This window comes from Hyla sarda, chromosome 1, assembly GCF_029499605.1.
Source record: "Hyla sarda isolate aHylSar1 chromosome 1, aHylSar1.hap1, whole genome shotgun sequence".
Classification (NCBI taxonomy): Eukaryota; Metazoa; Chordata; class Amphibia; order Anura; family Hylidae; genus Hyla; species Hyla sarda.
In genome coordinates, this window is record NC_079189.1 from 141,268,070 (window position 1) to 141,827,861 (window position 559,792).

The 559,792-nt window shown below is 43.3% G+C and overlaps 3 protein-coding genes and 1 long non-coding RNA gene across 10 annotated transcripts; 1 reads left to right on the forward strand and 3 right to left on the reverse strand.

Moving 5' to 3' along the window:
• Positions 1 to 4,352: 4,352 nt before the first annotated feature.
• TMEM131L (transmembrane 131 like) lies at positions 4,353 to 127,659 on the reverse strand. 2 transcript variants are annotated; one of them, XM_056562499.1, is made up of 35 exons: positions 127,403 to 127,659; positions 126,641 to 126,711; positions 102,224 to 102,267; positions 77,907 to 77,969; positions 63,846 to 63,969; positions 54,089 to 54,205; positions 52,843 to 52,953; positions 51,028 to 51,105; positions 50,787 to 50,937; positions 50,631 to 50,686; positions 44,692 to 44,797; positions 43,932 to 44,034; positions 43,249 to 43,402; positions 41,578 to 41,748; positions 40,378 to 40,444; positions 38,616 to 38,736; positions 38,224 to 38,359; positions 37,639 to 37,748; positions 37,458 to 37,530; positions 36,788 to 36,915; positions 36,408 to 36,550; positions 34,806 to 34,992; positions 34,092 to 34,277; positions 33,720 to 33,869; positions 31,651 to 32,273; positions 29,672 to 29,796; positions 26,075 to 26,202; positions 21,541 to 21,698; positions 19,401 to 19,583; positions 16,748 to 16,826; positions 14,055 to 14,137; positions 13,541 to 13,661; positions 13,340 to 13,428; positions 5,140 to 5,312; positions 4,353 to 4,781 (listed from the first exon to the last, which is right to left on the reverse strand). In XM_056562499.1, exons 1-35 carry the CDS (start codon positions 127,518 to 127,520, stop codon positions 4,506 to 4,508), a joined length of 4,806 nt encoding a protein of 1,601 aa, XP_056418474.1. In that variant the 5' UTR covers positions 127,521 to 127,659; the 3' UTR covers positions 4,353 to 4,505. The 2 variants fall into 2 exon arrangements, with proteins under 2 accessions (XP_056418474.1, XP_056418463.1); XM_056562488.1 differs by having other exon boundaries at positions 29,672 to 29,826.
• A 60,814-nt stretch (positions 127,660 to 188,473) lies between these two features.
• On the reverse strand, positions 188,474 to 299,138 carry MND1 (meiotic nuclear divisions 1). Of its 3 annotated transcripts, none has more exons than XM_056562557.1 (8): positions 299,016 to 299,138; positions 285,004 to 285,069; positions 278,830 to 278,887; positions 274,256 to 274,404; positions 217,952 to 218,026; positions 209,574 to 209,688; positions 196,728 to 196,772; positions 188,474 to 188,647 (listed from the first exon to the last, which is right to left on the reverse strand). In XM_056562557.1, exons 1-8 carry the CDS (start codon positions 299,016 to 299,018, stop codon positions 188,541 to 188,543), a joined length of 618 nt encoding a protein of 205 aa, XP_056418532.1. In that variant the 5' UTR covers positions 299,019 to 299,138; the 3' UTR covers positions 188,474 to 188,540. The 3 variants fall into 3 exon arrangements, with proteins under 3 accessions (XP_056418532.1, XP_056418542.1, XP_056418525.1); XM_056562567.1 differs by lacking the exon at positions 299,016 to 299,138 and adding an exon at positions 298,683 to 298,829; XM_056562550.1 differs by lacking the exon at positions 299,016 to 299,138 and adding an exon at positions 298,644 to 298,700.
• Positions 299,139 to 299,141: 3 nt separating this feature from the next.
• Positions 299,142 to 321,477, forward strand: LOC130358785 (uncharacterized). Its single transcript, XR_008889649.1, has 3 exons — positions 299,142 to 299,222; positions 314,482 to 314,566; positions 320,815 to 321,477. It is a non-coding gene; the product is annotated as an uncharacterized LOC130358785 (long non-coding RNA).
• Positions 321,478 to 323,173: 1,696 nt separating this feature from the next.
• On the reverse strand, positions 323,174 to 473,713 carry TRIM2 (tripartite motif containing 2). 4 transcript variants are annotated; one of them, XM_056562526.1, is made up of 13 exons: positions 473,625 to 473,713; positions 462,010 to 462,035; positions 362,213 to 362,391; positions 358,975 to 359,212; positions 356,131 to 356,282; positions 355,637 to 355,817; positions 354,671 to 355,394; positions 347,061 to 347,164; positions 342,829 to 342,996; positions 335,686 to 335,854; positions 333,677 to 333,747; positions 328,237 to 328,377; positions 323,174 to 325,708 (listed from the first exon to the last, which is right to left on the reverse strand). In XM_056562526.1, exons 3-13 carry the CDS (start codon positions 362,344 to 362,346, stop codon positions 325,556 to 325,558), a joined length of 2,235 nt encoding a protein of 744 aa, XP_056418501.1. In that variant the 5' UTR covers positions 362,347 to 362,391; positions 462,010 to 462,035; positions 473,625 to 473,713; the 3' UTR covers positions 323,174 to 325,555. The 4 variants fall into 4 exon arrangements, with proteins under 4 accessions (XP_056418501.1, XP_056418511.1, XP_056418494.1 ...); XM_056562536.1 differs by lacking the exons at positions 462,010 to 462,035; positions 473,625 to 473,713 and adding an exon at positions 428,946 to 429,028; XM_056562519.1 differs by lacking the exons at positions 462,010 to 462,035; positions 473,625 to 473,713 and adding an exon at positions 400,385 to 400,537.
• Positions 473,714 to 559,792: the final 86,079 nt, after the last annotated feature.

A 559,792-nucleotide genomic window follows, 5' to 3' on the forward strand; every position in this document is an offset into this window, starting at 1 on the left:
TTTGCAAAGGAAGAGGTTCTACGTTTGCTGTCTAAAGTGAAGACAAATAAGTCACAGGGGCCTGATGGGATACACCCAAAATTATTAAAAGAGCTTAGTGGGGAGCTAGCAAAACCGTTAACAGATTTATTTAACCAATCAATGGTAACAGCAGTCGTCCCGGAAGATTAGAAATTATCAAATGTCGTGCCCATTCACAAGAAAGGTAGTAGGGAGGAACCAAGCAACTATAGGCAGGTAACTGACATCAATAGTGAGGAAATTAATGGAAACCCTACTAAAGGATAGGATTGTGGAACATCTAAAATCCCATGGATTGTAAGATGAAAAACAACATGGGTTTACTTCAGGGAGATCAAGTCAAACAAATCGTATGTTTTTTTTTTTTTGACTGGGTGACTAAAATTATAGATGGCGGAGGGGCAGTAGACATCGCATATCTAGATTTTAGTAAGGCTTTGACACTGTCAAACATAGAAGACTTATCAATAAACTACAGTCATTGAGCTTGGACTCCCATATTGTTGAGGGGATTAGGCAGTGGCTGAGTGACAGACAACAGAGGGTTGTAGTTAGAGATGAGCGAACTTACAGTAAATTCGATTCGTCACGAACTTCTCGGCTCGGCAGTTGATGACTAATCCTGCATAAATTAGTTCAGCCTTCAGGTGCTCCGGTGGGCTGGAAAAGGTGGATACATTCCTAGGAAAGAGTCTCCTAGGAATGTATCCACCTTTTCCAGCCCATCGGAGCACCTGAAAGCTGAACTAATTTATGCAGGAAAAGTCATCAACTGCCGAGCCGAGAAGTTTGTGACGAATCAAATTTACTGTAAGTTCGCTCATCTCTAGTTGTAGTCAATGGAGTATATTCAGAGCAAGGTCTGTTACCAGTGGGGTACCTCAGGGATCTGTACTGGGACCAACTTTGCTTAATATCTTCCTTAATGATATTGCAAAAGGTCTTGATGGTAAGGTATGTCTTTTTGCTCATGACACAAAGATATGTAACAGGTTGATGTTCCTGGAGGGATATGCCAAATGGAAAAGGATTTAGGAAAACTAGAATGGTCAGAACTCTGGCAACTGAAATTTAATGTGGATAAGTGCAAGATAATGCACCTTGGGCATAACAACCCAAGGGAAGAATATAGAATATTTGACACAGTCCTGACCTCAGTATCTTAGGTAAAGGATTTAGGAGTAATTATTTCAGAAGACAAAGGTAGAAAGAAAATGTAAAAGAGCAGCAGGAAATGCTAGCAGAATGCTTGGATGTATAGGGAGAGGTTAAGCAGTAGAAAGAGAGAAGTGCTCATGCCGCTGTACAGAACACTGGTGAGGCTGTATCTCCAGAAGGATATAGATACATACATTGAGAGAGTTCAGAGAAGAGCTACTAAACTAGTACATGGATTGCAGGATAAAACTTACTAGGAAAGGTTAAAGGACCTTAACATGTCTAGCTTGGAAGAAAGAAGAGACAGAGGGGATATGATAGAGACTTTTAAATACATAAAGGGAATCAACATGGTAAAGGAGGAGAGCATATTTAAAAGAAAATCTACCACAAGAGGACATAGTTTTATATTAGAGGGGCAAAGGTTTAAAAGTAATATCAGAAAGTATTACTTTACTGAGAGAGCAGTGGATGCATGGAATAGCCTTCCTGCAGAAGTGGTCGCTGCAAATACAGTGAAGGAGTTTAAAACATGCATGGGATCAGCATAAGGCTATCCTCTATATACAATAGGGCCAGGGAATATTGATAGGATTCAGATTATTGGGAAGACTAGATGGGCCAAATGGTTCTTATCTGCCGACACATTCTATGTTTCTAATAACTAACTAGTTAATCCAGATGCCCAAATAAGGCCCACACGCTAAATTAATGCACACAGTTGGGCAATATGATATGTATAATCAGTTTTCTGTCTCTATTACAGCTAATTCAGAACAAGACTGTGCAAAGAGAAAGAACGACAGTAGAGATGTAGAATTATCATGTATATACAATAAGTAAAGAATACTACACCTAGTTCCCAAAGCAGCTAACCGCCTTTTACATAGAGTAGCCTGTGGCCTTTGTAAATTATTGACAATCCAGGAATATGTAGAGGCTTTCGTAGAGAGTTCTTACAGAGTTTGTTACAACACAAGGTTTTTTTTACGACTCTTAACTGATGGCTATTTGCATAGTTATAAAATCATGTTTTACTTATAAGCTCAAGAGTCAAAGAGGGAGTGTTAAGCTGCAGTATGCACGTCTCCTCCCTACCCTGCATGATGCATTGACAGATGTACATCAATCATACAGAGCAGAGAGGGGTGAAGGAGGGAGAAGACATGCATGCTGCAGCTTATCCCGGCCTCTATGATACTTAACAATAGAAGTATAGCATAACTTTATAATTATGCATACATCAGCTCAGAGACATGTATCATTTGTTTTATCTCCCTATCTGTTCTATGCTGTTCTGAGCATGATATAGAGCTGACAGATTCCCTTTAAGAGCAGAAGTCAGACAGTTTTTCATTTTGGGTGCTTATTTACAATTAACATTTTATTCCCGAGAAACAGTTAGAGAGTCTACACCATGGAAGACCAGTTGCATAATTTTGTAAGGTTTTCTAAGATTCATACTTGCACATTAGTTATATACATATATGGACCATTTTTCAAGCCTATAACATTGACAGGAAATATAAAGAGTCCCACATGAACAGAGGTGAACTTATGTAAACTATTGGTATGGTGGGTCAGGGAAACGTCTAGCTGCATTTCTATATTTTCTTATGTATGCAGGCAGCCAAGTATTATGATGGTTAAAAACATGATTAGATAGAACAATCCTCTATATAGTTGAAATTTAAACTAGGACAGGTATATAAAAACTTCTCATCATCATTGACATTTATGAGTTTATGTATTTCATGCAAGGTCAGGGCTCAGTTTTCAAAGCCTTTCACTTTACAGCACTCATTAGATTTGTGTAGTTTAGAACTGTCTGTGTCTACAGTGTCTGTACACTATGTAGTGACTGTATCTGTCCATAATATTAACTTACTGGCAAACCTGAGATTGCATTGCAGGGGTGCTTATTACTCACCCTAGACCACCAGCAGCAGTCATTTTGCCATTTAAATGCTGCAATCACAATTGACCCTGTGCACATTACGTAGATGTACATCATGTCTAGTGAAAGGGTTAAAAGGGGATATCTAGGATTTAAAACCAATGCGGCTTTCTTCCAAAAACAGTGCAACACTTGTCTTCAGGTTAGGTGTGGAATTACAACTCATCTACATTTACCTCAAAAGGAACTGAGCTGTAATAATCACTGAGCTGTAATACACAAACTATGAATAAGAGTGACCCTGTTTCTGGAAGAAGCATCTATGTTTTTTTCTAATTCTGGATAACCCTTAAAGGAGTACTGTAGCCATAGGCTCTGCACGGCTAATGCTAGTGTCGTTGACCTCACTAAGAGGTTGACAGACATGACCCCACCCTTCGGCTCTATGCGAGAGGCGGGGATGTGCACAAACACTGCCATAGAGATACATGAAGGGGGCGATGTCATGCTGTGGCCAACACACCTCCTGCACGAGGAGAGACGCGCCCCCATACAGGAGATCGCGTGGGGTTCCAGCGTTCAGACCCACCGCGATCAAACACTTAGGGGATCAGTTGTATTTGGCTGCAGTACTCCTTTAAGGTATCCTATCTCATTTCCTAGCTTGGTTTTATGCTGATAATATGAACTTATCTGTTTTAGTGACGTAACTACTTTTTTTATAACCCCTTTTAGACGTATCCAACATAGAGTGCCAAGAATTTTTTTTTATTGTGCTGTATACTTTTCTGTATCCTTACTTTATGTAGTAATGACGATTTCTTTGCATGCAGAAAATAAAACAGCAACCCAGAACTTAGGGGCAAAGAAATTGTCCTTCTTTGGGCAATGGGGATTCTATGGATACATATGCACTAGGAGAGTTTCTGACACAGACTGAAAACACACTGTACACCACATCCATGGTGTGAAAACAACCTTACCTAATAATCATGGCACAAATATTAGCTGTCATCTTGACCATCCAATTCATCATTTCTACCTAGACTACTGCCTAGATACGTTACCAACAAGTCTACTAGAAGTTGGGATATTGTAGACTGGTATGCCTAATAAAGGACCATGCAACAATGGCGGGGCGAATGTGAGGTTTAGGGGAGCAGGGAAAGACTAGCATGTGAATCAGAAAGACATACTTAAGGTGGATGCTGCTCATCCTTCCAAATATTTAGACGTTTAGAGTCATGTGTAAATAAATGAAAACACAAAGTTTAAAGTCAGTAAAAAAGAAAAAAAAGGATTTATTATCCATATAAAAAGTGCCAAAAGATTCACCAACATCATATTCTATTCCAACACCTTGCTCATTCTAGTGACCAAAAACAGCAAGTAACACTAATCACATTTTTTTTTTCCACTGGTATCCGGCTCACATGTTTCCACAATAACCAGAGTCTCTGGAGACTGGAAAACTTTGATTCCTGTTAGCAGTTGTCCAAATGTCCAGATTCATGTATGCATGAAAGGGGTTGAACCTTGAAGAGTATTCTTGCTTGCACATCATTGAGTGAGTACCAATGTGCTCAGAATGAGGAGGAGAGCTTCTCACAGGGCAGTACCCATCAAACACATCATTTTGGGGGGCCCAGATAGAGCCAAACAGTCCTGACATAGGAGATAAACTTCTGGTGCTGGAGAGGTAAGGCTGAAATATAGAGCATATAGTCAGGTACAGGTGGTATTGTTAAGTAGTACAGTCAGACACAGATGGTATTTTTACTGAACATGTGCAGCGCTGGCATTTTAAGTAGGTGTTTAGGCAACTACTTCTAAGAATAATATGGTTATATACCATAATATGATCTGTAAGATAAACACTACAGTTTTCAGCACTATTATAAGCTGGAACCCTGGGATCTTTGTTCCATATCCACAATTGTATGTTGTTTCAGTGCCTTCATGAGTTCTCTCACACAAACCAAAGCCTACATCCATTTTGTATTATAAATAAACTTCAGTGCCTATGGGATTATTCTCAATTCATCAAACATGTATTTACTTACAGAATTGCTGACGTAGCTTGTTGGTTCCCAGGAGTTTGGCACAGCAGGACCTGCTGGAGGTGGAGCTGGTGGAGGAGCTGGAGGGTTCAAGTTCCAAGTAGACTGACATTGGTCAATAAAAGCTGGATTTTGTACATCAGGACATGAAAAACTATTGTGAAAGTTCATGTTTTCTGCAGATTTAAAAAATAAAGGAAACCATATATCAGTGCTGCCTTAACAAAATCACTGAGGTAAATAGTAAATGTAGTTATGCACAAGCTGAAGGACTTCACCGATATGTAATGGCAGGTCATAGTAAAATATTACACATTGTTTAGATGACAATGCCCTTTCAAAGTGTACCTGTACATTTTAGGTTGCTTTTCCTAGTAAGCAGTGGTGTGTACACGAGGAGCAGCTCTTTTTCTAGGAGATATGGACTAGATGTATCAAAACCTGTGTAGAGGAAAAGTTGACCAGTTGCCCATAGAACCAAATCAGAGGACTATAATTTTTCAGAGGACTAAAAAAAAAAAACAAAAAAAACAACAAAAAAAAAAAACAACAATGTGCTTGGTTACTATGGGCTACTGGTCAACTTTTCCTGTGCACAGCTTTTGATAAATCTCCGCCCTCCCCCTATATGCTTTGTACCTGGCATATTTCACAGTTCTCTCCACTGCATACAATTGTCAGTTTTCCCAGGGTTCAGAATCCGAGTGGGTAGAGACTAGCTACTATGAGGTGTCCCATACAGAAAACATACAAAAGAGGTGATTCAATTCCCCTCTCTCTATAGCAAACCCTCGGGAGAAGGAGTTAGTAGCAATATAGAGTGCTGCGTTGAATTCAACACTCATGTGAACCATAACACTTACTAGCTGCAGAAATGTCTTTTTGTGTGTGTGTCTTTTTGCCTCTTTCCTCAGGAGCTCACCTCTCCTCCTCCCCATATGTGCAGCATAGTAACATAATCCCTCAGTGACTACCTGATAATTGATTTTGTTTCTTAAGATGGACTTCACAGTGAAATGAAAATGAACAGCCAGTGCAGGAGTCCAAGGTAGGAGGAGATGTGGCTCATAAGTGGAAAAGAAGCTAATCTCTAATAAGATTTATTAAAACATTTATATTATTTATTTGTACTACCGATGAAAGCAAAGTTGGCTCAAAGTGTACTGTTCACAAAACTATTCTATTTTTTTAAGATCATGTAAAAGAAAGAAACAACAAAAAATCCCATCTAGTACTTTGTTGCTCCTCCATGGGCTTTTCTACCAGCCTGATTTCTTTGAGGCATAGTGTTTACTAATGATTAACAATATTCTACATTAACCTGGTTCTAACTTCCTAGAAAAGCAGTGTCAGACCAGCATTGCCAGATGGAGGAGCTTTGTCATGGATCAAACTCTAATTGAGAACTATGCTAAAAATTCAAACCGATAGACACCTGGACTGCACATTGGCCACGTCATGGAGTTGATATGTCTAATCTGAAGAAAGTCTTTAAAGGGGTTATCCAGGGAAAAACTTTTTTATATATATATCAACTGGCTCCAGAAAGTTAAAAAGATTTGTAAATTACTTCTATTAAAAAATCTTAATCCTTTCAGTACGTATGAGCTTCTGAAGTTAAAGAGGTATTCCGCCCCTAGACATCTTATCCCCTATCCAAAGGATAGGGGATAAGATGTCAGATCGCCGCGGTCCCGCTGCTGGGGTCCCCCGGGATCCCCGCTGCGGCACCGCGTTATCATTACAGCACAGAGCGAGTTCGCTCTGTGCGTAATGACGGGGGATACGGGGGACGGAGCAGCGTGACGTCATGGCGCCGCCCCTCGTGACATCACGGCCCGTTCCCTTAATGCAAGTCTATGGGAGGGGACGTGACATCCCATAGACTTGTATTGAAAGGGGCGGGCCGTGACATCACGAGGGGCGGAGCCGTGACGTAACGATGCTCCGGCCCCTGTACCGCACGTCATTACGTGCAGAGCGAACTTGCTCTGTGCTGTAATGATAGCGCGTGCCGCAGCGGGGATCCCAGGGGTCCCCAGCAGCGGGACCGCGGCGATCTGACATCTTTTACCCTATCCTTTGGATAGGGGATAAGATGTCTAGGGGGCGGAATACCCCTTTAAGGTTGTTCTTTTCTGTCCAAGTGCTCTCTGATGACACGTGTCTCGGGAACCGCCCAGTTTAGAAGCAAATTACCATAGCAAACCTCTTCTAAACTGGGTGGTTCCTGAGACACGTGTCATCAGAGAGAACTTAGACAGAAAAGAACAACCTTAACTTCAGAAGCTCAAAGTACTGAAAGGAGTAAGATTTTTTAAGTAGAAGTAATTTATAAATCTGTTTAACCCCTTAAGGACCAGGCCATTTTACACCTTAGGACCAGAGCGTTTTTTGCACATCTGACCACTGTCACTTTAAACATTAATAACTCTGGAATGCTTTTAGTTATCATTCTGATTCCGAGATTGTTTTTTCGTGACATATTCTACTTTAACATAGTGGTAAAATTTTATGGTAACTTGCATCCTTTCATGGTGAAAAATCCCCAAATTTGATGAAAAAAATGAAAATTTTGCATTTTTCTAACTTTGAAGCTCTCTGCTTGTAAGGAAAATGGATATTCAAAATAATTTTTTTTTTGGATCAGGTATACAATATGTCTACTTTATGTTTGCATCATAAAGTTTTTACTTTTGGAAGACATCAGAGGGCTTCAAAGTTCAGCAGCAATTTTCAAATTTTTCACAAAATTTTCAAACTCACTATTTTTCAGTGACCAGTTCAGTTTTGAAGTGGATTTGAAGGGTCTTCATATTAGAAATACCCCAAAAATTATCCCATTATAAAAACTACACCCTCCAAAGTATTCAAAATGACATTCAGTAAGTGTTTTAACCCTTTAGGGGTTTCACAGAAATAGCAGCAAAGTGAAGGAGAAAATTCAAAATCTTCATTTTTTTTTACACTCGCATGTTCTTGTAGACCCAGTTTTTAAATTTTTGCAAGGGGTAAAAGGAGAAAATTTTTACTGGTATTTGTAGCCCAATTTCTCTCGAGTAAGCACATACCTCATATGTCTATGTAAAGTGTTCGGCGCGCGCAGTAAAGGGCTCAGAAGCGAAGGAGCGACAAGGGGATTTTGGAAAGAACATTTTTCTGAAATGGTTTTTGGGGGGCATGTCACCTTAAGGGAGCCCCTAGGGTGCAAAAAAAAAAAACCCACATGGCATACCATTTTGGAAACTAGACCCCTCGGGGAACGTAACAAGGAATTAATTGAGCCTTTATACCCCACAGGTGTTTCATGACATTTGTAAATGTAAAAAAAAAAATTTGTTACATAAAATGCTTGTTTTCCCAAAAATTTTACATTTTTACAAAGGGTTAAAGCAGAAAATACCCCCCAAAATTTGAAGCCCAATTTTTCCCAATTCAGAAGACACCACATATGGGGGTGAAAAGTGCTCTGCTGGCGCACTACAGGTCTCAGAAGAGGAGTAGTCCCATTTGGCTTTTTGGAAGCAAATTTTGCTCTGGGGGCATGCCGCATTTAGGAAGCCCCTATGGTGCCAGGACAGCAAAAAAAAAAAAAAAACACATGGCATTATATTTTGCAAACTAGACCCCTTGGGGAACATAACAAGGGGTAAAGTGAACCTTAATACCCCACAGGGGTTTCACGACTTTTGCATATGTAAAAAAATAAAATAAAATTACCGAAAATGCTTGGTTTCCCAAAAATGTTACATTTTTACAAAGGGTTAAAGCAGAAAATACTCCCCAAAATTTGAAGCCCAATTTCTCCCGATTCAGAAAACGCCCCCAGATGGGGGTGAAAAGTGCTCTGCTGGCGCACTACATGTCTCAGAAGAGGAGTAGTCACATTTCGCTTTTTGGAAGCAAATTTTGCTCTGGGGGCATGCCGCATTTAGGAAGCCCCTATGGTGCCAGGACAGAAAAAAACACCCACATGGCATCACATTTTGGAAACTAGACCCCTCGGGGAACGTAACAAGGGGTAAAGTGAACCTTAATACCCCACAGGAGTTTCACGACTTTTGCATATGTAAAAAAATTTTTTTACCTAAAATGCTTGTTTTCCCAAAAATTTTACATTTTTACAAAGGGTTAAAGCAGAAAATACCCCCCAAAATTTGAAGCCCAATTTCACATTTGGCTTTTTGGAAGCAAATTTTGCTCTGGGGGCATGCTGCATTTAGGAAGCCCCTATGGTGCCAGGACAGCAAAAAAAAAAACCACATGGCATTATATTTTGGAAACTAGACCCCTTGGGGAACGTAACAAGGGGTAAAGTGAACCTGAATACCCCACAGGGATTTCACGACTTTTGCATATGTAAAAAAAAATATTTTTTTCACAAAAATGTGGGTTTCTCCACAAATTTCACATTTTTGCAAGGGTTAATAGTAGAAGAGACCCCCGAAAATTTGTAACCCCATCTCTTCTGAGTATGAAGGTACCCATAAGTGGACGTCAAGTGCACTGCAGGAGCGCCACAATGCTCAGAAGAGAAGGAGTCACATTTGCAAACTTTGTTGAAATATGGGGGGGGGGGGGGGGTACAACATGTCGCATTTAGGAAGCCCCTATGGTGCCAGGACAGCAAAATACCCCCCACATGGCATACCATTTTGGAAACTAGACCCCGTGAGGAATGTAACAAGGGTTAAAGTAAGCCTTAATACCCCACAGGGGTTTCACCACTTTTGCATATGTAAAACCTGTACCAAGTAGACCGCAACTTTTTTGTACCATGCCCGTGTTTTCCGCATGGCGTTGTATGGCTTGAGGACTGTGTGTGCGGGGGGGGGGGGGGGCAGGGAAGTGTGTGTGTGGTGCTTGGTGTACTACTTTATAGAACGGTGTGTTATAATTGGGGGGGACGCTGCGGCCAAAATAAAGGGTGGCGCACGCAGCTCCCTGAACACCTAATAGGACCCGGGGTCAGGGATCAGACCCCAATAGAACCCTTGGGGACCTATTAGGGGTCGGGGGGGGTACTTTTTTTTTTTTCTTCTTTTTTTTCTTCTTTTTTTCACTTTTTTAACTTTATTACTCCTACCTGTCCCTATACACTGCTCTCCCTATTGTAACGGCTCCTGAGGGGGCTCCGGCTCCGAGGGGGGATCCACGGCTTCACCTCACTGCGGCACCCGCTGACTGAACGCAGAGAGCGGGTGCAGCAGCGGGAAGGAGCTGTTAACCCCTCCTCTGCCGCTCTGCTATTGGCTGGACAATCGCCGGCCAATAGCAGCGTTGCTGGGGCGGTGACAGTATTGTCACCGCTCCCCAGCAACGGTAGGTGATTGGCGGTGTATTGTACACCGCCGATCACCATTTATTTCCAGGTCATTGGGTCATCACTGACCCGAATGACCACAGATCGCCCGCAAAATGATCTGCGGTGAAATCCCCCGGGACCCCCCTCGGCGTTTGCCTGGGACGCCTGCTGAATTATTTCAGCAGGCGTCCGGTTTCACAACCCGCCCGGCAGGATGCGAAATTCGCTGGGACGTATGAGTATGTCCCTGGTCCTTAAGACCCAGGGACGTATGAGTATATCCGTGGTCCTTAAGGGGTTAACTTTCTGGAGCCAGTTGATATATAAAAAAAAGTTTTTTCCTGGATAACCCCTTTATTACTCTGTTTTCTTGGAAAAATAAAGTGTCATCCTGAACAAGAATTTCATCATCAAACCTATTTTTAGTCCTGTCCACTGACTGTTGAGGTGATGAAGGACATTTCCCTTTGTCATTTACCTTACATACATATCAAAAATGAGGGGAGAAATGTCATTGTTTCATCTTTGCGTTTCATTACAACAGCACCAGTCTAGGGTTCCAGCACATCTCCTCGGCCAATGCAGACTGGGAAATCATCATTAAGTATTATATTCTTCCCATCATCCACACTCCTTCCGAAAAGCGGATGGCTTCTCTGTAGCGCACAGTACTTTACTTCTGTTAAAGTATTAGTGCTGGTTTTGGTTTGCCTTTTCTATTGGTAAATCCTAATTCATTCAATTGATTTCTGCACAAATACTGATGAATAATTTCATTCATCTGTCACAAATACTGACATCTGTTTATGTCAATTGTTTTTAAATTGTTTTGTATATTTTATATTATCTAGTCATATTACTTTGAGGTTTTTTATCCTGCTACTCTAAAGTCTTCCTTGGTCTCTTATGTTTTCCCTCTATAACCTTCCCACCTTGCTTATAATTGCACCACATTTTACATACAGCCCACAGGGAACTACCAACATGTTTTGCTATATTCAGTCTTGGATTTTCATCTTGAAGCCAAAATGTTCAGCTGTTAAATATTGTTTTGTGTCATATCTGTGTATTTGCTAGGAAGTAAAAAAAAGTTCTCTCTTTTTTGATAATTCTGACCCCTGTACCTACCACTATGTTGAAGGACACAAGTCAGCCTGTTTATGCTGCCCTCTCTGCGTATCTTAAATCTTTTTGGGTGCATATATTCTTCCTGGTCATTTGAGAAGATGGTTTAACTCTGGGATGCATGTGCCTGTATGAGAAGAAGATTCTGCCACAGTATTTGCCACTGCTGGCACTTGAGCAGAAAAATTAAAGGGAACTTATCATCCCATTTTTGCTACCCTCTCTGGGTTCTGTAATTTAGACCTCCTCTTTTAATACATTGAGTATGTAAAGTAAAAGCAGCTCTTTTGCTGCCAGGCTAGAATGAAAACTTATCTTAATAAAATGCATGCTATTAAGAAAAAATAATTTAACCCCTTCCAGACCCATGACATACATGTACGTCATGGGTCGGATGGGCGGACATGACAGGGGCCCGCGGGTCGGGTCTGTGTCATGACCAGGAGATGTCCGCTGCTATCATCAGCTGACATCTCCCGGTAATGACCGACATTGGAGATCGCTCTGATGTCCGTCATTTAACTGTTTAAATACCGTGATCTATACAGATCACAGCATTCAAACTTTAAATGCTATTCTCTGGTGTCTAGGGGGGAAATGGATTGCTAGGGAAGCCTTACCTTGTCCTCAGTGTCTTTCCTGGCTCTGTGATTGCTTAAGGCTCCCTTTGGCAACCCTTAGCAATAGGGGCTTATCAAGTGTGTATAAAAAAAAATATAAAAAAGTGAAAAAAAATTCTTAAAATTAAAAAAAAATCCCTCCCCTAACAAAATTTCAAATCATCCCATTTTTTAAATAAAACACTGTAAAAACAAGAAACAATACACATATATGTGACAACGCCGCATGCATAATCACCCGAACTATTAAATTATTATGTTTCTGATCCTGCACGGTGAACGGCGTAAAAGCAAAAAAAATTCCAAACACCAAAATTGCTGAATTTTGGTTACATTATAAAAAAGATCAAAAAAGTCAGAACTAACACAAAAGTAGTACCATTGAAAACTACAGCTCATGGTGCAAAAAACAAACCCCTAAACAGCTCCATAGGTAGAAAAAAAAAAAAAAAGTTATAGGGATGAGAATATGGTAATGAACAAAGTTTTTTTTTTCTCCAAGGTTTAAATTTTTTTTTTTAACCATAAGACGAAACAAAAAGGATTCAAGTTTGGTATAATTGGAATAGTAATGACACATAAAATAAAAGTTGGCATGTCAGATTACTGTATTAAATTGTGCAATTCCATTTTTTATTTTATTTTGCCCTACATATAATTTTTTTCTGGCTTTGTAATACATTGTATAATAAAAAGGGGATTAGTGGAAAGTACAACTTGCCACGTAGAAAATAAGCCCTAATACAACTTTGTCAGTTGAAAAAAAGCCAGCACTTTATTTAGTTCCTAAATCAACAGCATCTGAAACCATGGTTGAGTTGGTAACAATTAGACATTTGATGCAAGCTTTTCTTCAGCTTCCTCAAAATAGAGGAAGATGAATTCAGTTTCATTTCTCTATTCTGGATGATATTTTGATGTCAAATGTTTATGAAACAGTCCTTTTTGGTTGTAGTATTAGTATCTGCATGCCACAAAGATGGATATAGTACTAGTTGTTTGAGATACATATACATACACATACATACACATACAAACACCTGTATAACCAAAACTCTAACTCTTAACACCAACTGCAGTGACGCAATCGTGTCTTTTAACAGATGTAAGATAAGATCATTATATTACTTATCCAGTATAAAGTAATCCTTACCTTCAGGGTACGAGTTAAAGTCACTTAACTCAAGTGAGTTATAAATACCAGGGAACTGTCCATCACATGTTGAATTCCAATTTATGTAGCTAGAATGCATAGAATGAAAACATTAATACAGATGGAAGTCCACCCAATGTGGCTGGCAACACAACAGTGTTCTACCCAGGCACAGCCTTTCATTAACATAAATGTACAGACCTATTGGGTACTGAAGGTGGATCCTGTGGTACACATGGCACTGGACTCTCAAGGTTGTAGTTGAGATCATTAGTTAGACACACAGGCTGTGCAGACCACACATCTTCTTGCGAGTAGAGACCTAAAGAAGTATAGCAGTATAAAAGTCAATGGCTCCCAAACATAACATTGAGAGAGTATTGACAGAATGCTTCACTTACTGAGGCAGATGTTTTACAATAACAAAGTAGTGTACTGTATATTTTACAATTAAAAATAAATTTTGGACGAAAAGCTGACTTATTAGTTATGTTTTGTGTTGCTGACATAACTGGTTTGGATCAGATCACTGCGACTTTTGTTAATCTCTACAACAAATTTTAAAAAAGTAGCACCACCAACTGGACAATGATAGAAAATCTTAGCAATAGGTCATCAATGTCTACAGTGAGAATGCCTTTACATTATATTCCACTTGATAACATGGTTTAATGAAATCTTCAGGTAAAAATACTGGTAAGAGCAACAGAATTACCTTTGTTCTTATCAGCCTCTGGCACTTCTTGGAAAGGTGATGATAAGATGTCAGGGTAGTGAGACAAGGAGTTTATATCGGGACTAAAAATGATAACATGAAGTGTTAAAGAACCCAGCATACATCTGTACACATTGAGCAGCTTAGTAAACAAATACAATGATCCCTTAACTTACAATGGCCTCAACATACAATAGTTTCATCATACAATGGTCATTTCTGGACCACTGTAACTTGAAACCAGATTTGACATACAATGCTACAGACAGTCCAGATCTGTGAAACGTGTCAATGGCTGTAAGAACTGACCAATTAGAATGGGCATTTTACTAGTAAAACACCAGTATTACTGAAGCGTATGCACTGAGTTTCTGTCTGGTAGCGCCCCCTACAGTACAGGGAGGTATTACATGTTTTATACTACTCTTAACCTATGTCAGGGTTCCCTGCTCCTTTGGACACCAGGTGAGGACGGCTCCCTTTTACTTTTTAGGACACGGTGTATACTGTACAGGACCCTGAAGAAGCTCCTGTCCTCTACATAGACAGTGATTTACAGCTCCCAGCAGCTCTCTTACTTTTATATGTAAGGATTTGCTTTATCTATATTAGTTATCTACTTATTTTTGTTTAATCCTAATTTTTTCCTATTTTTGGATGACATTTTGGTGGCTTATGAAACAATTAACAGGTTTTCATTGAGTTATGGTCTCAACATACAATGGTCATCCTAGAATCAATTATTATTGTAACTTGAGGGACAACTAAATATAATTGTAACCATTAAAGCATATTACAACTAGTGACTACCTCAGACTAATTTTTTTAAACTAATTTCAGGATTCATTTCAATTGTGATTTGAGAAATCCTCAGCAGAAACTTCAATTACTGAGAGGACTTAAAGGTAGCCAAACTGTATAATCCACTGTAAAGCCACCCTGAAAAGGTTACAGCCCTTGTTTTAGTTATGTAATACAATAAGGAAGTAGCCTTCTCTGCAATATCCATTTACAATAATGTGTTTACTTATGTCATATCTATGGTGAGCTAGATAAACACTAAGGTAGGTTAGGTTCCCACATTTATTGTACATTCACATGAAAAATCCCTAATACAAGACTATTAAATAACTGTAACATGATAGTGTGAAGCCTATCCAACACTTCCGTATCTTAACTTCTTATCAAATTCAACAGTAAAGCATCAAATACACTGCTCAAAAAAATAAAGGGAACACTTAAACAACACAATGTAACTCCAAGTCAATCACACTTCTGTGAAATCACATTGTCCACTCTGGAAGCAACACTGATTGACAATCCATTTCACATGCTGTTGTGCAAATGGAACAGGCGACAGGTGGAAATTATAGGCAATTGGCGAGACCCCCCCCCCCCCCCCAATAAAGGAGTGGTTCTGCAGGTGCTGACCACAGACCACTTCTCAGTTCCTTTGCTTCCTGGCTGAGTCTACAACCCACAAAAGTGGCTCAGGTAGTGCAGCTCATCCAGGATGGCACATCAATGCAAGCTGTGGCAAGAAGGTTTGCTGTGTCTGTCAACGTAGTGTCCAGAGCATGGAGGCGCTACCAGGAGACAGGCCAGTACATCAGGAGGCCGTAGAAGGGCAACAACCCAGCAGCAGGACCACTACATCTGCCTTTGTGCAAGGAGGAGCACTTCCAGAGCCCTGCAAAATGACCTCCAGCAGGCCACAAATGTGCACATGTCCACTCAAAACGCCTGTTCGCTCCCCAGACCTGAATCCGATTTAACACATCTGGGACATCATGTCTCGCTCCATCCACCAACGCCACATTGTACCACAGACTTTCCAGGAGTTGGCGGATGCTTTAGTCCAGGTCAGGAGACCATTCGCCACCTCATCAGGAGCATGCCCAGGCATTTTAGGGAGGTCATACGGGCACGTGGTGGCCACACACACTACTGAGCTTCATTTTGACTTGTTTTAAGGACATTACATTAAAGTTGGATCAGCCTGTAGTGTGGTTTTCCACTTTGATTTTGAGTGTGACTCCCTATACAGACCTGCATGGGTTGATAAATATGATTTCCATTGATATTTTTTGTGTGATTTTGTTGTCAGCACATTCAACTATGTAAACATTAAAGTATTTCATACAATTAGTTCATTCATTCAGATCTAGGATGTGTTATCTTAGTGTTCCCTTTATTTTTTTGAGCAGTGTATAAAACATGCACTTCTTATATTTGATTCGTTACATTACTATTTAAATTCACAAATGGACCCAGGCATTGATGGATTATCTCCAATAGTAATGTAAAACCTTCTCCTACCTAAAAGATAAATACATGATGGCCCTGCCTCACCTAAGAAAAGTTACCTAGGAGACCTGTACTCATTGGCATTCAGAAGTATGCAGGCAACATGCCAATACAAACATGTTCACCAGACTCATATTACCGGTCTGTATAAAGACGTTACTTAAAAGGACGGCTTTCAGAGGGGAAACCCATCCAGTTCTAATGTTTTTGTAGTGCACTTTATCACATACCAGGTTACAGCAATGAAACTGGCTGTGTTTGTAATTTGGGCTAATTTTAGCTGTAACACTTTTTCTCTGCCAGAAAGCAACATTAGATCTACAATTTTTTTTACTGCATATAAATATGTAATAAAGTAAAATAAAAGTGGCCTTTTAACGACTTACCTTGTATTACAAATACTATGTGACAGATTTAATGAAATTGGATTTTCTGAAGGGAAAGTAGTTTGTTTTGGGGCTTCTCCTATAGAGGAAAAACATATAACAATGAATAATCCTTAGACAGTATGAGTATTTACAGCTAGAATAAGCTGGCATAACATTACGTCAATTGCATTACATTATTTATTGAGTGTGCATTTCAAATATACTGTAATAAGTACACCTTGCTCAGTAAAGAGCCAGATGCAGATTAGCCCTGTTAAATGGGGATAATTACATCAACTATGTGAAAGAAATCTGTGATGGAAATCTGAGAATACACTTTGGGAAAAATACACAATTGGAACATAATCTCAAAATTAAAAGAACATTATTACTAGAGATGAGTGAACTTACAGTAAATTCGATTTGTCACGAACTTTTCGGCTCGGCAGTTGATGACTTTTTCTGCATAAATTAGTTCAGTTTTCTGGTGCCCCGGTGGGCTGGAAAAGGTGGATACAGTCCTAGGAGACTCTTTCCTAGGAATGTATCCACCTTTTCCAGCCCACCGGAGCACCTGAAAGCTGAACTAATTTATGCAGGAAAAGTCATCAACTGCCGAGCCGAGAAGTTCGGGATGAATCAAATTTACTGTAAGTTCGCTCATCTCTAATTATTACAATAACATAGCATGAGAATCAATAATTGAAATTAACATAAAGCAGTCACACCTATTTGAAAAAAAAAAAAAAACACTATGAAAAACAACCGAAAATATTAAAAATGAGAAATTACACTTAAGTTTAGACTATAAAGGTCATCAGCAATAGCTGTCGGTTGGGGTTGCATGTGTCCTCAGCAGGGAGAAGAGGATTAACTTGTCAGACACCTCTGGAGGTAGCTTATGACAAATCAAAACAAAGAATCAGGCATGCTGAAATCTAACATGCCTGATCTTTCCCCCCCGACAACTGCTATTGGAGGGGATGGGGAATTTGGGATACTACTCCAAATATTATTTGGGTAGCTGGTCCCATTGAAACTACATGTTCAGCTAACATTTATGTAATGTGTGTGGCCATTGTATAGGGATTTTCCTGGCAAAATGACTGAACTCCAGGATAGACCATCTATAGCTGATGATCGAGATGCTATGACCATAGAGTTGAGGATATCTTCCAGCAGTGTGCCAACATGCAGCCCCTCATTGATTGGCTGTTCTGCATGGCTGCTGCTTCTTGAACTACATTGTTAAAGCAGGAAACAGTGCACTCCATTTGCTGTGTAGTGTCCATTCCCAATTATTGCAGCTCAGCTGCGATTCACTACTTTGAGAGCTGAGCTGCAGTTATCAGGCATGGCCACTGATTCTTGCCCGAACACAACCTAAAACTGTCCGTAACAGCCTTGCAGAAATGCTAATGGTGTGAGCTACTGATGGCCTATCCTGGGGACAAGCATGTAATCACTTTTGCCCCTTCAAACCATTTTGGTTTCAAAAGGACAAAATAAATTTTGGTATGTCAGCTAAAAAATGCATTCATTTAAATGGTACCTGTCATTAGTAATAAAATAAATAATATGTTATAGATTAGCCTAATTACTTTTCTACTATTCTTAAAAACATTTTGTAATTTTATATGTTAAGTTAACCCCTAAGAGTAGGTCACACGTAACAGATCCGCATCTTATGTTACTAGAGCTGAATATTTTAGCTCCCTTTCCCTTTGAGCTGATCTACACTGTAGAGGCATGATGCCTTCAGTGCATAGTGCTGAATATTTCCGCTCCCCTTTACAGTGTGTCAGCTCTGCCCAGCGGCTGCAGAGTTCAGTGCAGAGAGCAGAGGGGGGGTGTGCTCTCAGTGAGGGAGGAAGTTCTCTCGAGCAGGGCTTCAGATGATATCACCTCTGCTGGGGAATGCCCCTTCCTAGTCTGTTGAGCTCACTGAGAATGAGCCGAAGATACAGAACAATATCAGCTAGAAAACTTAAAAATAAAGATAAAATAAAAATAAAGGCAGTGTGTGGTTTATCATGATGGGGGAGTGAACTGGGAGGAATTAAAAACATATCAAGATCATGACAGGTACTCTTTACTGATTGTAATTGAGACAGATGAAGACTCTGCCCAGGACCTCCATTTAGCTACACCTTGTATAATTACCATGTCCATGCTGGCCACCTAACTTTAATGGGTGCTATGTAAAGCCTCATTTCACTGCCTGTGTTGTCTAGCTAGTTCATTATTAGGGTGTATAACATACAACTGCCTCATCCAATGACCACAGATACTGCCCTACTAATGTGTACATACACCAAATCACCAATACAGGATATCATTAACAGCTGGGAAGAGGGGGCATCAGAACATGAAGAAGGGGGCATCTGAGGAAAAGCACAGCAGTGTGGGGCAATGTATTTGCACCCCCATCATTACTACTGTTTTACTGCTATTACTGTTTCACTAAACTAGGGTTTAATGTATTGAAAGTTTATGAGAAGCAGCAACTTGTAAGCAGGTTAATATATATCTACTTCCAACAAAAAAATCAGATATAGTCAGGTCATACGAGACAAGCCAACTTAACACACATGTATGATGAGACTTTCAGACCTAACTTCCAACATCACTAGTAATCTAACAATAGAAATCCTGGTCATCTATTACTTACTTGGAGGAAAATAAAGGCGATTAGGAAGGGTATTCTTCTTATCCCCATCAGAACTGCTGGTGCTGCTCCAGCTTCCCCAGCTACCTCGGCTGGCCCGGACACTACCACGAGAGCTCCCACATTCAGAGCTAGAATCTGAAGAAAACTTGTCTACAGATTTTTTTTTCAGAATCTGGTAGCATTCTAAAAAGAACAAAAAAGAAAAAGATTTAGATTTTCTGTAAGTGTTCGTGATGTACCACTTAAAAAGCAACTGTTATCTCATTACAAAGGTGCAGGTACCATCAGCAGGACAATTAGGAGATGTAAGAGAAGGTACTTTTACTTACTTTGCCTGCAGTTTTGTGAACTTCTATTCAGGCTGTCTGGTAATTCCAGCATACAGTCTGAGGGGCCGGTTGATTCTCGCAGTGGCACACCTCCTCCCGGCCCTGACCCGCTCCAAGCATTGAGTCCTCTATGTCAATCATGCAGTCCCCCTAATTGATGTACAGGGCACCATGCTGAGTGCTGTAAGGAGCCAGGGAGGTGGAATGCCACTTTTAAAGTCGTCCGGCCCTCTGACTGTTTGCCAGCATTACCAGACAGCTTGATTATAAGTTCACAAACCGGGAGCAGAGAGAGCAGAGCCATCATGCAGGCAGTGCCCGAGCTGTCAATCACGCCAAGGGGCCTGATTACTGCTAAGAAGACCGGGACTAGGTAAGTGTAGCTCCCCACCTAGGGGACTACTTAGGGCAGTGTTTTCCAACCAGGGTGCCTCCAGATGTTGCAAAACTACAACTCCCAGCATGCCTGGACAGCCTTTGGCTGCCCAGGCATGCTGGAAGTTGTAGTTTTGCAACACCTGGAGGCACCCTGGTTGGGAAACACTGACTTTGGGAGATGGCAGGGAGACTTTATAGTCTTATATACTCACCATCGCTGCAGGCAGAAATGTCCCTGGATATGGTGAGAATGAAGATTTTACTGTATATAAAGTAAAATCATGCAGACATGATGGCAGCCCCCATTATAAAGTACAAAGATAATATAAAAAAAAAATGTACAGGTAAAAAATAGATTTGAAAAAAAATAAAATAAAAAAAATAAAAAAAAACATGTTATAGTATCTGGACCTAATCTAGATCAGACAGAATCTATACTATACAGTACCTAAGGAAAAAGTCTGCCCTTCGGTTGCAACACAAGGAAACACAAAATGCAGCTTTTACATGATCATTCTCTTTATCGAAGGGATGTATTTTAAAAAACCTGTATCACTCAAGTAAAAAAGTAATTGCCCCCCTAATAACTGGTTATGCACACTTGGCAGTACCCTAACAGCTATCCAACAGTGTCCGCAGTTTTCAGCAAATAAAGCGGACACATTCCTTTCAGGAATTTCTGATAAAGTGTAGAATTCGCGCTTCCATCATTTAGGAGGAGTCAGAAGCTTACAGTACAGCGGCCGTTAAAAAATGAGGGGAGAATAGTGGGGGGGGAAATTAGTGCATGTGCATCTTTTTCTCCCGCTATAAACGTCTCCGTTTTTTCCATTTGCAGATTAAAGCTCTAAAATTGGTTTGCAGGAGTCCCAGACCCTCAGCAATAGCTTAGTAATCCTTCAATATATTCCAATAGGTTTGTTTGGCATCTGTATCTGACTCTAGTAGATGGCATTAAGTGCTGCTTTTTAAGACCTTCTAGCTACTTCACAGTGCCAGAAAGGTTCTATGTGAGTGATGATTAGATTTAACAGATCTGGTCAGAATCATGTCTGGTTGTAGCTCCTGAAAATGAACCCAATAGGTAGTCAAATAAATTCTGTGAACATAGATTGGGAACCATTACTTTTTCATACAGAGCAAGGTAGGTCTGCACAGCATGTTTTCTACAAAAAGAAATATATCATTTAAAAACAGCACTTTGTGTTTATTTGGGTTATCACTGTCTAATATTAGAAGTAGTTTGATTATATAAAACAAGGGTGAGAAATGTGTAAAAGCAGAGCAAAATTACAAGGCAAGTACTTCCTCCACCACCACAAATTCCCACTGTCATACGCCGTCAAGTATGTTCTTTAACCAGTTGCTTGCCATCTTGTGGCAGCTATAAAGACAAAAGCAGAAAAATGCCCAAGCATGAATATTAATGTTACCTGTATCACCACGTGGATGCATTCTACTAGATTTCTGCCCTCCTCTGCAAACCTCTCCATTTGTCAAGGAACTCCACATTTTCCCCCGGTTTGAAGTTCTTAATTCTGGTCTATCTGCCTCTTGATAACTGTGTTTCAAGGTATTCTGCTCTGTAACCCTGGATTAAAGTTAAGATAAAAATGAAACTTTCTGACAATATCCTCTTTCATATACATTGCATTCTAATGTATGGGAGATTTTCAGTACAGACTCAATAGAACTCAGTCTTCTAAAAGGAAAACACAGCAAAGTCTATAAAAATTAAGTTATGTACACATCACATTGGGGGGTTGGGTTTAGACTGACCAAACAATCACACCGTTCCCCCTCCAAGATGGCTCATTCAAATGTCTAGGGAAAACTGTGCCCGACTATAATCCATCCACAGATATGGCAGATGATATAGGGACACCTCCTTCCTCAGGCATAAAAGTTTCATAATAAAAGCACAGAGATGTCAGCAAAGAGCTCTGTGTTCCAAAAAGGAAAGAATTTCCTCTCTAGTATTCAGCAGCTAATAAGTACTGGAAGATTAAGATTTTTTAATAGAAGTAATTTACAAATCTGTTTAACTTCCTGGCACTAGTTGCTTTAAAAAAAAACATAAAAAATAAGTTTTCCACTGGAGCACCACTGCTGTGGAAACTTTTTTTTTTTTTTTTTTTTTTTTAAATCAACTGGTGCCAGAAAGTTAAACCGATTTGTAAATTACTTCTATTAAAAAAAACAATGTTTCCAGGACTTTTTAGGGTCTGTATACTACAGAGGAAATGTTTTTTTTTTTGGAACACTGAGCACTCTGCTGACATCTCTGTCCATTTTAGGAACTGTCTAGAGCAGCATTTGTTTGCTATGGGGATTTTCTCCTACTCTGGACAGTTCCTAAAATGGATAGAGATGTCAGCAGAGAGCACTGTGGTCATGTCAGCAGAGAGCTCTGTGTTCCAAAAAGAAAACAATTTCCGCTGTAGTATTCAGAAGCTAATAAGTACTGGAAGGATTAAGATTTTTTAATAGAAGTAATTTACAAATCTGTTTAACTTTCAAGCACCAGTTGATTTAAAAAAAAAAAAAAAAAAGTTTTCCACGGGAGTACCCCTTTAATGAAGAACACAGATCTCGTTATAAAACCAGCAGATAAGGGAGGGGGAGATAGTTTTGATGAACTACGAGGATTAACATGCAGAAGCCATCAGAATACTATCAGATGGAAAATACCAGGTCTGTGGAGTCTGACTAAATTTTGGGTACCTGGAGTTGGAGTCGGCAAACAATGCACCGACTCAAGACTCCTACTAAATTTAGATTGGAATAAAAAAAAAAAAAGCAAGTTTCAATGTCCCAATTCACAAAAAGTTATAATTAATGACTTCTCTACTTTAAGAATGAAGACCAATGCATGCAGTGCCTCACGTAACCGCAAAACGAACACGTTAAGTGACCGCGAAGAAGCATGCTTTTCATGTGCTTTACTATATGGCACGCATTGTACAATTAGGAGCTGCAATACTTATACTTTCCATAGTGTTGTGCTCTGCTGTTACAGGGAACCCATGGGTAACCTAGCCTCTCACTGTTAAGGGATTAAGTAAATAAGTTTTTTGCAGGACTAGAGACACTTGTATAAGTGAAGGGAAAGGAGGGTCAATAGTTGAAGACTGAAGCTGTAAACCATTGGAAAAACTGCTGCCATTCAGCTAAGGCTATAAAAACTTGTACACTCGATTGTAAGCTTAAAGGGGTACTCTGCCCCTAGACATCTTATCCCCTATCCAAAGGATAGGGGATAAGTTGTCAGATCGCCGGGGTTCCGCTGCTGGGGACCCCCCGGATTGCCGCTACGGCACCGCGCTATCATTACTGCACAGAGCGAGTTCGCTGTGTGTGTAATGACGGGCGTTACCGGGGCCAGAGCATCGTTACGTCACGGCTCCGCCCCTCGTTATGTAACAGCCATCCCCCTCAATACAAGTCTATGGGAGGGGGCGTGGCGGTCATCACGCCCCCTGCCATAGACTTGCATTAAGGGGGTGGGCCGTGATGTCACGAGGGACGGAGCCATGACATCACGCTGCTCCATCCCCTGTATCGCCCATCATTATGCACAGAGCGAACTCGCTCTGTGCAGTAATGAAAGCGCGGTGCCGCAGCGGCGATCCCGGGGGTCGCCAGCAGCGGGACCCCAGCGATCCTTTGGATAGGGGATAAGATGTCTAGGGGCGGAGTACCCCTTTAAACTTTAAACATGACTATGGGATTCTACAAGGGAAATCATGTTTTATAATAAATGCCCCTTCCTGGATCCTCCCACTGCCCTATCTTCAGCAGCAGATCAGCACACAAACTGTTCAATACAGTAGACTGTTGGCTTCCCAGCCAGTAGTCCTGTGGTAATGACAGGTATGTTGCCTTTTTTTCCTTCAAGGAATGTATAAAATACATTCGCATATTAATACAGAGGAGTTGGAGTCAGGGAGTCGGAGTCACAGAAAACTCCGGAGTCGAAACATTTATCTACCGACTCCACAGCCCTGGAAAATACTATAAGAGATTGAATTCCAATCCTACTGAGAGATTTAATAATGAACTTAAAACTCTTCTTCATAGAGCGTTAGATGACCACAGTTTATTTAAAAGCGAGAGAAACTATATTTATAACTCCAATCCCTGTGTACCTTGCTTTTATTTTTTGCCAAAGGTCAACAAAAGTTTGCAAAAATCACCAGGCTGCCCTATAGTGGCCAGCATTTATTCTGACACCAGCCGTCTTTCGGAGTATACAGACCATCAATTACAAAGATTTTTTACATCTATGCCGGCCTACTTAAGGTATACTGGCCATCTCTTATCCGTACTGAAAGATCTTAAATGGCAGAAGGGATATCTATGGGCCACACAAGATGTGGCTGCCCTTTATAGTAATATTTCTCACGCTAAAGGGATTGAGGCTAAACTTTCATTTCCATCCAATGACCCCCTAATGCCTGATAAACAACAAGAATTTATTTTACAATCGATACAGTTTACATTGGAACACAATTATTTAATCTATGACCACACCCACTACGTACAGGTTTGCGGTACAACCATGGGGACAAGTTTGCCCCATGCTACGCAAGGCTGTACGTAGGTGCATTGAGGCCTTAAAGTTCCATGACGACTGGGTGATTTTCTATAAACGGTTCATAGATTATATCATCCTAATCTGGGATGGTACCGAGGTACCTGAGACATTACAGTTTGTCACTGTTTATTTATTTTTATATTTGGTGTTTTCACACTTATATTTATGCATTACTTAATCAATGCGTGATTCTCTGCAATACCTGTTATGAAAGTGGTTTTTTTTTTTTATGTAAGGTTGTACTTCCGGTTTACAGTTTCTGCATCTTTGGCTCCGCCCACTTTAGGCATTTGGTGCCAATTTCTCTTTATTTAAACAGCATTTTACCTCTGCTGGATAGATCTGATGAAGAGGGTGTTTCCCTTGAAATGCGTAATCTGTACCCCGTATTTTATAATTTTTTCTAATAAAGTGGTCCCTGCTGAGGGATCTATGTTTGCATACTCCTGTCTCCATAGAATTCTTGGGACAAGCATCCGCAGCGCCAGGGCAATATGTCTTCTTCCTCCTGTTCTCCTTGAAACTTCTCCAGGATTGGATCTCTCCGGCTTCCTGTGAGCTCCAGGCTTCAGCAGCGGATCTCATCTTATGGTACCCTACATAATAGGGTGACAGGTGCATTTATTCAGCTTTTGAAGTGAGCGGCCATCTACTAGAGGTGTCGGCAGCCCCGACATCTAGTTTTTTTAATTCTCTTGCTGGGGTAATACACGAGGCGCCATCCGTGCGGTCTATGTTTTTTCTTCACTCCATTACAACATCAACGTGATAAGCATTGAACGCGCAGGTCAGGTGGATCAGTCACGTGATCGGCAAACAGCCGACATCCGGCTATGCCAGTACGTGGGCTGCGTGCCTTGGCTCAAACCAGAATTGAAGCCCATCATCACATGACCGTAGTAGAGGTCACCAGGTGGCACACAATGGAGGTGAAGACGTAGACTCCAAGAATGAGGTTTGTAAGTATATAAGAAGTGCTTTTATTATGAAACTTTTATGCCTGAGGAAGGAGGTGTTCCTATAGCCTCCAAAACGTGTAGCACTTAAAAAGCTTTTCTTATATCATCTGCCATGTCTGTGGATGGAGTATAGTCTGGCACAGTTTTCCCTAGACATTTGAATGAGCCATTTTGTAGGAGGAAACTGTGTGATTGTTTGGTCAGTCTATATCATATATATAATAATCTATATAATTGTTTTTATTGGATACTGCTATAGTCGGACTTTGGATTTGAGTGCCACCTACTTTTTTAATAATTTCCCTTTTTTTTTATTTTATAACCCTGAATGGAGGGCCCCGTAAACATAAAAAAATTTCAATACGCCCTTAAAAACAGGAAGTGAAAGTGGTTGTGACACATATCAGGCACCTTGCAGGGAAGACGCTGTTCTTCTTCTTATTTTTCCTGGCACAGTTTCTGTTCTTATGCCAATTTAAATTTGGGAAAATACCATCTCTTTTTTCCACTGGACTCTTTTTCAGAAATGGCTCGTCATACTATTGTGAAAAAAAAAAAAAGAATATATAAATGGGTATTGCTATCAAACTTATACCAAATCTGTTCCTTACACAGGGTTTGTAAAAAATAAACAGTCTACAGAATCCTGTTTTGTAAGTAGTCAGCAATATCACAGGCGGATGTATATATTATTAAGTAAAACAAACATTCTAAGGATTATAAGCACATATTAAACTGTGATACTTTAAGATGCTAGAAATACATTCTGTAAACCATCTTTATCCCTTATAATCAATGAGCATTCATATTTTTATAACAATTTTAAGGATTTTCAAGGAAGTAATATAGCAAGTTCTAAAACATCACATTTACAGATGATGACATTGTCTAAGCTGCCATCTGCAGGCCAAATGTGGTACTTCAGATCATGTTTGTAAACCCTGAGTTTTCTCCACCAGAGTAAATAAAGAAGATTGCTGAAAAGAATCAGTGAATTTAATATTAAAAGGAAAAAAAAAAAAATTTGCTTATTGACACAAACTTAACCTAACACCCACATTTATGACCCATTCTACAAACACACTTTTTATCCTCCAGCAGACTGACCCTACATCTCTAAACTCTTAAGTCATTAGCTCTATTGTCCTTCCATCTGTAAGGTTGTGTACACACTGTGTTTACCCAGTATGCCGTAGGTATATGTCAGCATTCTGTCAAATATATAGTGTACGACAGTATACATTTGTTTATTAGACCACACTTGAGTTCTGATGAACAAATGTTTATGTGCAGAAAATATCCTAAACATGCCCAAAGACAGTATGCCACAGTATACTTGGATACCTCTTTGACAAAAGGTTGATGTCCACTGATGACCGGGCCTAACAAAAAAACTCAGTTTTTTTTTTTAACCTGACGTATAAAGGTAGTTTCAAACACTAAAAAAACACCAATGCAGTCTGTCACACAGTTTTTGAGCCATGGCCAGAAATCAATTAAAGGGGTACTCCAGTGGAAAACCTTTTTTTTATTTTTATTTTTAAATCAACTGGTGGCAGAAAGTTAAACAGATTTGTAAATTACTTCTATTAAAACAATATTAATCCTTCCACTACTTATTAGCTGCTGAATACTACAGAGGAAATTCTTTTCTTTTTTGAACACCGTGCTCTCTGCTGACATCTCGGGCCATTTTAGGAACTGTCCAGAGCAGCATATGTTTTCTATGGAGATTTTCTCCTACTCTGGACAGTTCTTAAAATGGACAGTGGTGTCAGCAGAGAGCACTGTGGTCATGATGTCAGCAGAGAGCACTATGTTCCAAAAAGAAAATAATTTCCTCTGTAGTATTTATCAGCTAGTAAGTACTGGAAGGATTAAGATTTTTTAATAGAAGTAATTTACAAATCTAACAAGATAGGAACACTATCCGGCACTGCTGTATAGGGAGTGAACATAAGTCTGCACATAAAGTGCAAGTGTGGATACAGTCCTAAGGGTGGTGCTCAATCTTGCAGAAAGAAAGAATTCTTACAACATGGCAATGTAGAAGAAATGATGGCACTCACCCGAAAACGGACTTGCAAGGATGACTTTTATTTCTTTATTTATGTCAACCAAAGTGCATGTGCATGGCAGCGTACAGCATTCAGGCAGGTGGAGCGGGCAAGGACGCCAGGGGAACCAGCGTGCAGATGGTTACAGCTGTCTCGCACTTTCGTGCTTCGTGAGACCATATCCGCTCCCAGGCTGATCCCAGGTAAATACCTGTGGGACCTCCCCTAGGGGAGGAAACTTAGAACACCATGTGAGACAATCAAACGGTGAACCACAACTACAAGTGTGGTAATTGTAAATGGTGCCCTCAACTGTTATGCAGTAAAGTAATAACGATAGGAGGCATAGATATTCAGATGAAAGATTTTTGTTGCTGTAAAACCAACTATGTAGTATATGGACTCAAGTGCAATTGTGTGCGTTTCTATGTTGGGAGTACCACTCGCCAGTTACATATCAGGTTCCGTGAACATATTTATTCTCTGCTTAGCAGAAAAGGTTCACCGAGAATTATAGACCACGTCTGGGAAGCTCATAATGGAAACCCTGCATCACTCTTTTTTTTTGGAATTGAAAGGGTGCCAGTTAAAGACGGAACTGACAGGCACAAAGACTTGCTTCAGACCGAAGCTAGATGGATTATGTGCACAAGGTAGACTTGGTCTTAATGATAAATTGGACCTAGGCATCTTTATATAAATGCTATTTTCATTTAGTTACTATATTCCAGCATTGCTTTACAATTTTGTGTTTTTAAGTGTTTTTAACTTTTACACGATTCACCGTTTGTTTGATTGTCTCACATGGTGTTCTCAGTTTCCGCCCCTAGGGGAGGTCCCACAGGTATTTACCTGGGATCAGCCTGGGAGCGGATATGGTCTCATGAAGCACGGAAGTGCGAGACAGCTGTAACCATCTGCCCGCTGGTTCCCCCGGCGTCCTTGCCCGCTCCACCCGCCTGAATGCTGTACGCTGCCATGCACATGCACTTTGGTTGACAAGCACGAAATAAAAGTCATTCTTGCAAGTCCGTTTTCGGGTGAGTGCCATCATTTCTTCTACATTGTCATTTACAAATCTGTTAACTTTCTGGCACCAGTTTTCCACCAGAGTACCCCTTTAAAAAGCAACAAGAAGTATCAAGGAAGGACTTCTATATCTTCTTACAGCATCCATCCACAACTGGAATTGGCTCAGAAAACTACAATGACTTTTTTTTCTTACACTACATTTTTCTATTCTGACATGAGCATATTTAATGCTTTAGTGTCATTCATAGAAACTTTCCACATGTTATCTGGACATGCTGCAATTGTGAGCTTAGACAGACTGAAGCACAGCCAGAAGAGTGCTCCACAGCCTTTCTACCTCCAGCCAGCACATCTCCCAGCTTTTCTCCCTCCAGTCAACACAACTAGCAGCTTCCTGCCTACAACTCCCAGCATGCCCTTACAGTGAGGACACGATTTGGGTTGTAGTCTTGCAACAGCTAGCAGGCAGATGGTAGATGGCGGCCGGTAGAAAGGCTGTGGAGAGCTCTTCTGGCTGTGTTTTACAGTCTATCTAAGCAGTGGAGAGCTGTCCGAAGAAACTGTGTCCCCATCCCTTTGAAAGAAGGTAGCGGGGATGGAATAAAAGAGCAGGGATGGAGAAAGCTGTGTCACACTGTAAAGAAGAAAATGGTGTCCCCATAGCTGAGGATGTGCAGAAGGGGTGTGCGGCTCAGCCATTTACTGCACAAGTCACATTTAGCTACAGGGACAACATTTCTTTATTACACCATGTATGCACTCCAAACTCTATAAAGAATCGGATCAGGTAGACAGCCGTGGAGTAAGGCGTGCAGTAGTGTGCTTCACACGGTTATAACGTATCTGGATGACATATCAAAACTTCATATAAATGACAGTAACACTTTAGCATCATGCAAGTGTAATACATGTAAAGCACCTTTGCCAATGCCAGGTCCACTCTACCACAGGACTTTTCCTCTCTGGGGATGTACGGTTTACATTTCTCTGCTGAAACTTCTTTGTCCACTGTCTTTTTAGAGGTGTCAGTGTTACCCTTGAGAGCTGTTGGGGAAGAAGTCTGATGCTTATACCCTGGAAATATGTAAACCACATAAGCAGAGCAAAAAAAAAAAGAAAAAAAAATATACAGGTCATAAACATTATGCTCTTTGTACTAGACATGTAAAATGTCAATACACATTTCCAAAACTACTAAAATACTACAACAGTGTAGACCCTAACCATTTCAGGAGGACTCCAGTGAACCCTCAAATTCCTTGTCATTCTTATGGAAACCCAGAAAGATGAGCTTGATTTTCAAGTATCTAACAATACTAGGCTTTTACGGACCAAAACAGTAGCGTAGTATACTAGTCTACTACGTTATTCCATACTGGGAAAAAAGAATGTATACTGACTGTGCTCACATCATGGAGTCCAAAAGGACACTGGTCTAGATTTACTATTAGACAATGCAAACTGACCATAAAGTTAAAAGCGGTTACTGATAAATGCTACTGATAAATCTGGCACATCTTTAGACTGTCTAGTCTAAGTTTAGATCATTAGTTGGCTTAACTTATGCCAAAATATTACACGGCAATTGTTGACATATAAATTAGCACACAAGCCATGCCCTTTTTTCACCACAGCCAAATCCACTTTCTGTGTCCCTATCTGAGCAATTCAAATCAATTCCCTTCAGGGCACAAGGCCCCTCAGGGTTACTAGGCTTAACCCTTTAAAATATCACTTATTTATTCTCACTAAAATTAACCCCAATAATGTGCATAAATAATACAAAAACTGTGTATTTAAAGCACAACCAAGGTGATGGAATAATGTCCTGTTTGGACTAATATCAACTTAGGAGTGTTGTCAGAGGAACATAATCACATTTATTAGGTCTTTGTTTCCAGGGCAATATAACGTCCCCTATATCTGATCCTCTAATTCCTCCCCCTCTATCCAAAACCTTGGTTGCTAATTAAAATACAAAAACTCCCTAGCATCCCCCCCCCCAACGTTTCACCGATAACAAGCAGCTTTATCAAGGTACAGGATACTAATGTAGGATACTTGGTGAGCAAGACACAAAAGTGTCCAGAACCCATAATGAAGGTGGCGCACATAATTTACACTAGCCTATTTGTGCAGGTTGCCTGATAATTCTGGCAAATTTGTAAATCTGCCTCACTCTTTTGAGTACATGAAGCCTTTGGATACAATTAGCATAAACGCCGAGAACTTTTCCCAGCCTAATGTAGGCTATCAATAGTCTTAAAAAAGCTTGTGTAAATTCTTGTCCCTGAGATAATCATGGGACCACTAAATCGCTGGTGTAAAGACTCCACAGAAAATAACTCCATATACTAAACTTGTTTTATAGAGTTCTGTGACTGTGATAAAATGTTATAGAGATTATCCATACAGATTATCATAGAGAATATCTCATACAGTACAACAGTATTTTAAACCACAAAGCGTGTGGCACATTCAACAATAACAGGGTACAAAAGTGCATCTTTATCATTTTTTTTGTTTAGTTTTTTTTAAGACTCTGAAGCCCTTACCCAATGGCCTGAATGCCACAGTTTTCTATATATCTTTGTAAAAACAATGCATTTATAAATAATTTCAGTATTTTTCAGCAGTCTTCAGAGATCTGTTTTTCCCTTTACTACACATATACTGAGTGTGCAACAAACTCAAAAATAAACCTGTCTTCAGTAATGTCCTAAACTCTCTGCGAGTGCTGTAAAAGAAAAAACTGCTAGAGCTGTGTGCCATTACACTATCCTGGCTTTACACAATGCAGAATATTATATAATGACAGTCTGATTATAAAATACATTCTTGAACATGTGAACAGCATGAAATGTGTGTCCATATAAGCAAAGGAAAAATATTACTTACCCTCTGCCTTTCTGGAAACAGGTTGTGATACAGCCTGCTGCTGCAGCAGATTACTAGACATGGTATCTTCAAGTAATTTACTGGATGCAGATAAACCACAACAGTTCTGCTGCTTGGACTCAGACAACTTATCTGAGGAAGTTTTGAAGTCCGTTTCCATAGGAAACATACAAATTATCGGCTCCTCCAACGTGCTTTCGTTTATAGTCCTTTGTGAGAGAAGTGTGGTTTGAAGTGCAGATTCCTTAGCACCCAGATCATTATCTGGGTTGGTTAAGTGCTTTTGGATATCCGTAGCTATGTGGTCTACAGAACTAAAGTCTGTCCACCTTTCTGCTAGAGTCTCGCTACAAGTAGAGTCCTTTGGAGAGGGAGGCGGCATGTCAGCAACAAGCTGCTGGTTTGTGTCACAAGCTTGTACATTGCCGGACACATTGCTTGGCTTCTGCTTTATGCTGTAGTATACAGAACACTTGTGCTTCTTCTGAGAGTGACTATATGTGGCTGGTGCCCTCTTGGATGCATTCTGACTTCGGACTGGCGGAGCTGTAACAGCCAAGTAGCCCTTCCCTTTTCCCTTATCTGGTGGACTGGAAGAGTCTGTAAAACTTTTACAGCTGCCCCTACAAAAGGTGATGATTGAACACAAATGCATTAAGAGAGTGGCAGAGTTCATACTAAACAGATTCATAGAAAATTATTGAAACAAATACAGACTACGAAAAATGTATCAAATAACTTTGTTTAGTCAGAAAAATGGAAAAAGCCAACGTGGCCACCTTCTCTATTGAGGCCATTAGGCTCTACTAGCTAATTTTACTAGTTATAATTTCTTAAATTGGTCCTGCAATTGTGCCTTTCCTTTGACATGTTCCCTCAATTAGTATTGTGTTTGTTATATTGTGTTACAACTGACTTGAAGCCAAAAATACTTGTAAAACTACCTTGCAGAGGAGAAATCATACTAAAATCATAAAGTGTTTATTGTTTTTTGATTACATGCATCAAATTTATCAACCCCCAAGCGGTATTATCTAAAAAAAAATTTGCACATAAGCAAAACCAAAGCAACAAAAATGACTTCAAAACACACTTTCTAATTACAACAATCATAAGTGTCATATACTTATACTAAATTTTTACGATAATGAGTGCTTTAAAAATAAAAGGAAAGCATACTCACCTGCTTCGATCCCCCCAAAGCTACTGTTTAGACAGCACCAGGTCCTTGCTTTCTCATCTCAACCCTGCAGGAAATGTCCCCCAGAGTCTCTGGCTGACTAGGAAATTTCTGCAGGGTCAACATGTCAGAGAAAGTGGTGAGGGCACTGGCACAGTCAAAACAGACGCTAAAGGGGATCAAAGCAGGTGAGTATGTTTTTAGTTTTCCTTTTCAAAGAGTCATATATAAAAATACGATTATCATTGGGATACTCCTTGTTTAGCCAGGTCAAGCACTGCCATACCTCTTTAAGTTGTGTCCCTTTCACAATGTTATTAATCACTGCTTAAACATGTTGAGCTGGGGGATCTCAGGTAGAGGCAGTATAGCTGGTTCATGACTATGAGAAATATATTAAAGGGGTACTCCAGCACTGTATACACAGGATAGGGTTTACCAGTCTGATAATAGGGGTCCAGCCTTTGGGACCCCACAATCTCTACAACATGACACAATGCTTCTGTTCCCCCACAGACCCTAGCTAGAAAATAAAAAAGAAGACCAGGTCTGGAGAACTCTAGACCTGTGTCTGCCTCCTACTGACACTAAGCTAAAACTGATTAGCAGTAGGCAGGGTATATGCTGCCAGGAGGGGCAGACTTCTTTTTGTATGCCTAGTGTCAGCCTCCTAGTGGCAGCAAGATATACCCATAGTCTCTGTGTCCACCAATAGAGTCGACCGAGAAAACCCTTTAATAGGCCATATACAGGCATTACATTAACAGCAATATTTATTAGCGATCATAGAAAACATGCTTAATACATGTTCTTTTGTTATAGGAAGACTATAATGATCAAAAACAAGTGGTAAACTTGTACAGACAACAAAGGCTTGTCAGACGCATACCTGTAGGATTCAGAGGTGAGAGTATCTACGGGATTCGAAGTGTGCTGAGAGAAGGAGTTCGAGCAGTTTCTATGTCTTAACTTTAAAAAATCTGCAAGAATATACTGGGCTTGCTGGATGGCTATCAAAACTACACCAAAGAGTGAAAGACTGTAAAACAAAAGAAGATGACCAGTTACTTGGTATTCACAAAAGACCAAGGGCATTAAATAAAGCAATATCAGAGACAAATTAGGCATCACAGAAAACATTAGAACATTCATTTGAGAAGATAAGTTATAATGGAACATAGATGGGTGCATCCTGTACAGTCCAAGAGAAACACACATTCACATCTGACTGGAATTGAACAAAACAAGAAGCATCAGCTACCTGACAAAAAGCACAGTAAGTTTCCAAAAAGACTCTTCCCAGCTAGGTCCTGGAACTCCATCAGCACATAGAGGTAATAAGTGGTGAGGCAGAGTCACATTAAGTGTAAATCGAAACTCCAGCTTGGAAGCACTTATGAGTGTTAGCTCACGTATAACCCAGGAAGATGTGAAGTCTGGAATGAAGCTGTCCATTTATAAAAAATAAAAAAAAAAATTAAAAAAAAAGGTAAACAGACGTGTTAATACAGGCATCATGAGAAGAAAAGCATCTACTATGATAATAATCATTTTGTATAAACTGTTGAATAAGCGTCCTGCCCCATTTCAGTAGTGCAGATTTACAGACAGACTGCCCAAAGCCACAAATAATAGTATTCTGGATGGAATCACAAAGGGGTAGTCCGGCTAAACACTTCTCTTGAAAGTCCGGTTCTTACTCCTGCACAACTGCCGCTATCGTTGTCAGACACTTCCGGGTTCAGAGACTTGATGGCACATGCCCGCTTACCCAATTAGCGGCTGAGGTAGGACATTGCTGTGGATGCTGATTGAATAAGCAGGTGTGTGACATCATGTCACCAAACCTGGTGACAGTGCTGGATTTACCTTCTCCATGACCAGATTTTAATGAGAAGTTTTTCACTGGATAAACCCTTTAATACAGTAAGATAAAGTAATACAGTAAGATAAGTCATAAGTCATGAAAACTTACACAATACTGATTTCCTTTGAAGTGTTCTGATTCAGAGAAAAAGTGTAACAGTCTAGGACTTCAAATCCAAAACCTTGGCAGCTGTATCCATTTATTTTCATGGACACGATTGTTATAGGTAAAGAACCAATATTCTCAACCTTAAAGATTTTTGTGATGGACAGAACTTGTTTGCTTTCCTTTAGCTCTGTGAAGAAAACGAAAGGGGGTAAATTACAAACAATATTTGTCAACATGTAGCTTACCAGCACATAAAATACCAAAGTAAAATTATTTATACTTGAGAAGAATACTTTACTTTGACCCCAGTGTTATCATCAGATACTGGAGATTATGTAGTATAGTGATACAAACAACACACTGTCCAGATTTATCAAAACAAACTCTAAAATTGGGGCATTTGCCCATAGCAAAGTTACGAGTTCAGCATTTATTTTATCAGAACAATTTGAGAAATGAAATCTGAGCGGATATAGTTGCTATGGACAAAAACAGTCTTAGGCAATTTGGATAAATCTGGAATACATGTGCAGAAATGTCCTAAGAATCACGTTATCACATATCAAGTTATATGTGTAAAATTTACACAAAACCTAGTAAATACCACTCAAGAAAATAACGTGAAGCAGAAAGAACTGTGTTAAAATGGGTGCCACAGGTAGTCAGACCATTTTTATATTTTTCTTCCAATCTCAATAGTAATCTTCAGAAGGAGTTTACGCCTGGTCATGGCATACAAAAAAGGTCATTTGCACAAACATTGGTGACTTTTCGAAAGTTTTACACTGTCCTTTTCACTTTAAAAAATGAACAGGCTTATCTTAAAAGACGGTCATGCATAACAGGCTTGATCTATAGCAAAAAACTACGCTCAGAGCTTACATAGGTTTCCACGTCCAGTGCTCGGGCACTGTCAGATTCATTAAGATGAGTGTTCCTTTTAATAAACCTAAAGAATCCAACACCTGCAGGATTTTACTGAAGACCAGCGTGTGAAATGAAAGTCATAGTAAATACCCCTCTAAAATTCTACCTGAACCAAGTTATTATACATTGGCACAGTCTCAAGTATTTTGAGATGATTGTACCAGATAAAAGCGGCTCAGTGTTTGCATTCAGCATAACATAGGTGAATAGATAGAGACAAATGGACTTCAAAAAGGTACGGTGGGTCTTTTGCGGCGCTGACTCGGAACAGGCACATCAGGTGAGTATAAAAGGTTTATTAAAATGCAACGCGTTTCACCGCACATGCGCGGCTTCATCAGGCCTGATGAAGCCGCGCATGTGCGGTGAAAGGCGTTGCATTTTAATAAACCTTTTATACTCACCTGATGTGCCTGTTCTGAGTCAGCGCCGCAAAAGACCCACCGTACCTTTTGAAGTCCATTTGTCTCTATCTACTTGGTTGGTAGGCTGCAGACCGGGCTCTAACAATCCTTATACGCTGTTCATTGTTGTGTGCGAGTTCACACAACCACCTGGGGTAAGAAGCTTTAAAAAGAATCTTTCTACCAATATCTACCCAGTTGGTTTTACGCTATGGAGCACTCTCTTTTATATTTATAGGTAAATAGATGACATCTAGGTGGAGAAACTCACGTTGTCTGCAGTCCATCAGGGTTGACTCTGGCACTTTGAATCTGAGGGACCCTCCTATTCCTGGAAGTCTGCCTCCAACCCGCAGCATTTCCCTTGCTCCAACACCCTCTACAGTGACCATGTCCAGAACTGTCAGGTTATTTCTGAAAATAATGTAATGTTTATGAAAAACAATGGTATGCACTACACCAAAATTCATATAGCCATCTACTTTATTCAGTAGATCACAAGTGTAAGTAAATTTTTCACAATTCACAGACATTTATCACCAATTCACAGATATTACGTGGCTCTGCTTTATGCTTTAATTATACAGCTAGAAATTTACTATTTTAGCATACAGAGTTTAATCATTGCTATATGAAGTACCATACACCTACCTGATTACTATAAGAGAGATAACTTTTCTGTAGTCTACAGGTGTGAAAACTACACCAACATGTTGGCATTCCCATGGCTGTAACTGCAGCTCAACAACTTCATGGCTACAGTTATCCCCTTCCTCAAGCTAAAAGGTAAAGGCAACAAGTTATAAGTAATATTACAAGCAACTTTATAAAACAGTCTGCTCGCTTTCACAATCATTGGGGGGGGGGGGGAGGTAAAGAATTAAATAAAAAAGTATTTATTGGCACAGTACACACTGTTCACCTATAATTTTCTTGTAATGCAAGAAATTATGTTTTATGAGGCTTGCAAACATGACAAAAAAAGGTTTATATTGATGAGGTTGTCTCAATCTCTGCTGGACCCAACCTATCCATGTATAATGTGGTCATCCACTTAGCAGAATGTATAATCTGCATAAGGTTCCAGGCTTCAGAAGTTGGAACTGTAGTTATCAGCTGATCACTGAAGTTGCTGAACTTTATTAACAATTCCTTTGCTGAGAATTACTGTAAACATGACTGACACAACATTACTTTTCATCTAGTATACTGCTAAATTTAAGGGGTTTTGTAAAACATTTTGTGAAACAACCCTCTGAATTGCACACATTTAAACATTTTGTAAAAAAAAAAAAGAACACAAAGCAAACAGACAAATTACCTCATCGTCACATTTTTTTTGAAGTCTGAACTCATCAGTTGTAAAGTCAACTGTCTGCTCATTTACACCATACCTAGAGGAATGTATACAAAAAAATATATATCACTTTGCAATACAATGATGCTGAATCTCCTGGCAGTAGATGTATCATGACTTGACTATAAAGGAGATAGTTTCATACCATTTGCTCAGAAGGTTCAGAGCAGCTTGTGGATTAGGATGATGATAGAGAGGTAGAAGTTGCACCCAAACAGGAAAGGGGGAAGGATTCTTCAGTATTATATTTTTCACCTAAATATAGATATGAGTAAATAACTTGAACATTCATAAACCAATTCTCTTTTCTTATCCTTAAAGAGTTACTGTGGTTTGAAAAAAATGTTTGACATGTCACACAGATATGTCTACGCTTCTGCATGGGCATTTGTTTCATACATCAAGAAAATGTCTTAGCTGCAAACTTCTACGTGACCCCACAAGATCTCCAGAATTTGGTCCTGAGTCTCCCTGTGCATTAAGCAGTTTGGTCGGCAAGTGTTCCATGTCTATAGGAAAGCCGAAGACACAACTAGCCCATGAGAAGAAGTGAAAATACAACACAGTGGGGGATAGCAGCCACATTTGTAACGCTGATGCAGGTATCAAGTTGTACAATTGGCTGTACAGTGAGGAGAGGAGTATGTCACAAAACTATGCAAGCCTATAAAAAGGGTGTCGCCGACATGAAACATTTGGAAATGTCTGGTATAGTGTAATAAGCACTTACAGAGCTGTTACTTAGAGCTGTTGCAGTAAAGTTCACCACCAGAACAGGCTCTGCATTTAATCGTGGCAGGAAGACTAGAGGTCGCTCTACATCCTTCTTCTGTTGTGCAATGTTAGGATTCTCTGAACTTTTTCTCCTGCAGAAGACAGACAAGTTTATGACTATACATACACAGTAGCATTACAGTTCAAGAAGGTGAGTCAGCACTGAAGACTGTCTGTACCCTTATACATGTATTTAAACTAGAGTGCCAATCCACTCGCAAGCATAGTGGATAACTGAAAAGACTATGGCTATTTTACTCTTATCTGGACCTCTGATCATCTTCTTAGTAACTGATGTAAGATAGTGGCCTTAAGTATATACAATGTTCAGGAACCAACAACACATACCTGCAGGATTCTTTATCTTGCATCTTCTGGTACTTTTCATAAAGTTCAGTTCCTAACTCATAGTCTATCTTCCAGGTAGACATCCCTAAGGAGAGACTATGCTGCCAGCGCAAACTCTCCTCTGTGGAAATATTCATAACAAGGAATCTCAGTAAGGAACTAAAGCTTTATTGTAAAATTAATGAAAATTCACTAAAAACTTACTTTTACTTTATAAGGGTTACCACAATCTATTATAATATTTTTAATAAAAAAAATATATAACAATTGATTTCGTCTAATCAGTTTTCAGATTATGGTCCCATTAAGCTTCACGCTGCTGTTCTTTGTGGAAGACACACTGTAGTCAAGTTGTACTAGGGTCAAGTGTATAATGTATAAAGCCAGGTTCATAGTATAGAATTTCCAAGCATTATTCCGCTAAAAAGTTACAGTAGTTCAATCTGGTGTAGCAGAATCCCATTGGGATTCCACTGCATAGTGTAGACTACGGAATTTTATGAATGGACGTTCCACTGCTGAAATTCAGCCGCCAAAAGAATGATCCTTGGCGGAATCCAATCAAGATACATTGTTGTCTATGGGATGGCAATGTCCATGTGAGCCTAGCGTTGACTGATTTAGTGAGTAATGCTTTAAAGAAAAACGAGAAATCGCTTCATGGTGTAATATCACAAGCAAAGACAAATGCTTAGTATGAATGAGCACTTACCAAAAAAAGTATTGCTGACCATGCACAACACTGGGAAACGTATATCAAACAAATAAGCTGGTATACCTCTGCAGCCTTTCTGTCCTCCAATCAAGCAACGAAAGCAAAAAATAATACACAATACAACTGAATATCATTACCAATACCAGCATAATATTAGTTTATAAGTATTAGTTATGATATGCAATTTTATTGTTTTTTTTTTTTGTCTCTGTCATTTTAGGTCTACATTTGTTTATTAACTTTTTATTTTAGGAGATAATTCCTTACTTTATTAGGGGTGGATTCTATGATACCAGCATGACTGAGGAAGTGGCCCCAGACTGAGAAACGCTTTGCATTCTAGGTAATCAGCTAATTCCTGTTTCAATCTCTATGTGGAAGTTTGATCAGCCCCATTGGAAGAAAACCTGCTTTAGTTGCTCAGTGAGCGGAGGGCACACTCAATCTCTGGATGGAATTTTTCCAGCCAGAGATTCCTCAGTGTGAACCCCGCCTAAGTGTACCCCGCCTAACTGATCGCTATAACAAAAAGGTACAAACACCAGCCTTTAGTGACCGAGAAAAGACTGCACTCGGCTGAGCCCTTCTGTCACCTATTTCCCTATTTTAGTAATTGTGGGAGTCTCAGCAACCAGACTACAACAAACTATTGAAACTTCTGACATGTCTTTATGATATAATATGTCAAAGTTTTTCTGAAACTAAAGTTACACTTCAGATCAGACCAAGGACAACACATGCACGGAGTCTGAATGCTCTGCTTATAGTGAGTTTCCTCCAGAACCAGTGTTTCCCTCCCTTACTCCAAATACATAATGGTAGGTGCAATTGCTTTTAATCAAGATGGTCCGAGCATATTGTGCAGCAGATTAAGTTCAGACTATATATGATCAACTGAAAATAAAAATAAATAGAAATAAATAGAAATTCTCTCAACGTTTTGATCCAAATAGTTTGTCAATTTACATGTTGTTAACTATTCAAACTTATCACAAAAAAACTTTTGAAAATCTAAAAAAAGAGATGGTTAAAAGAGAAGGTTCTTACCAATGGTCAAGTGCCTGATAATGGGGTGAATACCACATTGCACATTACTCATCTGCTGGATTCCAGACTGAAAATATATGCAAGAGAAAAAAAATGGTAAGCACACATAGTATTTAAATGGAGTAGTGAGATGTAAAGGTCAGTAAAAGTTATGAATTGAGAACATGTAGCTTTACTCTCCCATTATCATGAATTGTGGACATGTAACCTCCTCTACCATGTGTTATGAATTGTAAACATGTCATCTACTCTACCCTTTGTTATCATGAATTAAGGACATGTAATCTACTCTACCCTGTTTTATCATGAATAGTAAACATGTAATCTACTCTACCCTTTGTTATCATGAATTGTGTACAAGTAATCTACTCTACCCTGTGTTATCACGAATTGTGTACAAGTAATCTACTCTACCCTGTGTTATCATGAATAGTAAACATGTAATCTACTCTAGCCTTTGTTATCATGAATTAAGGACTTGTAATCTACTCTACCCTGTTTTATGAATTGTGGACATGTAATCTACTCTACCCTTTGTTATCATGAATTGTGTACAAGTAATCTACTCTACCCTGTGTTATCACGAATTGTGTACAAGTAATCTACTCTACCCTGTGTTATCATGAATAGTAAACATGTAATCTACTTTAGCCTTTGTTATCATGAATTAAGGACTTGTAATCTACTCTACCCTGTTTTATGAATTGTGGACATGTAATCTACTCTACCCTGTGTTATCATGAATTGTGTACATGTAGTCTACTCTACCATTCTTTATGAATTGTGTACATGTGATCTACTCTACCCTGTTTTATGAATTGTGGACATGTAATCTACTCCCTGTGTTATCATGAGTTGTGGACATGTAATCTACTCTACCCTATTCACTTGAATGAGCCAACCTGAGTCAGTGAGTCCGGTAGGCTCATTTTGTCCCCGTATCCGGTTCTCTGAACAGACTGAAAACAGTCTTATGCTATGTTTTTCAGTTTGGTCAGAAAACCGTATACTGGGCAAAAATGAGCCAACCAGAGTCACTATCTGACCCCGGTCGGCTCATTCAAATGAATCAGATGCAGGTCGGGTCCAGCTGGGATAAGGGAGCCACCGGTTTTCACATCTCCCAGCCGGATTTGGTTACCATATTAAAGAATTGTTGTGTGAATGCACCATTACACGCAAATAAGGAGGGGGGCTCACCTTGGATTCAACCTTATACACAAGCATAGGAATCTCAAATGTAACACCTAAAGACGTGCTTATCATCAGGTTAGTCATAAAATTCAAGGGAGATTCTTTGGCATTTATTTTTAATGACAATATATCCCAGCAGCCTCGGGGAACTGGCAGCAAATAAGTGAAGTTAACTATCTGTAAAAAACAAAGAGAGAACAAAAAGGGAGTTCAGTGTTTACAATCTTCAGGATGATGTTAAATGGGAACTGTCAGATCCAAAAACTTTGAATATGTTGTTACTGATGAAAATTAAAGACCTTTTGTAATATGTTTTTTTTTTTTTTTTTTTTTAACGCCTCCTGGAAATCCCACCACTAGGGGTCCCCATGCCTACTGGGACACTAACCAGTCCTGCAGCAGCATCAGGCTTGTACATGAGTCATAGACATGAGATGAGTTATAGATAAGGCTGCATGAGCAGGTGCACCAATGACCTCCCACCACAAGAGAAAAACACCCATCCTACCCCTGAGAGGATTTCTAACACTGTGAGCTAATAGAAAGAGGGAATTTTAAAATAAATATAAGTGTTAGAGGCATACAAATTAGATGTACATGTGGATCTGACAGGTAAGCTTTGAGTCATTCTTACAATGAAATGTAGTGTCCAGCCTGTAACTTGCTGGCTCCACTGACATGCAGGAGTCATTTTCTACACACATACCTCTATAATCGCTGGTTGCCAAGCTATATTAGACATGTTTGACACTCATAGCCAGTGCAGCACTAGGTGTGTCCCTCTGCCCAGAGCCACCTCTTCCCCTAACATGTCTCACATTATCGTATATATGCAGCTGTCTCTTCAGGGCAGGTGCTACTTTCTTCAGGATGGTAATCACAGTAGAGGATGTAGAGTGCTATGCATTTTATATATTGGGATAATATAACATGGTATTGACTATAAAAATTATTTTGAAATCCAGGAGGCAGTCTACATAACATATATGCTCCCCTATTGCTAGGTAACAAGGCTGTGGTATCAGTAACATATTGGCCATATTGGTAACCAATATCTATATTGGTGAACACACTTCTTTCCAGGAAACATTGTATCTAAAACAACGAAAGTGAATAGCAATCTTTAAAAAGTGCAAATATGGGTATGTTCTCCAGAAGATGTTATAGTGATGTAGCTTAATTTTACCAGAAGAGGTCACTGCAGGAGTATTATTTTACTAAAACAACAAAAACAAGCTCTGTCCGTACTACCATCAAGCTTCCTGTTTTTTTTGTTTCGTCAAAAGAGCAAGGAAATAAAAGCAGAGTGCTGCATCTGTTGCAACCCCCTACAGACCCTCTTGATACATAATTGGGCCCGACAGGTTCCGCTGGGGTGTCCATTGTTTGACAAGAAAAGCAGAGCTTTGTACTATGCCATTATTTCTGTCAAATATGATGGAATAACCCATGAAGAAGCATCTAAAGGAAATAAAGTATGATAGGATGTGCATTGGATACTCAGCTGGATACATTCTTTCCCAAAAATATTTAAAAAAAAACACATGTATATTCTAAGGCTTTATAATATATAGTTTTGAACCCATAAGTAGGGTGCTATGTGGTCTACTCCTAGCAGATATGTATATGACTCCCCAGTCTTACAGCGCACATAAGCCAATACTATAACAACCATACCTTTAAAAGCCCCCTGACTTGTTCTGGCAAAAACACATCAGTGAGAGTTACAGGAAAGTTCAGGTTATTTTCCAGCCATAATGACCACAATCCAGAAGGATTCTGAAGTTGTTGAAGGTAAAATGAGATTTTTGAAGAGTCTAAATTTAAATACCTGAAAAAAAAGTAAACATTGAGAGTGTATCCGGATCTTCATAATATTGAGGAAACACAGAAGACAACTTAAGGCAGAAAAAGACCACACGATCCATCTAGTCTGCTATTCTGTTAAATAATAAAACATGGGATCTGGTTCGCCCACCAGTTTTCCACAATCTGTGGTTCTCCAGCGGTTTGCTGACCTTGCGGCATCAGGTTTTTCTTGGTACTGGGTTTAGAACCATATTACTGGCAAGTAACACCAGTTTAAAAGCCTTATTAATCAAGCATATATTTAATAAGATTCTAGCACTGCTCTACACAAGAAAAGTACAGTAAAAAAAACATTATTCTATAACACTGAAATTCATGTCAAGTCATATGAAACAATGTTTACAAGGTTTTTTCATGCACATCAATATTTAGCTTAATAACAGAAGTAATTAAAAATAATTACAAACATGTTTTATTATTATTATTTTCATAAATTGTTTCCATATTATATAGTTCTGAGCTACTGCGCAGTTCATGTGGCGTAAACATACCCCTCTGTTATGTTGTAGGAAGCACAAAGGGAAGCGGAAGGAGTAGCTTCTAAGACACGGAGTCGTTTTCCGTCAGAGGAGTCACACTCTGACTCTCGCGAGGCTGTGGTAACAAAGCATGCGATTATGAAGAGGGATTGTCCGGGCAAAGCCAAAATCTGCTCCAGGGCTGGGAGTGTCAAAATAATTATCATATTATACTCACCTCCTCTGGTCCCTGCAGCTGCAACACTGATGTTCTCATTCCCCTGCTGGTCTCTGCTTCTATCAGGTTATGTGCTGTTCTGTTCACACAGGACCTGCCTGCTCAGCAAATCAGTGATCACAGTGATCACAAATGATGCAAAAATGTATTGGCTTACATCCGGCTTTTTCAACCTCTATGTGCTAGGGACTTTTTCAACTACACACTATGTGCTAGGGACAATGCCATTGTAGACAACGAGGCTGGCCCTGACATCAGTTTTCTCCGTTGTTTTACTGCCCTGTCGGTGGCAAACTGAGCCGAACCACTGGACATAAAGAAACAAGCTTTTCTTGATATGGATGCACAAGTTCATCTGTTACAGACACACACTAGGGCTAACACATATAAACAGTGGAACAAAACTTTCATGAAGATGACTACCTTGGCTGAATCCTAACATAAGGACACCAGTGCTGCAAGGCAACAGTGAGCTGCCCCTACCTAAAGATCTAAAAGTGAAGCCCCCACAAGACAGTATACAGAAAGACAATATCTAAAATGTAGGTGGCTTACCTGAGCAAACAATGGTTGCCGTCTTTGTGAAATTGATGGAAGAGCTCAAGAGCATTACAGGATCAAAACGAACAAATAAATTGTCACCAAGAAAATGGTGAATATCCTTAAAAAAAAAAAAAAAAAAAAAGAAGTAATTTCTTTATATGTATACTATATGCTAGGTTAATTCTCACAGTAACTAAATAGCACATATATTGACCTAACACTGTGTTATTAGGATCAATAAAATCAGACAGAAACAACTTAAAACCATGAAAAAAGCTCAACGGCGGAGTAATAAAAATCTTATTACACATGTGAAGCAATTAGCAGTCGGCACTGCAAGTCTATACCTCTGTGTGGGAGTCTGGTCACCCTGCTAAATTACTATCCTCCGCTGTTCTGTGTGGTGCTCAGTACTTACAAAACATAGATAAATCCATAATAAGCAGGAAGACACTGATAGACGGCACTCACAGGTAAAAACTTGCGGTTCCTTTATTGGGACAAGCTGGATACAAAGCAACGTGTAGTCAAGCGGCCGGTTTCGCGCTGCACAGAGCGCTTAGACGTGACCTCTGACCTTAACAATACCCTCCTCCCTTAAATACAGACAACTTTAATGACATCATGTGGTATGTACTAAAATCAATGACTATGTTGATACATAAAGAAAAAGAAAGGGTTAAAAAACACAATTAGTTACCATATTATAGGAGATACTACAAGTATTTTATAGTTACAATATATTGCAAAACGGATACCTTTACTAACATCCAGTATGAGCCAGCGCAGGGCGTAAAGGTATCCGTTTTGCAATATATTGTAACTATAAAATACTTGTAGTATCTCCTATAATATGGTAACTAATTGTGTTTTTTAACCCTTTCTTTTTCTTTATGTATCAACATAGTCATTGATTTTAGTACATACCACATGATGTCATTAAAGTTGTCTGTATTTAAGGGAGGAGGGTATTGTTAAGGTCAGAGGTCACGTCTAAGCGCTCTGTGCAGCGCGAAACCGGCCGCTTGACTACACGTTGCTTTGTATCCAGCTTGTCCCAATAAAGGAACTGCAAGTTTTTACCTGTGAGTGCCGTCTATCAGTGTCTTCCTGCTTATTAATAAAAATCTTATTACTGCTACCACCAAGGTTTAATCTGTGCACAATGAATACGCATGACAATAAAAACCTATGAGAAAGCACACGATGCATTTACTTGCATAAACATAACATCTATGTAACAGAAAAGGAGATTTTTTATACTTGCTGTAAAATCTCTTTCTCGGACGATCCATTGGGGGACACAGGAACCGTGGGTATATCTTGCTGCCACTAGGAGGCTGACACTAGGCATTAATAATAAAGAAGCCGGACCCTCCTGGCAGGATATACACCACCCACTGACTCTGAGCTAATCAGTTTAGTCCCAAAGCAGTAGGAGGAACCAACAAATAACGACAGAGTGTCTGACAAAGGCCCAGACAAAATATCAACCGAACCAGCCCACTGACAGGAAATCGTCTCTCAGAGCAACAAACTAATAATCAACGGGTGGGTGCTGTGTCCCCCAATGGATCCTCTGAGAAAGAGATTTTACAGTAAGTATAAAAAAATCTCCATTTCTCTATCGGCTCCATTGGGGACACAGGAACCATGGGACATACCAAAGCAGTCCCCAAGGTGGGAAAAAACAGGACCCTACCAGAAAATCAGGCAGTTGGCAACCCCACCGCCGCCTGCAACACTTAATGCCCAAAATCGGCGTCAGCAGATGCATTAGTTTGCACCTGGTAGAACTTGGTGAACGTGTGTACCGGCGCCACTAGAATCTCTGAGACACCTTTAGCCTTGAGCTGTCTCAGCACCCTGGGCAGGAGGGGAAGTGGAGGGAAGAGGTAAGGAAGGGCGAACTGTGACCAGGGAACGACCAATGCGTCCACAGCCAGGGCCAGCGGATCACGGAACTTTGCCACGAAGGCGCGAACCTGCCGGTTTAGGTCCGCAAAAAGGTCCACCTATGTTTGTAAATTGTTGCGAACACTTCCGGGTGGAGAAACTACTCGCCAGGGTCGGGCGAGGAGTGACTGAGAAAGTCCGCCTCCCAATTGTCTACCCCCGGAATGTGGATCGCCGATATGGAGGGAACTGAGCGTTCCGGAGAGAGAAGAATCTTTGTCACCTCCGGCATGGCAGCGAGTGCCCCCCTGGCGAACCGGAGTAACAAATCCCAGTGAAGGAGACAAAGAAAAATGGCCCGAAGCTCCAGGACGTTGATGGGGAGACTAGCGGCCCTGAACCATCCGGTCCTGAAAAACAGCACCCCCCCCCCCCAGCTGAGGAGACTTGCATCGGTCGATAAGACCTGCCAGTGCAGAGGGAGAAAAAAAGTGTCCCTCCCGAAGGAAAGTGGAGCTACCAATGGAGTGACCGGTGAGCCGTGGGGGGGGGGGGGGGGGTGTTAGACGGATCCGGCGGCGGAGGGACTGATGAGACTTGTCCCACAGAGACAAGATGGCCCACTGAAAAGGGTAGCAACGGAACTGAGCAAAAGGAACGGCTTCCATGGCTGCCACCATCCTGCCCAACACTTCTATACATGAACGGATTAGCACCGGATCCGGGCGGTGCAATAGAAGAGCACTCTGCTTGTCCGGTGGAAGTAGAACTCGAGCCTTTTCGTTGTTGAATCTAAGCCCTAGGAAAACCAGAGACTGGGAGGGAGAAAAGTTGGATTTCTTCCGGTTGATCAACCACCCGAAACTGGTCAGGGTCTGAAAAGTGATATGGAGACTCTCCTGGTTTTGGTCCAAGGACTGAGCTTAGATCAACAGGTCGTCCAGATAAGGGAGCACAGACACCCCCAGAGATCGGAGGATGGCGATTACCGTTGCCAGAGCCACAACCTGAAAGTGACCTGCTGGAACGGCAAAGTGTTGGTGTGCCGGAAAAATAGGGATATGGAGGTATGCATCCCAGATGTCCACCAAAGACAGGAATTCGCCCTGGTCCAAGGATGCAACAACAGAACGGAGAGATTCCATTTGGAAGTGCCGCAGGTGCAAATGCCAATTGAGGAGCTTCAGATCGAGAATCGGATGAGGGTGTGGAGTGCAGACTGAAAAGCTGCAGCCAGGGCCGGAGAGCGGGGAGGCTGGGACCGGGGGAAAAATTCCCGGGGAAAAGAACCCAACTCGATTCGGTAGCCGTCTGAAACGACGTCCCGAACCCAGGAATCCTTGACCTGCGCTAACCAAACGTCCCAAAAAAAAGGACAGGTAACCGCCCACTCGAGGGGAAGGCTCGAGTGGGGGTGCCCCTTCAGGCGGAGTTAGGCATGCGAGTACGTGATTTGGCCGAGAAGTGACCAGAACGGCCGTCCTACTTCCAGAAGGGGCGCACTTTGAAGGTAGGAGCTTTCCGAGACTGCAAGGATGCAGGTTTGTCCTGGCGGCCTGAGCCAAAGCACCAAAAGGACAGAAATGAAGAGGGCTTGTGGCGAGAATTGGTGCAACGCACCTTATTCTGAGGGAGCAGAGAGCTCTTACCACCTGTAGCCTCGGAGAGGATTTCATCCAGGCGTTTGCCAAAAAGACAGCTGCCAGTAAAGGGCATCTCGGTGAGGGATTTCTTGGAGGCCACGTTGGCATTCCAGGCCTTCAACCACGTGGAGTGGCAGAAGCAAAGGCTGCACAGGATGCGGATTCCAAGGACACTGGGCATAGATAATCACCAACTTTGGAGATCTGGAGAGCTAAGTCAGACAGATCAGGAGGAAAACCGGATAAAACTCCTTGGCCAAAAGGGCTTCGGATACCCAGGTCGCTCAAAAGGTAAGGATGAGCCAGCCGCCTCAAAGGCGAACTTTGCCAAATACTCAATTCACTCAAGCGAGAGACTGGAGGGTCCACTGTAGGCAGGGCGGTCCATTTGGAGACCAGGTCTTCGGTAAATGGAAACCTAGCCTTCAGCCGTTTAGACCCTTGGAGCAGGCAGAACAGGTGAACTCAGCCAAACCACCTGGCATTTTAGTTTTACAGCCCGTGCAACGATAGTAAGTGACTGAGGTGGCGACTGCCCATTTGGGAGGGGGTTCGGAGCTGGGGTCGGACATGGAAGGAACAGAGAAGTCCGCCAACCCAGAAAAAAAAAAAGGAACAAGCTCACACAGGTTCCTGTGTCCTGTAGCAGCAGGGACAGCAGAGCAGGTGGGGGTCCCTTGCAGAGGAGAGGTCTCTCACAGAGGTGGAGGTTCCCGAAAAAAAGGAGAACCCTTGTCCAGAAGCTGCAGAGAAACAGCGTGCAGGAACAGCAGCAACGTCAGGAACAGCGGTAGTGAGAGGGAACAGCAGCAGCTGTCAGGGAGCAGTGTGAAGGAACGGCAGCTGGAATCCCTGTGGAGAGCAGCGGTCGGGACTGAGGAAAACACCTGACTGCGATTATCAGCCATCACCACCCCCCCACGCGCGCTCTATCGGGGGGTTGGATGAGTGAGCGCATAACGCACGAAAATAGTGGGCGGTACTACCCGCCGGGGAAGCAGGGCCGGAGCCGCGAACTAAATTTACAGACACCCGCCGGCTGCGGCCCCTGCTCCGCGACTAAGTAATAAAGAGGCCGGCTGCGGTCTCTGAAGTATGCACGGCGGCAGGGACCGGAGCAGGGCAGCGAGCGCATAGAACGCCACGGCTGAAGCAGAGAGCTGGCGTGTGTGCGACAGTCTGAAAGACTGTCGCACCAGAAGAGGGAGTGCCGCATGTCAGAACCAGGATGCTCCGACAACATCCTGCCGGCCATGCCTGTAAAATACAAGGAGGGAGACTGAGCTCCCAATCAGGCTCCCTCGGTCCAAAATAAAATGAAATACAGAATATTAAGGAAATTATAATAAATGAATCACCAGCAAAAAGGAGTCCCCAGCAGCCAAAGGGGGTGGGGGGGGGGGTTCGGAGAGTAGAAGGACAGGATACTTACCTAGGAAGATGTACCTATACTCACCTCTGAAGTCTTCAACCAGTCTGGTGCCACCTGCATCATACCAGGCTGAAAAAGCTGGGCATGCACAGTCAAGAGGGGACCCGGACCCAGGGTACATCCTTTAGCGCTGCTTGGTGGCGAGAAAGGGTTAACAGTGTATACCTTCATCAGGCAGGCAGCGCCATGCTCCTGTCTCCCCAGCCTAGATAAAATAACAAAAGAAAGAAAAAAAATATAACTAAGAAAAATATAAATTAATAAAAAGAAGACCAGAGCTGTGTCTGCCTCCTACTGACACTAAGCTAAAACAGCTCAGAGTCAATGGGCGGGGTATATCCTGCCAGGAGGGTCTGGCTTCTTTTTTGTTAATGCCTAGTGTAAGCCTCCTAGTGGAAGCAAGATATACCCATGGTTCCTGTGTCGCCCAATGGAGCCAATCGAGAAAAAGTAGAGGACATGTATTATACTCTACTTTTTTCTGTAACAAAGGTATTCTGCATAATTTATTTTTCATGGAACCAAAGAAGGAATATTTTAGACTGATATATAGATTAATATCTAGGAAATTAGGAAACTGGAAGAAAACTGTTAAAAATAAAGTCTTCCGTCTGGACAAATGCACTAAAACTGTCCACAAACATTGGTTTGTACAGTTCCTAATAGATGCAATGTTGTTCTAGACCCCAGGAAAGGCAGGGGGAGAGAAGCGGGCAGCGACGGCCTCTCTCCCCCTGCCTTTCCTGGGGGTGTATCGGCGTATAACACGCACACAGACTTTAGGCTAAAAATTTTAGCCTAAAAAGTGCGTGTTATACGCCGATGAATACGGTATACCAGACTACAAAACTTATACATTAAAAACGTAAACACAATCGCAGTGTGAACCCAGCTGGGATATGCCACTATCTTGTGGATAACAAATAAGGGTATGATCACTACGAGTCCTCTGTCATGAACTATGTGAGCAAGAAAATTACCTGCATATGGACCAGCCCATTGCCAGAATTCAATACGTACATAATCATTGAATTATCTGTGCAAAAAAAAAAATAGTAATAGTATATAACAATACAAATGAGCATATGTGAAAATACTACACACATTCATTATTATATGGATTCATGTTGCCTTACCAATGTCTTCAATTCGCTCAGTTGTTACAAAGATCATAAAAATATTCTCCAGTATGTATTTCCTGAGGGTCTCCAGGTCATGTTGGCTGCCATCCAGCCTGACAGCAAAGTAGACCTGCAGCAGCAGAGAGTGCCCGGACAGGAAGCAGCTCTGCAATTCATGGGTGAGAAGGCAATATGTTTAGAATACTAGTAATAGTCTGAATCGTCTACAGTCATCACTAAGGCAGGTGTCACCTACCCTGCACGGCTGTCGCTGTTTGAAAAGTATGCTGCACTTCAGACGAACCTGCCACACACTGGAATTTATAGCTTCTGCCTGCAGAACGAATGCACAACAGCATACTGAATAATTTACTGATATGGTAATAAAACAAAATGAACGCATATGCTGACTCAGCATGTATAATGATGCTACATAGCTGCATGAGAAGAGGAACACATTAACATCAGTACAATAAGGAATCACTCAGGAGACTTGTCCCACAAGTACTGTAAATTCTATAAATCTGCCTAGACAAATGTGAAACCCTTGCAGTATTTTGTAAAGATCTACTATTTCAATGGTTAAAAAAAAAGGCATAACCTAGAAGTCATGTCTTCTATATATCTACAGTATATGAGAAGCTCCTAGAGATACAAAGAAGACAGTGACTTCTGGTCCTACTAAAGTAGCTGGGCTACGGAGACTTTCAGCAGGACCAGGATCAGGATCAGCCTGGGTGAGTAACAATACATTCTTACTGCCGAGCGGGAATAAAAAAAAAAAAAAAAAAGCGGATTGCTTCTTTAATGCTTATTTTCCTCATCTGTTGATTAGAACTGTAGGTTATAGACTATGATGCTGCTAGGTGCATGGGCATTTTGGTCAGAAAATTGTGCTTATTCACTTTAAACATCTTTGGAACATTTACCTAAATCAAATAAGCAAAAGGGAGGTTGTTCACACAGCACTGATCCAGTAAAGGAAATCTGTCAGATCTATACAGGTACAGGGCTGTAGATGCTGGCAGGTAGGTGCTGGGGAGATAAAAATGAATCGCACCTTTAGTTTTGCAGATCGCTGTTTGTTTAGTTTTAAAAGTGTCTTTTTGTTAGCACTGGTGGTGCTGAGCTTCAGCAGATAAGTCTCCCCCAGCTTTGACTCACTGACACATAAGGCTGCACACCGAGCCCTGTACATCAGTATCCAGAGCAGGGTGTGGTGGGGTAGAGGAGGAATGCTTCTGCAGCTCAGAACCACCATTTTGAATCTTCATCTGCTGAAGCAAAATAAAAAAATAAAATAAAAAAGAAACTTTTATAATTTTACAAACAGCGATCTGCAAAACTAAAGGTGGTGTTCATTTTATCCCCTGGGACCTGACAGTGTGCCAGTTTCACACAAAAATTTTGACTTTTTTATTTCTGTGCCGAGTGTGTGGGGCTTAGCAGGCCCTCCAATGGACTGAACGATTAACTATAATTTATATATATAAAAAAAAAAAATTGTATCCAAAATCTACTCCAGCTCTCAGCTGGCATATATTTCACTTTGAGGTGTAGGGACATCCACAGACGCAACCAACTTTTACTAACTTATTCAAGCACCTGGTTTTTAGTAAACTTACCCCTAAATGTTCAGTAGTATTGCAGTTTTTTAACTTTGTTACAAAAGTTTTCATGTTTATTGCATTTACTTTATCAATTTACTAAAACAGAATAGAATTAAATGAGAATTTACTCAAAGAGGATGGAGAGTTTTTATCAAAACTTGAGCAGAGTTAACCAGGTGCCCATAGCAACCAATCAGATTGCCTCTTATTTTTCTAAAAGGCCTCTGTAAAGTAAATCAGATCACCACAAATCATCATTAAGTAAATCATAAATCTCCCCCAATATCTTTAAAGAAGATCTTTGTGTAGGCGGCAGGTCATCTATAAACAACCATGATACGAAATCTCACCAAAAAGCTATCAGTCGGTCAATACTGAAGTTCATTCAGCTTTGTTAGGGGAAGAGGGACATATAATTTAGCAAAACAAGATTCCCTCTTGAAATAGAAAACTTAACATACCTGTGCTTGTGAGAGGTGGATATTTTCAATCCGAGGAAACAAGACATCTGTTTTCTGAAAGGACTTCTTGGAATTCTTAGAAGCAGCTTGAAAAGTCCCCAGACCAAACACCTAAAACATATAATATATAATAATTACTGTACAGGTGTCCAACCTGTAAACTACGTATAATATGAAGTCTCTAATATAGTCCTTTACTATTGTGTTATTAAACTGTGTTATTACTGTACCACTTTATTATTATAAATGGCAAATATGTCAAAAGGTTACCATAGCCCCTACACAACTGTTTCATAAAAGATATTTAAAGGGACTATCTCCTTGTGAGTATAAATCTGCCCTTGTCACATGACGGACATATTACATTACAAGACACAGCTCTGATAACTATACTTGTAGTCAGTCCTGCACCTCTGTGTCCATCTCATGACCAGGACAGATTTTTATACTGTAATAATGTACATTGCGCATTAGTGAAATACAACATCACAAGGGAAACAACTTTAACTCCTTCCTGCAACACTAACTGTGGCTTAGACAAACTTTCCACATCATGGTGTACAGGATCTGTGCCATCAACAGCACAAGTTCACTGCAATAAAATTGACATCCAGCTGCAATGCCATAGGTTAGAGAGAACTTTGACACAGGCATTTAGCCCCTTAGATGCTCCAGTGAATAGCATCTAAGGAGTTTAAAAAGTGATCCCCAGGGGTGTGACCGCAGGAGCTCTCCCGCAGTCTCAAACAGTCTCCTATAATAATGGAGCTGAGGGTCGAGCATGGACACTGCTGCTCTATTCATTCGCTATGGAAGCTTCTGTACCCAAGTACAGCATTTGGCACAGCTCTTACAGAGAAGGAACGGAGTAGGAATGAAGTGGCCCATTACAAGATGGGAAACCCCTTTTTAACAGAGAGAGCTGGCTGACAAAATTGAGGGATGCCAGGGGATTATCACAGTAATAAATAAATGTAATAATAGTAATAATAATAATTACACATATAGGCCACAGAACAGCTTTTATGTTTTAAGAGCAAAATAAGAAATGAAAACTGCGCTTTGTTTGCCACTGGCAGTGTTAGCTCTTACAATGCGACCATGGAGAGAAAAAAAATTAACTGGTCCTTAAGGAAGAAAATACCAGCAGAAGAGCTTGTGCCCTCCAAATGGACTTTCATTTCAGAGCTAGTTTTTCCTTTTTCCCAAAGACTGTCTAGTCTGTGCCTTTATAAATGCTTCTTACCTGATAGGACATGACACCATGAGAAGAAGTGTTTATAAATAAAGAGCTCTCAAAGCTTCCTTCTTCATCTGGCAGGAAAACAACTGTAAATGAAGATTTTCCTCGAGCTGGAATAACCTGGAAGCATCAAAATAAATAGATAAGTAAATAAATAAATATAGTGAAGCCATTAATGATGAATGACCTAGGTATACAAGGAAGATTAAATCAAGCACACAACTGATTCTATGGATTACAAGACATTTCTACAAATTACAGAAACATACTTCTACACAACCCTGTGTGACTTTGACACTAGAGAGCAACACTGACAATCCACTCTCCATGCTCCATGCCCCCCCCCCCCAAAAAAAAATCAATGAGCACTAAAAATCCCATAATGAAAATGTGACAGAAGTTTAGAAAATGTTACTTATTTTTAACAAGTCTGATCAAACCAATATTGAACTTTTTGACTTCAATTCTAAGCAGCATGTCCGGAGGAAACCAACCACCATTTATCACCTCCCCAATCAACCCTACAGCGAAGAATGGTTGTTTTCCTGTGGCTGTGTTGGGGAAACTGGTTAGGGTTGAGGGAAAGCTTAAGGGAGCAAAGTACAGGCACATTGTTAATGAAAACCTGAATTGGAGTGCTCTTGACCTCAAAGCTGGGCCGAAGCTTCACCTTTCAACTAGCCAATGAACCTAAGCACACAGCCAAGACAACACAGGAGTGGCTTAGGGACATTTCAGTGAGTGGCCCAGCCAGAGCTCTGACTTGTACCCAACCGTACATCTCTGGACCTAAAATGTTTTTCACTATCCCTATGCCACATGACTGAGCTTTAGAGGATCTGCAGAGAAGAATTGCAGACAATCCCCAAATCCAGGAGAGTAAACCTGGTGGCATCATATCCAAGAAAACTGGAGGCTATATTTGCTGCCAAAGGTGCTTCAACTACGTACTAAGTAAAGGGTCTGGATACTTATGTCCATACAATATTTTAGTTTTCCTTTTCAATAAAAATATTTCTAACATTCTGTTTTTACTTTGTCATTATGGGGAATTGAGTGCAACATAAATAGAGGAAAAAGTAAAAAGGGTCTGAAGCCTTTCCAAAAGAACTGTAAATCTGCATTTCTTTCAAACTGGTTCTACCTCCTCCCTACCCATAACAAGTAAAAAGGCTTCTCTCATTTTAAAATACATTTTGCAGCCAGGGTAGTAATCTGTACAAGAAATTCGTTTCTGTAGACTTTCTATCTAATATGGAGGAAGGTCCAATTAATAAGCAACTTATTTTCCCCTTAATAAGGTATAAAAGTCCAGACTACTTACTAGACCAAGACTAGATATATATATATATATATATATATATATATATATATATATATATATATATATATATATATATACTTACTAGACCAAGACTAGAAATGGATTAAACACATTTTCCATTACAATATGTGGTGTAAAACAGTAAGCAAAAAAAAAAGGAGAAATGTTACCACTCTGGTTAATGTATACATTGTACAAGGAAATGTAAAATGTTTTAGTCTCCAGTTTACCCAAAACGAAGAGCTGATGCAGTGTAGCCGTTTGTAAAATGTCCCGCAAACAATTGGATAGAAATGTGAGCAGGGTGTGGCAATACTAATGTTGCATGTTTTTGACATGGGATTACAAGTAACGCTTTAGATTTGTCAAATTATGCGAGACAAAAACTGGTGAGATTTTTCCCAAACAACCAATCACACCAAAAGTCTCCCCCAAAAGGAGATTTATTTGTACTCACCATAAAATCTCTCTCATAGCCTTCATTGGGGAACACTGAGACCATGGGTATTATGCTTCTGTCTACTAGGAGGCTGCCACCAGGCAAAAAAAGAAGTTGACTCCTCCCAGCAGGATATACCCACCCACAGGCATGGAGCTAATTAGTAGTGTCACAAAGCAGTAGGAGAAGCCAAACAACAAAGGAGACATGTCCAAAGGACACCAGAAAGTAGCAACAACCGGTAACAGACAACCTGACCAGGAACCGTAAATGGGTGGGTGCTGTGTTCCCCAATGAGGGCTATTAGAAAGAGATTTTATGGCGAGTACAAAAAAAATCTTATCTCTGTCGCCACAAAGACCATGGGATGTCTCAAAGCAGTCCCTGAAGTGGGAAAAACATCCGTCAGAAAAAGGAAAGTTAGTACAAAGACTGATGAATATCCATGTACCCAGGATCATGGAGAGAGAGAGAATTCAGAGGTTGGAACCAAGACCAACGCACGACCCCTGGTTTACAAGACCAGTTCTGTAACCACTGAGCTATGTAGCCACTTAAAGGCTGCTGGAAAAGGATGAAGAGAGATACAAAACAAGACCCACGTAAGGGCAGACTGGCCAGAAAGAAGGTCAAGGCCTGGACCAGACTGCCACTCCGCGAGAACCAGGTGAAAGAGAAAACTCAAAGAGTATGCCAGAAGGCAGGGAAAAATGTATGACTGGCAGGACTATGCCTGGAAAGGAAACGCGTACTGGCCAAACGGAGGTAACCAGAATGACCGGAAGGCCCTCAGCCACAAGGTGAGAGCCGCACAGCCCCGGAGGGACCCAATCTGGCCGATGTGGAGGGCAGAGCTGTCCAGCAACACCAAGGACTGTCAGGACGACTCCTATGCAAGCACTACCCCCGAGAGATAACGCAACACGAGAGCTGGGGTGGCCAGACTAGGAACCGTGCAAGGATTTTCGGTACCGCACTCATAAAGGGGGGTGGGGGGAGCAAAGGGCAAGGCAGGAACTAATGAAATGGCTGTAGGTCAGTGCAGGTGCTCTGCAAACCTGCCCCCCCCCCCCCCCCCAAAAAAAATAGTGTGGGAGTGCGCTGGCTGTGAGGGCTACAGCAGACAACCTGCGAATGACTGCCCTTGGAAAGCCATAGATACTCCACATAGAGAGGGGGGGGGGGGAGTAGCCATCACTGACAAGTGTCCATTGCATACGCAGGGTCACTCCACTGGACCCCCCCCCCCCCCACTTAGCAAGGGGAAACCATAACCGCCACTGCGGAAGGGGCAAACATGGCATTGGATGCGAAGCAGAAATATAGCAGATACTACTGTAAACCAAGTTTATACCACCCACGAAAGTGGAAGTGTAGAAGGTACATTGCACCTGCTGGGACACAGTCAGTGGACAACTCCCACTGGTAGCTGGGGGACCGGAAACTCAGACAGTATACAGTGTGCTCCCCTGGACGGTGTAGAGATTCCGTTGAACATGCAGGGTCACCCCTTTGGCAAAATTCACTTGTGATGGAGTGCCCGAACTGCAGCTTCGGATGAAGGAGACATCATGCTCTCCATAGGCGCAGTAGAGGGTCCATGCTACATTGGTCTGCCCTCAAGTATAGTGGGGTACCGGAACTGCAGCCGTGGATGCGGCAGGCATCGCGCTCCCTCAAGGAGTTGTAGAGGGTCCATTGCACATCGGTCAACTTCCACTCGCAGTGGAGTACCGGAAATGCAGCTGTGGCCGATGCCACGCTCCCCATTGGTGTTACAGAGGGTCCATCTTAAGTTATCCCCATGGAAGCTGCCACAAATCCGTTGCACATGCCAGAGCACCCTTGGCAATCACCTCGCACAGGTAGTGCCGCAACGTGGCAAACTCTATATGGGTGACCAATGGAAAAGGAAACGGGCAGACTGCCGCCAGGTTACCGGGTGTTGCCCAAGGGACTGGAAGGGCAGTGTGGTGAGCCACGCTTGATGAGTACCCCTAAGTCTGTACGGTTTTAAAAACCCCATATCCCCGTGAAGTCGACCAACAAGTTGTTCGGAGAAATGGACCAAAGCCCAAGCAGGTGCTCAGGAACAGGGGCTAGAAGCACCTAGTGCAAACTCAAGGTCCGCGGTTATGAATGCAAATTGGTACAGTATGGAAGGGTATGTGTCACAAACACCCGGACTCAAGGCCAAACACTTCAAAAATGGCAAGGGAACAGACCGATACAACCCCCTACGGCAAGACACTCATTCTGAAGGCTGAGAGTCAAGACAAATAGGAGCACTGTACCAAAGATATTGCTAAATGGGGCAAAGCATAGGGTGGTGAAAGAAAGCTTCAAAATCGACCCCCGAACTCAAAAATCCATTTAATGTATGGTCAGAGAGGGGATATATTTATATGACATGCATCAAAAATTTTGCAAGTCATCCTCACTCAGACGCCATGCTAATATTCTCTGATTGCGCATGGGGGTGGACTGCAGTGCGGGGGCATAGAAAGCCAGAAATAAAAACATGACAGGACCTGGACGTATGTACCAAGCCCTCTTCCCCACCGTGAGCCGTCACACGGGAGAACAGAGCTAGAGAGGAGAATGTGACCCTGCAGCATGGCACCTCCGGAACATCCTACAGTAAAAGCCCGGAGGCCATGAGGTCCGGCCCTGCACAGCCACGTGTAATGGCAGCTGAGCCTAGAAAGGAAGGGGGACCCCAGAATAAGAATAAGCATAAGGGAGGAACTTTAGAAAAAAAAAAAGGGGGGGGGGGAGTAGGGGATGTAATTTATACTCACCCACTGGCTCCATTTTCTTATACTCACCCTGAAGTCTTTAGCCAGCATATTGGCACACTGCATCACGCCAAGCTGCCATAGCGAGGTGGCAGGGGCAAGTGGGGGACCTGGACCCAGGGTACTTCCGCCAGGCGCTTCCCGTTGGCGAGAAGGGGTTGGCGGCCCATACTCTTATGCACCATGCCGCTTAGTCGCATTTAGGGGCGATCAGCTAGCGCCATGCTCCTGTTGCCCTACCTAATAATAAGAAAAGAAAGGGAGGGAAAAAAAACTAAATACAGGGCCTTGCTAGAAAATAATTTAAAAAAGACCAGGTCTGGAGAACTCCAGAGCTGTGTCTGCCTCCTACTGACACCAAGCTAAAACTGATTAGCTCTGTGCCTGTGGGCGTGTATATCCTGCTGGGAGGAGCCAACTTTTTTAGCCTAGTGTCAGCCTCCTAGTGGACATCAGCATAATGGCCATGGTCTCTGTGTTCTCCAATGAGGCGACCGAGAAAATGCCTGTTTATGAACCAGACTTTGGCAAGGTACGGAAAGTACTACCATTAATTATTCAATTCATAAACTGATGTCGGTAAGGATGTGACCTAGATATGTACTTTTAATAAATTAAAGCTAGAGAACAAGCAAATGAGCAGGTGTAGACAACCTGCAGGTCCTAAACAAGTGACCCACAATGCCAGTCTGTGCAGCTCCCAACTTTCTGAACACAGGACAAGGGGTAGGCAGCTGCCTAGGGATCGAAGGGGGAGACTCAGAGACAGGTGAAACGTTCTAATCAGTCAGGCTCTTATTGCTGAGACCCCACTGATCACTAGAACAAGTGGGGAGAAGCTTGCAGTTATGTGCTTTACTGCCCAGCTTACACTGATTTCTGCCCAGCTTCACTAGTCTCCCCATTATACATATACACACACACACACACACACACAGATATGTGTGTTGCCTTTTTAACACCAATGTGCATAAGAGTCTGTAAAAATCAGTTCTAATTCAGTACATTCTATAACTCAGGTGAATGCTGTAAATAATACAATATACTGCCAAACCGAAGAAGCTTCATTCTTCCAAGTCAGAGGCTCTCTATTATGTAACTCAGCAATAGGTAATCGTTCCAAGATTTCTGAACTCAGCGTTCCATAACTTTATGAAATTACCATGTTAGAGTTCTATTCACCACAGAACATAAAAAAAGAAAGTGAGGTTGTCTTACAGAATACAGTTCAGACGATAAGAGGAAAACAAGTCTATTTTGTGTTATACATACAGTTTAACATATAAAAAACGTTACAGCACATGCGGAGAAAAACAAAGCAACCTCTAAGTACAGTTTACAAGATTCTTGAGCTGTTACAGTAATGGTGGGCTGGGACGCTCGCACACTACAGCCCCCTCCCAGCTATTCCAAACAGAGTCGGCTCAGTTCTGCTAGATGTTACATCTAAACCTAAAACGACACACATTTCTCTGCTTATTTTCCATGCTGGGGTCAGGCTCATACTAATCTATACATTCAGACAGCTATGCAATGACTTATTTTGGAAATATGCACAGATCTTGTGTTCAACCCCCTCAGTCATTCTATGCTTAAAACCACATCTGCAGTGCATTAGAGACTGAAAAACAAGGAAAGCAATGTCCGAACTCAAAGATTGTAGCCACATGGCATATATGTGATGAAATGTGACCTTACATGTTATGCTTGATTCTTAATACAAGGACTGCCTCTGATAAGAGCATTATTTACTCAACACTAATACATTTCTATGATGAAAGAAAACATTTCCGGAAATTCAGGACATTCACTGGAAGGACTTCAAAATAACCACATTTTTTATATTGCCCAACCCCCCCCCCTACTGGCATTATTAAATATCATTCCATCCTACATATTTCTAGGTTATCTATTAGACAAGTTTTTCTTACAGAGGCTAGGTCATGGGACAATAGGGTTGTGTCTCCTTAAGGAGACCACCAAACTGGTATATGGAGTTTTATAAGGCCCCCTTCAGATATAGCCAGCAGGTTTCCCTCTGGCACTGTACAAAAAGAATAGAACTGATCCTATTTATTTGAATGGAGCAGTTTAAGGCACATTCATCCGGCCTCTCAAGTTGGATGCCGGATCCTTGGACATACTGCTTGGGCAAGGGATGGAGGAACACATTTTGCGGTGTTCCCTCTGTCCAGTGAGTTTTAGGCTGGGTTTATGAGCCTGATGCTGGATATAAGTGAACCCAGTCATGCAATGATACAAAGTAACTCTCCTCCAGAAGGAGAGGAGAGAAGACAGAAGCTTTTTCCCCCTTTTTGGAGGAGAGTTACTTTGCATAAAATGACAAACTCCAAAATGCAATGCCTTACTTTTTTTGTCTATTATATTTAAGGCCAGGTTAAAAATCACACTTTAATTCTATGTTGAGCTTTTATGCCAGGAAAGCTATTGTATGGCATCCATTATACCCACTATTAAACATATGTGTTAGCATTTTTGCCCAGCAGATATGTTAAACATATGGAATTTGAATGAAGATTTCTACTTTTATATTCTGGCCTTAAAAAAGATGTGAAAATTATCTGGCATGCATGACAAATTTGATGTGACTGGACACCCATCAACTGGAGACCTTTTTAGCCTCTCACATAACAGTTTAAGGTCCTACTATTCTGTAAACCCACTTGAAAGCCAGCAGACAGGACAGGACTTTCCACAAGCTATATCTACTGAGCCAATATGTGTGACAAATAGAAGCAGAGCTTAGTACTTCACTAGATCAACCCTTTATCTTACATTTTTAACTGGGAAATAAAGTAATATAAAAATTATTGGTAAGTTGGCTTGACAGAGAAAAGCAGCCAGGTAGCACCAAAACACAGCAGAAACACTATGGGTACATTCACACTAAAGAATTGAGAAGGAATTATTTTGGTCAGGAAATTCAGCAAATCTGCCATCTGCTCAAAATTTGATGATGAATTTGGCAAGGAAATCTGGAGAAGGATCAGTACTACAACTGTCAAGAATGGCTCGAGGAGAAGCTCTCAAATTTGATTGACTGTGCAGTTTTTTTTACTGCTAAGTGTCGACACAAGAATTATACACCAAATAGGCCTGTTGGTATAAACTCTTTCTCAGCATACTCACAGCTGCCCCAAAGGAGTTCTGTTTAATCCAGGAAGTACATTTAGTTTTTACATTTGACAAAGAAAAAGGTTTAGTTATTATGTCAAAATCAGCATGTTACAGTTTGATTGGTTGTTTGATTATTAGCATATATAGTGTCCATTAATTTCTTGGCAGAAGTTCCTCTAAAGGGGAATTCCAGAGTTCTCTGTCCCTCAGATATTTTGTCTTTCACTTCTTATCTCGGCCGTGCCGGCGTCATGGCAAAGCCTCCATCATAGTCATGAGCAGATTGCAAGCTGGTTTATGGGTTAAGGGGTAGGTAATAGGGATCAACCGATATCGATTTTTTAGGGCCGATACCGATACTCTGTGGAGGTTAGGGTCGATAGCCGATAACTTATACCGATATTCCGGTATAAATTATCAGCTATTTATCTACTACCCGGAAGCTTTAAATCAATGAACTGCAGCAGCTTTTACAGTGCCAGAGACTGCTGCCGCTCGCTACTCTCCCCTGCCTGTCCTGGGGTCCTCCTGAGTCCCATCACCGCCACCGCATACCCACCACCACCACCGTGCCACGACCCACCAACATTATAATTACCTGTTCCCGAGGCCCGGGGTTCGCGCTACTTCTGGCTCCAGCTGCGTCCTCCTGAACTGTCACTGTGCGCACTGGCGCTGACGTCGCGTTGAGGACGTCACTCGTCATTGCGCAGCTTAACACAGGACGCCGCAGGAGCCAGAAGTAGTGCGGACCCCGGGAACAGGTAATTATAAAACCGGGTATGGGGGAGGCAATGAGGCAGCAGTGGTCTCTGGCCAGGGCGGTGCGGTGGGGGGTGCTGTGCGGGGCATTATCGGATTATCGGCAAGGTCATTGCTGACATTGATCACGTCCAAAATCGTGAATATCGGCCGATATGTCGATCCCTAGTAGGTAAATATATTTTTCCATCAGCAATGGCATATTAGTATTAATATATTGATCAGTCATCAGAAACATAAGGGTCATGCCTATCACAACCACCATTGAGCTGGCTCTCAATTCTTCTTTAGAAAATTCAGCCTGAAAATTCTGTGTCCGTTCTGCTCCCGATTCATTTTGTCAGGAAAAAAAATTAAAGTCCCAGATTCAGCCCTGCAGATTCAGTCAGAAAAATGAACATGTACAATCTACAAGTGAGCTGTGGTAATACCAATGGAAGGTTTCTTCAAGGCAGAATTGGAGCAGAATACTGGCACGGAATTATGCAAGTAAATTCCTTGTCAATTCCTCAGTGTGAACACACTCATATTCTGCTGAGTGCATCCAATGCTGCACCTCTCCTTCCTCATGATTCATATTATTGTTGTCTGCCATAATTCACACAGTGGAGCTGCAGCCTGGTCGCTGGTTCCTATCTCTGCAAAGCAGCCAGCATTAGCATTACATTTTTGCCACCACTCTATCTTCTTACACTGTACAGATTGTTTGCCAGAAATTAAAATGAATTGAATAGAATATGCTGTGTTTAAAAACTTGAAACTTATTAGGATATGCACCTTAATATACTAATTTAAGTATGGGAATTTGGATCTCACAAATAATCCCCAACCCTGTCTCTTGGATGCCATTCTATTAACTGGTGTGGGGAGATTCATAAATAAGAAGACTTTGTTGTTAATGCATCTATATGATGCTGTGCTTTCATTCACCAGTCAGGAGCTGCTTGATCTCCTGTGTTGGATATACATTTAACTGGCTTAGCTCAGACAATGAAGTGCAGTAGGAGAGCTCCCATTACAATAAATTCTGACTGCATAGAAGTGCTGACCTTTATCAAGGCCTATTAGGAAATGAAAGATTGATAATCCCAAGAAAATTATCAGTTATCCAAAATGTCATTAATCTACATGGATTGTACCTTTAAAAATATCAAGCCCTTCTCTAGCAGAGCAATGTGAAACTGTATGTTGGAAAAGGGGTTGTCCTAAGAGCTGCTACATAGAAAACACATGCCAAGAAAAGCTAAATGTTTTGGCTCTCGTCCAGTACATATTTTCCAAAAGAACATCAACACTCACCATGCTATGTACAGGAGACACATGGAAATGTCTACCACTTGTAAACACGGAGTTCACTTCAATATCTGTATCCCTACTAGGGTTGAAAGCACAGAATGACTGTACTTTGGGGAGACCCACTGATCTGCAAGAGAAGGTAGAGTTATTTTAGTTGCATTTTCATTTGAATGATTTTGGTTTGTTAACTGACATTTCTTGATATACACTGCACAAAATAATAAATATTAATATAAATAAATATTAATTCATAATAAAAGGAACTACACTTATAACACATCCTAGATCTGAATGAATGAACTAAGCATATGAAGTGAGTGGCCTCCACATGCCCATATAACCTCCCTACAATGCCTGGGCATGCTCCTGATGAGGTGGCGGATGATCTCCTGAGGATGTCCTCCCAGACCTGGACTAAAGTATCCACCAACTCCTGGACAGTCTGTGGTGCACTGTGGTGTTGGTGGATGGATGGAGTGAGATATGATGTCCCAGATGTGCTCAATCGGATTCAGGTCTGGTAAACGGGTGGGACAGTCAATGGCATCAATGCCTTCCTCTTGCAGGATCTGCTGACACACTCCAGCCACATAAGGTCTAGCATTGTCTTGCATTAGGAGGAACCCAGGGCCAACCGCACCTGCATTTGGTCTCACAAGAGGTCTGAGGATCTCATCTCGGTATCTAATGGCAGTCAGGCTACCTCTGGCAGGCACATGGAGGGCTGTGCGGCTCCCCAAAGACATGCCACCTTACACCATTACTGACCCACCGCCAAATTGGTCATGCTGGAGGATGTTGCAGGCAGCACAACGTTCTCCCCGGCATCTCCAGACTGTCACGTCTGTCACATGTGCTCAGTGTGAACCTGATTTCATCTGTGAGGAGCACAGGGCGCCAGTGGTGAATTTGCCAATCTTGGTTTTCTCTGGCAAATGCCAAACGTCCTGCACGGTGTTGGGCTGTAAGCACAACCCCCACCTGTGGATGGTGGGCCCTTATACCACACCACTCTTATACCACTCTCATGGAGTCGGAGTTCTGACCGTTTGAGTGGACACATGCACATTTGTGGGCTACTGGAGGTCATTTTGCAGGGCTCTGGCAGTGCTCCTCCTGTGCCTCTTGGCACAAAGGGGAAGGTAGCAGTCCTGATGCTGGGTTGTTGCCCTCCTATGGCCTCCTCCATGTCTCCTGATGTCCTGGCCTGTCTCCTGGTAGCGCCTCCATGATTTGTACACTACGCTGACAGACACAGCAAACCCTCTTTCTACAGCTCGCATTGATGTGCCATCCTGGATGAACTGCACTACCTGAGCCACTTGTGGGTTGTAGACTCCATCTCATGCTACCACTAAAGTGAAAACACCTCCAGGATTTAAGAGTGACTAAAACATCAGCCAGGAAGAATAGGAACTGAGAAGTGGTCTGTGGTCACCACCTGCAGAACCACTCCTTCATTGGGGGTGTCCTGCTAATTGCCTATAATTTCCACCTGTTGTCTGTTCCATTTGCACAACAGCATGTGAAATTGATTGTCAATCAGGGTTGCTTCCTGAGTGTGATTGACTTGGAGTTACATTGTGTTGTTTAAGTGTTCCCTTTATTTTTTTGAGCAGTGTATTAAAATACACTGTGTCAGACACTATCACCAAAGGGAATTGGCTCGCATTATACACATCTATTACTGGAGTGTCTTCCTCTATGAGCAAAAATATTCCAACAACACAGTGGTGCAGAAGAGGCGGAATCAAATCCGCTTTACGACAGCTCCACTCTGCTGTGCCAAAACCAAAATACAGATGGTTATAATTATAAGACTGGGTTTCCATGCAAGCAAGTCTGCTGAAAAGAGAGGACCTTTATGTGTTGTGTTCTGTGTCAACTTCAAGCTGAAGTGTAGGTTTACATTTAAAAGTGATTCTATACCTTAAATGGGCACTCTCATTAAAACTAATTTTTGCTATTGCACTCCTTATGGTAAATTAGGAAATGCTGCAGTGCAGCCTTATCCAATCATAGATCATCTCACACACTGAACTGCTCTGGGCTGTGTGTGGCAGAGTGAGGGAGGAAGTTCTCCCCTGTATGGCTTCAGATGATGTCACACCTGCTGGTGAATGCCTCTTCCCAGCCTTTGAATCTGACTGAGACTGAAGAAAATACAGAATAATATCAAGGTAGAAAACGAACAAATAATAAAAATAAAGGCAGGGGGTGGTTTATCATCATGGGGGCAGTGAACTGGGAGGATTAAAACATTTAACAAGATCAGATGAGGAACTCTTTAACGAGTACCTGTCATGATCTTGTTAAATTTTATATCTGTTAGTTTTCTACCTTGATCTTGCTCTGTATTTTCTGCTCAGTCTCCATCAGATTCACAGACTGGGAAGGGGTGTTCCCCAGCAGGCATGACATCATCTGAAGCCAAACAGGGGAGAAATTCCTCCCTCACTCTGCTACACACAGCAGAGCAGTTCAGTGTGAGATAAGCTTTAATTGGCTAAGGCTGCACCCCCCGATTTTGGATTTCTGCAAGGTCAGCAGGAGTCCAAAATCTGTGCAAGAGAAAGGGGGAAGTGTGCTCTGAACAAGTAGGGAGACACCTAGTGGCAGCTTTTTTAAGCATAAATAAAACATAGAAAACTTCATTTTTTTAAACAAAGTACATTAGAAAGATTTTTTATTTACCAGAAGGAGTGCAATAGCAAAAATTAGTTCTAAGGACAATAACCATTTAAAGAGGTTACTGGTTTAAAGCGTACCTGTCATAGTGCAAAAAAAAAAAAAGAAAAAAAGTGATATGTTACTCAGGACCCAATCCTGATCATGTGCATATAACTTTTATGTGTCTCGGACCTATATATCCAGAGATATAAGCATTTATCTGCTGGTGAGTTACTTTTTCATTGTGCAGGCTGGAGGGGGCGTGTCAGTCTGTCTCCCTCACAGGAGCAAGCCTGGGCAGTCAGCCAATCAGTACTCTCTACTCTGTAACCCTTTCCTCTCTGGTTTTATGCTGTGTCATGTGTCAGAGGAAGATACTTGGAGCTTGCCTGCAGTAATCAGAAGACATTATGGTGAATTCATAACAGGATAAAATGTATAAATATAAGAATAGATCTTTATAAAATTAGTGCAAGGATTTTTTAGATAGAAGTACAGCATTTTTATGAATACATGTTCTATCTGTTTCATCTTCTAGTATAGCTGTCACTATGTGTGTCATTCATCTTTCACAGACTCCTGAATGTTTGATCAACTTCTTTGTCATTCAGGAGTCCGAGAAAGCTTTGACTATTTCAGCATGCAGGGAGTTGTAGTTTAGTAACAACTGAAGCTGCAATGTTTGTAAATAACTGTTAGAGCAGTGTTGCCTCCAGCTGTTTTAAAACTACAGCTCCCAGCATGTCCACACATCCTTTATCTGTAGTTTTGCATACACAATAGAAATCTCCTATACTGGATACCGGTATGCCTTATGGCCAGTATCCAGTATGCTGTAAAATCTAGACTAGTCTGTCTAAAAGACAGGCGACCCCCTAGTGGTGGCTATTTTGAGCTTGAATTTCAGGCGAAAATTAAAAAAAAATGTTAACAGGTGTATATTGTGAAATGTCATATTATAATGAGTCCTGCAATATATGAAAAGTTTTTAACAATGACAGTGCCTCTTTAAGGTATGTTGTGTTTCCTTTTCTCAGCATTTTCAAGATATTTGCCTGCTGTCAGTCAATGAGAACACTTTTGTTTACTGTCACAAGCTACAAATTGTAAATACCCTGCTCTCAGTTGAGACATGGATAAAATTCCATCCAATCTAAGAAATGTTCTCTGAATCTGATACAATGTAGCAAATGACCAGGGAGATTTGTGCAGCAGCTGTAGGTGTACTTACAGACCATTGCCTAGACTTGACAATTGTATCTACTTCTCAGGTGAAAGCAGGACTAGGCATGCATAAGATTTTTTCTGCCTTTGCATGCAAACTTGAGTGCTCTCATCTACTGGCAAAAAATACAGCTATTAAGTACGTTTAAGAACTACAAGTACATACAGAGACAATAGGACACAATTTATCCAGTGGTAAAAATGGTAGCCCAATCAATACTAAATATATATATATATATATATATATATATATATATATATATATATATATATATATATATATATATATATATATATACACACACACACACACACACACACACACAGTATCTCACGTATATATCAATAATATTCTATAATATCTTTTCATTATGACAACACTGAAGAAATGAGACTGCTACAATGTAAAGTAGTGAGTGTACAGCCTGTATAACAGTGTTTAACCCCTTAACGACATTTTTTTTTAACGTTTTCGTTTTTTTCCTCCTTGCCTTCTAAAAATCATAACTCTTATATTTTCATCCACAGACTAGTATGAGGGCTTGTTTTTTGCGTGACCAGTTGTCCTTTGTAATGACCACTCATTTTACCATCAAATGTATGGCAGCCAAAAAAATTATTTGCGTGAGGAAATTGATAAGAAAACCGCAATTTTTGAAGGTTTCGTTTTCACACTGTACACTTTACGGTAAAAAAGACCTGTTTTATTTATTCTGTGGGTCAATACGATTAAAATGATACCCATCTTTACATACTTTTCTATTATTATACAGCTTTAAAAAAAAAAAAAAAAAACTATCTTTTTAACCAAATAAGTGCGTTTAACCCCTTGAGGACCAAGCCCATTTTCACCTTAAAGGGGTACTCCGCCCCTAGACTTCTTATCCCCTATACAAAGGATAGGGGATAAGATACCTGATACGGGGTCCCCCATAGACTTGCATTAAGGCGGCGGACCGTGACGGCACAAGGGGGCGGAGCCGTGACGGCACAATGCTCCGGCCCCTGTATTGCCCGTCATTACGCACGGACCAAGTTAGCTCTGTGCAGTAACGACAGAGGGATGCTTCAGCCGAGATCCCGGGGGTCCCCAGCAGCGAGACCCCCGCGATCAGACATCTTATCCCCTTATCCTTTTGATAGGGGAAAAGATGTCTAGGGGTGGAGTACCCCTTTAAGGACCAGAACGTTTTTTGCACCTCTGACCACTGTCACTTTAAGCATTAAAGGGGTACTCCCGTGGAAAACTTTTTTTGTTTTAAATCAACTGGTACCAGAAAGTTAAACAGATTTGTAAATTACTTCTATTTAAAAATCTTAATCCTTCCAGTACTTTTTAGGGGCTATATACTACAGAGGAAATGCTTATGTTTTTCGATTTCTCTGATTTCATGACCACAGTGCTCTCTGCTGTCTATTTTAGGTACTGTCAGGAGCAGCATATGTTTGCTATGAGGATTTTCTCCTGTTCTGGGCAGTTCTTAAAATGGACAGCAGAGGTCAGTGGAGAGCACTGTGGTCATGACATCAGAGAAATCTAAAAATATAAGCATTTCCGCTGTGTGTGTATATAGCCCCTAAAAAGTACTGGAAGGATTAAGATTTTTTAAATAGAAGTAATTTACAAATCTGTTTAACTTTCTGGCACCAGTTGAATAAAAAAAAAAGTTTTCCACGGTAGTACCCCTTTAATAACTCTGGGATGCTTTAACTTTTCAGTCTGATTCCGACTGTTTTTTCGGGACATATTGTACTTTATGTTAGTGGTAAAAATTTTTAAGTGGATTTGAAGGGCCTTCATTTTAGAAATATCTAAATGACCCCATTATAAAAACTGCACCCCTCAAATTATTCAAAATTACATTGAGAAAGTTTGTTCACCTTTTAGGTGTTTCACAGGAATAGCAGCAAAGTCAAGGAGAAAATTCTAAATTTTTATTTTTTACACTCGCATGTTCTTGTAGACCCAGTTTTTGAATTTTTACAAGGAGTAATAGGAGAAAAAGCCCCCCAAAATTTGTAACCCAATTTCTCTCGAGTAAGGAAATACCTCATGTGTATGTAAAGTGCTCTGTGGGTGCACTACAAGGCTCAGAAGGGAAGCAGAGACAATGGGATTTTGGAGAGTGAGTTTTTCTGAAATGGTTTTTGAGGGGCATGTTACACTTAGAAAGCCCCTTTGGTGCCATAGCAGCAAAAAAAAAAAAAAAAAAAAAAAAAAAACACATCGCACACTATTTTGGAAACTACACCCCTCAAGGAACGTAACAAGGGGTACAGTGTGCCTTAACACCCCACAGGTGTTTGACGACTTTTTGTTAAACTCCGATATGTAAATGAAAAAAAAAATTGTAACCCCATTTCTTCTGAGTATAGAAATACCCCAGAAGAGAAGGAGCGCCATTGAGCTTTTGTGGAGAGAATTTATTTGGAATGGAAGTCAGGGGCTATGTGAGTTTACAAAGCCCCCCGTGGTGCCAGGACAGTGGACAGCCCCACATGTGACCCCATTTTGGAAACTACACCCCACACAGAATTTAATAAGGGGTGCAGTGAGCATTTACACCCCACTGGCGTTTGACAGATCTTTGGAACAGTGGCCCGTGAAAATGAAAAATGCACGTGTGTTTACAAAGCCCCCATAGTACCAGAACAAAGGACCCCCTCCCCACTTGTGACCCCATTCCGTGAGGGGTGTAGTTTCGAAAATGGGGTCACAAGTGGGGGGATCCTTTGTTCTGGCACTATGGGGGCTTTGTAAACACACGTGGCCAAATTTTCTCTACAAAAGCCCAATGGCGCTCCTTCTCTTCTAAGCATTGTAGTTCGCCCGCAGAGCACTTTACATCCACATATGGAGTATGCTCTTACTCAGAGGAAATGGGGTTACAAATTTTGGGGGGCTTTTTTTTCCTATTTTCCCTTCTGAAAATGGAAACAATTTACAGTAACACCAGAATATTTTTTTCATTTTTCCATCCAACTTTAATGAAAATTATTTTAACACCTGTGGGGTGTTAAGGTTCTCTATACCCCTTGTTACATTCCATGAGGAGTATATAGTTTCCAAAATGGGGTCACATTTGGGTATTTATTTTTTTGCGTTTATGTCAGACCCGCTGTAAAATCAGCCACCCCTGTGCAAATCACCAATTTAGGCTTCAAATGTACTTAGTGCGCTCTCACTCCTGAGCCTTGTTGTGCGTCCGCAGAGGTTTTTACACCCACATCAGGGGTATTTCTTTACTCAGGAGAAATTGCGTTACAAATTTTGGGGGTCTTTTTTTCCTTTTACTTCTTGTGAAAATAAAAAGTATGGGGCAACACCAGCATGTTAGTGTAACATTTTTTTTTTTTTACACTAACAGGCTGGTGTAACACCAACTTTTCCTTTTCATAAGGGGTAAAAGGAGAGAGTGCCATGTGCATTTGATGACTAAATTAGGTATTGCATAGGGGTGGACATAGGGATATTCTACACCAGTGACTCCCAAATAGGGTGCCTCCAGCTGTTGCTAAACTCCCAGCATGCCTGGACAGTCGGTGGCTGTCCAGAAATGCTGGGAGTTGTTGTTTTTTAACAGCTGGTGGCTCTGTTTTGGAAACACTGCCGTACGCTACGTTTTTCATTTTAATTGGGGGGGGGGGGGGGCAGTTTAAGGGGGTGTATATGTAGGGTTTTACCCTTTATTTTGTGGCGTTAGTGTAGTTTTTTTAGGGTACATTTGCACTGGCGGGGTATACAGTGAGTTTCCAGCTAGGAGTTTGCGCTGCGGTGGAAAATTTGCTGCAGCTCAAACCTGAAACAGGAAACTCACTGTAAACCTGCAAACCTCCAGCTGTTGCAAAACTACAACCCCCAGCATGTACTGACAGACCGTGCATGCTGGGAGTTGTACTTTTGCAACAGCTGGAGGCACACTGGTTGGAAAACCTTCAGTTAGGTTCTGTTACCTAACTCAGTATTTTCCAACCAGTGTGCCTCCAGCTGTTGCAAAACTACAACTCTCAGCATGTACTGATCGCCGAAGAGCATGCTGGGAGATGTAGTTATGCAACAGCTGGAGGTACGCAACTACAACTCTCAGCATGCTGAGACAGCGGTTTTCTGTTTGGGCATGCTGGGATTTGCAGTTTTGCAACATCTGGAGGGCTACAGTTTAGAGACCAAACTGTGGTCCTCCAGATGTTGCAAAACTAAAAATCCCAGCATGCCAAGACAGCTATTTTCTGTCTGGGCATGCTGGGAGTTGTAGTTTTGCAAAAACTGGAGGGCTACTGTTTAGAGACCACTGTATAGTGATTTCCAAACTGTAGCCCTCCAGATGTTGCTAGGCAACTAACCGGCTTCTGTAGAATCCAGGAAGCCGCATCGCCATCCTCTACTGCCGACGATCGCCAGCCGCTGCCACCGCCGTTGGGTAAGTAGACCTTCGGTGCCGGTCCCCATCGGTTCCTCCGTTCTGCCCGGACTACAGTGGGTGGGCAGAGCGGGGGAACCGAACCTTCAGGAGGATCGTGGGTATCTTGGTCAACCCCAATCCCCCTTATTTTCCGGGTAACCGGAGACCCGGAATCGCCTCAATTCGCCGACATGGGGGCGGGGGGAATTTGCCCTGAGCATTTGCACAGGGTGTCTGCTGATAGATATCAGCAGTCATCCCGATCTGGTCCCCACCCGATGCGCGGCTGGGACCGAAATTCCCACGGGCATACAGGTACGCCCTTGGTCCTTAAGTTCCAGCGAGCAAGGGCGTACCCATACGCCCATGATTAAAATTCCTCTATTTTGCAGACCTATAACTTTCGTTTTTCCGTATAAGCGGCGGTATGAGGGGTCATTTTTTTGCGCCATGATCTGTCCTTTTTTTTATACCACATTTGCATATATAAACCTTTTAATATATTTTTTTATCAATTTTATTTTAAATAAAATGTTATTAAAAAAAAGCAGCAAATTTTTTTTTTATGTTCACACCGTTCACCGTACCACATAATTAACATTATATTTTAATAGTTCGGATATACCAAATATGTTTATTAAAAAAATATATATAATTTATTTTTTTTTTTTTTTTTTTTTACACTTTTTGGGGGTAAGGCTGCTTTCACACTATAAAAATTCATCCGTAATGAACGTCCGTCATAAAAATCTTGAAAATCGTCCGTTAAAGGTCCGTTAGAAAATCCCATTGTAGTCTATGGGATTTTCCTAATAGCCGTTTTAACCCGTTATCGCCCGTTAATAATAACGGACATTATTTTGGGACAGGCGATAGTAACGGGAGAAATAGTGCATGCACTATTTCTTCCGTTCATTCACCAGTCACAAAATAACGGCCGGTCTAAACCTTGGCAACAAAAATGTCCAAATTAGTCATTTTCCCATCCCGCTGTCATGTGACTTAATAGTATTACGAGTTCTCAGGTGTGAATGGGAAGCAGGTGTCTTATAATTGGAGTTATTTCTCTCACTCTCTAATGCTGGTCACTGGATGTTCAACATAGCACCTAATGGCAAAGAACTCTGGGAGGATATGAAAAAAAAAAATTTCTCTACATAAAGATGGTCTACATTATAAAAAGGTTTGGCAAGACCCTGAAACTAAGCTGCAGCATAGTGGGCAAGACCATAATGCAGTTTTACAGGACAGGTTCAACTCAAAACAGGTCTTGCCATGATTGCCAACCAAAGAAGTTGATTGTATGTACTCAGTATCATATCCAGAGATTGCTTTTTGGAAATAGAAGTATGGGTGCTGCCAGCATTGCTTCAGAGGCTGAAGAGGTGAGGATCAACCTGTCAGTGCTAGGACCATACGCTGTACACTGCATAGCAGTCATCCTAGAAGGAAGCCTGCAAATAGTTTGCTGAAGACAAACAGTTTAAGAACATGGATTACTGTAACCATGTCCCGAGGACTGAAGAGACCAAGACAAACTTAATTGGTTCTGATGGTATCAAGCGTGTGTTGGGGCAACCAGGTGAGGAGTACAAAGACAATTTGACTTTCCTATATTCAAGCATGGTGGTGGGAGTGTCATGGTCTGGGTCTAAATGAGAGCTGCTGGCACTGGGGAGTTACAGATCTCCTCCCCCCCCCCCCCCCCCCCCCTTTTTTTTGGAGACTGGCCTGGAGGACAGTATTTCAACATAATGACCCCAAACTCACCTCCAAGATGACCAATATCTTGCTAAAGAAGCTGAGGATAATGGCGATGGTTTGGCCAAGCATGTCTCCAGACCTTAACTCTATTGAGCATCTATGGGGCATCCTCAAACGGAAGGTTTCATTCTTTGAAGCATAATTTCTACAAGGTGCTAGAAACATTCACCATAGATTTTGGTCCATATGGACATCATGAGAGAGTTACATACTGTAGTTAGTATAGTTGAAAAAAAGACCATCAAGTTCAACCAAGGAGGGGATAGGAAGGGGTATAGGTTTTGCTCAGTTCCTATAGATTTGTCGGCTGCACATCCATGATGTAAATCTTCAGTTGCACCACATAGCAAAAGGTGTTCTTATTAGATTGAGATCTGGTGACTGTAGAGGCCATTGGAGTACAGTGAACTCATCGTCATGTTCAAGAAGCCAGTTTGAGATGATGTAAAAAAAAAAAAAAAAAAGCCCTCATATGTTTTTTTTTAGGTGCAAAATTGAAAGGGTTATAATTTTTAAAAGGTAAGGAGGAAAACATGAAAGTGTAAAAACAGAAGAACGCTTGGTCCTTAAGGGGTTAAACATTAATAAATCTGGGATGCTTTTACTTCTCATTCTGATTCAGAGACTGCTTTCTCGTGACATAGTCTACTTTATGTTAGTGGTAAACTTTTGACGATACTTCATTTCTTGGTGAAATATTCAAAAGTGTTATGAAAAATGGACATCACAAATAAATTATACATTGATTCACATAGGGCTGGGCGGTATATCGCAATACCGGTTTGGCCCCTCCCCCTCGGGAATAAATGAATTATCAGCCCGCTGCGCTGTCTCCACATCGGAACTAATCATATGTGACCCGCGAGCGCTGTTCTGCTTCTCCCCCCCCCCCCTCCCCCCACCCCAAAATTAATTGTCAACCCAGCGCTGTCCCCATCGGGGTAAATACTCACTTATCACCCACAAGCGCTGCCCTCCTCGTCATCCTGTTTGTTGCTGGCCGCCGGCGCTGACACTCTATACCAGTGGTCTTCAACCTGCGGGCCTCCTGATGTTGCAAACCTACAACTCCCAGCATGCCCGGACTGCCTTTGTAGTTCAGGCAACATCTGGAGGTCCGCAGGTTGAAGACCACTGCTCTATACTGTACGCTATGCCCGGGCTGCAAAAGGTAAACAAAATAAACTTAAACTCACCTTCCCCGTCGGTCCGGACCAGCTTCCAAGGGAACAGGAACGTCGGACAGCCGTCAGCCTATCACCAGCCGCAGCGATGTTCCGCCTCGACCGGTGATAGGTTGAGCCCACTGTCATGTAAGGAGCCGGCTTCTTACATGACAGTGGGCTCAACCTATCACCGGCCAAGGCGGAACATCACTGCGGCCTTGTGATAGGCTGACGGCTGTCCGACGTTCCCGTCCCCAGTGTAAAGCCGACGTCGGAACATGCGTTTAAGTTTTTATGTTTACATTTGGCAGCTCGGGCATAGCGTAAAGTGTCAGCGCCGGCGGCCGCAAAAGACAGGAGGACAAGGATGGCAGTGCTTGCGGGTGATATGTGAGTATTTACACCGATGGGGATAGCGTACGGTATAGAGCAGTGGTCTTCAACCTGCGGACCTCCAGATGTTGCCTGAACTACAACTGTTAGCATGCCCGGACAGCCAAAGGCATGCTGGGAGTTGTAGGTTTGCAACATCTGGAGCTCCGCAGGTTGAAGACCACTGGTATAGAGTGTCAGCGCCAGTGACCCGCAACAAACAGAATGACAAGGAGAGCAGCGCTTGCGGGTGATATGTAGTATTTTCCCCGATGGGGACAGCGCTGGGCTGATAATTTGGGGGGGTGAGGGAGGGAAATACCGGTATATACCGTGAAACTGCCATAAGTTACAAAAATATCATGGTACACATATTTGGTCATACCGCCCAGCCCTAGATTCACATATACAATATGTCTACCGTATGTTTTCATCATAAAGTTGACATGTGTTTACTTTTTGGAAGACATCAGAGGGCTTTAAAATTCAGCAGCATTTTTCCAATTTTTCACAAAATCTTCAAAATCGGAATTTTTCAGGGACCAGTTCAAATTTGATGTGGATTTGAAGGGCCTTCAAATTAGAAATACCCCATAAAAGACCCCATTATAAAAACTGCACCCCTCAAAGTATTGAAAATGACATTCAGAAAGTGTGTTAACCCTTTAGGTGATTCACAGGAATAGCAAAGGTACGTTTGGAGAAGAAGGTGAACAGAATTTAATGAAAAGAACCTCTGTCCAACTGTTAAGCATTGGGGGTGGATCAATGGATTCAATAAAATGGATGCTAACTTGATGCCATCTGTGAAAAAGCTGAAGTTAAAGAGAGGATGGCTTCTACAAATGGATAATGATCCTAAACACACCTCGAAATCCACAGGGGATTACGTCAAGAGGCATAAACTGAAGGTTTTGCCATGGCCTTCACAATCTCCTGACCTCAACATAATTGAAAATCTATGGATAGACCTTAAAAGAGCAGACAGCCCAGAAATATCTAAGAACTTGACGACTTTTATAAGGAAGAATGGGCAAAGATACCTCAAACAAACATTGAAAGACTCTTGGCTGGCTACACAAAGCGTTTACCAGCTGTGATACTTGTCAAAGGGGGCAGTGCAAGATATTAACTCTGCAGGGTGCCCAAATTTTTGCAGATGCCATTTTTTTTGTTTTCTGTTATTTTGAAAGTGTAAATGATGGAAATAAAATTTTACTTTTGTTAACATATTATAAGAATGTCTAATCTGTAATGTGATGCCTTTTGGAGATTTTTCCCACGTTCCTTGGCTTCTTTATGTACATGAATACAAATTTTTACTACAAACTTTTGATCCCCACTGTATATATATATAATTAAAAAAATAAGAAATAAAAAAAATGTAAAACTCCAAAGCCACCAAACTACCAGGATATGTTCCCTGTAAATGATCCTTCCCAATATGAATGGCTCCTGTGGTCTACTATGGCTGCTTGATAATCTTTGCCATCATGCAGCATGAATTCTACATTTCCCAGCAGCCATTGCAGCTCTCCTCTCGTCACTGTCCAAATACCTCTCTGAAAACAGACCCCACCCTCCAGTTCTGTCAGGAGAGAAATTCAGTGTCTGATTGGCTAAGGCTGCACAAACTTCCCAAGGAAGAATTACTCATTAGTGCAGGGCAGAAACCACATTGTCTGTGTCTCTCAGGAGGTTGGGGGCTGCTTTCAGAGAGGGATTTGGACAGAGACACAGTGGATGGCTGGATGAGGTCATTCCCTCACTGCCTTTATGTAAGTGACAACCAAAGACTGGAAACTGCTCTATATAGCTAATTAATGATTTTTAGACAATTAAATAGGTTGGCGAGAGTAAAATGATGGGCTATGGGTTTAGTTCACCGGAGTATCACTTTAAATGGGCACTGTCAATTATAAAAACCTTTTAAAATAATGCAGATAATAACATGATATGTATATTTGTACTATACATTGGTTAAAAAAATGTGTATATTTTTGTGTGAAATTTTCTGTGTTGTCACTGCAGCTATTGCCTGTGTGTCTCTGAGCAGAGACAAAATACAGAAAGTGTGGATTGACAAGCAGAGCTCTGTGCACTGAGGACAAGCAGGGCTCTGTCCACATTTGGCCAAAATTGGCATGGCCCTGAAGGGGTTAGTGTTATATCCTTAAAAGTAAATTAGAACAATCATTTGAACTTGAGTTGATGATAAAAATGGACCAGCTTTGTTTGGTCGAGACTGGCTGAGAAAAGTTAAGTTAAATTGGAACAGCCATTGCTTTTTTGGCAAAAATTTGTATTACACTGTAAGGGTTAACAAAAGGAGTCATGAATTTTAATATTAATTTGACAATTTCACAATTCTGACAATTTATGGATGAGTGATTTATCAATTATTTGGTACAAATTCAAAGCATATTTAGACCTTAAAAGAAATGGTACGTGAAATGCATACTCACTGGGCTCCAAAATCTAGAACAGATGGCTGGAGATGTAAGGCCCTCCCACTAGGCCTTCCAATACTGAAAGAAAAAAAATTAAGGTAGTTAAAACCAAAATGCAAGTTACATTTTCACTCCAAGGAATACTGACCAGATCTAAATTTGTCACCCATTAACCTTTAACCCCTTAAAGACCAGGCCCATTTTGGCCTTAAGGACCACGCAAATTTTATTTTTGCATTTTCGTTTTTTCCTCCTCGCCTTCTAAAAATCCTAACTCTTATATTTCCATGCACAGACCCATATGAGGGCTTGTTTTTTGCATCACCAATTTTACTTCGTAATGACATCACTTATTTTACCATAAAATGTACGGCGCAACCCAAAAATTATTATTTATGTGGGAGAATTGAAAAGAAAACCGCAAGTTAGCAAATTTTGGAAGGTTTTGTTTTCACACTGTACACTTTACAGTAAAAATGACATGTTTTCTTTATTCTTTGGGTTAATACGATTAAAATGATACCCATGTTATATGCTCTTCTATAATTGTACCGCTTAAAAAAAATCTCAAACTATTTTAACTAAATTAGTATGTTTTAAATTGCCCTATTTTGACCACTTATAACTTTCTAATTTTTCCTTATACAGGGCGGTATGAGGGCTAATTTTTTGCGCCGTGATCTGTAGTTTTTAGCGGTTCCACTTTTGCTTAGGTTTTATTTTTTATTATGATTTTTTTTTATAAAATGTGCAAAAAATTCAGCAATTTTGGACTTTTACATTTACGACGTTCACCGTACGGGATAATTAACAATGAGTTTTGATAGTTCAGACTTTTACACATGCGGCAATACCAAATTTGTTCATCAATAATTTTTTTTACGCTTTTTTGGGGGGTAAAATGTGAAAAACAAATGATTTACGTTTTATTGGGGGAGGGGATTTAACTTTTTTTAAATTTTTTTTTTTTACACCTTAATAGTTCCCATAGGGGACTATTTATAGCAATCATTTGATTGCTAATACTGTTCAGTGCTATGCATAGGGCATAGCACTAATCAGTGTTATCTGTGATCTTCTGCTCTGGTCTGCTCAATCTCAGACCAGAGCAGAAGACCCCTGGAGATGGATGGATCCCCAAGGCAGCACTGCAGGCAATCCGATCATCCATTTAAAGTACCGCACTGCCGCAGATGCCGTGAGCTGTATAGGGATTAATGGTGGACATCCGCGCGATTGCGGATATCCGCCATTACCGGCGGGTCCCTTGCTGCTGATGCTGCAGCCACGCATCTCGCGAACACCGGTCCAGTGCTCGCGGTCATAGCGGAGCGTAAATGTACGTCATGGCGCGTTAAGTTCAAACGGCACCATGACGTACATTTACGTCCATTGTCGCTAAGGGGTTTAGGATGCATGGCGTACCTGTACACCCTGGTCCCAATACCGATGTTTGAAGCACGCTCACAAGCTAAGCAAACTTCATACATGGTGGATCCTGACAGCAGCCAGGACCCAGGGCTAATGCCGGACATCGCTGATCGGGCCGATGCCTGGCATGAACCCTTTAGACGCCGCAATCAAAGTTGATTGCAGCGTCTGAAATGTAAAAAAATAAATAAATCCCAGCAGCTCAGTGGAGCTGATCTGGACTATCTCGGTGAAATCATGATGTCCCAATCAGCTGAGAGGATAGCGGGATGTTCCTTACCTGCCACCTCACCGTTAGATTGGTGCTTTGATGTCCCCAGCCAGGCTCTGCAGACTGGAGAAGCAGAGGACAGATAACACTGATCAATCTCATTCTATGGAACAACATTGATCAGTGAATGCAATCTAAAGATTGCATGGTATAGTCCCCTATGGGAACAAAAAAAAGAAAATTTAAAAAGTGTTTTAAAAAAAATGTTAAAAAAGTGGAGGGGCTTATTCATATTTATTAAGTAAAGTAATGTCATCAAAAATACCAATGTCCAAAATTGTGCATTTTGGGTCACTTCATATACTATAAAACAAATTAATAAAAAGCGATCAAAATGAGCCATCAAAACAAAATGGTGCCAATAAAAACTTCAGACCATGGCACAAAAAACTTAGCTCTCATATAGTTCCGTATGTTGAAAAATAAAAAAGTTATAGGGGTCAGAGGAAGACCATTTTAAACATACTAATTTTGGTGCATGTAGTTATAATTATTTTTTAAATAGTAAAATAAAACCTACATAAATTGGGTAGCTTTGTAATCGTATGGACCTACAGAATAAAGATAAGGTGTCACTTTTACCGAAAAGTGCACTGCATGAAAACAGAAGTCTTCAAAATTTACAAAAAATCGCGTTTGTTCGTTTTTTCATTCACCCCACAAATAAGTTTTTTTTTGTGATGTCATTACAAAGTACAATTGGTGATGCAAAAAACAAGCCCTTATATGTGGTGCAAAATTGAAACATTTGTGATTTTTAGAAAGGGGGGGGGGGGGGGGAAGGGAGAAATAAAACTAAAAAATACAAAAATGAAAATTGGCCAGCTCATAAAAGGGGTACTCCGGTGGGGACGCGCCAGAAAAATTAACAGATTTGTAAATGACTTCCATTAAAAAAATGTTATCCTTCCAGTACTTATAAGCTGATGTATGCTACAGAGGAGGTTGAGCTGTTCTTTACAGTCTGACCACAGGGCTCTCTTCTGACACCTCTGTCCATTTTAGGAACTGTCCAGAGTAGGAGCAAATCCCCATAGCAAACCTATCCTGCTCCGGACAGTTCCTAAAATGGACAGAGGTGTCAGCAGAGAGCACTGTGGTCAGACAGAAAGGAAATTCAAATAGAAAAGAACTTCCTGTGGAGTATACAACAACTGATAAGTACAGGAAGGATTAAGATTTTTTTAATAGGAGTAATTTACAAATCTGCAGAGCGCCACTACAGCTGATCGGTCCTCCGGGCCATCTTCTTCATACTTCCGTGTGTAACGAAGCGTTACATGGCGCTCATTATGGGCCGAGGCAGAACATCGCGGCGGCCGGCGATAGGCTGAGCGCCATGTGACGCTTCGTTACACACTGAAGTATCAAGAAGGTGGACCGGAGGACCGATCAGCTGTAGTGGCGCTCCGCAGGAACCCAGGAAGGTGAGAGATGGTTTATTTTCATTTTTTTGCCGCCCGGGCACGACTGAGCAGCAATACTCTGCATCAGAGTACTCCTTTAAGACAGGTGACTACACTGAGTTTCCTGGCAAACACAGTTGATAGGCGGTATATTTGACCTTGCCCTATCAACAGGCATTGTTCCATTTGTTCATAGCTTTTATGTCATACCACTAGCATTAATGATAAAAGTATAACATGCTGCTGCACCAGGCCACTTCTTCTAAAGTGCTGTGTCAGAAATAGAAGCTAAATCCCAATGAAGTGAAGAGCCAGTTCATGAAAACGTCAGGATTTATGAGGTCTTTTTACTTTTACCTGCCAATATTACGAAGGTGTGTCACAGACGATAGGTGTGTCAACAAGTGAAGACAACAGATACTGCTGCATATCCAAAGGCAAGCTTTAACACCCACTTTGTGAGGAGTCAACATAACAGCTCAACACAGAAGAAAAGATAAGACTACAAAAAACATTCGCTGCCAAGAAAAGTGCTGTTTCATTATGAGAGCCCCTGTCAATTATACTTAAATGGGCACTCAGATATAAAAACTTTTTATATGTTGTATATCTTGGCATAACAATAGCTTTTCTAATATACTTCTTTTAAAAAATGTCACATTTTATTAAAGAAAACTGCCTTTGAAAATTCCACCACTAGAGGTCCCCATACCTCCTGGGACATTGATGAGTCTGCTCGAAGGTCATGGACACAGATGGCTGATTAACAAGGCTACCGGAGGAACACAGCCTTCTGCAACACTGCTGTAACACAGAGTTTTACCAATCAAGTGCGTCCAGCTGTTGCAAAACTACAACTCCAAGCATGCCTGGCCAGTCAAAGTCTGGGCACACTGGGAGTTGTAGTTTTGTAAAAGGCACACAGCGGAAGTCAACACTGCTGCAAAAAAAATTAAAAAATAAAAAAAGTTATCCAAACACAGTACCTCCAGTCCCAGTATTACAGTCCCAGTATTACAGGACTGCCTAAAGATGACACACATGAATGACATAGGAAGATGTAAATTGTACACTGACCATATTGTCTTTGGTGGTAGAGTACAGGCAAATTCCAATAATCATTGTGTGTGTGGGTGTACAGCATCAATCCAGAGAGGAAGGGGTTATAGAGCAGGGCTGCCAGGCTCTCAAGAGCAGTGAGTAAGCACAGTGAGGGAGGAGGAGGAGTCATCACAGTGCAGGCAAGAGAAGGACCCTTCCCTTTGACAAGATGGAAATGACAGTGAGCAGTGTTAATATGCAATTTTTTTGTGAAATATGGGTGATCGATACATAAAAATTACATGTTTTGTTTTGATCATTTTTTTTTTGTGGGATCTGACAGGTACGCTTTAAACAATATAGGTCATATAAGGGAACAATGTATCATTGCATTTATAAAGTGAGTTTTAAAGTTGTTGTTTTTTGCTTTCGTTTTGCTTACGTGTGACATTTTTCATACTATAAAGTGGGTTGATAAATTTGGCACACACAAGCAAAAAACTATAAATCACTTCAGAACACCATATTGTATCATTCCTACTCTCCTCTGTAACTTTTATACCCAAAAAGTTGCAGTTGCGACTTTTTGTGAGACTTAAGAGTGCCATCCACAGGCATTTTTGTTAAGTCAGGATTGACATTTTGGAGGGGTTTGAGACTTTTTTTTATACCTACATGCGACTTTCCCACATCAGAAAGTTGCAACCACTGCAAAGTGAAAACTGAAAAGTTGAGTTGCTTAGGTAAGGCTGTTTGCTACTTTATGCGGTACCCACAAAAGTCACAAAAAGAGTGCTTAGGCGTGCCATTTTTTGCATGCCCAGAGTAAGCAAAAAAAAAAAAAAAAGAAGCTCTAAATACAATGATGAATATAGAGAAGGGCCATTGCAGTGGAATACTGGGGCTGTTTCGTTATAAAAGTTCCTGACTCACAGACCTCTCTCTAGGAGAGTGTTTTCACACAGTGGCCCTAATTTACTAAGAGTGGAGTGTAGGTTAGGGTTTTAATTCCCAATAATTTATTTTCCACGGTATTTACTAAGGTTTCCCTACATTTTCCTTTTTTTTTTTTTTACACTTGCTCTGATCTGTCTGGTTTTCCTCAGCTCAAATCCACCACATTTTCTGTGGAAACCTTAGTAAATATGTTGGGTTTTTGTGAAAGTGTCGGGAACACACACCTTTTCGGAGACCACGCCCCCTTTCCCGGCGGCCACACCCTTTTTTCGGGTTTTCTTAGCAAAATAGAGAGTTGGACAGGGTTTCTGTCAATTCTGGCGCAAAATCTGGCGCAGACAGAATTTCTGGCGCAATGCGACAGAATCTGGCGCACAACCCAACAAAACATGTCGGGTTTGCAATAGTAAATTAGGGCCAGTGTGTCTCCAGCTGTTGCAAAACTAAAACGCCCAACATGCCCGAACAGCCGAAGACCGAAGACTGTCCGTGCATGCTGGGAGTTGTAGTTTTGCAACAGCTGGAGGCACTCTGTTTGGAAAACACTGTCTTAGAGAGGTCTGTGAGTTAGTGCCAGTGGAATACATGGGTAGATATCAATTTGAAAAAAAAGTCAGCTGCAATGCTACATATTAGCGGCAATACGCTGTGTGATAGTTACGTGACCAAGACAGCTTATTCTTTGGAAGCAAAGATAAGGTTAAATGTACAAGTAAAACAGTTTGGGTTGCAAGCCCATATTTACAAGTGCCAATAATAATAAGACACAATTCCCTAGGCTACCTAAAAATAAACAGATCTATCCATGTTTGCAGGAATAGACCAAGAATCCCACAGGTCCCATGTTTTCTCCCTGAATAGTTTGGCATAAATAAAGACTAAAGAGCATATGCCACTAGGGCAAGAAAAAAAAAACGACAACTACTAAATGTAATACTTTTTCTTATATCAGCTTAAAATGTGCATACCGCCATTGCGTCTATCCCTGGTTTTCAGACGTGATAACAGGAAATGCTCTCTCAAGTGCATACCACAAAAATGATCTATCATGATAGGGCTATTTGGTAGCATGTTCTGACTTTTGTTATATAGACAAAAAACAAACAAAAAACAAACAAACAGCATATTATGCCTTTAAATGTTTTAAGAAAAATAAAATCCCTTGGGGGGGGGGGGGGTCAAATAATATTTCCTGGTTGGCAATATAAAAGTCAACATTGTTACATATAAAATAAAGAAAACAATTACACTAGGCTTTGGATTTAACCACCTCAGAATTTCTACTAGACTGATGGATTGATGTACTGACCAAAGCATTCACAGAAGTCAGTTCCCTACATACAGCACATAAACTGCAGGGCACTAGGATTTACTCTTGGTCGGGTAACTCAGAAATGCCACCTGGACTCGAGTAAGTAGCCCTTAGGGCAGGTGCCAGCAGCTGCTCCCACCTGGCCGGCTTTAGTGGCACATTACTTTGACTAAGAAGTATAAAAATTTATGAGCTGTATTGTATAATTTCATCACTGCATTGGGGACGATTTTAGTCACATCTTTAGTCATCTGAAGAGCTGCCTTATGGCTTCGAAATATGGCAGCAAAGAAGGGTACTTTAAAATTGTATGAAAATCCCAAATAAGTGAATATAGAAAATTAGAATTTTTTTTATTGTAGCATGAACGTTCAACAAGTTTATCTGAACCTGGGAGAAGCTGACTAGACAGAATACCAGACACTTTTCCATTGCCATCCCTTGGTGTTAGGCCGTCTTCACACACAGTTCTCCTGACCGTTTTCTGGCTGTTTTAATTAAAGGAGTACTCCGGTGAAAAAAAAGTAATTTTTTTAAAATCAACTGGTGCCAGAAAGTTAAACAGATTTGTAAATTACTTCTATTAAAAAATCTTAATCCTTCCTGTACTTATTAGCTGCTGAATACTACAGTGGAAATTCTTTTCCGTTTGAAACACAGAGCTGTCTGCTGACATCATGAGCACAGTGCTCTCTGCTGACATCTCTGTCCATTTTATGAACTGTCCAGGGTAAAAGGAAATCCCCATAGCAAACATATGCTGTTCTGGACAGTTCCTAAAATGGACAGAGATGTCAGCAGAGAGCACTGTGCTCATCATGTCAGCAGACAGCTCTGTGTTTCAAAAAGAAAAGAATTTCCGCTGTAGTATTCAGCAGCTAATAAGTACAGGAAGGATTAAGATTTTTTAATAGAAGTAATTTACAAATCTGTTTAACTTTATGGCACCAGTTGATATACAAAAAAAAAAAAATACGTTTTTCACCGGAGTACCCCTTTAAAGGGGTACTCCCCTGAAAATGTTCTTTTTTCTAAATCAACTGGTGCCAGAAAGTTAAACAGATTTGTAAATTACTTCTGATAAAAAAATCTTAATCCTTCCTGTACTTATCAGCTGTTCTATGCTCCAGAGGAAGTTCTTTTCTTTTTAAATTTCCTCTCTGCCTGACCACAGTGCTCTCTGCTGACACCTCTGTCCATTTTAGGAACTGTCCAGAGTAGGAGCAAATCGCCATAGCAAACGTATCCCGCTACGGACAGTTCCTAAAATGGACAGAGGTGTCAGCAGAGAGCACTGTGGTTAGACAGAAAGGAAATTCAAAAAGAAAAGAACTTCCTGTGGAGCATACAACAGCTGATAAGTACAGGAAGGATTAAGATTTTTTATTAGAAGTAATTTATAAATCTGTTTAACTTTCTGGCACCAGTTGATTTAGAAAAAAGAAAATTTTCAGGGGAGTACCCCTTTAATTCATGATTCTGCCTGTCCAATAGAATTTACAAATCTGTTCGGCTTTCTGGCACCAGTTGATTTAAAAAAATAAAATAAATAAAATAAAATAAAGTTTACCAGGGGATTTTCCCCATAAGACAGGTGACTACACTGAGATTCCCGGAAAATCCGCCGCAGACCCTGCTGACTTCAGAGGGGCTTGCGGCAGATTTTCTGCAGCGTAATTCCGCCACGGAAAATCTGCTGCGGACAGCCGAGAAGAGCCCTCCCCCCTTTCAAATACGCAGCGGGAAACACGCAAATATATCCGCCCGTGTGTACGTACCCTTATGGGGTATTAAGTGCAGATTGATGGAGGGGAAACATTTTTTATTTTAGCAAAAGGCCACAATTAGAGATGAGCGAACTTACAGTAAATTCGATTCGTCACGAACTTCTCGGCTCGGCAGTTGATGTCTTATCCTGCATAAATGAGTTCAGCTTTCAGGTGCTCCGGTGGGCTGGAAAAGGTGGATACAGTCCTAGGAAAGAGTCTCCTAGGACTGTATCCACCTTTTCCAGCCCACCGGAGCACCTGAAGGCTGAACTAATTTACGCAGGATAAGTAATCAACTGCCGAGCCGAGAAGTTCGTGACAAATCGAATTTACTGTAAGTTCGCTCATCTCTACTGATAAGCAAAACTTATATAAAGTTGCAAAAATTGAAATGAAGAAAATTTTAAGTTAATATTCAGATGAATATATGAATAGATAGGTTACCTCTAAGTAAAGGGGATGTCTAGTGTCCCACTATTATTACCTTCCCCCAAGGCTCCTGTCAAATGCTGTCTGTCACCAGGTTAATAAAAGCCTATTACTGTGCAATTAGCACCTTCCAGCTCTTTTCATTTTCTGAGATTGCAAACACCCACCTGCCCAACACTAGCAGCTACACAGAACAAATGCTAAAAAAGGAACATTCAGCAATTGTATGTAGAGCTATACAGACACAAACATCATGTCACCAGATCATGAACAGCTGTTCCCGGAGCCTTATATTAATTATTAAAGCCGCTCTAACTTGCTACAGTAAGAGCCTGCGGTTGCCACGTGCATCCCTGTATTGTACCTGGCACCTATAGTTGCCTCTTAAGCAGGCTTCAATTATTAGGAAATCGCGAGTGTCAGGCTATGTTCACACGGCAGAATTTCCATGCAGAATCTGGAGGATTCAGCTCGGAAATTCTGCTACATGGAGTTAACGTTGTGGCGAATGAACGTCCACTGTCCCATTCACATGGCAGATTTTTAGCTGCAGAAATTCTGCATTACGATTTCTGCAAAAACATTAACCCTGTCCACAGTTTTTCACAGTCCTGTCCACTGAATTTCTCAGCAGAGTCTATTGAAGTCAATGGGACTCTGACTCCCGTCCAGTATCTGTGTGTAAAGAACAAGAAACTTAACATAGATTTATCACAATTTTCACACACATTCCGCACAGTATCTGCAAAACTGCAAAAAATCTGCTGCCTGTGGCAGAAAGGATTCTGAGCGAAATCACAGAAATTCCACAGTGTTAACATAGCCTCAGTGGCTAAGGGCCCATGCACAATGAGGAATTTCTTGGTTACATTTCTAAAGAGGATTAACACAGCCTAGGGGGGACATGTATCATTATTTGTGTATGGTAGAAGCAATTTACCCCTTTTCCCGAAATCTAAATTATGTGCAGAAGCGCTAAATTTATCAATCAAGCGCAATGAGCTTCATAAATTGCGGATAAATATAGTAATCTCCTCAATCTACTCTTTGGAAAATAGAATCAATGATTTAGAGCATTTTGCGACGTTAAGTCCAAGATGGCTTATATTTGCGCCAAAAAAACAGCTCTTGCGGCAACATTTTTGGTGTAAAGGAAAAGTACGCAGTTAATAAATTCATGCGTACTATAGATGTCACTCCAAGGTACCCCGATTAGGCCACATCTGGAGGACATGCTCTACCAAAACGTGCACAAAAAAATTTGCACAAAAAAGGGCTTGCGCAAAATTTCGCGCAAAAAAATACACACAAAACAGGGGTAAAATCTTTGATACATGTCCCCCATTGAGTGGCTGCTGCAAGTGGATCCCCCTTGGGCCCTAAGGCCAGGTTCACACTATGGAATTTCCAAACTGAGTCCTGCAATTCCGGTGTTTTAATGCGAACATGCAGGTGAATGGGTTTTCAGTTAACCTATTCACATTGTAGAATTTTCTGGTCCGAATTTCTGACAGAAAATTTGGATTATATAATTCCGTCAGAACATTGAACCTGCTCAATATCCTAGCGTAATCCGCACCGCAGACGGTCACTCGGGGATGGCCGTACGTTGGATCTCTGGCCAGATTTTTTCCGGCTGGAAATTCTGAACTGTGAACCCGGCTTTACAGTAAGCCACCTGCGCTCTAGTTTCCCTGATAACCCCGGCCAGCACCTGGACTAGCCTCTGCATCAAGCAGTAACTCCAGGTGTCGCATGCAATGGTAACACACGCATGGCAGCCACAGGCTCTTATCACTATGAAGGAGATTTATCAAACTGTGTGAGAAAAAACTGAGATTTTCAACCAATCACAGCTCAGCTTTCACTTTACCAGAGCTCGTTAGCTGAGCTGTGATTGGTTGCTTTGGGAAAATTTCTCTATATCTACTCTCACACAGTTTGATAAACCTGGGCCCATGTGTAAAAGGGGGTACACGCAAGTGCAAGTGTCAAATTTGTCTACAAGGTTATGAAAGTTAACCAGCCAAATAAAGAACATAAATGCAGTATATACCGGCTTCTCTATGTAAGGACAGCATCCAGGAGGTCCACTCTCCTATGAGCCCAAACACCACCAAAAAAAAGTGTAATGTTTTAGTATGACATACGAGTCCTTCTTTGATACCTCCTTGAAATCAACTGGTAAAATCGGTGTCATGGTGCCATGGTGCCTGGCTATTAGAAGAGCAGCTCTTATGCTGGAATATACTGCCCTTATATAGAGCATCATATTTAGTTGCCAGATCTGATCTAAATAATTCTATACCCAAAATAAAACTCAAAATACAATCTACAAGGAGCATTTTAAACAAAAGGAGCTAAGCTCATACACGTTTGTAGGAAACAATTTGGTATATTTTCTATCTATTCCAGCTCCTTGTAGGCTTCTACTACCAGCAGGCTTTCCCACTTAGTGACTGACAGATATCTATCTATGCATGCTAATACAGAGAAGGCTGTCAATCATTCACCCATTTCTCTTATATGTCCAAAGAAGGAAGATAATTATATCAATATACTACATGTTAAGCATTCTCCTACTCCAGTGGTCTCCAACCTGCGGACCTCCAGATGTTGCAAAACTACAACTCCCAGCATGCCCGGACAGCCTTTGGCTGTCCGGGCATGCTGGGAGTTGTAGTTTTGCAACATCTGGAGGTCCGCAGGTTGGAGACCACTGTCCTACTCTATTACATGCTGTCAAAAAACTGGCTAGGTTTCTTTTAGGATACAGCCATGGTGATTTTACATTTTTCCCCACTTGCAGGGGTAAAATCTGCATTAGAGTATGTTCACATGTACAGGATCTGATGCATAGGTTTGCTGCAGATTTTGTGCAGCTGATTTTTCTACCTATTAACTTCAATGGATAGCAAAATCAGCTGCACAAAATATGCAGCAGATCCTGTACGTGTGAACATACCGTATATACTCGAGTATAAGCCGAGTTTTTCAGCACAATTTTTCGTGCTGAAAACGCCCCCCTCGGCTTATACTCGAGTGAACTCTCCGCCCTCAGTGGTCTTCAACCTGCGGACCTCCAGATGTTTCAAAACTACAACTCCCATCAAGCCCGGGCAGCCATCGGCTGTCCGGGCTTGCTGGGAGTTGTAGTTTTGAAACATCTGGAGGTCCGCAGGTTGAAGACCACTGCGGCCTTCGACATCATCCAGCCCCCCATCCCCCCTTTAGTTCTGTGCTCCCCTCCGCTCGGCGGGATGTTAGGGTGAGCTGGTCCGGGCCAACTGTGCTGCAGGACCATCCGGGCTTGCTGGGAGTTGTAGTTTTGAAACATCTGGAGGTCCGCAGGTTGAAGACCACTGTATCAGACATTGACAAGTGGTGATGGTGGGGGGGGGGGGCTGATGACATGTGGTGATGAAGGGGGGGTGTGATCATGACAAGGGGATGATGAAGGGGGAGTGTGGGATGATGACAAGGAGATGATGAAGGGGGGTGGGATAATGACAAAGGGGGGTATGGGATGATAAGGGGATGATGACAGGCTGTGATGATGAAGGGGGTGTGGGATGATAAGGGCATGATGACAGGCAGTGATGATGACAGGGTGATGATGATGAGGAGGTTGTTAATGACGGGGGACGTAGCCTTAAAATCCACAACAAAATGTATTAGACACATGCAGAATTTGATGCAGAGCTGCAATGGGAAAACTCTGCTGTGTGTGTGGACCTGTCGAAATAATCCAGCACCAGCAGAGGCTTCAACTCAAAAGTCCAAGTAAAACCAGGTGTCTGAGAGACAGGGAAAGTCAGACACTTCCCTAAACCCTTGACTTCAATAACGTTAAAAGTGATATATATCCAGCACAAAAAAGATGAAGTAAATATTTCACAAGGCAGCAGATGAAAATACTACAATAACAAAATAGTTTCCAAGCTTCTTCTGTGTTTATCCTTTGCTCGCAACCGAAAGACAACTCCTCTCTAGCAGCTCTGCAGTCCACGTAATCAGATAGGACATGACGAGTCAATTGTCACGAAACATAGTGGGCATTTAATGACCCACACTAAATTCTCTTCCAGTTACAAACTGATGTGTGTAAATTTAATAGTATGCCATAAATTGTTACACTGCCAAGATACAGAAGCAACTGCTAATCTTTATGGCCTGTCAAATGGATATTAGTCGTTTTACCCAAATAAAGTTCAGGTGATTCTGTTTGGATCCACAATCAAAATGGTAACCGGGGCCTCTCACAATACTAAACAAAATCCTACAAAAAAAAGGGATAGTAATACTGGACACTTGAGGTAGAAAGAAAATCTAATTCATTGGCTCACAAGCAAAAGTTCATAGATCTAAAGTGAAAAAATTTTTGCATGCAGACAAAAATGTGGCAGACAATCGGAGCATGAGTTTGCCCGCAGAACAGCATGCATGTTTTTCCCCTTAAAGGGTAGCTCCCACAATCATGTTTTTTTTTCTGTCCCTGCCTATTGCCCTTCTATCCCTAACACCCTCCCTGCCTTTATTTTTTTATTTTTATTTTTTTTTACTATTTTAAAAATGGCATTTAGTCTGCCTGGTAGTGTGCTCACTACCAGGCAGACTTCCCCAGCAGGCACCACGTCACTGATGCCTGCTGGGGGCCAACTTCCGCCCTTAGTTCTCCTAACAGGGTGCCTCCAGCTGTTTCACCACTACAACTCCCTGCATGCCCTGACATCTACTGGCTGTCAGGGCATGCTGGGAGTTGTTGTGGAGAAACAACTGGAGGCACACAGTGATGGCTGCACATCCCGCTCCCCACCGCGCAGTACAACTCCCAGCTTGCCCTGACATCTATTGGCTGTCAGGGCATGCTGGGAGTTTTAGTGGGGAAACAACAGGAGGCACACCGTGATGGCCCATCCCGCTCCCCCCGCGCAGCCCGCGGCCCCGCTGCGCCCCACAACCCACTACCCCCCCAAAAAAAACATTCAGTAACAGACACAACATAGATAATTTTACCTGTCGCCGGGGCCTGCGAGGGAGCCTGCGCGCATCCTCTTCATTCAAAGCGCTCGCTCCCGCCTGTCTGATTGACAGGCGGGAGCGAGCACCGCAGTGAATGAATTCCGACTAGTTGCCAGGCTTCAACGAGTCGAAATTCATTAGTGACGTCACTGCCCAATGCATTCGGCCACTAGGAGGGCAACCCCTAGTGGCCGAATTTAAAAGTGATTTTAAACTGTTTTAAAATCACTTTTTTTAATTAAAGTATTTTAGAGATATGCTGTAGTACTTAAGTACAACAACATATCAATTTTTTGATTTCATGACAGTGCCCATTTAAGGTACCTGTGTGAAGGGGCTTTTATCCCCTACCCTGCGCTATAATTAGAGAAACCATCTGACATACTCCCTTTAAAGGGGGTAAGTTCACACATACAGGATCTGCTGCATTTATTTGCTGCATACTTTTTGCAGCTGATTTTGCTACCCATTGAAGTTTATGGGCAGCAAAATCAGCTGCATAAAATATTCAGAAGATCCTGTACGTGTGAAAGTACCCAAAAAGGGAACCTGTCACCAGTTTTATGCTGCACAAACAGCAGGTAGCATAAAACAGGTGCAGGAATCGCCAGTCCAGGGCACTATGATTTACTCTTGGTCAGGTGTCTCAGAGTAATCATAGTCTAAAATGTCATCGAGACTCGTGTAAGTAAGTAGTCCTCACGGCAGGTCCCAGCAGCTGCTTCTGCCTGGCCGGCTTTAGTGACACATTTCTCCCTAGATACGATTCTGAGGGCCAGCGGGGTGGACAGCAGCCTTCATGAACCACCCCAATGACTACTTACCCGGGTCCCAGCGGCATTTGTAAACTATGAATACTTTGAGATGCCCGAGCCTATCAGAGTAAATCATAGTGTCCTGAACTGTCTATGCCTGCACCAGTGGTTCAGGTTCTATGTTAAGTGTACCTGTCAGATTTATTAACCTTTACGCCAGTGACCTAGCATAAATATGATTTCCTATGCAGCGTACAGAAATTTCTGCAACTAATCTCCACATGTAAATTCACCATTAGGCAACTGCAGTTTTTGAGGCAAAGTCAGTGGATTCGGTAGGAAGAAGTATAAGACCGTCATTTATATTCCCAATTCCCTTTGAATGCACTTCTTGCTTTGGCTAAAAAAAAAAATGTTTATGCTCGAAAAAAAAACTTATGTAGAAGCCTAGCCTTAGTATATGTTCACATGTACTGTATAAACTGTAGATTTTATACTGTGGCCTTTCGCTTTATTTATATTGACTTAAAAGCATAAAATGCACAGCACATAGTCTGCAGCATAAAATCTGCAGAGAGTACAGTGTGTGCAGTGCTTCTGAACCAAAACAAACCAATGTTTCTTCAATCAGTTGCAGTTCTGCGGAAGAAAATCTGCAGCAAATCCTCAGTGTGTGAACATAATTACACACCAACAAAGCAAACAGATTCTTAGGGAGACATTTAGCAATGTTGGTGTGAGGTAGTACAGATTTTACCCCATGTGTATTTTTTACACAGTTTCTCAAAAATTACCAAAATGGTGTACAGACTCAAATTCTGTACAATTATAGAAATCAGTGAACTGCAGAGGAAGGTTTAAATCTAAAGCCTAAATTCACTTATCCCCAATCCACAGGGGGGACCCCCCGCAATCTTCAGCATTGGGCCACGGCTCTGTGGCAGCCGACACGCCTCCTTCATGTAATTCAATGGGAGAGGCGGGGATGCAGCGTTTGTGCCTCCCTGCCTCTTCCATAGAGCTGTATGGGGAGGGGTTATGGAGGGGGCGTACTGGTATGCACAATAGTCGCAGCAATGCTAGGGCCCCGTTCGGGAGAACGCGGGGGGGTCCCAGCGGTCGGACCCCCCCCCCCCCCACCCCGCGATCAAACACTTATCCATTAACAGTAGACAACTTAGAAATATGTTGTACTAAAAAAAAAAAAAAAAAAAAAAAAAAAAATGCAATTGTGCAAAATTTGTAGGGACATTTAGAAAATCAAAGTGGTGTAAACCCAATGATAAATGTCCCCCTTTGTGCTTTCGGAACTGGGGTAGGCAGGTTAGCAATGCTTTATGCTTCTGCAGCATCTTTAATTGCTTGATGTCGGAGTATCCCTCTAATCTTTATTTACACAACTGAAGTACTGCTCTAAAACTAAACTAAGTCCTCATTCACATCTTAAAATGTGCCTATGCTGCAGGTTTTCATCTGAATACGTGCTAAATAGTCTATGCTCGGCTTTTTTAAAACCTATGGCTACACTGCCATAAGTTTTAAAAAAGCCGAACAGACTATTTGGGGGAGATTTATCAAAACTTGTGTAGAGGAAGAGTGGTGCAGTTGCCCATAGCTAGAAAATAAATCCTGGCACTCACTGTACCACATGCACCACTACGGGACATGAGTGCCGACCCTTCCTTTTGTTTTGCAGTTGCCCATAGCAACCAGATTGCTGATTTTATTTTTAAAAAGGCCTTTGAAAAAATGAGAGCAGCAATATGATTTGTTGCTATGGGCAACTGCACCACTTTTCCTCTACACTGGTTATGATCTATTTCCCCCAATTTGAGGCTATGTTTTAGGGATCGCCCGATATAGTTTTTTTTTTAGGGCCGATACCGATAATCTGTGGAGGTTAGGGCCGATAGCCGATAATTTATACCGATATTCCGGTATAAGTTATCGGCTATTTATCCCCCCGCGACACAGCTGCAGATCATTGATTTAAAGCGGGCGCTTTAAATCAATGATCTACAGCGGCTTTTGCGGTGCCATAGACCGCCGCCGCCACCCGCTTCTCTCCCCCTGCCTGTCCGGGGGTTCTCCCGAGTCCTGCACCGCGACCGCAAAACCCCCACACCCCCCCCCCCCCCCGCCGCCGCACCGCGTCGCACCCCCCGGCCCCATTGCCTCCCCCCCGTTACACTATGCGCATCACGTCACTCGTCATTGCACACAGTGTAACGCAGGACCCAGCAGGAGCCAGAAGTAGCGTGGACCAAGGGGCCCCAGGGACAGGTAATTATAAAACCGGGGATGGGGGAGGCAATGGGGCCAGGGCGGTGCGGTGGTGCGACTGTGCGGTCGCGGTGCATTATCGGATTATCGGCAATGGAAATTGCCGATACCGATAATGCGCAAAATCGTGATTATCGGCCGATAATATCGGCCAAACCGATAATCGGTCGATCCCTACTATGTTTAGTTAATATTTCACAGTAATATTTATTTGTGGGACTGAATAGTGAGGCAGACTATACTACTCTATCCTGCAAGTAAATCTTATACCACCATCAAGCAGACAAAACATCAAGCAGGCTCAAACAAACACTATTCAACCCTATAGCTCTGCAGTATATGCTTGAATACCTTTACGCCAATATTCAGATTATGCGGCTATAAGCATAATTTAAGTTGTGAACTAGGCCTAAACTGGACTTAAACCTGCAGATTTTGGCGGGACTAGCTGACTGCAGATTGGGGGGAGATAACTATAAATAAATATACAGCTCAAAAAATTAAAGGGAACACTAAGATTACACATCCTAGATCGGAATGAATTAAAGGAAAACTGTCAGATATTTTCTCCCGCACTATCCGCAGTACTGGTGGATAGTGCGGGAGACACTGATTAAAACGAGCCCTACCTTACCCGGAGCCGCCCGGCCGTTCGTCCGCAATTGTAGTTTTATTCTATGTGTATATCTTGCTGTAACTGGCATGGGCGGGGCTTCTGCAGGTTAACTGGCACTGACGTCAGCGCCGCTTATGAATATTCATCCTCCCTCCAGTTAGGAGCGGCGAAGAGAGGGAGAACTGGAGGGAGCGGGGGGGGGGGAATGAATATTCATAAGCGGCACTGACGTCAGTGCCAGTTAACCTGCAGAAGCCCTGCCTGTGCCAGTTACAGCAAGATTTACACATAGAATAAAACTACAATTGCGGCCGGGAGGATCTGGGTAAGGTAGGGCTCGTTTTAATCTGCGTCTCCCACACTATCCACCAGTACTGAGGATAGTGCGGGAGAAAATATCTGACAGTTTTCCTTTAACTAATCGTATGAAATACTTTTGTTTTTACATAGTTGAATGTGCTGACAACAAAATCACACAAAAATGATCAATGTAAATCAAATTTATCAACCCATGGAGGTCTGGATAGGGAGTCACACTCTTGGAATTGGTGGATGGAGCGAGACATGATGTCCCAGATGTGCTCAATCGGATTCAGGTCTGGGGAACGGGTAGGCCAGTCAATGGCATCAATGCCTTCCCTTTTGCAGGAACTGCTGACACACTCCATCCACATAAGGTCTAGCATTGTCTTGCATTAGGAGGAACCCAGGGCCAACTGCACCAGCATATGATCTCACAAGGGGTCTGAGGATCTCATCTCGGTACCTAATGGCAGTCAGGCTACCTCTGGCAGGCACATGGAGGGCTGTGTGGCCCCCCAAAGAAATGCCACCCCACACATTACCGACCCACCGCCAAACCGGTTATGCTGGAGGATGTTGCAGGCAGCAGAACGTTCTCCATGGCTTCTCCAGACTCTGTCACATGTACTCAGTGTGAACCTGCTTTCATCTGTGAAGAGCACAGGGCGCCAGTGGCGAATTTGCCAATCTTGGTGTTCTCTGGCAAATGTCAAACATCCTGCACGGTGCACAACCCCCACGTGTGGACCTCATGGAGTCTGTTTCTGACCGTTTGAGTGGACACATGCCCATTTGTGGCCTGCTGGAGGTCATTTTGCAGGGTTCTGGCAGTGCTCCTCCTGCTCCTCCTTGCACAAAGGTGGAGGTAGCGGTCCTGCTGCTGGGTTGTTGGCCTCCTCCATGTCTCCTGATATACTGACTTGTCTCCTGGTAGCGCCTCCATACTCTGGACACTACGCTGACAGACACAGCAAACCTGTCTGTGGTCACCACCTGCAGAACCACTCCTTTATTGGGGGTGTCTTGCTAATTGCCTATAACTTCTACCTGTTGTCTGTTCCATTTTCACAACAGCATGTTAAATTGATTGTCAATCAGTGTTGCTTCCTGAGTGGACAGTGTGATTTCACAGAAGTGTCATTGACTTGGAGTTACATTGTGTTGTTTAAGTGTTCCCTTTATTTTTTTGAGCAGTGTATATTGGATTGATCTGTGTGTCGGGAATGTATGTGTCTTGTTATTTGTAAGATGCTGATTTTAGATTTTTCTTACATTTCACGTTATAGAATCACAAGCACACGTCATACATATGTGGTGTCCCGGTACCGTATTGTATACGATACCTGTGTAAGAGGTCCCCATAGCCAGAGTCCCTAGGACGTTGGGGTCCCTCTTTTGTAGATCTCACTTAGTCAATAAGTGACTTGTCACCTCTCAGTCAATACGTATATAGCAGTTTTATTTAATATTTATATAATTATAAGTATACAAATGTATATATTTAGTTATCTACCTGTTCGGAGCATAGCAGGATCTGCGGGTCACATGATTAGGTAGAAACTCTATGGTTTTGCTACAGGACCTTTGGAGGTTCCCGTGACGTATGCACCCACAATGCACTGTAAAGGTGAGTGACAGTCGTTACGGACCAATCCAAAATGGCCGGCCCCTGCCCATATAAGGGACCCGCGCCATCTTGATCCCTATCTTGGGTTGCTGACTCTGGAAGAGGTAGGACCTCCGCAGCTTACAAGACTAATTACTAGACCAAAGCATTGCGACCTAGGCCTATAGCATAGCGGATAGACTAAGCAATTCCCCGCTACTTCTCGCAGGATCACTGGACTCAATATTCCGCTAAATCCAGCGGATCTCTGCTATACAATGCTCCACAAGCCAAATTGTGCTTATATGATCCCAACCGACTGTCAATCGCTGCTCAAGCCTGATGTAAAGAGACTCTTATCTGGACTGTTACTGTTACTTCATGCACAAACTCCTCGGTAAAAGTTCCTGCAAGTTTTCAGTTAACAGCGGTTGTGGACAATCCTTTATTTCTGCATCACCTATTACTTTTCGGAAGGGTGGCGATAGGCCTATCAAGAAAACACAGTATTTAACCCTCACCCTGGCATCACGAGTGACAAGGGTTAACAGCGCCCTTAATTACCCTGCACAACGACACCCTATACACCCTACACTCCCACTGGACAGTGTCCTCTGCTCCGCCACCACACATATACACATTAATATGATATTTTCTTTCATATACTTGCAATTGACATACTGTTACAGATAAGGTACATAAAGCGGCCTGAGGATAATGGCTACAACATGTGCTATAACAACAGTAGTGATGCGGAATTAATGCATCTATTCATCCATATTTGTTTGACAGCATAACTGGCAGGCAGCCTACTGGCAGCACACAGGCTAAGTGTTTCTCTTCACATCCCCACCCCAGCTTCTTTAAACAAATGCTACAGCTCTGAAAACAACTGTGACAGAGCAATATGTATTTATTGCTATATCAATGCTTCGTATCGAGGTTATTCTCTGTAGTCAAGACAAAAATAACTAACACTATACTGTCCGCACAGAACATATTTTGGCAAGGATTTAAAAGCGGGCTGCAATGGGTGCAACAGGCTTGCTCAGACATGTAGACACACTTCAGCGGTTTACAAGATCTTACAACCATCCTTATTGCTTACGTCTTCACGTGACAGAGCCAGGAATGAGACGCTTGCTCAAAACTTTTTCCCCCGTGGAAGTACTTCAACTACTCATTCAGTTTACAGCAGCTGTTGCAAAACTACAACTCCCAGCATGGCCCGACTAGCCTGACAGCATCATAGTGATATAGGAGACTGTCAGTTTAGGTTAGTGTTTACCGAACAGTGTGTCTCCAGCTGTTGCAAAACTACAACTCCGAGCAGGCACGGACAGCCAAAGTTTTGCTACGATGTCTGTGGTTTAGGTCATTAGACTTATGGAAATACAGAAAACTCAAAAACTATTGTGTGACATTCTTCAAAGCACATTCACCAATATACTGTGTGTACGTTCAGTTTGCTTGTCACCTAATCTAGTCACAGTTGTGCAGCATGCCCACTTGACTGCTTCAGAGAGATGTTATTCCTCAAAGCAACCAAACACAAAATTGTGCCCTTCGTAAAAAGGGAAATAATTGTTGAGGCCTGGACATGTGTGACGGATACCTAAGGATCCAAAAACAAGTATTTTTCTGTGCCGCTTATTGATAAGCATCCTTTTGTAGTCTAAATTCCTGTAAACAGATCACAAGGGTAGGGTCATATATAGCGCATCCGCAGCATATTTCACGCTGCGGATGCGCCGATGACTTCACTGCAGTGAGTTCCCTGCTGTGCCTGTGTGTCTGCTCGTAGCAGCGGATTGCGAGTATTATTGCGCAGTTTACTCTCCGGCCTAGCTCTGGGAGCAGGGGGAGCAACCACGATGTCCGTGGGATAAATTGCGCATGCACACAGAGTTTACTACAGACTCAAAGTTTACTGTGTGTAGAAGGGAGCTCACTCTAGTGACGGTCATCAGCATATCTGCGGCGTGAAATACGCTGTGGATGCACTGTGTGTGACCCTACACTTAGGGCAAGTACATAATTAGCAAGCAAAATTCCACAGGGGAAGATCCGCAAATGGATTATATTGCTACCTATTGATTTCATTAGGTTTGTAGCAAAACCACTTGCAAACTTTTAGCTGCAGAAATTCCTGTTGATTTGCCCCCAAAAACCTGTTCCTGAGGTAGTTCTCCCTTAGGTGGGCTGATCATCAACATCCCAGCAGCTAGGCAATTCCTATTATTCTTTTATGTGTACCTATATTGGGTCCTAATTTGACAGCAAAAATTTCCTATTTAAATGTTAGTTTTCTATTTTTTAGGTTGTTCAGTGACGTGACTAACATTGTGCTCTTATACTGACTATTGACATTACTTCTTTACCTGTATTGTTGAGAATATTTTGACTTACACTGTTCTTCTAAGCGCCGGGACCACTGTGTGATGGACACACAAGTCCTAAGGCTCTCCTGTTAGGGGTCCATAACTGTGACAAAGCCTGGGCCCACTGGAGGTTCCTCCGGTACGTGTGGGCCAGTCTGCCCATGTTACAACCACTGCTGAGCTCTCAATATTACAATTAGAAAAGAATAAGCCATATAAAGATCAGTTTACAACTGTATACACTGCTGTATAATAACTGTAAATGGCACAAACCAAATACTATTTCTATCTAGGACAAGCAGCTGCACCCAGCTCTGTTTAACAGTAATCACAATAAATCATATAAATAGCAAGCCTATTATGTAATCCACTGGGTGCCAGATTCATAGAGTGATTCAGTGCAAGACACAGACACCCAGAGGTGTTACCAGTCACTAGAAAATGAAGGCACATTGCCTTGTTTACTACTGTGAAGAAATATGGGCATATTTAGGAAAAGGTTTGTATAAAAAGGCTCTTTTTCTGGAAGGTGATGCCCATCCCCAGACAACAAAATATATATGCCAAGCTGATTTTTAAATTGCTCATCACCATTGGTTCCTATTACATGTTGACCCCACAGGAACCCCCGCTCAGCCAATCATAGACCAAGGTGGGATACCACTGTGATCATAGTAACAACTCTTAATTTTACCTTAAAATATACAGCAAAACTAAAAAAACTAAAAATTATATATATACATACACACATATACACAGTTTAGCAATTGTATTTTTTTTAAGCCATTTACTGTGCCGTCAAACTGACATGTTATATTGATTATCCAGGTCAGTACAATTACAATGATAGAATAGATATATAGATATAGATCACCGTTTAGGAAGGGTTTATTTTTTTTTTTAAAAAACATCCTATTAGTCTTTGATTTTACCTTTAAGTCCCTGAGGGACTTAAATGAGCAACCATTTGCACCACCAATGACAGGTAAAACAGTGGTTTAGATGCCCCTTTAGATCAGCTTTGACAGTGACATCTAATGGGTTAATACTAATAGCCATGGGCAGTGACTGCTGCATGAGGGCTATTATCTGCAGCCCCGGCTACTAAAAGCAGCTGGGGGTTGTCTGGTATGGAGTGGGATTGCATGGGGAGTCTGCTTTATACATCCTTAGATTTGATCAGATCTATCACGTGTTGTTAAGGAGTTGAAACAATGTAAGGGATGAAGCACTACAGCAGTGCTGCTTCCCCTTCTTTCTCAGGTGAAGCTCTTAGTCAAAACTCCAAAGCACAGGTGACAACAACTGTAATGTGGCCATACCTTTGACTGCACTTTTCTTCAATTGGTCTCCCCAAAAATACATTTATATTGGTGGTAAGCAACAGTCAGATAGGCATGGCTGGGGTACGCAAGCCCCACCAAAGCCACACCTATCCCATCTACTATAGTGCTGGGACCGCTGTGTGCCCATTCTCCTGTTCTTTGTTCTGTCAGAGACCAGCGCTATGCTCTTTTGCAAGCACTAGGGGCAGAGAACTTGAGTGCTCCCTGCCTCTAGCACTGCGCATGCGCACAGCTGTGGTTGACAGCAGAAGCAATTGCTCGCTCTGTGAATTCACGTCGCGTGCACGTCCCTAACAGCAGGGACACATGTGCAGAGGACCTGTGTGTATGACACAGCGGTCCCAACGCTATAGTAGATGGGATAGGCGTGGTGGGGCTTTACGGACCCTGGTCACGCCTATCTGACTGTTGCTGACCACAAATTTAAACTGATTTTCGGTGAGACAAATTGAAGAAAAGTGCAGCCAAAGGTATGGCTGTATCCATTTGTTGTGCTGTTATTGTAGTTGTCTGGGTTTCCAAGTTCGTGACAGTTGCACTTTAAACAGGAATTTTATTCTCACGTGAACAGACAATGCTTATTATAGGTTGTTTTTTTATATGAATGTGTCACATGCTCTTTTTGGTTTATCTTTTTCTACTTTCTGACAGTAATTTTTTAGCACATATGGAGGCAGCTATATTGCCTGAGCCGTTTTTACCAGCAAGCTACATGGCCATAGGCAACAGCAGCTGACTCTATTCACGTCTATGAAAAAGCTTTCTAGACATGCTCTGTAACCTGTGCAGAAGTCATTGTGCAGGGAGGAGGATAGAAAAAGCTATGGCCATCATCATAATTCTATCTTATCTATACACTGGTGTCACCTTATCCTGACTGTGATAAGGAGGAGACTGCTGAAAAGGTTACTCTAAAGAACAGGAAGTTTCAGGTCTAGTAGCCAGAATAAAAACTGAGAGATTTCAGGAATATTTTATAAAATAGATAGGAAAAAAAAAAAAACTGGATTTGGATTGTTTTAAACTAATAAAAATCGAGCTTGCAGTTATTGACAGCCAAGTCTCTTACCTGCACAATTGTAAGTGAAACGCTATCATTCAAGTGTTTATTACTTTACAATAAAAAAAATCTAGCAAAGAGGGTCAGAAATGGATATGCTTGTACATTTGCTATTGTTTACATTAGTATTGTGTAAATGGCAACTGGTCAGGAACATCCTATTCAGACAGTGTAACTGCCAGGATGACAACATTGTTTTCACATGAGACATGATCACAACAAGAATGCATTGTAACAGGAAACAAAGATCACCAGACTTCCATTCTTCCCTCCACGTATGGAGTAATACATACCTGCCACATAATTCTAACATAAAACACAGGGCACAAGACAAATTTACTTACTTCTGTTCTTGCATATGCTCCCCTGTATGCTGATCTGAATCAGTCTAATAGAAAAGACAAAACAATTGGTTAAGACACCAATTTGCAGGATCATATTCATTAAAATAAAAAAAACATTTTAGTGAGAAAATACCCTAAAGTTTTCATAAAATTTTATTTAGCAATTCACTGATAAATACAGAAAAAAAGAGATGAACTTTCAACCTACATAGCGGTTATAAACCACAGTATAAACGGCTACTCCACATCTTTTATGAACAAGGTTAAGAGAGTGATTTCTAAGGCTATGTTCACCTGTTGGAAATTCTGTTATTCCACTAATATTCAATTTCCCTTTTATGTGGATTACTGCTTGTTTTCCATTTCCTTTTTGCAGAATCTGCACAGAATATAAGCGGAATTTCTGTGCGCTCAACACACAGATTCTAGCTGGAATTCAGAGTTCCCATTGACTTCAATAGGTTTCCACCGCAATAGAATTCTGCAAAATTTTAAAGGGCAACTCCGCTATCCAGCATCCGGAACATTGAGTTCCAAATGCTGTGTGCGGGCTTCCGTGTTCACGCCCACCCCCTCATGATGTCACGCCCCATCATATGACATCAAATCCCTCAATGCAAGTCTATGGGAGGGGGGGTGACGGCCGTCGTACCCCCTTTCCCATAGACTTGCATTGAGAGGGCAAGCCGTGATGTCACGAGAGGGCAAGCCGTGATGTCACGAGGGGGCGGGCGTGAACACGGAAGCCCGCACACGGCGTTTGGAACTCAATGTTCTGGATGCTGGGGAACGGAGTAACCCTTTAAGACAGGTTCAGTGGTTTTGCAGAATGTGGAATGCCGAATTTGCACTGCAGACTTCCCACAGAAGAAATTCTGCCATGTGAGTAGGATACCAGCATAATGCCAATTCAACACAATGGCCCTGATTTACTAACAGTGGAGTGTAGATTTCATTGTGGGTTTTAATTCCCTACAATTTTCCCTCCATGGCATTTACTAAGGTTTCCCTACATTTTGCACTTGATACTACATTTTTTTTTCTTTTTAAAACACATGCTCTGATCTGTAGGGTTTTCCTTAGCTCAAATCCACCACATTTTCTGTGGAAACCTTGGTAAATAACTAAATATGTTGTGGAAATGTAGAGAAAAAAGAAGACCGCGAACGGCGCCTCGTGTATTACCCTTAGGATAGATATAAAATAGTGTAGCACCTTGGAGTGGAGGATAAATTGCATATCACCTCTGATAGAGGTATAAAGGTGGAGCATGCTGCTCAGCCGGAGGGTCCTCAGGAGTCAGGAGATCCTGTCCTGTAGTATGCGAATAAAATAGGAGAAAAGGGACCAACGGATTCCAGGCGCTGCTTGCTCAAACACCATAGGCAGAGGTTAATAGTAAAAGATCCTTGCAGGGATCATATTTATTATTAAAATAATAAAATTACAGATGACGTGTTTCGTGAGGATCCCTCCCTTCCTCAGATCAGCGTCTGAGGAAGGGAGGGATCTGATGTGAGGAAGGGAGGGATCCTCCCGAAACAAGTCATCTGTAATTTTATTATTTTAATAGTAAATATGATCCCTGCAAGGATCTTTTACTATTAACCTCTGCCTATGGTGTTTGAGCAAAATGCGCCTGGAATCCGTTGGTCCCTTTTCTCCTATTTTCTTCGCTTGGTAAATATGTTGGGTTTTTGTGAAAATGACGGGAACACAACCCTTTTCTGTGGCCACACCCACTTTTCCATATGACCAGGCCCCTTTTATTTTCTCTAAAATGGAGAGTTCGTTGGGTTTTTTCAATTCTGGCACACAACCCGACAAAACTTGTAAATGAGGGCCAATGTGGTGTCAATTTTGCGGAATTTCCTAGCTGAATTTTCCGACAGAATTCCGCTGCGTGAACGTAGCCTAAGTATTAAACACTTTCTATACCTTCTTCTGTCACAGAAGTCTCACTATTCCCTTAAATTTGTGGGGTTGCTCCAACGTGTTTTGGCTATAGTCTGTGGGTATACACTTGGATACCATAGGGGTTATAAAAAATAAATAAAAAACATTATGGGACAATTAGTCTGCATAATGCTGGTAAATGGTTTATTTTTAGGACAGAATAGTGTGGACTACCAAAGACTAAAGCAGACCGAATAGTTACTAACATAAGTTTGGTCTATTAGATCCTATGACTACACCGCAATATACATCAGAATATCTTTTTGTCAGTACTCTGACATATGCCTGTAGTGTAGTCACATTTTTAGATGTGATCAAGGTCTAACTTGTGATAGAAAGGATAATCAAGCTGCATGAGTCACAACACATACTGACCAGACTGACTAGCTAAAGTCTAAAAGCCCTGCCTCTTTCATTGTGCAGATCATATACACACAGAAAATACCACAGAATGGATGATTCCGAGCTTGATACCGCATTACATGTAGGGCTTTCCTGACTACTCACGACCTCAAAGAACATTTCTGAGTATCTATGGTAACTTTTTCTCCCATTAGAGGATAACTGGGGTAGTGCACAAGTGACCCACAATATTTAAACAGGAGAACTCAGGAGGCCAGTTCTCATGAATGGTGGGACACCCAGGATATCATAAGCATAGGTGATAAATTGTCATCTTGGGATAATCCCTAAAACATATCATCAAAGGTCAGATCGGTACTACTGCTAGAGATGAGCGAACTTACAGTAAATTCGATTCGTCACAAACTTCTCGGCTCGGCAGTTGATGACTTTTCCTGCATAAATTAGTTCAGCTTTCCGGTGCTCTGGTGGGCTGGAAAAGGTGGATACAGTCCTAGGAGACTCTTTCCTAGGACTGTATCCACCTTTTCCAGCCCACCAAAGCACCTGAAGGCTGAACTAATTTATGCAGGATAAGTCATCAACTGCCGAGCCGAGAAGTTCGTGACGAATCAAATTTACTGTAAGTTCGCTCATCTCTAACTACTGCAGCAAAAAGTTGCAGCAGATCCACAGAAGTTTTGCACAAGAATTAGAACCATTATCATTCAACGGGATAATATTTTGTTTCAGTCACAAATAAATGACATTCCACATGGATATTTGCCCTGGGGTTTAGAAAACAAACCTACTTGTTGAAAAACACATTGCCACTACAGTTTCAAGAAAGGATCTTTTATTTAGGAGTACACCAATTTTGTCAAGGAAGGAAATTCATCAATGTTTACTCTATGTCAGCTATTGGGATACAGATGCAGCTAAATAAGGGGTTAAGTCCCTGCAAACAGATCTGGGCAACTGTGAGCATTACATAGATGAGTACTTCTACTTTCATGTGTACAAGAAATTATTGTGTACCGTATATACTCGAGTATAAGCAGAGTTTTTCAGCACGATTTTTCGTGCTGAAAACACCCCCCTCGGCTTATACTCGAGTGAACTCTCCGCCTGTCAATCCCTTCTCAGTGGTCTTCAACCTGCGAACCTCCAGATGTTGCAAAACTACAACTCCCAGCATGCACGGACAGCCATCGGCTGTCCGGGCATGCTGGGAGTTGTAGTTTTGAAACATCTGGAGGTCCGCAGATTGAAGACCACTGCGGCCTTCGTCATCATCCAGACCCTCCCCCATTAGTTTTCTACTCACCTCCCCTCGGTGGGAAGGAAGTGGGAGCTGGTCCGGGCCACCTATGCTGCATCTACGACGCACAGGGACGTTCGTCCCTGCGCAATGAACGTCCCTGTGCGTCGTCATCAAGGAAACGTCAGTAGTCCGGGGCCGGGCCCGAAGCGGAGAAGAGGGCCCCCCGGTGAAGATGGACAGCCCGGAACGACTAACCCTCCCCACCGGACGGTCCCTGCAGCATAGATGGCCCGGACCAGCTCACCCTTCCTTCCCACCGAAGGGAGGAGAGTAGAAAACTAAAAGGGGGGGGGGGGGGGGGGGAGGGGGTCTGGATGATGACGAAGGCCGCAGTGGTCTTCAACCTGCGACCTCCAGATGTTTCAAAACTACAACCCCCAGCATGCTCGGACAGCCGATGGCTGTCCGGGCATGCTTGGAGTTGTAGTTTAGCAACATCTGTTGGTCTGCAGGTTAAAGACAACTGGATTGACAGGCGGGGATGATGAAGAGGGGGGGGGGATGATGACAGGCGGTGATGATGAAGGGGGGATGATGAAAGGGGGGGGATGATGACAGGCGGGGAAGATGAAGGGGGGGGGATGATAAAGGGGGGAATGATGACAGGGTGATGATGACGGGGGTGTTAATGACGGGGGTCTGAATGATGACATGGGGGGGAGGGGGGATGATGTATTTCCCACCCTAGGCTTATAGTCAATAACTTTTCCCCCCTGGGTTTTTGGGGTGAAATTAGGGGGGGCCTTGGCTTATACTCTAGTATATACGGTAAGTGTATTTTTGTGAAAAGTGTAGGTTTTCTACATAATAGAAGTTCTCTTTTTTTACATTTACCCAGCATTACCAACAGCACTTTCATTTCACGAGAAGAACTGTTCACAAGTACATCACATTCAGAGCTTCTACTGTATTAAACGCTGCTTATACGGCACATACAAATATCAGAGGTTTTGCTGCTAACCATGATAACCACCAGGTCAGTAAAGAAGGTTCTAAAATAATCACAGTCAATATCGCACAAACATTCAGATTGATCACATGGAAAAATAAAACATTTTTATGGAACTGGTTGTGTCCTGGAATTAACTAAACACTTGCCAGAGAAACTGAATTATTTGCAGAATCTATTCTACACATCTTCTGCAATCCATTTCAGTTGCGTAAAGATTTTAGTCTCCTAGCCAAGATACCTGTTTAGAGAAGTTCAGAATATGTGCTAGTAAGAACACATTCTATTTATTAATACCACACTCTGGAGAGGAACAACAAAAAGGGAAGTTGATTAACAACAGAATGTTAATAGGAAACTAAAAATATGTATACATTCTACACTCACAGGAAGTGGCTTCTCATTTTAAGAGAGTACTGAGATGAGACATACAAGTCTAGGGTTCGAGGATAAATGTAAAGGTTGACTTTGTTGTCTATTGTACAGAGCTTCCCACTGTACAAAATGTGGGAACTAACTTCAGAAGGGCAACCCACCAGCTAGAGTGTTATACATAGGATGTAAAACCAAGCTTTTTGGTGTGGAGGTCACAAGCTAGCTTCCTAAACACCTTTATATCTGTATATGGTTCTTAGTAAAACATTATGTTCTCTTAAAAGGGGCACTCCAGTAAAAAACTTTTTTTTTTTAATCAACTGGTGGCAGAAAGTTAAACAGATTTGTAAATTACTTCTATTAAAAAATCTTAATCCTTCCTGTACTTCTTAGCTGCTGAATACTACAGCGGAAATTCTTTTCTTTTTGAAACACAGAGCTGTCTGCTGACATCAAGAGCAGAGTGCTCTCTGCTGACATCTCTGTCTATTTTATGAACTGTCCAGAACAGCATATGTTTGTTTGCTATGGGGATTTCCTTTTACCCTGGACAGTTCCTAAAATGGACAGAGATGTCAGCAGAGAGCACTGTGCTCATGATGTCAGCAGACAGCTCTGTGTTTCAAACGGAAAATAATTTACACTGTAGTATTCAGCAGCTAATAAGTACAGGAAGGATTAAGATTTTTTAATAGAAGTAATGTACAAATCTGTTTAATTTTTTGCACCAGTTGATAAAAAAAAAAAAAAAAAGCTTTTCACCGGAGTACCCCTTTAAGGGGATTTCTTAATGGTGGGTTATGCCACTTGGTAGGACGATGCTGGTGGCAATTTTAAGCTATTGCCACCATAAGCAATTGGCAGCTATAAAAATGCTACCAATTAGAGATGAGTGAATTTTTCAAAAATTCGATTTGGCCGATTTGCCGAATTTTCTGAAAAAAATTGGTTCAGTCCGAATTTATTTGCGGCGAATCACTATTAAAAATGGCTATTTCTGGCCTACAGGGAGGCTTAATAGGGATGTAGAGCACTTTGCCTTGTCCTAACACGTATAGGGAGTGTACTGTTATTCAGTATGACATGCAGATTAAAGAATCACTGCCGTAGAGCGTCTGGATGTGGCAGATTTTTTATGTAATTTTTATTTAATTTAATTAGAATTTATTAAAAAAATTTCATTACGCATTCTGGTGAGCATCGAGCTGGTGGTCTGCCGGGAGGCGAGCTACCACCTGTTTCGGCCCCTGCCTCTCAACGCACCCCCATACTCTGAGTGTCCACTTTAAAAGGGAGGGACTGCAGTACCAGCAACTTGGACAGGAGCACATTAAGCTTCTGTGCCATTGGATAAGTGACTGCAGTGAAAAAGCTCGTACTTGGATCTTAAAATTGAGCTGGCGGTCCTCCGCCAGCGCCCCGACTGTGAAAGTGCGAATGTTTCATTTAATCAGTTATGGTTCATTGTTATCGCTCTATCTACAAGGCAGCACAATGACAGAGCCTAGGAGGTGGCAGCATAATCTGGCAGAATGACACAGCCTGGAATTTGCGACAGCAAAAAGACCATATAGTGGCTGAATGACAGCCAAGAATTGGCAGCAGCATGAGGAGACCATATAGTGGCTGAATGACACAGCGAGAAGGTGGCAGCAGCATGAGGAGAACATATAGTGGCTGAATGACACAGCCTGGAGTTGGCTGCAGTATGAGGAGAACATATGGTGGCAGAAGGAGACAGCCTGGAGGTGGCAGCAGCAGCATCAGGAGTCCTGAAAGTGACCCGGTGACAGAGTGGTGAGGTGAGTGGCAATACCAGTACCCGGTGACATGAAAAAAAAAAAGGTCTGCTACGGAAGAATGTTTGTAACTGGGGAGCAGCGCATTAAATCTGTTAAGCACTATCCATATTTGTGAAGTGTTGGTGTGGCACCATGGTCAATCTACTCTGATGCATCAAGCATTGGTGGGTGCAACTCCTGGCTGATCCATGCCAGCTGGTTCAGGTCCTGCTCCAGGTCTACCTGCTGCTGATTAGTTGCTTCACTATGCAGGTGAAGAAAGGTACTCCTCAGCGACTGTAGACTAATGCTGCTGCTGATGGAGCTGGTACTGCTCCTGCCACCCCTCCCCAGCAGCCATGGTAGTTGAAGGTGAGCGCAGTGGGACCCCAAAGTCAGAATTGCGAGTGGATGGACAATAGCGAAAATAGGCATCGGCCAACTGACTACGTAGGATGTCTCTGTAGTAGGTCAGTTTGTCCTTCCTCTCAGTGGGTGTAAAAAAGGCCCCCCATTTTGTGCCGGAAGCGAGGGCCAATAAGGTGGAGAACCAGAAGTCATCCCACTGCTGAATGGTGACAATTCGGCAATCACTACGCAAGCGAGCATGCATCGTGCCATTTGTGCAAGTGACTGAGGGACTCCCTGCCTCCATCTCCACTGCATACTGCCACAGTGTGTCTGGGTCCTCTGTCTCGCCTTCCTCATAACCCTCTAGCTCCTCTGGCTGCTCCTGCTCCTCCTCTCCTGTCAGATTACTAGAAAAACTGTCCATTTGGCAAAACCTAAACTGTGCTCTACTGTGCCCCTCCCCCTCCCCCAGTTCAGCCCCCACAGGGCTCATGTGGCCTTGAGATGTAGGCGCCACATCTCCAGTGCCCTGACCAGCCATCATTTCCAACAGGTGTTGTAGGAAATGAAGCAGTGGAATGACGTAATTCATCCCGTAATCCTGGCAATTTACTAATGTGGCTTCTTCAAAGGGCCTGAGCAAATGGATGGTGTCATGTATGAGCTGCCACTGATTGACATTGAATTTACACAGGGGAGTCCCCCTATCTGCTTGGATCATCAAGAAATCGGTGATGGCTTTTCTCTGTTCGTATAGTCGGTCCAACATATGGAGGGTGGAATTCAAACGTGTGGCAACGTCGCAAATCAGACTACGTTGGGGGATGCCGTTCTGACACTTAAGCTCAAGGAGGGTGTGCTTTGCGGTGTACGAGTGGCTGAAGTGCAAGCAGTGTTTCCTTCCCATTGTTAGGATGTCTTGTAAATGGGGGGTAACACTTCAGGAACCACTTGACAACCAGATTGAACACGTGTGCCATGCAGGGCGCATGGATCAGCCTTCCTTGTGGCAGCGCAGGCAAAATGATCTTCCCATTGTCAGTCACCATGTATACCATTTCCAGTTTACGTGGAGTAAGCCATGCTCCGATTTCTTTAAGAATGACTTTTAGCAGTTCCTACCCTGTGTGACTCAGTTGCCAAGGCAAACCATGTGAAGAACAGTTTGACACCGCCGTGCCCTGTACACATGGTATGCTGAAAGTGCACTGAGACTTGTCCGTGCAGTGGAGGCTGAGGACAGGGTGGAGAATGAGGAGGCGGAGTCACACATTGTCACAGGCCCAACAACCTGAGAGAGTGGAGGAGGAAAGGTTGTAACCTGTCCAAGTTGCTATTGCGGCTGTGCAGGAACCACATTCACCCAGTGGGCCGTAAAGGACATGTATAGTCTCTGAACTTAGTTACAGCTCCAGACGTCAGCGCTGCCGTGTACACAGACAGGCTTAACGATAGGCCCACCTTTTCTTCCACAAAATTGTGCAGCGTTGGTACTGCCTTCTTCGCAAAGAAATGACGGCATGGCACTCTCCACCTCGGCTCAGCACAAGCCCTCAGTTCCCTGAAAGGTGCAAAGTCCACCACTTGAAAAGGGAGGGACTGCAGCACGAGCAACTTGGACAGGAGAACATTCAGCTTCTGCACCGCTGGATGAGTGGGTGCATACTGTTGTCTCTTGGATATGGCTTCGCCGATGGATTGCTGGCGGAATGACTGAGGTAAGAGTAGCAGGAACATCTGGAGCGACAGAAGGAGGGCATGACACACAGCTCCCTTTGGCTAAGGAGGTGGAGGCTTGGCTGGCTTAAACACGGCACTGGGTGATGCAGCAGGCTGGACCAACACATAGGAGCCACGGTTCTTCCAGGCCGCTTTATGGTGGTGCAACATATGTTGACGCAGGGCCGTGGTGCCAACAGTGGGACCCTGGCAACGTATTACCTTTTGCCGGCACATCTTGCATGTGGCCATGTTAAGCTCCTCCGGATGCTTGATGAAAAACTGCCACACCGCCGAGCAGCTGATTTTCCCACCAACAGTCCGCACTAATTTACCACACTAATTGACTGCTACTGCCACCATCTCCAGGAACCCCTGTTCCACTACCTCCTGGTAGACTGCCGCGAAGCAGGTGGTCTCCCCCAGGGCACGTTTGGCGCCAGAATTTCCACTTCTGCCACCATGCTGACTGCCAACCATGCTACCACCTTGCTGGCTCAGCTGCTGCCTCAGCTGCTGCCTCATGGGCAACCTGCAACCCTCTTCTCCTGATGATGATGATGATGATGATGATGAAGCCCCTTCTGCACCCGGCTCCCAATTGCAATCGTCTTCATCATCAACAAGTGTCTGCACGTCACTGATGTCCTCCTCAGGTTCCTCAACAGTGTCTGCTTAAGGACCCTGAACCCTCTCCCACGTCACTCTCCTCATCACTACTTGCCCGCATAGTGGAGGAAGCGGCGGATGTCTCCGCCACTGCTTGGCTGGGCAGTAGCTGCTGACTGTCCTCTATTCGATCATCCTCACTGAATAGTGGAGCTGAATCCAAGGCATGAGATACTTCTGTAGGGGAGGGAACACCATAGGGCAGAGGCAATACGAGGACAGGGACTGCTCCCGGGCCAGGCCAATTGAGGGTTGTGTCTGAGGAACCCACCAACTGTTGACTGGGGGTATAAGGTGTCACTTGTGATGAAAAGGATGTCAGTGTTAACCAATCGATGATGGCAGATGGGTTGCTGGTCGAGACACGACCGCTAGCTGATACCTACCGGGAGATGAGGCCTCTCACTGCGACTCCTGCTGGCACTCGCCCCTAGTCTGCTGCGATCTCTGCCTGCGCCTGATGAATTTAGGCCTCTACCACTCCTTTGTGCACATCCTGGCACTTCTCTGCCTGACATACTTAGTGCATATATGAGGGCAGTAGAATGCGCTCCACTACGCTTAACAGTATTTGTCTAGAACAGCAGCAGGTGTTTCACAGTATCTAGGCCCTTGAGACTTTAACAGGAACAAAATAGTACTCCACTTAGATGTATGTATGTGGTATGCACTTATGAGGGGATAAAAATGTGCATAAGTACACTTAAAGTATTTGTGCACAACACCAGCAGTACACACCAGTGCTGCAGCACACAGTTGCTGTGTACTACACCCAAAATTGCACTCTCTCTCAATCTCACTCCCTTTCCTATCTGTGCTTCTAGACAGGATTTGTGCTTGAGCTGAATCGCTGCTATTCTTCAGTGCAACACACTGCTCTCTGTAATAGAACGCTGAACACAGTGACTAGGAGGTAAATCGCTGCAGTTTAAGAATGTTTTTCTGTGAAATACACACTTCTGTCCCTCTCTCTGTGCAACAGAACGCTGACTTGACTAGGAGGTGAATCGCTGCTGGAAAAAGCTTTTCTGTGCAACACACAGCGCTGTCTGTCCCTATATAGCTCTCTGCAGTGAAAGGCTGAAGTGACTGGCCGCAATAAGGCTGCCGATTATATAGAGCTGTGACCTCACAGGGGTGACTGGCTGATGATAAGCTGCATCTTGCATGTGATTCAGGGTAATCCTGCCTACCCTTGTTCCCGCCTTCCCAGGATTCCTTGCCCCATGTCCTCACATGTGGATCCGCCATTTCAGATGCCCTGGAGCATGGACCACACTAAATGGAGTTTAATGAAGCGATAGAATTGTGGCAATATTCACATTCGTTGCAAATCAAATATTTCCTGAAATTCATAACGAATTCGGATTCGTCAGATTCGATTAGCTCATCCCTACTAACAATGTCTGATGAAGCATGCTACATAGGTACCAAGTCAAGTAATGAATGCATTAACAGCTGGATGGTATTAGTCTAACATGGATGGATGGTATTAGTCTTAGCTGTAAAATCATGTCTGTTACCATACATCGTTAGTTTTACATGATGGGGTTTTCCCTATGTGTGGCCGACAAATCATGGAAACTGAGAGCCTTACAAAAAATCCAGCGATTGTTTGTGCAGCCACCTCCCCCCCATGATGGTCAAGTCTTTTAAAAAGGTGACCAGATAGGTGCTGTTTATGCCACACATCAGCCCCCATAATGGGACCTTAGTTAAAAAATTGTTCAAATTGTACCCACACCTAAATTCCCCACCTCTTTAGTTTTTCATGCTGTACATGCTGCTATGATGACATGTACACTGTGCCCAAGCCAATCAATAAGGGCTCTCTTTCTGCATTTACAATACAATGCATGGGACATCATAATAGCATTTCCGGTTGATGTGGTGGTAAGTTTAAGACTGTGTACAGCAGGGGGTCTCAAACTGGTGGCCCTCCAGATGTTGTAAAAGTTCAACTCCCAGCATGCATGGACATGCCAGGATAACCGTTGACTGTCTGAGCATGCTGGGAATTGAAGTTTTGCAACATCTGGAGGGCCACTAGTTTGAGACCCCTGGTACAGATTTATTACGTGTCCAAGCCTTTGTGTATTTTATTTTATTTTTTAACTAATGGAAAACTTCTTTAACCAAGATCTCCATATTTGGACCATCTAAACCCAGTTGAAGACAAATTTCTTAACAAAAGTATTGCTAAATAATAATAAAGGTGATGTAAACATTAAACCATCTATAGTCATGGCCGTAAATGTTGGCACCCCTGAAATTTTTCTAGAGAATGAAGTAATGTATTTCTCAGAGAAAACACGTTTTGTAACACGTTTTGCTATACACATGCTATACCCTTAAAGCGCAACTGTCATGAAATTTTTGTGTAATAACCTGCACACAGGCTTTGTACTGTGTGCAGGTGTTGTGTACAGCAATTATTTTACCTCATATTTGCAGGTTTTCGTGACGCTAGAAAAGTGCCTTTAATCAAAGCCACTGATGGTCGGATAGCCATGGTGTGAGGTAAACAATGCCCCGCCGCCGCCACGCCCACTTTGTATCTCAGTGCTGGGACCGCTGTGTGACGTGCGCGCTGCTGCGTGTCATCCAGCGAGCGCTCGCTCCCGCGCACTCTGCACCTAGCCCTGCGCAGGCGCACTGAGGAGGACGATGGTGGCAGGAGCGTGCGCTTTCTGGATAACACGCAGCGGCGCGCACGTTAAATTAGTTGAAGGGCGCATGCGCTGGGACCTGTGTGTCAATCAAACAGCGGTCCCAGCACTGAGATACAAAGTGGGCATGTGGGTGGGCGTGGCGGCGGCGGGGCATCGCGTACCTCGCACAACGCCTATCCGACCGTCAGTGGCTTTGATTAAAAGCACTTTTTAGCGTCACATGCAAATATGAGGTTAAATAGTTGCTGTATACAACACCTCCTTTGTACTGTGTGCAGGTTATTACACTAAAATTTCATGACAGTTGCGCTTTAACTTAATATTTGGTTGCACACCCTTTGGAAAAAAATACTGTAACTGAAATTAGTCACTTCCTATAACCATCAATAAGCTTCTTACACCTCTCAGCCGGAATGTTCGACTACTCTTCCTTTGGAAACTGCTCCTGGTCTCTCTTACTGGAAGGGCACCTTTTCCCAACAGCAATTTTAAGATCTCTCCACGGGAGTTCAATGGGATTTAGATCTGGACTCATTGGTGGGCACTTCAGAACTCTCCAGTGCTTTGTGGTCATCCACTTCTGGGTGCTTTTTGACATATGTTTGGGGTAATTGGGGGAGATTTATCAAGACCTGTGCAGAGGAAAAGTTGACTAGTTGCCCATAGCAACCAATCAGATCGCTTTCATTTTTAACAAGGCCTCTGAAAAATGAAATAGGTTGCTATGGGCAACTCAGCAACTTTTCCTCTGGACAGTTTTTGATAAATCTCGCTAGTTGTCCTGCAGAAAGACCTCAGACACAAACTCAGCTTTCTGACACTGGGGTGTACAGTGCGACCCAAAATCTCATGGTAATCCTCAAATTGCATGATGCCTTGCACACATTCAAGGCACCCAGTGCCAGAGGCAGCAAAGCAAACCCAAATCATAATTGAACCTCCACCATATTTCACTGTAGGTACTGTGTTCTTTTCTTTGTAGGCCTCATTCCATTTTCGGTAAACAGTATATGATGTGCTTTACCAAAAAGCTCTATCTTGGTCTCATCTGTCCACAAGACGTTTTCCTAGAAGGATTTTGGCTTACTCAAGTTCATTTTGGCAAAATGTAGTCTTGCTTTTATATGTCCCTGTGTCAGCAGTGGGGTCCTCCTGGGTCTCCTGCCATAGCGTTTCATTTCATTTAACCCCTTAAGGATGCAGGGTTTTTCCGTTTTTGCATTCACATTTTTTCCTCATCACCTTCTAAAAATCATAACGCTTTCAATTTTGCACATAAAATTCCATATGATGGTTTATTTTGCACCACCAATTCTAATATGCAGTAAAATTAGTCATTTTACTAAAAAGTCTACGGCGAAATGGAAAAAAAAAATTCATTGTGCGACAAAATTGAAGAAGAAATGCCATTTTGTAATTTTTTGGGCTTCAGTTACTACACAGTGCATTTTTTGGTAAAAATTACACCTTATCTTTATTCTGTAGGTACATAGGGTTAAAATGATACCCTACTTATTTAGGTTTTATTTTCTCATACTTCTGAAAAAAATCATAACTATATGCAGGAAAATTTATACGTTAAAAATGCTCATCTTCTGATCATTCTGATTCTCATCATCTCTATAACTTTTTATTTTTCCGTGTATGGGACGGTATGAGGGCTCATTTTTTGTGCCATGTTCTGAATTTTTTTCAGTTCCATTTAGGTATTGATTGGACTTTTTGATAGCTTTTTATTCATTTTTTCATTGTATAAAAAGTGACCAAAAATACGATATTTTGGACTTTGGAATTTTTTTGCGCGTACGCCATTGACCGTGCGGTTTAATTAACGATATATTTTTATAATTTGGACATTTCTGCACACGGCAATACCACGTTTGTTTTTATTTACACAGTTTTTTTTATGGGAAAAGGGGGGTGATTCAAACTTATTAGGGCAGGGGTTAAATGACCTTTATTAACTTTTTTTATTCACTTTTTTTTGCAGTGTTATAGCTCCCATAGGGGGCTATAACACTGCATACACTGATCTTTTACACTGATCCCTGCAAAGCCATAGCTTTGCATGGGTCAGTGTTATAGGCGGTCGATTGCTTAAGCCTGTATCTCAGGCTTGGAGCAATCAAACGCCGATCGGCCATGACGGAGCAAGGTAAGGGGACCTCCGGTAGCGTGCTAGCTGATCGGGATATCGCGATTTTATCGCTATAGTCCCTATCAGCCCGACTGAGCTGCCGGGAAGCTTTCACTTTCATTTTAGACGCGGCACTCAACTTTGATCGCCGGGTCTAAAGGGTTAATAGCGCGCGGCACAACGATCGGTGCCGCACGCTATTAGCCCAGGGTCCCGGCATGACCCCGTTTTAAATACCGGGACCGGGCGTAGGGCGTACAGGATAGTTCACTCCCTGAGCCTACAAGACAGCTTGAATATCTTTGGAAATTGTTTGGGGCTGCTTATCCACCATCTGGACTATCCTGCATTGACACCTTTCATAAATTTTTCTCTTCCATCCACGCCCAGGGAGATTAGCTACAGTGCCATGGGTTGCAAACTTCTTAATAATGTTGCGCATTGTGGACAAAGGCAAGTCTAGATCTCTGGAGATGGACTTGTAACCTTGAGATTGTTGATATTTTTTCCAATTTTGGTTCTCAAGTCCTCAGACAGTTCTCTTCTCCTCTTTCTGTTGTCCCTGCTTAGTGTGGCACACACATACACACCATGCAAAGACTAAGTGAACTCCTCTCCTTTTTATCTGCTTTCAGGTGTGATTTTTATATTGCCCACACCTGTTACTTGCCCCAGGTGAGTTTAAAGGAGCATCACACGCTTGAAATAATCTTATTTTTCCACAATTTTGAAAGGGTGCCAATAATGTTGTCCTTTTGTCCAGCCCAATTTCGAAGTTTGGTGTGACATTATGTCCAATTTGCTTTTTTCCTCCCTTTTTTGGTTTAGTTCCAATACATACAAAGGGAATAAACATGTGTATAGCAAAACATGTGTTACTACAAGAAGAAATACTTAATTTTCTAGAAAAATTTCAGGGGTACCAACATTTACGCCGATGACTGTATTCCTTGAGTATTTAGAGCTCCCCTAATAATAGGACTGGCTGGTAGGTTAATTGGCTCCTAACTAAATTTCCCCAGTGTCTGCAATAAGAATAAATATGGTACTGGAATGAAGTCATTAAATGAAATAATCACAGTGAACACGAGGCGTTCTAGAATTAATAATACACATAACACACTTAAAAAAAATCTGAGGTGCATCTGCATGCTGATCATCACAGACAGCGAGAGGTACCAACAATGGAGCATCATTCACCTCCAGACAAAGGAAACTTGTCACATCGCTCGTCATTCCTTAATTACAACATCGGCGGCAGAATTCACTTAATGCTATAAATATGACTATAGAGCTCCCGCTTGTTCTGCTGGAAAAATTTCACAAAGATTATTAAAAGCCATATCTAGTAGAGCTCCGAGCCTTTTGTTCACCCCCTCTCACAGCCACGCAGAATGACAATGAATGCAAGCTTAACTCCTTGTGCTGGTATTTAGGGAGTACATCAAGGACTTAGCATCTGCTCCTCCCTCTAATCGCAATGGGAAGGGAATACAGTAAGCGTGCTTCTTCCTTTGTGTGACAGCTCGTTCACAATTACATAGTCACACTGTTTGCGATGATGATGTTGTTAGCAGCCATCACAAACCATTGTCACTTGTGTAAACTGATTGTGCAAAAATGTTATCAATAATGAAAAGCCATGTTAGAAACCCGTACGGATGCATGAGGAGTTGCAAATAGGCAACATTATAGTGTGGTCAGTCACTTAGAAGAGAACAAAGGACCCACAACCAGAAAACTGTTTAGCAAGACTTATGGATCTATACCAGTGTGTCAAAACCAGTGTGCCACCAGCTGTTGCAAAACTACAACTTCCAGCATGCACACATTTATAGTTTTGCAACAGCTAGAGGCAACACTAGGTTGGGAAACACTGGTCTTAGCACTACTCTCTCCTTCTGTCCTGAGGGTCTATGCACTACTCTCTCCTCCTGTCTTGAGGGTGTATGCACTACTATCTCCTCCTGTCTTGAGGGTGTATGCACTGCTCTCTCCTCCTGTCTTGAGGGTGTATGCACTGCTCTCTCCTTCTGTCTTGAGGGTGTATGCACTGCTCTCTCCTCCTGTCTTGAGGTTCTACGCACTACTCTCTCCTCCTGTCTTGAGGTTCTACGCACTACTCTCTCCTCCTGTCTTGAGGTTCTACGCACTACTCTCTCCTCCTGTCTTGAGGGTGTACGCACTACTCTCCTCCTGTCTTGAGGGTGTACGCACTACTCTCTCCTCCTGTCTTGAGGGTCTATGCACTACTCTCTCCTGTCTTGAGGGTCTACGCACTGCTCTCTCCTCCTGTCTTTAGGGTCAATGAACTACTCTCTCATCCTATCTTGAGGGTAATGCACTACTCTCACCTCCTGTCTTGATGGTCAATGCACTACTCTCACCTCCTGTCTTTAGGGTCAATGAACTACTCTCTCATCCTATCTTGAGGGTAATGCACTACTCTCACCTGTCTTGAGGGTCAATGCACTACTCTCTCCTCCTGTCTTTAGGGTCAATGAACTACTCTCTCATCCTATCTTGAGAGTCAATGAACTACTCTCACCTCCTGTCTTGAGGGTCAATGCACTACTCTCTCCTCCTGTCTTGAGGGTTTATGCGCTGCATAAAATAGTTGTAAGAATTGGTATTATTTCAGCTTACGGCAATTTAAAGTGTATTAGCAATTAGCTAACGGGCCTGAAACATAAATCCAGGATTAGCAGCCATGAACCATATGAGCTTTCAAGACTAAGCTTCTGCTGCTCATGTATTTCTGGGGATCCAGCTCACATGAAGTTTATATGTTCTTGCATAGCAAGCTGGTGATATTACGACACCTTTGGCAAAGCACTGGCAAAACCCTCTAGCTTGCAAAGTGTCTATTAGGTTACACAGCTCAGTCTGTAGACAATTGTCACCAAGGCATAAAAAAAAAACGCAATGAAGAAACGGCCCCCTTTCAGTGCCACTAGAAGGAACCAAGTTCTTTTCTTCAACCACACACGTGCTGAATGCTGCTGCACACAATAAAAGTAATTGCACAAAAGGACATCTGCTCTCTGGTGAAAAGCTACAGTCCAGAATTCTGCTACCTGAAACAATGCTGGAGACTCACAGAAAGCACTACCTGGTACAAAGCCAATGGAAGCTTCATGCACATTACATAACTGAATGCTTCAAATGTGTGAACTTGGCAAACAGATAGCTAGTCACTTTAACAGGTCCCACTCCACCCTGCTGTAATCTCATCTGACACAGCATGGCCCCTGCAGACTGCCAGTCACAAGGTTCCACTCCCAGCCCAGGTAACAGATCAGGGACAACTTTCATTTTTCACAAGGTCTGATACATGCACATAAAGGCCGAATATATTATTTCAACCTTACGACTGCCAGACAGGGCATACATGTGTATAACTGGCTTTTAAACTAACCTGTTAAGCGAAAAATGAAATACAGTACTTGTAAGCAGTTCCAACCTTTTGGTCTGCATTTCCTGCCTACAGGGGCTTTAGTCTTACTAAAGACAATCCTATTATGAGTACATTGCAGTACATATGCCAAATATTGAATACTATATAATATATATAATATATTGGTTACTTAGGGATAGATAAAGAGATAATTGCTTCCAAATATAGCACCACCCCTGTCCTCAGGTTGGCTGCATTCACCTCAATGGAATTGAGCTGCAATACCACACATAAACTGAGGATAGGCATGGTGCTGTTTTTGGAAGCAATTAGCTCTGTGATTCTATCTCCCTAGATAACCCCTATATGTTGCACATGAACATCGGCCAAACCCACTTACTGAAAGGATGGCACATACCTGATGATACATGCCAGGGGAAAGAAGAATAAGTCATGTTGGATTATAAAAGGCCTGATCCTTTGTTCCTACAGGACATAAGCCATCCCCAGATCTGTTTGGAAGGAGCGTATTCTCTTTTCACCATTTGAGACACACGCCAAATAAGGGTATCCAAGGTTTATGACTACCTTTAGTCCTGAGATAAGATCCTCAAAAGGGTTACTTCTAAATAATAATTGCTTAGTCAGCAATTTCCTTACGCATATTACTAGAAAAGTAATACATAGGAATTTGACATGGTGGCCCACAGTAGAACACCATATGCGAATGAAGACAATAGTGATGCTGCGATGTATTCAAAATACAATAAATTACAATAAATTTCTGTAATCTGCTGTTGGCATGTGTGGGGAAGCTAAAGTCCCTTCAGCTGCCTTATTCTATTCACTGACTCTCAGAGGAGCAATTCTTGTATTGTGTGTGTAATAGGGAATTGCCAGTTATATCATCATACATCATTTAAAGTGGTGCCGATGTAAAAATAAGTGGATTACCATACTAACTGCTTAGAACTGTAACTGCTACCAACAAAAAAGTACTGAAAGTGTAAAGTATCAACAAAAGTCTAGTGAAAAGTATCTTCAGTCCGTTGTGCCCAGGCTGCAAAAAATTAAAAAAAAAAAACTTTAACTCACCTTCCTCCATTCCTCCGTAGTGCCGCTACAGCTGTTAGCTGTCCGGTCCTCTTGTTCGGTCTTCTGTGCACGGATCGTCACACTGCGATCAGCCAATCACTGGCCGGGACATAGTTGTGGCCGGCGATACGCTGACCGCAGTGTGATGATCCGTGCACATAAGGAGGAAGAAGACCGGACCAGAGGACCGAGCAGCTGTAGTGGCGCTTCGGGGGAACCAAGGAAGGTGAGTTAAAGTTTTTTTGTTTTTTTTTTGCAGACCGGGCACAAAAGACTGAAGATGCTTTTCCCTAGACTACTCCAACTTTAAATAGCTGATGGCAAGTGTATAGCCAAAGTATAGTATTACATTTGTTCACCACTGCACAAGTCAAGAGAGGCCGACTGCCAACAAGTCTGAAGACAAACAATTCTATTAACAATACACGGCTTGTTAAGGCTGGCTTTTGAGCTTACAAATTTTCTTTAAAACAATGTACAAATCAATGTTTAACTGTAAAAACAAATGCTGTAAAATACATACAATGTTCTCACTTTTATTAAACTACATTATTCTTTCACAGTTGTGATAGGAAGGCATATACAACAATTGATGGAGCAAATTCACTGCAACTGTAAAAGTAAGCAACACTACCTACCACGTGATAGATAAAAGACAAGCAACAAAACCAGGAACCCTCTTTACCCAGACTCTGGCCCTAGTAATTTCCATGGGCAGCCAAAACATTTCTTGGATAGTAATGGATCCTATAGGTTTGGAGCTAGAACTTGCACAAAGACCAAATTCGGTTGGGATTTGTATATGTATATTTTCCTCTAGGTAGTCTAGTTTCCTACCACGTTCGCAAAGCATACTAAAGCTAGTTTCTCAGGAGCGTAAAAAGGATCTGTAGTCAAGTATATACAGCTGGCTCAAATGCAGGTTTGATGACCAGAAGTGACAGACTAGTGCCCTCAATATGGATAAAAAATGCATTTATATAATGCTACGTTTAGCCCATGCTAAGGCCCAATCTAATGCACATTGTCTTATGTCTCCATACAAGCATTTCTCAAAAAGTAGCATTTTGATATAATAAACTACCCTATGAAGATGCACAATGGGCTCCATAGGAAGGTTCCACAGGGCTGTCAAACGAATGGGTTCCTCTAAAAATGCCCCTACAGCAGTGTCTCCCAACCAGTGTGTCTCCAGCTGTTGGTAAAAACTACCTCTCCCAGCATACACGTATAGTGAAAGACTACAGTGGGGACTAGGACATACAGTGTTATAGAATGTGTTGCAACAAAATGAATAAAAAGCACCAAACTCACAAGACTTAAAAGGGGATATCCACCATAAGGTGATTTTAGTATGTAACTGGCAGACAGTAATGGACATGCTTAGGAAGGATCTGCGCTTGTCTGGGGGCTAAATGGCTATGTTGTGAGATTACAATAACAGTGTGGCTAGCTTTTTGTGAACTGGTATTTCCTGTTTGACTTTTCTTTTTTTGACTACAAATCCCACAATTCCATGTTCCTCGCTCCCACACATCAGCCACCCCACCCATTTAAACATAAATGAGCTGCATCCATTCAAAAGACCTCTGGTTTTCAATCAGGGTGCCTACAACTGTTGCATTAGTTGATCTCTCTCCCACCAAGCGATCGCTCCACCCACTGAAGCAGACAGGCTCCCTGCCATCAGCTGACTAGTGAGTCAGGTCTCGGCCGCATTGCAACCTGGGAAAAATCTGAGACAACAGTCATTTTGTATGCTGATAAAAATAGTGGGGTGAAAATCACAGAAAAATTGTGAGGCAACCATCACACACAGGTACAGACACTATATTATGAACAACCCTTACTTTACAGCCCCTGTAGCATAGTCAAATAAAAAAAATCCTGGAATACCCCTTTGGAAAATACCTTTATTGTTTGCAATTTAAAATGACAACATTAAAAAAAAATCAGCAGCAGTCAGAAGAAAAAGAGACTCCAAACAGAGAGTTAAACATGTCTCAGTAGTACATGGGATAAAATTCAGAGTCTTAGGAGGGTGAATAGGAAGTTTATATATGGAATGTAGACCAATCAGAAAGAATAAAGCCACAACATTACCCAATATAGATGTACACACTGTACGCATGTAGACCGATTGTCAGCACCATCTTGGTTTGCACTGGGCATGCGAGTGCCACTGCGGCAACGCGTACGCATTGACGTCATCACAGCAGTAGCGGGCGCATGCGCAGACAAAACAGGAGGCAGATAGTAAACAACAAGATTTCTAGCGCACAAGCACATCATGTCTTCCTGTGTTTTACGGATGCATGAGTAATAAAGTTACGAGCGCATGTGAATTGAATAATTGTTTACTATCGGCCTCCTGTGTTGGCTGCACATGCGCCTGCGACTGCCGTGATGACGTCAATACGTTCGCGTTGCCACAGTGGCTCGCGCATGCCCAGTACAAACCAAGATGCCGCTGACGATCGGTCTACACGCGTACAGCGTGTACATCTATATTAGGTAATGCTGTGGTTTTATTCTTTGATTGGTCTACATTGCATATATAAACTTCCTATTCACCCTCCTAAGATACTCCCTGAGGAAGCGAGTGAACAAAACGGTGTAGGGGTGGGCTCCCAACACTATGCGAGTATGGCACTATGTCAGATGACTAGATGTATGGACAGTTTGTTATGTGAACTGTTTCTAACCGGGACAATTGATGTACCAACCATAATGGAGGTTGCTTAGCTCTCCAGTTTTGCATAAGCTTTCATCCATTGTCCCACATACTATTACATTACTGTTCTGGGCATCGGGCAATTGACATTTTAGAGCCATACTACTGCATATGTCTCTTTGATTACATAAGTGTACTGGGTTTACAGACGTTAGGGTAAGGTGCATATATTTATATGTTGTTTGGACCGATTTAGTTTACTATATATATATATATATATATATATATATATATAGTACCACATGTTGACCTACTTATATCACTATCTGAATTTTATCCCATGTACTACTGAGACATGTTCAACTCTCTGTTTGGAGTCTCTTTTTCTTCTGACTGCTGCTGATTTTTTTTTTTTATGTTGTCATCTTAAATTGTAAACAATAAAGGTATTTTTCATATTAAGTCTAGTGAGTTTGGTGCATTTCTAATTGGTATTACAGCACCAAGCTTTGGTATAGTGTATTTTGGTTTTGGCCTCTACTATTGGTTTATAACAATATGAATAAACCTGGTCACATGGGTCATCTTTAATGAATTCATCTGCACATTTTAAAAAGGTATATTACCACAAGAGATTTGTTGCAAAAAAAAGTGTGCTCCGTTGATCTGAACTGGCTTGTTTCTGCACAAGGTGTATAGATTTCTGCACACCCCATTCAGATGAATGGGAAAGTTCCAAAAATTTCTGAAGCAAATCTATATACCCTAAAGTACTTCTTCAATGACGTGAACTACTACTGAGCAGGAACAGTCTACAAAAGAGGAAGCTGAAAGTAAGTGGTTTCTTAATAAACGTATCAATCCGGTCATAAAAGTCTTAGCAGGTTACTATAAATAAGTAGTCATGAGGGACTACTGAGGAAAGGGTTACATTATACAACCCTGAAACGCGTCTAGTCGTTATCTACTGGCATAGTAGTACTTGAACTGTGCCCAAATTATGGCCAGTTACCCTTCATGAACTGTACCATCATTAGCGCTCTCACTCTGCTACCTACCCGGTTCAGCAGTTCAGATCCATCCCGGTGTAACTATCCTGGTGTAGCCATCCCGGCTCTGACGTCAGACGCCGGCACCACGAGGTGAACTTCCAGCCCTCCAGTACATGGTCCTGTCTACCAACTAACAAAGCGGTGAGGAATACCAACTCCAGCGCACGCCAGCGCCAGCAGTCCCCGGACACCACTACGATCTTCGGCGCCTGCCAGCGCCTTAGCCGACAGCGACTGCCACCACGCTCAGATCCTACTGGACCAGGCTCACAATTGGAAGCACTGCACAGTGAACTGTGCACACCACGGACACTCAGCCATTGCGGGAGCAATATCCATCGCCTAAGTTACAATTTACAGACCGGTAACAATTTCTAATAGTACAGACTGTTTGCTACTGTATCTAAAAGGGACATATCTACCCTAAATATCTAGAAGAGCAACTCTCTAATATATTTGCATGGTACAGATCTTACTCTGCTATTTCATTCTATTATTCTATGCCTAGTTTTAATACTATTGCCTAATACATTGTTAGGTTGCCTTTTACTATGTAGGTTGCCTTTTACTATGTATGTTCTTCTCACAAGGGCCCTGTGAGAAGTGTCGAAATCTTATCTATATTTTATAAATAAATAATTATTATTGAAGCACGATCCACGTATATCCATTTTATACTCACCTAGAAGGTCCGGGCTACATTGTATTTTTTGGTTCTCCTTTTCTAGCAATTAAGGTATGGTTGCTTGCTCAGTTTGACCTCGGTGCGTAATAGTTGTGAGCTGCACACACCTACATAGTTTTTTCATATTTGTAAATTACTTCTATTAAAAAATCTTAATCCTTCCTGTATTTATTAGCTGCTGCATACTACAGAGGAAATTCTTTTCTTTTTGGAATGCTCTCTGATGACATCACGAGCACAGTTCTCTCTGCTGACGTTATTATAATAATAATGCTTTATTTATTGTTGTCCTTAGTGGGATTTGAACCCAAGTCCCCAGCACTGCAAGGCAGCAGTGCTAACCACTGAGCCACCATGCTGCTGTTAGCATACATCTGCTATGCACGGTTGCTAAAATGGACAGAGATGTCAGCAGAGAGCACTGTGCTCGTGATGTCATCAGTGTTCCAAAAAAAAAGGGATTTCCTCTGTAGCATTAAGCAGCTAATAAGTACTGGAAGGATTAATATTTTTTAATAGAAGTCATTTACAAATATGTTTAACTTTCAGCCACCAGTTGATTTAAAAGAAAAAAGGTTTTCACCAGAGTACCCCTTTAATACCGTAGCTGTGCACTGCAAAATACATGGGCTATCCTAGTTCATCTGCATATGAGATGGCAGGAAAACCAGCTGAAACTCATTGTGTCAACTCAGCCCAGTCACTGTGATGAAAAGGCTGCCAACGCTAATGCATTATTGCCTATGTATACAACAGAGTTCACAAATGCCAATGTAACATGGCAACTCTATAAACACAAGACAATGTAACAACTAGCAGCCCTCCTGATGGTCCTAGGTGTCAGAGCGGGTCCCACACATTCCCTTACAACAGTGGTCTTCAACCTGCGGACCTCCAGATGATGCAAAACTACAACTCCCAGCATGCCCGGACAGCCGTTGGCTGTCCGGGCATGCTGGGAGTTGTAGTTTTGCAATATCTAAAGGTCCGCAGGTTGAAGACCACTGCCTTACAAGATGCTGCTGCACACGTAGACCTCATTGTTGTCCTCAGACCATACCTCATCTGTTTACAGCACAAGCATCCTGAATGATCACTATCACATCCAATGGACATACAGGAAACCCAACAATAGACATCAAAATGCAGCTGTCAGACACCTAATTAAGAAATGGGTATTTATTGATCAAAAAACTGAAGGCTAAGTTTGTGAAGTGCATAGTGAACCCTCCATCTCACCTGAGTGGGTAGCAGTAGCTCTGCATCTTCCGCTTGCCAAAGCTCCACCATGCTGGGGACAGGCTCGATCACTAGAGGTGGCAGAAAAGAAAACAAAAGAACCCATATTATTGGTGGCATCAGAGGAGTAATAGGAGGCCTGTTACCATGAGGACAATGACAGCAAGGACCAGAAGCCTTATGTGAGACACAGGCTAGACATACACAGTGACATGAAACTAAGGAGCCTGGAGACAAAGACTGTTCTCTAAGGAGACCCCAGACAGCCCAAACATCATGCAGACAAGGCAGGAGACCAGAGGCATGTGCTTGGGGGGGTTAGGGGCAGAATTTATGGCACTACTTGGGGTTTCCTCCAAACTGGACAGGTAACAATAAAGCACATTATTGTACAAGTAGCAGCATGGCTGGTCTCCAGCCTGTTTAGTGTATTGTGTATGGCCAGAACGAACATGTGCCAAGGGTACCAGTGAAGGGGTGGTGGAAACACATGGTTACCAGGAGCCACAACAATATTTACAAGTGTGGCCGCCAGGAGACCCGTGTGCACCCCCAGCCCTGGCACCATGCAGGCTGCCCATGAACAAAGCAGAAGTGGAGGGCTCCGAGAGTTGTGAGCAGCAGAGCTCAGGCTCCAGGTCTCTGCCCAGAACACATCCAGGGAGCTAGAGCCAGGCCCATTTCCTCCAGTGCACCGCGGGATCCTCCTCCTGCACCCCAGCTGCAGGGCCCCCACATTGCATCCCATTCCTTGCCCCTCACCTTGTCCCCCTCCTTGCCGAAAGCAGGGCAGCCAGACGTGGAGGAGCCCCAGCAGGACATTGACGGCTGTCGCGCTCCAGCAGCGGCTGCCCCGGTGAGGGAGAAGCAGCCCCGCCATGCTGCTGCTCTTGCTCGGGCTCTGTGCTCGCTCGGGTGTCAGCAGTAGCAGCAGCGGAGGAGCGGGCGGGCCCACCGTGCACACGTGGGGCGAGGTGTGTGAACGCGGCCCGGGGAGGGGAGAGCTCCGCCGCTGTCACTGCTTGCGTGCGGCTCTGGGCGGTGCTGGCCCTCCCAAACAAAGAGGCAGCGGTGCCAGCCCGAACAATGGGGACCTAGGGGGGGACACCAGAGCGCCCATACCGGGGATACCCACACAAAGGGCTGACAGGAGAGCGCGGTGCCCTGAAGTGGAGTCAGCTATGGGAAACGTTATATCTGCTCCATATACGGGATTATCCTACCGGGATGTAGTTATCAGTGCAAACCCTGCTTATAATTTCAGTATATGTAACACCTATAATGGCCGCCAGAGTACCCCAATACAATGCCAGGAGACTGCCCCTATATTCATACCAGGAGGTTACCCCAATACAATGCCAGGAGACTGCCCCTATATTCATACCAGGAGGTTACCCCAATACAATGCCAGGAGACTGCCCCTATAATCATACCAGGAGGTTACCCCAATACAGTGCCAGGAGACTGCCCCTATAATCATACCAGGAGGATACCCCAATACAGTGCCAGGAGGCTGCCCCCATAATCATACCAGGAGGATACCCCAATACAGTGCCAGGAGACTGCCCCCATAATCATACCAGGAGGATACCCCAATACAATGCCAGGAGACTGCCCCTATAATCATACCAGGAGGTTACCCCCAATACAGTGCCAGGAGACTGCCCCTATAATCATACCAGGAGGATACCCCAATACAGTGCCAGGAGGCTGCCCCCATAATCATACCAGGAGGATACCCCAATACAGTGCCAGGAGACTGCCCCCATAATCATACCAGGAGGATACCCCAATACAATGCCAGGAGACTGCCCCTATAATCATACCAGGAGGTTACCCCCAATACAGTGCCAGGAGACTGCCCCTATAATCATACCAGGAGGATACCCCAATACAGTGCCAGGAGACTGCCCCTATAATCATACCAGGAGGATACCCCAATACAGTGCCAGGAGGCTGCCCCTATAATCATACCAGGAGGATACCCCAATACAATGCCAGGAGACTGCCCCTATAATCATACCAGGAGGTTACCCCAATACAATGCCAGGAGACTGCCCCTATAATCATACCAGGAGGATACCCCAATACAATGCCAGGAGACTGCCCCTATAATCATACCAGGAGAATACCCCAATACAATGCCAGGAGACTGCCCCTATAATCATACCAGGAGGATACCCCAATACAATGCCAGGAGACTGCCCCTATAATCATACCAGGAGGTTACCCCAATACAGTGCCAGGAGACTGCCCCTATAATCATACCAGGAGGATACCCCAATACAGTGCCAGGAGGCTGCCCCCATAATCATACCAGGAGGATACCCCAATACAATGCCAGGAGACTGCCCCTATAATCATACCAGGAGGTTACCCCAATACAATGCCAGGAGACTGCCCCTATAATCATACCAGGAGGATACCCCAATACAATGCCAGGAGACTGCCCCTATAATCATACCAGGAGAATACCCCAATACAATGCCAAGAGACTGCCCCTATAATCATACCAGGAGGATACCCCAATACAATGCCAGGAGACTGCCCCTATAATCATACCAGGAGGTTACCCCCAATACAATGCCAGGAGACTGCCCCTATAATCACACCAGGAGGTTACCCCAATGCAATGCCAGGAGACTGAACCTATAATCATACCAGGAGGTTACCCCAATGCAATGCCAGGAGACTGCCCCTATAATCATACCAGGAGGGTACCCCAATACAATGCCAGGAGACTGCCCCTATAATCATACCAGGAGGATACCCCAATACAATGCCAGGAGACTGCCCCTATAATTATACCAGGAGGATACCCCAATACAGTGCCAGGAGACTGCCCCTATAATCATACCAGGAGGATACCCCAATACAATGCCAGGAGACTGCCCCTATAATCATACCAGGAGGTTACCCCCAATACAGTGCCAGGAGACTGCCCCTATAATCATACCAGGAGGTTACCCCAATACAATGCCAGGAGGCTGCCCCCATAATCATACCAGGACTCAGGATACCCCAATACAGTGCCATGAGACTGCCCCTATAATCATACCAGGAGGTTACCCCAATACAGTGCCAGGAGACTGCCCCTATAATCATACCAGGAGGTTACCCCAATACAGTGCCAGGAGGCTGCCCCCATAATCATACCAGGACTCAGGATACCCCAATACAATGCCAGGAGACTGCCCCTATAATCATACCAGGAGGTTACCCCAATACAGTGCCAGAAGACTGCCCCTATAATCATACCAGGAGGATACCCCAATACAGTGCCAGGAGACTGCCCCTATAATCATACCAGGAGGTTACCCCAATACAGTGCCAGGAGACTGCCCCTATAATCATACAAGGAGGATACCCCAATACAGTGCCAGGAGACTGCCCCTATAATCATACAAGGAGGTTACCCCAATACAGTGCCAGGAGACTGCCCCTATAATCATACCAGGAGGTTACCCCAATACAATGCCAGGAGACTGCCCCTATAATCATACCAGGAGGTTACCCCCAATACAATGCCAGGAGACTGCCCCTATAATTATACCAGGAGGATACCCCAATACAATGCCAGGAGACTGCCCCTATAATCATACCAGGAGGTTACCCCAATACAGTGCCAGGAGGCTGCCCCCATAATCATACCAGGACTCAGGATACCCCAATACAATGCCAGGAGACTGCCCCTATAATCATACCAGGAGGTTACCCCAATACAGTGCCAGAAGACTGCCCCTATAATCATACCAGGAGGATACCCCAATACAGTGCCAGGAGACTGCCCCTATAATCATACCAGGAGGTTACCCCAATACAGTGCCAGGAGACTGCCCCTATGATCATACAAGGAGGTTACCCCAATACAGTGCCAGGAGACTGCCCCTATAATCATACCAGGAGGTTACCCCAATACAATGCCAGGAGACTGCCCCTATAATTATACCAGGAGGATACCCCAATACAATGCCAGGAGACTGCCCCTTTAATCATACCAGGAGGTTACCCCAATACAGTGCCAGGAGGCTGCCCCCATAATCATACCAGGACTCAGGATACCCCAATACAATGCCAGGAGACTGCCCCTATAATCATACCAGGAGGATATCCCAATACAATGCCAGGAGGCTGCCCCCATAATCATACCAGGAGGATACTCCAATACAGTGCCCGGAGACTGCCCCCATAATTATACCACGACTCAGGAAACCCCAGTACAATGCCAGGAGACTGCCCCCATAATCATACCAGGACTCAGGATACCCCAATACAATGCCAGGAGACTGCCCCTATAATCATACCAGGAGGTTACCCCAATACAGTGCCAGAAGACTGCCCCTATAATCATACCAGGAGGATACCCCAATACAGTGCCAGGAGACTGTCCCTATAATCATACCAGGAGGTTACCCCAATACAGTGCCAGGAGACTGCCCCTATAATCATACAAGGAGGATACCCCAATACAGTGCCAGGAGACTGCCCCTATAATCATACAAGGAGGTTACCCCAATACAGTGCCAGGAGACTGCCCCTATAATCATACCAGGAGGTTACCCCAATACAATGCCAGGAGACTGCCCCTATAATCATACCAGGAGGTTACCCCCAATACAATGCCAGGAGACTGCCCCTATAATTATACCAGGAGGATACCCCAATACAATGCCAGGAGACTGCCCCTATAATCATACCAGGAGGTTACCCCAATACAGTGCCAGGAGGCTGCCCCCATAATCATACCAGGACTCAGGATACCCCAATACAATGCCAGGAGACTGCCCCTATAATCATACCAGGAGGTTACCCCAATACAGTGCCAGAAGACTGCCCCTATAATCATACCAGGAGGATACCCCAATACAGTGCCAGGAGACTGCCCCTATAATCATACCAGGAGGTTACCCCAATACAGTGCCAGGAGACTGCCCCTATGATCATACAAGGAGGTTACCCCAATACAGTGCCAGGAGACTGCCCCTATAATCATACCAGGAGGTTACCCCAATACAATGCCAGGAGACTGCCCCTATAATTATACCAGGAGGATACCCCAATACAATGCCAGGAGACTGCCCCTTTAATCATACCAGGAGGTTACCCCAATACAGTGCCAGGAGGCTGCCCCCATAATCATACCAGGACTCAGGATACCCCAATACAATGCCAGGAGACTGCCCCTATAATCATACCAGGAGGATATCCCAATACAATGCCAGGAGGCTGCCCCCATAATCATACCAGGAGGATACTCCAATACAGTGCCCGGAGACTGCCCCCATAATTGTACCACGACTCAGGAAACCCCAGTACAATGCCAGGAGACTGCCCCCATAATCATACCAGGACTCAGGATACCCCAATACAATGCCAGGAGACTGCCCCTATAATCATACCAGGAGGTTACCCCAATACAGTGCCAGAAGACTGCCCCTATAATCATACCAGGAGGATACCCCAATACAGTGCCAGGAGACTGCCCCTATAATCATACCAGGAGGTTACCCCAATACAGTGCCAGGAGACTGCCCCTATAATCATACAAGGAGGATACCCCAATACAGTGCCAGGAGACTGCCCCTATAATCATACAAGGAGGTTACCCCAATACAGTGCCAGGAGACTGCCCCTATAATCATACCAGGAGGTTACCCCAATACAATGCCAGGAGACTGCCCCTATAATCATACCAGGAGGTTACCCCCAATACAATGCCAGGAGACTGCCCCTATAATCATACCAGGAGGATATCCCAATACAATGCCAGGAGGCTGCCCCCATAATCATACCAGGAGGATACTCCAATACAGTGCCAGGAGACTGCCCCCATAATTATACCACGACTCAGGAAACCCCAGTACAATGCCAGGAGACTGCCCCCATTATTATACCAGGATTCAGGATACCCCAGTACAATGCCAGGAGAATGCCCCTATAATCATACAAGGAGGTTACCCCAATACAGTGTCAGGAGACTGCCCCCATAATCATACCAGGAGGATACCCCAATACAATGCCAGGAGCATGCCCCTATAATTATACCAGGAGGATACCCCAATACAGTGCCAGGAGGCTGCCCCCATAATCATACCAGGAGGATACCCCAATACAGTGCCATGAGACTGCCCCCATAATTATACCAGGACTCAGGATACCCCAGTACAATGCCAGGAGACTGCCCCTATAATCATACAAGGAGGTTACCCCAATACAGTGTCGGGAGACTGCCCCCATAATCATACCAGAAGGATACCCCAATACAGTGCCAGGAGATTGCCCCTATAATTATACCAGGAGGTTACCCCAATACAGTGCCAGGAGACTGCCCCTATAATCATACCAGGAGGTTACCCCCAATACAGTGTCAGGAGACTGCCCCTGTAATTATACCAGGAGGATACCCCAATACAGTGCCAGGAGACTGCCCCTATAATCATACCAGGAGGATACCCCAATACTATGGCAGGAGACTGCCCCTATAATCATACCAGGAGGATACCCCAATACAGTGCCAGGAGACTGCCCCTATAATCATATCAGGAGGATACCCCAATACAATGCCAGGAGACTGCCCCTATAATCATACCAGGAGGATACCCCCAATACAATGCCAGGAGACTGCCCCTATAATCATACCAGGAGGATACCCCAATACAATGCCAGGAGACTGCCCCTATAATCATACCAGGAGGGTACCCCAATACAGTGCCAGGAGACTGCCCCTATAATCATACCAGGAGGATACCCCCAATACAATGCCAGGAGGATACCCCAATACAATGCCAGGAGACTGCCCCTATAATCATACCAGAAGGATACCCCAATACAGTGCCAGGAGACTGCCCCTATACTCATACCAGGAGAGTACCCCAATACAGTGCCAGGAGACTGCCCCTATAATCATACCAGGAGAATACCCCAATACTATGCCAGGAGGATACACCAATACAATGCCAGGAGACTGCCCCTATAATCATACCAGGAGGATACCCCAATACTGTGCCAGGAGACTGCCCCTATAATCATACCAGGAGGATACCCCAATACAGTGCCAGGAGACTGCCCCTTAAATCATACCAGGAGGATACCCCAATACAGTGCCAGGAGACTGCCCCCATAATCATACCAGGAGGATACCCCAGTACAATGCCAGGAGACTGCCCCTATAATCATACCAGGAGGTTATCCCAATACAATGCCAGGAGACTGCCCCCATAATGATACCAGGAGGATACCCCAATACAGTGCCACGAGACTGTCCCCATAATCATACCAGAAGGATACCCCAATACAGTGCCAGGAGATTGCCCCTATAATCATACCAGGAGGATACCCCCAATACAATGCCAGAAGACTTCCCCTATAATCATACCAGGAGGACACCCAATACAGTGCCAGGAGACTGCCCCTATAATCATACCAGGAGACAGGATACCCCAATACAGTGCCAGAAGACTACCCCCATAATCATACCAGGAGGATACCCAAATACAGTACCAGGAGATTGCCCCTATAATCACACAAGGACTCAGGATACCCCAATACAATGCCAGGAGACTGCCCCTATAATCATACCAGGAGGATACCCCAATACAGTGCTAGGAGAATGCCCCCATAATCATACCAGGAGGATACTCCAATACAGTGCCAGGAGACTGCCCCCGTAATCATACCAGGAGGATACCCCAATACAATGCCAGGAGACTGTCCCCATAATCATACCAGGAGGATATCCCACTACAGTGCCAGGAGACTGCCCCCATAATCATACAAGGAGGATACCCCCAATACAGTGCCAGGAGACTGCCCCTATAATCATACAAGGAGGATACACCAAAACAGTGCCAGGAGACTGCCCCCATAATCATACCAGGAGGATACCCCAATACAATGCCAGGAGACTGTCCCTATAATCATACCAGGAGGATACCCCAATACAGTGCCAGGAGACTGCACCTATTATCATACCAGGACTCAGGATAACCCAATACAGTGCCAGGAGACTGCCCTTATAATCATACAAGGAGGATACCCCAATACAGTGCCAGAAGACTGCCCCCACAATCATACCAGGAGGATACCCCAATACAATGCCAGGAGACTGCCCCTATAATCATACCAGGAGGATACCCAATACAGTGCCAGGAGACTGCCGCTATAATCATACCAGGACTCAGGATACCCCAATACAATGCCAGGAGACTGCCCCTATAATCATACTAGGAGGATACCCCAATACAGTGCCAGGAGACTGCCCCCATAATCATACCAGGAGAATACCCCAATACGGTGCCAGGAGACTGCCCCCATAATCATACCAGGAGGATACCCCAATACAATGCCAGGAGACTGCCCCTATAATCATACCAGGAGGATACCCCAATACAATGCCAGGAGACTGCCCCTATAATCATACCAGGAGGATAGCCCCAATACAGTGCCAGGAGACTGCCCCTATAATCATACCAGGAGGATACCCCAATACAGTGCCAGGAGACTGCCCCTATAATCATACCAGGAGGATACCCCAATACAATACGAGGAGACTGCCCCCATAATCATAACAGGAGGATACCCCAATACAATGCCAGGAGACTGCCCCTATAATCATACCAGGAGGATACCCCAATACAGTGCCAGGAGACTGCCCCTATATTCATACCAGGAGGATACCCCAATACAGTGCCAGGAGACTGCCCCTATAATCATACGAGGATACTCCCCCCCCCCCCCCATAATTATACCAGGGATGCTCCCCAATACAATGCCAGGAGACTGCCCCCATAATCATACCAGGAGGGTACCCCAATACAATACCAGGACATTGTCCCCATAATTTTACCAGGAGGGTACCATAATACAGTGCCATTAGGCTGTCTTCATGGTAACATAGTGTGTAAGTCCATTGAGTTTAACCTAGAACCCTACTGTGTTGATTAAGAGGAAGGACCCTATGAAAACCCTAAGAGGCTGATGCCAATTGCCCCATGACAGAGGAAAAATTCCTTTCTGACTCCAATATGGCGATCAGAATAAATTCCTGGATAAATGTTCTATCCACATAAATCTAGTATCCACTGCTCTTACAGTAAAGAATCCCCATCAGGTGAAATCTTCTTTCCTCTAGATGTAGAGGATGCCCCCTTGTCATATTGGCCTAGGTATAAAAATATCACTAAAAAGATCTCTGTACTGTTCCTTCATATATTTTTACATTGTGATCAAATCGCCCCTAAGACGTCTTCTCTCTAAGCTCCAAGCTTAACCCCTAAAGGACCCAGGGCGTATGGATACGCCCTGGCTTCCTGGTAGTTAAGGACCCAGAGCGTACCTGAACGCCCGTGGGATTTTCAGTCCCCGCCGCACCCCGGGCGGGGACTGGGGTGACTGCTGATATCGATGAGCAGGCACCCCACGCAAATGCCCAGGGGGGTCATTAGACCCCCCCATGTCGGGGCATCGACGCAAATCGCAGGTGAATTCACACTTGCGATTTGCAGCAATTCCGGTGATGCGGTTCACGTGTGACCCGCTGACCCGGAGATACATGGTGATCGGGGGTGTAGGACACCCCCCCCCCAATCACCTTCTGTATTTATGGGGAGGTGGCGATTTCGTCACCCCCCCCCCCCCCCCCCCCCCAGGAGCGCTGCTATTGGCCGATCGTCCAGCCAATAGCAGCAGGCAGGGGAGGGGTTAATGTCTCCTTCTCGCAGCTCTGCCGGCTCACTGAGTTGAGCCAGCAGGCAGAGCTGTGAGAGAGAGCCAGGGACCACCCCCCACCCCCCTCTGCAGAGATCTTTGCCCCTAAGGGCGGAAGAAGTGACCATTTAGTCAGGGTGAGTTGTCAGTGAAGGGAAAGGTAAGGAGAGGTAAAAAAAAAAAAAAAGGAAAGGGAAAGGGAGAGGTAAAAAAAAAGGAAAAAAAAATTTCCTCATCGACCCCCTAATAGGTCCCCAAGGATCCGCCGCAGCTTTTTCAGCGTGACCCGGACCCTATTAGGGGTTAACGGCGCTGCGATTTGCCCCCCTTTTTTTGGGGGGCAGCAGCATTTCCCCCCCCCCCCATGTGATTTCTAATCACACACTGTTATATAATACAGTCACACCAAACACACACTACATACTCTCACACACACACACCCCTCCCCCCCCACTGTAGAAAAAAGGAGATGGCTCGCCAGGCATTTTCGGTAGCGGATTCATACGCTTTTCTTGCCTCCGACTCCGAAACTGTCAGTGAGGACGATGAAGATCCTACATTCCTGTGTTCTTCATCGTCCTCCTCATCATCTATTACTGATGATGAGCCCCCCAGAAGGCTGGCGGAGACGCCGCCAGGCAAGACCACGCACCCCCCATGATAGTGGCCCATTGGCCGGCACTAGTACGAGCGACAATGCCGCTCGTACTAGGAGTCTGACCCCCCAGACAAGTGTACCGGAGCCCCCTTCCGGTTAACCTGTCTGGAGACCCCCAGAGGCTTATCAGCCATGCATTCTGGAGTTTGTTGGCAACTCCGGAATCCAGATTGACACGGCTGGATTCATTGAAATTTCTGTTATTTTTTCAGTGACAGCTTTGTCAATCACATGGTGGAGCAGACGAATCTGTATGCCCAGCAGTTCATCGCCCGCCAACGTGATTCTTTTTTGGCCAGGTCCAATGAATGGTACCCCGTCAGTGCAGCAGAAATTAGGACATTTTGGGGCCTCTTGCTGCATATGGGCCTGGTCAAAAAGCCAAATGTCAGGCAGTACTGGAGCGGGGACGTCCTATACCAGACCCCGCTGTACAGTATAGTCATGACACGGAGGCGGTTCAAGGCCATTCGGAAAAGCCTTCAGTATGCAGATAATGAGGCATGTCCACCCCGAAGTGATCCCGCCTATGACCGGCTTTGCAAAGTGAGGCCGGTCATCGATCACTTTGGGGCCACATTTTTGGAGGCCTACGTACTGCTTAGGGAGCTCTCGGTATATGAGTCTCTTATTAGTTTTAAGGGGCGACTCATATTCCGCCTATATATTCCCTCGAAGCAGGCGCGGTATGGCGTGAAGCTCTACAAACTTTGTGAGAGTACCTCCGGGTACTCTTACAAGTTTAGAGTATATGAGGGACGAGATTCCCGTATTGAACCCCTAGATTGTTCCCCCACTCTGGGTGTTAGCGGGAAAATTGTTTGGGACCTTGTGCACCCATTGCTGGATAAGGGTTACCACGTGTATGTGGACAACTTTTATACCAGCATCCCTCTGTTCCCATCCCTTGCCGCCAGATCCACATCCGCTTGTGGGACCGTGCGGAAAAACCAGAGGCCTCCCTCTAAATTTTGTTCAGACACCTATGCCCAAGGGTGAGTCCCGTGCCCTTACCCATGAAAACCTGTTGCTGGTCAGGTATAAGGATAAGAGGGATGTCCTTATGCTGACCACAATGCATGGTAACGGCAGCTCACCCATCCCTGTGTGAGGTACCACAACAACGGTCCTCAAGCCCGATTGTATTCTGGACTGCAATCAGTATATGGGGGGAGTTGATCTTTCTGATCAAGTCTTCAAGCCATATAACGCCATGCGGAAAACAAAAGTTGCGGTCTACTTGGTACAGGTTGCCATGTACAACTCTTTTGTACTGTCCTAATACGCTGGCAACACAGGGACATTCCTCCAGTTCCTAAAGGTCCTGATCTTTGTTGACCGGGAAAGAGCAGGCCGGAGTTCCGGAGGAACTGAAGTTATAGTTGCCAGGATCGTCCCAGGCCAACACTTTCCAGGGGAAGTCCCCCACACTGGAAAAAAGGGACGATCCCAGAAAAAATGCAGAGTGTGTTACAGGAGGGGGATACAGAAGGATACCACCACTCATTGAGACACTTGCCCTGATCATCCAGGCCTCTGCATTAAAAACTGCTTCAGGGAGTATCACACTTCCATGTGGTACAAAATTTTCCCTCTTCATTTTAATTTTCCATAATTTCACCCCAATGTACCAAGTCCAGAGTACATTCCAAGTTTTAACCCCATAAACCACTAAATTGCCCAAAAAAAAGGTTTCATCAAAAAAAAAAAAAAGACCTCTGGGGGTATTTTTTTCCAAAAATGGGTCACTATCATTGGGGACTTTTATGTTGCCTCAAATGCGCAGCGCTCTCTCTCCACCTGAGCGGGGTGCGCATTTGAGGATACAGGTTAGGGACGGCCACACACATCACATTGCAGAATGATGATTCAGAGCATAGGGTTTGGGGTGGGCATATTTTTTAGTTTTGGCTATGCTCTGGGTCATCATTCTGGGAACATAACCTATTTTATTATTTTAGTTATTTTATAGTCATTTTAGTTATTTAGTGTACCCAATGTACTGCACCTGAGGGGGGCCCGTTGTTCTGGCTCCAAAGGCAGCTATGCAAAAGCTCAAGGCCCCTGAATGCGCTCCTGCTCCTGTGAGACCTGGTGTGCACCTTCAGAGCTGTTTACGTCCATATATGAGGTATGTCCTTACTCCAAAGAAATGTATCTACAAATTTACAGTGACATTTTCTCCTTTTACCTCTTGTGAAAATGAAAAATTTGGGGTAACCCCAGCATTTTAGTGTAAAAATTTTTTTTTTTCATTTTCATATCCCAATTTAATGAACATTTCTCAAACACCTGTGGGGTGTTATGGCTCACTGTACCCCTTGTTATGTGCCTTGAGGGGTGTAGTTTCCAAAATACTATGCCATGTGGGGGATTTTTTGCTGTTCTGGCACCATAGGGGCTTCCTAAATGCGACATGCCCCCCAAAAACCATTTCAGCTAAATTTGCTTTCCAAAAGCTAAATTGGACTCCTTCTCTGCTGAGCATTGTAGTGCGTCCGCAGTGCACTTGACACCCACACATGGGGTATTTCCATACCATAGATGGGGTTAGGGTTACAAATTTTGGGGGGCATTTTCACCTATTACCCCTTGTAAAAATGTAAAATTTGGGGGAAAACTAGCATTTTAGTGAAAAAAAATACACATGCATGTTTAACAAAAAGTCGTGCAACACCTGTGGGGTGCTAAGGCTCACTGGACCCCTTATTACGTTCCTTGAGGGGTGTAGTTTCCAAAATAGTAGGCCATGTGTTTTTTTTTTTGCTGTTCTGGCACCATAGGGACATGCCCCCATAAACCATTTCAGAAAAACTCACTCTCCAAAATCCCACTGTTGCTCCATCCCTTCTGAGCTTTGTAGTGCCCCCACAGAACACTTGACATACACATGAGGTATTACATTACTCGTGAGAAATTGGGTTACAAATTTTAGGAAGATTTCTCTCCTTTTACCCCTTGTAAAAATTCAAAAACTGGGTCTACAAGAACATGCGAGTGTAAAAAATGAAGATTTTGAATTTTCTCCTTCACTTTGCTGCTATTCCTGTGAAACACCTAAAGGGTTAAAGAGGTACTCTGGTGAAAACCTTTTTTCTTTTAAATCAACTGGTGGCAGAAAGTTAAACATATTTGTACATTACTTCTATTAAAAAATCTTAATCCTTCCTGTACTTATTAGCTGCTGAATACTACAGAGGAAATTCTTTTCTTTTTGGAATGCTCTCTGATGACATCACGAGCACAGTTCTCTCTGCTGACGTTATTATTATAATAATAACGCTTTATTTATTTATTATTTACATCTGCTATGCATGGTTGCTAAAATGGACAGAGATGTCAGCAGAGAGCACTGTGCTCGTGATGTCATCAGTGTTCCAAAAAGAAAGGAATTTCCTCTGTAGCATTCAGCAGCTAATAAGTACTGGAAGGATTAAGATTTTTTTAATAGAAGTAATTTACAAATATGTTTAACTTTCTGCCACCAGTTGATTTAAAAGAAAAAAGGTTTTCACCGGAGTACCCCTTTAACAAACTTTTTGAATGTCATTTTGAATACTTTGAGGGGTGCAGTTTTATTTCTAATACGAAGGCCCTTCAATTCAAATCCACTTCAAAACTGAACTGGTCTCTGAAAAATTTCGATTTAGAAAATTTTGTGAAAAATTGGAAAATTGCTGCTGAACTTTGAAGCCCTCTGATGTCTTCCAAAAGTAAAAACATGTCAACTTTATGATACAAATATAAAGTAGACATGTTGTATATGTAAATCAATATATAATTTATTTGGAATATCCATTTCCCTTATAAGCAGAGAGCTTCAAAGTAAAAAAAAAAAAAAGCTAAATTTTCAATTTTTTCATAAAATTTTGGAATTTTTCACCAAGAAATGATGCAAGTATCGACAAAATTTTACCACTAACATAAAGTAGCTAACATAAAATAGAAAACACAATCCCGGAATAAGAATGAAAAGTAAAAGCATCCCAGAGTTATTAAGTGAAAGTGGTCAGATGTGCAAAAAATGGCCGGGTCCTACACTGAAAATTGGCTGGGTCCTTAAAGGAGTAGTCCAGTGGTGATTCAGTGGTGAGCAACTTATCCCCTATCATAAGGATAGGGGATAAGTTGCAGATCGCGGGGGGTCCAACCGCTGGGGCCCCCTGCGATCTCCTGTACGGAGCCCCGACAGCCCGCTGGAAGGGGGCGTGTCGACCTCCGCACGAGGCGGCGGCCAACACGCCCCCTCAATACAATTCTATGGCAGAGCCGAAGCGCTGCCTTCGGCAATCTCCGGCTCTGCCATAGAGATGTATTGAGGGGGCGTGTCGGCCGCCGCCTCGTGCGGGGGTCGACACCCGCTATCTCGGCGGAGAGCCGGGGCCCCGTACAGAGAGATCGCAGGGGGCCCCAGCGGTCGGACCCCCCGCGATCTCAAACTTATCCCCTATCCTTAGGATAGGGGATAAGTTTTTCACCACTGGACTACCCCTTTAAGGGGTTAAAGGGGTACTCCGGTGGAAAACTTTATTTTAATTTTTTTAAATCAACTGGTGCCAGAAAGTTAAACTGATTTGTAAATTACTTCTATTAACCCCTTCACGATGAGCGACGTACATGTACGGCGCCGCGAAGTGTCACTTGGTGCGCGGCGGCGTACATGTACGTCGTGGGGTTCCGGGAGCGTCGCGCCACTGGTAGCGGTGATCGGACCGGGATGACTGCTGTTATCTAACAGCAGGCATCCCGGCACATCACCGAGGGGGGTACTGAGACCCCCCCATGACCGCGATGCGCTCAAATCGCAGGTCAATTCAGACCTGCGATCTGCGCGATTTCGAGTCATACGGGTCACTGGTGACCCGGTGACCCGGAAAATAAGAGGGATCAGGGGTGTCCGAGACACCCTCGATCCCCCTGAAGGGATAGGAGTTTGGTGGCAGGGGTGCCACCCCTCCTATCCCTGCTATTGGTCGGCCGAGCGACCGACCGATAGCAGACCGGGGGGTTAAAGTTCGGTTCCCCCGCTTTGCCCACCTATCGGTGTCCGGGCAAAACGGGGGAACTGTCCAGGGAAGGTCGGCGCCGAAGGTCCCTTACCTGGATCCTGGATCCCCGAGCGCGATCCTCCCCCACGTGCAGCGGCGGCGGCAGCAATACTTCCGGGTCCTGCTAGGTGAGTTGTTGCCTAGCAACATCCGGAGGGCCACAGTTTACAGTGGTCTCTAAACCGTGGCCCTCCAGATGTTGCAAAACTACAACTCCCAGCATGCCCAGACAGCTGTTTGCTGTGTGGGCATGCTGGGACTTGTAGTTTTGCAATATTTAGAGGGGTTCAGGTTGTAGATCACTAAGTGGTCTCAAACTGTAGCCCTCCAGATGTTGCAAAACTACAACTCTCAGCATGCCCAGACAGCAGTTTGCTGTCTGGGCATGCTGCGAGTTGTAGTTTTGCAACATCTGGAGGGCCACTGGACAGTGATTTACAACCTGAACCCCTCTAAATCTTGCAAAACTACAACTCCCAGCATTCAGGAACAGCATAAGGCTGTCTTGGCATGCTGGGAGTTGTACTTGCCTGCCTCCAGCCATTGCAAAACTACATCTCCCAGCATGCCCTTCCGCAATCAGTACATGCTGGGAGTTGTAGTTTTGCAACAGCTGGAGGCACACTGGTTGGAAAATACTGAGTTAGGTCAAGGAACCTAACTCAAGGTTTTCCAGCCAGTGTGCCTCCAGATGTTGCAAAACTACAACTCCCAGCATGCATGGTCTGTCAGTGCATGCTGGGAGTTGTAGTTTTGACCCCCCTCCCAAGTGAATGTACAGGCTACATTCACACTGGCGGCAGATTACAGTGAGTTCCCCGCTACAAATTTGAGCTGCGGCAAATTTTCCGCCGCAGCTCAAACTCCTAGCGGGAGACTCAGTGTAATCTGCCGCCAGTGTGAATGTAACCTAAAAACACTACACTACACTAACATAAAATAAAGAGTAAAACACTACATACATACACACGTACACTGCGCCCCCCCCCCCTCCCCAATAAAAATTAAAAACGTATTGTACGGCAGTGTCTCTAAGATGGAGCCTCCAGCTGTTGCAAAACAAAAACTTCCAGCATTTCTGGACATCAATTGACTGTCCAAGCATGCTGGGAGTTTTACAACAGCTGGAGGCACCCTGTTTGGGAATCACTGGCATAGAATACCCCTATGTCCACCCCTATGCAAGTCCCTAATTCAGGCCTCAAATGCGCATGGCGCTGTCACTTTGGAGCCCTGTCGTATTTCAAGGCAACAGAATAGGGTCACATATGGGGTATCGCCGTACTCGGGAGAAATTGCCTAGCAAATTTTGGGGGGCTTTTTCTCCCTTTTTCTCCTTTATATGCCCGCTACCTCTTGATAAAGCTGCAGAGGCAGCGAAACATGTCGAGGGGGGCAGAGTAGGGACACAATTTTAATACATAGCAAAGCAGCAGCTCAGAATTGCTCAGCCTGCACTGCAGGCACGCCGGGCATCTCCACCGTAGCAGAGCAAATCAGTTAAGGCCAGAGCACACTGGCCTCTATATACAGTAGCTAGATAATAGTCCAAATCACTGAGCTGCTGCTCTGCCATTTTTTAACCTATGTGAGTTTCATTATATGTTCATGCACAATTACTTTATGATTTATTAAAGCTTGTGGGTTCACCATAAAGAGAATATATATGGGAAATTAGGGAATTTTTGGATTCCTATTAATAGGGATCTATAGGTTGATTAATTAATTTAACCCTCCATATATTGGTCCGATTAGTGAAAACTTTTTCTCCTTTTACCCCTCATGAAAAGGAACAGTTGGGGTCTACACCAGCATGTTAGTGTAAAAAAAATAAAAATTTTTACACTAACATGCTGGTGTTGCCCTATACTTTTCATTTTCACAAGAGGTAAAAGGGAAAAACGCCCCCCCAAAATATGTAAAGCAATTTCTCCCGAGTACGGAGATACCCCATATGTGGGCGCAAAGTGCTCTGGGGGCGCACAACAAGGCCCAGAAGGGAGAGTGCGCCATGTACATTTGAGGTGATTTGCACAGGGGTGGCTGATTGTTACAGCGGTTCTAACAAACGCAAAAAAAAAAACACCCACATGTGACCCCATTTTGGAAACTACACCCCTCACGGAATGTAATAAGGGGTGCAGTGAGAATTTACACCCCACTGGCGTCTGACAGATCTTTGGAACAGTGGTCCGTGAAAATGAAAAATTTTGCACAGCCCACTGTTCCAAAGATCTGTCAGACACCAGTGGGGGGTAAATGCTCACTGTACCCCTCATTACATTCTGTGAGGGGTCTAGTTTCCAAAATGGTATGCCATGTGGGTTTTTTTTTTTGCTGTCCTGGCACCATAGGGGCTTCCTAAATGCGACATGCCCCCCAAGCAAAATTTGCTCTCAAAAAGCCAAATATGACGCCTTCTCTTCTGAGCATTGTAGTTCGCCCGCAGTGCACTTCAGGTCCACTTATGGGGTACCTCCATACTCAGAAGAGATGGGGTTACAAATTTTGGGGGTCTTTTCTGCTATTAACCCTTGCAAAAATTTGAAATTTGGGGGGAAACCCACATTTTAGTGAAAAAAAATATATATTTTTTTTTACATATGCAAAAGTCGTGAAACACCTGTGGGGTATTAAGGCTCACTTTATCCCTTGTTACGTTCCTCAAGGGGTATAGTTTCCAAAATGGTATGCCATGTGGTTTTTTTTTTTGCTGTCCTGGCACCATAGGGGCTTCCTAAATGCAACATGCCCCCCGAGCAAAATTTGCTCTCAAAAAGCCAAATATGACTCCTTCTCTCCTGAGCATTGTAGTTCGTCCGCAGTGCACTTCAGGTCCACTTATGGGGTACCTCCATACTCAGAAGAGATGGGGTTACAAATTTTGGGGGGTCTTTTCTGCTATTAACCCTTTAAAAAATGTGAAATTTGGGGGAAACCAACATTTTAGTGGGAAAAAAATTTTTTTTTTACATATGCAAAAGTCGTGAAACACCTGTGGGGTATTAAGGCTCACTTTATTCCTTGTTATGTTCCTCAAGGGGTCTAGTTTCCAAAATGGTATGCCATATGTTTTTCTTTGCTGTTCTGGCACCATAGAGGCCTCCTAAATGCGACATGCCCCCCAAAAACCATTTCAGAAAAACGTACTCTCTAAAATCCCCTTGTCGCTCCTTCCCTTCTGAGCACTCTACTGCACCCGCCGAACAATTTACATAGACATATGAGGTATGTGCTTACTCGAGAGAAACTGGGTTACACATACAAGTATACATTTTCTCCTTTTACCCCTTGTAAAAATTCAAAAATTGGGTCTACAGGAACATGCGAGTGTAAAAAATTAAGATTTTGAATTTTCTCCTTCACTTTGCTGCTTTTCCTGTGAAACACCTAAAGGGTTAAAACATTTACTGAATGTCGTTTTGAATACTTTGGGGGTGCAGTTTTTATAATGGGGTCATTTATGGGGTATTTCTAATATGAAGACCACCCTTCAAATCCACTTCAAACCTGAACTGGTCCCTGAAAAATTGTGAGTTTGAAAATTTTGTGAAAAATTGGAAAATTGCTGCTGAACTTTGAAGCCCTCTGGTGTCTTCCAAAAGTAAAAACTCGTCAATTTTATGATGCAATCATAAAGTAGACATATTGTATATGTGAATCCAAAAAAAATTATTTGGAATATCCATTTTCCTTACAAGCAGAGAGCTTCAAAGTTAGAAAAATGCAAAATGTTAAATTTTTTCATCAAATTTGGGGATTTTTCACCAAGAAAGGATGCAAGTTACCACAAAAATTTACCACTATTGTAAAGTAGAATATGTCACGAAAAAACAATCTGAGAATCAGAATGATGAGTAAAAGCATTCCAGAGTTATTAATGTTTAAAGTGACAGTGGTCAGATTTGCAAAAAAGGGCTTCGTCCTAGAGGTGAAAATGGTCTCCGTCCTTAAAGGGGTACTCAGGTGAAAACCTTTTTTCTTTTAAATCAACTGGTGGTAGAGAGTTAAACATATTTGTAAATTACTTCTATTAAAAAATCTTAATCCTTCCTGTACTTATTAGCTGCTGAATACTACAGAGGAAATTATTTTCTTTTTGGAATGCTGTCTCATGACATCACAAGCACAGTTCTCTCTGCTGACATTATTATAATAATAATAATAATAACTCTTTATTTATTGTTGTCCTTAGTGGGATTTGAACCCAGGTCCCCAGCACTGCAAGGCAGCAGTGCTAACCACTGAGCCACCATGCTGCCCTTAGCATACATCTGCTATGCACGGTTGCTAAAATGGACAGAGATGTCAGCAGAGAGCACTGTGCTCGTGATGTCATCAGTGTTCCAAAAAGAAAGCAATTTCCTCTGTAGCATTCAGCAGCTAATAAGTACTGGAAGGATTAAGATTTTTTAATAGAAGTAATTTACAAATATGTTTAACTTTCTGCCATCAGTTGATTTAAAAGAAAAATGGTTTTCACCGGAGTACCCCTTTAAGGGGTTAAGGTATAAAAATATCACTAGAAAGATATCTGTACTGTTCCTTCATATATTTGCACATTGTGATCAAATTGCCCCTAAGACATCTTCTCTCTAAGCTCCAAGCTTAAAGGGGTGCTCCGGTGGAAAACTTTTTTTTTTTTTTTTTTTTTTTTTTTAATCAACTGGTGCCAGAAGTAATTTACAAATCTGTTTAACTTTCTATTAAAAAAATCTTAATCTTTCCAGTACATATTAGCTGCTGAATACTACAGAGGAAATTCTTTTCTTTTTGGAACACAGAGCTCTCTGCTGAATCACGAGCATAGTGCTCTCTGCTGACATCTCTGTCCATTTTAGGAACTGTCCAGAGCAGCATATGTTTGCTATGGGGATTTTCTCCTACTCTGGACAGTTCTTAAAATGGACAGATATGTCAGCAGAGAGCACTGTGCTCGTGATTCAGCAGAGAGCTCTGAGTTTCAAAAAGAAAATAATTTCCTCTGTAGTATTCAGCAGCTAATAAGTACTGGAAGGATTAAGATTTTTTAATAGAAGTAATTTACAAATCTGCTTATCTTTCTGGCACCAGTTGATTTAAAACATAAAGAAAGTTTTCCATCGGAGTACCCCTTTAATAACTTGTCTCGGTCCTGTAATCCTCCCACACCATCAATTATCTTTGTTGCCTTCCTCTGCACCCTCTCCAGTTCAGTCATGTCCTTCTTATAAGCAGGTGCCCAAAATTGGATACAATACTCCATATGTGGTCTGACCAATGATTTATACAGAGGTAAAACATGTTCCTGTCCTGAGCCTTTATGCCTCTCTTGATACATCTATTTCATTAGCCTTTGCAGCCGCTGTCTGGCACTGTCCACTAAAACCCCTAAGTCCCTTTCAGTGGTAGTTTTACTTAACCCCTTAACGACGCAGGACATAAATGTATGTCCTGGTGCGGTGGTACTTAATGTAGATGATCGGATCGGATATTGTTATCCTCCTCTCTGGTGATCATATAGAAAAGAAGTGGACCCAGTACTGACCCCTTTGGTAGCCCGCTAGTAACTGTCACCAAACCAGAGAAAGTTCCATTGATGACCATACCAAAGCATTCATAAGATGACCCAATTGAAACGAAAATATAATTATGGATTATATAAAAGGTTATATGTGTTGTTTTGTTGCAAATGTTGTAGTATAGATCTTTAACCCCTTAAGGACATAGGGCGTATCCATACGCCCCCGTTTCCAAGTCCTTAAGGACCGAGGGCGTATGGATACGCCCTGAGCATTTCCGGCCCCCACCGCCAGCCGGAGGGGAGCCGGAGCCGGATGCCTGCTGAAATCGTTCAGCAGGCATCCCGGCATATCGCCCAGGGGGGTCATTATGTCCCCCCATGTCGGCGATTGCCGCAGATCGCTGGACAATTCAGTCCAGCGATCTGCGGCAGATTCCGGGTCAATCGGGTCTCCAGTGACCCGATGACCCGGAATTACTGGCTGATCGGGGCCGTCAGAGACGGCCCCGAACAGCCATTGCCAGCAGGGGTGAGGTGGCACTGGTGCCACCTCACGATCGCCCTGATTCGTCGGCCGGATTACCGGCCGACCAATCAGGGCGCCTGCTGCGGGTGTCACTCCCGCAACCCGCTCCGCCCCTCTTCCGGAGGACGTGAGCGGGTGCGGGAAGACGACCCCCGGTGCTGGGGACCCCGATCCCCGGCGTCCCTGGTGGGATCGGGGCCCCAGGAGCGACGCCCGCGGCGGAGACGACAAGGGACTGACCTGTGCTGCTGGATCGTTGGAGGTGAGTGACAGCCTCCTGCTGTTGCTTAGCAACAGCTCCCAGCATGCAACAAGGGCATGCTGGGAGCTGTAGTTAAGCAACAGCAGGAGGCAGACCACCACAACTCCCAGCATGCCCTTATGGGCATGCTGGGACTTGTAGTTTTGCAACAGCTGAAGGCACATTCTTTCTATGTAAAAGTGTACCTTCAGCTGTTGTGTAACTACAACTCCCAGCTTGCACAATCAGCTAAAGTGCATGCTGGGAGTTGTAGTGGTGCATCTGGTGGTTGCATAACTACAACTCCCAGCATGCCCGTTGGCTGTCGGTGACTGCTGAGAGTTGTAGTTTTGCAACAGCTGAAGGCACACTGAGTTAAGTAGTAAACCAGTGTGTCTCCAGCTGTTGCATAACTACAATCCCCAGCATCCCCAGCCAATGTAGTATGCCTCCGGCTGTTGCATAACTACAAGACCCAGCATGCCCTTCCGCTGTCCGTACATGCTGGGGGTTGTAGCTTTTGCAACAGCTGAAGGCACACTGGTTGCAAAACACTGAGTTTGTTACCAAACTCGGTGTTTCACAACCTGTGTGTCTCTAGCTGTTGCAAAACTACAACTCCCAGCATGCACTGATAGACCGTACATGCTGGGAGTTGTAGTTTTGCAACAGCTGGATGTTTCCCCCCCCAATGTGAATGTACAGGGTACACTCACATGGGCGGAGGATTACAGTAAGTATCCGGCTGCAAGTTTGAGCTGCGGCAAATTTTCTGTCGCAGCTCAAACTGCCAGCGAGAAACTACTGTGAACCCCCCGCCCATGCGACTGTACCCTAAAAACACTACACTACACTAACACAAAATAAAATAAAAAGTAAAAAACACTACATATACACATACCCCTACACAGCCCCCCTCCCCAATAAAAATGAAAAACGTCTGGTACGCCACTGTTTCCAGAACAGAGCCTCCAGCTGTTGCAAAACAACTACTCCCAGTATTGCCAGATAGCCACTGACTGTCCAGGCATGCTGGGAGTTTTACAACAGCTGGAGGCCCCCTGTTTGGGAATCACTGGCGTAGAATACCCCTATGTTCACCCCTATGCAATCCCTAATTTAGGCCTCAAATGCGCATGGCACTCTCACTTTGGAGCCCTGTCGTATTTCAAGGCAACAGTTTAGGGTCACATATGGGGTATCGCCGTACTCGGGAGAAATTGGGCTTCAAATTTTGTGGGGTATTTTTTGCTATTACCCTTTTTAAAAATGTAAAATTTTTGGGAAAACAAGCATTTTAGGTAAAATAAATAAATTTTTTTTTACATATACAAAAGTCATAAAACACCTGTGGGGTATAAAGGTTCACTTAACCCCTTGTTACGTTCCCCGAGGGGTCTAGTTTCCAAAATGGTATGCCATGTGTTTTTTTTTTGCTGTCCTGGCACCATAGGGGCTTCCTAAATGCGGCATGCCCCCAGAGCAAAATTTGCTTTCAAAAAGCCAAACGTGACTCCTTCTCTTCTGAGACCTGTAGTGCGCCAGCAGAGCACTTTTCACCCCCATATGGGGTGTTTTCTGAATCGGGAGAAATTGGGCTTCAAATTTTGGGGGGTGTTTTCTGCTATTACCCTTTTTAAAAATGTAAAAATTTTGGGAAACCAAGCATTTTAGGTAAAAAAAAATAAAACATTTTCACATATGCAAAAGTCGTGAAACACCTGTAGGGTATTAAGGTTCACATTACCCCTTGTTACGTTCCCCGAGGGGTCTAGTTTCCAAAATGGTATGCCATGTGTTTTTTTTTTGCTGTTCTGGCACCATAGGGGCTTCCTAAATGCGACATGCCCCCAGAGCAAAATTTGCTTTCAAAAAGCCAAATGTGACTCCTTTTCTTCTGAGACCTGTAGTGCGCCAGCAGAGCAATTTTCACCCCCATATGGGGTGTTTTCTGAATCGGGAGAAATTGGGTTTCAAATTTTGGGGGGTATTTTCTGCTATTACACTTTTTAAAAATGTAAAATTTTTGGGAAACCAAGCATTTTAGGTAAAAAAATATATATTTTTTTTACATATGCTAAAGTCGTGAAACACCTGTGGGGTATTAAGGTTCACTTTACCCCTTGTTACGTTCCCTGAGGAGTCTAGTTTCCAAAATGGTATGCCATGTGTGTTTTTTTGCTGTTCTGGCACCATAGGGGCTTCCTAAAGGTGACATGCCCCCCAAAAACCATTTGACGCTCCTTCCCTTCTGAGCCCTCTACTGCGCCCGCTGAACAATTAACATAGACATATGAGGTATGTGCTTACTCGAGAGAAATTGGGTTTCAAATACAAGTAAAAATTTTCTCCTTTTTACCCCTTTAAAAAATTCAAAAATTGGGTCTACAAGAAAATGCGAGTGTAAAAAATGAAGATTTTGAATTTTCTCCTTCACTTTGCTGCTATTCCTGTGAAACACCTAAAGGGTTAATACACTTACTGAATGTCATTTTGAATACTTTGGGGGGTGTAGTTTTTATAATGGGGTCTTTTATGGGGTATTTCTAATATGAAGACCCTTCAAATCCACTTCAAACGTGAACTGGTCCATGAAAAATAGCGAGTTTGAAAATTTTGTGAAAAATGTCAAAATTGCTGCTGAACTTTGAAGCCCTCTGGTGTCTTCCAAAAGTAAAAACTCATAAATTTTATGATGCAAACATAAAGTAGACATATTGTATATGTGAACCCAAAAAAAATATATTTTGAATATCTATTTTCCTTACAAGCAGAGAGCTTCAAAGTTAGAAAAATGCAAAATTTTCATTTTTTTCATCAAATTTGGTGATTTTTCACCAAGAAAGGATGCAAGTTACCATAAAATTTTACCACTAAGTTAAAGTAGAATATGTCACGAAAAAACAATCTTGGAATCAGAATGATAACTAAAAGCATTCCAGAGTTATTAATGTTTAAAGTGACAGTGGTCAGAATTGCAAAAAACGCTCCGGTCCTTAAGATGAAAAAGGGCTCGGTCCTTAAGGGGTTAATAGCAGACACCTCCAAGTGCCACTAAAAAAGAAGGCATTTTGGAGAATACCATGTCCTTTTATTATGAATATCAGTGGGCTTCATGCATAGAGACCACTGCTATTATTATTTTTTTCCAGCTCTTGACAGCCCTGAATTTGGAGTGTGTATTTTCAAATGAACCAGTTAAGTGAACAGAACTGATTTTTCATCTCAGAGTTTACGGAGGTGTTTGTAACGGTGCATTTTTGGAGTCCAAATCCTATAGAGATGATTTTTTAAAATCCTTTCCAGCCTGAAATCTCTTTATCTGAAATCTTCAGAAATCTCCTTGGTTCATTCCATGATAAACTTCCACAAACGTCAGACTTTGATAGATCCATGGGACCACATAGAAAATAAGGAGTCCTCTTTCACTCCTTAAAGCGTACCTGTCATAGTGCAAAAAAACAAAAAACGTGACATGTTACTCAGTACCTAATCCTGATCATGTACATATGATTTTTATGTGTATAGGACCTATATATCCCTAACAAATAGCATGTATATGTTGCTCACTTGCTTTGTGTTCTTGCCTTCTGGAGGGGGCGTGTCCATCTCTCTCCCTCACTGTGGATGACTTATCTGCTCTGAGCCTGGGAACGGCCTGGCAGTCTGCAAATCACTGCACAGTAGTTTTTATGCATACATTTTCTAGCTTTTCTAGCTGGATGCTAATAAATTCCAAATAAAAGCAGCACATCCAGAAAAAAAGGCAAAAGTGTAGGGGTGCCAGCATATCCGGAACCTCGGTCATCCTAACCACAATCCAAACAGAAAAAATAGATGCAGCACACCACGGAGTAGAATAAAGTAGTCGATTTATTCCAAAATATGCATTATGTTTCACCAGTCTCACTTGAGAAAGCCAGTGTGAGACTGGTGAAACGTAGTCTGCACATTTTGGAATAAATCCACTACTTTATTCTACTCCGTGGTGTGCTGCATCTATTTTTTCTATTTGGATGCTAATAAACATAGCTGTCACTATGTGTCTCATTCAGCTTTCACTGACTCCTGAATGTCTGATCAGCTTCTTTGTCATTCAGGAGTCAGAGAAAGCTTTGGCTGTTCAAGCATGCTGGGAGTTGTAGTTTTGCATTGCAACAGCTGGAGCTGCAGTGTTTATAAAGCACTGTGTTAGGGCAGTGTTGCCTTTAGCTGTTGCAAAACTAAAACTCCCAGCATGTCCACACATCCTTTGTCTTTAGTTTTGCAAATGCTGGAGGCACACAGCTGGAGAATACACAGCTCTAAAACAGAGTTTTACAAAGATTGTACCCCCAGCTGTTGCAAAACTACAACTCCCATCATGGGAGTTGTAGTTTAGGAACAGCTGAAGGCTGTAGTGGAGCACAGGTGATCTCCTATACTGGATACCAACACAATTTACGGCCAGTATCCAGTATGCTGCAAAATACAGAGTAGTCTGTCTGCATAAAGACTGATGACCCCTAGTGGCGGCTATTTTAATTTTAGATTTTTTAGTAAAACAAATTTTTTTTCAAATAAATGTATATTTAAAAAAAAGTCATCTTATCAGAAGGACTACAAGATATAAAAAGTTTTTCATAATGACAGTGCCTCTTTAATGAGTACCTATCACCAAATATAACTATTAATATAGTATTCCTTGTGTAGTAGACACTTTCCCATTCACTTGCTTTTAAAATTATCAACACAAATATGTTTAAAATGTAATATAAAAAACGGCCACTAGGTGGCTCTGTTCTGTTCCTTGCCACAATTAATACAGTGAGTTCAGTCTCCTCCCAGCCTGGCAGGAGTCCAAACTCAGGGAATGCTTCTCTGCATGGAGCTTGATTGTCAGCTGCGCAGAAAGTGAAAGCTCCACAGATTCTCAGAGAAAGCTGCACAGACTGAAACCTGCAGGAGAGCCTCACTGATAGCAACACAGACTGAAACATGCACAGAGCCTGAGGTCTTCTATTCATCACAGCACTGCAACCATGTGAGGGCGGAAGTGGTCCCACAGCAGGCTTCAGCGATGTCAAGCCTGCTGGGAAACGCTCACTTTCTCCTGCAGGGAAATGCAAGCAAAAAGAAAGGTTAACGACCAAGGACGTGTATACACGTGCTTGTGCCGCAAACAGGGTATGGCACCAGCTCCCAACTCGAGCCCGCGCCATACTGGCCAGCTATTAGCCCTTTAGATCGTCGCTGTCAAAGCTGACAGCAGCATCTAAAGAACCCTATAAACACTTCCTGGTGGTTCAGGGGGGCGATCCACTGTGGAGGTACCCGGAGGGCTTACCTCTGCTTCCTTGCTGGTCCTGGCTCTCGCATTGATATAGCCAGGCTTATATACCGATCACACAGATCAATGTGGTTCTATGGAACCTCATTGATCTGTATGAGGAATCTACTGATTCCTCCGAAAAGTCCACTAAAGGGACTAATAAAGTGTACCAAAAAAAACCAAAAAAAAAGTTAATAAAAGTAAAAAAAAACACACATTAATCCCTTCCTTATTAAAAGTTTAAAACACCCCCCTTTTCCCAAATTCAATATAAAAACATAATAAAAATAAACATGTGGTATCGCCGCATGCATAAATGTCTGAACTATAAAAATATAACGTATCAAAAAATCCCATAAAAACAGACCGATGAAAACTTCAGATCATGGCGAAAAAAATTATACCCTAATACCACCCTGTATACGGAAAACTTTTATCCTAATACCACCCTGTATACGGAATTTTTTTTAAAGTTATAGGGGTCAGAAGTGGACAATTTTAAGCATACTAATTTTGGTGCATGTAATTATAATTTTTAAGTAGTAAAATAAAAAATAATAAATTGGGTATCATTGTAACCGTATGGACCTACAGAATAAATATATGGTGTCATTTTTTACCCAAAAGTGCACTGCGTAGAATCGGACGCCCCAAAAGTTACAAAATGGTGTGTTTTTTTTTTATTTTGGCCCCCCCCCCAAAAAAAAAAATTCTCGGTTCGCCATGAGTTTTGTGGTCAAATGATTGATGTCATTACAAAGTACAATTGGTGGCACAAAAGATAAGCCCTCATATGAGTCAGTATGTGCAAAATTGAAAGCGTTATGATTTTTAGAAGGTGATGATGAAAAAACAAAAGTGCAAAAAATTGAAAAACCCGTGGTCCTTAAGGGGTTAAAGCTCTGAAATTGTGTTTAAAGGGGTTATCCAGGAAAAAACTTTTTTATATATATCAACTGGCTCCAGAAAGTTAAACAGATTTGTAAATTAAAACTTCCAAGGCGAAAAAGAAATTCACAGGGCACCCACCAATGCTGCAAATGTGTCCTTTATTTCACGAGTCCATACATCAGTGCGGAGACGCTCATACAGGTGTGTTTCTACAAGCTACGGTCCGTTTCTAGTGATACTTTGCTCTTCAACAGGCTAAGCAACAGGTGTAAGCCTGTTGAACCGCGAAGTATGGCGAGAAACGGACCGTAGCTTGTAGAAACACACCTGTATGAGCGTCTCCGCACTGATGTATGGCCTCGTGAAATAAAGGACACATTTGCAGCATTGGTGAGTGCCCTGTGAATTTCTTTCTCGCCTTGGAAGTTTTATTGGAATTAACTGTCTTTGTGATCTCAGTGAGCACCCCCTTGTATGCTGAATATTGATTGCAGGGCCTGAAGGAAGGTGTCAGCGTGCATTGTTATATTGCTTGAGCCGGGCAGTGCCGGGTGCCTCTCTTTTGGATTAAGATTTGTAAATTACTTCTATTAAAAAATCTTAATCCTTTCAGTACTTATGAGCTTCTGAAGTTGAGTTGTTCTTTTCTGTCTAAGTGCTCTCTGATGACACGTGTCTCGGGAACCGCCCAGTTTAGAAGCAAATCCCCATAGCAAACCCTTTCTACTCTGTGCAGTTCCCAAGACAAGCAGAGATGTCAGCAGAGAGCACTATTGCCAGACGGAAATCAACAACTCAACTTCAGCAGCTGATGATTATTGAAAGGATTAAGATTTTTTAATAGAAGTAATTTACAAATCTGTTTAACTTTCTGGACCCAGTTGAGATATATAAGTTTTTTCCTGGAATACCCCTTTAACCCCTTGGGGACGGAGCCCATTATGACCCTAAGGACGGGAGCATTTTTTTCAAATCTGACCACTGTCACTTTAAGCATTAATAACTCTGGGATGCTTTTACTTATAAATTTGATTCCGAGATTGTTTTTTTGTGACATATTCTACTTTATGTTAGTGGTAAATTTTTGTCGATACTTGCATCATTTCTTGGTGAAAAATTCAAAAATTTGATGAAAAATGTGAAAATTTAGCATTTTTCTAACTTTAAAGCTATCTGCTTGTAAGGAAAATAGACATTCCTAATAAATTATATATTGATTCACATATACAATATGTCTACTTTATGTTGGCATCATAAAGTTGACATGTTTTTACTTTTGGAAGACATCAGAGGGCTTCAAAGTTCAGCAGCAATCTTTTCAATTTTTCGCAAAATTTTAAAAATGTGAATTTTTCGGGGACCAGTTCAGTTTTGAAGTGGATTTGAAGGGCCTTCATATTAGAAATACCCCATAAATGACCCCATTATAAAAACTGCACCCCTCAAAGTATTCAAAATGACATTCAGTAAGTGTGTTAACCCTTTAGGTGTTTCAGAGGAATAGCAGCAAAGTGAAGGAGAAAATTCAAAATCTTCATTTTTTACACTGGCATGTTCTTGTTGACCCAGTTTTTGAATTTTTACAAGGGGTAAAAGGAGAAAAATCCTCTCAAAATGTGTAACCCAATTTATCTCGAGTAAGAAAATACCTCATATGTGTATGTCAAGTGTTCGGCGGGCGCAGTAGAGGGCTCAGAAGGGAAGGAGCGACAGTGGGATTTTGGAGAGTGAGTTTTTCTGAAATGGTTTTTGGGGGGCATGTCACATTTAGAAAGCCCCTATGGTGCCAGGACAGCAACCCCCCCTCCCCCCACATCGCACACTATTATGGAAACTACACCCCTCAAGGAATGTAACAAGGGGTACGGTGAGCCTTAACACCCCACAGGTGTTTGACAACTTTTTGTTAAAGTTGGATGTGTAAATGAAAATGCTGTTTTTTCCCCAAAATTTACTTTTTTTACAAGGGGTAATATGAGAAAATACCTCCCAAAATTTGTAACCCCATTTCTTCTGAGTATCGAAATACCCCATGTTTGGACGTCAAGTGCACTGTGGGCGTACTACAATGCTCAGAAGAGAAGGAGCGCCATTGAGCTTTTAGAGAGATATTTAGTTTGGAATGGAAGTCGGGGGCCATGTGCATTTACAAAGCCCCCCGTGGTGCCAGAACAGTGGACCCCCCCACATGTGACCCCATTTTGGAAATGACACACCTGACGGAATGTAATAAGGGGTACAGTGAGCATTTACACCCTACTGGCTTTTGACAGATCTTTGGAACAGTGGGCTGTGCAAACAAAAAAATTACATTTTTCATTTTCACTGACCACTGTTCCAAAAATCTGTCAGACACCTATGGGGTATTAACGCGCACTATACCCCTTGTTACATTCCGTGAGGGGTTTAGTTTCCAAAATGGGGTCACATGTGGGTATTTATTTTTTTGCCTTTATGCCAGAACAACTGTAAAACCAGCCACCCCTGTGCAAATCACCAATTTAGGCCTCAAATGTACATAGTGCACTCTCACTCCTGAGCCTTGTTGTGCGCCCCCCGAGCATTTTACGCCCACATATGGGGTATTTCCGTACTCAGGAGAACTTGCGTTGGGGGTCTTTTTTTTTCCTTTTAGCTCTTGTGAAAATAAAAAGTAAAGGGCAACACCAGCATATTAGTGTAAAAAAATTTGTCTTTTACACTATGTTTACACTAACAGGCTGGTGTAGACCCCATCTTTTCCTTTTCATAAGGGGTAAAAGGAGAAAAAGCCCCCCAAAATATGTAGTGCAATTTCTCCAGATTACAGAAATACCCCATATGTGGCCCTAAACTGTTTCCTTGAAATACGACAGGGCTCCGAAGTGAGAGAGCGCCATGCGCATTTGAGGACTAAATTAGGGATTGCATAGGGGTATTCTACGCCAGTGATTCCCAAACAGGGTGCCTCCAGCTGTTGCTAAACCCCCAGCATGCCTGGACAGTCACTGGCTGTCCAGAAATGCGTGGAGTTGTTGTTTTGCAACAGCTGGAGGCTCCGTTTTGGAAACACTGCCGTACAATATGTTTTTTATTGGGGGGGACAGTGTAAGGGGGTGTATATGTAGTGTTTTACTCTTTATTATGTGTTAGTGTAGTGTAGTGTTTTTAGGGTACATTCGCACTGGCGGAGGTTTACAGTGAGCTTACCGCTAGGAATTTGCGCTGCGGCGAAAAATTTGCCGCAGCTCATACTTGAAGCAGGAAACTTACTGTAAACCTGTCTGTGTGAATGTACCCTGTACATTCACATGGGGGGCAAACCTCCAGCTGTTTCAAAACTACAGCTCCCAGCATGTGCTGACAGACCGTGCATGCTGGGAATTGTAGTTTTGCAACAGCTGGAGGCACACTGGTTGGAAAACCTTCATTTAGGTTCTGTTACCTAACTCAGTATTTTCCAACCAGTGTGCCTCCAGCTGTTGCAAAACTACAACTCCCGGGATGCACAGCTGTCAGTACATGCTGGGAGTTGTAGTTTTGCAACAGCTGGAGGCACACTGGTTGGAAAACCTTCAGTTAGGTTCTGTTACCCAAGTATTTTCCAACCAGTGTGCCTCCAGCTGTTGAAAAACTACAACTCCCAGCATGTACTGACAGACCGTGCATGCTGGGAGTTGTAGTTTTGCAACAGCTGGAGGCACACTGGTTGGAAAACCTTCAGTTAGGTTCTGTTACCTAACTCAGTATTTTCCAACCAGTGTGCCTCCAGCTGTTGCAAAACTACAATTCCCAGCATGTACTGATCACAGAAGGGCATGCTGGGAGATGTAGTTATACAACAGCTGGAGGTACGCAAACAGCTGTGTAGGCATGCTAGGAGTTGTAGTTTTGCAAGATCTAGAGGGCAGTATAGAGATCTCTGTGCAGTGGTCTCTAAACTGTAGACCTCCAGCTGTTGCAAAACTACAAATCCCAGCATGCCTGGACAGCAAACAGCTGTCTGGGCATGCTGGAAGTTGTAGTTTTGCAACATCTGGAGGGCTACAGTCTAGAGACCACTATAGTGGTCTCAGACTGTAGCCCTCTAGATGTTTCTAGGCAACTTACCGGCTTCCGTCGCATCCAGGGAGCCGTCCTCTTCTGCCGCACGTCGCCCGCAGATCTCCGTTGCCGCCCGCCGATCACTGTCACTCCGCAGCCTCCGGACGGGTAAGTGGACGTCGGCGCCCGGTCCTCTTCGGTTTCCCCGTTCTGCCCCGCCTATTGTGGGTGGGCAGGACGGGGAAAACGAAAGTAAACCCCCCGCCCCCCCCCCCCCCCGCCCCCAATCTGCTATTGGTGGTCGCGTCTAGACCACCAATAGCAGGGATAGGAGGGGTGGCACCCATACCACCTCACTCCTATCGCTTCAGGGGGATCGTGGGTGTCTTCGACAACTGCGATTCCCCTTATATTCCGGGTCACCATAGACCCGTAATGACCCGGAATCGGCGCAAATCGCAAGTGTGAATTCACTTGCGATTTGCGCCGATCGCCGACATGGGGGGGTCTAATGACCCCCCTGGGCATTTGCATACGCCCTTCGTCCCCAACAGGTTAAGGGAAAAAGGGGTGTTAGGGTAGTTAGGGAACATAGCCTGAGGTAGTTGAGAACTGTTTTTTTTGGTGACAGGTACTTTTTAATGATGACATCACAAAGGATGTTAGAGACCTTGCACTCCCCCACCTTCTGTTTGATGATGCCCCAAAGATTTTTCATAGGGTTAAGATCTAGAGACATGCTTGGCAAGTCCATCGCATTTACCCTCTTTAGCAAAATAGTAGTAAATTTTGAGGTGTGTTTGGGGTCATTATCATGTTGGAATACTGCCCTGCAACCCATTCTCTGAAGGAAGGGGATCATGCTCTGCTTCAGTATGTCACAGTACATGTTGGCATTCATGGTTCCCTCAATAAACTGTAGCTCCCCAGTGTGAGCAGCACTGATGCAGGCCCATACATACCATGACACTCCCGCAACCATGCTTGACTGTAGGCACACAATACAAGTCTTTGTATTCCTCACCTGGTTGTTGCCGCATACGCTTGACACCTGAACCAAATAAGTTTATCTTGGTTTCACTGGACCACAGGACATGGTTCCAGCAATCCATGCCCTAAGTCTGCTTGTCTTCTGCAATCTGTCTGTGGGCTTTCTTGTGCATCATCTTTAGAAAAGGCTTCCTTTTCGGATGAGATCCATGCAGACCGACACACACACACACACACCTTCAACCTCTGCAGCAATGCTGGCAGCATTCATGTCTATTTCTCAAAGACAACCTCTGGATAGGACCCTGAGCATGTTCACTCAACTTCTTTTGCCAACCATGGTGAGGCCTGTTCTGAATAGAACCTGTACTATAAAAGCGCTGTATGGAATTGCCCACTGTGCTGCAGCTCAATTTAAGGGTCTTGCTAATCTTCTTACAACCTAGGTCATCTTTATGAAGAGCAACGATTCTGGGCCTGGCTGAATGCCGGAGTGAGCGGTCACATCCCGCAGGAGCTCCCGCTACCCCGGTGAAAAAAAAGTGAAAATAAAGTTAATAAAGGTCATTTAACCCCTTCCCTAATAAAAGTTTGAATCACCCCCCTTTTCCCGTAAAAAAAAACCTGTAAATAAAAATAAACATATGTGGAATCGCCGCATGTGTAAATGTCCGAACTATAAAAATATATCGTTAATTAAACCGCTCGGTCAATGGCGTACTTGCAAAAAAATTCCAAGGTCCAAAATAGCGTATTTTTGGTCACTTTTTATATCATGAAAAAATGAATAAAAAGCAATCAAAATGTCCGATCAATACAAAAATGGTACCGATAAAAACTTCAGAACACGGCGCAAAAAATTATCCCTCATAGGTTTTTTCCGTACACGGAAAAATAAAAAAGTTATAGGGGGTCAGAAGATGAGAATTTTTTACGTATAAATTTTCCTGCATGTAGTTATGATTTTTTTTCAGAAGTATGACAAAATCAAACCTATATAAGTAGGGTATCATTTTAAATGTATGGAGCTACAGAATAAAGATAAGGTGTAATTTTAACCGAAAAATGCTCTGTGTGGAAACAGAAGCCCCCAAAAGTTACAAAATGAAATTTTTTCTTCAATTTTGTTGCACAATGAATTTTTTTTCCGTTTCACAGGGGATTTTTTGGTAAAATGACTAAAGTCACTGCAAAGTAGAATTGGTGGCGCAAAAAATAAGCCATAATATGGATTTTAGGTGCAAAATTGAAAGCGTTATGATTTTTAGAAGGTGATGAGGAAAAAATGAAAATGCAAAAACGGAAAAACGCTGAGTCCTTAAGGGGTTAAAAAATCATAACTCTTTCAATTTTGCACCTAAAAATTCAAATGATGGCTTGTTTTTTGCGCCAACAATTCTACTTTGTAATGACATCAGTCATTTTACCCAAAAATCGACGATGAAATGGAAAAAAAATCATTGTGCGACAAAATTGAAGTAAAAACACCATTTTGTAACTTTTGGGGGCCTCCGTTTCTACGCAGTATATTTTTTGGTAAAAATTACACACTCTTTATTCTGTAGGTCCATATGATTAAAATGATACCCTACTTATATAGGAAGGCAAACAAGGTGAAAGCCAGCTCACCCCGCCCCAGACAGTAGAGCGCGGATCCAGGCGCTGGACGGCACCAGCCAATAGGAAAATGAAAGAGATCAGATCCAGCTCAATGCAGGTAAAATGAGGTTTAATCCATAGGACAAGGAAGGAACAAGTAACGCGTTTCAAGCGCTGTAAGCGCTCTTAGTCATGACTAAGAACGCTTACAGCGCTTGAAACGCGTTACTTGTTCCTTCCTTGTCCTATGGATTAAACCTGATTTTACCTGCATTGAGCTGGATCTGATCTCTTTCATTTTCCTACTTATATAGGTTTGATATTTTCGTACTTCTGTAAAAAATCATAACTACATGCAGGAAAATTTATATGTTTAAAATTGTCATCTTCTGACCCCCATAACTTTTTTATTTCTCCGCATATGGGGCGGTATGAGGGCTCATTTTTTGCACCGTGACCAGTTTTTAGCGGTACCATTTTTGTATTGATCAGACTTTTTGATCGCTTTTTATTAATTTTTTCATCATATAAAAAGTGACCAAAAATACACTATTTTGGACTTTGGATTTTTTTTTGCATGTACGCCATTGACCATGCAGTTTAATTAACAACATATCCGCACGCGGCGATACCACATGTTTTTTTTATTTACACTGGTTTTTTTTTAAATGGCAAAAGGGGGGTGATTCAAACTTTTATTAGGGAAGGGGTTAAATGATCTCTATTAACTTTTTTTCCCACTTTTTTTGCAATGTTATAGCTTCCATAGGGGACTATAACACTGCATACATAATCTTTTACATTGATCAATGGTTTCTCATAGGAAACCATTGATCAATGATTCTGCCGCTAGACTGCTCATGCCTGGATCTCAGGCACTGAGCAGTCATTTGGCAATCAGACACCAGGAGGCAAGGTAAGGGACCCTCCTGCTGTCTTACTGCTGTTCAGGATGCCGCAATTTCACCGCGGCCATCCTGAACAGCTCCCTGAGCTAACCGGCAACGTTTCACTTTCAACTTTGAAGGCCGCGTCTAAAGGGTTAATAGCGCACGGCATTGATCGCGGTGCCGCGCGCTATTAACCCTTTAGCCATGGGTACCGCTATGATGAGAGGCCACGCCGTGGCCCCGCGTTATAGAAAGGGAAAGGACTCAGGACGTACCGGTACGTCCTTGGTCCTTAACAGGTTAATTCCAAGTTCAAGAGGGCCTTATGTTTGAACTTTGTGAAACGACAGTCACCCCACATTATTTGCCTTCAGGAAAATCACATCACGGGCCAGAAGGTACTTGCCCTGAAGAGGGTTATCATGGGTTATCATGCTTCCTATTCTAATTATGCCAGGGGTGTCTCGGTCTTAGTTACTGGTGGTTTCTCAGGTAGCTTGTGATCACTTTGGGAGGTTTGTCCTTTTGCACTGTTCTGTGGGCTCTTTCTTGTTTGTTCTAGTCTGTTTATATACCTCCTCCATTTCAGGTCTCTGTGTTGGAGTCTACTAATAAACTCTTGTCTTTTTCGCCTGATCCTGTTTTGTTTGTAGGAGACTTCAATGTTGTTCCTGATCCTCAGCTCGATCACACCACTGCTGTTGACCCTGGCTCCTCTCATTTTAATACCTGGCGCAAGACGTTGGGCCTAACTGACCTCTGGAGGTGGAAATATCCTACGGCATCTGCTTTCTCCTTCTACTCTGCTGCCCACAGATCCTTCTGCCGCATAGACCTGCCTCTGGTGTTTGAGGATCATCTCCAGGTGGAAAGAGATGTTTCCTACACTTTTAGGGGGGATCTTAGACTACTCTGCTATATTGGTAGTTCTTAGTCTAGGTCCTAGTCCCCCTTCCTGTATTTGGCGCATGCACCCTGGTTGGCTGCAGGCGGAAGCGGTAGTGGAGGCCCTGGGGGCTGCTCATACTGAGTACTGATTCGTATCCTCATCCTGAGTATAATGATTCGTATCCTGATCCTCTAATTCAGTGGGATGCTTAAAAGCCTACGATTAGGGACGCTTTTATAGCGGGGTAGCAGGCCAGCGGAAGCTCAGGTCGGCCAGGGAGCATGAGTTGCTGCAAAAAGTTGGTGTTTTGGAGGCAGCTTATATTAGAGATGCCACTCCGGATGGTGAACGGGCGTGGGCTAAGGCGCAGATGGCTCTGCTGGTTGTCCAGAAGGATAGGGTTCAATTGAGGTTAGCAGATAGAGAAATGGCGATTTTTTCATTTGGTGATAAGAATGGGAAGCTTTTGGCGTATCTTGCAAAGGCTAGCTGCCCTGCCGCTTCTATTCCGTGTATTAAGGAGGGGGGGGGGGGATGGCTCCATATTGTCAGACCCTCAACTGATTAATTCTGTCTTTAGAGACTTCTATCCTTCCCTTTATTTGGCCCCTTCTAAACCCTGTCAGGGGGAAATTATATATTTTTTCTGTAGGACCTGTCCCTCCCACAGTTTAGCCGTGCTCAAGCAGAGGCGTTAGATACCGCTTTTACCCTGGATGAGTTGTTGAAGGCTATTAAGGATCTTCCCCATGGGAAGACCCCAGAGTTAACGGGTTAGTTTGAGATTGGTATGGGATGAATGAAGAGCGTTTGGCCCCTTTATTCCTTCAATTATTTCACTCGGTGGCTGAGGCTGACTCTCTTCAGGATTCTATGAGGGAAGCACAGACAGTGGTACTCCCTAAGCCTGGAAAGGATCTGTTGCTACCCGATTCTTTCAGGCCTATCTCTCTATTGAATGTTGATATTAAGATCTTTGCTAAAATACTAGCTATTTGCCTGTATGGGGTCATTGGCTCTATCATTCATCCTGACCAAACCAGGTTCATGCTGAGAAGGGCTACTGATGTTAACGTTAAGCGCCTACAGCTAACTATCGCGGCCCGGGGGGAAGGCTTTCCTTCAGGGGTGGTGGTTAGTCTTGACGTCTATAAAGCTATTGATTCGGTACTGTGGCCGTATCTCTCGGAGGTCTTGGGAGTGTTTCATTTGGTGCTAAGTTTTGTGCTTGGGTCCACTTGTTGTATGATTGCCTCAGGGCCCGTATTCGTACTAACTTGGATGTTTCTGCCCCCTTTTTCTTGGGACGGGGGACTAGACAAGGGTGCCCCCTATCCCCTTTCCGCGCTGGCGATTGAGCCCCTGGCAGAAACTATACGTAGAGGTCCCACTATCTGTGGCATCCCCAGGGGATCCACTGTGGAGGTTTCCCTCTATGCGGATGACACACAAGTATATTTGGATGCAGGGGGGTCACTAGTTTCTCTGATTGACCTGTTAGGTAGGTTTAGCTCTATTTCGGGTTTGCACATTAATTGGGGTAAATACTCTCTCATGGCCTTCTCACTTGACATTTCCCTTCCCTCTTTTCTCCCAGCAGGGGTGTAAGCGGTTTGCCGATTTAGGTATCTCGGAATAGAGGTTACGGCATCTTTGGCAGATTATATGTCCCTGAATTTAGACCCGCTTTTGTTTTCCATGGTAGATAGGTTGCATGCTTCGTCCTCCCTCCTTCTCTCCCTAGCTGGAAGGATTAATATTTTTAAAATGATTTATCTGCCTAAATTCCTATATCTCTTCCATCTGGCTCCTGTGGTCCCCCCTAGGAAATATTTTAATACATTGTGTGGTGCTCTGGGATCCTTCCATTGGCAGGGGAAGTCTCCCAGACTCGGTTGGGCTCTCCTTCAAGCTCCTAAAAGGCATGGTGGACTAGCTGCTCCCGATGTCTATAACTATTTTCTTGCCTCTCAGTTGGTCTATATAGTGTGGTGGATTGACCTGGATCTGTCGAACTCGGCGACTGCCTTGGCTGGAGCACTTATGGGTTTGTATGAGGCTCTCACTAACTCACTTTACAGGTATCATTCTCGCTCCTCTTCTCCCCTTCCTTTGTAAACTATAGCTAATGTGTGGTCCGTGGTGTCAAGCAGGTTTCAGCAACCGTTGGTGTCTCCTAGGGCACCCTTGTGGGGGAATGTAAATTTACCACACCTACACTACACCTGGGTTACAGGAGGCCGGCTTTTGGGGTTTGGAGTCAGATTTGTGCTTCACTTGTTCCGGGAGGATTAGGTTTTTCTCTCCTTTGCGGAAATGAAGGACAGATAAGATATCCCTGGCAGTGCCTTTTATAGGTATCTTCAGCTTCGGCATGCGGTCCAGGCGTAGTTTGGCTCCCTGATGTTTACCCCTGTTTTCTGATGTTGAGATTCTCCCGGGCACTGCAGATCTCACTAAACCTCTTACCCAGTCTTTTGCTCTTCTCCAGAGAATGGGGCCTAGCCCATTTTCGAATGCTTACCATAAATGGGTGGCTGATATCCCTGATCTGTCTGAGTGCCAGTGGAAGGAAGTTGAGGGCTCATATTACTCCACGGTGGTGAGTAGTAGGGACATGCTGATTCAATCACGGTATGGTTTGAGGTTATATTATGTGCCTGTTAAGCTGAAGCGTATAAGGGTGTCTTTGTCAGATCTATGTTTTCGTGTTCTGCGGAGGTAGGTACCTTCCTACATGCGGTTTGGGAGTGTCCTGTTATAGCCTTTTTTTTGAGGGAGGTGATGGGGTTTTTGGCAATCTAAATTTCCCTTCTCTGCTGACCCCGGTGGTATGCCTGTTGGGAGTCCTTAATGAAGTGGTATCTCGTGCGCATAGACGTCTACTGATCCGTCTCTTGTTATTTTGTCCCTGTAAGGTGGTTTTGATAATGTGGAAGGATGTGTCCCCTCCCCTTTTGTCTCGCTGGGTGAATATGGTAAATAAATATGTCCCTTTATACCAAGCTTTATATGAGTCGTAGGTGCCCGATGAAGTTTGATAAGGTGTGGACTCCTTGGGGGAGATTTATCAAAACCTGTGCAAAGGAAAAGTTGCCCAGTTGCCCATAGCAACCAATCAGATCGCTTCTTTCATTTTGCACAGGCCTTGTTAAAAATGAAAGAAGCAAGCTGATTAGTTGCTATGGGCAACTGGGCAACTTTTCCTCTGGACAGGTTTTGATAAATATCCCCCCTTGGCTTTTACTGGATGTGTTGGCTGACCTTCCATCCGGAGTGTCTCAGTAACTTTTCTCCGCTAAGAAATTGGTTTTGCAGGGGGGGGGGGGGGGGGTCAGTCATTGGGATGTGTGGTAGTGTGAGTGCATGCTTGTTTGTTGGTGTGGGGCCTCTCTGGACGGTGCTGGAGATGCTCCTTCCCTACGTGTTTGATTGCCACTCTTATCTTATCCATATCATTGTGATGGAGTTGTCTTCTGGGCCTCAAGAGGCACTGGTTGTATGTTGCACTTTATTGTGCTGTTTGTTTATTTAATACATTTTGCAGAAAAAAAATACTTAAAAAAAATAAATGAAGAGCAACAATTCTTTTTTGCATATCCTCATGTAGTTCTTTGCCATGAGGTGCTATGTTGAACTTTCAGTGACCAGTATTAGAGTGTGTGAGCGATAACACAGAACTAAAATACCTGCTCCCCATTTACACCTGAGACCTTGTAACACAAATTACATAAAATTGGAGAGGGAAAATGACTGATTGGGCCCAAATTAAACATTTCCACTTAGGAATGTACTCGCTTTTGTTGCCAAGGTTTGGACATTAATGGTTATGTGTTGGATTGTTTTGAGGGGACAGCAATATTAAACACTGTTATTCAGGCTGTACATTCACTACTTTACTACAGCAGTTTGTCATTTATTCACTGTTGTCAGCTGAAAATACATAATAAATATTTTACAAAACTGTGAAAGGTATACTCATGTGTGAGATACTGTATTTCCAGAAAACTTTAGGGATGTTTTAGAGGTGACAAATAATTTAACAGAAATATAGAAACTTTCAAGGGCCACTGAATATTTTCAAAACCACACAAGTTAAGCTCAATAAGGACAAACAAACATACAAGCATGGTCATGTAAAGCAGGGCTTTTTCTACTTGGGCCTCACCAGATAATCTATAGAGGCAATAGTGAACACACAACTTACCTCTTTGGAAGTCCAAACTTCCAACAGCCCTCCGTGTTCTCCAACACAGCAAAATCCCCCCCCCCCCCTATGTGCACCTACAAAATGATATGTTATATAACATGAGTGGTTCAGCACCACTGCTTTCAGTAGACACCCTGTAATGTATTGTTTCCTAATAGTGGTGCTGCAGGTAAATTGAACACTTGCTTGTGATCAGCACCTGCACTGGTAACCCTTCCAAAGCAAGCCATCAATTCCAGCCAAGCGTTCATGTTTATTGCGAACGGCAATAACACCTACACTTTAGGAGAACATGCCCAGTTTCTTGGTATATCCCAGTAGCTCCTTCCACGATTCCCTTGACAGTGACATAAATTAGATATCAGTGTGAAGAGATGTTTCTGTCTGATGCCTAAGGTCATTTTATGATAGATAAGTGAAAGAAATAGCAGGAAATCAACTATTTATACAACAGAGGGAGTAGAGGGTAGCAAATTTAATGGAAGAACCAAGAAAGATTAATTAAAATAGACACCTCTGCTTTTGGAGTTACCTCTGATGTATATAAAATTATGATAGTGCCTAAAACTATTTTACTGATTTTTTTTATCTAAACTTGAGGTGCCAACATGAGTTTCCGTGTCCTAATCTTGCAAAGGAGAACTTTTCATATACAGTATTTTCTGCTTCTGCTATTTTTTAACTTCATATATTGTTATATTTAGACAGGCATAAAGTGGTGCTCTAATACTGCAGAATAACTGACTTGTTTTGATACAAAGAATGTGTAAACTTCTTAATGCACTCTGTGTGTTTACTTGGTTTCCAGGATGGTACAATATGGAAGTGCTTGTTTTATAGCAAATCGATGCATAGTCCGTGTACATGTCATAAACCAGTTGTGTTTATGTTTTGTTGTTTTTTTTTTTAAATTAAAAATGGAATACTTTTAATGTTCGAATCAGCAATGAAAATGACCTAATCAGACTTGTCATGGAAATTATCTACAACAAGCCGCTAGTAAACCAACAATATACTTATTCCCTAGCATGCCAAAGCTGTAACTTGATATTGTTACTCATTAAACTAATTGTATTATGAACTTATTCCTACAGGAGCATCATGCAGATGTATTACACTCATACATTGCATTTGGAAAGTTTTCAGACCCTTTCACTTTTTTACATTTTGTTATGTTGTAGCCTTGTGCCAAAATTAAAAAAAAGTTCCCCGTCCTTCATTCTACACTTAATGTTCTATAATGAACAAAGTAAAAACAGAATGTTAGAAATCTTTGCTAATTTACTGAAAAGGAAAAATATGAATAGTGCCTATACATAAGTATTCAGGCCCTTTCCTCGGTACTTAGTTGAAACACCTTTGTTTAAAGCATCTAGCCTTCTCAGGTATGATGCCACAAGATTTGGATCTGGATTTGGGGGTTTCTATCATTCTCTGTACATCTGCCGTGTCAAGTTGATTGGGGACTGTTGGTTGACAGCAGTTTTCAGGTCTCTGTAGGTATACTCAATTGGGTTCAAGTCAGGCTCTGGCTGAGTTCCTCAAGGATATTCACAGAGTTGTCCCTAAGCCGCTGCTTTGTTGTCTTGGCTGAGTGCTTAGGGTCATGTTCATGTTGGAAGATGAACTGAGGTCCAGATCACTCTAGAACAGGGTGTAATTAACAATATTTCTGCATTTTTCTCAACTCTGACTAGTCTCCCTATCTCAGCAGCTGGAAAACACTCCCACAGCATGATGCTGCCACCACCATGCTTCACTGGGGGGGGGGGGGGGGTGGTGTGCTTAGGATGATAGGCAGTGTTGGGTTTTAGCCACACATTGCTTTTTGCACGAGAGTTGAGATAGTTAAATTTTGGTTTTATCTGACCAGGACACCTTCTACCACGTTTGCTGTGTTTTTCACATGACTTGTGGCAAACTTTTAAAACATTTTTTGTGGCTTACTTTTAACAACAGCTTTCTTACCACTCTTTCATAAAGGACAAATTTGTAGTTGTCCTACAAACATATTCTCCCTCTCAGCTGTTGTTATTCGACAAACTAGAATAACAGCAAGAAGTGCACAGAAGCGATTGTATGCAGGGATGCATTGTCAGATTAGAAGAATAGCGAATAGTGATCCATTGTGTAATGCAGATGAAATTGGATGTTACATACCAAGCCTAAGGTGTTGAACAGAGTCTACGCAAACCATCAGATGATGCTTGCACAACAATTTTCAAAGGCGGAGTTATCACCAGAGTGGGCAGAAGAAAGCATTTCTCATACAGCAGCCGCCTACCTCCAGTGCAGCTAAGCAAATACTGAACTAGCAACAAGATGAATATCTCCGGCTGCATACATTTTCACCCGTTAAGAAGCGTTAGAAACAGGGTCACTCACATTATCTACCTGTATATTCAGGTTAGTGCGGGTGACCCTGCTGTCAGTTTCCCTTTAATCCCTTCTCTTTGGCTTTATTCTATCCATAGGCATACATTTGACAGGTATATGCCTTGACTAGCCCATTATTATGCTTTCCTAATACAGAAAAAAAGCTAAAATGTTTAGGCAAGGTGCAAACACTTCCTTATAACAAATGCTGGACAATAGAAAGATATTGCATATGTACAATGTAGACAGCCACAAGTCAACAGAAAGTTCTGTAAAAGAGCATTAAAGCTTTGTTCACACTGCAGTCCTCAATGTACATTTTGTGCTGGTATGTCAGTATATCTTTGGTTAGAACAGGATAGAAAAGGTTAACCTGCTGTGCTTCCTCGAGATGGGCTTTGACCACCATAACATAGTTCTCTGCTCTAGCTCACATACAGGGGTCACTAACAGGACATGTAGAGTGGTTGTTATGAGACAACCCATTGCAGGGGAAACATTTTATTGTTTCTAACCTCCATAGTTTCAATTACTATACCGGCTTTTGAAAACTATACGAGTAAAATGATTATTATTTCTCATTTATATCTGGCTAAAATATCTAAAACTAAATTTCAGTTTGAAATTGTACTGAGTCAAATATTTATCTTTGCCCATGTATGCACTATTATTTACTTCCTTTTTATAGTCATGATGGTACACAAGCACTGTGCTACGATTACTTTGTCTTTTCATCCCCAGGAGTAAGCAGCAATTAACATCCCCTATCATTTTTCTGACAGGCAGAATACACAAGCATAGTTTTATAGCTGGAAGTAAACATTAAATTCCATTAGGAATTGCAGTACCTCTATACAGCAGCCTGTGCACAGCTCCCTTAATCCCATTCAGCTATACTCGCACTGCGACTATTACACAGATCAGAACACTTGGAGGTGTGTCTGAAGAACAAAGGCTCTTAACACTGACAATCTCAGTAATTATCTCTTCTCAATGGCTGTAAAGATAACAAACAGGATAGAATCTGTCACCTAGAACTGTTCAGTGTACTAAAGGGAAAACAAATGTAATCAAATAGTAAATCAAATAACTAAACTATACAACTGAAAGAGGATAAAACTATACCGATTATCTTTATAGGTCTGGTAATAAAATCAGCAGCTATGAAATACAGAGATTTGCTTGTAATCTACTGAAGACTGGTCTTTAATAGATCCAGCACTTAAAACAAACTTTGCATGAATCAGTAGCACATATAAAAATATTTATTTTATTAGAGGAAAATATTATTTTCCCAACTTATCAAACTCTTTTCCTCTTCTCCTAAGCACATTATTTTGCTGTGAAAAACTGCTCAAGTCCATCTTCAGAGACTCAGATCAGCTCACTAAGAAATAAGGTTATAATCTGCCCATAAAAGGGTTTTGCTGCAATGAAGACACAGCACCAATAAGTGTTATATCTCATCCTACATCTTACACTGCTTAGTACTGTTCTAAAATATCCTTCATGCTGCAGCTTCTGAATATGTGCTACAGTAATATAGGGGATCCATGCTTCTGTGTGTGCGTGAGATGTATAGGAGACATCACATCTGCTAGTCTCCATCCACAAGCCTGCAGAGAAAAAACACGGGAAAAAGTGCAAAACACAAGGTATATATCAAGCGCAAATTTTTGGAAAATGTCGCAAGCTTGTTGCACATGACCTCTTTTACACACTAAGGCTAAGTTTCCACTTTTTTTGTTGTTGTTGTTGCAAAAAAACGGCCCCAAAAAAACTACAATTCTGCCGCTCAGTGTTTTTTTCGTGAAAAACGCAGCGGCTAGATGTTAGCTGCAGGCTTATGGAGAATCGCAAAATGCTAAATCCTCTTGGGGTTTTTAATTTTGGGATTTTTTTTTTTTTTTATTCCTCTTGGCGTTTTTTTGTTTATTTATTTTATTTTTTTCCAATTTTGAGCTCCCTGGCAGTTTTTTAACCCCTTAAGGACTCCTCAGCCCATTTGGACCTTAAGAACTCAGACAATTTTATTTTTACGTTTTCGTTTTTTCCTCCTTGCCTTCTAAGAATCATAACTCTTATATTTTCATCCACAGACTAGTATGAGGGCTTGTTTTTTGCACGACCAGTTGTCTTTTGTAATGACATCACTCATTTTACCATAAAATGTATGGCACAACCAAACAAATATTATTTGTGTTGGGAAATTGATAAGAAAAGCGCAATTTTGCTAATTTTGGAAGGTTTCGTTTTCATGCTGTAAACTTTATGGTTAAATAGACCTGTTTTCTTTATTCTGTGAGTCAATACTAAAATGAGATACTATAAGATTAAAATGATACCCATGATTACATACTTTTCTATTATTGTACTGCTTATAAAAAAAAAATTGCGCATTTTTAACCAAATTAGTGCGTTTAAAATCCCTCTATTTTGCTGACCTATAACTTTTTAATTTTTCCGTATAAGCGGCGGTATGAGGGTTAATTTTTTGTGCTGAGATCTATAATTTTTTTTATACCACATTTGCATATATATATATATATATATATATATATATATATATATATAAAACTTTTAATACATTTTTTATCAATTTTTTGGGGAATAAAATGTTATTAAAAAAAAGCAGCAATTTTGGACTTTATTTTAATTTTTTATGTTCACGCCGTTCACCGTATGGGATAATTAACATTATATTTTATTAGTTCTGATATTTACACATGCGGCGATACCAAATATGTTTATTAAAACATTTTTATTTATTTATTTTTACACTTTTTGGGGGCCAAATGGGGAAAACGGACAATTTACATTTTTATTGGGGGAGGGGATTTTTCACTTTTTTTTACTTTTATTTTTTACTTTCATTTTTACACTTTAATAGTCCCCATAGGGGACTATTTATAGCAATCATTTGATTGCTAATACTGTTCAGTGCTATGCATAGGGTATAGTACTGATCAGTGTTATCTGTCATCTTCTGCTCTGGTCTGCTCGATCTCAGACCAGAGCAGAAGACGCTGGGATATGGACAGAGGCAGGTGAGGGGACCTCCGTCCGCCATTACAGAACAACCAATCGCGGCGGCAGCACTGCGGGCGATCCGATCGTCTACATTGAGTGCCAAACTTCTGCAGATGCCGTGATCTGTATCGATCGTGGCTTCTGAGGAGTTAATGGAGGACATCCGCACGATCGCAGATGTCGGCAATTACCGGCTGGTCCCTGGCTGCTATCAGCAGCCGGGACCTGCCGCGCATGACACGAGCATCACCCCGATGTTCGCAGTTATGTATAGGACGTAAATGTACGTCCTGGTGTGTTAAGTACCACCTCACCAGGACGTACATTTACATCCTGACATTGTTAAGGGGTTAAAAAAAATAAAAATTATGCAGTAGGGATAGAAGAATTTGTAGGGGATTTATATTTTTTAGAACAAAATTTTTATCAATTTTCAATCAGGGACCAATTTATGTGAGCGGGCATGGATATAAAAATGTAACCGCAATATGAAAAATGGATAAAAGGGCCATGTAATTGTAAAACTAATACATATTTTTTTTAATGAATTTGTAAAACATTTTTTTATAAATGTTTTTTTTTAACACCTTGCCGCAAAACGCTGTTTATAAACGGCGCTGTGGCACGGGAGGGTTATCATACCCACACGGTCCTGGCTTCTATCAGCAGCCAGAACCTGTGGCTAATGCCGGACATCGCCGTTCAGGCAGATGTCTGTCATTAACTCTTTAGACGTGGCGATCAAAGTTGATCACCGCGTCTAAAGTGAAAGCTTACCGGCAGCTCAGTAGGGCTGATCAGGACCACCTTGGTGAAATCGTGGTGTCCCGATCAGTTAGCATGTACGAGAAGGATCTCTTACCTGCCTCCTCTATGTCCAATTGCCAAATGACTGCTCTGTGCCTGAGATCCAGGCAGGAGCAGTCAAGCAGCGATAACACTGATCAATGCTATGCTATGGCATAACATTGATCAGTGTCTGCAATCTACATAATGCATGTTATAGCCCCCTATGGGGGCTATAACATTGCAAAAAAAAAAAAAAGTTAATAAAGATGATTTAACCCAATTCCGATAAAAGTTTGAATCACCCATATTTTCCCATTACAAAAAAAAATGGTGTAAATAAAAATTTACATATGTGGTATCGCCATGTGTGTAAATGTCCAAACTACAAAAATATATAATTAATTAAACCACACAGTCAATGGCGTACGCGCAAAGAAATTCTAAAGTCCAAAATTGCGTATTTTTGGTCACTTTTTAAACCATAAAAAAATGAATAAAAAGCAATCAAAACAAAAATGGTAGTACAAATAAGACCTGGACAGGTGTCCTGCACTCACCGCATAGGTACTGGTCACTTGGCTTCCATCTCGGGCTGCTCCTCCGGATCCGCTGACAAGGTAGCGTGGGGTGCTCAGAGGCGACTGCCGACGGTTTCATGCATAAAATTGCGCTTCATCCTGCCTCCTGTGGTGAGTGCAGGACGCCTCTCCAGTTCTTATTTGTACTAGTGTTGATATCTATTATTGTATTGTCCTAGCACCGCCACGGCTGGAGTTACCTGGTTACCTGTCGTGCCTTTCTGTTGTCCATCACTGGGAGCTGCCTGACTAAGGTATTGGTGTCACTTGCCTTTTTTCTATTAATAAAAATAAAATGGTACTAATAAAAACCAGATCAAAACTCAAAAGATTAGCCCTCCTACCGCCCCGTTCGCGGAAAAATAAAAAAGTTATAGGGGTCAGAAGATGACAATTTTAAATGTATGATTTTCTCCAGAAGTAAGACAAAATCAAACCTATACAAGTAGGGTATTATTGTAATCGTATGGACCTACAGAATAAAGATAAGGTGTCATTTGTACTGAAAAATGTACTGTGTAGAAACGGAAGCCCCAAAAGTAGCAACATGGCGTTTTTTCTTAAATTTTGTCGCACGATAATTTTTTTTTGTTTTGCCGTAGATTTTTGGGTAAAATGACTGATAGAAGAAGTAGAATTGGTGGCGCATATATCATCATATGGATTTTTAGGTGCAAAATTGAAAGGGTTAGGATTTCTAAAAGGTAAGGAGGAAAAAACTAAAGTGCAAGAAAGGAAAAACACTATGGGGGTTATTCATCATTGTGTTCTATTGCTTTTTTTGGTCTTTTTTTATTATTCTAAAATCTGTCATTTTGACCTTTTGGTGTTGCTAGACCATTTTTTTAAGTGATGGATGCAGTGGTATTAATTTGGCATTTTAGTTTAAATTTTTACTCCTTGGGACGAAGGGCGTATGCATACGCCCTCGCGTCCCGTCACTTAAGGACGGAGGGCGTATCCATCCGCCCTCCGTATTTCCGATCACTGCCGCTCGCCGGGCGGTAATCGGACCGGGATGCCTGCTGGCATCCCGTGGCAATGCTATCAGCAGGCATCCCGTGGCAATGCCTAGGGGGGTCCTGAGACCCCCCCCATATCGGCGTTTGCAGCAAATCGCAGGTCAATTCAGACCTGCGATTTGTCGCGATCCGGGCAAATCAGGTCACTGGTGACCCGATCTCCCGGAAAATAAGACTGATCGGAGCTGTCAGAGACAGCTCCGACCAGCCTAAAGCATAGGAGCGAGGTGGCAATCTTGCCATCCCCTCCAATCCCCTGCCATTGGTCGGTCAGGCTGACCACCAATGGCAGGAGGGGGGCGGGGGGTTACAGTTCATTTCCCCCCGCTCTGCGCACCGATCGAAGTCGGTACAGAGCGGGGGGAACACTGGTGGCGAGGGGGGGAACATGGCCCGGCTTACCCGGACCGGCATCGGCGGCGGAGGCGGCGTCATCCCGGAGCAGCGGCGGCAGGAACAAGCGGCGGCAGGAGGAAGAGCGGCGGCCGGAAAGTGCGGCTGAGAAGGCTGCAGTGAAGATCGCGATAAGTGCTGCAAAACTACAAAGCTGCAAAACTACAACTCCCAGCATGCCCAGACAGCCAAAGGCTGTCTGGGCATGCTGGGAGTTGTAGTTTTGCAACATCTGGAGGGTCACAGTTTGGAGACCACTGTGTAGTGGTCTCTAAACTATGGTCCTCCAGATGTTGCAAAACTACAACTCCCAGCATGCACTGACTGTCTGGGCATGCTGGGAGTTGTAGTTTTGCAACATCTGAAGTGGCACAGTTTGGAGACCACTATATGGTGGTCTCCAAACTGTAGCCCTCCAGATGTTGCAAAACTACAACTCCCAGCATGCCCAGACAGTCAGGGATGCTGGGCGTGTAGTTCTGCAATATCTGGCCCTTCAGATGTTGCAGAACTACAACTCCCAGCATGCCTGGACAGTCTGGGCATGCTTGGAGTTGTAGTTTTGCAACATCTGGAGGGCTACAGTTTGGAGGCCACTGTTCTTCCCCAGTTGTTGCATAACTACAACTCCTAGCATGCCCAGACTGTCCAGGCATGCTGGGAGTTGTAGTTCTGCAACATCTGAAGGGCCAGATATTGCAGAACTACACGCCCAGAATCCCTTATTGTCTGGCAATGCTGGGAATTGTAGTTTTGCAACAGCTGTAGGCACACTGGTTGGGAAACACTGAGCTAGAGTCTGTTTCCTAACTCAGTGATTCCAACCCGTGTGCCTCCAGCTGTTGCAAAACTACAACTCCCAGAGTGCACTGACAGACCGTACATGCTGGGAGTTGTAGTCTTGCAACAGCTGGAGGCACATGGGTTGGAATCACTGAGCTAGAGTCTGTTTTCTAACTCAGTGGTTCCCCACCAGTGTGCCTACAGCTGTTGTAAAACTACAACTCCCAGCATGTACGGTCTGTCAGTGCATTCTGGGAGTTGTCATTTTGCCACAGCTGAAGGTTTGGGGTGCCCCCCCCTTGGGGCGCCCCCCACCCCCCCATGTGAATGTACAGGGTACATTCACACGGGCGGGTTTACTGTGGGTTTCCTTCAAGGAAACTTACTGTGAACCCCTGCCTGTGTGAATGTACCCTAAAAACACTACACTACACTAACAAATAATAAAAAGTTAAACACTACACATACACCCCCTTACACGTCGCCCGCCCCCCCCCCCCCCCCCCCCAATAAAAATGAAAAACGTCTCATACGGCAGTGTTTCCTAAACGGCGCCTCCAGCTGTGGCAAAACCACAACTCCCAGTGTTGCTGGACAGCCATAGACTGTCCTGGCAGGCTGGGAGTCTTGCAACAGCTGGAGGCACCCTGTGGGAGACACTGCTGTAGGGTTTTGGTGGAGACAAGCCCCGTCCTTGTAACCAGGTCCACCCCTACTGCAAATTCCTTATTCAGGCCTCAAATGTGCATGGTGCTCTTTCACTTCAGAGCCCTGTCGTATTTGAAGGCAACAGTTTAGGGCCACATATGGGGTATCTCCATACTCGGGAGAAATTGCGTTACAAAGTTTGGGGGCATTTTTCTCCCATTACCCTTTGTAGAAATGGTAAATTTTGGGAAAAAACCTGCACTTTAGTGAAATTTTTTTTTTTCATTTACACATCCGAATATAACGAAAAGTCGTCTAACACCTGTGGGGTGTTAAGGCTCACCGGTCCACTTGTTACGTGCCTTGAGGGGTGTAGTTTCCAAAATAGTATACCATGTGTTTTTTTTTTTGCTGTTCTGGCACCATAGGGGCTTCCAAAATGCGACATGCCCCCAAAAACCATTTCAGCAAAACTCACTCTCCAAAATCCCATTGTCGCTCCTTCCCTTCTGAGCCCTCTACTGCGCCCGCCGAACACTTGACATACACATGAGGTATTTCCATACTCGAGAGAAATTGGGTTACAAATTTTGGGGGGCTATTTCTCCTTTTACCCCTTGTAAAATTTCAAAAACTGGGTCTACAAGAACATGCGAGTGTAAAAAATTAAGATTTAGAATTTTCTCCTTCACTTTGCTGCTATTCCTGTGAAACACCTAAAGGGTTAACAAACTTACTGAACGTCATTTTGAATACTTTGAGGGGTGCAGTTTTTATAATGGGGTAATTTATGGGGTATTTCTAATATGAAGGCCCTTCAAATCCACTTCAAAACTGAACTGGCCCCTAAAAAATTCCGATTTTGAAAATTTTGTGAAAAATTGGAAAATTGCTGCGGAACATTGAAGCCCTCTGATGTTTTCCAAAAGTAAAAACATGTCAACTTTATGATGCAAACATAAAGTAGTAAATGCCCCTCATAATGTCTAAGGGGTTTAGTCATTTTTTTATGACTATTTTTGGCGCAAAATTTTCGCAATTGCGCCTACCCTATAAATTGTGCGACTTTCCCTAGCAAGAACTAGAAAGTCAAAAAAAAATTTCCCGCTTAATTTACGCAAGTTTTCAGTTTTTACTTGCAGTGGTCAGGAATTTATTAACTGAGACAGTCGCAGTTGCGCAATAAACTGTCGCAACGGCCGTAAAAATTGACTAAATTTACTCCAGCTCCAACATGGAGCAGGAAAAGCTACTACCGCCCGGGCTCCGACATACTTTCTCCCCGCTACCCTCACTGCGCTACCGGGACACTACAGTGATTTACATCCCCCCCCTCTCACCTGCCAGCGCCACACAACTTCCATCTGTCTGCTGTTGCAAGACTACAAGTCCCAGCATGCCCTTACAGTGAGGACACGCTGGGAGTTGTAGTCTTGTAGCAGCGGGAGCGGCGCGGGCGGGAGACAAGGGGGGGTAGCGGGGAGGCCGTATGAGGAGCCCGGGCGAGAGACAAGGGGGGGGGGGGGTAGCGGGGAGGCCGTATGAGGAACCCGGGCGGGAGACAAGGGGGGGGGGGGGTAGCGGGGAGGCCGTATGAGGAGCCCGGGCGGCTGCACTGTAATGTCAGCCCGGGCTCCTGCCCTGAGAGCCATAGGCTTTGGCTGTCAGGGCATGCTGGGTGTTGTAGTTTTGCAACAGCTGGAGGGCCACAGTTTGTAGACCACTGGTGTGTGGTCTGTAAACTGTAGTCCTCCAGCTGTTGCAAAACTAAACAGCTGAAGGGGACCGGCGAAAACGTTCACTTACCCTTCCGAGGCTCCAGCGACAATCGCTGACGGAGATCGTCGCGCGGCAGTGTCGTGCAGCGCTGGATCCTACGGAAGCCAGTAAGTTGCCCAAGCTTCCCAACCAGGGTGCCTCCAAATGTTGCAAAACTACAACTCCCAGCATGCCTGGACACCCTTTGGCTGTCCAGGCATGCTGGGAGTTGTAGTTTTGCAACAGCTGGAGGCACCCTTGTTGGGAAACACTGGCCTAAAACAGTGTTTCCCAACCAGGGTGCCTCCAGATGTTACAAGACTACAACTCCCAGCATGCCTGGACAGCCATTGGCTGTCCAGGCATGCTGGGAGTTGTAGTTTTGCAACAGCTGGAGGGCCACAGTTTGCAGACCACTAGTTTGTGGTCTGTAAACTGTAGTCCTCCAGCTGTTGCAAAACTAAACAGCTGAAGGGGACCGGCGAAGACGTTCACTTACCCTTCCAAGGCTCCAGCGACGATCGCTGTCGGAGATCGTCGCGCGGCAGTGTCGTGCAGCGCTGGATCCTACGGAAGCCGGTAAGTTGCCCAAGCTTCCCAACCAGGGTGCCTCCAGATGTTGCAAGACTACAACTCCCAGCATGCCTGGACAGCCTTTGGCTGTCCAGGCATGCTGGGAGTTGTAGTTTTGCAATATCTGGAGGCACCCTGGTTGAGAAACACTGTTTTAGGCCAGTGTTTCCCAGCCAGGTTGCCTCCAGATGTTGCAAAACTACAAGTCCCAGTATGCCTGGACAGTCAAAGTCTGTCTAGGCATGCTGGGAGTTGTAGTCTTGCAACATCTGGAGGCACCCTGGTTGGGAAACACTGGCCTAAAACAGTGTTTCCCAACCAGGGTGCCTCCAGATGTTGCAAAACTACAAGTCCCAGGTTGGGAAACACTGTGCCCGGCCTCCGCCCCACCTTACTGTAAGGGCATGCTGGGAGTTGTAGTCCTGCAGCTGGGGGCAGGGGACAAGCTTGTCACTTGCCCACACATCTCCTGCACCACACAACTACAACTCCCAGCATGTCCTTACTGTAAGGGCATGCTGGCAGTTGTAGTCATGCGGGGCGGGAGATGTGTGAGCAGGTGATAATAAATGTACTAACCCATTTTTTTTGTTTTCTTCTCATTTCAGATCTGTGTATCCTGTGGACTCCTTCGGATTCAGTGGACTACTTCGATGACCAGCGTTTTTCTTTGTTTGATTTCAATAAAATGGTTAACGAGGGCTTGTGGGGGAGTGTTTTTTGTAATAAAAAATTTTTAAAACCTGTTGTGTTTTTTTCTTACTTTACTAGACAGGCTTAGTAGTGGAAGCTGTCTTATAGACAGAGTCCATTACTAACCTGGGCTTAGCGTTAGCCACAAAAACAGCTAGCGCTAACCCCCTATTATTACCCCGGTACCCAACGCCACAGGGGTGCCGGGAAGAGCCGGTACCAACAGGCCTGGAGCGTCAAAAATGGCGCTCCTGGGCCTAGGCGGTAACAGGCTGGCGTTATTTAGGCTGGGTAGGGCCAGTAACAATGGACCTCACCCACCCTTGGAACGTCAGGCTGTTACTGTTTGGTTGGTATTTGGCTGAGAATGAAAATAGGGGGGACCCTATGCGTTTTTTTTTTATAAATAATTAAATATATTTAAAAAACGCATAGGGTCCCCCTATTTTTATTCTCAGCCAAATACCAACCAAACAGTAACAGCCTGACGTTACCAGGGTGGGCGAGGACCAGTGTTACTGGCCCTCCCCAGCCTGTTACTGCCTAGGCCCAGGAGTGCCATTTTTGATGCTCCGGGCCTGTTGGTACCGGCTTTTCCCGGCACCCCTGTGGTGTTCGGTACCGGGGTAATAATTGGGGGTTAGCGCTAGCTGTTTTTGTGGACTCAGTCTATAAGACAGTTTCCACTACTAAGCCTGTCTAGTAAAGTAAAATTAAAAAAAACACAACAGATTTAAAAAAAAAATTATTACAAAAAAACACTCTCCCACAAGCCCTCGTTAACCATTTTATTAACATCAAGCAAAGAAAAACGCTAGTCGTCGAAGTAGTCCACCGAATCCGAAGGAGTCCACAGGATACACAGATCTGTAGAAGAAGTAACCAAAAAAAAAAAGTGTAAGTACATTTAGGGAGAAAAAAAACTGTGTTAAAAAATGTAATAAACACACACACACACACACACACACACACTAAACGCCGTTTACCACTTCTGAGCCATGACTACAATTTACAGTGATCCCTCAACTTACAATGGCCTCAACATACAATAGTTTCAACATACAATGGTCTTTTCTGGACATCGTAAGTTGAAACCAGACTCAACATACAATGCTACAGACAGTCCAGATCTGTGAAACGTGTCAATGGCTGGAAGAACCAACCAATCAAAATGGGCATTCACTGGTAAAACCCCTGTATTACTCTGAAGTGTATGCACTGACTGGTGTCTGGTATTACATGTTCTGTACACTTTACCTGTATCAGGGTTAGCTGCTCTTTTGGACACCAGGTGAGGGCGACTCCATTACTTGTTTCGGACATTGCCTGTACTGTACAGGACTCCTGAAGAAGCTCCTGTCCTCTACATAGACCAGTGTTTCCCAAGCAGGGTGGCCCCATCTTTTGCAAAACTACAATTCCCAGCATGCCCGGACAACCTTTGGCTGTCCAGGCATGCTGGGAGTTATAGTTTTGCAACAGCTGGAGGATCCCTGCTTGGGAAACACTGACATAGACAGTGATTTACAGCTCCCAGCAGATCTTTATTACTTTTATATGTAAGGATTTGCTTTATCTATATTAGTTATCTACTTATTTTTCTTTGTCACTTTTTCCTATTTTGGATGACATTTTGGTGCCTTTAGAACCAATTACCACGTTTCCATAGAGTTATGGTCTCAACATACAATGGTTTCAACTTACAATGGTTGTCCTGGAACCAATTAATATTGTAACTTGAGGGACCACTGTAGTTATTGAATTATTTAGATGTGGTGAAAAAGCTAAAAAAAGACTCAAAAACAAAAGATCCAGAAGGAAACCTAGAAGCCAAACCTATTCGGACAGCAGGAAAAAGGAACAGACTATTTTTTCTACTACATGAAGTAAATTTCCCACTTGTGCCTATGTGTGCCAAATTTATTAATGCCGTGCAACAATTTAGTAAATTTGTCGCACATAGTCAAAAATGAAGTAGAAAAAAACAGGGTAAAAACCAGACTACATAGTAAAAGATTAGTAAATGCCCCTCATTGTATATGTGAATCAAAATATTATTTATTTAGAATGTTTATTTTCCTTAAAAGCAGAGAGCTTCAAAGTTAGAAAAATGCTAAATTTTCAATTTTTTCATCAAATTTTGGAATTTTTCACCAAGAAACGATGCAAGTATCGACAAAAATTTACCACTAACATAAAGTAGAATATGTCACGGAAAAACAATCTCGGAATCAGAATGAAAAGTAAAAGCCTTCCAGAGTTATTAACCCCTTAAGGACCAAGGACGTACCGGTACGTCCTTGGTCCTGCTCTTCTGATATAACGCGGGGTTACACAGTAACCCCGCGTCATATCATGGCGGGCCCGGCGTCATAGTGAAGCCGGGACCCGCCTCTAATAGCGCGCAGCGCCGATCGCGGCGCCGCGCGCTATTAACCCTTTAGCCGCGTGCTCAGAGCTGAGCCGCGCGGCTAAAAGTGAAAGTTGCCGGCTAGCTCAGTCGGGCTGTTCGGGATAGCCGCGGCTAATCGCGGCATCCCGAACAGCTGACAGGACAGCGGGAGGGCCCCTTCCTGCCTCCTCGCTGTCCGATCGCCGAATGACTGCTCAGTGCCTGAGATCCAGGCATGAGCAGTCATGCGGCAGAATCGTTGATCACTGGTTTCTTATGAGAAACCAGTGATCAGCATAGAAGATCAGTGTGTGCAGTGTTATAGGTCCCTATGGGACCTATAACACTGCAAAAAAAAAGTGAAAAAAAAAGTGAATAAATATCATTTAACTCCTCCCCTATTAAAAGTTTGAATCACCCCCCTTTTCCAATAAAAAAAAAACACAGTGTAAATAAAAATAAACATATGTGGTATCACCGCGTGCGGAAATGTCCGAATTATAAAAATATATAATTAATGAAACCGCTCGGTCAATGGCGTGCGCGCAAAAAAATTCCAAAGTCCAAAATAGTGCATTTTTGGTCACTTTTTATATCATTTAAAAATGAATAAAAAGTGATCAATAAGTCCTATCAATGCAAAAATGGTACCGTTAAAAACTTCAGATCACGGCGCAAAAAAAGAGCCCTCATACCGCCCCATACACGGAAAAATAAAAAAGTTATAGGGGTCAGAAAATGACAATTTTAAACGTATTAATTTTCCTGCATGTAGTTATGATTTTTTCCAGAAGTCCGACAAAATCAAACCTATATAAGTAGGGTATCATTTTAATCGTATGGACCTACAGAATACATATCAGGTGTCATTTTTACCGAAAAATTTACTACGTAGAAACGGAAGCCCCCAAAAGTTACAAAACAGCGTTTTTTTTTCAATTTTGTCGCACAATGATTTTTTTTCCCGCTTCACCATAGATTTTTGGGCAAAATGACTGACGTCATTACAAAGTAGAATTGGTGGCGCAAAAAATAAGCCATCATATGGATTTTTAGGTGTAAATTTGAAAGAGTTATGATTTTTTAAAGGCAAGGAGCAAAAAACGAAAATGCAAAAACGGAAAAACCTCCGGTCCTTAAGGGGTTAATGCTTAAAGTGACAGTGGTCAGAATTGCAAAAAATGCTCCCGTCCTCAGGGTTATAATGGGCTCCGTCCCCAAGGAGTTAAGGCAAACACACAGACAACCAAGCTCCTCAGAAGCAGGGTAGACGTGATCAGAAAGCGGTGGTAGAAAATGATCTGGGTGCAGATCTGCGCGAAATTTATATAAAAAAATAAATAAAAATACATCTAGACAAACAACAAAAATTATCTAGCCAAGACCATTATTGACGAATAACCCCCTATGTCCATAAGGGGTTAATGATGTAATTTATGAACTGTGATTTATTTTAACTACTGTTAAATCTTATTAGCTAGATTTCTGTCATTATTAAAGGACAACTGTAGTGCAAGACTTTTATATATTGCTGTGCCCGGGCTGCAATAATAAAACAAAATAAACTTTAACATACCTTCCTACGTGCCCCCGTCGGTCCGGAACCGGCCTCAAAGTCCAGCGGAGCGAACATCATTCAACTTCCTGGGGACAGAGACGTCACAGAGCCTTCGGTGTATCACCGGCCGCAGCGATGTCCCGCCCCATCTGGTGATAGGCTGAGAGCACTGTCATGGAAGGCGCTCTGGCCGGCTTCTTACATGACCGTGCGCTCAGCCGATCACCGGCGGGACATCGCTGCGGTCGGTGATACGCCAATGGCTCTGTGACGTCTCCCTCCCCAGGAAGTTGAATGAGGTTCTCACTGCTGGACCGTGAGGCCGGTACCCTGACCGACGGGGGCACGTAGGAAGGTATGTTAAAGTTTATTTTGTTTATTTTTTCAGCCCGGGCACAGCAATATATAAAAGTCTTGCACTACAGCACTACAGTTGTCCTTTAAGGTACTACTACTCCCAGCATGGAACAGAGGCAACTGAATTAATTTATCAGTACGATAATATTAATCATTCACAGATCTTTTTAATTTAAATTTTTTAAGCAATCTCCAATTTATTAGAACATACTTTTTGTACATAAGTGTGTGTATATATATATATATACACACACACACACACACACACACACTATTTACCCCATTTATGTGTTTTATTAATAATAAATGATGTTGTCTTTTGACTTGTTTTGTCTTCTGTCTCCCATACCTTACCTGGACACACTGACACCTGTTGCAGCCCAGTTTGAACATAGAGGAATCTTTGTACAGGCCACGTTACTTAATCCTCTTTTTCCCTCCATGGACCCTGTGTAGAAATTTTGGTAGTTACACAATATAGCCCTGTCTTTTCTTCCTATCCATGTTTTCATTCTAACCCGTTTTTGGCATTTTTTCCCCCTGTATATAAGGTTGTTATGTAATGATGTCATACTATTGTACCTGATGAAGAGGGGGTCTAGCCCCTCGCAACGCGTAGTCCGTACACTTTTAATACAATAAAGCGAACTTTGTTTTATTTAATTACCTGTCCGCTTCGGTTATTTGCCGTGAAGACACATCTTCCTCCTGCATCCACTTCAAGAAGACTGCCGTGTGAGCGCCACAACGAGGAATCCTTCGCCTGCTCCTTCGGGACACCTCCAGCTTCATAATATCAGTACTGTTCTTTAGACCTTTAGAGTTTCTTTCTCAATTCACCACCACGTTGAGGGCGTGTCACTCTCTCAATGTGAACTATACGATCGGATTACCTGCGTGTGCATCCCTAAAGTGTCTGAACGCCGTCCAAGACCTGTGCGCCCGCCAGATGCTCAGAGATGCGAGATTTCAACCTGCGTGTAGTCGATCCAACATACTAGATTCTACACGTATCACAGTGTATGGTGTAGACCACATGATCCAATTCACAAGATAAGTAGAAATAGGAATTTTTTGTTGTTCATTAGAAAAGGATTCTACTTCATGTGTTTTGACCATATATTTGCTTTTACCGCATGGTGTACTACCTTTATAAGTCAACCAAGTCATCTTTTTAGAGACATTGCCACGGATGAACAAAACTGTGAGACACAGGATTACCAATTGTGGCATTTTGCATGCCACATATCTACAACCTACTGACAAAATGTAATTCTGCTGTAAAATTGGGAGATTCCTCCTAACAATATTTTTAATCAGATTGTACTGTTGGGAAAAAACTGTGGTAGACAACAGCAGATTTAGATATATTCTCCTGTTGTGAACACTTTCTTTTATCGCTGTAAAGAAAATCCCTCCTGCTTTTTTCTGCATGATTAATTAAACCTAGGGAGATGTGATCTAATTATTTTACATTCTTGATGATAAAGGAGATCTGTTGAACATGATCTTCTAGCCCTCACGTATTCTCCAACGAGTAAATTCTGTATGGTGTGTTTTTCATGACCATTGTTTGCATGTAGCAAAGAATTACCCGGACAGGGTTTACTGTATAATTTGGTGTAAACAGTGCCGGAGGATAAATCAGACAGAAAAACTACATCCAGGAACACCATTTCATTAGGATGAAAATTACAAGAAAAACTAAGATTATCTGGATTGGTGTTTAAATACTGAACAAAAGAGGAGATGGTGGTATGATCACATGGTCCCCGCCACACCGTGAGGACGTCATCAATATATCATCTGTAACACGCGATGTGGGAGAGAAAGGGATTTTCCAGAGTGTGGATGGATCTTTCCTCCCACCAGGCCATGTAGAGGTTGGCCAATGCAATGAGGGAGAGAATTTGACCCCCGTTGGATAACCCCTGACCTGAAGGAGGAAAGATCCATCAAAAGAAAGATAATTGTTGGTAAGTAAAAATGAATTGACATCCAAAATATATTTTTTTTTATATCTAAATCGTAATTACTGTATGTACTCAGGTGATATTCAAGTGCTATAAGAGCCCTGTCATGCGGTATAGTGCTATAGAGACGCGACGTCACATGTTATTTATCAGATCTGGGTCCCATTTAAAATGTTGGAAGGACACTAACAATTCCTTAGTGTCCTGTATGTAGCTGGGGACTCTGGTGACTAAAGGTTGCAAGAGGCTGTTTAACCACATTGAAAGCTTTTCATTCATCAAACATATTCCCGACACTGTTGGTCTGAGGTGAAGAGGAAAGACATTCTTATGTGTCTTTGGGAGACTATGAAAAATGGGACATATTGGTTCAGACACAAAAAGTGATTCCTCCATTTAAGATGAAAAAATACCTAACGCTGTACCTTCACTCAGGATACACTTAAGTTTAGCTTGTATATCAGTAGTAGGATTATTATTCATTTTACAATACGTTGTGTCATCATTGAGCACATCCCAGACATGTTTATGATCCATCACAACCACTGAGCCATCTCCTTTTTTGTTCAATATTTAAACATCAATCCAGATAATCTAATTTTTTCTTGTAATTTTAATCCTGGTGAAATGGTGTTCCTGGATGTAGTTTTTCTTTCTGATTTATCCTCTGGCACTGTTCACACCAAATTAAACAGTAAACCCTGTTTGGGTAATTCTTTGCTACATGCGAACAATGGTCATGAAAAACACACCATATGGAATTTACCCGTTGGAGAATACGTGAGGGCTAGGAGATCATGTTCAACAGATCTCCTTCATCATCAAGAATGTAAAATAATTAGAACACTTCTCCTAAACAGGGGGTATTGCCTAGGTTTAATAAATTGTGCAGAAAACATTGTAACTAAAAAAAAAAAAAAGCAGGAGGGAATTTCTTAACAGCGGTAAAAGAAAGTGTTCACAACAGGAGAATATATCTAAATCTCCTGTTGTCTTTTCCACTGTGTTTTTTCCCAACAGTACAATCAGATTAAAAATGTAGCTTTAGTCTCTGTGGGTTCAAGGCCCGAAATAAAGTTACTTAGCAAGATAAACCATTTTTTAGTATAAACACTGTGGCCCATGTCTATGAATCTGTCAGAGGAAAAAAACTGTCTGGCTTGCTCATAGGAACCAACCACAGCACAGCTTTCATTTCTCAAATTACTCTGGTAAAATAAAAGCTGAGATATGATTGGGCAAATCAGTTTCTGTTCTGAGATTGCGCAAATCCGTTTCTGTTTTAGACAAGTTCATAAATCTGGGCCACGTGCTTTTACTAGTAGTAAGTGGCAATTCTATGGACATGTATAGATTTTTGGATTTATCTTATTATGGTTATTACTCCATGGTACACTAAAATGTACTAAAATGTTTCCCTAGTAAGGAACAAAAAAAATGGTGCAAGGTACCCAGCAACACAAAACACACTGGGCCTCATTTACTAAGAGTTTCGGGTTTTTACTAGTGGGAAAAGTTGTTTCAGACATGCAGGATTCCTCTCTATTTACTATTGGGAAAAGTCGCGAACATTTTCTGACCAGCTTTTTCTAGGTCGATATTTCCAGCCATTTACCCACAGGATTTTCTGTGAATTCAATGGTAAATCGGTCAGGTTGTGAAACCACGCCCCTTTTGACCGACCACGTCCCCTTTTCGGGTTTGACAGATTTTTCAGGCGCACACTGGCGCAGACATGTCTCAGACAAAATAACCAGATGAAAACTGGTCGGTTTCAGCTTAGTAAATAAGGGCCACAATGTCCTTTTTGTATGTCACTTTACATACAAATACTGAGTTTACCTTTAAGTAGTGGTAATGCCACAATTTTATTGTGAACTGTAAGTGACTTAGTTTTGTATAATCACTACAAAAAACAATTACAAAAGGCAAATTAATGAATTATAAATATAATCCATTGGAAAACAACATGAATTATAAAAAAAAGTTAATAAAGTTATAGGATATGGGTAGGATATGCCATTACTTTCGGATCAGTGGGGGTTGAACTTCGAGGACCCACACCAAACCTAGGACAGAAGGAGCTGCACCTCATTCTGAGTTTTTTTTTTTCCTGCAAAGCAGATCTCCTCGGCCACAACAGTCTAATTTAAACAAATAAAGCTACGCTTTAGTTTTTCTGCATAACAGAGTGTTGCTGATCTGGGGGGAAAAACTGTGATGAATTGGTACAGCTATATATCATTCTCACAGTAGGTAGATGAGATCAGACCCCCCACTGATCAAAGTAATGGTATATGCTAGCAATAGGTCATTGCATTATGAGAAAGTAAAATTGTCATAACCTATATGTGGATTATTTACTTAATCGATACATAGATATAGAAATCCTGGATGCTATGAAATAAGAGACTGAAAAATTCTGGGGGAAAAAAACCTTCCCACCACAATATACATCAAGGTTTATAAATATACACAATTTATCAAAGTAATTCAATCTATATAATCAAAGTCTTCTGGTATTCCAAATGTCTTGTCAATCTTGCTTTCCTCAAATCCAAACTTCTTCTTGGCCCAAGACTTCACAGAAAATATGTTGTCTGCAAAGAAATGTCAAAAGTGATCATTTCAGATATCAGCTAAAATATATTAAAAAAAAATTAGAAGGGTTATTCCAGGGCTTTCTAGCCACAGGACAGGTGATAAATGTTTGAACGCATGGAATCTAACCTCTGGGATGCCCTGCAATCATCAACATAGGCCCCAGCTCTCCCTGCATAGAGCAGTGGGGTTGGCATGCACTCCATACATTGTCTATCGGAGTGCTGGAGATACCCAGGTAGGATAGGAAGTGCTGGAATACCCCTTAACAAAAGTAGAGACATGTTTTGAATGGTTGAGGTCAGAGTATTCAGCCCTAAACCAATCACTAAAACAATGTTTCTGCATTGCTTCTTATTATGCTTGTTCCAAAATGCTTGGCATCTACTATGTCCATGCTTATTTCTCCACTTTTTTATGTTAAATATTCTGTACTATTGTAGTACTGTACTATATGGTTTCTTATACTAATGAAGATTACACAAAAATTCAAAAACACAAACGGTGTGTTAACATTTTACTGTCTCTATGACGTCAATTTTTTTTTTAGTGACAGTGCCTTTTTAATAATAATAAAGGAGTTACACTTACCTGCTCTGATCCCAAGTTACTGCTGTTTGGATGATGCCTAGTCCAGTTTGAGCTGCGCTTCCTGTGCTTGCTTTGACGTGCAGGAAACACTTGCTCACCAAAGCATTGGGCATGTCCCAATGGCATGGGATCAGGCAGGAGAGTATAACTTTTTAAGCCCATAACTAAATATTTTGTGTGGCCACACATTATTTGTACCATGTGCGACAATGACAATTTTGTGGTCAAAAACACCAGAATAAACATAAAACACAAAAACAAAAAATGGTGACAAAATATGTGCATTGAGCTCTGCAGTAACACGTTTAGGTTAGGTTCATATGGCTGTTGTCCCCCGTCCTGCTATTTTCCTTTCAATGCTGCAGAAACGGACCATACTACTAACGTATGCAAACTGATGTAAAGCGCCATGGGGGCATATGATTATAAATGCACTGCCGGGGGGGGGGGGGACATATATAGTGCAGCAGGGGGAAAAGATATATAGAAGAGCTGCGGGGTGCTAGACATAATATAGCGCTATATGTCTGGCCCCCCACAGCGTTATATATCTTGCCCCCCACAGCGCTTTTATATACATATGTCCCCTGCTGTGCAACTCACAATCTTCACTTTTAAAAGCCCGCTGGGAGCCCTGAAGGCCATTTGACATCTTCTGAGCATGCTCAGAAGTAATAACGGTCCGAAAACGCATATTAAAAACCTTGTGCAAAAGGATGACATTAAAGCAGGGATGTGGAAATCCTATCGCTCAATGCCTGGGACACGAAGTTCCAAACGCCGGGCAGGTAAATTTTTCATGTGTTTAGCCCTGCATCAGACAAGCAGGGCTGGTGTGAGGTGCAGTTCGCACCTCACACTGGACCTCTAATTTTAAGATGCCGGTGCTCAGGGTGTATGGAGAGGGCTCCTGACTCGAGCCCGCTCCATACCCAGAGCCCCCAGCTGATTGCTGTAGCTGGGGGCTTCTGCCAATTGTCTGAATGCAGGTAGTGGGAGTTGATGAAAAAACAAGCCCCATATGGGTCTGTAGATGGAAAAATAAAACAGTTATGGTTATTATAGGGCAAAGAGGAAAAAACTAAAGTGCAATAATAAAGACCTTGGGGGAGATTTATCAAAACCTGTGCAGAGGAAAACTTGCCCAGTTGCCCATAGCAACCAATCAGCTTGCTTCTTTCATTTTTATGAAGGCCTGTGAAAAATGAAAGAAGCGATCTGATTGGTTGCTATGGGCAACTTTTCCTCTGCACAGGTTTTGATAAATCTCCTCCCTTATGTACATGCTATCTTGGTTAAAATTAATTTGTGTACCAGGACAAGTGGATCTTGTAGTTTTGCTAATGCTAGGGGAGATGTGAGCAGACAGCATACTGAGGGAGGGGGCGGAGACCTGCACAGTGAGGCCACGCCACCTCCATTTGAGCGGAATTCAGACTAGTGAGCTAAATTAAAAGTGTAATACAAAAATAAATAAAGGTGCTAGACACATAAAAATTAGATGTACATGATCAGGATTAGGTACTGAGTGATATATAAAAAATGTTTTTTTGTTGGACAGGTACGCTTTAAGGCTTTGCACAAATAGCTAATACAATAATGAAAACTAAACAACATATCAGAAGCACTCTAGAGTTTAATCTTAGATAGAGTTTAATCTTTGGTGTGTTTTATCACCCCTCCATCCCTTAACCCTTTTTAGACTGCCATTTGATTATTTCCATTTCCGTAGCCTGTACAGTATTCTATTCTGCTGTAATGTAAATATGTTTCATAGATTTATTAGCAGCTTGTGTTTTACTGTACAATGTCATTACAGACATCAAGCTGTCAATGTCATAGCTCTATCCTACTAAAATGGATCTGAAATGATGCCCCCTGACACAAGATGCTGAACACATTTCTTAAAGGCGTATTCCAGGAATTTTTTTTTATTTGACTATGCTACATGGGCTAGTTCATAATATAGAGGGGCATTTATGAAAGTTTGCTTAGGTATGCTATTTTCTAGTATGCTTTTTTCACTTCCATTCTGCTTACGTGCAACAAATTTACTATTTTGTTGCACGGCGTTAATACATTTTTCGCAGGTAACAAAAGCAGGAGTTTTTTCTCACCTGAGCGAAAACAATAGTCAGTTTCTGTTAGTTAAGCCAAGGTTCGGCTGGAATATATTTAGTAGGTTTTTAAAGCCTTAGCGACTTTTTTGCGAATGTCGCGGTTGTTGTAAAACCACTTATGTATGCCGATTTGAAAAAAACATGCTTTTCTTGCTCTCGTGGCAGATTGTCGCATGAAAAAAGACGGTGGCGCAATTGCAAATTTTTTGCAACAATTTTTTGCAACAATTTTTTGCAAAAAAACTTGGGTAAATTGGTTGATAAATGTCTGTCATAGTGTCTGTACCTGTGTGTGTGACAGTTTTTTCACAATTCTTATGTGATTTTTACCCCAATATTTATTTTTAACAGCAAACAAAATGACTGTTGTCTCAGATTTTTCCCAGGTTGCAATGCGGCCGAGTCCTGACCTCACTAGTCAGCTGATGACAAGGAGCCTGTCTGCTTCAATGGGTGGAGCGATCGCTTGGTGGGAGAGAGATCAATCTGAAACTATTGCAACAGCTGTAGGCACCCTGATTGAAAACCACAGGTCTTTTGAATGGATGCAGCTCATTTATGTTTCCATGGGTAGGGTGGCTGATGTGTGGGAGGGAGCAAAATTGAATTATGGTATTTGTAGGCAAAGGAAAATGCCAGTTCACAAAAAGCTAGCCACAGTATTATGGTAATCCCACAACATAGCCATTTATCCTCAAGACAAGCGCAGATCCTTCCTAAGCATGTCCATTACTGTCTGCCAGGTATGTACTAAAATCACCTTATGGTGGATAACCCCTTTAATGTCAGTACATTCAGGTTGTTTCTCTGGGAACATGTGTCATGTAACATTACAGGCTTCCTGTAATGGCTAGACAAGGGTAACACTAAGGGGACAGTCTGTGTTTTCTAAACATTTTTTAATATACAGATACTAGATTTATTGTGATTTGTCTGTAAACACAAATCATGGCTTTCTTGTTACCTAGAAAAATAAAATAATAATAAAATAATAACATAAACATACATTTATACCGCTGGTAGGGTGAACTTCTCACACAGCACTATAATATACAGTACAAGATGATGATTCAGTATTGGTTGTTACCTGTTCCTTGCAACAAGCAACTTGCTCGAACAGAACAGAAATGGTTTTAATCTCAGCCACTGAACATTTGGATCTCATGGTCACTAGAAGTCACCTGACAAGTGCCCTAGTTGTCAACAAGGTTGTGTACAAAGCCCTCTTTGTAATCTTAACAAGTGTATAAAAACTTACATCAGACTAGAAAGTTTGTGAGTGATATAATCAAGTTCATCATTGCCTGCTACATTTGGAATACACAAATATATTTGTTACTCCTTAAGGACGCAGCCATCTTTCATTTTTACGCTTGTTTTTTCCGTTCTGCCTTCCTATAGCCATAACATTTTAAAATGTACCCCTACAGATCCATATGAGGAAGTGTTTTTTTGTGCCACCAATTTTACTTTGCAATGACATCACTCATTTTGCAACAAAATCTGAGAAAAGATTATTAGTTATTATGCAGCTTTTGGGGGCTTCCAGTGAACTTTTCTGTAAAAATGAACAGTTATGTTTATTCTGTAGGTCCATATTATTTAAACTATACCCAGATAGATTTTATTTCACTACTTTTATAGAATTATACATTTTTGCACCACATATTAGTATGCTTAAAATTGTCCTATTCTGACCCATATAACTTTTCTATTTTTCCATATACAGGGATGTATGAGGGATAATTTTTTGTGCCATGATCAGTAGTTTTTATCTGTACTATTTTTGTTCGCATTTTATTAATTTATTTCTGGTATATGAAGTGACCAAATATCAGCATTTCTGTACTTCTTTTTTTGTTTATGCCATTGTCCATGTGGTTTACATAACATTATATTTTAATAGTTCAAACATTTCTGCACACTAGGATACTACATACGTTTATTTTTGTTTATACTATTCAGGGGGGTGAATAGTATAACGGGTTTAAACCGCTCTCACGAGCAGAGAACGGGCTAAACACCCTGGGTCCCGGTTGCTACGGGGAGCCAGGAACCACGGCTAATGCTGGGCACTGCCGATCGGGCCGTTGCCTGGAATTAACCCTTTAGACACCACGATCAAAGTTGATCACGGAGTCTAAAGTGAAAGTAAAATTATCCCGGCAGCTCAGCGGAGCTGATCGGGACTATCGCAACAGAATCGCTATGTCCCGATCAGCTTACTAGATGACAGGAGGGTCCTCACCTGCCTTCTGGTCATCCGATCGGCGATCTACTGCTTCATGCCTGCTCAGCAGGCTGAAGCAGCAGAGCGGCGATAACACTGATCAGTTCTATGCTATGGCATAGCAGTGATCAGTGTATGAAATCAGAAGATTGCATGGCATAGCCCCCTGTGGGGGCTAAAAAAGAAAAAAAAAGTACAAAGTGTTAAAAAAAAATAAATAAATAAATAAAAAAAGAATACATGTGAATATCAGATTAGCTAAACTGCACAGTTGATGGGGTACACTTAAAAAAATACCAAAGTCCAAAATTATGAATTTTTGGTCACTTCATATACCATAAAAATAATAAAAAGCGATCAAAAAGTCCCATCAAAAAATGGTACCGATAAAAACTACAGACCACGGCGCAAAAAATGAGCCCTCTTATGGTCACTTATGCGGAAAAATAAAAAAGTTATAGGGGTCAGAAGATGCCAATTTTAAACATACTAATTTTGGTGCATGTAGTTATAATAGAACCTACATAAATTGGGTATCCTTGTAACCATATGGACCTACAGAATAAAGATAAGGTGTCATTTTTACCGAAAAGTGCACTGCGTAGAAACGGAAGCCCTAAAATTTGCATAATGGCATTTTTTTTTTCATTTCACCCCACAAATATTTTTTTTGGTTTTGTCGCAATTTAGGTTATAAAATAAGTAGTGTCTTTACAAAGTACAATTGGTGATGCAAAAAACAAGCCCTTATATGGGTCTGTAGGTGCAAAATTTAACGAGTTATGATTTTTAGAAGGTGAGAAGGAAAAAAAATAAAGTGCAAAAACTAAGATTATTTTGAGGGGTTAAAGTGTACCTGCCGTCAACAAAAACTTTTTATATCATGTAGATAATAGCATTATATGTATTTTTGTAATATATATTGGTTAAAAAAAATATATATAGTGAGGACAAGCAGGGCTCTGTACACTGAGGATCTGTGATATGCCCCCGGCTCACACATGAGCATAATTCACAAGCCAGGAGCCTGCACAGAGCTCTGCTTATTCTGCCCTCACTTCCTGTATTTGCACTTCTCATAGAGACACACGCAATAGCTGCATTTTTTCACCCAAAAATATAAAACAAAATGAACCAATATATATTACAAATATACATATAAGGGTATTATCTACATTATATAAGAGTCTTTGTTGACGACCGGTACACTTTAAACTTTTATTATTGGCGGGACTAATTACCATTTTTTTTTTTTACATTTTACTCACTATTTTGTAGTCTCCATAGCTTTGTAGTCTCCATACCTTAAAGAGACCTTAAACTGATTGAGGGATCAGCCCATTTCGCTGGGGTGGTCATGATCAGCATCCCTGAACTACCATCAATGTAGTTTTGCAACTTTAGACGCTGCCATCAACTTTGATTGTAGCGTCTAAAGGATTAATGCTGGACATAACCATGATTGAAGGCTGCCAGGACCAACCGGCTATAAAGCACACTCAGTTACTGAGGGGTTAAAGAAGACCTGTGGTCACTCTCTGGGAAAAAAAATAAACCAAAAAAAAAAAAGTGGCAGTAACCTGTTTATAGCTATGAGGGGGATGATCATATATCTGTTTATTCCCCTATGACTCTGGCAATTTGTCAACGGTAGAGCCCACTGTCATGTAAGGAGATCTGGCCGGGGCGGGACATTGCTACGGCCGGTGATACGCCAACGGCTCTGCGGCGTCCCCGTCCCCAGGAAGTGGAATGAGGTCAGCACTGCCGGACCATGAGGCCTGTGCCGGACCAACGGGGGCTCGTAGTAAGGTATGTATGATTTTATTTTGTTTATTTTTGAGGCCCGGGCACGGGCATATAGAAAAATGTACCACTACAGTTGTCCTTTAATGTTGTCGACCAGAAGCAGGGGGGCGGGTCCCTTTCTTCTCCTCAGGTACTAACCACTCTCCCTCCCTCACTCTCCTCAGTCACTGGTCTCGGGAGTGAGCATCTGTAAACCACACACTGTGTGCTAACAGGTTTTGCAAAACTACAGCTCCCAGCATGCCCACACATCCTGCAACAGCTGGAGGCATATGATTGTAGCCCCCCTGTATTAGATATGCACACACACACACACACTGACTTCATTTATTCATACACAGGCACATTACCTAGACAACACAGATTTACACACATACATATATATCCAAACACACACATATTATATATATATATATATATATATATATATATATATATATATACACACACACACACACACACACACACACACACACACATGCAGGGACACACACTTTTTAAACAAAAAAAAATCCTCCATTCAGTCCCAATCTTCAGTCACCAGCTTCTTTCATCATCTGCTCACAGGCAGCAGTGTACTCCCACCCCTCCCCCCTTCTCCTCACACAGGAGACTGTGAGGTAAACACGGACAATGAGGGAGACGATCACAGCAGCTTTAGATCTGCAGACCTGTCAATCATGAAGTGGGTCCATGACGTAGGTGATGACGAGTGGACACAGCCAGGCTGGTATGTATCCCAGGAGGCAGCGAGGCAGTTTATTGGACTGGCTTTTTCAGTATGAAACACTGAAACATTTTTAATGAAAGCAATTGAAAGCATGCTTTACCACATATCAAAAGATTTTATATCTGACAGTGCCTATTTAAAAAAAAATAAAAAAAATACTTACCAAATAACCCTTTAATAGCTTTTGTATAACTCACAGCTATTTGGTCATTTATGATTCTATATTGCATAAATATCAGAACAATTCATGAGCTACAATGCTGCTTTCCTCTGCTTTCCTATTGATAGACTGGGTTGGACACCTCTTGCTTGTGCAGTAAAGTTTACATAATTATTAACATAGGACTATTATAGCAAAGGCTCACTTGCTGTATACAGAACACTAGAGCATTGCTTCATTGATGAAGTTCCTCCTATATGTTCAGCAAAGATACCAGAGAACTGGAGGTCCACAAGCACTACATAGATGAATAATACATTTTCTGCATAAGTCTAGGGCCTGTAATGGAAATACTTGTCTGTGTCCTGTATAAACTAATACAAAGACTTGTCCCTCTCCATACATGTTCTTTTCTCAAGAGTAACGGAAAAGAACTTACCAGTCCATCTGTTAACGGCTTCTTTAGCTACTATGTTTGTTTTACCTAAAAATGATTAAAAAAATATATATGTTTACATGGAGAACACTTTTGGCAAACTTTATGTGCATAAAGCAACTGAAGATCAATAGTGCAATGTGTGGATCTGCTTACAGCACAGCTGTACAAGAATACAGTACTGTAATGACACCAAAAGAGAAACGATGTATATATACAGAGGGACAAAAAAGTATTTAGTCAGCCACCAATTGTGCAAGTTCTCCCACTTAAAAAAGACATAATGAGAAAAAAAAATCCATAAAATCACATTGTCTGATTTTTTAAGAATTTATTTGCAAATTATGGTGGGAAATAAGTATTTATTACTTTTTATATACCTTTTGTTGGCAATGACAGAGGTCAAACCTTTTCTGTAAGTCTTCACAAGGTTTTCACACACCCCATTCCTCCATGCAGATCTCCTCTAGAGAAGTGATGTTTTGGGGCTGTCACTGGGCAACACGGACTTTCAACTCCCTCCAAAGGTTTTCTATGGGGTTGAGATCTGGAGACCGGCTAGGCCACTCCAGGACCTTGAAATGCTCCTTACCAAGCCACTCTTTTGATTGCCCGGGCGGTGTGTGTGGGATCATTGTCATGCTGAAAGACCCAGCCACCTTTCATCTTCAATGCCCTTGCTGATGGACTCACGATACATGGCCCCATTCATTCTTTCCTTTACACTGATCAGCTGTTCTGGTCCCTTAGCAGAAAAACAGCCCCAAAGTCAGATGTTTCCACCCCCATGCTTCACAGTAGGTATGGTGTTCTTTGGATGCAACTCAGCATTCTTTCTCCTCCAACTCAGCTTTCTTTCTCCTCCTTGTTTGTAGGTGACCAAATACTTATTTTCCACCATAATTTGCAAACAAATTCTTTAAAAAGCAGGCAATGGGATTTTATGGACTTTTTTTTTCTCATTATGTCTCGTGCACAATTGGTGGCTGACTAAATACTGTTTTGCCCCACTGTATATCCATTATGTGAACGATACTAAACTATACTAAAAAGGCATAGCACACTGCTTTGTGGGAAGCTTAGACTAGTCAGATGTTAGTCATGAACAGAATGGCACAGATTTATGTTCAGTTTCTCAAGGTGATCTCTCGAGGTTAATCTGCAGACTTATACTGTGTTTGTTTACACATCCATTTCCACAAAGCAGTCTCCATGGCAAAAGTCAATAAACCTCTGATTTCTTTCTCATGCACTAGATTTAGTTCAGACATGGTCTGGAGTCAAACTATTAATACTATGCCAAGTGCTAATCTAACAGCAGGCAAAATAGTTGTGTATATGCTCTACCTGCATGCCTACTGATACAGACTACATACCCAATGCAAGAGAAAAAAAAAAAAATATATATATATATATATATATATATATATATATATACACACACACACACATATATATATATATATATATACATCTCAAGACAGCAGTTGAAGTCTATCAGTAATTAAAATGTAATCCAGCCTCATGTCAGTGCAAAATAATATCAGCTGGTTCAGTCCCAACCGGTGGTCTACAAATAGGTCTCATTGCCAAGGTGTCACATAAGACACATCTCATGTGTCTTATGTCTCACATTCTGAGCATTAAAATGTTTCCGTGTGCGCTGTTGGGGCAAAAGAAAAATCTTAAAAATTGTCTAAGAGCGAAGGACACTTGTGGAGAGTAGAGATGAATGAACTTACAGTATATTCGATTCGTCACGAACTTCTCGGCTGGGCAGTTGATGACTTTTCCTGCATAAATTAGTTCAGCTTTCCGGTGGGCTGGAAAAGGTGGATACAGTCCTAGGAGACTCTTTCCTAGGAATGTATCCACCTTTTCCAGCCCACCGGAGCACCTGAAGGCTGAACTAATTTACGCAGGAAAAGTCATCAACTGCCGAGCCGAGAAGTTCGTGACGAATCGAATTTACTGTAAGTTCGCTCATCTCTAGTGGAGAGCTTTAAAAAAAAAAAAAAAAAAGACCTGGAACTAGCAGGTACTGTTGTGTGAAAGAAAACTAAGTAATGTCATGGCCTGTATGCCCGCTCACCACAGAAGACTCCATTGCTGAATAAAAAGCATGTTGAAGGTCGTCTAACCCCTTAAGGACAAGGCCCATTTTGGCCTTAAGGACCAGAGCGTTTTTTGCACCTCTGACCACTGTCTTTAAGCATTAATAACTCTGGGATGCTTTTACTTTTCATTCTGATTCTGAGATAGTTTTTTCGTGACATATTCTACTTTATGTTAGTGGTAAAATTTGATACTTGCATAATTTCTTGGTGAAAAATTCAGCATTTTTCTAACTTTGAAGCTCTCTGCTTGTAAGGAAAATAGACATTCCAAATAAATGATATATTGATTCACATATACAATATGTCTTCTTTATATTTTCATCATAAAGTTAACATGTTTTTACTTTTGGACGACATCAGAGGGCTTCAAAGTTCAGCAGCAATTTTCCCCCCGACAGCCCGCGGGAAGGGGGCGTGTCAACCTCCGCACAAGGCGGCGGCCGACACGCCCCCTCAATACAACTCTATGGCAGAGTCGAAGCGCTTCCTTCGGCAATCTCCGGCTCTGCCATTGAGATGTATTGAGGGGGCGTGTCGGCCGCCGCCTAGTGCGGGGGTCGACACCCGCTATCTCGGCGGAGAGCCTGGCCCCCGTACAGAGAGATCGCAGGGGGCCCCAGCGGTCGGACCCCCCGCGATCTCAAACTTATCCCCTATTTACACTCATTTTTTAGACCCAGTTTTTGAATTTTTACAAGGTGTAAAAGGAGAAAAATCATCTCAAAATTTGTAACCCAATTTCTCTCAATTAAGGAAATACCTCATATAAGTATGTCAAGTGTTCGGCGGGCGCAGTAGAGGGCTCAGAAGCTAAGGAGCCACAATGGGATTTAGGAGAGTGAGTTTTTCTGAAATGATTTTTGGGGTTGGGGGGTATGTCACATTTAAGAAGCCTCTATGGTGCCAGGACAGCAAAAAAACACCCCACATGGCCTACTATTTTGGAAACTACACCCCTCAAGGAACATAACAAGGGGTACAGTGAGCCTTAACACCCCACAGGTGTTTGACGACTTTTCGTTAAAGTTGGATGTGTAAATGAATTTTCTTTTTTTTCACAAAAATGCTGGTTTTCCCCCAAATTTTACTTTTTTACAAGGGGTAATAGGAGAAAATGCCCCTCCCCCCAAATTTATAACCCCCACCTCTTTTGAGTATGGAAATAACCCATGTGTGGATGTCAAGTGCACTGCGGGCGCACTACAGTTCTCAGAAGAGAACGAGTCAAATATTGCTTTTGGAAAGCAAATTTTGCTAAAATGGTTTTCGGGGGCCATGTCACATTTAGGAAGCCCCTATGGTGCCAGGACAGCAAAAAAAAAAAGAAAACCCACATGGCCTACTATTTTGGAAACCCCTCAAGGAACGTAACAAGGGGTACAGTGAGCCTTAACACCCCACAGGTGTTTAACAACTTTTCGTTAAAGTTGGATGTGTAAATGATTTTTTTTTTCACTAAAATGCTGGTTTTCCCCCAAATTTTACATTTTTACAAGAGGTAATAGGGCAAAATGCCCACTAAAATTTGTATGGAAATACCCCATGTCTGGATGCCAAGTTCTCTGCTGGTGCACTACAATGCTCAGAAAAGCAAATTTTGCTGAAATGTTTTTTTTGGGGGGTATGTCCCATTTAGGAAGCCCCTATGGTGCTAGGACAGCAAAAAAATATAAAAACACATGGCATAGTATTTTGGAAACTACACCCCTCAAGGAACGTAACAAGGGGTACAGTGAGCCTTAACACCCCAAAGGTGTTTGACGACTTTTCGTTAAAGTTGGATGTGTAAATTACGTTTTTTTCACAAAAATGCGGGTTTTCCGCAAAATTTTAATTTTTAACAAGGGGTAATAGGAGAAAATGCCCCCCCAAAATGTGTAACCCCATCTCTTCTGAGTATGGAAATACCCCATGTATGGACATCAAGTGCACTGTGGGCGCACTACAATGCTCAGAAGAGGAGTCACATTTGCAAATTTTGCTGAAACGGGGGGGGGGGGGCATGTCGCATTTAGGAAGCCCCTATGGTGCCAGTACAGCAAAGAAAAACCGACATGGCATACTATTTTGGAAACTAAACTCCTCAAGGAACGTAACAAGGGGTATAGCAAGTCTTAAAACACCACAGGTGTTTAACCCCTTAAGGACCAGGCCATTTTACACCTTAAGGACCAGAGCGTTTTTTGCAATTCTGACCACTGTCACTTTAAACATTAATAACTCTGGAATGCTTTTAGTTATCATTCTGATTCTGAGATAGTTTTTTCGTGACATATTCTACTTTAACTTTGTGGTAAAATTTTATGGTAACTTGCATCCTTTCTTGGTGAAAAATCCCAAAATTTTATGAAAAAAATGAAAAATTTGCATTTTTCTAACTTTGAAGCTCTCTGCTTGTAAGGAAAATGGATATTCAAAATAAAACATTTTTGGGTTCACATACACAATATGTCTACTTTATGTTTGCATCATAAAATTTATGAGTTTTTACTTTTGGAAGACACCAGAGGGCTTCAAAGTTCAGCAGCAATTTGGAAATTTTTCACAAAATTTTCAAACTCGCTATTTTTCATGGACCAGTTCAGTTTTGAAGTGGATTTGAAGGGTCTTCATATTAGAAATACCCCATAAATGACCCCATTATAAAAACTACACCCCCCAAAGTATTCAAAATGACATTCAGTAAGTGTATTAACTCTTTACGTGTTTCACAGGAATAGCAGAAAAGTGAAGGAGAAAATTCACAATCTTCATTTTTTACACTCGCATGTTCTTGTAGACCCAATTTTTGAATTTTTGCAATTGGTAGAAAGGAGAAAATTATTACTTGTATTTGAAACCCAATTTCTCTCGAGTAAGCACATACCTCATATGTCTATGTTAATTGTTCGGCGGGCGCAGTAGAGGGCTCAGAAGGGAAGGAGCGACAAATGGTTTTTGGGGGGCATGTCACCTTTAGGAAGCCCCTATGGTGCCAGGACAGCAAAAAAAAACCACATGGCATACCATTTTGGAAACTAGACCCCTCAGGGGACGTAACAAGGGGTAAAGTGAACCTTAATACCCCACAGGTGTTTCACGACTTTTGCATATGTAAAAAAAAATAATAATGTTTTACCTAAAATGCTTGGTTTCCCAAAAATTTTACATTTTTAAAAAGGATAATAGCAGAAAATACCCCCCAAAATTTGAAGCCCAATTTCTCCCGATTCAGAAAACACCCCATATGGGGGTGAAAAGTGCTCTGCTGGCGCACTACAGGTCTCAGAAGAGAAGGAGTCACATTTGGCTTTTTGAAAGCAAATTTTGCTCTGGGGGCATGCCGCATTTAGGAAGCCCCTATGGTGCCAGAACCGCAAAAAAAAAAAACACATGGCATACCATTTTGGAAACTAGACCCCTCGGGGAACGTAACAAGGGGTAATGTGAACCTTAATACCCCACAGGTGATTCACAACTTTTGCATATGTAAAAAAAAAAAATAATTTTTACCTAAAATGCTTGGTTTCCCAAAAATTTTACATTTTTAAAAAGGATAATAGCAGAAAATACCCCCCAAACTTTGTAACACAATTTCTCCCGAGTACGGCGATACCCCATATGTGGCCCTAAACTGTTGCCTTGAAATACGACAGGGCTCCAAAGTGAGAGCGCCATGCGCATTTGAGGCCTAAATTAGGGACTTGCATAGGGATGGACATAGGGGTATTCTACGCCAGTGATTCCCAAACAGGGTGCCTCCAGCTGTTGTAAAAGTCCCAGCATGCCTGGACAGTCAGTGGCTGTCTGGTAATACTGGGAGTAGTTGTTTTGCAACAGCTGGAGGCTCCGTTTTGGAAACAGTGGCGTACCAGACGTTTTTCATTTTTATTGGGGAGGGGGGCTGTGTAGGGGTATGTGTATATGTAGTGTTTTTTACTTTTTATTTTATTTTGTGGTGTGGTAGTGTAGTGTTTTTAGGGTACAGTCGCACGGGCGGGGGTTCACAGTAGTTTCTCGCTGGCAGTTTGAGCTGCGGGCGAAAATTTGCCGCAGCTCAAACTTGCAGCCGGATACTTACTGTAATCCTCCGCCCATGTGAGTGTACCCTGTACGTTCACATTGGGGGGGGGGGGGACATCCAGCTGTTGCAAAACTACAACTCCCAGCATGTAGGGTCTATAAGTGCATGCTGGGAGTTGTAGTTTTGCAACAGCTGGAGGCTCCGTTTTGGAAACAGTGGCGTACCAGACGTTTTTCATTTTTATTGGGGAGGGGGGCTGTGTAGGGGAATGTGTATATGTAGTGTTTTTTACTTTTTATTTTATTTTGTGTTAGTGTAGTGTAGTGTTTTTAGGGTACAGTCGCACGGGCGGGGGTTCACAGTAGTTTCTCGCTGGCAGTTTGAGCAGCAGCAGAAAATTTGCCGCAGCTCAAACTTGTAGCCGGATACTTACTGTAATCCTCCGCCCATGTGAATGTACCCTGTACGTTCACATGGGGGGGGGGGGGGGGGGGGGAACATCCAGCTGTTGCAAAACTACAACTCCCAGCATGTACGGTCTATCAGTGCATGCTGGGAGTTGTAGTTTTGCAACAGCTGGAGGCACACTGGTTGTGAAACACAGAGTTTGGCAACAAACTCAGTGTTTTGCAACCAGTGTGCCTTCAGCTGTTGCAAAAGCTACAACCCCCAGCATGTACGGACAGCGGAAGGGTATGCTGGGTGTTGTAGTTATGCAACAGCGGGAGGCATACTACTTTGGCTGGGGATGCTGGGGATTGTAGTTATGCAACAGCTGGAGACACACTGGTTTGCTACTTAACTCAGTGTGCCTTCAGCTGTTGCAAAACTACAACTCTCAGCAGTCACCGACAGCCAACGGGCATGCTGGGAGTTGTAGTTACGCAACCAGCAGATGCACCACTACAACTTTCTCACTGTGCACCACTACAACTCCCAGCATGCACTTTAGCTGTTTGTGCAAGCTGGGAGTTGTAGTTACACAACAGCTGAAGGTACACTTTTCCATAGAAAGAATGTGCCTCCAGCTGTTGCAAAACCATAAGTCCCAGCATGCCCATAAGGGAATGCTGGGAGTTGTGGTGGTCTGCCTCCTCCTGTTGCATAACTACAGCTCCCAGCATGCCCTTTTTGCATGCTGGAAGCTGTTGCTAAGCAACAGCAGGAGGCTGTCATTCACCTCCTGCTGCTGCTGATCGACGCTGCAGGTCAGTCCCGCCGCCGCCGCCGTCGTCGTTCCTGGGGCCCCGATCCCAACATTAACGCCGGGGATCGGGGTCCCCAGCACCCGGGGTGCACGTCCCGCACCCGCTCATGTCCTCCGGAAGAGGGGCGGAGCGGGTGCGGGAGTGACACCCGCAGCAGGCGCCCTGATTGGTCGGCCGGGAATCCGCCCGACGAATCAGGGCGATCGTGAGGTGGCACCAGTGCCACCTCACCCCTGCAGGCTCCAGCTGTTCGGGGCCGTCTCTGACGGCCCCGATCAGCCAGTAATTACGGGTCATCGGGTCACTGGAGACCCGATTGACCCGGAATCGCCGCAGATCGCTGGACTGAATTGTCCAGCGATCTGCGGCCATCGCCGACATGGGGGGGCATAATGACCCCCCTGGGCGATATGCCGCGATGCCTGCTGAACGATTTCAGCAGGCATCGGGCACCGGCTCCCCTCCGGCTAGCGGCGGGGGGCCGGGAATGGACAGGACGTACTCCTACGTCCTCGGTCCTTAAGGACTCGGAAACGGGGGCGTAGGAGTACGTCCATTGTCCTTAAGGGGTTAATAAATGTTCATTAAACTGGGATGTGAAAAGGAAAAATTTGATTTTGTACAGTAAAATGCTGGGGTTACCCCAAATTTTTCATTTTCACAAGTGGTATTAGGAGAAAATGTCACCGTAAATTTGTGTAATATATTTCTTTGGAGTAAGGACATACCTCATATCTTGGCGTAAACAACTCTGCGGGTGCACACCGGTCTCGGAAGAGCAGGAGCGCAGTCAGGGGCCTTGAGCTTCTACATAGCTGCCTATGGAGCCAGAACAGCGGGACCCCCCCTCAAGGAGCGTTACATGGGGTAAATTACTAACAAGGGGTACAGTGGGACATAATATTATAAAACAGGTTATGTTCCCAGAATGATGAGCCAGAGCATAGCCAAAACTAAAAAATATGCCCACCCCAAACCCTATGCTCTGAATCATCATTCTGGGAATGTGATGTGTGTGGCCGTCCCTAACCTGTTGCCTCAAATGCACACCCTGCTCAGGTGGAGAGAGAGAGTGCTGCGAATTTGAGGCAACATAAAAAGTCCCAGATGATAGTGACTCAGTGACCCATGACCCATTTTTGGAAAAAATACCCCCAGAGGTCTTATCAGGGTTTATTTTTTTAAATTTTTTATAAAAGAGTTTTTGGGGCAATTTAGTGGTTTATGGGGTTAAAACTTGGAATGTACTCGGTACATTGGGGTCAAATTATGGGAAATTAAAATGAATAGGGAAAATTTAGTACCACATGGAAGTCTGATACTCCCTGAAGCAGATTTAATGCAGAGGCCCGGATGATCGGGGCAAGTGTCACATTGAGTGGTGGTGTCCTTCCGAATCCCCCTCTTGTGACACACTCTGCATCTTTTCTGGGATCGTCCCTTCTTTCCAGTGTGGGGGACTTCACCTGGAAAGTGTTGGCCTGGGACGATCCTGGCACATATTACTTCAGTTCCTTGGGAAGTCCGGCCTGCTCTTTCCCGGTCACCGAAGATCAGGACGCGTACGCGTACGTCCTTGGTCCTTAAGTACCAGGGAGCTAGGACATACGCATACGTCCATGGTCCTTATGTGGTTAAAGTTTCCTGCACAACATTGGGAATGCCAGTGAAATACTGTGAGAACAGAGTCTATAGATTTATCAAAACCTGTGCAAAGAATAAATTGACCAGGTGCCCATAGCAGCCAATCAGATTGCTTCTTTCATTTTTAAGAGGCCTTTTAAAAATGAAAGAAGCGATCTGATTGGTTGCTATGGGCAACTGGTCAACTTTTCCTCTACACAGGTTTTGATAAATCTCCCTCATAGTGTGGCCAGATGAGAGCAAAATTGTCTGGATGCCATAATGCACACCATGTTTGAAGGAGAAAATTCACTGCACATCACCCTAACATACCATACCAACAGTGAAGTTTGGAGGTGAGAACATCATGGTGTGGAGCTGCTTTTTGGCAAATGGTCCTGGCAAACTTCACATAATTAAAGAAAGAATGAATGGGCAAATTTACTGAGACAAAAATCTTCTGCCAGGATGATGAAGATGAAATGAGGGCGGACAGTTCAGAAAGACAAAATTCTCAAACACACAGCCAAGGAAACTCTTAAATTGTTTCAAAGAAAAAAATAAAGCTGCTAGAATCGGCCAGCCAATCATTGAAGGTGTAATCCAGAGGAAAATGCTTTCAAATAAACAGGCAATAGAAAGTTATACAGGATTGTAAATTACTTCTATTTAAACATCTTAATCCTTCTAGTACTTATCAGCTGCTGTATGCACCACAGGAATTTCAGTACTTCATTCCAGTCTGACCACAGTGCTTTCTGCTTCCACCTCTGTCCGTGTCAGGAACTGTCTGGAGCAGGAGCAGGAACTGTTCAGAGTAGGAGAAAACCCCATAGCAACCCTCTCCTGCTCTGGATAGTTCCTGACACGGACAGAGGTGGCAAAAGAGAGCAGTGTGGTCAGACTTAAAAATTACACAACTTTGTCAGGACATACAGCAGCTTATAAGTACTGGAAGGATTAAGATTTTTTTATATACAAGTAATTTACAAATCTGTATAATTTGTCACCAGTTTGGGCCAAAATCACATCAGAACAATGCATACCACTAGTTTCTCCATACAGGAGGTGTATTGAAGTGATATACTTATCTATCTATCTATCACACGTCAGCACCAGGAAGAGGAATACACCTAAGGCCAGAGCAGCGATACCAGAGTTAAAAGTTGAAGTTAAACACTGGAGTACCGCTTTAAGCACTAATATTTAATAAAAGAGGGATAGCTGCAAAGTGGCTTGCTAAAGCTTTTATTAGATGAAAAACCTCCTGCCTGCACGTCAAACAAGAAGCTTCATCAGTAAAGCCAAGATGTCAAGCTAAAAGTCTTTGTCTCTGAGCCTTTATGTCTAAATTATTACATGTTTTATGCATGCAGCTCAAATGTGACCCCAAGACCTAAGATATTGGGTAGCAAGACTATGCCAAGTTAGTTATATTGTTTTATATATGCAAAAGTAGTATACAAACTTAGTAAATCAGAAGCAAGTTAAAATTTGGGCTGCGTGCATGAAACATGTAGATTAATTATTTTAGACATAAAGGCTCAGAGACAAAAATTGTCTGATTGGCATGTAGCAACCAATCAGAGCTAAGCTCTCACTTCTCAAACTTCCCAGGTAAAATGAAAGCTGTGATTGCTTGCCTTGGGCAAATCATACCGTTTCTTGTTTCAGAAAGAATGATAAACCTGAGCCAATAAGTTCATACAAACTATGGGGGGGAATTTGTAAAATAGCACTCCTGACTTTATGTGACCACAAATTGCACATTTTGCACTCGTTTGTTCAACAATTTGTGAATTTTTTCAACTTTACCATGCCTTTGCTATGTGGATGTGGTTTAGTGTAAATTGGACAAAAAGGGGTATGGCTTTTCACTCACTCCAGATTTACTACATAAATTGTAGCAGAAATCTACACTACCTTGGAGCTAGAGTAGATCCTAAAAGCGTGGTGAACGGGCAGCCCCTGCAGTACCTGAATTATTAGGAGCAGAGCGCCTCTTAATAAATCAAGCGAATCAGAAGCCAGATTATTTTACTTAAGACCAGTGTATGAAATGCTGGCCATAGTAAATTCTCACAATTGTGAGTTTTTTTAGAAGACATTTTATGAGGCAAAGTAATGGAAATCATATTGGTGTACAGCATACAATAATAATTATTAATATTTAAATAACCCCACAGCCTGCAAAATAGCAGGTACATGTACAGGTAAAACCATTAAAAGTAAAAAAAAAGAAAAAAAAAAAACTTATCCAAACAATAGTTGGGAAGGTCCTGCTCACAAGAGCTTGCAATCTGCAAAGCAATGGGTGTGAAAGAAAAGGTAAAAGTAGTTATTCTGTACAATGGTCCAGTCACCTATTTCTAAAGAAAATAAAAAAACAAGGTGGTAAACATAACGCTGCATGGACCCCAGCCTATGTATGCATCATTAAAGAAGTACATATGAGTGTATGGAGAATAGAGAGAACTATTAAAGGAAAGGATCCGGTTCTAAGAAAGCATGTAGAAGGGTAGAATGATAGAAGGGTAGAAAGAATAGTGTTTTTATGGCATACAATAGTAAATCTGTCAGCCCATCTGCACACTAAGAACTGCAGACATGGGCCGACAGGTGCAATAACGTAAATGTTTACTGTACTAAAGCTGAGGGCCTTTGCAGAAGTTATAAAAAAAAAAAGGTATTTTAGGGGCTGAAGTGAAGTAGCTTAGCCCTACCTCCTTGCACTTTAGCCCAGAATAAAAACCTTATTTTATGTTTTCGTCATAGGCCCTCAACTTTTTATTGCATAACTCAACCAATTGCAGCCCGGGCCTGCCATGTTACGCTGCAGCTCAGGAAGACAATCACATCCGTCACCGTAGGTACTGTGGAAGCGCTGGAGGGAAGTAAAGGTTTATTTTGTTATGTTAGGTACGTTAGGCAGCATTAGGAGGGTTTAGGTCTGTGGTGCAGACAACTGAAACTAAACAATTGTAAAATTGAGACAGGTTGCTTAAAAAATTAATAAAAAAAAAAAACATACTCATCCAGAGTAGGAGCAAATCCCTATAACAAACCTCTCCTGCTCTGGACAGTTCCTGAGACAGACAGAGGTGTCAGCAGAGAGCACGGTTGTCAGATAGAAAATAACAACTCAACTTCAGCAGTTGACAAGTACTGGAAGGATTAAGATTTTTTAATAGAAGTAATTTACAAATCTGTTTAACTTTCTGGAGCCAGTTGATATGAAAAAAATATGTTTTTTACTGGAATACCCCCTTTAAGTCCACATCGCTCCATTGGTTCTGTATGGGGCCGCTGAACATTGCCAAGAGCTAAACTAATACATTTTTGGTGGGCTGCTCACATGTGTTGTGTACCAATTATTTTGGGGACAATATCATGTGGATTGGGGATAACTTCAAGAGATATGTAAACCCCTTTAAGGTGCTAGTCTAAAGAGGTAAACCTCATTGAGCACAGATCATTAAAAAATTGGAAAAAAGGTATGACAGTTGGCCTTGCGCATAAGCTTAATATAGGACTCCTATTTAAAAAAAAATAACATTACTACCTTTACTGTACTTCTTACCACCCTTCAAAGTGCTATTATGTGGAAGTAGAAAGCTAACCACTATGGGGGAAAACTTAGCATTACACAGTCGTTTTCAAATAAATCATTATACAAATAATGGAGCAGCATATATATATATATTTTGTAGCAGCTCTACACTCTGGCTAAGAGGTAATGCATCTAAACAGAGGACTCCCCACCATTCACTCAGAATTCCTTAATAAACTATATGAAGTTAGGTTTTCTAAAATGGACCATCCCTTTAAATAAAAAAGATTAATTAGTATGAATTTTGTATATCTCAAATTGAATTTCTACTACTAGAATTGAACTTACGAATCTCATCAATAACATCTGGATCACATTCTTTGTACTTTTCCAGCTCTGTTGTTAGTTTCTCTCTTTGTTGCCTCATTGATGCAAGTTCCGCAGCCAGCTTTGTTCGCTCTTCCTGTAGGATATCAGAATTGCGTCAGTTACACAGGAATTAAACATAGAGTATATATTCACAGTTGAATGCCATACTGTATAAAGTTATAATACTGTATAAAGTTATAATAAGAACCTATACAGTGGTCCCTAAATTACAATGGCCTCAGGTTACAATATTTCCATCATACAGTGGACTTTTCTGGACCATTGTAACTTGAAATCAGTCTCAACATACATTGCTCCGTGCAATCAATATCTGCGAAACATGTCAATGGCTGGAAGAAATGACCAATCAGAATGGGACTTTCACCTGTATTACTCAAGTGCATTCACTGGCTTGTTGTATGGTAGCGCCTCCCTATAGTACAGGAAGATACTACATGTCATTATACTACCTACTACACTACCTACTCTACCTACCTGTGCCAGGGTTAACTGCTCCTTTGGACACCAGGTGGGGGTGAATCCATTTAACTTTTTTTATACTGTGTGTACTGTATAGGACCCTAAGGAAGAGTCTGTCTACATAGACAGTGATTTACAGCTTTCAGCAGCTATTTCTTACTTTTATATGTAAGGATTTGCTTTACCTGTATTAGTTAGTATTAGGAGAATTCTCACTTTCTCCTATTTATGGATGACATTTTGGGGCTTTAGAACCAATTACAGTGATCCCCCGACTTACAATGGCCCCAAAATACGATCATTTAAACATACGATGGCCTCTCAGAAGACATCGTATGTTGAAGGCAGCATCAACATATGATGCTTTTGTATGTCGGGGGCATCGCATAAACGGCTAACTGGCAGTGCAGACTGCTTCAGCTGCTGCCGGATAGCCGTTTAATGTGCCCCGTACGCATGCCCCTGTGAGTGTCAGTCATCTGTCCCCGACGTTCCGGACCGTCCTCTTCATGCTCCGCTACATAGCCGTTGCTCTCATTTGTCGTCATTACGTCGCCGCGCACTCCGTCCCATCATCCAATAGGAGAGGCGTGTGCAGCGACGTGATGACGGCGATGGAGAGAGACGATCCAGGGCAGCGGTGACGGTCCGGAGTGGTGGGGACACCCTGGGGACATGATGACGGCGATGGAGAGCGACGATCAAGGGCAGCGGTGACGGTCCGGAGTGGCGGGACACGTGAGTATAACATTCTTTATTATTATTGCACGGATCCCTCAACATGCGATGGATGCAAGTAACAATGGTTCATTTGGAACAAATTACCATCGTATGTTGAAGGATCATTGTACCAGTTATCTATAAAGTTATGGGGGGACATTTATCATTGTTTTTTTGGTAAGCGAATTCTGTAGGCATTTTTTTTTGCTTTGGTTTTGCTTGTGTGACATATTTATCATACACAGGGGGTTGATAAATTTGGCTCACATGAGCAAAAACCAATAAAATCACTTTGGAATACCATTTTCTTAGCACGCTTAAGCAAAAAAAAATGTGTGTATGTTTATTACATTTTTTTTTACCACTTTTTTCCCCCTAAATGTACTAACCCATTTTTTGTTTGTTTTGTTTTTTCTTTTCATTTCAGATACATCTATCCGGTGGGCTACTTCAGATTTGGTGGACTACGATGGCCAGTGTTTTTGTTTAATAATAACAACATTTTGTAACAAGGGCTTGTGGGGGAGTGTTTTTTGGAATAAAAGTTTTGTTAAATGTGTTTTATTTTATTTTTTATTTACTTTACACGCTTAGTAGTGGAAGCTGTTTTATAGACGAAGTCCATTACTAAGCCTGGGCTTGGCGTTAGCCCCAAAATCAGCTAGCGATAACCCCCCCAATTATTACCCCGGTACCCACCGCCGCAGGGGTGTCGGCAAGAGCCGGTACCAACAGGCCTCGAGCGTCAAAAATGGCGCTCCTGGGCCTAGGCGGTAACAAGCTGGCATTATTTAGGCTGGGGAGGGCCAGTAACAATGGTTCTTGCCCACCCTGGTAATGTCAGGCTGTTGCTGTTTGGTTTGTATCTGGCTGAGAATAAAAATACAGGGAACCCTATGTGTTTTTCTTTAATTATTTAATTATTTATGGGGAAAAAAACGTATAGAGTTCCCCACATTTTCATTCTCAGCCAAATACCAACTAAGCAGCAACAGCTTGATGTTACCAGGGTGGGGGAGGACCATTTTTACTGCCCTCCCCAGCCTAAATCCAGCCAGCCTGTTACCGCCTAGGCCCGGGAGCATATTTCAGCTCTGGGCCTGTTGTTACCTGCTCTTTCAGGCACCCCTGTGGTGGTGGGTATAGGGGTAATAACCGGGGGTTAGTGCTAGCTGTTTTTGGTGCTAATGCTAAACCCTGGCTTACTAATGAGTCTGTCTATAAGACAGCTTCTACTTCTAAGCCTGTAAAGTAAAAAAAAAAAAAAAGTTTAAAAAACTTTTATTCTAAAAAACACTCCCTCACAAGCCCTTGTTAACCATTTAAAAAAAATAAAATAAACACTGGTCATTGTCGTAGTCCACAGGATACATGGATCTGAAACAAGAAGGAAAAAAAAAAAGAAAACAAGGAAAACAGGTTAGTACATTTATTGTAACCAACCCACACATTTCCCACATGCAATGCACCACATGACTACAACTCCCAGCATGCCCTAACAGTATGGACATAATGGAAATTGTAGTCATGCAGCAGAGCTGGGGGGGAGATGTGCCCCCACTGCATGACTACAACTCCCAGCATGCCCTTACAGTAAGGACATGCTGGGAGTTATAGTCATGTGGCACAAGTGGGTGACAAGCTTGTCATCTACCCGCCCATCTAACACAAACCCCCCGTGCCGCACAACTACAATTTCCAGCATGTCCTTACAGTAAAGACATGCTGGGAGTTGTAGTAGTGTTGGGTGGGCAGAAGAGGTGCGGGCTGGTGACAATCTTGTCACCCTCCTGTACATCTCCTACCCACTCGTCCCACTGTGCCCGTGAAATGAAAGTAAAAAAAAGAGACTTTTTATGCGACTTTTTTTTTTGCACAGCTTCGCTCCCCAACCACTTGCCCACATCTACCACCCACCCGCTAGCTATTGCAGGACTACAACTCTCAGCATGCCCTTACAGTGAGGACATGCTGAGAGTTGTAGTCCTAACACCTTGCAGGCAGGTGGAGGATGTGAGTGGGTGCTGGGGAGCAGAGCTGTGCAAAAAGCTGCGCAAAAAGTCTCACGTGTGACTGTGCGACTTTTGTAAGCAAAAAAAAAAATAAGCTGCTTAAATCCCTTGATAAATCTCCCTCACGGTCTTAACATACAGTGGTTTTAACATACAATGGTCATCCTGGAACCAATAAATATTGTAACTTGAGGGACCACTGCACTCACCTGCCATGATACCCCACAGCTGCCACACAGACGATGCCGGGCACCAGTTCTCTTGGTTACATTCTGGTTGCAAATGATGTGCCATCCCTGCAGGAACTGTCCTGCTTGGTCAATCACTGGTCACAGTGGTGTCCTGCCTAGGCAGCTACATGAGATTGTTATTTACCCCATCCCCAGCCAAATATAATTTTTTTTTTTAAGCTGTTACAGATGTATCTGTTTATCTTGTCAACTGTCACTCAAACAGAATATTTTAAATGCAGCTCTGTCCAATAATGCAGACTGTAACTCTGGGTCTGATACTCAAATAAAGGAATTCTGATGATTTATAACCAGGAGCAGGATATCTTAGTTGCTGAATATATAAAAAAAAAACTGGGAGTCTGCTGAAAGTAACATTGTTTATATTAAATGGAAATGCGCAAAAACTAGAAAACTGCCTCAGCTGGATATACTGCAATGTATTTGTGGTTCAGTATATTTTACTTCATCCAGTTAAAGCATTATTGTCATAAAAAAAAAACTTGAAGTGTCAATCAGACATGTTAAAAGTTGTTGGTTGCACTGGGTCTCACTCCTAGCACCCACTGCGATCGTCATTAGCCAAAGAAGCAGGTTGTATTGTACTCCGCACCCCAGTCGGCTGGGTTATCCATCTAGATGTGCAGATCTCCTCTCAGTCCTCAGATGCATTTATTATAAGTTAACTAAAATGACAGTAACACATATTTGGTATCACCATGTATGTAATTGTTGGAACTAATAAAATATTATGTAATTGATTCCACAAGGCAATGGCATAAATGAATAAAAAATATCTAATGGCAAATTTGCTAATTTTTGGTCACAAAAAAAAAAATGGAATTAAAAGTGGGCAAGTAGAAACCAGGACGACTAGCGTAGGACTTGGAAAGTTAGTGTGGCAGCTGTGGAGGATCAGGAGGGGTGAGTTTAGCTTGTTTTTTAAACCTGGACCACCCCCAGCCATAGAGGAAATTTTTGTTTTCCCCAGTCAACCATTTAAATACAAACAATATAAATACTTGGGATGATAACTAAATGTTTATACAACTTGTATTGTGTGGGCAGGCATTGTCACTGAATGACCTTGCAGGCCACTTTCTGACATTTGTTTGTGATGTAGGGGTATTGCCACCGATATCCCTACCTTCAAGGTTAAAGCGTTACTGTCATTAGTAAGAAAAAAAAATGCTTAAATGAGTGTAATAATGTGCCATAAGACCTGTATGTAAAATACCTTTTGATCTAGCTATTCTATTGTGCTCAGTCTTTCTCAGTCTTCTGAATTCCATTCACAGGCTGGGGGTGTATCCCCTGGAGCTCATCTCCTCCCCCCTCCCCTGCCATGAGATCGGCACAAACATTTTTACATTTGCAAAGCTTTCAAATAAAATGCATGCTCTATATATCTCTAATGCAGCTATGCTTACTCTATATATCTAATGCAGCTATGCAGGCTCTATATGCAACTCTAATGCAGCCATGTAAAACTATATGGTGCAAGGACAGAAGAAAAACCTGCTTTTTTAAATTTCCACAGCTTTATAACCAAAGTGCATGCTTTTTATAACCCTAAAGCAGCCATGTGGAACCGATATGGTGCACATACACAAAAAATAAGTTTATAAAAAGACCAAAGAGAGACCATTTGGCATATATATAATAGTTTAGCACCTTGTATTGCTTGTAACTGTGCATGAGGATGCTTCTCAAAGACTGCAGCTGTCTGGATCAGCATAGAGATGACGACACCTCCATCCCCCCTCCCTTCACATATTTCGGTCCTTCTTTTTTTTTTTTTTTTTTTTTTTAAAAGGACCAAAAAAGGCAGACATTTCTGGGTTTGTTTGCAAAATGAAAAAGAAAGAGACCCCTAGTGGCCAAAATGTTTAAACCCTTTTTTCACTTTTTAGCAATCACATTTTTTTTATAAAGTATTTTAGGAAAACGCTTAGTTTTTAAGGAAGTATTAAATGGAAAAAAAAAGTTATTTCTAACGACAGTAACGCTTTAATAGCACCTTTTAGGTGGGTATCAACAAAAGTATTATAACAAGGCTTATTTTAGAGAGCAGTGCACACATTTACATCAGGCAGTATAGCTTATTGTCAGGCTGTTTCCCAGCAAAGCAGCACTTAAATTAGGGAAACAGAGGGAGATCACAGCTCATAAATTCTTACTAATGGATTTTCTGATACATACTAGAGTTAATGTCTCCTCTGTATTTATTAAAAGACATACACAGCTTGTTACAGAATGCAGAGCATGCAGGAGGTCATAACACACTGGCACTCTATGAGTAGGGGACCAAATTATGTTGTCCCAAGGGTCTATATACACTGCTCATGAGGAGTACCAATCAACAATATAGCAAGTTGATTAGCACTTGTTTACTTTAATTTTTACTTTTCAATGTGTGCAATTGGTCATATAGACCACTTTATATTATTGTCGGCAGCACATTCCAGTGATTGACAACAAATGAGTGTGCTATCTTTTAATCGTTGGGCATGTTCACACTGGACAATGATCGAGAGCAAATTTTCATATGAATGATTGTTTGGGTGACAATGACCCTGTACAAAAGGGCCTTAAAGGGAATATGCCACCAGTTTCAAGCGGTCTGGAAAAGGCAGAATAAAACACTGACAAACTTCCTTGGTACAGTGATATAAGATTCACTATTTGGGTTTAGGGAGAGCTCAATCAATCGGGGCTGGCAGAGCAGGGAAAAGCCACAAGAGGCTACCCCAGTGACTTGGTACCCCATTCCCCACTGGTGCTCTATATAGGATTAATCTGAAACACCAAAGTATTTTAAGGTGACTTATGAATCACTGCACAGAGAAAGCCTGTCCCCGTTTCATGCTACCTGTGGATATGGCATAAGTGTTTAAATGTTAGAGTACTCCTTTAATAAACATTTCCCCTTTTTCCATTTTTCATCTTATAGACAGGAGCACTTCCCAAACTGCATAGAGGGATAGGGTACAAAGGGGTGGGACATTACATGAATGAAGGATGGAGCACAGCAGGAATACAGTAACTGTAAGTAAGTAAAAAATGTTAAACATTAATTTTTTTTCATTAAGTAGAAAGTGACATTTAATTTTACTTCTTAATTGTATCCACATAGTATTTTTCTTGAAATTCTCCAAGAATAACTATCCTAATAAACCGGGACTAACAATGGATGTCTACAAATAACAGAAACAATAATATACTAGTACAAGTACTTATATACAATGCAAAAACAATCTTAGGATTAGTAGTCCTACTGTCAAAGCTTCCAAAAAAATTCTGCATTACTTGTGCAAACATGGGACAAATGGAGAAAGTGCAAACCTATCCACTGTTCAATGGGTTCATTAAAGATTAGGTATGGCAACTGAGATGAGTGATCACTATACCTAATCGTGCACAACTAACCTGTCTCTTACAATTCCTCTGTATGTGACATATTCATATGAAAATGGACCCTCTTTTATTAAGAAGTATCTTGCTGTGGAGTTCTATAAAACCTGGGGAGTGTGAAGAATTGCAAAGCACTGTATTGTGCTGTCCTTAAAAGCTGTTTATTTAATATGATAAGATTGCTGAAATGCATTGGCAAAATACAATATAGTTTAAAAATCGCTCTCAAAAGAATTTCCATAAATATTATACAAAGTCAGAGTACTCCATTTAGGCAGTATTCTTTTCAAACCTCTAATGTATTCTTCCCCTAGCTTAATAAAATCCTCCACACATATTTACATGAATTACCACATGAAAACACCATGTTTATGTATAAGGTGTAAAGGTGGCCGTGGTCTAGGTGAGTTAATGTGAATGGTTAATCCAACCTGAAGAACAATGCCTTACACCCTTTGAAGGATTCCGACCACTGCTGACCCTACAAAATGTACAACTCGGAACATTCTGTTTATTTCTTAGCAAAATTCTAATATATTTTTCATTTCTTTTGACATATTCTTTTACGTATAAATGAGTCATACTCGGAATCTGTGGAGGTCCCAGCTGAATCAGCTAATCCCCCATTTAGAAATAACCAACTATGACACTTCATGTTCACATATTAGGCTGGACCGTCTTTATATAGGATTTTTACCCTTATCAAGTACATTTTATACATGTTTCTTTAACTATGTGCGGCGTCTTTCACACGTAACATTTTGGTCAGTATTCATAGGCAAAAATAGAATTGGGGCTGACATGCAGAACGAGTATAATTAAAAGATTTGCACCTTTTCTGAGTTTGGACCCACTCTTGGTTTTGGCTTCAAATACTGTCCAAAATACTACACATGAAAGAGGCCCCGGAAGAAGCCTCATTGGTGAAACATTGGGTGAGGGTGGTCTGGTGCACGTGTGTCACTCTGTCTCTTGGTAACTATACCTGTATATTGTTTATTTGTGCTTAGTACTCTTTGCTGTGACTCTCTTACTCTGCTTTATTTATACCTACTCTACTGCTTAGTTGACCACTGTGTTTTTTGGGGGGGTCTCTATTGTTGTTTACCTCCCTACATTACAATTATTGCCATTTTCTTTCTGGGCATTTGTTTAGGTTTTCCCCTATATTATTTTTTTTAGTCAAGTTTATGGTAGCATTTGAGTCCCACCAGACCACCCTTCATTTTCTGTGCCTCTGTGGCTGCAGTTCCGCAGTTGTATCTGCACTTTATACATTTATATGTATTTTATTTGGTTTGAAATGTTTGTATTTGGATTTACATGTTAATAACATTTTGCAAATTTTTCATCATGGATCTGTATAAGCTCCTTTTGTCATGTATCTAAAATTAATAATAATGATCATGCACCTGTCTGGTTTAGTTAATGTTGGATTAAAGGAATGTTGATGGACAAGTTATTTGTAAACTAAATGCAAAATATTAAAAGAAACTCGTACCGTATCTTGACGCCCAACTTTAGCTTTTTGAACACTTTGCTCTAGCTGCTTTTTCTTTTGACTTGCTTCCGAGAGCTATAAAGAAGACACACACGGTAAGTTAAGATACATACAAAAATTACAGAATGTCTGACACTAGCTAAACGGAATGTATCACCTATTTTGTTTCACCTTTTTTTAGGCAAATCACAACCCATTTCTCTTGTCATTCTGTTTGCTCCGGTTAGCATCCACCACCCTTCCTTTTACTCCTCATTGTGTGATAAAATGTTTTATGACATGGAAAGGAAGTATGGGAGGACAGAGGGATAGACAAACAGCACATTCCAAATATACTCCAGTTCAGACCCCCCCCCCCCCATCTTACCTTTTCTCATTGTCAGAAGGAGGAGCCTAGGCTAATAATCAGCCAAACCATGCTGCAACTGCCAGGATCGGAACTAACCCTTTTGGTGCTTGTACTAAACCTTGCTTTATTACGCATGTGTACTGTCCTCAGCGTCATCAGCACAGTATTCAATTGTTGGGAGCCATCAGTAAAAAGTGAATTATTATAGAAAAGCAAAGCTAAAATGGCTTAATAGCAGCAGTTTTAGAACGCTATACCCAAGCTGTATACAGACTTGTGGTTTAGAATCTCTAAGTGAACATACAGGTATAGGTAGCTCTGTGTGTCTGCTTTAGCGGTGGATTTCCCACTGTGGCAGTTTTTCTGGTTTACTGTATGGTCTGTGGTGGACAGTAGATATACAATGTATAAATCATGCCCAGCCTGAGATGTACCCACGGCTATATAGGAGCAGGGACTCCCGTCAGTATAGTGATGGGAGTCTGGGCTCCTGTACAGTATACAATGGTGAGCTATGCACCGCTGTATGCCGTACAGCCGGCAGAGGTAAGGTTACCTCCTTACACTCTGTGGGCCAGGTGCCCTGCATCCCACCCACGGAGTGGTACCCTAAAAAGCAGTAAAAAACTGCTGCAGCGCTTCTGCAGTGCCTCTGGAATCCTGTTCCGTCCCTAATCCTTTACCTGCTTTCTGGGGCCTACATGTTCTGCTACAGCTTAGTGAATCGCTGGTCGCAGCGATGTCCCACCTCAGCCAGTGATTGGCTGAGCGCAAATGTGACATATTAGGTCTAGGCCCAGGTCTTCTTCCAAGATGTATTGGGTAGGGGAAGCAGAAAAAGTATTGCATAAGGGATCATAGTAAGACACTGAAGGCACCACGAGAGCACGGCAGGTGGGCAAGTTTATTTTTTTAATGTATATCAAAATGGGCATACTTCAAACTCTCCCCCCCCCTCCTTTCAAATCCCTTAATATTCCAAACCTGACAAAAAGCACAGATATATTAGACTATGTTAACAATAAATAAAAAAATATAACTGAAGTCCCGCTATTTCTATAGATTCTGTGAATGGAGATTCCAGAAGAGAGCTCAGACATAGATGTGAAACTAGCCTTATTAATAATTGTATTTCGGTGCATGTGGAAAAATTGGGGTAGACAAAAAACAGCAAGTATCCAATTATGCCGTTATTCTCTTTACTACACTAGTGGTAAAAAAGATAGATTACTTACCGGGCAATCTGTTTTTCATTAGCTCATGAGAGCACCCCAGGAGAGGACCTCCCACCGTAGGAAAGGAAAACTGGGAATATAAAAAGGGACCTCCACACCTCAGTTCAAAGTAAAGTACTCCAATGGAGCCAATAAACATAGAAAATTATTTTTTTATTAGGGCAGGATAAATGAGGGGTGCTGTCATAAGCTAATGAAAAACAGATTACCCGGTAAGTAATCTATTTTACCAAAGTGCTCATGACAGCACCCTTGGAGACTTAGAATAGTAACCAATCAGAGAGGGACTACCGCCTGAAGGACTTTACGTCCAAAAGAAAGATCAGAAACAGGATTTAGCTGCAACCTATAGTGTTTTAGAAAGGTATGTTTTGAGGACCATGTAGCTGCCCTACAGATTTGATCCAAAGAGGCTTCAGCCTCCTCGGCCCAAGAAGAAGTCACTGCTCTGGTAGAGTGAGCTGAAAAAATAGGAAGGTGGATCCTGATTCTTTGTAGTGTAGGATAATGTAATTGATGCCCTGATCCATCTGCTGATAGAAGGTTTAGAGGCAGTTTTGCCTTTGTTAGGGCCAGAGAACTGGACTAAAAGATTTTCTGTAGAACGAAAGTCCTTACAAGTAGTTCAGGAGGCATCTTCTGACATCAAGGTTATGGAACTTGACTTCACCTTCATGTCTCCTTTCATCACAGAAGGAGGGAAGGATAATCTGAGATTTATGAAACTCTGAAGCCACTTTTGGCAGGAAGGATGGTAAAGTTTTCATTACTACTCTGTCGTCTAAGATTTTGATATAAGGAGGAAATGCAAAGAGCGCTTGCAATCCTCCTATTCTCCTAGCCATGGTTATTGCCAGGAGGAAACACATCTTGAAGGTGAGCAACTTGATGGAGATAGAATCCAGAGGTTCAAATGGTGGTCCTGACAAGGCATCTAACAGCAGATTCAAATCCCAAGGGGGAACAGATGGTCTTGATAGAGGATTGCTTGTTGCTCCAGAAATAAGTGTTGAGATTTGTACTTTAAGGGTACTTAGCTTCTTATCCAGGCCTGGAGAAAATGAAGGATTTGAGGGACATTAGGATCTCCCAATGGATCGACTGCAGGTCCCACTGTTCTTAACCCCTTAAGGACCCAGCCCATTTATACCTTAAGGTCCCGGACATTTTTTGAACATCTGACCACTGTCACTTTAAGCATTAAAGGGGTATTCCAGGGAAAAACTTTTTTATATATATCAACTGGCTCCAGAAAGTTAAACAGATTTGTAAATTACTTCTATTAAAAAATCTTAATCCTTTCTGTACTTATGAGCTTCTGACGTTAAGGTACTTCTTTTCTGTCCTCTCTGAAGACACCTGTCTCGGGAAACGCCCAGTTTAGAAGCAAATCCCCATAGCAAACCTCTTCTAAACTAGGTGTTTCCCGAGACAGGTGTCATCAGAGAGCACTTAGACAGAAAAGAACAACCTTAACTTCAGAAGCTCATAAGTACTGAAAGGATTAAGATTTTTTAATAGAAGTCATTTACAAATCTGTTTAACTTTCTGGAGCCAGTTGATATATATAAAAAAAAGTTTTTTCCTGGAATACCCCTTTAATGCTTAACCCCTTAAGGACCAGGCCATTTTATACCTTAAGGACCGGAGCGTTTTTTGCAATTCTGACCACTGTCACTTTAAACATTAATAACTCTGGAATGCTTTTAGTTATCATTCTGATTCCGAGATTGTTTTTTCGTGACATATTCTACTTTAACTTAGTGGTAAAATTTTATGGTAACTTGCATCCTTTCTTGGTGAAAAATCCCAAAATTTGATGAAAAAAATGAAAATTTTGCATTTTTCTAACTTTGAAGCTCTCTGCTTGTAAGGAAAATGGATATTCAAAATATTTTTTTTTTGGGTTCACATATACAATATGTCTACTTTATGTTTGCATCATAAAATTTATGAGTTTTTACTTTTGGAAGACACCAGAGGGCTTCAAAGTTCAGTAGCAATTTTGAAATTTTTCACAAAATTTTCAAACTCACTATTTTTCAGGGACCAGTTCAGTTTTGAAGTGGATTTGAAGGGTCTTCATATTAGAAATACCCCATAAAAGACCCCATTATAAAAACTACACCCCCTAAAGTATTCAAAAAAACATTCAGTAAGTGTATTAACCCTTTAGGTGTTTCACAGGAATAGCAGCAAAGTGAAGGAGAAAATTCAAAATCTTCATTTTTTACACTCGCATGTTCTTGTAGACCCAATTTTTGAATTTTTGCAAGGGGTAAAAAGGAGAAAATTTTTAATTGTATTTGAAACCCAATTTCTCTCGAGTAAGCACATACCTCATATGTCTATGTTAATTGTTCGGCGGGCGCAGTAGAGGGCTCAGAAGGGAAGGAGCGACAAATGGTTTTTGGGGGGGAATGCCGCATTTAGGAAGCCCCTATGGTGCCAGGACAGCAAAAAAAAACACATGGCATACCATTTTGGAAACTAGACCCCTCGGGGAACGTAACAAGGGGTAATGTGAACCTTAATACCCTACAGGTGTTTCACGACTTTTGCATATGTAAAAAAAATATTTTTTTTTTACCTAAAATGCTTGGTTTCCCCAAATTTTTACAATTTTAAAAAGGGTAATAGCAGAAAATACCCCCCCAAAATTTGAAGCCCAATTTCTCCCGATTCAGAAAACACCCCATATGGGGGTGAAAAGTGCTCTGCTGGCGCACTACAGGTCTCAGAAGAGAAGGAGTCACATTTGGCTTTTTGAAAGCGAATTTTGCTCTGGGGGCATGCCGCATTTAGGAAGCCCCTATGGTGCCAGGACAGCAAAAAAAAAACACATGGCATACCATTTTGGAAACTAGACCCCTCGGGGAACGTAACAAGGGGTAATTTGAACCTTAATAGCCTACAGGTGTTTCACGACTTTTGCATATGTAAAAAAATATATATATTTTTTTACCTAAAATGCTTGTTTTCCCAAAAATTTTACATTTTTTAAAAGGGTAATAGCAGAAAATACCCCCCAAAATTTGAAGCCCAATTTCTCCCGAGTACGGCGATACCCCATATGTGGCCCTAAACTGTTGCCTTGAAATACGACAGGGCTCCAAAGTGAGAGCGCCATGCGCATTTGAGGCCTAAATTAGGGACTTGCATAGGGGTATTCTACGCCAGTGATTCCCAAACAGGGTGCCTCCAGCTGTTGTAAAACTCCCAGCATGCCTGGACAGTCAACGGCTATCTGGCAATACTGGGAGTAGTTGTTTTGCAACAGCTGGAGACTCCGTTTTGGAAACAGTGGCGTACCAGACGTTTTTCATTTTTATTGGGGAGGGGGGTTGTATAGGGGTATGTGTATATGTAGTGTTTTTTACTTTTTATTTTATTTTGTGTTAGTGTAGTGTAGTGTTTTTAGGGTACAGTCACACGGGCGGGGGTTCACAGTAGTTTCTCGCTGGCAGTTTGAGCTACGGCAGAAAATTTGACGCAGCTCAAACTTGCAGCCGGATACTTACTGTAATCCTCCGCCCATGTGAGTGTACCCTGTACGTTCACATTGGGGGGGGGGAACATCCAGCTGTTGCAAAACTACAACTCCCAGCATGTACGGTCTATCAGTGCATGCTGGGAGTTGTAGTTTTGCAACCGCTGGAGGCTCCGTTTTGGAAACAGTGGCGTACCAGACATTTTCATTTTTATTGGGGAGGGGGGCTGTGTAGGGGTATGTGTATATGTAGTGTTTTTTACTTTTTATTTTATTGTGTGTTAGTGTAGTGTAGTGTTTTTAGGGTACAGTCACACGGGCGGGGGGTTCACAGTAGTTTCTCGCTGGCAGTTTGAGCTGCGGCAGAAATTTTGCCGCACCTCAAACTTGCAGCCGGATACTAACTGTAATCCTCCGCCCATGTGACTGTACCCTGTACGTTCACATTGGGGGGGGAACATCCAGCTGTTGCAAAACTACAACTCCCAGCATGTACGGTCTATCAGTGCATGCTGGGAGTTGTAGTTTTGCAACAGCTGGAGGCACACTGGTTGTGAAACACCGAGTTTGGTAACAAACTCAGTGTTTTGCAACCAGTGTGCCTTCAGCTGTTGCAAAAGCTACAACCCCCAGCATGTACGGACAGCGGAAGGGCATGCTGGGTGTTGTAGTTATGCAACAGCTGGAGGCATACTACTTTGGCTGGGGATGCTGGGGATTGTAGTTATGCAACAGCTGGAGACACACTGGTTTACTACTTAACTCAGTGTGCCTTCAGCTGTTGCAAAACTACAACTCTCAGCAGTCACCGACAGCCAAGGGGCATGCTGGGAGTTGTAGTTATGCAACCACCAGATGCACCGCTACAACTCCCAGCATGCACTTTAGCTGATTGTGCAAGCTGGGAGTTGTAGTTACACAACAGCTGAAGGTACACTTTTCCATAGAAAGAATGTGCCTCCAGCTGTTGCAAAACTACAAGTCCCAGCATGCCCATAAGGGCATGCTGGGAGTTGTGGTGGTCTGCCTCCTGCTGTTGCATAACTACAGCTCCCAGCATGCCCTTTTTGCATGCTGGGAGCTGTTGCTAAGCAACAGCAGGAGGCTGTCACTCACCTCCAACGATCCTCGCCGCACAGGTCAGTCCCTCGTCGTCTCCGCCGCCGCCGCTGCTCCTGGGGCCCCGATCCCAACAGGGGCGCCGGGGATCGGGGTCCCCAGCACCCGGGGTGCACGTCCCGCACCCGCTCACGTCCTCCGGAAGAGGGGCGGAGCGGGTTGCGGGAGTGACACCCGCAGCAGGCGCCCTGATTGGTCGGCCGGTAATCCGGCCGACGAATCAGGGCGATCGTGAGGTGGCACCAGTGCCACCTCACCCCTGCTGGCTCTGGCTGTTCGGGGCCGTCTCTGACGGCCCCGATCAGCCAATAATTCCGGGTCACCGGGTCACTGGAGACCCGATTGACCCGGAATCCGCCGCAGATCGCTGGACTGAATTGTCCAGCGATCTGCGGCCATCGCCGACATGGGGGGTCATAATGACCCCCCTGGGCGATATGCCCCGATGCCTGCTGAACGATTTCAGCAGGCATCGGGGACCGGCTCCGCTCCAGATGGTTGCGGGGGGCCGGTAAAACACATGACGTTCTCATACGTCATGTGTCCTTAAGGACTCGGAAATGGAGACGTATGAGAACGTCATGTGTCCTTAAGGTTAAAGTGACAGTGGTCAGATGTTCAAAAAATGTCCGGGACCTTTAACCCCTTAACCCCTTAAGGACCAGGCAATTTTATACCTTAAGGACCGGAGCGTTTTTTGCAATTCTGACCACTGTCACTTTAAACATTAATAACTCTGGAATGCTTTTAGTTATCATTCTGATTCCGAGATTGTTTTTTTGTGACATATTCTACTTTAACTTAGTGGTAAAATTTTATGGTAACTTGCATCCTTTCTTGGTGAAAAATCCCAAAATTTTATGAAAAAAATGAAAATTTTGCATTTTTCTAACTTTGAAGCTCTCTGCTTGTAAGGAAAATGGATATTCAAAATATATTTTTTTGGGGTTCACATATACAATATGTCTACTTTTTCGAGTTTTTACTTTTGGAAGACACCAGAGGGCTTCAAAGTTCAGCAGCAATTTTGAAATTTTTCACAAAATTTTCAAACTCACTATTTTTCAGGGACCAGTTCAGTTTTGAAGTGGATTTGAAGGGTCTTCATATTAGAAATACCCCATAAAAGACCCCATTATAAAAACTACACCCCCTAAAGTATTCAAAAAAACATTCAGTAAGTGTATTAACCCTTTAGGTGTTTCACAGGAATAGCAGCAAAGTGAAGGAGAAAATTCAAAATCTTCATTTTTTACACTCGCATGTTCTTGTAGACCCAATTTTTGAATTTTTGCAAGGGGTAAAAAGGAGAAAATTTTTACTTGTATTTGAAACACAATTTCTCTCGAGTAAGCACATACCTCATATGTCTATGTTAATTGTTCAGCGGGCGCAGTAGAGGGCTCAGAAAGGAAGGAGCGACAAATGGTTTTTGGGGGGCACGCCGCATTTAGGAAGCCCCTATGGTGCCAGGACAGCAAAAAAAAACCACATGACATACCATTTTGGAAACTAGACCCCTCGGGGAACGTAACAAGGGGTAACGTGAACCTTAATGCCCTACAGGTGTTTCACGACTTTTGCATATGTAAAAAAAAAAAAAAAATTTTTTTACCTAAAATGCTTGGTTTCCCCAAATTTTTACAATTTTAAAAAGGGTAATAGCAGAAAATACCCCCCAAAATTTGAAGCCCAATATCTCCCGATTCAGAAAACACCCCATATGGGGGTAAAAAGTGCTCTGCTGGCGCACTACAGGTCTCAGAAGAGAAGGAGTCACATTTGGCTTTTTGAAAGCAAATTTTGCTCTGGGGGCATGCCGCATTTAGGAAGCCCCTATGGTGCCAGGACAGCAAAAAAAAAACACATGGCATACCATTTTGGAAACTGGACCCCTCGGGGAACGTAACAAGGGGTAATTTGAACCTTAATACCCTACAGGTGTTTCACGACTTTTGCATATGTAAAAAAATATATATATTTTTTTACCTAAAATGCTTGTTTTCACAAAAATTTTACATTTTTTAAAAGGATAATAGCAGAAAATACCCCCCAAAATTTGTTAGGCAATTTCTCCCGAGTACGGCGATACCCCATATGTGGCCCTAAACTGTTGCCTTGAAATACGACAGGGCTCCAAAGTGAGAGCGCCATGCGCATTTGAGGCCTAAATTAGGGACTTGCATAGGGGTGGACATAGGGGAATTCTACGCCAGTGATTCCCAAACAGGGGGCCTCCAGCTGTTGTAAAACTCCCAGCATGCCTGGACAGTCAACGGCTATCTGGCAATACTGGGAGTAGTTGTTTTGCAACAGCTGGAGGCTCCGTTTTGGAAACAGTGGCGTACCAGACGTTTTTCATTTTTATTGGGGAGGGGGGCTGTGTAGGGGTATGTGTATATGTAGTGTTTTTTACTTTTTATTTTATTGTGTGTTAGTGTAGTGTAGTGTTTTTAGGGTACAGTCGCACGGGCGGGGGTTCACAGTAGTTTCTCGCTGGCAGATTGAGCTGCGGCAGAAATTTTGCCGCACCTCAAACTTGCAGCCGGATACTTACTGTAATCCTCCGTCCATGTGAGTGTACCCTGTACATTCACATTGGGGGGGGGGGACATCCAGCTGTTGCAAAACTACAACTCCCAGCATGTACGGTCTATCAGTGCATGCTGGGAGTTGTAGTTTTGCAACAGCTGGAGGCACACTGGTTGTGAAACACAGAGTTTGGTAACAAACTCAGTGTTTTGCAACCAGTGTGCCTTCAGCTGTTGCAAAAGCTACAACCCCCAGCATGTACGGACAGTGGAAGGGCATGCTGGGTGTTGTAGTTATGCAACAGCTGGAGGCATACTACTTTGGCTGGGGATGCTGGGGATTGTAGTTATGCAACAGCTGGAGACACACTGGTTTGCTACTTAACTCAGTGTGCCTTCAGCTGTTGCAAAACTACAACTCTCAGCAGTCACCGACAGCCAAGGGGCATGCTGGGAGTTGTAGTTATGCAACCACCAGATGCACCGCTACAACTCCCAGCATGCACTTTAGCTGATTGTGCAAGCTGGGAGTTGTAGTTACACAACAGCTGAAGGTACACTTTTCCATAGAAAGAATGTGCCTCCAGCTGTTGCAAAACTACAAGTCCCTGCATGCCCATAAGGGAATGCTGGGAGTTGTGGTGGTCTGCCTCCTGCTGTTGCATAACTACAGCTCCCAGCATGCCCTTTTGGCATGCTGGGAGCTGTTGCTAAGCAACAGCAGGAGGCTGTCACTCACCTCCAACGATCCTCGCTGCACTAGGTCAGTCCCTCGTCGTCTCCGCCGCCGCCGCTGCTCCTGGGGCCCCGATCCCAACAGGGGCGCCGGGGATCGGGGTCCCCAGCACCCGGGGTGCACGTCCCGCACCCGCTCACGTCCTCCGGAAGAGGGGCGGAGCGGGTTGCGGGAGTGACACCCGCAGCAGGCGCCCTGATTGGTCGGCCGGTAATCCGGCCGACGAATCAGGGCGATCGTGAGGTGGCACCAGTGCCACCTCACCCCTGCTGGCTCTGGCTGTTCGGGGCCATCTCTGACGGCCCCGATCAGCCAATAATTCCGGGTCACCGGGTCACTGGAGACCCGATTGACCCGGAATCCGCCGCAGATCGCTGGACTGAATTGTCCAGCGATCTGCGGCCATCGCCGACATGGGGGGTCATAATGACCCCCCTGGGCGATATGCCCCGATGCCTGCTGAACGATTTCAGCAGGCATCGGGCACCGGCTCCGCTCCAGATGGTTGCGGGGGGCCGATAAAACACATGACGTTCTCATACGTCATGTGTCCTTAAGGACTCGGAAATGGAGACGTATGAGAATGTCATGTGTCCTTAAGGGGTTAAGGACCAGGCCATTTTACACAGAAATGGTTTTTGGGGGGCATGTTGCATTTAGGAAGCCCCTATGGTGCCAGAAGAGCAAAAATAACCCACATGGCATACCATTTTGGAAACTAGACCCCTTGCGGAACGTAACAAGGAATAAAGTGAGCCTTAATACCCCACATGTGTTTCACGACTTTTGCATATGTAAAAAAAATAAAAAGATTTTTCACTAAAATGTGTGTTTCCCCCCAAATTTCACATTTTTGCAAGGGTTATTAGCAGAAAATACCCCCCAAAATTTGTAACCCCATCTCTTCTGAGTATGGAGGCACCCCATAAGTTGGCATGAAGTGCATTACGGGCAAACTACAATGCTCCGAAGAGAAGGAGTGATATTTGACTTTTTGAGAGCAAATTTTGCTCGGGGGGCATGTCGCATTTAGGAAGCCCCTATGGTGCCAGAACAGCAAAAAAAAAAACATATGGCATACCATTTTGGAAACTAGACCCCTTGAGGAACGTAACAAGGAATAAAGTGAGCCTTAATACCCCACACGGGTTTCACGACTTTTGCATATGTAAAAAAAATATATATATTTTTTTCACTAAAATGTGTGTTTCCCCCCAAATTTCACATTTTTGCAAGGGTTAATAGCAGAAAATACCCCCCAAAATTTGTAACCCCATCTCTTCTGAGTATGGAGGTACCCCATAAGTGGACCTGAAGTGCACTACGGGCGAACTACAATGCTCAGAAGAGGAGGAGCACCATTGAGCTTTTGGAAAGAGAATTCGTTTGGAATGGTAGTCAGGGGCCATGTGCATTTACAAAGCCCCCCATGATGCCAGAACAGTGGACCCCCCCACATGTGACCTCATTTTGGAAACTACACCCCTCACAGAATTTAATAAGTGGTGCAGTGAGCATTTACACCCCACTGGTGTTTGACAGATCTTTGGAACAGTGGGCTGTGCAAATGGAAAATTAAATTTTGCATTTTCACGGATCACTGTTCCAAAAATCTGTCAGACACCTGTGGGGCATACATGCTCACTGCACCCCTTATTACATTACATGAGGGGTGTAGTTTCCAAAATGGGGTCACATATGGGGGGGTCCATTGTTCTGGTACCATGGGGGCTTTGTAAACACAAGTGGCCTTCAATTCCGGACAAATTTTCTCTTCAAAATCCCAATGGCGCTCCATCTCTTCTGAGCATTGTAGTGCACTCATAGAGCACTTTACATCCACATATGGGGTATGCTCTTACTCAGAAGAAATTGGGTTACAAATTTTGGGGGGCTTTTTTTTATTTTCCCTTGTGAAAATGAAAAATTTAGGGTGACACCAGCATTTTAGTGAAAAATGTACGTTCACATGGGGGGGGGGCATAACTCCAGCTGTTTCAAAACTACAACTCCCAGCATGTACTGACAGACCGTGCATGCTGGGAGTTGTACTTTTGCAACAGCTGGAGGCACACTGGTTGGAAAACCTTCAGTTAGGTTCTGTTACCTAACTCAGTATTTTCCAACCAGTGTGCCTCCAGCTGTTGCAAAACTTCAACTCCCAGCATGTACTGATCGCCGAAAGGCATGCTGGGAGATGTAGTTATGCAACAGCTGGAGGGATCACAACTACAACTCCCAGCATGCAGAGACAGCTGTTTGCTGTTTAGGCATGCCGGGAGTTGCAGTTTTGCAACATCTGGAGAGCTATAGTTTAGAGACCACTGCACAGTGGTCTCCAAACTGTGGACCTCTAGATGTTGCAAAACTACAACTCCCAGAATGCCCAGACAGTAAACTGCTGTCTGGGCATGCTGGGAGTTGTAGTTTTGCAAGATCTGGAGGTGCACAGTATAGAGATCACTTTGCAGTGGTCTCAAACTGTAGACCTCCAGCTGTTGCAAAACTGCAACTCCCAGCAAGCCTAAACAGCTCTCTGGGCATGCTGGGAGTTGTAGTTTTGCAACATCTGGAGGGTTACAGTTTAGAGACCACTATAGTGGTCTCAGACTGTAGCCCTCCAGATGTTGCTAAGTAACTCACCGGCTTCCGTTGGATCCAGGGAGCTGCGTCGCGGTCCTCTTCTTACGCCGATCGTCGCCCGCTGCCGTCGCCGATGGGTAAGTGGATCTTCGGCGCCGGTCCCTGTCGGTTTCCCCGTCCTGCCCCGCCTATTGTGGGTGGGCAGAACGGGGAAACCGAAAGTAAACCCCTCCGCCCCCGATCTGCTATTGGTGGTCGCGTCTAGACCACCAATAGCAGAGATAGGAGGGGTGGCAACCCTGCCACCTCACTCCTATCGCTACAGGGGGATCGTGGGTGTCTAGGACACCCGTGATCCCCCTTCTATTCCGGGTCACCATAGACCCGTATGACCCGGAATCGGCGCAAATCGCAAGTGTGAATTCACTTGCGATTTGCGCAGATCGCCGACATGGGGGGGGGTCTAATGACCCCCCTGGGCATTTGCGCGGAGTGCCTGCTGATAGATATCAGCAGTCACCCCGGCCCGATCCCCACCCGGCGCGCGGCGGGGACCGAAATTCCCACGGGCGTACAGGTACGCCCTTAGTCCTTAAGTTCCAGGGAGCAAAGGCGTACCTGTACGCCCTTGGTCCTTAAGGGGTTAATAACTCTGGGATGCTTTTACCTTTCATTCTGATTCCGAGAAAGTTTTTTCATGACATATTCTACTTTATGTTAGTGGTAAATTTTTGCTGATACTTGAATAATTTCTTGGTGAAAAATTCCAAAATTTGATGAAAACATTTAAAATTTAGCATTTTTCTAACTTTGAAGCTCTCTGCTTGTAAGGAAAACAGACATTCCAAATAAATTATATTTTGATTCACATATATAATATGTCTACTTTATATTATTTTCATCATAAAGTTGACATGTTTTTACTTTTGGAAGACATCAGAGGGCTTCAAAGTTCAGCAGCAATTTTCCAATTTTTCACAAAATTTTCAAAATCGGAATTTTTCAGGGACCAGTTCAGTTTTGAAGTGGATTTGAAGGGCTTTCTTATAAAAAAAAATACCCCATAATTGACCCCATTATAAAAACTGCACCCCTCAAAGTACTCAAAATGACATTCAGAAAGTTTGTTAACCCTTCACAGGTGTTTCACAGGAACAGCAGCAAAGTGAAGGAGAAAATTCTAAATCTTCATTTTTTACACTCGCATGTTCTTGTAGACCCAGTTTTTCAATTTTTACAAGGGATAATAGAAGAAAAAGCCCCCTAAAACTTGTAACCCAATTTCTCTCGAGTAAGGAAATACCTCATATGTGGATGTCAAGTGTTCGGCGGGTGCAGTAGAGGGCTCAGAAGGGAAGGATTAACAATGGGATTTTGGAGTGAATTTTGCTAATATGGTTTTTGGGGGGCATGTCACATTTAGGAAGCCTCTATGGTGCCAGAACAGCAAAAAAAAACCCACGTGGCATACCATTTTGGAAACTACACCCCTCAAGGCATGTAACAAGGGGTCCAGTGAGCCTTAACACCCCACAGGTGTTTGACGACTTTTCGTTAAAGTCGGATGTGTAAATGAAAAAAAAAAAAAATGTTCACTAAAGTGCAGTTTTTCCCCCAAATTTATCATTTTTACAAAGGGTAATGGGAGAAAATGCCTCCCCCCAAAAAAAATTTGTAACCCCATCTCTTCTGAGAATATAAATACCCCATGTTAGGACGTAAAATGCTCTGTGGGCGAACTACAATGCTCAGAAGAGAAGGAATCACATTTAGCTTTTGGAAAGCTAATTTTGCTTGTTTGGTGCCAGAACAAAAAAAGCAATACAAAAAACAAAAAGTTGGATGTGTAAATGAGAAAAAAAAAGTTTTCACTAAAATGCTGTTTTTTCCCAAAATTTTAAATTTTTACAAGGGGTAATAGGAGAAAATGACCCCCAAAATTTGTAACCCCATTTCTTCTGAGTATGGAAATACCCCATGTGTGGACGTCAAATGCTCTGCTGGCGCACTACAATGCACAGAAGAGGAGGAGTGCCATTGAGCATTTTAAAGAGAATTTGATTGGAATGGAAGTCAGGGGCCATGTTTATTTACAAAGCCCCCCGTGGTGCCAGAACAGTGGACCCCCCCCCACATGTGACCCCATTTTGGAAACTACACCCCTCACAGAATTTAATAAGGGGTGAAGTGAGTATTTACACCCCACTGGCGTTTGACAGATCTTTGGAACATTGGGCTGTGCAAATGAAAAATTACATTTTCAGACACCTGTGGGGCGTAAATGCTCCTTGTACCCCTTATTACATTCTGTGAGGGGTGTAGTTTCCAAAATGGGGTCACATGTGGGGGGGGGGGGGTCCATTGTTCTGGCCCTATGGGGGCTTTGTAAACACATGTGGCCTTCAATTCCGGACAAATTTTCTCTTCAAAATCCCAATGGCGCTCCTTCTCTTCTGAGCATGGTAGTTCGCCCGCAGAGCACTTTACATCCACATATGGGGTATTTTCTTACTCAGAAGAAATGGGGTTACAAATTTTGGGGGGCTTTTTTCCTATTTTCCCTTGTGAAAATGAAAAATTTAGGGTAACACCAGCATTTTAGTGAAAAAATTTTTTTTCTTCATTTTCCCATCCAACTTTAATGAAAATTTGTCAAACACCTGTGGGGTGATAAAGCTCAGTATACCCCTTGTTACGTTCCGTGAGGGGTGCAGTTTCCAAAAGGGGGTCACATGTGGGTATTTCTTTTTTTGCGTTTATGTCAGAACCGCTGTAAAATCAGCCACCCCTGGGCAAATCACCAAATTAGGCCTCAAATGTACATAGTGCGCTTTCACTCCTGAGCCTTGTTGTGCGTCCGCAGAGCATTTTACGCCCACATATAGGGTATTTCCGTACTCAGGAGAAATTGCGTTAGAAATTTTGGGGGTCTTTTTTTTCCTTTTAACGCTTGTGAAAATAAAAAGTATTGGGCAACACCAGCATGTTAGTGTAAACATTTTTATTTTCTTTACACTAACAGGCTGGTGTAGCCCCCAACTTTTCCTTTTCATAAGGGGTAAAAGGAAAAAAGCCCCCCAAAATTTGAAGTGCAATTTCTCCCAAGTACAAAAATACCCCATATGTGACCCTAAACTGTTTCCTTGAAATACGACAGGGCTCCGATATGAGAGAGCGCCATGTGCATTTGAGGACTACATAGGGGTGGACATAGGGGTATTCTATGCCAGTGATTCCCAAACAGGGTGCCTCCAGCTGTTGCTAAACTTCCAGCATGCCTGGACAGTCAGTGACTGTCCGGAAATGCTGGGAGTTCTTGTCTTGCAACAGCTGGAGGCTCTGTTTTGGAAACACTGCTGTACGGTAAGTTTTTCATTTTTATTGGGGGGGGGGGGGCAGTGTAAGGGGGTGTATATGTAGTGTTTTACCCTTTATTATGTGTTAGTGTAGTGTTTTTAGGGTACATTCACACTGGCGGGCGTTTACGGTGAGTTTCCCGCTAGGAGTTTATGCTGCGGCAAAAAATTTGCCACAGCCCAAACTTGAAGCAGAAAACTTACTGTAAACCCGCCAGTGTGAATGTACCCTGTACATTCACATGGGGGGGGGGCAAACCTCCAGCTGCTTCAAAACTACAACTCCCAGCATTACTTACAGACCGTGCATGCTGGGAGTTGTACTTTTGCAACAGCTGAAGGCACACTGGTTGGAAAACCTTCAGTCATTTAACTCAGTATTTTCCAACCAGTGTGCCTCCAGCTGTTGCAAAACTTCAACTCTCAGCATGTACTGATCGCCGAAGGGCATGCTGGGAGATGTAGTTATGCAACAGCTGGAGGTACTCAACTACAACTCCCAGCATGCCGAGACAGCTGTTTGCTGTTTGGGCATGCTGGGATTTGCAGTTTTGCAACATCTGGAGGGCTACAGTTAGAGACCACTGCACAGTGATCTCCAAACTGTGGCCCTCCAGATGTTGCAAAACTACAAATCCCAGCATGTCCAGACAGCAAACTGCTGTGTAGGCATGCTAGGAGTTGTAGTTTTGCAAGATCTAGAGGGCCACAGTTGGATCACTGCACAGTGATCTCCAAATTGTAGCCCTCCAGCTGTTGCAAAACTGCAAATCCCAGCATGCCCACACAGCAAATAGCTGTCTGGGCATGCTGGGAGTTGTAGTTTTGCCACATCTGGACGGCTACAGTATAGAGACCACTGTATAGTGGTCTCAGACTGTAGCCCTCCAGATGTTGCTAGGCAACTCACTAGCTTCCGTAGGATCCAGGGAGTCGCATCGCCGTCCTCTTCTTCCGCTGATCCCCGTCCCGATCGCAGCCTGCAGTCGTTGCCGATGGGTAAGTGGACTCCGGCGCCCGGTCCCTGTCGGTTTCCCCGTTCTGCCCACCCACAATAGACGGGGCAGGACGGGGAAACCGACAGGGACCGGGCGCCGGAGTCCACTTACCCATCGGCGACGACTGCGGGCTGCGATCGGGACGGGGATCGGCGGAAGAAGAGGAAGGCGATGCAACTCCCTGGATCCTACGGAAGCTGGTGAGTTGCCTAACAACATCTGGAGGGCTACAGTCTCTATACTGTAGCCCTCCAGATGTGGCAAAATTACAACTCCCAGCATGCCCAGAAAGCTATTTGCTGTGTGGGCATGCTGGTATTTGCAGTTGTGCAACAGCTGGAGGGCTACAATTTGGAGATCCCTGTGCAGTGATTCAACTGTGGCCCTCTAGATCTTGCGAAACAAAAACGAAAGTTAACCCCCCCCCCAGCCCCCGATCTGCTATTGGTCGTCGCGTGTTGACGACCAATAGGAGGTATAGGAGGGGTGGCACCACTGTCACCTCACTCCTATCCCTTCAGGGGTATCGTAGGTGTCATGGACAACCGCGATCCCCCTTATATTCCGGGTCACCATAGACCCGCATTACCCGGAATCGGCGCAAATTGCAGCTGAGAATTCAGTTGCGATTTGCACTGATCGCCGACATGGGGGGGTCTGGTGACCCCCCTGGGCATTTGCGCGGGGTGCCTGCTGATTGATATCAACAGTAACCCCAGTCCAGTCCCCGCCCGGTGCGTGGCGGGGACTGAAATTCCCATGGGCGTACAGATACGCCCTGGGTCCTTAAGTACCAGGGACCGAAGGCGTACCTGTACGCCCTGGGTCCCTATGTGGTTAAGAAGGCTCTCCATGTTCTTAGGTATATGGCGGATGTTACATCTTTTCTACTTGCAAGTAAGGTGTTTATTACTTAGTCAGATAGGCCTCTAGATTTCAGAATTAACCTCTCAGCATCCAGGCTGTTAGATGTAGGTGAGCCGACTGAGGATGATGAACTGGTCCCTGGTACAGTAGATCTTCCCTGTCCGGAAGAACCCAAGGCTGTGAGACTGACATTGTCCTTAGCAAGGTAAACCAGGGCCTAGTGGCCAGAAGGGCTCTATGAATAAGACTAAGGCTCTGTCCTGTCTTATCTTTTTCAAGACCCAATGAATAAGGCGAAGAGGTGGGAAAGCGTACGCTCTTTCTTTTCCCCAATCCTGAGAGAAGGTGTCCACTGCTGTTGGATAATCCAGTGGGTTGAGAGAGAAGAACCTGTGAATCTTCCTGTTTCTGGAAGCAAAGAGATCTACTGAGAATTCTCCAAACCTTCTCTCTATCATTGCAAATATCTCCTTGTTCAGACAACATTCGGACTGAAGATGATGAACTCTGCTTTGAAAATCTGCAACCTTGTTGTCTTCCCCTCTCAGGTGTACCGCAGAGAGAGATGCCAGCCTGGCTTCTGCTAGGGAAAATTTTTTACCGCAAATCTGATCTTGTCCCCCTGTTTGTTTAAATAAGCTACAGTGGTGGTGTTGTCTGAATAGAACAGAACGCCATTCCCTTGAATCTGAGGAATAAGCAGAGATATTGCTTGGAACACTGCATAGAGCTCTTTGTAATTTTATGTAGACTGATGCATCTGAGGAGACCATCTTACCTGAAGGAGATGCTGACCGCAGGAGGCACCCCAAACCCAAGGGCTGGCGTCTGTAATTATACTCACTACTGATGAGGGAGACCAAGGCACCCCTTGTGATAGGTTGTTAAGGTTCATCCAGCATGTCAGGGAGACCCTTGCTTTTGAAGAAAGGGAAGATTTTTGGTTTAGTGAAGAGGGATTGCCATTTCATTTTTGAAGGATATCTGTTTGCAACATCCTGGATCTGTACTGAGCCCATTTCACTGCTACAATACAAGAAGTCATCAGACCTAGTACTGACATCGCCTCTCTGAAGGTGATAAGTGAGACTGGAAAAGAACTTCTACTCTGCCTTTGATGAGGATCTGTTTGGCTAGAGGCAGGAGAGACAGCTGAGACTCTGAATCCAGAAGGATGCCCAAGAAAACGCACTGACTGGAAGGGGCCTGGAAGTTTGACTTTTATATATTCAGATTCCAACCTAGATCTTTTAATATGGAGCAACCTACATGAATATGCAATTGAAGGAATTCTGAGGAGTCTGATACAATTAGTAAATCGTCCAGATATGGGACCAACAGAATGTTTTGGGTCCTTATGAAAGCTGCCACCTCAGCCATCACTTTGGTAAATACCTTTTGGCATGAGAGACCCCAAAGGGAAGGGCCAGATACTGTAAATGGACCCAGGCTCCTTCCATAAACTCTTAGAAATTTTTGATGAGAGTTGTGGATGGGAATGTGGTAGTAGGTGTCTTCTAAATCTACAGAGGCCATCATGCAATTTGGAAATAGCAAAGGAATTGTGGATTTTAGGGGCTCCATCCTGAGACAGGAAATTGTTTAATTTCTTCAGATGTATTATTGCCCTGAAAGAACCGTTGTTTTTTTTTATTTTTTTTTTTAAACTAAGTAACATAGTTTATAAGGTCGAAAAAAGGCTAGAGTCCATCAAGTTCAACCTATAACCCTAATGAGTCCCTACTTAGTTGATCCAGAAAAAAAACTCATACTCAAGGTAAAAATTAATTCCCAACTCCAAATATGGCATCAGAATAGATCCCTAGATCAACCATCTGTCCCTATAGATCTAGAATGCATAACCTGTAATGTTATTATTCTCCAAAAATGCATCCAGACCCCTTTTAAATTCTTTTACAGAGTTAACTATGACCACCTCCTCTGGCAGAGAGTTCTGTAGTCTCACTGCTCTTACAGTAAAGACCCCCATTCTGTGCTGGTGTAGAAACCTGCTTTCCTCAAGATGTAGAGGATGCCCCCTTATTATACAGTCCTGGGTATTAATAGATCATGGGAGAGATCTCTATACTGTCCCCTGATATATTTATACATAGTTATAAGGTCACATTTATCAGTGTTGAACCTCATGTGCCACTTCCCAGCCCAAACCTCCAACCTATCCAGATCCATTTGTAACAGTGCACTGTCCTCTATAGTGTTTACCGCTTTAAAGAGTTTAGTATCATCTGCAAAGATTGCTACTTTACTTTTCAACCCCTCTACAAGGTCATTAATGAATATATTAAATAGGACAGGATCCAAGACTGACCCCTGTGGTACACCATTAGTAACAGTCACCCAATCAAAATAAGTACCATTAATAACGACCCTCTGGAGAATAGAATACCTTCCCTTCCTCCCCCTGAGGGACTGGAACCATGACTTTTTTGAACAAAAGAGTTTTTATTTCTGCTACCATGGCCTCTTGTTTCAGGGAATCTTTCACTATCCCAGTGGAGAAGAATCTGTCTGGAGGAAAAGACCGGAACTCCAGATGGAGACCCAATCTCAGAGTAGATAGAACCCAGGGGCTTGAAGAAATATTCTCCCAGGCCTCTCAGAAGCCTTCTCTAGTACTTCGTCTAAGACGGCACCAAAAAGGCGATCTCCAATGCAAGGGATGGAACATAGTTTGCCTTTTGAACCCACATCACCTTTCCACTGTCAAAGCCATGTGGCTCTCCTAGAAGAGTTGGATAAAGTGGCTGCTCTGGAACCCAATCTTACAGAATCTGAGGAGTCTGCCAAAAAAAACCTACTGCCTTGGAAATAATGGGTAAAGACTCCAAGATTTCTTCTCTAGGGGTCTGATTAACAAGATGGGTTTGTAATTGTGAAAGCCAGACTTTTAGGGAGCGAGCAACACATGTAGCAGCTACATTGGTTCTGATAGAAGCTGTGGCCACCTCCCAAGTCTTTTTATTAAAGAATTCGGCTTTTTTATCCATTGGATTAGATAGTGTTCCTAGATCCTCAAATGGTAAGGCAGATTTTTTAGTCATTTTAGCCACTGGGGCATCAATCAACGGGGCTCTATGCCATGATTAAGTAACTGACTCCTCAAAGGTGTACTTCCTCTTAAGGACTTTAGGGGGGAAAAATTCTCTGGATTTTCCCATTCTTTATCAATAATTTGCTTGATACTTTTATGCAAATTAAATTTACGGGATTTCTTAGGACCTAAGCCTTCATATAGCGCATCCTCAGCTGTGACGGTCTTTCTGCTTTCCTCAAGATTTGCCGTTAGGCAGATTGCTTTGAGGAGCTGGTCGGTATCATCTGGAGAAAAGAGCAATTTGGATTTAAATTCTTCTTGCTCTTCATCAGAGGAGGAACACAGAGTAAGATTCTCCTCTTGTACACTAGGGGGGTGACCACCTTCTAGCAGAAGTGACCACAGAAGAAGCTGAAGCACCCACATTTCCGATAACCCCCAGTCCTTTAAGAGACGAATCTCTCTCTTCCCGAATCATTACTCTTAAATTGTTAGCAATTGCAGAGGACTCCTGGGCCAAGATAATTTCAATACAATCTGCACAGATAGATTTTTTTTTTTTATAGGCAGGATCTAGCGGCTTCCTACATTCTGCACATTCTTTATTACAGGATTTAGAAGAAGACTTCTTGCTACCCTACAAGACAAAACAAAAGCCTAACTTAGCTAGCAGAATATAGAATGAAATTGAAATTATCTCACCCAGAAGTAGATCCCCACCTCCGTAGCCGGGCTAGAACTACTCTTCTTGGAGCATCCACCTCGATTTGCCAAATGTTCCGACATGCTGGAGGAAGCTTTCAGCAAAAAATACTGCAGGGCAACCGACCCCCCCACAGGACCCACAGGCAGGCTTGCGGTTGCTCCCCAGAGGAGACTTCTGCCGGACAGGGAGCCCCACTACCTGCAGCCCCTTGGAGAGGTATGTCATAGACAGCTCCCAGGTCTCCTACCGGAGGACAGGAAAACTGAACAGAGGCGTGGAGAGGAGTAGGGATCGACCGATTATCGGTTTGGACGATATTATCGGCTGATATTCACGATTTTGGACATTATCGGTATCTGCAATTACCTTGCCGATAGTGCCCCCCCGGCCAGAGACCGCCGCCGCCGCTGCCCCATTGCCTCCCCCATCCCCGGTTTTACAATCACCTGTTCCCGGGGTCCGCGCTACTTCTGGCTCCTGCGGCGTCTTGCGCTGTTGCTGTGTGCTGCGCAATGACGAGTGACGTCCTCAACGCAACGTCACCGTCAGTGCACACAGTGACAGCTCAGGATGCTGCCTGAGTCAGAAGTAGCGCGGACCCCGAGAACCGATAATTATAAAACCGGGGATGGGGGGAGGCAATGGGGCAGCGGCAGTGGTTGAACTCCGGACCGGCAGGGGGAGAGAAGCGGGTGGCGGCGGTCTCTGGCCCCGCAAAAGACGCCGCAGTTCATTGATTTAAAGCGCCCGCTTTGAATCATTGATCTGCAGTGGCTTCTGCTGGGGGGGGGGGGGGCAATTGGGGGAGAAATAGCCGTTAAGTTATCGGTATAAGTTATTGGTATAAGTTATCGGCTATCGGCCTGAAAGTTCGCAGATTATCGGTATCGGCCCTAAAAAATCTATATTGGTCGATCCTTAGAGAGGAGTGTCCCTTTTTATATTCCCAGGTTTCCTGTCCTGCGGTGGGAGGTCCTCTCCAGGGATGCTGTCATGAGTGCTTAGGTAAACACTTAATGATTTTGTAATACCTTGTGGCAATAGTAATTGCCTAAAGCCATGAGAGTAAGTTATTAGCTTCTTAATATATGATCAATCTCCAGTCGTTTCTACAGGAGGCTTGCCATAACTTGCTACATGCTATGATCACACGATACTCTTGTTCGAAACCAGCTGAGAAATATCTAACTTATGTGACTCTCTCTAGGTGTCTTCCTGTAGCTTACTATGGGAGAATGCAAGAAGTCATGGACATTAGTTTGGAACATCACTGTAAAACTTCTGTATTTACTCATCCATCTCCCTGTGGTAACATAAACAGCAGGGAATACAATAGCTTAACATGGGAAAAAAGCACAGCCAGAAAAAACTTGCCATCTGTAAAAATATTCCTCCTTGAACTGAGACATGGACAACCAAACAATAAAGAGATGACTGGAAGCTATAGATCTACTTAGTCATGTAGGAGTAACATGTTTGGAGAATCATTATGTTTGGCTCATATTTAAACAAGATCACAAAGGATTAGACATCATAACCACAGCTCTAGAGAAAAGAAAAAATATTATACATATACACAAATACATATGGTATATAATGTTTAAATCTGCATCATGTGCTACTTTAGTTGGGTGTCATGATTTTTTTAATCAGAATCATGTGCCATTTTAAATGGGCACTGTCAGATCAAAAAACTTTTTATATGTTGTTACTGATGAAAATGTAAGACCTTTTGTAATATGGTTGTATAAAAAAAATTCTGAATATTTAATAAAGAAAACATCCCCTGAAAATCCCACCACTAGGGGTCCACACACCGACTGGGACACTAACCAGTCCCACAGCAGCATGAGCTTGACTGATGACTCATGGATAAGGCTGCTTGAGCAGACACACCAATAACCTACCACCACCACAAATAAGTAACACACTCTTCCCCTGAGAGGATTTCTAACACTGTGAACTAATGAAAAGAGGTATTTTTTTAAATAATAAATATAAAGGCATAAATATTACATGTACATGGTCATTTTTTTTTGGGGGGGGGGCTCTGACACATTTTAGGGTTTGCAGCAGAAATATTGTACTGCATGTGAACACTGCTTTATGATGAACACTGCTTTATGCTGATATACGGCATATCTGCAGGACAAACCATTTACATACGTGTATTTATGTAAAAAAAAAAAAAACCTGGTGCCCGCAACTGCAATTGCCATAATCAGGGTTCAAGCCTCTTTTAACATTCTTGCTACCTGGTAGCATTGATACATTTATACTTTCTTCTTTGGTCTGTCTACTTGTCACACTATTCAGCTCTACTGCAAGTCTTGGGGGCAAGTACTGGAAGCCACAAGAAAGGCAACTGCAATAGGTAGAACATGGTTATGTGTCCAAAAATTGGACACATATAGCAAGCACTCCATTACTCTAAAGCTATACTTCGACTTTATCGATGCTTCTTCTGTTGTATGAACCTGAATGAATAGTACTGCACTTGATATGCAATTTAAAGGGGCATTCCGCCTCTGGACATCTTATCCTCTATCCAAAGGATAAAGGATAAGATGTCTGATTGCGGGAGTCCACCACAATCTCTCCTGCAGCACCCCTGTTTTTCAGCTGCACAGAGCGAGGATCGCTCTGTGGCTCATGACAGGCGATGCAGGGGACGGAGAGTGGTGATGTCACGGCTCCGCCCCTCGTGACATCACGCCCCCTCAATGCAAGTCTATAGACTTGCATTGAGGGGGCAGGGCGTGATTTAAAGAAGGGGCGGAGCCGTGAGGTCACTATCCTTTGTCCCCTGCATCGCCCGTCATCAGCCACAGAGGATCGCTCTGTGCAGATAAAAAAAAACGGGTGTTGCAGGAGATATCGTGGGGTTCCCTTTGGATAGAGGATAAGATGTCTAGGGGCAGAGTACACCTTTAAATTGCATGACTAAGGGGGCACGCCCCTGAAATGCCATCACGTCCAAGGTGTAGAGCAGGAGGAAGATCTCAGCTCAGATCCGTCTGTTGATATGTTAAGCTCCACTTTGTTTATAAGATCCATGATAACGTTTCGAAAATAAAAGCTACTGAATAACTTGAAATGAACATCGGAATCATGAATTACTACCCGGCTGGGTCTATATTAGATGGACAGGTCTTAAATTTCTCTATATCCCACAGTGTGATTATGGTGCACAATTTGTTTCTCATATGGCAGCACATAGATTGTGAAGGTGAAACTTTAAAAAAGGAGTGGATCCCAGCCCTCCAGACATCAGCTTCTTAATAAAATAATCCAGCTTTATTATTAAAATCCAGGAAGTGGAGTCACAGACAATGAATATGTAAATTGAGCCGGCAAAGGCCTTGCCCTCTGCGCGATTCAATGAATTTAGCAGAGGATCTTCTGGGGGACATATCTCAGGACCTACTGGACATATTTAAGTAAGTGACCTCTCCTTGGATTCCTGACAAGGCTGACAGTTTTCCTTTAAAGTCAGGTAACAACTGGTTCATTAAATAAAAAATAAAAAAATTCACTCCAGACCATCTCCGTTAAAAAGTGCAATGTCTTTTTTTCTGTCTGAAGGTATTACCACTTTGAACCACACTATTAGGCTGGATTCACACAGAGAATTTCTGCACTGAATTCTGCATGAAAATTCTGCATGAATTTATAGCCAATACACTTCAATGGGATTCCGCTGTCCCATTCACACAGCAGACTTTCTGCTGCAGGAATTCCATTGAAGTAAATGGGCAATTAAAGGGGTATTCCAGGATTTTTTTTTATTTGACTATGCTACAGGGGCTGTAAAGTTAGTGTAGTTCATAATATAGTATCTGTACAGTTTTCTCACAATTCTTCTGTGATTTTCACCCCACTATTCTTTTTAACAGCATACAAAATGACTGTTGTCTCAGATTTTTCCCAGCTTGCAATGCGGCCGAGACCTGACATCACTAGTCAGCTGATGACAGGGAGCCTGTCTGCTTCAATGGGTGGAGGGATCGCTTGGTGGGAGAGAGATCAATCTGCAACTAATGCAACAGCTGTAGGCACCCTGATTGAAAACCAAAGGTCTTTTGATGGATGTAGCTCATAAAGTTTCAATGGGTGGGGTGGCTAATGTGTGGCAGGGAGAAAAATGGAATTGTGGGATTTGTAGTCAAAAAAAGAAAAGTCAAACAGGAAATACCAGTTCACAAAAAGCAAGCCACAGTATTATGGTAATCTCAAGACACAGCCATTTAGCCCCAAGACAAGCGCAGATCCTTCCTAAGCATGTCCATTACTACCTGCCAGGTACATATTAAAATCACCTTAGGGTGGATAACCCCTTTAATTCTGCAAAATTTTCATGCAGTATTCAGTGCAGAAATTCTGCTGTGTGAACATAGCCTTACTGCTAACTCCTAACTAATAGTATACTAGAGCAATACACAGAATCCTGCACTCACGGCTAAGTAGGCGACTCGAGGCTCCTAAGTGGAGGGTTCCGGAGAATCAGGACTGCAGACTGTCGTGGGCGCTCAGAGGCGATTGCCTCCGATTGCCGACTTCTTCTTGGAGGACGGAAGAAGCGTATACCGCCGGCAGTCGCCTCTGAGTGCTCACGCCAGTCTGCAGTCCTGGTCCTCCGGAACCCTCCACTTAGGAGCCTCGAATCACCTACTTAGCGATGAGTGCAGGATACTGTGTATTGCTCTAATATACTACTAATATAAAATCTATCCTATGGTATTGTCCTAGCACTGCCGTGAGACTCATTTTGTAAGTTGAGCTGCTGTACGCCGCCTATCCAAACTCCTATTTGGTGCATATGTGAAACCTGGTGTTGCCGTCCCTGATTCTGTTTGGTAACTCTTAAAGGGGTACTCCGGTGGTCAACGTGTTTTTCTGTTTTTGACTTACCCTATTTGTTTTGTTTCATTTCTATTCTTGTTGTTTAGCCTACTCTATTTCCGTTCTTTGTTGTCTTTTTATCCCCCACTTGTTTTCCTATCTTTGCTTCTATTTCCTGTTTCTTGATGTGCTGAAAACTACAAATCCCAGCATGCCACATGCCTTGCTGGTTTGGGGCGGCTCCTTTTTTTTGTTTGTTTGTTCCGCCCTTTACCCACCCTACTATTTTCCCTTATACACAGCACACTAATATAATCAGCCTTGGTTGGGATACACTGTCATACACACACACAAAAGGGACTACAACTCCCAGCATGTGTCATTCAGGAGTCTTTAGTCTGTGGTATAACACCAGCATGTTGCCTCTGTAGTCTCCTGGGGGTTGTAGTTCACCACATCTCTTTAGGGCATACACCAGTGTTTCCCAACCAGGGTGCCTCCAGGTGTTGCAAAACTACAACTCCCAGCATGCCCTGACAGCCTTTGGGCATGCTAGAAGTTGTAGGTTTGCAACAGCTGGAGGCACACTGGTTGGGAAACACTGGTGTAACATGATGTGTATGCTGAATAGGCTAGAACAGTGTTTCCCAACCAGTGTACCTCCAGCTGTTGCAAATCTACAACTCCCAGAATGCCCAAAGGCTGTCAGGGCATGCTGGGAGTTGTAGTTTTGCAACAGCTGGAGACACACTGTTTTGTAAAAACTAACACACACACACAACAGGGACTATAACTCCCAGCATGTGTCATTCAGGAGTCCCCCCCCCCCTCCCCCTTCACATATAGGGGGAGATTTATCAAAACCTGTGCAGAGGAAAACTTGCCCAGTTGCCCATAGCAAAAAATCAGCTTGCTGCTTTCATTTTTATGAAGGCCTGTGAAAAATGAAAGAAGCAATCTGATTGGTTGCTATGGGCAACTGGGCAAGTTTTCCTCTGCACAGGTTTTGATAAATCTCCCCCATAGGGATCATTCCCAGTATGAGATTTATTCCCCTGCAGTCCATACATCCCCAGCCCGTGCACCTTCTCATCCTCCCCTTCAGATAAAGCTTATCTTCTCTGTGAGGTCCTTCTTCTGTGCAGACCTGCATCCTTAGAATACAGAGCAGGGGGGAGGGGAGCTGAGGAGCTGTGTACTCAGCTGGATGAGTTGAGGGGGCGTGGCTTATTGATCTCATGCAGACAGAGAAAAAAAAAAAAAGCTGTGACATCTTGTCCACAACAGACTCAGAACTGTGGACAACAGTAAAAGAAAACCCTCTGAACTACAGAACTTCCTGCCCAACAAACAGGTAAGAAAAAGACACACATGCTGCCAAAACATATAACACATGTATATTGCAAAAAAACAAAACTTAGAAAGCAGATGCCATATAGACAAAAAAAATTAACCACCGGAGTACCCCTTTAACTAAGCTTTCAGAAGCTGCACCTGCCTCCTCACCTTTTTCCAGATAAGCTTGCCCAGTGAAATCTCTTTGAGACAACCATCAAAATTGCAAAAAAAAAAGTCTTCTCAAAACATGCATAATCCATTAGGAAAATCTGGTCAGGGTAGCGTCGGGCCTTTTCTAAGGCTATGTTCATGTAGTGGACTCATATATACTAATATAAACTGTGATGGATTGATATGTACTACTAATATATATGTTTTTTTTTTTTTTTTTTTTTTTTACATATACTTATTAAAATGTCTATTTTCCTAAATTGCATTGTATATCCTTGCTGCGCTGAACTGCTCCCTCCTCCCCCACCTGTATGCTCCTTTTCCCTCCTCCCATCGAACAACAAAGATGGCGCCCCCGAGTTGGAATTCGTGAGAGATAAGGAACGCTTATCTGAAGAAGTACACAGAAGGAGTTTTAACCAATTAGCTGCTTTTCACACCCAATTCACCTCACTTCTTGCATTGTATAACCACATAAAAAAAAACTGTAGTCTCTTCCTGGTTTAATAAAGAAAGTATTATCTCAGCTAACAAGTGTCTGACTGGTCTTTCCTAGCGTGTGCACCACTTCAACTAATCAGGAAGGGGTCAGATCTTCACTGGGTACAACCAGGATCTATTTCAGGTGGCACCTCAGATAGGACTACCGGGTTGTGAGCAAAGGAACAGCTGCGAGAAAAAGTCACTGAGGTAGAATAACGGCAGACGCAGACAGAAGCCTGATCAACTCCAAGTACGGTAAGAAAATTCAGTTATCTTGCCTGTATATCTGCCTCCCCCCGTTGGTCTATTTCTTGGACTTAAGACGGCTGTTCTGCAGCCACCAAAAGACAGGTAATCTAGTCCTTGCCCTGAGTAAGTTAATCTCGAACCTGTCATAGTGATTTTCTGCTGCCCTGTTATGTGTATGTTGTTATATGTCAGTCTGGCCAGTGTCTTAGGGACTCTGGGGGATTGAGTGAACTGGGGGAACTCCCAAAATAACAAGACATCCCGTGATCCCTGGTGGGACTCTGGGGGAGTTGAGTGAACTGGGAGATTGGGCTCGGTCATTGCTCTGACGGCAGCACGGTGTGCTCAAGAAGAGCGCCGGTGCAGGAAATTGGCGTAGGATGCAGGGAAAAAATTGATGGCCACTCCAGTAAAGAAGGAGCATCAGGTTGCGTGTCACACTCTGTGATAATGTTGGACTCCCGTAGTAACAAGATAACCCCGTGACCCATGGTTATTGTTGTCTGTTATTGTTGTCCAGTGTCATGTCAAGTCATTTCCTCCGCACCTGCACTAGAAATACCAGACTATGACAAGAAGTTATTTGTGTCCAAAAGACAAGGCCATGCCACTGGACTCCTCACTCAATCTCGTGGCAACAAGCTCAGACCCATCGGATACATCTCTGCACATTTGGACACAGTTGCAAGAGGCGGCCCTTCCTGTCTGAGGGCTGTATTTTGCGGTCCAGGCCCTCTTGGACAAGACCTTGGACCTAGTACTCTGACATCATCTAGTCCTTTTGGCCCCCCATGACATTGCTGCTATCCTCAACCAGACCCAACCCAAGCATCTCTCCTCTGCCAGACATCTCCATCTCCAGTGTTCTCTACTCATTCCTGACAACGTTACGCTCCAGCGCTGCAAAATGCTCAACCCTTCCACCCTCCTCCCAACTCCCGAGGGGGGTGCTGACACAAATTATGAGGACACCTCACCTTATGAACACGACTGCTTTGAAGTAATGAAACAAGAAACATCACACCTCCGTACTGTGTCAGTTAAGCCACTGAAAAACCCGGACCTCACAATCTTTGTAGACAGCTCCAGATATGCTGACAGCCAAGGACGTTATCACACCAGATATGCAGTCACCATGGAAAACATGCCAAGGAGTTGCCACTGGCCAAGTCATCTCAAGAGGCCGAACCCCAATCCCTGACTTTAGCGTGTAAACTGGGCCAGGACAAGACAGCCATCATCTACACTGACTCCCGTTATGCCTTCGGAATAGCCCATGATTTTGGGGTCATCTGGAAGGCCTGCAGCTTCCTGACCGCTGCTGGGACACCAGTGAAACACCAAGAGGCCATCAGTGGATTAATGGATGCACACCTCTTGCTGTCCCAAGTGGCCGTAGTCAAGGTGAAGGCCCATGGAAAATTGAACTCCGCAGAAGCAAGGGGTAATCACCTGGCCATTCAGGCAGCCAAACAGGCAGCCTCAGGTACAGCGAGAGTTGAGAGTCGGGTGGAAGTCACACCAGTCATGGCGGTCCAGCCCCCAAACCACCCAGTGAATAAGAAATATCTACAGGAACTACAAGCAGGAGCCAGTGATGAGGAGATTAAACAGTGGGAGAAGAAAGGAGCAAAACCCAACAAGTATGGCCAATATGAAGTAGGCAGGAGACCTTGTCTACCAGGCTGCTTGTACCCAGCAGTAGTTTAGTGGGCACATGGCCCAGCTCACCTGTCAATAACATTGATGAATGCACTAATACAGAGGTGTTATGTGGCACCAAGCATTCTGACCAAGAAAGAGGCTGACACAGGCATGCACAGTCTGCTCCCGGGCGACTGGGTCCCAGTGAAGAAGTTTGTGAGAAAACACTCGGTTGAACCCAGATACAACGGCCCATACCAGGGCTTGATGACCACCGCTATGTCTGTCAAGAGCACTTCAAGCTAGACGGCAAGAGCACTTGGATCCCCATCTTCCCATTGTAAGAAGACAACAGCACCAGTTGAAGTGGAGCCACAGACTGTACCAGCCCAGTTATGAAGTTCCATATCCTTTTTGTAAACCTTGGGGTGTTGGGGATGGCTAACACCCAACAGGTGCATATTACCTCCCAGGTTGGCACGGATAGGTTGCTATAACTCAGGAGGGAGGACATCCTATAAAGGGAGACAAGATCACCTTTTGGTAAAACTCAGGTCAGGCTGATGCAGGATGGCAATGCCTTACCTACAGTGACAATCCCGAGTCAATATACATCTGTGTATACCCCTACTGGGGTAGCTCCTGTAATAGTTGGGGAGCAGTGGGGTGGAACACCGGAAAAAGATTGGGATATAGACCGGCTAGTGCTGAATATAGAAAGACAAAAAAAGGGAGATCCCTACTCACTAGAATGCATATATGGAAGACCGGTCACTGTAACCCTAAAACAAGACAAGGGAATAGGCTGACCCTTAGATTGACAATTGAGAACCCGGGGATGGGGGAACTTACATATTGGGAGAGTATGTGCGGGGATACCGGGGTGCACTACGGGGGAAATTCCACATGCACAATTCAAATGGTGGAAAAGATTAAACTCACAAAAGGCTACAGCCAAAGCCCCAAACCCATTAGCCCCCCATATCCAACCGTTTGAAAGTATGGTGGCCATAGCCAATCCCACCTTTGAGGACATAATGGCAATAGAGACTGGGTATTCTGACATGAATATGTGGGTAGAATGGATGAAATATACAGCAGATACACACAATCCCTTCAAACGCTATGTGTGTGCTGGAGCCAGACCCCATCTAGGTACAGTCCCCCTATTAATTCCGGAAGATAGCCAGGAATGCTTTATTAGCTTATTCATCAACACAACGACCAATCAGACCTCCTGCGAGAAATAGAAAAATTAGTACCCCATAACCGCAAAGACCCTCAACCCAAGGGAGGGTATCATAATTTATAAAGGGGATTACACTTGCTATCTGAGTAGGAACGGTAAAGGCAGATTCCAGGGCAACTTTACAAAAGGCTAATGTTCTAATTACAGTAAACTGACAGGCCCCCAGTTGCAAAATTAAGTACAGTCTTTAGGGGAAATCTATTGAATCTGTGTGGACCAGAAAATAAGAACTAGACTAGGAGGTGTCTGGGAAGGAGAGTGTGCCCTGGCCAAGGTGCCCATGCCCCTACATATTATCCCTGATGGAGAGGACCAAGAAAGACCAGAGAATCATTCAGCCAGAAAGAAGGTCTACCCCTGCAGGTAGTTTTGATTCCCATGTATACATAGATGCCATAGGAGTCTCGAGGGGGGTGCCCAATGAATTTAAAGCCTGGGACCAAGTAAAAGCAGGATTTGAATCATTCATAATGCCCCTGGTCACTATTAACAAAAATGTGGACTGGATCAATTACATCTATTACAACCAACAGAGATTTGTCAACCATACTAGGGATGCACTCCAAGGCCTAGCGGATCAATTAGGACCCACCTCTACCATGACCTTCCAAAATAGAATGGCCCTTGATATTGTCCTGGTAGAGAAGGGTGGAGTCTGTAAAATGATAGGGGAGACCTGCTGTACCTATATCCCTGATAATACTGGTCCAAATGGGAAAGTTACAAAGCCTATTAAGATATTGGAAGACTTATTGGTAGAAGTGAAAAAGAACTCTGGCATAAATGGGTTACTTTTGGTGGGTTAGCAGGTGGAAGAGCGTCCTAACCCAGATAGGGATCACTATATAGTAATTATCTTATCTGTTGTGTATTACCCTGCTTGAAGAAACTCTGTGAAAAGACAGTTGAGATCAGTTAACCTGCCTTACTCAATACAGATACTCCTGATGACTGATAAGTCCTAGTCTCCATTACAAAGTTTACCGGTCAACTATAAACTTATAGGCTCTTAGGGAAAGAATCTAACTTCTTCATGTGCAAAGACTGCAACAAGGGGGGCGATGGAATTGCCATGACTCCTCTAACGTGCAGCACAAAAGAGTTCCAGGGCACATAAGGACAGATGAGTTAGGCACATGTTAAGGGATAGGTAAAATAGTCGTTTTAAGGGGGGACTGTAGTGGACTCATACGTACTAATATAAACTGTAGTGGATTCACATGTACTACTAATATACATATATATATATATATATATATATATATATATATATATATATACACACACCGTATTTATCGGGGTATACCACGTACCAGCCTATAACACGCACCCTCATTTTACCAAGGATATTTGGGTAAAAAAGTTTTTTATCCAAATATCCTTGGTAAAATGAGGGTGCGTGTATGTGCATGCTTATACCCCGATACACTGTTTCTGACCCCGCAGAAGACCCCAGTAAAGGCAGGGGGAGAGAGGCCGTCACTGCCCGCTTCTCTCCCCCTGCCTCTCCTGGGGTCTAGAGCCCTGCTGCCGCTGCTTCTCTCCCGCTGGCTGTCTGCGCCGCTGCCCGTTCTCTCCCCCTGACTATCGGTGCCAGCGCCCCATTGCCGGCGCCGATAGCCAGGGGAGAGAAGCGGCGCCGGCAATGGGGCAGCGGCGCCAACAGACAGGGGGAGAGAAGGGGCAGCGCCACACATTGCCGGCGCCGCTGCCCCGTTGCCTCCCCCATCCCCGGTTGTATAATTACCTGTTGCCGGGGTCAGGTCCGCGCTGCTTCAGGCCTCCGGTGTGCGTCCCCTGCGTCGTTGCTATGCACTGCACGGCGCGGCGCAATGACGAGTGACGTCATTGCGTCTCCCAGCGCATAGCAACGACGCAGGGGACGCACACCGGAGGCCTGAAGCAGCGCGGACCCGAACCCGGCAACAGGTAATTATACAACCGGGGATGGGGGAGGCAACGGGGCAGCGGCGCCGGCAATGGGTGCCGCTGCCCCTTCTCTCCCCCTGTCTGTCGGCGCCGCTGCCCCATTGCCGGCGCCGCTTCTCTCCCCCTGGCTATCGGCGCCGGCAAAGGGGCAGCGGCACCGATTGCCAGGGGGAAGAGAACGGACAGCGGCACCGTTAGCCAGGGGGAGAGAAGGGCCGGCAGCAGGGCTCTAGACCCCAGGACAGGCAGGGGCAGAGAAGCCGGCAGCGACGGCAGGTCTCTGCACCTGCAAAGCCGCTGCAGTTCATTGATTTAAAGCACCCGCTTTAAATCATTGAACTGCAGCGGCTTATCGGCGTATAACACGCAGATAGACTTTAGGCTAAAAATTTTAGCCTAAAAAGTGCGTGTTATACGCCGATAAAAACGGTGTGTATATATATACACACACACACCTAAATTGCATTGTATATCCTTGCTGCGCTGAATTGCTCCCTCCTCCCCCACCTGTATGCTCCTTTTCCATCCTCCCATCGAACATCAAAGATGGTGCCCCCGAGTTGGAAATCGGGAGAGATAAGGAACACAGAAGGAGTTTTAACCAATTAGCTGCTTTTCACACCCAATTCACCTCACTTCCTGCACATGGCATTGTATAACCATATAAAAATGTCTGGGTGGTCTTTCCTAGCATGTGCACTGCTTCTGATCAGGAAGGGGGCAGATCTTCACTGGGTACTACCCGTATCTATTTCCTTCACACAGGGGAATGTCTGCACTAAAAATCTCTGTGCGGACATTTAACAGACAGCAGAGCCCCGGCAGAACATGCCGGTGTTAGAACCATTAGGAAATGTGCCATCTCATATATGGCAATGCATTTCCTTGCTGAATCCGCAAAAAGGATAGACTTACCTATTCTTTCTGCGGATGCCGGAAGCAGAATTTCTGTGGCAGAAACATCGGGCATAAAATTTTGTTGTGTGTACAGCGCACCAGAATCCCATTGAAATCATGGAAATTCTGTTGTGTGAACATGGCCTTAAAAGGTATTATTTTAGAGGGGTTTCACTGTATAAAACAATCCATCAACACTAGGTTACAGTGTATGTATACAAATGCTTAGTTTATTAATACACACTTCACTGGGGGAAATGGTTAAAAAGCAAAACAAAAGAGACATCAAGACGTTTCCTGTGCATAATACAAGTGCATAGGTGTAGATGCGTGGGGGCTCAGCACTTTCCACAGTATTGTTAGCTTCATAAAGCTTCACAGGAAGTGTTCATAGACCAGAGTACGTGTGATGAAGAGGTGCCACAGTTTAATACACAGATAATCACAAAGTCAAAGCAAAGGTTACGCATTCTCATCCTGGAAGAGCAGATATACTCAGGATGGATTTCTTTTTTTATTTTCACATTAAAACCCATGAATAAAAATAATATACCAGGGAGAGGGGCTTATCCTTTACAGATTATATGCCATTTACTGTTCATTATCTTGAAATAGAAATGGCAAAGTGTAAAAAGCATAAACATGCAAAGGTCTGTTCATGCTAGCATTTGAGTCCCATGTGTCAGCTTTCTCAACTGTCCAGCAAAAATTTTTGGCCAAAATTAGCAATTAAGCCCAGTGTCATAGAAACCTGATGGATTCTATTAAAAGTCCTACAGCAGAACAGATCTGTCATATATACAATGCAATCTACATTTGTACAACCATGTAGACAAGCAGCAGAAGAGCAGATAGGAATGTTAGGCCCCGTGCACACCACGAAGATTCTGCACAGAATTTTTACAAGAAAATTTTGTGTGGATCACAGTAGCCTTCTATTGATGTCAATGGGAACTACAGAACTTCCATTGAGTTTTTGGGTTCAGGTGGAAGACTGAACATGGCATTTTTATAATGGGACAGCAGACAGTGGAGTAGTGCCCATTGAGGCAGACCACACAACTGCTATGGGGCCTGTGGGACATAATACAAATTATGTTTTCTTTATTCTGTAGGTTACCACAATTACAACATTACCCAATTCATAGTGTTAATATTATTTTACTACTTTAAAAATAATTATAACTTTCTGGAATAAAATGAGGATGCTTAAAAACGGTCCTCTTCTGAACCGCATAACACTTTTCTAGGGACACTCCGGCCATCATATAACCTGATCGGGACCCTATGATTTCACCACAGAAGTCCCTATCAGCTTTCCTATAGGTCCAGCAACTGCATTTCTCGACTGCAATCAACTTTGATTGTGTCATCTAAAGGGTTAATGTCAGACATCAGCCTGATTGAAGACTGACATTAGCTGTGGGTCCCAGCTGCTGATAGAGCAGGAGCTTAGCACACTTTATACAGCAGGAGCTAGCAATTACTATATGGTATTTTCACACAGAGCCAAGATGCAAGGTTAGAATGTAAGAGTCCTTTACAAGAATAACAGGCATACGTTTAGATGAAAGTGGTGTTGCTGTATGTGCGTTCATTTGATGCTGCACATTTCTACATTCTTTTTCACTTTTATAAATACAATATAATCTCGTGTGTTCATGCAGTGAAATATGAATATACATAGTGATTAAAAATACATGATATAATGTCAATCTGTCAGCACTGCATGAGGGGCCAACTGTACATGAACAGCTGAAACAATAGAGCAGACATCACTGTGACCACTATCTTTGTTTAGAACAGACTAAGACTATTCTGTCTGATGCCAAGTTTGAGACCCTGGGCTTTTTTCTACTGAGTTCTAAATATCACATTGGCTCAAAAGTCAGAAATGAAGCTGATGTTTTTTTCTGTATCCTGGCATCTAACTTTTATACAGTCTGAATGGCAAATGGCAACACTTAAATGGGCACTGTCACCAAACTTTTTTTTTTTTATATGTTGTAGTACTTATGTACTACAACATCTCTCTAATATAAATCTATAATTTTTTTTTTCATTAAAATAGTTTATTTTAATGTTGAAAACCGGCCACTAGGGGTCTCCCTCTTAGTGGCTGGCTGCAGACTGGCGTGACGTCAGGCATGAATTCGGACCGATGCCGGGCGGGCATCGGTCCTAATTCATTTAGCCTGCGCTTGCTCCCTGCCTGTCAATTAGACAAGCGGGAGCGAGCGCTGAGAGCGCATTGGCTCCCTGGCTTCACACGCCGGCCCAGCCTCCCGGCATCTACACGCCACTGCTGCTCTGCACTCGGGTATGGCTGGGGCGGGGGGGGAGCGGGGTTCGGTGTAGCGCTGTGGCCCATACAAAACTATTGATTTCAACAGAGGGGGTGAGCGAGCGGGGTTCGGGGTAGCGCCGCTAACAAAGTTATGGTTTTCAACACAGGGTGCCTCCAGTTGTTTATTCACTACAACTCCCAGCATGCCCTGACAGCCAGTAGATGTCAGGGGAAGCTGGGAGTTGTAGTGGTGAAACAGCTGGAGGCACCCTGTATAGTGAACTAAGGGCGGACGTAACGTCACGCCTGCTGGGGAAGTCTGCCTAGTAGTGAGCACACTACCAGGCTGACAAAAGCCATTTTTAATATAGTAAAAAAAAAAAAATATGTAAAGGCAGGGAGGGGGTTAGGGATAGATGGGCAATAGGCAGGGACAGAAAAAAAAATGGATGGTGGGAGCTACCCTTTAATAATGCTTCTTTCTCTACTAGACTAGAATTATATTTTGTAGCTATTTATGTTATGAGGTTACTAATTTGTGCCTTTCTACACCAGGGCTTCTCAACCTTTTTCATACAACCTGTACTGTGAAATCTTTCTCCCCACTTGAGCCTGACCAACATCTGGGGGTAAGAACCAGCGATTTAGAATCTGTACTACCCTCATGAACAAAAAGTTATGGCTCAGCACTGCTATATGTAGGTCCCACTGACATAGTATTATGGAAGGACAGATTATACAAACAGAATGTAAACCGTAAGATAAATATATTTATTACAACTATATTTAATAACAAAACCAAATCTGAATCCTGCAGGGCTTGCTAGAACTTGAATTTTTACACCATTTCAGTATTACACCATAATATTTTTTGTTCATACCCTGGCCACCAATACAGTGACCCCCTGACTTATGATGGCCCCGGCATATGATCATTTCAACATACGATGGCCTCTCAGAGCCCATCGTATGTTGAAGGCAGCATCGACATATGATGCTGCTGTGTGTCGGGGCCATCGTACAAACAGCTATCTGACAGCGCTGACAACTTCAGCAACTGACAGATAGTTGTTTAATGTGCCCCGTGTGCCCCGTTCTGCCTCCTGTTACTCACATGCTGTCCTGCTAACTCATACAGGCTTCCACTGTGAGCTCCGTGTAAGCCCCCCCCCCCCCCCCCAGTGCAGCCATAGCCAATAGCCTGCAGCATCTTGCTGCAGGCATCCAATGAGCTGCTGGCTGCCCTCCCCTTCCTTTCCTATAGAGCTGTAGTCGGCAGGATTGTAATGGAGGACATTCTGTCCCCCCTGAAGGTATTTAAAGAGCTGTACAGTACTGTATGCGATGTCACACATCACATACAATACATATACACCCTATACACCCCATACATCAATGTTTCCCTATCAGTGTGCCTCCAGCTGTTGCAAAACTATAACTCCTAGCATGCCCAGACAGTCAATGGCTGTACATGCATGCTGGGAGTTGTAGTTGTGCAACAGCTGGAGGCACCCTGGTTTGTTAAACACTCCCCATACACTCCACATACAATGGTCATCCCAGAACCAATTAGCAGTTTCCCATAGAGATATGTATTCAACATACAATGGTTCCGAGGCCCCAGAACCAATTACCATTTTTATATAGACATATGTACTCGACATATGATGGTTTCAACATATGATGGTTCTCCTGGAACCAATTAATATCATATGTTGAGGGACCACTCAACCACACTGTATCATAAATTCTGTCAAAATATAGGACAAAATAAATGTAAAGTGCATTACTGTTTTGCCTTGTCAAACACTACACACCATAATGGAAACCTGATAGACCCTATTCATTTAATTGTATCCTATCAGGTGCTGTTGGTGTCCGGCATGTAATGCATCTTGTACCACTGTTATTTTAGTTTTATGGTCCTATAATGGAGCAGAACAATGGAGAAAACATATGTTAGCCCCTTACGCAAATAAAATAATAGCATGATTATACACTGTTCAAAAAAATAAAAGGGAACACTTAAATAACACAATGTAACTCCAAGTCAATGACACTTCTGTGAAATCACACTGTCCACTCAGGAAGCAACACTGATTGACAATCCATTTCACATGCTGTTGAGCAAATTTAACAGACAACAGGTGGAAATTATAGGCAATTAGCAAAACACCCCCAATAAAGGAGTGGTACTGCAGGTGGTGACCACAGACCACTTCTCAGTTCCTATGCTTCCTGGCTGATGTTTTGGTCACTTTTGAATGCTGGTGGTGCTTTCACTATAGTGGTAGCATGAGATGGAGTCTACAAGCCACACAAGAGGCTCAGGTAGTGCAGCTCATCCAGGATGGCACATCAATGCGAGCTGTGGCAAGAAGGTTTGCTGTGTCAGCTTAGTGCCCAGAGCATGGAGGTGCTACCAGGAGACAGGCCAGTACATCAGGAGATGTGGAGGAGGCTGTAGGACCGCTACCTCCACCTTTGTGCAAAGAGGAGAAGGAGGAACACTGCCAGAGCCCTGCAAAATTACCTCCAGCTAGAGTTGGGCGGTATGACCAAAAAAATGTGTATCACAGTATTTTTGTAACTTATGCCAGTTCCACGGTATTTAACGGTATTTCTCCCCCCCCCCCCATATCATGTGACCCGCGAGCGCTGTTTTGTTTCTGCCCCCCCTCCCCCCCCTACAAATTAATTATCGGGGAACTAATCACATGTCACCCGCAAGCGCTGCCTTCCTCGTCCTCCTGTTTGTTGCGGGCCGCTGGCACTGGAACTCTGTACTGTACGCTGTATCCCTATGCCCGGGCTGCAAAAGATAAACAAAATAAACTTTAACTTGGTCCGGTACGGCCTCACCTGCTTACTGGGGACGGGAACGTCGGAGAGCCTTCAGCCCATCAGCGGCTGCAGCGATGTTCCACCTCGGCCAGTGATAGGTTGAGCACACTGTCATGTAAGAAGCCGGCTTCTTACATGACAGTGCGCTCAACCTATCACCAGCCGAGGCGGAACATCGCTGCGGCCGGTGATAGGCTGACGGCTCTCCAATGGGGGAAGGTGAGTTAAAGTTTATTATGTTTATATATTTTGCAGCGTGCAGTACAGAGTTCCAGCGTCGGCAGCCCGCAACAAACAGGAGGACGAGAAAAGCAGCGCTTGCGGGTGACATGTGATTAGTTCCCACGATGGACAGCGCAGTGCTGGGCTGATAATTAATTGGGGGGGGGGGGGGAAGAAGCAGAACAGCGCCCGCGGGTCACATACGATTAGTTCCCCGATGTGGGGACAGCTCAGCGCTGGGTTGATAATTCATTTGAGGGGGAGGGGCCCAATCGGTATTGCGGTATGGGAAAAATTCATAATTGTGCAGGACAAAAATTTCGGTATTCGGTATGAACCGAATGGTATGAGGGCCCGACGGGGTTGTGCTTACAGCCAAAACACCATGCAGGACGTTTGGCATTTGCCAGAGAACACCAAGATTGGCAAATTCACCACTGGCACCCTGTGCTCTTCACAGATGAAAGCAGGTTCACACTGAGCACATGTAACAGACGTGAGAGAGTCTGGAGATGCCATGGAGAACGTTCTACTGCCTGCAACATCCTCCAGCATGACCAGTTTGGCAGTGGGTCAGTAATGGTGTGGGGTGGCATTTCTTTGGGCGGACACACAGCCCTCCATGTGCTTGCCAAAGGTAGCCTGACTGCCATTAGGTACAGAGATGAGATCCTCAGACCCCTTGTGAGACCATATGCTGGTGTGGTTGGCCCTGGGTTCCTCCTAACTCAAGACCATGCTAGACCTCATGTGGCTGGAGTGTGTCAGCAGTTCCTGCAAAAGGGAAGGCATTGGATGCTATGGACTGGCCCACCCATTCCCCAGACCTGAATCCAATTGAGCACATCTGGGACATCATGTCTCGCTCCAGCCAACAATGCCACGTTGCACCACAGGAGTTGGTGGATGCTTTAGTCCAGGTCTGGGAGGACAGGAGACCATCCGCCACCTCATCAGGAGCATGTCCAGGCATTGTAGGGAGGTCATACGGGCACGTAGGGGCCACACACACTACTGAGCCTCATTTTGTCTTGTTTTAAGGACATTACATGAAAGTTGGATCAGCCTGTAGTGTGGTTTTACACTTTGATTTTGCTAAATTTGATTTCCATTGATAATTTTTGTGTGATTTTGCTGTCAGCACATTCAACTATGTAAAGTATTTCATACGATTAGTTCATTCATTCAGATCTAGGATGTGTTATCTAAGGCTGCTTTCACACTATAAAAATACCTCTGTTATAAACGCCAGTTATAAAAACCCTGGAAATCGGCCGTTAAACAGCCGTTAGAAAATCCCATTAGAGTCTATGGGATTTTTCCAATAGCCATTTTAACCTGTTATCGCCCGTTATTAATAACGGCCGTTATTTTGTGATGGGCGATAGTAACGGGAGAAATAGTGCATGCACTATTTCTTCAGTTCATTCACCCGTCACAAAATAACGGCCGTTATTAATAACAGGCGATAACGGGTTAAAACGGCTATTGGAAAAATCCCATAGACTCTAATGGGATTTTCTAACGGCCGTTTAACGGCCGATTTCCAGGGTTTTTATATCGGGCTTTATAACGGAGGTATTTTTATAGTGTGAAAGCAGCCTTAGTGTTCCCTTTATTTTTTTGAGCAGTGTAGGTCAGTACTTTGCACATTTGCAAAAAGGTCAAAAAGCACAAATCCTATGTTTTTCTTGGAAAAAATAAAAAGACAACTGGGTGTTACTATTAAAATGTTAATCCCAGCTGTAGTACCTGCAGGGAAATATAGTAGTAACACTTGGCCCATTAGTCCTCACAAAATAATCCTGAGGGACTGTTAGGACTGAAGATTTAGCAGTTTACCCTACATGGATGTGACTGTGCTTATTTCTTCTACTCCAACCTCAGTCACTGCTAAAAGTCAATTTCTATATGTCATACCTTATTCTGGATGTGAAAGAAATAAACAGAACAGTCTGTGTAACCTCAAAATCAGCTCTCAAGATAATTTCAGTGAACTAACAGAGGGCTTATTTCTGATATCTACATATGACAGAAAAAAACATTGAAACTTTGCTAGCCAAAATCTAGCATGGAGGCAAAAAGAAGAGCAGTATAAAAGGACTCTCCTTTCCATGCATCCAGCCATTTCTCTATAACTCCACTCTTGCTTTATTTGTGACCTACTGAATGCTTTACTGAAATTTGCTCACATGCTTGTACCCTTATTGTTTGTTAGTTTATTTTGACTTATTATTGAAAAACTTGATAAAAATTTCATCTTAGGTTTATGTTCAAGATTATTATGGTGTTAGTGAATGGCCCAGTACTCTGCAGAGACAAAGTTTTGATCTATATTTTTATATTAGTAATAGTTGAATACCCGCCATTGCCCGGTCTTCCTACCTAAACCTTGTCCAGCTTTTTCAGTCTCCTGAATTCCCGCCAGTGATAGGCAGCTCACCCTCCCTGTACTCCTCTCTGAGACAGTACTGCCATGCCCTCTCTCTGCACCCACACTGTCTTCTCTCCCCCCTCACTCCTCTCTCAGCCCTTAAAGGTGTACTCTGCCCCAGACATCTTCTCCCCTATCCAAAGGCCAGGCATTTTGTACCGAACGCTGGCTGCAGGCGGCGGGGGTTGTGATGTCATGGCCCCTCCAATAGACTTGCATTGAGGGGGCGTAACGTGACTGCACGAGGGGCGTTGCCATGACATCACGACCCCTGTCAAAATGTTCCCAACGCTGGTGCAGCGGAGTACCCCTTTAATACATTTTCTCTTTTCCGTCCACCTTGTCCCCTCTCCCTGCCCCTGCACTAACTATTCTCTACATCTGCCTACCAGACAGTTAAATCATAGTTTTCCATAATGTAGGTATGGCTGCAGGATGTTTACAACTCCTGAGCAATCTCCACAGCGCAAGAGTAAGGAGATGTTCCGGAAGTCCCAAAGACTTGCATGAGACTTACAGTACATCTGATCGTGTTATTCTTGGGCTGCTAAGATTGGGAAAATATTAACATTTCTAATATACTTTATAAGATAATGTTCTTTCCTTTTTATAGAAATCATGGCTTTAAAAAAAAAAAAAAAAAAACACCACTAGGAGTCCCCATACCAATTCAGAATATAATCCTTACTGGCTGCAGCATCATCTTTGTCCAAGCTGAAGGCCACGCAGGGACAAAGTCCAGTATCAGACTGCAGCATGAAAACAGAGAGGAGGGGGTTACAGAGCAGCCTGCAGTGATTGGATGAAGAGACCCAGCACTCAGGGAGGAAGATTCATGCAGAGTGAGCACATGCCCCCTCCAATGTACATGTACCCTATGGGAGAAAATTCTAAATACAAACAAATACATAAACGAATATATAAAGTTTACATTTTGCATGGTCTCATACTGTGTTACATAAAAATGTTTCCAAACACAAAAAGTTTATATTTAGTGCTGACAACCAGTAGAATTTATTGTTCTTACTAAAGGCAAGAATGACAGCAATGTTTTTAAGCAGTTTAACGGTGGCTTCATAGGTCACAGCATTTAAATCATAGCAGGTCAACAAGCCGTGGATTAGTGTCAAGCAATAGCATATAGACTGAGCTAAGCGTTAATGCCAAAGGCATTGGTAGCTTTCAGCCTGCCATCCAAGAACATTTAAAACACTTTCACTGGAGAGCTAAAAATATATGAATAATTTTACATTGCAAAAAGAAATAATAATACCATTACCCTAGCACAAGCAGACTTTCAAAGTGGCCATAAATCAGTGGCTAACCAAACACAAGCCTTAGTTACAGACTATTATAATCATTTACATGTATATGCAGGGAATAAAGTAAAATTCAGAAGTCTGCTTTCCCAAAGTTCAGCAATGTGAATTGAAGAAAACCAAAGTGGTTGATGACAATTGTCAATGTAACCTTTATAAGAGCACACATATCTTTAGCTCAGTTTTCTAGCTGCATTATGTATATACAGTGGGGTGAAATGTATCTGCCCCTCACCCGATTTCTTTTACATATATAAGTGACCACATTAAATGTTTCAGATCACACCACTAACTTAAATATAAATTATAGACAATAGAGGAAACACAAAATGCACATTTTAAATGATCATTTAATGTAATGGAGGGATTTATTCAAACATGTATCACAGATGTTAAAAAAAAAAAAAAAAAAAAAAAAGGTAACTATGCCCTAAACCTTATACCTGGTTGTTTGACCCTTGGGAGTAACAACGGCAATGAAATGTAAATGATAACTTGGTATGAGTCTTTTATATCACTGTTTAGGAGTTTTGGCCTGACTTGTTGCATAGACTTTGATAAGTTAGGCCCATCCTAACAACTGAGCAAAAACAATGATTTCTGAAGCATGGCAGCAAACTTGCTATGTAAGTCTGCTCTGGATCAGAGTCTATTTCTGCAAAATGCTGTGCCTAAATCAAATTGGCCCCATGAAGTAGAAGGCGAGGGGGGGGGGGGGGGGGGGGGGGGAGGGGGAGGTTGGGGGACAAGGCTCCCAGTGGTCGCCCCCCCCAAAAAAAAAATCATCCCCTATCCTTGCTTTATCATAAAACCACTTTTTTACATATGATTATAATGAACTGTTACTAAGCCACCAGGCCGAGCATCCCTAAAACCAGCCAGGGACCAACTACAGTGGTCCCTGGCTGGCAATTGCTCTTATTGGTCTGTCAGTACACACAGACTGTGTTTCCTCCATTCTACTTCCACTGGTGCTTCAGTCAGTAAAGCAATCGGAGGAGAATAAGGCTGTGTCAGAGGAGCCCAGCCTAGCTGCATTCCGGTCCTGACAGTTAACCCTATAGATGTTGATGTCAGTGTGACAGTCCTGACAGTTAACCCTACAGATGTTGATGTCAGTGTGACTGCAGCTTCTACCAAAAAAAAAAAAAAAAAGCCCTGACGTCTGTTACGTCTTTCAGAATATGGCAATTTACTAAAAAAAAAAAAATTCTTAACAAAATTTTTTTTAGGATATAAATATACTAAATCATAAAAGTATCTCCCATAAGTGAGTCCACCCCTCACATTTTTGTAAAAAATATTTTCTTCTATCTTTTCATGTGACAATACTGAAAAAATGACACTCTGCAACAATGTAAACTAGTGAGTTCACAGCCTGTGTTACAATGTTTAAAGTTGTATCCCCCCAATAATGTCTAAACCTTGGCTAGAAAAGTGAGTGCACCCCTAAGTGAAAATGTCAATATTGTGTGTGGCCACAATTATTTTCCAGCACAGTCTTATGCCTCTTGGGCATGGAGTTCACCAGAGCTTCACAGGTTGCCATTGGAGTCCTCTTCCACTTCTCCATGATGAGCCGGTGGATGTTAGAGACTTCGTGCTCCCTTACTTTCCATCTGATGATGACATACAGATGCTTAATAGAGTTTAGGTCTGTAGACATGTTTGGCCCGTCCATCATATCTACCACCCTTCTTTAGTAACAGAGTGAAGGTTTATTCAGGGTCATTATGTTGGAATACTGTCCTGGAGCCAGTCCTTGAAGGGAGGGGGGATCATGTTCTGCTTCAGTATGTCACAATACATGGCATTCATGGTTCCCTCAAACTGTAGCTGCACAGTGCCAGAAGCATTCATGCAGGCCCAGACCATGACACTCCCACCGCCAGCCTTAATCATAGACAAGACACACTTGTCTTTGTACTCCTCACGTAGTGGCCACCACACAGTCTTGACACCATCTAAACCAATAAGTTATCTTCGTCTCATCAGACCAGAGGACATGATTCCAGTAACCCATGCCCCTTAGTCTTATTGCCTTCAGTCAAACTGTTTGTGGCTTTTTTTTTTTTGCTTCATCTTTAGAAGAATGCTTCCTTCTGGGCTGACAGCCATGCAGAACAATTTGATGCAGTGTGTGGCAAATGGTCTGAGCATTGACCCTCACCCCTTCAACCTCTGCAGCAATGCTGGCAGCACTCATATGTCTATTTCCCAAAAACAACCTATGATGCTGAGCACATGCACTTAACTTCTGTAATATCAGTCTTGGCCACCGTGCTGCAGGCCACCTTTAAGTAAAGCAACAATTCTTTTTTTCACATCCTCAGAGTTCTTTGCCATGAGGTGCCACGTTTAACTTCCAGAGAGCACTATTAAAGAATATGAGAGTGATAACACCAAATTAAAGACACCTGGTCCTCATTCACACCTGAGGCCTTGTAACACAGTAAAAGTCACATGATCCTGGAAGGAAAAATACCTAATTTGTCCCTATTTGGGCATTTCCACTTAGGGGTGTACTCACACAGACCCACAGAATAAACAACATAGGGGGAGATTTATCAAAACCAGTGCAGAGAAAAATCTGACCAGTTGCCCACAGCAACCAATCACATTTCTTCTTTCATTTTTGAAAAGGCCTCTGCAATATGAAAGAAGCAATCTGATTGGTTGCTATGGGCAACTCAGCAACTTTTCCTTTGCACAGGTTTTGATAAATCTCCCCCATAATGTTTACCGCACAGTAAACGCCATTAAAAATAATATTTATAAAAGCCAAACATTTTCCAGTTTTCCCCAAAAAACGCTGCATGTGTCAACAAACATTTACCATTAATTTTAAGTACAATATGTTACAATATGTTTTGCAACAGCTGGTGCACCCCCCCCCCCCCCCCCCTTGTGAATGTACAGGGTACATTCACATGGGCGAGGCTTTTACAGTGGGTTTCTCGCATCTTGAGATGCAGCAAATTTTGCGCTGGGAAACTCGCTGTAATCCCCTGCCCATGTGACTGTACCCTAAAAACACTACACTACACTAACACAAAATAAAATAAAAAGTTAAAAACACTACATATACACATACCCCTACACAGCCCCCCTCCCCCAATAAGAACGTCCGGTACACCACTGTTTCCAAAGCAGAGCCTCCAGCTGTTGAAAAACAACAACTCCCAGTATTGCCGGACAGCCGTTGACTGTCCACACATGCTGGGAGTTTTGCAACAGCTGGAGGCACCCTGTTTGGGAATCACTGGCGTAGAATACCCCTATGTCCACCTCTATGCAAATCCCTAATTTAGGCCTCAAATGCACATGGCGCTCTCATTTTGGAGCCCTGTCGTATTTCAGGGCAACAGTTTAGGGCCACATATGGGGTATCGCTGTACTCGGGAGAAATTGCGTTACAAGGTTTGGGGGGCTTTTTCTTCTTTAACCCTTCATGAAAAGGAAAAGTTGGGGTCTACACCAGAATGTTAGTGTAAAAAAATTAAATTTTTTACACTAACATGCTGATGTTGCCCTATACTTTACATTTTCACAAGAGGTAAAAGGGAAAAAAGCCCCCAAAATTTGTAACGCAATTTCTCCCGACTACAGAGATACCCCATATGTGAGCGCAAAGTGCTCTGGGGGCGCACAACAAGGCCCAGAAGGGAGAGCGCACCATGTACATTTGAGGTGATTTGCACAGTGGTGGCTGATTGTTACAGCGGTTTTGACAAACGCAAAAAAAACAAAACCCCACATGTGACCCCATTTTGGAAACGACACCCCTCACGGAATGTAATGAGGGGTGCAGTGAGAATTTACCCCCCACAGGTGTCTGACGGATCTTTGGAACAGTGGTCCGTGAAAATGAAAACTTGTACAGCCCACTGTTCCAAAGATCTGTCAGACATCAGTGGGGGGCAAATGCTCACTGTACCCCTTGTTACGCTCCTCAAGGGGTCTAGTTTCAAAAACGGTATGCCATGTGGTTCTTTTTTGCTGTTCTGGCACCATAGGGGCTTCCTAAATGCGACATGCCCCCCGAGCAAAATTTGCTCTCAAAAAGCCAAATATGACTCCTTCTCTTCTGAGCATTGTAGTTCGCCCATAGTGCACTTCAGGTCAACTTATGGGGTACCTCCATACTCAGAAGAGAAGGGGTTACAAATATTGGGGGGTATTTCCTGCTATTAACCCTTGGAAAAATGTGAAATTTTGGGGGAAACACACATTTTAGTGAAAAAAAATTTTTTTTTTTTACATATGCAAAAGTCGTGAAACACCTGTGGGGTATTAAGGCTCACTTTATTCCTTGTTATGTTCCTCAAGGGGTCTCGTTTCCAAAATGGATTGCCATGTGAGGGTTTTTTGCTGTTCTGGCACCATAGGGGCTTGCTAAATGGAACATGCCCCCCAAAAACCATTTCAGAAAAACGTACTCTCCAAAATCCCCTTATCGCTCTTTCCCTTCTGAGCCCTCTACTGCGCCCGCTGAACACTTTACATAGACATATGAGGTATGTGCTTACTCGAGAGAAATCGGGCTACAAATATAAGTATACATTTTCTCCTTTTACCCCTTGTAAAAATTCAAAAATTAGGTCTACAAGAACATGCGAGTGTAAAAAATGAAGATTGTGAATTTTCTCCTTCACTTTGCTTCTATTCCTGTGAAACACCTAAAGGGTTAAAATGCTGACTGAATGTCATTTTGAATACTTTGGGGGGTGCAGTTTTTATAATGGGGTCTTTTGTGGGGTATTTCTAATATGAAGACCCTTCAAATCCACTTCAAACCTGAACTGGTCCCTGAAAAATAGTGAGTTTGAAAATTTTGTGAAAAATTGGAAAATTGCTGCTGAACTTTGAAGCCCTCTGATGTCTTCCAAAAGTAAAAACTCGTCACTTTTATGATGCAAACATAAAGTAGACATATTGTATATGTGAATAAATTTTTTTTTTATTTGTAATATACATTTTCCTTACAAGCAGAGAGCTTCAAAGTTAGAAAAAGGCTAAATTTTCAAATTTTTCATCAAATTTTAGGATTTTTCACAAGGAAAGGATGCAAGTTACCACAAAAATTTACCACCATGTTAAAGTAGAATATGTCACGAAAAAACTATCTCGGAATCAGAATGATAACTAAAAGCATTCCAGAGTTATTAATGTTTAAAGTGACAGTGGTCAGATGTGCAAAAAACGCTCTGGTCCTTAAGGCCAAAATGGGCTTGGTCCTGAAGGGGTTAACTTTCTGGAGCCAGTTGATATATAAAAAAAAGATTTTTCCTGGAATACTCCTTTAAAACTTGCAATAAATACCGTATTTATCGGGGTATACCACACACCGGCCTATAACACGCACCCTCATTTTCCCAAGGATATTTGGGTAAAAAAAAAAAAGGGTGCGTGTGTGTGCAGGTGTAAACCCTGATAGACTGTTTCTGACCCCGCAGAAGCGCAGCCGTCGCTGCCCGCTTCTCTACCCCTGCCTTTCCTGGGGTCTAGAGTCCTGCTGCTGCCTCTTCTCTCCCCCTGGCTATCCAGAGACTGCCGCCGCTGCCCCATTACCTCCCCCATCACCGGTTTTATAATAACCTGTTCCCGGGGTCCACGCTGCTTCTGGCTCCAGAGGCGTCCTTAGCTGTCACTGTGACGTTGCATTGAAGACATCACTCGTCATTGCGCAGTGCATTGCAACAACGCAGGAGACCGCCGGAGCCAGTAGCAGCGCGGACCCCGGGAACAGGTCATTATAAAATCGGGAATGGGGGGGGCAATGGGGCAGTGGCAGCGCAGCGGTGGTCTCTGGACCCCAGGATAGGCAGGGGCAGAGAAGCGGGCAGAGAAGCGGGCAGCGACGGCAGGTCTCTGGACCTGCAAAAGCCGCTGCAGGTCATTGATTTAAAGCGCCCCCTTTAAATCATTGAACTGCAGCGGCTTATCGGCGTATAACACGCAGATAGACTTTAGGCAAAAAATTTTAGCCTAAAAAATGCATGTTATAATCCGATAAATACGGTAACTACAATGTGAACATTTTCAGTACATTTTTCTTTTTTACTGCAAAACGATAGTCTAATAGTTTCTTTTCTGCTAGGAGTCACAGTGTCTTATATTTACAAACATCCTTGTAAGAACACATAATGAATATTTTAAAGAGAGGTGAAAGAGAGCTTTAAATAATCTGCAAGAAAGATGCCATATAAGGTAAAGCTCTTGCCACTAACTCACTTAGTTTCCTCTTAAGATATTAGTGCTTAACGGACTGTAGCCAAGACAAAAAAATGTAATGGTATAGATTGCCCTCTACTGGTCAGAAAACTTGCATGCTGGTAGATACAAGCAGACATGTATAGGTAATGCCACAAACTATCATTGTATTGCCTGCAAGATTTTGTGTCATGTGTCACATCTCTACTAGTAAACATCTGTAACACTGTATGACCTTATAAAACACATGGAACATGTTGTATGCCTTCGATTTCTAGACAATTTCCACATGTTCTATTAGAAGTAAATAGCCCCATCACAAGACATTTTGAAATATGACAAGTGAAATAAAATTCCCAACTTTTTAAAAATGAGTTTCCACATTGTAATCATTCACTACATAGGTAGTTCCAGTCACCCATTACTACACAGGTTTACATGATATGATGTACAGTATAGGAGTTATATGGGAATCACAAACCTGTCATTCGGCCTCTGCACACCATTAATTACTTGAAATTATTAAAATAAAAATCACAATGTAAATAATTAATTAAAACAATTTAAAAGGGGGGCGTGGCCTGACCATGGCGCTGTGAGGACGTGCTGTCTGAGAGCTCCCGGCCAGCACTGTGATTATCCCTAGTTCTTTGGCACACATCTATGGGGAGGACGGCCAAAAAAGCTAAGAAGAAGGCCTCCTCAGGTCCCCCATCTCCCCAACGTGACCTGTCTACTTATTTTACACGCTCTCAGCCCGCCCGCAGCGGCTCCCTGCTGCGGACCCACATGGCGGCGGCCATGACAGCAGGACCCGCTCCGTCCCCTGCTGTGAGCTCCAGCCTACCGCCAGCTGCTCCAGCTCTATGGACCCCAACCCCCCAGACATCACCTGCAGCACCGGGCTCTCATGGCGGGTCTCTGGCGAGCTCCGGGACCCACGTACATGTGCCACCCTGTCCTCTCCCTACCTCACTCCACGGATGTCTTGCGGCCCTTCAGTGCCTCCCCTGCGGCCTCCTCCTCTCCTCGGCACCAGAGCTTCTGACTCACCTATGAGTCACCAGGTGAGCGAGATGCCACATCCTGCCCTCACATCTGAGGCTCCCTCTCCTGCCCTGGCTTCTGCTTGGCCACATCATGAGCCCCCCTGAGAAGGAGGACAATAACCAGAGCTCTGCTGCTCTTCTTCAGGGCCCCATGCTGGACCTTCTTCTGGAGGGGGGTCCAGCCCAGTACAGTGACCCCCCATTCTCTTCAATTGGACTGCCACCCCAATGTGAGGCAGTATGTGGGAGGTCCGGCCCCTCCGCATCGCCGGCATGGTATGGGACCCCACTGCATGCTGCCTCTGTGCCTGCCCAAGGATGCCTCCAGGGCCCACCACCTTCATCTCCCTCCTGGTCTACTGGGTCCTCCGGGGTGCACCCCTCCCCACCGATGCCAGCTCCACAGCCTCACCGGGGCCCTCCCCAACTGGCGTCAGCTCCGTTGCTCCCTCCCAAAGTGCATTCCTCACGTCCCTCTACTCCTGCAGGACCCCCCAGCCTGATGGGCACCCCGCCAGTGTTCCAACTCCACTCTCCTGCCCTGGGTCCCTCTGGCTCCACCAACTTGCCTTCAGTGTCGTTGACACCAGCGGCTCCTCTGCTGCCTCATGATGGCCGCCTGGTGACCCTTGCTGACCTGCGCTCCCTGGTTTTGTTCTTGCCCATCAAAGAGGACTTTTCTTCATTAGCTAAGCGATGGTTGCGGAGTGTAAGCAAGAATTTGCATCCCTACGCTCTGAATTCTCGGCATTATCCACTAGAGTGGGCACAGTGGCATCTGCACAAGACTCGACATCCGTTTGTCTTCAGGCTCTACAGAAAGTGGTTCAACAGCATTCTGATCAACGGTTCACTCTGCAGCAACACCTAGACGATGTGGAGAATCGCAACAGACTGAATACGCAGCCTCCCAGAGATGGTGGGCCCTGAGGAGTTTACGCCTGCCCTGCTATCTATCTTCAATGACCTCCTGGATCGTCCACCGGGCGCCAACATTGAACTGGATCGTGCCCACAGGCTCTCTGTCCTCCCTCCTCTGATGACCAGCGCCCCAGAGATGTCATTTGCAGAGTTGACTTTTATGCCATCAAGAAGGCTCTCGGCGCCAGATCCTATACAAAGATGTTCCGGTCCAATTGTTTCCCGACTTATCTCGGCATACACTTGCCCAGAGGGCTGCACTGAAACCAGTTCTTGAAATTCTCAGAGCTCGGGACATTCCCTACCGTTGGGGCTTCCCCTTTGCCCTTATTGTACGGAGGAACGGCCGCACAGTCACCCTCTGCTCACCTGATGATCTCCCTGGCTTCCTACCTGACCTGGACATGCCTTCTGTTACCCTTCCGAACTGGCCCTCTCTGTCCTTGGCAGCACCAAAACGGCCCTTGCAACACTCCTTTCCAGCCCTCTAAATCTGCCCGACAGGGTCTCCCTCTACGGAGTGCCCGCCGCCAACGACTGGTGTCACGCTGGGAATCCGTTCCCTCCTCCTCAGCGGGACCCTCTTCTGCTACCTGATTTGCTAATGCATCCTTCCCCAGTTGTTTTTGACTTGCTAGCACTAATAGTGGACTTGGTTTGGGGTGCTGGGGGTGTGAAGGGGGCGTGGGGCTTGCTGCCGGTTATTGATTTTGCATGACTTCACTGCATTATTTGTTTCTCTGTTGCTCCACAGGTATGCAGATCTCTCAGTTGTTGCTGTGTCCCCTTGCCTCCCTTCCCCTCCCCCCCCTCTTTTTCTGACCTGCCTCTCTTTACGGTTTCTCATACTCAAACCTGTTCCGTACTCCCTATGATGCCTAATATACACCTCTCCATCTTCTCTTTATCATGTTCCGGGAGCTCTCTTCCCAATTGCCTGTCTTCCACTCTCCCCAAGTAGTTTAGAGCATCCCCCAGGGTGTGCCCTGGTGTGCTCCCCCTTGTTGGACTCTTGTCCGCCTTAGTATCTGCTGCGGCAGTACAGCCTGCTTAGACTGTTTATTGTTATTTTTTTCTATCTCTTCCTGTCCCCATCTCCCCTAGCTTTCTTTGTTTGTTGTTTTAGTCTGTTTGGTTTTTCCCTCCCTCCTCTGCCCCTTCCCCCCCCCCCCCCCCTTCCTCTCTCTCCTAGCTTTTTCCCCCTCTTCAACTTTTCCCCCGCCCTATCTTTCTTTCTTCTCTGCTTCTCTTCCCTCGCTCTCTCCTTGGTGTTTCCCCTGGTCCTTGTACTAGAGCTCCTCTTACCCTCACCCTTTCATTGTGGACCTCAATGTCGCCTCCTTCAACGCCAAGGCCTGAATACCCCCTCCAAACGAGCCCAGATTCTTCATCCCTTCGACAGACTTAAGACACACATTCTTTGCTTTCAGGAGACGCATTTCAAGGTAGGACACACCCCTTCCCCACAGAATAAATTCTACCCCCTCTGGTTCCGTGCTGATAATCCTGATTCCCGCTCCAAGGGGGTGGCTATTGCCCTACACAAATCTCTAGCTCACCAGGTCCTCTCGGTAACGGCGGACCCAGCTGCTCGCTATCTCATTCTGACACTTACGCTAGGGGGTCGGGAATTTACCATCATTAATTCTTACGCCCCTAATCAAGGACAAGTCGATTTTATAGTTTCTGCATCCTTCTGACAGGGACTATAGTTTTTATTGCCCCCTCATGCCTCTTATAGCCGCATTGACCTGATCCTGGTTCAACATAGTTCCGTACCTTGGTTGTCCTCAGCCTCGGTTGGTCACATTCTGTGGTCTGATCACGCACCCGTGAATTTCTCTCTTCACGTTCCCACTTTGACCCGTTCTGCATGGTCTTGGAGGTTGAATGAATCCTTGCTCCTAGATACTGCGTGTGCCGCTGATTTCTCCCAGACTGTGGCCGACTTTGTTACTGACCATGTGACCGACCCCACTCCCTCCCCGGTTCATTGGGAAGCCCTCAAATGCGTCCTCAGGGGAGTGCTCATGCGACATGGCGCTCGCCTTAAACGCCAGAAGGCCCTTGACCTGCGCTCTGCTGTTTCCAAAGTTGCCTCCCTCGAACTGGCCCACAAGCGATCCCTCTCATCCCAAATCCTCCGGGACCTTGAACTTGCCAGATTGGAAGTGAGGAGTCTTCTTGAAGCCTCCTGGGGCCGCCTTCTGCAGGTTGGCAGTAGTAAATTCTACGAGTTTGGCAACAAGAGTGGTCGCATGTTCACACCACCCCTGATATTCTCTGAGTTTCACACTTTCTTCTCAGAACTCTACAATCTTCAGTCTACCCCTGCGTCCCACCCTTCCTCCCCTCCTCCCATCCCTCTCTTCAGATCAGATTGACCAACTGGAGGCCCCGTTCTCAGCTCAGGAATTGTCTCGGGTGATCAAGGACCTTCCGGGTGGCAAAAGTCCGGGCCCTGATCGCTATATGGCCCGGTTCTATAAAACCCTAGAACCTTCTCTTTCCCCTCTCATGCTCTCCGCTTTCAACACCATTTCCCACTCCTCCCCTTTGCCATCAGAATCCACCTTAGCACATATAGTTGTCATCCCCAAACCAGGTAAGGACCCACGTGTCTGCAGCAGCTACCGTCCCATATCCCTATTGAACGTGGATCTGAAAATATACTCCACACTTCTAGCTAATCGCCTCAACACTGTCCTTCCTTCCCTCATCCACTTGGATCAAGTAGGCTTTGTGCCGGGGAGGGAAGCCAGGTACAACACGCTCAGGACCTTAGATCTCATCCACCATGCCCGTTTACAACAGATCCCTCTCCTGGTCCTTTCTTTAGATGCTGAAAAGGCTTTCGACCGCGTGTCCTGGTCCTCCCTTGCACAAACCCTCCAACACATTGGCCTGGGTCCTTTCTTCACCACCAAAATCCTGGAGTTATACAATTCTCCATCCGCACGCCTGAAAATTAATGGCTCCCTGTCCTCCCCCTTTAGCATCCAAAATGGAACCAGGCAGGGCTGCCCCCTCTCTCCCTTACTGTACGTGCTGGTAATGGAACACCTCCTCCCCTCCATATGTGCTGACCCCAACATTCGTAGCCTCACGGTCGGTGACCATGAATATAAATATGTGGCCTTTGCAGATGACCACCTGGTTTATGTTACTAACCCAGTGATATCTCTCCCGACCTTAATGTCCAGACTCAATGAGTTTAGTCACTGGTCCCTGCTTCGTGTTGGAGGTGTGGTGCTGCCGAGGGCACGATGACCCTTATTTGGTGGAGCTACCCAACCCTATCGTCTTTTTGGAGCTCAGCCTTTTCCATTCTACAAAAAGTGACGGATATGAACATCCCTCGTGAACCGGGTGCTGTCCTGCTGTTTATGCTTCCCATGGCCGCCTCTAAATATAGACGTTCTCTTTTGCGCCACCTCTTACAAGCAGCTAAGATAGTCATTCCTCAACACTGGCGCTCCTCGGAGGCCCCCTCCATGGGGGAGTGGGTTGCGGAAGTAGCCTCAACCCAACGGATGGAGGAACTCCTGGCTGTTTCCCTCTCTGATCTGACACATTACACCTTTACCTGGCTGCCCTGGTCCAGCTTTTGCTCCTCGGATGCTTTCCACTCAGAATTTCCCACCCCTGGGGTGGTTAACACGTAGCTTTTCTTTTCTTCCTCCTTCTCTTCCTTGCCCTCCCCTCCCCCTCCCCTCTCTTCCACTCTAATCCCCTGTACTCTGTTTCTTCCCACCCCCCCCCCCCGCCCCCTCAGTCTTCTTACCCCTCTGCCCCGTCCTTTCTGTTTTCGCCTGCTGTTCTACTCTTCCTCTCATCCCTGCTCTCATGAGCTTCTTCTTTATTCTCCCTGCTGCTTCCCTCGTGTGCACCTTCTCCCTGACTTCTCCCTCACTTTACCTACGTACCCTTCCTTTGTCTCTCATTTACCCTTTTTCCTGGGTTTGTCTTTCATTTTAATTCAGGTTCTTATCGTTCTGAGCATTGTATTGATATATGGACCCACACGGTCACTTTGGCTATTTTATTGCCTTGCATTATGTGCTCTTTGTACCCTTTCTGTGTTATATACTTAATAAAAGGTTTTTTTGAATTCGAAAAAAAAATAAAAAATTTTAAGGGAAACTGACAGCAAGGTCACCTGCACAAACCTGAATATACAGATAGTGGCAGTAGACAGTAGTAGTGCCGGGGACCACATTGCTAATGCTTCTTTTTGGGTAAAAATCAGTGCAGCCATTTAGGAGATATTCATATTGTGGCTAGTATGGATATTTCTTCTTAACTGCACTGGAGGCGGCTGCTGCTGTATGTTTAAAGGGGTATTCCAGGCAAAACCTTTTTTTATATATATCAACTGGCTCCGGAAAGTTGAACAGATTTGTAAATGACTTCTATTAAAAAATCTTAATCCTTCCAATAGTTATTGGCTTCTGAAGTTTTCTGTCTAACTGCTCAATGATTATGTCACGTCCCGGGAGCTGTGCATGATGGGAGAATATCCCCATAGGAACTGCACAGCTCCCGGGACGTGAGTCATCAGAGAGCAGTTAGACAGAAAACAACAACTCAACTTCAGAAGCTAATAACTATTGGAAGGATTAAGATTTTTTAATAGAAGTAATTTACAAATCTGTTTTACTTTCTGGAGCCAGTTGATATATAAAAAAAAGTTTTGGCCTGGAATACCCCTTTAATGCTTTTCTCTGCCCACTCTGGCTGATAACAATGCCCCCTTCCTCCGATAATGCTGCGCCCACCATAAATATTCTTCCCTGTTCCTCAGCATGTACATGAAGATGGTGGAGTTAGCAGAAGTGGAGTTGTTATCAGCCAGAGTGGGCGGGAGAAGCATTGCACATACAGCAGCAGCCCACTTCCATTGCAGTTAAAAAGAAATTACCATATTAGCAACATGATGAATATCTCCGGAACGGCTGCACCAATTTTCACCTGGTAAAAAGCGTTAGAAATAGGGTCACCTGCAGTGTCTACCTCTATATTCAGATTAGTATGCTGTCAGTTTTCCTTTAATTTGGGAACATAACAATTATGTACCAGTGCTTGCAGTAAGAACTTGACTAAACAAACAATAACTTTTAAATATATAATAAATGTGGAACAACACAATACAACATACTGTACAGCAGATACCCTAACGTAGAATTACCTGGCTTTCTAATGTCTCCAGTTTTCGTTTTCGTGCATGGAGAGCCTTGCTGGGAAAGGCCCAAAAATAATTGGAAGTTCCGATGCGCTCTGAATCTACCATTCCATCATCCACCAGACTTTGCAGGACATCCTTCACCGACATGGAAGCTGTCACAAATTATTATTCTATTAGGCAACAGATGAACAGATATATAGTACATATATTATATCTATATTGTAATGTTTGGGCTGAAACAGTATAAAAAAAATAAATAAAAAAAAAGTCCTTATTCATAGTCATAAAACATGTTAAAGGAGAACTCCAGGACCTGAAAACTTATCCCCTATCCTAAGGATCTCCCGGCAGTCCGCACAAAGGGAGCATGTCAACCACCACACGAAGCGGCGGCTGACACATCCCCTCAATTCAACGCTACGGGAGAGCTGGAGCACTGCATTCTGCAATCTCTGGCTCTGCCATAGTGCTGCATTGAGGGGGCCTGTCAGCTGCCGCTTCATGCGGTGGTCGACACATCCCTTTCTGCAGACAGACAGAGCCCCGTAAGGGTGATTGCGGGGAGGGGGGGGGGTTTGCTTGGGGGTCCCAGCAGTTGAACCCCTCATGATCTGACACTTATCCCCTATTCTTAGGATAGGGGATAAGTTTTCAGATCCTGGAGTACTTCTTTAATCAAATGTAACACATATATATCCCACATCAATACAAAAACACACACAAACATGTGACACTAATTAAAACAAGGATGTGAATCCTTTTTTTAATTGGCATCACATGTTTCTGGGTGTGTATTAACGTATTAATGTGGGGTATATATGCATTTCATTTGCATTAACATGACGATGAATAAGGACTTCATGTCCGAAACGCGTCAGTTATGTTTTTAGGTCGTTCCCTTTTTTTTTTTAAGCTACTGTTATATGAAATAAAGCTATTTTGCACTACTCCTCGAGAGTCGGACCTTCTTTTGCAATAAAAAAAAAATTCTCATCCAGTTTTTGGTGCACCTCTGGGAAAACGTGAAATTACATTTCATTCTTCCAAAAACAGGCCAACACCTGACAAGTTGTGTGAGGTATTACTGATATTGCAGAAAACTATATGACCGCTAGAGTCCCCACTATCCCGAGAACAGGGACCAGAGTTTTCCACTAAAATGGAGCAGTGGATCACACATGTATGCCGTTCACTAGATTCTTTTTCTATGGTAGCTGCAGAGACAGCCAAATGCTGTACTTAGCTATCTTTGGCAGCTTACAGAGAGACTAAATTGAGTGGTGGCACGCATGCACGTTCGACTACTCTATTATAACAGTCATTCTCAAGATTGCATTGGCCCCAGTGGTCGGACCCCAAGCAATCAGATAATTATCCCCTTTCCTGTGATGATGATTTGCTATGATGGCAAAAGAGTGACATATTTGTATGCATATAGAAATTTGACAAAAAAATGGCTGGATACTATTCTTCAGATTCACTTTGTTTCAGCTTGTTTTAACTGTTAGCTCAGACTAGGTGTGTGAATTTGGGTGGTAGGTCAGGGGCTATTTTAGACAGCATTGAAAACTGGTTAGACAGGTCTATAATTGAAAGGTCACCTTTGAAAATGTGTTGCTGTGCAGATTTATGTATCTGAAAACTTTTAATAAAGGATAAATAAAGTGATTTAAAAAAAAAATAAACTATAAAGAAAGTATTCAGAATTGCCTGTGAAAAGGTAATAACTTTGCAAGTTAGGAAACTCCTTTAGGGTGCGTTTACAAGCACAGGATCCTGCGCAGGATTTGTAATTGCAGAAAAGAAGCTGTGCCCAGTCATTTAGTTTACATTGAAATCTGCAGCAGAAAATCCAGCGCATCAAATCCTGCGCATCAAATCTGCGTACGTGTGAACGTATCCTTAGAGTATATTCACACCTACCATGTTTGCTGCATATGTGAAATTGCGGCTTTAATGCTGCAGATTTGATGCTATCCCAGCAGCTAACACTTTTTTTTTTTGATTGTTAGATTCCCGCATGCAGGGGACGACTTCGGAATTCAACTGGCTACATCCATGACCATTGTTTTTTTGTTTTTGGGGCAACAAGGGGTGTGGGAGTGTTTTTATTTCAATAAAAAAAAATTAATTGGTGTGTTTTTTATTTATATCACTTTTTAGGCTAAGTAATGAAGCCGTTTGATAGACTAAATCCATTACTACGCCGAGGCTTAGCGCTAGCCCATTATTGCCTCAGTAGCCACATCGACAGATGTACTGGGAAGAGCCTGATACCAGAAAAAATAATAAATAATAAATTATGCTTTCCAACCAGTTAAAACCAGCCTGCTACAGTTTTTGTGTGTTTTTTTTTTTTTACCTGGCTGGTTATGGAATAGAAGGGGGAACCCCACACTATTTTTTTTTCTTAAAAAAAATAAAATAAAAAAAAAAGAGCAGTGTCCCCAATCGACTCCAAATCTAGTACCTATACAGCTATGCACTGCTGTTTACAGTACGGCCGACCGAGGCAAGCAGTAATGATATGTATCATACCTAACTCCTTACACTCCGTGGGCCAGGCACTCTGCACCCGGCCCATGCAATGTAGAACTCGCAGGTCTTCTGGGAATTAGCAGTGGATTTCAAACAGCTAAACCCACTGAGTGAAATCTGTTGCTAGCTCCTTACGTGTTAACATACCAATCTGGATCATTTAGTCTTGACTGCTTAGTTTAGGATTAGTTCTGGATAAGCAAGCCCCTCTTTGAATAGGTCTGGCTATTAAAAGTATGATGCCTTGTTCTAGTTTGTTCCTATTAAATCAGTCAATTTTGGTTCATCCTTTGCTTCCTTACGTGTGATTTTTTTTCAAGTTTGATTTGTTGCATTTCTCCTGATTAGGAATTCAGGTTCAAATCTAAGGAAAGATTTAGGGAAAGATAGTTTAAGAAATGTTTTTGCAGTTTGTTCCCGTTCTTTAGCAATCTGCTTCAATACTCTTCTTCCTTCATTTTAATTTCTTTGTACTATTATCTGCTCCATTGTCATTCCGTTTGAGTTTCTATTCTTGTTGTTCGTTACTTGCTTGTATTGATATGCTTTCATATATTTGTTCTTGTGAATGTATAATTGTTATACAATTTGCCCTTCCTGTGCTGCGGGGTATCTGACTACTTTAAGCCACTGTTAGGACCAGGGCAGGGATAAGTGAAGTCCAGTTCTGCTACCATGAGAATATCTGGGATAATTACATCCTTGATATCATCTTTAGAGACACAATCAACTTTCAACATGATAAGTTCTGACTCACTGAATGTCTGATATGGTAAATTACAGCAGAAATATAGCGGTATCAAAAATATCCTAGTTGACTTAGCAAAAAGAAATGTTTATTCTATGAAATGTAAAGATTTACTGTTACTTTAGAAAAAACTTTTGACATGTAACAGACATCAAATGTTTGGATTGGTCGGGTCTGGGTGTGAAGAATCCCACCAATTCCTAGATAGAGCTGGGAGAAAAACTTGGCTGCCCATTTTGTTGCATATGATGGGCTCCACAGACCTACAACAGATGCCATCTTGTGCAACAAGACAGTAGAGCAGCAAGCCTTGGAGTGAGGTGCTTAGTAGAGCACTTCTCCTGGTTCTTCTCTGGAAAATAGATGGAATCTAAACACCCAGACCTGACTGATCAAAACCTTTCATGTCTGTGTAATGTCATAAGTTTTTTTTGTTTTTTTTTTAACTTTACAGTAATGCTTTAAGTGTATGTAAAAGTGTGGCCTCTTCAGTAGCTAGGTCTCAGAATGTGCACTGTAAAACTAGGTTTAAGTTTTACAGTTCCTTCACAATGTTACCATGCTTCTGCTATATTATGTTCATGAATCATAATTTGCAAAAGTATCACAATCTTGTCATCAATATGGGTGGTTTCTATATAGTGTACAAACAGAGAGGATGAATAGATATTTGCATGACACAAATAAAAATGTGTTTTGTATGTTTTACTCTACTGCTACACCTTGTTTAGATCATAACATCTCCATATTCAGAGCATGCATCATCATGTCTGACATTTAAGGAGATCCTTCTTGTAAACATAAGAAATCATTATGCTCAGTCAGTCATGTTTGTTTTCATTGTGGGTGCTGGTGTGACTGCTAGGGAGTGGAGTGTGGTGCTGTCATAGTGGGGCAAGTGGTGTAGCACTGACTTCCAAAGTAATGGAAACAGCGCTGTAGTGACTTCTAAAAAAAGTAAGGTTGGCCTTAAATATTTAAACTTGTTATTAAACAGGTTTAAAACACCGTCCACGCAACATGAAAATAGACGCAGGGGAGTCCATCCTTGGTCTGTGGACCAAAACACATCAGGACTGCAGTGTCCATCTACATGTCGTGTGAACGATTTTTTTTTAAAACTGTTCAATAAAGAAGACAATTACCTGGATCCAGTTTGCTGAACCCTGTTTAGCTGTTATACTGATTTACTGGTTCCCTTTAAAATGATGGAACAGAAAAAAACAGAATATAGAAAACAATAAAATATTATTGCAAGTGATAAAAACAGACAGTTGGGACAGTAACTTACTTATTCCCTTCTGCTTTGGGGCAATTTTCTCCAGATCCTTTAGTTGGAATACATCTTTCTATTAGATAAGCAAAATGAGAAGATTTAGCGCCAAACAACACACTTTCTTAAAGTTTATCTTGGTTTATAAGCATTGTACACATGCTGGCTCACTAATGATTATGGGTATGGCCACACTTGAAAATGCTAAGAATTTTTTGTGAAACCCACAGAGGAAAATTTGCACCAAACTCTCCACATTGGGGGGAATTCATCAAACTGTTTACCCTGTTTTTTTAGTCAAAATTGTTCTCATAAATAGCCTTTGTGAGACTTTTCTGCATCTTTTAATGTAGAGCATTTCAGAATCATAACCACATTATGAACTGCTTTAGAACATTTTTTTTACAGTAGTTAGTGATTCATTAATTGCGATTTTATTTTTATTTTTTTAAAGTCGCTATATCGTTCCATATGGCCTTTTTTTTTTTTTTACACACAAACACAGACTAACTCCTATCAGCCCTACAAAAACATCTATACTGGCAGCATGATTTGGCCATTTTGCCAAGCCACAAATGTATCAAGTGCCATATGACATTTGATTAATTTGTCCCAAGCACATCAAAATCACTGCCACATTTGTGTTCCAAACCTGCACAGAGAGCAGATCTGGATCTGCAGCAAAATAGGAAACACTGACAATTTTCACTTCCATATTGAAGTCAATTTTGAAAATCTATAAGTCTGCAGTGTTTCTGCAACATGAATTGACATGCCGTGTACATGCTGTAAGTGCATGTAAATTTCTGTGCATAAATTGTGCATATATATTTTTTTCTGCAGCATATGGATGAGTGGTCTGTTATACAATGTTTTTTTTTTTTTTTTTTTGCATGTGTGGTGATACCCTGAAGGGGAGAATATTGAGGCAGATGATGTTACAAGGAGGCATATGGGGGAGATTTATCAAAACCTGCCCAGAGGAAAAGTTCCTGAGTTGCCCATAGCAACCAATCAGCTTGCTTCTTTGATTTTTCACAGATCTCTTTATAAATGAGAGAAGCAATCTGATTGGTCGCTATGGGCAACTCAGCAACTTTTACTATGGACAGGTTTTGATAAATCTCCCCCATGGAGTCTACTTAGGCTGGGTTCACATCACGATTTGAACCTCCCATGCACTGATATGATTTCAGCCGATTTGTGCATCCGAAATCGTATCTGCGCACAGACAGGTATGGACCCATTAAATTTTATGGGGCTGTGGACCCGATCATAGTCAGCTAGTGACTACGATCTGGTCATTTTCTCAGGGCATCCCAATTTTTGACACGGACTGAAATCGTGGCAGTCAATAGCTGACTACAATCGGGTCCGCAGCTCCATAGAAGTTAATGTCAGCCAATTTGAGCTTTCAAAATCACATCTGTGCATCGTGATGTGAACCAAGACTAAGACGCAGACTGCACCAAGGGTTCAGATGTTAAGGCCAAATTGCAGCCTCTCCATCTTCTAATCATCAGCACAAGGCTATATTCACTTTTTTTGCCAGCTCATCTTTCATTTCTCATATTGCTCTGGTAATATAAAAGCTGTGATAGATGTGATAGATTTATATGGGCAACAAAGTGAATCTTACTATAGGGCATCGCTCATATTGCTGAATCTCTACCCAGAGATATTATGAGCAGAGATTTTGTCTGGAGACGGCAATGCAGTCCGGAAGAATTCTGTCCAGAGAATTAACATGTTCATTGTTTGGGCGGATGCCTGTTTCCCTGGCAGAATTCTGCAGTCTGTACAGAGGAGCAGAATTATATTGATAACAATGTGACTCTGTTGCAAGGGAGATTCCAGCGGCTAAATTTCAGCAGTCTGGACAAAGCCTAAAGCAGCTTAACCACATAGGGACCCAGGGCGTACAGGTACGCCTTTGGTCCCTGGTACTTAAGGACCCAGGGCGTACCTGTACGCCCGTGGGAATTTCGGTCCCTGCCGCGCACCAGGCGGGGTACGGACCAGGGTGAATGCTGATATCGATCAGCAGGCATTCCGTGCAAATGCCCATGGGGGTCGTCAGACCCCCCCCCATGTCAGCGATCAGCGCAAATCGCAAGTGAATTCACACTTGCGATTTGCGCTGATTCCGGGTCATTACGAGTCTATGGTGACCCGGTGACCCAGGAATATAAGGGGGATTGTCCAAGACAACTACGATCCCCCTGAAGGGATAGGAGTGAGGTGGCAGGGATGCCACCCCTCCTATCCCTGCTATTGGTGGTCTAGACGTGACCACCAATAGCAGATCGGGGGGGTTAACTTTCGTTTTCCCCGATCTGCCCACCCACAATAGGCGGGGCAGGACGGGGAAACGACGGAGGACCGGGCGCCGAAGTCTGCTTACCCATCGGCGACGGCTGCGGCCTACGATCGGGACGGGGATTGGTGGAAGAAGAGGATGGCGATGCGACTCCCTGGATCCTACGGAGGCCGGTGAGTTGCCTAGCAACATCTGGAGGGCTACAGTCTGAGACCATATATATAGTGGTCTCTATACTGTTGCCCTCCAGATGTTGCAAAACTACAACTCCCAGCATGCCCAGACAGCTGTTTGGGCATGCTGGGAGTTGTAATTTTTCAACAGCTGGAGGGTCACAGTTTAGAGATCACTGTACAGTGATCCAACTGTGGCCCTCTAGATCTTGCAAAACTACAACTCCTAGCATGCCCACATAGCAGTTTGCTGTCTGGGCATGCTGGGATTTGTAGTTTTGCAACATCTGGAGCTCCACAGTTTAGAGATCACTGTTCAGTGGTCTCTAACTGTAGCTCTCCAGATGTTGCAAAACTACAACTCTCAGCATGCCCAAACAGCTGTCTCAGCATGCTGGGAGTTGTAGTTGAGTACCTCTAGCTGTTGCATAATTACATCTCCCAGCATGCCCTTCGGCGATCAGTACATGCTGAGGGTTGAAGTTTTGCAACAGCTGGAGGCACACTGGTTGGAAAATACTGAGTTAGATAACTGAAGGTTTTCCAACCAGTGTGCCTCCAGCTGTTGCAAAAGTACAACTCCCAGCATGCACGGTTACATTCAAAGGGTACATTCACACGGGCAGGTTTACAATAAGCTTTCTGCTTCAAGTTTGGGCTGCGGCAAATTTTTCACCGCAGCGCAAAACTCCTAGCGCGAAACTCACCGTAAATGCCCGCCAGTGTGAATGTACCCTAAAAACTCTACACTACACTACACTAACACATAATAAAGGGTAAAACACTACATATACACCCCCTTACACCGTCCTCCCCCCCCCCCCCCAATAAAAATGAAAAACGTATTGTACGGCAGTGTTTCCAAAACAGAGCCTCCAGCTGTTGCAAAACAACAACTCTCAGCATTTCCGGACAGCCACTGACTGTCCAGGAATGCTGGGAGTTTAGAAACAGCTGGAGGCACCCCGTTTGGGAATCACTGGCATAGAATACCCCTGTGTCCACCCCTATGCAATCCCTAATTTAGTCCTCAAATGCGCATGGCTCTCTCTCACTCCGGAGCCCTGTCGTATTTCAAGGAAACAGTTTAGGGCCACATATGGGGTGTTTCCGTACTCGGGAGAAATTGCACTACAAATTTTGGGGGGCTTTTTCTCCTTTAACCCCTTATGAAAAGGAAAAGTTGGGGGCTACACCAGCCTGTTAGGGTAAAAAAAATTACATTTTTTTTACACTAACATGCTGGTGTTGCCCCATACTTTTTATTTTCACAAGCGGTAAAAGCAAAAAAAAAATTACAAATTTGTAACGCAATTTCTCCTGAGTACGGAAATACCCCATATGTATGCGTAAAATGCTCTGCGGACACACAACAAGGCTCAGGAGTGAGAGCGCACCATGTACATTTGAGGCCTAAATTGGTGATTTGCACAGGGGTGGCTGATTTTACAGTAACAAGGGGTATAGTGAGCCTTAACACCCCACAGGTGTTTGACGAATTTTCATTAAAGTTGAACGTGAAAATGAAAAAAAATAAAAATTCACTAAAATGCTGGTGTTACCCTAAATTTTTCATTTTCACAAGGGAAAATAGGAAAATGTGTAACCCCATTTCTTCTGAGTAAGAAAATACCCCATATGTGGATGTAAAGTGCTCTGCGGGTGAACTACAATGCTCAGAAGAGAAGGAGCGCCATTGGGATTTTGAAGAGACAATTTGTCCGGAATTGAAGGCCCCATAGGGCCAGAACAATGGACCCCCCCCCCCCCCACATGTGACCCCATATTGGAAACGACACCCCTCACAGAATGTAATAAGGGGTACAATGAGCATTTAGGCCCCACAGGTGTCTGACAGATTTTTGGAAAAGTGATCCATGAAAATTTAAATTTTTCATTTGCAGAGCCCAATGTTCCAAAGATCTGTCAAACGCCAGTGGGGTGTAAATACTCACTGCACCCCTTATTAAATTCTGTGAGGGATGTAGTTTCCAAAATGGGGTCACATGTGGGGGGGGGGGGGTCCACTGTTCTGGCACCACGGGGGGCTTTGTAAACTAACATGGCCCCCGATTTCCATTCCATACAAATTCTCTTTCAAAAAGCTCAATGGCGCTCCTCCACTTCTGAGCATTGTAGTGCGCCAGCAGAGCACTTGACGTCCACACATGGGGTATTTCCATACTCAGAAGAAATGGGGTTACAAATTTTGGGGGTCATTTTCTTCCTATTACCCCTTGTAAAAATGTAAAATTTGGGGAAAAACTGCATTTTAATGGAAAAAATTTTTTTTTTCATTTACACATCAGACTTTCACAAAAAGTCATCAAACACCTGTGGGGTGTTAAGGCTCACTGGACCCCTTGTTACGTGCCTTGAGGGGTGTAGTTTCCAAAATGGTATGCCATGTGGGTGTTTTCTGCTGTTCTGGCACCATAGGGGGTTCCTAAATGTGACATGCCCCTTAAAAACCATTTCAGCAAAATTCACTCTCCAAAATCCCATTGTCGCTCCTTCCCTTCTGAGCCCTCTACTGCGCCCGCCGAACATTGACATACACATGAGGTATTTCCTTACTCGAGAGAAATTGGGTTACAAATTTTGAGGGGCTTTTTCTTCTATTACCCCTTGTAAAAATTCAAAAACTGGGTCTACAAGAACATGCGAGTGTAAAAATAAGATTTTAAATTTTCTCCTTCACTTTGCTGCTATTCCTGTGAAATACTTAAAGGGTTAACAAACTTTCTGAATGTCATTTTGAATACTTTGATGGTGCAGTTTTTATAATGGGGTCATTTATGGGGTATTTTTAATAAGAAAGCCCTTCAAATCCACTTCAAAACTGAACTGATCCCTGAAAAATTCCGATTTTGAAAATTTTGTGAAAAATTGGAAAATTGCTGCTGAACTTTGAAGCCCTCTGATTTCTTCCAAAAGTAAAAACATGTCAACTTTATGATGAAAATATAAAGTAGACATGTGAATCAAAATATTATTTATTTGGAATGTCTGTTTTCCTTACAAGCAGAGAGCTTCAAAGTTAGAAAAATGCTACATTTTAAATTTTTTCATCAAATTTTGGAATTTTTCACCAAGAAATGATTCAAGCATCGGCAAAAATTTACCACTAACGTAAAGTAGAATATATCACGGAAAAACTATCTCGGAATCAGATGGTCAGATGTGCAAAAAAATGGCCGGGTCCTTAAGGTATAAATGGGCTGGGTCCTTAAGGGGTTAAAGGGGTTCTCTGCTGTAAAAAAAATAAAAAAGTTAAACAGATTTGTAAATTACTTCTATTTAAAAATCTTAACCCTTCCAGTGCTTATCAGCTGCTGTATAATACAGAGAAAGTTCTTTCCTTTTTGAATTTTTTTTCTGTCTGTCCACGGTGCTCTCTGCTGACACCTCTGTTCATGTCAGGAACTGTCCAGAGCAGGAGAGGTTTGCTATGGGGAATTGTTTCTGCTCTGGACAGTTCCTGAAATGGACAGAGGTGTCAGCAGAGAGCACTGTGGACAGATAGAAAGGAAATTCAAAAAGAAATTAACTTCCTCTATATTATACAGCAGCTGATAAGTACTGGAAGGATTAAGATTTTTAAATAGAAGTAATTTACAAATCTTTCTGGCACCAGTGAACCCATTTAATAAATCTCTCTCCATGTGTAAACATGACCTGAATGCTATAAAAACTTACAGTTTCGAAAAATATTTCCATCATCTTTGTTCTTTTTTCATCGACACTCAGACCTCTTTTCTTAGACTAAAAGAAAAAAATACGGATTATTGGCTGATATGTCACAGATCTGATTTTTTGAAATTCCTCAGAACAATTCTCTGGTCGCTTAGTGCTGGCGGTACAGTACTGTTTTGCCAAGGTTACACATCTGCTGCTGTCACAAATCTCTTATGCCAGCTGATTTCTTCCTCCAAATCTTGTCTGGCACAGAAACAATTTGAAGTTCTGCACCAAAGATTTTACTGAGCAGTGGGCAGTTTGGGGGGGGGGGGGGGGGGGAGCCCTGAAGCTCAAACTAACTTTGAAAGGAGCTTAGAGTGTAAACCTCTGAGAAAGGAGTGACAAATCACACACTTTTTAACACAGTTTCCTGTGTTACACTTAAAGGAGTATTCAGGTGGAAAAAAACTTTTTTTTTTTTTTTTTTTTCAAATCAACTGGTGCCACAAAGTTAAACATATTTGTAAATTACTTCTATTTAAAGATCTTAATCCTTCCAGTACTTATCAGCTGCTGTATGCTCAAGAGGAAGTTCTTTTCTTTTTGGAGTTTTTTTTCTGTCTGACCACAGTGCTCGCTGCTGACACCTCTATCCGTATCAGGAATTGTCCAGAGCAGGAGAGGTTTGTTATGGGGATTTTTTTTTCTACTCTGGACAATTCCTGACATGGACAGAGAAGTCAGCAGAGGGCACTGTGGTCAGACTGAAAAGAATTCTGGAAAGAAATACAACTTCCTGTGGAGCATACAGCAGATGATAAGTACAGGAAGGATTAAGATTTTTAAATAGAAGTAATTTACAAATCTGTTTAACTTTCTGGCACCAGTTGATTTAAAAAAAAAAAATTCTACCGGAGTACCCCTTTAAGTCTAAAAGAACAGGTTTTAGACAGTGACACTATGTGGGATTTGGCGTGGAAGTTGTAACAGTTTCAAAACAGTGTAAAAAACCAAGCAGTTATATGCCACATGAACATACACTTACTAGGGATCGACCTATTATTGGATTGGCCAATATTATCGACAGATATTCACGATTTTGTTCGTTATCAGTATTGGCATCTAACCTTGCTGATAATGCCGATAATGCGTCTTGCCCGCGACACCCGGGCCTGGAGAACAGTGCTACTGGCTGATTTTTTGCATCTCCCACACAGCCACAGCAGCCCAGTAAGAGAACCGCAGTGGCTGCCTGGGAGATGCGCCTTGAACTCCAGCGTGGCGCTGCTGCGCTTAGACGTGAGGTCACGTCACCGTGGGGGTGACGTGGCCTCACGTCTAAGTGCAGCAGCACCACACCGGAGTTCACTGTGCCACCGATCAGTGCGCCCGCCACCCTGCTCTCTCTCTCGTATAGAGCCCTGCTTGTCATCAGTGTACAGAGCCTTGATTGTCCTCAGTGTACAGAGTCCTGCTTGTCCTCAGTGTACAGGGTCCTGCTTGTCTTCAGTGTACAGGGTCCAGCTTGTCTTCAGTGTACAGGGTCCAGCTTGTCCTCAGTGTACAGGGTCCAGCTTGTCCTCAGTGTACAGGGTCCAGCTTGTCCTCAGTGTACAGGGTCCTGCTTGTCCTCAGTGTACAGGGTCCTGCTTGTCCTCAGTGTACAGGGTCCTGCTTGTCCTCAGTGTACAGGGTCCTGCTTGTCCTCAGTGTACAGGGTCCTGCTTGTCCTCAGTGTACAGGGCCCTGCTTTAAAATGCCCCAAAATTAAAATGCACTGAATATCGGTTTAAGTTATCGGCTATCGGCCTAAAAGTTCACAGGTTATCGGTATCGGCTCTAAAAAAAATCAATAGCGGTCGATCCCTAACACTTAGGCTTCACACACATCTAAGGTAAACTCAGCTTGTGTTACAAGTCTGATAGCCAGATGAGTGATATGATGCAATCTGCAAGCTTATATTGATTATATTGAGTTTAATTGCAATACTTACTGTACTGTTTTTGGCTGTTTATCTGTGCAATCCCCAATACTAAGATGTCCTCATGTTTGAAAATGCTATCCAGTGTACATCTTGCTCAATGTATACACTCCATTGAACAGCAGTTTGAGGGTGCATATTGTTGTATGAGATGTGTTCCAGTTGTTCATTTGGAAGCCCTGATCCTGGATCTAGAGGAGCAACTGGCAACACTGAGATCCATTTACAACATAGAGAAGAGACTGCTGCTCACTGAGCAAGCACTCTCGGGGGGGTAGAGGTGGGCTAGGAGAGCGAAATGGAGGTGCAGGACAGTCAGGCAGCTAGCTGGGTTGCGGTTAGAAAACAGGGTAGGGAAAGTATCAGGGAGGATAGTCCTGAACTGCCCGGTTGGCAGATGAGGAGGATGTTAGTTCAGGGTTGGCGATGATGCCGCAAAACACTGCCTTTGACAGCCTATGTCTATGCCAGTTAGGAGGGAAGGAGAAGTGCAGGGCAGGCCAGACAGGTGCTGGTAGTGGGGGACTCCATTATTAGGGGGACAGACAGGGTGCTCTGTCACAAAGACCGGGATTGCTGGACAGTGTGTTGTCTGCCTGGCACGGATTGGGTGGACAGATTACTGGGTAGGGCTGAAGATGACCCAGCAATCATGGTACACATTGGAGCCAATGACAAAGTAAGAGGTAGGTGGAGTGTCCTTAACCCCTTAAGGACTCAGCCCATTTTGGCCTTAAGGACTCAGACAATTTAATTTTTACGTTTTCATTTTTTCCTCCTCGCCTTCTAAAAATCATAACTCTTTTATATTTTCATCCACAGACTAGTATGAGGGCTTGTTTTTTGCGCGACCAGTTGTCCTTTGTAATGACATAACTCATTATATCATAAAATGTATGGCACAACCAAAACACACAATTTTTGTGGGGAAATTAAAAAGAAAAACGCAATTTTGCTTTATTTTGATGACCTATAACTTTTTTATTTTTCCGTATAAGCGGCGGTATGAGGGCTCATTTTTTGCGCCATGATCTGTACTTTTTTTTGATACCACATTTGCAAATAGAAAACTTTTAATAAATTTTTTATAATTTTTTTTTTATATAAAATGTATTAAAAAAGTAGCAATTTTGGACTTTTTTTTTTTTTTTTTACGTTCACGCCGTTCACCATACGGGATCATTAACATTTTATTTTAATAGTTCAGACATTTACGCACGCGGCGATACCAAATATGTCTATAAAATTAATTTTTTACGTATTTTGGGGGTAAAATAGGAAAAAACGGACGTTTTACTTTTTTATTGGGGGAGGGGATTTTTCCCTTTTTTTTTTACTTTTACATATTTATTTTTTTTTTACACTTGAATAGTCCCCATAGGGGACTATTCATAGCAATACCATGATTGCTAATACTGATCTGTTCTATGTATAGGACATAGAACAGATCAGTGTTATCGGCTATCTTCTGTTCTGGTCTGCTCGATCACAGACCAGAGCAGAAGACGCCGGGAGACGGAAGGTGAGGGGACCTCCGTGCGGCGTTCTGAATGATCGGATCCCCGCAGCAGCGCTGCGGGCGCTCCGATCGTGCATTTAAATCGCGCACTGCCGCAGATGCCGGGATCTGTATTGATCCCGGCACCTGAGGGGTTAATGGCGGACGCCCGCGAGATCGTGGCCGTCGGCCATTGCCGGCGGGTCCCTGGCTGCGATCAGCAGCCGGGATCAGCCGCGCATGACACGGGCATCGCTCCGATGCCCGCGGTTATGCACAGGACGTAAATGTACGTCCTGGTGCGTTAAGTACCACCGCACCAGGACGTACATTTACGTCCTGCGTCCTTAAGGGGTTAAAAATGATTTCAGTGATTTAGGCAACAAGCTCAAGGAAAGACCTCCAAGGTAATATTTTTTGAAAAATTACATATACCACAGGCCACACCAGAGAGGCAGCAGGAGATTACGGAGATAAACAAGTGGCTCAGAAACTGGTGTAGGAAGGAGGGGTTTGGGTTCATGGAGAACTGGGCCGACTACAACATAGAGGGGGAAGAGAGTGTAGATAGTGATCTGGGGGTGGAGCAGAGGGAGGGTTTAGAACAGTCATAAGGGATAAGAGGAAAGTAAATAGGAAAGAAAACATTAAAGGGGTACTCCGCCCCTAGACATCTTATCCCCTATCCAAAGGATAGGGGAATAGATGTCAGATCGCCGCGGTGCCGCTGCTGGGGAGGCCCGGGATCCCCGCTGCGGCACTGAGCTATCATTACAGCACAGAGGGAGTTCGCTCTGTGCGTAATGACGGGCGATACAGGGGACGGAGCCGCGTGACGTCATGGCTCCGCCCCTCGTGACATCACGGCCCGGCCCCTTAATGCAAGTCTGTGGCAGGGGGCGTGACGACCGCCACGCCCCCTCCCATAGACTTGTATTGAAAGGGGCGGACAGTGACGTCACGAGGGGCGGAGCCGTGATGTAACGATGCTCCTGCCTCTGTATTGCGCGTCATTACGTGCAGAGCGAACTCGCTCTGTGCTGTAATGATAGTGCAGTGGCGCAGCGGGGATCCCGGGCCTCCCCAGCAGCGGCACCGCGGCGATCTGACATTTGGATAGGGGATAAGATGTCTAGGGGCGGAGTACCCCTTTAAGTGCATGTATACTAATGCCAGAAGCCTTAACAATGAGATGGAGGAACTGGAACTATTAATATTGAAGAAAGACTATGATGTAGTGGGGATAAGTGAGACATGGCTAGATGCGAGCTATGACTGGGCGGTTAATGTAAAGGGCTACATTTTGCTCAGGAATGACAGTACAAGTAAGAAAGGGGCAGGGGTTTGCATATACCTAAAATCCTGTCTTAGGCCAATTCTGCGCAAGGACATCGGTGAGGAAAATGATCATGTGGAGTCTTTGTGGATGGAACTAAGTGGAGGGGACAAGAAATTACTGATAGGGGTTTGTTATAAGTCGCCAAGTATCACAGAAGCAGCGGGAAACCTACTTATAGGACAAATTGATGGAGCAGCAAAGAAGGGGGAATTTAACTACCCTGACATAGACTGGGAAGCTGAAACCAGTAGCTCCAGCAAGGGAAACAGGTTTTTGGTAATAATAATCTCCCCTTTAAGGACTTCTGGGTTAGTACGGCTCCGGCTCCAACAGAGGAGACATCCACCTCTAAGAAGAAGGGCTTCGAGGAATCCGGTCTGGTGAGGACAGGTGCAGAAGCAAAGGCGGACTTCAGGGTGCGGAAAGCCTCTTCGGCCTGAGGAGTCCATGACTTAGGATTAGCCCCTTTCTTAGTCAGGGCCACGATTGGAGCCACCAGGGTGGAGTAATGTGGAATAAATTGCCAGTAATAATTGGCAAAACCCAGGAACCTCTGTATGGCCCGTAGACCTGTGGGACGAAGCCAATCCAGAACTGCTGAGAGTTTAGAAGGGTCCATCTGTAGGCCTTGTACGGAGATGATGTAACGAAGAAAAGGCAGGCTAGATCGTTCAAAGAGACATTTCTCAAACTTGGCATAAAGGGGATTTCTTCTCAGACGAGACAGAACCAGACGAACATGAGTACGGTGTTGCTCAAGGTTAGGAGAATAACATGAGGATATCGTCCAGATACACCACCACACAAGTGTAGAGAAGGTCTCTGAAAATGTAATTAACAAATTCTTGAAAGACGGCCGGGGCATTACACAGGCCAAAAGGCATGACTAAATACTCAAAGTGACCATCCCGTGTGAAAGGCAGTCTTCCACTTGTCTCCCTCTCGAATTCGGACCAAATTATAGGCACCTCTCATATCCAATTTGGTGAAGATCTTGGCACCTCAAAGTCGATCGAAGAGCTCTGAAATGAGTGGATGGGGATATTGGTTCTTAATGGTGATTTTGTTTCAATCACGATAGTCGATGCAGGGTCGCAGAGAGCCGTCTTTCTTAGAGACAAAGAAGAAACCTGCTCCAGCAGGTGAGGAAGACTTCCTGATGAACCCCCTCTGTAAGTTCTCCTGAATATACTCTGACATGGCTTGAGTCTCAGGTGGAGAGAGGGTAAATTCTTCCTTGAGGTGGAGTGGTGCCAGGCATGAGGTCTATAAGACAATCATAAAGCCTATGCGGGGGCAAAGTCTCTGCTTGCTTTTTACAGAAGACATCTGCAAAGTCCAAATATGATTCCGGAAGGCCTGGAGGAGGTGGAGTATAAGATGCACGTGTAGCAGAAACTGGCAAGAGACATTTGCCAAAACAAGATGACCCCCAACTTTGGACCTCCCCGGAGGACCAATCCAGGACAGGACCGTGACGCTGAAGCCAGGGCAGACCTAGCAGAATCTCCGAAGTACAATGAGGAAGAACAAGAAACTCCAATTTCTCAGAATGAAGTACTCCAACAGACATCTGGAGGGGTTCAGTACGGTAGAGAACGGTAGCATCCAGTCTCTCACCATTGACAGTGGTAATGTAGTATGACTTGACAAGACGGACCACTGGAATATTAAACTTGCTTATAAGTGAGGCGTCAATGAAGTTGCCAGCGGAGCCGGAATCCAGAAAGGCTATAGCAACAAAGGATGTCTTGGCTGGGACACAGATTTGCACAGACACTGTAAGGCGTGGGAAGGTAGCGTTCACAGCTAGCAACGCCTCTCCAACGTTAACTAGGTGCGCATTTCCCGGACGAGGCAGACGGAGAGGACAGTCTTTTAAGAAATGTTGTGTACTGGCACAGTACAGACACAGATTCTCGTCTCTGCGGTGGTTCCTTTCTTGAGGGGTCAGGCGTGATTGATCCACATGCATGGCTTCCTTGGCAGGAGGCCCAGTAGAGGGTTGCAGTGGACGCAGGAGGACAGGAGCCGAACGAGGATAGCATCTCATACAAACATTTCCTTTCTCCTGACGGAGTTCCTCTCGTCTCTCGGCGAAACGCTTATCAATCCTGGTTGCCAAGTGGATGAGGTCACTCAGGGTACAAGGCATTTCCCGTGCGGCAAGAACATCTTTTATGCCACTGGACAGACCTTTCTTGAACGTGGCACAGAGCGCTTCATTACTCCATGACAGTTCCGAGGCCAGAGTGCGAAAAAGGATGGCGTATTCGCCCACAGAAGAATTTCCCTGATTCAGGGTCAACAAGGCAGTCTCTGCTGAGGCAACCCGGGCTGGTTCCTCAAAAACACTCCGGAATTCTTGGCAGAAGGACTGGGCAGTAGCAGCGGCTGGATCATTGCGGTCCCAAAGCGGTGTGGCCCAAGCCAGAGCCTTCCCGCTAAGCAGACTGACTATAAAAGCCACCTTGGCATGTTCAGTAGGAAACTGGTCAGCCATCTTCTCCAAGTGAAGAGAACACTGTGAAAGGAACCTACGGCACTGCTTGGAGTCTCCATCAAATTTGTCCGGCATGGACAGGCGGTATCTGGAGCTGGAAACGGCAGCAGGCTGAGTGGGTGGCATAGGAGCAGGCGGTGGAGATGGTGGCTGCTGGGCTGTCAGAAGTTGCTGCGTCATGGTGGACAACTGGTTCAGCAGTTGACCTTGCTGAGCGATCTGCTGAGATTGCTGGGCCACAATGGTGGTAAGGTCAGCGACACTTGGCAAAGGCACCTCAGCGGGATCCATGGCCGGATCTTACTGTCCGGATCCGGGCTGGTAGCGGAGGCTGGTGGTGGATCTGCTGTGCCAGAGAGGTGATGACGTGGGCTGTACCAGGGGAACGGAGTCTAAGGAGCTACTGGTTTTCACCAGAGTCCGCCGCAAAGCAAGATGGACTTGCTGCGGCAAGTAACCCCCAGGTCTTTCCACCCAGTAGCGACTCAACCTCTCTGGCTGCTGAGATAAGGCAAGGTACAAGAGGATCAGGCAAAGGCGTAGTCAGACATAGCAAATGGTCAGGGCAGGCAGCAACGGTTCACAGGCGGTAGTCAGTAGCAACGGGTACGGCAACAGGCAGGGTAACACAGGAACAAGGAATGCTTTCTCTCAGGCACAAAGGCAACAAAGATCCGGCAGGAGGCTGTGGGAGGAGACGGTACTTATAGGCAGTGCACAGGTGAGGCCTAATTAAGTCAAAACAGCACTCCCTCTCACAAAGCTTAACCCTTAATGAACCACATTGGACCAGGGACCAATCACCTGTGCACTGGTCCTTTAGATCTAAGAGTCCCGATGCACGCGCACCCTAGAGAGCGGGGATGCACACGCTGTGACGCCGGAGCGCTGCCTGGGGACACACGCTGTGAGCGCTCCGAGGCCAGCAGGGGGCCCGGAGCGCTAAGCGTAACAGCTGGGTCGATCACCTTTCCAGACAATGAAAATATAATCAATGCAGTTTGAAAACAGATGGTGTGAGCACACATATTCCTTCTCAAATAACCCCACAACAAGGTTTGCAAAACTCTGGGCCACCTTGAACCCCATCGCGTGTGTTGCATGTACAGTTGACCAAGGAACTCAAAATAATTATGTGTAAGGATGAATCTGAGACCTTGTAATATAAAGTATACCTGGGCTGCGTGTATCCTAGGGTCTTTTTGAAGAAAATATGAAACATATGAAACATGTTCAATGACAGTATAAAGTAGGGATCGACCGATATTGTTTTTTTTATACGATACTCTGTGGAGGTTAGGGCCAATAGCCGATAACATACCGATATTCCGGTATAAGTTATCGGCTATTTATCCCCCAACCCCCCCCCCCCCTCCCTGGCGACACCGCTGCAGATCATTGATTTAAAGCGGGCGCTTTAAATCAATGAACTGCAGTGGCTTTTGCGGTGCCACAGACCGCCGCTGCCACCCGCTTCTCTCCCCCTGCCTGTCCTGGGGTCCTGAGTCCAATCACCGCCACCGCGCCCCCCCCCTCCCCCCCACCGCACCGATTGAACAAGAGTAGAGTACGTGTCAATGAAGCTACCCTTAGCATGAAGTGGATAGAAAGTAGATTTAGGACAGAAGCCTATATGAATGGGAGGAGGTGATAAAATGTTGGCTTCAGAGTCATTTGTTGCATTGGGAGGGAGCCCATTTATTATTATTATTTTTTTTTTTTGTAAAGGAGCTGCCCCTAGTGTCCTAAACCTGTTACTGCATGTTTTGTGCACCACACACACGTATAGGTGTGTATCAACCTACTCAATGAAAAAGACCTCATTGAGTAGGTTGAAACGTCGCCTCACATTTTGGGTGAATAAATACTTTTTATATTGGATCGCTGGAGTGCTGCCCTGTTATTTTTGGAACTACATTGCTTGGGAAGTGTTGGTCTGGTCTTACATAGGATTGAGCATCCGCCTGGATCCTGGAATCTGAATCCTGCACAGTGCCACTCTCACATTTCAACTACCGTATATACACACACACATATATATATATATATATATATATATATATATATATATATATATTCAAAATGTTATTGTTCCCCCCCAAAAAATTATGATTTTAAACTTTTGTAGAAAATTTGAAAAAATGCTCATACTAAAATAAGCCTTCTAATGTCGTAAAAAAGTAAAAGAATGTTTAACAAATACCGTATTTATCGGGGTATACCACGCACCGGCCTATAACACGCACCCTCATTTTACCAAGGATATTTGGGTAAAAAAAGTTTTTTACCAAAATATCCATGGTAAAATGAGGGTGCGTGTGTGCGCGTATATACCCCGATATACCCCCAGGAAAGGCAGGGGGAGAGAGGCCGTCGCTGCCCGCTTCTCTCCCCCTGCCTTTCCTGGGGTCTAGAGCGCTGCTGTCGGCCCTTCTCACCCCCTGGCTATCGGCGCCGCTGCCCGTTCTGTCCCCCTGACTATCGGTGCCGGCGCCGATAGCCAGGGGGAGAGAAGCGGCGCCGACAGCCAGGGGGAGAGAAGGGGCAGCGGCACCCATTGCCGGCGCCGCTGCCCCGTTGCCTCCCCCCATCCCCGGTGGCATAATTACCTGAGTCGGGTCCGCGCTGCTGCAGGCCTCTATGCTGCTGTTGCTATGCACGGCGCGGCGCACTGACGTCATGCGCCGCGCCGTTCAGCGCATAGCAACGACGCCGGGGACGCACGCCGGAGGCCTGCAGCAGCGCGGACCCGACTCAGGTAATTATGCCACCGGGGATGGGGGGAGGCAACGGGGCAGCGGCGCAAGCAATGGGTGCCGCTGCCCCTTCTCTCCCCCTGGCTGTCGGCGCCGCTTCTCTCCCCCTGGCTATCGGCGCCGGCACCGATAGTCAGGGGGACAGAACGGGCAGCGGCGCCGATAGCCAGGGGGAGAGAAGGGCCGGCAGCAGGGCTCTAGACCCCAAGAAAGGCAGGGGGAGAGAAGCGGGCAGCGACAGCCTCTCTCCCCCTGCCTTTCCTGGGGGTGTATCGGCGTATAACACGCACACAGACTTTAGGCTAAAAATTTTAGCCTAAAAAGTGCGTGTTATACGCCGATAAATACGGTAATGCCAGCATAAAGTAGACATGTTGTGGATGTGAATTAATAACTAAATTTATTTCTCTTAGAAGTAGAGAATTTCAAACATAGGGAAAATAATTTTTTTCCATTTTTCACAATATGTTAGAGTTTTTAACAAAAATCACTTCATGTATCAACAAAAAAAATTTACCGCTGATATAAAGTACAATGGGGGAGATTTATCAAGAAATGTCTATTTTAGATAAAATTTCCACCTTTTTGTCTATACTTTGACTAGCATGCGCCTTATTCATCAATAATGCGCAGCGTAATGATGAATAAGGCGCAGCTCTCCTTTAGCGTGAAAAGTTGTCTAACGTACACCTTTTCTAAGGGCATGCTGGGAGTTGTAGTTTTGCAACAACTGGAGGAGAACAGATTGGGGACCACTGTGTAGTTGTCTCCAAACTGTGGCCCTCCAGATGTTTCAAAACTTCAACTCCAAGCATGCCCAGACTGCCTAGGCATGCTGGGAGTTGTAGTTCGGCAACATTTGCAGTGCCAGATGTTACAGAACTACAACTCCCAGCATGCCTGGACTGTCTAGGAATGCTAAGAGTTCTAGTTTTGCAACATCTGGAGGAGCACAGATTGTAGACCACTGCACAGTGGTCTCCAAACTGTGGCCCTCCAAATGTTGCAAAACTACAACTCCAAGCATGTCCAGACAGCCAAAGGCTATCTGGGCATGCTGAGAGTTGTAGCTTTGAAACTCCTAGAAGCAGCAGTGAAAATTAGTGACGATCTTCACTGCTGCCTCTGATGCCGACACTGCCTCCTTCACTTGCCTGCCGCCTCCACGTGTGCCTGCCGCCGGTCCCCACTGCACGGTTCTCCGGGGGTCCTCTTCACCCGCTCTGCCCCACATCTAGGGGAGGGCAGAGCGGGGGATCTTAACTTTCACCCCGCGTCAGCTGAGACACTTTGATTGGTCCACAGGGACGAATCACAGTGATTGCTGATCAGGACCATCCGGCGCATCGCCGGGTTAACTGAATGCCGTCTATAGACGGTGGAATGCATGAAGGACCTGCGCAATTTGCCGTCTATAGAGGGGATTCTGCGGGAAGGGGTTAAAGGTTGAATTGTGGAAGGTAGAAATTATTCTCACGCCTACTGGTAGGTGGTGTAGCTTTGCGCCTAAAAATGTAACTTTGTGCACATAGGTCCTCATTTACTAAGAGTGTCGGGTTTATCTCTGAGTGCTTCTTGATTTACTCTGTGTATTTTTCTCCCTCATTTACTTATGTGTCGCACAGGAAAATTTTTGTGTCGCACGGGTTGGAAATTGTGTCGCACGGTAATTTGTATATATGCCCCCTGCACAGCGCAATCATATGCCCCCCGCACAGCGCTATCATATACACACCACAAGAGCTATCAATGACTAATAATGCTTCAGAGGCATATGTGTATAGAAGCGAAGTGGGGACCAGACATATAACGTTATCTGGTCCCCACTTCGCTTCTATACACAATCCTCCTTCGTACAAACACCACAGCTGCCCCATCGCCTCCCCCATCCCTGGTGTTATAATTACCTGTTCTCGGGGTCCGCGATCCTTCTGGCTCCGGCGCTGTTGCTGTCACCGTCAGTGCGCACAGTGGCAGCGCACAGCAACAGCGCCGGAGCCAGAAGGATCGCGGACCCCAGGAACAGGTAATTATAACACCGGGGATGGGGGAGGCGATGGGGCAGCTGTGGTGTTTGTACTCAGGAGGATTGTGTATAGAAGCGAAGTGGGGAACAGATAACGCTATATGTCTGGTCCCCACTTAGCGCTTCAGAGGCATATGGGTATAGAAGCGAAGTGGGGACCAGATAACGCTATATGTCTGGTCCCCACTTAGCGCTTCTATACACATATGCATTAGTCATTGATAGCGCTTTAGAGGCATATGTGTATAGATGCGCTGTGCGGGGGGGCATATATAATATATATCTACATGCGCTGCGGTGTGTATATGATAGCGATGTGCGGGGGATATATATACACACACATGCGCTGCAGGGGGCATATGACTGCGTAGCGGGGGACAAGACATACAGCGAAGCAGGGGGCAAGATATATAGAAGCTGTGGGGACATATACATTCCCCCCAGCGATTCTATATATCTTTCCCCACCGCAGCTCTTCTATTTGAGAACCCCGCCGGGATCCCTGAATGGCTCTTCAGTACCGGCCATTCAGGCATGCTGGCGGGGAATTTGGAAATGAAAGTAAAATACATCGTACATCGCTGGGGAGCGGAGCATGCCGCCCGCTCCCCTGCTTAATAACTTTTGATCGAATCGGGTCTCAGAAGTGAGACCCAATGCGATCAACCCCTTAGTCCCTGTACTACTACCCCCAACATGTAACAGACCCTGTTCCATGATGGGGGTAGAATTCACTCAGTTTCCAGTAATTTCTGTTCCATGATGGGGGTAGAATTCACTCAGTTTCCAGTAATTTCTGTTCCATGATGGGGGTAGAATTCACTCAGTTTCCAGTAATTTCTGTTCCATGATGGGGGTAGAATTCACTCAGTTTCCAGTAATTTCCAGCTCAGAGCTGTCGAGTTTTGGTGGAGAAAAATTTACAGGTTTTCCTGTGAGGTTTTTCATCATACTCTGAGTGTTTTTTCTTTTTTGCCAGGAACACGCCCCTTTTTGTGATAACCACGCCCATTTTGACGGGTTTAAAAAACACTCAGAGGGATAATATATTTTATCGGGTTGTGCGACCAAATTTGTGTCGCATGGGCTATGCAACACAAATTTGGTCGCACAACCCGACAAATAAAGTCGGGTTGACATTAGTAAATGAGGGCTATAATAGCGACTTTTAACAAAAGTCGCAAATAATAAATACGTGACCACTGCATGGTCAAAAAGAAAAAGTTCTACGGGTAGGCAAAAAGAGTAAAACAGTCTATATCAAAAGGTGCATAAGTCTCAAAATATGAATCACTTTGCCAGGTAAAAGCAGCTCAAAGTTATTACCACTTAAAGAGACACATGTCAGATTTGAAAAAACGGACTGGGTCATGAAGGACAAAACTAGCTGGGTCATGAAGGGGTTAATGCAATGCAGAAAGGAAGTGTTTTTTTTTGTGTGGGGGGGGGTACATATAAAAAGTTCAATAAACATCTGTTTTATATCTCAAAATGAGTCCCATATACAGTGTGAACATAATCTTAGGTGAGAGTGGTCACTGACAGGCTGCTTACACACAACTGTCTATTGGCAGAGTTAGTGGAGAGTGGTACCATGAAAGAGGTAAGTGTGTTTGGCGCTGGCCACGGAGCAGAAGGGCAGGTACTGTGTGAGATATGGGCACAGAGTCTGGCATTACTCCATGTGACTGGATTTCACTGATTGCTATGAAGAAGAACTACATTCATCTAGCCCATAGCCACCAGAGTTCGCGCGTTTCTCAAAAGCTAAACTCTAATTGGTTGCAGTGCTAACCACGCCCACTTTTTTCTCACGCAGCGCACAAGCTGTACGCAGGATAAGCGCGGGAAACTAATACTGTATAGAGAGTTTGCCCCCGCTCCCCCTGGTGGGGGAAGAGTTAACAGCCGCGAATATACACTCACCATTCTGCCGCTAGTCACGCGGGAATCCCGAGAACTGTAAAGATACTGAATAGTTCTCTTCCCGGAGCCGTCACTGACTGGGCGGACACCATCCGACGAGCAGCGCGCCGTTATACTACACACACCTACTGCTCAGTACACAGCGTGTGGAATCAAACTGGTGACGTCACATTTACATGACCTGTACCACGTGACTCCACCGGGCCGGTAGTTTATTACCCCTTATCGTATACCAGTACTACCCAACCAGTGTGCCTCCAGCTGTTGCAAAACTACAACTCCCAGCATGCCCGGACAGCAAATGGCTGTCCGGGCATGCTGCGAGTTGTAGTTTTGCAACAGCTGGAGGCACACTGGTTGGGAAACAGTGTCTTACATTGTAATTTACCAGCTCTTTTATTTACCACACGATCGTGTCTAGTTTAATGTAACTGGTGCAAAACTACAACTCCCAGCATATCCAGACAGTATGCACCCTCACTGTGTGAAGAGAATAGTGATTGGGGCTGAAGTGACCCTTTACTTATGTCATATCCTCTTCACCTCCCTGTTTTTGAGTATGGATGGTTCTTCACTTCATGACCTCCTAATGTCTTCTATACAAACTTTCCCATAACTGCGTCACAAATGCAAAAGATGCATAAATGCAATACACAATTGTAGACCCCAAATTTTCGTTGCTAGTTCCAGACTGACTGTGGGTATACCTGCAATGGAGTAAAAAAAAAAAATAAACCGGATGGCGCCTCGTGTATTACCCCCAGCAAGAGAGAAAACTAGATGTCGGGGTGGCAGACGCCTTAACCCCTTAAGGACTCAGCCCATTTTGGCCTTAAGGACTCAGACAATTTAATTTTTACGTTTTCATTTTTTCCTCCTCGCCTTCTAAAAATCATAACTCTTTTATATTTTCATCCACAGACTAGTATGAGGGCTTGTTTTTTGCGCGACCAGTTGTCCTTTGTAATGACATCACTCATTATATCATAAAATGTATGGCGCAACCAAAAAACACTATTTTTGTGGGGAAATTAAAACGAAAAACGCAATTTTGCTAATTTTGGAAGGTTTTGTTTTCACGCCGTACAATTTATGGTAAAAGTGACGTGTGTTCTTTATTCTGAGGGTCAATACGATTAAAATGATACCCATTATTATATACTTTTATATTATTGTTGCGCTTAAAAAAAATCACAAACTTTTTAACCAAATTAGTACGTTTATAATCCCTTTATTTTGATGACCTCTAACTTTTTTATTTTTCCGTATAAGTGGCGGTATGGGGGCTCATTTTTTGCGCCATGATCTGTACTTTTTTTTGATACCACATTTGCATATAAAAAACTTTTAATACATTTTTTATAATTTTTTTTAAATAAAATGTATTAAAAAAGTAGGAATTTTGGACCTTTTAAATTTTTTTTCGTTCACGCCGTTCACCGTACGGGATCATTAACATTTTATTTTAATAGTTCGGACATTTACGCACGCGGCGATACCAAATATGTCTATAAAAAATGTTTTTTACACTTTTTGGGGGTAAAATAGGAAAAAACGGACGTTTTACTTTTTATTGGGGGAGGGGATTTTCCACTTTTTTTTTACTTTTACATTTTTTTACATTTTTTTTTACACTTGAATAGTCCCCATAGGGGACTATTCATAGCAATACCATGATTGCTAATACTGATCTGTTCTATGTATAGGACATAGAACAGATCAGTGTTTTCGGTCATCTTCTGCTCTGGTCTGCTCGATCACAGACCAGAGCAGGAGACGCCGGGAGCCGCACGGAGGAAGGAGAGGGGACCTCCGTGCGGCGTTATGAATGATCGGATCCCCGCAGCAGCGCTGCGGGCGATCCGATCGTTCATTTAAATCGCGAACTGCCGCAGATGCCGGGATCTGTATTGATCCCGGCACCTGAGGGGTTAATGGCGGATGCCCGCGAGATCGCGGGCGTCGGCCATTGCCGGCGGGTCCCTGGCTGCGATCAGCAGCCGGGATCAGCCGCGCATGACACGGGCATCGCTCCGATGCCCGCGGTTATGCACAGGACGTAAATGTACGTCCTGGTGCGTTAAGTACCACCTCACCAGGACGTACATTTACGTCCTGCGTCCTTAAGGGGTTAAGTAGATGTCCGCTCACTAGAGATGAGCGAACTTACAGTAAATTCGATTTGTCACCAACTTCTCGGCTCGGCAGTTGATGACTTTTCCTGCATAAATTAGTTCAGCTTTCCGGTGCTCCGGTGGGCTGGAAAAGGTGGATACAGTCCTAGGAGACTCTTTCCTAGGACTGTATTTACCTTTTCCAGCCCACCGGAACACCTGAAGGCTGAACTCATTTACGCAGGAAAAGTCATCAACTGCCGAGCTGAGAAGTTCATGACGAATCGAATTTACTGTAAGTTCGCTCATCTCGACCGCTCACCTAAAGAGATGAAAAAATGCGCCTGCCCCCCTATTGTATAGGGCACCATAAGATGAGATCCACTGATGAAGCCTGGAGGTCACAGGAAGTCGGAATGTTCCAATCCTGGAAAGTTTCAGAGAGAACGGGAGGAAGAAGACATAGTGCCCTGGCGCTGCGGATGCTTGTCCCAAGAATTCAATGGAGACAGGACTATGCAAACATAGATCCCTCAGCAGGGACCACTTTATTATAAAAAATAAAATACGGGGTACAGATTATGTAAACGTAAACAAGAAGTACAGCAAGACAAAAGACTTTCATAACAAATATTGCATAAAATCATTACAATGTAACGCACATCCATTAAATAATATAAATAATACATATTCATGTATACATTATTTAATGGATGTGCGTTACATTGTAATGATTTTATGCAATATTTGTTATGAAAGTTTTTTGTCTTGCTGTACTTCCTGTTTACATTTTCTGCACCTTTGGCTCCGCCCACTTTAAGCATTTGGCGCCACTTTCTCATTATTTAAACTGCACTTAACCTTTGCAGTATAGATCTGATGAAGAGGGAGTTTCCCTCAAAACGCGTAATCTGTACCCCGTATTTTATTATTTTCTATGTTTGCATACTCCTGTCTCCATTGAAATCTTGGGACAAGCATCCGCAGAACCAGGGCGATAGGTCTTCTTCCTCCTGTTCTCTCTGAGACTGTGGGTATAGGGTAGGAAACTACTGCAACTGTCATTAAATCTGGGTGAAATAACACAGCGGTCCCAGCGCTGACATACAGGGGGTGGGCGTGGTGGCGGCGGGGCATCGTGTACCTCGCGCCACGCCTATCCGACCGTCAGTGGCTTTGATCAAAAGCATTTTTTGGGGTCATGAAAGCCTGCAAATATTAGGCAAAACATTGCTATACACACCACCTGCAGGTTATTGCACCCAGATTTCATGACAGTTGCGCTTTAAGGAAACAGCCTGTAAATCCACATTTGCAATCGCATGTACAAGTAAAACTTGAAAAATTTTAATATCCTGCAAAAGTCCATTTATTTCAGTAATGCAACTTGTCTGCGGAAGGAAGCATGAAGTGTTCCAAAATCTTCTGGTAGACGGATGCGTTGACCCTGGACTTAAAGGGGTACTCCGATGGGAAACTTTTTTTTTTTTTTTAATCAACTGGTGCCAGAAAATTACTTTTATTAAAAATCTTTATCCTTCCAGTACTTATTAGCTGCTATATACTACGGAGAAAGTTATTTTCTTTTTTTTTTCCTGTCAACGGTGCTCTCTGCTGACACCTTTCCAGAACAGGAGCAAATCCCCATAGCAAACCTATGCTGTTCTGGACAGTTCCTGATACAGAGGTGTCAGCAGAGAGCACTGTGGACAGAAAACAAAAGAACTTTCTCTGTAATATAGCTGCTAATAGGTACTGGAAGGATAATGATTTCGATTTTTTATTAGAAGTAATTTACAGATCTGTTTAACTTTCTGGAACCAGTTGATGGAAAAAAAAAACATGTTTTCCACCAGAGTACCCCTTTAACCCCTTAAGGACCACGGACGTACGCGTACATCCAAGCTCCCTGGTACTTAAGGACGTGTACGTCCGTGGGAATTTCGGTCCCCGCCGGGCAGGGACCAGACCGGGGGGACTGCTGATATCTATCAACAGGCACCCCGTGCAAATGCCCAGGGGGTCCTGAGACCCCCCATGTTGGCGATCGCCGCAAATCGCCAGTGAGTTCACACCGGCGATTTGCAGCAATTCTGGGTCTCCGGTGACCCCGAAAATAAGGGGGATCGGGGTTGTCCAAGACACCCACGATCCCCCTGAAGGGATAGGAGTGAGGTGGCAGGGGTGCCACCCCTCCTATCCCTGCTATTGGTAGTTCACAAGCGACGACCAATAGCAGATTGGGGGGGGGGGGTTAAAGTTCGGTTCCCCCGTTCTGCCCACCCGCAGTAGGCCGGGCAGAACAGGGAAACCGACAAAGACGGGCGCCGAAGTCCACTTACCCATCAGCGGCGGTGATCGGTGGCAGAAGAGGACGGCGATGCGGCTCCCTGGATCCTACGGAAGCCGGTGAGTTGCCTAGCAACTATACTGTGGTCTCTGAACTGTAGCCCTCCAGATGTTGCAAAATTACAACTCCCAGCATGCCCAGACAGCTGTTTGGGCATGCTGGGATTTGCAGTTTTGCAACAGCTGGAGGGTCACAGTTTGGAGATCACCGTGCAGTGGTCTCTAAACTGTAGCCCTCCAGATGTTGCAAAACTGCAAATCCCAGCATGCCCAAACAGCTGTCTCGGCATGCTGGGAGTTGTAGTTGCGTACCTCCAGCTGTTGCATAACTACATCTCCCAGCATGTCCTTCGGCGATCAGTACATGCTTACTTAGTTAAGTAACAGAACCTAACTGGAGGTTTTCCAACCAGTGTGCCTCCAGCTGTTGCAAAACTACAACTCCCAGCATGCGCGGTCTGTCAGTACATGAGTTGTAGTTTTGAAACAGCTGGAGGTTTGCCCCCCCCATATGTGAATGTACAGGGTACATTCACACGGGCAGGTTTACAGTGAGTTTTGTGCTTCAAGTTTGAGCTGTGGCAAATTTTTCGCCGCTGCTCAAACTCCTAGCGGGAAACTCACTGTAAACCTCCGCCTGTGTAATTGTACCCTAAAAACAATCCACTACACTACACCTACACAAAATAAAGGGTAACACACTACGTATACACCCCCTTACACTGTCCCCTCCAATAAAAATGAAAAACGTATTGTACGGCAGTGTTTCCAAAATGGAGCCTCCAGCTGTTGCAAAACAACAATCCCCAGCATTTCCGGACAGCCACTGACTGTTCAGGCATGCTGGGAGTTTAGCAACAGTTGGAGGCACCCTGTTTGGGAATCACTGGATATTTTTCATTTTCACAGACCACTGTTCCAAAAATCGGTCAGAAACCTGTGGGGTGTAAATGTTTACTGCACCCCTTATTACATTAAGTGAGGGGTGTAGTTTCCAAAATGGGGTCACATGTGGGGGGTCCATTGTTCTGGCACCATGGGGGCTTTGTAAACACACATGGCCTTCAATTCCGGACAGATTTTGCCTCCAAAGGCCCAATGTAGTGTGACCAAAGAGCACTTTACATCCACATATGCGGTATGTTCTTACTCAGGAAAAAAGCCTCCCAAAATTTGTAACCTCATTTCTTCTATTTTCCCTTGTGAAAATGAAAAATTTTGGGTTACACCAGCATATTTGTGAAAAAAAATAATTATTTTCATTTTCCCATCCAACGTTAATGCAAATTCGTCAAACACCTGTGGGGTGTTAAGGCTCACTATACCCCTTTTTACATTCCATGAGGGGTGTAGTTTCCAAAATAGGGTCACACGTGGGTATTTATTTTTTTGCGTTTCTCAGAACCACTGTGATGATCAGCCACCCCTGTGCAAATCACCAATTTAGGCTTCAAATATACATAGTGTGCTCTCACTCCTGAGCCATGTTGTGCACCCGCAGAGCATTTTACGCCCACATATGGGGTATTTCCGTGCTCAGAAGAAATTGCGTTACAAATTTTGGGGGTTATTTTTGCCTTTTACCTCTTGTGAAAATAAAAAGTAAAGGGCAACATCAGCATGTTAGTGTAACATTTTTTATTTTTTTACACTAACAGGCTGGTGTAGACCCCAACTTTTCCTTTTCATAAAGGGTAAAAATTTGTAACACAATTGCTCCCGAGTATGGAAATAGCCCATATGTGGCACTAAACTGTTGCCTTGAAATACATCAGGGCTCCGCCAAGCGCATTTGAGGCCTAAATTAGGGATTTGCATAGGGGTGGACTCAGATGCAAGCATTGCATTTGCCTCTGCTACCAAAAATATTCTACGCCAGTGATTCCCAAACAGGGTGCCACCAGCTGTTGCTAAACTCCCAGCATGATTGGACAGTCAATGGCTGTCCAGCAATGCTGGGAGTCATTGTTTTGCAACAGCTGGAGGCTCCGTTTTGAAAACACTGCTGTGCGAGACGTTTTTCATTTTTATTGGGGGGGGGGGGCAGCTCAAACTTGAAGCAGGAAACTCACTGTAAACCCCGCCCTTGTGAATGTACCCTGTACAGCTGTTGTAATTTTGCAACAGCTGGAGGCACACTGGATGGAAAACCTTGAGTTAGGTTCTGTTTACTAACTCAGTATTTTCCAACCAGTGTGCCTCCAGCTGTTGCAAAACTACCACTCCCAGCATGTACTGATCACCAAAGGGCATGCTGGGAGATGTAGTTATGCAACAGCTGGAGGCATGCAACTACAACTCCCAGCATGCCAAGACAGCCGTTTGCTGTTCGTGCATGCTGGGAGTTGTAGGCAAGATTTGGAGGGGTACAGTTTAGAGACCACCGCACAGTGGTCTCCAAACTGTGGCCCTCCAGATGTTGCAAAACTACAAATCCCAGCATGCCCAGACAGCAAACTGCTGTGTGGACATGCTGGGAGATGTAGTTTTGCAAGATCTAGAGGTCCACAGTTTAGAGACCACTGCACAGTGATCTCCAAACTGTACCCCTCTAAATCTTGCAAAACTACAAATCGCTGAGGGCATACAGGTATGCCCTTGGTCCTTAACCCCTTAAGGACTAAGCCCATTTCAGCCATATTTTCATCCACAGACTAGTATGAGTGCTTGTTTTTTGCGTGATCAGTTGTCCGTTGTAATGCCATCACTCACTTTACCATAAAATGTATGGCGCAACCAAAAAATGCTATTTGTGTGGGTAAATCAAAAAGAAAAACGCAATTTTGCAAATTTTGGAAGGTGTCGTTTTTACGCCGTACAATTTACGGTAAAAGTGACATGTGTTCTTTATTCTTTGGGTCAATACAATTAAAATGATACCCATGATAACATACTTTTCTATTACTGTTGCGCTTAAAAAAATCTCAAACTGTTTAACCAAATTAGTACATTTAAAATCCCCCTATTTTGAAGACTTATAACTTTTTCATTTTTCCGTATAAGCGGCGGTATGAAGGCTCATTTTTGGCGCCGTGATCTGTACTTTTTATTGATACCATATTTGCTTACATAAAACTTTTATTACTTTTTTAATAATTTTTTTGGAATAAAATGTTATTAAAAAGCAGCAATTTTGGACTTTAAAAATTTTTTTACGTTCACGCCGTTCACCGTACGGTATCACTAAAATTTTATTTTAATAGTTGGGATATTTACGCACGCGACGATTCTAAATATGTATATAAAATATTTTTTTTACACTTTTTGGGGGTGAAATAGGGAAAATTGGACAATTTATGTTTTTATTGGGGAGGTTTTTTTTCCCTTTCTTGTAAATTTCTTTTAACTTTTTTTTACTTTTATTTTTACACTTTAACCCCTTAAGGACTGCGCCCTTTTTCACCTTAAGGACGCAGCCTTTTTTTTTGCAATTCTGACCACTATCAATTTATGCATTTATAACTCTGGGATGCTTTTGCCGATTATTCTGATTCCAAGAATGTTTTTTCGTGGCATATTCTACTTTAACACAGTGGTAAATTTTCGTCATTACTTGCATCCTTTCTTGGGGAAAAATCCCCAAATTTCATGAAAACTTTGAAAATCTTGCATTTTTTACACTCGCATGTTTTTGTAGACCCAGTTTTTGAAATTTTACAAGGGGTAAAAGGAGAAAAAGCCCCCTGAAAATTTGTAACCCAATGGTTCTCTCGAGTAAGGAAATACCCCATATGTGGATGTCAAGTGTTCGGCGGGCACAGTAGAGGGCTCAGAAGGGAAGGAGCGACAATGGGATTTTGGAGAGTAAGATTTTCTGAAATGGTTTTTGGGGGGCATGTCACATTTAGGAAGCCCATATGGTGCCAGAACAGCAAAAAAAATCCAACATGGCATACTATTTTGGAAACTACACCCCTCAAGGAACGTAACAAGGGGTCCAGTGAGCCTTAACACCCCACAGGTGTTTGAAGACTTTTCGTTAAAGTCGGATGTGTAAATGAAATATTTTTTTTTTCACTAAAATGCTGGTTTTCCCCCAAATGTAAAAAATTTTTTCAAGGGGTTATAGGAGAAAATGCCACCCAAAATTTGTAACACCATCTCTTCTGAGTATGGAAATACCCCATGTGTGGCGTCAAGTGCTCTGCTGGCGCACTACAATGCTAAGAAAAGAAGAAGTCACATTTGGCTTTTGGAAAGCAAATTTTGCTGAAATGGTTTTTGGGGGGTATGTTGCGTTTAGGAAGCCCCTATGGTGCCAGAACAGCAACAAAAACCACATGGCATACTATTTTGGAAACTGCACCCCTCAAGGAACGTAACAAGGGGTACAATGAGCCTTAACACCCCACAGGTGTTTGACAAATTTCCGCTAAAGTTGGACAGGAAAATGAAAAATTTGATTTTTTTCACTAAAATGCTGATGTTACCCCAAATTTTTAATTTTCACAAGGGTTAATTGGAGAAAAAGCCTCCCAAAATATGTAACCCCATTTCTTCTGAGTATGGAAATACCCCATATGTGGATGTAAAGTGCTCTGCGGGCAAACTACAATGCTCAGAAGAGAAGGAGTGCCATTGAGCGTTTGGTGAGAGAATTTGGTTGGAATGGAAGTCGGGGGCCATGTGCGTTTACAAAGCCCCCCGTGGTGCCAGAACAGTGGACCCCCACCCCATTTTGGAAACTACACCCCTCACAGAATTTAATAATGGGTGCAGTGAACATTTACACCCCACTGGCGTTTGACAGATCTTTGGAACAGTATGCATTGCAAATTAAACATTAAATTTTTCATTTTCACGGACCACTGTTCCAAAAATCTGTCAGACACCTGTGGGGCATAAATGCTCACTGTACCCCTAATTACATTGTGTGAGGGGTGTAGTTTCCAAAATGGGATCACATGTGGGGGGTCCACTGTTCTGGCACTATGGGGGCTTTGTAAACACACATTGCCTTCAATTTCGTACACATTCTCTCTCCAAAATCCCAATGGCATTCCTTCTCTTCTGAGCATTGTAGTTCGCCCGCAGAGCACTTTACATCCACATATGGGGTATGCTCTTACTCAGAAGAAATGGGGCTACAAATTTTGGGGGGCTTTTCCCTTCTGAAAATGAAAAATGTAGGTTAACACCAGCATTTTAGTGAAAAAAATTTTTTTTTTTGATTTTCACACAACTTTAACAAAAATTTGTCAAACACCTGTGGGGTGTTAAGGCTCACTATACCCCTTGTTACATTCCGTGAGGTGTGTAGTTTCCAAAATGGGGTCACATCTGGGTATTTATTGTTTTGCATTTATGTCAGAACTGCTGTAAAATCAGCCACCCCTGTGCAAATCACCAACTTAGACCTCAAATGTACATAGTGCGCACTCACTCCTGAGCCTTGTTGTTCGTCCGCAGAACATTTTACGCCCACATATGGGGTATTTCTGTATTCAGGAGAAATTGCTTAACCAATTTTGGGGGTCTTTTTTTTCCTTTTACCGCTTGTGAAAATTAAAAGTATGGGGCAACACCAGCATGTTAGTGTAAACATTTTTTTTTTTACACTAACATGCTGGTGTAGACCCCAACTTTACCTTTTCATAAGGGGTAAAAGGAGAAAAAGACCCCCAAAATTTGTAACACAATTTCTCCCTAGTACGGAGATACCCCATATGTGACCCTAAACTGTTTCCTTGAAATACGATAGGGCTCCGAAGTGAGAGAGCGTCATGTGCATTTGAGGCCAAAATTGGGGATTTGAATCCGCCAAAAAAATACCCCATGGCAGTGTTTCCCAAACCGGGTGTCTCCAGCTGTTGCAAAACTCCCATATAATGGGAGTTGTTGTTTTTCAACAGCTGGAGGCTCTGTTTTGGAAACAGTGCCGTACAAGACTTTTTTTTTATTTTACTTGGGGGGGGGGGACTGTGTAAGGGGTATGTGTATATGTAGCGTTTTACTTTTTATTTTGGGTAGGTTTAGTGTAGTGTTTTTAGGGTACATTCACACGGTTGGGTTTACAGTGAGTTTGAGCTGGGAGTTTGAGCCGTGGCGGATAATTTGCCACATCCCAAACTTGCAGCAGAAAACTTGTTGTAAACTCACCCGTGTGAATGTACCCTGTACATTCACATGGGAGGGGGGGGGGGGGGCAAACCTCCAGCTGTTGCAAAACTACAACTCCCAGCATGCACTGACAGACCATACATGCTGGGAGTTGTAGTTATGCAACAGCTGGAAGCACATTGGTTGCGAAACACTGAGCGTTTGTTACTTAACTCAGTGTTTCGCAACCAGTGTGCCTCCAGCTGTTGCAAAACTACAACTCCCAGCATGTACAGTCTCTCAGCCCACTGGCTGTGAAACACTGAGTTAGGTAACAAAGTCGGTTCCACAACCAATATGTCTCCAGCTGTTGCAAAACTGCAACAATCAGCATCCATTGACAGTCTAAGGGCATGCTGAGAGTTGTAGTTTTGCAATAGCTGGAGGCACACTGCTAAAACTCCCAGCATGCCCTTTGGTAGTCTGTGCATGCTGGGAGTTGTAGTTATGCAACAGCTGAATGCATACTTTTTCATAGAAAAAATGTGCCTCCAGCTGTTGCAAAACTACAACCCCCAGCATGCACAGACTACCAAAGGGCATGCTGGGAGTTGTAGTTGGAACTCCAGCTGTTGCAAAACTACAACCCCCAGAATGCCCTTTGGCTGTGCATGCTGCGAGTTGTTGCTAAACAACAGCAGGAAGTGAACAGGACTCACCTCCTGTTGTATCCTGCCGCCCGGGACCGCCACGCTGTATCCTGCCGAGGGACCGATCCTGCTGCTCCTGTAGCTGCCTCCGATCCTGAGGGGACCCCCGCCGGACCAGGGCAAGGTAGGAGTCCCCCGCCAGTGCCGATCTCCGCTCCGATCGCTGTCCCGATCACCGCCCAGCAGGTCCGTGATTAATCGGTCGTTCTGACCGATCAATCACGTGATACTGAGGCGGCACCCGTGCCACCTCACTCCTGCTGGGTGTGGGTGAATGGGGCTGTCTCGGACAGCCCCATTCACCCTTTTTTTTTCGGGGTCACCAGAGACCCGATTTGGCCCGGAATAGCGCAAATCGCTGGTCTGAATTGACTGATGATTTGCCGCGATCACCGACATTGGAGGGTCCCGGGACCCCCCTGGGCGATATGCCAGGATGGCTGCTGATAGATATCAGCAGTCATCCAGTTCCGATCACTGTGTCTGGAGATGCGGTGATCCAGGAAAGCTGCGCCGTAAATGTACGGCGCTGTGCACTAAGAACTTCTTAGCAGCACCGTACATTTACGGCGCTTGTCCTTAAGGGGTTAATAGTCCCCATAGGGGACTATACATAGCAATCATTCGATTGCTAATACTGTTCAGTGCTATGCATAGGACATAGCACTGATCAGTATTATCGGTCATCTTCTTCTCTGGTCTGCTCGATCTCAGACCAGAGCAAAGGACCCATGGAAGGCAGCAGAGGCAGGTGAGGGGACCTCCGGCTGCCATGCTGGATGATTGGAGCGCCGCGGCAGCGCTGCGGCCGATCCGATCATCCATTCAAAGTACCGTGATGCTGCAGATGCCGTGATCTGTATTGATCACAGCATCTGAGGGGTTAATGGCGGACATCCGTGCGATTGCGGATGTCCGCCATTATGGGCGGGTCCCTGGCTGCTATCAGCAGCCGACCTGCCACGCATGACGCGAGCATCGCTCCGATGCTCGCGATTATGCATAGGACGTAAATGTACATCCTGGTGCGTTAAGTACCAGCTCACCAGGACGTACATTTATGTCCTGTGTCGTTAAGGGGTAAGGTCCCAGGATGTGAGGGTGTGCCTGTACGCCCCTTGGTCCTGGTGGGGTTAAAGCTCTGAAATTTTTTTTAAGGGTGGGAGAAGTAGTTAGGGAACATAGCCTGAGTTAGTTTAGAAAAGTTTATTTGGTGACAGGTGTTTTTTGAAAATTTTAGCAAATAAAAAGTAGTTAAAAAAAACTGATAAAATGAAGACCATATTTACATATTTTTCATTATCAATCCAAGATCTTGACATCAGCCATAAGGGATTATTTTAAGTCAATGGAAATCCCCACAATCACAAGAATAGAGGTCAAATATCCCCTGCTTGCACAGCTACTGTTCCTTCATTGTCTATTGAACTTTCGAACATAGCAGATATCAGTGCTTGGCAATTGCCCACAAGTCCCACAGAGCATAAACTGAGTGGGGGCTAAGCATGGACAAGGCTGCTGAAAAAAACACTCAGAGAGCATCCATCCTCCATTTTCTTGATTTGTGTGTGCGTTAGGGTGCATATGCAACTCTATATGGGTTAAGATAAAAACACTTGGGATCCCCATGCTAGTGATAGTTGGGGCCTGAGTAATATAACATTTCTCACTACAAGATAAATAATGTTTGTGGAAAAATCCTTTATGCCATGCACCAAGCAACCAGTAAAACTGCTAGATCAGCAAAGAGACAGCTATAAGCAAAAACTACTGTTTATATTGCCACTATCTATGTATATTTCCTGAGATTTAAGGTCTGTATAGAATTAGTAGCTTGCTAGTTTTTATTTGTAAAGCCATCTAATTTGACATTCTACATTAATTTGGTGACACACACAAATATGAATAAACCTATTGGGCCATGAACTTGCATTACATGCCTAGAGACATATGATCCTACCTGTGAATTGGCTGGGAGGAGTGTAAATGACCAGTCAGGATAATAAGGTTGTGTCCATCCATCTCAGTAAAAGTATGAAAGCCGTGGGCTGATCTGTCACAATAGTATACAAAACATTTATATGTCTTATTGTACATTAGAAAAACATTTCCTGCTGAAAGGGACACTTAGCAAGGGTTGGTGCTGGATACAAGGATTCTACACTGCTCAAAAAATAAAGGGAACACTTAAACAACACAATGTAACTCCAAGTCAATCACACTTCTGTGAAATCACACTGTCCACTCAGGAAGCAACACTGATTAACAATGAATTTCACATGCTGTTGTGCAAATGGAACAGACAACAGGTGGAAATTATAGGCAATTAGCAAGACACCCCCAATAAAGGACTTGCTCTGCATGTGGTGACCACAGACCACTTCTCACTTCCTATGCTTCCTGGCTGACATTTCGGTCACTTTTGAATGCTGGCGGTGCTTTTACTCTAGTGGTAGCATGAGACGGAGTCTACAACCCATACAAGTGGCTCAGGTAGTGCAGCTCATCCAGGAAGGCACATCAATGCGAGCTGTGGCAAGAAGGTTTGCTGTGTCTGTCAGCGTAGTGTCCAGAACATGGAGGCGCTACCAGGAGACAGGCCAGTACATCAGGAAATGTGAAGGAGGCCATAGGAGGGCAACAACCCAGCAGCAGAATGGTTACCTCCGCCTTTGTGCAAGGAGGAGCACTTCCAGAGCCCTGAAAATGACCTCCCGCAAGCCACAAATGTGCATGTGTCCACTCAAACAGTCAAAAACAGACTCTATGAGGGTGGTATGAGGGCCCGACGTCCACAGGTGGCAGTTCTGCTTACAGCCCAACAAAGTGCAGGACATTTGGCATTTGCCAGAGAACATCAAGATTTGCAAATTCGCCACTGGCGCCCTGTGCTCTTCACAGATGAAAGCAGGCTCACACTGAGCACATGTGACAGAGTCTGGAGACACCGTGGAGAACCTTCTGCTGCCTGCAACATCCTCCAGCATGACCGGTTTGGTGGTGGGTAAGTAATGGTGTGGGGTGGCATTTCTTTGTGGGGCCCTCCATGTGCTTGCCAGAAGTAGCCTTTTTGCTATTAGGTACCGGGATGAGATCCTTAGACCCCTTGTGAGACCATATGCTGGTGCGGTTGGCCCTGGGTTCCTCCTAATGCAAGACAATGCTAGACCTCATGTGGCTGGAGTGTGTCAGCAGTTCCTGCAAGAGGAAGGCATTGATGCTATGGACTGGCCCGTCCGTGCCCCAAACCTGAATCCGACTGAGTACATCTGGGACATCATGTCTCGTTCCATCCAGCAACGCCAGGTTGCACCACAGACTGTCCAGGAGTTGGTGGATGCTTTAGTCGAGGTCTAGGAGGACATCCCTCAGGAGACTATCCGCCACCTCATCAGAAGCATGCCCATGCATTGTAGTGAGGTCATACGGGCACGTGGAGGCCACACACACTACTGAGCCTCATTTTGACTTGTTTTAAGGACATTAAATCAAAGTTGGATCAGTCTGTAGTGTGGTTTTCCACTTTGATTTTGAGTGTGACTTCATATCCAGACCTCCATGGGTTTATAAATTTGATTTCCATTGATAATTTTTGTGTGATTTTGTTGTCAGCACATTCAACTATGTAAAGATGAAAGTATTTTAAGCAGTGTATTTTCAGCACCAGGTTATGCCCCACTTTCTCAGGTCCTGCACACATAACAATGTAAGTTTTGTATCCCTTTCAATCAAATTGTGGCCCAAAGTAAAGACAGTGTAGATTAACGAATGATCAAATGTTGCCCTATGGAGCCCATAACTCCCAAAATAAGTCCAAAATCATCTGTATTTTGCATAAGTGAAACATGGTCTAGAATTCAACATTACTTGGTAAAAAAAGGATATTAACCATTACAATGACCTGTTATTAATATGAAGTTTCTCTTACAAGGACATCACACACAGCTATTATGCCAAGCTTCTACTTCTTTATGCATTTTAAACATAGGAGATATTAAAGTGCATTTATAATATACCTGCAGAAGGATTATCAGGCACACATTTTGCATTGTACATAAATAATATATTCCAGAAAAGAAGTTTAAAAAGGGACCGGTGCTTCATGATATGATAAAATCCCAGTTATGTCTTTGGAATTATAATGCAGAAATCAGTTATACTGGAAATATCTTGTGCAGAGTATGATGCAATAAGTAAAAATGATGGTATTCTCTTGTTCTTTTTCATTAACTAGTCTTTTCTGTGTATTTGTAGATAATTTATCTGACAGTTGGATTGTTCCTCCGTTTATCTGTCCATTTTTCTGGATGCTGCAAATTTAGTTCAGTTTAGTATACAGGTACTTTTTATTTTTTTTATTGTATAACTGACAACATTTTTAATCCTCGAAAACCCTTTTCAGAAAACATGAAAAAAATGTTAAGCTATAATCAAAGAATAGAAATAACAATATTATGCCAAAAAAAAAGGTTTAAAGGAGTTGTCCAGGATTATGGAAACAAGATTTTATTTTCCTAAACTTGGGAACCCTGAAATCTTTTCTTTATTGGTCACAAATAGCTTTTTTTTCAATGAAGGTTGATTATTGGCAATGACAAAGGATATACATGCATTTAATACGCAGAATGTGTTGATCAATCAACCTGTTGAAGAGAGATCCCCTGACGTATGATGACCCCAACACATGATCAGTTCAACTTACGGTAGCCTCTTTGAGGCCATCAAAAGTTGAACGCAGCATCGGCTCCCAATGCCTGTCATGTCAGTGTGTCAGGCTTATCACTGTACTGTAGCAACTTGTCTATATAGCTTATCACTTTAGCTTCTGTCGGGCTGCTTGAGTGCCCCACTGTCTCCTACAACAGCATATAAATGTGTGGAAGGAACACAGGGTCTCAAACTGGTGGCCCTCCAGATGTTGCAAAACTTTAACTCCCAGCATGCCTAGACATGCCCGGACAGCCGTTGGCTGCAGTTAACGGCTGTCTGAGCATGCTGGGAGTTTAAGTTTTGCAACATCTGGAGGGCCACCAGTTTGAGACCCCGGCTGTAGATACTTCAGGCCTCTTGTCCACACAGATGCCCCCCCCCCTTCTCTCTCAGGGTGTGTTCACACTGTGGAATCTCCGCTCGTGGAACTCTGCAAGCGGCCGCCGCCAAAAATACTTCAGCGGTAGGACCGCAGGGCCACCATTGACGGCTATGCAGTACTCGCGGAATTCAGCGCCAAGAATGAACACTTTTTTTTTTGCACGGAACGATTTCAGCAGCGGAATTGTCCGTTGCTGAAATTCCTCAGTGGGAACAGGTCTTGCGGAAGACCCATTCACACTGATGGTACTGGTCACTGCGCGAAATTCTTCTTGCGGAATTCCATGGGAATTTCGCATTTCGCAGTGTGCACAGTGAAACACAGCAATGTCCAATTGGCCTGCAGCTTCTTGCTGCAGGTGTCCAATCACTGTGCATCCTGCTGAGCTGCCCGCCAAATCTTAGCTCTATAGCCTACTAGTGTTACAACAGTGCAGCACAGCACTTTATTTTTCTAGTGTCCCAGCATAGGTACTATACAGTATATAATCATGCATAAAAAAACAATCCACTCTTCCCCAGTTTTGGAGAACTACAAGTCCCACTGTGGCTTGACAGCTGCAAAACTTCTAGACCTGCAGGGGTTTATTTTCCTTCTTAGGCAATGTTCACACACTGGATTTTTGATAATGGGTGAAAATTGGCCACACGACAGCCTTCTTTGTGTTTTTTTTTTTTTTTTTACTAATTGAGTTCTTTCGATATCAATACCAAAATAGCTTGAGTCAAAATATATTTTTGTTCTTATCTTTCTTCATTCTTAATGTTTTGTTTTTTTTAACTTTGGGTTGACATTTTGGATCTTCAGAAACAATTACCAGTTTACCATAGAGTTATGGACTTTGATTTGGACAATCCCTACTTGCCAATAATCTTATCACCAAGTGTTCCCCTATTTGGGTCAGCTGTAATCTGAGGGATACCTGGTAGCAACTGTTCATTTTTCTTGCAGCTCCAAGGAAAATTAAGCATTACATAGTGCACATTCAAGTCATTAGTTTGTTAATGTTCAGGACAGGATATTTCCTGCAGATCAAAAGACTTTTGTTGGACCTTATTACTCTGCCAAGAGTTTAGTTTCCTGAACAGAAGAGTCCCTTCATTGATTTAGAAAGTTACTGTATATTAAAATAGGATCTGTATGCTGGACAACCCCTTTAAAAAGGAGACCTTTCATCACTTTTATGCTGCCTGAACCACAGGTCATCGTGGCAATACACGTGGCAGCTTCTCCCTTCCCCATCAGCCTTGATTAATAGATCTCTTCATCTCTGGGTGTAGGGAGAGATTTGTGAAGACCAGTGGAGCAGGGCTGCCGGAAACCACTCCAATGACTCGTGGTTTAGGCAGCATGAAAGGGATAACAGATTTTCTTTATTACTTATCTTAGTCATATATTTTGAGTACCACATAAATTGTCCTAGATTCATTTCTTTGAATGGTTTCTTTATCAATAAACAGTGTTAAAACAACAACGACAACAACAACAACGCAGTGTAAAACACAGCTTCAGGTATTTCTACCCTTTACAGAGAATATAAAACCTAAGGGAAAGAAGAAACATTAAGGCAAGATTTAAGATCTAGGATGCTGCGTTTGACTGGAAAGAATTACTTATTGATGTAATCCTGCATAAAACATCCATATAACCCTGATAATCTGCTTATCTGATACCATTTCATTCTAACAAATTTATAAAATTGCAAAGCTCCGGAAATTATATTTCCAGACAGTTCGTCTATTCATGTAACCTAGATTAATATAATGTGCATACGTATTTCACAGTAAAATCCGATCAGGCCTTGTATTTAGAAAATCTTTTAGAAAAATTTTTGAAAATCAAACATTAATACTAAAAAGGTTTAATTTACCAAGTGGTGGAAATCTATTTTTTTTTGTAATCAACTGGTGCCAGAAAGTTAAACAGATTTGTAAATTACTTCTATTTAAAAACCTTAATCCTTCCAGTACTTATCAGCTGCTGTATACTACAGAGGAAGTTGAGTATTTCTTTTCGGTCTGACTACAGTGCTCTCTGCTGACACCTCTGTCCATGTCAGGAACTGTCCAGAGCAGGAAAGGTTTGCTATGGGGATTTGTTCCTGCTCTGGACAGTTACTGACACAGACAGAGGTGGCAGCAGAGAGCGCTGTGGTCAGACAGAAAAGAACTATGCAACTTCCTCTAGAGTATATATAGCAGCTGATAAGTACAGTAAGGATTATGTTTTTAAACAGTAGTAGTTTACAAATCTGTAATTTTTTGGCACCAGTTGACAAAAAAAAAATAAAAAATTTCCACCGGAGTACCCCTTTAACGCTTTAGGCAGTATTGACTAGACATGAATGCAGTTAATATTTGTTTTGCTGCAATGCCTGGTTTTATTTCAAGTGCCTAAAGGTGAACTGCAGTCTAATATAACTGCGGATAGAGATAAGGATAAGGGTCTGATTATGGAGGTTCTGAACGCTGGGACCCACCGCGATCTCCTGTACAAGGCCGTGGCTCTCCCCATGCAAAAGATGTGTCGGCCACATCATGATGCAGTGACTGACATGCCCCCTCCATGTATCTCTATGGAAGAGGCAGAGATGCAGCATTCTTGCATCCCCACCTCTCCCATAGAGCTGAATGTAGGGGCCGTCTATCGACCTCTTAGTGAGGTCGACAACACGAGTATTAGCCGTGCAGAGCCGCGTCAGTGCTGGTCCCCGTATGGGAGATCCCAGCGGTCGGACCCCCTGCCTGAGATCAGACACTAATAAGTGTCTATAGCTGCAGTACTTCTTTAAAGGGGTACTCTGGTGGAAAACGTTTTTTTTTTCAATCAACTGGTGCCAGAAAGTTAAACAGATTTGTAAATTACTTACTTATATTAAAATTCTTAATCCTTCCAGTACTTAGCAGCTGTATACTACAGAGGAAATTCTTTTCTGTCACAACCAAAGTTCTCTCTGCTGACACCTCTGTCCATTTCAGGAACTGTCCAGAGCAGGAGAGGTTTGCTATGGGGATTTTCTCCTGCTCTGGACAGTTCCTAACATGGACAGAGGTGTCAGCAGAGAGCACTGTGCTTGTGACAGAAAAGAAATCCAAAAAGAAGAGAAATTCCTCTGTAGTATACAGCAGCTGACAAGTACTGGAAGGATTAAGATTTTTTTTAATAGAAGTAATTTACAAATCTGCTTAACTTTCTGGCATCAGTTGATTTTAAAAAAATTAATAAAAGTGTTCCACCAGAGTACCCTTTAAGTCCATCATGAAGGTGAATGGCCCTGACTTGTACCCTAGTATTTTACAGTAGTTCTGTATACTGTCCATAAAAAGTTTGGCTATGTTCACATGATTATTAATAACCCCTTAAGGACCAAGCCCATTTTCACCTTAAGGACCAAAGCGTTTTTTGCTCATCTGACCACTGTCACTTTAAGCATTAATAACTCTGGGATGCTTTACTTTACATTCTGAGATAGTTTTTTCATGACATATTCTACTTTATGTTAGTGGTAAATTTTCATCGATACTTGCATCATTTCTGGAAAAATTCCAAAATTTGATGAAAAAATTGAAAATTTAGCATTTTTCTAACTTTGAAGCTCTCTGCTTGTAAGGAAAATAGACATTCCAAATAAATTACATATTGATTCACATATACAATATGTCTACTTTATGTTTGCATCATAAAGTTGACATGTTCTTACTTTTGGAAGATATCAGAGGGCTTTAAAGTTCAGCAGCAATTTTCAAATTTTTCACGAAATCGCAATTTTTCAGGGACCAATTCAGTTTTGAAGAGGATTTGAAGGGCCTTCATATTATAAATACCCCCGAAATGGTCCGTTATAGAAACTGCACCCTTCAAAGTATTCAAAATGACATTCAGAAAGTTTGTTAACGCTTCAGGTTTCAAAATCATTCAAAATCTTCATTTTTTTTTACACTTGCATGCTCTTGTAGACCCAGTTTTTGAATTTTTACAAGGGGTAATTCAAAGAAGAAATGGGGTTACAAATTTTGGGGGTCTTTTTTCCTATTTTCCCTTGTGAAAATGAAAAATTTAGGGTAACACCAGCATTTTAGTGAAAAGTGAAATCCAACTTTAATGAAAATTCATCAAACACCTGTGGGGTGTTAAGGCTCATTGTACCCCCTTTTATGTTCCGTGAGGGGTGTAGTTTCCAAAATAGGGTCACACGTGAGTTTTTTTTTTGCATTTGTCAGAACCGCTGTAAAATCAGCCACCCCTGTGCAAATCACCAATTTAAGCCTCAAATGTACATAGTGCACTCTCACTCCTGAGCCTTGTTGTGGGTCCGCAGAGCATTTTACACCCACATATCGGGTATTTCCGTAATCAGGAGAAATTGCGTTACAAATTTTGGGGGTCTTTGTAAGTGTAAATTTTTTACACTAACAGGCTGGTGTAGACCCCAACTTTTCCTTTTCATAAAGGGTAAAAGGAGAAAAAGCCCCACAAACGTTGTAGTGCAATTGCTCCCGAGTACGGAAATACCCCATATGTGGCCCTAAACTGTTTCCTTGAAATACGACAGGGCTCCGAAGTGAGAGAGCGCCATGCGCACTTGAGGACTAAATTAGGGATTGCATAGGGGTGGACATTGGGAATCACTGGCGTAGAATACCCCTAACAGGGTGCCTCCAGCTGTTGCTAAACTCCCAGCATGCCTGGAAGTCAGCGGCTATCCGGATATGCTGGGAGTTGTTGTTTTGCAACAGCTGGAGGCTCAGTTTTGGAAACACTGACTTACAATACGTTTTCATTTTTATTGGGGGGGGGGGAGACAGTGTAAGGGGGTGTATATGTAGTGTTTTACCCATTATGTGTAGTGTAGTGTTTTTAGGGTACATTCACACTGGCGGGGGTTTACGGTGAGTTTCCTACTAGGAGTTTGCGCTGCAGCGGAAAATTTGCCGCAGCTCAAACTTGAAGAAGGAAACTCACTGTTAACCTGCCCTTGTGAATGTACCATGTACATATGGGGGGGGGGGGGGGGCAAACCTCCAGCTGTTGCAAAACTACAACTGCCAGCATGCACTGACAGACCGTGCATGCTGGGAGTTGTACTTTTGCAACAGCTGGAGGCACACTGGTTGGAAAACCTTCAGTTAGGTTCTGTTACCTAACTCAGTATTTTCTAACCAGTGTGCCTCCAACTGTAGCAAAACTACAACTCCCAGCATGTACTGATCACCGAAGGGCTTGCTGGGAGATGTAGTTATGCAACAGCTGGAGGTACGGAACTATAACTCCCAGCATGCCGAGACAGCTGTTTACTGTTTGGGCATGCTGGGAGTTGTACAGGGTGGGCCATTTATATGGATACACCTTAATAAAATGGGAATGGTTGGTGATATTAGCTTCCTGTTTGTGGCACATTAGTATATGTGAGGGGGAAAACTTTTCAAGATGGGTGGTGACCATGGCGGCCATTTTGAAGTCGGCCATTTTGAATCCAACTTTTGTTTTTTCAATAGGAACTGGCCCACGACGACCAATCCACTTTCCAGGAAACTCTTCACCTAGGAATGCTCGGACCTGACACCCATAATGTGGCGGTGCACCATCTTGCTGGAAAAACTCAGGGAACGTGCCAGCTTCAGTACATAAAGAGGGAAACACATCATCATGTAGCAGTTTTGCATATCCAGTGGCCTTGAGGTTTCCATTGATGAAGAATGGCCCCACTATCTTTGTACCGCATATACCACACAATACCATCAATTTTTGTGTTCCAACAGTCTTGGAGTGATCTATCCAATGGGGGTTAGTGTCAGACCAATAGAGGTGGTTTTGTTTGTTAACTTCACCATTCACATAAAAGTTTGCCTCATCACTGAACAAAATCTTCTGTGTAAACTGAGGGTCCTGTTCCAATTTTTGTTTTGCCCATTCTGCAGCACCTGAAACTACGGATACTGGAAGCTTGTGCTAGCTTTTCTCCTACGGTGTTGCTATCAGTGGGTGAAGAGTGGGAGAAGAGGGTTGCATTGACAATCCAACAGTCATGAAAGAATAAAGTTACGTTAAAACCAAGCACATTATTGTTTTTCTTGTGAAATTCCCAATAAATTTGATGTGTCGCATGACCCTCTTCCTATTGAAAAAACAAAAGTTGGATTCAAAATGGCCGACTTCAAAATGGCCACCATGGTCACCACCCATCTTGAAAAGTTTCCCCCCCTCACATATACTAATGTGCCACAAACAGGAAGTTAATATCACCAACCATTCCCATTTTATTAAGGTGTATCCATATAAATGGCCCACCCTGTAGTTTTGTAAGATCTGAAGGGCCACAGTTTAGAGACCACTGCACAATGATCTTCAAACTGTGGCCCTCCAGATGTTGCAAAACTACAAATCCCAGCATGCCCAGACAGCAAACTGCCTCTTATTTTCCGGGTCTGCGGAGACCGTATGACCCGGAATCGCTGCAAATCGCCCCTGGGCATTGGCACGGGATGCCTGCTGATAGATATCAGCAGTTATCCCGGTCCGGACCCTGCCCAGCGCGCAGTGGGGGACTGAAATTCCCACACAGGTACGCCCTTGGTCCTTAAGTATCAGTACGCCCGTGGTCCCTAAGTGGTTAATCTGCATTTTTGAGCAGAATACACTAGTATTCTGCATGGAAATACACCAGAAGTGATTTTAATGTTAAAACGCAACTGTCACCAAGAATATACTTGTGCATATTCTAGGCATACAGTAATAGGCTGTTTTATACTTACAAAATAATAGCTTGATAAACCCTCTGGGAGTCAGGCCAACAGTTAGAGATGCAGAGCCCAGGATCCGCTCTGCTCCAGCGCCACACTCTCTCTCTCTCTCTCTGTGCCTATGTTGTGCAGTTGATTGACAGCTGACACGTATGCAGCAAAGCTACACAGGCAGGCGAGCCCTGTGTGTCATTCAACTGCCTGACAGAGGAAGTGCGGACCCCTGCTCCACCTCTCCGACTGTTGGCCTGACTCCCAGAGGAATTATAAAGCTGTATTTTGTAAGTATAAAGCAGCCCTAAGTTATTTATATGCTTGTGAAGCCCTAGTGCATTGTGTGTGCTTCATTCTTTTTTCAGTTTGGCATTTTTTTTTTATCCTTTTTTGGCATTTTTCAGCTCCTTGGCAGTCTTGCAAAATCACAGCATTTTGAGCCCATGGCGTTTTTTTTATCCTTTTTTGGCATTTTTCAGCTCCTTGGCAGTCTTGCAAAATCACAGCATTTTGAGCCCATGGCGTTTTTTCTCTCCCATAGAAGTCTATGGGAGTTTAAAAAAAACGCCATTAAAGACGCCATGTAGGTTTTGTATTTGCCATTTTTTTCACCTGTGAAAAAAGGGGCTATTCCCAGGAAAGGCTGGAAAAACTGCCAAGGTGCCAAAAATTCCATTTCCACTCAAATGAAAAAAAAAAAAAAAAGACAAGTGGAAATTTAGCCTACGGGTCCTATTACACATGGCTCAACAGTGTTATACTAAGTGTGGCTGAGGGCTGATGGCAGCATCAGCCCATACAAACAATCCAGCGATCACTTGTGTGGACCTCCCTGCCCAACAAGATCGGCATTCCTTTTCAGCACAGGGTCAGGTTGTCTGATAAGGTGGCCCTAAGATACACCATGTGAACATACCCAGCACCACTGTTAGTCTTTGCAGCTAATTTTCTTTCTGTGTGCAGATCTGCTCTTACAGCAATTATAATATTCCATTAGCTGCTGTTTTATGTGGCATATTCCCTTTGTTTTGAGTGCTTCCAAAAGGAAATGCAGCATGCAACAATACGGTTGCATATTGTGAATGGTAATTCACCTCACATGTTAGTAATGAGGACTAAGTTTTCAAGGTTAACACATTTTAATTTTCAATTCAAATACAGCAGATATTCAACCTGACAGTGCCTCCAACTTTTTGATTTACGTTTTACCAACGTCCACTATTTCTGTGAAATAAGACCTTTAATAATCATTCTGCTGGCCATAAGGCTGGGTTCACATGCACATGTTTTACTCTGGATTGCCAAGGTTTTTGACAGCACAATTTTTTTTATTTTTTTTATGAGAAAACTGCTTAGCCAATAACCACATCACACAACAGCAGCAATTTGCAGATTTTGCCATACTGCACCCTATCCCTGCATTTGAACCCAGCCTTATTCACAGGGGGAAAAAAAGCTCACACCTGCACCGTGTGAACCCAGGCTAATAGCTTTTCTTGTTTCTAGCAAATTTTAACAAAAGCAATGAAATGTACAATTACAATAGCTCATTACCTTTTTTTTCCTTTTTTGTTAGGCTGTGTTCACATCACGATTACTCCATCCGACTTGAGTACACGATTTTATAACATATCATATGAAGTGTATATAAAGTCGGATCCATTAACCTACATAAAAAAATTCGGGTTTGACCACGATTTCAGACCCGAACAAAAATCATGTGAAATCGTATGCGGATCAAATCGGTTATGAATAATGGATCCGATTTTTTAATGGAGGTCATGGATCAGACTTTATATACGATTTCAGACTATTTTAAGTTATAAAATCGTGTACTCAAGTCGGATGGAGAAATCGTGATGTGAACACAGACTTAGTGCCATTTATTCCATAAGTACAAGTCTACACTCTTATGGCTATTAATCCCATACAAGGCTTCACTTAGCAATTTTAGTTTTCACTAACTGGTAAGTAAGGATGTTTTAGGTTGAAAAGAAAGCACATAAAGTGCGAAATTTACCAAAACCTGTGCAGAGGAAGAGTGGTGCAGCTGCCCATGACAACCAGATTTTTTACTTTCATTTTAAAGAGACCTGTGAAAAATTAAAGCAGCAATCTGGTTGCAATGGGCAATTGCACCACTGTTCGCTACACAGGTTTCAATTAATCTCCCCCAATGTTCCAAAGTGGATAATTTTGGTATCTCTGGGCATCTCAATAAGGCATAGCTCCATAGTCATCTGAATTTGACCCATCATGGGGTACTCAATCAACATTCATTTGAACTTGTTTTTCTATTTTGTATAAAAATGGAAAAGATGCATGAAATGAAACAGCATATACTTCATGATATTTTATCAATGTACCACAGGATAAATAGAAGTGCACATAAACTGTAAATGGCCGCGTAGAGAAGACTTAGGGTATTATTACAAATGTGACAACAGTTTGTAAAGGTTTTGAAAACACGTGTACATTTACTATGTTACATTAATGTTAATTAAGACCAAGTTTTTTTTCCTATGTTTAAATACAATACCTACCAGGATACACAGAGCTAGAAGACTTGTGGATTTCAGTGCTGGGCAAATGATGTTTGACAACAACTGATTATAGAATGTGGGAGCTCCATAGAGGAGCACCAGGTCCATGAGTTCTTCATCTAAGGCTGGGTTCACACCACATTTTTGCAATACAGTTGCCATATCAGATTTTTGATTTAAAAAAATGGATTCCTTAAAACCTGACTAAACTGTATCAAAACATGTGTACAAATTTTAATCCGTATATGGTTGAAAACCTTATAGGGTTTGAAAAATGATGTCCGGTTGCATACGTTTTTATCTTTTCATTCCATTATGAATAAAGTTTCACTTGTCTGATTGAAATTCCAAGAAAGAAACCTGTTCAAAGTCAAAAACCATATGGTGAAAACCGGATGGAACCATACGCACATACGGTTCTGTATGGTTCCCATTGACTCCCATTGAAAAATATTATATGTTTCAATATACGGTTTTTCACCCATACCAAAAAAACGTGGTAGGCTATGGTTTTGGGTACGGGAAAAAAACGGACAAAACCGTACAGAATGCAAAATGGACACAATCGGATGCCTCTTTTGGCGTACAGTTTTCAATGGAGAGTCAATGCATACAGTTTTCAATATGGTTCCTAAATTTAAAACTTATACGGGAACTGTATTGCAAAAACGTGGTGTGAACTTAGCCTAAGAGATCCAAGTCCTAAGTGCACAAGATGAGTGTTTTTAAAGTTTCCAGTAACACGTTAATGGCATCCTAGTTTACACTGGAAAGTTCACTTTTCAGTGTGTAGCGATGAAGCAATCTGACACAGACAAGAGCCATCGCCAAAACGTAAACATGATCACATGGAGATTAAATAAGAGAAAGTCATTTGGAGATCACTTCCATCCATCTTGCTAGAAGTTCCATTGGTTCATATTGAGTGCAGTAAATCCCACAAAACTGTGTCTGTCCATTTACTGTAAGTACCGGTAAACTTTAAAACAATGATTCCCAGAGTCTGCTACAACAACATGGCCGTCTGAAGTCAGAGCCAGTCCTTGTGGACCGTATAGTGGGTCAGCAGAAGTATTGATGTAAGACAAAAAAGATCCACTTCCATCAAAAACCTAAAATTACAAAAAAATAATATTTACTGGTGGTTAAAGAAACTATGATACCTATATGTATAAATTTATTGCATAGACATCCTTGGCAGCTAAATGATCATCATCTATGATGATATTTTAGATGGCCATGATTTTTATGCAAATTAAAGAATTCTAACAGCGCCTCTTTAGGTGATGCAGCTCAGTTATTGAAGTCAATAGAGCAAAGCTGTAATTCCACACACAATCTGAGGACACGTGCTGTTTTTGAAAGAAAGTTTTTCTAATCCGGAATAATCCCTTAATTTATTAAATTAAACTCCAAGCAAATTTCAGTATCTACTAGACTAATCATACCAGCTTTTTTTGTAATTCTTACACTCCGTTCTCAAGGTGCTCTATACATAATAGTCTGGAATAATAAAGGCATTTAGAAAACTGTTGCTTGTTACTGGGCTTTAAAAGGAGAAGTTGCTAAAATCATGCCCAAACATTACATACTGCACTATATCTATTGGCTGGGTCTGTTACCCCACACACATTTACACTGCGCTACTTACAATGCTTTAATGGTTTCAGTTATACACAAAACCAAGATGGCAGTACCAGAGTGATAAGCCCAATTTACCGTACTTATAATTGAGTTCATCAGGTTCCATTCATTTTCTCAATGTTTCACTGTACTGTATGTCTACTGCTAGCCTAGAGAGCAGTATTGGCCATTGCCTGAGAGTTTACTGTAAATGGTTTCCTGATTTCTATAAAATGCTAATCCTTCACCAACTGTTCTCGGCAGTTTCTCTATATCAACACATATTCAGTTTGTTTAAAAAAAAATGGAATGGGAAAATGCAAGTTCATTTTATTTGGTAAATTACAAGTAATTTAGCAACAATGGAGCAAACCACAAACTACCAATCAACCACCAGGTTTTATTGTACAAGAGTAAATTGTGAAATTAAAGTGGATCTGTGATTGGTTGCTATGAGCCAGACAGATTGATAAATCTACTCCTATATGTTGCTAGGAAAGATGAAAGCGTTACTGTCATTAGTAAGAACATAAAAAAATTGTCAAGTTAGTTTAGTAATGTGCCCTAAGACCTGTATGCATAATATGCATGTTTTTATATGTAAAATACCTTTTGATCTATGTCTTATGGTGTTCACTGTTTTGTCAGCTCTCCTGGGGGTGTTTATTTAGGAGTATGACAAACTTACAAATTTACTCTCTCTCCCCCCCCCCCCGTCTTGAGGCCTGCACAAACATTTTTACACTTGCAAAGCTTTGTGCCTAAAGTGCATCTTCATATAACTCTAATGCAGCCATGTGAACCTTTATGGTGCAAGTACACAAGAAAGTGTCTTGTGCCAAACATTTAAAATTTTTACAATTGCAAAGCTTTTTCCCCAAAGTGCATGCTTTATATAACCCTAAAGCAGAATCTATATATTGGAAGTACACAAGTATATATGAGTTTAAGTTTATAGAATGACCAAAGACAAATCATTTAGCTTATAAATAATTTAGCACCTTTTAATGGTTTGTCAGTGTGCATGGAAATGCTCCTCTTCTGAAAAGGCTGGAAGCTGTCTGGATCACACAGAGGCTCAGCTCACATTGGTAAAAGCTGCATTATACACTGAAGCACGGGAGGGAGCAGGGAGATGAACACGCCCCCTTTCAGCAAACAGGTCCCAGTTTAAAGGGGTACTCCGGTGAAAAACTTTTTTTTTTTTTTTTTTTTTTACTTTCTGGCACCAGTTGTTTAACAGGTTTGTAAATTACTTCTATTAAAAAATCTTAATCCTTCCTGTACTTATTAGCTGCTTATAAGATGCTGAAACTACAGCGGAAATTCTTTTCCGTTTGAAACACAGAGCTGTCTGCTGACATCATGAGCACAGTGCTCTCTGCTGACATCTCTGTCCATTTTAGGAACTGCCAGAGTAAAAGGAAATCCCCATAGCAAACATATGCTGTTCTGGACAGTTCCTAAAATGGACAGAGATGTCAGCAGAGAGCACTGTGCTCAGGATGTCAGCAGACAGTTCTGTGTTTCAAAAAGAAAAGAATTTCCGCTGTAGTATTCAGCAGCTAATAAGTACAGGAAGGATTAAGATTTTTTTAATAGAAGTAATTTACAAATCTGTTTAACTTTCTGGCACCAGTTGATTTAAAGAAAAAAAAAGTTTTCCACCGGAGTACCCCTTTAAGTTAATAGGACCAAACAAACTAGGATCCAAGGGTTCGTTTGCAAAATTAAAGAGAGACCTATAGTGGCCTTTTTAAAAAAAAAACAATTATTTCTTATCCTTAGCAATCAATTTTTTTTGTAGTATATTAGGAAAATGCTTAGTTTTTACTGAGGTATTGTTTCTAATGACAGTAACACTTTAAGGTCTCCAAACTGGAACAATTTTACCATCCATATGAATACAAACAAATAAAATAAATACCAATAACATTAAAGACTAATGCTGGGTCATTATTAACTTTGTAGTTAGGTGTATGTTTCTGAAACAATTAATAATAATATGAGCTCTTACTTGTATTCTGCTATTTCCCCAATCAGCTACTATTATATTTCCATTGGAATCCACAGCCACTCCAGTTGGTGCATTAAACTGGCCATTGCCTTCTCCATTTGATCCAAACTTCAAGATAAACTCACCATCCTGATTAAATACCTGGACAAGAATATAAAAAAGCATCCTTATGAAGCTATAGGCCCAAAAGATACATTGTATTTTCTCAACTTTTTAAGAATTAAAAAAATAAACGTGTGATAGTACAGCACATAAATGTCTGCATCTCGAGTAGCATTTTCACATAGAACACTTCATATGTTTTCTATGACAGCATGTAGTGATTTACTTTTACATAATTTTTAATAAAGTTCTATTTAAAAACTTAAGTACCAAGTGCGTACCTGTATGCACTTTTCCTTCTCCCAAACTATGAAGAGGTTCTGTTGTTCCCAACTGCTTTCAGCAGTCGAGACCTATGGCTAATGCCGGTAATAGCTGATCGGGCCGATGCACAACATTAAGCATTTAGACGCCGTAATCAAAGTTGATTGCAGCGTCTAAAGTAAAAAAAAAATTAATTACTCCCGGCTAGCTCAGCGAAGCTGAGAGGGAGGAGGGCCCTTTCCTGCCTCTTCGCAGTCCGATAGGTGCTCCTATGCTCCAGTCAGCCCTGGCAGGCTAAAGCCATGAAGCACCGATAAGTATGGAGCAGCATTGAACAGTATATGCAGTCAGAAGATTGCATGTAATAGTCCCCTATGGGGACTAAAAAAAGTTATTAAGAGTGAATGAATTCATTTTTTAAATAAAATAATGTAAACAAAAATAAAAAATAAACATGTGGTATCACCGCATGTGAAAATGTCCAAACTATTTTAAAATATAATGTTAAATTGCACAGTCAATAACGTACACGTAAAATACAAATGTCCAAAATTGTGCATTTTTGTCACTTCATATACTATAAAAAAAAATTATAAAAGGCGATCAAAAAAAGTCCCATCAAAACAAAAATGATACCAATAAAACTACAGATCACTGTGAAAAAAAATGAGCCCTCATACATCACCATACACGGAAAAATAAAAAGTTGTAGGGGGTCAGAATAGTACAATTTTAAGCATACAAAGTCATACATTTTTTTAAAGTCTTAAAATAAAACGATATGAATGTTGTATAGTTGTAATTGTATGGATCTACAGAATAAAGATAAAGGTGTAATTTTTACCGAAAAGTGCACTGCGTAGAAATGGAAGCCCCCAAAAATTGCTTTTTTTTTTTCAATTTTGCACCACAATTATTTTTATTTTTTTTGCCATAGATTTTGTTATGAAATGATTGATGTCATTGCAAAGTACAATTGGTGGAGCAAAAAAAAACAAGCCCTCATATGGGTCTGTAGGTAGAAAATGTAATGGGTCTGTAGGTAAAAAAGTGTTATGATTATTCGAAGCGGAGGAGGAAAAACCGAAAGTGTAAAAATGAAAATTGGCCTGGTACTTAAAGGAGTACTCTGGTGCAGAGCACTCCTGCTCCGTCCTGCCCGGGCTGCAAAAAAATGAAAATAAACCATCTCTCACCTTCCTGGGTTCCCGCGGAGCGCCACTACAGCTGATCGGTCCTCCGGTCCATCCTCTTCATACTTCCGTGTGAACGAAGCGTCACATGGCGCTCAGCCTATCGCCGGCCGCCGTGATGTTCTGCCTCGGCCCATAATAGGCTGAGCGCCATGTGACGCTTCGTTCACATGGAAGTATGAAGAAGATGGACCGGAGGACCGATCAGCTGTAGTGGTGCTCCGCGGGAACCCAGGAAGGTGAGAGATGGTTTATTTTCATTTTTTTGCAGCCCGGGCAGAACAGAGCAGGAGTACTCTGCACCAAAGTACTCCTTTAAAGGCAAACACCGGTGGAAAACTTTATATATTTTTTTTTAATCAACTGATGCCAGAAAGTTAAACAGATTTGTAAATGAAATAATGTATGGAGTGGCTCCTGTTATATCTACACCAAAATAGACCTGGGCAGCCCAATAATAACACCTACCCACGGTGTTCAAAGTTATATAAGAATAATACACAGGAATTGGGGCTCAGGTCAATGATAGTGGACACCAAATGTAAGTGAAAATAAGTATAATAATTTATTAATAATCGTCGATATTATAATACTATAAAATAATGGTATACAGTGGTAACCGTGACCCACAGGGCCCTTGTGGAATCATGGTATTCACTAAAATAATAGTATCAAGATAAAAATAGATATTCGCTCAAATATAAAATATGACCAACCTCATAAAATTACATGAAAGCAATAATAATTGTAAAATTGCCACCAAAGTATTGCAAATTATCCTATAATAGAATATTGTCCACACAGTTATTAGCAGCAAGTGGGAATCCTCATGCAAACACACTGCTTCAGCGAAATTTGGTTTGCAGCTGAGGTAACCAATAGCAACCGTATATATGTCCTTATTGGAATAATGGAACTTAGTGTCTGATAGTCTCCACTGAATAGATATAGCAATGGACTGCCGGCAAATGGCTAGTTCATAGGCATGTAAACTGTAGCAATGTAGAAAATGAGATAGCAGCGCTTAGTGTAGGAAGATGCTTTTAGATCTCACCGCTCCGGGGCTGCTGTGCTGGATGTCACAGAGAAGCCGCGATCTCTCCTTGATGTCAGCGATGGGACACGATCTCAAGCATGAGTGGGTCCTGCCGGAGACTCGGCCGTCTCCAATGGTGGCAGTGCCGGGTTGTGGTGTACTCTCGGCAGCGTTCTTTCAGCGTTGCGTTATGGTGGGCTGTCAGCCGTGGTCCTACAGCGCTTCTATCTCCTGGATGGATGGACAAGATAGCGGCATCCTCGTGGCAGCGAGGCGCGCATGTGGCAGACTAGGTGGCGAATAAAATGCCTCTCGTCTGGTCAGTATAGTGAGTGACCGACTGGGGCTAGATAGCTCTTAATAGAGGTGGTCGCAATGTTCATAAAACGGGATGCTGGACGCGTTTCAAAACTGTTTTTTCCTCAGCAGCAATCATAGATACTGACCAGACAAGAGGCATTTTATTCGCCACCTAGTCTGCCACATGCGCGCCTCGCTGCCACGAGGATGCCGCTATCTTGTCCAGCCATCCAGGAGATAGAAGCGCTATAGGACCACAGCTGACAGCCCACCATAACGCAACGCTGAAAGACCGCTGCTGAGAACACACCGCAACCCGGCACTGCCACCATTGGAGATGGCCGATTCTCCGGCAGGACCCACTCATGCTTGAGATCGTGTCACATCGCTGACATCAAGGAGAGATCGCGGCTTCCCTGTGACATCCAGCACAGCAGCCCCGGAGCGGTGAGATCTAAAAGCATCTTCTTACACTAAGCGCTGCTATCTCATTTTCTACATTGCTACAGTTTATATGCCTATGAACTAGCCATTTGCTGGCAGTCCATTGCTATATCTATTCAGTGGAGACTATCAGACACTAAGTTCCATTATTCCAATAAGGACATATATACGGTTGCTATTGGTTACCTCAGCTGCAAACCAAATTGCGCTGAAGCAGTGTGTTTGCATGAGGATTCCCACTTGCTGCTAATAACTGTGTGGACAATATTCTATTATAGGCTAATTTGCAATACTTTGGTGGCAATTTTACAATTATTATTGCTTTCATGTAATTTTATGAGGTTGGTCATATTTTATATTTGAGCAAATATCTATTTTTATTTTGATACTATTATTTTAGTGAATACCATGATTCCACAAGGGTGAGTCACGGTTACCACTGTATACCATTATTTTATAGTAGTATAATATCGCCGATTATTAATAAATTATTATACTTATTTTCACTTACATTTGGTGTCCACTATCATTGACCTGAGCCCCAATTCCTGTGTATTATTCTTAGATTTGTTAATGACTTCTATTAAAAAATCTTAATCCGACTATTACTTATTAGCAGCTGTATACTACTGATAAAAGTATTTTCTTTTTGGATTTCTTTTCTGTCACGACCACAGAGCTCTCTGCTGACACCTCTGTCCATGTCAGGAACTGTCCAGAGGAGGAGAAAATCCCCATAGCAAACATATGCTGCTTTGGACATTTCCTAAAAGGGACAGAGGTGTCAGCAGAGAGCACTTGTGGTCAGACAGAAAGGAAATCCAAAAAGAAAAGAATTTCCTCTGTAGTATACAGCCTCTAATAAGTACTAGAAGGATTAAGAATTTTTAATAGAAGTAATTTACAAATCTAACTTTCTGGCATCAGTTGATTTAAAAATAAAATATTCCACCAGAGTATCCCTTTAAGGGGTTAAAAGTGGACCTGACAGCAGCAAAACAAGGTCCTCTCCAAGAAGGTGATTGGCTTATTTTTAGCCTGATTAAGCTGCTGTCATGTCCACTTTGAAAAATGTTTTGTGTGGTTTATTTATTTATTTATATTTTTGCTTGTTTGTTTTTGTGTTTTTTTAAATCTATTTCCATAAATGAAGCATGAAGTGAATAAATAAAGCATGAAATGAAGATTTGTAAATCTTTGTGCAAAAAAATCTACTTTATTGTCAATCCATTTAAAAAAAATAAAAAAAATTTAATCAACTGTAGTATAGCAAGATATTTTCAAAATACAAAAAAATATGGGAGAAATGCACCCCACACTGACGCATTTCAGATCCAATTAATCTTTAACAAATAAGTGTTTTTGAGTGCTGTGAACAAAAATATGACTTGTTTATAGTTTGCTTAGGTCAGACAGATAAGTCCTCCATCTACTCTATAAGCACATATGGGGGAGATTTATCAAGATCTGTGCAAAGCAAAAGTTGCCCAGTTGCCCATAGCAACCAATCAGATTGCTTCTTTCATTTTGCAGAGGCCTTGTTAAAAATGAAAGAAGCGAGCTGATTGGTTGCTATGGGCAACTGGGACACTTTTCCTCTGGACAGGTTTTGATAAATCTCCCCCATAGCAAGATAAATCGTCCATAGGCTCCAATATATGAAACAATATATGGCACAGGATATGTGGAAACGGACACTCCTATACAGTATACACTAGGTTCATGGAGGTCTGTGGGCTCTTCAGAAGTTATATGTCAGGAAATACTACTGATTTATACCTCCAATATGTATAAAAACAAGATTTGAACGGAGACTTATCTGAATTTCAACCCATGTTCACAAGGCACAGATTTGTCATAGTCAATGGGTTTTTTAATCACCTGTGGCAGGAATCTACAGCTCATACTCCGTTTTCTGCAACGGACTGTATAAAATCCATAGTAATAAGGAACATGCTATATATTTTAAAATCCCTGTTTTCTTATGAATCATGCTAATATTTTCCAAGCATGTAAATAGGGTATAAAAAATCCTAACAGAATTATTAGCAACATAATTTAGTGTCACAGTATAGTAAAAGTAGTTGTTAAAATGCAGTACCTTAACTGAATGGTTATGGAAGTCAGTAACAATAATTTCATTATTGCTATTTACAGCAGCAAAGTGAGGTCCTAAAGAAATACAGAATTATACATACAGTTAACATTTTGCAAATATTGACAGAAATCTACAAGTGTTTTATGAAATAATCTATATAAATAAAACTTAATGTGTGTGTGTGTGTGTGTGTGTGTGTATGTTCCAGCATCACGTCCAAACGGCTAAAGATATTAACATGAAACTTGGCACACATGTTACTTATATGTCAACAACAAACATAGGATAGGTGATTTAACCCTTACTCACCCCCATTTGCCAGGGGCGGGGTTTATGTTTAAAGTCCCATACAAGTCAATGAGAAATATATGTTACCGCATAACTTCCAAACGGCTGGAGATATTTTGATAATACTTAGTCACATGTTACTTATATGTCCACTTAAAATATAGGATAGTTAATTTAACCCTTAACTTCCCCCATTTGTGAGGGTCTGGGTTTTTGTTTAAAGTCCCATGCAAATCAATGGGAAATGTATGTTCCCACAACTTCCGTACGGCTGGAGATATTTCAATACCTGGTACACATATTACGAGTCGGGATAGGAGGACGGGATAGGAGGTCGGGATAGGAGGTCGGGATAGGAGGATGGGATATGAGGACGGGATATGAGGTTGAGATATGATGACGGGATAGGAGATCGGGATGTGAAGACGGGGTATGGGGTTGGGATATGACAACAATATATGAGGACGGGACATGAAGTCAAAAGCTTCCTCCTTTGTTTATTTTCCTCCCGTACAAGGATTAGGAAGGAAAAACCGGGTCGGGATAGGAGGTCGTGATAGGAGGTCGAGATAGGAGGTCGAGATAGGACGACGGGATAGGACGACGGGATAGGACGACGGGATAGGACGACGGGATAGGACGACGGGATAGGACGACGGGATAGGACGACGGGATAGGACGACGGGATAGGACGACGGGATAGGACGACTGGATAGGACGACGGGATAGGAGGTCGGCATATAAGGACGGGATATGGGGTTGGGATATGGGGTTGGGATTTGACAACAATATATGAGGACGGGATATGAAGTCAAAAGCTTCCTCCTTTGTTTATTTTCCTCCGCAACAAGGATTAGGAAGGAAAAACCGGGCAACACCGGGTACTCAGCTAGTGTCTTAATATAATATGAGGGGGTTTACAAACATTACTCACAATGCCATTTCCAGTGTCTGCAGCATGTGCAGATCAGGAAGAGATCAAGCTTGCACCTTCAACAGGTGCCAGTGTATAGGAATACAGTGACATTTGTCTTGAGGGATTCCATTGTAAACAAAAATATACCACAGTATGCCTTGTTCTTTATTGGTGGCCTTGTATGGAATAGCACAGTATGCTGCACTATTTCATAAAGCAGATAAAATGTATACTAATCCATAATAGTATGCCAGGAGGCCAAAAAGAGACTTATTTGGCCTCTGTCTAATGAATGGGAGCATATAATTTATGCAGCTTTCCTGGCACATATAGCAAACATACACTGCAAATGCAGTGTGAAAGTAGCCTAAGGTTATATAATTTTGTCCTTAAATAGTAACTGACACCAAATAACACCAAATATATTTTTACATGGCATTTTAGAAAATTAAATTAAAGGATTTTTTTAACAAGTGAAATCGACAGGACTGTGTTCTGAATGTCAGGGCACTCATCAATCTTCAAATAAAGAGGTCCTACAGTGCTAGTTAAAAGCTGTGGCTTCTTCATATATTCTCTCTGTAAAGCAGTTAGCAGACAGATTGCCAAAGGGACCTCTGTCCCTATTTTTTGTGGATTGGCAGATCATATTGTCATGCTATATACTAGCAATACACCATCATTTAACATAAATATCTGTTTGATAATGAGACTGTAGAACATGGATATCTATCACAAGTGTATAGAATGTTGCATAAATGTATATACATTTTAAAAGATTATGATCTACATATTTCTTGAACTTTACCTGCAAACTGCTTGTCCCCATTTCCTCGACTTCCAAACCTCGTTACTATTTTACCGTTGGGCTGGAAGATGAACACACAACATGCCTTGTTGTCAACCACAATTATGTGCCCATTGCGGTCAACTGATACACCTTTGGGACCCATCAATTTTCCTGATCCAATTTTTGTCTGTTAAATAAAAACACAACCATTAATATAACGAAACAACAACTTAAGATTGATGTTGTTTGTATTGATTTCATATTTTGACAAAATAAATAAAAAAATTACAGTAAAAAAATAAAATAAAAAAAAGATTGATGTTGTTACAGTCTTAGCCACAAATCGGGTAAGAATCATATCCCTGCTAGCATACCTACATATTATCACTGGAGTCAACTTTCACTCCTCTATGACCACATCACAGAGCTGGTTAATGTTAGAGACGAATTTTTTGAAAAATCCGATTCTGTCGATTTGCCGAATTTTCTCCTAAAATTTTTTCAGTCAGAATTTGTTCGCGGTGAATTGCAATAAAAAATGGCTATTTCTGACCTACAGAGAGCCTCAATAGGGGTGTAGAACACTTTGCCTTGCTGTAACATGCATAGGATGTGTGCTGGGTTAGTGAAATAATACTGTTATTCAGTAGGACATGCAGATCAGAGGCGTCGCTATTAGAATTACTGTCGCAGAGAGGCACAATGACAGAGCCTGGAGGTGGGATCAGTATGAGGAGACCATATAGTGGCTAAATGACACAGCGTGCAGGTGGCAGCAGCATGAGGAGAACATATAGTGGCTGAATGACACAGCCTGGAGCTGGCATCAGCATGAGGAGAACATATGGTGGCAGAATGAGACAGCCTGAAGGTGGCAGCAGTAGCATTAGAAGTCCTGAAAGTGACCCGGGCACAGAGTGGTGTGGTGGGTGCAATACCAGTACCCAGTGACGAAGGTGGGTGAAAAAAGGAGAACTTGGCATCAGATATGTAGGCGGGTGGCAGTATCAGAATAGTAGCGGAGCAGAAGAAACACTAACACTTTTGTAAAAGTGTTAGTGTGCACAAGTATCTATTGATGATATGCATTACGCAAAACTAACTTAATAATATGCTTAGGATAAAATATATGACCCCAATTATTTTTTTTTAAATCAAACAAAAAGGAAAGGTGTGCAAAAAACACCATGTGCCACCTACACCACCAAGCATTGATGAGATGCAAAGACCTCTAAAAGGTGAAAGGGAACAACGTATGGTCCATTGTAACCGGTAGGGGGTAAAAACTTCCCCTGTAAGGCCCTACTCTCGCCCTATTAATTCCCTTCTTGGCAAGTGTTACTCACCCTAAAAATGGCAGCCCCACAAGGGAAACTCTCTCCATTTCCACCAAAAAACCCTGGGAATTGGCAGTGTTTGTAGGGGGAAATAGGGAGAGGTTCCTGTGTGGGGCCACCCTTTTTAGGGCGAGTAACACTTGCCAAAAAGGGAATTAATAATGCAAGAGTAGGGCCTTACAGGGGAAGTTTTTACCCCCACCGGTTATAATGGACCGTTGTTCCCTTCCACCTTTTAGAGGTCTTTTCATCACATCAATACTTGGTGGTGTAGGTGGCACATGGTGTTTTTTGCACACCTTTCCTTTTGTTCGATTTAAAAAATTTTTGGGATACATATATTTTGTCCTAAGAAAAGTTACGTTTTAGCCAATGCATATTCTCAATACTTACTTGTGGTCTGATGCAGAGGAATGTCTGAAACCGGGGAGCAGCACCTTAAATCTATTTTGCATTATCAATATTTGTCAAGTGTTGACGTGGCACCATGGTCAATCTACTCTGATGCATCAGGCATTGGTGGGTGGAAATCCTGGCTGATCCATGCCTGATTCATCTTCACAAAAGGTCAGTTTTGCCACATTTTTCGTGGACAGACAAGTTCTCCTTGGGGTTACTATGGCCCTTGCCGCACTAAACACCCGCTCTGATGGCACACTACTGGCTGGGCAGGACAGCTTTTTCAGAGCAAGAGCTGGCCACAAAGCTTGGCTGCCCAGAAGTCCAGCGGATCTTTAAGGTGTGTTGGCATGGTGATTTCAAGGTATGCCACCACCTGCTGGTTCAGATCCTGCTCCAGGTCTACCTGCTGCTGATGATCAGCTCATCAGCTACTGTAGACTCAGGCTGCTGCTGATGGAGCTGGTACTGCTCCTGCCACCCCACCCCTCCTCAGCAGCTATGACAGTGGAAGTTGAGCGCAGAGGGCCCCCCCGAGTCAGACCTGCGAAAGGATGGATGATGGCGCAGATAGACATCGGCCAACTGACTATGTAGGATGTCTTTGTAGTAGGTCAGTTTGTTCTACCTCTCAGTGGGTGTAAAAAAGGCCCTCATGTTGTGCCGGTAGCAAGGGTCCAATAAGGTGTAGAGCCAGAAGTCATTCAACTGCTGAATGGTGACAAGTCATTCAACTGCTGAATGGTGACAAGCATGCATCGTGCCATTAGTGCAGGTGACTCGGAGGGACCCCCTGCCTCCATCTCCACTGCATACTGCCACGGTGTGTCTGGGTCCTCTGTCTCGCCTTCCTCATAACCCTCTAGCTCCTCTGGCTCGCAAAACCTAAAACTGTGCTCCACTGTGCCCCTCCCCCTCCTCCTCCATTTCAGCCCCCCACAGGGCTCATGTGGCCACGAGATGTAGGTGACACGTCTCCAGTGCCCTGACCAGCCATCGTTTCCAACATGTGTTGTAGTAGATGAAGCAGTGGAATGATGTTGTTCATCCCGTAATTCTGGTGACCTCAAAGGGCCTGAGCAAACGGCAGGTGTCATGTATGAGCTGCCATGGTTGGCATTGAAGTTATACAGGGGTTTCCCCCTATCCGCTTGGATCATCGAGAAATCGGAGATGGCTTTTCTCTGTTTGTTTCTCTGTTCTGTTCGGTACAACATATGGAGGATGGAATTCCAACGTGTCTAAACGTTGCAAATCAGACTGTTGGGGGATGCCCTTCTGACGCTGCAGCTCAAGGAGGGTGTGCTTTGCGGTGTAAGAGTGGCTGAAGTGCATGCAAAGTTTCCTTCACATTGTTAGGATGTCTTGCAGATGTGGAAAACACTTCAGGAACCGCTTGACAACTAGATTGAACGTGTGCCATGCAGGGCGCATGTCTCAAGCTTCCTTGTCGCAGTGCAGACAAGATGTTCTTCCCATTGTCTGTCACCATGGTTCCCATTTCTAGTTATCGGGGAGTAAGCCATGATTCGATTTCTTGATGAATGACTTTTAGAAGTCCCTCCCCCTGTGTGACTGTTTGCCAAGGCAAACCATGTGAAGAACAGCGTGACACCGCCGTGCCTTGCACACATGGTATGCTGGAGGGGCACTGAGACTTGTCCGTTCAGTGTAGGCTGAGGACACGGTAGAGGATGAGGAGGCGGAGTCGCACATTGTCACATGACCAACGGCCTCAGAGCATGGAGGAGGAAGCGGCGTGACCTGTCCAAGTTGCTGTTGTGGCTGTGCAGGAACCATGTTTACCCAGTGAGCCATAAAGGACATGTATTGTCCCTGACCGTAGTTACTGCTCCACACATCGGCGCTGCTGTGCACTTTGATACAACAACAACAGGCTCAAGGAATGACCCACCTTCTGTTCCACAAAATTGTGCAGGGCTGGTACTGCCTTTTTTTGCACAGAAATGACAGACTGGGACTCTCCACCTCGGCTCGGCACAAGCCATCAATTCTCTGAAAGGTGCAGAGTCCACCACTTGAAAAGGGAGGGACTGCAACACCAGCAACTTGGACAGGAGCACATTCAGCTTCTGTGCCGTTGGGTTGTCTCTTGGACATGGCTTCGCTGATGGATTGCTGGCAGAGCGACTGGCTCGAAGTAGGAGGAGCAGGAGCATCTGGAGTGACAGATGATGGGTATGCCACTGCTTCCTTCGGCTGAGGTGGTGGATCTTTGGCTGAAGCAGGGAGTGGCGTGCCACTGGGTGATGCAGCAGGCTGGACCCCCACATCGGAGCCACGGTTCTCCCAGGCTAATTTAAGGTGACGCTGCATATGTTGACCCAGGGCCGTGGTGCCAAAATTGGGACCCTGGCCACGCTTCACCTTCTGCCGACATATCTTGCATGTGGCCAGGTTAACATCCTCCGGATGCTAGATAAATAACTACCACACCACCAAGTAGCTGATTTTCCCATCAATAGTCCGCACTGATTGACTGATACTGTGGCCGACTCCAGGAACCTCCTGGGAAGGTAGGCTGCCGCAAAGCAGATGGTCTACCCCCTGGCACATTTGGCTCCAGACTTTCCACTTCTGCCACCATGCTGACTGCCAACCATGCTACCCCCTTGCTGGCTCAGATGCTGCCTCACGGACAACCTGCAACCCTCTTCTCCTGATGATGAGGAAGCCCCTTCTGCACCCGGCTTCATCATCATAGAGTTGTGTCTGCATGTCACTGATGTCCTCCTCAGGTTCCTCAATAGTGTCTGCTTCTGGAGCCTGAACGCTTGCAACACCACCTCCCATCCACTCTCCTCATCAATACTTGCCCGCCTAGCGGAGGAAATGGCGGATGTCTCCTCCACTTCCTGGCTGGGCAGTAGCTGCTGAATGTCTTCTTGTAGATTGTCCTCACTAAATAGTGGAGCTGAACCCACAGCATAAGATTACTTCTGTGGGGAAGGGAACAGCATAGGACAGGGACTGCTCCCGGGCCATGCCAACTGAGGGTTGTGTCTGAGGAACCCACCGACTGTTGACTGGGGGTGTCAGATGTCACTTGTGATGAAGTGGATGACTGTGTTAACCAATCGATGACGGCAGATTGGTTTCTGTCGAGACACGACCACTAGCTGATACCGGGTGCTCAGGCCTCTCGCTGCGACTCCTGCTGCCACTCGCCCCTAGTCTGCTGTGACCTCTGCCTGATGAATTCAGGCCTCTGCCACTCTTCTGTGTACTTCCTGGCACTTCTCTGCCTGACATACTTAGTGCGTATATGAGGGGAGGACAATGCGTTAAACTAAAACAGCATTTGTAAAATACATAAAACAGTATTTGTCTACAACACCAGCAGGTGTGTACTTTTGGCTGGCCTTTCACAGTATCTAGGCCCTTAAGACTTTAACAGGAACAAAATAGTACATCACTTAGATGTACGTATGTGGTATGCACTTATGAGGGGAGGACAATGCACTGCAGTATGCTTAAAACAGTATTTGTGTACAACTCCAGCAGTACACACCAGTGCTGCAGCACACAGTCTATGTGTACTACACCCAAAATTGCTCTCTCTCTCTCTCTCTCTCTCTCTCTCTCTCGATCACACTCTCTTCCCTATCAGTGCTTCTAGGCTTGATTTGGGCTTGAGGTGAATCGCTGCTGTAAAAAAGCTTTTCTGTGCAACACACACCGCTGTCTGTCCCTCTCTCCCTCTGCAATAAAAGGCTGAACTGACTGGCCACAAGATGGTTGCCACATCACAGTCTGCATGTGAATCAGGGTAATCCCGCCTACCTTGTTCCTGCCTTCCCAGGATTCCTTACCCCATGTCCTCATATGTGAATTTGCCATTTTAGATGCCCTGGAGCCGCACTAAATAGAGTTTAATCGATCAAATTGCGTTGATATTCGCATTCGTTGCAAATCAGAATTTTTCCTGAAATTCATAACGAATTCGGATTCGCCAGATTCGATTCGGTCATCCCTATTAGAGACCATGCGCTTTCCTGCTTTCTGTTTGAACATGCCCCATAGATGCTGAATTGGGTATAGGTCTGTAAACACACTTGGCGGGTCCCATCACCTTTACCCCCACCACCATGCTTAACTGTAGGCACCATCTGAACCAAATAAGTGTATCTTGGTCTCATCTGACCACAAGACATGGTTCCAGTAATCCATGTCCTTAGTCTGCTTGTCTTCAGCAAACTGTGTGCATCTTCTTCAGAATAGCCTTCCTTCTGGGGTCGACAGCCATGCAAGACCAATTTGATGCAGTGTGCGGCGTATGCTCTGAGCACTGACAGCCTGCCTCCCCACCCTTTTAAAGGGATTATCCAGGAATAGATGAACAGGGCTAATTTCTTTCAAAATCCACTTCCCTTCTGTCTCCAGGTTGGGTGCGGTTCTGCAGCTTATTTCTATTTAGTTAATGTAGCTTAGTTGTAATACCACACCCAACTTGGAGACAGACAGGGAGCGGTTTTTGAAAGAAATTAGCTCTGTTTTTCTATTCCTGGATAACCCCTTTAACCTCTGCAGCAATTCTGGCAGCACTCCTACATGTATTTCCTAAAGACAACCTCTGGATATGACGCGGAGCATGTGCACTCAACTTCTTTGACCATGGCCAGGCCTGTTCTGAGTAAAACCACTGTGTAGTATTGCTACTGTGCTGCAGCTCAGTTTCAGGGTCTAAGCAAATCTTTTTAGAACTTATGCCATCTTTATGTAGAGTAACATATCTTTTTTTTCAGGATCCTCATCTTTGCTATGAGGTGCCATGTTGAACTTCCAGTAACCAGTAATGAAGAGTATGACAGTGATGACACCACTTTGAAACTCCAGCTACCCATTCACATCTCAGACCTTTTAACACTATATCGCATAATACTGGGGAGGGAAAATGGCTAATTGGGCCCAATTTGGAAATTTCCACTAAGGGGCGTACACTCTTTGTTGCCAAGGTTAAGACATTAATGGCTGTGTGTTGAGTTATTTTGAAGAAACACAACATTATGTGCTGTTATACAGACTGTGTACTCACTACTTTACTTGACTCCTGAAAACTAGTTTAAAAAAAATTGCATATTTTTGCACAATAACTGTATTTTTTTTTTTTTGGGTGTCAAGCTTTGATAAATTTCCCCCAAAAGGTATTAATAAACTTAATTATGGTAGCATTTTCTTAAGAACAACTGATTATGTTTACAGGTACTTAGTATGTTTCTTTATAATTGACTTTTTTGTGTAACCACAGATCATTAGAAAACCCAATGGAAAAACCAATGACACCAAATTTAATTCATGCAGTGGAATTTTTTTAGCAAAATTATGCTTGGTAATTCCATAGTATGATTGGGCCCTTAGGAGAAATAACCAATATTTTGAGTCTAATACTATAGAGACAGTTTACCTTGAACTTGCCATCATTGGAGAATATGCTGACCCACTTATTGTCGTAGTCTGCTATAATGATGTCACCACTTGGATGCACTGCAACCCCTGTTGGTCTCTGTAGTTGTCCTGGTGATCTCCCTCGAATACCAAAGCGGCTTTTGAATTGCCCATCATTTGAAAATATCTGAAATACAACATTATAATACATTTTGTCATTGCTTTTCTAACAATACACATCTACAGTGAAGTGCAGATTAACAGTTATTTGAGGTATAATGATTTATACTGAACACAACCTATTTAGTTGAATTGTGTTAGGGCTAGAACTATTATTTACAGTAGATTATTATTTGTGCCTTAACTTGATCCCCAGAAGCTCATGAAACACCTTAGGAGGACAGGATTTTTTTTTTACAATACATGTTTTCTCAATAACTTGAGCACTCATAGCAGCCTAAGTAACAGGTAAAACATCCCTTGTGATGTGTCAGTGGTCCTGGTGGACCCAAAGAGGTAATGGCACTGTTGCTGCCTGTAATGTGTAGATGGTTGCTCATTAGGGTTAATTAGAATGTTCCAGCCTTCCCTACGGGGTACCTGCAGGTCCATGTTTTTACAACACTGCAGATTGAAGTCCTTGAATTTATTTATTTTACGACTAAACACATTTATATAATAGTATATACCAGACACTCATTTAGCCTAATGCAGTTAGAAACACATGCAGAATTAAACTCAAGCCTGAAGCTACTATCCACAGGAAGTACTAAACTTAAATGATTTATGGCATTTATGGAAATCTCAAACCACTCCCCAGTGTCAGCAGGCAAATGAACACAGTGGAAATTTCCACTCAATGCTGAGATCAGAATGTGAAATGAGCCCATATCCTGTAGTAGAAAAGCAGAGATGCGAAAGGTTGTGCCGTGGTGGGCCTCAGGCGAGGGGCCTCCTCTCTGATATTTATTCCTAACTTCTCCAGCCCCCTGATGGCGATTTCTCTCTGTTTGGGAACCTTGGGACCGCTTTTCTGATCGACAACTACCTTGATTCTTCTACCTCTTCTTCTCTCCCTTTTTCTTCCTCCTCTTCTTTCCGCCCTCTCCTCCTCTCAGGTCTCGTGGTTCATTATGAGTTTGTCTTTGTGGTCCATTTCAGTTTCTTCCTCCCCGTGTATGTGGCCCTCTGGGCCTCACTGCCTATATTTGTTGGTGCGCAGACTTATACTTGTTCATGTATCTTTATGGTTAATGTTATGGTCTTTTATTCTATTAATACCCTGATATTGCAGGCCTTTACATAGATTTCTATGGTCTTTTTGGCCTATGGTGGTCCTCCCTATTGTTAATTTTCTTATTCATAACACTCTGCCTGTTAATGAGTCTCGACCCACTATAATGTTATTTGCATGTTCTTTTTCCTTTATTTGGATTTGTATCCAGGAAAAGTTCTTTAATAAAAATTAGAGTTGGAAAAAAAAAAAAAAAAAGAAAAGCAGAGATGCATCTATAGGGATGAGTAAACTAGATATATTTTGGAGCCCATTAAATAAGCAGCTGGATATGCTTTAGAAACAATGTAAAGACTAAAAAGCTGATAGTTTTTTATTTTTTTTATTTAAATTTATCAATTATCAGCTGTAGTCTTGAGATAAGGCAAACAGAATTTTGGAAATCCATCCAGAATTATGTGAAGATATATGATAGATATAAGTGAGGGGAGAAGTCTGGAGAAGAAGTCTGGGATAAAGCTCACTTAGTGATTAGCCACATTTTATTTAGTATTTCCTCTCTGCATCTCAGCAGACATAACTTTTAATTTATTTTTATTTTATTTCTTCACTGGCATGGTGTGTTCCACCAACTAAGGTGTATGGTGTCCTCCCGACTCTCCACAGATTGATGATATCAGTGGAGAGAAGGGTTTTACCCCACCCCATAGGAAAAGCAGGAACCTGCGGCAATGCTTAAAAGGGTACTCCGCTCCTAGACATCTTATCCCCTATCCAAAGGATAGGGGATAAGATGTCAGATCGCCGCGGTCCCGCTGCTGGGGATCCCCGGGATCCTCGGGATCCTCGCTGTGGCACCCCGCCATCATTACAGCACAGAGCGAGTTCGCTCTGTGCGTAATGACGGGCAATACAGGGGACGGAGCAGAGTGACATCATGGTTCCGCCCCTCATGACATCACGTCCCGTCCCCTTAATGCACGTCTATGGGAGGGGGCGTGATGACCGCCACGCCCCCTCCCATAGACTTGTATTGAAAGGGGCTTGCCGTGACATCACGAGGGGCGGAACCGTGACGTAACCATGCTCCCGCCCCTATATTGCCCGTCAATACGTGCAGAGCGAACTCGCTCTGTGCTGTAATGATAACGCAGTGCGGCAGCGGGGATCCCGGGGCTAACCAGCAGTGGGACCGCGGCGATCTGACATCTTATTCCCTATCCTTTGGGGGCGGAGTACCCCTTTAATGTTCATGTGTATGAGGAGGTAAGGGTAATGTTATTCATGTCAACTTTCAATTTTTTTTTTTTTTTTATGTTATAGCTCATCATTGTACATAAGCTGTACAAACTTGTCCTAAAAGTAAATACAATAAAAGCATAAATGCTTTTACAAAATGTATAATTTATATGAAATTTATAAACAGGAAGTACTGTCATTTTTTTTCTCCTGAGCATAAGGTACCGTATTTATCGGCGTATAACACGCACTTTTTAGGCTAAAATTTTTAGCCTAAAATCTGTGTGCGTGTTATACGCCGATACACCCCCCAGTAAAGGCAGGGGGAGAGAGGCAGTCGCTGCCCGCTTCTCTCCCCCTGCCTTTCCTGGGGTCTAGAGCGCTGCTGTCGGCCCTTCTCTCCCCCTGGCTATCGGCGCCGCTGCCCGTTCTGTCCCCCTGACTACCAGTGCCGGCAACGATAGCCAGGGGGAGAGAAGCGGCGCCGACAGCCAGGGGGAGAGAAGGGGCAGCGGCACCCATTGCCAGCGCCGCTGCCCCGTTGCCTCCCCCCATCCCGTGGCATAATTACCTGAGTCGGGTCCGCACTGCTGCAGGCCTCCGGCGTGCGTCCCCCGGCGTCGTTGCTATGCGCTGAACGGCGCGGCGCATGACGTCAGTGCCGTGCATAGCAACGACGCAGGGGACGCACGCCTCAAAAAACTTTTTTTACCCAAATATCCTTGGTAAAATGAGGGTGCGTGTTATAGGCCGGTGCGTGGTATACCCCGATAAATATGGTACTTCCTGACAGCAGTAGTAGCTGATATGGAGATAATATTTATTTTCCTGCTTAAAATGCCTGTCTATGCATAAGGCTTATTCTGTTGTGGTGTCCTGGTACAGGACCTTGCCCTGTCCCTGTCTTAAGTCCCCTCAGTTAGAGTCCCTCCATTCCACAGGGCTCTCCTGCAGGGCTTGCCCCTTGTTCACCTCGTATAAATGTGTTCCTGTATATTGTACAATATGTATATAGAGGTAATACAAATTTATAAGACCTTCCTAGGTCATGTGATGATGTCATGTGTTGTACCCAGAGTTCTCTGGGTTCAGGACCTACAGGCTTTGCAACCAATGGGATTAGTCCAGCCCCCCTAGAATATAAGGGGCTGCACTCACTAAATTCACTCTTTGTTCCTGCTCATCATCCTGTACACTTCAGCAATACCAATTCAAGCACAATTGCATCTAGGCCAAAGCCTAAAGATCCAGCAGCCACTAAAACCATGAGTTATAACGCTCTATCTACAAATTCTTTGTGACTACTATTCAACTCAAATCCTATAGTTAGTAGCACAGTGGCCTGCTTAAAGCTCAAGACTATTAGTCCCAGCAAAGCCTGTGAGGAACCTGCATCCCGGTTACCTCAAGAGAAACAGTTTAATTGTAAAGACTGTTGGCATAAGAAGTTCAGTAAAAGTTCCAGTTATCTCATAAAATCTGCTGTGGACATTCCGTTTATTATCCTGCCGTTTGTGGACCGGTTTTCGGCAGGGCCTTCTATACAAAACTACCGCACCCTGATGTCACGACAAACCAAGGGTTAATACCACTAGACCCTGTAGCATCATTGCAACACCCCTATATCACTACCCTCCTGGCTTACCAAACTGTCTTCTTCCACTCACTCTTCAGCTCATTCGCTGACAGTAACATAAGTTGATTTGAAGTTCCTGCTAATCTTTACAGAGATTTAAATGCAAGATACCACAAATAGGAATATTTATGATCGTTCATACCTGGACACATTGGTTGTTGCTATCTGCAATCAATATTTTTCCATTGGTGGATGCAGCTACTCCTTGAAGATTAGTAAATTCGCCCTTATTTCTTCCTTTTGTACCTAAAAATAACAAAGAAATCTAAATTTGCTGCAGCAGCTGTGAAACTTGAATCTCAATGAACCCTTTGTGTGCTCTATTCTCTTACAATAGAAAGGGGACAACCATCCTAATACAACACCAGGATATAAATAATTACATAGAAAAGGAAGAGCAGTTCAAGTTAATTTATCAGTAAATGACACAGGAGAAGAAAGTTCCTACAAAGCTATCTGTAACAAACCTACTCCAAGGTTGAGAAAGAAATACAGTACCTCAGGTATAAGTTGAGGACCAGGAAAATTACTAGAAAACTAAGATAGGCCCCCAACAGCAAACAGCAGCATAAGTGCTGTAACAAGAATTTAAAAAGGTATGAATAATAGGGCCATAAAGAACCCACATAATAGTGCTAGACAGCAGAAAGCCAACAAAAAGGTACAATGTTCTTGCAGAACCTGAACATCTGGGCCCCAATAGCAGCTGCTAATACAGTCATTCAAGACAATATCATGTAGTTATGCTATGTTCGAAACAACATTTAAATGGACAAACTCAGCGCTTTTCCAAATAGTGTGAACATAATGGAAACAAATTATGAAACAGTTTTTATTTCAAATAGATGCAATGCCAGTGAGCATTACTAGAACACACTGTGCTTTTTGTTAGACATAATACTTAAAAAAAAAAAGTACATATTATATATACATATATACACACACACACACTCGTGAAACCTATAGTTGCATATAAACCACTATACTATAATTAAAAGGCGCATTAACATGCTAATAAGCAGCAGGCACTGGCTACAATACACAGCTGATCACCCACTGCAACAGTTAATCCTGCATATGCAGGGGTTGGTGAGACTGCTGCATGTACAGTGCTGACAGGGGAAGGGGGGTTTACCCTGTCACCCATCGGATAACTCTGCAATTCCTTCTCAAGGTTTCGATGGTTGGCATAGCAGCCAAAGGCTAAATCATGGCCATCAAGGTTTCTAAATAATCAGTTTTTCCATGAGTAATCAATATATATATATATATATATATATATATATATATATATATATATATATAAAAATAAAATTAATTGCAAATTGAAATTCCCCAAAAAGCCCTATACTATAAAACTATGTTGTTATTTATCCTACAAGTTGAATGCCAAAGAAAAAAAAAAAAAAAAGAAAAAGAAAAAAGCCAGTTTTGGTAATTTTGCATATATTGTAAAAATGGTATCAGTAAGAAGTACTGCTTTTCCTGCAAAAAAAATAAGCCCTCACACAACTCTGTCGGCCAAAAAATAAAAATCTTATGTCTGTCAGAATATGGCAACACAAATAAGGGAATTAAATTGTTTTAAATTAAAAAGGAAGAAAAAAACATTAAACAGGTATATTAATTGGGTATTGCCATAATCATACTGACCAGTAGAATAAAGAAAGCATGTTATGTATACAGCACAGTAAGCACCTCTACAAAAAATAAATACAAATAAAATTTTTTTTATAAAAACTGATCAAAAGGTTTCACAAGATCTAACACAGCTGAATATGGTGCTTCATAAGCATTCTAATAAAATAGGTCACAAAATTTACATGGTGATCATTTATTTCTGAGGCCTTTGTGCAAGTCAGCTGTACTTGAGTATTATGCTAGGATGTGATGTATACGAATCTGTATAAGCCACGTGTCAACCAAAGAATAACCCGCTGGAGTTTGTCTGTGGCTCCTGATAGTGACGTCACTACACAGTGTTAGGAGATCCAAAATTCCTTCTAACACGTTTAGTTTTCAAAGCCGTTACACTTTTAGATTTTCAAGCACTCTGTAGTGATGTCACTATCAGGAGCCACAGACGGCACCGGTTGAGATGCCACCTGCCGGGGCAGTCTCCTGATACTTCCTATATACATACATTTTAAACCTTTTTGGACCACAAAGAACTAATAATCACTATGAGAATCATGGAAAATTTATGAAGCAAAGTGAATAGAGGCATCTTAATGCACTAAATACAGTCAGGTCCATAAATATTGGAACATCGACACAATTCTACAATGGATTTGAAATGAAACGAAGATGTGCTTTAACTGCAGATTGTCAGCTTTAATTTGAGGTTATTTACATCCAAATCAGGTGAACGGTGTAGGAATTACAACAGTTTTCATATGTGCCACTTGTTAAGGGACCAAAAGTAATGTGACAGAATAATAAATCATAAATCAAACTTTCACTTTTTAAAGGAAAACGGTCATATGTTTTGTCCCGCACTATCCACGTGTACCTGTGGATAGTGCGGGTGACACTGAACATTTTGAGTCCTACCTTGCCCGGATCTGCTGCGCCGTTCGTCCGTTATAGCTGGTTTTCGGTATATTAAAATTAGCTGCTAACTGGCACGGGCGGGGTTACTGCCTTCAACTGGCACTGTGACATAACCGCCGCCCGGCCCGCAGCACAGCTGGCTAATGAATATTCACACGTTGTCTTACACTCTCCGTCTCATCTCGGCCAAGTCCTGGACGATACTGCGCATGTACCCTTACTCCAGAGCTGCTCCTGACAAATAAAGCAATGCTGAAGACCGCTTCCGGGTATAGTAGGAAATCCCGGGCATGCACAATATCGTCTGGGACTAGGCCGAGATGAGACGGAGATAGTAAGGCAATATATGAATATTCATTAGCCGGGTGGTGCTGCGGAGGTTACGTCACAGTGCCAGTTGAAGGCAGTAACCCCGCCCGTGCATGTTAGCAGCTAATTTGAATACACCGAAAGAGAGCTATAACGGGCGAACGGCTCAGCGGATCTGGGCAAGGTAGGACTCAAAATGTTCAGCGTCTCCTGCGCTATCCACCGGTACCCGTGGATAGTGCGGGACAAAAAATATGTGACAGTTTTCCTTTAATACTTGGTTGCAAATCCTTTGCAGTCAATTACAGCCTGAAGTCTGGAACGCATAGACATCACCAGACATTGCTGGGTTTCATCCCTGGTGATGCTCTGCCAGACCTCTACTGCAACTGTCTTCAGTTCCTGCCTCTTCTTGGGGCATTTCCCTTCAGTTTTGTCTTCAGCAAGTGAATTGCATGCTCAATCGGATTCAGGTCAGGTGATTGACTTGGCCATTGCATAACATTCCACTTCTTTCCCTTAAAAAAACTCTTTGGTTGCTTTTGCAGTATGCTTTAGGTCATTGTCCATCTGCACTATGAAGCGCTGTCCAATGAGTTCTGAAGCATTTTGCTGAATATGAGCAGATAATATTGCCCCAAACACTTCAGAATTCATCCTGCTGCTTTTGTCAGCAGTCACATCATCTATATATACATATTATATATATACATATTATATATATATATATAACTCAACGTGTGTGTGTGTGTGTGTGTGTGTGTGTGTGTGTGTGTGTGTGTGTGTGTGTATGTATGTTCCACAAAAACTTCCAAACGACTAAAGATATTAAAATGAAACTTGGCACACGTTACTTATATGTCAACAACAAACATAGGATAGGTGATTTAACCCTTACTCACCCCCATTTGCAAGGGGCGGGGTTTATGTTTAAAGTCCCATACAAGTCAATGGGAAATATATGTTACTGCATAACTTCCAAACCGCTAGAGATATTTCAAAAATACTTGGTCACATGTTACTTATATGTCCACTTAAAATATAGGATAGTTGATTTAACCCTTAACTACCCCCATTTGTGAGTGTTGGGGTTTTTGATTAAAGTCCCATGCAAATCAATGGGAAATGTATGTTTCCACATAACTTCTGTACGGCTGGAGATATTTCAATACCTGGTACATATATAAGGTCGGGATAGGAGGACCGGGATAGGAGGTCGGGATATGAGGACGGGATATGGGGTTCAGATATGACAACAACTTATGAGGATGGGATATGAAGTCAAAAGCTTCCTCCTTTGTTTATTTTCCTCCCCAACAAAGATTAGGAAGGAACAACTGGGCAACGCCGGGTATTAAGCTAGTCAATAAATACAAGCGAACCAGTTCCATTGGCAGCCATACATGCCCACGCCATGACACTACCACCACCATGCTTCACTGATGAGGTGGTGTGCTTAGGATCATGAGCAGTTCCTTTCCTTCTCCATACTCTTCTCTTCCCATCACTCCGGTACAAATTGATCTTGGTCTGGATGTTGTTCTGGATGTTGTTCCAGAACTGTGAAGGCTTTTTTTAAATGTCGTTTGGAAAATCTAGCCTTCCTTTTTCAAGGCTCACCAACGGTTTACATCTTGTGGTGAACCCTCTGTATTCACTCGGGTGAAGTCTTCTCCTACCTCCTGGAGAGTGTTCTTGATCTGGCCAACTGTTGTGAAGGGGATTTTCTTCACCAGGGAAAGAATTCTTCAGTCATCCACCACAGTTGTTTTCCTTGGTCTTGCGGGTCTTTTGGTGTTGCTGAGCTCACCGGTGCATTCCTTCTTTTTAAGAATGTTCCAAACTGTTGTTTTGGTGACGCCTAATGTTTTGTCTCTCTCTCTCTCTCTCTCTGATGGGTTTTTTTTTTTTTGTTTTGTTTTTTTTCAGCCTAATGAGGGCTTGCTTCACTGATAGTGACAGCTCTTTGGATCTCATCTTGAGAGTTGACAGCAAAAGATTCCAAATGCAAATAGCACACTTGAAATGAACTCTGGACTTTTTATCTTCTCATTGTAATTGGGATAATGAGGGAATAACACACACCTGGCCATTGAACATATGCAAACTGTTGTAATTCCTACAGCGTTCACCTGATATGGGTGTAAATACCCTGATATGGATGTAAATATCAATGTCCCAATATTTATGGACCTGACTGTAGGTGTTTGCTGGCAATAGTGCTTTTAACACAGAAAATTACATTGTACATTAGTGGAGGGCTGCACTTGTATAACAGGGCTAATACAGATATGTATACATCACGTTCAAGCATAATACGGAAGTACAACCTGTGATTTACATATGTATTCATGATTATTTAGCCTTTATTAGTGTGAGATACAGGGATACTAGATGTTTAGCAGCAGTATGTGCAAATAATGAGACACAGAAGAGGGGGTTTCTAGCATCCAGGTCTTTTAAACCCACTTCAGAAATAAATTGGCCCCTTGAAAAATTGATTTTTTTACATTTTCATGAAAATGTCAAAATATACTGCAATGTTTCTTAGCCCTCTGACTTCCTTAAAAGTAGAAATACATTCACTAAATGATGCCAACCTAAAATAGACATATTGTAAATGTGAAATGACTGTTTCTCTAAAAGCAGAGAATGTCAAATTTCTGTAGTTTTTCACAAATTATAGCTGAAGGTATTGACCAAAGTTTACCACTAACAAAGTACAATGTGTCATGAAAAAACAAACCCTTTCAAAATCACTTAGATAAGTAAAAGCATCCCATAGTTAATAGCACATAAAATGAGACAAGTCATATTTTACAATAAGCCATGGTCCTTTAAGGGGTTATCCAAGTTTTACTAACTTTTCACTATCATGCCTGTGATGCCAAGTTATGCCTTAAGTGCTTTACTTTCCTTACATTTGTGGAGTGGATCGACTTCTTCTTTGTGATTTCATAGTCCCCCCAGGTTCAACATTCCTCTTGTGTATGGACAACAACTGATCACAGGGGGTTTGGCTTCTTCCAGTCTTCCCTGACAAACCAGCTCCCTAATGACGTGTGTGGTCCAGCTGTACGTGCAACAGCCCCTGTGATCATCTGTTGTCTCAAGCCAAACAGGATCCTGGGAAAGCTCAAGACAACAGTCATCCAGAGACCAGAGGAATGCTAAACCTAGAGGGGCCCATAAAATAACAAAAAAAGGGGTCGATACACCCCAAAGGCAAGTAAAGACCTAACTTGGCACCACAGACACGATAGTGAAAAGTTAAAGGGGTACTCCGGTGAAAACCTTTTTTCTTTTAAATCAACTGGTGCCAGAAAGTTAAACATATTTGTAAATTACTTCTATTAAAAAATCTTAATCCTTCCAGTACTTATTAGCTGCTGAATGCTACAGAGTAAATTCCTTTCTTTTTGGAACACTGATGACATCACGAGCACAGTGCTCTCTGCTGACATCTCTGTCCATTTTAGCAACCGTGCATAGCAGATGTATGCTAAGGGCAGCATAGTGGCTCAGTGGTTAGCACTACTGCCTTCCGGTGCTGGGGCCTTGGGTTCAAATCCCACTAAGGACAACAATAAATGAAGAGTTATTATTATTATTATTATTATTATAATGACGTCAGCAAAGAGCACTGTGCTCGTGATGTCATCAGAGAGAATTCCAAAAAGAAAAGAATTTCCTCTGTAGTATTCTGCAGCTAAGTAGTACAGGAAGGATTAAGATTTTTTAATAGAAGTAATTTACAAATCTGTTTAACTTTCTGGCACCAGTTGATTTAAAAGAAAAAAGGTTTTCACCGGAGTACCCCTTTAATAAAAACCTGGATAACCCCTTTATGGCCAAAATAGGCCATGTCAAGGGTTAACACATGTTGCTGTAATGAAGCACAATGCCTAGCTACCAAACTGATAGAAGAACAATAACCAGGGTGTTGATATAATAATGAATGAGCAAATATAAAAATAAAAGTTATCCATATAAGGTGACCTGGCAATATGTATCATGTTGTCATGACTACTGGAAAATGCTTAGAGGCTTTCATGAACAGAGAAAATGTCTTATTTCTTTTTTCTAAGTATCAAGTAGGAAATGTAGTAATAACCAGCTGCAGCCTCACTGCTGCTGTCAGCAGAGAAACACCTACGGCACTGTGTGTTGAGATCACTTCATTATTGTTATGAGGAAGACACTGGTTTGCTGCCAAAATACATATCACATTCATACAATGTTATTGGCGTTTATCAGTTGACAGCATTAGGATACCCCCTTTTTTCAATTTCCAATATGTATATTGTTTCTGCAAGAAGAGATGAACAGCATCTTGTGTAGTAGCATTTTTTGTATACATAATCATCAGGTTTTGTCATCCGAAAGTCATACATATCAGCAAGAGATACACAGAGGCAATCCTCTGCACAGTCAGATCATTGGATTAGAAGAATTGCGCATAGTGATCCATTCTATACTGCAAGTTAAACTAGACACCATGCAACAAGCCTAGGGCATCCAACAGTGTCTACATAATCCATTTTAGTCCTATTCACATGAATTGGAAACATAAATGGGCATTCTTTGCGGCCTTTTGAAAGTTCACTCTACAGGGGATGCTGAGCTTCAGCTACTATTAGTTGTGTCTTATCTATCCACTGGTGAGATTTCACTGTACTCATGTCTGTGCAGAGAAGAAAGGTATTACTGGGAAATCATCTCAGCTTAGTTTTACACCTAATGGCCACAATGGAAACTGCAAGATTTCAGGATTTAAAAATATAGATCCGAAAATTAGAATAAAAAAAAATTTAATTCATTTAAAAAAAAATCACCAGGCAGGGCTTTTACAATTTTACAAATACCAGATGCAACACAGATGTCACTTACCTACTCGAAATATCAAATCATCCTCTATTGGGTTTTCTTTCCTTTTGCCTGTACTGTACATACTTGCCGGCCTCTTTACTGCCTTCTGCTTGACGTGTCCACTGCCCGGAGACTTCACTCTCCTCTTGACCCCCTCTGTTGTGGGGGACACATCAGCAGACTTCACCACCTTCAGTTTAAATGGGCTTCCTTTTATATGCTGATCATACAGTCGCAGAGATAGAGTAAAGTCTCCTTCTTTTGGAATTGTATACAAATATTCATAGGTGCCATTTTTATTGTCAAGAATTTCTCCATCTGTGATGCTACCATCAGGTGTAAACAACTCAGCTGAAATATAGGCACTCCCAGTTTTGCACAGTTCACCGTCCTTGTCCTTTGTAGTAATTGTAACAGACATAGGCTGACCAACCACACTCTGTTTCAGCCCTTCACCAGTAGCCACGGTTTCAGACGCTACAGCATTTGTGGTCAGTATAGTTCCAAGATTGTGAATAGACTTTTTCAAGCCTTCAGTTTCCACTATGAAGTCCAGTTGGTCATTCTCGTGAGGATGTAATGGGAAATCCTGCTCTGCCAATTCGTTTAGCTTATCGCTCATCTGTTTCTTCACTAGTAATACCTCCGTCTCTGTCCCATGGTTAAGTGCTTGTGCTGTAAAAGTGCTACAACTCTTTATGTTATCCTGTCCTTCTACTAACGTATCTAGCTGGGTCTGGAGGACCTAAGACCAAAGTACAAAATGCAATAGTTAATTATTTAACCAGAGAGAAAAGCCCATCCCTGAACATACAACAACCTACAGGCTAAAGTGATTCACGATTGGCTGGTACTAGATAAGTCACTTTACATGCTTTCATTGTATATACAAAGCTTGATAACTTGTAATTAATTTGAAACCCCATCCTATCTATATGTACCTGCATATATGTTTGCAGCTTATATTCACTGAAATAGGTAACTTGCCTTATGTTTTAGCCCATAGTTCACTTCTAATTCCATCAGTAAAACACTCTTCCGAACATTTAATGTTTTTTGTAGGTCCTCAAAAGTTGAATGAATTTCATCAACAATGCTTGACTTCTGCGTTGCAAGCTGATTAATGATTTCAGATACAACCTGCAATGCCGTGTCTATTTCTGGTAATCTGAAATAAAAAAACACTTGTAATTCTAGCAATTAAAATACAGTAAACATACATAAAAGCTACAACGAAAAAAGAATTCCATACAATACACGTATATTTCTATCTATCTTACAGCCATGACCTAGCTTAAGCTGCTGGAGAAGGAGTTAAGTTGGGCATTAGATCCAGTTATTTACAATGTAATAATAGTAATTGTTTTTGGTAAGAAACCAATTTATTTGTGGCAAACAACCAAGACACAAAGTCCAATTATTCATGTCATGCTGCAGAGCACCACATCAAAAAGCTGGCCTGCTCCGAAAGAAACACATACCTCTTCTTGACGGCATCCAGCTGAGCCTGCAGTGCTGCCTTATGTTGCTCCACCACATCTTTGAGTGGCACAGTGGGGTGCTCAGCATGCTCCCCTCCAGTACAGTCTTGACACATAGCAGTCTCACATGACTGGCAGTAAAATTCCATCACCTGCAGCACACATAAACAAGTGTTACATCAAAGTTTACAACAATAGCAAATTATGGGCTACAACAATTATGTAAGTGATGAGGACAGTTTACAATAAACCATGTTTTATTGGTGCAATGATAATATAGACCAATTAACAGGTAAAGTAAATCTGTTAACTGCATTATTACGCCTTTATGTGGGGCAGCATATTCAACTAATGGTTTGTACTCCTAGTAGCCAAAACAGCACAAAAAAAAAAAAAAATTGTGAGGAGCACTCCTGCCTACCAGCAGGTCAGTGATAAACAGGGGTCTCCTAGGACTGTATCCACATTTTTCAGCCCACCGGACCACCTGAAACCTGAACTAATTTATTCAGGTTAAGTCAGCAAACGCCGAGCCGCGAGGTTCGTGACAAATCGGGTAACTAACTTCACTGATCTCTAATGAGAATGCTCCCTCATAAATGCAATAAGGATCCTATTAGATGGGCTAATGCCCACATTAAATTGGCATCATGCTTATAGTTTGTCACTTTTTTAGTGAGCCTATTACAAGGCTAGACTATTGTCCCTGGCGCTCCCTTTGCTGCCATCATTCTTCTGCCGCATGTCCCAATTGGAGATGTACAGCCAATTAGCGATAAAAGGTTAAAAATGAAAAGATTAACAAGTGTTTGCTCATTTGATGTCTGGACCTAAACGACTGCGGTACCACAACTAATTACCGCATGCGTTTTTGTCACGAATGTTTCACAGTGATTATGCTAATGCCGTACATCAGGCATCATAGATCTATTTTTACTGCAATTTCAGACATCCACGGTAAAAACGCATGCAGTAATTAGTTGTAGTACTGCAACAGGGGAACACAGTCTTACAAAGTCTAATTTGTGTTATAGAGCCCTAAGTCTGCTGTTTTGTTTTAGCGCTCTTATAACTTTAATATGCTTACACAGGAAAGCAGTAAAAGATGACAGATCCACTTGATAGACTATTTGCTATATAACCAAATATAATAGCTAATGTAGCTTACGTATGTCCAAATCTTTTAAGTTGTACAACAATATATGTACAGATTTGTGAATGAAATTAGGTTTAATGTATATTAATTTATTCTTAGAGCTTCCCTTAAAGGGGTACTCTGCTCCTAGACATCTTATCCCCTATTGCGGCGGAACCCCCGCGATCTTGGCTGCGGTACCCCAGACATACGGTGCATGGCGCGAACTTTGCTCCGTGCTGGATGACTGGCGATGCGGAGCGGAGGCTGGTGACGTCACGGCAATGCCCACTCAATGCAAGTCTATGGGAGGGCCTCTGGCACTGCACCCGGTGCCCTAAACGAACGCCGGGTGAAGCAGGGAGATCACAGGGGTCCAAAGCGGCGGGACCTCCTGTGATGAGACATCTTATCCCCTAGCCTTTGGATAGGGGATAATGGGTGGGATTTATCAAAGCTGTCTATTTCCCGCATCAATATAGACCAACCTACAGAGCGTAAGGCCGGTCTATTGTGCGCTTAATTTATCAAAAATAGTCGCACAACTTTTCTGTAAATTCTGTGCAAGGACTTCTGGATCTATGGTTTAGACTGTATTTAAACCTGCTCCAGCACGGTCTGACATTTCTGAGTACTTTCGGCCGATGCAAAAAACCAGTCTAAATCCTTTGATATATCTCCCCCAATATGTCTAGGGGCTGAGTACTCCTTTAAGGAGATCAGGAAAACATAAGTTTAGACAAGACTTTAATTTATATGCTTTTTGTGGCACATGCTTTTCCCAATTCTAGCAGATTTCTAGAGCTGCTGGGACCAGTCCAAGACTCCAGCTCTCTCATCAAGATATACTGAGGAATTAGCATTTTGTTTATAATTAAAGGTCAGAAGGATTAGGTGGGTTCAAGTAACAAGATTGTCCACATGACAAGCGGAATTACTTGTGATCCTATTTAGTCAGCTCCTTTCACTTCCTTCTGCTCATTGTCCATTCACCCAACACTACAGATAGTAATCCAGTCATATAGAACAAAAGCTACATTTCTAACAATCCATTGAAGTAGAAGAATAACAGCTACTGAGGAAATACTATTGGCATAGTTTCATCTTCAAAATTGCATGTAGCAACTAATAAGACCGCATTGTACATTATTTACCTAGTATCACTACACAATACAAACAAAATGTATAGGCCATTTTACAGGGGCTATTATCAGGAAAATGATCGTTCCTCACTCCTTCCCAATGAATAGATATTTTGTATGATCAATAAAATAATCTAAATTGTCTATAAATAGGTGATGTGCGGCCAATAATGAAAAACCTGAATTGGTGCATGAGTGACCCAGTGATCATTCATGTGGCCCAGTTGTATGGTCGATTGAGCCTTGTGAAAGTACAGTAAATAAGCGCCACTCTATGAGATCATCGCTCATTTCTTGACCCGTCAGCCAGCTTAGAAGGGCACTATATCTCTGGAGGTATGCTTTAACTATTTGTTTTTTTGGCTGCGCTGAAATTCCATAGTGTGCACTGTGCAGCAGAATCCCATTAACAGTAATAGGATTCTGCTGCACCAGAATTTCCAACTTAAATTCCTGAGCGGAATTATCATCATAGCATCATTTGTATAATACATATAATAACCAAAATATGTTAAAAAAAATAAATAAAAAAAAAGGAATCAATGCAACATTGCCCAAAATTCTTACATTTCCATCATGATTGGGACATGACAAAGGTTTTCCAGCAGCAACAGCATTCACTGTCTCCAGAATGGAGGACTCTTCTATACCATTATCTGGACTCCGCTGCAGCACGTCCATCAGGTTAGTAATGAAGAAGTTATTCTGTAGTGCAGACACACCCTTCTCGGGCAGAATTGAGGTCTGGCGGCAGACTGGGCAAGAGAGGGTCAAGCTGTGAGCTGGAATGTAATTCTGCAAACACCTATAATGTCACAGAAAAGATACCACAAGAGTTACACATTGTCCAAAATCAGGGCAAATACAGGCAGCCTCAACTTGTAACCACACTATCCTAGTTTCCTAGCAGAGTTCACTTTATTAACTTCAAGGGTTATAATAATAAACCAGCCATAACATTCAGGATAAACTTGCCAAGGAAAATAGCTTACAAAATCATAGATTAACAGCTTCACTGGTTAGGGATTACAAAAAGGTCAGCGTTTTATATTGACCTTGGTAAAACCAACAATCACCATTAGAGATGAGCGAACTTACAGTAAATTCGATTCGTCACAAACTTCTCGGCTCGGCAGTTGATGTCTTGTCCTGCGTAAATTAGTTCAGCCTTCAGGTGCTCCAGTGGGCTGGAAAAGGTGGAAACATTCCTAGGAAAGAGTCTCCTAGGACTGTATCCACCTTTTCCAGCCCACCGGAGCACCTGAAAGCTGAACTAATTTATGCAGGAAAAGTCATCAACTGCCGAGCCAAGAAGTTCGTGACGAATCGGATTTACTGTAAGTTCGCTCATCTCTAATCACCATCAAGATTTAAAGTAAATATGTCAGTAAATACATCCACAGTGTGGGCTGACAATGATATATTTACATATAGATTAAAAGAAATATGACAGGAACTGGCTTGAAAAGGGGAGAAGAGGGGGCAGTGGCAGGGATGATCCCAATGTGGGCTCCCACCTCCATTACGTGAAAGAGAACTTGCAAAGGGAGCTCTCTCTCACTAACCGGACCACCGATCGGGGTGAGTAAAAGATTTTATTCATGTCCCCCCCCCCCCACTACAACCCTGTGTATAAGGTTTAGTGTGGGTGAACTAGCTGTCAGATTCCCTTTAAGGCTTGATGTTACAATTTGTGTAATTAAAAAAAGACTGAATAATAAATAACAATATTTACACAGAAAACATGAAGGACAAACAAACTGTATCACAATTGACTGCTCCAAATTATACCCAATGTTCAATGGTAGAGCTGACATTTCAGACTGACTACTGGGATACATCAACTATCACTTATCAAGAAATCATACTATTGTATTATAAACTATTTAAAACTGTTTGAATCTCCTAATAACATTTTCATCTTAGATGAACTTGCTATGTAATCCTATGAGGGAAAGATGTGTTTTCTGTTATCTTAGTGGAAACAAGAAAATCCAACAGGAAAACCATTTCTTACAATCAACTTTTATTCCCCATCCAATAAATCGTAGATTGTAATTGTTGCAAATATTCAATATTCATCTTGAATCTAATTTAGATACACAGCTCCTTGAACCTTTATCATGTAAGGGTGCTTTCACACTATGAAGTTCACCCGTTAATTAAGGTACATTATTATGTATTGTTAACGGACGTTTAATAATGGGTGACTTAACGGATGCTAACGGCTGAATAATGTCTGTCCAAATAACGGGCATATTCATCCGTTAAGACCCGTTATAACATCAGCCATGTACAGACGTTTTAATACCTCTGCCTACAGACTCCCACAGCCAGGACTACTACTACTCCCATCATGGAACATACTTGTTTCCATGATGGGAGTAGTAATTCCCCGGCTGCGGGGTGAGGTTACATTAGTGTTTGTACTACTACCCCATCATGGAACAGAGTCTGTTCCATGATGGAGGTTGTAGTACAGGGGCTGAGGGATTGATCGCACCGGGTCTCACTTCTGACACCCGATCCGATCAGAAGTTATTAAGCAGGGGAGCGGGCAGCATGGCCTGCAACCCTGCGATGTACATGATGTATTTTTTACTTTCATTTTTAAATTCCCTGAATGGCCAGTACTGAGAAGCCAATCGGGGATCCCAGTGGGGTTTTTAAAATGGACAATGTGAGGGGACATATGTATATTAAAAGTGTTGTGGGGGGTAGGGGGGGCATAGAGCACTATATACCTAGTCCCCCAGCGCATTAATAAAAATATGACCCCCGCCAGCGCATTTATATGTATATATCTATACCCCCGCCAGCGCATAATGTGACCCCGCCGGCGCATTTGTCTTTCCATTGCAGCACTGTATGTGAATGGTATATCTATCAGAACGCATCCAGCAGCCGCCAGCCAGATGATGCTGATAGATCTACTATTCATTCATAGCGCCGGCGGCTGCATATGTATATAGATGTGCTGGGGGGGGGGCAGACATATAGCGTTATCTGCCCCCCACAGCGCTTGTATATACATATGCAGCCGCCGCTCTATGAATGAATAGTATATCTGTCAGCATCATCGGCCAGGCGGCTGCTGGATGCGCTGCTGACAGATATCACATATAGCGCTGCACAAATGCGCTATATGTGACAAATATATCTGTCAGCAGCGCATCCAGCAGCCGCCCGTCCGATGATGCTGATAGATATACTATTCATTCATAGCGCGGCGGCTGCATATGTATATACAAGCGCTGTGGGGGGCAGATAACGCTATATGTCTGCCCCCCCCAGCACATCTATATACATATGCAGCCGCCGGCACTATGAATGAATAGTATATCTATCAGGATCATCTGGCCGGCGGCTGCTGGATGCGTTCTGATAAATATACCATTCACATATAGCGCTGCAATGGAAAATTAAGACAAAAGCGCCGGCGGGGTCACATTACGCGCTGGCGGGAGGCATATTATAAATGGAGCAGGAGTCTGCTGATGTCACCTCTTCTGAGCATGCTCAGTAAAAATAACGTCAGTTGTAATAACGGGCATTAAAGGGTGTATTTATTAACGTCTGTTGGCCATAGACTTCAATGTTAAAAATAATGTCCGTTAATTTACCCGTTTTCTTGTGATGGGCGAAAAATGAGTGCATGTCACGTTATTTCTCCCATCACAACTAACGGCCGTTAGTCATGACTGGCTATAACAAGCACCCTAACATAACTCTTCTATATTAGTATGCAGATTAAACAGCATTGCACAAATGGTAAAGTTCAAGTAATAAACAGCAGGCAATTCACCTCTCACAAAACGTGTGAAGGCAAGGAAGTACTTTGGGATTTTTGTATCGGTCGAGGCATATACTGCAGATTAGAAACTGCTTGTCGATCTGGCGCACCACAGGGCTAGGGATATTGGAGCCTTCACTGGCCATCCTAGACCACTGACATGTGGGTTAAGTTCCCTTCCACCTTGCACACTAAGGAAGAAATAAAATGATGTTACAGAAAATCAATAAATGTTATTTGGACAACAATATGTCAATGTACATGTGGAAATGAAAATGGGCAATTTAAGAAAAAACATTTACAGCATAAAAGATTACACTATGTTGTCCAGTTATTAATAAAACCACTAAAATTACACTTTGCCTTCATTGCAAATAACAGCTTTCCTTTTCAGCATTCAACCCAGTGTCCCTAAACTCATTTAGCTGTTTATTGGGAATATAAAAGATATTATCCCTATGGCCAGAGGCAGATACCAAAGAATCCACATTAAGACTATAGGGGATATAATGTTGTAGAAATAAATCAGCTTCACATCACTTCCTACAGAGGTATTAACATTCCTGTATTTCCCATTATAGTATATGGTCTTAAAGGGGTTATAATGGATTAGAAAAATAATATTTTGTAAAAACAGCAACACACCTGTCTTCAGGTTGTATGTGGCATTACAGCTCAGTTCCATTGAAGTGAATAAAGCCAAGCTGTAATACCACACACATCCTGAGGACAGGTGTGGTGCTATTTTTGGAAGACATTAGCTTTTTTTTTTCTATTCCTGGATAACCCCTTTAATACTCATTTGTTTAATGTCTGAGCAGAATAATGGTGTAATTGACAGGTCTTTTTAATGTCTGTGAGCACCTAAAGTGTTAATACAAGGATACAGCAAACTGTGCTGTTTGTCTCTTGGGCTATAAACAGTATCATGACATATTCATAATGGAAATTGCCGCACATGCAAAATAAGCAAGTCTATGTGTTAGCAAATCACACCATGTTTATTTATGGCTGTACTGCTTATTGTATTGCATATTTGCATCAAACAGGGGCACATTATCACAGTACAGTCTATCTGACCCAAAAGATACTACACAGTAAGCGATCTCAGCATCAAGCGCACAACAAAAAACTGTCATAATGCAAAGTCTGTTAAAAGACATCTTTATACCATAGTTTTCTTTTTCATCACTGCCAGCTGCAAAAATCTGCAGAGTTCATATGATTCGTATCCACTTAGGCATTGTTCACATCTATTCAGAGCCTTGATACAAAGCAAAAGAAGTGATAGGAGCCGGCAGCTACGTCACTAGGATGGGTATACCGGTGGTCAAGTGGAAGTACGCTTGCAGGGTGTGATGGCTGGATTACGATGGTGCTCAGTCTGTATAAAACAGGATATGCAATATGCACATAAAGAAAGACAATAGACGGCACCCACCATCCAGGTATGAACTTTCTTTGTGCGTCTATTCAGAGCCTTATGTTAGAAGGATCCCCTGAGGTGTACCAAAGACGGAAGGCTACAACACATACTATATAGGCACACAGTGAGATATCTCACTAATAGGCTACAAATCTAAAAATGACATGCATGTATACTTTTTACTGTATACCTTTATATCTATGCTATATACACACACAATACAATAAAAATAAAAAATAAAAGTCAGCGGATACATACCAGGTCATTTTATGCAACAGAGACACTTTTGGCAGATGCATTTGGCCTAGGGTTTCATTCAGTTTATTCCACAATAATTTGATTTACAGATTTTAACTTAAGGAAAATAGAACAATCATCATCCCAAACATCTGAGTCTATCACACATGAAATGTGGTGCTTTGGAGGTGGTGAAAACTAAACTGAATTAGGTTGATGGGCACAAAGTGACCACTGCCTTCTTCTATTGTATCCAACAAAAAAATGTTGGATACAATAGAAGCAAACCTGTCAACATGCTTACACATACCAGCAAATTTCTTATTCAGTAAGGAATAGGTTGGAGACAACATTCACAAATTATAGAAAGGGCGTATGAGCCTATTTGAGATTCCAGAAACAAAATCTCAAAAAAACTTGGATACAGTAATATCCAGAGAACTGACCTTTGAAACAGTCAAAAATGACTTATTTAGTATATTGATATCAATCTCCAGCATTTTGTGGGCAGTCTGGAAAAATTCTGTAGGCTGAGTCCCTAGTCAATCCACCATCAGAAACCCTTTGATTGTAGGCCGCAGGCGTATATATGGTGAGATCAGATGGTATGTATTTTTCAGTTTGTCCCACAAACTCAAAGTAAGAAAAAACTAGAGGGCGCAATATTATAGGACTTTGCTAAAGATGAGCAAACTTTTGAAAAATTTGATTCGGCCGATTCGCCGAGTTTTCCCCCCAAAAATAGTTTTGGGTCGAATTTATTTGTGGCGAATCTATATTAAAAACGTCTATTTCTGGCCAACAAAGAGCCTCAATAGGGGTGTAGAACACTTTTCTTTGTTCTAACACGCATATGGAGTGTGCTGAGGTAGTGAAATAATACTGTTATTCAGTATGACATGCAGATTGCCGGCATCACTTTTAGAATCACTACCGCAGAGCGGCACAATGACAGAGCCTGGAGGTGGCATCAATATGAGGAGACCATATAGTGGTGAATGACACAGTGTGGAGATGTTGGCAGCATGAGGAGACCATATAGTGGCAGAATGACACAGACTGGAGCTGGCAGCAGCATGAGTAGACACCAGGGCTTCACAATCCCTAAGATTAAAAGCTGAATTTTGAAATTTAAATTGAAGATTTATGGTAGCTAGTGATATTTTAGGCCCAGGAGCATCAGTAAACCATATATTGGCTGAATGACACAGCTTGAAGGTGGCTGAAGCATGAGGAGACCATATAGTGGCTGAATGGCACAGCTTGAAGGTGGCTAAAGTGTGAGGAGACCATATAAAGGCTGAATGAAACAGCCTGGAGGTGGCAGCAGCATCAGGAGTCCTGAAAGTGACAGAGTGGTGTGGTGGGGGGGCAATACCAGTACCCGGTGACGAAGGTGGGTAAAAAAGGTCTGATGCGGAGGAATGTTTGTAATTGAAGAGCAGCGCCTTAAAGGGGTTATCCAGGAAAAAACTTTTTTATATATATCAACTGGCTCCAAAAGGTTAAACAGATTTGTAAATTACTTCTATTAAAAAATCTTAATCCTTTCAGTACTTATGATCTTCTGAAGTTAAGGTTGTTCTTTTCTGTTTAAGTCCTCTCTTATGACACCTGTCTCGGGAAACGCCCAGTTTAGAAGCAAATCCCCATAGCAAACCTCTTCTAAACTGGGTGTTTCCCGAGACAGGTGTCATCAGAGAGCACTTAGACAGAAAAGAACAACCTTAACTTCAGAAGCTCATAAGTACTGAAAGGATTAAGATTTTTTTATAGAAGTAATTTACAAATCTGTTTAACTTTCTGGAAGCCAGTTGATATATATATAAAAAGTTTTTGCCTGTAATACCCCTTTAAATCTGTTTGGCACATATTTGTGAAGTGTTGGTGTGGCACCATGGTCAATCTACTTTTCTGCATCAGGCATTGGTGGGTGGAAATCCTGGCTGATTCATCTTCACAAATGTCAGACTCTCCACATTTTTCGTGAACAGACGAGTTCTCCTTGGGGTTACTAAGGCTCACAACGCACTAAAAACCCGCTCTGATGGCACACTACTGGCCGGGCAGGACAGCTTTTCCAGGGCAAACTCTGCTAGTTGCGGCCACAAATCAAGTTTGGCTGCCCAGAAGTCCAGCGGATCTTCAAGGTGTGTTGGCATGGGCATGTCAAGGTATGCCACCACCTGCTGGTTCAGGTCCTGCTCCAGGTCTACCTGCTGCTGATGAGTTGCTACACTATGCAGTTGAAGAAAGCTACTCATCAGTGACTGTAGACTCAGGCTCCTGCTGATGGAGCTGGTACTGCTCCTGCCACCTAGTCCCTCCCCAGCAGCCATGGCAGTGGAAGGTGAGCGCAGGGGGCCCCTCGATTTAGACCTGCGAGAGGATGGACGATGGCGCCGATAGGCATCGGCCAACTGACTACATAGGATGTCTCTTTAGTAGGTCACTTTGACCTCCCTCTCAGTGGGTGTAAAAAAAGGCCCCTATTTTGTGGCGGTAGCAAGGGTCCAATAAGGTGGAGATCCAGAAGTCATCCTTCTGCCAAATGGTGACAATTAGGCTGTCACTACGCAAGTAACTGAGCATGCATCGTGCCATTTGTGCAAGTGACTCGGAGAGACTTCCTGCCTCCATCTCCACTGCATACTGCCACAGTGTGTCTGGGTCCTCTGTCTCGCCTTCCTCATAACCCTCTAGCTCCTCTGGCTGCTCCTGCTCCTCCTCTCCTGTCAGATGACTAGAAAAACTGCCCATTTGGCAAAACCTAAACTGTGCTCCACTGTGCCCCTCATCCAGTTCAGCCCCCACAGGACTCATGTGGCCATAAGATGTAGACACACGTCTCCAGTGCCCTGACCAGACATAGTTTTGTAAGAAATGAACTAGTGGAATGACGTTGTTCATCCCGTAATCCTGGCAACTTAATAATATAATATAGTAAACAGACAAAATAGCAACATACACAAAGTTCCAGCATCTATGAATCAAACAAGCCTTACCAGACATGTAACACAACACACGTTTCCCTACTATAGGCTTCCTCAGGGGTCGTGGAAGTAATATTAGTTTTACTAGCATAGAACATTTTGGGCCACCTGGCATCTTACCCACATAAATTGGGAGGTAAAAAAAATAAAAAATAAATGTCTAGCAGTAAATATGTGTTTGTTGCCCATAACAAACAATCAACAGCTCATTTTACTAGAGTGTGTCAAGATAAAAAAAAAAGAAAAAAAAAGAAAAAAAAAAGCTGAGCACTGATTGGTTGTTATGGGCAACAAACACAAATTTACTACTAGACAGTTTTTCATTATCTCCCCTTATCTTTTAACTGGTGTATATAACTAACACATTCATTTTAAATTCCTAATTCATGGAAACACAATAAAGAAAAAGTGGCCTGTGGAAACTGTATGTCATTTACTCTTGCTGCATCCCAAGGTAATAAAGCTAGCTATCCAAGCCGAGTGCTTCCTGGCCATACACCAACCAAAAAAACTTCAACAGAAATTACTGTGCAGCCAAACTGACTTGGAAAGATCAAAAGTTATTTCTATGGAAACGCCCTTCAGCAGCGATGTAAAAAGCATAAAACACAAGTGTACATTGTTGTCTAAATACCAATGTATTTCATAACTGGTAGTCATGTCAATGAAACCCACAAACTAAGCAAGTAAAGAAACAGTACTACTATGACACCAAGCTCTAAAGCTATTCTACATTTAATGTTGTGAAATCGTCACGATCACATCCCTATCATCATATTGGCTTCGACAGATCCAGTCACCAACCAATCCTTCAATGTCGATCCCTCATTTTGACGGCAATAACAACACTCCAAAGTAGAGCAAATGTCCAGCTCACCCTTTGTTGCCCAGAGCGTCTCGGACCGAAATAGGCCAATTTCATGCAATTGAAATTACAAACGGAATGGTCCAGCGCAGGTTCATTGAAATAGGGAGGATTTTATTAAACATAAACAGGTACAATCAGGCACAAAATAATAACACTGCATGCTGTTCTTTTGCTGCCAAAAGTAGAACTCCTGACAGGAGGTGATCACAGTCTCCGCTGTTTACAATAATGTTCCTCAATAGTAAAATCAAAACATAAGTTACCTTAAAATCCTTTAATGTAAACAGTGACATAAAAAGAAAGCCCAAAAAACAATGGCAGAATTGCAGTTGCTTTCCACAATCCCTAAAAAAAATTTTTTTTTTATACATTTATGTATTATACCCACCTAAACATTAAAAGGGGTACACCGCTGGAAATTTTTTTTTTAAATCAACTGGTGCTAGAAAGTTAAACAGATTTGTAAATTACTTAATATTAAAAAATCTTTATCCTTCCAGTACTTTTTAGCAGCTGTATGCTGCAGAGGAAATTCTATTATTTTCTGACCACAGTGCTCTCTACTGACACCTGTGTCCGTGTCAGGAACTGTCCAGAGTAGCATAGGTTTGCAATGGGGATTTTCTCCTGCTCTGGACAGTTCTTGATACGGGCATCAGGTGTCAGCAGAGAGCACTGTGGACAAGAAAAAAAAGTAATTAAAAAAGAAAAGTATTTCCTTTGTAGTATACAGCTGCGTAAAAGTACAGGAAGGGTAAAGATTTTTTAATCTTTTTAACTTTCTGGTACCAGTTGATTTAAAAAAATAAAAAAAATAAAAGGTTTCCACCAGAGTACCCCTTTAAGTATCTAGCTAGGCTGCATGCTTATATGACTATGCTAGTAAGGCACATCTCTATTCTAAAGTGTAGAATTTATGTGCACAAAGATATATAGTGCAGAATAATACCATGCAAACACCTCTGAGGTTGCCAATGTGGGAGTGGGATAATTTCTTTACTAGGAAAGTAATGGGAAACCCTAATCTTTTAACATTGGCAGACCAAATCCTTTAGCATTCTTTGTGTTATTGAAGGGGTTTATCAAGAAATAGAAAAACAGCACCACACCTGTCCTCAGGTTGTGTGTGGTATTAGAACTTCAATAGAACTGACTTCCACTGACTTCAATAGAACTGAGCTGCAGAACCACACCCAACCTGAGGACAGGTATGGTGGTGATTTTGGAAGAAATCAGCTCTGTTTTCCTAAATCTGAATAACCCCTTTATTTGCACTCATGCTAGGCCAAAGCTGAAACACTTTTACAATTTACCATGCATGTTTCATACATTAGTCCTTTTTTCATATAAAGAAACACTTAGGGGAGATCAAAATCTGTCTAGAGGAAAAGTGCTATGGGCAACTCAGCAACTTTTCCTCTAGACAGATTTTGATAAATCTCCCTCCCTGAATGTTCAGTGCTTTCTGTATTTATTACAATGTATAACATAAAACCATACAGCAGGTTAGAGAGGAGGTGGTTACAAGGTAACAGCTGTTTCACACTTCTTCAGATGTTTGATAACTTGTTTACTGTGTTGACATATAGCATTTACTAGTGGCTTCCTTGTATATATATATCTGCTGACATATAGAGAAAAGGCCCAACTATATTATTTTTAATGTAGCTATGCAAGTAGCTGTGGGTACAGTTTCTTCCAATTGGGGTACAGCTATTAGAACATTCATCCCACAGAACATTTCTAAAAGCCTCTCTACATTGCTCCTTGGTTCTTCCTAAAGACTGATTGTATTCCAATAAGGTTGCCTGTTCCTATGTAACACAGCTGTGTCACAAATACACAGCAAATTAGTGTGTATTTAGCTATGCCAAGAGATTTCAAAAAGAAGTAAAGAAAGATCGAAAATCTAAGAAACAGAACCAAGAATACAACACAAATGCCGAGTGCCCAGTGTCGTAATAGTGCATGCATTAAAGTCACAACAAGAAGTGGTATAGAAGTAGTTGGCTTTGATCTGTCACACTGCCATGACACTCTAATGCCAGAACATTTGTTCAGCAAAATCTCACGACCCACACATACCAGCCATGCAGTGAAATAGAAAAAGGAGATTGTGAGACCATTCTTCAGCGATTACCTACTTCTGTGACAACAGGGTGGACAGAACACTCTACTCCAAAAAATAAAAAATAAAAAAATAAAGCAAAGATCACATGGAACATGAGATGTCTGGACAGTGGACGAGGCTGCGCTGGAAATAAAGTTGAAGGTTGCTTATTTATTTATCAATATTTTAAAGCATGCAGATGTTTGTTCTGTCCTGCCAGGTCTCCTGTAAATGTGAACAGACTCCCTTCTGCTAAGATCAGATATCTGTGCGAGTTGTTTCTGCCTTCAGTCTTTGGGACAGGAATGAGTTATCAGACCCATGGTCTGGCATTGTGGTTGAAAACAAGCTACGAAAATTGTTGACTCTCTAAAAAGGCAAATCAGCCATTTGTTTCAAAAAGATTCTAACAACAAGGTCTAAGGGGTGAAGTTTTTCAACCCTCCCTATTTCAACTTTTTTTTTTTTGCAGTTAACCACAGTGAGAGAATCCCAGTTTCTTCAGACTAATGCACACTACTGAATTTCCATGTGCAGCAAGCATCAGCAGAATCTGTGCTAATTAGACACCGTCCCTATTGACGACAATGCATATCTGGGTAGAATTCCACAAAAACATTCTTTTGACGGAATCCAAATCCCACAATTTGAACAGAGCAACAGAATCCCATAAAAAAAAAAAAAAAAACAATGAAAGGCTTCTGCGAGCAGAATTTTGAGCAAAAATTCCTTAGTGTGCATGGCTCTGTAGGGTATGATCAGGCACATCGCAATACCATTTCAATAGGAATTTGCAATACAGTTAATATGGTTCTGAATTTTTCTGTCTTGAATTTAAAATCCGGGTTGCAGAGAACAAAAAAAATAAATAAAAAAAAAGTCGTTGCAACTTGACATAGAAATTGTGATGTGACCAACAGCCTCATCGAGTGTGTCAGAGCCAAGGCATATCAAAGTGCAAATCCAATGAAAAAACTCAGATTTCTGTGAAGATTATTTTCAAATAACTTTTAATGGGAAGATCCATTACATGAACATAGTCTAGTCATCTAGTACAGAAACATGCCTAATAAAATGTATATGTTTGTAGAGAGGGTGAAACATTGCCTAGTATCAATTCCAAAATGCTTAGTAGTGCATCTGAGATTTGATAGGCACACTAGAGCCTTCAAGGGGTAGCCACACATTATTTCTTTGGATGGGGGATGTGACTGATCGCAAGGGGTCTGGCCTCTGTGCCCCCTTCCCACCACCCTCTGCGCAATCTCCTGCACCTTGGAGAGCTGGAGTCGATACACCCCTTTCATACATCTCTGTATACAAGGATTTTTTTTTTTTTTTACTATAGAATGTTGTGTTGCACAGAACGGGCATCAGTGATTGAAGCAAGCTGCATCACCTCCTACTTCGGGTTTAAACTTTATCAATATGGCTTGTAGCCTGGGCATAACTGCATGAAAAGAATTTAAAATTTGTACCAGTTTTCATAAAAAGAAACCTCCAAAAATAGACTTTAAACTGTGCTCAGTCACCCAAAGTTCACTGCTTCCCCTGCTTTGAATATCTTCAGGGAAGAACACATAAAAAGTCCAAAAGTCCTAAAGAGGATGAAAGGAAAGCAGAAATTTGTATTCAGAAGAGTGTCCTTGTGCGCTCATTATTCAATGGAGAATAAAAAGGCAGTACAGAGGCTATTTAGTCACAGTAAAACTGGAATCAGCTGCTAAAAAATACTGCTCATGAACTCCCATTTATACCATAGAAGATTAATCAGTAAATGAAGAGTGAAAATCTTCTTACTTCAGCAAATGAAGGGGCATATTACTTATGTCAGAATATTGGGTCATTCTAACAAGATAATTCCATATAACATTTTAAAATCTCCTTATTAATTTGTTAATCCATCTTTAGGTCACGTGTGAAGCTGTTCAGGTTTATGTGCTAGCATGGCACAGATCATTAAAAATTAACAATATTTGCCATTTACCTGCTATTACACCTACATAGTATGAGGGAACCTTTTGTTAGAGTGTATAGCAATGTGTTCCTTAAGGGTAAGTTTCCCCTTTTTTTTTCCTGTGTTTTTTTTGTGTGTGGATGCAGTAGGGATAGGAAACATTTTTTATAAATCTTTATAATTATAATTAATTTTTTAATAAAGTGTGTGTTTCCCTTTTTTCCCCTTTTTTTATAGGTAGTACTACTCCCAACATGATGGGAGTAGTAGTACCTGTACTAATAGACATATCGCTCCGGGTGTAACTCCTGACACCCGATGCAATCATCCATAATATAGCAGAGATGTGGAGCGACTACCGACCAGTGATGAGAATAGAACGTCACTCATTAATATTTTCCGCTCAGAGTGGGGATTGGCCGGATGGTTGCAGCCAATCACAGCTCTCAGTGGAAAATATGAATGAGTGATGTTCTATTCGTATCACTGGCCGGCCGGAGTATAGTGCAGAGATGTAAGCGCTGTAGAGAGCCGCTCCGCATCTCTGCAATAGATAGGATGATCGCATCGGGTGTCAGGAGTGACATCCGCTGTGATCTGTCCTTAACTGCAGGTACTACTACTCCCAACATGGAGAACACACTGCTCCATGCTGGGAGCTGTAGTACCTGCATTAAAAGACAGATTGCAGCTAGTGTCACTTCTGACACCTGTTGCGATCTGTCTATTAATGCATGTACTACAGCTCCCAGCATTGAGCAGAGTGTGCTCCATTTTTGGGATCATCAGTACCTGCAGTTAAGAAAAGATCACAGCGGATGTAACTCCTGACACCCGCTGTGATCCTCCTGTATAATGTATAGATGCGGCCAACTGCTTTTCTATGGTCCCCTGCACTGACGTGTGTATGTATGTATATATTATATATATATATATATATATATATACCTATTCATATTTCCCATAGAGAGTTGTGATTGGCTGGAACCATCTGGCCAATCACAGCTCTCTGCGGGAAATATGAATAGGTGTATATATACGGCAGTGCAGGGGACCATAGAAGAGCGGCCGGCCGCATCTATACATTATACAGAGGGATCCCAACGGACCCAGGGCACTCTGTCAATTAGTACAGGTACTACTACTCCCATCATGGAACAGTGTGTTCCATCATGGGAGTAGTAGTATTACCTAAAAAATGTAAAAAATAAAGAAAAAAAGTGAAAGACACACACACACACACACACACACACACACACACACACACACTACATTTTTATTATTGTCGGCTACATTTTTAGTGCCCTGCCAGCCCACATAAATTGATCTCTGTTTAAAATTAATAAAAATGTTGTTCTAAAAAAAAAAAGATCAATTTCGTTAAATAAAATTTTTTCCATCACTACTGCATTTTTTGAAATTAATTATTATTATTATTATTTTTAAATGGTACCCTACGAAATATTATTATTAAAAAAAGGTATCTCCATCACTTTTTTGGAGTCCAAAAAAGAATAAAAACCGCATGCAAAAAAGCCAAAGTTAAAACCCACATGGCGTTTTTTTTTTGGTGTTTTTATAAATTTTTTTTTACTCCCATAGACTTCTATGGGAGAAAAACCCCACGATTTCAGAGAAAAAAAAAGCTATAGGCTTAACATGTAGTGTTGCTCGCGAATATTCGCAATTCGAATATTATTCGCGAATATCGCATATTCGCGAATTCGCGAATTTCGCGAATATAGCGCTATATATTCGTAATTACGAATATTAGTTTTTTTTTTTTTTTTTTTTTTTTTTTTTTTTTCTTCACAGTACACATCACAGTGATCATCCCTCTCTGCTTCCAGCTTGTGTGGTGTAAAGAAGGCTGTAATACTACTGTGTGAGACTGACGTGCGGAAATTCACATATGCGAAAATTAGCATATGCTGATTTTCGCATATGCGAATTTCTGCATGTGTTCATTTGTATATGTTAATTTTCGCATACGCGAATATTCGCATATGCGAAAATAAAACGAGGGTATAACGAATATGCGAATATTCGCGAATATATGACGGATATTCGTCCATATATTCGCGAATATTCGCGAATTCGAATATGGCCTATGCCGCTCAACACTATTAACATGCTGCGACTTTGCAAAACCGCCAAGGAGCTGAAAAAAGGCAGAAGGATTTTAACCTGTTAAGGACCACTCCCATTCTATAACGCTCCCATTCTATAATGCGGGGCCACGGCGGGTCGGGCCCGGCAGTCGGGGTCGGACCTGTGGCTAGCAGCGTGTGGCACTGATCACGGTGCCGCATGCTATTAACCCTTTAGATGCAACCATCCGGTCAATCCCCACTCTGGGGGGAAAATATGAATGTTCTATTCACATCACTGGCCGGCCCGGAATACAGAGCAGAAATGTGAGCGCTATATAGAGCAGCTCCTCATCTCTGCTATATTATGGATGCAGGATTGACACCCAGGGCGATATGTCTATTAATACAGGTACTACTACTCCCATCATGGAACAGTCTGTTCCATGCTGGGAGTAATAGTACTACCTAAAAAGTGTTTAAAAAAAAACAAAAAACGGTCAACTGTGTGATCATCCACGCTCAGTGTTCCAAAAGGTAGACAACTAAAATGAATGCCCCATTAAAGAATTAAGACCATTATCTAAGAACATAATTACAGTCTATAGATTGACTGTATATTCCCTAATAAGCATATTGGGTGCTGAAACAAAACTGATAATACAGATAGCTTGTGAATGAGGTTGTTAAAAAAGAAAAAAAAAAAAAAAAGAAATATATATATATATATATATATATATATATATATATATATATATATATATATATATATATATATATATATATATATATATATATATCACACTTTAGTAGCACCTCCACAGGGATCATAATGACTGGCGTTTGTTAAAGGGGTACTCCGCTGCCCTGCTTCCAGAGCTCCGCTCCCAAGCGTCCGGAAGTTTATCATTCCCAACGCTGTGTGCAGGCTTCCGTGTTCCCTTGTGATGTCACGCCTGCCCCCTCAACGAAAATATATGGGAAGGGGGCGCGACGGCCGTCATGCCCCCTTCCCATAGACTTTCGTTGACGGGGCGTGACATTACGAGGGGGCGGGCGTGACATCACGAGGGGCGGCCCTGAACATGGAAGCCCGCACACTGCGTTCGGAACAATAAACTTCCGGAAGCAGGGCAGCGGAGTAACCCTTTAAAGGGGCCACAGATCCTATTTAAGGAAATAAATGGTCAGTTGAATCCAAGTACCTAACCATTACTTTCACTGCTATCATACTATACATGGAGAGATGATCACTGAATTTTTGACAATGTGAAAGTAAATTGTACAGAAGTGATTCACCACCCAGCACTAAGTGATACACCATCACAGTATATGGAATTTTCCTGTGCATCCCTAACAGATTGCGCTGCAGAAGATAAATGCAAAGTATGCCCAAATTGCTTTTACTGGTGTCAACCTAAAGATTCACTGGATGAGGGATAAGATATCTATTTCACACCCATCTGTCAGACATGCTGGGGTTTAAAGGTGCATGTCCATCTGGCATCAAAAGCACATGACTCTGTTTGAAGCTCTTCTATTCATGACTTTCTATTGAATAACTTTGCTGCACTGTTGTGTACAGTCTATTACAGTTCTATGCACCTTACACTGCATCTGTGTTTATATGTTTTACACTTCAGGAGTGATTGGGATCATAAAGGAACATTATATTTTATTTTTACAACCAATGCAACCTAAATAGCCTTTATTGCATGCCAATGAGTTTAATAGTCAACAGTGTTCCAACACCCTTTATTCTCATATGTTGGTTACCATTCTAAAAACTTATGCAATTCTACTAGATTATTGAAAGAATTAAGAAATAAACACATTTAAAATAAACTAAATACTGGAATGAGACCCTCAAATAACAGTAATCAAACTGTTGCATTGTCCATAAAAGATAATGGGTCACAGTTACTTTCATATTTGCATTTCCTTTGCACCAAGCTGGGTCTAGTTATATTTGATTTAATGGGGTATTCCGGCCAAATAATGTATATGGGAGGGGGTGTAATGGCTGTCACGCCCCCTCCCATAGTCATGAATGGAGGGGGCGTGGCATCAAGTCATATCTCCAGTCCCGGAAACACAGAAGTTTCTGGAACTGGAGATATGACATGCCACGCCCCCTCCATGCATGTCTATGGGAGGGGGCGTGACAGGCATTACATCCCCCTCCCATAGACATGAATGGAGGGGGCGTGACGCCATGTCTCCAGTGCCAGAAACACAGAAGTCTCCGAGACTGGAGAAGCAGCCCTGCATAGAATGTGGGTGCTGCACGGAGATCGCGGGGGTTCCCTGCGATCAGACATCTAATCCCCTATCCTTTGGATAGGGGATAAGATGTTTTTGGACGGAATACCCTTTTAACTGACTGAACATCTGATTTTCCTTGCATGCACCTATTTGCGCCACTATGCATACAAAATAAAAGTTCATACCACCTATGAGCTGGTTTAGCTTTCAAAAGAAACGTGTGCCAGGAATTGTCCAAGAATACCAAATTGAGGCACACGTGGCCTAGACAAACATGCCCATTTTCAGAGAAAAACTAACATATATTCCTTCACTAGGACAGATGCCCTAATTCCTAGTATTTATCTACTTACAAACTTCCAGCGCTATATGTGACACCTACATAATGGAAAGCATTATACATAAATACAGATTTTGTAGAATATATCACCTCTTGTATTGCAATAAAAGGAATCTGTGGTAGAAATTGACATGCAGGGGAGTCCACAATCTGTTCTAATGTTACAGCTGCGTGTACCATGCCCACATGCAATGGCCAATAACTGTGCAATGTTGCCAATTACCGGCAATATCGCACGGTAATTGGTCACCACACGGGGGTCCAATATAAGAACATACCCTGCATAATTCACACGGAAAATTCAGTAACAAATGTTTACACATGGGCTTATACAGTATTTCATATTTGATGCACACATCCAACAATGCAACAAACTGTACTGTGAAAGGCCTACGGCATGGCCCACAGAGTGCTGCCTTTGTGCACTTTTTAAAAGGGGTTATTCAGGAATAAAAACCAGAGCTAAATTAAAAAAAAGAAAATGCACCACACCGGTCTGCAGGTTGTGTGTGGAATGGCAGCCCAGTTCCATTGTATTGAATGAAGCCAATTTGCAATACTGCACATAACATGAGAACAAGTGTGGTGCTGTTTTTTGGAAGAAAGTATCTCTGTTTTCATATTTCTGGATAACCCCTTTAAGGCATTCAATTCTCTCTAGGATCTAAATTTTGTCAAGAAAGAAAAAGGGGGAGAAAAGGGTATTTGGCTTTACTCCTGACCTGACAAACTATGTAGGGGTTTATTCAAACATCACTGTCATGTTGTGGCATTAGCCAATAAGTTTCTAAAACTTGGCAAAATGCCACAGTTTTTAAGCAATATTAGAAAAAATTGGGACTAAAACTGAAGGAATAATGACCCCCAAGGCTGACTTCATATAGGTGTAATATGTTACATTTTTGCCTCCGTATTATAGCTGCAAACTCTGGCTTCACCGTTGGTCAGCCTTTCAGTTAGGGTCAGCAGACTTGCTGTCAGACCAGGACTTTCATCTGTAATATACCGTATATACTTGAGTATAAGCCGAGTTTTTCAGCACAATTTTTCATGCTGAAAACGCCCCCCTCGGCTTATACTCAAGTGAACTCTCTGCCTGTCAATCCCTTTATCAGTGGTCTTCAACCTTCGGACCTCTAGAAGTTGCAAAACTACAACCCCCAGCATGCCTGGACAGCCATCGGTTGTCCGGGCATGCTGGGTGTTGTAGTTTTGAAACCTCTGGAGGTCCGCTCGTTGAAGACCACTGCGGTCTACATCATCATCCAGCCCCCCCCCCCCCCCCCTTTTGTTTTGTACTCATCTCCCCTCGGCGGGAAGTTAGGGTGAGCTGTTCCGGGCCATCTATGCTGCAGGGACCGTCCGATGGGGATGGTTAGTCGTTGCGGGCTGTCCATTTTCACTTGGGGGGGGCCTCTTCTCCGTGCCCGGCCCTGGACTAGTGACATTCATGCGCAACGTCCCTGTGCGTCGTCGTCAAGGCAACGTCACTAGTCCACGGCCGGGCCTGAAGAGGCCCCCCCACCCCGGTGAAAATGGACAGCCCGCAACGACTAACCATCCCCACCGGACGGTCCCTGCAGTATAGATGGCCCGGACCAGCTCACCCTAACTTCCCACTGAGGGGGGCGAGTACAAAACAAAAAAGGGGGGGGGGGGGGCTGGATGATGACGAAGGTCACAGTGGTCTTCAACCTACGGACCTCCAGAGGTTTCAAAGCTACAACACCCAGCATGCCTGGACAGCCGATGGCTGTCTGGGCATGCTGGGAGTTGTAGTTTTGCAACATCTGGAGGTCCGCAGGTTGAAGACCACTGATGAAGGGATTGACAGGCGGTGATGATGAAGGGGGGGGGGATGATAGTCAATAACTTTTCCTGGGGTAAAATTAGGGGGCCTCAGCTTATATTCAGGTCGGTAAATATGTATATATGGTAAATGCAAAAATGTTCCAATATGCCTCAGTGAGGGGCCCATTCTGAAAGCACCATAGATCCCTTTGAATCAGTCAGTCCAGGTCATTAAACCTGCAGTCAGGCTGGGATACTCGGCAATAATATGGTCTCAAAATTGTGGAAGTAAAACAAGCATGTAACACTGACCAAAGGCCTCGTGCACACAACGGAGCCATGACAGGAGTCTTTACGGCAGTGTAGGATCCCCTGCGATGTTGTACTAGGGAATTACAGTATTCTGCTATATAATGCTCCATTGGGCACAATATGCATAAAGCTGCAGTATAAGGTAGGGCATATGGCATTGGATGGAGCATACTACCACTGTCTGTATGGAAATACAGTGATACAGTACAGGCCCCAGGCATATGGCATTACTGTGGCCTAAACAGCAACGCAAGGCAGGGCTCACACCATCACCACACTTGTAAAAAATCAAATGACAAAATATTTAGATGGAAAGAAAAACAATCACATGCCACCAAACAGATTGACAAGATTAAAGGCCGCACATGTATAATGATACCTATACAACACTAGGATGTCAAATCACTGTTAATTATAAAAATCCCATTAAATATATGTTAATGTAACATCAATAAACATATTATGTAATACAAACATACTGTGTACCCAAAGAAATTCCACCGGCTTCCCAGGGAATGCAGGGTGAGCGGCCAAGAGCTTGTAATGTCATGCCAGCTGCCTCCCACCCAGGCACATCACTCAGCCAGGCTAGCAAGGTCAGGGGGTTGTTATCTCCATTCATTTGACAAGCCATTGTTAATAGGGAGGCTTCCAACAATCCCTGTGCAGTCACATTCAAGACAGGCAATTAAAAGAGGGAGGAGTGGCAGTCCCTGCCGGGGGAAAGCTGCTTTTTGTTTGCAATGCTTAATAAAATCCATCCTATGGAAACCGTATAACAGTATATTTCAGATATTCAATGTCCCCCACCCATTCCATAACACATTGCGCCCAAGGCCATTACATCCTCCCCACTTATCTACATGCAGCTGAATAAGACCAGAATGGCAGGTGCACCTACAAAATCCCCCATTATCTTGCAAAACTGCAACGTCACCCAAACAGCAGCAACCTACCCATCATCGTAGACAAATAAAGAGGAGTCAGCAACGAGCCAGTGCAGCAAAACTGTCGCAGATAGAAGGTAGGAAAAATCCCAGTGGAATCAGCATAACTATTGTCGCTACAAGAGATCCCCAGATGCCGAGATGGGAGAGGCAGGGAAAAGCGAATCACAGTATCCGAGCCATTTCCATAGAGGAGGCTGCATTAATGAGAGAGGCTGGAGTGACGTACAAGGAAAACGCAGCAGTGAGAAGATAGTAGATGTGTCGTCATCAGGTGAGGAGGGGGGGAAAAAATCAGTTCTGGGTCATCGATTACATTGGAGTCCCCGATCGGTCTCGATTCGGTTCATTTTTTACCTTCGGAAGCTGGTACTGAAAGACTGCAGCAGCCTATGCAAAGCATTGTGGGATAGGGATGCAGCAGCGAGCAGTAACGAGATTCGTTGTTGTTTCCCACCCTTCCAGCATCAATCAGCTGAGAGATGAGTGGGCTAGTGAGGGAGGGGCGGGGGCTATTACAGGATTACCAGAAGGAGCTGAGTCAAGGAACAATAAGCGCACAAGTTCACATCAACGGAGATGAAGAGATTTTTCTAACTAAAGACTAAAAGCAAACAGCAGCAGACGACACCCGAATGTAATTCTGTAAACCAGTGATTTCCAAATGTTGGAAAACTACAACTCCCAGCATGCCCGGACAGCCGCTGGCTGTCCGGGCATGCTGGGAGTTGTAGTTTTACAACATCTGGAGGGCCACAGTTTGGAGACTACTGCTGTTGATGTCGAAAGCAAACCAATACTGGATGAGCAACCTAAATACAACAATGCTAAAACGTTGTTGAAGTCAATGGGTGAAATCAGTAGTAAATCAGCAGCGAACCTGCAAACATAATTTCTTCCAAAAAACAGCACCACACCTGTCCTCAGGTTGTGTGTGGTATTACAACTTGGCTCTGTTCACTTCATTAGAACCGAGGTGCAATACCACGCACAACCTGAGGACAGGTGTGGTGCTGTTTTTTTATTTTATTTTATTTTTTAAAGAAGTCAGCTCTGTTTTTCCAATCCTGGACAACCCCTTTAAAAATCAGCACTGCAGGTCAATTTCATTGGGGATTAACCCCTCAAAGATACTATTCCCTTTTTGCGGTTTTATTTTTTTCTTCCTCATTTTCTAAGACCCATAATTCTTTCAATTTTCTATCTTCAGGGCCAATTGAGGGCTTGTTTTTTTGTACAACTAATTGTACTTTGGAATGGCATCTTACTTTTTTTAAATAAAATTTACAGTGAAACAGGAAAAATAAATTAGATTTTTTGTGGGATGTGATGTGACCAAAAAAAAAAAAAAAAAACACTATTTCAACATTTGGTATTTATGTATGTTTACATCATTCACGTTGCTGTTTCATTAACAAATTTTAATAGTTCAGACATTTCCACCCTCGGCAGTACCAAATTTGTTTATGTTTTTTCTTGTTTCCATTTATTATTTGAAAAAAGGGGGAGGACGTTTTTTTAATCTTTTATAAGCAATCTTTTGATTGCTTATTCAATGCATTTCTATTGTAATGCATTGAATTAATTTTAGTGTGATCTGCTAGTACAAGCTGCCATTAAAGAGGTTGTCTAGTGGGAAAAAATTCAGCTATGGGCAGAGGCTTGCTATCAAACTAAATAGAGCTTAGGCTGTCTGCAGACTGGTTCTTCATCCCATCGCTGTCGACGTGAAGTCACAGTGCCACCCTGACAATCACTGGGAGAAGAAGAGACACCAGCTGTGGACAGGCCACCCTCATGCCGGAGACCTGCAAGGAGCCAGGAAGGTATTTTTAAGCTGTTTTCAATTTTTATAGCCAGCCTCTGCTGATGGGTGAAAGTTTATTCACACTGGACAATCCCTTTTAGGCCATGTTCACACAACGGGATGTCTGCATGGAATTCTGCAGGAAAATTCCACACAGACATTTTGCTGCAGCAGAGTCTCATTGATTTCAATTGGATTATGCTGCACTGTGCACACGGTGGAATTTAAGCAACAGATGTTTCTGCCGTGGAAATTCCGATTATGGCATCCTCAGAAAGAATAGACTTGTCTATTTTTTTCTGCAGATTCCGCCTGGAAATGCACTGCCGTCTAAGAAACTGGGCACTAGGACCGCTCGGAAAGGTGCAAATTATTCAAATGTGCCAAATTTCCATCCCTGTTTTCTGGGTGGACATTCCACATGTTTTTTCGGCCGTGTGAACCTGGCCTTATGCAGATCTGTTACGGCAGGCCTTTAGGCCTTCAAGAATTCCTCAGGATGCCATGACAATGCATTGGCTGGAGTCGGTCAATCCCTCTGAACACCATTGATGCCACATATAATGGTAATGAGAGCTGCATTTAAACTGTTAAAATGGCCAGCATCTGAGATCACAACCTGCAAGCTATTAATAGTAGCCCCTGACTGAAGCCAGCTCCATATTCCGTTCATAAGCCACAGAATAAGTATACTGTATAAAAATACACAGGTTAGCTTGCACTGAATTCTACATGAAAATGTAGCCAATACACTGCAATGGGATTCCACTGTCCTATTCACACAGCAGAATTTCCGCTGCATGAATTTCATTGAAGTGAATTGGCTTACATTTATGCAGAATTCAGTGCAGAAATTCTGCCGTGTGAACCCGGCCTTAGGCTTTCTTCACACTTATTTTGAATCCCCCAAAAACACTTAAGCCACTAGTTTGTGGCGAAACATGTTGAGGCGGGCTGAGTGAAAAATACAGTGCCGAGTCCTCTGTCATGTAGCGTTTGTTCCTGCAGGCACACGCATCCAAGTGAGACACACTGATCTGGCGTCGATGGATGACCAGTGAGACAGTTGTTTATTGGGACTGGAGCACTCGATTTTAAAATGTGTGAATTTTCAATAAAGCTTATGGGTTTTTAGTATATGGGAAACCAAGGGTTCTTTTGGATCCCTCCTAGGAGTGATCTATAGGAGTTTACATATTAATTGATCCTCCATATACCACTCTGAATAACTGATTGCACCCCCAAAAAACTAAACTCTTTTTGGTCCTTCACAATGCAGTGTATGCTTTTTAGTATTTTTTACACCAACGTATTTCTCACGAGTTATGTGATACTTTGATCATGTGATTCAAAGATTTCTACTGAAGAACGTGGGGAAACAAATAAAAGTTAATAAACAAAATGTATAGACAAAATTATGCGCTGGTGTCCCCTGCTCAGCAGACCACCATTCACTGAGTAACTGCCACAGCATGAGGAAGCGGCCACAACGAGTGATCTGCATATCCCCGCTCTCGCGATCCCACATCCCCGCTGCCGACAACTCATCCAGGGCTGGACGCAGCACCGAGCCACCTGCCACCACAGACCTACGTGCCAGGATATCCACAACAAAGACGGAACAAACACCTAAGAAGACTGCAGGTATTTCTACCAGGCCGGGGGCGCTGTGAGCACCAGCACTCGTGCCAATCTGTGCAACACTATTTTTCACTATATTCATTCCTTATGCATTAGACTTCTACAATCCACAATTGTATTTACAGCGCTGCTACTATTTTTTACTCTATTTTTATTATACAGTACATCATTCTACAAGTGATTCTAACTTTCTCCTTGTCAAAGACTGGTACCATCATTTAAAAACCATTTTTTTTATGTTACAATATTCTATACTGCTTTTAACCTATATATATCATTATCTCTGTAGCAAAGGCCCTGCTCAGAGACTGGATTGTATTACAGACTATATTGGCAATATATTTTAATAAAGCACATTATATTTAGATACCAGCCATATCTCCCATCTCATTTTTTTCCCACACACACACTAGCACAAAATACTAACTGTGCCTAGAGGTCCGAATTTCTCAAAATTATAGACACACACACATTTACATGTGCATTTTTTCTATGCATATTTTTCAATCTATAGGTTGTCTATTAGGAGGAAAAACACCACAAACTGGGTATAAAAACAAACAAAACGAAACAAAAAACGTCATAACTAGAACCTGCTGCATTTTGGAATACTTGCCACTGAACCAAACAATTTCAAACAAAAAAATATTGTAGGGTTTTATATTTCCCTTTTCAGTAAGCAGATAATAATTTCAGTACAAACACTTATAATTGAAGGAAAACCTAAAGTGCAGTGTTGGTTTATGACTTTTTAATGAACTATCCATTTACTGTCCAGCCTTTTAATAAGTGCTGCTGTCATTTTACAAAGCAGAATTCATCCATCAAATAAAAATCGGCATGCACAATAACGTATGCCCGATGGCTAAAACAAGAATGAAGAGAAATTGGGATAATCTTTCAGTGAGGGTTTAACCACTTGGATCCCTACCAATACCATGACAAATCATGTAATCCATACATCATTCCATTCAGTGATTTTTTTTTTTTATTAATTAAAAATTTGCAATGTGAAAACATCCCACAAAAAAACATGCGTTTACATGGGCAGTTGTGTCATCAGAAAATTACCTATTGTCTAAAGTTTTTACGGTAAACATATAATAATTTTTTTTTTTCTAAAAGTAATGTTCTTCATATCATCATCATATACAAAATTACAGTAAAAGGTGACATTTGTACATAGATAATACACCATTCACAATAACTGATGCTTTGAGCTCAGCCTTCCCCTACCTGCAGAATGACCTCTGCAAAAGTCACATAAATGCCCAGAAAATGCTCCCATTGTAGTAAATGGGGTCTGCTCCAGCCTATTGGGTCTCTGCAAAGTGCACAAAGAATGCCTAGAAAACTCTCCCATTGAAGTTAATAGATACAATAGACTGAAGCTGACCATATGTCCATAGAGCTTGCTGTAAATCAGATCTCTAAATAGAAAAAAGACCATTTCAGTATCTGGCTTTAATCAGTTAAAAAATAAATCTAGGTGATACATTAATAGTACGTTCAGACGAGCGGATTTTCGCAGCGTATTTAGCTGCAGATCCACCGTTGAAGGACCTCCTAATTGCTGGCTTAACATGTGCCAGCTCGGAGCGGCAATAAGCCGCTACGAGCAGAGACACTGCGATGGGCGAGTCGCCTAACACATGCGTAGTATACTCACACATAGCTGCAGCTCATTGAGCAGGGGGAGCGGCGGCGATGTGTGTGAGTACACCACGCATGCGAGGCAACTCGCACATCGTTTCAGTGTGTCTGCACGTAGCGGCGTATTGCTACTCCAAGCTGGCACATGTAAAGCCAGCATATAGAGGTCCTTCAGCGGCGGATCTGCAGCGTAAAATACACTGCAAATACGCTCTTCTGAACGTACCCTTAAGCTAGGTTCACACTGAGGAATTTCTAGATGGAAAAATTCTGAATCAGTTGGCGCTAGGATCACAAGGACCCCCCACAGACGGCAATGTATTCCGTGCGGAATACAAGGGTACAATGTCAGTATTATAGAAGACGACATAAATCAGAAATTGCAGGCATGCAGCAAAACAGTAAGACACTATACACCTGTATCGGTTCATGATGCCTAATGACAAGCAACACATATACTGTATTTCTATAAGGCTATGTACACATGTGGCCATTGTGCTCTAACTCGTTCAGGGTCTGTCCGATACCACCGGTTCCCATTGACTTTAAATTGGGCCTGTCGGGTTTTTGTTTGGGGTTGGTTGTTTCACAAGAGTTGGTCGGAGAAAAAAATCAGGACATGCAAGATTTTTTTTTGTCCCCTCAACTCGACAGTAATTTTAACAGACTTTGCTAGCAAAGCGCCTCTTAATGGACCTTAACGCTAAGGATAGGTTCACATGTAGCATATATGCAGCGTATCTCACGCTGTGCAAAATCTGCTGTGTAGCAGGAATTACACTGCATATTCTAGGAGCAGACACATTGGGCTACCAGCGGCAGCCCTGTGTGTGCAGTGAGGTTTGGAGGCGGGCCCAGCTCGCCGATGTGACTATGACGCCCGGGCATACCTCCAAGCCTCACTGCACACACAGGGCTGCCGCTGGGTAGCCATGTGTGTCTGCTCATAGGGGGGAAATGTGTGTAATTCCCACTGTGCATTACATTTCACGCTGCGTATACACTATGTGTGACACTACCCTAATGTAAACTTGCCCTAATTCACAAACATTATACCCTTAATTGACTGGAAATACTATGTACAACACTGAGAAAATAGTAAAAAGTTCTGAAGTTAGCAGATTCTATCCCATTTTAATGGTAGGCATTAGCATTGTACACATCTAAGCTGGGCACCTGTTCAGATTCTCAAGCACCCTGAGAGTGCACAGGTGTACAGCTCTTGTTAGACAGTTACATAAAGATCTCAACAAAAGTGCTAAATTTATATTCACCTAGTGAGGCTGGCCAGGCCAACAGACAGGAATATTTTGATTGGGTCAATGCAAGTGGAAACCCAGCCAAACATGTATAAAGCCTCCCTCACACACATGTTTTGTGTGGCTTTTTTGTGCTTCAAAAGTATTATTTTATTTTTTTTATAAGTGGAAATTTTCCAAAATTATAGGGGAGATTCATCAAAACCTGGGCAGAGGAAAAAGTTAGATTGCTTCCTATATTTTTCAGAGGCCCTTTTAAAAGGTGATTCAAGGATTTGTTTTCATGAATGTAAAAATACACACATTTACACCCCTCCCCCTCCCCCCTTCCTTTTTTTGTTAACATTAAAAAAGGCCTTTTGGAGAAAAAAAATATATAACAAACTGCCTGAAAATGCATTCTGGGAGAATTCAGTGTAAATAGGTCACATCTACTTTTCATTGGCAGCAAACAAGAAAAAGAAATCCTCGCAAGATTCCAAGCCTTGCAGACATTATTGGGAAGTCACACAGTGAAATGCTTAATTATTTATTGTTCTTGCAAAATTTATTATATCAATTTACTTTGTAATCGGAAGATAAAAGTGCAAGATGGATGATCATCACATTACTTATATGCAGCTTAGAGGCATTACTACATACTGCTCTTTGTTAGAACGGATATTGAAAATGATGCCCTATGTACCTTCTCTTCACACAGCCAAGAGAGATGTGATGATTTATTTTTTCACTTGGTCAGAAGCAGCAATAGGATAATTCTTTGGGTCTGTTATCACCACACTTTACCCTGTTAGAATATGCACTTAATTCTTCTTATATGGATCTGTTAATGGATCCACTGGTCTTTCATGAGTCCCCCATCATGGTTAAAAATGTTGGTTTGACAAGTTTCCATCGCAATCCATTATTTTTTTTTATCCCCGAACAGAGATCCACAGCAAATGTGAACACACGAGAGAATGTCCGCACGGAAAATTTCACTAGCACTAGGACCACTCGGAAATGTGCCGTCTCATAGATGGCAGTGCATTTCCATGTGGACTCTGAAGAAAGAATACGGGATGATATGGCCCCGTACAGTCCTCCTGCCCTGTCAGGCAGAGTCCTTGCATGTCCCCAGGGCTCGCCTGCAGCATACCCCCATTATGTATATAGGTTTGCATCATTTAACCCTTTAAGGACGCAGCTCATTTTCACCTTAAGGATGGAGCCATTTTTTGCAATTCTGACCACTGTCACTTTAAGCATTAATAACTCTAAGATGCTTTTACCGATTATTCTGATTCTGAGATGGTTTTTTCATGACATTCTACTTTATGTTAGTGGTAAATTTTCGTTGTTACTTGCATCCTTTCTTGGTGAAAAATCCCCAAATTTCATGAAAATTTTGAAAATTTAGCATTTTTCTAACCTTGAAACTCTCTGCTTGTAAGGAAAATTGATATTCAAAATAAATGTTATATTGATTCACAAATACAATATGTCTACTTTATGTTGGCATCATAAAATGGACATATTTTTACTTTTTGAAAAAAATTAGAGGGCTTCAAAAGTATAGCAGCAATTTTCAAAATGTTCATGAAAATTGCAAAATCTGAAGGGACAGATGTTACAGAACTACAACTCCCAGCATGTCTGGGTAGTCTAGGCATGCTGAGAGTTGTAGTTTTGCAACATCTGGAGGGCTACCGTTTGGGCACTACTGTAATAGTGGTCTCCAAACTAGACCCTCCAGATGTTGAAAAACTACAACTCCCAGCATGCCCAGACAGCCAAAGGCTGTCTGGGCATGCCGGGAGTTGCAGTTTGGCTTCCACTAGGAAGGTAGCAGTAAAGATCGCTTTACTGCCACCACCCTTCATGCTCCATGCCGTCGCCTCCCTACCTGCGCCGCTGATCTTCGCTGATGTCACCGACAATCGGCGGTCCCCACGGCATCTTCTCCACAGGTACCGGCCGCCATATTCTCCCCCCATTCTGCCCGACATCCAGGGGTGGGCAGAGTGGGGGTTTCCATGGCAACCCCCCCGTTTTCAACTGCCATTGGTCAGTACTCAGTGCTGACTAATGGCAGGGGATAGGAGGAGGTTGCAGCACTGCAACCTCGCTCCCAACCCTCAGGATGATCAGGGGCTGTCACGGACAGCTCCGATCATCCCTATTTTCCGGGCGATCGGGTCACCAGAGACCCGATCAGCCCGGAATAGTAGAAAATTGCATGTCTGAATTGAAATGTGATTTTCTCCGATCGCCGACATGGGGGGGTCTCAGGACCCCACTCGGCGATGTGCCGGGATGCCTGCTGATTGATTTCAGCAGGCATCCCGGTCCGGTCCCCAACCGGCTAACGGCGGGGACCGGAATTCCCACGGGCATATCCATACGCCCTATGTCCTTAAGGACTCGGGATGCAGGGCGTATCCATACGCCCTGCATCCTGAACAGGTTAATGTACTGTTGCTTTAATGTTTGTACCACATGATTGTTACCCATAGGGCTCCAGTGACCAGGTGACCCCCCAAATGACCTATGGGCTCCTTGCACAGCCCCCTTATATAACAAGGGGAGGGGCTGCAATCTCTTTTAGCTCATTGCTACTTCTGCTGAGGTCAAGTCCAGTCAAGTTGGTCCAGTGTGTGTGTCCAAAGCATTGGAGGCCTCAAGCCTAAAGCCCTACAGCCACAAGTCGGTCATCAGTAAGTCAGTAACCATCTTTGTCAAGTCAAGTCCATCTGTTGTCACCATGGCCTGCACTAAAGTCAGTCTAACTACTGCAAGTCCCAGCAAGCCTCCGAGGTCCCCCTGTGTCAATGGTCACCTCCCTGGGATATTTGGCTGTATTGCAAAGACTATATCACCTGTCTTGCCTCAGTAAAGCTGCGGTTATCCTTAATCTGGCATTGGTGTCTTCATTGCCCCCTGCCTAACCCAGGATCACTGGTATTACCTTCGGGTGGTTAAGGCTAAACTACGCCCTGACATCACAACAAGAAGGGGTTAATACCATCTGCCCCTTGGGCCATAACATCTGCCCTGCATCTACCCTGCACCTCACACCCCGACACCACACATGTGGATTTCTGCAGCGGAAATTTTGCCATGTGCACATCGCAGCAGAATCCCATTGATATCATTGGGACTCTGATGCTGCGGAATCTCTGTGTGGAATTCCGCACAGAAATTCTATTGTGTTAACATACCCTTACACCTCAGGCTCTTTCCACACCCATGTTTTTGTCAATCCAGCAGAAAAGTATTTAAAAAAAAAATACTTGTAAAAAGGTAGACACTATTTCTAGACATATCCAGCAGAATCATGGGAAGCCAGGATAGGTCTAAAAATATTGGGCCGCTTCTGGTCCCGTCACTTGCTTGCAGACTATAGCGATCTGGAGATGGAGTTGCAGGAAGTTGCATAGATGGGATTTCTGGCAACTCTGTCTCCAGATTACAATAGTCTGCATGCAAATCACAGAATCAGAAGCGGCCCCAATATTTTTGGACATATTCTGCCAACTAGATATGGCTATGTTCACATGGCGGAATGTCCGCGCATAATTCCGCGTGAATTTTTACACAGACATTCAGCTGCAGCAAAGTCCCTAAAATTTCAATGGGATTCTGCTACACCGTGCACACGGCAGAATTTCCACTATATCTTTCTTGTACACTGGTGCCCAGTACTGTACACAATTATTTCCTTGTCATGGGCATCTATGCCCCTATTGATGCACCCCATGATTTTATTAGCCTTGGCAGCACCTGCCCGACACTGGTCACTACAGCTAAATTTACTGTTAACTAAGACTTGAAAGTCCTTTTCCACATCAGTCGTCCCAAGTGTGCTCCCATTTAATACATAATCCCAGCCCGGATTTTTCCTCCCCATGTGCATTACCTTACATTTATCAGTGTTGAACCTCATCTGCCACTTCCCAGCCCAAATCTCCAACCTATTTGATGCCATCAAGCACAATTCAATCTCCTATACTTAAAATAGATTTTGTTGCTGGATTCAGATGGAAAGCAGCATATACAGTTTTAGCTAGATAGAACAGTGCCGAGGTCTAAAGACTTTTTTTTTTTTAAAGATAGGGAATTTATGCCAGATGGGTATTCTCTCCTTCTGGCACAAAAGTATGGATTTTGAGTGAAACATTGATGCTAAGGAAAAGCTAACTGAAAAGGTGGTGTGACTGAGTAGCTATGCATATCCTTTCTTCCCAGAATTCTCAGTGGAGTGCTAATGGCCTATAAATCTCCACACACACTTATGGTGCTCTCCTCAAGGAGAAATCTTACCCCTTTGACCTACTGTATTAATGTGAAACTTCCTGTGCCATATAAGGGCCTGTTAACCTCATTTTGGCTATACACCTGTTGAAATGTTTTTGTTTTTTCTTTTTCCAAACAGATCCATTAAAGGATTTACAAGTTTTTATTGTGGCTTCTGTCATCTTTAAAAGTGTGTCTGTGTGACAAGTTTCCAGGACTATCTTAGTTTTGTGTCCTGTCATAGGCATCCTGTTTGACATGTTTTTTCTTAATAAAAAAAACCCTGCAACTGACAATTAAAATGAATAATTTTGAAAATACAAAAAAAGGGTTAAGTGGAATAATAAAACCAATATGCTGTAAAAGGCAATTACCCATAAAACTGACAGGCAAATAATGAATGAACCAGTCATTCATATGGTTAGGCCGGTTAGTGACACAGATGCGATCTGCAGGCCATGAATATCATTATGTCCATCACATGAATGAACAAGTGTTTAGTAATTTGCATGATACTATAAACATGTCTCATTTACCTTTATAATGAAACTTTACAAGGTTGGATGGATGGACAACATATGTATATTACATAGCCGGAGCTTCTACTTCCATGTAGATGGGTGTGCAATTTAAGAGCCAATGCACATAACACTGAAAGAGACCTACAATTGTGTTTTAAAGTGTGCATAATCAGACAGAATTTAATATAGAAAATATGACTGATCATGCAAAAACTGTATTTAACTGTACAGTATTCTGGTCTCCGAAAATTGTATTAGACTAAGATTATACACCCCCACCCTGCGCGTTTAGACACTTATCCCTATCGTGTGGATTAACGCTGAAGTACCCCATTAAAATCATCGAGCCAGTCTGTGGAGATCTCACACGTGTTTCCTGCAAGTCGACCACAGACTTTGCATGACCGGGAGGCATGTTTTCCAAGACGAAGGGGTAGCTACACCACCTGCAAGAATTAGGGGCCTTATAAACAACTATTACAAAAGACTGCACGCGGTCATTGAATTTAGGGTGTGTGGGGTGGTGTTTGAATAAGGTTGTTGTTGTTTTTTTTTGTTTATTTCTTGCCATGTTTTGTTGTATTATTGTACTATTCTATAACAGTTGAATAACAATTTTATAATAAATAAAAGAAATAGGGTTTTGCCTGCTCACTCATGTTGTTTTCTTTAAAAATAGTAAATATATTACCAATTCTCCAAGGTTATGCAAACTTTTGAGCATAACTTTATCCAGTGTGGATAGTCTCCACATTCAGATGCTAGTAAACTGTTCAATTTATCAGTTCCAGGTTAACCAACAACTTACATTTATTTACTATGAAATAAATAGGACCTTTATACCCATCTGGTTTATTCTACATTGTTAAACATACCCATGTTTTTTTTTTTTTTTTTTTTTTACTACAATATTCAATAAGCCTATATGCTTTGTACATAAAGCTGATCAGGATGCAGTATAACAACTGTTAGACCAGTTAGAAAGTTTTCCCATTCTAATGGTTCATTTGGCCTACATCTATTTCTCCCAATTCCTCTAAACACATAAATGCTCAGCTGAATATATGTTTTCCAGAGAAAGTTGCAGCCTGGTGGTGGCCTGCCACTAGGGAAACAAAGGGATCAATTGTTAACTCCTTCGCTCCCTGGGACATATGGGATGTCCCTGTAAAGGGTACTGTGATGTCCCGGTACAGGACATGCATCCCACAGTCCTATCAGCTTGAGTCCCTGCACATCCCCAGGGCTCACCTGCAGTGTACTCCCATAATGTAATTAGTTGTACATTGAATGTAAAGGGCCTTTGATATGGTCACATGGTTATTAGTCACATGATAATGGTTGTCACATGTTAAAGTCACATGTTTTGTTACCCAGAGAGCACCAGCTGACCAGATGAACCAAAGCTAGCCTATGGGCTCCTTGCACAGCCCCCCTTTATATGGAAGGGAGGAGCTGCAATCTTCCTCTTTGCTCTTCCACCACACTTTCTGCTGAGGTCAAGTCCAGTCCAGACGTCTCAGAGCCAGTGTTACAGCCACCAGTCAGTAAGTCAAGTCATCTATGTCTGCTGTCACTATCTTCAGTCAAATCAATTCTATTATACTCAGTGTGGCTTTCCTACGCAAAGTCACTTCAAGTCCCAGCAAGCTGTGAGGTCCCCTGTTTTACTTGTCATCTCTCTGGGATCCTGGCCTGTCCTAAACTAGGACTAGCGGTGCTACTGTTCGGGTGGTTCATGGTTAAAACCATGCCATGGCGTCACGAACATTTAAAGGTTAACACCATCTGCCCCTGGGCTACATCTGCCCCATCCACCTCACATCGCAACCCCGGGGTGCACCACAGTACACTCCAGCATCCGGACATACCCATCATTCTGCCTATTCAAGGCTTTGCGGGATGTGCTGCTGGAGATTGGAAGTGGGAGCCGACTGTCCATCACAGCCGGGATCCCGCCACGGCTGCCAAGACAGATATAAAATCAATCTCGGCAGTGTGAACCTCATACATGTCATGGTCAGTACTGACCAAGGCATTTATAGTATTGACAGGGGAGTGGGCGATCGCGAGGTCCTAATGGTTTCCATAGCAACAGGAGGCCAGATGATGGCCTCCTATCTGCCAAGTACAGGTCTCACAAGCCAACTGTCAGTATATACTGACAGTTATACTGTGCTGCAGTACAGATGTACTGCAGTATAAGTATAACAGGGAAAAAGTAAAAAAGTTTCAAAATTTAATGTTTTTCAATAAATAAGTGTAAAAAAAAAAAAAGAGTTCTCCTTTCCCAATAAAGCCCTATATTATCATAAAAAGCAAAACCTATACATAATAGGTGTTGCCATGTTCATAATGATTTGTACTGTAAAATGATAATGTGAATGTTGTACGGTGAAGGTCTTAAAAAAATAACAATAGCACAAAATGTTTTTAATTCTGTAAAGAAAAAGTAGAACAAAACTTATCAAAAGGTAGCATGTTTCGCTCAAATGGTACCTCGTCCCCCCAAAAAATAAGACCCACGCCAGGCGGTAGAACAAAAAATAAAAAAAAGTTATGGCTGTTAGAACATGGCAACACAAAATAGGGGAAAAAAGGATTGTGATTTGAAAAGGAAATAAAAAACATAAAAAGCTATATAATCATATCAACCCACAGAATAAAGATAACATCATTTTTACCACAAGGTGATTGCCATAAAATAAGCCAGATTTTTTCAAATTTTTCACAATATTTGAGTTTTTCACAAAAAACACTGCATGTATCAACAAAAATGATGCCCTAATATTATGCATTGCAGAGTTTTTACCATTTAAAGAGACACCTGCCAATTTGAAAAATTAAGGTACAAACAGACTGTATCATTAAAGGGTTAACATTTTACATGCACACACAGAAGGCCGGAAGAAGCGCAACCAGCATGAAACTTCGCTGGCAGTCGCCTCTGAGCTCTCTGCAACAAGCCACACACCAGATTGTCCGTTGAAGCCGTAGGAGCCGAGTCACAGCAGCCTTGCGGTGAGTGCGGGTACCCGTTTTCATCTGTGTGTACATTTTGAATTTGACTGTGGGCTTTCTGGTTCCCAGTACCCCCGGACTCGCAGGCACAAGGACTCTGGTCTCCCGCAGTGACAGACCACAGTGATCAGAGCCCCATAGGCGTTATCTATCATATTGTTCTAGGTCTTAGACCACAAAAGGGCCATCTTCAGCCTTGTTCAGTTGTAGTTAAAATTTAACATGCCTAATCCAATACGTATGCCCAATCTCATAGGTGGCCCCCACACTCACTGAATAGTCGGCTGGTCCCACCAAATTCAACAGGTTTGCCCAAATTTTCTCTTATGTGCATGGGGGTTTTTAGGCTGTATTCACACATACAGTATCCTGTGCAGATTTGATGTACAGGATTTGTAACTGCAGATTAGAAGTTGTGTTCAGCCATTTAGTTTACATTGAAATCTGCAGCAGAAAATCCTGTGAATCAAATCTGAACAGAATACTGTACGTGTGAGCGCACCCAATCATTAATTTTGCACACAAAAGAACAAATAACTAACTAGAGATTTGATTCCAAAATATTAAAATTTTTATTTATATACCGACAATAACATATATCAAATGAGATTAAAAAGGCAAAGGTACCCAATAGCGGTGGTAACTGGTGCAGAGATTATAATTAATTACATGACATGGCAAATATAAGGTGACCACAAACTAATGTTACAACTCCAAAAAAGTGCATGTGCTATATAGAAAAGTGCTATAATAAAGGGGGTTAACCAGGTATAATACCTAGCCAATATTGCACCTACTATAAAGTGCATGTGCCTCTGCCTAGATTACTATTCTATTCTCACCCTGTAACTTGGGAATTGCATACGGTATATAGCAGCATCTTATTGCCATAGTATGTCTAAAAAGTCCTTACCCATGTGGGACTGCACTCCTGTACCTCCGCAACCCCTACAGCTGTTTTGGCTCCTTCCTCTGGGGGCTCGCCAAAGGAGCCGAAATAGCTGTAGGGGTTGCGGAGATACAGGAGTGCAGTCCCACATGGGTAAGGACTTTTTAGACATACTATGGCAATTAGTTTATTGTATTATGACTGAAGTTATATATACCAGATGAGAATTAATGAAAAAAACAATGAAACAACTGATATGGAGATCATTCAGTATGCAGTAATGTCTTTTCATAAAGTTAAAGTGTGCGTACAGCCTAATGCTGAATTATCTTCTAATTGACAGAATATTTACTGTAAGCTAAGAGGTTAGATTGAGCACCTCATTCATAAGGATCTTTGCTTTGCACTTATCACTCCTGAAAGGAATTTGCTCCTGTGCCCTTGAGCAGTCTTAAAGGGGCACTCCGCTGGAAAACTTTTTTTTTTTTTTTTTTATATCAACTGGTGCCAGAAAGTTAAACAGATTTGTAAATTAGTATAAAAGGAGTTGGAGAGGCTCTTGTCTAACTACCCACCAAATAAACCCGGGCTACCTAATTAGACACCTATACCCAAGGTGTCATGAAGTAGTTTGTCTATTGGAATAAATATATTAGGGCTCAGGGTTTAGGACAAATGGACAGATAGTAAATTAAATTTATTTATTAATATATAGTATGATAATATAGAATAAAATATAATAAAATAGTGGCGTCTGCATCTCACAGGGCCCTTGTTGTTACGCTGAGCGCTCCGGGTCCCTGCTCCTCCCCGGAGCGCTCACAGCGTGCTCTTATTCGCAGCGCCCCGGTCAGACCTGCCGACCGGGTGCGCTGCGATAATACTCCCAGTCGGGATGCGATTCGCGATGCGGGACGCGCCCGCTCACGATGCGCATCCCGACTCGCTTACCAGACCAGTTCCCCGCCTGTGCTGACCCGGCGCGCGCGGCCCCGCTCCTTAGGGCGCGCGCGCGCCGGGTCCTTGCGATTTAAAGGGCTGGTGCGCCACTGATTGGCGCATGAGGTTTTAATCAGTACTTTCACCTGTGCACTTCCCTACTTATACCTCACTTCCCCTGCACTCCCTCGCCGGATCTTGTTGCCATTGTGCCAGTGAAAGCGTTTCCTTGTGTGTTCCTAGCCTGTGTTCCAGACCTCCTGCCGTTGCCCCTGACTACGATCCTTGCTGCCTGCCCTGACCTTCTGCTACGTCCGACCTTGCTCTTGTCTACTCCCTTGTACCGTGCTTATCTCAGCAGTCAGAGAGGTTGAGCCGTTGCCGGTGGATACGACCTGGTTGCTACCGCCGCTGCTAGACCATCCCGCTTTGCGGCGGGCTCTGGTGAATACCAGTAGCAACTTAGAACCGATCCACCGACACGGTCCACGCCAATCCCTCTCTGGCACAGAGGATCCACCTCCAGCCAGCCGAATCGTGACACTTGTGAAGGTGCAGCACCAACTAATATTACCTAAAGTATAAGTATTCCACAATATGAATAAATGTATTTAAAAAATATATTATTAAGACCACCATATATTTAAAAGTTCATATAAAACCTCTAATAGGAATACACTGTACAGGGATAGAAATCTGGGTTGGAGAGTCCTAGTTCATCCACAATAATCGATTCTCTCCTCTCTCCACAAGTTCTGCAAATTGTAACAGATTCCAGTAAATAGTTGTAACCAATAGCAACCATATAAGTTCTTGTTAGTAACCCATAGCAACCATTCATATGTGTCCGGCTGCAGCAGTAGATCGCAATTAAACACCTTTGCAAAAAATGTTCATACACTTGCTATTAGCAGATAATTATCAATATATACGCTTGTGTGCAGTAACTGTTAATATGCATTCATATCTTTAGACACTCTCACCACTCCCGGGATCTGATGCGCTGGACTCCACGGGGATGCTGCGATCTCCTCCAGTTGCGCTATGAAATCCTGCAGTGTGTTCTCACTGGGTGGCTCTCATGGCGTGAGACAGCATCACCGGAGACTCAGCCGTCTCCTATGGTGGTAATGCTGGATGACGGTGGGTTCCGGGTGGTGGTGCTGCAGCGGTGACGTCCTCGTGGCAATGAGGCGCGTATATCTCCTGTATCGGGTGCCGGGTGATTGACAGTTATGTTTCCCGGTGTCGGACTACTGGTTGCTCAGCTGGGCAGATTAACTGGTGGTCTCAATAGTTATTTAGGGGGACGCTGGACGCGTTTCAGGACTGTCTGAGTCCTTTCTTCAGCAGCTATGAATATGGGTGTTATAGGGGGTCACTGTATTGTTATTTATACATTTAACTCCTCCTCTGTCAATTAGTGACATCAGATCCAGGGTAAACAACTTAGTGGTAATAAATTTATGAATGGAAGTAGTAAAACACAGTTACAAACGTCTAATTTCTATGTGCTATTTGGGATAATAATGTCAATAAAATAAAAATAAAAATACATACATCTATCTCTTCCCATAAAATTATACCAATAAATATTCGGCTGTGACATACATTATAGATAACAGTCTTTCTTAAAATGAATGAATTAATATGTGGAGTCCATTTTTATGTAGATAAAATGGATATGGTATATGCTAAAATTTCTTGTCTTTGAAATGTAACTAATTAAATAAAAAAATAAAAAATAACTTGAAAATTATAACTAGAAAAATATAAAAATGTAAAATATATAATGGTTTGAACTTTGTAGTGTGTACTATGAATATATGGTGTTTGTGGTGGCGTGAATTTGTAAATTTGTAAATATATGTTGTTTATTTACTTTTCAACTCACTTTCCCTTACATAAAAAGTCTTATCCAAAACAAAAACAGCTAAAAACTAAGCTCGTCCATGCATTACTACTAGTAGCCAAGAGGTGTTTGCTTCGAAAATTGTTTCATTCTCTACCACCAGACTGAGCAGATGTTGTGGAGCAGATGCGCTATTTACTGAATATGGATAGCCTGAAAACATAGCTCACCAGGGGATGGCATGCGGTGCTGTATCTTTATTATCCATCATCTTCTTGATTAATGAATGATGATTCTTTTAGATCTTGGTACCTAGGTGCTAACGTGAAAGGAACACTGGGCCCTGTGTGATCTGCATTGACATTACATGCCTATTGGTTCTTGTAACATTTAGAAAAGAGTAGGAGAGTGATGTGGGGGAGGGGGTGGGGTTATATAGGTTTACCTGTATGTTGTAGTAGATTAATGTACTGCCCAAAGAACAATTATTCTGGAACATCTTTTGTTATAGCTAGGTGTTAATCCTTTCATCTATTATACATTTCTAGTAAGAACTAAATGGTCAACTGGGTGTTACCAGCTGTGGGCGTGTCCCTGCATTGTCTGGATCGGTTAGAGTTGATTGGATAGATTTAGGCAGTGTAGGGACCAGCTCCCAGATGGGAACACCCAGTTGGCTATGTAGGAATACATTTCTGGTGAAAACAGAGGAAAGGCACAACATATAGCTTTAGGGAAAATGTTTCAGAATTATTTCATGGTTAATAAAGTTATTTCCTGAAACAGACAAGTCTGGAGAGGCCACAGGTTCTCTTTTAGCATAAAAACTGGTTTAAATGGGTACTCCACCATTTTACATCTTATCCCCTTTGCACAGGATAGGAGATAAGTGTCTGATTGCGGTGAGTCTGACATCTGGGACCCCCTGCAATCTTCTGAACAGCAACCTGACTTTTCTCACGCCCGTGGGAACGACACACCCTCCATGCTTACATGAATTACAGCACTCATGTAGCTCCATCTCTCCCATAGAGATGCATGGAGGGGATGTTGACCCTCTTCGTGCATGAGGAGAGCCGCAGCACCTTTCACACGTTTGCAAAGGGTCCCAGTGGTCAGATATCCACAGAATAAGATGTAAAACACTGGGAATACACCTTTTAACCCTTTGGACTCATTCACACTATGGAATCTCCAATTAGGCAGAGATTTAGTGGGCAGCAGGTGCCGGAAAAAACTGCCAGCGATAGGACCGACAGGATATGCGCTGTACTAATTGATGGCAAAGCAGTCCGGAGGAATTCCACCAAAAGAATGAATGTGTTGATTGCAATTCTTGCTGCAGACACCACGCAGTGTGAACAGTGCAGCAGAAATCCACTTAAACAATCAGAGGCTGCTGAACCGGAATTTCTGAGCAGAATTCTGCTTAGAAAATACGTAGTGTGAATGGGCTCACGTGTAGTGATGAGTGGGGGGGCCATATTCTAATTTGCGATATTTCGCAAATATATGGACGAATATTCATCCTATGTTCGCGAAATTCGCATATTCGCTATGTTCGTTCACTTTTCTTTTCCATGCGAAAATCGTAATGAAATTCGTATAGTGCGCATGCACTATTATATCTTTCAATTAACTAACACTATACCCTACACTAGAACCTATCTGCTAAACTAACTTACCCTATCTAAAGCTAAAAGAAGGGAGGGATCAGTGTCCCCTGGAAGTGCTGATATTTGCGAATATTTGAATGTTCGCATATACGAAATATTTGCGCTCCACACCGACTCTACAAGCTGGAAGCAGGGAGGGATGATCCCCTTTTCATTTTACACAGTACACATCATTGTTGTGATGTGTACTCTGAAGAAAAAAAACGAATATTCGTCATTACGAATACATAGCGCTATATTCTAAATATTTGCGAAATCGTGAAGTGACGATATTCGCGGTAAAAATTAGCATTTTGAATATTCACACTCAACACTATTCACGTGTGGCAGATATGAAGCAGATATTACCAATAGACCTGTGTAGGTACAATCCAGAGGAGATCACAATTTTTCTGTGTGGAAATGAGCAATTCGATGTGTTGTTGATTTCACCACTTTCAGTGTAGCATGGGTGAAATGTGCAGAGAATCCCATGCAGATATGCAGTAAGATCTGCAACAGAAAATATTTACCACGTGTGGCCTTACCCTTGCAAAATGTATTACAAACTATGTGTCAAATTTCTAATAAAAAGACGTTCTCGCTTCTGCTTATGGTGTAAAATAATCCTTTCAAACTCCCCTCCACTCCAATGCAAATGGTTCCATACTCCCCGTTATTAGTTGTGACACCGATATAGTAGTAGTATGATACATGATCCCAACTGTTTAGCTACAGTGACCATGTGTCTGTACTACATTTAATCCCTGTAAAAGATGTAAACACAGTCCTGGATAAACTATAACTTTATATTATGTATTATATTATGAAAAAAGGGTCTGTTTTGTCAATTCCAAATATGTAACCCTAACAGAGAAGATAAATTGCTATGCACAATAACGGTAAAGGGGTCATAAACAAAGTGTTGACACTAGGGGGATACTAGTTCTGAGACTGATAACAAAGAGCTGTCATGTCCCTGTTCCTTTAACAGTCTGCCTCACTTCCTGATCCTTTTTCCAGCATCGCCTCCTGAAGTCTCACAGTATAGACTGCTTCCCTGTAACAGGAAACGTTACTTTGCTTTTATCTACGTCGCCTTATAGTAGTTTGATGGGAACTATATAAACAACCCCCTTAGTGCAGCACCACACCCTGTTGTGAACATTATAAGATGCTATAAGAAAATACAATGTGTGTTGAAGCCTGTCCAAACCTATAGTCAACCGAAAAAATGGGGCATTCCAAAGACATTCCATAGGTTACCCACAAAACAAGCCCTCGCAGGGTCATTAAGACAACAAATAATGAGCAGCGCTTGTTGGGTGAGACTTACCTGGGAGTACAGCACAGGGGTGCCAGCAGCTGTCCCCCGGCAGAGGGTCTTGTTTAGGCAGCACACACCATGACAAGGATAACAACAGTCCTGCCTCTGTTTATCCCAGTCTAGATTTGTCATCTGTGATGCAGCACATACTCCTTCCAGTGACATGGGAGGCTGAGCTAATATCAACCGCTTGCATATTAAAAATAGCTGACAGATTCCCTCCTACCTTGCCTTTCACGGTTAACATTTTCAGTGCCAGTTTCTCAAGGAAGAGCGAAAGGATTAACTACGTAGTTCTCTTTTGGCTCATTACAACTGCATTAAGTCATATGTTTTCCAGTAACAACGATCCAATCTGATTATTACTTCAGGCCCCGGTACAGGGAAGCAGATAAAGCAGAAACATGTGTACACTAGAGCTGGGAGAACAGGAAGGACATATCCCTCAGTGTAAAATGTCATTTTTCAACCATATCACCATCTGGTATTAAAGAGGTATTCCAGTATTTTTAACCCCTTAAGGACTCAGGGTTTTTCCGTTTTTGCACTTTCGTTTTTTCCTCCTTACCTTTCAATTTTCCACCTAAAAATCCATATGATGGCTTATTTTTTGCGTCACCAATTCTACTTTGCAGTGACATTAGTCATTTTACCCAAAAATGCACGGCGAAACGGAAAAAAAAATCATTGTGCGACAAAATCGAAAAAAAAACGCCATTTTGTAACTTTTGGGGGCTTCCGTTTCTACGAAGTGCATATTTCGGTAAAAATTACACCTTATCATTATTCTGTAGGTCCATACGGTTAAAATGATAAAATTTATAAGTTTAACCCCTTAAGGACTCAGCCCATTTTGGCCTTAAGGACTCAGACAATTAAATTTTTACGTTTTCATTTTTTCCTCCTCGCCTTCTAAAAATCATAACTCTTTTATATTTTCATCCACAGACTAGTATGAGGGCTTGTTTTTTGCGCGACCAGTTGTCCTTTGTAATGACATCACTCATTATATCATAAAATGTATGGCGCAACCAAAAAACACTATTTTTGTGGGGAAATTAAAACGAAAAACGCAATTTTGCTAATTTTGGAAGGTTTTGTTTTCACGCCGTACAATTTCTGGTAAAAATGACATGTGTTCTTTATTCTGAGGGTCAATACGATTAAAATGATACCCATTATTATATACTTTTATATTATTGTTGCGCTTAAAAAAAATCACAAACTTTTTAACCAAATTAGTACGTTTATAATCCCTTTATTTTGATGACCTATAACTTTTTTATTTTTCCGTATAAGCGGCGGTATGGGGGCTAATTTTTTGCGCCATGATCTGTACTTTTTTTTTACATTTGCATATAAAAAACTTTTAATACATTTTTTATAAATTTTTTTTTAATAAAATGTATTAAAAAAGTAGGAATTTTGGACTTTTTAAATTTTTTTTCGTTCACGCCGTTCACCGTACGGGATCATTAACATTTTATTTTAATAGTTTGGACATTTACGCACGCGGCGATGCCAAATATGTCTATGAAATTTTTTTTTTACGCTTTTTGGGGGTAAAATAGGAAAAAACGGACGTTTTACTTTTTTATTGGGGGAGGGGATTTTTCACTTTTTTTTTACTTTTACTTTTACATTTTTTTACATTTTTTTTTACACTTGAATAGTCCCCATAGGGGACTATTCATAGCAATACCATGATTGCTAATACTGATCTGTTCTATGTATAGGACATAGAACAGATCAGTATTATCGGTCATCTCCTGCTCTGGTCTGCTCGATCACAGACCAGAGCAGGAGACGCCGGGAGCCGCAAGGAGGAAGGAGAGGGGACCTCCGTGCGGCGTTATGAATGATCGGATCCCCGCAGCAGCGCTGCGGGCGATCCGATCGTTCATTTTAATCGCGAACTGCCGCAGATGTCGGGATCTGTATTGATCCCGGCACCTGAGGGGTTAATGGCGGACGCCCGCGAGATCGCGGGCGTCGGCCATTGCCGGCGGGTCCCTGGCTGCGATCAGCAGCCGGGATCAGCCGCGCATGACACGGGCATCGCTCCGATGCCCGCGGTTATGCTTAGGACGTAAATGTACGTCCTGGTGCGTTAAGTACCACCTCACCAGGACGTACATTTACGTCCTGCGTCCTTAAGGGGTTAAAAATGTCATCTTCTGACCCCTATAACTTTTTATTTTTCCACGTACAGGGCGGTATGACGACTCATTTTTTGCGCCGTGATCTGAAGTTTTTATCTGTATGATTTTTGTTTTGATCGGACTTTTTGATCACTTTTTATTCCTTTTTTAATGGTATAAAAAGTGACCAAAATACGCTTTTTTGGACTTTGGAATTGTTTTGCGCGTACGCCATTGACCATGCGGTTTAATTAATTATATATTTTTATAGTTCGGACATTTACGCACGCGGCGATACCACATATGTTTGTTTATTTATTTTTTTACACTGTTATTTTTTTGGGGGAAAAGGGGGGTGATTCAAACTTTTATTAGGGAAGGGGTTAAATGACCTTTATTAACACTTTTTTTTTTAAAATTTTTTGCAGTGTTATAGGTCCCATAGGGACCTATAACACTGCACACACTGATCTTTTACACAGATCACAGGCGTGTATTAACACGCCTGTGATCAGTGTTATCGGCGCTTGACTGCTCCTGCCTGGATCTCAGGCACGGAGCAGTCATTCGCCGATCAGACACCGAGGAGGCAGGTAAGGGCCCTCCCGGTGTCCGGTCAGCTGTTCGGGACGCCGCGATTTCACCGCGGCGGTCCCGAACAGCCCGACTGAGCAGCCGGGTCACTTTCACTTTCACTTTAGAAGCGGCGGTCAGCTTTGACCGCCGCTTCTAAAGGGTTAATACCGCACATCGGTGCGATCGGCGATGTGTGGTATTAGCCGCGGGTCCCGGCCGTTGATGAGCGCCGGGACCGACGCGATATGATGCGGGATCGCGGCGCGATCCCGCTTCATATCGCGGGAGTCGGCGCAGGACGTAAATATACGTCCTGCGTCGTTAAGGGGTTAAAGCTAAAAAATTATAGGTTCCTTTAGAAGAAGAATTCCCATCTTAGACATATGGATCCTAGAGGATCATGGGACCCCTATTAGGACCAAGGGACCGACATTCCCCAATTCAAGTTACTTAAAGTCTTCACAAAATTTAATGGAGAGCTGGTCCTCTCCATTAAAGTCTACAGGACTGGCACGTATTTTCCATAAAATGTATACTCTTTGACAAGAAAATCTTCATTTCTAATTTACTGTTCAACATGACTGGAATATGAATATTAAAGGAAAACTGTCAGCTTGCTCCCCCAGCACTAACCCCTCCCATAGACTTGCATAGCGGGGGCGGGGGTGATGTCACACGGGGGGGGGAGTCGTGATGTCACTATACTCCGGCCCCGTGGTCGCCACACGGCTGTTTATGAGCTGGCACCGTGGCGTGCAGCTGAAACAGGTGGGTGGCGAATACAAGATTGCGGGGGTCGCCAGCGGCGGGACCCCCCGCGGTTAGACATCTTATCCCCTATCCTTTGGATAGGGGATAAGATATCTCAGGACCGGAGTACCCCTTTAAGTTTGTAGACCAAGGATTCCCAGCTCCTGGCTCTCAGGATGTTCGGAAACTACAACTTGAAGCATGTTGGGATTTGTTAAAGGACAGGTGGAGGGACATATACTGGAGACCAAAGCTGTAGATATTTAACCCCATTTACTCAACACATAAAAATGCCCTAGTAAAAATAGGGGCATTTACTCACAAAAGATCAGAACTCCCACTATAAGCCAATGTAGAGGGACACTGCAAACAGTGACTGTGGAGAGTTTGCTAAGTGCAAGAGAAATTAATAATTCTCTCAGCTGGTCCACTATCAGCTTAACATCAGCTGGTCTCAACAAAAGGGGTTGTACTACATGGAGACCCTTTTACAGACGGTGAAAGATCCCCTTGAACCATTAACCCCTAAGGCTAAGTTTCCACTTGTTTTTTTTCTGGCAGTTTGTGACCCAAAGCCAGAAATGTTTTCAAAAGGAATAGGACATATAAAGGAAGGACTTACACTTCTCCTCCCTTATGGATCCACTTCTGACTTTGGCTCAAAAACTGCCAGAAAAAGAACTAATTGGAAACTTAGGGACACAACCAATTAAATTTTTGCATTTTTCGTTTTTTTTCTCCTTGCCTTCTAATAATCATAACTCTTATCTCTTTCCATCCACAGACCCATATGAGGGTTTGTTTTTTGCACAACCAATTGTCCTTTGTAATGATTGTGTGGGGAATTTGAATAGAGAAGCAACATTTTGAAAATTTTGGAGGGTTTTGTTTTCACGCTGTACTCTTTATGGTTAAAATGACATACTTTTCTATTATTATACTGCTGATTGTGATGTGGTAAAAAGCAGCAATTTTGGACTATTCCTACTCACTGTACAGGATCATTAACATTATATTTTGATAGTTCGGTCATTTACACACTTGGTGATACAAAATATGTTTTTTTTAATGCTTTTTACAATAAAATATGAAAAAGGGGTCAATTAAATATTATTAGGGGGAGGGACTTTTCATATGTTTTTAAAAACTTTTTTTACACACTTTTTATGTCCCCAATGGGGACTATACACAGCAATCTTTAAATTGCAGATACTGAACAGTGCAATGCATAGACATAGCAGTGATCAGTATTATCGACGATCTTCTTCTCTGGTCTGCTCGATCTCAGACCAGGCGATCCAATCATCCATTGAAATGCCCGCACTGCTGCAGATGCTGTGAGCTGTACTGATCGCGGCATCAGAGGGCTTAATGGCGGACATCAGCACGATTGCTTATGTCCACCATTACTGATGGGTCCCTGGCTGCTGATAGCAGCCAGGACCTGCCATGCATGATGTGATGTCCTGGTGCGTTGAGTACCAGGACACTAGGACGTACATTTATATTTTAGCCTTTAGGACATAGAAAAAAAAAATATGTCATCACCACATGCCATAGTCATTGTTTTGTTGGAAAATTATTTTTTTATTGTTACCATTTTGGGGTAACTATAACTAATCAATTAGCCTTTATTATTTTAAACAGAACATAACCTAGTTGTCAAAAACACATTGCAGATGTTTTTCTCACAGCTGCCTTGACAACCCAATGGTAACATAAAAATGTAGTATTGGGGGATCAGAGATATTTCCGATTACATCTATTACAGAGGGATGTCGACTGTTATTTACTGCTGTGCCTGCACCATCAACAAAACAGTATGGCAGTACACAGGAATGCCCGCCTACTGTAACAAACTAGTATGCCAATGGATGGAATGGGGTTAAATGTAAATTCTCACATGGGGAGATTTACTAAAGCTAGTGTAAAAGAAAAGTTATATATTTGCATATGGCAGTTCTATTATATTTCCACAAAGCCTCTGCAAAATTAAATAAATCTGATTGGTTTCTATTGTCAACTACAGCTTTATCCATACAAGCACCAACAGCGTCAAAAAGGCTCATGGAGTGCCCATGAATTTATGGACTGATATCATTGTCCTGCTGTGCTTTTCTTTAGCTTCCCAATGTTATATACATGTAAATGAAAACTGTAAATCTAATTCTGCACTTGAAAACGGCAAAATGTTTATATGTCTTGCACAACGGCAAAACTCACAACGGTACTGCAATGCAATTGCAACGTGCAAACACTGTCTCACTCTGAACCCTTAGGCTATGTCCACACAGAATCCGGAGTCTGTGCTAGGATGGCGCAGGAATGTGCAGTCTCATAGACGGCTATGTATTCCGTGCAACGTCTGCACACAGAATAAACACGGAATACAGAATTGCCAGGCTGGAAACATCTGGCAGGGAAATTCCGCTGTGTGCACAGCAGGTTCCTGTTGACTCTGTCCGTGTGGACATTCCAAGCGGAATTTCGCAAAGAAATTCCAATGTGTGAACATGGCCTTACATTACCCTTTTATACAAGCAATCTAGAGCTTAATCTACAACTACATGTTGTCATTCAACCAATGATAGATAGGAACCTTAAAAGGGATACTCCACTGGAAAACATTTTCTTTTAAATCAACTGGTGCTAGAAAGTTAAACAGATTTGCAAATCACTTCTATAAAAAAAATCCCAATCCTTCCTGTACTTCTTAGCTGCTGTATAATACACAGGAAGTTATTTTCTTTTTCAATTTCCTTTCTCATTGACCACAGTGCTCTCTGCTGACACCTCTGTCCACATCAGGAATTGTTCTGAGAAAAAGAGGTTTGCTATGGGGATTTGCTCCTGCTCTGGACAGTTCCTGACATGGACAGAGGTGTCAGCAGAGAGCACTGTGGTCAGACAGAAAGGAAATTAAAAAAGAAAATAGTTTCCTGTGTATTATACAGCAGCTGATAAGCACTGGAAGGATTGGGAAGTATTCTGTTTAACTTTCTAGCGCCATTTGTTTAAAAAGAAAACGTTTTCCAGTGTAGTACCCCTTTAATTTTAACAAATATAAAAGTAGATTTTCTGGGATGGAATTTTTTTAAAATGGTTTTTGGAATCTCTCAATAAGGGTGGGTTCACACTACGTTTTCTCCCATACGGGAGCGCATACGGCAGGGGGGAGCTAAAAGCTCGCGCTCCCGTATGTCACCGTATGCGCTCCCGTATGTCATTCATTTCAATGAGCCGACCGGAGTGAAACGTTCGGTCTGGTCGGCTCATTTTTGCGCTGTATGCGCTTTTACAACCGGACCTCAAACCGTGGTTGACCACAGTTTTAGGTCCGGTTGTAAAAGCGCATACGGCGCAAAAATGAGCCGACCGGACCGAACGTTTCACTTCGGCCGGCTCATTGAAATGAATGACATACGGGAGCGCAAGGTTTTAGCTCCCCCCTGCCGTATGCGCTCCCGTATGGGAGAAAACGTAGTGTGAACCCAGCCTAATTCTGCACTGAAGAAAAGGTGATACAATCTTATTTACAAATATCCATATCCTGTACCAGCTCTGAACAGTCTTCCTCTTTGTTAGGGCATGTTCACATCAATTCACATATCTAATACCTATTTTTGTGCTATACATCAGCAAACCAGAAGAAAAGGTATACCAATGTATACTGTAGTGCATGCGTGCCAGATTAATTGATCGAATAAATGAAGTCTTAGGGTCGGGTCAAACTTAGTACATCTGTAGCGGGTTTCTTGCAGCTGAAGTTCCACAAGCAGAAATTCTGCAACCGAAAATCTGCAAGTGAATTATGTTGCTACCGAATTTCCGCAGTGGAGAATCCACAAGTGGATTTTGAGCTGCAGTAAACCCACTGGAGATGTGCTACATGTGACCCTACCCTAAAAGGGAATAGATTTGGTCCATTTCTAAATGTATGTAGTTTTTGCTTGACTTGAAAGGTGCCACCGGTATTAGGTTTCAACAATTAGGGTTTGCCTCTCTTTTGGCTAAACGGCTATGTAACATAAGGCTTGACATATGCACTGCAATGCATACTGTTATGCTTTACTGAGATAGACAAGGTGTAAAAGTCCATCTCAGATAGGCACTAAGGAGATGCAGGGGGAACTTAGGGAAGCTTATCGGCTTACTGGGACTTGTAGTTGCAATTATATAGATTGATGCAGCCACGCTTGAATTTAGTATTTGACAAATTTGACTTGACTACTCAGACTGGACTGGACTTCAGAGGAATCCCCACTATGTTTAGATCCTACCGTTGACTTTGACTTTCATCCACGGTGTAGGGGATAACTTGAAGTAGAGGCATGGTGGCTGGACTAGGCATCAGGCCTCCTTCAGGAACACTCCACACATGGCTGTTTGAAGGAATTTGGGGGCCCCAAGCAAAATGGACATGGAGGGCCCCCCCTTGATGTTCACGCACGTCACGCTCTAGGGCCGGCATCAGGACGTAGTAACGCCAGCCCTTGAATTCTGGGAGGGTGACGTGAGCGAACGTCGATACGAGGTCCCCACATTAGGTGCAGCAGAGTTCCCCCACGTTAGGGGCGGCACAGTTCCCCCCACGTTAGGTGCGGCACAGTTCCCCCCACGTTAGGCGCGGCAGAGTTCCCCCCCACGTTAGGCGTGGCAGAGTTCCCCCCCACGTTAGGCGCGGCAGAGTTCCCCCCACGTTAGGCGCGGCAGAGTTCCCCTCCACGTTAGGTGCGGCAGAGTTCCCCCCCACGTTAGGCGCGGCAGAGTTCCCCCCCCCCACGTTAGGCGCGGCAGAGTTCCCCCCACATTAGGCGCGGCAGAGTTCCCCCCACGTTAGGCGCAGTACACTGTTCCCCCCACGTTAGGCGCAGTACACTGTTCCCCCCACGTTAGGCGCAGTACACTGTTCCCCCCACGTTAGGCGCAGTACACTGTTCCCCCCACGTTAGGCGCAGAACACTGTTCCCCCCACGTTAGGCGCAGTACACTGTTCCCCCCACATTAGGAGCAGTACACTGTTCCCCCCACGTTAGGCGCAGTACACTGTTCCCCCCCACGTTAGGCGCAGAACACTGTTCCCCCCCCACGTTAGGCGCAGTACACTGTTCCCCCCACGTTAGGTGCAGTACACTGTTCCCCCCACGTTAGGTGCAGTATGTTCCCCCCACAGACATACAGCCTTCAGCCATATACAGTGTATGGTTGGAGGCTGTATGCCTGTCTTACTGCCCCAATTCAGTGCTCCGACCACCGCTCCGGGGTCACGATCTACTGCTATGGCCCATAGCCTATGATCGTGACCCCGGAGCGGTGATCGGAATATTGAAGATGACTTGCTGTTGCCCGCTGGTCACTTACCTACCATGCGTGCGCGTCCTCCTCACCGCTCCGCTCTGTTGCCATGGGCGCATGCACAGGACGTCAGTGACGTCCCTGCGTGCGCTACTTCCCGTCGGCCCCTGCGTTTTTAAAGTTAACGCGGGGCCAGCGGCCGCACAGAGGTAACCAGGGCATCCTGTGTCCCGAAAAGATTTTTCGGGACACAGGGATGTCCTTAATAGTGATGGGGGGAATTGCCCCGTCTCTACAGGATGGGCAAGCATCAGCTCTGCTCGGGGCCCCAAGCAAATGCTTGGTTTGCCTGTCCTCTAGCGACGGGCCTGACTCCACAGACTCCTCAGACTTATCTTCACTGTACCTCAGCTACAAGAGAGTGAGCTGAACCCTGACTTCATTATAAGGGTATGTTCACACTGCGGAATCCCCGCGGAATTCCGCGAGTAAAGTTCCGCACAGTGAACGGTAGCATCTGTGTGAATGGGTCTTCCGCGAGACCCGTTCACACTGCGGAATTTCAGCGGCGGACAACTCCGCCGCTGAAATTGTTCTGCGCAAAGAAAGAACATGTTCATTCTTTGCGCAGTAGTCCGCGAGCTACTGTATAGCCATCAATGGTGACGGCGCAGTGCCGTGCGGTCCTACCGCCGCCTGCCAGACTAAATCTCCGCTCGCTGAATTCTGCCAGCAGAGATTCAGCTGCAATTCCACAGTGTGAACATACCCTAAAAGTGGGACAGTTTAGAGAGATCCCATTGGTCACTGACAAGCCACCTGTTCACCTTGCATACTCCCCTTGACAACAGGGTTTCTAAGAACATTATTTAAAATGACAAACAACAAAAACTTAACCAACATATGACCTGAGAGTTTATAGTTCTTAGGAGGGATATGGGCCCAGGGGGACACTGAAATAGAAGCCGCCACACAGGACGGGCAAGTGTACAGAATAACAAATTCTGTACTGGGCTACCACAAATATCTAGTCTGTACAAATTCTATGTAAAATTTTGAATAGCAATAAATCTTCTTGTTTGATGGAAGGTCAAAAACCTCAAACTGGTTCATGTAGCATTCTGGTGAGCACTGTAGGGTCACAACAAGTTGTACTACATATCTTACATTACTTAGTGCATACTAGAAATGAGTAAGACAAACATGCAGATTCATCATTCTTTGTTTCCTATTAGGACAGGTAAATTACTCGCTAAAGATTCTAAAAAGGCTTTACAAGGACCCTGTCAAGTTTAAAAGTGATCAATCTCCTATAGACATGTCCTGATCAAATGCAATGTCAATTGGAATCAGTACAACCCCATTTGCTTTGCCTAGTTGTGATGTAGCATAATCCACATTGGTGATCTTTGGTCATTCAACCCCTATAATGGTCACAATTTTTGGGTAGCTCAAGTCTAACTGTTAGACAAGTGATTATTGGCTTGTAGTTTACACCCTTGATGCCCTAATAAAATACACATGTACAGATACATTATCTTCTTAGAGGGGGAAAGGGCAGATAGAAGCCTATCAACTCCATAGACACTCAACTTTGATACAACAACGAAAAATAATCCAACATGGCAGACAATGCATTTTAGATAACATGAAATGTTAGAATCTGACAATTAAGTTGAAAAATCAACAACAAAGCTATTCAATTGTACAGAAGCTTGACAGCTAAGAGTACAAACTGGTACAGCTAAACACTGGCATCATTCACTTGTTCAGAGACTGTAACACAGAGAACAGCTTTTCTAGTGTATCCCTCAGATAAATCATGTTTCTTTTCAGAAATTCCCATGAGTTATGAGGAATTGTTTCCATGTGAACAATATGTACAAGATTAGTAACCTGGCCTTTTCAAAGAAGAGAAAAAAGCCCCCCCCCCCCCACCAAAAAAAAAGGCAGAACAACTAAGAAAAAATACTTTATTGCCTGCTGCAGTAATCTTCTACTCTGACTCTGAATGCAATGAATATTTATTATAATTTAAAAAAAATGTAAAAAAAAAGCCCTGAACAACACTACATACTGTGCATGAGTTTCCTGGATGCACATCATCCCAAGTTTCATAACTTTTATAATAATGTAATAAAAGAGGCTAAAAATACAAAAAATGAGAGGTGAAAAAAAAAAAAATTTCAGAATATAAAAGCAAAAAATCAAGGTCAGACTCTCTAGGGCAGAGCTTTTAAACTTTTTATGTTGGTGACACCCTATCTAGACATAATCTACCCCACAGATTCTGCCACTTCATTTCCATCCTTGATCCTCCCCTGTGCCACTTCATCCTCCCCTCCTGACCACTCCCAGTGCCACATTATTACCCCCCTTCTTTATTCCCCACTGTTCCAATGCAGTCTCACCTGGCCTGTGTCTCTGGTAGGCCTAGGTGGAGGCTCGGCGGGTCTGAGAGTGATGTCCTTCTGTGCTGCTTCTCATCAGGACATCACGGGTATCAGTTCCAGCAGCCACCGCAGCTTACTGATTTAAAGAGGCTGTGGCGCCAGCTACCTTTTCAAGAGAAGCAACATGGGAGGTTTCCACTTAATATCAGCGATCAGCTGCTGCCAGATAGGACCATTCTGCAACACACCTGGGGACTGCCGCCAACATGTGTTGCAGCACCCAGTTTGAAAAGCCCTGCTCTAGGGCCCCTAAATAATGGTAATGTAGAGTTGTCGACTAAAGATCTGGAGCTAATTAAAGGGTTACTCCGCCCCTAGACATCTTATTGTAATGTCCCAGTATGGGATATCATCCTACAGTCCTATCTACTTGAGTCCCTGTAGGTCCTCAGGGCTTACCTGCAGTGTTCCCCCATAAAGTGTATAGGTTGTACATAAAGTGTAAAGGACCTTTGATATGGTCACATGGTTATTAGTCACATGATAATGGTTGTCATATGTTAAAGTCACATGTTTTGTTACCCAGAGAGCACCAGGTGACCAGATGACCCGCAGCTAGCCTATGGGCTCCTTGCACAGCCCCCCTTTATAAGGAAGGGAGGAGCTGCAATATGCCTCTTTTGCTCTTACACCTCTCTTAGATCCTGAGGTCAAGTCCAGTCCAGACATCTCAGTGCCAGTGTCCAGCACATCTGGAGGCCTCAAGCCTAAATTGCAGCCACAAGTCAGTAAGTCAAGTCATCTATGTCTGCTATTCCTATCTTCAGTCAAGTCAAGTCAGTTATAGCCAGCGTGGCTGTGTTAAAGTCTGTCAAGTCACTGCAAGTCCCAGCAAGCTGCGAGGTCCCCTGTGTTACTTGTCACCTCTCTGGGATCCTGGCCTAGCTGTAAAGACTGTACCAACTGTCTACCTCAGTAAAAGCTACCGTTTACCTAACCTGGCCTTGGACTATTATTTACCTGAAAGGTCCAGTCCTCCCCGCACGCGCGAGTGTTCACAGCTCCACACAGTCAGTCCCCAGCAGTGACACCTCTTCAGGGCTGCGAGGAGGAACCAAAGAGTGCCCTGTGTTGCACAGGGGAAGATTTTGCCCACCGGACCAAAATCAGGAGTTCCCTGGGCGCAGCCATGATGGAGGCTCCGGCTGCTACGCTCGTCTCCGCTGTCATCTGTCAAGCACCCGCTGCAGCACAGACTCTGCAAACACCAACGATTGCCAGTATCCAGTCTCTGGTGCCAGTAGCTATCAGTATTAACCCGTTAGTGCCCGCAAGTTTAGTTGCAAGACGGATTACAACCGCGTGCCTGCAAAATAGAGGGGGAACATCCATTACAGTACCTCCATCAGTCAAGTCAAAGCCGCTGCTGCGCTACAGTAAGCATCTTAACAGGAGAACGCACCTTAGCGACAGCACACTCAAAATGAAACAGAATGTCAGAATCCAGATCAACCAGGTGACAGCAGCCCTTCATCTCCAGCAGCAAGGTCAACACCTGACCCAGCAGCCAGGATCTTGCCAGCCCTGCCTGCAGTCAGCATCAACAGTCCTGATGTTCCAGCGTCTGCACCGGTATTCATGGGGATCCCTGTCCTCCCTACCTACAATGGAGACCCCTTCACCTTGAGGGATTTCAAAGAGAGGATCCAGAGTTTGTTTGTCTTTTACTCTTTCCCTCCTAACCAACAGGTGTAACTGCTCACAGGACAACTCCAGGGACCAGCGTAAGAGGAAGTCCACACCTGGCCAGCCTCCGAGAAAGCGACTGTAGAGCAGATCTTTGAAGGACTGTAACAGGTATTTGAGTCACACTCTCCATCAGAGATAAGTTTCCGGCTGTCTGAAGGGCAACAAAAGCCAGGTGAGAACTTGAGAGCATATGCCATAGCCCTACAGAATGCCCTAGACACTGTCCAAAAAATAAACGGTATAACTCCCAAGCAGGGCTACAAGGTGTTAATGGACAGATTTATTGATGGGGCTCATAATAAGTAGGACAAAGCCCAGCTGAGAATGTTAGCGGTCCACAACCCCAACATGTAATTTGCCACTTACAAAAGACTGGCTATCCAAGTGATTGAGTCCGGGACTGAGTTAGAGGAAGTTTGTACACCCCTTACACCCGGTATAGCCAGACTTATACCACCCCCGTCACCAGCCCCTGCCCCAATATCATCTACTTTGCCAGCCACTGCAGACTCAGATTTACAGAGTGTTAGGCAGGACAATGAACAACTAAGGATGTGAAGGAGCTTGGCACCCCGGCCGCCCCACCTGACCATGAACCGCCTCTGCCTAGGATGCTTATCCATTGCCAAGGATCGAGGAGTCACTCATCACCCTCAGGTCGGCTGCTTACTTCTCCACCCTGGACTTAACCAGTGGATATTGGCAAGTGCCCATGGCCATAGAGGATCGAGAGAAGACAGTCTTTGTGACACCCATGGGACTGTTCGAGTTTTAAAGTATGCCGTTTGGGCTGTGCAGTGCCCCTGCTATGTTCCAGCATCTGATGGAAAGGTGCCTGGGCCATATGAATTTTCAAAGTGTCCTATTGTACCTGGATGATGTCATTGTGTATTCCAGGAACACCTCAACCACCTGTCGGACGTCCTTCAAGTCCTAAACAAGCATGGATTGAAGATAAAACTGTCAAAGTGTCATTTGCTCAAACCTCAAGTCCATTATTTGGGTCATGTTGACAGTGCAGAGGGAGTCCAGCCCAATCCTGAAAAGGTGGAAGTTGTCATGAACTGGCACACCCCGCGCACGGTGAAAGATGTCAGGAGCTTCCTGAGATTTGCCGGCTACTACCGCCGCTTCATTCCACACTTCGCCCAAATTGCAGAACCCTTCACAGCTCTCCTATGGGGTAGGAGAACTACAATGGAAGACTACCTATTCAATGGGCCGAAGAGCAAGAGACAGCGTTCCGAGCTCTTAATCGTCTGCTGACAGAACCACCCATCTTGGCGTTTCCACACTACAGTCAGCTGTTCCGGCTGTATACTGATGCAAGTTTTGAAGGTCTGGGAGCTGTCCTGTCCCAAGTCAAGGAAGGGCAAGAGCGAGTAATTGCCTATGCCAGTCGTAACCCGGGGGGGGGGGGGGGGGCAGAGAAGAACAAGGCAAATTACAGCTCATTCAAGTTGGAACTTCTAGCCCTTTTGTGGGCCGTGACCAAAAAGTCCAAAGACTATTTGGCTGCCACGCCAATGACTATCTACACGGATAATAACCCATTGGCCCACCTGAACACTGCCAAGTTGGGTGCCATCGAGCAGCGTTGGGCTTCAAGGTTAGCCAATTACATTTTCCCCATCAAGTACAGAAGCGGCAAGTCGAATGTCAATGCCGACGTACTGTCTAGGATGACCCCCGGCAGAGAACCACCTGTCGAAGACGTGTGGGAAGACGTGGAGATGCCCCCATTCTACCAACGGTTCGTGAACCAGAATGTTGTGACTGCCCTCATGGACGGTGAACCAAGGTCCAAAATGGTTAAAGAAGACCTATACACCTGGAAGACTCTTCAGGACAAAAGTCGAGTCATGGGGGATCTGTTGGACTACCTTCTGGCGAAAAAGGTACCAACCCGTCTACGCTGGTCCCAGTGTGACTACGAGCTGAAACGTCTGTACACAAACAGCTGCTTCCTCTGTCACCACAAAGAACTGTTGTACCGAAATTCTTTGGATCCGGTCTCTGGTGATCGACTTCATCAGATTCTGGTTCCCTGAAGAGATGCGGCGATAGTCCTCAACGCATACCACGATCAGTCGGGACACTTTGGAGTCCACAAGACCTAAGCTACTGTCAGGCGAAGATTCTATTGGTTCGGAATGTGGAGTGACATTGAGAAATGGTGCAATGAATGTGCTGTCTGTAACGTCACCAAGCACATGTGCAAGGATGCAAGAGCACCCCTCCATTTCTTGCAGGCATGGAATTGACACAGCTCTTGAAAAAGGTTGGGCCTCGAAGGCCGTTCCACAGTCCGTCAGGACAGACTCTGGGCACCCAAGGGTTTGCACCCAATTGGAGTAGAACATCTGGGCCACTGTCTTGGCTGTGAGGTCTTTAACAGATATGACAATCCATTTAGAATAGTGATCCACCATGGTGAGAGCATAAGTGTACCTGGACCGGGTAGGAGACAACTTGACATGGCCTAACCAGTTGGTCGCGCTAGACCATGTCAAGTTGTCTCCTACCCGGCCCAGGTACACTTATGCTCTCACCATGGTGGATCACTATTCTAAATGGATTGTCGTTGTATCTGTTAAAGACCTCACAGCTAAGACAGCGGCTCAGATGTTCTACTCCAATTGGATGCAAACCCTTGGGTGCCCAGAGTTTGTCCTGACGGACTGTGGAACGGCCTTCGAGGCCCAACTTTTTCAAGAGCTGTGTCAATTCCATGCCTGCAAGAAACTCCGGACTACTGCTTACCACCTCCAGGGGAATGGGCTCTGTGAGCGCATAAATCAGGTCATTATCCACATGTTGTGAGCAGCCTTTTTGTCAAGACAAGAAGAGTGGGCCCCAACTGCTGCCTGAACTATTAGAGACCTATAATAACACAGTCCACATTGTTCTACGGGGTACACCCCTTTCTACTTGATGATGGGGCGACATGGGCAGCTGCCTAAAGACCGAACATTTGGGCTTCAAGCCCCGTTCAACAACTCTCTGCAAGCCTCCCTGGAGTGGGTCTCTGACCATCAGAGAAGAATCCAAGAGGCCAAAGAAATTGTCAGCAAGAAGATGGGCGAAGCCCAGCAGAGACAACAGGAGGACTATGACCGTCATGCTTCTGCCAAACCACTTCAATTGGGTGTCTGGCTGCGGAAGTTTCCAAGGACCCACAAGTTAGACTCTATCTGGCAGACAGGTGACGGCCATACCCTATCCGAAATCTGATGTTTACAAAGTACAAAAGTTGTTCAACAAAACCGAATCAAGTTATGTCTGAAAGAAGATCTGCCAGTGCTCCCAGCATCACCTCCTCCAGCTGTCAGACCTGCGAGAGAGTAGATTTCCCCATGTTTTCTCAAACCCAGCCTGCAATCTTCTGTGTCTCACCAGCACCAGGGCTGGTTCAACCAACTCTAGTCTCTACACCACTACCAGTCTTGTCACCATTGGCTCCGGTCTATACACCAGTCTCTAGAGAACCAACTCTGTCTCCAGCCTCTCCAGTGCAGATGCCAGCGACTCTGGGCCCTACCAGTCCTGAACTAATACCAGCTCCTTAGTTCGCTGAGGACAAAGCAGCTGCGGCCTCGGAAGTTCCAAGAGGTCCAGAAGTTGCAAGAGTACTAGATTCCCCCGAGGTGGTGTTGTGTAAATCCCAAAGGTCTACTCAAGGACAGCTTCCCACTAGATATAGGAACTAAAAACAGTATCACACATAGTCCAACTAATTTAGTCAGTCTATATAATATATAATATATATATATATATATATAAGTTAGACAAAATGCTTAGTTAGGTCTGTATCCAACATGTACATTTTCAGCCCATATTGTCGAAATGTTTATATGTATCTAACATTTTTCCTGTCCCCGTGTACAGGGTGCTCTCCTGGCCAGAGGTTTCCCCTGCAACTTAAGTAGAGCACATAGAGTGACAGAAATGCTGTATATAGAGGTAACAAGAATATGTTGTATAAAACATGTATAGAGTTCTGGCGAGAAGTGTTTTAGTACCGAAGGGCCCCAGTAGCTAAGGCATTGGGTAAATAGCCTCCTGCAGCCCAATCTGCAATTTATGTGTTTCAGTGTCTAAGGTATGTTACCAATGCAGTTGCAAGTATAATAAATCACACATGTTTACCAATTTATTTCTCAAAAGAGCATGTATGGACATTTCTAAAGTGCTACATGGACTTATCCCCTGTTGTTATTAACTATTCAGACCTGTGAAGGACATTTTATAAAAATATGCCCCAGGATCTGTCACTAGGCCCCAGTGGCCACTTCTATTTGTCCGCCCTCCAAGACTGGGTGCCGTGGACGGCTGTATTCAAGAGGGGGAGTTTGTGGTGGCCCAGTACGGGAGGTGTTATCCCATACCCTTGCTGCTCTGTTAGGCAGCCTCCCTACAGTGTCCCATGAGCCCCCTTGCGTCTGTCCCCCCATGTAAATATGTTTCTAATGTTTGATACCGTGTAATGTGTTCAGAAAGCGTTGTCACTTTGTCTGTGTACCATGTGACTTGTCATGTAAATGTTACCCAGGAGGTACTAGTGACCAGGTGATCCCAGGGTGACCTATGGGCTCCATGCTAGTTTCCCCATATAAGCTCTGGGTGGAACTCTCTCTCTCTTTCCTTACAAGTCTTTGCTGAGGTCAAGTCGAGTCCCAGAGAGTATCCAGAGTCATAGGAGGCCTCAAGTCCAGTCTGCAGCCACATGAAGCTACAAGTAAGCCGCAGTCTCAGTATTGTCAGTCATCAGTGAAGTCAAGTCAGTCACAGTCACCATTTGCCAAGTCAACGTGGTCTGCATTTAATTGACCACATCTACTACAAATCCCAGCAAGCCCTTAAGGTCTCTGAGTCACTGGTCACCTCCGTGGGCCCTGGATGAACTGTATAGACTTTACCATCCGTCTACACTCAGTAAAGCTACCGTTATTTGTAACTTGGTGTCAGAGTCATTATTGCCCCCGTACCTAGCCCAAGATCTGGCAGTATACCTTCGGGTGAATTCAAGGATATACCAAGCCCTGGCGTCACGAATACAAGGGGTTATTGCCATCTGCCCCTAGGGTAATTCCATCTTCCCTCATCACACCCCGCTATCACACAGCACTATGGATGGGTTTTGCAGTTCATGCTGCTTAAAAGAAATCTGCAAAAAATCCACCCATGAAATAACCTGCAATATTGATTTTCAACACATAATGTGGATTTCCTGCGGTGTTGTGGACAGATAAGCTAATATCCTTAAAAGGGTATTCCAGGATTTTAAATTTTTTTTTAGCCCATGAAAACAAGCTGTAACCCAGTGTAATATGCTTCTATTACTACCATGCACCGCTTGGTACTTTATTCAAATTTCCCTCAACCCTAACCAGTCTCCCTGTCCCAGCCACTGAAAAGCACCCTACAGCAGGATGCTGCCACCACCATGCTGTACTGTAGTGCTGGTATTGGGCAGGTGATAAGCAGAGCCTAGTTTCCACAGTCTGGAAGGCCACAGCACATTGTGTACTGTGGTCTCTTCATTGTTTACCATGCAGAGCACCATACATTTCTTAGTGGCTGTATCGGGTATTGCAGGCTGTGCCGGGTACCTCAGCTCAATCTCTTCAAACTACAAGGCAAAGCCACTACAAAATGTATTAACAATGCCAGGTAATGTGGCTCCAGTGCTAGTCATAAATCTGATAATGATGACCTATAGTAGGCTGTCACAGAAAACACCTCTAAAAGGGATGAACAGAGACATTAGAAAGTATATACTGTTTATACTATAAGCACATACCCACCAAAATCCAAATACAGCACCATAAAATTATCTAAAAGAACCTCTATGGGATCATACCTCCATACCATGGCATATAATGGAAAATGCCAGAATTAATTTTCACTCACAGCTTAAGGCAGTATGGACCCAGGAGTAGCCTATAGTTTATATCTATAAAATGAGTGCAGAGAAGTAGTAACTTTATAGGGATCACAATAGGCCACAGGAAAAGGTGAAGGGAGCGCCCTCATCAAGAATACAGTGGATTCATAACTACCAGTCTGTTGCTTCTTAGTGATATTATTTGCTGCTTGGTATAACTGCCACATTGATCTGTCATCTGATTATCCTGCCCTATGTAAGGGCAGCATAGTGTGGGGGCAGGAATAAAGTGAACACATAGGCCCTTATTTACTAAGAGTGTTGTGTAGGTTTCTTTGTGGGTTTTAATTCCCTACAATTTATTTTCCACAGTATTTACTAAGGTTTCCCTACATTTTCCACTTTCCCTACTGTCACGATCACACCCTATCGGTCCAGCCAAGACATTGGAGAGAGTGTGATGGTGCAAGGGTTAAAGCCGCCAGACCTCTGGGTATCCACTACTAGTCCCAGCAAGTCACCAAATTAACCCTTAGATAAACGTGTTTTACCAGAGCCTCCTTCAGAAAGGTGAGCTCCTATATTTAGAGATCAAAGACCAGAGCTGATTAATTAAACATTTAATCTGATAAAAGGTATCACGGTGCTGACTATATAAAAATACAGAAACAAATTGTTACGCCGAGCGCTCTGGGTCCCTGCTCCTCCCCGAAGCGCTCGCGGCGTTTCTCTCCCTGCAGCGCCCCGGTCAGACCCGCTGACCGGGAGCGCTGCACTGACATTGCCGGCGGGGATGCGATTCGCATAGCTCGCGAATCGCATCCCAAGTCACTCACCTGTCCCGGTCCCCGGCTGTCATGCTCTGGCACACGCGCCAGCTCTCTGAGATTTAAAGGGCCAGTGCACCAATGATGGTGCCTGGCCCAATCACCCTAATTAGTTTCCACCTGCTCCCTGGCTATATGACCTCACTTCCCCTGCACTTCCTTGCCAGATCTTGTTGCCTTGTGCCTAGAGAAAGCTACTCTGTGTTTACCACTACTGTGTTCCTGACCTTCTGCTATCACCATTGACTACGAACCTTGCCGCCTGCCCCGACCTTCTGCTACGTCTGACTTTGCTCTTGTCTACTCCCTTGTACCGTGCTTATCTCAGCAGTCAGAGAGGTTGAGCCGTTGCCAGTGGATACGACCTGGTTGCTACCGCCGCTGCAAGACCATCCCGCTTTGCGGCGGGCTCTGGTGAATACCAGTAGCAACTTAGAACCGGTCCACCGACACGGTCCACGCCAATCCCTCTCTGGCACAGAGGATCCACCTCCAGCCTGCCGAATCGTGACACAAATGACATAAAGTTACAAAAATATATAAAAGAGTTTAGCAAGGCAAGTTCAGAAAACAAAAGATGAAGTTCTTACAGCATGATGATTTAGCAGTCCATGAGTGAGTGAGAGTGCTGTTCTTAGGATGGTCTTGTCAGCTTGTTGCACAGCATTGAACAACCAACTTTTAGTCTAGCATTGTTTAAATATCATATCTGCTCTCTTGTGAGGGAGACTCCATTCCCCCCTCCCCTCTGATCCCACCAGGGGGTCTTCTCTCTACCTGACCCCTTATCTCTTTGATTATATGATGAGACCAGAATGCATGACTTCAAAGGAGATACAAACAGCCAGACCCCCAATAAAATGCAATACACAAAACACAGTCTGAATGACCCCTCACCCATGTCTTAGTTTATACACAGATATAATTTATAATACACATATAGGATTTTAATAATCAGGCCTTGGGCCTGACACCTACATTTTTCTTTTTTTTTTTTCTTTTTTACACATGCTCTGATCTGTAGGGTTTTCCTCAGCTGAAATCCACCACATTTTATGTGGAAACCTTAGTAAATATGTTGGGATTTTGTGAAAATGTCGGAAAAACGCCCCTTTTTGGTGACCACGCCCCGTTTCCTGGTGGTCACGCCCCCTTTTCGGGTTTTCTAAGCAAAATGGAGAGTTAGTCGGGTTTTTTCATTTCTGGCGCAAAGTCTGGCACAGACAGAATCTGGTGCACAACCCGACAAAACATGTCAGGTGTTACGCCGAGCGCTCCGGGTCCCCGCTCCTCCCCGGAGCGCTCGCTTCACTCCCTCCGCTGCAGCGCTCCGGTCACGTCCTCTGACCCGGGGCGCTGCGATCCTGCTGCCAGCCGGGATGCGATTCGCGATGCGGGTAGCGCCCGCTCGCGATGCGCACCCCGGCTCCCCTACCTGACTCGCTCCCCGTCTGTTCTGTCCCGGCGCGCGCGGCCCCGCTCCCTAGGGCGCGCGCGCGCCGGGTCTCTGCGATTTAAAGGGCCACTGCGCCGCTGATTGGCGCAGTGGTTCCAATTAGGGTTTTCACCTGTGCACTTCCCTATATTACCTCACTTCCCTTGCACTCCCTTGCCGGATCTTGTTGCCTTAGTGCCAGTGAAAGCGTTCCTTGTGTGTTCCTTGCCTGTGTTTCCAGACCTTCTGCCGTTGCCCCTGACTACGATCCTTGCTGCCTGCCCCGACCTTCTGCTACGTCCGACCTTGCTTCTGCCTACTCCCTTGTACCGCGCCTATCTTCAGCAGCCAGAGAGGTGAGCCGTTGCTAGTGGATACGACCTGGTCACTACCGCCGCAGCAAGACCATCCCGCTTTGCGGCGGGCTCTGGTGAAAACCAGTAGTGGCTTAGAACCGGTCCACTAGCACGGTCCACGCCAATCCCTCTCTGGCACAGAGGGTCCACTACCTGCCAGCCGGCATCGTGACAGTAGATCCGGCCATGGATCCCGCTGAAGTTCCTCTGCCAGTTGTCGCTGACCTCACCACGGTGGTCGCCCAGCAGTCACAACAGATAGCGCAACAAGGCCAACAGCTGTCTCAACTGACCGTTATGCTACAACAGTTGCTACCACAGCTTCAGCAGTCATCTCCTCCGCCAGCTCCTGCACCTCCTCCGCAGCGAGTGGCCGCTCCTGGGATACGCTTATCCTTGCCGGATAAATTTGATGGGGACTCTAAGTTTTGCCGTGGCTTTCTTTCCCAATGTTCCCTGCATCTGGAGATGATGTCGGACCTGTTTCCCACTGAAAGGTCTAAGGTGGCTTTCGTAGTCAGTCTTCTGTCCGGAAAAGCCCTGTCATGGGCCACACCGCTCTGGGACCGCAATGACCCCGTCACTGCCTCTGTACACTCCTTCTTCTCGGAAATCCGAAGTGTCTTTGAGGAACCTGCCCGAGCCTCTTCTGCTGAGACTGCCCTGTTGAACCTGGTCCAGGGTAATTCTTCCGTTGGCGAGTATGCCGTACAATTCCGTACACTTGCTTCAGAATTGTCCTGGAATAATGAGGCCCTCTGCGCGACCTTCAAAAAAGGCCTATCCAGCAACATTAAAGATGTTCTGGCCGCACGAGAAATTCCTGCTAATCTACATGAACTTATTCACCTAGCCACTCGCATTGACATGCGTTTTTCTGAAAGGCGTCAGGAACTCCGCCAAGATATGGACTCTGTTCGCACGAGGCGTTTCGTCTCCTCGGCTCCTCTCTCCTCTGGTCCCCTGCAATCTGTTCCTGTGCCTCCCGCCGTGGAGGCTATGCAGGTCGACCGGTCTCGCCTGACACCTCAAGAGAGGACACGACGCCGTATGGAGAACCTCTGCCTGTACTGTGCTAGTACCGAACACTTCCTGAGGGATTGTCCTATCCGTCCTCCCCGCCTGGAAAGACGTACGCTGACTCCGCACAAAGGTGAGACAGTCCTTGATGTCTACTCTGCTTCTCCACGTCTTACTGTGCCTGTGCGGATGTCTGCCTCTGCCTTCTCCTTCTCTACAGTGGCCTTCTTGGACTCTGGATCTGCAGGAAATTTTATTTTGGCCTCTCTCGTCAACAGGTTCAACATCCCAGTGACCAGTCTCGCCAGACCCCTCTACATCAATTGTGTAAATAATGAAAGACTGGACTGTACCATACGTTTCCGCACGGAGCCCCTTCTTATGAGCATCGGATCTCATCATGAGAGGATTGAACTTTTGGTCCTCCCCAATTGCACCTCGGAGATTCTTCTTGGACTTCCCTGGCTTCAACTTCATTCCCCAACCCTGGATTGGTCCACTGGGGAGATCAAGAGTTGGGGGTCCTCTTGTTCCAAGAACTGTCTAAAACCGGTTCCCAGTAACCCTTGCCGTAACTCTGTGGTTCCTCCAGTAACCGGTCTCCCTAAGGCCTATATGGACTTCGCGGATGTTTTCTGCAAAAAACAAGCTGAGACTCTACCTCCTCACAGGCCTTATGATTGCCCTATCGACCTCCTCCCGGGTACTACTCCACCCCGGGGCAGAATTTATCCTCTCTCTGCCCCAGAGACTCTTGCCATGTCCGAATACGTCCAGGAGAATCTAAAAAAGGGCTTTATCCGTAAATCCTCCTCTCCTGCCGGAGCCGGATTTTTCTTTGTGTCCAAAAAAGATGGCTCCCTACGTCCTTGCATTGACTACCGCGGTCTTAATAAAATCACGGTTAAGAACCGCTACCCCTTACCCCTCATCTCTGAACTCTTTGATCGCCTCCAAGGTGCCCACATCTTCACTAAATTGGACTTAAGAGGCGCCTATAACCTCATCCGCATCAGAGAGGGGGACGAGTGGAAAACGGCATTTAACACCAGAGATGGACACTTTGAGTATCTGGTCATGCCCTTTGGACTGTGCAATGCCCCTGCCGTCTTCCAAGACTTTGTCAATGAAATTTTTCGTGATCTGTTATACTCCTGTGTTGTGGTATATCTGGACGATATCCTAATTTTTTCTGCCAATCTAGAAGAACACCGCCTGCATGTCCGTATGGTTCTTCAGAGACTTCGTGACAACCAACTCTATGCCAAAATTGAGAAATGTCTGTTTGAATGCCAATCTCTTCCTTTTCTAGGATATTTGGTCTCTGGCCAGGGACTACAGATGGATCCAGACAAACTCTCTGCCGTCTTAAATTGGCCACGCCCCTCCGGACTCCGTGCTATCCAACGCTTTTTGGGGTTCGCCAATTATTACAGGCAATTTATTCCACATTTTTCTACCATTGTGGCTCCTATCGTGGCTTTAACCAAGAAAAATGCTGATCCCAAGTCCTGGCCTCCTCAAGCAGAAGACTCCTTTAAACGACTCAAGTCTGCCTTTTTTTCGGCTCCCGTGCTCTCCAGACCTGACCCTTCCAAACCCTTCCTATTGGAGGTTGATGCCTCCTCAGTAGGAGCTGGAGCTGTTCTTCTACAAAAAAATCCTTCCGGGCATGCTGTCACTTGTGGTTTTTTCTCTAGGACCTTCTCTCCAGCGGAGAGGAACTACTCCATCGGGGATCGAGAGCTTCTAGCCATTAAATTAGCACTTGAGGAATGGAGGCATCTGCTGGAGGGATCAAGATTTCCTGTTATTATCTACACCGACCACAAGAACCTCTCCTACCTCCAGTCGGCCCAACGGCTGAATCCTCGCCAGGCCCGGTGGTCTCTGTTCTTTGCCCGATTTAATTTTGAGATTCACTTTCGTCCTGCCGATAAGAACATTAGGGCCGATGCTCTCTCTCGTTCCTCGGATGCCTCAGAAGTTGATCTCCCTCCGCAACACATCATTCCACCTGACTGCCTGATCTCCACTTCTCCTGCCTCCATCAGGCAGACTCCTCCAGGAAAGACCTTTGTTTCTCCACGCCAACGCCTCGGAATCCTCAAATGGGGTCACTCCTCCCATCTCGCAGGTCATGCGGGCATCAAGAAATCTGTGCAACTCATCTCCCGCTTCTATTGGTGGCCGGATCTACTGTCACGATGCCGGCTGGCAGGTAGTGGACCCTCTGTGCCAGAGAGGGATTGGCGTGGACCGTGCTAGTGGACCGGTTCTAAGCCACTACTGGTTTTCACCAGAGCCCGCCGCAAAGCGGGATGGTCTTGCTGCGGCGGTAGTGACCAGGTCGTATCCACTAGCAACGGCTCACCTCTCTGGCTGCTGAAGATAGGCGCGGTACAAGGGAGTAGGCAGAAGCAAGGTCGGACGTAGCAGAAGGTCGGGGCAGGCAGCAAGGATCGTAGTCAGGGGCAACGGCAGAAGGTCTGGAAACACAGGCAAGGAACACACAAGGAACGCTTTCACTGGCACTAAGGCAACAAGATCCGGCAAGGGAGTGCAAGGGAAGTGAGGTAATATAGGGAAGTGCACAGGTGAAAACCCTAATTGGAACCACTGCGCCAATCAGCGGCGCAGTGGCCCTTTAAATCGCAGAGACCCGGCGCGCGCGCGCCCTAGGGAGCGGGGCCGCGCGCGCCGGGACAGAACAGACGGGGAGCGAGTCAGGTAGGGGAGCCGGGGTGCGCATCGCGAGCGGGCGCTACCCGCATCGCGAATCGCATCCCGGCTGGCAGCAGGATCGCAGCGCCCCGGGTCAGAGGACGTGACCGGAGCGCTGCAGCGGAGGGAGTGAAGCGAGCGCTCCGGGGAGGAGCGGGGACCCGGAGCGCTCGGCGTAACATCAGGTTTGCAATAGTAAATGAAGGCCATAGTTTAAGGGTACGTTCACACGGCAGAATGTCAGTGCGGAATTCCACATAAATATTCCGCACAGACATTCCACAGCAGCATTTGATTTCAATGGGATTCTGCTGCTTTGTTCACACTGCAGAATTTCCGCGGCAACATCTGCCATGGAAATCCTGATTCTGATGTCCGCAAAAACATTGAACCTGTTCAGATTTTGGATTTCGCTCCATAATGCATTGCCATCTATGAGACTGCGCATTTCCGAACGTCCTGGCACTGGCATGTTTTGCCATATACTTCTGTCTGTGGAATGTCTGCATGGAAACTTTCTGTGCGGACATTCCACCACGTGAACATAGCCTTAGGGTCCAGTATATTTATGAGGAGAGCGCTTCCCATCTATCTCAGGGGATTGATGGCTGGCTGCTGTTTATCTGCATACAAATTATTTTATTCTTTTTAACTTTTTCCATGCATATAGATAGTAAAATAGCTAGGGCCTCCTGGTATAGAGTGAATTGGTTAATATGATATTAATTGCAATTGCCTGACTACCCCTGGAAACAGTAAGAAAGATTAAAACAGAGATTTGCTACACACAAAACATAAATGAAAAGAACTGGAAACAAACAGCAATCATTTTCCCACCCTTTCTAACCCACAATGAGTCTATTGTACCCATGGATCATAAATCTCTGTTGTATCATGCAAACCTTACATTCTGGGGTTAGACGGTCAATTTAGGGTCCACAGATTCATGGAGCAATACCAGCATCATTTATTTCTTCCAAAATGTTATTGCACAAGTGAATGAATATGCCATTGAAATGGGGATGAAAAACAGGTGACCTTTAAATTAAGATGATCCATTGAAAACTAGAAGCTGACATTTATGGGGTGAGCCAAGTGGACATTCTGTATGAGTTCAGCTATAGCTAATTCGATGTGCATGTCATTAGAAATGTTCCTTCAAAGGATATGGTTTATTAGTGGGAACTGTTATTTTCAGTAGAGATGAGCGAATTTACAGTAAATTTGATTCGTCACGAACTTCTCGGCTCGGCAGTTGATAACTTTTCCTGCATAAATTAGTTCAGCTTTCAGGAGCTCCGGTGGGCTTGAAAAGGTGGATACAGTCCTAGGAGACTGTTTCCTAGGACTGTATCCACCTTTTCCAGCCCACCGGAGCACCTGAAAGCTGAACTAATTTATGCAGGAAAAGTCATCAACTGCCGAGCTGAGAAGTTTGTGACGAATCGAATTTACTGTAAGTTCACTCATCTCTAATTTTCATCTTACGTACTGACATATTGCATTATTATTATTATGCTCAGCTTGCCATTAAAGGGGTACTCCCGTGGAAAACTTTTTTTTTTTTTTCATCAACTGGTGCCAGAAAGTTAAACAGATTTGTAAATTACTTCTATTAAAAAAATCTTAATCCTTCCAGTACTTTTTAGGGGCTATATACTACAGAGGAAATGCTTTACTTTTTAGAGTTCTCTGATGTCATGACCCCAGTGCTCTCTGCTGACCTCTGCTGTCCATTTTAGGAACTGTCCAGAGCACATATGTTGGCTATGGGGATTTTCTCCTGCTCTGGACAGTTCCTAAAATGGACAGCAGAGATCAGCAGAGAGCACTGTGGTCATGACATCAGAGAAATCTAAAAAGTAAAGCATTTCCTCTGTAGTATATAGCCCCTAAAAAGTACTGGAAGGATTAAGATTTTTTAATAGAAGTCATTTACAAATCTGTTTAACTTTCTGGCACCAGTTGATTTAAAAAAAAATTTAAGCGTAGGGTCACACTAGCGCGTGAGCAGCAGAAAGTCCATGAATTATGTTACTTGAACTCAATGGGGGAGATTTATCAAAACCTGTGTAGAGGAAGAGCGGTGCAGTTGCCCATAGCAACCAATCAGATTGCTTCTTTCATTTTTCACAGGTCTCTTTAAAAATGAAAGAAGCAATCTGATTGGTTGCCATGGGCAACTGCACCACTCTTCCTCTACACAGTTTTTGATAAATCTCCCCCATAATGGGTTGCAATGTAATTAGCTTGTTGAATTTCCATGGATGCCATAGGTGTGACCCTACAATTAAATGGCAAGCTTATCATAATAATAATAATAATAATAATAATAATTCCCTGTTGCATAAAATTGCAGTTTCAACATAACCCTATGGGGAATTGAATTGAATCCGGCTTGTAATATTCACAAACATTGCATTACAGAAATTGTGGTTGTCAGACATCACACATGCACAAGCAAAATCCTGCAACCTCTAAGACCTACATATAGATCAGTGGTCTTCAACCTGCGGACCTCCAGATGTTGCAAAACTACAACTCCCAGCATGCCCGGACAGCCTTCGGCTGTCCGGGCATGCTGGGAGTTGTAGTTTTGCAACATCTGGAGGTCCGCAGGTTGAAGACCACTGATAGAGACAATATCACACTGTACTCCAGGCTAAAGGTATGTTCACACAGCATAAAAACTGCTGGTAAAAATTATGATATGCGCACATTTCCAGCTCTAATCAGATTTTTTTGCGGTCAAATTTTTTGCCATTTATAAACGAAAATGCGCGAAAGATAAAATACCCCAGCAAATTCTTAGCCAGTGTGAACATACCGATAGAAAGTGAACCATTCTCTGCTCTTGTACTGCTACATAAGCATTATAGGAAAGCAGTGACCATGAATAGGGGGCCACATTGGTTGTCACCCAGCCTATGCAGAAAAAAAGAGGAGTCCAAGTAAGGACAGAGTAAAAGTTTTAATAGTCTGACAACGCAAGGACTACAATTTACATATTTGTATGTATTTGCTGGCAAATACTGCTTATGTCTATAACCACATTTATAATAGTTATTATTGACAGCCATAGACATTACTGCATGTGGTCCTAGTAATTCACGCACAGTACGCAGGAAATCCCCCACCCTGCCCCTTACATCAGCACTTACGGCATTGAGGAAAGGTGACAGAAAAAGTGTGATCAGTATAGTATCATTCAGAAGAGTATTCCAAAACAAAATCCTATACAGCATTGGAAATCTACCTACCTAATACATAGCGCGTGAGCGGAGGAAATTCTACATGGAAATGTAGCAATATAAATAGTGCCGTCCTGTAACAGCTGTTAGGGATATCTATGAATGGAAAGTCAGATCATTACATAACAATGCATTGTGTGCCAGTACAGCAGACAGAGTTACTCACTGGTACTCCATGGCTTCATCCAATCATGTGCATCTCAAATACCCAGTGATTTGAGTCCTGCAATAGATCAGCCCCAATGTCCTCATTCAGCTGCAGAGTGAAAGGCTCCTCTCAGCACAACCTCAAACAGCTTGTCAGCTCCAGCCAGGGAGGAGGGTGGTGCAGGGGATGAGGGGAACGTCAGCCAATGATCGGCTCCTTCTGCCTGCCTTGTGCCATGCCATTCCACTACTCATCTTTCTTAGAAAGTGCCTTTGGCGGAAGCAGTGCTAATGTTACAGCCTATCTGCAATAATCGCTGTGCATAGCTGATACAAACTTATTGATTCTATTGACACTTGTTATGATAATCATAAATAATAGGTAGAAATGTTCATCAATGTATCCACAAAACAGTTAAATGTGTAAAGAAGGTGAGAGCAATATGTGATGGGGGCATATATTGTGTGGTTTGTAGTAGTAAAAGATGAAAAGCGGCACTCACCAATAGCAGAAATATTCTTCTTTAATCTTCAATTATTGTGCTTAAAGGGTAGCTCCGCCCATCCTTTTTTTCCCCCTGCCTATTGCCCATCTCTCCCTAACCCCCTCCCTGCTTTAATTTTTTTTTTACTATATAAAAAGTGCCTTTTTGTCTGCCTGGTAGTGTGCTCACTGCCAGGCAGACTTCCCCAGCAGGCAGACGTCACTGATGCCTGCTGGGATGGGTCAACTTCTGCCCTTAGTTCATCTACACAGGGTGCCTCCAGCTGTTTCACCACTACAACTCACAGCTTGCCCTGACATCTATTGGCTGTCAGGGCATGCTGGTAGTTGTAGTGGTGAAACAGCTGGAGGCACCCTGTGCACCCGAAAACAATAAATTTTCTATGGCCGCGGCGCTAACTACCACCCCCCATCCCCCTCCCTGATCCCGACATACCCAAGTGCTGCATCCTGCAGCAGCGCCGCATATATGCCGGGAGGCGGGTGAGGCCAGAGAGCCAATTCGCTCTCAGCGCTCGCTTCCGCCTGTCTGATTGACAGGCAGGGAGCGAGCGCAGGCTGATTGAATAAGGACGGCATCGGTCCAAATTCATGCGTGACGTCACGCCAGCCTGCAGCCGGCCACTAGGAGGGAGACCCCTTGTGGCCGGTTTCCAAATGTAAAATAAACTAATTTTATGTGAAAAAAAATAGATCTATATTAGAGATATGTTGTAGTACATGAGTAATACAACATTTAAAAAAAATGATTGGTGACAGTGCCCATTTAAAACAAACAAAGCAGGGATTAACACAGATGGCAGGGGCGAATGCCCCTACCATCTGTTTTACTCCCTGCTTTGTTTTATGCACCATAATTGAAGATTAAAGATGAATATGTTTGCCATTGGTGAGTGCAGCTTGTCATCTTTTACTACTAGTTGCTATATTGCTACACAAAGCTGAGCACCATTGGCTTAGTGGGATACAGTTACTGATCTCGTGTTTGTTGACCATTTCACTAGGTGTGAACAGTGACTGACTATGCAGTGCCTAAATGTGATATTGTTTGGTTTGAATTGGCAAGATGAACTCAACTTTACTGAGAATTCCCACAATTTTGCATCTAGCACAGGTGAAGCATGTAAAATACAGAAATCCACAGCAATTTGCAGAAAACTTTGCATGGCTTTTGCAACGTGATTCTCCACTGCACTGCAACTAAAGTAATCCACCTAACAAGGTGTTCCTAAAGCACAATATGCCACTGTTTTTGGGGTAGGCCCTTTGATAAATATGCCCTATTGTAATTTATTAATTTGCATTATTAGGTGTTACGCATCTTATAATAGTGTTAGACTATCTAAGATGCCAGTGACAGCAGGAACTGACTGAAGCTTGTTCTCCGCCTCATTTGAATATATGCCCACGCAATACAATAAACTGAACATGTGCAATCTGCCAGTTTCTTTTCTAAGTAGCTGTGTTGTACTTATCAGCTCCGCGCATTCAGATCCCAAAGCTGTATCAGCAAAGAACACTGTGCTGGTGCCTATTGCGTAAACTAGCTGTATCATTCAGGAGCTAGATAGAGGTTTTATGTTACAACAATCAATGAATTTTGGAAAATCCTCAGATGATTTAGTCCTTTTTTACCAAAGTCAATGTTTGTGTTATACACTGACTTAGGGTATAATCAGATGTAACAGTGAAGATGCAGTAATAGTGCAAAATGCAGAAATTAGCAGTACAACCACATGCTTTTTGTGCAGCACAGTTCACCCTTTGGCTTTGTGCCCACACAGTGGGCTTCGTTTACTAAAAGTGTTGGGTTTTTACTAGTCGGAAAAGTTGTTTCAGACATGCAGGATCCCTCTCTATTTACTATTGGGAAAAGTCGGGAACATTTTCTGACCAGGTTTTTCTAGGTGGATATTTCCAGCCATTTACCCACAGGATTTTCTGTGAATTCAATAGTAAACCGGTCGGGTTGTGAAACCACTCCCCTTTTTCTGGCCGGCGATGCCCCGTTGCAGCAGACCACGCCCCCTTTGAGGCTTTTCACAGTGCAATGTCGGGTTTGGCAGATTTTCCAGGCGCACACTGTCGCACACTGGCGCAGACATGTCGCAGACACTCTGCGCCAAAATAACCAGACAAAAACTGGTCGATTTCAGCTTAGTAAATGAGGAATAAATGACCAGTATTTGCAGCCTCAAAATGGTGGAAATTTATCATAGCCAGTGTAGGTGCACAGATGTTATACAAAGGTTTTGATGGTGTAGTTGGAGAGAACATAAACCAAATTTAATAAATGGTGCAGGGCATGTGATAAATATGGTGCTAGTACACATTTTTGTGATATTTCACTTCAGAACACTTTGTATGATTCCTCAAAAAAAAATTTCCCACGCGTACAATTTTTTGAAACTGTCTACTGCAAGTATTGGAAGCCAGGTTTGGGCTTGTGTATGTTTGTACGACAAATCTGTGACTTTTTGAGAAAGGACGCATCCCATAAATCTCTTACCACTGCAAAGTAGACAAGCAAAAGTGTGTGCATTTAAGTCAAAATCACTTTAGCAAGAAGACGCACACTTTTTGCGTATATGCGACAAAATTGTAACACATTTACAACAAATAAGCAGTGCAAACAGCTTAATAAATGTCTACCACAGAATTAACAGCCTCAAAAAAACAATTTTACAGGCAAAATGAGTGTTATACTTTCAGACATTTTTTTTGCATTCTGGTCTTTTTTTTTTTAAATGTTACTCAGTACCTAATCCTGACCTTTTATCGCCTATATATATATATATATATATATATATATATATATATATTATTATTTTTTTAATTTTTTTTTTCATAAAGAAAAAATATCTCTCTTTTCGTCAGCTCAGTGTTAGAAATTTTCTCAGGGGAAGGGGGTGTGGGGTGTGTCCCTCCCTTGCTTCCTTGTCCATGACTCCTCTTTTGTCCATGACACTTGGACAAGCCTGATGCTGCTGCAGGACTAGTTAGTGCCTCAGTAGGTATGTGGATCCCTATAAGACTAAGTTTCCAGTTGTTTTTTTTTCTGGCAGTTTTTGCAGTTTTTGAGCCAAAATCAGAAGTGGATCCATTAGGGAGGAGAAGTATAACTCCTTCCTTTATATGTCCTATTACTTTTGAATACACTTCTGGCTTTGGCTCAAAAACTGCTGTGGCAATTTTCCAAAAACTGCCAGAAAAAAACTAAAACAAGTGGAAACTTAGCCTTAGTGGGATTTTCAGGAGCAGTTTTCTTTATTAAATAGGCACTGTCAGATATAAAAACTTACTAATATGTTGTACATCTTTGCAAAACAATAGTTTTTCTACTTCTTTAAAACATTATACTTTATACTTCTTTAAAACATTTTCACATTTTACTAAAGAAAACTGCCTTTGAAAATCCCACCACTAGGGGTCCCCATATCTCCTGGCACACAGATGAGTCTCACAGCAGCATGATCGTGTCCAAGGGTCATAGACACAAGATGGCTGATTGACAAGGCTGCAGGAGAAACACAGCCTGCAGCAACACTGCTGAAACACAGAGTTCTACCAAACATGTGCCTCCAGCTGTTGCAACACTACAACTCCAAGCATACCTGGGCATGCTGGGAGTTGTAAGTACACAGCTAAAGGCAACACTGCTGTAAAAAGAGTTATCCAAACACTGTTGCCCAACTATTCCAAAACTACAAGTCTCAGCATTACAGGACTGCCTAAGGATGACACATATGAATGACATAGGAAGAGCTAAGTTATAAACATACCATATTGTCTTTGGTCGTAGAGTGCAGGCAATCTCCAATAATCATTGAGTGTGTTTGTGTGTGTGTTTGTGTGCACAGCATAGATCCAGAGAGGAAAGGGTTACAGAGCAGGGCTGCCAGGCTCGCTCCCCAGACCAGTGAGTCAGCAGAGTGAGGGAGGAGGAGGAGTCATCACAGTGCAGGCAAGAGAAGGACCCTCCCTCTCCCTTTTCCTACAGAAAATGCTAATATTCAATTTGCAACACAGAAAGTTGTTTATTTTTTTACAATTTACATCTCAAAATGATTCTAAAAATAAGTGTGTGTGTGGGCCTAGCCTAAATACTGTGTATATATATATATATATATATATATATATATATATATATATAATGTGGTAAAGGCTGTTGTGATCTCCAACTACTCCCATTATTCTCTTAGTGGGCACTTCATGCAACCCTTTTCTTAAAGGGGTACTCCAGCACCAAGACATCTTATCCACTATCCATAGTCGTGACGTCATGATACTCCATCCCCGTGGTCGGGAGGCATAAGACTTGGAGCCTCCAGCGCTTCCTGCAGTGCTAACAGGTGGGTGCTGCATGCTAGATTGCAGGGGGTCCCCAGAGGCGGTCCTTTGGATAGGGGATAAGAATTCCTAGTGCCGGATTACCCCTTTAAAGGGCCTCCTACTTACCCTAAATGTTTAGAGGTCCCCTCAGTAGTTTAAATTTATTGAGGTGTCTGGTCCAGTGTCTGAATTTATTTGTGTTGCTATAGAGGCTGGGGATGTATGCAGAAGCTAGAGGCCAAAAATGCAGGGAACTCTGCAGGAGTCAAGAGATTTTGCCATTGTAGCCAAAAAGAGAACATCTCCAATCAAATAAGACAAAAAAAGACAAAAAACTAAACAAAAACCAATATTAGTTTCTGTATTGATTGGGTACATTTCAGCATCCATGCTGTGTAGTTGGCCACATGTTTTTGTGTAGCTTTTGATGAAGGTGTCATTTTTTCTGCTGACCTGTGTGCTGTTTAGGCACTTCATAAGAAGACACAGAAGCAACATATTAAACTAATGAGCAAGTTCCATATAAATGAATCTAAATGCCTGCATTGCAGCTAATGAAAGAGCATGTGGTTGCGTTGTGACCTGCAAGTTGTTGTAAGTGTGACTCCTACCTGGGTGTAGCAACATGTTGGTTATAATGCAACCACATTCTAATCCATTAGGTGGGATGCAGGCAGTGCAAACACAGCAATCTTTGGACTTAAAGGGGTACTCCGCCCCTAGACATCTAATCCCCTATCCAAAGCATAAGGGATAAGATGTCTGATCGCGAGGGTCCCGCCGCTGGGGACCCCCATGATCTCCCTACTGCACCAGGCGTTCGTTTAAAGCATCAGGTGCAGCGCCGGAGGCTCGTGACGTCACGGTCATGCCCCACTCTTGACGTCCTGGCCACGCCCCCTCAATGCAAGTCTATGGGAGGGGGCATGGCGGCCTTCACGCCTCCTCCCATAGACTTGCATTTAGGGGCCACGTGACATCGCGAGTAGGGCATGGCCGTGACCTCACAAGCCTCTGCCCCCATTGCCAGTCATCCGGCATGGAGCAAAGTTCGCTCTGTGCACCGGATGTCTGGGGTGCCGCAGCCGAGTTCGTGGGGGTCCCCAGTGGTAGGACCCCCACGTTCAGACATCTTATCCAGGTGGGATGCAAGCAGTGCAACACAGCAATCTTTGGACTTAATCTTTGGACTTAAACACAGCAATCTTTGGTACTCCACCCCCAGACATCTTATCCCCTATCCAAAGGATAGGGAATAAGATGTCTGATCGTGGGGGTCCTGCCGCTGGGGACCTCCATAATCTCCTTACTGCACCTGGTGTTAGTTTAGAGTGTCGGGTGAAGGTCCGGAGGCTCGTGATGGTCACGCCTTTTCCCATAGACTTGCATCGAGGGGGTGTGGCCTTGATGTCGCGAGCCTCGGCCCCGCATCGCCAGTCATCCGGCATGGAGCAAAATTCGCTCCATCCATCAGATGTTTGGAGTGCCGCAGCCGCCATTGCTGGGGTCCCCAGCGGTGGGACCCCCGTGTTCAGACATCTTATCCCCTAGCCTTTGGATATCATGTGGACTTCATGTGGCCTGGCCTGCATGGAGACTTTTAATGTGACACAGCTTACTGATTTTAACTATGGAGATAAAGCTACCCTACAAAGCCTGAGTGCATTCATGTGGAGCACAGCTGTCACTCGATCAAGTTAAAATCGATTGGCGGTAATTGGCCTGAATGACAAATGGATGTTACTATTCTCCTTGTCAATAGAAGGTATACTGTCAGCAATAAAGACAGCCCATTTACTAAGAGAATGGTTCCAGTTCTTCCTGTGACTGTGTATGATCAGTGCTGTAGACTCTTGTACAGGCTGCACCATGATAATACTTTGTAGCCATACTATCTGACTAGTATATGGTCTATGTATGTTGGTATGTTTTTCCTGCATCACTACAGTAATTTTTTTGCAGTATTATTGGAGAAAATGAATTGGGTATTTGACTTATAGGGCTGCTTTTCTTAGTCCTAGTCTGGCCCTGTGTCTAATAAATGTTGTCCTTAATTCTTTCATGCCAAGCGCACAATTTTTTATTTGTGCCCTGGAAACTACAAACTACTATTTTGATGTAGAAATGCCTATGCAGACATTCAGGAAACAGTCAGTGACATAAAAGAACTTAAAAGCATTGTTATAAAATAGTTAAATAAGCTTGTGGCCATTCAAAAGACAAAGCTGTCCTTCAAATGTTTATAAAATACTACACTCTGGGAAATGACAAGAAATACAGGCAAAATAAACAAAAACAGTTTAAAACATGGAATGTACTAAAACATGTACTGATGATGCATGTTGTGTATGGAGACGTATTTTAGGAAGTGCTCCTTTAGCACCTACTTATTTTGTTTTCCTGAATAAAGTTGGCATATAGTATACTGCGGTGGGCATGTTTCAGTATGGCACATCATTGCTGCGGAGACCAGCAGGGACCATGGGTTATTTGTTATTTTAGCACACTTGCAGACAACATTTTCTTTTTTTTTTTAAAGAGGTTTTCCCAGAATACATACAGGAATTTACGTGCACTACTGTAGTAGATGTAAACAATGACATTGGCTAACCCTCAAAACTGATGTTAAAATTGAGACATTAGCCAGTATATCCTTATATGAAGAACATACCTGAGCCTGCACACCAACGCCAAGGTTTCTCAAGTGGCATGGGACCTAACACTAAACCTACCTGTGCATGATAAGCAAAACCAGGGGCCAGTGGGCATTTACAGCAGCATTAGGTCCGACACAGCCTCCTCCCAGGTTGCCTCCAGAGTGGCTGGGCACACATACAATGGGAGGAGAGAGGCAGACTATAAGTCCCACCCAAGTTGGCTAATATAGTTGCCGGCCTCACATGTGAACCTTAATGCTGCCTCGAAAGTGTTCAAGGCGCATTACATATGGAGTTTACACACCTCCAAATATAAAATGTAAACAACAACAAAGACGTGGTCTCAAATGGCTGGAGGTGCTCAACCCTAAATGCAGTTGTGCATTTATGCTGGGGGAGCAGATCTTGCCCTTGTGGTCTGTTGCTAGGGGCGATCCCCAGCATAAAAATGCATACAATGGGGGATGTGTGCAGCAGATTACAAGTGCCACAATAGGCAGACTAGAAGTGCTACACCAGATATCAGCCAACTTGGGTGGGGCTTAGAGTCTTCCTCCCTCCTCCCCTTGTATGTGTGCCCAGCCACACTGGAGGCAACCTGGGAGGAGGCTGTGAGTCGGCCTAATGCTGCCGTAATTGCCCACTGGCCCCTGGTATTGCTTATCACGCACAGGTAGGTTAGTGTTAGGTCCCATGCCACTTGAGAAACCTAGGCGTTGGTGTGCAGGCTCAGGTATGTCCTTCATCTAAGGATATACTGGCGAATGTCTCAATTTGGACATCAGTGTTGAGGGTTAGCCAATGTCATTGTATACATCTACCACAGTAGTGCACCCATATTCCTGTATTATTCTAATTGTTACACATCCACACCGTCTACCTGGTGTAGGATCCTATTGTGGCACTTGTAGTCTGCTGCAGGCATTGTATGCATTTTTATGCTGGGGATTGCCCCTAGTAACAGACCACAAGGGCAGGATCTGCTCCCCCAGTATAAATGCACATTTGCATTTGGGGTTGAGTACCTCCTGCCATTTGAGACATCGCCTTTGTTGTTGTTTAAATTTCCTATAATACAGTAGACACTTATGACATGTGTGGACTGATAGGCGGGACCTCACACTATTCCAGATGCTCACCTCATTGACTCCTTGCCTTAAAATCCTTTATCAAAATGAGATTCCTAGAGCTTTCTGCCATGTTTTCCTTTGCTTTGTTCATTCACGTAATGTTTTCACAACCTCTCCTGTGGGACTCATTTAATTAAAAGGTATTAAATAACAATAAGGAATTGTTCAATTATATTTATCTTTGTCTTTTAGATACAATATGACTGCTGCTTTAGAACTTACACTATTCAAAAAAATAAAGGGAACACTTTGGCCCTCATTTACTAAGAGTGTTGTGTGGGTTTCTTTGTGGGTTTTAATTTCCTACAATTTATTTTCCATGGTATTTACTAAAGTTTCCCTATATTTTCCCCTTTCCCTACACTTTGCTTATTTTTTTTACACCTGCTCTGATCTGTCTGGTTTTCCTCAGCTCAAATCCTCAACATTTTATGTGGAAACCTTAGTAAATATGTTGGGTTTTTGTGAAAATGTCGGGAACACGCCCATGTTCAGAGACCACGCCCCTTTCCCCAGCCACCACGCCCCTTTTTTCGGGTTTTCATAGCAAAATGGAGAGTTAGTCGGGGTTTTTTCAATTCTGGCGCAAATTCTGACACAAGATCTGGTGCAGACAGAATTTCTGCTGCAAAGCGAAAGAATCTGGTGCACAACCCGACAAAACATGTCGGGTTTGCAATAGTAAATGAGGGCCAATGTAACTCCAAGTCAATCACACTTCTGTGAAATCACACTGTCCACTCAGGAAGCAACACTGCAGGTGGTGACCACAGACCACTTCTCAGTTCCTATGCTTCCTTGCTGATGTTTTGGTTACTTTTGAATGCTGGCGGTGCTTTCACTCTAGTGGTAGCATGACATGGAGTTTACAACCCACACAAGTGGCTCAGGTAGTGCAGCTCATCCAGGATGGCACATCAATGTGAGCTGTGGCAAGAAGGTTTGCTGTGTCTGTCAATGTAGTGTCCAGAGCATGGAGGCACTACCAGGAGACAGGCCAGTACATCAGGAGATGTGGAGGAAGCCGTAGGAGGGCAACAACCCAGCAGCAGGACCGCTGCCTTTACCTTTGTGCAAGAAGGAGCAGAGGAGCACTGCCAGAGGCCTGCAAAATGACCTCCAACAGGACACAAATGTGCATGTGTCCACTCACACAGTCGGAAACAGACTCCATGAGGGGGGTTTGAGGGCCCGACGTACACAGGTGGGGGTTGTGCACAACCCAACAAAGTGCAGGACGTTTGGCATTTGCCAGAGAACACCAAGATTGGCAAATTCACCACTGGCGCCCTGTGCTCTTCACAGATGAAAGCAGGTTCACACTGGGCACATGTGACAGATGTGACAGAGTCTGGAGACACCGTGGAGAACGTTCTGCTGCCTGCAACATCCTCCAGCATGACTGGTTTGGTGGTGGGTCAGTAATAGTGTGGGGTGGCATTTCTTTGGGAGGCCGCACAGCCCTCCATGTAATCTGACTGGCATTACGTACCGAAATGAGATCCTCAGACCCCTTGTGAGACCATATGCTGGTGCGGTTGGCTCTGGGTTCCTCCTAAAACAAGACAATGCTAGACCTCAAGTGACTGGAGTGTGTCAGCAGTTCCTGCAAGAGGAAGCCATTGATGCTATGGACTGGCTTGCCCCTTCCCAGACCTGAAACCAATTGAGCACATCTGCAAAATCATGTCTCACTCCATCCACCAATGCCACGTTGCACCACAGACTGTCCAGGAGTTGGTGGATGCTTTAGTCCAGGTCTGGGAGGACATCCCTCAGGAGACCATCCACCACCTCATCAGGAGCATGCCCAGGCATTGTAGGGAGGTCATACGGGCACATGGAGGCCACACACACTACTGAGCCTCATTTTGGCTTGTTTTAAGGGCATTACATCAAAGTTGGATCAGCCTGTAGTATGGTTTTCCACTTTGATTCTGAGTGTGACTCCATATCCAGACCTCCATGGGTTGATAAATTTGATTTCCATTGATAATTTTTGTGTGATTTTGTTGTCAGCACATTAAACTATATGAAGATGAAAGTATTTCATATGATTAGTTCATTCATTCAGATGTAGGATGTATTATTTTAGTGTTCCCTTTATTTTGAGCAGTGTAGTATCTGTCTTATCTGCTGTCATACTTGCTGATAGTAAAGTGCCAGAAAGCTGCACCACTACCGCACAGAAACTAAAAACTAAGGAAATTACAATAGAAGAGGGGGTGAGCATGCATTATATAAAATATACATAAATTTAAGCACATAACAGGAAATAGTTAGTCTCCCATGTTACAGATAAAGTGGAGCTGCAACCTTCTCACTGGCCACTATTTCTACAGACCTGCTTGCACAAATTATACTTGCTCCACCATCCCTCTCATTGGTTAGTATACTCCTACACACTGCTTGTATCAGCGCCAAGGCTGCTGTAGTCACATGACTCCCTAAACCAGCAAACTCTTTCTGAAGTCAAAATAAACTGCTCGTAATCCCATATTTAGGTGAAATATGCAAGTTATTTTGGCTATTCCTCTCTCTATCTGCTCTAGTAGGTGACATTAGTAGGGAAGACATATTGGCCTAATTCTAGTCTCTTGTGGGCCTGCTGAATGTCTCACCTATACCACTGAGTGAGTACTTCCTTGTCTCGAGCCGGAAGTTCTATGCAGCAGGACAAGGCTCTGTCAGCACAACAGCATTCTATTTTACCAAGACTAAGCCCATTTTTCCGTAAAATGTATTCCCCAGACAACCATTTTAATTCTGGATGTGAGATCTGTTTATCAATTGTGCAACACCTTGCTAGAAGCCACATTATCCTCTGAACCAAGTTGATCACCTTTTCTAATTTGAAAACATTCCTGGGAACTGAAGAACCTTGCTCTTTTAATATCTAATGCCAATGTGATTTCATTCTCCAAAAGTTCAGAATAAGAGGGGAGGGAGTACGAGTGGCTGCATATGTGAGATCCAGCCACTGGGGAGTAAAGGTTTTAGGTAGACATAAGAACATTTGCCCATCTCCTTCTTCAAGGCCCCTGCTTTTTCTTCCTGAGAACAAAATTTGCAATCTGCCCGAACTTTTAGAGCAATGCTAAACTCTAAATTACTTTTTATTTTGTAGGTCAAGTTCAGGGTGGCATTATTTTTCTTTTGCAAGAGAAGCCAATATCTATTCTTTTTGTAGACTAGTGTCCATGTATGTCCACAGTAAGCAAATAAATTATTAGTTTTTTTCATTTATTTTCCTTATGGTCAGTCAATATTTAAGGGAGATACGGAATAAGGTTTTATGTTTAAAGTAAGATTTTTCTGGTTTTTCTTCTTCTAAAAAGGCTGGATTAGCTAAAAAGGGATTTTTTCAAGAGGAGTATGTCGGTGAAGGCTCACCACAATCATATTATGCTCAGAATAAGAGTAAGGGCTTATTTTTAGCTGAGACTATATTTGGTAAACGAGACAAAAATATGGTCTATTCTAAAATATTTGACATGAGTAAAAAGAGTAAATTAGTTTTTTAGGACTATAACACCCCTGGGACCATGGTACAAAATTAAAAATACAACAGAATTAAAGACTGTATTGTGATCATCAGGGTCTTTCACCATGTTCTGATGAGAGAAAGAGACATGGGGTGTTGAATTTTTGCGATTTTTTACTAAATACGCCAGGCAAAATAATTATAAATTCCCCCTCCCTATAATGTGTTTCTTGGAATAAAAGGACCCCAGCCCCTAAAGACCTGCAGACTGTCTGGTGGTCTTCTTAGCCAGATCATTTGCCACTAAGAAGGGGCAGGAAGAAACATTTAGAAATTTAGCTTGTCCATCATGGAAGAAAATATGAACATCATTTGTGTCTTTATAGGTTGGAAAATGGATATACTGTAGACTTGAGGTGATATATTACACGGAGTATGCAGATTACACTAGCTGTTTCTAGCTGTTATTCTGCATTGCAGATCTTTGAGCACTGGAGGGGAACTCAGTTAGTAATTACTTTCCAGCAGATGAGATTCTGCAGCAAGGCTTTGTCTGGCATATACATATGTTAGTGTAAAATACCTCAACAATTTCTCCAGGGTAAGAACCTGAAGGGTTAACCTTTTCTGAGCTTTTGTTTGGCCTGGTTGCTTGGCTTGACTGTCCCTCACTTATTTTAGTCAGGGAGAGTCTTCTTGGTTGTGGACCTGTTATTTAGGATGGGTAGGCAAGTAGGCAGGGAGAGAGGGTGTGGGCAAGTTTAGGGCTGCACTCTATCCCTGCCTGACATGACATTTTCATTGGCCCAATTACCTGCATTTTCCTTGCTCCTGCAATATGGAATTATGTCTGCTCTGGTGGAGCAAATGCAGGGTCTCACTCATCTGGTCCAGGATTTAGCTGAGAGACTTCAGCAACATGAGGCTTCTCAACCCCAGTCTAACTTAATCCAGACTTTGACTCCGAACAGCTAATCCAGGGCTTGCTAACCAGAATCCAGGAGCTGGAGTATGCCCGTTCACTGATATCTCCTGTTCGCGCTTCAGCTCTCTTGGTACCAAAAGTTTGTCTCCCAGATCATTTTTCTGGTAAGACTCCTTTCACACTAGTGATTTCTCCGTTATTGAAGTTCCGTCGCATGTTCCGTCACGATTTTCGGCAAAAACCTGCCGTTACAAAACCCCTGATGGGCGAGACTAAATCGCATTGCAGCCTATGGGATTTTGTAACTGACGGTTTGCACCCGTATATGCCCGTAATTCATTACGGACGTGATACAGTGATGGGACATCGTGGCGGAAAAATTACTGCATGCAGATTTGTAAATGACTTCTATTTAAAAATGTCTTTTTGTCTTCTCCAGGAAGCTTGAGCAGCAGGACTGACAGACTTTGAACCACACTGACAAGGCATAGGCTGTGGGCGAGTACAGATTTTCTTATGTTATACTGCTATGTACAATTTTCTGTTCAGAATTTCACTTTAAGCAGAAACTTTTATATGAAAAAATGTAAAGCATTGCCAGGCAAAGCATTGCAAAATAGTTTATACAGTAACATTACACTTGTGTAATCTTGTAAGAGAATATATATATCCTGGAGCAAATAATTCAGGTGTCATAGTAATTGAACAGGCAAAGTAAGGAACTGAAGAAAGAAGAAATGATCACTGCTCGGAGTGGACATGTCTTTTCCTGCCTGTATAACTTCATCTTTCCCCTCAAAAGAGTTATGGCTTTTTTTTACATTTGAGCAATGGCTTTTGTTCATAACAGCTATCATGCTATTCCGCATATATGGTAATATGGATCCCAATAGAATGCCAAGGGCAAATGTTGCACATTTTTGCACAAATGAGGTTTACACAAAAATTAGAAAATTTGGTAGAGCAGAAAACTGACATACGCATCAATAATGACCTCCCAAAGTGTATCCTTACTGTTCAATAACACTTTAAGTTTACATGTTCTTAATGCCCAGTTTAATTTGAGCATAGTATAATAGTGGTTACTCTTATTCAGACACCTGTCCCGAATCTCCGAGCGACCGCAGCTTTTAACACTGAGTGTGCCTTTAAGACGCACCCAGCGTTGAGCGTGCGCTCGGCTGTGGCAACTGACGTAACAGGAAGGAGCCGGCGGCTCCATCCTGTCACTCCAGCCCGGGCTTCCTTTGCGGCAGCGGCTCTGCAGAGGCTGTTAGCACAGGAAGCAGAGAGAAGTGGAGAGAACAGGAGCGGAGGGGGAACGAGGCAGAGGGGAGTGTTTTTTTTTTGTTATAGGCATTACTATATATGGGGGCCATGTGAGGGGGCATTATTATGTGAGGGGACATTACTTATATGGGGCAAAGTGACAGGGGCATAACATATATGGGGGCAAAGTGACGGAGGCATTACCTATATGGGGAAAAGTGACGGGGGCATTACTTATATGGGGTAAAAGTGACGGGAGCATTACTTATATGGGAGCAAAGTGAGAGGGTGGCATTACTTATATGGGGGCAAAGTGTGGGGGACATTACTTATATGGGGGCAAAGTGATGGGGGCATTACTTATATGGGGGCAATGTGAGGGGGCATTACTTATATGGGGGCAATGTGAGGGGGCATTACTTATATGGGGGGTCATGTGAGGGGGCATTACTATATATGGGGACAATGTGAGGGGGCATTACTATATATGGGGGCAAAGTGAGGGGGGCATTACTTATACACTATTACATGATGTGTTTGTTACCCAGAGAGCACCAGCTAACCAGGTGACCTGCAGCTTGACCTATGGGCTTCTGTCTCAGCCCCTCCTTATAAGAGGGGCAGTCATTACAATCACTCTCTTATCACTCCTGCTGAGGAACAGTAAAGACCAGACATCTCAGAGCTAGTGTCCAGCATCAAGCCTACCTACAGCCACATTTCAGTAAGTCAAGTCTATTTCTGCTGTCACTACCTACAGTCCAGTCAAGTCCAAAGTCAAGTCTATTTTAGTCTGCGTGGCTGAACTAAAGTCTATCAAAGTCACTACAAGTCCCAGCAAGCTGCAAGGTCCTTCTGTGTTACTGGACACCTCTCCGGGATCCTGGCCTAGCTGTAAAGACTATTTCCATCTGTCTACCTCAGTAAAGCTACTGTTAACCCTTACCTGGTCTTGGACTATTATTGTCCTGCCTAACATTGGGATAGCGGTACTACCGTTCGGATGGTTACCGGGAAAACCAAGCCCTGGCGTCACGAAGATTTAGGGGTTGATCACACCTTGCCCCTGGGCTACAACATCTGCCCCATACAATTCACCTTCGCACCTCGAGACACCCCGTGGCTTTGCCACACAAGTCTATCTGACATAATCCATCCGCCTCTATTTAGACATGTCCGTGATTGATTACTTAACTCATACTACTCTAATACCTTTGTGGTGAACCACACTGATGGCGGGACAACGGGGTGTAGCAGTGTAGGTGGATGGGGCAAGATGGTTAACCCCAAGGGTAAGTTGCTACTAACCCCTAATGTTCATGACGCCAGAATGTTTTTTTTTTTTTTTTTTTTTTTTTTTTTTAACGGAGGCTTTACTGAGGTCATATAGGTGTTATTATCTTCACAGCTAGGCAAGAATTCCAGAGAGATGGCCAGGAACACAGAGGGACCTCGCAGCTAGCTGGGACCAATTATACTTGTAATAGACTTTAGATAATTGACTTGAGGCTTGACTAGACTGTAGATAGTGACAGCAGACATAGACTTGACTTATTGGAATTACTGTAGATTTGAGGCCTTCCAGGTACTGGACACTAGTACTGAGATCTCTCGTGTTGGCTTGTCTCAGTAAAGTGATGATGGTACAACAGAGAAAATTGTAATGGCCGCCCCTTATATAGAGGGGGGCTGAGCCAAAGCCCATTGGTCAAGCTGCGGGTCATGTGCTAAACTGGTGCCCTCTAGGTAACATGTGATAACATAAACAAAACATGTGACATTTCACAGGTCCTTTAGACACAGGTCCTTTAATGGAGTCCTTTAAAGGTCCTTTATACTGACTAAACATTGACTATACTGACTATAATCCTATTACATTAAATAACACTGTAATAACAGCAGGGGAGACACTGCAGGAGAGCCCCCAGGTCACTGAGGGACTCAACCTGACAGGGCCTAAGTGTAGTGCAGGACCATGTCCTGTACTGGGACATCACACCTTCCTGGAAACGCAATTGTTGCTGCAATGGCCTTTACCTCCATTGTTTAAAGGGGTATTCCAGGAAAAAAAAAATTTTTTTTATATCAACTGGCTCCAGAAAGTTAAACAGATTTGTAAATTATAAAGCAAAGAAGTGATATTCGGCACTGCTATTATAGGCTCTGGCGGGCAGTCGTGTATGACGCTTGTACGGAGAAGTATAGTTAGAGATGTGGTGGTGCTCTGATACTTGGCAAAAAGTTCATATCTTCAAAAGGCAATGAAGGAATAGAATGAATCGGCAACTCACCAGTCTTCTCTTCTGAAAAAGTTCCTTTATTCAAAACATACTCACAGCATGAAATGCAAATAGGGAGAGGGATCGGTGCAGGGGGGGTAAAATGTAGTAGGCGACAGATTCTGTTTCACTCGTTATACGAGCTTCATCCGGCCATGACTACCTGGAACTCTATGCTGCTTCTTATACAGGTGAGTGGCCAATCAGAAAAATCATTCTGGACCGCCCATCTGATCTGGCGTACCTGGTGATGCTACATAGGGCTTCGCCATTTGTTATAAGTCGCCATTTTAAAAGTGCGTCAGTAGAAGTTAGCAATAAATTACATACTTGTAAAAAAATGTGTGTATAATAGTACATTTAAAATCTGATCCCACGAAAAAAATCCTGTCCAAACTAACATCTTTCCTTCATACAGCAGTAGAAAAAGGCATCCTGTCCAAAAAGAATGCCGAACGTCTTATACCCGATACACCTAGACCAGCTACCTGGTACCACTTACCTAAAGTACATAAGGGACAGATCCCACCCCCGGGACGACCTATCGTGTCGGGAGTGGGATCTGTCACGGAACATCTATCTCATTATCTAGAATGGCTTCTAAATCCCATGCTCAGAGCAATACCAGCTTACATTAAAGATACACTACATTTATTACAGATGATGGAGGATTTAAACTGGGAAAAAGATTGGAAGTTGTGCTCAATTGATGTGGTAAGCCTGTACACCCGTATCCCGCATGATACGGGTGTACAGGCAGTCAAAGAGGGGTTAAAAAGGTCTAAAAAATCAGAAGAATTTATAGGATTTGTCACCGAAGCATTATTATTTATTCTAACGAACAGTACTTTCACATTCGGAGATCGTTGGTATAGGCAGGACACCGGGACCCCGATGGGTACCCCGGTGTCCTGTACATACGCCAATCTCTTTCTAGCAGAGTTTGAGAGGCAATATATATATTCGTCGACTAATCCTTTTATCGGGCATTTGAAATTTTATGCCCGTTATGTCGACGATATATTAATAGCCTGGGAAGGAACCGAAATATTATTCGAGAATTTTGTGAAATATTTAAATGATACTAATACTATGAATTTAGCTTTTACGTCCCATTACGGCAGTCTTAAAATAGAATTTCTTGACGTTGAATTAACTGTGAATCAAAATAAAATATCAAGTGCAGGTTATAGAAAAAAGATGGCGATGAATACCCTTCTCCACTATCAGAGTTCACATCCTGCAACAGTAAAAAAGGGAGTCCCTTATGGACAATTTATCCGCCTTAAAAGGAATAACGCATCAGAAAGTACATATAATGAACAAGCAGATGATCTACAACAACGATTAAGAGAAAGGCATTATCCACTTAAATTAATACAAGAAAGTAGAAAAAAAGCCACAAAAATAGAAAGAGTTAGCTTATTAAAAAATAAGAAAAACAAGGAATTCATTTCACCTGATCTAAAACGTTTCACATTCACGTTTCAGAACACTCCACTAAATAAAACCATCGAACAAGCTATTAGGCGAAATTGGTATATACTTGAAAGTGATGTTGAATTAAAAAATATAGCGTTAAAAAAAAACCTTATCTCGTACAGAAAAAATAAAACGATAGGAAATATCCTAAAGAAACAGGAGAAAACGAAAAATGCAGAAGGTACATGGCTTGAAAAATTTACTCCGAAAGGAAATTTCGCATGCAAGACATGTAGCTTCTGCAAATTCAATGCCGAATATAAAACTATGAGGATAGGAGCAATAACGCATACAGTATCAGAACTCATCACATGCAGAACAAAATATGTGGTCTACGTCATTTTTTGTCCCTGTGGGTTCTATTATATCGGAAAAACTATAAGACAATTATGCGCAAGAATTAGGGAACACCTGTATTCTTTCCGCACATTAAAAGGAGCACCCAGACTCGTTACCCATATGACAGAGACCCACAATGGAAAAACTGACAATTTAAAATTTGCCGGGATCGAAAGAGTTAAACCTAAACCTGGGATCAACATCGACCAGTATTTATTACAAAGAGAAACTTACTGGATTATACATACTGCGGCAGCAGGTCCACTTGGTCTTAACGAGAAAGTTGACTATGCACCTTGTTTTTAAATGTACTATTATACACACATTTTTTTACAAGTATGTAATTTATTGCTAACTTCTACTGACGCACTTTTAAAATGGCGACTTATAGCCAATGGCGAAGCCCTATGTAGCATCACCAGGTACGCCAGATCAGATGGGCGGTCCAGAATGATTTTTCTGATTGGCCACTCACCTGTATAAGAAGCAGCATAGAGTTCCAGGTAGTCATGGCCGGATGAAGCTCGTATAACGAGTGAAACAGAATCTGTCGCCTACTACATTTTACCCCCCCTGCACCGATCCCTCTCCCTATTTGCATTTCATGCTGTGAGTATGTTTTGAATAAAGGAACTTTTTCAGAAGAGAAGACTGGTGAGTTGCCGATTCATTCTATTCCTTCATTGCCTTTTGAAGATTTATAAATTACTTCTATTAAAAAATCTTCATCCTTTCAATAATTATCAGCTGCTGAAGTTGAGTTGTTGTTTTCTGTCTGGCAACAGGGCTCTCTGCTGACGTCTCTGCTTGTCTCGGGAACTGCACAGAGTAGAAGAGGTTTGCTATGGGAATTTGCTTCTAAACCGGGCGGTTCCCGAGACACGTGTCATCAGAGGGAACTTAGACAGAAAAGAACAACTCAACTTCAGCAGCTCATAAGTACTGAAAGGATTAAGATTTTTTAATAGAAGTAATTTACAAATCTGTTTAACTTTCTGGAGACAGTTGATATATAAAAAAAAGTAATTTTTCCTGGAATACCCCTTTAACCTGTGGTATAAAGACATAACTTCTCTTCACACTTACATTTTTTTCTGATATCATAGTTACATAGAAAGCTTTTCCACCTACCTTACAGTCTGTCTAAACATTTTCACTGTGGCATACCCGAGCCTTTCCACCAGTGTCATTCTTAATTGTTCCACTGGAACACACTTAAAGTGGGAAGAATTCTGTGTACAATAAAATTTGCCGCAATGACATCAATGGCTATATAATCAATTTGGTTTATTCTTCCATAGACTGGTGCATACTTATGCCACAGTGGAAAAACATTTTGCTTTTGATATGTTTATTGGCATATCCTGCACAAAGCGACATGTGTGTTAAATTTGCATGGAAGTACTCCTTCCTCCTCCACATTATGACCTACTTTGAGTGTCATTTATCCAAAGCAAGTTTCTGGCATTGAATGTACCAGTGTTCACCTGTTGCTCAATTGTGGTAGTAGATATACAGTTTTATACATGAGAAGCTGATTTAAAGTTATGTCCAAAAACTGACATCTTTCAATATACGCTCTTGATGATCTTAGATGCCCCTTCTGTCATCATAATCGTTTGAGTGAAACTTTCACACATGATTTATGGTTATTTATGGCATATTTATGCTTTTGTCCCCATGCATGAGGTACATAGGTTGTATTGTTCGTTAGCTTTAGAAAATGCTTTTGTTGCTCTAGCTTCTTCTCGAAACCTGGAGTTTCAAGAAGAAGTAAGGTGGTGGTCCCCGAAACGTCGCATTCGGACTGAAGTGGCCATGTTTGGAACACCTTCAGCTCAAGAAAATGTAGTACTATGTTATGGAAACGAATGAATAAAAAGAAAAAAAAATTCTATATGGACTACATTTGAACTAAGAGTTAATCTAACTTACTATAAGTATAAAGCCTGATGGGCTGTATTTGTGTGAGGGGCAGAAGTAATTATCGCTCCCTGCACTTCCAGGTGGGGCTTATTGGGCGGAGCACGTGATGTTTGTGGAACCCACCCAACCCTCCCTTATTCTATTCCTTTACTATAGTGCATGCCCTCTATAGGCGTGCCCTCATTACGCGGTTATGGCACAACTCAGACCGCTATGCTAGGGTAAGATCTTGTATAGGTATGTAGACAATCTTTCCTGTCACTAGTACACGTATGGAGCCCCGAACACAAATACACTTGTCTGAATAATGCCATAGAATTCTGAAGGTCTGATAGACTATATTTGCCCTCTTGATATATATAACCAATGTCAAACCATGACATACTTTGCAGATTCAGTGTCGACAGAGGAAATGATTCCTCACCCTTTATCTATGCATAAGATGCTCATAGCATTGTAAGCTTTGCTATTATTGCTTACACAGAACTCATCAGTGAGATTAAATAGGTCATTTGTGAAAAACCCATGAAAAATCGGCCCTAGTGACTGGCTAGTCAGTGGCTACAAAGACAGCTCCAATGGGTTGTCTTCTACTGAACCTTTGGAACTGATAACTGTGGAGGATCTGGTGAACCAGTCCAAACCTTAGGTTCTATCACAGAAACCACCAATAAGTAATTATATTTATCTGTTAGCGTAAATATGGAAATCTGCATTATTGTAAATGCTACATTTTCCACACAATATGCATATGCAGACAATAAATACAGAAACTAATTTCCTTTTCTGGCTTATATGACTGATCAATCTTCTGTGAAATTATAACCACTAGCACTATCTTTAATCACAGTGACCTAATTTTTCTCGATGCTTGTTCCATTTCTCTGTTGCCTGACTCTCTGTTCCCACAGCATATGTCTTATCCAAGTCCCTAGTGGTCAGCATTGCAGCGCAGTCACACCGCAGCAGACAGAGCTTCAGGGTACTCATCACAAAAACCCATCTGCTCACTGGTTTTCCTTTCAGCCTCTCCAGAAAACTGTAACTTTTAATGGTTACATGTATGTAAAAAGTAGTAAGATATAATTAGAGAAGACTGTCTTTCCTGAGGGTCTATTACATTTTAAAGGGAAGTATCATATATTTAATATTACTTTTTATTAATTTACAGTAAGTATGAATGTTTTAGTTTTTTTTAAATTGTTGTAGGTATTTATTTTTTGTAAAGTGTGGGATGAGGAGAGAGGAATGCCTGGCGAGCATCATATATAGGCTATATTTTCATTGATATGACCCTTACAAGATATTCATGGGGTGTTGTGCAGTAGTCTTGGTAGCTCTATCACCCATCATGCAATTCAGTCTCCCCATACAAATGTCCAATATGGCTAGTCATATTGGAGACACAACCTTTTTGAAAAGACAGTACAGCATGGTGCACATGTCTTATGCTAGCTACAGTTAATAAGAGTTAAGGGTCAGAAAAGTTTAAACACAATAATACAGTGTGAGGGTGCAGTCACTTCATTTTTTTACATACGGCAAGTATGGTTTGTTCTTGTAAACATTTTTTTCCGCAAACAAAACAGTGGTCTACGACGGTTTTGGGCACGGCTCTGTCCGGTTTGGGGATCTTTCTTGATGTTATAAAAACCGTATATCGTTTTTATAAAATTGCACTCAGTGCAAAATGCACTGAGAAGTAAAAACATACGGATGTGTCAAATTTTTGTTTCCAGTCTAAGGAAACAAAAAACTGATACGACAATTGTATGTAAGAAGTGAAATGTGAATGTAGCCTAAAAGAAGTAAAAGAGCACAGGCTCTGCCCAGAAACCAAGCAGTGAAAAAGTAGTGTGGTGGACCACTGGGTGAAATGGTGGGACCACGGGTGTAGCGGTGTGAGGTTGGTGTGATCAGATAGTATTAACCCCGGGGGCTGGATGGTATTAACCCCTAGTGTTCGTGACGCCAGTGTGGTTTTCGTGTTCCGGAACAACACATGCCTGTATTCTCCGCTATCCCAATTGCTAGAAGTGAAATGAGAGTCCACAACCAGTTATGTTCAAACTGAGTAGAAGACAGGTGTAATTATCTTCACAGCTAAGGCTAGAATTCCCAGAGAGGGGGCCAGGACCCAGAGGACCATGCAGCTTGCTGGACCAATATACTTGTAGTTAACTAAACTTGCAATTAGACTTGACTTGACTATGTGCAGGACTTGACTAGTTTCAGTGACAGCAGACATACACTTGAGACTTACTGGAGAGACTGTAGCTTTTGTAGCCTTCCAGATGCTGATCACTTGCACTGAGATCTCTGGTGGTTGCTGCCTCAGCAAAGACTTAATGCTTGCAGCAGCAGAGCTGGTAGCAAAAAAAGTGAATTGTAATGGCCCCCCCTTTATGTAGTGGGGGGGCTGAACTAAAGCCCATTGGTCAAGCTGCGGGTCATAGGTTAAGCTGGTGCTCTCTGGGAGTACATGTGACAACAAATCATGTGGCTGCATAACATAACATGTGACAGGCTTACACAGGTCCTTGAGACCTCCCACAGGTCCTTTGTACTACCTATACACAAGGATGCTGTCAAGGCATTAAAGTGACACACACACACCTTTATAAAACCAACAGGGAGAGACCTTGCAGGGGATCCCCCAGGTCACTGAGGGACTCAACCTGACAGGGCCTAAAGGTAGACCAGGACCATGTCCTGTACTGGGACATCACAGTAGATACATGTACAGTATGTTGATACACAATCTTATCTAGGCCTTCAGCAATACTATAAAGCGGTCAATATATCCTTTAGCCTCTAGAGATAATGACATGACTCTGCTGAGTGTATCACAGTCTACACAACAAAGCTAAGTCAGCTGCAAAAAGACAGCAAATGTTATCCTATTGATCCCAGGATTTCATTTCTATGAATAGTAACATTTAAAAAAAATGCAATCTATTTTTTAACTATGCTTGTAATGAAACAAATCGGTTAACCAGTAGAACAATGCAATATACTTATTGCAACATACCTACAGCTACACACAATGGCCCTCATTTACTATTCTAAACCCGACCTCTTTTGTCGGGTTTTTTTGTCGCATCTTTGTCTGCGCCATGTCGCAGACATCGTGCGCCAGTCTGCGACACTATGCGACATTTTTTCCCGACAGACCCGATGTGGATTCTCCCAAACCCGAAAAAGGGGCGTTACCCGACATTTCTGAGCTTTCCCACGTATTTATTAAGGTTTCCAACCCGAATTTGTTGAATTGTTGTGGATTTTTTCCCGACAGCTCAGAGGAGTTGGAAACCAAAACCTACAAAACCCACGTGCGACAAACAGGATGCGACATAATAATAAATACCAGGGGAAAAAAGCAGTCGGGTAAGAAAGCAAGATAGACTTACAACCCGATTTTCTTAGTAAATGAGGGCCAATGTCAGTGAATCTGGAAAATATTTCTAAAAATAAATTTGTTGCAGTTTAACCTGGCGGAAAGTTTGTACAACAGGTGTAACCTGTCCTATTGCTGCTCCACTATTTTTATGGGCCAATATTGTATGGGAGGTGATATAGCTGAAGATGGCTTAGCCATGTCTATTTGTTCAAATAAGGTTGGGCACTTGTTAAATGAGGAAGATAGAATGACTTGTAGATGAATCTATTTTGTAGGTGTATCTATAGTAAAGCTTCTTATGACTTACAAGGCTCCTGTGTAGTTGACATTTGTCAGATGTCACTGGTAGAGATGAGCGAATCGAAGCTGACGAACCCGAATTCATTACAAATTTCATGAAATATTAAATTTGCAAAGAATGTGACTATCGCCACGATTCTATCGCGCGAATCGCTTCATTAAACTCCATTTACTGAGGTGCAGGCTCCAGGGCATCTAAAATGGCGGATCCACATGTCAGTATATGGGGCAAAGAATGCTGGGAAGGTGGGAAGGCGGGAAGGGAAGTAGGCGGGATGACCCTGAATCACATGCAGGATGCAGCCTATCAGCAGCCAGTCACCCCTGTGATGTCACAGCCCTATATAATCGGCAGCCATAATTCCGGCTCCTCACTTCATTACAAAATTCACTGCAGAAGGATCATAGGACAGACAGCCTGTGTGTGTTACAGCAGAGAAAAGCGCAGTCCAGCAGCATTTAACATCCTCCTAGTCAGCGTTCTCGTGGACGGAGAGCATTGTTTTTTTTCACTGAAAAGGATTTTTACTGCCGCTGCAGGCATTAACCTCCCAGTCACTTTCTTCGGCATAGTATTACAGAGAGGAGCAGATAGCTGTGTGTTGCCTCATACATTTCAACAAGCTGCCTCAACTTCATAAACCTTAGCAGAGGAGGCAGGAATAATTTTTCAGTACAATTCAGTGTCTTTGTTCCACCAAAAATCATCTGCTGGTTATACTAGTCTGTAGAAGGTATAATACACAGCAGTCCATTCCTAATAGTCTGTGACAGAGTGCAATTTTGTGTTTAGTACACAGCTTTTTTTGGCTGCAGCATTGTACTGCTGTGACGTCTTCTCTATAGTGAGGAGAATACACAATGATATCAGTGACTACAGGTGACGTCTTCTCTATAGTGAGGAGAATACACAATGATATCAGTGATTACAGGTGACATCTTCTCTATAGTGAGGAGAATACACAATGATATCAGTGACTACAGGTGACGTCTTCTCTATAGTGAGGAGAATACACAATGATATCAGTAACTACAGGTGCCGTCTTCTCTATAGTAAGGAGAATACACAATGATATCAGTAACTACAGGTGACATCTTCTCTATAGTGAGGAGAATACACAATGATATCAGTGACTACAGGTGACATCGTCTCTATAGTCAGGAGAATATACAATGATATCAGTGATTACAGGTGACATCTTCTCTATAGTGAGGAGAATACACAATGATATCAGTGACTACAGGTGACGTCTTCTCTATAGTGAGGAGAATACACAATGATATCAGTAACTACAGGTGCCGTCTTCTCTATAGTAAGGAGAATACACAATGATATCGGTAACTACAGGTGACGTTTTCTCTATAGTAAGGAGAATACACAATGATATCAGTGACTACAGGTGACGTCTTCTCTATAGTCTTTCCTTATCTAATTCAGATGGTACATACCGCCAGGACTTGTTCCAGCTAAATGTTCACTCAGCAGAACTTGATGCCCAGATGGCTCCTCACTATGTCAGCGGATTCTGATCCTCTATATGAAAACAATAATCATTATAATACTGCCAAACACTGTATCCTTTGAATATAATACTGGCACACACCGTACCCTCTGAATATGATACTACTACACACTGTACCCTCTGAATTTAATACCCCCACACACCGTACCCTCTGTATATAAAACCACCACACACCGTACCCTCTGTATATAAAACCGCTAGAGATGAGCGAACTTACAGTAAATTCGATTTAGCCCGCAGCGTGTGAGAAAGGTGACGGAGTGGTGGAGTGGGACAGCTGACAGCTCCCGCTCCACCATGCTAGCCGGAGCTTATAGCTCCTTCATTATGCGGTCGCTGCTGCTCTGCATACAAGGGCCTGATACTAGTAGTATATGCTAGTGTAGTGTAGTGTGCATGGGCGGCCACCGCGGCCCGACCGCACTGCGCCGCAGCTACGCTGAATATATAGAAACGGGTCAGTCTGCTGGTGCCTGAATTACACCATCAGATTGACCCGTTTTTATATATTGCCGCCCCCAGGTATTTTCCCGGTATCCCGCTAAGCCGGTCCAGCCCTGCTCCACGCTGTGTCATTCAGCCACTACATGGTCTCCTCATACTGATGCCACCTCCAGGCTCTGTCATTGTGCTCTGCTGCAGTGATTCTAAAAGCGATGCCGGTAATCTGCATGTTATTCTGAATAACAGTATTATTTCACTTCCCCAGCACACTCCATATGCGTGTTTGAACACAGCAAAGTGTTCCACACCCCTATTGAGGTTCTCTGTAGGCCATAAATAGCAGTTTTTAATATAGATTCGCCACTAATAAATTTGGAGCGAAAAATCTCTAGTCACTGGTTGTATTTGTACTTACAGCCCTCTTGTGGACAAGAATAATAATGATGCATAAGACACTTGAAAATATACAGTTGAGAACTCTTCTATAATAACAATGCTTGTGCACACATTAGTCACAAATATCTGGTGTATGTGTATTAGGTCCAAATTTTTCCATTGAAGGGATGAAATAAAAAATGGACCTATACTCACTTATTTAAAGGGAAACTGCGGTGAAAATGTTTATTTCCCCTATATGCCCAGGCTGCAGGAATAAAAATAATAAACTTTGACTTACATTCCGATTCTCTCGCAATGCCACTGGAATCTGTCTCCTGTCCCCAGTTGTCTTCTGGCTTTTTGTGCCCAACACATCACACTGCGCTTAGCTAATCGCCAGCCGCAGCAATGTCCCGCCTTGCCTGATGGTACTGAGTGGCAGTGGGATGTCACAGGCTCAGGCCTGGCCTTCTCCCTGGTGCCCAGGCCCATTACATCACACTGCCATCAGTCTATCACCAGCCATGGTGGGATATCGCTACGTCCGATTAGCTGACTGCAGTGTGACACGCCAAAACCAGAAGAAGACGGTGCTGAAGTACGGGAGACTGATTCCAGCCGCACTGGTGAAAGGTAGGTTAAGGTTTATTATTATTATTCGGTCAGTTAGGGCATATAGGGGAAATACATTTTTTTGCCAGAGTTCTTATCGCGTCCAGCTGGAGTGATGTGGTGTTGTCAGGGCTCAAGTCCTGCAGGAATGCATGGGAACTGAGTTCCTGCACTTTTTTCACAGCATGAACACTGTTCCCATTAGCAGGACCAGTCCTTGATTGGTGAGTTCTCACACTTTTTCCCCCAAGACTTGACCCCTGGGTGCTGTATGCTCACATCATGGAATATTGCACAAGATCAATGAGGCCAATGTTTGGCTGCAGCGGTGACATGGGTATTTAGGTCCATGATCACTGCAGAGAAATATCAAAGCTGGTGGGGGAGCGGGGCAGCAGAGCAATGGGGATGGACGCAGAAGGGTTTACACTAATGAGTATAGGTTCTTTTAGGTTAGCACAATCCTAAACACTGGCCAATGTTTTAAATAAGTTGGACAACACCTTTAAATACTCCAGTCATCTCTAAGGTAAGTTTTTAGTCAATATTAAATTGCTCAATTTCATAGACATCCAGAAATATAACTCAGGATGAGCATTTGGAAACATCCTTCACAGCTTCTCCAGGCTGAAGGTGTGAAAAACATAGCTCTCAAATGTCACTGCTGTAAGAGGAAAATGTGCACAGTTGTAATATTCTGTGTCATTTATATGTGGTATTATAAAATAACAGAGTGAGGCAGAATATTAGAAGCTCTGAGATACAACAGGGTTGTCTGATGGAGACATCACTTGTATACAGAAGTCAACACATTGATCAGTTGGCTCTCTCAGGGTGCGGTCACACAGTGCAGAAGCCGTGCAATTTGGTTTTGATACAGTTTTCATTGCAATTCTATAGTTTTTAACTGTCCATTTGTACGTGTTCAAATGTCATATACCATACTTGTAATAATTTGAATTGTCTTTGAATGGGTAGGAAAGTAGTGTACAACCTCTTCTACAAGCGCCGGCATTGCACAAACTACATGTGGCCAGCCACTGAAGCAAAACCTAAAATCTGTATTACCAAGAAACATGAAATATGAACCCAAAACATGTAAGTATAATCAACAAATTAACAGGTAGGATTTTTTTTTGTATTTTTCTGTTAATAAAATAAGATATTCCCTTTGGAACTGACAAAGCAGTGAGAGATTCACAAGCCATCCAGAGGGGAAATGTAATACTGCAGCATTGCAGTAATGAACGTTCAAAACAAATTGATCAATAAAAGCATTGATAGTTGTATATATTATTTATATTATATTATTTATATTATTTACTGGATAGAATGAGTTTTATCACTGTTCATGGTTTCATTATTCATTATTTTGGTTTCATTATTAAATGCATGTACTTTAAAAGATAAAGGGGTACTCCGGCCCTTATACATCTTATCCCCTATCCAAAGGATAGGGGATAAGATGTCTGATCGTGGGGGCCCACTGCTGGGGACCCCTGCAATATCATTCTGCACCCACCTTTGTGAGCTCTCCACAGTGCTGGAGGCTCCGAGTGTGACGTGTAACGACCATGGGGCAGGAGTATCGTGACGTCATGACTCTGCCCCCGTGTGACATCACGCCCCGCCCCCTAATTGCAAGTCTATGGGAGGGGGCGATGTATTAAGGCCGGAGTACCTCTTTAAGCTCACTTCAGAAATAGCTTGATAGTGTGGAGTAGGATAAATAATGATACAAATGTAAAATAGCTTGTACGTGAGCTGGAATACTATTGGTTAGGACAGCTGTAAGCCATTGATTTACTATATCAGGGTGTTGGTGACCTGGTAACATTGGAACCTGACAGCTTAATATGACCAGTGGATTTAGGGTCTATTATATTGTCTACATCCTAATGCTAGGTTTCACTCAGGTTTCCTTCTGGCGTTTTTTTGGGAAACCACACTAAACCCAATACACTAGGTTACAGTGTGGGTGAACAGGATTATAAGTGATAACTTTTCTGGATTTAGAAATATATATTAGGGATCGACCGATATCGTTTTTTTAGGGCCGATACCGATAATCTGTGGAGGTTACGGCTGATAGCCGATAACTTATACTGATATTCCGGTATAAGTTATCGGCTATTTATCCCCCCGCGACACCGATGCAGATCATTGATTTAAAGCGGGCGCTTTAAATCAATGCACTGCAGTGGCTTTTGCGGTGCCATAGGCCGCCGCCGCTGCCGCCACCCGCTTCTCTCCCCCTGTCTGTCCGGGGGTCCTGAGTCCTATCACCGCCACCGCTCCCCCCACCGCCGCACCGCGACTGCCCCCCCGACCCGCCGCACCGCGACCGCCCCCCCGACCCGCCGCACCGCGACCGCTCCCCGCACCGCGACCGCCCCGGCTCCATTGCCTCCCCCATCCCCGGTTTAATAATTACCTGTTCCCGGGGTCCACTCTACATCTGGCTCCGGTGGCGTCCTCCTGAGCTGTCACTGTGCGCACTGACGGTGATGTCGCGCACGTCACGTCACTCGTCATTGCGCACAGCGTAACGCAGGACGCAGCAGGAGCAAGAAGTAGCGTGGGCCCCGGGAACAGGTAATTATAAAACCGGGGATGGGGGAGGCAATGGGGCCGGGGCGGTGCGGTGGGGGGTGCCACACGGAGGGGGGGGGGCGGTCGCGGTGCGGCGGGTCGGGGGGGTGCGCTGTGGGGGGGGCGGGGAGGTCATGGTGCGGTGGGGGCGGTGCGGGGGGTGGGGCATTATCGGCTTATCGGCAAGGTAATTGCCGATATCGATAATGCCCAAAATCGTGATTATCGTCTGATAATATCGGCCATACCGATAATTGGTCGATCCCTAATATATATAAAGGTAAATATGATACATACAAAAACTTTTTTAAATCCATTGATGCCAATGGCTATTTGCATTTTAATAGTAGTCACTTGAAAAGTTGGAAGGTTAATATACTCTTCGGACAGCTGACGAGAATAAAAATAAACTGTTCCGAAAATAAATGCTATGAAGAACAAGCAAACATAATACAAAGGACAAAAAATAGGAGGCCAGAGGAAGCGGGAAGACCGTGAAACAAGGCTTGTTGCCCATAGTCCGCATAGCCTCAGCTGTGTGTTTTTTTCTCTTTTTCCATGCCAGTGAATTGTAAAGGCTCCACTTCATGGTGAGTGCGAAAACTTTATTTTTTCCTATTTTTTGCACATTTGGACATTGTCTTTTCCAAGTTTTCTGCACCTCATGATTTTTTTTGTTCACTTCTACCTCACACAGCAATATTTATGTTCAGGTGTTGTAAGCAGTGGTATCACCCTGTTCTTTCCTCTACACCTTTAAGTATAATAGAAAGGACATTTTTGGAAAAGAGTTATCCACAAGAAGTGGTTAAAGGGGTACTCCACCCCTAGACATCTTATCCCCAATCCAAAGGATAGGGGATAAGATGTCTGATGGCGAGGGTCCCGCCGCTGGGGACCCCCGCATTCTACCATGCGGCACCCACCTGTAATGGCTTCCGGAACCGCTGGAGGCCCTCAGGCTAATACCATTCCAACCACGAGAATGGAAGATCGTGAGGTCACGCCGCCTCCCATAGACTTGCATTGAGGGGGCGGGTGTGATGTCACACGGGGGCGGACTGGTGACGTCACGATCTTACGTTCTCGTGGTCGGGATGGTATTAGCCTGAGGGCCTCCAGAATACTACCCTATATATGGAAAAATGAAAAAGTTATAGGTGATCAAAATACTGTGATTTTAGATTACTGGTTTTGTACAAAAAGTTTTAGATTTTTTTTTAAGCGGTACAAAAATATAAAAGTATCTAGCCATGGGTGTCATTTTAATCGTAGTGACCCATAGAATAAAGAACACATGTCATTTTTACCATAAAGTGTACAGTGTGAAAACGAAACCCTCCAAAATATGCAAAATTGTGGTTTTCATTTAAATTTCCTCCCTAAATAAATATTTTTTGGGGTTCGCTGTATATTTTATGGTAAAATGAGAGGTTTCATTACAAAGTACAATTGGTCACGCAAAAAACCAAGCCCTTATATTGGTCTGTAGATGGAAATAAAAAAGAGTTATGGATTTTAGAAGGCGAGAAGGAAAAAATGAAAATAAAATTGGCCTGGTCCTTAAGGTTAAAATGGGCTTGGTCCTTAAGAGGTTAAGTCTTGTTAGTTGTAAGGTGTATGCCTCTATGGATCAGGCATGTTTTTCTAGCACAGAAGCTCAATCAGATTGAGATCTGGGGAATTTAGAAACCAAGTTAACATCTTAAAGGGGTTATCCACCATAAGGTGATTTTAGTACGTAACTGGCAGACAGTAATGGACAGGATTAGGAAGGATCTGCGCTTGCCTTGGGGCTAAATGGCTATGGTGTGAGATTACCATAATACTGTGGCTAGCTTTTTGTGAACTGGTATTTTCTGTTTGACTTTTCTTCTTTTGCCTACAAATCCCATAATTCCATTTTCCTCCCTCCCACACATCAGCCACCCCACCCATTGAAACATAAATGAGCTGCATCCATTCAAAAGACCTGTGGTTTTCAATCAGGGTGCCTACAGCTGATGCATTAGTTGCAGATTGACCTCTCTCCCACCAAGCGATCGCTCCACCCATTGAAGCAGACAGGCTGCCTGTCATCAGCTGACTAGTGATGTCAGGTCTCGGGCACATTGCAACCTGGGAAAAATCTGAGACAACAGTAATTTTGTTTGCTGTTAAAAATAAATATTGGGGTGAAAATCACATAAGAATTGTGAGAAAACTGTCACACACAGATACAGACACTATTATGAACTACACTAACTTTTCAACCCCTGTAGCATAGTCAAATAAAAAAAAAATTCCTGGAATACCCCTTTAAACACTTTGTTATGTTTCTTAAACTATTCCTGAACAAATTTAACAGTGTAACAGGGTACCTTATTCTGCTGAAAGTGGTCACTGCCATTAGGAATGCCATGAAGCTAAAATGAAGAGTACACCTTTCAAGTCCCTCTTCATTGGTATGCATATTTTTTTTCCAAAGTGCATCCTGGCATCATCTCTTATGTGAAAAAAGACATGATTCATTACACCAGGCCGCCTTCTTTCATTGCTCATACATCAGTCTTGATACTGTGCTAATTGTAGCCACTTTCTGGAGTCAGCATTGGCATCGGCCTATGACTACACAGCAAGCTGCAATGCACTGTGTGTTCTGACACCTATCTTAACTTATTGGGTGCTACAATAGCTCTACAGCAGGATCAGATCAGACTGGCTAGCCTCCATTCTCCATACTTATCAATAAGCCTTGTTCGCCCATGACTACGTTGTTGGTTGACTAATTGTTCTTCTGATGACCACTTTGATAAGAACCACTGCATACAAGGAATACCCCATAATACCTGCAGTATCGGAGAAGCTTATACAATTTTACAACCACTTAGATCCATATACATGACCATTTTCCTGATTCCAACACAGTAAAGTTCATTTGCTTTTATTTCTACCCCACTCCGTTCGCAGGTCTCATTGTTACTGTAATCAATGTCATTTACTTCACCTGTTTTAATGTTATGGCTGAATTGTATATATATAATGCTATATATAGTGTTACGACAGTGAAGATCTGCGTTGCCCCTTGACACCCTCTGGATGTTATCAGTGAAAAAAGTCATCTGCAGTACAGCAAACCGTGAAGGTTACACAAGGCTAGTCGTCTATGTATGTCTAGACTTCAAAGCAAAACAAACCATATAAACTGCAGCAAAAAGAATCATTCAACAATTATTTACCCCAACCACAAGGTCACAGGGTGAGGTTCCTTTCACCTTGAGAACTGGACCTACTGACTAAGGGTATGGCACATAAAGATAGAGTAGTTTTCACTAGTACAAAGTATAGTATTTCCATCACAAAACATACCTACTACAATAGACAGTTAACCATAGAAACCTATTGATGCAATTAGACTTGCAGTGTGCAAGGACATTGTTTTTAACTATTTCATTGCCAGAAGTCTTATTGCATTGGCATGATCACTCCTACAATATGAAAAGGATAAGAGAAGATTCATTACTCACATTTAGGAGATACAGGAATCCAGTGGCTGCTCCAAGAGAAAGAACACAGAGTTATCAAGCTGTATTCTCTGTATGTGCTAGTGAATGGAAGACTGCAGTATGGTTGCTGCTCACTTTCCCTATGCTATGCCTGGCATGCTGCTTGCATCCTCTGCATCTGTCAGATGTGACCTCTCTGCTGCCTCAGGGTTTCACACACTCATATTATGTGATGCGCAGCAATGTACTTCACCACCTCCTGCCTGCAAAGGGAGAATAATAATGATGGGGATCTATCAAAGCTTCCCAGCTGCAGAAAGCTGCTTCATCATACAATAAGATTAGTAGTAACATCATGCTGCTTTGAGTGTCTGCTATTTTCCATTTCTTTCATTTTAACCTCCCATTTGCCATGGCTTTGTGAGCTTTAATGACACATGAGAGGACCGTATGGGCCATAAAAACATTAATTGATTTAAAATAAGATTGAAAGGATTGTCATCCATCAGCATCCATGCCTTCTATGGTGTACATTCTTTTCGTTCAGATTGCAAGCTCTTATGTGCTTGGCTCCATCGCCTTCTTTCCTGTTCAACTCCCTATCTCCATTGCCTGTACTAAATTGATTAAAATGTAGCCCTGATATATAGGGCAGAATCTTATGAATAATAAATTAACACCATCATAAGTTCCATAAATTGTATAGAACATAACTATCTTCTAAATAGATTGTCGCTCAAGCGCAGGGGCGGACTGACAACACTCAGGGCCCCCGGACCAAATAAAGCAGGGGCCCCCTGCAAGACTCCGCCCTGGCCATGCCCCTATGCCACCCAAATCCCTCCTCCTGTCTCACCCCATCACACAAAATATTATACTTACATTACACTAATGGGTTGTTAGTGTACTTGATGATCATGAAGTACAAGCCCACTAGCCCCATCACGGCCACCTGTACGTAGCGGGTCCCAAACATCCCTAGCACAAAAGAAGGTGTGGGGGGGCAATTATAAAATTCTACATACTCTATATGCCACCAGGATTTAACAGTGCCGGACACTGTGCCTCCCAGATGTACCAGTGCTGCACACTGTGCCACCAATAATAATAGTAGAGAAGTAATTCCAGCACTTACCATATATTCAATGTAGCTTATTGCATGTCCTTGAACATATGGTGAGTGCTGGGATTACTTCTCTACTATGTTCTGGGCCTGATCCATCCACGTGCACCACCAAACTAGGGAAGTGCCAACCTCCACCTATTGTGGATATAATAATTTCACACACTGTGCTGCCTGGATATAATAATGTGACACAATGTGCCGCTAGGGTATAATAATGTCACATAATGTGCCGCTAGGGTATAATAATGTCACACAATGTGCCGCTAGGGTATACTAGAGCCACACACTGTGTGCCATGACATAGTATAGTAGTACATAGGCTGTGTGCTCAGTACATAGCTGTACCATACAAGAGACCCGTAAAACATAACAGTGTCCACTACAAAGGATTGTGCAAACCCAGTGTGCTGCCTGACCTCCCAACTCCCATTATTTTGGACTATGCTGGAGAGCCCTAGGCATGATGGGAGTTGTAGTTATGTAATAGCTGCAGAGCCACAGGTTGGAGTACATGATCACCCATCATCCCTGCAGAACGTACAATAGACTCCAGCTGATGGGACAGTCAGACAGACTATACAATGATATTAGTGACTACAGCACTGATGGGACTGTGGGACAGAACACACAATGATATCAGTGACCTGAGTGACATCTTCTCTGTTGCCTTTTCTTTTCTTCTTTATCTGGTCCAGACGTCAGGACTTCTTCCAGCTCCATCTTCTCTGCAGAGTCTGACACAAGCAGATCATAGGTTAGGCACCGCAGATCCTCATGCTCCATAGGAAGACAATAATTATTATAACCCTGCCAGATACTGTGCCCCCTAAATATATCCCTTACAGACCCATCTCTGCACCCCTAAATCCTCCTTCAGACCCTTTTTCCCCCCCAGACCCCTCTGTCCTCCTCCAGATCCCTCTGTCCCCTCCTCCTCCAGACCCCTTTTCCCCAAGACCCCTAAATCCTCCTTCAGACCTCTTTATCCCCCCAGATCACTTTGTCCTCCTCCAGACCCCTCTGTCCCAAGAACACTGTGTCCTCCTCCAGACCCCTCTGTCCTGAGACCACTGTGTCCTCCTCCAAACCCCTCTGTCCCGAGAACACTGTGTCCTCCTCCAGACCCCTCTGTCCCCTCCTCCTCCAGACCCATCTGACCCCATCATACCCCTAAACCAGGGGTCCTCAAACTTTTTAAACAGGGGGCCAGTTCACGGTCCCTCAGACCATTGGAGGGCCGGACTATAGTAAAAAAAAAAAAAACTATGAACAAATTCCAATGCACACATATATCTTATTAGTGGTTTACCCCTTTAAGTAAGCAGCACAGCTCCCCCCACATTAGGTAGGCAGCACCGTTCCTTCACATTAGGTTGGCAGCATAGTTCCCCCCACATTAGGTTGACAGTATAGATCCCCCACATTAGTTTGTAGTTCCCCCACATTAGGGTTGGCAGTATAGTTCCCCCACATTAGGTTGGCATTATAGTTCCCCCACATTAGGCTGGCAGTATAAGTCCCCCCCCCCCACATTAGGTTGGCAGTATAAGTCCCCCCACATTAGGTTGGCAGTATAGTTTCCCCACATTAGGTTGGCAGTATAGTTCCCCCACATTAGGCTGGCAGTATAAGTCCCCCCCCCCACATTAGGTTGGCAGTATAAGTCCCCCCACATTAGGTTGGCAGTATAGTTCCCCCACATTAGGTTGGCAGTATAGTTCCCCCCACATTAGGTTGGCAGTATAGTTCCCCCCACATTAGGTTGGCAGTATAGTTCCCCCCCACATTAGGTTGGCAGTATAGTTCCCCCACATTAGGTTGTAGTTCCCCCACATTAGGTTGGCAGTATAGTTCCCCCACATTAGGATGGCAGTATAGTTCCCCCCACATTTAGTTTGCAGTATAGTTCCCCCACATTAGGCTGGCAGTATGTTCCCCCACATTAGGTGCAATATAGTCCCCCACATTACGTTGGCTGTATGTTCCCCCACATTAGGTGCAATATAGTCCCCACATTAGGCTGGCAGTATGTTCCCCCACATTAGGCTGGCAGTATAGTCCCCCACATTACGTTGGCAGTATGTTCCCCCACATTAGGTGCAGTATAGTCCCCCCATATTAGGTGCAGTATAGTTCCCCCACAGGCATACAGCCTCCAGCGATACAGTATGGCTGGAGACTGTATGCCTGTGTACTGCCCCACTTCAGTGTTCCTACCACCGCTCCGGCCATAGCAGGACCGGAGGATCAGTGGTCAGAATACCGAAGCTGATGCTCCGCTGGTAATCACTTACCAACTGCCAGCGTGCGTCCTTCTTACTTCTTCCCGGCTCCTCCGCGGCTCCGTTGCCATGGGCGCACGCATGGGACGTCAGTGATGTCCCTGCGTGCGCTAGCTCCCGGCGGTCCCCGTGTTTTTAAAGTAAATGCAGGGCCTTAACAGAGGCGTCCCTGTGTTCCGAAAGCATCTTTCAGAACACAGGGATGTCCCGAGGTAAAAACACCCGGCGGGCCGTTAAATGCGCTCCGCGGGCCGCATGTGGCCCGTGGGCCATAGTTTGAGGACCCCTGCCCTAAACCCTCCTGACTCCTCTGCTCCCTCTTCCTCCGCTCAGGGCCCCTTATTGTGGCCTATCTCACATGGCCTCTATAGCTTAATGGCCCGTCCAGCCCCCAGCTCAGCAGTAGTATGACACATGATAGGATTAGATACATAGGCTCAGCAGACAGTATCGCACATGACAGATTTAGATACACATCCATAAATAGAGAAGAAAAAGCAGAAAGTGATAGCACACCAAAAATGTATATATATTAAAGTAAATCTTTATTGTACAAAAAAATAGCCATATGTAATTAAAAACTGTCATGTAGAGAGCGGGTGTGTCCCAAAAACCCTAAGTCCCCACGCGTTCCATCACTCTTGGTGACTTTCTCAGGGGCGCATGGCTATCATATCACAAACGTGTCTTTATATAACACAAGTATTTAGTACCTCAGTGCCGACAGGTGTGAACGCCATCCATCCATACACACGCACTCCATGCAACCAGTTCCGGAGTCACAGGCTGAGAACAGTTCCGGTAACCTGCCTCACTCCCATAACAAGCGCATGTGCGGACTGTTGGTCCGATATGTCACTTACAGCCTATTTCCCCGCGCATGCGCAGGTTCCATAGCTTTTCCTCTGTATCGCGCAACTTCATTAAGTTCGCGCATGCGTAGTGAATCGCTAAATTAGTCCGAAACAATAGCGCACGCTCAGCAAGTGTCAGAGCCATAATAACTGGCCCCAGCAGTCCAACATTGTAGGACGCATGCATTCTAGATAATATAATTAACATTAATCCTGGTATCATATGACGCATGCGTCACTCACATAAGTGAAGTGCGTCTCTATCTTAGTGAAGTATGTCTCCATCTTTAACTGCGCATGCGCCGGAGCCAGCCAAGTAACTTATAGAGAAATTGCTTATATATCTATCTTTTATACCATTAAAACACCACCATGTGTATAAAATAATATTAGTGATAAACAAGTCCCCAAATGCACATTTAAATTTATAACACCCTCAAATCATATAACACCGTAAATAATGTACCTGAGTAAAATAATAACTAAAACTCATCAATAGTAATGCATGCGAACTTGAATTCCCCGAATAGCATGGTGACTGCACTCGTCCAGACCTGCGAGGACTTCGGCAAAGCTGTCATTCCCTCAAGAGCACGGTGACTGCACTCGTCCAGACCTGCGAGGACTTCGGCAAAGCTTCAGTGGCAAAAGTCAACTGCGGGAAGTCGGAAGCCATGCTCTTCGGGGAATGGCACCTGCCCCCTTCCCCTTTACTGTTAAGCTGGACTTCATTCAAATTCTTGGAGTCTGGTTCAGGAAGGAAGGAACGTCCCTTAAGTCTTGGCAAGACCGACTAGGAAAGATGAACTCTAAGATCGGACTGTGGAGCTCCAGAAAGCTCTCTATTGAAGGCAAGGCACTGGTCCTGCGGAGTGAAGTTATGCCTGTGCTCCAGTATACCGCACAGGCCTGGCCTCCCCATACCACCGTTTGCAAGGCCATCACCCGGACAGTGTTTTGCTTCATCTGGGGCAAAATGGACAGAGTCAAGAGGACTGTGATGTACAAGGATCCCCGCAAGGGTGGGAAGGGAATACCCGATATCCCCACTCTGCTGAGGGCCTCCTTTGCATGTGTCAGCGTGCAGCGGACTCTTATTGAAAAGACTGGCTCAGCGGGCAGGTCCATGTCTCGCTTGTTTCTCATGCCCCTCTGGAGACAGCTGGGCTGGGACAGGTGGGACAGCTCCATCCCTTACAATTGGAACGCTCCCTGGTTCTATGGGGATGTTGTCCGTTTTGTGAGGGAGCACCAGCTGGAGGGACTGAAACCGGACCTATGGAAGCCGAAGACAATCTACAAGCTCATCCGAGCTAAGGACTTGACTGAGCTGGTTCCGGGACTCCCCGCAGCCACTGCAGAGACAGTTTGGACTAATGTGTCCTCAAAGCGGCTTACCAATGGAAATAAGGACTTGTCGCAGATGGCCGTCAAGGGAGGACTCTCTATCAGGTCGTTCATGCATGCCCACAACCTGTGCACAACCCGGTACTGCCCCTGGTGCCCCTATGTGGAGGAAACATCTTTGCACGTGTTTTGACAGTGCCCCTTTGCACAGGGTCTGTTGGACTCTCTGGAACATGAACTTAGAGACTCTGTACCCAGGAACTGCCTATCGTACCATTCGGTGCTTTACGGTCTGTTCCCTGGGACCCACGACGTGGAGGCCATCCAGGAGGCCTGGCGCCTTATGAACTGTTTTAAGGACGCAGTGTGGCTTGCCAGGAATCGCCTCGTGATCAACAGCATAGAACATGTCTGTCCGGGACTGCCGCAGGTTCATCAAGAGCCTGCTTAGAGACTATTTCATCTTGGACAGCCCGGCCGTCGAGGAGGAAGAAGAGGAGTGAAGACCATGTCTCCTTGAAGATACAGCCCAGCAGTTTGGCTCTGTGGTCCGCCCCTTCCCCACTCCCACATAGTCACCCATACCCCCCACACCCCCGCCCCACAGCCCACGCCCCCTACCCCGATCACAGATTGTATTGTTTTGTTATTCGATATCTTGTGCTTTTCTATTACAGGATTGAGCGGAGTGTTAGAGTAGCATGATGTGCGATGTATAGCTTAGGGAACCTTTGCTGTGTATTGCACTGTCATGCTTTGTGTGATTGTAATTTATTGTATGACTTGTAATGACTGAACGGACAATAAAGCTCTTTCAATAAACCCGAAACAGCTGTCTGACGATGGGTAGAAACTTTCCTTTTGGGGAGTAAGTCTGGCTTGGCATTAATCCCGATCATTTTTTTATATTCCGTAACTAGAGCTAAGCTGATACCAGGGAATATCGCCTGAGAAGGTGATGTAATGAGCTGCTTTGCATATTCCCCTACATATATTTATATGAAAATTAGCACGTTTAAAATTGTCCTCTTCTGACCCCTCTAAGTTTTCAATTTTTCCCTATACAGGAATGTGTGAGGGCTCATTTTCTCGGGAGTTGTAGTTTAGAAACAGTGAGACTCCAGCTGTTGCTAAATTACAGCTTATATCTTTCCCAGACAGCCAAAGGCTGTCTGGAAATGATGGGGAGTTGAAGTTTAGCAACAGCTGGAGGCTCCCTGTTTGGAAACGCTGGTTTATGGGCGTTTTCCCTAAAGGAGGGCACCATAAATGTACTAACCAATTTTCCGTGTTTTTTTTTCTCATAATTTCAGATCCGTGTATGCAGAGGACTTCGGATTCGGCAAACTATGTCGATGACCAGAGCTTTTCTTTTATTTTTTTTTTATATATTAATAAAATGGTTAACGAGGGCTTGTGGGGGAGTGTTTTTTGGAATAAAAGTTTTTAAAAAGTGTTGTGTTTTTTATTTTTATTTACTTTACAGGCTTATTAGTGGAAGCTGTCTTATAGACAGAAACCATTATTAAGCCTGGGTTTAGCGTTAGCCCCCAAAACAGCTAGTGCTAACCCCCAATTACTACCCCGATACCCACCGCCACAGGGATGCTGGGAAGAGCCGGTACCAATAGGCCCATAGCATCAAAAATGGCGCTCCTGGGCCTAGGCGGTAGCAGTCTGGTGTAATTTAGGATGGGGAGGGCCAGTAACAATGGTCCTCGCCCACCCTGGTAACTTCAGGCTCCTGCTGCATGGTTGGTATCTGGCTGAGAATGAAAATATGGGGAACCCCCACACATATTTTGGATAAATAATAATAATTTTAAAAAAACGCATAGGGTTCCCCCTATTTTTATTCTTAGCCAAATACCAACCAAACCACCTGACGTTACCAGTGTGGGCGAGGACCATTGTTACTGGCCCTCCCCAGCCTAAATAATGTCAGCCTGTTGGGCATTGGCCCAGGAGTGCCATTTTTGACACTTACTGCCTGTTGGTAGCAGCTCTTCCCAGCACCCCTGTGGCGGTGGGTTCCGGGGTAATAATTGGGGGTAAGCGCTAGCTGTTTTTGTGGCTAACGCAAAGCCGGGCTTAGTGAAGGACTCTGTCTATCAGCCAGCTTCCACTACTAAGCCTGTAAAGTAAATTTAAAAAAAAGAAAATCCCCATAGCAAACATATGCTGCTCGGGACAGTTCCTAAAATGGAGAGAGATGTCAGCAGAGAGCACTGTGTTCCACAAAGAAAAAAATTTCCTCTGTAGTATTCAGCAGCTAATAAGTACTGGAAGGATTAAGATTTTTTTTTTTAATAGAAGTAATTCAAAAATCTGTTTAACTCTCTGGCACCAGTTGATTTAAAAAAATTAAAAAAAAGTTTTCTACCGGAGTACCTCTTTAACCCCTTAACGACGCAGGACGTATATTTACGTCCTGCGCCGGCTCCCGCGATTTGAAGCGAGATCGCGCCGCGATCCCGCATCATAACGCGTCGGTCCCGGCGCTCATCAACGGCCGGGACCCACAGCTAATACCACACATCGCCGATCGCGGCGATGTGCGGTATTAACCCTTTAGAAGCGGCGGTCAAAGCTGACCGCCGCTTCTAAAGTTAAAGTGAAAGTGACCCGGCTGCTCAGTCGGGCTGTTCGGGACCGCCGCGGTGAAATCGCGGCGTCCCAAACAGCTGACAGGACACCGGGAGGGCCCCTACCTGCCTCCTCAGTGTCCGATCGGCGAATGACTGCTCCGTGCCTGAGATCCAGGCAGGAGCAGTCAAGCGCCGATAACGCTGATCACAGGCGTGTTAATACACGCCAGTGATCAGCATAGGAGATCAGTGTGTGCAGTGTTATAGGTCCCTATGGGACCTATAACACTGCAAAAAAAATGTTTAAAAAAAGTGTTAATAAAGGTCATTTAACCCCTTCCCTAATAAAAGTTTGAATCATCCCCCTTTTCCCATAAAAAAATTAAACAGTGTAAAAAAAATAAATAAATAAACATATGTGGTATCGCCGCATGCGTAAATGTCCGAACTATAAAAATATATCATTAATTAAACCGCACGGTCAATGGCGTACGCGCAAAAAAATTCAAAATTCAAAAAAAGCGCATTTTTGGTCACTTTTTATACCATTAAAAAATGAATAAAAAGTGATCAAAAAGTCTGATCAAAACAAAAATTATACCGATAAAATCATGGCGCAAAATATGAGTCCTCATACAGCCCTGTACGTGGAAAAATAAAAAAATTATAGGGGTCAGAAGATGACATTTTTAAACGTATACATTTTCCTGCATGTAGGTATGATTTTTTCCAGAAGTGCGACAAAATCAAACCTATATAAGTAGGGTATCATTTTAACCGTATGGACCTACAGAATAATTATAAGGTGTCATTTTTACCAAAATATGCACTGCGTAGAAACGAAAGCCCCCAAAAGCTACAAAATGGCGTTTTTTCTTCGATTTTGTCGCACAATGATTTTTTTTTCCGTTTTGCCGTGCATTTTTGGGTAAAATGACTAATGTCACTGCAAAGTAGAAAATAAGCCATAAAATGGATTTTTGGTGGAAAATTGAAAGGGTTATGATTTTTAAAAGATAAGGAGGAAAAAACAAAAGTGCAAAAACGGAAAAACCCTTAGTCCTTAAGGGGTTAAGGTGCTCTATATCCTCTGTGTCTGTGTGGAAAACAATTGAAAATAGTTGAGGCAAAAAATTTGAAATGGTAGTTTTCTAAAAGCTAATTGTGGCTGTAAAACTACATAAGTCCCAGACTTATAGCTACAAAGGCAGGTATAGCCATTACCTAATTTACATATATGTAGCTGTTTCTAGTTGTATAACTAACATACAAAGTATGTTATTTTTATAAGACCATTCATCCAATGCATGAAGTCTCGGGAGAAACTGTATTTTGTAGAGTTCTGTTTTGAAGGGCTATCTATCTGGCCTGTGCTTGTAGGAGCTTTTTTTTACACCAATGATTCAGCATACTTTTGGAAAATGACCCGTTCAATGTATATAGGGCAACCTACACTATTATTTAATCAGGGTGAAGAATCTATGTTTGGAAGGTTATGTCATTCAATTATTTGTGACACTATTAATAACCTATAGAGTAATGATAATAATTAACTATCATATAATGATAGAGATTGAATAAGGGTCATATAAATAAGCAACTATATTTACAAGCACCTAGTAACAAAGCCCAAACAGCTAACATCTACAAGCACCGGCAAAAATGTATTTTATAAATATAAAATTACAATGTCATATTCAAGGGTATCTGAGATATTGGAAGTTGTTAGATGGGGTCTTCATAGTGCAGAAGTATTTGCAAAGTCCATTTTTTTGCCACAGAATTAACATGCATAGAGAAAGTTATTTTCTTAGTTCAAGTTGTAAAACACCTTGGAGTTCAAGTGTAATATGTAAATGAGAAAAAATAATATTATAATGTCAGCTCAAAACAATTATGCAAAGATTCCAGTAGCAGAGCCGTTTTACAGTTTTAGAAATACAGTCAATTTGTTGGTAAAGAAACTGTCATTTTAGAGATCATATGGCAGTGCAATCCTTAAAGGGGTACTCCGGTGCTTAGACATCTTATCCCCTATCCAAAGGATAGGGGATAAGATGCCTGATCGAGGGAGTCCCGCCCTGGGGACCCCCGTGATCTTGCACGCAGCACCCCGTTTGTAATGAGTCCCCGGAGCGTGTTCACTCCGGGACTGATTACCGGCGACTACAGGGCGGGCGGCGTGTGACGTCACGCCTCCGCCCCCGTGTGATGTCACGTTCAACCCCTTAATGCAAGCCTACGGGAGGGGGCATGATAGCTGTCATGCCCCCTCCCGTAGGCTTGCATTGAGGGGAGGAGCGTGACATCACACGGGGCGGGGGCGTGACGTCACATGCCGCCCGCCCTGTAGTTGCCGGTAATCAGTCCCTGACCTCAGATCAGACATACCCAAGTACAGGACACAAGTCCTCAGTGTGCGCTGCCGTGTATATATGCCTGGGGGCGGAGCCAGTGTGTGTGGCCAGGGAGCCAATGTGCGCAGCCCCGGTGTTCACAGCGCTCGCTCCCACCTGTCTGATTGATAGGCAGGGAGCGAGCGCAGGCTGACTGAATTCGGACTGATGCCCGGCCGGGATAAGCTGTGATATCACAGCAGGCTGCAGCCTGCCACTAGGAGGGAGACCCCTTGTGGCTGCATTTTGAACAGTAAATTTTAATAATTTGCACAAAGAAAAAAATTATAGAAGTGCATCAGAGATATGTTGTAGTACATAAGTACTACAACATATAAAAAAAAAAAAAAAAAGATGATGACAGTGCCCATTTAAGCTTGGAGAGTTTCAGATATACTAGTGTAATAAAGTTATTACATATAATTATTTAGACGATCTTGCTGTGACTGCTCATTTCTGTCTTCCTATCTATAAGCTACAATGGTCAAGAAGACACATTTTTTGCTCGCTATATACTTATAATTGAAATCAAGTGCATTGAAGCCAAAAATATAAGCTGTGAAATGCCACAAAAAGCAGGTTGCATCTCATATGTGTTCTATTACTGTGACAACATGATGTTTTGTGTTTTTAACAGACTAACGGAAATAACAAACATTAGCCATCTAGAGTGAATGGGAGTCATAAAAACTAGTGTAATCTGCATTCTTTATCTTTCGATGTAAGTAAAGAATAGTCAGTATCTCATTCTCAAATGACTCGGAAACTCAGGCTGCATTCAGAATGGAAATGTATTCATTCAATATATCACAATCAAATATGGACATGTAATTTGCAAGAACACAGCACAACAAAGCACTGATATGCACAAGTAATGTGCACTAATTGCCATACAAATGCACCCATATAAACCATGCACAGTATACATATATATATATATATATATATATATATATACACACACACACATATATCATGACAGCACGCAAGCAGTCTTAGTAGTGTACTAATTCATAATATGCATAAAATGGAGCCATATTTACCGTTAGCTACAAAGTAAGCACTATAAAGCAATATCCAGAGTACAGAGGACTGTGTTCTGGAGAGCTCATATGGAATGATCTGTGGTCTGGTTCATCTAAAATGAAGACCCATGAAGTTTTCTTTCATTGAAGGAGAACATTACATATTCAGTCTCTGCAGCTGACTGCTCTGCCTCCCTGAGAATGCACCTAATAGAATGCCAGGGCTGCCTTAGTGACATCCAATCCCGCTCATGCTTCTCCTCAGACGTGAAGCCATTCTCATTGCCATTCACCTCATTTCCCTCTAAGGCACCTGTGGGAAATTGTTTCCACGGAAACTGCAGATGGTGATTTTTTTTCTCCTCCCAGAAACAATTGCCATGGAAACAGAGTCTTATGCACGTGATCAACACTATCATATCCTATAGAAATATATATATATACTCCACTACATATTCGCTTTAGAGCAATATGCAGTATCCTAATATCATTCTATCTAGAAGTAATCCAGGGACAGCTACTACTATTTCTCACCTTTTCCCACCATTAAATTAAGCACCACTATAGCTGATAACTTCGTAGTGCAGCACACACAGACTTATGGGGAAATGTATCAAAACTTGTGCAGAGGAAAAGTTAACGAGATGCCCATAGCAATCAATTAGATCGCTTGTTTTATTTTTCAGGAGCCTTTTCAAAAATTAAAGAAGTGATTTTCTTAGTTGTTATTGGTAATTGGTCAACTTTTCCTCTGCATGAGTTTTGATAAATCTCCCCATTAGTACATAAACATTAGAAGCAATAGAGATAAAATGTAGCATTCAATGATTCTTGTTACTGGATACAGCAAGTGGGAGAGAGGGTGGTGATTAGGTGTACATGAAACGCCTGTCGCCACGCTGTACTGGATTTCCACCGCTCTCTCCCCTGCTTGCTGTAAAATGATCTAAGTGAATACTGAAGTAACAAGAATCTGTGAGAGTTACGTTTTATTTCTTTATCTTGATGCAAAAGCCTAATATACTTGCACTATTAAATATGTTAAAAGCTAAGTCATTGCATTGCAATAAGCCAGGATCTGCAGGAATAACCACACCATGCACACAACTGCCACCATCCTGTAGGCAGCTAATGGGCCTTCTACTAATGACTACAGTTAAAAGAGAAAAGGTATCAAATCATGCACTTGAATTAGTAAATACACCATACATAGAGTACTATAGGGCCCTACTATTATATAGATTATTTTTATAAAATGGAATTTATAGTAGTTTGGTGTAGCCATATTAGCCCAGTGATGCAAATACAAAATCATAGGATGTTGCAGATTCTTGTAATACCTTTTTATGGACTAACAGTATTTTGTAAAGACAAGCTTCCGTCTTATCAAGACAATAGCATGCTTTTGACTTGATAAACGGAGGAATCCCGAAAGCTCCAAAGAGTCCTCCTCCCAAGCAAATTCCCTTATAGCAAGGCTTGAACCAGTTCAGAATCCAAAGTGTGGCAGCTTCTAATATTTAGCGGCTGGTGAAACTCTTACTTTTTAAAGATAGAAAAATTGTGATGCAGGGACACCTCTCTGCTGTCATCAACAGCAGTATATTGGTACAGCGAACTATTCTCCAACCCAGTCTCAGCCACAGCAGTCCATTCTCTCTTGGTTAACACAACACCATCTCAGTAGTCACATCAGGCCTCCTTCAAACTAGTAACAACAGCAGATCCTAGCTCCTCCCTTTCCACAGGAGGGTGTCCTAGTAAGGTTCCTTCATCTGCCAGTAGTCACTTTCCTGCCTTTCCCAATGTACTCTCCTTTTGAGGCTCCTGCACTATATCCTCTTCTGGTGTTTTATCTATAAAGCAAGTTTCCACCTTGAAAATACATTGCAGTGTGGTGGATCGGTTCTTTGGGGTCTATGAAACACGGGGAGATTTATCAAAATTTGTTCAGAGGACAAGTTGCTGAGTTTCGTATAGCAACCAATCAGATTGCTTCTTTCATTTTTCAGAGGCCTTTTCAAAAATGAAAGAAGCGATCTGATCTGATCTGATTGCTATGGGCAATTCAACAACTTTTCCTCTGGACAGGTTTTGATAAATCTCCCCCATTGATTTTTAGGCTCTGCATTTTACTACTCTATTATTGTATTACATCTGCTTACCTTATTATTATAAACCTATGAGCAGTTGACATATCCTAGGAAGAACCAAATGCATAATTTGTTACAATATAGGTTCCATCGGCCTCTTTATTGACCTGATGAGCATTAGATCTGAGTTCCAAATTTTACCAGTAAATTGATTTGCTCCGACATATTCAATGCAGTATTTCATCTAGTAGGGCACATTACTCCCACCCAGCTGCTGCACCACTTTATACTATGCTCCATCAAGCATGACAATCGAACAAGTCAAGCATTAGTAAGCAAATTAATATTTTACATTGTCAATGAACGGTCCTTACCTAGAATCAAGCTTAGACTCCAGTTGTATTCACGGCTTATCATTCAGTAAGTGCTTTTCCATTTTCAGTCCAGTGAGCATGCAGCAATGACTAACATTATATCCAAATTATATGCAGCATTGGGGCCTCCATCTGTTTAATTCAAAGTTATCCTGCTGAGAACCCAGACAGTATCAGGAAAGGAGAAACATGTCCCAGAAAAGGGCTGGATACACTAAGGCCCACTGCCCTCCTGTTGGCATGACACAGAAGATTTAATGAAGTAGTTCACAGATTTTTTTCAATGCCCGCAGGATACTGTTCTGCCAACCAGAGTTAAAGACTTCAGACTGATAGGATTTCAGGCTAATCTGTGCAGAGAGTGAGTGTAGATAGCAAAGGGTGTGTACACTAATCCAAACATAATATAATCTTGGTGGTGCAGCCTTCAGCTTACAGTGGGTTATTAACTATAAAAAATAGATAGGAGCCCTGGAGATGAAAGTCTGAGCTCATGTCATGATCTCTGCAAACATGATAGTTGCATTTTCTTTGATAACTGGTTTATTAGTGTAACTGATTTGTTTTATCCAGAGTCCTAAAAGCTCCGAGGCGTTTTCCTCAGCTGGATTGTCCAGTACCGAAAATAAAACCTGATGTCCCAGTAGTTACATGTTGAAACAATGCTGTCTATGGATAAGTGTATCTAGCTTGGCTGATATCCTAAGTTGTGCTACAGGCCCTATAAATGATTGCACATTGGCTTACAGAGTAGCTACCCAAAGTTGGCAGTAAAGAGAGAGTTTTCTATCTTTTGGAGCAGAGCTATTTTGCATCCTTTTTTCCCCAAGAACTAATACCTTAAATACTCTCTTCTATCTGAATCTCCAGAAGAAGAATCAGTGCCTTCACAGAGCCCATACATGCTGCACTAAAATACACTCTAACCACGCCTACACATGCGGAATGGGAATACCTATTTAACAACAATAATGTTGTCAGTCTGTCATCTGAGATTAGGAGGACCTCCGATACACAGGTGACAGACTGACAACCACCATAATTTCCGCAACAGGTCATATAAGTGATCACATACAGTTATATCAGGAGTCGTTAACTGATCGGAGTCGTTAACTTTACTTTTTCTACTCCATCCAGCTGAGGCCGTCATGATGATTTCTTACAGCGACTACTGCAGAACCTGCAGGAGAAAAGCATTTTAGGCTTCCCCCTTTAAGACCTATAGTTCCCCAAACTATAATAGTCCGTTCCCCCCCCCCCTCTCCTGCAGGATCGTTCGCCATCTTTTGGTATGGACATGATCCCAATACAACGCATGTTGGTAGCAGCCATTTTGTAGGTAGCAGTCCCCTGTAAGTATTAGCTCCCCCCACCCTCCATTGGTAGCAGTCCCCCTGAAGATAGTTGCCCCCTCCCCTGTAGGTTGCAGCTTCTCTGTATGCAGCAGTCTCCCTGTAGATATCTGTCCCTCCCTGTAGATAGTTGCCCTCCTGTACATAGCAGTCCCCCTGTAGATAGATGCCCCACCTGTAGGTAGCAGACCCCCCCCCTGTAGGTAACAGACCCCCTGTAGATAGATGCCCCACCTGTAGGTGGCAGATTCCATAGATAGATGCCCCCATTTATAGGTGGCAGACCCCCTGTAGGTAGCAGACCCCTTGTAGATAGATGCCCCCTTGTAGGTAGCAGACCCCTGTAGATACATGTCTCCCTGTAGGTAGCAGACCCCCCGAAGATAGATGTCCCTGTGTAGGTAGCAGACCAACTGAAGATAGACCCCCCCCCCTGTAGGTAGCAGATCCTTTGTAGTTAGATAACTGAAAACCCATACATCAAAACCCCAAACATCCACCCCCATAGCAGACCCCCGTATACTTTTGTGTGCTTCATTGCTGGTCCGGGCTCTGGACCTACTTCTATGGGCCATAGCCCTAAGCAGTAGGTCACCAGACCGGAGGAGCAGTGTAAGGAGCTGTAGATACCTGCGGCAGATGCTGTGGGGCCAGCCGGTCCTCTAGGTGTCTCGCCGCTGCCTATCCTGACGTCTGGGCAGGATGATGACATAGCACCGGATGTGCCTGTGCATGGCACATCCCACTACACTACCTCCTTGCTGCCAGCAGGCCCCAGCAGACCCCAGTTGGCCATCAAATGTGAGTACCCTAATGGCTGCTCCTTGCGGCAGCAATGCTTCAGATTTAAATAAAAAAAATGGGACATGCGGGCGTCTTTCCAGGACAACGGTAAGAAAGAAGCAATAGTGGGCTTAGCTTTATGTATGTATATATATATATATATATATATATATATACTACCAGAGTACCCGTCGTTGCTCGGTTTTTCCTTCCTAATTCTTGTACGGGAGGAAAATAAACAAAGGAGGAACCTTTTGACTTCATATCCAGTCCTCATATATTGTTGTCATATCCCAATCCCATGCCTCGTCTTCACATCCTGACCTCCTATCCCGTCATCATATCTCAACCTCATATCCCGTCTTCATATCCCATCCTCCTATCCCGATCTCCTATCCCATCCTCCTATCCCGACCTCCTATCCCGACCTCCTATACCGTCCTCCTATTTCGACCTCCTATCTCGACCTCCTATCCCGTCCTCATAGCCCGACCTCCTATCCCGTCCTCCTATACCGACTCGTAATATGTGTATGATATATCTCCAGCCGTACGGAAGTTATGTGGGAACATACATTTACCATTGATTTGCATAGGACTTTAAACAAAAACCCTGACCCTCCCAAATGGGGGTAGTTAAGGGGTTAAATTTACTTTCCTATATTTTAAGTGGACATATAAGTAACATGTGACCAAGTATTATCGAAATATCTCCAGTCATTTGGAAGTTATGCAGTAACATATATTTCCCATTGACTTGTATGGGACTTTAAACATAAACCCCGCCCCTGGCAAATGGGGGTGAGTAAGGGTTAAATCACCTATCCTATGTTTGTTGTTGACATATAAGTAACATGTGTGACAAGTTTCATGTTAATATCTTTAGCCGTTTGGACGTGATAATGGAACATACACAAATACACACATTGAGTTTTATATATATAGATTAATGTTATAAAAAAAAAATTTAAAAAATGGGTGCTAATCGAAGCGTGAAAGATATATAATCTACTACAAGAAGAAAGCTACACACCTCTCTAAACAAGCACACCTAATGTAATTCCTTGAATACAAATGCACTACAACAATGTACTTTATTGCACTCCAACAATATATTTTATTGCACAAATAAGTTTACAGAAATAACAAGGAAATATTTAAAAAACATTTAAAAAGCCCAAACAAACTGGGCAGCCCTATACCAAATGGAGGGGGCTACAATAGCACACATCCAGCGGACACCCACACTTTCACCAAGGTCACCCAACTAGTGACTTCCTCAGGAGTGCTGGGGCTTCTGAATGCAATATACTTCATGCATTTCTTTTTACATTTTGTTATGATATGTTATGTTGCGACTTTGGGCTAATATAAAAGTTTTCCCCCCCAAATCTTCAATCATTAACCTGTAATGGCAAATTAAAACTGAATTTTAGAAATATTTGCAAATGTATTAAAGAGAAAGAACAACATTTTCCAATTGGCATAGGTATTTAGACCCTCTGCTTGAATTTTAGCTCTGGTGCCTCCCATTTCTCTTGATCATCTCTGAGATGTTCCTACACCTTGATTGAAGTCACCTGTGGTAAATTTAGTTTATTGGACAAGATTTGGAAAGACACAGTCCTGTCTATAGAAGGTCTCACAGCTGACAATGAATATCATAACAAAAACTATGCTATGAGGAAAAGACCGCCTGTAGAGCTTAGAAATGTGGGGAGGCACAGATCTGGGGAAGGGAACAAAAAGTTTCCCTTGCACTGAAAGTTTCCAAGTGCACACTGGGCTCCATTATTCTGAAGTCAGAGAACTTTGGAACAACCAGGACTCTTCCTGTAGCCGGCCACCCCACCAAACTATTCAGGTGAGAAGGGCTTTGTTACAAGAGATGATCAAGGACCCAGCTCCAAAGATCATGCAGGAGTTTTATCAAAACCTGTTTAGAGGAAGAGTGGTGCAGTTGCCTATGGCAACCAATCAAATTGCTACTTTCATTTTTAAAAAGGCCTCTTTTTAGATTGTCTGGTATGATGAAACTGAAGGTTTCTGGCCCCAATACTAAGCACCATGTCTAGAGAAAACCAGGCACGGCTCTTCACTTGCCCAACACCATCCCTACAATGAAGCATGGTGGTGGCCACAGGGGAAAGCTAAATGGAGCAAAGTAAAGAGATGCTCTTAATGAAAACCTGATACAGAGTGCTCTGGACCTCAGAAGGTCTGAAGGTTCACTTTCCAACAAGACAGTAACCCTAAGCACATACCCAAGACAACACAGGGGTGGCATAAGGGCAAATGTTCTTGAGTTCCCCAACCAGAGCCCTTACTTGAACCCAGTTGAACATCTCTAGAAAAAGCTATTGTGACTGTAAAGTATCTGAATCTTATGTCAATGCAATATTTTAGGTTTTCATTTCCTGTAAATTTTCAAAAAATTGTACTATTCTGTTTTTACTTTCTTATTATGGGGTATTGAGTACAGATTTATAGGGGAAAACTTACATTTTGTTTATTTAAGCACATGGCTGCAACATAACAAAATGTGAAAAAGTGAAAGGGTCTAAAGACTTTTTAAATGCATTGTATAAGGAGCTTTGTAGTTGGGGCAAGCAGGAAGGGTGTGTTCAGATATATTCTAGAGCTTACAGCTGCAGATACACTGTAGAGCTTAGAGCTAGTGGTATCAGTTGGAAACAAGTTGGCTCTGTGAACGAGCTACTTTATGTGAACAATAGGGCTTGGCTGTTGTCAAAGAGTTGAGCCTGTTTTTTTTGCCACAACTGTACAGCAGTGATGAGCGGCATTGCCCATTTTCGAATTTGCGATATTTCGCGAATATATAGATGAATATTCGTCCTATATTTGCGAATTTTTCATATTCGTTATATTCGCATATGCGAATATTCGCATATGTGAATATTCGCATAATCGCGTATTTGAGGAAGACACCAGTGAGGGGGTGGGCAACTTTACTATTGGTGGCTAGAGATGTTGTTGATAACCTCTAACAAGTGTATTTGCATCATTCTAATTGGCCCACAAGGGAAAAGAAGGAATATGCGAATATTCACATATGCGAATATGCGCATATGCGGGGAAAAAGCGAATATTCGCAATTTCGAATATATAGCGAATATATTCACAATATTCGCAAATTCGCTATGTGCGATATTTGCGATAAATATTCGCGCCCAACACTAATCTCAATTCTACTGAGCATCAGGGGACTGTGCTGGGAAAACATGCCTGATCAATGAAGGTCCCCACCTTACAGGGCTTTTGTATCTGACACTTTCAGAGGTTTTGAGTCCATGCCTAGACAAGTCAGAGATGTTTTGGCCAACACGATTTTCATGCAAAAAACATAAATCAATAAAATAATAAATATATATTAACAGCATTTTGAGAGAAAGCATGTGTACATAGGTAACCATCCATGATACATAGTGGATAATATAAATGCACATTAGAAAGGCAACTAAAAGGCAAAAAGAGTTTATAATTTGCTCTTTAGTATCGGAACATCCATTTTCATCCATTGACCAGAGGTCATTAAAGGGGTATGCCACTGGAAAACATTTTCTTTTTAATCAACTGATGCCAGAAAGTTAAACAGATTTGTAAATGACTTATTTTTAAAAATCTTAATCCTTCCAGTACTTGCTGTATACTACAGAGGAAGTTCTTTTTTTTTAACTTCCTTTCTGTCTGAAATCACAGTCTAGCTGCCAAGAAAGGATAATATTACTCCCAAGGTAAGGGACCATACTAGGAACCCCGCTTGACAATTCACAGACGCTCAAAAATTACCTTTTAGGATAGATAAAACATAAAGGCTATTTAATTACATTTAAAAAAAAAAAAAGGCACCACAGATCAAAACGGTAACCTATGTTGACCTCAAAGCAAAAAAATAAAAGCAAAAAAAAAAAAAAACAACACTGTCAGGCCCAAGGCCTGATTATTAAAATGATTATTAAAATCCTATATGTGTATTATAATTATAACTGTGTGATGTATTATCCAAGCCATGGGTGAGAGGACATTCAGACTGTGGGTTTGTGGATTGCATTTTATTGGGGGATTGGCTGTTTGTTTACATCTCCTTTGAAGTCAAAGGCTTTTTTGAAGTCATGCACTCTGGTCCCATCCTATAATCAAACAGATAAGGGGCCAGGAAGAGAGAAGACCCCCTGGTGGGATCAGAGGGGAGGGGGGGATGGAGTCTCCCTCCCAAGAAAGAAGATATGATATTTAAAACAATGCTAGACTCAGGGTGTTGAAGGCTGTGCCCAAAGCTGACAAGACCACCCTAAGAACAGGTGGACTCTCACGCTCATGGACTGATACCATCATGCTGTAAGAACTTCATCTTTTGTTTTCTGAACTTGCCTTGCTAAACTCTTTTATATATTTTTGTAACTGTATGTCATTTGTTTATTTTTATGCATAGCACTGTGATACCTTTTATCAGATTAAATGTTTAATGAATCAGCTCTGGTCTTTGATCTCTAAATATATGAGCTCACCTTTCTGAAGGCCGCTCTGGTGGAAACACGTTTATCTAAGGGTTAATTTGGTGACTTGCTGGGACTAGTAGTGGATACCCAGAGGTCTGGTGGCCTTAACCCTTGCACCATCACACTCTCTCTAGCGTCTTGGCTGGACGGATAGGGTGTGATCGTGACAAACACACACACAAACAAAAAATAAGTGATATGAAAAATTTGCAAAAAGTGTATATAATGGAGATGATGGGTTTAATAGTTTCAGATATTGAATTGTTGATGGTAAAGGTTTATGTAGAGGGGGAGATGTTGGTCACTGGGCCCCCCTCACTGAACCTGCCTTTTGAGGGACCCATCTCCTTAACAAGATGGCCTCAACCACAGTGACGTACCCTCCTTATTGCTAAAGTGAACAGGAGAAAAATAAAATAAAATTTGGTACAGATGTAATGATGCGTGGCCTAGGCAGGAAAGGAGCTGATGTATATGTGGTTCAAGATCAAAAGATACAGTGTTGCACCCCTACAGTAATTCCATAAATATGGAATATATACTGAGTGAGGGAAAAAAATGTAACCAAATGTGATGTGAAGACACAAATAGCAATTCATTGGTTAAAACTCCAAGAGCTACTGCTACCCTAATAGATAGTAGGTGCAGAACTAGCTAACCCTATAACTTCCGAGTTCCGACGCGTAATGGTAGATACCCACATAATGGTAGATACCCACTAATATTATAAATATAGTACAAAAGGTGTGTGCAGTACAGTAGCAGTAGGTAATAGTCAGTAATTATGATATGAACACAGTCTGACCATCAATTCGGAGGGGTAAAAGAGTGTATAGTGGTAAGAAGATAAATCCCCAACCAAAATTGTGCTGCGTAAACACAACCTACATAGCCTGATCCTCAGTGTAGCAAAATATAACCCATCAAAACAAAGGTATAATGGTCCGAGAAAAAAGAAAGACCTTGCCACTTCACACAGCACATATAAAGCAACACTGTAGCCAAAGCAAGGCAAACAAAAATATCTCCCCAGTATATAACAGTGATAATGCTGCTAATGGACATAGTATAGTAGCCTAGTCATGATCAGAGATAGGGTTAAATGTCCCTTGGTATGGTACTAGGATAAGGTACTTAGCTAGAAAGCAGCAGGGCATTGACCTGGGCATCGACCCAAGTGATCTAGACGATGTAAATACTCTGGCATCACTCTTGACAGAGAACGAATGTAATTTTGGTCTTGGACCTTTTACCAATTGCCATCTTAAGAGCACTAAGTCACCTCCATTGGGAGAGAAGGACTGTATTGATCTCTTTATTGAAGTTGTCTCCCAAGAAATAGAGACTAGATTCTTTAATTCGACTCACAAAGCCAGTAATTTATGCCGTTCTGAAGTGGAAGCTCTAAAATCACTTGAAAAAAATAACTCATGGACCACCAGGACTATGCACAGATGTGCCTCAAAGTACTTTCGGATCAAGGTTACTTATCGCATCTTATCTTCTGATCCGACACAGGTCTTTCAGTCTGAACTGAAGGAAATACTTTTACAAGCCAAATCCTTACAGTTAATCGATGAAAATGATTACCAATTTCTATACCCCTCTTCACCTCAGATGTCAACCTTTTATGGACTCCCCAAGGTCCACAAGGGGCTCAATCTACTCAAATGTCATCCCATAGTGTCTGGCGTGGGTAATTTAACCCAAAATCTTGGGATCTATCTAGACAAAGTACTTTGTTCTTTTGTTTTAAGCCTTCCATCGTATCTTCGTGATACAATGGGCCTGCTGCTAAAACTTCAAGATGTCACACTTTATGCTGACTTTATGCTGACCACTGGCTGTTCAATGTTCAATAGATATAGAGGCCCAGTACAGCTCTATTCCCCACCATGTGGGCAACCATGCTATATCACATTTTCTTAGGGGCTGCAGTATCCACCACCTGGCACACAATTAACTAGTCTTGACGTTGGTCAATTATGTAATCACACACAATTGCTTCCTTTTTAACTCGTGCATCTACCACCAGATAAAAGGGACTGCCATGGGCAGTCTTGTGGCACCTACATATGCTAATATTGTGTTAGGCTGGTGGGAGGAAGTGATTGTGTTTGGGGACAATATGGCCCAGTATATGATAGAATCAAGATACTGGGCCATATTGTCCCCAAACACAATCACTTCCTCCCACCAGCCTAACACAAGATTAGCCTATGTAGGTGCCAGATATATAGACGCCTTTATCATCATCTTGGCAGGTCCAAAAAATCGGTTTGAACAGTTTTTCAGTGAACTTAACATCAACCAGATAGGTTTAAGGTTCACAAATGAAATTAACAAAGACAGTCTATGTTTTCTGGATGTATTAATTTCTTGCAATTCCAACAGAGGACTTGACACTCGGGTCTATCGTAAACCAACAACAGGTAACACACTACTGCGTTGGGACAGCCATCATCCCAGGCCTTTAAAAACAGGTATACCTAAAGGCCAATACTTGAGGATACGGAGGAATTGCTAGTCGAACACCACTGTCTGGGTCTGGACTAGCGGCTGGTGAGGACACTGGAGGTGGATCCTCTGTGCCAGAGAGGCAATGACGCGGGTTGTACTGGGGAATCGGTTCTAAGCAATTACTGGTGTTCACCAGAGCCCGCCACAAAGCGGGATGGACTACCTGCGGCGGTAACTACCAGGTCGTGTTCCCCAGTAGTGACTCGACCTCTCTGGTAGCTGAGACTGGTGCAGTACACAAGGATTAGACAGAGGCGAGGTCAGACGTAGCAGAAGGTCAGGGCAGGCAGTGAGGTTCGTAGTCAGGGGCAACAGCAGAAGGTCTGGGTACACAGGCTAGGGAACACACTATAACGCTTTCTCAGGGCACAAGGCAACAAGATCCGGCAGGGACAGGAAGGGAAATTGGGTTTATATAGTGTAGGGAGGTGATTGAACTGGTTGGACCAGGCACCAATTAGCGGTGCGCTGGCCCTTTAAATCTTAGTAAGCCGGTGCACGTGCCCTAGGGAGCGGGGCCGCGCGTGCCGGGGCGAGACAGACACCGGAGGAGGAGGGTGAGTAGAACGGGGTGCGATCCGCGAGCGGGCCTGACCCGCCACGCGGATCGCGTCCCCGCTGGCACGAACACAGCAGCACTCGCGGTCAGAGACAGAGACCGGAGCGCTGCTGTTAGCAGAACGCTGCGAGCGCTCCGGGGATGCCGCGGGACCCGGAGCGCTCGGCGTTACAGTACCGCCCCCCTTAGGTCTCCCCCTCTTTTTGGAGCCCAGGAACCTATGGATGAGATCTTTGTCGAGGATATTGTCCTCGGGCTACCAAGACCTCTCTTCGGGGCCACAATTCTCCCTGTCAACAAGAATTTTTTTTTTACCTCTGACAACCTTGGAGGCGAGGATTTCTTTTACCGAGAAGACGTCAGAGGAGCCAGAGATAGGAGCAGGAACGGTGACCTTGGGGGAAAAGCGGTTAAGAATGAGAAGTTTGAGAAGGGAAACATGAAAGGAGCTAGGAATGCGAAGAGAAGGAGGAAGATGGAGCTTGTAGGAGACAGAGTTGATTTGACTTTTGACTCTAAATGGCCCGAAGTAACGTGGACCCAGCTTGTAGCTAGGGACACGAAACCGAATATATTTGGCAGAGAGCCACACTTGGTCACCAGGGGCAAAGACAGGAGGAGTTCTTCTCTTATTATCAGCATGTTTCTTCATTCAAGAAGAGGCCAGTGAGAGCGACTTTTGAGTCTCTTTCCAAATCGAAGAAAAGTCCCGGGTCAATTCATCTACGGCAGGAACTCCAGATGAAGTGGGAATGGGGAGGGGGGGGGAAGCGGGTGACTGCCGTACACCACAAAGAATGGAGACTTGGCGGATGACTCAGAGTTTTTGAAATTGTACGAGAATTCAGCCCAGGGTAACAGGTCGACCCAATCGTCTTGGCGGGAGGAGACAAAATGTCGCAGGTAGTCACCAAGGATCTGGTTCACTCTCTCCACTTGTCAATTTGACTGTGGGTGGTAGGTGGAGGAAAAATTAAATTTAATCTTCAATTGGGTGCAGAGTGCTCTCCAGAATTTTGAGATGAATTGAACGCCTCTATCAGAGAGGATATGCATAGGCAGTCCGTGGAGACGAAAAATGTGCAAAAAGAATTGCTTTGCCAACTGTGGCGCAGAAGGGAGACCAGGAAGTGGGACAAAATGAGCCATTGTGGAGAATCGATCAACGACCACCCAAATGACGAAGTCCATCGCTATGTGTGACCAAGGCTGTTCGGGCACTGGCAGAGGAAGGAGAAGACCCGCAGGCCTCTGGCATGGCGTCTTGTCACGTGCACAGACAGTACAGGACCGTACGAACTCAGTCACATCTTTTTCAAAGGCAGGCCACCAATAGTGTCTGGCAATCAACTGAATGGATTTCTTGATTCCAGCGTGACCCGCCAAGTGGGAGGAATGACCCCATTTGAGAGTCCGGAGGCAAAGACGTGGAGGGACATAAGTTTTTCCTGGAGGAACTGGCACCAGAGAAGCAGGAGCTGCAAAGATCAGACACTCAGGAGGGAGAGGCTTCAGCTTCCGTGGCATCGGTGGAACATGATAGGGCATCCGCCCTGACATTCTTGTCTGCAGGACGAAAATGGATCTGGAAATTGAAGCGGGCAAAAAACAACGACCACCTGGCCTGGCGAGGATTTAAGCGCTGGGCGGACTGTAGGTAGTACAGATTTTTGTGGTCAGTGTAGATGGTGATATGATGAAGGGATCCTTCCAGGAGATGTCTCCACTCCTCTAGTGCCAACTTAATGGCCAGCAATTCACGGTCACCAATATCGTACTTCCTTTCAGGAGGAGAAAAAGTTTTAGAGAAAAAAACGCAAGTGACGTTTTTTCCTTTAGCGTTTTTTTAAAGAAGAACCGCCCCGGCTCCTAACGAAGAGGCGTCTACCTCAAGGAAGAATGGTTTCAGAGGATCGGGCCTAGTCAAGACTGGGGCGGAGGCGAAGGCGGCCTTAAGGCGAGTAAAAGCTTCTTCCGCTTGGGGAGACCAGGATCTCGGATTCGCATCTTTCTTTGTCAGTGCCACAATAGGAGCCACGATAGTGGAGAAGTGGGGGATGAACTGACGGTAGTAATTAGCGAATCCGAGGAAGCGCTGGATGGAGCGAAGTCCCGAGGGGCGTGGCCAATCCAAGACCGCGGAGAGCTTGTCGGGGTCCATTTGAAGACCTTGAACTGAGACCAGGTATCCCAGGAAAGGAAGACAGCTACGTTCAAAGAGGCATTTTTCAATTTTGGCGTAGAGGTGGTTAACACGGAGGTGCTGGAGCACTTGACAAACATGGAGGCAGTGTTCCTCTAGGTTGGAGGAGAAGATTAGTATGTCATCAAGATAGACCATTACGCAGGTATACAGTAAGTCTCGAAAGATTTTGTTGACAAAATCTTGAAAGACTGCAGGGGCATTGCAAAGTCCAAATGGCATGACGAGATATTCAAAGTGGCCATCTCTGGTGTTAAAAGCGGTTTTCCACTCATCACCTTCACAAATTCTAATGAGGTTATAGGCACCCCTGAAGTCAAGCTTTGTAAACACTTTTGCTCCGCGCAGTCTGTCGAAGAGCTCAGAGATGAGAGGCAGAGGGTAACGATTCTTTACAGTAATTTTATTGAGGCCACTATAGTCTATGCAGGGGCGTAGTGAGCCAATCTACTTAGCCACGAAGAAGAACCCCGCTCCGGCAGGTGAAGAAGACTTCCTAATGAAACCTCTCTCAAGATTTTCCTGCATGTATTCAGACATGGCCTTGGTCTCTGGAGAGGATAAATTCTGCCACGGGGTGGTGTGGTACCAGGGAGCAAGTCAATAGGACAGTTGAAGGGTCTATGTGGTGGCAAGACCTCTGCTTGTTTTTTACTAAAGACGTCAGCAAAATCCTGGTAGGCCTTGGGAAGACCAGGCAGTGGAGTAGCGATGGGGACTTGGCTGATTGGTACAGATTTAAGGCAATGTTTGTGGCAGGAAGCCCCCCAGGACTTAATGTCCCCAGTGGTCCAGTCGAGGGTAGGAGTATGTCGCTGGAGCCAGGGCAAGCCAAGTAGAATGTCCGAGGTACAATTTGGCAAAACAAAGAATTAAATTTTTTCTTGGTGGAGTACTCCAACAATCATGAGTAAGGGTTCTGTACGGTAAACCACGGTGCAGTCCAGGTTCTCTCCGTTTACACATGAGATGAAGAAGGGTTTGAAGAGACGGGTAACTGGAATATTAAATCTGTTGATGAATAGTGTTGAGCGGCATAGGCCATATTCGAATTCGCAAATATTCGCGAATATATGGACGAATATTCGTCATATATTCGCGAATATTCGCATATTCGTTATATTCTCGTTTATTTTCGCATATGCGAAAATTCGCGTATGCGAAAATTAACATATGCGAATATTAGCATATACAAAATTTTACATGCGCGATAATTCGCATATGATAATTTTCGTATATGCGAATTTTCGCGCGCCAGTCTCACACAGTTGTATTACAGCCTTCTTTACACCACACAAGCTGGAAGCAGAGAGGGGTGATCACTGTGATGTGTACTGTGAAGAAAAAACAAAACAAAAAACGAATATTCGTAATTACGAATATATAGCGCTATATTCGCGAAATTCGCGAATTCGCGAATATGCGATATTCGCGAATAATATTCGAATTGCGAATATTCGCGAGCAACACTATCGATGAATAAGGCTTCAATAAAGTTTCCTGCAGAACCAGAGTCCAGGAAGGTAACCGCAGAAAAGGAGGAGTTAGCGGATGGAGAAATCCGCACTGGAATATTCAGGCGTGGAGAGGAGGAATTCACACCTAGTAACGCCTCTCCCACATTAACTAGGTGCATGCGTTTCCCCTGACGCGGAGGATGACTAGGACAGTCTATAAGGAAATGTTCAGTACAAGCACAAATTTCCATTTCTGCGCCGAGTCCTCTCTTCTTGGGTCAGGCGAGACCGGTCCACTTGAATAGCCTCCTCGGCGGGAGGCACAGGGATAGGTTGCAGAGGACTCTGGAAGAGAGGTCCCAAGCGAGGAAACTGTCGGGTGTGAACAAGATCCTTTTCTTGGCGGAGCTCCAAGCGTCTATACGGGTGGCCAACTGGATGAGTTCAGGCAAGGTCGCAGGAATTTCTCGTGCGGCCAGAACATCTTTGATATGGCTGGATAAACCTTTCTTGAAGGTCGCGCAGAGGGCCTCATTGTTCCAAGCTAGCTCAGAGGCGAGGGTGCGAAACTGGATAGCATATTCGCCCACTGAAGAGCTCCCTTGGACGAGATTCAGAAGAGCGGTCTCGGCAGAGGAAGCCGGGGCTGGCTCCTCAAAGACGCTGCGTACTTCGGAAAAGAAGGACTGGACTGAAGCAGTGGCAGGATCGTTGTGGTCCCACAGCGGTGTGGCCCAGGACAATGCCTTACCAGATAACAAACTGACCAGGAAAGCCACCTTCGACCGTTCTGTGGGGAACTGGTCCGACATCAATTCAAGGTGCAGGGAACATTGGAACAGGAATCCCCGGCACATCTTAGAGTCCCCATCAAATTTCTCTGAAAGAGACAAGCGGACTCTAGGGGTAGTTGCAGCAACTCGGAGTGGAGGAGAAGCTGGAGCTGGTGGAGAAGATGGTTGACGCTGGGCAGGCAGAAGCTGCTGGAGCATGGCGGTCAACTGCGTCAGCTGTTGTCCTTGTTGGGCGATCTGCTGGGCAACAACGGTAGTCAGATCAGCAACACTCGGCATCTCAGCGGGATCCATGGCCGCATCTACAGTCTGGGTCCGGACTAGCGGCTGGTGAGGACACTGGAGGTGGATCCTCTGTGCTAGAGAGGCGATGACGCAGGTTGTACTGGGGAATCGGTTCTAAGCAGTTACTGGTGTTCACCAGAGCCCACCGCAAAGCGGGATGGACTTCCTGCGGCATTAATTACCAGGTCGTGTTTCCCAGTAGCGACTCGACCTCTCTGGCAGCTGAGACTGGCGTGGTACACAAGGACTAGACAGAGGCGAGGTCAGACGTAGCAGAAGGTCAGGGCAGGCAGCGAGGTTCGTAGTCAGGGGCAACAGCAGAAGGTCTGGGTACACAGGCTAAGGAACACACTATAACGCTTTCTCAGGGCACAAGGCAACAAGATCCGGCAGGGACAGGAAGGGGAAGTAGGTTTATATAGTGTAGGGAGGTGATTGAACTGGTTGGACCAGGCACCAATTAGCGGTGCGCTGGCCCTTTAAATCTTAATAAGCCGGCGCACGCGCCGGGACGAGACAGACACTGGAGGAGGAGGGTGAGTAGAACGGGGTGCGATCCGCGAGCGGGCCTGACCCGCCACGCGGATCGCGTCCCCGCCGGCACGAACACAGCAGCGCTCGTGGTCAGAGACAGAGACCGGAGCGCTGCTGTTAGCAGAACGCTTCGAGCGCTCCGGGGAAGCCGCGGGACCCGGAGCGCTCGGCGTTACAACCACTTTTAAACATGAAGTCCAGAACCTCAGAGAGCATTTTCTTTCAAGAGGCTATCCAGACTTCATCCTCAGAAATGCTTACCAACATGCTTGGGACCGTGACAGAAGCCAGCTTCTCATTCCAAACAAAAAACAGAGGCCACTCAGACACATATCATAGCAACCTATGATTCAGCGGCCAATTAGATGAAACATATTATTAAGAAATGTTGGCCAATTCTGCACACTGATCCCATAATTACTAAATAGGCAGGTGATGTACCACTCATTACCTACAGGCGGGGACGCAATATGGTTGACCATCTTGTTCATAGTCACTATTCTCCCCCCCAACCAGCAAGATCTTGGTTAGACCATAAGGTAGCAGGCACATATAAATGTGGTAATTGCAAAGCCTGCAAATATGTGAAAACATCCAACATTTTTTTACACTATAAATAAACAATATGACAATCATGTTTTTGAAATTGCAAAACCACATGTGTTACCTACCAGGCCACGTGCCCGTGCCCTAAAGAGTACATTGGGAAAAAATGTTCGTAAGTTGAGACGTCGCATTTTGGAACATGTTGACGACATTCAACACTCAAGGGAAAGACCATTGTCATCCCATATGCACCAACATCATTTAGATAACCCATTTGACATCTATTTCCAAGTAATAGAAGCCCTACATAGTAATGGTCGAGGTGGGAACATTGACAAACAATTATTATGTAAGGAAGCCAAATGGATATTTCGGATGAAATCTTTGCACCCTGATGGACTCAATGATACACTTTCCTTTGCTTCATTCATTTAACTACTTACCTCATTAATATCTTTACAGACCATTAACATCTTAAAGACGCAGGGCCTAACTGTATGCCCTGCGCCTGGTCCTGGTGTTTAAAACGGGATCACGCTGCTAATGATCGCCGGGACCCTGGGCTAATAGCGCGCAGCACAGATCATTGTGCTGTGCGCTATTAACCCTTCAGACTGGCGATCAAAGTTGATCGCCGTGTTCAAAACTAAACGCTTCCCGGCAGCTCAGTCGGGCTGATCGGGACTATCGCGATAAAATCCAGATGTCCCGATCATCTAGGACGCGAGCGGAGGTCCCCTTACCTGTCTCCGTTGCGTCCAATCGGCATTTGATTGCTCCAAGCCTGAGTTACAGGCTTGAGCAATCGAGCCCCTAGAACGCTGATCCATGCACAGCTATGGATTTGCAGGGATCAGGGTAAAAGATCAGTATGTGCAGTGTTATAATTACTGTAGGGGTGCAACACTTGACCCACATATACATCAGCTCCTTTCCTGCCTAGGCCACACATCAAAACATCTATACCAAAATTGATATTTTTTCTTCACCGGTGCACTTTAGTAATAAGGAGGGTACGTCACCGTGGTTGAGCCATCCTATTAAGGAGATTGGTCCTTCAAAAGCCATCTCAGTACTTTAGGGTGGGCACCATCTCCCCCTCTACATAAACCTTTTATTTATTTATTTTTTGTGCTTTTTTTTGGATCTGTGGTGCCTTTTTTAAATGTATTTAAATAAATGTAATGTTTTATTTATCCTAAAAGGTAATTGTTGAGCGTCTGTGACTTTTCCTTTCTGTCTGACCACAAGTGCTCTCTGCTGACACCTCTGTCCATGTCAGGAACTGTCCAGAGCAGGATAGGTTTGCTAGGGGGATTTACTCTTACTCTGGACAGTTCCTAAAATTGACAGAGGTGTCAGCAGAGATCACCTATGGTCAGACAGAAAGGAAGTTCAAAAAGAAAAGAGTTTCCTCTGGGTAATACAGCAGTTGATAGGTACTGGAAGGATTAAGATTTTTAAATAGAAGTAATTTACAAATCTATAAGCAATATAGAAGAAGGGTGGAGAGGCTCCTGCGGAAAGTTTCACTACAATGACCCGGGCAACTCAAACTAACACCTGTACCCAAGGTGTCTGAAAAGGGAGTACAAGACAAAAATAATTTTTGAGGCTCAAGTTCTTTGGATAAGGAACACACTTGTTGGTTAAGATATATGAAATATTAATTAATTAATTACTATCAACTGATAGTCCGGGATCACAGGGCCCTTGTAAATCCACGGAATCAGAAGATTCATAAAAAAATATAAAATCATAAAATTCATATTTATATTCATAAAATAAAATTATATATATCTATAGATGTATAAGACCACTGAAAAGGGTAGCAAGGAAGGTAATCCAGGTGGCGTCCTTGTGTAGAGAGCGCGCGCTCCCGGTCTCTGACCGCACGCTCAGAAATGTCCGTGTGATAGCCGGTAATTGCTCTGGACTGCAAATGATGATAGTGGTCTCATACGTCTCTTAGGGGGGGTCGCCGGACGCGTTTCAGCACCCACTAGGTGCTTTCTTCAGCGGCTTAAATATAGACCGTACATGCTGGGAGTTGTAGTTTTGCAACAGCTGGATGTTCCCCCCCCCAATGTGAACGTACAGGGTACACTCACATGGGCGGAGGATTACAGTAAGTATCCGGCTGCAAGTTTGAGCTGAGGCAAATTTTCTGCCGCTGCTCAAACTGCCAGCGAGAAACTACTGGGAACCCCCGCCCGTGTGACTGTACCCTAAAAACACTACACTACACTAACACAAAATAAAATAAAAAGTAAAAAACACTACATATACACATACCCCTACACAGCCCCCCTCCCCTCCCCAATAAAAATGAAAAAAGTCTGGTATGCCACTGTTTCCAAAATGGAGCCTCCAGCTCTTGCAAAACAACAACTCCCAGTATTGGTGGACAGCCGTTGACTGTCCAAGCATGCTGGAAGTTTTGCAAAAGCTGGAGGCACCCTGTTTGGGAATCACTGGCGTAGAATACCCCTATGTCCACCCCTATGCAAATCCCTAATTCAGGCCTCAAATGCACATGGCGCTCTCACTTTGGAGCCCTGTCGTATTTCAAGGCAACAGTTTAGGGCCACATATGGGTTATCGCTGTACTCGGGAGAAATTGCCTAACACATTTTGGGGGGCTTTTTCTCCTTTCACCCCTTATGAAGAGGTGAAATTGGGGTCTACACCAGCATGTTAGTGTAAAAAAATAAATTGTTTACACTAACATGCTGGTGGTCTGTTTAACTTTCTTGCACCAGTTGATAAAAAAAAAAAAAGGTTTCCATGGGAGTACCCCTTTAACCACACTGGTGCTCAGAAACAACTGAACTTAGACTCAACTGGGGCAACTTCTACCCCCACTACACTATATTGGCAAGAATTTAGGGGTTCCCATTGGCAGGCAGGGTCACATGGGGTACACTGCTCCTCTGCTTAAAGGCACAGTAAGACATAAATAACATACATAAGGGAAACAACAACAACATAATTACAAACATATATTAAGTCTTGGTAAAGTGCTGAAACATAGTTAATATAACAATCAGTTTCTCAGTGGGCCCAACACCTGTGCTGCATGTCTGCCCGAAGCAGTTCAAAGCCACAGGACAGCTTTTGGTGCTGGGACACCACATCACTCCACATCTTGCAGATTAAAGATCACCTCTCAGCCTGTGAACCTCCAGTTTATGCCAGCACTTGTACTCTCGCTCAGCTCTTTCTGCCTCTGCTGTTTGTTACTAGAGAAGCAATTTGAGGTAAATTTTGGCATCCACATCCTTAAGGTGTTTTAACCTCTTCAGGACGCAGGGCGTATGCATACGCCCTGCATCCTGAGTCCTTAAGGACGTAGGGCATATGGGTACACCCATGGGAATTCCGGTCCCCGCTGCTAGCCAGTTGGGATGTCTGCTGAAATCATTCAGCAGGCATCCCAGCACATCGCCGAGGGGGGTCCTGAGACCCCCCATGTCGGCGGTCAATTCAGACCGGTGATTTTATGCGATTCCGGGTCTCCGGTGACACGGAAAATAAGGGGGATCGGGGGTGTCCAAGACACCCCCGATCCCCCTGAAGGGATAGGAGTGAGGTGGCCCTCCTGTAGCCCTCCAGATGTTGCAAAACTACAACTCCCAGTATGCTCAGATTTGTGGGATTTGTAGTTTTGCAAGATTTAGAGGGGTACAGTTTGGAGATCACTGTGCAGTGGTTTCTAAACTGTGGCCCTCTAGATTTTGCAAAACTACAACTACCAGCATGCCCACACAGCAGTTTGCTGTCTAGGCATGCTGGGATTTGTAGTTTTGCAAATCTGGAGGGCCACAGTTTTGAGATCACTGTGCAATGGTTTCTAAACCGTGGCCCTCTAAATTTTGCAAAACTACAACTCCCAGCATGCAAAAACAGCAAACTGCTGTCTCGGCATGCTGGGAGTTGTAGTTGCGTACCTCCAGCTGTTGCATAACTACATCTCCCAGTGTGCCCTTCGGCGATCAGTACATGCTGGGAGTTGTAGTTTTGCAACAGCTGGAGGCACACTGGTTAGAACATACTGAGTCAGGTAACAGAACCTAACTGAATGTTTTCCAACCAGTGTGCCTCCAGCTGTTGCAAAAGTACAACTCCCAGCATGCACGGTCTGTCAGTGCATGCTGGGAGTTGTACTTTTGCAACAGCTGGAGATTTCTCCCCCATGTGAATGTACAGGGTACATTCACACAGGCGGATTTACAGTGAATTTCCGGCTTCAAGTTTGAGCTGCGGCAAATTCTCTGCAGCGGTGCAAACTCCTAGCGGGAAACTCACCGTAAACCCGCCCATGGGAATGTACTCTAAAAACACTACACTAACACATAATAAAGGGTAAAATACTAGATGTACACCCCCTTACACTGTCTCCCCCAATAAAAATTTAAAACATATAATACGGCAGTGTTTCCAAAACGGAGCCTCCAGCTGTTGCAAAACAACAATTCCGAGCATTTCCGGACAGCCACTGACTGTCCAGGCATGCTGGGAGTTTAGCAACAGCTGGAGGCACCCTGTTTGGGAATCACTGGTGTAGAATACCCCTATGTCCACCCCCCTTGCAATCCCTAATTTAGTCCTCAAATGCGCATGGCGCTCTCTCAGTTCGGAGCCCTGTCGTATTTCAAGGAAACAGTTTAGGGACACGTATGGGGTATTTCCGTACTCGGGAGCAATTGCACTACAAATTTTGGGGGGCTTATGAAAAGGAAAAGTTTTTGTCTACACCAGCCTATTAGTGTAAAAAAAAAAGAAAAAATTTTACACTAACCCCATACTTTATATTTGCACAAGAGGTAAAAGGAAAAAAATACCCCATATGTGGGCGTAAAATGTTCTGCGGATGCAAAACAAGGTTCAGGAGTGAGAGCGCACTATGTACATTTGAGGCCTAAATTGGTGATTTGCACAGGGGTGGCTGATTTTACAGCGGTTCTGACATAAATCAGGGGCATACCTAGAGCATTTGGCACCCAATTTATATACGTAAGAAACACTTTAAAGTAGGTAAATTTCTATGACCAATGATACTGGTATACAAGGAGTAAATACATACCCACCACACAATAACTGGATAATACCTCCATACTGTATAAAACCACTATACACAGACCAGTATACTACAAAGAATCTGTATACAATATAAGTGATTATATACAGGACCATATGGCGGTAGATATCAGCTGTACACAGGATGTGTATACCAAAATAAGTGATTACAGTTACATTTTGGGACTCACAATTACGTCGTTTCTGATCAGCGGCGTCCTCTTTCCTTTTCTTCTCCGTCCGGATAAGACCGCCATGTGGATCTCTTAACATCTGCAGGAAAAACATGTCAGACTCTGCATATTTTCAGTGCCCTCCCCTCCTCTACACAATCTTCCCATCTATAGGCCCACAAACTGTAATAATGCCCTCCTTGGTGTCCTGCACAGTAAAAGGGCAGGTAGGTAGGTAGCCAGGTAACCCCCTCTTTCCCATAGGTATATGCAGAGTTACACCCCCCCTCTTTCCTAGGTATATGCAGAGTTACACCCCCCTCTTTCCCATAGGTATATGCAGAGCTAAACCCCCCACCCCCTCTTCCCCATAGGTATATGCAGAGCTACACTCCCCCCCTCTTTCCCATAGGTATATGCAGAGCTACACCCCCCCTCTTTCCCATAGGTATATCTAGGGCAGGGCGGTATACCGGTTCAAGCCGAATACCAAATTTTTTGGGCTGCACGATATGAATTTTCCCCCATACCGCAATATCGGTTGGGCCCCTCCCCCTCGGGAATGTATTATCAGCCTAGCACAGCACTGTCCCCATATCGCGGGAACTAATCCTATGTTACCCGCCAGCACTGTTCTGCTCCCCCAATTAATGATCAGCCCAGCTGGGTACTACTCACATGTGTCAAGCACTGCCCTCCTCCTCTTTGTTGGGGGCCGCCGGGCACTGGAACTCTATACTGTACGCCAGTGGTCTCCAACCTGCAGACCTCCAGATGTTGCAAAACTAGAACTCCCAGCATGCCCGGACAGCCGGCGATGGAACTCTCTGTACGCCAGTGGTCTCCAACCTGCGGATCTTCAGTTGTTGCAAAATTACAACTCCCAGCATGCTGGGAGTTGTAGTTTTGCAACAGCTGGAGGTCCACAGGTTTGAGACCACTGCTGTATACCTATGCCCGGGCTGCAAAAGATACAGAAAATAAACTTAACTCACCCACGTCGGCCGCACGCTGGGGACGGGAACACCGGACAGCCTTCAGCCTATCACCGGCCAGAGCGATGCCCCGCCCTGGCCGGCTTCGTACATGACAGTGGGCTCAGCCTATCACTGGCAGGGGCGGGGCATCGCTCTGGCCAGTGATAGGCTGACGGCTGTCCGGCGTTCCCGTCCCTAGTGTACGGCCGACGTGGGTGAGTTAAAAGTTTATTTTCTGTATCTTTTGCAGCCCGGGCATAGGTATACAGCATACAGCAGTGATCTCCAACCTGCGGACCTCCAGCTGTTGCAAAACTACAACTCCCAGCATGCCGGGAGTTGAAGTTTTGCAACAACTGGAGGTCCGCAGGTTGGAGACCACTGGCGTGCAGTGAGTTCCATCGCCGGCGGCCCCCAACAAAGAGGAGGAGGGCAGTGCTTACCCTAGGTATATGCAGAGCACCCCCCCTCTCCCCCCTTCCCTATAGGTATATGCAGAGCACCCCCCCTCCCCCTTCCCTATAGGTAAATGCAGAGCACCCCCCCCCTCTCCCCTATAGGTAAATGGAGAGCACCCCCCTTTCCCTATAGGTAAATGCAGAGCACCCCCCTCTCCCCCCTTTCCTATAGGTAAATGCAGAGCACCCCCCCTCCCTCTCCCCCTTCTCTATAGGTAAATGCAGAGCACCCCCCCTCTCCCCCCTTTCCCTATAGGTAAATGCAGAGCCCCCCTCTCCCCTATAGGTAAATGCAGAGCACCCCCCCTCTCCCCCTTCCCTATAGGTAAATGCAGAGCATCCCCCCCTCTCCCCCTTCCCTATAGGTAAATGCAAAGCACCCCCTCCCTCTCCCCCCTTCCCTATAGGTAAATGCCGAGCACCCCCCTTCCCCTATAGGTAAATGCAGAGTACCCCCCCTCTCCCCCCTTCCCTATAGGTAAATGAAAAGCTCCCCCCTTCCCTATAGGTAAATGCAGAGCACCCCCCCTCTCCCCCCTTCCCTATAGGTAAATGCAGAGCACCCCCCTCCCTCTCCCCCCTTCCCTATAGGGAAATGCAGAGCACCCCCCCCCTTCCCTGTAGGTATATGCAGAGCAAAAAAAAAAAAAAGGATGCTCACCTGATATCCCACGCAGCGATCTCCTCAGCTGCAGGGCCCTCATCTTCTCCCCTCTACAGTACATGTGCTGGATGAGTGACGTCACCGGCGCCTGTACTGCGTGCTGCGTGGGGGCGGAGGTCACGTCTCCTCTGTGTAGCTGCAGATGGGGCTCACACAGAGGAGACGCCTTCTCCTGTATGTGCGTGTATCGCGCATACAGGAGAATGCAGCGCTTACTGCTGGGGATCTGGGACGAGTGTCCCGGACCTCAGCAGCGGCGGGTCAGTCCGCCCCTGGCACCCCCCTTAAGAGTGGCACCCGGGCCCCCCCCCTTGGTACACGACTGCATAAATGCAAAAAAATAAATAACCACGTGACCCCATTTTGGAAACTACACCCCTCATGGAACGTAACAAGAGGTATAGTGAGCCTTAACACCCCACAGGTGTCTGACAGATTTTTGGAACACTGGTCCGTGAAAATGAAAGATGTCATTTTTCATTTGCACAGTAGACATGTGCAGAACCCAAAATTCAAAATTTTGTTTTTTTCCGTTTTGTTCGTTTTCGTTTTTAAAATTTTTTCGGTTCTGTGAATATTCGGAATGCTGTGCATTCGTCATATTCAGTTTTCGGATGCATTCGTTAATTCTGATTTTGGTTCTGCACATGTCTAGTGATCCCCCTAGTGATCCCTCAACATACAATGGTAATTCGTATATTGAGGGATTCGTGCAATGTAAAAAAGTAAAGTCCTACTCACCTGTCCCCGCTGCTCCCGATGGTGTCTCCGGGCCTCCGCTGGGCTCTCCTAGTTCTCTTCGGTACTCCGCTGGGCTCTGCTGGGCTCTCCTGGTCTTCTGCGGTCCTCCGTTGTCTGCTGCAAGGCCTTACTGGGCCTCCGTAGCGACGTCATCACGTCGCTGCCGCACGCCATTCCTATTGGATGACGGGATGGCGTGCGCGACGGCGTCATGACGACGTCAGAGGGAGACCCGTATGAAGGCCCCGGACCAGCCCAGGACCCACCGGAGGAAGGCCCGGAGCAGCGCGGAAAGGTGAGTGAACCTGCCCGGGCTGCTTCAACTGTTATCCGGCAGCAGCTTAAGCATTATGCGCTGCCGGATAGCAGTTGATGCATGGCCCCGACATTCGGTATACTGATAATGAATGCATTCATTGTTCGTTAACATGCATATTCATTATGCGTTAGTTAACGAATGAATTAGTTAACTGTATATTCATATGCTTTTTCGGGATTTTGTGATTTTTTTTTTTCGTGCATTCTTTTCGTAACGAACATCCGAAAATGGGAAAATTCGTTTCGTTCCGTGTTCGTTACGAAACGAATTGCACATGTCTATTGCACAGCCCACTGTTCCAAAGATCTGTTAAACGCCAGTGGGGTGTAAATGCTCACTGCACCCCTTATTAAATTCTGTAAGGGGTGTAGTTTCCAAAATGGGGTCACATGTGGGGGAGTCCCCTGTTCTGGCACCACGGGGACCCCCGACTTCTATACCAACCAAATTCTCTCTCCAAAAGCTCTCTCTCTTCTGAGTATTGTTTCGCCAGAAGAGCACTTGACGTCCGCACATAGGGTAATTCCATACTCAGAAGAAATCAGGTTACAAATTTGGGGGGGTATTTTCTCCTATTACCCTTTGTAAAAATGTAAAATTTGGGGGAAAAACTACATTTTAGTGAAAAAAAAATTTCATTTTTTCTCTGTATCCCTTGTTACATTCCTTGAGGGGTGTAGTTTCCAAAATAGTATGCCATGTGGGGTTTCTTTTTTTGTTTAGTTTTTTGCTGTTCTTGTACCATAGGGGCTTTCCAAATGTGACATGCCCCAAAAAACCTTTTCAGCTAAATTTGCTTTCCAAAATCCAAATGTGACTCCTTCTCTTCTGAGCATTGTAATTCTCCCGCAGTGCACTTGAAGTCCACACTTGGGGTATTTCCATACTCAGAAGAGATGGGGTTACAAATTTTGGGGGACATTTTCTCCTGTTACCCCTTGTAAAAATGTAAAATTTGGGGAAAAAAATGCATTTTAGTGAAAAAATTATATTTCATTAACACATTCAACTTTAACGAAAAGTCGTAAAACACCTGTTGGGTGTTAAGGCTCACTGGACCCCTTGTTACGTTCCTTGAGGGGTTTAGTTTCCAAAACAGTATGCCATGTGTTTTTATTTAATTTTTATTTTTTTGCTGTTCTGGCACCATAGGGTATTCCTAATTGTTACATGCCCCCCAAAAACCATTTCAGAAAAACTCACTCTCCAAAATCCCTTTGTCACTCCTTCCCTTTTGAGCACTCTAGTGCACCCACAGGACACTTTACATGCACATATGAGATATTTCCTTACTCGAGAGAAATGGGTTACAAATTTTAGGAAGACTTCTCTCCTTTTACCCCATATAAAAATTCAAAAACTTGGTCTACAAGAACATGCGAGTTTTTAATTTTCTCCTTCACTTTGTTGTTATTCCTGTGAAACACATAAAGGGTTAACACATTTACTGAATGTCATTTTGAATACTTTGAGGGGTGCAGTTTTTATAATGGAGTAATTTATGGGGTATTTCTAACATGAAGGCCCCTCAAATCCACTATAAAATTCAGATTTTGAAAATTTTGTGAAAAATTGGAAAATTGCTGCTGAACTTTGAAGCCCTCTGATGTCTTCCAAAAGTAAAAACATGTCAACTTTATGATGCCAACATAAAGTAGACCTATTGTATATGTGAATCAATATATAATTTATTTGGGATGCCCATTTTCCTTATAAGCAGAGAGTTTAAAAAAAAAAAAAAAAAAAAAAAAGCTAAATTCTCAAATTTTTCATAAAATTTTTGCATTTTTCACCAATAAATGATGCAGGTATCGACGAAAATTTACCACTGACATAAAGTAGAATATGTCACGAAAAAACTATCTCGGAATCAGAATGAAAAGTAAAAGCATCCCAGAGTTATTAATGCTTAAAGTGACAGTGGTCAGATTTGCAAAAAAGGGCTGCGTCCTTAAGGTGAAAATGAGCTGAGTCTTTAAGGGGTTAAAGCAGTCCACATATAAGAGTTCAATGCCTCATGGGGAGTAATGTCCTTATGGGAAGTAAAGTTGCTACATTCCTCAGAAGACATATGATCAAATCGACATACGATGGCCTCTCAGAGGCCATCGCATGTCGATGTCAGCATCGACATACGATGCTTTTTTATGTCAGGGCCATCGCATTAAGTGCTATCCGGCAGCGCAAAATGCTTAAGCTGCTGCCGGATAGCAGCTTAATGTTCCCCGTGTGGTGCGGTGAGTTTTACTTACCCCTCCACGATGCTTCGGGGTGCCCTTCGGGTCCAGCGCTGGTCCTCCGGTGTCTTCTCGAGCCTCTCCGGTGACGTCAATACGAAGCTGCGCACGCCGTCCCGTCATCCAATAGGAACGGCGTACGCAGCGACGCAATGATGTCGCTACGTAGGCCCAGTAATGCCTTGCGGAAGACAGCGGAGGAACGGAGAAGACAGCGGAGGACCGGAGAAGACCAGGAGAGCCCAGCAGAGGACCGGAGAAGACCAGGAGAGCCCAGCAGATGCCCGGGGTCACCATCGGGAGCGGCGGGGACACCATCGGGAGTGGCGGGACGCGGTCCAGAGCGACGGGGACAGGTGAGTACAGCTTCCTATACTTTACATTGCACGAATCCCTCAACATACGATGGATTCGACAAACGATGGCTCGTTTGGAACGAATTACTATCGTATGTTGAGGGACCACTGTACTACACAAAGGATGACCATCTGAAAATGTGTGTGACAGACAACCGCAAATATTAGAAACATTTTAATAAGGAATCCATTGCCCTTTGAAGCACTGAAATGAACCTATCCATACAATTTAAGCAGCTGCAAAACCTTTTCTCATATAATAACCACAGACAGGATTTAGATCCCACAGCAAGAGTCTTGGGACATTTGCTTGCTCTCCGTCTAATATTGTGTATGTGATTCTGTGCACTAAATGCTCCATTGGGGTTATTTATTTGTGTTATTTAATTTATGGCATACAACATCTAAGTGTGGTGGCCCAGTACATAATCTGTCATTCTGTACACCTGCCCGTCCTGTGTGGCGGCTTCTATGTCAGGGTTCCCCTGGGTCCACATCCCTCCCAAGGACTATATCGTGTTCTCATGTCATGTGTTGGTTAATCTTCTGAGACATTTGTCTCTTTAAATCTAAGGCCTATGTTACCAAGGGAGTGTGCATGATGAACAGGTGACTTGTCGGTGACCAATGGGATCTCTAAATTGCTACCAGACCTAGCTGGTAGGAGCTAGCCTAGTCCAGTTGTAGCTGAAGTATACAGCTTGAGTGAAGACCTAAGAAGTTTGTCTGTGTTCCTGAGGGAGGCCTAAGGCCTAGTCATGCAGCCACGCATCTACTACCAGTTAACCCCTACAGGTGAAAGTCAAAGCCTGGTGGTAAGCACAAATACAGGGGACAAGTCTAGTCAAGATAGTCAAGTCTGTCAAATTACTAAATTCAGCGTGCGTTGTACAAGTCAGTCCAAGTCCACCACAAGTCCCAGCGAGCCAACAAGCTTCCTAAAGTTCAGTGAGCATCGCCTTGGGCCTAAACTGAGCTGTAAAGACTTTAATATCTTTTCTGCCTCAGTAAATTGCTGTTGCTCCGTAACCTTGCATCGGAGTGATTATTTGCCCTGCGCCTGGCCCAGGAATATACCTCTGGTGGCGTATAGGATAACCACACCCTGGCATCATGAACACAAAGGGTTAATGCCATCTGCCTTAAGGGTTAACAACATCTGTCCTTCCAACACCCTCACCACATAATGCTATGTTCACATAAGCATTATGGAGCTCTATTCAGAAGCTCTGCTACAGACACTGATAACAGGGCTGGATAAAGTGTGTCACAACAGACATCAATGGATCCCTTGGACTTTGAATGGAGTCTGTTCTGTTTCCTTTTGATGTCTGTTATTTTGCAAGATTTTTGCATAGAAAAAAACCTGACCTTGACATCTTCTTAAAGGAATCAGCGAACGGAGCTCCCTACTGGAGCTTCTAATGCTGATGTGAATGAGGAATCTGGTCCAGGGATAGTGGGAGCATAAGATCTCTGAGCCTTTTCTAAACTATAAAAAAAGATATATTGCTGGGGCCACATAGAAATAAAAAAAAAGTCCTACTTATCTATCCTAGGCCACCCGCTGGTCCCCACTCAGCTCCTGTTCAGACCTGCCCGTTCAGCCAATCACTGCCCGCAGCAGTGTCCTGTCTCTACTAGTGATTGGCTGAGCAGGAAGGACCTGCTTCGAGCACTCCGCCTAGAAGTAGCAAAAAGACAGAAGATTGCAGCACCAGAAGGGGCGTAGGGTTGATATATTTTGCCTTTTCGAACTATGTTGCCTCAGCAATAATTTAAAACAATCGCTGGAATACACCTTTAGCATCCATTTAGAGACAATAAATCTCAAATTTTGCCTATTTGTGAACATGGGATTTACTCCCTATAATCATTCTGTTCTGTATATGTATATTTATCTGTGTGTGTGTGTTTCCCTTTGTCATATTGGGACTAATGAAGACACCTTTCTAATTAACATGATTTGTTTTATTTTTGTTTGCCATTAACCTGTTAAAGGGGTACTCCGGTGAAAACCTTTTTTCTTTTAAATCAACTGGTGGCAGAAAGTTAAACATGTTTGTAAATTACTTCTATTAAAAAATCTTAATCCTTCCAGTAATTATTAGCTGCTGGATGCTACACAGGAAATTCCTTTCTTTTTGAAACACTGATGACATCACGAGCACAGTGCTCTCTGCTGATATCTCTGTCCATTTTAGCAACCATGCATAGCAGATGTATGCTAAGGGCAGCATGGTAGCTCAGTGGTTAGCACTGCTGCCTTGCAGTGCTGGGGACTTGGGTTCAAATCCCACTAAGGACAGCAATAAATAAAGCATTATTATTATAATAACATCAGCAGAGAGAACTTTGCTTGTGATGTCATCAGAGAGCATTCCAAAAAGAAAAGAATTTCCTCTGTAGTATTTTTAATAGAAGTAATTTACAAATATGTTTAACTTTCTGCCACCAGTTGATTTAAAAGAAAAAAGGTTTTCACCGGAGTACCCCTTTAAGGAAGGCGGCGTATCCATACGCCCCCGTTTTAAAGTCCTTAAGGACTGAGGGTGTATGGATATGCCCCTGGGAATTCTGGTCCCCACCGCTAGCTGGTTGGGGACAGGACCGGGATGCCTGCTGAAATCATTGAGCAGGCATCCCACCACATCGCCGAGGGGGGTCCTGAGACCCCCCATGTCGGCAATTGGAGAAAATCGCATGTCAATTCAGACATGTGATTGTCTCCTATTCCAGGCTGATCGGGTCTCTGGTGGCCTGATCACCCGGAAAATAGGGATGATCGGAGCTGTCAGGGACAGCCCTGATCATCCTGAGGGATAGGAGTGAGATTGCAGTGCTGCGATCTCCTCCTATCCCCTGCCATTAGTCAGAACTGAGTTCTGACCAATGACAGTGCACGACAGGGGGTTGCCATGGAACCCCCCCGCTCTGCCCACCCCTGGATGTCGGGCAGAACGGGGGAAGAAGATGGCCCTGATAGGGAATAACTTGTTCACCACTGGGTTCACCACTGGACTACTCCTTTAAAGTGACGGTGGTCAGAATTGCAAAAAAGGGCTGCGTCCTTCAGGTGAAAAAGGGCTCAGTCGTAAGGGGTTAAAAGGTTGCAGATATTTTTCAGTTAAGACTTTTTCTATTTGCTAACACCCTCCCAAACCTTTCTGTTTTTTAATCCATGCTCCTTTACAACAGCTTTCATGCTGTAATCCAATCTGCCCAGAGGGTGTCACTGCAACAACAGCATTCAGAGAATTATTCCAGTGATATAGATTTGTTGTAAAACAGTTTACCAAGATCATCAAGAATGTTATCATTTAGAATGTGTAAGAAGTATATAGTTGATCGGCAACCATGAAAACTGAGGTGTAGAGAATATAGAGAGTCTAATGAATAAAGCAATAATATAACACTGGTCTGAGATCCGGCCAGGCTGACTGGCTGATACAGTTTTATTTATATACCCAATGCCAGCACAATTGGCAACAAGAAACATCCTCAGCATGGATATGCAAGTAAATCCACACTTGCAGTGTTTCTACAGCAAAATCCCCAATATTCATGACTTATATCAGATTTTTTCTTCCATATTAAATTAAATGGGAAACATTTGTAAAAATAAAAAAAAATAAAAAAAAGAGAAAAATCCAAAGTGGATTCAACACAACAATTAATATACTGCAGATTTACAATCTGCACATGAAGCCATATTTGACCAGTTGCCCATATCAACCAATCAGATTTCTTTTATTTTTCAGAGACCTTTTTAATAATTAAAGAATCAATCTGATTGGTTGTCTTGGGCAACTGGTCAACTTTTCATCTGCACAGGTTTTGATAAATCTATCCCCCCCCCCCCAAGTGTGAATTTGACCTGCACCTGTGAGTCACAATGTAACTGCACTGTAATCACTTACACTTATCCTAATACTCAGCAGCTTCTGCAGTTGCATGGTGCATGGTTATAATGTAACATTATAGTGTTCTAATAGATAGGGAGTGATGTGTATTATGAAAGCCTGGTATATGGCATTAGATCATAGGGTTAGTAATTTATTATTAAAATGCTGATTTATTTTGGGGGGTACATATCATTTATTGATTAGGCTCTTTTCAGAAAAAGCTATTCCATTATTATTTTTGCACTTCTTTCCTACTTGTCTTTCCTGTGATAAAAATTATAGCTTACTATTATCCTACAGATCAGTACAAATATGATAATACCAAAAAAGGCGCTATTGCACACAAAAAGAAATGTTTAAGAAAAAAAGTATGTTTTATGATGTTACATTGTGAGACCCATAGCTTTTTATTTTTTCATCAACATGGTTTATAGGGGGTACATACTGTATGATGTTTTTAGTTTTCTTGAGGGTATATTGTTGTTAACCTTTTTTTTCATCTTTATTAGGCTAGCTTTCCACTTGTACACCTAAAAAAACGCCAGCAAAAACGCCAGAAAAATTGCCACAGGTTTTTCCTGCGTTTTGGCAGTTTTTCTGGTGGTTTTCCTGGTGCCTTCAGGTACCAGTTTTGTCCTCTGTGGCAGTTTTCTCACTGCCTTCAGGTACCACTCAGTGGGTCGAATGCTGAGCGCCCGGTCCACAGAGTGTAGGGAGATAAGGAGTGATGTATAGCATAACTACTCACCTCCCCTGGCCGTATAGTATACAGGGGTGCATAGTTTACCCGTGTATACTATACAGGAGCCGGAAATCCTGTCACCAGACTGACAGGACTCCCTGCTCCTATAGCTTTTTGGGCAGTATACAGGATATACAGCTATCTATAGATAGCTGTATATAGTGTATACAGAACAGGAGGTCCCCTTACCTCCCTCGTTTCTGTCCCCGCTGGATCCGTGTAACTCTGCCCCCCTAGTGATGACGTCATGAGGGGGTGGAGCTACAGACGGGATCCAGGCTAGTCTGAAGCTCTGTTCACATCGTCCATTTTGGATAATGTGAACAGACCCTTCTGGCAGTGTCTACCCAGACAGGGAGACTCCAGCTGTTGCTAAACTACAACTCCCAGCATGCCCAGACAGCCAAAGGCTTCCTGTTTGTGGCACATTAGTATATGTGAGGAGGGAAACTTTTCAAGATGGGTGGTGACCATGGCGGCCATTTTGAAGTCAGACATTTTGAATCCAACTTTTGTTTTTTCAATAGGAAGAGGGTCATGTGACACATCAAACTTATTGGGAATTTCACAAGAAAAACAATTATGTGCTTGGTTTTAACGTAACTTTATTATTTACAAGTTTCTGACCACTTATAAAATGTGTTCAATGTGCTGCCCATTGTGTTGGATTGTCAATGCAACCCTCTTCTCCCACTCTTCACACACTGATAGTAACACCGCAGGAGAAATGCTAGCACAGGCTTCCAGAATCCGTATACACTGCTATATACTACTATATACACCGCAGGAGAAATGCTAGCACAGGCTTCCAGTATCCGTAGTTTAAACACAGCGCATTGTACCTTTGCACCATTTCAAATGTGATTTGAGTAAGGTCTTTGAACACAGTAAGCGATGGTTTATGTTACTACAATTCTAAGTCATCTGTTCATTCGATACAATTACCTCATTAAAAGAGTTCTAAAAGAGTCAACTGAGTATGAGTCACAGCTATCTAAAAACAATGTATCACAGTAATAAATACAATCAGTGCATAAGTGGGTGGAAATTACAGAACAGCATTTACAGAATGATTTACAAACATGCTTATTTATGAATAGGAAATAAGTAAATAAATAAAGTTGAGGGGGATTTTCCGTGGTTCTGAATCATGACTAGTTTCATTGGTTTACAAAGCCACGCCCTAAAATATTGCCAAAACCATGATAATCTAGGCTACATACCTTTCCTTCTTTCCTGACATATCTGCTTTAATAAATATTCCTATGAAATAACAATTCTTTAGAATTTTCTGTTAAAAATCTGTGTTGTGCCTTTCCTTACTTATTCCTCCTGGAAATGTACTGCATGAAGATTACTATTCCCTTGTGAATAGAATGTGTTCCTTAAAAGGGGAACACCGGTACATAACATCTCATCCTCTATCCACAGGATAGTTGATAAGTGTCTGATCACAGGGGACTGACCACTGGGATCCCCTGCGATCTCCTGACCAGCACCCCAGGTTTCCATGAAGCAATATCCTCTCCATACAAGGAGACTGTTGACCTACGCTCAAAGCTATGGTCAACACACCCCCTCTATGCATCTTTACGGGAGAGACAGAAATACATGAGTTCTGCATCTTTGGCTCTTTCCTAGAGATGCATGGGGAAGGCGTGTCTACCATGACCCCTCCAAGCAAGAGAAGAGCCGGTGTTCTAAATACAAATGTTCAATAAACCAGGGTGACGGGCAGGAGATTGTGGGGGGTCCAACCGCTGGGATATCCTGGGGATAGGGGATAAGATGTTATGTACCAGAGTTCCCCTTTAACAGATAGACCCTGACAGCAATGACTCGACAGTAATAACAGAGATATGTCCTTCAAAGCACAACTTCTCCAGCTCAACCACAGAGTTCGCTGGAGTGCATGGACAGGGCCGGCCCTACCTAGGAGGTGGCACTTTGTAGCCCAAGATGTTTTTTTTATGTCCCACCAAGATCCTCCGGTCTCCTGCAGCTCTGTATTCTCACCAGCAACAGCGAGATCCTTCTTCACTTCTCACACACTGCCCCCACCCTCTAGCCTGCTGTGGTCATGCCCCCTCTGTCGGGACGGATTTGGAGCCCCCCACTTATGTGACGTAACAAGGGTCGGCTCAAGGCATTGTGCTTTCTCATTCCAAGAATGTTGCCAATAATACTGGTATGCATGGAACAAACTATACTGTGGTGTCCCGGTACCATTTTGCATACCATATCTTGTATGGTGGTCCCAAAAGTCGGAGTCACTAAATTCAGGTAGGGTCCCCCAGGTGGGACAGCCCCTAGTCGCCTCCTTCTACTCTAATTCTATAATGTTTATATGTACATATTTAATTTAATAATGTATGCATTTAATATAATGCATATTAGTCTACTTACCTTGGTAGCATCGCAGGACCTTCGGTCATGTAACTATGTTAATTCCTCTATTGTATGTTGGAGGTCCCTGGGTCACATGTTTACCCATAACTCTATGTAAGGATGATTGACAGATGTGTTGGATCAATCAGCTTTAGTCCAGCCCCTGCCCATAAAAGGGAGCTGTAGCCAATTAGAGCCAATCCCTTGGGTTGCCGCTCTCGTGGAGTAGCAGGATGGATCTGCGCAACTTTCAAAGACAAGCCAGGCCAGAAAACCTGCCAGCCTCAGCCTAAACTAAACCATGAGTCCTAAACTAAATCCCCGCTAAAGCTAGCGTGACTGCTGGACCTCAACTGAATCCTCTAAATCCAGCGGAACAGCGCATATCAGTCTACGGATTCTAAAACGCTTATGGTCCCAACCACTGTCAATCTCTAAGAGACTTTGCCTGTATAGAGACTGTTTTGTTTATGAAGCTTGCATAAAATCTTCAGTAAAAGTTCCAACTGTTTTCAGCAACCCCTCCGGTTGTGGACATTCAATTATTGCATACCTCCCTATCGCTCTTGGGAAGGGTGGTGGTAGGAAAAGCATTGCAGAGGAGCCCACACCCTGGCGTCATGAATAGAAATGGTTAATCAGACACCCTTTAATCACCGCACAGCCATACCCCATATACCCTACACCCCCAGGCTATCACAATACCACCACACAACCCTGGTAAGTATACAAACAGAAGGTTGCAGCAGCATTTTTGGTAAAAAATAAAATAGAATTGAGGCTCTTAGTGCACTTTCTGATGAAAACATGTCTCTCATTCACCAAACGCATGTGGCCTCAATTCAGATGGGATCTTAACAAGCTCACTATACCCACCTCTGCTGGTCATTTACCCTCTGACAGGGTGAATGCAGGATCCACTATCAAAGACTGGATACTACCATCATACAAAAAACTATTTACACAGAATAACAATACCAGTATAAAGAAAATAATAACATAGTTCATAAGGTTGAAAAAGAAGGCCTACTGCAGCCATCTTAAGAAACCGGGTGACTCACGGAAATTATCCCAAGGTGCCCATAAGGCTGAGAAGCTATCAGAGGGATCATTGTCTAGGGCCACTAATTCCTCCATTGTACATACTTGATTCAAGGTCTCCACGTACTCCACCCTAGATGGCGTCACTTTTGTTTTTCCAGTGCCGATAGATAACAGTCTTGGCAGCACCTAGAAAATGTCTCAGGAGGCCTTTCCGTGCCGAGGAAAGAGATCCAGGCAGGAGGGAAAGTAGAGCAACATCGGGACTAGGAAGAATGGAGCACGAGGAGACCATGTTATAAAGCAGGAAGATAGTTTCCCAAAAAGGGAGGAGAAGCAGACAGGACCACCAAGTGTGTAGGTAGGTACCAATCTCCCGACCACAACGCCAACAGGTCGCCGGAGTAGACGGAAAGATAGCATGTATGCGGTCAGGACATGGATACCACCTAGAAAGGATTTTAAAATTTTGTTCTTGTATCCTGGGCGAAAGAGAGGCTCAATGAGTCAGGGTAAACATTCTAGTTACCTCCACCTCAGAAAACTCCCGTCCTATATCAGATTCCCACTTAAGCAAGTAAGACAGTTTTAAAGGCATCTTCACCAATCCTTGCAGCACTCCATAGACCAAAGATACAGTATGTGAGGGAGGAGAATCTAAAACACAGAGCAGTTCAAACACTGTTAATGGACGATGCAGTTGCGTCTTGGGATGAAGGGATAAATAGTAGGAATGAAGCCGTTCATATGTGAACCAAATTCCCGGGGAGGTCGAAGGGAGAGACTCCAAGGGATTCAAGGACCTGTTCTGGAGGACAGCACAAAGGCGAGGACAGGGGGCATCAGGACTACTTAAAAGGGAGAGAACCTCAGAGTCAGAGGGAAGGCCAGGGTTACTAAATAGAGGGGTGAGAGGGCCCGGTCTAGAGGTAAAGACAGAAGAAGAAGAGAATCCCAGACAGGGAGAAGGAGGCGAGCTAAGTAGGGAATTTTCTAAGTCAGATGGATGAGAACCAAGGGGAGCCACGGGCGGGCCGCCGGGTGAACAGAGAAAGATCAATTTCCAGAGACACCCATTGTTTCGAGGCGGCATTGTGGCAGAAGTCAAGAACTCTGGAGCAGATTACCGCTCGATAATAGAGACAGAAATCAGGGAGGATAAAGGAAGCAACAATGAGGAACAAATCAGTTGAATTATAGGGACTTTTGATAATGCCTACTCTGAAGCTTTGTTACAAAGGCACTGATTCATTGTTCCTTGTGGCTTCTGTCTGTCCCGCTGACCTCGATTGATTGATTTCTCAAATGCTAGCAGAATGTTTGGATGTATAGGGAGAGGTATCAGCAGTAGAAAGAAGTGCTCATGCGGCTGTACAGAACACTGGTGAGGCTGTAGGAGAAGAGCTACTAAACTAGTCCATGGATTACAGGATAAAATTTACGGGGAAAGGTTAAAGGACCTTGACATGTATAGCTTGGAAGAAAGACGAAACAGAAGGGATATGATAGAATGTTTGAAATACATAAAGGGAATCAACACGGTAAAGGAGAAAAGTATTTTTAAATAAATAAAAACTATCACAAGAGGACATAGTTCTAAATTAGAGGGGCAAAGGTTTATGCAGTAATATCAGGAAGTATTACTTTACTAAGAGAGTAGTGGATGCAAGGAATAGGCTTCCTGCAGAAGTAGTAGCTGCAAATACAGTAAAGGAGTTTAAGCATTCATAGGATAGACATGAAGCTATCCTTCATATAAGATAAGACCAGTGACTATTTATAGTATTCAGAATATTGTGCAGACTAGATAGGTCGAATGGTTTTTATCTGCTGACACATTCTATGTTTCTATGATGGTACCAACTAAGTTTAGTTTTTAAACATTTAGCCCTTTTGCACATAAAAAAATTAATATTTTTTATTTTTTTTTATTTTTTAGTCAATATAGCTGTAGAATGTACATTCAATGTTTCAGTTATTCAATTTTCCATTTTTTTTGTGGGGTACCAGAGGTTTGTTTGTTTTTTAATCTTCATTCTACTGATAATTACATTTGCATTTGTACCAAATCAGTTTTTTATGATGGACTATATATTTTTTTTATTTATACATTTTTTCGTTTAATTTATTTTCTTGAGGTGAGGCTTTTTTTGTAATTAAACATCACTCTACTTTTATTTATACTTTTTTGTTGCTGCTTTTGGGGTTAATTAGAGATCACCTGATCTCTTCTACTTTATTATTCAAATGCATTATTGCATATTAGTGTTACAATGGCAAGCAGGGGATTGGGTCAGATACTGAGAGCAGACCTTGGGGCATTTGCTAGGCCTTTTGCTTCAGTGGGCACCCATTGGTGTCCCACTATAAGCCTGGCTTTCAATCACCACTGGGTTGATACAGGAACCATATGGGCACAACCAGGCCCGTCGCTACAGGACAGGCAAACCAAGCAATTGCTTGGGGCCCCGAGCTGGCTGGGGGCCCCCGAGCACAGCCAGTGCTTGCCCGTCCTGTAGTGATTAACAATCCTGCTCTTGGAGTTTGTGTTCCAGGCCCCAGGCACCCAGTCATACAAGAGGGCCCCCGAATGTCTGCCAGTTCTTCTCACCTCACCACAATCACGCTCCCCCACCCCCGCTGCACTTGGTATCTTCCCTCAGCCCGGACTCTTCTCTCAGCCTTCAGCCGTCTGAGCAGGAGGAGGGGGAGGGGGGAGGAGAGAGCACAGAGCTGTGAGGAAAAGAGATCGCAGAGGCTGTACAACATGGGGCCTGACTACAGTAGGTGTCCCTGGATGTATATATATATATATATATATATATATATATATATGTATAAGCATGTGTGTGTGGATATATATATGTGTGTACATATGTGTATGTCCATGTATTGTGCCTGTGTTTGTTACTACTGTGGATGACTATATGTAAAGTGCATGTGTGTATCCATACCAGTGTTTCCCAACCAGGGTGCCTCCAGTTGTTGCAAAACTACAACTCCCAGCATGCCCAGACAGCCAAAGGCTGTCTGAGCATGCTGGGAGTTGTAGTTTTGCAACCTCTGTAGGCATCCTGGTTGGGAAACACTGATCTATTCAATCTGTGTGTGTATGAAGCATGTATGTACAGTGTGTAATGTGTACAGTGTGTGTGTGTATGATGCATGTACAGTATGTAATGTCTGCAGTGTGTGTGTGTGTGTATGATGCATGTACAGTATGTAATGTGTACAGTATGTGTGTATGATGCATGTATAGTATGTAATGTGTACAGTGTGTGTGTGTGTGTGTGTATGATGCATGTATAGTATGTAATGTGTACAATGTGTGTGCGTATGATGCATGTACAGTATGTAATGTGTACAGTATGTGTGTGTGTGTGGTGCATGTACAGTATGTAATGTGTACAGTATGTGTGTGTATGATGCATGTACAGTTTGTAATGTGTACAGTATGTGTGTGTATGAAGCATGTATAGTATGTAATGTGTACAGTATGTGTGTGTATGATGCATGTACAGTATGTAATGTGTACAGTGTGTGTATGGTGCATGTACAGTATGTAATGTGTACAGTATGTGTGTGTATGATGCATGTACAGTTTGTAATGTGTACAGTATGTGTGTGTATGAAGCATGTATAGTATGTAATGTGTACAGTATGTGTGTGTATGATGCATGTACAGTATGTAATGTGTACAGTGTGTGTATGATGCATGTACAGTATGTAATGTGTACAGTTTGTGTGTGTGTATGATGCATGTACAGTATGTAATGTGTACAGTGTGTGTGTATGATGCATGTACAGTATGCAATGTGTACAGTATGTGTGTGTATGATGCATGTACAGTATGTAATGTGTACAGTGTGTTGTGTGTGTATGAAGCATGTACAGTATGTAATGTGTTCAGTATCTGTGTGTATGAAGCATGCATGTACAGTATGTAATGTGTACAGTGTATTGTGTGTGTATATAATGCATGCATGGTCCCGTGCAATGCGCCCATTGGAAAGCAATGCGGAGCAGTGGAGCAGCGAACAGGACATGCGCTGGCCAGCATGGTAAGTGACCAGCGGCACATCAGCTTTAGTGCTCTGACCACCGCTCCTCCAGTCCCGGGACCTACTGCTATGGTGGCCGGACAAAAGGAGCTGTGGTCAGAACACTGAAGTAGGGCAGTAAACACGCATACAGCCTCCAGCCATACACTGTATGGCTGGAGGCTGTATGTCTGTGGGGGAACATACTACACCTAATGTGGGGGGACTATACTGCACCTAATGTGGGGTAAACTATACTGCCAACCTAATGTGGAGAACTATACTGCACCTAATGTGCGGTAAACTATACTGCCAACCTAATGTGGGGGAACTATACTGCACCTAATGTGGAGAACTATACTGCACCTAATGTGGGGGACTATACTAATGTGGAGAACTATACTGCACCTAATGTGGGGAACTATACTGCACCTAATGTGGAGAACTATACTGCACCTAATGTGGGGAACTATACTGCACCTAATGTGGAGAACTATACTGCATCTAATGTGGGGAGAACTATACTGCACCTAATGTGGGGAGAACTATACTGCACCTAATGTGGGGAGAACTATACTGCACCTAATGTGGGGAGAACTATACTGCACCTAATGTGGGGGACTATACTGCACCTAATGTGGGGAGAACTATACTGCACCTAATGTGGGGGAACTGTACTGCACCTAATGTGGGGAGAACTATACTGCACCTAATGTGGTGGACTATACTGCACCTAATGTGGGGAGAACTATACTGCACCTAATGTGGGGGAACTACAGCCTAATGTGGGGGAACTATACTGCACCTAATGTGGGGAACTATACTGCACCTAATGTGGGGAACTATACTGCACCTAATGTGGGGAACTATACTGCACCTAATGTGGGGAACTATACTGCACCTAATGTGGGGGAACACTGCTAGCCTAATGTGGGGAGAACTCTGCTGCACCTAATGTGGGGGGAACTCTGCTGCACCTAATGTGGGGGGAACTGTGCCGCACCTAACGTGGGGGGAACTGTGCCGCACCTAACGTGGGGGGAACTGTGCCACACCTAACATGGGGGAACTGTGCCACACCTAACGTGGGGGGAACTGTGCCGCACCTAACGTGGGGAGAACTGTGCCGCACCTAACATGGGGGGAACTGTGCCGCACCTAATGTGGGGGGAACTGTGTTGCACCTAATGTGGGGGCCTCGTATCGATGTTCGCTCACGTCGCGCTCCCAGCCTTCAAGGGCCGGCGTTACTACGTCCTGACGCCGGCCCTAGAGCGTGACGTGCGTGAACATCAAGGGGGGGGGGGGGGGGGGCCTCCATGTCCATTTTGCTTGGGGCCCCCAAATTCCTTCAAACGGCCCTGGGCGCAACTTCTGTAACTGTGCAATCACCATGACGCACACATGCACAGCATGCTGCGGTAACTGCACCCTGTGTATGATACACATGTACATTACATCCTTCTAAGTTAGGAGGTCATGTATATTAGGAAGTTAATAAAATAAACAGTAAAGTTAGGTTAACCTGTAGAGTATACCAGGAACCATGTAGAAACGGCTGACAGCAACATCAGCAAAAAAGTCAAGTTATGGCACTTGTAATGCAATGAGGCGTATGCTGATAGACACAATTATCTATGTCTTTAAAAGGGGTACTCCGGTGGAAAACTTTTTTTTTTAAACGAACTGGTGCCAGAAAGTTAAACAGATTTGTAAATTACTTCTATTAAAAAATCTTAATCCTTTCAGTACTTATTAGCAGCTGTTTGCAACAGAGGAAAATCATTATTTTTTTAATTTCTTTTTTGTGTTGTCGACAGTACTCTCTGCTGACACCTGATGCCTGTATCAGGAACTGTCCAGAGCAGGAGAAAATCCCCATAGCAAACCTATGCTACTCTGGACAGTTCCTGACACAGACAGAGGTGTCAGCAAAGAGCACTGTGGACAACACAAATTTTTTTTCAAAAAGTAAAGAATTTCCTCTGTAGCATACAGCTGCTAAAAAGTACTTAAAGGATTAAGATTTTTTAATAGAAATAATTTACAAATCTGTTTAACTTTCTGGCACCAGTTCATAAAAAAAAAGTTTTCCACCGAAGTACCCCTTTAATAACAGCAACAACAGTAATATTTCAGCAAGACAGCAGATGTGCTATATGCACTACAGTTAGTATATTATATTACATTACATTAATATATACCGTATATTATGTGCAGATCCGTATTCATTTTTTAAATCTAGCAGTGGTTTTCATGTTTTACTACATTTTACCAAAGCAGCAGTCATTCTCCACATCCTACAGAATGGCTACTATTCTGGAAAAAAATATCATCTTTAGAAACTTGTTATTTTAGCAAAACATTTCTCGCAGAACAAATATCTTTACTTCACGAATAGGATAGAATAGAATGTGTAGGCAGATAAGAACTATTCGGCGCATCTTGTCTGCCCAATATTCTGAATACTATCAGAAGTCCCTGGCCCTATCTTATATAAAAGATAGCCTTATGCTGATCACAATCATGCTTAAACTCCTTCACTGTATTTGCAGCTACCACTTCTGCAGGAAGGTTATTTCATGCATCCACTACTCTCCCAGTAAATAAATACTTCCTCATATTTCTTTTAAACCTTTGCCCCTCTAATTTAAAGGGGAACTCTGGTGGAAAACATTTTTTTAAATCAACTGGTGCCAAAAAGTGAATAGATTTTTTAATTACTTCTATTAAATAATCTTAATCCTTCCAGTACTTATAAGGGGAATCAGGCTGTCCAAGACACCCCCGATCTCCCTGAAGGGATAGGAGTGAGGAGGAAGGGGTGCCATCCCTCCTATCCCTGCTATTGGTCGGTCAGAAGCTACCGACCAATAGTAGATCAGGGGTGGGGGGGGGGAGTTAAAGTTCAGTTCTTCCGCTCTGCCCACCCGTGGTAGTCCGGGCAGAGTGGGGGAACTGTCCTACAACTGACACTGATGGAGGTCCCTTACCATCGGCGGCGGAAGAACCCTGGTGCGGCGGCGGCGATGAGGTACAGTGGTCTCTAAACTGTAGCCCTCCAGATGTTGCAAAACTACAACTCCCAGCATGCCCAGACAGCTGTTTGGGCATGCTGGGATTTGTAGTTTTGCAATATTTGGTGGGCTATCGTTTGGAGGTAACTGTACAGTGATCTCTAAACTGTGGCCTTCTAGATCTTGCAAAATTACAACTTCTAGCATGCCCACACCGCAGTTTGCGGTCTGGGCATACTGGGATTTGTAGTTTTGCAACATCTGGAGGGCCACAGTTTGGAGATCACTGTGCAGTGGTCTCTAAACTGTGGCCCTCTAAATCTTGCAAAAGTACAACTCCCAGCATGCACGAACCGCAAATAGCTGTCTCGGCATGCTGGGAGTTGTAGTTGCGTGCCTCCAGCTGTTGCATAACTACATCTCCCAGCATGCCCTTTGGCGATGAGTACATGCTGGGAGTTGTAATTTGGAAAATTCTGAGTTAGGTAACAGAACCTAACTCAAGGTTTTCCAACCAGTGTGCCTCCAGCTGTTGCAAAACTACAACTCCCAGCATGCACATGCAGCAAATTTTCCGCCGCAGCTCAAACTCATAGCGGGAAACTCACCGTAAACCCCCGCCTGTGTGAATGTACCCTAAAAACACTAAACTACACAAAATAAAGGGTAAAATACTACATATACACACAAACACTGTCCCCCCTTACCCCCCAATAAAAATGAAAAATGTCTCGTATGGCAGTGTTTCCAAAATGGAGGCTCCAGCTGTTGCAAAACAACAACTCTCAGCAATTCCGGACAGCTACTGACTGTCCAGGCATGCTGGGAGTTTAGCAACAACTGGAGGCACCCTTTTTGGGAATCACTGGCGTAGAATTTTTTTGGTAGTGGAGGCAATTGTAACGCTTGCATCCGAGACCACCCCATGCAAATCTCTAATTTAGGCCTTAAATGCGCATGGCGCTTTCTCACTTCGGAGCCCTGTCGTGTTTCAAGGAAACAGTTTGGGGCCACAAATGGAGTATTTCTGTACTCGGGAGCAATTGCATTACAAATTTTGGGGGGCTTTTTCTCCTTTTACCCCTTATGAAAAGGTAAAGTTATGGTCTACACCAGCCTGTTAGTGTAATAAAATAAAAAAATTTACACTAACATGCTGTTGTTGCCCCATACTTTTCGTTTTCACAAGAGGTAAAAGGAAAAAAAGACTCCCAAAATTTGTAACGCAATTTGAGTGCGGAAATACCCCATATGTGGACGTAAAATGCTCTGTGGATGCACAACAAGGCTCAGGAGTGAGAACGCACTATGTACATTTGAGGCCTAAATTGGTGATTTTCACAGGGGTGGCTGATTTTACAGCGGTTCTGACATAAACGCAAAAAAATAAATACCCACGTGTGACCCCCATTATGGAAAATACACCCCTCACGGAATGTAACAAGGGGTATAGTGAGCCTTAACACCTCACAGGTGTTTGACGAATTTGCTGGTGTTACCCTCAATTTTTCATTTTAACAAGGGAAAATAGGAAAAAAAGCCCCCCAAAATGTGTAACCTCATTGCTTCTGAGTAAGGACATACCCCCATATGTGGATGTAAAGTGCTTTGCGGGCGAACTACAATGCTCAGAAGAGAAGGAGCGCCATTGGGCTTTTGGAGAGAAAGTTTGTCCGGAATTGAAGGCCCCATGGTGCCAGAACAATGCCCATGTGCAAATGAAAAACAATGCCCATGTGCAAATGAAAAATTTTATTTTTCACTTTCACGGACCAATGTTCCAAAAATCTCTCAGACACCTGTGGGGTGTAAATGCTCACTGCACCCATTATTACATTCTGTGAGAGGTGTAGTTTCCAAAATGGCATCACCTGTGGGGGGGGGCCCCCCACAGGTGATGCCATTTTGGAAACTACACCTCTCACAGAATGTAATAATGGGTGCAGTGAGCATTTACACCCAACAGGTGTCTGAGAGATTTTTGGAACATTGGTCCGTGAAAGTGAAAAATAAAATTTTTCATTTGCACAGCCCACTGTTGCAAATATATGTCAAATGCAAGTGGGGTGTACAGGCTCACTGCACCCCTTATTAAATTCTGTGAGGGGTGTTGTTTCCAAAATGGGGTCACATGGGGGGGTCCACTGTTCTGGCACCATGGGGGCTTTGTAAACGCACATGGCCCCCGACTTCCATTCCAAACAAATTCTCTCTCCAAAAGCTCAATGGAGCTCCTTCTCTTCTGAGCATTGTAGTCCGCCCACAGAGCACTTTACAACCACATATGGGGTATTTCCATACTCAGAAGAAATGTTGTTACAAATTTTTGGGGGCATTTTCTCCTATTACCCCTTGTAAAAATGTAAAATTTCAGGGGAAAAAAGCTTTTTTTTTCAAAAAAAAATTTCATTTACAAATCCGACTTTAACGAAAAGTCGTCAAACACCTGTGGGGTGTTAAGGCTCACTGTACCCCTTGTTACGTTCCTTGAGGGGTGTAGTTTCCAAAATAGTATGCCATGTGTTATATACATATTTTTTTATATTCTAGCACGATATGGGCTTTCTAAATGCGATATGCCTTCCAAAAACCATATTTTCCTGTCCGGGCTGCAAAAAAAGTGAAAATAAACTTCCACTTACCTTCCTACGTTTCTCGGGAGCTCCACTAAAGCTGATCGGTCACCCGGGCTGTCTTCTTTCTACTTCCCTTAGCCCAGAACGTCACACGGTACTTCAGCCTATCACCGGCCAAAGCGGGACATCGCTGCGGCCAGTCATAGGCTGAAGCACCGTGTGACGTTCCAGGCTAAGGGAAGTAGAAAGAAGACAGCCTGGCAGACCGATCAGCTGTAGCGGAGCTCCAGGGGAACATAGGAAGGTAAGTGAAAGTTTATTTTCCCTTTTTTTGCAGCCCGGGCAGGATAGAATAAGAATAGTCCATACTGGACTATTCCTTTAACTGTAGACAGCAGACTTAGAACCTCTTCCTCTGTAAAGACATGCATCAAAAAAGTTATTAGTCTTCCTCCCTAAGGCTGCATTCACATTTCGTTTTTACACTACGGCTGCCGGATCTGGCTGGGGGAGGGGCAAACCCGGCACTCCCGTACCCCAGCCGGACCAGCGCTGAACTCCATTCACTTTAATGAGCTGACCGGAGTCAAACGGTGATTTTTGACCCGTATCCAGTTTTGTGACCGGACCTAAAACCGTAGTACCCCTTTAAGTCAGTAGGCTAATCCTTCATCTTCTTCTACATACCTCTGTTTTTAAGTTAGTTATTCCTTGTTTTAATTTCCTTTTTTTTCATTTATGTATCTGAAGAATGTCTCCTTTTCTTACTGACTGAGCTAGTTTCTCTTCTGCCTGTGCTTTAGAAGCTGTTATAATTTGCTTGGCCTTTTCCCGCCTAATCTTATAGATTTTCCTATCATCATCGCTCTGTTTAAAAAAAAAAAAAAGAATTACTACATTTTTGCTTTTGTTTTTATGACTTTTGCCACTTCTGCCAAGTACCATAGTCATCGCTTCCTTTTTTTCCTTTTAGGGACAAGCCTGTTCTAGTCTGATAGGGACTCATTTACCACTAACTTAATTTTAGAAAAGTAATTTTTTCTAAAATCCAAAACTTTTGTTTTTGTGTGGTGTGACTCACTTCCTATATTAAACCAACATTGACTGGTGATTACTAGATCCAAGCTTTCACCTACAGTTATATCAAATACCAAACCCCCATTTGTGCAAACTAAATCTAAGATAGCCTTCTCCCAGGTTGGCTCCTCTACTACTCTTTGTACAGATAATTCCAAAAGGGAATTTAGAATATCAGTAATCCTGGCCGAACGAGCTATTATGGTTGTTCAGTTCACATCAGGAAGATTGAAGTCTCCCACATTGATATCTTCCTCTTTCAATGTAAGATTAGCTATTTCCTCAACTAGTAGATCATTTAATTATTTTACTTGGCCTGGTGGTCTATAAATCACACCTACACAAGTTACTGCATGATTACCAAACTGCAACGTAACCCAAACTGACTCCATATTGGTCTCACTAACTTGTATTAGGTTAGATTTTATGCTATCTCTGCACACTATAGCAAGTAAAGTTTGCTGTTATTCCACATATTCAGGACAAACACCTTATATAAGGACCTGGTATGTAGATGATACGGTAATCACACGGTATCTTACAAAAGCTATCACAGGTCAACAGATCTTGAAATAATATAACATCATAATGTTCTAGTAGACAGGCAGTGAAACGTATCATGAAAGCTTGTCATAGGAGGTTAGATCATGGGGTGAGTAATGTAACCTTGAAACACTGATATAATAATATACTGCAGCAAGTGAAGTATGTAATAATCTTTTATTACCTAATGAGGTATATACCTATTATTACAGACTGGTATCAGTAAGGCTGAACAATTACTCTAATCACCCTTTGATAAGCAATGTCTGCACAGTGAGCTTGCATCCCACCAGTGCATTCAGTCTTCTTAACCTCCGCTTTTACTGAACCATAGATTTATGGCACAGGCAACAGTGCTTTAACACAGTGGTCCCCAACTCAGTCCTCAAGGCCCACCAACATTCTGAGTTCTTCTTGTTACGCCATTGGAATAGAACTGGGAAAATTCAAATGCTTGACTGTTGATGGCCTGGGATGGCTTGAGGTTTGGGTTGGAGACTTCTACTTTAACACACTCTACTGTACATTTACAGTTTAGTGTACCCATGCCAATGTTGTAAGCTAGCCTTCTACAGCACCTGAGACCTATGCATACAATGCTGCTTACATGAAAGAACATCAAACATCAGATTGACACTTAACCCCTTAAGGACTTAGGACGTAACTGTACGTCCTAAGCCCACTCCCGGTGTTAAAAATGGGGTCACGCCATGACCCCGCATCACATCGGGTCGGTCCCATCTGCTAATCATAGCCGGGACCCTGGGCTAACAGCGCGCGGCATCGATCGTTGTGCCATGCGCTGTTAACCCTTCAGACCCTTCAAAGTTGACCGCCGTGTCTGAAAACAAAAGTAAACGCTTCCCGGCAGCTCAGTCAGGCTGATCAGGACAGGTCTCCTTACCTGTGTCCGCGGCGTCCGAACTACAGCCTGAACTACAGGCTTAAGCAATCGAGCCCCTATCTCGCTGATCCGTGCAGAGCTATCGCTCTGCAGGGATCAGCATAGGAGATCAGTGAGTGCAGTGTTATAGGTCCCTATGGGAGCTATAGCACTGCAAAAAAAAGTGGGAAAAAAAAGTTAACAAAGGTCATTTAACCCCTTCCCTAATAAAAGTTCAAATCAACCCCCTTTTCCCATAAAAAAAAACTGTGTAATAAAAATAAACATATGTGGTATCGCCGCGTGCGTAAATGTCCGAACTATAAAAATATATCATTAATTAAACCGCACGGTCAATGGCGTACGCGCAAAAGAATTCCAAAGTCCAAAATAACGTATTTTTGGTCGCTTTTTATATCATGAAAAAATTAATAACAAGCGATCAAAAAGTCTGATCAATACAAAAATTGTACCACTAAAAACATCAGATCACGGTGCAAAAAATTAGCCCTCATACCAACCCATACGCAGAAAAATAAAAAAGTTATAGGGGTCAGAAGATGACAATTTTAAACGTGTATATTTTTTTCTGCATGTAGTTATGATTTTTTCAGAAGTACGACAAAATCAAACCTATATAAGTAGGGTATCATTTTATTCATATGGACCTACAGAATAAAGATCAGGTGTCATTTTTACTGAAAAATGTACTGCATAGAAACGGAAGCTCCCAAAATTTACAAAATGGCGTTTTTTCTTCAATTTCGTTGCACAATGATTTTTTTTTCCGTTTCGCTGTAGATTTTTGGGTAAAATGACTGATGTCACTGCAAAGTAGAAAGGTAGGTGGTGCAAAAAATAAGCAATCATATGGATTTTTAGGTGCAAAATTGAAAGGGAGGTAAAAACGAAAGTGCAAAAACCAAAAAACCCTCAGTCCTTAAGAGGACTTTCTTGTACCATACACGTGTTTTCCGCATGGCGTTATTTGGCTTCAAGATTTGATCAGAAAGATCAACTCCCCCCATATATCGATTGTAGTCCAGAATACAATCGGGCTTGAGGGCCGTTGTTGTGGTACCTCGCACAGGGACAGGTGAGCTGCCGTTGCCAAGAATAGTGGTCAGCATAAGGACATCCCTCTTATACTTATACCTGATCAGCAACAGGTTTTCATGGGCAAGGGCAGGGGACTCACCCTTGGGCATAGGTGTCTGCAGAAAATTTAGAGGGAGGCCTCTATGATTCTTCCGCACGGTCCCACAAGCGGACGTGGATCTGGCGGCAAGGGATGTGAAGAGAGGGATGCTGGTATAAAAGTTGTCCACGTACACGTGGTAACCCTTTTCCAGCAATGGGTAAACAAGGTCCCAAACGATTTTCCCGCTAACACCCAGAGTGGGGGAACAATCTGGGGGTTCAATACGGGAATCTCGTCCCTCATACACCCTAAACTTGTAAGTGTACCCGGAGGTACTCTCACAAAGTTTATAAAGCTTCACGCCATACCGCGCCCACTTCGAGGGAATATACTGGCGGAATATGAGTCTTCCCTTAAAACTGATGAGAGACTCATCTACAGAGAGCTCCCTAAGCGGTACGTAGGCCTCCAAAAATTTGGCCCCAAAGTGATCGATGACTGGCCTCACTTTGTAAAGCCAGTCATGGGTGGGATCACCTCGGGGTGGACATGCCTCATTATCTGCATAATGAAGGCATTTCCAAATAGCCTTGAACCGCTTCTGTGCCATGGCCATACTGTACGGCGGGGTCTGATAGAGGACGTCCCCGCTCCAGTACTGCCTGACACTTGGCTTTTTGACCGGGCCCATGTGCAGCACGAGGCCCCAAAATGTCCTCATTTCAGCTGCACTGATGGCATACCATTCATTGGACCTGGCCAAAAAAGAATCAGGGTGGTGGGCGATGAACTGCCTGGCGTACAGATTTGTCTGCTCCACCATTAGATTGACAAGGCTGTCACTGAAAAAATAACTAAAATAGTCAATTTCAGTGAACCCAACCGTGTCAATCCGGAGTCGCCAACAAACTCTGGAATCCGTGGCTGATAACCCTCTGGGGTCTCCAGACAGGTTCACTGGAAGGGAGCTCCAGTAAAATCGCCTGGGGGGGTCGGACTCATAGTACGAGCGGAATTGTCGCTCGCACTAGTGCCGGCCACTGGGCCACTTTCATGGGGGGGGGGTGCGTGGCCTTGCCAGGCGGTATCTCCGCCGCCTTGCAGGGGGCTCATCATCACTGCTAGATGATGAGGAGGACGATGAAGAACACAGGAATGTAGGATCTTCATCGTCCTGACTGACAGATTCGGAGTCGTAGGCAAGAAAAGCGTATGCCTCTGCTGCCGAAAATGCCTGGCAAGCCATCGCCTTTTTCTACGGTGGCGGGGGGGGGGGGGGGGGGAGGGAGTGTGTGTGTGTGTGGGGGGGGCGGGGATGTATGTAGTGTGTGTGCTTGGTGTAACTATTAGATATAATGGCGTGTGATTAGAAATCACACAACGTTATATAAGGGAGGATAAAAAATTGTGGACAAATAAAAAATGGGGGGGGGGAATACAGTGCCCTGAACCCCAAATAGGGCCCGGGTCATGCTGAAAAATGTATGGTGGACCCTTGGGGACCTATTAGGGGGTCAGGGGAGGATTTTAACCCCTCCCCTGCCGGCTGCTATTGGCTGGACGATCAGCCAATAGCAACGCTCCTGGGGGGGGTGACGAAATCGCCACCTCCCCATAGATACAGTGGGTGATAGGGGGTGTATTGTACACCCCCCTCTGCATTTGCACGGGATGCCTGCTGAACGATATCAGCAGGCATCCCGGTCCGCCCATGGGACCGAAATTCCCATGGGCGTATGGATACGTCCTGGGTCCTTAAGTACCAGAAAGCCAGGGCGTATCCATACGCCCTAGGTCCTTAAGGGGTTAAATGTACTAATTTGGTTAAAAAGTTTGCGATTTTTTTTAAGCGCAACAGTAATAGAAAAGTATCTACTCATGGGTATCATTTTCATGTATTGACCCAACGAATAAAGAACACATCATTTTTACTGTAAATTGCACGGCCTGAAAATGAAATCTTCCAAAATTAGCAAAATTGCGGTATGCTTTTTAATTTTCCCACACAAATGGAATTTTTTTTTTGGTTGCACCATACATTTTATGGTAAAATGAGTGATGGCATTACAACGGACAACTGGTTGCACAAAATACAAGCCCTCATACTAGTCTGTGGATGAAAATATAAAAGTTATGATTTTTTGAAGGCGAGTGTCACGCACCTGTATGCGGGGCTGTCACGAACTGGATGTGGAACCTCTACCTGTGTTGCTGATGACTCGAACCGTATCGGGGCGCGGAGTCTAAGGTGCCGCTGGTCTTCACCAGAGCCCGCCGCAAAGCAGGATAGATTTGCTACGGCAGGCGACTCCCAGGTCGCTACCCCTGACACGGCACGACCACACAGGTAACTGGGCAAGGCGAGGTACCAGAGGATGAGGCAGAGGCGTAGTCAACGAAGCAGAAGGTCATGGTCTGGAACACAAGTATGGCAAAAACAGGCTATGGGAACGCTTTCTCTTAGGCAATGAGCACTGAAGATCCGGCAGGGGGTGTGGGAGGCGCAACAACCTATAATGTGCTGTTCAGGTGCATTACTAATTATGGGCGCACTGGCCCTTTAAATTTCAAAGCACCGGCACGCGCGTGCCCTAAGGGAAGGGGGACGCGCGCACCAAGGCTGAGAGGTGCGAGGTAATGGACGGGCTGGGACTCCCATGTGGGCACGTCCCGCGATGCGAATCCCGGCCCCGCCGGCAGACGGGGATACAGGGACTCTGCTCCCCCGGCTGGTGCTTGCGGCTGGAGTGCAGAGTGTAACAGCGAGGAGGAAAAAATGAAAATGTAAAAATAAAATTGTCTGAGCCCTTAAATGGTCACTCTCATTAAAACTAATTTTTGAATTTTTGCTATTGTACTCCTTATGGTAAATTAAAAAATTATGGGGTGTGTCATACCAACAGCATATGCCAGTTAAGTGTGAGAGGAGCTATGATTGCATGAGGCTGGACACCCCCCCCCCCCCCCCCCCCCCCCTCAGCACTCTAGCCTGCACTTCCTGTGTTTGGGCTTCGGTCCAAAGTCTGTGTATTAGATGGGGGGAAATGTGCTCTTGAGCTTTTTTAAGCACAAATATAACATAGAAAACTTCATTTTTTTTTAACAAAGTATATTAGAAATATTTTTTATTTACCATAAGGAGTGCAATAGCAAAAATTAGTTTTAATGAGTTACCATTTAAGGCCAGAATGGGCTGAGTCCTTAAGAGGTTAAATAAGAGAGGTACACTTGGATCCCCCTTAACATCCTTAGAATAATTATGTATTACTGAGAAAGCTCCTAAGCATCTCCTTTCAAGGATTTATAAGCAGAGGAAGACATACACTTTAACACATAACATTTCTATTTCTATTAAAATACAGGCATTAAAGGTGTACTGCTACTATAGGTGATATGTTACACATCTTCTGGGGATGCAAGTTGGTCTTTTAATTTTGGAAGGAGGTATTTGACTTCTTTAACTATGTAACGAAACAACAGGTTCAGTCCTCACCAGCAATAGCTTTGCTCTAAATACTACCATTATCTGTAAATAATGCTAAGAGGGATATTATAAGACCCTTTCTAATAGTAGCTAGACAAATTATATCCAAAACATTGTAATCTAGAATATCGCTCACACGTATTCAGTGGGTAGAGGCCTTTGATAGTCTACAGAGAATGGATGAGCTTAGAGCCTCCGATAATGAAGTAATTGAGGAATACTGTGTTACGGCTGTGGTGAAGTGGCTGTACCTGTGTGGATGATGACGTGAGCCGTACCAGGGAGCGGAGTCTAAGGTACCGCTGGTTTTCACCAGAGGCCGCCGCAAAGCGGGATGGATTTGTTGCGGCAGGCAGCACCCAGGCCGCTACCCCTGGCACGGCTCAACAACACAGGCTGCCAAGGTGTAATGTGGCAGAGGTAGGATGAGACAACTCGTAGTCAGGACAGATGGGAGGTCAGTGCTGGCGGCACTGTAGCAAGGTCAGGTCACGTAGTAAGAGGTCAGAAGGCAGGCGGCACAAGAGCAAGGTCAGGAAACGTAGCAAAGGTCAGATACACGGCAAGGCAAGACACCAATGAACGCTTTCTCTAAGGCAATGATGGCAGAATGATCCGGCAAGGGAATAGAATAAGTGCTGGCACTTTTAACTTCACTAATTAGCAAGAATCAATTAAGGGCATACAGGCCCTTTAAATTTCTGAGAGACGGCACGCGCACACACTAGGAAGTGGCCATGCGCGTGCCAGCAGACAGAGGGAGCAGGAGCAAGGCAGGGTGAGTTACGGGCCGGCGGACACCTGTGACCGTATCCCAAGGTGTGGACAGCGGTGCCGCCAGCACCAGGTGATGGACCATGTGTCAGAGGAAATTTTCCCTCCCTAATGTGATTTTCCTATTGTACCAGTATTGTCTAAGGTTTTTGTACATTTTTTTTTTTTTTAAACAATACTTTATTAATTTTCACAATTACAAGAAAAAACAGACCAGGACAGTCCCCTGGATTAGTTAAGTCAGATAAAGGTCAATGTCGTACAACATGGCTTATCAGAACAGTAGACAAAGGATGACCCGTATAACCCGCCCTTCCCTCCCTAGATCCTTTAACCAGTCCCGAAGGACCCTGTGTAAAAGTATCAAAAATAAAATACTAAGATATATACACCCCGTCTAGAAGTGCCAGATGACATACCAATAGCATGAGCAGAGCGCAGCCCAGCTCCACGACACCAACTTTGCGCAATAACGTAAGGACCCCATCCCCTAACCGTCATCCCATAGTAGCCTACCCAGGGAACCCACAATTGCCCTCGTTAAATACCATGTGGTATCCTTAAAGGGTTGTATCACTGTCCGAATTTCTTCATCTGAACAGAAGGATATCAAAAATGCCCTCCATTTTTTGAAGAAGGATTTCGCCGTTTTTTCCCTCATACGTCGTAAGTTCATCATATCTATGAAGATATACTTCTTCATTTGCAACAGGATGTCAGACACTTTGGGCAATGCTGACTGAAGCCACATAGCAAGAATACAGCATTTTGCCACCAAAATAAAGGCATGAACCAGTTGTGAAATAGTGTGATCAGGTGGAGGGATATGCAGAACTATTAGCGGGACATCAACCGAGACAGAAATCTGCAGCCTATCACTCAAGAGTCGGAACAGGGAAGACCACAACGGTCTCACCCTCGGACACGTGACCAGGCCGTGCAGCAAATCGGAGCGATGAGCTCCACATTTAGGACAATCTTCAATGCAGTCCGGATGGTCAGGCGTGCGAGGGAATATAAAAGCATACGTGGTGTGGTGCATTATTTTAAACTGGGTTTTTCTCCACTTCTCACTAACAATGGCCTTGCACACTTTAGACCACCCCTCCAAAATCAAAGGTGTCAAATTCTCCCTTCCCAGCTTCCTCTCCCAATAACTAAAGAGTGGGCGACCCTGCATACCCTCGCCTTTGTTGAACAAATACCTATAAAGCCCTGAGAATGAATGATAGCTATTATACGAGGAGATGAAAGAGTCAAACGAAGTTGATGTGTGTTCCCTAGATAAGTCCCTAAGTCTAGAGTCCAGAAACACTCTAAGTTGCATATATGGCAAGGCATGCTCCGGGCCCAGAGAAGAAGGTCTCAGTCAACTCAGGGAATGAGAGATACCTCTGTTCAGACGTACACATCAATTGGTGCACTTTCATAATGCCCGCTGCCCTCCAGACACGGAACATGCCATTTTCTCTACCCATAGCAAAGCACAGCAGACTCCACAACAGCATATGTTTGCTGAGTAAAAACGGTAAGTGCAGTAGAGATCTCCCCTTCTTCCACGCTGCCACCGTGTCCGTCACTATACTAGATCCCCTAAGTGGTTTAGGAATATCACTAAATTTTGTGTGCAACAGTCCAGGAAGGGACCAGGGATGGACCAAGTCCGTCTCTAGTGCCATGTTAGAGAACGTCTCTCCCCCCCCTTATCCAGTCAATGCAATGTCGGAATAAACAAGCAAGGTTGTACAAGTGCAAGGGGATATTAAGTCCACCTTCCCCTTTGGGCAACATCAACTTACAGAGCGCAACCCGCGGGCGTTTATTGGCCCAGAGGAAGCGCATAAAAGCTGTGGTTAATAGCTGGACATCTGATCTTTTCAATAACATGGGGATCGTCTGAAGCTTAGAAAAACTCAACATTTTAACCAGATGGGTCCGAGCTGGCAATGGCAATGGGAGAGAGCCCCACCTTCGCAGCTCATCCATTATTTTACGTATTAAGGGCGGGAACCCGGGTATCTCCCCACCATCAATCCCAGGTAGCGGATAGAAGTTCTCGTCATCCTGATAGGCAAGGGCAACCCCCCCACAGCAAGCCTCCCTGCCCGCTGCGAAAGATCAAGGAGTTCGCTCTTGGAAGCATTCACCCGGTAGCCGGAGGCTATGCCAAAATCATGTAACAGAGAAAAATGCAAATAAGTCAGAAATTATCCATCAAAACCCATGGCTCGCAGGACCCTCCACATCCATCCCCAGCGCACGTTGTTGAAAGCTTTTTCTGCATCGACCGACAGAATGGCCGGGGATGGATGCAAAGATGGTTGCAAAGTAACCTCATCCAGAACCGTTAATAACTTTCTAACATTAGCTACAGCCGACCTGCCCTTTATGAACCCCACCTGCATGGGGGCGATCAACCTCGGCAGAATGAGCACCAGGCGATCCGCCAGGATCTTGGAAATCAATTTTAGGTCGACGTTTATCAGCTAAATCGGCCGATAACCATAAAAGCTGTGGTTAATAGCTGGACATCTGATCTTTTCAATAACATGGGGATTGTCTGAAGCTTAGAAAAACTCAACATTTTAACCAGATGGGTCCGAGCTAGCAATGGCAATGGGAGAGAGCCCCACCTTCGCAGCTCATCCATTATTTTATGTATTAAGGGCGGGAACCCGGGTATCTCCCCACCATCAATCCCAGGTAGCGGATAGAAGTTCTCATCATCCTGATAGGCAAGGGCAACCCCCCCACAGCAAGCCTCCCCGCCCGCTGCGAAAGATCAAGGAGTTCGCTCTTGGAAGCATTCACCCGGTAGCCGGAGGCTATGCCAAAATCATGTAACAGAGAAAAATGCAAATAAGTCAGAAATTATTCATCAAAACCCATGGCTCGCAGGACCCTCCACATCCATCCCCAGCGCACGTTGTCTAAAGCTTTTTCTGCATCGACCGACAGAATGGCCGGGGATGGATGCAAAGATGGATGCAAAGTAACCTCATCCAGAGCCGTTAATACCTTTCTAACATTAGCTACAGCCGACCTGCCCTTTATAATCCCCACCTGCATGGGGGCGATCAACCTCGGCAGAATGAGCGCCAGGCGATCCGCCAGGATCTTGGAAATCAATTTTAGGTCGACGTTTATCAGCGAAATCGTCCGATAACCATCAGGAGTCAGCAGGTCTTTCCCCAGCTTCTGCAACACTTAGATGTACGCCGTATTCATGGAGTTGGGACTCACCCCCCCTGCAGGTAGGAGTTGTAGAGAGCCAATAATGTCGGAGCCACAGGGTTTTTAAGTATTTTGTAGAAGCCCCCAGAGCACCCGTCCGGTCCTGGAGCCTTCCCCGATGCCAAATTCTTAATCGCAAGATCAAGCTCCTCCCCAGTCACCGTTACATTCAGGGCAGACCTCTCCTCCTCAGTGAGAGAGGGCAGGTTCGCCTCTGCTATCCATACCCTGGTGGGAGGACCCCAAGATGGCAATCCCGAATAAAGCTGGTCAAAGTATGAACGCAGAATCTCATTAATCTTCCGAGGGTCTGTCTGTGGAACACCCCTATTATCCTTGAGCAGGGAAATGAGGGCCGGCGGCATGTTACCCTTGGCAAATCTCGCCAAGAGGCGACCCGACTTGCCCCCATGTCTGAACAGCGTTGCTTCAAATTTAGACCTATGTAGGTTATCTCTGCGCTCCACATAGGCCTCATGGTCAGCCTTGGCCAGAACCCATGTTGACTTAGTAGAGTCTGAGGGTGATGTCAGGAAGGCTGTATATGCCAAGCGCAGAGATTGACCCAAAGACAGAATCTTATCTTGAAGACTCTTTCGAAGAGAGGCCGTGTATCCCATTATACGGCCGTGCAGAACCGCCTTTGCGGTGTCCCAATAGAGTTGGGGGTTAACCACATGGTCGCCATTTGTCTGCTCAAAGTCTGTCCACCACCCTTAAAGTAGCTCTTGAAAGTGTTCCTCCCGAGCCAGACCTATGGGGAAACCTCCACAAAATGTCGCTACGCCGTATTAGCGATATCAATAAGGAGAGGGGCATGATCAGAAATAATCAGATCTTCCATAGACACCCGTCGAACCAGAGGGAGCAGCGAGGGGGGCGCAAAAAAGTAATCCAATGACCAGGAGTCGTGGGCACAGGAATAATGGCTGAACTCCCTCGCTTCAGGGTGTAAGGTGCGCCACACATCAAGCAATCCCGACTGCGTCATCCATCTGGATAAAAGGAGATCGTAAGGTCTAACTGGGATATGTCTCCCGCTATTACACCTCCTATCTTCCGAAGCGCATGAGGCCGCATTAAAGTCGCCCCCCACTAACAACTGACCTCCCCCCAGTGCCACCCCCTGATGGGCCAAATGAGAGAAGTAAGAGCCATCGTCCCCATTAGGGCCATACACATTCATTATGGTAAATGCACCCGAAGAGGAAGTAATGTGAACCTTACAAAGTCGCCCTACCAAATCTCTATCAACCTTGAGCACATCACACACAAATGACCTGTGAAAAAGGATTAGCACCCCCGGCTTATGGTTGACCGCAGGAGAGCCCTCCACCCGACCCACCCACCACTTACGCATTCTAAAAAAGTCACACTCCTCCAGATGTGTTTCCTGGAGGAGCACCACATCAGGGGAGAAAGGTTTTAGGTGTCGTAGAACAAGGCTGCGCTTATTTGGGGACCGCAGGCCCTTCACATTCCATGATATAACTTTCATGATAAACCACTAGTGATACAGGCGTTAGCATGAATGGAACAGAGCATCCCGTAAAACAGGTAGGTGAACCAAGACACATTAAAGGATCAACATTCCCATGAAAAAACAGCAGCAAAACCCCCTCCCTCCCCCCCCCAACCCTAAACCCTATTTCCCAAACAAATTCCAACATAGAACATGACACCCCACACTACCATCCACAGTCCTAAGTTCTTATGGACTATCCATCTTCCCATACTAAGGACCAAACACCACTAGGGGGAGCCCACCCCTACACCACCAGACTCCTAAGAGCAGTCTCCGGGCCCTGTGGACTCGGAAATTGTTCGAAACAGGAGCCCCTAAAAATGACCCGGTGTACAGGAAAGGAAAAAAATATAGCACCTACCCCTCTGGTCCCACCTCCGTTCCGCCATCACCCCCAGACCAAAGAACTCCCCGTAACTGAAGGTATTTGTCGCCAAGTTAACCATCGTCAAACATCCCCAAAAAATTTTTTTGTTTATTTTTTCCCCCCTCCTCATTAATATCTACCCCCCTCCCCCCCTGCCCTACCCCTCGTCCCCCCCAGCTACCCCTCCAACCTACAACTACCCCCCACCCCCCTCCCCCCAGCAGCACAAGAGCAATCAAAGTCAGTTTGCAACCTGGTATACCCCTCCCCCCCTCCCCCCCCCCCCCTGAAGCAAAAGGAAAAACACAACCTGGGGAGTCCAACATGGCAACAGTCATAGGGACAGTCCGGGTGAGTGAGTCAGTCAGGAGGCACCATCACGTAGCCGTCACAAGGAAGACAGGGGTTGCTCATCTTGCGTGCTGTGCCTTCGGCTGGGAGAATAGTAGCGAGTCCACCTGAGAAGATCCTGGCAGCTCGGAACCAGAGGCTGCGAAGAGGAGAAGATGGGTGATCCAGATGCGATGCACAGGAGGTCCTTGCAGGCGTCAGAGGCCCTATCCGAGGAGTGGTAAGTGGCAATCGATCGGTCCGGGAAGAAGACTCGATGCAGTGACAGGTACATAAGTGCAAATCTAATACCCTTCTTGTATGGGGCGGAACATAACGGTGAAAACTATTTTCTTTTCCGGGTGACTTCCGTGGAGAAGTCCCAGAATAGTAGGAGTCTGTTCCCCTCAAACAGCAAATCTTCTTTTCTGCGCCTGAACGCTCACAAAAGCGCCACCTTGTCGGTGAAATCAAGATATTTTACAATGACTTGTCTCGGTTTGTTGCGGTGAGCCAAGCCAGGTGGTGCAGATCGGTCGGGAGCCGGGCGCAGATCAGGGCCCACCCTATGAGCCCTCTCCACTTTACAGGGCCGCGGCAGGCCAAGGGCTTTAGGGAGCTGTACCTCACAAATGTAGAGCAAGCCCTTGCTAGGCACCGCCTCAGGGAGACCAACGATGCGCAGGTTGCTTCGTTGGGACCTGTTTTCAAGGTCCTCGACCTTGTCCCTGAGTCGGCGGCATTCCGACTCGGGGTGAAATATCTTGGCATCCCCCGCTGTTGCTCGGTCCTTCGCAATCGCAGTTGTCACCGCTTCTTGAACTCTGGGGACCACTATCTTAGCTACCTCCGCTGCTAATTTAGAATAATCAATCCCCGGCAGGTCAGGCACCTCAGACTCCGCTGCAGAGCCTCTTTCAGAGAGAGCCGGAGATGGCGCGCGACTGGGGGCAGGCGAGGCGGCCATGTTTGATTTAGCACCGCGTCTCTTCGGGATCTGTTCCGCTGTCCGTCTGGTGGATGATCGGCCCGTACGCAACAGGTACCGTTCCATGCAGGTGCAGCAGGGGATACAGCAAACAAGTCCGTAGCAGGAACGGTCAATATGCAGGTAAATAGCGCTGAAGTATCAGGGTAGGCGAGGAGCTCCCTCCGGGCACGTCTCTACAGCATGGCGCCAAAACCGTAAGTCAGGTTTTTGTACATTTTGTCAGTTTCCTCTATGTGTGATATTTTTCTTTCTTTTTGTGTTAATATATTTTTCAATTCTCAGTATTGTATAATAGGATTGGACAATAAAGTAGAATAACCGTGTTGAAGAACCAACCAAGAATTTAGCTAAAATTTAACAACCTTTATTGAAAATATTGTAAAATGAATACAGAATCAAAGGTCTCAGTATAAGGAGACTCTACACAGGGACAATCCCCTACATTTTACCCTTTGGACACCCGACGCGTTTCCCCGTAGACTGAATATGTTTACGGTTCATCAGGGGTTACTATTTTAGCCCAGGGCATATGATGGAAGAATTTCAACAATAACTTATTCCATTCTATATAATATATATGATAAGCAAAGAGAAGACAGACACCACACAGCAAGCAAGGTTAATGAATGCACAATGGACATATAAGTCATACAAGTATCAACATATAAAGCGTAACAGACAAACTAAAACTAAGCGAGAAAGGACACTTATATTTATAGTATACATTACAGCACATTGATACAGAACAGAGACCGCCATTAATTCTGAATAGAATGGAATAGTTATGATAAGTACCTGGATAGCAGACTAGATTACATCAGATTTTGCCCATGCTAGATAACGTGGGCTAACAAAAAACAGATCTTCCTTCTCAACAATGGCCCCTATTTAACTAGAAATAAATAAACAATGTTGAAATTGATGGGCCATAAGTCGCTTAGAACAACAGATTACTCCATTAGTATGTCTATAGATTCATTTTACCTCCATATGTATGTCCAGATAGTAAGAGATGATACTAAGACTCCCACAGAGACCACACTATAATTAAATAAATAAATAACCAATCAATGAGACTCTACAGTCATACCCTGTTATTATCCACACTGGACAATTAATAAAATATTACCTTTAAATATTAGCTTTCAATGTGTGAGGGGCTATATAGCCATCAGTGATTCTCACAATACTAATAGAAGCTAGGAGGACGATTATCTGTTCCTGATAATAACAGAAATGGTATATCAGAACTAGCAGAATCCATACCATTATTAGAATATATTACAATAAAAATAAACATCCAAAAGAAATCAGAAAATACTGACTCTTACCTCAACATATCCCTGACCACAATAAGTCCACAAAGATAGATCTCCCTTGCTGCTGTATGTCTATCCTGTCTAGATAACAAAAGCGCTGTCATAAATCACACTACTAGAGAATGTTAACAAAGATCTATATTAAGAATGGTTCTCACCTCCACCATAGTCCGGGCATGGATGATGACCATACCAAACTCTGATTCAGGCTGACGGCATCTATGCGGAGCCCGGCTACTCCTTATATATGCCTCATAGCCGTGTTGATACACGCGACAGATCGAGACGCCAACTGCGTCACTTCCGGCTGTGTAACTTGTGTGCGTGTCACTGCCTTACCTAATGCGTTCCTCGGAAACATGTTGTGCAAAAGGAGTATCTCTTTGGTTCTCAATATCACATATGTGCTCCCTCACACATTTCTTAAAGGCTCTCCTAGTCTTACCTACATATTGTTTTGGGCATGTACATGTACACAAATAAACTACCCCTTCTGTCTCACAGTTTGCAAAATCTCTGATCTGATAGATTTTGTTAGTTACTGCACTGGCGAAAGTTTTAGTTTGTGACACAGATGCACATGCCGTGCACCTTCTGCAGCGAAATGTTCCAAGGGGACGTCTCTCAAGCCAAGTACCCTCTCTTTTTACCTCTTGGAAATGACTGTGCACTAGCCTGTCTCTCAATTATCTACCCTTCCTGAAGGTAATGGAAGGGAATGTGGGCAGCACATCCCTCATATCCTCATCATGTAGTAGGATAGGCCAATGCCTCCTCCTTTTTCTTAGGGGTCAAGAGATCCCGTCTCTCTGTAGAGAGGGCTCTTTTATAGGCTGAGGATAATGTTTGGATAGGGTAACCTCTCTGCAGAAATCTGTCACGTAGGTCTTTTGCTTGAGACCTAAAAAGTTCCTGCAATGAACAGTTGCCCCATTTGGATACCTCTCTTAAGAGGATGCGGATGATAGCTTTACCAGCGGAGCAAACTGTTCGTCGCTGTAGATTTTCTATATGTAGAGGTCTCAAGAAAACCCAAATGGCCTCTCCTGATGTGAACATCCAAAAATGGTAGTTCATCCCTATGGAAACTCAAAGGTAAATTTTAAGTCCAGAGGGTTATTATTTAGATGTCTCACAAACCTCTTAAAGAGGTCCTCAGTTCCGGACCACACAATGAATACGTCATCAATATAGCGTCCCCAATAGATGATATGTGGGGACCAGCTACTCTCTTCCTCACAAAAAATGATAGTACTCTCCCACCAGCCCAGGGTAAGGTTTGCATACGAGGGAGCCACTGGGCTCCCCATTGCAGTACCCCTGAGCTTGTTGTAGTACTTAGAGTTAAACAAAAAATAATTATGGTTTAACAAAAAATCGAGGAGCTGGATGACGTACTCATTGTGCTTGACCCCTAAGAAAAAGGAGGAGGGAGACAGTCAAATACGGCTGATTGGGACGTTCGACAACCAGGTGGATAGGGTACAGTCAATTTTGAGGAGGCATTGGCCTATCCTACAACATGATGAGGATATAAGGGATGTGCTACCCACATTCCCTTCCATTACCTTCAGGAAGGGTAGATCATTGAGAGACAGGCTAGTGTCATTTCCAAGGGGTAAAAAGAGAGGGTACTTGGCTTGAGAGACGTCCCCTTGGAACATTTAGCTGCGGAAGATGCAAGGCATGTGCATCTGTGTCACAAACTAAAACTTTCGCCAGTGCAGTAACTAACAAAATCTATCAGATCTGTGAGATAGAAGGGGTAGTTTATTTGTGTACATGTACATGCCCAAAACAATATGTAGGTAAGACTAGGAAAGCCTTTAAGAAACGTGTGAGGGAGCATATATGTGATATTGAGAACTAAAGAGATACTCCTCTTGCATAACATGTTTCCGAGGAACATGGAGGCAATATTGGGGATATTTCGTTTTGTGTTGTGGAAGTTGTTCGTAGACCCCCGAGAAAAGGAAAATGGGATAGAAGGATACTACAAAAGGAAGCTGAGTGGATCCACAGGTTAAAGTCAGTAACACCACAGGGATTAAATGAGCGAATATCGTTTAGTTGCTTCATTTGAATTGGGAATATGTTTACAGTATTCAAGTTTTCTTATCCAGTCCGTTTAGTATTTAAGACCATGAGTTTAGGGACACCTAGAGTACCCATATATGGTAGTTTAACATTGTACAGATCTGAGTCTCCGTAGTATGTGAGTAAGCGACATTATTGGCTCGAATGAGCAAAAAGGAGTATATAATATTAAATATTGATACTTTTTGGGGTGGGTAATTAATTATAGTTACACCCTAATACATTGTTGTTTTATATCAATACCTATATTTTGTTTGGTTAGGTTGGTGTCAGTGAAGGAATAAATAGGCCATAGTGCCTTGTTTATATGTGTACATCTAGTTATCAGTACATGTATGTATTTATGTCACTGTTATCTTTTTATTGTTATCATCAATGGCCCTTATAATACTAAACTACCAATAATTCTAAATAACCAATTTTTACTAATTACCTCCCTGTGTATATACAGATATATTGAAAACATGATGATTCATGTGAATATATAAAAAAAAACTAGTCTGATATAAAGTAGTGGAACACAAAACAATAAGTTTTGGTACGCAGTGATTTGACACGCAAATATACGACAGAGGAAGGTGTGGAACGCATGAGGTTTCCCTTGGTCTGGAAACCGGAAATGGAGGTAGGATCGAAGGTGAGGTGTGGAACGCACTAGGTAAGGCAGTGACACGCACACAAGTTACACAGCCGGAAGTGATGCAGTTGGCGTCTCGATCCGTCGCGTGGATCAACACGGCTATGAGGCATATATAAGGAGTAGCCGGGCTCCGCATAGATGCCACCAGCCTGAATCAGAGTTTGGTGTGGTCATCATCCATGCCCGAACTATGGTGGAGGTGAGAACCATTCTTAATATAGATCTTTGTTATCATTCTCTAGTAGTGGGATTTATGACAGCACTTTTGTTATTTAGACAGGATAGACATATAGCAGCAAGGGAGATCTATCTTTGTGGACTTATTGTGGTCAGGGATATGTTGAGGTAAGAGTCAGTATTTTCTGATTTCTTTTGGATGTTTATTTTTATTGTAATATACTCTAGTAACGGTATGGATTCTGCTAGTTCTGATATACCATTTCTGTTATTATCAGGAACAGATAATCGTCCTTCTAGCTTCTATTAGTATTGTGAGAATCACTGATGGCTATATAGCCCCTCACACATTGAAAGCTAATAAGGTAATAACATTTTATTAATTGTCCAGTGTGGATAATAACAGGGTATGACTGTAGAGTCTCATTAATTGGTTATTTATTTATTTATTTATTTATTAATAGTGTGGTCTCTGTGGGAGTCTTAGTATCATCTCTTACTATCTGGACATACATATGGAGGTAAAATGAATCTATAGACATACTAATGGAGTAATCTGTTGTTCTAAGCGACTTATGGCCCATCAATTTCAACATTGTTTATTTATTTCTAGTTAAATAGGGGCCATTGTTGAGAAGGAAGATCTGTTTTTTGTTAGCCCACGTTATCTAGCATGGGCAAAATCTGATGTAATCTAGTCTGCTATCCAGGTACTTATCATAACTATTCCATTCTATTCAGAATTGATGGCGGTCTCTGTTCTGTATCAATGTGCTTTAATGTATACTATAAATATAAGTGTCCTTTCTCGCTTAGTTTTAGTTTGTCTGTTACGCATTATATGTTGATACTTGTATGTCCTGTTGCTGTCTCCTGCTTTTTTGCTTTAGCATTTTAGGATCTACAATTATCCCTGCAGTTGATATCAAGCACTTAGAGCCCATTGGATGTCAACATCTTATTGGAGATCTCCCACAAGGAAGAAACTCACAAATTTTACATTGTGCATTCATTAACCTTGCTTGCTGTGTGATGTCCGTCTTCTCTTTGCTTATCATATATATTATATGGAATGGAATAAGTTATTGTCGAAATTCTTCCATCATATGTCCTGGGCTAAAATAGTAACCCCTGATGAAGCGTAAACATATTCAGTCTACGGGGAAACGCGTCGGGTGTCCAAAGGGTGAATTGTAGGGGGATTGTCCTTGTGTAGAGTATCCTTATACTGAGACATATGACTCTGTATTCATTTTACAATATTTTTGATATAGGTTTTAATTGGTTTCAATAAAGGTTGTTAAATTTTAGCTAAATTCTTGGTTGGTTTTTGATACTAATGAGCTAAATTGGATTTGTGGTCCGTATTTCAGTGATTGTTTGGTAACCGTGTTGAAGGTGTTTGATGTGAGCTGTAATCTGTTTATCTACTGGAATAAGTAGAGTGGCAATTACTGTTACTAGAAATGTAATGTTGACTTTTGTATTGGTGTGAAAAATAATAAATAATTACTTCTATTTAAAAACCTCCAGTCTTCCAGGACTTATGAGCTGTTGTATGCTCCAGAGGAAGTTGTGTAGTTCTTTCCAGTCTGACCACAGTGCTCTCTGCTGCTACCTCTGCCCATGTCAGGAACTGTCCAGAGAAGGAGAGGTTTGCTATGGGGATTTGCTTCAGCTCTGGACAGGTCCTGACATGAGCAGAGGTGTCAGCAGAGAGCAGAGTGGTCAGACTGGTAAAAACTACACAACTTCCTCTGGAGCATACAGCAGTTGATAAGTACTGGAAGGATTAAGATTTTTAAATAAACGTAATTAAATCTTATAACTTTCTGGCACCAGCTGATTTAAAAAAAAAAATTTCCTAGGTGTACCCCTTTAATGGAGCTTTGTGCCTTGATTTATAATGCAAGTATTGAGTTTGAGGGGGATTCTTTATGTATTCCAATTCTCAATTATTATGATTATTACTATTAATTATAATAAAAAAAATGCTATAGTTATTTTGTAACTTGGGCTGCCATTTATATGATGATTTAGAGCCCAAGTGCTATACTGAATGAGCAGAACCAGATACTGCCAATGCTGACTCCTCTGTCAACGACGGATGATCCTGTGTCAGACTCTTAGAAGGGCGCTCAGTGCGGGTGCCTTGTCTGTTCTTTTGCTAATACTATTCGATTGACTTTGGGCTTCTTTGGTCCCCAGCACCTCCGGACTCACAGGCACTAGGACTCCACTCTTCCACAGCAACAGACCGCTACTGACAGCAGTTCACACTCAGTAACTGTGCTGTTTGCTCACTGTTTACTAACCACTGCAGTGCCCTCATCTTGTGTTTAGCAGTCTATATAGCATTAAATCAGTGTATAGCATACATGGTTAAAAAAATTATCATACATAAGTTATGCACCTGGCATGACAGCTGATTCCCGCACATGTGCACTGGTCGCTATAGGCAGACAAATAAGGGCAAAACTGATAAGGGAAAAACACGGACATCACTGGATAAGTGGAAGAGGTATATATAAAACTGGGGCAGACAGGTAAGCAATGCTGTATGCTTCTTCAGAATTTTTTTTTAACCAGATGTTGGAGTACCCCTTTAAGGGAACACCTGCACCACTACACAATATAATATACATAAAAACTGCCACTATAACAATTGCTCTATATAAGCCCCTAACAATTTCTCTGTATAAACCCCTAAGAATATTTTTTTATGCATACACCATCGAATACGCTAGAAAAAAAAACATAAATCATAGAGGATTGAAAGGGAGTTCTAAAGAGGATTTAAGTAAAAGGCATCATCTTCACTACTGAAAAACCGGAAGAAATCTACAGCAGCCTGAAATACATCCTGAACTTGTAGTACTCCTCGTGGATTTATTATATTTTTGTTAATTTATTATAGTAGATCACAAGGGTCCTGTGACCTACAGGATCTGCAACTGGATTGCGCTCATATGTAGCCCTTTTAGCTTTTTTCAATTGTTTTTAATGTAAGTCATTATCTGAACATTATGTATTCGAGGACAGACTGATCACATATCTGTTTTCTTATATCAATATTTTTATTGGAACATAGTTCTTCTGGATTAAATAAATACATGAATGAAATGAGCTTACGTTGTATAAATAAAAAATGCTTATTGCTTTTTATTTTTCTTTCGATGTAGCATTATGAGGCTTTATGTTTTGTGGGATGTCTTACCATTTTACAGTAAATAAACAGTTAATTACCTGAATGGAAACAAAAAGCAATTCCACTTTTTTTGTTTCCTGTAGGTGGTTTGCCTCCTACTTATAAAACCTCCCTGTATTTAGGTCCTCCTATAGGAAGTTTAACCCTTCCCCTGTGGGTTGGATCCCCTGTAGGTAGGGCCCCTATAAGTAGTTCCCATCTGTAAAGAGTATTTCCCCTGTAAACAGTTCCCCGTTGGCAACCCCCCCCCCCCCCATTGTGGGTAGTTCTCCCTGTAGGTAATTTGCCCCTCTATATAGGACCCCCTATACGTAGTTCACCCCTGTACATAGGTCCTATAGGTAGTTTTTTTTTTTGTTCCTTGCCAAGATTAAAAAAGAAAAACGCCATACTCGTCTTTCCTGATGCTCAAGGCTTCTGGTTATTGCGACGTGGATACTCCCCTTCTTCCGCTCTGCACTTTCGGTATTGCACTCGAGGTGACTAGGGTCTGCCCAGGCACCCAGTACACCCCATGCTCATGCCTTTGTTCACCACCAGGCTGCCTCTGGAATTGGGAAAGCTGTGCCTGTGTGATCAGAATGGCACATATGTCCATGATTCTGCAACACAAGAAGGGAAATAGCTAGTGGGATATTGACAGAGCATATGCCCAGGCAATGGTACAGATGGGTGCCAACAAGCCACGCTTTACCTTGACCACAAGATTTAGACACAGGACGAGAGTAGTAAACAAAATCTTTACCTGGGTAAAGGAAAGCTTAGCTACAGCTCAGTACATAGGTACTCAGAAAGAAGCTTTCATATTTTTGCTGTCCTAGCGGCAGGTGTTGAAAAAACCTGTGTATGTTTGTATGTACCTAGACAATCATACTGTTTATGTTTCATATACATCGAAACGTATAGTCTTTCTGTATTTCAGATAGTTGACTGGTTTCCTTAAGGTCATGATCCTATTTATACATTTTTGGAACAAATTCTATTTCCTTAAGAAGGGGAGTATCCATCATGTTCACTGCTCCATCCAAATATCCGGAGAACACAGGGAGGAGTAGGAGAACTGTCTTCCATTTCAGAGCACACCCTCAGCCTTCATGTTTGAACAAGCATTTATATTTTCAGTTTTATTGAATGTAGTTCAGCAACAAAACATCTGCCTCCACATAATAGTGATGTCCAATTCACCTGAAGCTACAGTGAACAAAGCACAGGGGATTTCCTCATTCTATTGAAAATATAGTTCTTTATGGCATCCAGCTAGCTCTGCAATAGGGCAAATGATCCTGATATTAACACAAGCTAATGTTGATAAATGGGCAAATGAATTTCTACTTCCTAAAATTATTCCAAGTAAATGTTCACAATTAAAACAGATCTGGCAACAGGAAAACAGGGGTGTAAATAAGCCATGACAAGATAGGGCTACTCATCATGATTCTAAGGATACTTTTTATTGTGTTCATAATCTTTTCCAGGGCCGAGATATCCGCCATTTGGTTAATATGTAAATGAGGATCATATGCCATGGGGGTGTTTTTCAGGATAGCAAGAGCCCACGTAAATAATGCCCATGTCCTTTTTATCTAGTAGCTACCAGGCAAACAGTGCAGACAGATCCAAGCGGCCCAGGGGGCAGGGATAAGGGGATAATGGACCTGACTTACATTGGCTCGTACCACATGGGGAATGCCCCCAGGCACTTGTGCCTCATTTACATATGTGGTAGCGGGGTGTGATGAGGGCAGATGTTGTTACCCTAGGGACAGATGGCATTAACCCCTTGTACTTGTGACGCCAGGGCATGGTTTATCCTCGATACCATCCAAAGGTATACTGTTAGATCCTGGGCTAGGCACAGGGGCAATAATGACTCCTATGCCAAGTTACGGATAGCGGTAGCTTTACTAAGGATAGACAGATGGTCTATACAGTTCAGCCAGGGCCCACGGCGATGACCAGTGACTCAGAAACCTTAAGGACTTGCTGGGACTTGTAGTAGGACTGGACAATGTAATGCAGGCCACACTGACTTGACTTGACTGAAGACTGACAAATCAATGACTGTAGCTTACTTGCATTTGCTGGTGGCTGCAGACTTGACTTTGAGGCCTCCAACACTCTGGACACACACACACTAGGACTCGACTGACCTCAGCAAAGACTTTTCTCCAAAGAGCAAAAGAGTGAGAGCTAGCTCCACCCAGGGCTTATCTGGGGGAGACTAGGAGGGAGTCCATAAGCCACTCTTGGGGTCACCTGGTCACTGTTACCTCTTGGGTAACAATCACATGACATATCGTAGGGATCTGCATCTCAATCATCCGAGGGAAAATATGCAAAAGGAATCTGCGTGGGGTTCTTTGGACGGGTCACCACTGCTGCCCATTCTCCTCTCATGCTCTGTACAGGAGTATACTCCACAATCTCCCCACTCTCCAGAGAATGCATGGCTGGGGGAAGATAGTCTCTCTACACTGCCCGACGATTGACTAGGATGGTCCCGCCGTGACAACAGTCTATGAGGGTGCCAAACCCTGGCACATTGTCAAACTTTATGACCGTTGCTCTGCGATGTTCCAGGGGTGGCTCCCCCTCTCGGGGATGTTTTAGCTTCCTTATGTACAGGGCTTGCAATGCTTTGGTGTCCTGCTGCTGTGCTTGTCGCACCTCAAATGGCAGCAGCTTCAGCCCATATCTTTCCAAAAAAAAAAAATTCACACCATCTTCATCAAAACTAGTGGTGATATACAGTTAATCTGACACAATCTACACGCTATAAACACTCAAGGTCTCTAAGACATTTCTCTGGTAGAATGTATACACAAAGATGAGACAATAAGAATTAATTAATTGAGTCCAGGGTGAACTTCCAGCTTTATGAGTAATTTAAACAGTTTAGTGCAAGTGGAAACTTAAAGGGGTACTCCGGCCCTACTACATCTTATCCCCTATCCAAAGGATAGGGAATAAGATGTATGATTGCGGGGGTCCTGCTGCTGGGGATCCCCACAATCTGTTATTCCGCACCCACCTGTGAGCGCTGGAGGCTCATAGCGGTACTCCGGCCCATACATCTTAGGGCCGGAGTACCCCTTTAAACAGTCAGGACTCTCTGATCAATTGAAAAAGCATGCACACAACCTCATTTCTACTGTGTGAACAGCGAATATTTCCCTGGGTGCTATAGCAATCACAAATATGTGAATAGAGAGGAGACATGGTTTACTTAGGCCTGGGAATGCGCTGGATGAGAGCTGCAGATGATGTAACAGTTTAAGGAGGTTAGCTTTAATTAGTTCCCTTGCCATATTGTTAGAAATGAGTACGACAACCGCATTTCATTCTTCTGTGCCGCTGCTCCTGCCTGGTATTGAAAGGCTCTTCATCAAGAGGATGTTTAAAAGAAAAAAAAAAAGAAAAATAGGTCCAAATTTTATTTTAAAGTAAAACTGTCAGTCTGTTCACCCACACTAAACCCAATACACAGGGTTATAGTGTGGGTGAACAAGGGGTCACTTATTTTCGTCAACTGGCAGACGAGATATCTTGTTCTGAGGTTCTGGGATTTCTATTGAGAATAAGCGCACTGAAGGCGTCTCCCCCACCGGCTGGCCGCCTCTCGCCGCTATATTTTCCCCAGCTCTTATGTCCTTTAGACAGAGTGCTGGGATCATTTGATGTCTGACTCCACACTAGGACGTGGAGTTGAATCCAATGGATAGTGGAGGGGCGCGCTTAGGAGCCTTACTACGGGAGCGAGAGGCGGCCAGCCCACGGGGGAGACGCCTTCAGTGCACTTCTTCTCATTAGAAATCCCGGAACTTCAGAACAAGATATCTCGGTGGCCAAACAAAAATAAGTAAGTGGACCCTTGTTTGAATCCTGTTCACCCATACTAAAACCCAGTCTATTGGGTTTAGTGTGGGTGAGCAGGCTTACAGTTTTCCTTTAATATAGACTTCTAAAAACTTAGTTGAATTGACTTGCACTCTTGGCTGTATAAAAGAAAACAAAATCTTGAACTAACAGAGATTATAATCTTCGATGATACCACACAAATAAACCAATAGGGCTAGATATATATTTTATTGAGGGCTAGAAGTTCTTACCCTTTATTCTATATTTTGTCAGTCCAGTATTCTAGAATATGAAAAATGCAGCACCCATGAAGTCAAATTTATGCCAAAATAACCCTTTAAGGACACCGTGACCAGTTGTACTTTGTAATGATATTACAGAGTTGTGTGTGTGTGTCTCTTATGAAGCAGAGCTGTGTGTGTGTGTCTTATGAAGCAGAGCAGAGTGTGTGTCTTACGAAGCAGAGCAGAGTGTGTGTGTGTGTGTGTGTGTCTTATGAAGCAGAGCTGTAGTCAGCTACGTTACCTCCAAGACCCGGACCATACTACCTCCGAGGTTGGGACCTCAGAGCCTGCAACTTGCTCTTGGGGCCTGGCTTACTGCAGCGTCTCTCTGGTAAGCCAGACCTCCTTTGCAACGTGTCTCCTAACCAGAGTGCCTCCAGCTGTTGCAAAACTACAACTCCCAGCAGCCTCTGGTTGCCTGGGCATGCTGGGAGCTGTAGTTTTGCAACAGCTTGAGGCACTCTGTATAGGATTCTTTTTAAATTTATTTTTATATATTATATCATCTATTTTCAGTGTTTCTCAACCACAGTGGAGCACGCACCTTAGGGGTGCCATACAATCTCTGTCCCCTAAGGGTGAAAGTCATGTGAGTGTTTTTCAGGGGACACAATTCATTCCCAATGTGTATAATGTATGTATATAGTGTGCGTATATACAGTCAGGATCATAAATATTGGGACATTGACACAATGCTAACATTTTTGGCTCTATACATCACCACAATGGATTAGAGATGAAATGAACAAGATGTGCTTTAATTGTAGACTGTCAGCTTTAATTTGAGGGTACATCCAAATCAGGTGAACGGTGTTTGCATATGTGCCTTCCACTTGTTAAAGGGACCAAAAGTAATGGGACAATTGGCTTCTCAGCTGTTCCATGGCCAGGTGTGTGTTATTCCCTCATTATCCCAATTACAATGAGCAAATAAAAGGGTCCAGAGTTAATTTCAAGTGTGCTATTTGCATTTGGAATCTGTTGCTGTCAACTCTCAAGATGAGATCCAAAGAGTTGTCACTATGAGTGAAGCAAGCCATCATTAAGCTGGAAAAAAAAAAAAAAAACATCAGAGAAAGAGCCAAAACATGAGGCATGGCCAAAACAATTGTTTGGAACATTCTTAAAAAGAAGGAATGCATCGGTGAGCTCAGCAACACCAAAAGACCCGGAAGACCAAGGAAAACAACTGTGGTGGATGACCAAAGAATTCTTTCCCTGGTGAAGAAAACCCCCTTGACAACAGTTGGCCAGATGAAGAACACTCTCCAGGAGGTAGGTGTATGTGTGTCATAGTCAACAAGAGAAGACTTCACCAGAGTGAATACAGAGGGTTCACTACAAGATGGAAACCCTTGGGAGCCTCAAAAACAGGAAGGCCAGACTAGAGTTTGCCAAACGACATCTAAAAAAGCCTTCACAGTTCTAGAACAACATCCAGACCAAGATCGACTTGTACCAGAGTGATGGGAAGAGAAGAGTATGGAGAAGGAAAGGAACATGATCCTAAGCATACCCACCTCATCAGTGAATCATGGTGGTGGTAGTGTCATGGCGTGGACATGTATGGCTGACAGTGGAACTGCTTCTCTTGTATTTATTGATGATGTGACTGCTGACAAAACAGCAGGATGAATTCTGAAGTGTTTGGGGCAATATTATCTGCTCATATTCAGCAAAATGCTTTAGAGCTCATTGGACGGCGCTTCACAGTGCAGATTGACAATGACCTAAAGCATACTGCAAAAGCAACCAAAGAGTTTTTTAAGGGAAATAAGTGGAATTTTATGCAATGGCCAAGTCAATCACCTGACCTGAATCTGATTGAGCATGCAATTCGCTTTCTGAAGACAAAACTGAAGGGAAAATGCCCCAAGAACAAGCAGGAACTGAAGACAGTTGCAGTAAAGGCCTGGCAGAGCATCACCAGGGATGAAACCCAGCAATGTCTGTTGATGTCTATGCGTTCCAGCTTCAGGCTGTAATTGACTGCAAAGGATTTGCAACCAAGTATTAAAAATTGAAATTTTAATTTATGAATATTATTCTGTCCATTACTTTTGGTCAATTAACAAGAGGGAGGCACATATGCAAACTGTTGTAATTCCTACACCGTTCACCTGATTTGGTTGTAAATACCCTCAAATTAAAGCTGACAATCTGCAGTTAACCTGTTTTGGATAGAGGGCGTACCTTCGCCCACTCCCTTTCTATAACGTGGGGCCACGTCGGACCGAGCCTCTAACAACGGCCGCGACCCGTGGCTAATAGCACAGCACTGATCGCGGTGCTGCGCGCTATTAACCCTTTAGATGTGGCGTTCAAAGTACTGGTATTTATTTTTTTTATGAAAGAGCTCCCGGCCACTACGGACAGAATCAAACGGGGTGCCCTTAGCCCCACTGCCGTGGTCCTGCAAGAGTATGGCATAGGGGGGATTGAAATTAAATGGTTAAATAGTTATGGCACAAGGGGATTGGTGGTAGGGGGGGGTTAAATCAACTGGAATGGTTATGATACGGGTTAGGGGGATCAATTGAAATATGGAAAAAAAAATAATAATAAAGTGTATGCCACAGGGGAAATTAACTGGAATGATTATGGCACAGGGGAATCAGAAGAGGGGGGGGGGGGGGGAATTAATGTGATTTCACACATATATAATTAATTATGCAAATTAGAATGGCATGTATTTTGGGACAAGAAAGGTGTAAACCCTAGCGGGCCCTCATGATCCACTCTTACCCAGGGTCCCCATGAGTTGTCAATCTACCCCTTACCCTTGCTGTGGACCTCACTGCCAGACTCTGGAGGCTGAGGGGTTAATTTGCCAACACTGGTAAGTAACACGGCGTGTCTGGACATTGGCGGAGCTTCATGTGATGGCACACATACATAATTAATTATGCAGTTTATTACGGTTGGTTTTTTGCAAGGGTGGCAACCCTATGGGCAACTTTTCCCCTGCAAAGGCAAATTCACACATTTAGTAAATGACTATGATATTTGTATTGAGATATGACCGGGCCGTACAGCAGATTTTTAGCAGGTTCCTTAGAAACATTCCAAGCGTTGGGGCTAGTCAGGGGACTGGGGCAGAAAATGGCAGTAAGAAGGAAGTGAGCACAGAGCGGCAGCAAAGTATGCTGGGATCTGTAATGTAAAGACAGCACGTAGGAAAGGGAACAAGTAGAAGGAGAGAAAGGTGTATCACAGCCACATACACCAGGCGCAACACTCCCTCAAAGACCATATTTTATTAAGCACAGTCGCTGAGATGGCATTTAAGCACATGTGCTGGTTGTTTATGCGCTCTCTAATTTAAGATCCCCTATGTCTGTTGGTCAACCCCTTGTCTTTCCCTCCCCTTACCCTCTGTCCTTCGTTTTTGAGTATTGAATATTGCCACGTTGACTTATTGTGTTACTACCTTACTGCATATGCTTGTTGTCTTTTGGGATTGCAATCCCTCAGCTGCTGCTGGATTTTGTTTTTCTCTGTTTTTGTAAAACCTTAATAAAAATTGACAGTTTGATATAAAAAAAAAAAAGAGCCCTATATATTAATTGTGGTTACTTTAACCCCAATTTCTTTACTTTAACCACACAGTAAGACTACACACTTTATTGGCATGCTTTCTTCATACAAACAGGACCCGCCAAGGTTCCCCACTGTCCCCCAATCTTTTTATCTTGGCAAAGGAAATCCTGATTCAGAAAATTAGACAGACAAATGAGATACAGGGCATACATAAATATGACTTTATGCCCAAAATTGCTGCCTTTGCAGACAACCTGCTTCTTCTAATCTCTTTCCCTCTTACAGCACTCCCCCGGGTCCTTGAAATATTTTTTCAATATGGTCAAATCTCCAACTCCAAGATAAACTTTAGTAAATCAGAAATTTTAAATGAGACATTTATGAAGAACTTCTCTCTTGCTCATTCCCTCAGATGTGGTTTCTTGCTTGCATGGGGTTCTGAACTGGGCATCACCTTCTCTAAAGGGGAAGTCAAACTTCTTTTGGGTCACTCATGGTTTCTTTCGGTGCATTTGGATTCAGGAAAGTTCCTACAAGCTTGTGACCAGGTGGTACTGTACACCTGACTAGCTTTACCGCCTTAACCTACTAAACAATAATCTTTGTTGCCATTATAACAGAAACAGGCACACTGTCCCACATCTGGCTTTCTTGTCCAAAGATCAAACCCTTTTGGTAGGACATTTTGTCAACTATCAAATTTATTACAAGCAGGTTTACCCATTTTACTATTGACTGCTGTCAAGCTTTTGATGCCAGTAAACTGGCGATTGACAAATGCTCCTTCACTTTCCTCTTGGATAAGGAAGGTAGATTATATATGCCGTATGGAGGAACTAGGGAGTTGGGAGATGAGGAAACATACAACCTTTCAAACGATTTGGGCCCCCTTGAAATCTCTCATCCACAAATCCCATTTCCCGGGCCTACTGGACTGCCACCCACATACCTCTCCTCAATCAGGCAAAATGCTGTTTACCCCTAGATGACACTTTGGTTCTAAATCTGTCCTTTCTTATAGTCTTAAGGTTATTTTCCACTTAATGACATAACGAGAGAAATGGAATTGGCCTCTATGCCACACTTTCTTATTGAATGAGTACATAGTCATGTCTGCCTCTTAATGCTACATTGATATATACTCTTATTAGCCTGGAATGTACACAGTTTGGGTTAGCTTTCTTTTTTTCTGTTTTCTGTAGTAGTGTCTATCCTTGTCCACATGTCCCCTTCCCTCTAGTGCTGACTGACAGTCGGTGCTGAACGCACTCGCATTCTGTCTCTCAAGCCACAGATTCTGTAGTGCAAACCTAGTCAGCCCAATGGGCTTCTAGCACCTTTTTCCCCTGGAGCTGGCCCATCAGCACAGATTGCCTCTGGCGCCCTCCCCTGGAGTCAGCCCAATGGGTATTAGGCTGAGTTGAATAGATGTATGTCCTCTTTCAGAATGAGGGATAAAATGTCTGATCGCGCCGGACCCCAGCAATCAGGCATGTTATCCCCTATCCTTTGGATAGGGGGATAACGTGTATAGGGGTGGAGTATCCATTTAAGGACAGTAAGCTTTAAGAGCAGGGAGGGTCCGCATTAGGGGGTGGGGCGGTATGAAGGCTAGAAATTGCATAGGGAATGTACAGTAGGAGGGCACCAGAGTCCCACTGGGTGTACTCTATTTGGGGGTGGAGCAATGTGCCAAGGTCAAAGGGAGGGTCCATGCTAGAGGTTCAGGAGACATGCAGACTTGAAAGAACAATAGGAGGGTCCAGTTTAAGTAAATGGGGGGGGGGGTGTTTGTTGTGGGCAGTTAAGGGTGCAAGAAGAGTCCGCACTAGGGAGTGGGGTGGGGTGGGGTGCGGGCTGGTAGGGGCCCAAGGAGAGTCCGGGTAAGGGGGGGCAGTGTGCAGGCTGAAAAGGGCACAGTGAGGATCCTTCTTAGGGGGTTAAGCATTGTGTGGGCTTGTAAAGGCACATTGAGGGGTATGCAATAGGCAGGGGCGGTGTGCTAGCTGTAATGGGCACAGAGAAGGTTTATGTTAGGGAGTGGTGTGCATTCTGGTTAAGGCACAGGGAAGGTCTTCAATAGTGGGTGGGGAGATGAGCCTTCCCGGAAGGGCACAGGGAAGTTCCTCATTAAGGAGCAGGGCAGTAGGCTGGTGTTGAAGGGTACAGGGAGGCATCATTTTAGGGGGTGGAGCGATGTGCATTCTGGTAAGGGGGCAAAGATAGTGTGATAGTGTGGGGCCTGTTGAGGTAAAGGGACGCTCCTCTTTAGGGAGGGATGCTGTGAGGGCTGGGAAGGTTTGTGTAAGGGGGTGGAAACGTGTGTTGACTAAAAAGGGCACAGGGAGGCACATCGTTAGGGGGTGTGGATGTGTACGGGCTGGGGTGGGTGCAGGAAAGCACTTGGTTAGGGGGTGAGCGAAGTTATGGGGTGAGGCAGTGCGCAGGGAGTGTCCGCCTTAGGGGGATTAAGAAAAGGAATTGTATGGTTATAAGTGTATGGTTATAAGGTGGTAAAAATTGATGGAGGAAAAGGGGGGGGGCATACTCCTCCATAATGCCTTCACCTTGACATGGTAAGGGAGCTTGTGTGCCTTTTTGATCCCATCAGCTAAACTGGCTAATGCTCCTGGTGGAGTCACTCATGTGAGAGGCCAGACTAAGAAAGGCACCAATAAGAAAGGGCTTTCAAATCAAGTTCCTTTCTCTGCTCTAGGAAGTTTGTGGATATATACCAGAATAGGCATTCCTATGCAGTGTTGGAGAATGAGCCACTTATGTCAGCGCCACACTGAAGCTATACCTAAAACGAATACATGCCTCATATTCTACTGGTCTTTTTGTACTTTTTTTCCTCTATAACCCCTTCGCAACCCAAGACGAATCTAGCAAGTCACGGTGCCACTGGTAATAGCCAGCATGCAGGGATCAGCGAAGCAAGCAATTAAACGCTCTAGATCTCTTAAAACTGTCCCCAGTGGCCTAGTGGGATGGATAACCCTCTGCAATCCCATGGGGGCAATCCACTGTAGAGGTAGCAGGAGGGCTTACCTCTACTTCCTTCCCGGCAATGGCTCTGTATTTGATAGAGCCTCTCTGCAGCAGGCTCTACACCAATGCAGTGCAGATTACATAGACCATTGCCTCTTCTGCCTTCCCGGCAATGGCTCTGTATTTGATAGAGCCTCTCTGCAGCAGGCTCTACACCAATGCAGTGCAGATTACATAGATCAATGCAATTCAGCAGAACTGCATCGATCTGTACAATGAATATGGTGATTCCTCCTGAAGGTCCCCTAAGAGGACGAATAAAGTGTTAAAAAAAAGTTTAATATAGGTTTAAAAAAAAAGCACATTAACCCTCTCCATATAAAAAAAATTGTAAACATGATACATATTTTCAATAAATGGCGGAAATGTAAAAATCAAACCCCAGACTTGCATTTTTTTTCCAAATAATATCCCAGAAAGCAATTTCAAAAAGTCTGACCACCACCATAATGGTACCGATAAAAAACGAAGATTGCGGTGCAAAATATGAGCGTTTTGGTAAAAAGTATCAAACTTTTTAAAAATTTGTAAAACATGATAAAAACGATACAAATTTGGTACTGTTGTAATCGTGCCAACCTATCAACAAGTGTCAAGATAACATGTTAGTTTGACTTCATGGTGAATGGCATAAAAAAAAAGAAACCCCAAAATTAGCAAAATTGCATTTATTTTTTTTCAATTTCACCTCACAATTGATTTTATGTTTTGGAGCATATGATATACTAAAATTAAGGAACATATTACAAAGTATTATTGGCAAAAATAAAAAAAAATTATGGCTCTTAACCACTTAAAAGAAATGGCAGACATCAGCGATCACGCTGATGTCAGCCATTAACCCTTTAGATGCCATGATTAATACTTATCATGGCATCTGCGGCGGCTTGTTATTGGTATGGCTCATTGGATCACAACTGCAGGAATCCGATGAGCCAAGATGGCAGCTGGAGGTCCCCTCACCTGCCTCCAGCTGCTCTCACAGGGTAGATTGCTGATTATACTGATCAGTATAACATTGCACTTAACAGTAATAGCAATCTAATGATTGTTATAAATTATCCCCTATAAAATAAATGTCTAAAAGAAATTATGTCTAAATGGTAAAAGAAAGTCCACATATACGCAAAACTGGCACAAAAATAAAAATACAAAATCACAGCGAAAAAATATGCCCTCATATAGCCCCATATATGGAAACATGAGAAAGTTATAAGTGATCAAAATAGGGCAATTGTAAACAACAATTTTGTAGAAAGCTTCAGTTTTTTTTTTTTTTTAAACCCCTTAAGGACGCAGCCCTTTTTCTCAATTCTGACCACCGTCGCTTTACGAATGAATAACTCGAAAATGCTTTTACCAAATATTCTGATGGTAAATTTTCGGCGTTACTTGCATCCTTTTTTGGTGAAAAATCCCCAAATTTCATGAAAATTTTGAAAATGTAGCATTTTTCTAACTTTGAAGCTCTCTACTTGTAAGGAAAATGGATATTTTATAAATATGTATTTATTCACAAATACAATATGTCCACTTTATGTTGGCATCATAAAATGGACATATTTTTGAAAAAATTAGAGGGCTTCAAAGTAGAGCAGCAATTTTCAAAAATTGTATGAAAATTGCAAAATCTGAAGGGACAGATGTTACAGAACTACAACTCCCAGCATGCCTGGGCAGTCTAGGCATACTGAGAGTTGTAGTTTGGCAACATCTGGAGGGCTACCGTTTGGGCACCACTGTAACAGTTGTCTCTAAACTGTGACCCTCCAGATGTTGCAAAACTACAACTCCCATCATGCCCAGACAGCCAGTTGCAGTTTGGCCTTCCTAGTGGTTGCCACTAGAGATGAGCGAACTTACAGTAAATTCGATTTGTCACGAACTTCTCAGCTCGGCAGTTGATGACTTTTCCTGCATAAATTAGTTCAGCTTTCCGGTGCTCCTGTGGGCTGGAAAAGGGGGATACAGTCCTAGGAGACTCTTTCCTAGGACTGTATCCACCTTTTCCAGCCCACCGGAAAGCTGAACTAATTTATGCAGGAAAAGTCAGCAACCGCCGAGCTGAGAAGTTTGTGACGAGTCGAATTTACTGTAAGTTCGCTCATCTATAGTTGCCACAGTAAAGTTCACTTTACTTTTATCCAATCCCCCCCCCCCCATGTAGTTTCCTTACCTGAGCCAGGATCCAGCAGTCTCCAGCGACGATTGGGGATCCCCAGGCATCTTCTCCTGCAGATACCAGCCTCCATCTTCTTCCCACGATCCCCTCGACATCCAGGGGTGGGCAGAATGGGGGGTTGACATGGCAACCCACTGTCCTGCCCTTGGTCAGAATCAGTTCTGATCAATGGCAGGGGATAGGAGGAGATTGCAGCACTGCGACCTCGCTCCTATCCCTCAGGATGATCAGGGCTGTCCCTGACAGCTCCGATCATCCCTATTCTCCGAGTGATCGGGTCACCAGAGACCCGATTCAGCCCGGAATAGCAGAAAATCACATGTCTGAATTGACATGTGATTTTCTGCGATCGCCCACATGGGGGGGGGGTCTCAGGACCCCCCTGGGTGATGTGCCGGGATGCCTGCTGAATGATTTCAGCAGGCATTCCGGTCCGGTCCCCAACCGACTAGTGGCAGGGACCGGAATTCCCATGGGCGTAGTCCCACGGACTCGGGATGCAGGGCGTATGCATACGCCCAGCGTCCTTAAAAGGTTAAAGCAGTACATTAAAGGGGTACTCTGGTGGAAAACAATTGTTTTCATATCAACTGGCTCCAAAAAGTTAAACAGATTTGTAAATTACTTCTATTAAAAAAATCTTAATCTTTCCAGTACTTATCAGCTGCTGTATACTACAGAGGAAGTTGTGTAGTTCTTTCCCGTCTGACCACAGTGCTCTCTGCTGACACCTCTGTCCGTGTCAGTAACTGTCCAGGGCAGGAGCAAATCCCCATAGCAAACCTCTCCTGCTCTGGACAGTTCCTGACATGGACAGAGATGTCAGCAGAGAGCACTGTGGTCAGACTGGAAAGAACAACTCAACTTCCTGTGGAGAATTTAGCATCTGAAAAGTACCGAAAGGATTAAGATTTTTTAATGGAAGTATTTTATATAATCTGTAAAAACTTTCTGGCACCAGTTGATTTGAAAAAATTTTTTCCACTGGAGTACCCCTTTAATGGAAAGCATGTAAGCATGGGTATTGTTTGAATCGTATTGTCCCACAGAATAAAAATGTATGTAATTTTTTCAATTTCCCCCTCAAATAGAAAAAAAATAATTATATATATATATATATATATATATATATATATATATATATATATATATATATATATATTTTTTTTTTTTTTTCCCATTTATTTTTTTCAAGTACCATTGGTTGCGCAAAAAAACAAGCCCTCATATGGGTCTAAAGATGGATATATAAAAGAGCTATGGATCTTAGAAGGAGGAAAAAATGAAAAGGCAAAAATGAAACGGTCTGTGTCCTCAAGGTCAAAAGGGGCTGTGTCCTTAAGGTGCTAAAGGGCAAGGATAAAAACACAAAAGTGCAAAAATGAAAATCTCCCCGGTCCTTTAGCTGTTAAAGTATATAAGTTAGTCAGCACTTCCGTTGGGGGTGGTGCACATGGTCCATCAGGTCCAGAAACAGTTTAAATAAAGTCCCAGCACTCCCCATGTATATTCAGGAATAAGGAGCTTTATTGGATATCTTTAAAATTAAACAGGACACATTTCGGCGGTAGCCTTCCTCAGCAGAGGAGACTTTATTTACACTTAAAGGGGTACTCCAGAGCTTAGACATCTTATGCCCTATCCAAAGGATAGGGGATAACATGCCTGATCGCGGGAGTCCCGCCACTGGGGACACCCGTGATCTTGCACGCGGCACCCCGTTTATAATCAGTGATAGCCGTCACACGCCGCCGGCCCTGTGCTCGCCGGTAATCAGACCCGGAGCAAACACACTCCAGGGACTGATTATAAATGGGTGCCGCGTGCAAGATCACGGGCGTCCCCAGCGGCAGGACTCCCGCGATCAGGCATCTTATCCCCTATCCTTTGGGTAGGGGATAAGATGTCTAAGCACCGGAGTACCCCTTTAAGGGGTTAAAAACACCATGCCAAAAGAAGAAGTCTTGGAGTCCATGGGGGGAGATTTATCAAAACCTGTGCAAAGGAAAAGTTGCCCATAGCAACCAATCTGATTGCATTCTTCAGAGGCCATGTTAAAAATGGAAGCAGCAATCTGATTGGTTGCTATGGGTAACTTTTCCTCTGGACAGGTTTTGGTAAATCTAACTTTTGGGACAGTGACCTGTAGGTGAAGGTTTCTTTAATCTACCTATTCTAGATTTCTGTTGCATGGTTAAGTCATGTCATGCTTTGTTCGGCATGACATTCTTTTGCATATAAATCTCATACTACAGCAGGGAAAAAGGACAAGACATTTTTTTTATTTCAGTTGTGAAATTTATTAGCAAACTATTCTGAAATATGTAAAGATCCTTTAAATACATATTGGCTATATACATTGTACCTTCTAGTATACAAATTTACATTATTAAACATATTTAAATAAATCTTTTCAGTCAGAAAACAGTAGTAAAATGTACAGACAAATATGAAAACAGATACAGATTACCAATAAATCCTGTTCCTGAATAATTGCTTTTTATATACATTGTATTTCCGATACCTGAACCAGAAGAAAACAAAAACACTGACCTGTATATAGCAGGGTTATTATATAGGGGGAGGCCTTTAATCCTTTTCTCTATTACTCACTTTGTGCAGCACAGAAGATACCATTGACTTTTATAAAGGTGTTCAAGTGATGCACTTTGGCAAAATGTATTTGAATTACTGTAAAGTGTACAAGCGCATGTACATAAGCGTATAATAAAATATATATCTACTATGTATGAAATGCATAGCCCTGAGTATATGGGCCTCCACATTAACCCAACAAAATTCTAGAGTTTTATACTATAGGTTCCAATGTAGCAAGATGGCTGAGGTTAAGCTACTGTATTAACTATTTCAGATCTGCGTTTAAGGCTGTAGTGTCCAACATGCAGCACTACAGCTGTTGCAAGAATACAACTCCCAGCATGCCAAGACAGCCAATGACTGACTGTTCATGCTTGGAGTTGTAGTTTTGCAAAAGCTGGAGGACCGCAGGTTGGACACCGTTGGTATAAGGCATCATAGAATAGAAGTTTATACCTATGGCTTCAGGAGAATGGATAAATATAGATGCACTGCATGTGCCTACAGAATAGTGGCACTTAATCAGAATCAATTACAGGTTAGAGGTAAAATATCATTGTGCATATTGATTTATTTAAACCGGTTCTGCTACATGTTGATATTCTGCTTATTTATCATCCAATACTGGCCTAGACAGCAGCATTAAACCAATGGCGTGAATGAGATACATACACTGTTCTTAAGTTTCATGATAAAGAGTACTCGGGCACATTTAAATGTTTTGAGGCCTAGGTTCAAAACAAGTAAGCATTCATGTGAGCCTTGTTTTAATGCTGGCAACGTGTTACTAAGAATCTACAGTAAAAATCGGAATTTTAGCGCAAAGGAACGACCGAGTCTCATAATTTAGATTTATCTGACCTCACTACTAGAGATGAGCGAGCTTACAGTAAATCCGATTCGTCACAAACTTCTCGGCTCGGCAGTTGATGACTTATCCTGCATAAATTAGTTCAGCTTTCAGGTGCTCCCGTGGGCTGGAAAAGGTGGATACATTCCTAGGAAAGAGTCTCCTAGGACTGTATCCACCTTTTCCAGCCCACGGGAGCACCTGAAAGCTGAACTAATTTATGCAGGAAAAGTCATCAACTGCCGAGCCGAGAAGTTCGTGACGAATCGAATTTACTATAAGTTCGCTCATCTCTACTCACTACCAATGGGGTGTCCATGCACAAATACCTGTTTGACTAGGTACGCATAAAGTAGTTTATCGAAATACATTTATTGTTTACATATCTGTGGAAGTTAGGCTAGATTCACACTGTTTTAGTAGTCCAGAGGTATCAGTCAGCATCCCACCGAAAACAGGATGCTGATGTATACAGCAATTGAGGGCAGCGGATGACATTCATTTCAATGGTGCAAACTAAGTCATTTTGTGACTCTGTTCGGAATGTATGCACCATTTTAAGCAGACTGGACAACGCAGGAAAAAGCGCTTTTGAGTCTGCCTAAAATAGTACATACCTCCTGAAAAGGTGACTTTATTCAGTTTGTAAATCATTAGAGGAAAACGATCACCCGTTCACACCTAATACACCGGGTTATAGTGCGGGTGAACAGGAGACCGATGCTGGGTCTCAGACTGCTATACCTACCTGCAGTCCGGAACCCCAATCCTCCAAAGGTCCCCCTCTTTCAGCGCTGACTTGCGCTCTGGAGGCGGGCCCACCGGCTACATTTAATTATTCATAAGCAATCATTTTCAGTGGGGTACAGACAAATACCTCTGATGGACTGCTAAAATACAGTGTGGACCTAGTCCAATCCTTTTCTTATAGTCCTCCCCCAGACATTTCTGAAATAATCTGCCACGTAAATATATCCTTAAATTTACTCCTTTAATATAAAAAGGTTTTCCAGGAAAAAAATATTGATGACCTATTAAAAGGATAAGCATCAATAAGAACGAAGCCAGAAGCAGCTGGCTCTGTACTCTGCATAGAATTGTGCCTGGGTACTGCAGTTTCAGCTCCTATTCACTTCAATAGGAGAAGAGCCTGCATTTCCCCTGCGTCGCTGCTCCACAGATTACAGAGCCAACTGATGACGCTGTTCACAGTGTAGTGCACAGATTAACTATATTGACCATTGATGGCCTATACTGCAGATAGGCCATCAACAGTTTATGCTTGGAAAACCCTGTTAATT

Bases quoted from the DNA above. Each gene is read 5' to 3' on its own strand.
- TMEM131L (XM_056562488.1), bottom strand. From the start codon at position 127,520: ATGGCGGGGCTGCTTCTCCCTCACCGGGGCAGCCGCTGCTGGAGCGCG. The intron at 40,445-41,577 runs GTGAGCCCCCCT...ATATATTTTCAG, and splicing joins TGTATAAGGTTGAATCCAAG to TCTGGAATCCAGCAGATGAG. The intron at 33,870-34,091 runs GTAGCTGATGCT...TTTGTTTTACAG, and splicing joins CTTACTGTGCTTTTTGTCAG to TCTTTCACTCTTTGGTGTAG.
- MND1 (XM_056562550.1), bottom strand. From the start codon at position 298,685: ATGGTACCACTCTCCACTAACTCTGCCAATAGACAGTTGTGT. The intron at 285,070-298,643 runs GTAAGCAGCCTG...TTTTTCTTTTAG, and splicing joins CTGCCAATAGACAGTTGTGT to TCTAAGAAAAGAGGTCTGAG. The intron at 209,689-217,951 runs GTACGAGTTTCT...GATATCCTACAG, and splicing joins AAGTTGGGCGTCAAGATACG to GAAGAGCGAACAAAGCTGGC.
- TRIM2 (XM_056562526.1), bottom strand. From the start codon at position 362,346: ATGGCCAGTGAAGGCTCCAATATCCCTAGCCCTGTGGTGCGCCAGATC. The intron at 359,213-362,212 runs GTGAATTGCCTG...GTGACATTATAG, and splicing joins CTTCACACGTTTTGTGAGAG to GTGTTTGCAGAATTACATTC. The intron at 328,378-333,676 runs GTACTGCATTTT...ATTCTTGTCCAG, and splicing joins TCCATAACCATTCAGTTAAG to GTATTTAATCAGGATGGTGA.